The sequence below is a fragment of the Phaethon aethereus genome, assembly GCF_964289735.1.
Source record: "Phaethon aethereus genome assembly, chromosome: 3".
In the NCBI taxonomy this organism is placed as follows: Eukaryota; Metazoa; Chordata; class Aves; order Phaethontiformes; family Phaethontidae; genus Phaethon; species Phaethon aethereus.
In genome coordinates, this window is record NC_138576.1 from 47603822 (window position 1) to 48180537 (window position 576716).

The 576716-nt window shown below is 38.5% G+C and overlaps 3 protein-coding genes across 3 annotated transcripts in view; 1 reads left to right on the plus strand and 2 right to left on the minus strand.

Annotated features, from left to right (window-relative positions):
• Positions 1–13522: 13522 nt before the first annotated feature.
• SIM1 (SIM bHLH transcription factor 1) lies at positions 13523–62781 on the minus strand (the record flags this gene model as incomplete). Its single annotated transcript, XM_081998259.1, has 11 exons — positions 61241–62781; positions 50649–50731; positions 49496–49585; positions 49284–49392; positions 49089–49174; positions 47674–47873; positions 47455–47561; positions 46394–46541; positions 25251–25416; positions 17509–17914; positions 13523–14253 (listed from the first exon to the last, which is right to left on the minus strand). The coding sequence occupies exons 1-11, from the start codon at positions 61413–61415 to the stop codon at positions 13523–13525; spliced, it is 2301 nt and encodes a 766-aa protein (XP_081854385.1). The 5' UTR covers positions 61416–62781.
• Positions 62782–84700: 21919 nt separating this feature from the next.
• ASCC3 (activating signal cointegrator 1 complex subunit 3) lies at positions 84701–352974 on the minus strand (the record flags this gene model as incomplete). The annotated part of the gene is made up of 41 exons (XM_081998093.1): positions 352097–352974; positions 351134–351284; positions 345218–345801; positions 320807–320927; positions 317852–318059; positions 316956–317097; positions 316269–316394; positions 295765–295965; positions 295165–295305; positions 259905–260069; positions 242738–242914; positions 239495–239566; positions 219869–220003; positions 189619–189810; positions 189066–189290; positions 178774–178893; positions 174506–174670; positions 173555–173641; positions 171093–171269; positions 168748–168973; positions 165127–165281; positions 161361–161459; positions 160755–160923; positions 158636–158856; positions 157157–157242; positions 155482–155648; positions 155201–155346; positions 154972–155092; positions 153352–153494; positions 143443–143580; positions 143221–143341; positions 139603–139735; positions 136649–136774; positions 127266–127377; positions 126844–126978; positions 107871–108095; positions 94483–94634; positions 93822–93972; positions 87849–88055; positions 84947–85122; positions 84701–84848 (listed from the first exon to the last, which is right to left on the minus strand). The coding sequence occupies exons 1-41, from the start codon at positions 352184–352186 to the stop codon at positions 84701–84703; spliced, it is 6636 nt and encodes a 2211-aa protein (XP_081854219.1). The 5' UTR covers positions 352187–352974.
• A 202509-nt stretch (positions 352975–555483) lies between these two features.
• The window catches only part of GRIK2 (glutamate ionotropic receptor kainate type subunit 2), a gene marked incomplete at both ends in the record, with an annotated part of 429084 nt that continues 407851 nt past the window's right edge, over positions 555484–576716 (plus strand). The window contains one exon of the mRNA XM_081997417.1: positions 555484–555598. Coding sequence (XP_081853543.1) covers positions 555484–555598 — 115 coding nt within the window. The remainder of the gene's footprint in view (positions 555599–576716) is intronic.

Here is a 576716-nt window from a genome sequence, read left to right on the forward strand (position 1 = left end):
TCGATTTTTGGACACTGCTTTTTACACTGCTACATTTGAACTAGATACTGGTAAAGTCTTCTTTTCTCTAACATACTCAGTACGGTGTAATTTATAGTGTTATGCAGATGCTGGATCATTTGGATCTCCATTCTGTTGCACATAATTTACATTGTCTGTGGCAAATAAAAAGATAAGTACAATCCATATTGCAAATGCATTGTACCATTATGAATTTGCATTCTTTCTCTTTGCTCTTCTTCACCTCATGGAATTTATGTGGTCATTGTAGCAATGCCTGATATCACAGTGAATATCCTCTGATCAGTTATGTTTGGATTTTAAAACTAACTCTTTCTAAATACATTGTCATAGCAGTCTTCGCTATCACCCTAAATAATTCCCAAGCTACAGTAAAAAATTCTACTGAACTGAAATATTACAGTAAAAGGACACTGCTTGAAAATACACTTAACATGTTTTCTCGTATTTAATTCCTATTCAAACAAGCAGTCCTAAATCAGATTTTATTTTATTAAATCACTTTACAGATTTAAATCCATTTGTGTTGGACCATTTTTTATCTCAGTGACACTTTTATGTGGACCATATAGCTCTTTTGAAATAATTTTCACTTGAACATCAGTGTTTCATCATGTCAAGAAACATTTCCCTGATGCAGACCATCTAGCCTTTTCAAGGCTCAGACACATAGAGTGATTTTCCAACTAGATTTGAATGGATAGTATCAAAGTAAACTTTAAATACAGCAAAATACACAGTTCTGTGAGAAGATAACCCACTGAACCTCACTCCCTAAGGTCTGGTGTCTTATGTCTGAGTTCCCATGTTCTGATGCTGTGTAAGAGGAAAGTTCATGTTTCAATTTTACTTGAACTGCAGCATGGAAGGTCTCTTGCCTATCTGTAGCACTCTATTTTTATAAAAAATTGTGAGAATTTAGACTGACATCTCTTGAAATCTTGGTTCAATTCGGCTGAAGAGTTGCAAAGTTATTAAAGATGAAGTGATTGAAAGAGACAATGTGGTTCCATGAGCTTCATTCTCATAGGAAACCATGACAACTAGAAAGAGACATTTGGAGATCTTTAGCTGGAGCAATTTGGTACAGTTTAACTTACCTCAGTGAGCTGGAGGGACCTGCTAAAAATAGAGAGTTATTAAAATGGAAACACTGGACTGAGCAAATTCTATCTGAATGCTCTCTCCTCTGCATCTCCTTGTAACAGAAACACAGTGTAACTGAATTTGAAATAATTCTTCATATGTTCAAAAAGCAGCATGTTTTTAAATGAACATTAAAACCAGCACTTTAAAATAACCATTGTAAAAGTACCCTGTAATCAAAATACAGTACATTAATTTTGACATAAATGAAAAATTCACTTTTTACCCCTGACTTTTTGACATTATTTTTATTACACTGCAATTTTACAAATCAATGCTATGTAAAAAATGGAAATGTGATTTCTCTGTTTATTTAGTTTCTAATCAAAAGTTTCCCATCTCCTTTTGATAAATTACCAGGAAATTTTTAATGTAATTTCTAATGATATAAACTATCCATATATAATGGCTCCCTGTAAAGCCGTTACCTAACCAGGTGCTGCATAATAAAACAGATAAACAAATACCAAAATATGATCCACCACTACTGCATGAAAAAGGAAGATATTAACCAAGGCCTGTTTAAAAAAGTTCCATGTGATAAATCACAATTTGTTAAAAGTCAAACGAATGAATGTGTTTAAAGAATAGAAACAGAAAACAGAGACATTCAATCCCTTTTAAATTTTCTTCACAAAAAATAACCTCTTCAATTCATTTGATGCAGTACATTAATAAAACATTATTTATTAATATACAGAAACTGTGACATGCTAATGTGGGACTTGAGGGAGTTTGTTTCAACTACAGATGTCTTTAAAAACTCCCCTTCCCCCAGCAGGGCGATCTCGGGTGGGATGTGAAATGTATGCTCAGCCGCCGGCTGCAAGAAGTCACTAAAGCAAACACTGAAGCACCTTGGCGGAGGCAATACTATCAACCGACACTTCTGCTCGGTGACCCTCTCAAGTCTTAGAAATGGTCTTTTCGGATTCCGGGTCTTGCTGTATTGATTTCAATCAGCAGCTTTTCCTAAGAGCCCCACTTTGAAATAGCCCTGCCAGAATTTCTACTCTCTACCCCAAGCTTTATCTCAGGGTTTTTATTCACATTTGACATCGTTCAGCTAAATGACAAGAGAGGATTTTGTGTGTGTACTTGTTTCCCTACCTACTTTTTTTTTTAATTATGTTTGTTTTCAACATGAGTAAATCTGTTTACTTACGCTTTCACTTGCTCCATCGAGGGAGGCACACTGAGCTGCCTCAAGTGTTGTTTTGAGAATGTTTTGCATTTTTGGCCATGCTTCAGTGGGACCAAAGCATTTCTGTCAATGACTCCGTTAACGCCAGGATTTTACCCCCGGCTTGTGAATACTGGAGGCACCCCGCAGGAGGCTCCCTCACCGCTCAGATCCCAGCGCTTCCCTCGTATCCCTACCCGAGCAGGAGAAGCTTCGATAGCCCACACACCTCTGCGGTGACACCCTTGCCCAAGGTGGTGAGGGGCCAGGCAGCCGCCGCTCCGCACCAGGGCGCAGGAGCGGGGCCAGAAGGGCAAAGAGCAGGAGCCACTGTGCCTTCCATCACGCCTCTCCCTCGCATGAGGCTGCACCCGCTGCACCACGTCTCCGAAGGCACGGAGCAAAGCAAACCGGGGGAAGGCAAAGCCGCTTAAGCCCTGTTTGCACCTCTCCCGACTCCTATAGCTCTTGGCATAAATTATAGCTGCCTGGAGGGCTTTTTGATGGTTAAGATTTGGGAGGGGGGGAAAGGGTATTTCAGACAGTAAAAAAGTTTCAAAGTTTTTCTCTTTTTCTGTTGTTTTTTTGTTGTTTCTTTTTTTAAATGAAGAAAGCTATCAGGAAATCCTCAGCAGAAACTGAGAATGGGTTCCTGATGGCTAGATGGATTTTGCCAAAATCCATTGCAAGGTTTACTTTGAGTAAGCTCAAATCAGGTTGCCATATGGAATTACTCCATGCAGCAGCCTGACCTAGAGCAAAACTGAACAAAGCTGAGATTATTTACTAAACTCCTAAACCACTGGCTGTTTTGCATCTCTCCCACACTGGATCTAATTCCCTAAGTAAATAAGCACATATTAAGTTAAAAACCCAAGTTAACGAATAAGAGAAATAGTTGTACGCAAGGTAGGCTGTTTGATGACACACAAAACACAACCACGGGTCAGCATTCACGCCCCAGACCATCTCAAAGCTTGCTGGCACCTGCAGCTTAGCATATTTACTGCTGTAGCCAAGAAGATTGATCACAGGAAGCCAAAGCTGTTCAGTTAAAAAAAAAATAAGAATCAGCTGTTTTCTGTGAGCAGTCTGTCAGATAACCAGCCTAATGAAACTGTGGGCATTTCTCCTGAGCTCAAGAAACATTCATGCTGGAGAGGATACTGGAGTCGTTCTAATACTTTGCAGTTGTTTTGGAGGTTAAATAGAAAGCGGCACAGACGAAAGGCTCTGCCTTTGTGATTAAAGAAAAGGTAAAACACAACATCAAAATGCACAGTTGTGCCCTGGACTAAAATAGACATAACACGAATGCTGTATTTTTGACCTCACTGATGTGATACAAATTGAATACACAAAGGATGCCTTTCACTGGTATTCTTTAAAAAAAAAATTACAAAACTGTCCCACAGACAAACCAGACAGACAAGACACAGTCCTGCTTTTGTAAAAATAATTCATAGCCTGATGAAATGTCTTGTGTCAGAATCAAAACCAAGAAGCTTCAGGTGAAAAATGGATCTGGCTCCTGTTAGAACCATATAAGCTGCTCTGCAGCCTTGGCTCTCCCTGTCTTGGGCTCCAAAGGGACGCAAAGGTAAAAGGAAAGCAGCAAAAAGCAGAGTGATCCTAGTGTCCTTTAACAGGACACATCACCAATGTGGAAAACACAGACATTCACGCACGGGCTTTTAGCTAGCTTGTACATACAAACATGGTTTCTCCAGCTGCCTCACTGTCAGTGGAAAAGAGCATTTCCACATAAGTTGCCCCATCTGGTTGTATGCAGGCAGGACTTCACTGGGCAAGCATTTATTCTGCTGTGATGAGAACAGTCTTCTGGGTGTTCACTCAGTTTTGCTGGACAGTGTGGAGAAAAGACATAATTTCACATCTTCAGGTACATTCTTCCTTTCATTTCTTACCACTTGTGAAGCTCATAGCACAAGAGAAATGTGGCAGCCTAACATTTTTACAGACAATGCTAATGTAAAAATGTGGGTTTAAATGGTGATGAGATGCTCACCACTATTTCAGCACCTGTAAACTCTCTGCAAGCCAGAGGGCCATCGTTTTTCGTATGTGACGGACATGTAGACAATCATGGTAGTTGGCACAATCGGTGTAGCCTTAAGGTTGCTCTAGCTGATCCCAAGAGGCTGACCAGCTCAGAACTACCTCAAGCTTCAAGGGAGATAGAAGGAGCCATAGAAATGTTCCAGTCTGCCCTTTGAAAGTGAATCAAATGATCTCTGGAACTACATCTTGGGAAATTGAAAGCGTCCAGCTTAAAAAAGAACTTTGACCTTTCTTCATAATTTTTTCATGTTTCCTTCTCAAAAAACAAACAAGCAAACAAAAAATCAAATAAATGCAGCACATTTGATAATGTTTGCCACACAGTTTTGGTATAATTTCCAAATATGTCATACGATTCCTAGGAATATTGTTGGAAGTGAAAGATGACCTTTACCACCTGATACATTGGGTACCAAATAGTGGAACTTCTAGTCAGCTGAAAGTTTGGAATATGCTGATATTTTCCAGTTTTTATTTCCTGGGTGTCAGTTTATGTTCTGCATTTTATATCAATATTTGTATTATATAATATTTTTATTTATAGATGAAAAAGGATACAGCTAACAGGTAACAAATATTGTTAACATGATAAAAAAAAAAGCTGATGACAGCTCATGATAATAATGAACAAATTAATAATAATGGTGAGATGAACAGTAATAATGAACATTTAATTATTTGTATGTAATTTAATGCATGCTTGACACAGTCCCAATCTTTTAGTTTCCCTCTCAGGTGCAGCTGATAGTAGCTTTTGTTGTTATTTTCCAATACAGGCATATGTCCTCTGGTTTCAGTTTTCATCTTCATGTTCTGTTTGCAGGCCAAGAGTGACAACATTTTGCAATGCAGCTAAAGTAGTATGTGTATTTGGTATGCTGAAAGCATCTATCATCTTTTAGACTGTAGCTTTTCTGAAAAGTTCATCACCTCCATTCCCTCAAGCAATAGCTTTCTTGTAGCAGAACTAATGCCTGTGAGAAAAAGATTGCAGGGTCCTCAGTATGGCATTTATACCAGCTGTATAAAAGAGGGAAAGGGAAAGGGGAGTGCAAGTGATAGAAACTGTTGCTGGATAGCCATTTTCCTTATGAAAAGGAAAATATGGTTTTCAAGATCAACAGAGGACACTTGCTGGGCAAGCTAGATCACAGGATTTGTGAAATCACAGGCCAGGGCTTGGGCAGAAGGGAGGGAAGGGAAATGGAAGGAATAATGCCTGCGGGAGCTGAAAATGAGAGGACTGCGGGAGAAAGGCAATGACAATCTGTGGGCAAAGACAGATGTCTGGAAGGATGAGCAGGCTTGATGATGGTGAGGCCCAGCTGTTTCCATGTATACATTGCCTTGCACCTGACCTCTGGACCAGAGTCCCGTGTTGTGTGCGTGCTTAGTGAAACTCCTGTTAGCATCCATGAAGAAACCATGTAGTCTGTCACACTTTGCGCTGTGGTGGATAGTCCTTTTTATTCACACAGGCATGCCGGGCTGCATAGCAGCAGGCTATTTGTGACCTTCTGACAGTCAAAGAAGCTGTATCAAATGAAATTGCTGATGCTGAAGCCTCTGATGGCCACCATATGGGGATAGAGGAAGTTCCTGATGGTATCACACACTTTTATTACAATGGCCATGACAGCAGATTTCCTCAGTGCAGAGCAATTTGCCAATGAGTGTAAGAGCCAAGAGTGAATAAAGACCAGTGGGCAATGGGTATTCTTTATGCACCAGAAGAGAGACTGAAGAGTAGGCATGGATGTGGCAAGACTTTCAGCACACAGCATCCAGGGTGATACTCAGTTTTGTTGCAGAGCTGAGCATGAAGAAACTAGGACTTCTGCTGCCCTATGGAGGACAATATGGTCTCATGAGTGCCTATTGATGTCAGTGTCTATTTTTCAGCATGGGCTTCAAAGGCAGAGAGGTAGATTAATAAACAGGCATTTCTGAAGCCCCTCACCCATGCATTTAAAAAAAAGGAAAGAAAGAAACCCAACACATGTTCTGCACAGCTAAACAGCATCATTTGGGGAAAAGATGACACCATTTCCTGCCTGCATGGAGAACCAGGGCCAAATTCAGGCCAAGGAGAGGGGAACTGCCTAAACTACTCCGCAGGAAATGCTAAAATCATGAACGCAATTTAAACATCTAGCTCAATGCTGCAGCATATTCCCTAATCCCAGGAGTATCTCCAGGAACTGAGTGCCCATATCCATGCCAGGAGCAAAGGGCCAGTGACACAATTGCATCTCCATTTTATGCAATTAATTTGCTTGAGACACAAAACTGACACTTCTGTGCATCTCACCCCCACCCCACCGCTTATGTCTTTTGCTCTAAGTCTTGCGAATGGAAAATATGTGAGCAACCACTTTCCCTCCTGAGAAAGCTGTTTTCTCACCCAACCACATCATCAGGCTCCCACTACTCTGACACCATGTCTCGCATTTTTTCACCTGCAGGGAAGAGCCTCAAAGAAAGTGACTGAGGGGATGGGGTTTGATGGCTCAGAAACTAGTCTAGAAAGTGAGAGCTATGACCCTGAACCCTTGAGTTCAGAAGGACCTAAACCCTGGAGCAGGCAAGGGTTGCAGCAGCCAAGCTGCTGCACAGCGGCTCCTATTATGGGTCGATTGAACTGTACAAGCACACAAGCTCAAGTAGTAGCCAGCTCTCAGGTCTGAATGCAGTTTAGCACAACTTCTCACCTATTCCTTTGTCATAACACTGCTCATTGTCTGAGTATAGTATTTTAAGCACCTAAAGGTCATCTCGCTCCAAGTCAGCAAGCTGATTTAGCTGACGCATAGGCATGGTGGATGGTTTCAAGAAACATGGCAAACTATTCACAAAGTAGACAATTAATCTTGATTAAGCCCCTGCGAGTCAGCTCTTCCTGACAGAATAGTACTTGAGCAGGTTCAGAGATCTTTCTTAAATGGGGTAACAGTACATTATCAGTGTCCCTTCATATTTTGATAAACTTCATTTAAGATTCAGAGAGCACTTAGGATTCACAGGAGTGAAAATAAATTACTTTTCTCATGTCCCCTCCCAATTCTGAGAAATACTCTCGTTAACTAAAACAAATTCCTGAAAATGTAACCTATACAGGACAATCCTTAGTTTATAAATGTAGAAAACCAGACAAAAATTCCATATCGGTAGCTATATTTTAAACCAAAAAAATCTTCACATAATAAATACATCTTATGCACATTAACTTCAAATTTACTTCAGAAAGCTATTTACAATATAAATAATTATAAATGGGAACACTTTGCAAGATAATGTTGACATAGCTAAATTGTATTTCCTACATTACATTCCAAAGGAAAACTTCAAATTACAGATGTTATGCTACAATGTCACTAGACCCTATACATTGCAAGGCATGGTATTTGAAATGCTGGCAATCTGTGTCTTTTTTTCCATAAATATAACCCATTGGTTTAAAGCAAACAAGAAATGCTTCATTATGTCTCAAGTGCTTTTTTTGTTAGATTAGTATATTTTATGCATTGAAATATTTACCTCGGGAAAAAGTTGCAGTGCCTTAAAATTACTTTTCCTAGTAGACTTCATTTCCTTAGAAATGTAAAGGTGCCAATGTTTTATAATGTGTAAGCAAGATTATGTCTTGCATTTCCAAACTTCCCACCATATCGGTAGCGGAAAAGAAAAAAATGCATGCGGTCCAAATTGCAATAAATAAGAACATTTTAAAACTGTATTTTGAACCCTATAACAATAGGATATTGAGAACTCCGTGTGAGAGGGGAGTTAAATACTGAATACGATGAGACAAAAAGCTTTGTTTCTTCCTGTATTTGATCTTTCTTTTCAAATACAGCTTCATAGGTGGAGTCATAAATTACCTCTTTTCAGAAAAGGATGTATTCCTAGCAACTTAGAGCCAGATTTATCCACAGAACACTTGTATACATAAGCTAAATGCCACAGTGAAGTTTAACCTCACATCAATTTTTTTTCATTAATAAATGCTCTAAGGAACTGTGAAATGGAGTCACACTAGTGCTCTCTGTTCTGAACAGAAGACTAGTTAATTTTTTTGTCTTCAGAATAACAGCTCAGTAAAAATACTTTGCTAAAGCCTCAACTACCCCTCTAGCAGGCTTTACTAGCACCAAACTGAAAGGTCGTAGAAAAAAACTCTGGGGGTTTTTGTTTTGAGTTTTTTTGTTGTTGGTTTTGTTGGGGTTTTTTGCTTCTCAGTGCATACAGCAGAAATATTCAACCATCAAAACTAACTGTGAATAAAACAAAATAGATTCTCCTCCACACTGTGGAGGTGTCTGGAGCTAATCCAGTATACCTCCAGGAAAGCATGTTCATCCACCGTTGCTCCCCATAACAAAGCCTGTATCGCCTTTAGACCTCTAGGTGTTTTAAGTAAACTTCCAACCCATGGAAAGAACAGAGCCTGAATCCATTTGCCGCCAGGCATTAACTATAGCCACCTTAAAATAGACATAGCTAGGTTTAATCCTGGAACTGTGTGCTCTAATCCCCATTACATACAGCTTTGTATGCAGAAGTTCTGAAACCAGTGCGTATGCCACAGCTTTGTTGCTTGACTGAAAGGTTAACTGACCTTCGGAACAGCCAGCCTGATTTTCTGGGGTGGCTGAGCCTTTTCCAGAAATACTATGCGACCTTTTATTTTTTCCCAGCTCACTCAGGATGTTCATATAAATGAACATATAGTGGTTAACATACTTAGGACATTAATGAATAAATGCTGCATGTCCAGAGATAAAAATGAGATTCAAATAAGAGTGATTAAAAGAGCAGATTTTCACTGTGTAACCTGTGGTGGTATTGCGACACACCAACAAAAGCCATTTAAAGCGTAAGAAACACTTCTGGAGCTCTTCAGTGCAGAGAGATGCACTCATTCTTTCAAAGCATGTATGAATAACCTCTATCATAGAAACACAGCCATTACAGTTACTGCCTTCCACAGTTTCCATACTCACATCTTGAGATTAAAAAAAAAAAATCACAAACAAACCCCAAACATGTTGCCAGTTCACAACAACTTAGCTTTTTTGCTCTTACACATCTTAAGTAGTACCTTACTCCACAAATATTCCCATTTCAGTCAATGGGACAAGTTGCTGAGTAAGGTTCTTCTTCTAATTTAAGAATAGCTATGCAAATTTGTCCAAAATTACAAACTCCATGCCCCTGGGGTGTAATTTTGTATAAAGCAGAGGGATCTTTTTTGATATATACCAAAATATAGCAAGATATACCAAAATCATAATGCACCAAAATCATTATCCACCATCCATTGATATCAGTTAGAAATGGTTTGAAAGAGCTGTGGTCACGCTGTATTTGGAGTAGGTACAAAATATTCATTTGGTGTCAATAGCAAAACACTGTTATCTTAGAGAAATGATGCAACACAGCAATTTATATTACTTCTGTTCCAAAACACAATCTACATACCTTCTTTAAAATGATAACCTTTAGCTAATGTGATACATTTGAAATGTATTTGGTACAAATGCCTTGCATTTTTCAATTTTGCAAAATATCTCATCTGATTTAGAAAAGGAAGAAACAAAAATAGAAGAAGATATCCTTGAAGGATACTAAATGAAAAATTGAATTAAATAAATATGTAATGGAAAAAATAAGCTTTATACCATATTGAAAAGTACATGTTATATGAGCTGCAGTGATATTATATGCTATAATTAAGATTGCAAACTTGTTTGCATGTAGCATGTAGCATGCGGAGTCTATGTTTACAGCACTCAATGCTTTCTGTCAATTAAGAAGAAATTCCTGGCTATCTAAAGAAGCAGGATGGCAAATTAGCTGAAAAAGGCATCTATCTCTGGCAGACACTACTGAAGTGCGAAGGAGTGCCAGCTGCTGGAATCCCACAAGCGGAGTGAGCATCAGCCTTTGCTTGTAGCACAATGTGGCTGCATGTACGGCCCTCTCTACTGATATATTCCATTCATTACAGTGCATTTTGCTGCATTTGTCATGGTAGTGGACTGGAACTATTGAAAATAGAACAAATAACTACAGTTTGGGAAGTTTTATTTTGGGATCACAGTAAATAAGAATGGGGAATTTTTATTGCATAGCACACCGGCTTTTTTCCTAGGTGAAATCATACAGAGTACAAGCATCTTATATTGTGCCTGTTTGTTTTATGTCTTCTATTTTTCAAAAGTGCCTGTCAGAATGAAAATACAACAGTGCCCAAACTGTGGTTTCCTGACTACTTGTGGCCATTAGACCACAGCCAGGGAACTGCAGCTGGTTTGCAGAACTGTATTGCCTTCAAATTAAAAGCTTGATAACAGAATGCTTGATGACCCCAAGAAACTTGGGTGCTGACAAAATCATCCAAACAGTTCAGGAAACCCTTCTGTAATACAAAATAATATTGACACTTAGACTTATTTTTTATATGTACTAGTAGGAATAATATGATACCATGTACCTCTACTCTAATTCGCTTTGCAAATTGTATTTTAATACTGTACAGTGAGACTCCAAATACAAGTTTATTCATATCATTCATAGGAATAAGTGAAATAAATATGTATCCAGAACTAGATTTATCAAAAATACTTTCTCATCCCTATGCTTTAGGAATATATACAATTGTTGGGCTGAAAGAAGTCCATTTTGGTCCATTCCTTCCTCTGAGTTAACAGTTGTCAATGTTTTTCTTCCCCTTAATTATTTGCCTTGTTTTTATCTTAAAACTAACAAACAAACAAACAAAAATCTCTAGCTGCTTCCCTTTATGACTTTTGTTATTCATTTGGCACTCATTCAAATAAACTTCTTGCTATATCATTTTGTTCTCTTTTGCCTTGGTTAACATTCAATGCCCTGTCTCTCATTTCTGCCGCTAGTTCAAATAGTTTTAGACCATTATTTGTCTCTCCTCTGTGTGGAGCTTGGTGCATACCAGTGACATTCCCCCTGACTCTTTCCCCTTACAAAGATGACAGACCCAGTTTATTTAAAGTTTTTATTAGATCTTTCAGTCTCTTTATCTTCTGCTGAGCTCTGCTCCACCTTTTCTATTATGAGCTTTAGATAATAAAGACCAGACTGTGTTGCTCTTCCTTGTGTTCAACGTACATTTCACCAGGAGTGATCACACTGCAGTCAACAGAGATTGCTTATGGAGTAAGGTACTACTCAATTCAAGATTCACAATCTGCCTTGGAGTGATCAGGACTATACACAATATTCCAAGTTCAGAGAGGTAATTTCCTCTGCTTTCAAGTACATCTCTACTTACGTGCCTTATAATGTTATTATTTAGCTTTTGCTTCTCATTAGTTTTATTTGAAAATAGATATTTTTAACCCACCCATAGCATGCTGGTTTATATTTAGTCCCACTGATGACTCAGTCCCATATGTCAAGCTTCTTAACATTACAAACGAAGCTAGACTTAGTGCTAATCTCATTTTAGTAACCATCTCGAGTCTCCTTACCTCTACATTGGTAAAATAGGGAGTGGTGGTCCTGCTCCTGTTGCAGTCAGCTTGGAGACTTCATATAAATGCCACACAAAGAAGGACAGGTCTAGTAATTGTGCCTACAAATGCCCTATTTTACTTTCTTTTAGCATACGTTTTTTATTTACTCTTTTCCAATCAATTAGTGTCTCTTTGTTCATGAGATTATTAAAGATTGCAAAAAGTTTTTCTGCCTCTTTTGATGTCTTCTATAATGCTAGGACAGGCCCTGATAATATCAGCATTCTTAATACAATTGAATTTCTTGGAACCCTGATTTCCCTCAGTAATATTTTATGTACATATGACTGATTTTGATATCCGTAATATGTTCTGATATTCATTAAATTTTCTGCTGTAAGCAAGAAAAGAATGCATATCCCTTTTTCAAAGTCATACCTATTACTTTACTGTATGTCAGATAGAGTAGTTACAATTTTCTACACTTTCTTATTTTACTCCAAAACAGAAGACAAACCACCATACAGTTTTTGTCTATTCTTGTCTCTCATATTTTTACACTTATGCAATTGCCTTTATATTTTACAGCAAAATTTCTATGATTTGATCGACTTCTGTGTTTCAAATTAATTCTTAATTATTTGGCCACTTGGGACCACTTTTCCTTATTTCATAATTATTCCTAAATGGCATACATAGCCATAGGGTTAAATGTGTTTATCTTGGACCACTCCTAATTCCAGCCTATTCTCCTTGTTTCTCCTGACAATTTTCTCCATTTCACTCCACTACCCACCTTGTGTGACCTTTCAAAAGTATGAGGACAATCTCCCATCTCTACATCAAAACAACCAAGCCCTATGTATTTCTCAAAACTATATTGAGAAAGTCCATCTTTCTTTTAAATACAGTAGAAGTAAATATTTGATTGTACTAATCATAACGATACTGCTCCTTTGACTGCTTTCAAGTCAAGCGTATGTAATAGCTATGCATGTGAGTACACAAGGAAATAACAATTGTGAGGAGTTATCTCTTCTTTCTCCCCTTTTTGATTTTGTATTTGTTGGCCATGGATGCTTTATACCATGGAGCAGCGTAACATACTTGGCCATTAGGGAATAAACAGATCACATACACAGAAGGACCCATTTTGAAGGAACACGTTCCAACTTTCTGTGTAAAAAGAGTGCATAGCAGTTTTGTTGGCTGGGACCTGTGGGGCACACACAGTTCAGAAGGTTTGCCCTCGGCACTGTTTCCAAAGAACCACCTCTTAGACACCATGTGCATAAAATGCTCTGCTAGCCTGCCCCAAGCGTTCCCTGCCTAGACCTCTTCCATCCTTCTGACATTGCATGGCAGCAACTTTGAGTTTAGCTCCACTCGCTCTAACCCTGCATGCCAGTGCTTTTTTATTTTTTAAAAGTAATGTGTGTTAACTAACTTATCCCCCCAAACCTCAGGTTATTCTTTCTAGTGCACTGTGGTATATCAAATGCTGGTAACGACAAGGGCATGAAAACATAGAATATCTTCCAATTAGATCTCAAAGGTTATTTTTTAAAGCACAAAAGTTTTTAGAAAAAAAGTGTCAGCTTCCATTGGTTATTATAACGGATGTTCCCTTGTGTCCTTGTGCTGGATCTTGCTGCATCCTTAAGTGAGAAGTCACATCAAAGTGTGATCCATTACAGCCTAGTGAATAGTTTCTAATGGTTTCAGTGTCATATAGATGCTCCAGGGCATATCCAGTTAATGTGTAAGCATGCTTATCAAAGTACTGCCTGTGGGAGCTGTAATAATTCGGAGAGGCTGCTGGGTGGTCCCCTGGGGTTTGATGAGGGGACATGTCTGAATGCAGGTAGTCTTTAGCTAGTACCAAACTAGATTTTGATATTCGGTCAGAATTGGGGCTGCTTATCCTAGACAGTGTCGTGGGGCTGTTGTCATAGTCATTTTCATGTGGGCTCATAATCTTTCCATCTTGTTGCTGGATGTGTTCACAGGGAGGAGTGTTGGCAACCGTTGGGACGCGGCAGACTTCCCCTGCCAACTGCTGCTGAGGGTAGTTTGCAAAACAGATAGCGTGCTTCTTCCCTGTGCCATTAATGGAGACCAGTGGATCAGGGGTCGTTTTCCGCAGCTGTAGTCTGTTTTCTTCCTCTTTAATCATTTGCTGGGTGGCTCTTATTAGAGTTTCAATTTTGCTGGGCTCATGTGGGCTGTTCTGATATTGCTCAGTACGGTATCGGTCACCTGATTCGCTGGCAGAGCCAGGATCAGGTGAGCTAACGACGCTGTCCTCATCCCAGTGTCCTCTCCCTAGGAAAGAGAGAAAGGGGACAAGCATTGAGGTTGAAGGAGGCAAGCAATCTTGAAGAACAAGTACTCTGAACATTATTTTACAGACAGAAAACCAAGACAGAGGCAAGTGACTCGTAACAGTCACCAAAAATGACCACGGTAGACCCCTTGCTTTTCAGTGACAACCTCTAGTTTCCAGTGTCTGCACAAGTAATACAGCTGAAAATATACAAAGAAGAGGTCTAAGCGCCTCAACACAGACATCCAGTGCCATCTGAGATGCTCTAGGGTAACCAAGCATCTGCATAGGCCCAGCAGGTATGGTACCACTACAGGCACTCTATCTTTTGGAGCAACGAGACCAGGTAGGGTGCCCTAGGGTATGTCAAAGTGCCCTGGACACCAATGTTCAGGCACCTGACCCCTCACTACCTCTTTTCACCAACAAAGCCTGAGTGAATTGGGACCATGGTGAAAACAAAAATCTCAAGGAATTACGAGTGTACATGACTTCAGGGTGTCTTCTTAGCCCTTTCTAGGAGCTAAAACACAAAGAAAGAAAGCATTGCAGAATAGTTTGTGGCCCCGTAGTGACTTTACACAGGTTACACAACAAAAAATAAACAGAATTAATGATACAGTTTTTCTTCTTTAGAAGCTTAAGAACCCATAGCTGTTAGACAGGGTTACTGGGAAAACGTGATGTCGTATCCCAACTCATAAATATTTGCTTTTAGAAAATACAACTATGTTCTTACCTCTCTCTAAAAAATAAGGCCCATAGGCTCAGAGAAGTTATTCAGCTTGCATGTAGCTGAAAGGATAGAATCAGACCTGTCAATCCTCACTAGGAAGAAAGTGAATGACCCCCACACCTGAACAACCAACTAAAGCCACAATATAATAGTGCTTGATAAAGGATTTGCTGAGATATGTGCTTGAAGGAGGGCATGTGTTGGACTTGCGCAAATTACTTAACGATGCCTTTGCCTCAGCACATAGGAAGTCCTCTTTGGGTATGAGGGCAGTTGAGTTGATTGACAGGACTCCTCAAAGCAAACCCATTTTCAGACTGGCACAAGTAGCTCCCCCGGCTCTGTGTTGGGTCATGGCATACAGATCTCTTTGGGTGGCAGACCACTATCGCTGTGTTGCAGAGTTCATAACACAATCAGTGATGGGTTTCTGTAATAAATATATCCTGCCCTTTGTAGGTAGAAGAACTGCACTGTGGAGTATCTCACGAGCATAATTTTATCCTTCACATCCTCTTAAGGTCTGGGCCCAAAATGCCAGGGCCTGGAGGTGGAAAGGAGCTCCAGCCACCAGAGCACATGGTACATCAGGCACACCGTGACATGCTGGGCAGCTGGGCAGCCACGGCTCTAAACCTCATGCTCAGTTTGTATCACTGCACAGACCATATCTGCAGTGTTCCAGACTTCTTAACAGTGACCAGAAACACATGGGCTTATATGCAATATCCAGGGCCTGCCATACTGGTCAGCTAATGGTCATTACTGTAAGGCAGCTCTGAGCCAGAACTACCAGAAGATACAACAAAAGAACAGAAAATGAAGAAATTGTTTTCTGCCCAAAGAAACTGCTCTGACACAAATGTTCACATAGTATTGGCAAAAAAACTTTCATTTGTGAGTGGCCAAGGTTTGAAACTGCCTAAGTCTAAATGAAAATGGCACATTTGCAAGGGAAGCTGAGATGTTCTTCTCCTCAACAAAGACCAATATGTCAGGTCTTCCTCCCATCAGCTCCCCAAAGCTACATGCAGACTGAAAGCCTACTGAATCATATAAGACTTGATACAATAAAGAAAATAATACCAGCACCTGGAATTACAGCAAAACCAAGGAACAAACTAAAATCAAATTATATTATCCATTTGCATTGATTATCCTTGATAAAGGTATGGAATAAATATTTAACACTTTTGTATTTGTGCCTCCATATGATATTTCTACATTACTCTCTTTTTATGCTCAACAAGAATTACCATGCATAGAATTTGCCAGCAAAATTATCATACTTCACTCAATTCTCTTTTTTGGAGAAGAAAAAGCTAGAGCAACACAAGTATGACAGAAGTACAGAACAGACAGAAGGAAGGAGGTGTGTTCTCACAGGAAAAGCTGAGAACAGTCCTCATAGCAAAATTTAGGGCTCCTTTTCTTTCCTCATTTTTCCTCTAATGGTATTTCCTAGAACCTGTTATTTAATCATTTTTCTAATCTCAACATAATTTTTCTCAGATTGGTGTAAAATAGTACAGTTCTTTTTGATTTCCAAAGCCTCATTCTGCAAGTCAATGGAATGGCACTAATGTAATTAGCTTTTATGCGTTCTTTAGCTACAACCTACGTTTTGACAGATGAGGGCAGTTGAGTTGGTTGACAGGACTCCTCAAAGGAAACTCATTTTCACACTGGCACAAGTAGCTCTTGTGTATTAGCTATTCTAGTAGAAAAAAATTTTTTATGCTGCATCTATACTTACAACCTTGAACTTTGACTTTTGGGTCAGTTGCAGTCTTTCAACTCTCAGCCTACCCTTTAAACCCAAGGACCTCTCGATTTTTCCAAACCCAGTATCAGCCTTTCACTGTGACTTTTTTTATCAGCTTCAGCCTCTGAAGATGTGCTAATGGACTGATTTTGCAACCTGCCAGACAACAAGCAAGGCTTCAGGATGGAGAGACTCAAATTGGCTAAAAATTATAGCTGGGGATAAAAGTCTGAAACCAAAAGCAAATGTTATTTTGAAATGCCAATTTTAAATAAAAATAAACAGCGAATCTTACAGATCTAGTAATAACCAGTGCAGAGAAAAAAGTCATTTGGAGAACAGTTTCTTTTTGTAAATATCGAGCCTTGATTAACTTTAATTTTTCTGCTAAATATGTTCCACCCAAAGTAGTTTGATCTTGAGTCAAATAAATAACCCATTTCTACCAAGTGTAAAATTTTGTTATATTTTTAAGATCATCCTTAAAATCTCATTGGTCAGATATTTTCACCTTAATTTCACAGATCAAAAAATATACAACAAAATTTTATTTTGCTGCATACAAGCCAGACTCTCAAACCCAACTTAAATTGCACGTATTCCTCATCTCCACAGATGTGATCTCTGAGACAAGGACACGCGTCAAGAGTCTCTCATTTTTTGTCTCTCACATGAACAGCTGCATGTTTACATCATGGCTTTGTTGCCTTATCTGAGACAGTGCCACTTCTGCAAATCCTCGTTATCTCTTACCATGAATCCTGTGCACCGAAGTTATGTGGGGCATACTGTTTTCATACGCTTCTCTGCTCTCAGGGGATGACTTAGTAAGGGGCAGTGCGGAACGAGAACCCCACCAGCTCTCCCTCCCTGGCTGCGGCGTGCCAAGGAAATACCGGCCAGCTTCACATCTGCCGCCTTCACAGGCCTGGGTATGGAAATGTCTGTCATCGGTGAGCCTGGGGTGGTCGAGTGTAAAGCCATAGCAGAGAGCACTGCGGTCTGAATACTGCCTGTAGGCACAGGAGACGTCGTGGTGCTGGGCGCTGGGTCTGTCGGTGGGCTCCAGCAGCTGGGGAGAAGCCGTATCGGTCAGGGGGCTCCCGCCCCACTGGCTCTCGTGGTCAGACTCGGATCTCTCCGTGTGAAATCCAGAATACTGCAAAACAGGAGAAGCAGCAGAGAGAGAAATTACCACGCCGGGCTGAAAGCTGCAAGTAACTGCACTGAAAGGACAGAGTATGCATTTGATGGGGCGTTTTTTGTCAGTGTGCCCACACGTCTGCACCTTCTGATTGGACTCCCAGTCCTTTCCTGTACAACACCCTGTAATGGGCTCACAGATGACAGGACAGACCTCATGAAAGTCTAAAACATCCCATGTCGACCCTTAATAGCCATCTCCTTTATGATGTGTAATATTAGGCTCAGAAACATCAATGTTGCAATTCAATATTTTTTTAATATGTCCAGGTTTTTCTTATTGCTTTGAAAGCTAGTGCTTATGCTCAGCAACGGTGTTCCAACACTCCGTGGCAAAACGCTTTCAAAAGGGACCAAAATACTGAAATAACATTGCTCCTGGAGCATTCTCGCATGTCAAATCAAAACTGAATGTATTTCAAGTTCTTTTTCTGAGGTTTCCCTCTCTTTTCCTCTTTTTTTTTTTGTTGTTGGACTTTTTTTTTTCTTACCTAGAATGGTATCTTGGAACTTCTGCTGTAGATCCTGGGACTACAAACAGTACTACAGAGTAAAGCTCCAAAGTGATGGCAGGTCGGTAGGAAGCTAAAAATCACAGCTCTGTTGCAATGTGGTAACAAGGACAATCCAGAAACTATTTGCCAGAAAAGGTAACTGCTAACCAAAGCAGGCAGAGCGCGCATTTGGTACCCTGACTTAAGCAGGGCCTTACTAACACAGAAGCAGCAGCTAGCAGGCAGCTGGAAAAGCAGACAGGATAGGAACATGAGCATTTGTTTAGAGAGAAGTAAGGGTTAAGTTAAATGTCACAAATTTCTAGATATTGTAATGAACGTTTCAAACTTTTAGATACTTTTTGGGACAAAAAAAAAGAATGCTTATTAAACCTCCTAGGGATTTAGCGATCTCATTTTTAAATCTTTTTATTTATTGGAACTGTCTGACTCCATGGAACATCTTTAAATCAATTTCACCCGTGATTATGGACTGGGATGAGACCAAAGCTGTACATGCTCACCTCTTCAGTACTGCACACTTGTGTCACAAATCAATGTATTACAACATGAAACCTTGGAATTCTCCCATTCCATCACTCACCTTCCAGATGCCCACTCTGCCTTTTCTTTTAATATGCATTAGGCCTCTCTCCTGAAAACATAAGCCTACCTTCCTTTTCGTTAGATTGAGTTGCTATGAAACTCCTCATTATCAGCCAGGATCAAGGTTTTATGCACTTACCGATCGAAAGTACTGACCAGATGTTTGACTTATGGAAACTTAAACCATCTGTGCAACATCAGTAGTGGAACTACTTCATTTTTGGCATTTAATTGGGTATTTCTTCAGTATTCCAGTTTGTATTTGTGAATACCGTTTGTTAACACAACAAGTTATTTAAAGGAAAGAAAGAAAGGGTCGTGGCTTCGAAGAGCTCAATTATACTTTGTTATTAGTTGTCAGCAGAATACCTGTAGGCAAAAAGCCTCCCAGTAGATATAGAGGAGGCCAGCAAGTTAGTACCACCATATTCCTTGCAAGTTTTAGAGATGAAAGGATAAATCTGACTTTGAATAGAGGTAAGATGGTTACAGAGCCACTTTAAATGCCAGTAACTCAGCATACATCGACTAGGAACTTTATTCAGCCATCACAGTGTTATGTGACCAATTAGAATGTCTAACACTTCTGTTATCCTTTCAGATATAATGTCTTCAAACTGCTTAGTCACAAAGATGTCTTCATAAATACTGACTGAATCATTGTAAACTTTTTGACAAAAATATATAGACAAAATTCAGCTTTTTGTTAAAAAATGTAAATTACTAAGAAAATGTTAACTATTAAATTTTAGTTAAAATGGAAATTCACAAAAGGAAAACTACTTTTGTAACTGTTCTTAATTTTAGAAACATTTTGGCACTCTTTTTGGATTTGACTTTAATAGACTAGATTTTTTAATTTAAAAAGTGAAGCTGAAATATAAGATAATATAAACATAAGTGTAATTATAAAAAGTTAAAAGCTCATTTATTCTCTTATTAAATACAAAACTGATAGTATGCATTTCTTGAATGAGGAGGATGAGGAAAATTCATTTATAATAATACAATGAAATTTCATTTTTCGCACAGTTTATGATGAAAATAAATGCCATAGATTCTTTCAAACTGAAAATTCTTAATCTCATTTAGCTCTAATAGATATTCTTCTACTAGTTCTCTGTTTCTAAGGACATCAGGATTCAACTTAGCTTCTTCTGAAGGGAATTTCTTCACTGAACTGAAAACGTGCACCTTTTTTTTTTTTTTTTAAATCATGGACCTAACCACAAAGGATTCAATTGCACAGGCCTTCATACACTTTTCTTAAAGAAAGGGAAAACATTTCAAAGGGTATATGTTCAGTATATCAGAAATGTACCATGTAATGTCATATAACCATGTAGTCAAGACCAACAATATTTCATGCGTATTCTTTGTACTCGACTTAAATGATGATCATTTGAGATCTCACCCGCAGCAGCTGCTAGGCCATGGACAGAATTAAATTAACACAGTGAATTTCTTGTGGTCCATATTGTCTATCGAGGTTTGATGCGACTGCTTATTCTTAAGGTACAACATAAGCAGACATAGGCCAAAAATATGTCTAATTCCCTTTAAAGATAACCACATCTCTCTTTGGCATCATAAGGCTGCCTCTGCCGCTGCAGTCCTACCACTGCTTCTTCTGGGAGTCTGATGTTGACGGGTGGAGACTGCAAGTACGGGCACGCGTGATACATTGACGGGGGTAGAAATGGAAGGATGATCAAAGATACTGCTTTGCTAAAATGGGAGTGGAAACACTATCCCTCAAGTCAGAATTAGCTCTCATATGCCAAGTGATGAAAGACTGGAAAACAGAATCAGATTTAATGACCATTATGGTCAATTAAAATTAGTGAAAAGAAAATATTTGATTTTAATCCCAGTCCTACCTCACCAGAAATGTTTTCCTTTCTGCTAATTTTCACCTTCTGACTCCTATCAGGCAGAGTTTATTATTTTTGGGTTTTTGACGAAGTTTAACCAGCAGACGGAAGTTAAACGTGATAAAGAACTTCAGACAGGCAACATCTGAAATCGCTTCACGTGATTTCTGAATTTTCTGGCATAAACGACAATAAATAAATTAAATGGTCCTCCAGCTGGTTTATGGAAACCGAACTGCCACCTCCAGAGACTAGAAATTACTTCCAGAGTGCTAATCCAGTGTACCCTCACAGTGAGAGCACACCAGCAGGATTAGCACAGGCTCAGAAAGGGGCTATAGGCCATCACTGATGCTCTTTTCACTCCAAAAAAACACTTCAGGAGAGCTGAAGGGGCAAGGGAATAGGAAAGTATCAATTCCACGTCTAAGAAGAGCTTACTTTATGAGAGCCCGTGGAAGTGTATTAGGCCCGCAGACAACTGTAATATTTCTCGGGTGAGTTTCTTTGGCCTGACCCTTCATTCCTACAGGTGTCTCGCCGGCCTGAGCACTCGTCCTGTCGTACGCAGCAACGTCAGCCTGCTCCACACACCGTGCCAGATGTTCAAACAATAGATGTTATAGATACCTAATTTTCTGGCAGCCTATTCGGGTTTTTATCATTATAAACATTAAATATATATTGGAACCCTCTCAGAGTCCCCTTTTCCATAAGAAACTTTCACTACATCGGCATTAGCAGCTTTCCTCTTGATTTGTGTCTTAACCATGAGAAAAAACATCACAGATGCTGGCTGCATTGTACTAAGAACATATGCATGCTTTTAAATCACTTTTATCTTACTTTTTACTAATGTAATCCTGAAATGTAAAATATGTTCTTTTTGCATTCACTATTATAGGCAGAACAGATGGTGAAAGGCTTAGATTAAAGTAATACAGCATGTCCATTAAAATAACCCCCACTGCTGGTGACTCTTCACCAGATCAGGAGTTATGTTTACTATAAAAAGAAGGTTTTGCTTTGTTTTTGAGTACACTGGAAGTTGCCAAAGCTTTAGGCTCCAGGAAGAAATGAAAAAAATTGAAAAGAAAAAAAGCTGACTAGAATTCAGCCTGATTCTGTTATCTTTACCCGTTGGCGATATGCCCAAAGAGGGGTAGACTGCAGAATTAATCCAGATTATCTGCTTAAAGTAGCTATAAAATCAATTTACCTCCAAAATTAATTGTGTGCTAAATTAGTAATTATTAATATACACCTACTAGAAAATGTTATTACTTCCAAAAATTCATGCATGCTTTAAGACACACCAAAGCCTCCATCCAACAGCTCTTGAGTACATCCTTACTTGTATGCGTGTGTTTGTTTTATATATATATAATATTTATCCAAGAACTAAAATGAGATATGAAGCAATAAATGTTTATCTAGATCTGACCATAAAACATTTCCATTAGAGGCAGACAACAGACAAATTTAAATATTTTCTTTAAACAATCATCATTAATGGGAGATTAAAGTCCAAAGCAGTTGTTCAGATGATCACAATTAAAATGTTTTTCCAATCTTGTTGCTATTTCCTGTGTTACAGAATAAATGAGGTCCAGGGCTAGCTTTTGGGAACACAAAATAAATGAAGTCCAGGGCTAGATTTTGGGAGCTCCTCACAATGATTATTGCTATGGAGGAAGACTACAGACATCTTTTATATCAACACAACTTCCTTTCTCTGCAAATCTCTCTCAAGTCTTCATCTCTCCTGTTTTCTCACCTCCTCTTTCGGCTCTCTACCCCTCTGGTAGAACTAGAAGAGCACTGTTCAAGCTATTTGGGCAAGTCCTAGAGCTGTATCATGAATTCTGTGTTGCTCTCCTCTCTCTTTGCCCTTCCTCTCCCTGGGGCTGGTTTCACAGAACCCACTAGCCCACTGTACTACAGTCAGTCACTGTTAATCAGATGTTCACCAACGCCTCCAATTCAACAAACTCAGTTTTTCCTTAAAGAGTCTACAAGCGCCATATTACACTATGTCTGCTTTTTCATAAAATGTGAGGAAAAAAACATTAACACTTTCTTAGGTGGCCAAAACATCCACCTTTTGCCCTGGTAGTAAACATTCAGCTGAGATGTATTACCGCAGTTTTTACAGTTCCCATCTCATGTAGCTATCCTAGGGACACAGAGGTGCCAAGCGAGTGGGTTCCCAGTCATCACCCAGTAAAGCATGATTCCCTTTTCTCTTCAAGAGTGAAGCAAAGTAAAGGATAAGAGGAAAAGGAAAAAGAGAGAAGAAATAAAAAAAAGGAAAGTATGTACATTTCAAATCTCCTAGGTGCCCTTAACTTTAAGAAAAGCTTTGCCCACTGCCATTATTTTACTAATAAACTTCCCGCTTCCTTCCTCCACCAAAACTCAGGCTCCCGTGTAAGCCAAAACTCATGCCCCCACTTTTTAGCTGTGGCTTTTTGAGTCACACTGTAATTCTCCACAACTGAGTGGCAAATCACATGGGCTGGAGACTGAGGGACACAGGCCATACCACCTGCTGCATGTTCTTTACAACAGCTTTTCTTAGTCTTTCAACAGTTTATTCAGTGGTGGAGAACGATTGGAGGGGTGTGAAGCCAAGCTGCCAGCGTCGCTTGTGGTGATGTGCTACAATGAACGGTATGACCATTTTTCAAGATATTGGCAACTAGCACGGCTGTTTCTTTTTGAATGACGAAATCTTTGATTTTACTATGAGGCAGCTGGTAGTGAGGATGCAAAATGAAACTGGGGACTAAATATCCTGACCTTTCAGACAACAATCCCTGATAAACCAACAGTCTCTATTTGTCTAATCTCTGTTAGATCAGGAATTTTTCTTGTGGCAGAGAGAATAAGGAGGTACTGATGAAAATCACACTTTCAGAAAGTGAATTGATGTGGGACGATAACAGTTGGGATTGTCCTGCTAGCAAATGAGGACTTCTGAAAAGACTGTGTAAGGAGAGATAAAGGTAAAATCAGTAAATCAAAGATAGTATTCTTAAAAATCTAATTTAGAATTAGTTGTAGGTATCTTTCCCAATTCTTTAAAGCAGTTTTATTACAATTGTTTGGTGTAGCATATTCAAGAGAAAAACGCTTCTTTAACAACCCACAGAAATGCATGTGAACAAATGATTAAGCAATAAAATCCAGAACAATATCTAGCAAAATTAGATGCTTGAAATTAAGAATCTGAGTTCATATCTAGGCACTCGGTTAAATATTCCCTGTACCACATGCAGATATCAGTTAAATTAATTTCTTACCCTTTGTACTTTTGAGGGGAAAAAGAAGGAAAACAAGGAAGTGATGTAGATTCTTGGGCTCACATTGTACATTTTTAGAGGTTAGTTTAGAACACATTGTGCCTGCAGAGAAATTGTAGTCATCAAGGTCTTTATCAGTTAAATATTGACCTGGACTCTTTAAAAATACATAGCTCTTCAATGTTACATCATGAATGCATACATTTATATCCACTTTTTGGTGGAATAAGGGCTGTAAGACTTGCATCATTATTTAGTAAACATAATGGTTATTTCAACAAATCAGATTTATTTGAGCTAAAAAATTGACAATGTCAGTAATGCAAGTGTTGTGACATTGTCTGGAGAAATCAGTTGCGTAAATGTATTGGGTAAGCTCCAGTTTAAAGACCCAGTCAAGTCTGGTCCATTCTCCTAGGACATGTTCCTAACATTAGGCCTGAAAATGAAATCAGGGAAATTAAAGTCTACCGATGCCAATGGCCACCTCCTAGAGCTTTCTCCCTTTCAAAACTTGGTGCATAGAAAAGCTTTCTTCTTCCAGTTCAGCAAGCTAGCGTGTTGCTTTTCGTCCTCAAAACTCAATCCTCCTGACTAACATTTCAGTATTAAACAGCTATCAAACACCTGGCAACGTTCCAGATATGTTGGAATTATTGAAAAGTAAGTAATATAAAGCAAGTTTTCTCAACTGGCAAAACTCACAATCCTCTCAAACCAAGTATTTCAAAACCAACATTTTCACTTGTCCTTCTGTCCACTCCTCATTAACTGTGAGCCCTGTGCTTTTATTGTTGTTGATGATGATTTATGATGCATGCCGAAACATAAATGTTTCCAGCCTTCTAGAAACAGTTTAAAGAAACATATTCCTGTCTCAAGATCCTATAACCTGTCGTCCTTTATTCCCTTTGAGTAACACGTTCTTTGGCCCATTCTAATTACTTGGGTAAAATACCAGTCAAAATCAAGATAGTCAAAAAGATTTAATTTTGTTTTTCAAAGACAACTACCTGTGGGTATGGTGATGTCCTTGATTTTGACTTTGTGCTCGAGAGGCGAGATTTGCTTCCCTTTCTATTATCCGTTATGGTCGGAGTTGAATTTGCGTATGAGAATGCCGGCTTGGTAGCAGTGACCTGATCCAGGGAGAGCTGTAGTCCTTTATATTCAGTATCCCTATATAAAAGGCAAAAGTGAAAAACAAACTCACTTCATATCTTAATGGGAAACATTCCTTCCTTCTTAGTGGGGGGTGGAAGCAGAAGATATTTTTACAGAAAAAGAATAAAACCATTCAGGGCAAGCCAGTATACCCCCCTAATACATTTAAGTAGTATAGCTTACTAAACAATAGCACTATTTTTATCCTGAAAATATGATTGCTTTTTGCATCCAACTGTTATCATCCTGATCTACTTTCTTCAGTAATAAAAACAATGGGATAGAAATTTCAGAGATTTATATTACAGTTCTGCGTTGGTCACATAGCTAAGCAGTAAATAGGATACATTTTCCTCAAAACTCTTTTAACTGTACAACTACAAACTTACCATGTGTGTATATATATGTGTGTGTTCATGCATGTTTGAGGATGCACATAATAGCCTACAGAGACTACTAAGTAAATTGAACAAATTAATTTTTTGTGAAAAACACTTCATCTTTAAGGTTATATTTTTCATAGTTTACAAGGCTTCAGGCAATTTGTGCAAATTTTTGAATCTTTATTCTTTTATGAGTCTTGTGAGTGTCTCTCCTTCCGTTTTAAGTTCCTTACATTAAAATAGTTTACCAGCCAGAAAAAAATGCTAAATAAATAAAATTCTTGTGATTTAAATGGCCTGACACACACTCACAAAATACTGGAGGTTTTCTATGGGGAGCTAAATATAACAGCAGTTGTGAAGTTCAGTGTTAGTTTCGTCAAACCTTCTGATGAATACATAAAGGTAAGGAAAACTGGCATTATTCACAATGTCCTACTACGCATAATGAGGGCATATGCATTAGACTGCTCCCCTCTGCACACATCTGAATCTCTGCTGATACCTGAGGGAGTTAGAAATGAGCTTTGTCTCTTTCACGTAGTCATATACTGAACCTATTCTGACAACGATTTATTAGAAGAGAGCAAAGCAAGAGTTTCTTCCTGACCTACCTACCTGGAGGAAAAAAGGAAGGATTCACGGCTTTTCTCTTAATTTGTGTTAATTGGCAAAGAAGTAGGAGAGCAAGGGAAGAATAATGTTTTGTTTACGCAGTCAAGGAGACAACATATTCATTCACACATTACCTCGTACTCCATCCAAACCTAAAGACTCATTCTCATCCTTAATGAATTATATTAATAATAAATTGTTCACCCAGCTTTAGCAACAACATCTTGCTCTATAATCACACGTATATTGATGTAAGACATGACAGTCTAACATTTTTGACAGTCTAACATTTTTTAGAAAGGAACTGCACCACAACCTATGCATATCACAGCTTAGTACACTGAAATGCTTTCAGATAAAAGTCAAGGGTAGAAGGATAAACTTGATAAATCACTGAAGTAAATTAAATAGGATGAATCTTTGAACAGCCATAGATAAAACTGCAGAACAGACAAATTAATTAATGGCAGTTCTACACTAAAGTTTTTTTGCACCTGATAAACAATAAACTTGTTGGTTGATGAGGCTTAGGGTTTTTTGGCAATGCAGACAATATCCATGTATATATAACATATGAAAACGAGTCGCTGACATTAGAACTGTGCTGACTACACTGTTTCGAGCCCATAGCAGACAGAGATTGGCCAACTATAATTAATGTTTTGTAATGCAAAATTACTTCTTAACAAGGTCATTTCTTCAAATTTTGGCTTTAATAGAGGTAGGCCTCCGCTATAATATTTGCATTTCAAATATCCTGCCTACAGTGAAAGCATCTGAATACAGGGATTTGCCTTGGCCTATTTGACAGGTAAGACTTATCCACATATTTTGAAATCATTAATCTTTCCCAACCTTACCCTTAGAATTTCCATCCAGACACCTTGGCTTGACATGCAAAACATCTGTTTCCATAATTGGGTCCTACCGAATTATCTTTATGTTATACTAAACATCAGAAACAAAGGAAGTCAAATAAGCTTCATATTTAACGACTACAGTAGCATGAGGTATTATCAACAGTCCCGAAAAAACTATACATCTCATCCTGATATACACATTCCCTCTGACAATTTGATTGTAAGAAAAGCAAGAGTCCTTTGGTCTCAATGTCAGATGCAGAAAATAAACAAATCAAAACCAAGTAGATAAGTTGTCTACAGCCTTAGGGATATGAGGAGGTTCTGTTTCATTTTTGAACCTATCAATCAACCCCTTTGCCTCCCTTTTTCCTGGAGAACCCATAGCCCTGCACTCCTGCCATTACCTGTCCATCTCTAGTGTATGCTACCCTGTAACCACCTGCTGCTTTCTCATGTCAGTGGAAGAGTTTTAAAAAATTGGAAGAAACACCACTTCAGTATTCAAGACCACAGACTGTCACTCCAACACTACGTGCCCGCTCTTACAATCTGTGTAAGGGCCAAGCATTCAAATCATAGAGACTACACTGTACAACACTTCTAGGTCATGGGAATCTGAAAAAAATAGGCAAACTAGGGCTGCCCAAACCTTACGTGCCATCATTCTGTGATTCTGTGATTCTGTGATTATGTGTTACTTTTCTAAGTCCTTGGTATTACTAGGGCAAGGAGTCACCTTCCCAGAAGACCGCATGTTACAATAAACACCACGAGCTTGTATTTGCAGCCAATTGCTTAGACAGTTACATCATTAAACAAAGAAAAAAACTATCTGAAGTTCTTGCTGATGAATGCAAAGTTTCCCCTTAGAAAAAGAACACATCTGCACTCTTCTTGCAGATGAAACACCTGGACATTTATGCAACACTGAGGCATGATTAAATACCATCTCAACCCTATCATAGCACAGCTACCCCTCAGAAGAGCCAAGATAGATACCAGAACGCTACTAGTAACATGCCAAGATAAATACCAGAAGTTCAAAAAAAAAAAGCAAAGAAAACATGGAGGAAGAGTCCTGTGGTCTCAATGTCAGATGCAGAAGAAGTTCCACCAAGAAATTAAAATGTTTGAATATATCCATATGCACTGTGAGGCGAAGAACTAGAGGAACCAGCTTCTAGTGGTACACAAACTACAGATGGAAATTCTGACAACTTCCTGGAGGAATTTATAAAACTTCCACCAACCATGGAACTGTAATCTCCAGATTCCTGTTCTCAGACACCTGAATCCTCTATTACACAGTCCCAACACCACAGTAGTGCTGTGTTCTACATGCAATTCAAAAAAAGGTGGTGGATATGAGCCTCTTCCTCCAAGGTCCTCACCTTCAGGATCCCACAGGGATCCATATAATCTACATCTATCTACATGAGACTGCTGAGAGAGAGAGTGATATGGCATGTGTTCAATTGCTAACAGTATGTTGCTGACAATCTACTATTTATCTCATTTTCTGATGCAACTATCATCACTATAAAACATCAGAATAACTACAGGAAATTAGCTCTTAAATGAAGAACAGATGGATCAAACTGAATCCAGACAAGACCAAAGTGATGCTTCTTTGCAAAGGGAAACACATTGAAGACCTCCACCTTTTCATGATGGGAAACAGCCATTCTTTCCACAGTTGGATGGAAATTCTAGGTCTTCTTTGACTCCTCAAAAAACTTGGACACATATGCTTTTGGTAGCACACGCTTCCAAAAATGTATTATTTTTCCTCTACCTGGTCCCTCCCCCCATACGGGAATCCGAGCAGTATGGTCAATGTATCAGGCACCTACAAACTAGATTACCATGCTTCGCTGTAAGCAAAAACAAATTGGAAAACAAAGCATAAAATCCTCTTGCTACAATGTGCTGCTTCCCATTTTCTTCTCAGATCTAACTCCCAGAAGCATTTCCAGTCTGTGCCATGTCTCTGGCTCTTCCCATGCCATTATAAAGCTTGAGCCCAGTTTTGAAAGCACTTATTGATGTACTAGAGCTACTATCACAAAAAAACAAAGATTGATAGCTGTACCAACTGTGCTTCTCTGCAATAAAACATCTGAAAGTTGAGTACAATGCATTTTTTACTAAGGGGATCTAGCTATAGCAAGCTGCATAGATCGAGAAGGACAAAGACTGAAGCAGAAAAGCATTTGGAGGAGGAAGGCAATCTGTTTGCACATGATTTGGATGCCAGCTGGATCTGCAACACTTGTGTGAAGAGTTCTCACAATTCAGCTTTAGAAGACACTTTCTGCCTACTATCATTGCCAAAATAAAACATGGCGGCAACAGTCTATGTAATGAAAGTTTGAGAAAAAGATAAAGCCTGATTAACAGATAGACACAAAAAAAGAAGAGTAAGGAAGTATCAGAGCACCACAAAGTCTGAATTCTCAGCAAAGAACAGAGCTTGCACAAATGTGACAACTGAGTGTGTGGATAGAGCTTACCATGAAACTGAAAAAAATGAGAATTTTTCTATTTGGCCTTGTTGAAGGGAAAAAAAAAGAAGAGGAAAGGGTGAGTCAGCATTGCTAGAAATAATGTTTAGAAGACTAGAATTAGTGACAGAGGCACAGTGGGCGTGGTATGGCCCAAGACAAACTAAAACTGTACAGACAAGACGGGCTTTTTTTGTAGTTGTATTTCTTGGAGTAATAGGGTGAAGTCTGTGACTACTTTAATCAAAATCTAAAAACTGAAGTGAGAATAGCCATTAACATTAGAGAGCTAAGGGCACAAATAGTTTTGAAGATATTAAGATTCCCTGCTTAAAGACAGCATTGGCTACGGAACAGAAGAGAACTTAAGACCTGAAAAATGCATTCAAATAGAAAGAACAGCTGAACAGGATGTATCCAGAGGAAAGAGTAAAACAATAACATCCATTAGTGAAGAATAAATATCCAGATTCAACCAAAAGAACTTAAGAAGAACAACCAGACTCAAGACTAGAGATCTTGTATAGGTACAGTCGTAAGCAACATAAATTTCAAAACAAGAAGAAAACCTTCAAAAAAGAAGAAAAAATTATCATCCCATGGAAAATTTTGCAAAAGCCATAAGGAAAAGCACCTTTTTACATTAATGTCACAACATATCAGAAAGGAAGAATAAACTATATAGATAACCAACAGAGAGACAGGTATTTACAGTGTATTTTGTTGCATTGAAAGACAGTAAATTTAGACACCTTGAAGAAGATTCAAGAAATTCATTTTTCATATGTGGTGTTATGGCATTAGATTAGAAATGCATTTAATTTCATTCTCTCCAGCAGCAATGAAAATATCAATATACAACTGGAAACAAATCTCTTATCCTCAGGTACCTCTCAGTTGATAGTTTGAACAATATGCAGTGATCATACTGTACTGGAAATCACAGCAAATAAAGAATAAAAAAGCATCAGGTGACCACCTAGACCTGACAAACACTGGATAACCTACACCCCTGTCATTCCTTATGCATATTAAAGTAATTAATGAAGTACAAGCTGAAAGTAAAAGCATTAGATGATCTCAATCTAGCAGGTTCCCACACCATGGGTACAATCATTCGCATGTCTGAAGCAAAGTGGAAAATACTGTTCATGCAAAAGAAAACAAGGTGTAATTTTAATTGGTTGCACTATTATTTCTATGTAACACATTATCTATGTTCATAATTTCCTCTAGTTTTACATGAAAATCTATGAAAAGGGATATATGGACTCAACATTTCTTTTAGTTAAAAATCAGAAAAATCAACATTTGTCTGAATTTCTGCCAGTCTAACAGAACATGGAGTAGAAATTGTGAGATTAAACTAATGGTGTTAATGTCATTAATGTTCCGTCTATTTTGTTGAGTTGTTGCAATTCTGTTAAAATCAGCCATGAAGGTGGTAAAAGTCTGGCACTTCCTCATGCATCTCTGACCACAATACTGTAATATATCATTCTTCTACTTTTAAACAATGCCTGCGACTTTTAACATTTCCACACTCCAGCTCATGCAAAGCTAACAGAGCTCCATTCAGCAGATGAGTGAAAAGAGAACAGATTCTCACTGTTTGTCATCTTCATGCCTTTCTAAGTCAGCAGATGCTACAACAAAACAGACAATTTCCTCATCTGCTGTGTCCTCTGTTCATGTACAATGTGTCTCAGAAATGTTTACAAAGGCGTCAGTCTGCTCACGAGACTTGTCAGGAGGAGAGTATGCAACCCCTTTAGCATCTTCCAGAACCACTCAGAATGAGGAGGTTTCACTTGGCTCACACAGGAAGCCAAATTTCAGGACAAAGTGGGAAAAAAGATGTTGAACCTCACTGCTTGTTATGAAACTACACTGACATGCAGTTATGCGACCTCAGAGATACTCCCTGCCTCCATTCTTCCATCCGTTATTGGGATGATGTTAGTAATCCTCTTTTCTAAAATTTCTTGAACGAAAAGTCCCATATAGCCTGACCTACTGCTCACCAAAGTAATTGGAAAGACCCTCCAGAAATCTTTCAAGTGGTTGTTTACCGTTAGTACACTTAATGGTTAAGCAATGCTTCTGGTTGGAGAAGTATGAGACCTGTATATTGGATTCTTTCATTGAGTTCCAGACACCCATTTATCTCCATAAATAGCATAAGCAACAGTAGCTGTTTACATCTTGTTGAGTCAAAGTTTACAGCTTCTCCAGCTGTGAGATTCACATACATGATACCATGTTTCTGTATTTGCTTTTAAAGACAGAGTAATCCAAACCAGGAAGTTTAATTATGTTACTTGATACATTTAGGAAAATTGAAGCACAGTTTTCTGTACGAATGTCCTGGTTTCAGCTGGGATAATTTTCTTCACAGAAGCTAGTATGAGGCTACGTTTTGGATTTGGGATGGGAAAATGTTGATAACGTGCTGGTATTTTGGGTTGTTGCTGAGCAGTCAAGGACAGTCCAGCTTCTTGTGCTGGCCTGCCGGCAAGAAGGCTGGGGGTGCACGGGGAGCTGGGAGGGGACACGGCCAGGACAGCTGACCCAGGCTGGCCAAAGGGATAGTCCATACCATACGACGTCGGTATATAAAGCTGGGGCAGAGAAGAAGAAAGGGGTGGGGGGACTTTCGGAGTGATGGCGTCTGTCTTCCCAAGAAACCATTACATGTGATGGAGCCCTGCTTCCCTGGAGATGGCTGAACCCCTGCCTGCCCATGGGGAGTGGTGAAGGAATTCCTTGTTTTGCTCTGCTTGTGTGCGCGACTTTTGCTTTACCTACTAAACTGCCTTTGTCTCAACCCACGAGTTTTCTCACTTTTACTCTCCCAATTCTCTCCCCCGTCCCACCGTGAGGGAGCGAGCAAGTGGTTGTGTGGTGCTTAGTTGCTGGCTGGAGTTAAACTATGACAACAGGTCATTTAACACAAATGTCAGAGGACATCCTCTAGACGTCTGCTGTCAGAGAAATTTTATATATTCCCTGATTGGTTTCTCATCTCAGAATGCAGTCATTTAACTGTCGGTTAGAGTTAAATAAAACATCGTGGCCTCTAGATAATCATGGTGTGGCAGAGTTTTCAGCAGTCTGAAGGTACAGTTTGTCATTCCCAACCACGTGTCTAGCCATCTCTGGCTCCAAAAGGAGCCCTTTGTATACTGTATTTGCCTTTATTTACTAGATTTGCTAGATGAAAATATGCAGCAGGGATTTATTATTGTTTGTGAATAAAATGCTTATGATATCCTAGGCTAATTATATATAAATATAATTACCATTTTTAGTTACAGATAGCACTGGGAAAAAAGCTTTAAATAAATAAAGTATGATGACCTGAGTTTAATTCTGTAACTTTTATTTATACTGGAAGTGTTTTCTTTCAAATGCGAGGTGCCTAGGAGCGCAACTGGCTAGAAGTCATATTGATGTATATTCAGTGCTTGCCAAGTTAAATGGAGAAATACATTTGACAGGAGTTTATAAATGTTTGTATATGTTAGAATCTGCCCAATAATGAAAAATTTTGATTAGAGACACATAGCCTGCAATGCCTTTTTTTTTTTTTGATGGCCAACAAATGTTTAAGAATACTTTCTCTGAAGGCATGTTAAACCTTGCAGAATTCTATGACTCATGTCATACTGTCAGCCTTTATTAAATTATTGTGGTGACTTCCTTGTAATCATTTTAAATTCACTTTAAATTCACCTGCACATTCAAAATAGTATTTCTGAATAAACCAAAAGCCTGTTGAATGAAACTTTTAAAAGTCTAACTTTTTTCTTCCACCTACTCCTTTTCAACCACTCCATAACAACCAGTGTCACCTCAGTGCATAAGCAAGTGCATGTATGCAGCACCCCTTTAGGAATTAATGCCACACAAACATGAGTTCTCACATATCCCTGTAAGACGGTTTCGGTTTTGCAGAAAGGCAGACTGACAACAGTCCAACAGGCTGCTGTTATAGAGGGTAGATTTTCCCATCTCAGACTTCTTAATATTTTGATGTGTTAAAAAATATACCTTGAATACCACTAACACCTTTAAGACACCGATCTAGTAGCCAAGTGATCTGGATTTAATTCTCAACCCTCCCACAGACTACTGGTGGCACACGGGACAAATCAGGTATCATGGGATTTTAGCAAGCACTTGGCACTTGCCTGAGCTTACCCTCAAGGTGGCCAATGGGACTTTTAGTTTTGGAAGAGTCAAATTTAGCCCAGGACTGATCACTTCTGAGAATCCCTGCCTTAACTTTGCTCAATGTTAGCTCTGAAAGGGAGGATAACAACAGGTTCTTGTAGGAAACACTTCTTGTGTGAAATATCTTTGCCTCTCTTGCCTATTAGACTTCAGCTGTTTGTTGGAAGGAACGATCTCCTGCTACCAATGCATATGATAGCTGATGTTACTAAGCTAACTCCCAGCTGCAGCCCCTGGCCGCACGTCTACCACAGATAACAAAAAATATTTTTCCCGAGACCAGTACTCATGTCACTATTGATGCAAAGCATGTTTTTATTCTTTCAGGATCACCATGTATTCAACACCAGTGTTTTTAACTACGTCCTAGATCATTTATCCTTGATTAAACCTCTTCTAGATAGTTAATCATTAATGATTTCTTTACAGTTGCTGTGCAAACAGTTCATTCATGCTTATGACATATCAAATTTCACAGACGTGTTCTTTAATTGGATTCATTTATTTCTAATCTACTTAAGCCCTCACTACTGTAATGCTTGACTAAATATACATTAAACTCACTTATTTAAACTGCTAAAATAAATTTGAGATGTATTCTATGAATAAAAATACTTGATTGAATACATGTAATACCATTGTTATTGTGTACCTAACTAAGCAGAAATTATTGGAAACAGCACGTTATTCACTATATATCGCTATATGATCATATATATATACTATATATCATATATATCACTATATGATATGCTTGGACAAAAGGATTTGAGAGGATACTGATGATTTTTTGGCAGAGATTGCAAATAAACAGGTTTCTAAATGCTAAGGGTTCCTATAGCACATTAAAACATGTAATAAGGAGAAGCAAAAGGAGCTCTTCATGATTTCCATGAAGGGTGTTTTCATTTTAAAATCCAGGCACTTCTTTAGAGATAAGAGCCTCATACCAGTTCTGTCCCCTCATGGCAACGAAAAGGGTTAAAACAGCCAAGATACTTTCAAGATTGACTATTTTATATTTTGTAAGTAACAGTAACTCAAAAGTTGGCACAAGTCCTGTTTCTGGGCATTTAGAAGCCACAAAAGACAATTATGCAGGGGCATATACAATGCTCTCCTCTATGGAGCTTAAGTATGGTCTTCAAAACTTAGTTTCAGTTTTTTCTTTCTAAAACTAGTAGCCGTAAACTCCATTTTGGTGAAGAATCCTCTAATTTATATGTTTCACCACTTACACAGAGAAGTTTCATGAAACAAAGATATATCTCACTGTAGAGAGGTCACTGAGCACAGACTGCCCTGTAAGAAAATGCACATCATTGGACAATTATGCAGTAAATGAGATTTATAAAAATTAGGGTTATACCTCATACCATACACAAACCCCTCATGCACTGACACCTCAAATATTGTATACACTGGCCATCCCATCTGAAAACCTGAAAAAGCTCAGAGTGGGACAGGAAGGATGGTGGGCTTGGAACAGCCTTTCTATGAGGAACAATTAAGGAGAGTTCTCAGGCTGAGAGAGATGACTGGGAGAACAAAATAAGATCTGTAAATTATGAGTGACATACAGAAAATCAGTAGGAAGCGGTTTTTTACTTTTTTCTTCTAATGCAAGGAGTATGGGCTATGAAAGAAACGAAAAGGTGATGCTTCCACAACAGGAGGAGGCCTTTCTTTACCACGTTTACTTAAGCTTGGCAAAAGCTCACATGGTTTCAAAAAGTAAACAGATACATTTGTGGAGGAAAAAAAAACCACAAAATGTTGACAACTAATACACTCAAAGATCTCACCTCTTTCCAGGAAGTCATTTGAACTTCTTGAAGACTGGGAGAAAGTGCTGGGGAAGCATTACTGCATGCTTGTCCTATTTTTAAACTCTCCAAAGTGTTTGCCATGGTCACTATCAGTATGTATCTGATCCTGTATGGCTGTTCTTATGTTACACTCTATACCACAGTAGTTACGCAATTTCATACTTCAGTTCCTTTGAAACTGTGCAGTGAAGAGTGTGGTCCTGAAAATTTGCTAGTATTACTTTTAATAATCTACTGTAAATGGTAGTTTATTGATATTGCATATTTTATCAACTCCTCTATGTTCCCCATAATTAAGGCTTTTGCTGTGACAACCTTCCTAAGATCCTAAGGTGAATACTTAAAGTCATTTAGCTTGTCCATGATGACTTTCTGGATAAGCTTCAGTGATCTGGGAATAGTTCATTAGAGAAAAACAATGTGCTTGAAAAATGGTTTACTGTTCATTCTGTTTGTTCCTCCTTGGGAAACTTCCTATCTGCATGCCTCATAACATACTTGTCCACCATTCCAGCCTGCTTTTTCTGATCAGCTGTACCCCATAATGAAGAGGCATGTTAAATCCAAAAAGATCCATGAACTCCATCTGGTAGAGGAGGTCCCGTTTACAGTAGAACACTTTCTCTTTCATCAGATTAGACTTTTCTTGTCATAAGACTTTCACCTTCCTCAGAAGAAGTAAGATTTTTCTACAATGAAAGTCTTTCCAATTCACTTGTATAGAATTCCTGAGCTTTGGCCAAGGGACAGCGCTTTGCCCCTGAGGGCCGTTGTGTGCCCTTATCTGCCCACAGACCAAGCAACCATGATATGATATTTAATAAACGCTTTTCAACTGAACCTTATTTTGCTTAAATTGTAGAGGGGGCAAGGAGAGGAAGAAAGGCAAAGACTTGCATGTGGGTTTTGGCATTTGGGGAGAATGGCTTTTCGGCTTTGGTGGGTTTTTTACAAATCAACATACCTGTTTTCTCATTTCATTATTTGTATCTGAGTTAGACTGCCTTTTACCCCCTTCCCACCCACAGCCAAACCTCTACTGCAGCCAAATCCCACTCACATTACTTGCCACTCGGATCTAAGGCTCTGTTCATATAGGACTCAAGCTTGGCCGTCCAGCTTTGATAGACATACAGCGTGTAACTTGTTTATGTTGATAAAACAGGAGATAAATAGCAAGAAAAGCCAATATCATGAGGCTATAAGATAACACATAATACTCCATTTTATTTGATACTTCCCTGGTAATCACTGATTCTATGTCCTCAAAGTATACATTATACATGGTTATATTTGTTAAGTGGGTCCATTAAATGTTAGAAGTGATGCAAGATAACCTGCTCGACTACCTAGACCCCCTGGGCCACAGAGTAAGTTAAACCACTATACATTGCACAACTAACTCCTGACCCCACACCTTCTATCAAGTTCAGAAAAGAGACTTTTTTTAATGGTAGGTAATGCTTTTTGACAATACTCTTAACAACTCATTATTAACATACACAGTTCCAGAAATGCATGCCCATGTTAAAATCCAGCTTATGAAACTGAAGAATAAGTCTCCAGTGGGTTGAATGGTTATAGGTTGTGAAATACTTACTAGGCGTATCTAAAATTTCTCAACAAATAAATAAAAATCATTTAGTAAAACACAATAACATCTAGCTACAAATTTCTTTAGAAATTTAAATCTATCATCTGACTAGTACCTTTGCCCTCTTGGTTCTTGCTTTGACTAGGACAGACAGGGTCCTAGCTGCTTCAGCCACTCTGCTGCCACCGCTTCACACGCACATTTATCAAGGATTTCTGGGTGCCTAGAAGTGTCTCTGACCAGGCTGCTGTATGTTCCCATAAAAATGTCCACAGCATGCATGCAGATCAACTCCACTACCAACCCACGGCTGCCCTTGGACCAACACTACAGCTGATCTGCAGCTGAAGTAACTGAACATTTGATTTGGTTTGTGCAACAAGTCTAGTATATCATAACGTATGAGATTTACTGTGCTTGTGGTGACCACTTCTGCAGCACGTACACAGCAACTCCAGAGGGTCACACTTGTGTGAACGGTGCTGTGCACCTTCTCTCCTGTTGCATTCTTGAACTCACTAGATACCACCATGGGAGCCCTAACTGCATATTCCCATGTTGTTACACAGTTGTAGTCACACAGATACGCGGTTCTCTTTGGACTGGAGCCACGTCCCCACCCTCATTGCTGGTTTTCATGGACTAGAAAGCGCTAAGGAGGATGAACATCTTTGAGAAGATGATATTTTTTCTTTACCTCTCCTACTGGCAGCTTAGGATCAACAGAGTTATTTTGGTGAGCACTGTTCAGCAGTTTGGCTGCAAATGAGAGGATGCTATCAGGATGTTTTTCCCCAAATCCAGCCTTTATTTGAGCAAATACTCTGCTGGGGTATGCCTCGTGAAGCAGTCATTAAAGATTATTATTTTGTTCTGTGTACCAAACAGTCTTTGGAAGCAGCAAGAAAAAAATAGCGTGCAATGCCTTTGGGTGGATTTCAGTTAAACAGTGCCTAAGTCTGAGGGAGAGAGTTTTCTATAGCAACAACCCAGGCTACCAGCTGCCAAACATAGTACAGAGATGATCAAAAGCCACAGGCTACTTGGGAACAGGCTGCCTTCAGGGCAGAATGGGCACGTTCACTTCCTAACCAACAGCACAGATGTAAGAACATGGAATACTGGATGGGTTTAAAGATCTTCACTCTAGGTTATGTCAAAATATCCACACAATGCTAGGGATGTAGCCAAACTTTAGTTAGCCAGGCATTTGAGTTTCCATAGTTGCACTGAGGCTTTAGCAGATAATAGCTGTTATTTTCAACATTGCTGCCCCCAAGATTTATACACAGTGGTTTGTAGCTGAAAAACTACGGCTGTTCTTTATTAGGTCCCAATTCAACACAGTAACAAACGCGTCCTTCAAGCCATCTCTGTTTGGCAAAGCCAAGGAATATTCTTATTTCTAAGCATGTGCCTAAGGGGTTTTTTTTAATTCCAAAACCGAATTGAGTAGGATATAATCATGTACTGAAAGTTATGTCTAAGCACTTTAAGAGCCTGCCATGCGCTCAAATGCTTTAGTAAATCAGGACTTCTGCGATTTAATTGCACTAAGTGGATGATAACAAAAGACAACAACAGGAATAAATCGTCTAACTGTGTTAAAGATCATGTGATTGACTCCAGGCTTCAGCCGTCGCAAGCCTTCAGAAGGGTCAGACGCTATACCCTTGTTCACACAGAGCCATGCCTGCCTCCATAAATAGTGTCATCAAAGTGAAAGGGGCTGCCTCTGAAGTAACCTACTGAGTACGAACATGTGTGCTGGAGCCTGGCCCACGCTGTAAAGTACAAAAGAGAGGTGAGGGAAGGAGAATTAGATTTTAAACAGATACTTGCCACTGCTGAACGGACAAAGGAGATTTATTTGTTAACACTTAATTTAGGCCATGTCTAAATGCCACCTTTGTGCGTGTACGCATAAAAACTAGCAAGAACACCATAACGTAGAGGGAAGAACTTACTTCAGAAGCACTTTAGTAACTTATCACACCTGTTGTATCTCATGATAATTACAGCAAAACAACACGGGAACCACACTCCTGAGACGCAGCACAGAGGAACCAGAGCAAACATGCAACAGATTAAGGAAACAGAAGCAGAGCTAGTAAAACTGTAAACCTGCTAAAGGAACATACTGTTGCTGTTACGAGAGCAGGAGCCAGTTCAGCATCCAGTTTTGTGTAGAGTACTGAGAGGGTGATAGCGTGGAGGGGAATCCTTTGGTAGCAGTTCATCTGCTTGGCCTGCCCCTTCTACATAGCCACTAACGCAGCCCATAGATGAGATATAAATGACGTGTGGTAAAACCAGCAGACGCTCTGCCAACTGCCTCGCTTGTCTTCAGCTCTCCGCGCTGCCACAGAGCGGTGAATACAACCCTGAACTCCATGGCCTATGGTCTCCCCCTCCTCTGCCACGCAGGAGTCAGCCCCAGTGGTCCAAAGGGACTGAAACACGCGGCTGCTGTAGCGGTGTTCGCAACCCTCATTTATGCCATTCAAAGTGCTGACGGACAGAGTAGGGATAAAGTGTGAACAACCTCTCTAGCGGGAACAGCTGTGCAACAGTGTGCAGCCCAATGCTTCCCTGCAAAGTGAAGTCTGTGGCAGTTTACCTTAAGCCATAAACTATGGCATTTTAGGAATCAGAGTCCTGGTAGCGGGCCCTGTACCTTTCATCCATGGAGTGAAAGCAGACAGCTGGAGATAGTAACTGCCTCAGCCATTGCTTCTGCTGAATGTGTCTCAACCCCAGACAATCATTTTAGAGGATCTGTAACTCGGTGTTCGGGAGGAGGGAGTTTCCAAAGGCCTGGAACAGCGGGCACACCGAATGGGAAAAGGATGAAGTGGAAGGCATTTGAAGTCACTTTTCTTTCTTGGAATAGAGTCACTTATTTGCAATCCTGAATTTCATGCCGTGTAAGACTATCAGTATGAGTGCATTTAAACTAATGACTGCTTTTTTTCCCTGTGGATCTGAGCTGTAGTCCTCTAATCCTTACTCTAGCAAATAAAACTTTCTTCATATGAGCAGTGACTGTAGACTCTGGCCCACAGTTTTAGTGTCTTGGCCATTACAGTCACCTGGTTTAAATACAAGCATAGAAATTTGGAGTGAATTAAATAAATGGTAGCTAAGAAAGCCCCTACATGAACAAAGAACTGCAGAAACGTATTGTGGACACCTGGAAAAGCCTGTCTCTTATTTGCAAGAAATATATAAACAATGTTCCAGGGAGACAAGTCTGTAATAAAAACTAATGGTGAACAAACAGAATACTGCACTGAGTAGTTCAAGAGGAGTCCTTTTATACTTTTTACTTTTAGGTATATGCTTCCCCGGCATTTTGATTAAAAGAGTTCTTTTATAGAATTACATTGCTAATCAAATCATGTGAATGATGATAGGCTTTCCAGTCTTAGGAAAAGTACACTGTAGATTCAACAGGTTAAGTGGGACCCAGTTCTGTGCACAATTACAGAAGCGGCAAAATTCACAATAATGCAGAGAAATGTAAAAGAAAAGAAGCAGGTCAAAGTTGTTTTTACTGTTTACAGCTATTTACAAAAAAATACATTATCCAGTTAAAGTCACTAAGCCTCATTTCAAGTATCAAAGTTAGACCGCTAAGATCACTCATACATGTAGTTCCACTAATGATGAGTAAGTGTGCAGCATTACTTCTGCACATCATAACTCTCCCAGTGTATTCACTACCCTACATGCTCCATCACACACTTGAGAGATACAAGAGAACATGTGCCTACTTTTGACTGAGGAGAGGACTCTATGGCAGTTCCGAATAGGTCGATTTGAGAGAAACTCTTAAGAAAGGTAGGCCTGTAGGTGTGGAAATACAGTTTGTGGGTTCTCCCATTGACTAGGAAGAGAAGGAGGCGGGACCTGATGGCCCAAGGACAGGCCAAAAAGAGGATGCCTATGAAAAGACGATATTTCATTGTAACTGTCCAAAAATATGGGGAGAGCTTTCTTTCCACCTGAAACACAAATTCCCCATAAGCATGCTGAATATGCCAGGAAAGAGTGTTTTCAAAGTCTGAGCCATCACACAGAATGATATCACTGACAGCTTATACAATCTTTTTAAATCTGGTAGTACACAAAGCTATAAATAGTGATAACAATTTAAAGATTAAGTGTGTAGATACAATTAACAGTTAATTTATTCTAAATTGCATTTACCACATCATTAAGTAAAACATTCCTCAATATGGCAGTTATTTGTGAAATAATCTTTCAAACAGATTGCATTCAGTTTGTGCTTCTAATCAGCCAGTTACATAACGCAATGTGAAGAGGTCAGCTGGAACTATATCATATATGTACCATATCATCAGAACAGAGATCAGTCACAATTAGGTACCTAGTCCTTGTTCTCTGTATACGTTACAGCTGTTGCTATTATTTTAAATGTTAAAGGACAACGAAATGCATATAGGAAAGCTTCCTTAGCTTTCTCTGGGGACAATTTATTATAATATTTGCTCGTGCTCAAGAAGTCAAAGGATTTGCACTTTGCATTATCCCTTTGTTTAAAGGGAGGTTGTTTGCGATCTAAATATAAACTTAACTTCAGCCGTTGTGTTCTCTATTAATTGACTCATACTTGAGTCCCTTTATGTGATAAACACGCACAGCTAATAATCAATGATATGGCAACTGTGTGTACAGAACAAATAAGAAAAGAAACACATATTCTGTGTCTGTACTTACATATACCAAGCGGAATAGAAAGAAGAGCAAATGTGTGCTTTAAAGCTGCAGTCCTTAAAGGTCATTTATATTAATTTTTGACACACTGCTATTACACAAAAAAATAACCTTTCCTCTTGTTGCTAAAATGCCCTTGCCACGGTATCTGTTTTGTTCAGCATGTGTACTTACCACAAATATTTGTTCTCAATCCTAGAATTCGCTTTCTCAAAGCTTGGGATTTATGGAAGATGGAAATTAACCCTTTTTTATTTTCTTATCTGAGGGTGTGGGGGGTCCCTTCTGCATTAACCCTTTCTCATTCTTTCCATTTTCATCATCTACATCGCCCAGGGGAGTTGGGCACCTATAAGGTAAGAGATTCTCGCTCTGCCTTCTCAACCTACACTGAAACGTACAGACCAGTTTGGCACTTACACCGCTCGGTACCCGCTCCTTTCCAAAACATCAGAGCACTCACATTCCCTTCAATAGTGAGGGAAAAGCTCCCTATCCCACGAGCAAACCAAAAAAACCCAAAAAAACCAACCCCTCCTGAGGCTTTCCCTGAGTGAAGAAGTACTGTGCAAGGAGACCAGGGACCCAGCAGGTCAAAAACCTGCCCCATGTCTTCCAGAGCTTATGATTCCTTTTGCTATTTTCACCCCAATTCAGTGAAAAAGACCGACATTTCTTATTGGAATGGAATCTTCGGCGAGAGGCATCCCTGTTTTCAAAGGAATCTTTGGCGAGAGGCGTTCCACCTTTCAAGCTCCACCCCACAATCCCAAAGGCCACTCTCTGTTAATTCAAACCACAAACCCACCCGTTTGCACCTCTTTTGCTTTCTCCTCGGCTTCCAACCCCAAGAGTCGATATGCAAGGGCCTGGCCTTCTCCCCCCTAAGCACGTTTTCCCTGGCTGGGTTTATAACGTGACGAGGCTGCAGCGGGCAACCCCGTGCCTCTGCCAGGAACTGCATCTGCGCGAGTGGCTCTGCCACGCACCCGATGCCGGGTGGGTGAAGTCTGTGAGGAACCCGCAAGCACACACACGTGTGTGTCAGCTGTTCCTGCTTTACTGGAATAATCCGATGTCACATCCTTAAGAAACTGCAGTAGCTATAGGATTTGTACCGGAATAAAGTATATTTGAGTGCTACAGGACCTTTACTCGGCTCTCCTGCAGTGGAGCCTGCCTCATACTAAAGGAAAACGTCTCCGTAACCTCTCATTTTCCCCTGTATTTTCACCACCTACCTTCCTCATTTGAGTGATAACATGTTGACTCTGAATAGCTCATTAAGACAATTAAGCCGACTCTAGGTCGCCCGACTATCCCACCATGAACCTTTCCCCAGCAGCTCCCCTCCCCTAGGTTACCCATTTCAGCTCACTTTTTTAAAAGCCAGCCCTATCTCTGTTTACAGCCCCCCGGCACGGCCTGTTCTTCTCATTTATTTTTCCGAACGGCAGGCTGGCCGTAGGAGAAAAGAATAAAGAATAAAGAATAAAGAATGCAGTGGAAGCTACGCCCGTCCCCTGGACTCAGGGCAAGGATTTCAGCAAGCATGACGCGATCTCTTCTTCTGCAGCGCCCTAACTGAAGAGTCAGGCAGGCTTGATGAGACCCCGAGGACTTGAACATACCAAAACTAGATTTTAATGCAGTCGCGGTGCCTGCATTGCAGCCGCCGGCAGCACACGAAAGTTGCCGCAGCCAGTGATGGGTCTCCCAGCATCTCCCAGTCGCCTTGTAGCGCTCCTGACTCCCACTCTGCGCTTTCTCCTTCATCCGAGCTTAAGGCAATTAAGCAAAGAGCGCAAGGGGAACCTTTACGCCGAAGCGTCACGACGTCGCGCGGCGGTGTAACCTCGTCCTCTAAGGGAAATCTTAAAAGAACAGCTATAGACCTCCGACATGTCAACCTGGTTAAAAACCGGTTTAAATAAAACCTCGTCTTAAAATCCCTATACATGCACAGAAATATAAAGACGCTGCCTCCAGCGAAAAATCAGCTGAGGCGGAGGAATCGCGCTGTTTTGGTACCGCTCCCAACAGCGCTGGGCGGGGGGGGAGCAGGCGCTCCCCGAGCCCAGAACCAAGCAGAACCGCGGTGCGCGCAGGCGCTGCTCGGCGCCAGCGCCCCCGGGGGAGGGCGCGGAGAGGCACCTGCGCTCGGAGCCGGCTGCGGCGGGGCTGGTAGCCGAGCCGCTGGTAGCCACCCTGGGCTGGCTTGCGCCGCGGGTGACGGCGGGCGCCGGTGAGCAGCCCAAGGGGTTTATGTGCTATAACCAGTGCCGCTGCTGGAAAACAGCTCCGAGGGGCTTGTCTGGCCGGCCCCCACGGGCCCAGGGCACCTCTCCCTGCTTGCTTTGCCGTGCCAGCCTGAAGCTGGTGGTCACCCCAGAGAGGAGGGGCCAGATCGAGCCGGATCCACAGCTGACTTTGAGCCGATCCGCCGGGATGGTTTCATTTCCATTCGGGTCATTGGAGGTAGAGCTCCGTGATTGATGTGATTTAATCTTTCGGGATTAAAAGAGAGGGAAACGACCGGTAATCTCAGGTGCTCATAGGAAAGCAAGTAGGGTTTCTGGTGCGAAACCGCTCTAGCATGCTATTTGCCTTTGGGTTCCTTGTTCCTTAGCGTTACGACGCGCGGATTTCTGCCTTTGCAGTTTCCCGTTCACCTAAGGCAAGTGCTTGGGCTTAACTGAGAAGCATAAAACGCGAAAAATCGAGAGGACTGGTACGGGGGGATGGTCATATGAATGTACGGAACAGCTGGCACAGAGGTGATGATGCCTCTGCTGCTCCGCGTCCTTGCTGGGTGAATGCCAGAGTATTACCCCGCCGCGCCCCGCATCCCTTTTTAAAGCGAATAAAAGGGATTTTCTTTCAAGGGGAATCGCAGTTTACTCGCTACACCAGAGTGCTAACCCAAATGTATGCTTTTTCATGCAGGCGCAATAACCCCTGTCTGCCCAGCTAAGATCACGTCTTACCTGTCTGCCCAGGTAATCACGTACCAAAGTGATTACGTCCTGGCCATGCGGGCGCCGTGACCCGCATCCCCTTCCCCACCAGCCGCGTCTGTACACAGGACTAGAGCCGTTGCCTCCCTACCCGAGCCACTTTATTTTGGGAAGCACGTCTTAAACTACCAAACCCTTCGCCACCTGTGCATGCGCGAAACCTGCAACGGCAAGATCGTGATGCTGCCATCGCCGCAGTTGTAGGAGAGGGTCGTGCCTCTCGGACGTTTCCAACACACACATTTGCCTCCAGAAAAAAAAAAAAAAAAAAAAAAGAGCAGCAACGGAGCAGAAGAATATTCGGCCCCTAGGACCAGCGACGTACCGCCGACCTGACCGGCCCTACGATCCTAATGAAGCATCAGCGCTGCCGCCAGCAGCTACTGCCGTGTCCAGGGGAGATGCTAACAATCACGGTTACAAACACTTCAAAATAGTCCGACCGAGCTTCCCCTCCCTCACTGGGCCTCTACGTTTCAGTTTAAGCAGCATAGTTAGAGCACAACCTAGCAATCCCCAAATACAAGGAGATGCGTTGAGTTATACGGTATCTTAGCAGTCACTTTTTTTTTTTTTTTTTTAAGTTTAACTGACCCTTCTGGTCACCAACTTTCTTTGTGGTTCACTGTAAGGCTTGCTCTCCAAGAACAAAAAAGAAATCTTGGAGCTTTGATAGAGACTCTGGATGAAATTAAGAACTTCAAACCCCAGATTTTTGAAAAGAAAAACAGATGTCCTGTTTGTTGAGTATAAATAACTCCGTACGTGGAAACCTTTTTTTTACGCTGCATTAAATTTTATTTAATGCTGTGTGCATTTAAACTGAAAAAAAAGGGGGGGGGCGCAGCAAAATATGTGGGTGACAAACCTCTAAATCTTTTCTCCTCTCGAAAGAAGGAGGCAGACGGGAAACCCTTCATCTAGATGAAAGTGCTCAATGTGTTTCCTAGCTGACCTGGCGAGCCTGCCCTGGTCAGTGCGGCACCAAGGGGGCCCGGCAGCCGCGGTCGAGGGCGAGGAAGGCGGGAGGAGCGGCCGCCGGGCCCGGCCCGCAGCTCTGCCCTGCGCGGGGCGCGCAGGCAGGTGCCCCCAGTCCCACTTCCTCTCCATTCGGACCCGCTCGTCTTCGCTCGGGCCCTCTCGGCTCCGCTCGGCCACCCTCGGCCCCGCTCGGCGCCGCGTAACTTGGAGCGGCCCCCGCGCTGACTTACGTGAGGACGTAGTTGACGCTGACGATGCAGTGCGGGCGGGAGGAGCGGCTGTTGTGCACGATGGTGGCGTAGCTCTGCACCCACACCCAGCCGCCGTGCTTGGCCAGGAAGCGGTAGTACTTGGTGGTCACTTGCCCTTTCACCAGCACTGTGGGGACAAAGCGGGGAAAGCCTCAGAGCGGCTCCCGCCTCCGTTTTGATCGGCCCTGGGAAGGGGGCGCGCACCCCCCAGGCCCCCGTGGGCGACGAGAGGGACTGGGAACCCCTTAGCATCACATGGGGAAGGGGCGTGGACCGAAACCCCCGTGGACAAGGGTGGTGGAGATCCCTGGGCAGGGCTGGTCTCAGTCCCTGAAAGTGAGGCCGCTCAGTATCAAAGGCTGTTCGGGGAGATTGGTGGGGCAGGGTGAGTACACCGGGGGGTTGAATCCCCCCCGTCCAGCCCCACTCCGACATATCGTCATCGAGATTTAATACTATAAGTCTGGCTTTGGGTTTTATCTCTTCTCGTTACATTCTCTGTAAGGAAACTTACCGGAAATTAATATCCTTTTTATTCATCTATCCATGTATTAATGTCATCATGATATCAAAATAGAATAAAGAACAGCTCTCCGAATCGAGCTCACTACTGCAGTCAAAATTAGATACACAGATAAGATTTGTGAGACTCGGTGGAAGTGAAACAAAAGTATTTGGATTCCACTGGCATGGCTTTTTTTGGAGCAAGAAAAAAGGGCTTTTCCTAACCGGAATTTGAAGTTAACTGAGCGCCTGAGGTTTGTGCAGGGGAGTTCTTGTCCTACAACCGGGAGTTGAGGAGGGAAAAACAGCCTTTTATTGCCGATTCCCTCCATCTCCCTCCTGCTCCAGCTCGGAGTTCAATCTCTAACGATTTGTTTCATTAAAACCTGGTGCAGATTTTGCATATTCTGCCCTCCAGTGAGCTGGCTTTTCCCATTGCATTCTAGAGGTAAATCCTCGCAAACCCGAAGTCCATCTAGAGAGGGAGAAGGTGGGGGGCGAGGGGCAGGGTTTCTACAAGAATATCATCTGCTTACACAAGTGATGCGCGCATCGCAGGTGGAAAGTGTCACAGCCATGGACGTGGTGGTAAAGGGTCTTCTCTATCAAGTCCTGAGGCTCGTAACCTGTTAGCTCAGCTACCCTGCAAGAGACACAAGCAGCAAATATCAATGGGTGAGAGGACAGGAGAGGAAACCTGGGGAAGAAGAAGGGAGGGGCAAGGGGAGTAAATTTGGAAATAACCCCAACTCTACCTGGAATCTAAGAATATGAGCTTCATGTCTAGGCTGGCCCGAAACATGAACATATTGCTGTGGAGCTTGATCTCCGTCACGGCGCTGGGCGGCAGCGAGTGGCCCACGGCGACCAAACCAACGTTTTGGTAGCAGCCGTCGAAGGGGGACATGTCCAGGCTGTACTGGCGGATCTTCAGGTACCCGCTGCAGTGAATTACCTGCCGGAGACACAGAAAAGCTCAGGGGCTGTCTAGCGGGGGGGGGGGGGGAGGGAGCAGTGTGCTGTGACAGGCGTCCCTCCCCGCCGAGGGGTCCCGGACAGACCGGCCGCCGTCTCACTATTGCCGGTGCTGCCGCCGGCTGCCCTGGCTGGACCCGCGGCTCCGCGCCGACTCTCCGGCAAAGCGGCACCGTCTGCGGGTTTTCTGCTCTTCTCCTTGGGTTGGGGCTTGTTTTTTGGGGATTGGTGTTTGGTTTTTTTTCCATTCGAGAGTTCAGCACTGATCTAAGGCCCATTAAAGTCAACGAGATTTTTTTTTCCACTGACTTAAGTGGTTTTTGGACCACCTCCTAACTACGCTTTTATTATTCTTCTAAAAAGGAAAGACGCGGAAGTGCCAAGCCAGTTACAACTTTGTAATGAAGAGTGTATGCGTGTGAGAGAAAGTTTACATGTGTGCCTATGTCATATGTGTAAGATATGTCTATTATACAGATACAGCAGACGCGATCCGTAGCCAGAGTGTATCTTTGGACGTACATTTAGGTATGCCTCCTAAGTGTATCCTTGCAGATGACTGCTGTGTACTTCCACGCTTACTTCTCTGTTATTAGAGTGTTTCTTCCTAGAGTACGTTCAACAGATGTTCTTGTTGTACGGTACGTCGTGGCACAGCATCTCCTCGGGTTATAGGTACCCACCGCTCTTCGGCGTTGTGCAGCTGACATAGGCGAGGGGAGAATAAGGTAGGGGAGCCGGGACTGTGCCCTCCCAGGAGCCCTTAGCAGACCGGTGTGAAACACCCGGGCAAAACCCTTGGCTTGGAGAGCTGCCCCTGAGGCTGACGACTTTCCCAATAAAAAAATAAATTAACCCAGGGCTCCCGTTGTGTCACCTGACAGCTTCCACAGACACCTCGGGAACGTTCGTAGTCGTGCGAGGTTCAGTTTAAAAAGCAAAATAAAACAAAAAACCCCACGGGGAGCTCGGTTGCTTGGTTTTGTGGTTTGAGCTCTTTAACCTGAAACTCCGAGAGAAATTCTGGCTTCGAACCACATGAAAGAGCACCGGGCTGGGACAGCCCTGCGGGCAGAGAACTCAGCCCCATTCGCGTCCCCCTTTTCACCGCCCGCCCGGCGTGCCCGGCGCCGCCGGAGCAGGGCCGCGGAAAGTCGGGAGTGGGTGGGTGGGAGTCCTGGCCGTGGGCACGCACCTTGTAGCCCCCACAGGTCAGGCCCGCGTTCCTCTTGGCCAGGACGCACTTCATCCTCAGGAAAAAGGACCTCTCGATCTCGTACTCTGAGAAGGGGGAAAGACAGAGATGGGGTGAGCCGCGGGCTCCGCCGCCCTTGCGCGATTCCCTCCGCGGCCGCGCATGCCAAGCGGGGCGGAGGGCCGTGTACTTTACCCTGCACAAAGTGCGAGTGGTAGGGCTGGTGGGCCGTGAGCACCGCCGTCATCTCGTCGTGGTCGGCGGGGTGGATGTACTCGTAAATGCTATTGCCGGTCAGCTCTACCTGTGAGGGAAGAGGAGGAGAAGGAGGAAGAGGAGTTCACGCACCTTCCCTGCCAACCGGAGTGAGGGGGTAAGCACGGGGACTAGTAGCCCCCCCAGCGTACCTGCGACAAGCCCAGGTGCACCGAGGCGGTCTCCGAGATGTACATGATCTTGCCATCCGGAGCCACGACAAATATGAAACCGTCCAATGTCTGCAGGAAAGGATTGAGGGGTGGAAAGTAGAAATAAGACAATAGGTAGACAGATAGATCCACCCATTAAGACAGATGAATCCATGAAGTAACCTGTCCCCGGGTTTATTCTAGCAAACGGTCATCCCTCTTCAGGCTGTGATTATTCAAAAGTTGTAAGGAAATGGGCAATTCCTGGCCAGGAATCTTTCCAAAGCTCCTGGACCCCTGGGATAAAATCCACTTCTCAGAGGTATCCAGCTCAAAAGGTCCCGGTAATGCAAAGTGCCTGGGAAGTATCTAAGAAGAGTTCCTGACTACCTGGTGATTAATGTGATGATCCTAGAAACCCTGAACCCTTCTGTCCCATTTCAAATGTGACTGGAAGCGGTTTTACCGCTTGAGTATTTGCTAAGGAGAGTTTAAGCGAGCAAGAACGATCTAAAACTCTCCATACTGTAAATAGGGCACAAGAGAATTTATCGGGCATGTTTCAGCAGACATAGAAGGGACTTCTGGGTGTGCCAAGGGCAGAATAGACTCCCAGAAGGCCACAGAACCACACTAAAAATGCGTGGTGACGGTACCAGCTGATGTTCCTTAATATTTCAAACAGCAGTGAGTTTTCAAATGTGTTCTACCTGTTTTGTGTCTATGCTCATTTCTGTGCCTGCTGAGCTCACGGCAGCCTCCTCCAACCTACCCCTAGCGCCTCTCCCTGTCTCCACACCACCCTGAACTTCAGCTTATTGCCGGGACTTGTCACCTTGGTAACAATCTGGGGAAAAATCATCATGCTCCTGTATCCCGGCACACCGGGATGCACTGTGAACCCCCCTCGCCGCGGACCCTGCGTCGGACGATGCTGGGGCAAAGGACCCGGAGGGACCAAACCTCAGTCCCGCTACAACGCATGACTTTCAACAGCGACGGCTCCCATTTCTGAAGTTGTTCCCCTCCCGCCCCCCTTTTTAATAAACACGTGAACAGTTAAAAATTAGTCAAGGTGGCAATTAAAAGCTCAGAAGAGGGAATGGTTTCTTTAATCATTAATACCATATGGCTGTCGTTTCCAGACTAATACCTGCAAAAGATGGGATCCCAGTTCCCGTCCAACATTATCCAGCGGACTGGTTCGGCTAGAGTGGCCCCAGGCTTCTCCAAGTCCTGTTTATTTAAGACACACCAAAAAAAGTAAGGTGGGGAGATGAAAAATTGTCTCGTGTTGGTCTGCTGGAGAGGGACTTTTTTTTCTCCACTTGTTTTCTTGTATTCGCTCTAAAACATGTATACATATAATTTTTGGAAAACTAGACGTGATTTCGTTGCACAGAGAAGCCTCCTTTGTGGATTTGTTTTTTAAGACATAACTCCCACGAGAGAAAAATATCAAAACACTTATTTTGAGTTGATGGTGAAGTTCATCCCTAAGACCTAAGAGAAATAGGGTGCCAGACAAAAGGACTTTTTAGTGTTGCCTTCGGTTGCTGGGAACTGCCTCCTTGAACTTCAGGGAAAGCGCCTTTCCTGTATCGAAAGGATCCCTGGACAACACTGGGAACTATTCAAAATGAAAGAAAGGGGTGTGCTGGGGGAAACCTTTGATGTTGAGAGAAGGATGCGGTTAACGTGGCACGACAATGTCTGGGAAGGGAAACCTGAGCGGGTGGTTCACCCCCCTGCAGAAGGCAGAGCTCGGCCACAACCTGCCGGGTAATTAGCCAGCAGGTTTTGGACGAGGCGCGATAAGGCTGAGCTTAGACCCTCCGCTCGCCAGAGATCACTTTTCCGTTTGATCTGTGACCTCCTGCCTCTTCCTCTCTTCGGGACCACCGTCCTCTCACCTGGAAGGTTTGTAGTTACATAGCTGCGGAGGGAGAGAGGAGAGAGCAGATGCGACTCATCCAGCTCTCCCCGATCCCCGTGTGAGTACGCTTTCCCTTCTAGTCATCCCCACTCAAGCCCACGCAAAGCAAACTACCTGTTGCTAAGCCGAGCGCAGTTTCACGGCTGCGGTAAGGCACTGGGGCGCGGGGGGGGGCGGGGGGCGGGCAAGTCCGTGTCCGACGGCGCAGACCGTCCTCCCCCCTGCCCCACGTAGCCGGATCTCCGAGGTTCACCTTCCTCCCATCCCTCCTCCCCGCTTCTCGGGCGGGAGGGATGGATCTCTCTGCAGGGAGGGATGATCTGCCTCCAAAAAGCCCCCTCCAGAAATTTATCCCTCCGGACCTGTCTAATGTTTCAGGCGCCGCTTGTTTGCTCCTATGCAGAGTGAAGAGGAATAAAAGCTAGACGGAAATTACTCCACTGGAGTAAAACTATTTATGGGCGATGCCTTTTCACAGTGTTATTGCTGAAATAGTTTAAACGGGGCAATTAAAACCTTTTACGCTTATGCCATGAAGTAAGGCTCAGCCTGACACGCACAAACACTAAGATAAAGTAAAAAGGAGGAAAAAAATACAAATCCTGATCGATGGCTGGGGTGCGGATCGCCCAGGGGCGGGGAGAGAGCCGGGGCGGGGAGAGAGCCGAGCCGGCGAGGTTTCCCTCCCGCAGGGAGGGCTCGGGGAAGGCAAGACCCCGTTTTCCGGCTATTTTGAGGCAAACAGGCGAGGTGGCGATGGGCATCCCTCGCTATTGACCGGCTTCACCTGGGTGTTTGCCGGTCTCAGCAAAGCTAACGATTTCCCCCGCGCTGTTTGAACGGGGCGGCCTCCGCCCGCTCCCCCCGCGCCGAATCGGTGCGCCTCTCTCGTCCCCGCCTTCCCCTCTCTTCTCCCCCCCTTCCCCGTCCACGTCTGCGCCAACTTGTCTATTCACCGCTTCTACACTTCCCTCCTTCCACCTTAACTTCACAGCCCTACAAAGGCAGGGGCAACTCTATGGCCTGACCCCCACCCCGCAGCCCCACCGTGTACCAGGCTGTGAGCCAGAAACAGGTTCCTTCCCATTAATTCTTCCACGCCAATTAACGGGGACCCAGAGACTTCTTCCCGAGTCCCTGGGCTTCACTCCTTCCTGCTCCCTGCGGAGCGGGTGGGCCCGCGGGGGATGCACCGGGGGCTCCGCAGGTACCTCTGTCCCCCACGCCCCCCGGGGAGCCAGCCGCCAGGACGGCAGGTCACCTCAGCCCCCCAAAATCAGCAAGGAGCTGGCAAATCTTTCACAGCTTCCAGGGAAAGAGAGGAAAAAAACAGCTGTATAGTTGTTTTCTTTCCCGAGCTGCTCGCAGGTTTCTCTGCTGGGCAGCCTGGACGGCCCGTCAGAGCGAGGGGAAATCTGAATGACAGGTTTCTGTATTCAGGACTAAATCTGCGCTCCTCGCCTGTGATTTAAGTTGCTTATTAATCGAAGTTTACGGCTGTAATTATTCTTCCTCGAAAAGGGAAAATAACCCGACCCCGGCGGGTTAATGAACAGCTCATGGGCATCACGGGTTAACCCCCCCACCCCCGGGAAGGCGGCTCTTCAAGGGGGGCTGCACTCCTCCCTGTGCTTCAGGTGGAAACCCCGCGCTGCTGGGCTGTGCCTGTTAATGGTTTATAATTAAACATTTTCACTTGTCTACCTGAACCGGCTTTTTGAAATCCTATCACATGAGACGGTTCTTTGTACTTCCCAGATGTTTCAGCACTTTCAAGTCGGAGACTGTTTCTATTCATTGCCAAGACCAGCCTCTCCCAAATCGACGGGCTCTCCTGATGCCCCTTAAATACTGTTTTTAAAGATTATACGAAAAAACCTCTCCATTAATATTCCCTTTTATTTTTTCCCCGTCTATTCACTTTAACATCCAATTTCCTTTAATCGAGGGGGCAAACTGTGATTTCTTGCACTTGACCTACCGCAGAAAATTCTGCAAATCCTTTGAATGTCTATTTAAAACAAAACAAGGAAATCAGCTCTCCCTTTTGCTTCAGGATTACGCTTGGAAACAAGATCTAAAGATTCTCTTGTAATTTGGAGAGCCAACAGCATAATAGGTTTGGAATAGAAACAAGCAGCTTTGTGAGGGGAAGGATAACTAAACCGTTTTTAGGTAAAGGATTTTCCCAGCTAAAGTGGCCGAAGACAAAGCAAAACATAATCTATTTTGGAAGATTTCCAAGATATGCCACATTAACCTTAGCAGATAAAATTTGCTTTCTTCCCTGAGTCCCCTCCCCCACCAAGGTCTGGCTTATCATATTTGCATAAGTAGCCTTAGAAAGGATGTATCTATTACGGATCTAAGGAGCTAGGGAGCTCACATTTCATTTGGAGATAGAGGCGAAGTTTTACTGTTGCTTAATACTTGATGTATTGTAGAACCATTTCCATTTAAATACCCCCGACCCACGGATTACCTCAATGGACTGGCTGCACGGGTTTTGTAATTTCCTGAAAATGAGATTTCGATTTATAAAACAAGAAACCAATTAGTAACCAAATGAGGCGAAGTAGATCCACTAAAATTGACCTAATCCCACAGGCACCATTTAGGCCAGTTCTGGGCGAATGAATGATGAGCAACCGTCTAGCCTAAACTCAACGCATCATCCAACTGTGTTACTCAAGCAGCAAAAATAAATGGATCGAGCTTTTTTTTCGGAATGAATTTGATACTCTTGACAAAATATAGATTATAGGCTCCTACCTAATAATCTCCTCCACTCGAGGACCTTTTTTTTTTTCCCTAAGAAGGTAAACAATTGGGGCCACAAGAAAGTGTCCACTGTCGGGGGGGCGGGAGGCATTTTAGCCAGGCTTTTGCTCGGTTTGCCAACAACAGCCTCGTTACCTAATGTGCTGACTCATCCTTTCTCTCAGCACTTCCCAATGGAAAACCACTGCGCTTTCCACAACAACAACAAACTCCATCTCACTCGGTTCCACGGGAGAGCTACACCGGCGAGTCCATGTGGAATACCTTCTCCCCAGCCGCGCCCACCCCCGGCACTAGGCAAGCCGGTCCCCCCGACAGCCTGTCCCCCGAAGCCAGGCTCACGGCTGCGTTGGTCCTGTCCTTCCCTTCACGGTTTCATTGATGCAAGCCTTGATCCCGGCAGCCAATGGAGGGATTGGGTGGATATCGTCCCTACTCAGTGGCGATATTGTCGCAAGAAGCTTCTCTGTCCCACGGAAGGGGGAAGAGGTTCCTCAATCATTTCTAATTTGATCTAAGCAGAGTCGGAGGAAGGCAGGAGCAGGGAAATGAGACTCCAGAAGGCCCGGACAGCTCCTTGCCCCTGGGTGATCTCCGGGTTACTTGTCCTTCTCTGTGTGAGCATCTGCAGCGCAGAACCCACCTCGACCCCCTCCCTCGTCTGGCGATAGCAAGGGGGGTGGGGGAGGACGCTGGGGGTGGGGTGGCCAGAAGATGCAAGCCCTTTTCCACATTAGGTTGATTTGCCGGCTTTTAAAAGCGGTTACTACGATTTCCCCAACGGACTATCCGTCATGAAATCTCAGCGCAATCCGGATTCACGGTAGCGAAAACAAGGGCAGAGCGGGGGGATTTGACGTCCTCGTCCATCACTTAGCAGAGAGCCGAGCCTGAGCTCCAGATCCACTCCTTTAGGTGGCCAGGCTTTGAGGGGCAGCTACCTCGGGGAGGGGAACGCCTGATCACACACCCCCTACCCGGGGGCTTGCCCCTGCTTGGCCCAGCGAAGCCCACGGGCGCGGGTAGGGGTACAAGGCCCACGGAAGCTGTGCGCGCCGGGTAGGTGCCGACCTGGGGACGGGGCCCTGCAGGCAGAGTTCTCCCCTACTGCTGTGGATGGGAAGGGCGGGGGGCGCAGGGGGGTCCCCAGAGGCAGCCCGCTGCTGCGGGGCGCCGGCCCGCCGGGGCACCGGCCGGGGCTCTTCCTTAAGCTGGGTCCAAGGAGCTTCACCGCCCGTTTCTCTTTCAGGCGCTTGAAATTCCCTCCCCGGGCCGCGGCCTCCGTCGCCCCGCTGCCAGGCTCTCCCCGCCGCCGGGGGCCGCGGCTCGGGGCGGTCTCCGTTCGCTTTTGTTTCGGTGCCTTTGCTTCGCCCGTTTAACCGCCGCTCTCTGTCCATTAAAGATGGAGGAGAGGCAGCTCGCCCGGGAGGCTGACCCCCGCGGAGGGCGAGGGTTGCTGGACTCCCGGACACCTCGCCCCTTCCCTGCGGCAGCGGGGCAGGCCGGGCCCCGCCGGGCCCCTCTCTGTGCCCCCCATGCCGGCTTGGTGCAACCTGCTCGGCGGAGCCGGTCGTGAAGCTTTAGGGGGGCCGGGGGCATTCATCGCACCTCCCTGCGCAGCGCGTAGCGCAGCGCCTTTCCGATCGCCCCTCGCCGGCACCGCGGCTGCCTTGCATCCCTCCCTGCAGCTGCTCCGGGGAGAAGCGGGACACGGACGGGTGTTTTTGGGGGGAAAGAGGGAGGCAGGACAGCTCGGCCCCCATCTTCAAAGCGGTCGTTTTCGCTCACTACCCAGGGAAAATAAGAATCAGCAGCACCGGCAGCCGCACGGACAGAAGCTGTGCGTCCCCGTCACCTGAAAGCGAAAAGGCAACTGGATGTTGTATCGAGGAATTAGCTTGATTCGATTAACCATTTAATTAAATACTCTACCGCCAGCGCTCCGTTTTGCCATCTCCTAACGACTGTCAGGGCTGATTTCTCAGTTAATTTAACAGGCAGTGGTTAATGATAACTCAAAAACTCGGCCAAATGAGGCTTCCGTGAAGAAATGGGTCGCCGTCGGAGCGTTCAGATGAAATGGAATAAGCTATGTTTAAAAAAAAAAAAAAAAGCTGCTCATTTCCAACTGCCTGCGGATGCCATTAGCAAGGTTTTGTAAAGATTTATTATCTCGGTAAATCACATGCGTTCATTTGAAGCGGAGATAAGTTAGCATCCCGCTTTCTTTATAAAAACAATAATAAGAGGGAGGAAAAGTCCTGTTGACTAAACAAACAACCCTATTAAGAAAACGGTAGTGGAAATAATGCCGAGGCTGATTCACTCTAGAAATACCAGCATTTTGGCACACACAGGGTAACAGAATTGCGCTCTGAAATGCAAACAAACGGAACCATGCCCAAATTGGAGGGGAAAAAAAAACCCAACCAAAAACCAGGCAAATTGTCCAGCGCCAACTACTTATTCGCTTCTACAGAAGATGCAAATTCAAATAACCCGTATTCCGAAGAAATTGGGGAGGTAAATGTTTGCACCAACGCACTTGCGAACACACACTATTTATATGCAAGTTGAAAAATACCCTTCAACCTTAAAACAGTTGCTAAGAAGGGAGAGGATGTTTCTGAAGAAAATATGGGTTTATCCACTTATCTCATTTAGTACTTTCTAAGACATAAATCTGCTATTCAGCGATTATGCTAGTAGTTTAGTTCGCATTTTAAGTTCACATCAAAACTGGAATTAAACAGAGAGGCAGCGTGGAGAGTAAACTGCAGCTTAAATGAGAAAAACTTCTGTAAGAAAATAAACACTGAAACCTAATGCTCAATCATTTCCCTTAGCAGTAAGAAAAACAGCATTAAATCACCTATCCACGTGGGAAACTGATTTTTTTTTTCCCTGCTGATCTCTTCCCCCTTTTAAATAAAACAAGATTAAGGGTTTCAATATTGAAATGTTAACCTGATTCGGCGAAAGTTTATGTAAACGGAGTCTCTGCTTTTGTCTCGAAAAATCAAACGCCTCCCCGCGCCGAAACGATCCGTCCCCACTCGGAGAGAGACTGCACACCCTCCTTTCCCCTCTCTGTTCGCGTGAGGAGAATAGGACCCTCAAAATATTCCTAACTAAAAAAGAAAAACAAAACCAAATCAAGCAAAAAAAAAATATATTTATTGCTCTACTTGGGTTTTTTGTTTTTGTTTTTTCTCACCCTCTCCCTTCAATTTTGGATACTGCCGAATGTCAGTAAAGAATAATCCCGCTGGTTATAGCGACCGGGTCTTTTTTGAAGGAAAATTCTTTTACTCCTTTGACATCCCAGACATTTTTTCCAGATATTTTTTGAAGCTACGTTACTTGCTATTAACTGTTTAATGTTAAATTAGGATTTTTTTTTTTAATGAACGTTAACTCACAAGTGAATTTATTAGGAAGTTGTGCTTTAAAAAAAAAAAAATCTTCCGTAAGGTCCTCAGCTATTTAGCAGATCTTCAGCCTTTCCAAAAGCTGTCTGATCACCGAAAACTACTATATGTCTTGTAGGCTCTCTCCTCCGGAAGCAGAAGAATTTTAGCACTGAAATGACGCAGGCTACCTAAGCCGCTTTCGCCCTTGATAGTTTTAATCTGCTGGAGACCTAGTCAAGTGAAATCAGGGGTAGAGAGAGCAATCCAGGCGTTTTAATGGCTTGTGAAAATTACACAGCCATTACGACAAGGAGCTGTTGAAAAACCTCTGCTCGGTTTATCAAGTTTATCCGGTGCCACAGATTTGGGTTTAGATTTCTGGGGGTGAGACGGAAAACGGCGCCGTGATTATTCTGTGTGTGTGACTCTCCCGGCGTTTTACTCCCAGAAAAACTCTCTTGTCTCCAAAAGGAACCCGAAATCTACCCACCTCCTCTCTCCCGAGGAACTTTTCAGATGTAAAAACGTGCAGACAAATGCACACCGATTCTCTCTGTTTGTTCCCCTGTCCTCAGCCTCGCGTGTGCGCGGCGATGAGTGTATATCTTTCTGTACGTGATTATTTACAACCAGCCCCTATGCACCCCCTCTCCGGGCAGCTGGAAATTCGCTCCCGTACCGGAGCGGGGCGGTTACGCTGGCAGCGCAGCTCGCTCTGACGGAGACAACGCTTCTCCATCCTAACTCCTCCAAGATCACTTCAAATGTCCGACGTGACACTTCGCCGGGCTCCCGAGCCTCCTGCCACCCATCTCCAGCCCTTTGCCCAACTCATCGGGTCTGTCCCGCTTTCCTCCCCAGGGAAAAACGCGGACCTCCCATTAAATCCATCCAGCATCCCTACCCTGCCTCCTTCTTTTTCCTTCGGGTGCATAATTTCCCCGGATGCCACTACCTGGCCTTCCTTCCCAACCAAGTAATGGCTTCTTCTTCTGGCTGGGGGCACAGGGGGGCCCCCCTCTTCCTCGCCTGTCCCCCCCCGCCCCCCCCGCAGCCGGACGAGCCGAAAGGACCGGTCCACAAGCGCACCGGCAGCCTCGGTGCCCGCTCCCGCCCCGTTCATGAAGCCCCCGCCGCCCCACGAGGTCCCGGGAAAAATCATCCGGACCCCGCTTCGGCTCCCCCACAGGGCCAGACACGGGCGCGGCGCCGAGAGGCCGCTCGTGGGCGACTCGCTCGTGATTAATCGCGATACCGGTGAGCGTTAGGGAAACCCGTGGCTCCGGAGCCGGGCCGGGTGCGCTCCCTGTTCACCCGCTTCCTCGGAAGTATGTGGGAGGGAGAGGGAGCCCGCGTGAGGTCGCGGAGAAACCACCCGGCGTCACGCCACGTCGCGGCCCCCGCTCTCGGGCCTTCGTGCCCGGCCCGCAGAGCCTCCCGCCCGTGGCCCTGCGCGGCCGTGGGTCGAGGGGGGCGTGGGGAAGCGCGGCGGTCCCGCGTGGATCTGCCGCCCGCTCGGCGCCGGGCCTCCAGCAGCAGCGCGCCTCGGAGGGGCGAGCCCTTTCGTGTCTGCTCGCTGCCTTTCTTTTTAATTTGCAGTTTGCCTTTAATTAGGCTGCGAAGGCTCTGCTGCCTCCGAAGCCCCGCTCAGCCGCCCCCTCTGTCTCCGCGCCCAAATTAGCATCTGCTGCGGGCGGCGGCGGCCCCGGCCCCGGCGCACTTCGCCGCACGGTTCCCCAGGGCATTCAAACATCCTGCGCTGCCACCGAGGGACTGGGATCAGCTATTCTTCTCTTCCCATGATTACTCACAGCCTACAAGCAACACCATATGCTTCTTCTGATCAAACAGCCCCGCTACATAGGCACCAGTAATTGACGAGACCTGCTCGAAATCACGCCGAAAGGTAGCCTACTGAGACCGCAGGAGTTGACAAATCATTGCTAATAATCCTTTTAGGAACATGACGGGCATCAAAGTTTGCAATAGCTTTGTTTTTATAAAGTATGCGCTGACCATATAAAGGACAACTCGGGCTCCTTTGAAAACGGCCTCGCATAATGATCTTCAAGGTGGCAGATGACATAGAAGAGGAAAGGGGCTTAATGAAGGCTTTGGTTATTATTATTTTTTAAAGGTTTCATTGATCCCCTTCTCTGGTTCTGTGTGACTCGGAGATATGGAAGGTTGTTCAAAGAAACTGTTGCCAGATGCAACTGGGTTGGAAATTACTGCAGTGGACTCTAGGTATAAGCGTTCATACATAACCGGGGGGGGTACCACCCCCAGTCCAAATGATTGTCCGATTGTTTACTTTTAAAAACTAGAATTAGGACCAATATTTCACAGACTTAATCAGTTTTTTTTTTTTAACCCACAAACAAAAAACAGGCCAAACAAACTAACCAACAAAACAGGCCGTATACCCACTCTTGATTTGTGAAACATAATATACAGCCCGACCGACCGACTCGAGGTATAGCTACAGAAAATACAGAGGGACGTGCCTATATTATGCTGTTTCTTATGTACACACTCTTTCCAACGAAATATGTAGTGAATTTTGTTATTAGTTGTGAAAAAAAGCTCTCAATACTTTTTCTTCCATGCGGACAATATCTTAATTGATTAATCTAAATAAAAGGTTACTGACATATTTTTGATTTTCTTTCCTACTTATAAAAGCAGTAGAGTGAGAACACAGGAGAACTTTATCCCGACCATCTTAACTTTGAGTTGTTTGTTTTTCTTGGCAGCCGGTCTAGAAGCCCCAAGACGGTCGCTGTAAATCCTAATTCTACTCAAAGGCAAGACATACTTTAGGACGCGCAAGTCTGCTTTTGCTAGACAGTCAGGACTGTTGCTGCTGCCGTGGAAGTCAACAATGAAGTTTACTGTTGTCTGACGGTGGAGGAGAGTCAGGCCCAGGCTCGGATGCTGGGGCTTGCAGCGTTGGGTGGGCAGAGAGACTGAGTATGTCTGAGTACAAAACTCCTATTAAAAATTTCCGAGGTCGATTAACGCCTTCAAGCTGCCCTAACGATGCTCAAAGCGAGACACATCACATTCGTGATACGATTCAGTGTGCTTGGCTTATTTATTTAGGCTCTGTGTGTGTGTGAGCACGTCTGCATGTGTGTGCTGTACCTGTAAACCGCACCTTTGCTCCATACTTGAACTAAGGCTTTAGGACTTTGCATAGACTTATGTAAATATTTACCCATATATTATCTTCCCCCCCATAGCATGGCTATAAATAGGGGTGAATCGTCCCCTCTTTCGCCACGCACGTGCTTGGCGGGGGGTGCAGGTCTTACTAGGAGACCAGGGGGAAAGAAACCAGTGTTTGCTTTAGCAGAACACGCAGCAGAGCTCAGGGCCTTCAAGTGTTGACAAAAGCACTGTAAGTCCCCAGCCAAACCTGTCATAGCAACTGAAGGGAAAGTACTTACGACAGAGAAAAGTGACAGCGGAGAGCACCCTGCCTCCGAGCACACCACCCCATGCGATTTACTCGTTTTTGGGTTTTGTTTTGTTTTTGTCTTTAAAGTAAAAGCGAGACAAGGGACATCTGGGTCAGAATGGAAATAGAGGCGAATAGACATTCCCACCTACCTTCTGGAAAAACCACCCTCATTTTTAAATAGCTGGTGGTGAGTCTGATTATGGATGCTTTGTCCAGCTGAGAGGTGATAGCGGAGGGCAGGGGTAGTAATTTAGCCAGTTCATAAAATTCACTGTTTTCTTTCTCCCGTCTAGTCCGGGCAGCATTTTTGGACTTCTCTTTCATCGTGTTTTTTTCCTCCTTCCTTCCTACAATTTAAACTCCAGAGATTCATCCAAAGGTGGAAGGGAAACTTTCAGATGCAATTCATCTCTGCGGAGCATCAGGCAGTGATTCTGAGCGCGGCCATTACTCTGAGAAACCGTTCAGTTGCATAAAATGCAAACAAGTATTGAAGACCAGAGAGGTGTTCTCAAGAAAAAAAAAAAAAAAATATCTGAAAAGCAGAGTCAATCGTACGGGAAAAGCATTTATCCAATGCAACTCAGAGACTCCAAGCAACTGCAGAAAAAATAATATAAAATAATAATAATAAAAAAGCTAGAAGCTCGCGGCACCACACAGCAACCAAACGAGGTATTTCTGGCCTTTTTTCCTACTCATGGCGGGCAGCATAGCTCCTCGGAAGAGGGTCATAATAATCCCGTTTCTTCCCGTGATCCGCTGTCAATCCGAGGCCCGAAACGCCCGGCCGTGGGTGATTCCCGGGAGCCCCTGTGAAGACAACAGCAGCCCTGGGGTGAGAGAGCCGCTGCGCAACGCAGAGCCGCCAGAAACAGTAATCAACAAACAGCCTCCGGCGGGTGTAGTATTTTCTCCCACCAGAGGGGAAAGGAGAAAGAGAAAAAAAAAAAAAAACACCCAACACAAAGAAGTGTATTTTCCCATCTAGCGCGCCCCGCACTCTCCTCCCACAGACCTCGCACACCCCAGCCCAGGTGTGTACGGCATGACCAGAACGAAACCAAGGCAGAAACCGGCCCCGGGCTGAGGCGGGGCAGTTACCGGCCGCTGTCGGTGCCGGCAGGGCTGCGCCGGCCCCTCCGCGCTCCCCCGGGCTGGCACAGTGGCTGCGGCCGGCCCGCACAGCTCTGCCAGCCCCGCAGCAGGGCGAGCACCTCCAATCCCAATCCCGGAGAGTTTCTGCCTTTTTTTCCCCCCCTTTTTTTCTTCCCCCCCCCTTTTTTCTGTTTTTTTTTCCTTTTTTTTTTGCTTCTTTTTTTCCCCTTGCCCCCGCTTCGTCTCGGCAAGGGTCGGGGGAGAAGGGGGGGGGGGTTGTGTCTGCCCCAGCCGCACCCCAGCCAGGGAAGGCAAGCTCTGCCCGGCCCCGCTCCGAGACAGAATCCACCCAAACATCACATTTTTCCAAACAAAAAAAATTGGTTTTCCTCCTCTTTTTCCACTGGGGAGGGGAAGCGACCCACAGCCTAGCGCCGCACATCACTGCGGCTCCTTGCTGAGGTTGGCAGCTTGTGGTGGGTTCTGATCTTTTTTACCTACCTTGAGTCCCTGAGCCCGGCAGCCTGCAGAGAGCTCTCCCGGGGTGAGGAGCCCAACTCTTTAATTGGTTCATTAATGGCACGGGGAAAAGTTTGCGCCTGTCACTGCTCCTCACACCGATGGGCAGACAGACATTGCCGCCTCCCCATCCCCTTTATCGGCTCCCAGGCTCTCCCTCTCACATAACGGGGAGGGAGGGGGGGGTAGGGTGGGGTGGGTTAGGGGGGCGAGGTTGGTATTAATGAAGAATCCCTAATTTGCGGCTGAGAAATGCCTAATAACTTCTTGATGGCTAAAAGCCTTTTAGCACAACTTCATTTCTCCCCAAGCCCCCCCCCCCCCCCCGCTGGGGGCCGAGCCCTCCCTTAATGCCACTCACGGACCCACCTCGCTTCCCATTGGTCGCCGCTTCCCCGCGCCCGGCCTCCCACTGGTGGAAGGGACGGTGACGTCACCGCGCCCCGGGCACACCCCCCTCCCTCCCCTCGTCCGCCCTCTGACCCGGCGGCGCCACGGGGTGGGAGGTGGGGGACGCGCGCGGGGGGGATGCGTCCCCGCGCGACGCCCACCCCCCGTACCTGCCCTCTCCGCTCTCTTGGGGTTGTATTTTTGTTTATTTTGCGGGTGTGTGGTGTGGTTTTTGGCCATGGCGATCCGGGCGACGCTCCGGTGGCCGGTCACCGGAGAGGAGCGGCCGAAGTCCCTCGGGACTGTGGGTTGTGGGTGAGGATCAGCAGTTGTTGTTCCCCCCAGCCCCAAATTCCCCACCTCAACACCCTCCCGAGGCAGTGGTCGTGTTTGGGAAGAAATAAGACACGGTTCAGCCCCGGGCTGATGCGCCGTGGGACAGTGTGAACCGAGTGGGAGGGATGAAGAAAGCCGAGGAGGGGGATTTTAACAAATCTTTTTGATACAAGCTGGAAAAAAAAAATCCCACAAACAGACCAAAAAAGAGAGAGGGAAAAACAAAAACACCCCAACCCCCCCAATTTTCCTACATCAGGAGACAGAGGCACTTCAGAACTGCCCGCAAAGTGGATGTGGAGCGAGGGGGGTTCTTTCTTTCCCAGGGAGGGGGACTATTCCTAAATCTCGCTAGTCCCCTCAAAATAAAACCCACCAGACTCGGCTCCTAAAACTGCTGGCTCCTAAAAAGAGTAGACGGAGCAGAAAGAGAGCGTCTGGAGGGTTGGGGTGGGTGAGGTGGTGGAGAAGGGTTGTAGGGTCTTTCCTAAAACCTGAGGAGACACTGAAAAGCCTGAAATAATTGCCAAACCAGTCGGGGCTAGAGTTCGGCTAAAAGAGTTGTTTAAAATGAAATCGCACTGGTGCAAGGTAACCGTCGGAATATTTCGAGGGAAAAGAAAGGGTCTCGGTTTTCGAAAAAAAAATGCCAGGGGAAAAAAAAAAGCGCCATTGAAACACCCCATCCCTTTCACTCCACGGAGGGCTGCAGCTCGGAGCCCAGGCTTCCAGTGCCGAGCGCCTGTTCGCTGCTTATCACCTCAAATCTCCCTTCGGTTAAAAGCTTTCCCTGTGTTCATTTGAGTAAATAAAAGAAGGATGGGAGGAGAGGCATTCAACAACTCCTCTGGGTGTCCAGGCGTCTACAAGCAGTAGAGAAATGGACCCACGTAGTCTGAAATGTTCTTTTGATGGTCTTGTTTACAGAAGCGACCCGTTGTTAAACAAACACGAACGCAAGTCATTTAGTGAAGGTATGGATTAAAAAGAAAAAAAGGAAAGAAAAAGAAAAAAAACACCCCTCCCTGCCCCCCGCCACGTTGTAAAGCGATCGCTGCTATGGGGGAAGGTGATACTGAATTTTTAAAAATCTTTCCTGTGTGTTACTGCCATCAGGTGTAAAATGACTTTGGGGGAAAAGAGGAAAAAAAAACCCCAACAACCCATCTTCCTTCTGGTTTTCATTTGAAGTAATTCTCTTGCTAAACGGCACTGACGTCTCTTCGAGGGTATTTAGACATATGGGCAACAACTGGACTAACACAGGTAGCTCACGAGTTATTTGTCAACATGAGCTGCAGAGAATGTCCTTTATATCACCCTTGGTTTGGGAAAAATAAATAAATCTGCTAATTTATACCAGGGAAACACGAACATCCACCTTACCAGCCCCACGCAGCCCCAGGCGAGGACGGCAGCTCGCGGAGAAGCCGCTCTCCCGGTGCACCGGGATCCGGTTTCTCCCCCGCCGAGGCAGCCCGGGCGGGTATCAACGGCCGCCCCGGTTCCCCCTCGGACCGTGGCCGGAGTCCGGGGGCTCGGACTCGACGAGCCCATATGTAGATTTTTTAATGTATAAATGCTACGGTAGATAAACTGCGGGATGTGAAAGGAGCAGCCTACGAAGGGGAATTAGCTTTCCAAGTTCTACCAAGCCTGGAGAACGCTTTACAGAATTACTAGCGCGGGGTCAGGACGCCAGGGACGTTTCCCAGCAGATTTCAGGAGGTAGTTCCCAAATGATAGGAGAATGTGCAGTTTCAGAAAGATTAGCTTCGGGTTTTTGTTTTGTTTTGTTTTGTTTTTGTCAAAATAGGCGACTTCTGACCGCGGCGATCAGAGCCAGCGCTGCCCTGTCCCAGATGTACGGGGAAAGGCAGCCCACAGTAGCTAAATTCCTGGTCTTCGTACCGGCCAGGAACCCATGTCACTCGCGGTGGGCTCGGAGAGGCCGCCGCCGCGCCCCCATGACGCCCGTCTGTCCCAGAGGGGACTACACGATGCTGTTTAATACGTAAATCCAACGCACCGCTACAGGATGACGGTACCGCGGTACCAGCTGTCGGAGCGGAGCTGACGGGCGCCGAGAGGACACCTGCGAGCGGGGGGGGCTGAGCCCCGGGGAGCGCGGGGGGGGGCGCTCCCCGCCGCCCCATCCCGTCCCCCAAGCTGGGAATGGAGCGGCTCGGCGGCCGTGTCCTGCCGCCGGCACGGCGGGCCGGGGCACCGCGGGAGGGGGCCGAGGGGGACCCTCCGGCTTCCTGAAGCGCGTAGGTAGCTGTGCTCAGTTCAGACGCATTTGCTGCCGGGTGAGAATACTCTGGGAAACCAGTAATATCGGGAAATGGAATAAACGGGTACTGCAAGGCAATTTGATTTAAAAAGACGCGTAATCAAAGTGGGATAGCTGAAGGAAGGCTGTGTGAAAACAAAGCGTTTCACAGACAGGTTTCCAACTACAGGCAGTAGAAAACTTGCGTAGTCAGGCGCAATACGCAGCCTATATTGCAGCATGTGCGCGGAGGAAGGGGGGGAGAACTGTACAAATCAAAGCAGGAGTGGAAAAAAACAAGAAAGAAAACCCTACTGGGTCATTTCCCTATAGGATACGTCTGATCCAGGTTGTTCTCCAGCACCTTCTGGCGTACTCTGATATATTTATTAGTCTATAATTTTGGATGCTTTACTACACCCCCCCGCCTCCCAAAAGAATAAGGTGGCCATTCTCTTATGCAGAGAAAAAAAAATCTTTTCAAGCATAAGACGTGGCTTGTACACTGCTTTCCTGATAGCGATTTAAAACAAAACCAAGGCAAGCATTAGCGAATTAACCAGGCGGGTAGCTCTCACGACTGCTTAAAAAGACCATCGGCCTGGTGTTGCTAAAGTGCAGATGCCGACACGCCAAACCTCCCTCCCGCTTTTCTACCGGCGCGAAGGCGGGATCCGACCTCTCCCGGACCCGAGAGCGATAAAGAGAGGGCACCGGCACGGCGGCGGCTCTCCTTCCCCTGCCGCGCCCGGTCTCAGGAGACCCCGGCAGGTTTTAAGACACTGGTAAGTTCAAGACACAGACAACCTTGGGGCAGAGCACCCCGGTGCACTGGAGTGCGAATTTCCAACCATGCCCTCATCAAGGCTTTACCGACGTCAATATACCCGGCGAACGCTCTTTGAGACCACTCAGAGGCAATTAATAGCGGTTTTTAACCGATCTCGATCATGCTCTAGGTACTTATTCCTAACGTTATTACGGTGTTCAGGGGAGGGGGACAAGATAAGCCGGTTCCCCAAAGAAACACGGGAAGTAACAGCTAACAGACCCTCGGGTACCAGCTCTCAGATATAAGCGGTTCCGAATGCATCTCTTAAAAATAATTACAGAAACATTGCAAAATTAGAGTACTCCGCCACCAGCCTGATTGTTTATTTTCGGTAACTCTTTTAAACAACTTCTGGCGATATATCCGTGGATTTTTTTTCTATGCGATGGTTTGGGGCCGACGACACACACTTCACTTGACCACGCACTCCGTTCAATTTTATTGTTTTTGGTATAAATGTAACGACATGATTTATATTCATTTTTCCAGTGGAGTCAAAGGTCAGTACCTTTTAGCCCTTATCTTATTGAATACACTCTTGCTAATGATCGGAAGTCAAGCTACCCGACTGTTAACATGGAGCAGCGAATGAAAACAAACTAAATATAAAGAAACGTTAAAAAAACCATTGTGTGCTCAGCAGCAATTATCCCCAGGCGCATTTTTCTTGCCTTCTGTATTTCCAAAGGAGCCTGGTATACTGAACTTCCAAACCCAGCTGAAATGCCCTTGTAAGGGATGAGAGGTTCGGGAAGGACCGGGGAACTGGAAACGAACTTTGAAGAAATCACAAACTTTAAAGTGCGCTTCCTGCCCTCTCTGCGTCTTCACAGACATCTCGCTTAGCTCCCATACGCCTTTCTGCTGCACAATTGTTTATTTTTACCCTCCTGCCCCAGAGGGTACCAGCGGCCCGGGCGGTGTCGGTGCTGCACTTGCCGGCCTCCCCCTCACCTGCGCCGGGCTCCCCCAGCCGCACAGCCTGCCCGGCGCTGGGCAGGCGGCTCCGAGACCCACCCGCGGGGCCTGCCGCACCCTCCCCGCGCCGCGTGGAGCCCACCCCCATGCAGGGTTCCCTCCCCTGATGTCGGTCGCGAGTGACCCTTCTCCCCTCCAGGTCGCCGCGGCATGTCTCTCTCCCTCCTGCCGGCGGAGACGGGGGGCCCTAGGACTCCCGGGCTGTGCCGCCTCTCCCTCACGGCCCTCCGTCGTGGGAGGGCCGAGCCGGGCTGCCGGTGGGCCCCCGCCCCCTCCCGCCCCTGGAGCAATTTCGGGGGAGGCTTCCCAGCGGTCGAGGGCTTTGTTCGGCTGCGGTGTTGCCACCAGGCTCTCCAGTGACTCGGCAGCGGCCCGGAGCGAGTGGCGCAGCCCCGCGCCGCCTCTCGCCCTGCTCTGCCCTGCCCTGCCCTGCCCTCCCCTCTCCTCCCCTCCCCTCCCCGCCCCGCGCCCGACGCCAACGGCCGCCTGCTAACGGCCGCGGGACCCGCAGCGCCCCACGCGCCGCGCCGGTCCCTGGCACGAGAGCGCCTGTGCGCGCCAGCGCGGGAAACGGCGGCTCACAGCGCGCCCCGCCCCCCCCTCCCCCCGCAGTGCCGCGCGCCGTCGCCCCGGACAGACGGGCACGGGCGGACAAACGTCGCGCTGTGTTGGCTCAGCGCTGTCCTGCTGTCCCGGTTAGCGGCCCCGCACCTGCGGCGCGGGGGGCCCACAAGGCGCGGGCCGCTGCTGCTGGCCCCCTCCGCCCTCCATTTTGTAGGTTCATCTGTCTGGGGCGAGACCTGCGCTCCTCGCCCCTAAAGGGGAGGGGATCTGGGTTTGTGAGGGGCGATGTGGAGGAAGCGTCCCTTTTTCGTTATTTTACTCGCTTCGGCTTGCTCGGTTGGATTTTGCTGTCTCTGTCCCAAACCAAGAGAAACGAAAGTGTCCATGCCGGGGCTTTTCCTTGGTACAGGCCGGTGGCAAGCAAGGCAGGCAAACTACCTCACGGCTGGGGCAACCTCCTCGGGAGGGCGGTCTTCTCCAGGCCCCAGGTACAGCGTGAGGTCTGCGCTTGCTCACCTATGCTGGTGGAGCTGGAGCTGCGTCAGTCTTCCTCCAACCCCTCGCTACCACTGAAATCTCCTTTCCCAAGGCCTGGCTTTCATTAGCAAAGAAGTTATTTCATTAGTCGGGGAGGGGGGGAAATCTGTCAGCAGAAGCCTGTTTAAATTTCAGCACCCCAAAGAATAATGCTTAAAATAGTGGGATCCATTCCACAGCCTGTTCTTACTATCAACCTGATAATTAAGAGGTCGCAAATAGACTTGTATCACTGCTTTGTTTCAGTGAAGGAAAGCAGCTTAACCCGCCTCGAGGACACACTTCGCTTCGAAATAACACATGCTGTTTCAGACGAAATCAATAGCAAGAGGAACCACCCCCCTCTGCTGCACTGAAACTCTGCCTTCAGCCTCCCATCACCTCGGAGAACAGACTTGATCAGAACGAAAAGGAAGGGACGCAGGGTGTGAGGCTGCCTGACAGCTCTGGAGCTGGTGCCCATTGCACTTGGTGTGTTTCATAGTCATCAGGATGCTTGCAGTTTTGTTGTAAGGCAAGGTGGGAAACAATCTCTATGTAGATTTTAATAGGAGCTTTACTTGTTTTACTCTCATACCTGCCTGTGGTTACGAGTCTAATTACATTTATGAGCATTGCATACTAAGCTGGGAGCAACCCCTCTCTCACATAACAGTTTCTGAATTATTTGGGCGCTCTGCAAGCCCATCGCTACTCTCCTCCGCATTCTCCACACGGTGAATAGATGGCTTATTGCAACTGCAGTGTGAACTGAGTTTGTAGCTGTTTTCTTCACAAGTGATGCAGAGGAGATGATGTCTCTGAGGAAAACACTGTGTGATCAATTGCTTACATTGGAAGGGGGCATAGGGAAATAGCACCAGACTTGTAAGCCCGAATCCAGTTTTAACCTATTTCAGACTGTGCTATATCTGTTGCTGAGGGGTTGGGGTGTTTCCCAAGGCTTGGCATATGCCCACAATTAATATATTTTTATTTAAGTTTGTCTCACTGTTGAAATGTTTTGTCTAAACCCTGAATTCTGACTATTCTTCACTGATGGTGGGACTCTATTTACATAATGTGACAGCTGGGTGTAACTAGCTGAAGCTAGAGCCTATTAAAAGGACAGTTTCCCCACAGTGCCTCTGCTGAGGAGTGTCCACTACTTGCAGCTGGAGGGAGGAAGCTCCAGGGCTTGCTTACCCAGTGTAATTCCTCTCAGATTTAGCTGGTAGATGAACAAGGAAATGTCATTTCTTTGGTTTGGCAATAGCTTGGTGATATTAATGCCACATTTTTGAAATGTGCCAAAACCTTAGGATGTACTGGAGTCTGGTTTTAATTTTGGCTTCAGCACAAAATGCTCCTGGTGTATGACCTAACTCAGCCACTTGTCAGAGCAGCCATATTGATGAGACAGAAGAAGACTGGGTGTCGAGTCCCTGAGTGCACTAATAAGCCTTAATTGCCCTGACCAGCTTCACCTGGCAGCTCCATCAACACCCTCTGTCCTCAGTGCTTGCCTGAGCCAGGTTGTAGGGGTTCCTGGCTCAACCAGTACTGCAGCTAGGCCTGTACTGGGACCCTGTTGATCTGGACCCTGACCCACAGACTGACTTCCTGGCTTGACTTTGTGCCTCTCTTGCTGCTATGGACTTGCCTGATGAGCTGGGCTCTGGCCTGAGCTCAGCTGCTATCCCTGCGTCAGCCCTGCTCGCCTCGCTCAGGTAGTGTGGGGTGGGTCCTGGCTGTTACACTTGCCTTGCAGCTCCCTGTCCTGTCCCAACAGCCCAGCCCTCATTGTTTACTGATACTGGGCTGCTTCTGTTTATTATAGGGCTCCAGTGACTCTTCTGCTTTCCCTCCAGGGCAAAGGATTCTCTGTCTCTAGCCTGCTTGTCTGTGCTCTGTTGCTTTTCCAAGGGTTGTGCCTGTCCCAGAAGCTGTTGCACTCTGGGGAGCTTCCTGAGAGGTACCACAGACCTCTCCACGGGTGCAGGAATCTGCTTCTGGTTATGGGACCTTAGAAAACACAGGGCTGGAGAGGGAAAGGTGTTATATGGCACAGAGCTTCCTCTGATTTCCTGTCAGGAGCAAAACTTTTGAGTTTGAGAGATGTAAATTGTGGTCAGAAGTTTGGTAAGATGGTGGACTTGCCTAAGCTTGGGCGTAGTTCAACTGCTAAAAGGTGGGAGAGGAACAGATTAGAAACGCTGGGGCTCCCTGCACCCCAGTCTTGCTTTCCACTTCTCTGCATAGGAGAGTTAGGCGGGAAGTGCTGACCGCCTTGGAGGGCTGGGGGGCTCCGCAGGGGTGCAAGAATCTATCTACCCAGATCAGCTTACAAGGCTAGGACCATACAATACAAGATCTTGGAGGCAAGGGCTGTGTTTATCTCCATACAGTGTTGATCACAATAGGATCCTATTTCTGTTTAAGGCTTCCAGATGCAATGCTAGTCAATGTCTATAATAAACAATAATATTAATAATAAGTATTAACATGCCAAGCTGCAAGTCACTGACATAGTTTTCTAATACTGCTGGTTACTTTCCAGTATTGTCCTCTGGTCTTACAGCAGTACATTGTATACAAAAGAATTGAAACCCAATAATTGGCGTGTCAAGAGTTAGAAGGCATGATTGCATTTTTTTCTTCTAAAATCCATCTATTGAAACTGACATCACAACAAGTGAGTTCATTGGCCTAATAAACCCAGTGTCCAGCATGCCCACACTGTTCCGTATACCAGGACATTAGTAATTAGGCTGGTAACGAGGTTGCTGTTGCATAGAATAACTAGTATGAACATGTTAAAAGTTAAGTGTAATGTGGGAGAATAATGTAGCGAAAATGTAAACAGTAGACATCAGTTATGACATTCATTTTCACTCATGGGAAGACAGCTGAACGGAAGACTTTAGCTGTAATTTGTTTTCTCTGCTTTACTGAATCTATAAAAAGTCTACAATGATTTCTTTCTTCTGACCACAGTAATGTAGCTTTACGTTTGAACAGAAATATAGCTTTAAATTTAGATTTTAATTTCATGTCTGATTGCAGACATAGTAGAAACTTTACCCTAAAATAACATTTCTTTTATAGCCAGCTCCTTTTGTGCTACTGAAAGAAATAATAATGAGAAAGTATTCCAGCAGGAGGAGCTGGTTTAGAAGCAAATGGATTCCATGGCAACTCCTGACTCTACATGACACCTAATAACTAGCATTTATGTTGGAAATTGTCTGTGTTATCTTGTACCCCAGATCTAGTCTTCTTATAGGGTTTTCCCCTCATTTTAAAGCAAAAAAACCATAGGGTGGGTGTTTTTTTCTTTTTTTAAAATGTAGATCCTAGAATTAGCATGAAGTGAAATGGATTTGTCTGCCTTAAATGTGTGCTTAGACAAGCTGTTTTCAAATGAATGTAATTATTTTTTTGGAACTATTTCAGAAATAAAATATTTGCTGAGAAATGTATTGATCTGTCAAGGGAAGAGTTGTATAGGATCAGAACATTGTAACCGCTTATTTTTTAGCGTAGTGAGATATCCATATTCAACAGTTTGAAACATAACACAAGAAGATCCAACTGAATCGAACTGTTATCTTGGTTCTCACAGTGCACCAGGAGAATCTTGTCATGGGCAGCTGGAGAATAACCCAGTGCTATGGGTGTCCTGTCTGCAGTCAGTCAGCCAGTTTGACTGATTTATGATCTGAAGAATGTTGATTTATATCCTGTGCCATGATCCAATCTAGTGTATGTGTGGGGCCTCACAACTGTTGCTGTTTGAGTGTGGAATATTTGAACTTGCTATTTTATACCTAAATTGAAAGGAGTCTGTTCTTAAACTGCCATGTGGTAAGCAACCTTTGCCTATGACAGTTTTAGTAGTACTTCATTACCAAGAGAGCATTAGCTGAAATTAACCCTGGAGATTAAATTTTCTGTAGACACTTTGTGGCCTGGCTGGTTTCTCAGTCAGCTGTTGCTTAACTGGTTGCTTGAGAGCCTTTGATGGTAGAAGTGCATAGTCTAGGCTTGGAAAAAAAAAAGTATCATCTCCTGTGGTCAAATGAAAGCTGATTTAGGTTTGTGTTGCTCATCCCTCTTCAGTATTAGTGAAAGAATGAAGAAAGCATGGCTGTAGAAAACTCCTGTTTCTGTGAATGTTCGGACAGGGACAAGTACAATCACAGATGGTATTCTAAGATGCAGATGAAGGGTGGCCAAAATGAGAAAAATGGAAGACTCTAGGTAGTCTGATTTTATTGCTAGGTGTTACTGATAGCAAAATACATGTTGATTCCTCTTGAAGATGCCTAACACAGTTTAACTTTTCACTTTTTTCCTCTTCCTGTCCATACAGACAACATAGGCCTTGTTCATCGCCTATTGCTCAAAACATGGAGTAATCTTGAGAAAATACACCAAACGGATGGGTAGAAAATGTGAAAATGGGTCTTGGTTTAGCTCATCTTTTACTGTAGCTCACAATTAGATGTTGGCATGGAGTTCCTTCAATGGAGAGCCTCATCTGCCACAAAGGTATATGCGAGTAGCACTTGGGATCAAAACCAAATTCCTGTAAGAAGGGTTATAACAGATCACATAACAAAGGTGATGAAGTGGGGGAGAAAAAAAAAAGGCAAGGCTACAATCAGACTTTGGAACACAGTTTGAAGATAAAGGCACAGAAATGGAAAAGGCAATGGGAAATACAGAAGCCCAGAGAAAGGTGGTTTGGATAGCAGCAGTAGTAAGAAAATAATTTTTTAACTTGTTTAGATGTATGTGTTTATCTACAAGAGAAAAGAAGGAACACCACGGAAAAGAGAAAGAAGGGTATAAATAAAATAGAAGCAATGCTAGACAGATTGGGAAATCGAAACGGAGATGAGGTGAGGGCTGAAATGGAAGAATGAGCGTAATTATAGGAAGGGAGGAGTTGGGAAAAATAGAAATTTCAAACAGGAAATTACTTGATTTATCTGTATACCTATATCTTATTACATAGCTATTTCTCATAGCCTGAAGTTTTGTGGTTTGGAGAAGAGGTGACAGAACAGTGTTGCACTGGTGATCTGAGCTGGACAGGGATTCTTACATGAAAATATAAGTGGCAAATAAAAGAATGAAATAATGACTATGGACAAAGTTTGTATTTTTTTTTTTTACAGTAAAATAAAGGGGTTATAAGTAAAGAAATGGAGCAGTGGAATTTAATTTTAAAGAAGATTGTCTTCTCCAGTTATGCATAAACATAACACATAGACAGGGATCTGATTGCAGTCAGTAATCTCTTTGCTCTTCGAAAAGATAAAAGTGACATTTCTCCTCTTAATGTTAGTTTTGATGGGTTCGTTCTTTCTTTCAATAGCAGTGGCAACAGTAACTACTAACTTCAATGGCTTATGTTCATGTTAATAAGTAACATGTTCATGTTACTATAATATTTTTATGTATATGTAATTATAGAGATATATATGTAACATCCTGCCATGAATCTATTTATTCTTCCTTCCCCGAGAAATGTTGACATAACTGACTGTATTTTATTAACGTCTCATGCTATGCTTCCAAATGTAAGGATACGGACCAGTTTTTAATGTGGACTACTTTTAACATCAAATTGGTATGACGTAACACGAGGGCTACAAGCTCTCAGAATGGAATTCAAAATGTGAGGTGCTGAAATTCCCCTGTCTGGTGAATACTGAAAATTAGGTATTTCAAATGAGACTGGATAACTGCATATGAAGAGGGAAGCTTAGCACAAAGGTGGAGCATAGAAATGTAACTTACATTTGGTACCTTGCCTAAGACTACAGGAGAGGTGCTTGTCTGTTTAGGACATGTTACTTGTAACCTTCCCCTGAAAACAGAGACTTGCTGTCTTTCAGAACGAGAGGTAGGATTTGTGCTTTCTTATTTAAAAATTAACTCTCCCATGTGCTCCCATACAAAAATCCCTCCTTCAGTTCTTTCTTCCCTTTTCCGACCACATTTTCCCCTAATGTTTCCTAATCACCTGGTAAATGCTAGAGGTATGCTTTTGTGGAAGCTGTGGCATCATGCCAAAATAATTCGGTGTGATGAAAGCAGACGAGACTGCATAATAAAAACAAAGAGGACTGTTGCCTCACAGCAGTCCTGTCTGTGTGACTCAAATCTCTGTCCCTCCTTGGCGATGGGATTCTTACCCTGTTTTTCTCGTTAGGGATATTTTTTTCATCTAATTTCATCCGATTAGCGATTTTTCATGGTCATGAGTTCTTAGTCTGTTCCTCTAAAGTCAATGGTTCCTAAGAATTAAATAACTTTAGGACATTACCTACCCATCCAATTCAAGAAAATATGATTTATCCCTGAATTAGAAATGTTATAAAATCTACAGCTGTTAATCTTTGAGTCCTAGGTCTGAGTGAAGGATTAGATAATACTAATGCTACTGTCTATTCACCAAATCCTTTGAAAGTAATAGCAGAAACTAAATTTGATCTGCTAATAATATATGTTGAGAATGCATTTCATCTTCCGATCTCGGAAGCAAAGGGCAATTGCATCAACAGAAAAGAAACTTTAGCATATTTTTCAGTCATTCAATGCTGAGATTTCTTTCCAGGTTCTGTTTGTTTCTTTAGCAGCACCCAAATTTCCCAAAAGAGTTTCAGTGATTCGATGAAATTAATCCAGCTGTTCCCCAAGACTTTCAGACAAATAGGTACTATGTGTTTTTAAAATGAAGAAACAAAGTCTTTGGCATTCTTGTCAGTATCTTTTTGGTGAGATTTTTCCTCTTCTCTTTTTTATTTCATGTTTAGAAAGACTAGAAAATTCCAGCAATCCATCTGCACCAGTTATTTCTAAAACTCCCCTATTTCTTAAAGATTTTGGTCTTTTCAGGTCAGCCCTTGGTCCTCAGAAAATTTTGGACAAGATTCAGTTTAGTTGAAGTGCATTTACGTTTGGAATATAAATTTAGACTTCTGCTCTGAAAAGAGTGCATCAGAGCTCTGGGCACAGTCTCTTGCTGGTGAAGGAAGCTGAAGCATGACCTGGAAGGCTGACATACTCCTCCTTTGCTGTAGGATATGTAGAACAGAGGAGTGGATGTGAACTTCCACATCCTCTATTGGAGCTTGGGTGCCTCTGGTAACTTAAGAGTCACAGCACAGTGCCCGAGAGCTGGCACCTGACTGAGCACCTCCGACAAACCAGGCAGAAACTGAACTAAGTGTCTGGTGTTAATCTCTCTGAGTATACCTGGTCTCAGAGTATAGTGTAACATTGATGCAGATATTTTGGTTTCAACAACAAAAGGGAAGAGCTGTCACTGCATGTTCTGTGACAATTTTCCAGGGAGCTCCAGATTGTATTTATGAGCCAAAGATGACTCACAACAGCCTGCTTTTCTGTCCTCAAAAAACTAAACAGAAAAAAAAAAAAAATCACTTTCCACACATCAGCAAAATAAAAATCATTATCTTTTCACAGTATGGTCATGCTTCATTCAGCTTGCATAACCCAAATGTCATTTCTCCTACTCTTAAGCACCTGAGGAGTTTGAACATCATTGCTTTGTGTCTCATGGCTTTATGAATGGACATAATTCTAGGAGACTGTTTTCTGGCTCTATAGGGCTAGGCTGGATGAATTCATCGATTAAGTCAATTCCTTTTACAACTACTTTCATTCATAATTTAGTTATGTGTTTTTTAAAAATGATTTAGCAGTCTTTTACCCAAATATCACTTTAAAAAAAAGACCATGAATTTGTATATTCATTTGGAATTACATGATCTGGATAGTTTAGAGCATAGATTGATTAATTCTAGATATGCTTAGAACAGGTAAAATCAAATAATTCCGTCCAGTCAGGTGGATGATTTTGCTCTGAGCTGCTTTCTGCCAAAGGATACACAGTCCTTATCCTAAGGAAGTCTTTGTTTCAATGTAAATTCTTATCTTGGAGTACAAGCCAGAGTATTTAAGTCTCAATTTTTTTCCTGCAACTTTCATTCTCTTTCCCCCCCGCCCCCCGACTTTATCAACTCCCTCTGTTGGTAGCCATTTTCCAGTGAAACTCACTGAAAAATTAAGAGCTCTAAAAATTGTATTTCTAAGTCAAGTCTTCAGGGTTATAGTGGTATCTCCATTTTTCTTGTGCTTCCAGCTTGAAGTGTCAAACGGTTTTAGGACCAAAAAAAGTATTGTAGAATCAGCTATTAACAATTTTTGTAGATCTTGTGGGCTTGTGGGATGGGAACGCAGTAATCAGATGATGAATATAGCTGCAAGGAAAAAAAACACCTGTTGAGCAAGCTTGTTTTTATTTTCTCGAAGTTTTAAGTTCATTGCCTGACTACTGATAAGACTGAACAGGATGAAAAAGCTATTGCAGTGCTCCTTGGGTAAGTTACATGCTGTGAAGCCCAAACCTGAGGACCATCAGCAGTGTTGGGCAAAAGCCCTCTACTCTTGCAGTCCAGCCACAAGTTATTGACATGGAATTCAATTAAAAGGAAAAAAATATTATGAAAGATAATTATTTGTAGGTGACCCTGTCTGTATGTAGTTTACCAACAGGAGGGGAAAATTGTTAGCAAAAGTTTCAGAAACTTTACCCAGCTGTGATTCCTTCTGAGTTACAGGGTAGCATTGCAGAAGATGGCACTGTGATTATATGTAACTGGGTGAAAGCCAAGTCTTAATCTTTTAAGAATGTATTTTACAATTTCTAAACCTTTTGCTAAGGGGTCTTTGTGAAGATGCAGGAAGTGTTTGCATTCTGATGCACATGCTATTGTATGTTAATTATGGAGATGCTGTTCTGAGAAGTGTAGAGCACTATTTTCCTAATATCTGCAAGAATGAGGCTGAAAGGTGTTGTCAATGTTTGCATGTAGTTGTCAGGTAAAAATGTGTGAGATGCACAAAGGCAGAACTTCACTAGATGAGTATCACATGTGGATATGGCCTATAACTATTTCACTTTTGTCAGTTCTGAGCATTTCATTACCGAGGAGAACTGAGAAATCTCCACATCCCTCTCTTCCCAGAATTAGTTAATTCCCTCTTTGAATTCATTTAGAATTAAAATCTAAAATTAAACTGGCATTTGCCTTAATCATACAACTAACCGTGCTGCATATTTTGCACCTGGGTTATTTGCTTAATAGATTCTTGGAGTAACATTGCATCATCTTTTGACTTTAGCACAGTAAGGCCTTATGCAGTTACTTGCAGATCTCAGTTTGCAGGAATCTAATCATGGACCAGGACTTCCTCTGTGCTATGTGTCCTATAAACAGACAATGAAATTCCCCTAAAAGTCCTATCGCAGAAAGCTTAGTCCAAGTATAATGTGAGAGACTGCGTCACTCTGTCAGCAGGGCTGCGGGGGTGGGATGGGACAGGGCAGAGCCATGCCAGAGAAACAACAAGCTGTAGCTGGGTTAAACTGTTAGTCATGTAGTCTCTCTTGGTAGAGAGTTGAAACTATTTTATGTTGTATTTTAGATATGGCAAAATATAAAAAAAAATTAGGCATAAATCTTGCTTTGGCGTGGGGTGAATGAAGGGGCCTTTTAATGGAGATGGCAGAATCCTCCTGGTGTTTTTTCCAGCTCTCCCTTTAGTCATTGCAGTCATTTGAGAAAATAAAATAAGGTTTAATTGCAGAATCTTCACAGCTACAAAGATGACAGTGCATCAGAACTTGATATTACTGTGCTACTACAATGAATAATTACTCCCTAATTAGTTGGATTTGCAGACAGATACATGATGGGAACTCACCATGTGTTATTGGCATCTGAAACAATTTTATCCTGTTAGCTAGAAGAAAGGACCGCTGTCAAGTACGTAAGCCTAATTTTCCCACATTAGCACTACATGGTAGAAACGGAGTTATTTCCATTCCAAGGTGCAAATTTGCTAGTGTGTGAAGAATGCTGTTTATCACACTTGTGTAGAGATTGAGTGTAGTGAGAAGAAGATGATATTTCTAGACTCCCTTTTCTACTGTTCTTCTTGCTAGTAATTAATAGCATAGCTCTATAACTATTTGTACATGTATCACGTTATCAAGAGCGTGATTTTTCAAAAATGCCCTATTCACCTCTGCTGTTATTACAATTAGTGGGAATGACAATATTCAGCACAGAACACTTTTTCCATTCTTTATTCCAGTGGTTTTCTAGCACATGAACAATACCTCTAGTGAATGTCTTTTCTTTCCCCCCCATATTCTCAATTTATTCTAAAATCTAGATGTAGACACCCCCCAATGGTCACTTAGGATATTTTTAATGAGATCTCCATCTTGTCCTCTCACCTGTGTGACCTTTGTCATTGTGCAATGGGATGTCACCAATTCTGCAGTGTATAGATCTTCTGCAAGGAGAGATACAAGCCTTCTAGTTTGGGTGCATGTTTTTATTGAGAGTTTTGGGATGTCTCTTTAGGACGAGACTAAGTGGAAGGAAAAAACATAGAATGATAGAACAGTTTGGATTGAGAGAAAAAAGCAGCAGTGAAGCCTAAAGCATAGGCTTGGTGAAGATTTTATGTTCTTTATTTCTGAGGAGGGATTTGAGCAGAGATGGTGGTTGTGATTTTCTAGGAATAGAGATGCAGAAGAAAGGCTTACTGACTGGGAGAGTGCTGGATTCAGATAACATTGATACAGTATGGAGGTCATTAGAAAATCTGAGTACAAGACATATTGTAAATATATTTAATTGCAGGATGGTGTAATCACTGTGGAGAATCCTTTTCGACAGAGCCTGTTTCTTCTGTCTAGATTGAATCCTCTGTAGGAATTATTTACACAGAGACTTGTACAATTGCTTTCCAGAAGTTCCTTTAATATAGAAGTTCCCTTCACACACTTAATGCAAGCAGCTTAACCTCTCACTGCTACCAGCATGTGACATTAATAACGAACTTGGTTAGTGCATTCCTGAGCTTTTGCAAATCACTTCAGAAAAATGTGCATCAAAATTTCTGCAGATGTTAAGTCTTGTCACAGCCTGATGAAGGGCAGTGTGCTCTGAAAAGACATGTCAAGTAACAAGATATGCTTTTAAAAAGACAAGTAGGAATCAAACGTAGCTGATTGGTTGATAGAATAGGCATAGTGTGTAAATAGAAATGGAGTGACCATTCTCAGCAGCAGCCCTACTCATCTTTTTGTGGCTCATATGTCTGTCTGGACATCCTATGGCACCCAAACCTTTTTTTCCGAAAATATTTCTTCTCGTAAAGCAAGAGGATTATCCCTTCTTATAAAATAGCTTGCACTAGACTATGGAAGAGAGAATTTTGAACACTTACGGTTCTTCTGACTTACAAAATAGCATGGGCTTGATTAGCTAATTAAGCTAATTGAGCATGTAGGTATCCACCTCATGATATTGGCATATCTGCATGGCGATAGCAGAAGTGACACAGGACCTATGGAAGACATGCTGTCTTCTGGAGTGGCAACTGAAATACTCTTGGTGATTTTAAAGTAAATTAGACGCAGTTAAGCAACTGAATTGCTTACCTATGACTAAACGAGTAAATAAGGGCTCAATTTGGTTACCTGGATGTAGATACCTAGTTCTATTTCAGGGGCTTTAGGTTACTTGAGGCATCCACAGAGAGTCACAGATGTAACAGCGTCATGTTTCACATCTGATAGCCCTCTGCAGATGGCACACTTTCTGGAGCTGAATGTAGGGGCCAGGTGAGATATTGCATATTAAATATCACTAGATATCTGCATGTAAGCAACTAAATCAAGGCCAAAAGCGTGCAAGAAACTGGAAGAAAGGATATGTAAAACTAAAAAAAAGAAAAGTTTATATAAAAATCACTTAAACAAATGTACCATTTCATATGAGGTGTAAAATATACTTGGATGGATGGATGGCTTCTTTTTACACCTGTGGCTTGGCTTTCTGGTTACAGAATTACCATACAGATTTCTTTTTTCCCCCTACTCTCAGTATTAGTTCAGACTTTTTTATGGAGACCTTTAAGATGTGGAAAAAATATATATGGTTTGCTTGTATTACCTTACTTTGTCCTCTTTCAGTACTTACTACATAAGCTAGAATAGTGTCCACACCACATCACAGAGAGATGAGCTTAAAAAATTCCTTCTGTGATAATTTACTGCTGCTAGTATGGCTCTGAACAGGTGTGACAGTAGCATTTAGAGGTAGTGGAAGGAGCTAAAAGGAGGGGTAGAGGCAAGACAAGAGAGTGGTGATTTAAGAACTGGCTGCAGTATATAAGCATCTTCATAGAAGTGATGCCTGTTGGACCAGTTCATCAAACTGTCTTAAAAATATCACAGCCTCTTTTTCTTAAGTGAGGGAGGAACACAGGAATTTGGATTCAGGCAAATGCGATGTGCAAGAGCAGATGCACATAGGATATCTTCTTCTCTTTCTAAGTAGCCCCCAGAAGTAGAAAATTGGAATTACAGAACTTACCTTTCTTTAAATGCAGCCTGTTCAGTGATGTTCAAGTCTTATACTAGTGTCCAGAATGGAGGTTGATGACTGAGACTTCCTGAAGTTTCCTTCAGGATGACCATCTAGAGATGGTCGCTAGAAGTGAACTAGTGACGAGAAAGAGGAACTTTGGGTCAGCAGCATAAAACCCTAAATTCATCTGGGTGAAATTAGGGTCTCCAAAGAGTCAGTGTCCAACAGAAGAGAAAGACCAGCAGTAGTGGAGATGGCTTCATGGTGCCATTGAGATACATTCAGGACCTGTACTAGAACCAAAGCTGTAAGTGAGGTTCTAAACATCACATCGCATTGTAGGAGCTCCTTAAGAAGAGATGAGGGATGGTTATACATACCCAAACCTCCTCTAGCTCTTAAGTGCTCCTGTGATGCCATTATCCGATTAGGACAGGGTAAGATGGAAAGGGTGAAGTCACATAGGCAGACTTAAATACATTTTGATACACCATATGTGCATGTTTTTTGTTGCTCTTTCCAATTTTTGGAAGAAGTGTCATACCTGAGCAGGCAGGCACTAACTAGAGCTGCTCCAAGAAAGGGGGGGAAAAAAAAACCCAAACCAAAATCAAAAAACCTGCTTGCAAACTGGAATGAAAAATGTAACATTAAAAATTTCTGTATGTGCTGTCAATTTGCTCATTTATCCATAATGATAAATACATCACCAGAGTATTTATCTCCTTTTTTTTAATTCTATGTTTGATTTTCATACTTTTATGAGACAGCTATTCTCACTTTCTACTATTAGATAACACTGGATTCAACATATTGATTGTTTCTTCTAAGCAGCTGTTTCAAATGCATCAGAATTCCTTCTCTTGGATTTTTTAGATAAATAGGGATTCTGATCAATTTACTTAAATTCATTCTGTATTACTTCAGTTGTCTTCATGAATCCAATACTTCTGTAAAAAAAAAGTTTCAAATATGTTATTTAGAAATTTCACCAAACTATTTCTAAAAACAATTAACATGGTAGGAAATTAAATACAGTATTTCCAAACCAAAGTACAAATGGTACAAATGACATTACAGAAACTCTTTAATGGATTAATACAGAATACTGAAGCTATTGTCTGCTACTCTGCAGTTAGAGTATTTTGTGATGAGCATTTACAAAGCAACAAGAACTAGCGTCACTATGTTGGTATGTTGTTTGACTGTGGCATAGCTCTTTTTCCTAATTAATTAAAATTGTTGAGGGACAATATATTGCTTCAGCCAAGAATTTTCCCAAAGAAAGGACTTAATTTCTGTGAAAATTTACTTGCAGATTAAACAATTCTCTTAAAAATGGGTGTAGGACTAAGTAAATGTGTGTATAACCAAACTTTTGCCTACCAGTCTGAAAAAAATCTGTTTGCTGTGTGACACAACACTGTATTATATTGGATGTATTCTAAATGGCAAAGGCAGCAGTTGTATCATTTAGCAGGCTGTCAGTGTGACAACTTTTTCTATTATTGTCCCATTTTCTTAGGCAATAAAGTCAACCTATAATAATGAAATACTAGAAAAATTTTAACATCAGCAGGTGACGTGAAGATCTCTGAAATTGATTATTTTAAAAAATGTTCTCACAATTTAGAGGTGCTAGATAGATATGAAATAAATTAAAGTTTAACTGTTGACCCTTTGAAATCAGCCAGACTTCTCTTCACTGCAATGTAGTGTTGCCAGCAGGTTGAGGGAGGAGATCAGCACTGCTGAGGCCACACCTGGCATACTGTGTCCAGTTCAGGGCTCCGCAGTACAGGAGAGGCACAGACATACTGGAGAGAGTTCAGCAAAGGGCCACGAAGAAGATTAAAGGACTGGAGCATCTCTCACATGAGGGGAGGCTGAGAGAGCTGGGACTGTTCAGCCTGGAGAAGGCTCAGGGGGCTTCTCATCAATGTGTATAAATACCTGAACAGAGGATGTTAGGGAGGACAGAGCCAGGCTCTTTTCAGTGGTGCCCAGTGACAGGACCAGAGGCAACGGGCACAAACGGAAACACAGGGGGTTCCCTCTGAACATCAGGAAACACTTTTTTACTGTGAGGGTGACCAAGCCCTGGCGCAGGTTGCCCAGGGAGGTAGTGGAGTCTCCATCCTGGAGATATCCAAAAGCTGTCTGGACAACCAGCTCTAGCTCACCCTGCTTGAACATGGGAGTTGGGCAAGATGACTCCAGAGGTGCCTTCCAACCTCAACCTGTCTGTGATTCTACATGGGTGCAGCACCACCAGTGTCATTTTGTTTTGGGAAGCTTCCGGGTGCCACCTCTGCTGTATTCTTTCATCTGGTGAAACACAATGGAAATGATAGCAAAATGATCCCTCAGAGAGGTAATGCTTATCAGGTAACTGTGAAGCCAAACAAGTTCAAATAAGACTAGACCTTAAATGGAATATTCAACCTGAATGACAATGTGTGATGTTTTTGCAGTATTTTGCCTGCAAGTACTTGCTCAGCATCTTGAATCCCCTTAAGAGGACTGACCTCAGGATATGTAGATCTGAAGTCTAATCACTGTATTGTGCAGAAGATAAGATGCTGCTACCTTTTCCTTTCAGATTTATGTTTTGCAGGTGGAAGTGCCTCCATGGTACTATCACCGATCTGGGTATCCCTTACTTAGACACTACCTATGGTCTGGCAGAACTTTCCCTTGGTCATCGAGTCACCTGCTGTAAATCCCATTTTTGGATCCTCACTCTCCTGTATGTACAGAATGTAGTTGCCCACTTTAGCACTGAACCCTAGAACAGGACACTCGGTTTTATGCGCCTGAGTCCTTCAAAATTCAGGGAAAAATACTAAAGAAATTCTAAGTATGTAATATATATGCATTACATATATGTGTAATATATATTGTAATATGTGTAATATATTACATATGTGTATTGAGTAAACTTCAATTATTACAAATATTGCAAAATTGCAGTATTTTATACTATTTAGCATGCCTTTATAACCAGATTTACTGCATCTATAAGTAATATAAATGTGTGAAATTTTTCCTTTAGATTATTGCCTTCAAAATGTAGTATGCATAAGAGGGCAATTTTGTTACTATCCGTCTCGTATTTTACACTGAAAAATCTAATGCAAAACATTCGTATGGACATATTTTTATTAAACATGAAATATAACACATCCATCAGTATTTCCCGCAGTTCTTAGATCAAATTTTGTATTTTTCCCTATAAATAAAAATGTCGACTATTTCAAACTACGCTAATACATAGGCTACAGAACACTTTTCAAAATGAAGACTATAGCCCTAAATTTATGCAAATTACAGTATCTTTTAGTCTTTTATTTTGATGTGTCAAAATTCAATTAACAATATGACTTCCGAAAGAAGAAAAGATGAAACAAGAAAAGACAAATCTTCATAAAGGAGTAAGGCCACTGTGGCTAACTCTGTGTTACCAGAGTCAATACAGTAGTCATGTTCAATTTCCTAGTTGTCTTGAGGTTTGAAGTTGGTTCCACTAAGGCAAACGCATTCCTGGATGTCCAGAATGATGAGGTGTCTTAGCTGCAAGTCCAGTTCTTTTGAATGGACTTTTCAGATTACCTTACTTCAGAGCCAGGTGACTCATAGCATCGGACACCTCTGTTGTGACTTGTGCTGAAGTACTAGCTGGTATAATGTTCAGGTAAATATCGTACTGTTGGTCCATGCCAAGGTAACTGTCACTCATGAGATACAATGTGTAGATACACCTAAAATGTAAAAAAGCAGAATTATTAGTTTGGAAATTAGGTCTTGACTACTTGGAAAAGATATCATTAAAAGAACTTAGTTTTTAAATTTTACATACTTTCCAGGAGTTACTGGAGTATAAAAAGCAACAGAAACAGTATTTCGATTTCTGACATATCCAGTTCTCTTCAGGGCAATGAGTTCTTTTTTATCAACTTCTCCCAATATCAAAAACCATCCTTCATCTTTAACTTTGGGGAATCGAGGAGCCACTGCTTTACTGTCTTGCTTTCCCTGTTGGGGAAAAGAAACAGTTTAGTAAAACCAGAAATCACCTTTCCAAAATGCCATTCTCCCTTGAGTGAAAAACACCTCAAAAACACATTGTCATGGGTTTTTACATAAGACAATAATTTAGCCAGACTAAAGTATTTTTGTTATTTCCTTCCAGATAAAGGTGTTTTTTTTTTTTTTTTTAAAATTGAATCACAGGCCACAGAGAAAAACCCTAGAATACAAGATACTATTCTACTTATTTTGTAAGCTATTAAAATGTGAATGGAAATACCGTTCCCTTTTTGTAATTTAATCTAACGTATTCCAAATGCTGTTCTCTGCAGAAGGGTTAGTTGTAAACCTTGTGTCTTTAAATAATGCTAAACAATATTGTTCAAGATTACTATAAAGACAAAAACAGCACTTGAAGTCTTCATTTGAGGTTGATATAGCAAAAGGAAAGATTATGTCAGTGATTCTTTAAGACAGTGACTTTGTTGCTGAAAGCTGAAGATACAGGGATGCACACTCAATCAGCATTCCTTTCGTGTTCTGAAGATGGAAAGGTTTTACTGAAGATTTATACAGAAGAAAAAGCACCACCATAGCAATGAAGCTTCAGAAACAGTTTGATCCAGCTGTTACTTACAAAAGAGGGATCAAATTCTGGGGAAGGTTTAGAAAACAGTGATCACTGCATGAAATGCTCCTCCTCCCTTCTTTCCATGGCTTCTGGTTAGGAAATGTCTCTGTCAGTAACTGCCTCAGCAAATAGAATGACTCATGGAGGAGTCATTTGACCCTTTTTCCTTCCTACAAATGAGACAGTCTCCCCTTGAAGCTATGGTGAACCTGCCGTAGTCAGGACAAGAAGTCTTTTGGGAAAGAATACTTTTCAAACATGATTCTTTCACTAATGTAAGTTAACTTCAGGATTTACAACAGAACATATGTATCTCTGTTGTTATTTTTTATCAAAATGAAGAGTTTCAGAACTAACATCTAAAACTGTTCTCTGCTTATATATTGAAATCTTCTTTGTATCTTAAAAATGCTCGTAATTATCATTCTTAGTTGTTTGAAATGTTAGAGAAATTCATTAGCGAAATTATAATCATGGTGATCCATATGCCACTCATGGTATGGAAATGACAAAAAATGCATCTGTAAGTAAGTGAGTGAGCTACAGTGTCAGCAGTGCCTGATTTGAATGCAGGAGGCATGGTCTTAACTCTTCCAAGAGCCGGCAAACAGGTACAGCGAGTTACTGCTGCTACAGGCAGAGCAGTTGGAAACCTGTGCAGCTGCTGGTGTTTCTGGCTTGGCACTTGAAGACTTGGCTGAGGGTCCAGTGAGGTGACCAGCTCAGGAGGAAATGGTAGTTTGGAGGTACATGGGAATATAATAGGGAAGCTTATAAACTGGTTTGAGTAAGCAGGATAGGCAGTGGCATGAGTGGTAGGAGTTTAGGGCTGGCAAGTACAGAAATACTGCCTGTGCAGTTATCATCTCCACTGTTACTGCTTATAGTGCCCAAACAAATGAACTTTATGAGTTTCTGGTTTGTAAAAAATAATGAGAGATTTTTTTCATTGCCTTGAATTGGTCTAGGATTTTACATTAAGAGTCTATTTCCTTATCCTATGGCAACCTGAAAATACATTTGTTTCATTACTAACATAGGAAAATCTTTGGAATTGAGTTTTTGAAAACCTCAGCAAGTTTGCTGATGACACCAAGCTGAGTGGTGTGGTTGACACACCTGAGGGATGGGATGGCATCCAGAGGGACCTGGACAAGCTCGAGGAATGGGCCATGTGAACCTCGTGAGGTTCAACAAGGCCAAGTGCAGGGTCCTGCATCTGGTTTGGGGCAAGTCCTGGTATCAGTACAGGCTGGGGGATGAAGGGATTGAGAGAAGCCCTGCTGAGAAGGACTTGGGGGTACTGGTGGGTGAAAAGCTGGACATGAGCTGGCAATGTGCACTGGCAGCCCAGAAGGCCAACGTTATCCTGGGCTGCATCCAAAGAAGTGTGGCCAGCAGGTCGAGGGAGGTGATTCTGCCCCTCTACTCCACTCTGGTGAGACCCCACCTGGAGTCCTGTGTCCAGCTCGAGCCCTCAACACAGGAAAGACATGGACCTGTTGGAGCGGGTCCAGAGGAGGGCCACCAAAATGATCAGAGGGATGGAACACTTCTCCTGTGAGGACAGCCTGAGAGAGTTGAGGTTGTTCAGCCTGGAGAAGACAAGGCTCCAGGGAGACCTTACTGCAGCCTTGCAGTGCTTAAAGGAGGTTTATAAGAAAGATGGGAACAGACTTTTTAGCAGGGCCTGTTGTAACAGGACAAGGGGTAATAGTTTTAAACTGAAAGAGTGCAGATTTAGACTAGATGTAAGAAAGAAATTTATTGCAGTGAGGGTGGTGAACCGCTGGCACAGGTTGCCCAGAGAGGTGGCAGATATCCCATCCCTGGCAACATTCCAGGTCAGGTCAGATGGGGCTCTGAGCAACCTGGTCTAGTTGAAGATGCCTCTGCTCATTGCAGGGGGGTTGGACTAGATGACCTTTGAGGTTCCCTTCCAATCCAAACTATTCTACAATTGAATGATAATTTACATAATACTTAAAAAAATACTTAAAAACCATTAAAAAACCTGTTATGCTGTATAAAGCATTATTGATAATGTAAATGGATTATTGGAAACTTGTGCACTTGGGAAGGAAATGATAAATTGATCTACCTGATACCCCATCTGGGTTCTCTGCAGATTTATTTGGAGCACATACTCTTGATCAGCATGTAATTTGATCCATCTTTTGTCATCTCGTGTGTCTGTTGTCAAAGAAGGAACAGGTACTTCGTTCTGTGGCTGAACTGGGTCATCCCAACAGCCCTTAATGCTCAGGCTGACATTCAGAATTGGCAAACGGCACAAGAAATTCCAAGCCTGTAGAAAAAACAGATACCTGTTAATTACAAGACAATCTATACAGTCATTGTCACTGTAACAACAACAATTCAATGTTCAGTCTGCATATTCCTTCTATATTAATATTTTATGATGTATTAGAATATAATACAGTCATATGACTCTCAATCATAAGCATAAAATACTTTTTATTACCCTCTTACTCTACTATGTTGTAAGCAAATAAAACAAATGTGAAACTCCTCAAGCATGTTACACATGCCTCACTAAGATTACTGATGTCTGAACACAGGAAAAATTCCTTACCACTCCCGATTAAAGTATTTTTTCCCTATAAGCCACTTAAAAACTAGTATAATTACATTTTAAATTAAACTTCCTTAGCATAATCCATAAAGAACAAGTCACTGCAGTGCTAATTAGCAATGGGCAAACCTCAGAGAGTTCAGAGGATCAGTTCAGATAATTAACCAAAAGTTCAACTGCATATCCAAAGTTATCCCTAATTTTTTTTTTTTAAGTTTTCTTGCATCAGTCTTCACAAACCCCCCTTCTTACAGTCCTCCTGAGGAATCTTAAGTCTCTGTGGTTTCTCATGAACTGCACCAGGCCCTTGACTTTCTCTCATTCTTGTACAGAGGATGGTTGTTAGAGGCATGCAACTTGTGTAACTAAACATGACACTCTTTTCAACCTTAAAGAGGCATCCTGAAAATGCAGCCCTATGTATCTCTCATTTTGGTCTCTATCAGACAGGGAAAACCAGCCCTGAGAAGCTGTGACAAAAAAGGAGGGGAGTAATGCCGGCTTTCATTTGGTAAAAAGAAAATCAGCATGTTCACTCAGTAAAATTTGTTAGGAAGAATAAATGTAAAAATGGGCTGTGGAATGGAGGCAGTGATTTGTGGCCTCACTATGGCTAAAAAAGATAGATGAGGCTGGCACTGGAAGAAAAAAAAAAACAACCAAACCCAAGAACCACCCTCTGCCCTGCCCTCCTTCCCCTCCACCCCCAAACCAAAATAGGCATCAACTTCATCCATGTTTTCAAACAACACACATGGAACACCAGAGGGTGGGAAGGACAAGAAGGAAAGAAGAATATTGGTCGTGGTAAAGAGCCAGCAGATGTCAAAATGGGAACTTGTGGGAATGAAGAGGGTAGGCATAGTTGCATGGGAAATACTGGCAGGGAACAGAAATGTTTTATCTGGAAAAAGACTAAAATGTATTTTATTTTTCATGTATTGGTTTGACCATCTTGTGTTTCAGCAAAATCTATTTTCATTTATGTTGTGCTTGATGTGTCTCTGATTACTTTTTCTGTGCTGGAAGGCCTAGAGCCCTAATAAAAGCTGTTTGCTTTTTGGAGACGTCATTGCCATGATTCATACTGACAATAACGGTGTACGTTAATACAAAATTAGGGATACAGCAACCAGGACAAGCAGACCTAAGATCGCACTGCCGTAGGAAGAGGTGGTGCTGTCCCTCTCTCCAGCATCCTCCTCGCCTGTCCCCGCCTCCACACCCGATATGTTGGCACTACCATGCTGCGATTGTGCAGTAGATGGATCAGCTTGCTAATCATTTTGGTGACAGCATGAACTTAGATCAGCTTAACGCTGCTTGTGGAAGCACATTCTCTAATCCTATCGGTACTCTGAATAAGCATGAACCTTCAGTGCCACTGAAAGAAGTGGTCCAGCCTCCTCCCCTGCTGGCACAAGCATTCATGTAGCCACTTGGCTACAGGCCATTCTGACTGTCAGCGAGAGGGTTGATATGATCCCTCCTCCCCTTGTCCCCAGATGCTCGTTCCCACCTCCTCGCCCAAACCATCCACAGCGTTTGTGCAGCTGTGCAGTCAGCTAGGTCAGGAGAGGTGAAAATGGCACGGGGAGGGCAGGGCTGCCCATTTTGGCTGCAGTGCAGACTTAGTGTTGGATTAAAATGGCTGCATTACCAGAGCCTGGCTGAACTAAATGAGAAAACTGATTCAGGCTAAAAACTAATCTCTCTCTCTCTTCTCTCTTCTGTGTGCTGCATGAAGAGCTCTTTCTGTTCAATGGGGAAGGTGGGGAGGGCCAGCTGTGAGTGCTCAGGGACTGCAGTGTAAAAGCAGGGGACGCCGATGAGTTGCACTTGGCTAGTGCCTTAGCTAAGAAAGGAGAGGAAAATTATGAAGAAAATAAACAGCTAGAATATTAAGGGAAAAGATATCCCTCTTTGTCCAGGCACTGAAAAGGAAAAAGGGGAAAAAAAGGCAGCACCTTGAAGAAGAAGAAAAACACCACGTTCTTAATTAATTAGTTGTTGCTGGGATGTCACTACATTTAACACACAAGACACTACTAAAATCACCTCCAGCAGATCACACCAGATGAGACAGCTTGAGTACTAACACCTTAATAGGCCAATGATTTTCTGTTTAATGTAATGGTTTTTAAGACGAAGCTTACTGTAGGAACTGTACAGACCCACTGTGTGTGACACTCCATGCACCAAAGCAGTGTACTTCTGCTGTGTTCAGAACACATACCAACCCAGTGACCACCCCTTTGGTTGTATTTTAGATATCATTTACCTGGAAAACTTTTAGGCGTACTATCTCAGAGGACAAGGCCTGTTAGAATTATGTTAGAACAAAGTTTAATTTCAGCAGAGATCATAATGGATTAACTCCTTTAGTGGCGTTACCTGTCGTTTTGTTGAAGACTATGATTTGGTCTGGTTTACACCGCACAACCCCGACATACTCTACTTGTCAAAGGCTGTCATGTCCTCGTGTAGCTTTTACAGTGCAAACAATACTAAGTAACTCTGAGTAACTTTCTAATTAGATAAGAAAGTAGTTGTAATATGTCATTTTCCAGGCCTTGTGTCTTTGAAAATTAAAGGCAAAGTTAGTACTGCTTGATCATTGATACAGCAAGGACAGCAGACTGCCTTTTTATCATCTGTGCAACATGGAGAAAACGAAAAAATGCTTTTCTTACTGAGGAAAAAAGTCAAGTAGTAGCAGTTGAAAATGAAAAAGAAGATTACAGGAACGCAGATACTCCCAGAGTAAAAGCAGCTAATACTACAGCAAGGATAGTATTTTTTTCAATCTTGATGTTTCTTTTTTCTCTTTCAATAATATAAATATCGGCTTAGTCTTTTAAAAGATGCCTAAGGCCTAAGTGACTTAGAAACTGAAAAAGATTTGAAATATCTTTCAGTTTCTAAGGAATATGATTCAGAATATGAAAGAAATATGATTCAGAATGAATCACTGAAACAAACATGGAGCTTAGGCCAGAGATCAGAGTTACAGTCTAAATAGTTTTTGAATTTAGGCTGTCAGCATTTAAAGCCCTGCTGACTTTCAATGAGGCTTAGGATTATAACTAACTTTTGGAAAATTAAACTCAGGCTCCCCCATCACTTAGGTATTTCTTGACAATTTTACTGCTTTTTTGCTGCATAGTGTGACACAAGCACATATTATGTCCTTTTAAATATATCAGCATGCCCAATGTGTGCATGTACATATATACTATATAAATATTTACCTACCAAACCCATAGATTCAAATCATAATCACATGAGAAATTCTTCATGAACATTTGATAACATCATTAGCATTTTTGCCAATAATCTGTCTCCCCAGGACTTAGCCTAATATGCCAAATCCATGGGCAGCTTCAAGAGCTGCTATTTAAAAATTAATTACCAATCTGCTTAAAAGACATTTTCTTCTTTCCAAATGTGAAATTTCTTCCTTTGCCTGCCTGCCTCAAATTTATGTAAAGCTCAAGCTGTTTTCACCAGTTTCATGCTAGTAACAGGTTTAAGATATAGGTTCAATACACTGTGAGTGAGATGTAGAATGTTAGGAAAAGAATGTTTTTGGCAATTTAGTGGTGTACTTACCACTTTATTTGACTTTGTTCAGGACTGGTGCCAGAATGCTAGGCTTAAACTCTGTAATCCTATATTCTTTCTTTATAGAAAATATAAAGATGCATTCTTTATTGAATTTTTCTCTTGGTTGGCCCCTGTCTGAGTCTGCATTGCAAGACTTTACGTATGAAAGCACTCAACAGGCAGTATCAATATGAATTTTAATTCTGTGCAAGATATTACAATAGCTTTTTTCTGGGAAAAAAAGTGCCTTAAAGGATAGAAAATGTTGATACAAAGGTTTCACATTTGCAATGACCTGCATAATGCAGTCATGGCTTTGCTATACCCAGTATGGCCATCCCTAACTCCCGGAAATGAAACTTTCTCCTTATAGGATGCTAAGGCGTTATGTTTCTCCCTCTTCTATGCATCTCTATTTACAAACATAGACATATAGAGGCATAGAGTCATTCATAGTGTGAACGTACATACCACGTACGCACAAGCTATTTTTGAAGAAACTGCTAAGACATTTCAATACCAGCCAAACATATTTATCTGAGGATTAATCTTCATCTATTGAATCAGACGAGAACACTGCCATGCATACAATTATTTAATTAGCAGCCAAATCCTCTGCCAGTCAGCAGCCGTTCCAGGCATACTGATGGGGCAGTAGATGCAAATCTCACAGTAGTACTGCTTTTTCTCATTACTACTGCAATTAGCACTTAAATTGATGCTTTAAACATACTAATTTCTGGAATAATTCAGGATTTGTATGTTACCTGGGATCGCCTCACTGCAGAGACGACAGCAGATTGCTACGCAAATTGAAGCACTTTTGAGCCAAATAACCATCATCGTATCAGACAGAGCCAATTTGCATTTGCTTTTAAAGATAACAGAATGGCAATTTATGCAAATAAATTAAGTAAGTTTACTTCTGAGTTCTCCCTGAACTAATTATAACAATGTTCTAATTTTTTATCACATTTAAAAGTTGGACTGAAATCAATGTGTATTATGTTAGAAATCTGTTGTTAAAGGAAGCCTTGTTTTGATGTCAATACATTTTCTTAATTCAGAATTTTGATGTTAATTTAGTTACAAATGCAGATGTCTGTTATAGACATTTAAGTACTTTTCTTCTTGTTTGCATACCAGTAAAAGGTTTAACTGAAGCTGAACAGTCAAACACAGGACATATTGCTGTCCTTTTAAATATTCAAATAAAAAACATCTGAAGTATAGCTTTTGAAGTTTTCATCTTTCATACATTTATTTGAAATCAACAGGCTTAGCATGTGATGAATACTACGGAATATAGCTGCCCTTTGCTGGAAAGGGCTTGAAAACTAACCTAAAAATAACACTCCAGCAGCCTCAACGTTTTGAGACAGTATTTTTTCCTCCCTCCTGTGAAGTGTGAAGATCTGCTTTTTCTGTTTCAAATAGAAAATGAGTTGGATCTTTCACTAAGTGTATTGTCAGAAAAAAAACGGTGTTTGACAGACCAGTTCAGAGACCAGCTATGATGACATTTGCAATGCATGTATTCCTAGTGCATAGCTGGCTATGAAAAGGTGGATAACAGTCAGCAGATTGAATGACCTAGAGAAGCATCTTTAGAGCAGAGAGATGTGGTTAATGGCAGCCATAAACCAAACTCTGTTACTGGTTAGCAGGGAATAAGTGAAAATAATATTAAGAAAACAGGCAGAGAAGAAACTCTGTAAAGCAAGCAGTACCTTGAAATTAGAGCAATGAATGTATTGCACTTTATACAGAATATCACATGATATTTACCAAAGGGAAGTGAAAAGTATTTCTTTTCCCAACTACTCTTCCTTTCCAATCACACTGATAGTGATGACTGATAGAAAGTATTACCTGTGAAATGTGCGCCGTTTGCAATTCACTGTCCACAATGGAAGCAAAAACATTCTCTTTTCCTTCGCAGGCAGCCATTAGTTCGGGAAGACACTCGATAGGTCCTTGGTAACCTCCATGCACACTCTTCCTTTTGCATTGGCTCCACTTGCTGATAGAGACAGCAAAACATATGCCCAGGGAGGGAGAGCAAACATTTGTGTTCAGTTTTTTTGGTGGTGAAACTTGATACTAGTTTCTGTTATTAAATGCTGGTCATTTATTTTTGGGTAGCGTTAATTACTGCATCCATAGTAATAGGATAGTCTAGGCATCCATAGAGCTTAGCATTATCTATGATATTAAGAAGGATACTAATGTATTTTTATAATGGATTAAAATAAAGAGATAATTAATATACAGAGCTAGATTTGTTAGGACTTGGAACTCTTCCAGTGATCTCTTGTTAATTTGTCTGGAATCATGGTTCTCAAAATAATCTGTGGGGGTTAATTAATCAATGAATATTGAAAACAGAAACTCCATTTGGGAAAGCATCACTGTGAAAGAATGAGTTCTGCTTCTGGTGCATTAATGAACATTCTCGGGCAAAACAATGACAATCAGCAGTCAGAGGTGGAATGAAATTGCAAACCTGCAAATGCTTAGAAGAATTACATACCGAAAAAGGTAAAGGTGGTGTAGCTCTATATTGGGCAAAGTAAGCAGGGAAGAGTCATGCATCCATCTACCCTGAACCACCATCTGCACCAGACTGGTTATATTCAGAGCAGTCACTAGCCATCCATGATGTGCTGCAACATCCAGCATTGCCTAACAAAAGGAGACATATATAAAAAAAAGAGAATGCAAGTATAATTGTGTACCTGGTTCATACAGTAAAAGCATTTATTTAATGTTTAACTTAGAGGAATTTCTAGGCCTTCAACACAGGAATTTACTTCAACCTCTGCTGATGGCAGTAAGCACCTTTTGAATTAACCTTGAAAAAAGATGGATTATAATCCTGCATCATCATCAACTCTTACCCTTGAAAACATAATTTATACCATGTTTTTGGGGGTGAGAGCAGAAGGTGGGATCTTGTCCTTACAAATAATGTCTCTTTTACATAATCCAATTCAGAATGAAAGGAATAAATCTCAAAATTTTACTGTAAAGGAAGACGTTATAATTAACTGCAGTATTGGTTTATATTTTGACAGGAGAGCTTTGCCAGAATTGCGTAATTATTCAAAAATCCTTGAATATTTAAGAACAACAACAACATATTTACAATGGTTCAAAAATTAATATTAACGTCACTTACTGATAGCAGCTACTATTCCCATTTTAACCTAAGGACTTAAAAAAATCTCTTGAATTGGACTAGATAAAGTCCCTAAAATTTAGCTTAGCGAACATTTTTGAGGTTTTGTTCAACACTGACACCTAACTTGAGAAAGATTACAAAATAGCTAATAGTTTACCAAGGGTGAGTAAGAGCAGTCAGAAATAACACGGATTTCACCCTTTGCATTGTAAACAGTTGATTGTCTTGAGAATGAGGGATGCTTGACTGTGTCTCTTTTGGCATCTCTATCCTGAATCAGAAAAGCTTTCCCCAAGTACATGGAAAACCTGAGCAAACAAAAAATCCCCTATCCAGCTACGTACCACACTTTAAAGTCTTAATGATCATCCTGCCTTCTGCGTCTCATGAGTTTCTTTTCCATTTCTAGTTACTATGTTCTAGACAATACAAGTAAAAGGTATACGGTAAGTATCACTACCATAAAGATCTAAATCTGCAAAATTCTTTATGTGCATCGTGAGTGGCCCTGTTGACATGAAAAAATTGTTATGCTTTCTTTTTCCTGACTGGACTTAAATTCCTTTTGGTTAGTCTGAAAGAGAATTTAAGAGTTCTTCCAAAGGAGAAAGGATCAAACATGAGCTTTTGGTTTCAACATAAATTTTTTAAATACAAAATGCAGTTATTTGAATATATAGTATACTTTTCACCCTATCTAGAGTACATTAAAACAGTTATTACTATTCATAGAAGCATTTCAGCTGGTGAAGAAAATTATGCTATAGTGTATTAGTTGTCTTGCTTATTTTGTTGTTTAATACCATTACAACCACAATAAAGTACGGGTCTTCATATTACAACACTCTAATTCAGTAGAAAGTCATGTATTTAAAAGTGGTTTGCCAAGTAGGAAATCTGGAGTTTGATTAAAACACTAGAAAATATTTTTTAAGAAAGCAAGAAAAGAGTCTGATATATTGAACAGTTTCAGCACTTCTTTAAATACTATCTTCTTGATATTAGGAGAGTTGTAGTTTGATTTTAGGACTAGGCTTAAGATGTTTCCATGGGTTTTTCTTTTAAAGACAAATGATATTGTTTGATACTTCCTCAGACAGCAGATATCTGCATCATTTTAACTTATTTTCCAGCCACTAGTGTAAGGAGAAGCTGTCTATGTAAGTCTTTACATTTAATCAAATGTTTTACAGACAAACAAAAGGCAGCATTTACTTAAGGCAAACTAAACAGTGAAATCTTCTTTAAACAAAGGAGTTGTTTACACATGCAGAGCTATTTCAATTAAATTACACTGATTCTGGAGAAATACTGAGTTTAAAGACACAAGTTAGTTTCAGTCTTGGCCAGTCACACAGTTTATTTTAGCAGTTTACAATGCAATTTCAACAGGTTTTATTCCATATCGGGGTGATAAGATCAGTGACACTTAGAAAAAACATTTAAAATGTTACCCTGTATTACACGAATGTTGTCTCATGTCTCATGAATTGTAGATAAAGTGCCTTTCAGCTAATAAAGATCTAGATTTAACATTTAATTAATCTTTTTTGAAGGAAGAGCCATAGCACCCTGAAACACTCTAATAACATTCCTAGTGACCCTAGAAATAGTACCTCACGGCACAGCATTAATGTTTTTTTTGTCTGTCTTTTCACTTGGCTTGCCAAAGTGATTTCCAGGTATGATTATTTTTACCAAATAGAAAATAAAATTATGTTAGAAATCACGTTTGAAAGGTGCAGCTTCATGGCCTGTAGATTTATGTGTTGGTTCACGTGATTTTTAGTCAGATAAAGAGGGAATTGTTCTCGGCATGTATCAGAGTGAAAGCCGTCTTTGAAACTTAAAGGGCGAGTTGCTCTTTACCCACTTCCACATTTTAAAATATATTGAAACCTACACATATGGTACAGTCCGTGCCTCTGAGCGTGTTGCTGAGACAGCATGGTATCTCTCTCCTAGTCTCCACTACCTGAATCGTCTTCTTTCCTTTCTGCTCTTCTGACATAGCCTGAAACATCATGTTCCTCAATGATGAGACTGCTGTATATCCATGAAGAATAATGGATATACAATTATATCCCGACTTTTCCATAAGCATCAAGAATACAGTAAGTTGTATTTTTAGTCAGCATGAAGCAGTGGCATTTTCCTAAAATGCTTCTGAGGATACGTACACAACACTGTTTTCATTGTCTTCCTTCTCATTTTTTTAATTAAATCTATTCCCCTACCCCCACCCCTTTTAAGAGAGGTTTGAAAAGGGGAAAAGGAAGAGAGAAGACGTAAGAGAAAGATAAATCTAAAACAAGCTATACACCGAAATTAACTGGAGGATCCTTTCAACCTAGAAAATCTCCTAGAAATTGATAGAGGCCTACAGATAGATATCCCGTAGGGAGTAAGGAAAGCCTGTGTGTGTGAGACTCTGTGTTCCACATTGTTATAATGAATCCACATGGCAAATCCTCTTTTCTTCCTTATTTTCTGCTTCTTCACCCATAGAATTTATTCACAGCATCTCTATCTGGATGTGAAATCCAAGACAGTGACATTGTGAAAAAGTCAGAACAATGGTAAAGTTGGCTTGTTTCATCTGCTGCCTTGGAAACCCGCACACGTTTCATTTTCCGCTAAGTGTAAAACACACAGATGCTTGATACTTAAATGGTTGTTGAAATTCCTACAAATACTCAAGGTAACAAATTGAGTCATTCCCCTATCTCCAAATTAGCTATATAAAAAGTAGCAACTAAATAAAGAAAACAATATAAAAGACAAAAGAAAAAATGGTAAGTATTTAATATTTTTGTTATCTGATGAATAACATTTAGTGTCTCTAGTTTCTCCAGTTGCTGCTTGTTTGGTTTGTTGTTGTTAACTACAAACCAGCATAACTTTCTAGAAATTTGTGGCTTCTTAAGTTAAACTTTTATTTGTCAAAGAAGTAAGTAATTTCTAAATATCTTATCGTTGATAAGATTGGAAGAGAGTGAAAACATTATTCTAAACTGAGAAATGGCACAAACTGGTTACCTGCCTTACTAGCCTCAGAATTTCATGCCAGCAGAGGATAATTTCATCAGAGAGAGGAAAAATTAAGAGGACAGCGAGTGCAAGAAGTGAAACAACGAAACTATGTTTTTACTTTTACTTACAGAAAAAACATACAAATATTTTTTGGTAAACCAACAAGTTAAAATAAAAAAAAGCCCTAACCCACCACTTTTTGACCTGAATTAGAAAGGATAGGGTAAATAGATGGAGTCAAGGGAAATATTGCTTCTTATAATGAAAAAGATGTTTACCATCATCTCATTTGGGCCTGCTCCTGCACTTAGGAGAATAAAAGTAGAGGTCTATACTGAGAAGGGTTTTAATGAAAGAATCAGGTGTTAGCTTTTAAGCCTTTCAAGTGTCATACTTGGACAACCACAAAGTAATAACAGCAATCAGTGACACATGCTTTAACATTTTCTCTGTTGCTATCAAAAGTAGTTTGGCTTGTACCAACATGGGAAGCAACAAGCTGTAAACCATGGCAGGGGCAGGACAAAAATGATGATGCTCCATAATTAATTGATGTAGGTGTTACCTGTCAGGTATGGCAAAAATTTTCATTTTGATGATATTCAGAATTGGATGTCAAAATGTTTGGATCAAAATCCTGTTATTTCTTTCTTCATTCCAGGAATGCATTAATACAAAACCCTCAGCATCTATTATCAGGTTTCCATCATCTTATTTTCAGGAACCGTGGTTGGTTATCCTTACATACGGAATTATTTAAAGTGATCAAATTGTACCCTTCTGGTCTAAAATGAAGCTGAGATTTTACAATCTGTCTCTTTTTAGCCAAAGTTACTACCCATGCTTGGAATTTCAATTACAGTTTATAATTCCCTACCTTGAGGGGAAGCAAAGATGGAGGCAGGATGTGGGAGAGCTGAGTGTGTGGCACACTCCTTGACAGCAAAACACTGATAGCAAAACATTGTTTTTCTCTGGTGTTTTTAAGCACTCTGAGTATGTGCTCAAAATAACAGATACTAAATTGTTCCGTGATGAACATATCCACCCCACTCACCCCCCATCCATTTAGGAGATTTGTCTAGCAACTGAAATATCTTTTATTTTAGAAACCTTTTGCAAAGTTTTAACACTGTTTTTGGTATTACTTTCACATCCTTCATTTGAAAACCAGATATTCTGGATCACTCTTGTACGACTGGGTAGGTGGCAGGGGAACAGAGACTGTACAACTAGCAGAATTTCTGATCTACTCAAATGACTTAAATAGCTTTTTCCTTTAAGTTAAGTTATTGAATTGTTAAAATGAAACAGCTTGCATCTTATTAACGGGGACTGCATACTGCTTGGAATAATTTCTTCTTCTGTTTGAAGTCACCTGTCATATAACTCTGAATATACTAAACATTTCTACTTAAATACTGTAAATATAAATGTAACTGTAAACTTCGTAAATATAAATGTCAATAGTTGTGGCTAAGGTATATTTAAGGAAAGTGGCAATGAAGCTAGGCTTCAAGAAGAGGCTAGCTAAGGAGACTAAGGTAGCGTAAGAAATGCCATTGTGGCTGAGAATTACATCTGTGATTACTCAGCTAAAAGTTGACTGCCTACAGCGATGCCATTGGTGGTAATGACTTGGTGGATGGGCGCTGAAACTTCAGCAGTACTCACGGTGAGCAACGTGGCTCTAATTTCTCCACTCTTAAAAGATTAATTTTATTTTTTGTATCAGTACTTCACAGACTATGACACTTTACTGAGCGCCTTCATTTGGGAAATTGAAGGTTGGTACACTAATATATACAGCCCTCTATGCAGAACAACATTCACCTTAGACTTTCAGAATTTGTATGACGAATATTTATAGATAATAATATGAAAAAGTGTATGCATGTTATCCATTTTCCTGAAAACTATGAATTCAGAATAATAATAAATCTTTTCTACACATGTTTCAAATGTAGGAAGCCTTCCAATATATTATGGTCCACATGTGACTTGGGATCATACTAATACAAGTAAAATATTTTTCCAGATGTTAAAGTGTGCCATGTACTGTAAGTTTCATGTTTTTATATAAATCATGATTATGATGCTTCAATTATATACCCCAGAAACAACAACTGACTCAAAAAGTTGGAATTTATTTGAAGAAGTCTTACAGAGGGTTTTAAGGTCACCACTTTTTGTATGTTATATATTGGTAATACAGGTATCTACAGCACCTTTGCACTTCAGAGACCTAGTCCAAGATTACTTTTCAGAAATGTATTAATTTGGGGTGGGGGAGAGGTTCTTTCAGATCAAGTAAATCAGACGTATACAGCTGTACTGTTTCAGCCTACAGACCACCCCTACCCCCTTGTACTTTATCAGAGATATAGTGAAAAAGATGTAATTAATCCTATTCAGGAGGTACTCCCTTCATACTGCCCTCCGCATCCCCCTTCCCTTCCCTTTTTTTACAAGCATATTCAGCTCCCTCTTCCATATGCTCTGCTACCCCCTATGAGAGACTAATTCTTCATTCTCTCATCATCATAAAGGTCTCACTGATGTATGCAAATTATGACCTTCCTAGCTGCTTTGTAAGATTCCTATCCCTGTATTCATCCTTTAGCCTCCATAGTAACATTATTAGTATGATCAGAACCAGGGAAAGGACAAATCAGTTACTGTCTACATTTAGATTGCAACCCTTGGGTTCTTACTCTTTTTTTTTTTTTTTTTTTTTTGACAGTATTGCAGAGGTAAAACCAGCTATGGAATGTGATACCAGCAATATGAACTTGTTAGGGCATGACCCAACATGTTCAGAACTTGTTGAGTCCCAATGTACAATTTAATTTCAAATGAGTAATTAATACATTCATATTCTCTACTATGCTAGTGAACTGTAAATACAATAAAATGTTTTTGAGAAAAATCCCTTGGCAAGACATCCCAGTTTCCTAAACATAGACGATGTCTTAAAGATGGCATTTGTTCCAAATCTTACACAAATCTACCAAACTCATGAAAAATATACAGCATCTTTCTCATAATAAACCTGCCCTCTTTAGAGTTTGAAGTCAGTTTCAAAGTAGTAATGTCATATTTTTGTCATTAATTAAAAAATTTGGAGTGCATTCACAAGAATCCTTTTCAACAGCAACAGTTATTCCCAGTAACTTTCTCCTGAACTTTTAGCCCCATAAGGTTAGCATTCAGGAAGCTCAGCTGCTGTCTAACAAACTTAATTAATCAAAAAGTCATTTCCGAGCTGTAACTATGAGTAAAAGTGCTTCAAGTGTGCTAGCAAGCCTACAAGTTAATCAAAATGCTAATGCAGTACAAATTAAAGTTGTGATTAACATTTCACAGTAGCTGCTTAAGTGAATTGATCACACAAATGGGTTAAGCATTACTCATTTCCTCCAGCCTCAACTGGGAAAAGGTTTGTCATGGGTGGGGGAGGGATTATATATAAGCAGCACCAAATGATCATTAAACTGTCACCAAGATGCTTCCATACACCAGTTCACCAATTATGCAAGCAAAAACCCAACACCACTGCCACGAAGGTAACCCTCCCTTTTCCCGCGTATACTCCTATAAAACACGAGCAGGCAGCAAGTAATTCCACCTCAACATTTCCTGTGCCAGGGTACTTTCACTACAAAGCCATCCATTGCTGCTTAGTATCTATAAATAAGCATTACTGTCCAGTATATGTGCTACAAGTTTTTTGATTATTGTATTATTTCCACCCTCCTAATGTGGAATAACAGCCATCCAACCATGAAAGCAGCCGGTATTTAAGTAAAATCGCAAACATTGTGCTATCACTGGAATATCACCACATACACAAAGAATATGTGCAGTAGCTGAAGAGATATGGCCTCTGCTCTTCACTTGTTTCTGAATAATCCTCTGCATTCTCAAGTTAATTTGATTCTCTTCCCTTCCTTCAGTAAAGCTGCCCATTTATTTATAGTTGCCAGTGCACCCATTAAACAAAGCAATTATCTCTTTCCCTGGGCACTTCTAGACAAATCTTACATACACAACTGTAAAATAGGTCATTCCTGTAACTGCTACCAACCTTGCAGCAAGTGATCGGCACACCTGCACTAACAACAGACAACGTATGAGCTCAAAACACACTTAGGATCCTATAGAACTTCTCCATTTCCTCATAGGCAGAAAAACAAATGATCAAAGGGATATGGCTCCTCAAGTCAATAGTTTCCGTGGCTGTTACGAACTGAGGAGGTTTGGGGAGGATGGGAAGTCCAGAGCTGAGGGACATTCTCATTCTTTTAGTCTGGGAACTGCCGTTTGCAGCTGTGCTGATATGGCCAGAAAGTCTCTTTTGTGTGAGGAGCAGTAGATATAGCTCCCACCATCAGCCAGAACAGTCTGCAGTTTATTAGAGTAAGCAGTTAGTACGTAAGCTAGCTCTTAAAAGACAGATGACTTGGGCAGCGTATTTGTGCAGTATTTGATGACTCTGAACATGTACCACAAAGATGACTGTCATAAGCAGAACTGTAGCAAAAGCTGCAATTTAGATGACCAGAAACAACATACTTACTTAAACTGTTTTAGAATGGGTAAAGTGGTGTTACGCACATCATCGTGCAGCTAAGGAAATGCAGTGCTTAACCCAAAGTTTTCATTTCCTATCAAAATCAGATTCTCTTGAGGAGTAATATATTGGGGAAAGGCAGGCCCATCAGTGACAGTGTTACAGTTTAATATCTTTTTTACAGTTCTGTTTAATATCTTTATCAATGATGTGGATGAGGGGATCGAGTGCACCCTCAGTAAGTTTGCAGATGACACCAAGTTGGGTGGGAGTGCTGATCTGCTGGAGGGCAGGAGGGCTCTGCAGAGGGATCTGGACAGGCGGGATCAATGGGCCGAGGTCAACTGTATGAGGTTCAATAAGGCCAAGTGCCGGGTCCTGCACTTGGGTCACAACAACCCCATGCAACACTACAGGCTTGGGGAGGAGTGGCTGGAGAGCAGCCTGGCGGAAAAGAACCTGGGGGTGTTGGTCCTGGTGTGCCCAGGTGGCCAAGAAGGCCAACAGCATCCTGGCCTGGCCTGTATCTGAACTAGTGTGGCCAGCAGGAGCAGGGAAGTGATTGTGCCCCTGTACTCGGCACTGGTGAGGCTACACCTCAAATACTGTGTTCAGTTTTGGGCCCCTCACTACAAGAAGGATGTTGAGGTGCTGAAGCGTGTCCAAAGGAGAGCAACAAAGCTGGTGAGGGGTCTGGAGCACAAGCCTTACGACGAGCGGCTGAAGGAACTGGGGTTGTTCAGTCTGGAGGAGGCTGAGGGGAGACCTTATCGCTCTCTACAACTACCTGAAAGGGGGTTGTGGTGAGGTGGGTGTTGGTCTCTTCTCCCAAGTAACTAGCGATAGAATGAGAGGAAATGGCCTCAATTTGCACCAGGGGAGGTTTAGATTGGATATTAGGAAAAATTTCTTCACTGAAAAGGCTGTCAAGCACTGAAACAGGCTGCCCAGGGATGTGGTTGAATCACCATGCCTGGAGATACTTAAAAGATGCAGATGTGGTACTTAGGGATGTGGCTTAGTGGTGGACTTGGCAGTGCTGGGCTAATGGTTGGACTTGATGATCTTAGAGGTCTTTTCCAATGCAAGTGATTCTGTGATTCGAGGGTCCTCATTTCAGGGCTGTGCATGTTTCCTGTGCAAACTAGTCTTTAGTCTGCAGTTTGGAATCTGCCTTCATGTCCATCTTCTCAGTGCACAGATACCCTGCTGAGATGTGTTTAACACATCCATAGGTAAACACTTCTCAAAGGTTAAGGCTGAGCTCCATGGCAGTTCCGCTTCTGGCAATATTAAAATATTTTATCAACGATTATACTACAAGTGGAGGCTTGCAACTGTCACATTATTTCCTAGAAGAAACTGCCCTGCTGAATCTGAGACTGATGGTATTACTGCCTCAATTATCCATTTCAATTAATGCAAATATAGGCGACAGTCTTAGAACAGCAGAATAAGAACTGATCACTGAATACACAGTCAGAAAATATAAGGCTTGACAAAAGAAGTAAAAAAGAGATTAGATCTAGTCTGTTTCACATATTCTTAATATCAGAGATAGGAAAAAAGTTGGGGTATATATATATCTTTTTAGAGTAATAATTATATACTCTAAAAATGTTAGAGAATTCATTTAATTAGAATTTTTATTCTTTGAGGTTCTTCTGCAAGGAGTGGAGAAGTGTTTGATTTTGAGCAGCTACTGGAGTGTTCAGCACCATCTCACTTACACCTCTATCTTTTCTTAGGAAAAATAACGCAGACAGAGTACTAGGCTTGAAGAGAATATGCAGTCTACTGTAACTGTATTAAAGGTAACAGAGGCAACCAAAAATTAAATGACTTGCCCAAGATCACATAGGAAGTCACGGCAGATTTTCTGAGCCATGGGAACCTTCTGTGCTTTATCTACGAGAGCCTGTCACTGATAACAAACTTGTTAGTTTTTGACTTGAGCTTTTCAATGTAGAGCAGGGACATTCCTTCAGTCTAGTCAGTGCCTCAGTGGCCATTCATTACAGGGATGGGTGTGGGAGTAGATAGGCATTCACCTTCCAGAAGGTTACATATTGCTATTCCCCATATTTCTGCAGTAAGAGGGAAAGAATTCTGTATTTCATACTGGGTAAACAGGTACTAAATTTTGTTTTGCTATAATGAACTCCATCTATACCTAACAAATGCTAACTACAGTAAAACTAACAGAATATATGTCTTCCATTTTCTATGTTAACAATTACATTCCTTTATTGATCCAGCACCGCAACTCCTCAAATTCTGTTAAATGCTTATGACTTCTATGTTTCATGATGAGTACAGATCATCAGAATTCTAAAATAAACCCAAAACTCCTAAGACATCTGAGTAAATTAATTTAAGAGTGATTGCATAAATTTTTTTATTACAAGAGAGTGGAATCTTACCTGAAATCCATCAGATACATTTATCTGTCTGATGCTGTTAACATAGTTTTCTGACTGACCATTAACACTACTCAGCCTAAAGCCACCAGTGATGAAAGAGGCCCAGAGGACATTGGAGGAATGGGTGGGAGGACGCAACAGGAATGCAAAAGGAACCATGGGAGAGAAAGCTGATTCAGGTGAAAGACAGCACAGAAGAGTGGAGAAGTTTAATAGCCTGTGATGGAAAAAGGCTTGCTTACGTATCGTGGCTAGAGATGGCACATCTGCTCTGCAGGGCACCTGGGATGGAGGCCTGCTGTATGTACCAAAATACAAGCACTTGTAAAAGCTCTTTGAAAGATCTTGTTTTCTTCTAACAGAAAAGCAGCACTGATATGGAAAGTCTGTCATTCACATACTCGCCAGCAAAAATAACAGTTTATGTTCAGGTCACAGTTTGAAGGTTAGCTATACAACCTTAACAGCTAAAGTACTTTGTAAGTAAATAAACAAAAGTTCAACATAACTCAAAAACCAATTCCCGTCTCACTGCTGAATTTTACGTTTGGTGGTGCGTGAGCGTGTGTTCACTCACAGAGAGAACATCACCCACTGAATATGTTTATCAATGGATCCTTCTATGGTTCAGTTCCTTTTCTCACAACTAACATCTTTTTTTCCACCTCTCTTGACCCAGAGTTCATCAGCAGGTCACTGCTAAGGAAAAAGGTAACAACCAATATTGAAAGTGTAACCCTGTCTATTGCTTAGATTCTGGGAACTTTAACCTCCGTTTGGAAAGCGTGACTAATAAGATGGAACAAATATTCTCCCAAGAGATGTAAACCATGCACCAACTTCAAAATACAAAAATGCTTGCATGTTTTTTCTTTTTATTTTTTTAAAAGAGGGACCTTTTTTTTAAGATGACTGTATATGTAACTTTATGTTAATTAAGTTAACCAAAGGTTGGAGTGCCAAGGCACAGTATGGAATGGTATTCTTCTGAACTCTACTTCAGTTTAAAGGAACTGTTAAATATTTTAGGGTTTTTTCTTCTGAGTGTTTACTGTTTCTGAACACCTATTATGCAGTAACAGGATTAAAAAATACATTTCTTAGCATAGCAGGATAAATATTAAACAAAACAATTATAAAAAAGAATCTTTAATTTGCATTTTTCCCAAATATGTAATTAACCCCCCCAAACGCTAACTCCACAAATGTCTAAATGAACTTTAAGTATGTAGCTTCTTTGAAACAAAGGTGAATTTTCTCACCTGAGCAAGTGACGTTTTTCTCTGTTAATAACTGAGTATTATGAATAATAACTGTTCATACATTGAAGCTTTCAGCACAACGATTTTATTGATTTGAAATATTTGGAGTAGACTTGCGTTCAAGCACTGCTGGTTCCCAAGTTTAGGACTGTGTAGCAATAATATCTGTGGTGTTACACGCTTCCTGCTTTCCTTTTCTCAATTTTAGTTTTGCCTTGTTCGATATTAGTATTACAAGCTTGCAAGTTGTGCTAGTGTAAAGTTGAGACCCACCCAAGTCACTGGACACTGGACTGCCCGTGGTATTTTGTCTATCTAGAGCATTGATTAATAATTTCTCATAGAGTGGTTTTACAAACAGGTAGGCTTGACACAATGATGTTTGCAGTTACCATATTGCCAACAGGCTTCAAACAAGATCAAAGCTTTATTCTGATAGTTGACATGTAGATCACTGAGGATATTAAAATTTGAGCTAGCAAAAACTGTAGGAAGAAAGAATTACTGTCCCTATTTTACAGATATGGAACAGAGAAAGATAAAAAGAATAGTTTGTTGAAGTCTACCTGATCTTCAAGAACCTGCGAAGGAGTCCTTGTCCAGTTCTGCTAAAGAGAATATTATTCCTTTCTGGCAGAATCAGAGGGGAGGCTATTCTCTGCGTCAACTAGAGCTCACCCTTCCTGCTGTAACTGTAATTGCGCTTTTCAGATATGGCAGCACTCTATTCCAAACTCAAATTACTGCTTTAAAATTCTTTTGAGGCATGCAGCTGAGCACGTGATCGTTTGTTACCAGTACTCTCCATGGTCAGTTTACTTTCTGTGGGTTGTGACTACAGTACAACTGTAAAAGTCACAAGACTCCAGATGGAATTTAAAAACTGATTTAAAAAGTGTGCTCTTTGAGTCTATGATAATTGGGAAATAGAAGACATATCTTTTCACAAGCTAGGGAAAAACCTTCTATCTCATCCCAAATCACATTTCAAAACATGTTTTATTTATGCTTAGCAGTGACTATAGTGCTTTTGGGTGCTATAAAAATAGAAGTACCCATGGGAGACAGGTTCTTGGAGGTCAGCATAACAATCTGCAGGGAACACACCATGCAGGATTGACTTAATTCCTGCAGCATTCGTACAACATTCCCTGATTCAGAGATAGAAAGCTCTTGCATATGAAAGAAGAAGTGAGCCCTATGGCAACAGATGCCTCCAACCAGGGTACCACAGTCTTTTACCATAAGTTTGTTTACCTCCAGTTCTGTAAAGTGGGCATCTTTATGGACATCTTGTTCCTCCCTAAACAAAATGGTATCATACCGTGTGGTACCAGTTCTCCACAAGACTGCAAGAAATCTTCAGATTTTTCTATATTCAAAATATTACAACACACTAACAATAGTAAAACAACAAGAGTTAAGTATTGAAATGCTTTACTATACCTGACATATTCTAATTGCTTGGTCCAGCACTGTCTTTGTGTCAGTTGCATAATCTGGACATGGCAGCATGGCGTGACTGAAGTGGGCTTGCAGCAGGAGGTGTGTTTTTGTGTGTGAGCTGTCAAATGAATGGGGATTGACTTCAATTGGAAGATGTTTTGCCAGTTCACTGTTCATCTGATCTTCATTGTGTCTCACAGGCAGATCTGTATACTCCTCAGCATTCTTTAAAAAAAAAAAAATTACCATTGTAATTAACTTCACAATAATTATTACTCCTTACTGACATTGGAAGTATATGCATTTAATTTACTACAGTTCGTTTTCATTGTTAAAATAGCAGCATCTTAATGTTTAGAAAGCGTACTTATTTATCAAGATCATGTGTGTGGGAAAACAATAGCTAGTAAAATATTCACAAATATTCACACAATTATACATTTTAACTTCTTTTTTACATAGCTGATTTTAACATTAAAGAAGAAGAAAATAAAAGCACTGAAATAAATACATTAATTTGTTGGAATCAGTATTTGAGATGACTTTTTACAGATATCCTACCCTGGTTGGCTCACAAAAACATTGTCAGGTTATTTATAAAGAAGTCAATAATTCACATTTTCAGTTTCCAGGGTTTCTACTTTTCTCTTTGCATTCAAAACACAGTGGGTTTTAAATAGCTCTGGTAAGGTTCTTTTAAAGTATATTTTCAATATTTTGAGTAGTCAGTGTCTAAGCAACAGATGATCAATGAGCAAAGCAAAGAGCAAAATTGTCAAGTAGGTGCTGAAAACTATCCTCTGTGCTCCAGAGTGGGACTAATACCATTCATGCCAAAATGAAAGCTGTCTAAGAATGGAGCTGCACACCAACAGGTAATCTAAATGTAGTTATGAACAGCAACATCTTTGGGGCTGAGTGGAACAAGAATGACTGTTCTAGTAGCCAGAGATGTTCATTCTCCTGCTAGGGAAATCCACTGTCTCTGAAAGAAAGAAAATTCAACAGAAACATTCTAAGAACTATAATTTAGGCTGAAAGGTCAGTTCTGTGACTTAATTGGTAATCTTTTTTCCTCCACAATATCCTCTTGTGCATGCATGTGTACATATTCTGGTTTGGAATGAGAGTGATCTTTCTAAAGTACAAAACCTTCAAGTAAAGTAAGAGTTTTATAATATGTGATATCTTTTCCATCTGTAATTTAAGGGAGTGTATTTTTTTTGTCGTAAAATAAAAAGTCATTCGGGTAGCCCGATGGGCAATGTTTTCCTAACTATGGGCTTAGCAGGGACCATTAAATTAAAGTTTTCAGGGTTTTATATTCCTCTCAAACTATAGATTTGATGATATACATTTTAGTCTTCAATCTCCAGTCAGACTTCCTGCAAATCCATATTAATGAAATATTCACAACGGTAACCAATGCAGAATGAGGTAAAGAAAAATGGCAATTTTAGAACACCTAATAGAACTACCTAATTGACTTGCAAAATACCGTATCCACTCATTAGTATCCTAACACGTAGAACCTTTCTTCGCAATTCCTAAAAAGAGTTATATAGCTGTCTTTCACACCCTTGGAAACGACAGCACAAAATTTTCTATTTTCTTTAATGGCACAATGAAACTACAGCTTAACTGTGATATAAATGTAAAAGGAAAGATAGGTATTAGACAATTTAAGATTTGGAAAGAAAATCCTAATGTCATTAATTTATTTCATATCTCAACTGCAGATTAGAAGTGAAGACTGACTAAAGACAACTGCTGCTTAATCCTGGATGTCTCTGCTAGATCTCTTGTGAAAACTGTGGTCATTTATTCTCTGAACCTAAGGTCACAATCTTTTTAAGCCCTATAGAAGGCTGCATGTTTGCTTCACTCTTTGTATTTAACTGGCTTCTCCTTCAAAGATATTTTAAAGAGTATTTACCAAGGAGATTTTTTACTTAGTTATGCTTTGCAGTTTAAAGTAGCAGAAAGAAAAAGGATCAGCCAAATCACTCCAGACCAACTGGTACTCCTGAAAATGCGTTTTCCCTAATTCTTCCCCAGCGCATGTTTTATTTACCTCCAAAACACTCCTCTTATTTTAAACAACTTGCCTACTTAATTTCCTGTTTGTGATCATTGACTGTAAGTAAGTGAGGTTCATTTTCTTATCTGCATCATGTAGGTAATTAAAGGAAATTGAGAATGGGTAGTGAAGCTTTTATACAACTGAGAATGAAGCTGAATGGAGGGCACTGAGGTCAGCAGAGTCCATTATATTTTTATGTGAGAGGCCAGTATGTCTGCCCTGTCCTTGTTTGCTTAGTGTAGGCTGGACAGACTACTAACTGCAAATCTGTTTCTCTGATTTGCCCAGCTGTCCTTGAATAAAGACATCTTCCATTGCAAAATGTTAAATGACAGTGATTGACAACTCTGTGATGAACTCTGCTTGTAACCCCCTGCTACTGTTTTCAGGTTGCACAAGAAAAGACAGAATAAAGAAACATCCTTTGTAACCACCTCAAATGGGCCCTGCTGTTCACTCAATATTTTTTCATTTTCGTTTTCCTTTTCATTGTGAATCTCAATCTGTTCTGCAAAGGCTATAGCTTCAACTATTCCACGGAACATATAATATGTATTATTTTAGTACATTGTATCTGAATATCGTTCTCATTTCCATGGGTGAGGAAACAGATCAAATTACATATCAATCATTAATCTTCATTCTAAAGTCAAGAAACTTAATACAAACTTTATAGTTAAACCACAAAGCACTGCTGTGCATTTTTCTCTTCTCTTTTTTCTTCTGTTAAATCTGGACTATTGCAGCCCATGTGCGAATAATATATTTACAAGCACCTACGCAGTTAAGCGTAACTTGGAGCATACCAGGAGATAACTAGGAATTTTAGCTATGGGTTCTGCAATCATGTGTTTGGTAGTCATGTCACATCTCTCTGTTCTATAGGTCTGTGATGGACTTTCCCAATAATGTCTCCTTTTGGGCATTAGAAACTCCTGCATCGTTTCAAGGGTGTAAGAGTCCTCTCAAACCTACATTTCAACCTGTATGTGATGCAGGGTCATATAGGAGACAGCAACTTGCTTTGCCAGTGAGAAATGTCACACGTAGACCTGCATAAACTCAACAGTTACATTTTACAAGGCCAAAGGGCTATTCTGATAGTTGAATTCTGTTTCCTGCATAACACCAGCCACAGTATCATCTTAGAGCCCTGTCTGCAACATCCGTGTTCCAGATATGCAGCTTATCATCACCATTTATTTGAATTGTTCTAAAAGTAAACAACTCCTCCCATTTTAAAGTATATCTTATGCAGTTTTCTGGTACTATGAAGCATTTGAAGAGTGAGACTGAACTAGAATTTAAATAAGGTATCCAACATGGCAAGTACTATGCTCCGCAGTGTTCACAGGGTTAAAAAAAAATCAGAATTTCTTTCTATCCACAAAATGTGTAAGTTTGGCTGAAATTACTGATTTATAGTGAGAGCTGAACTATAAACTTATACTACATGTAAACCTTCTAAAATATTTTAGATCTCAAATAACTACATCTTGCTGTCTTTTTACAAGAGAGAAGAGGATACTTGTGGAGTATAGACAGAAATGGGATCAAGGTGAGCAATGAAAGTAAACTTGAATATTTTAAGTTAAGTTCAGTCATGGGAACAGTAAAACTTATAAAGTTAATGAGTTCTAGACTTTAAAGAGTAGTTGATTAATTTGTAACAATGAGGGTCTAAAACAAACCAAAAATAGTTTCTCACATTCCAGAGTTGAACCAGTAGTCTTTTCTTTAGCGATGCTGTTATTGAAACTACCTTAGAATTGACTGTTCCTATTCTTTATATAGGTACAGTGAACCCAAATCATATTTTCAACTTTAATAAACCTGCAACGTGTTTTGCTCCCTTTCAAGTTTCTGATGTAGAAAGAAAAAAGAGAAAAGCATTCTTAGAAAATTTGATACCAAAATTAACAGTTGTTAAAGTATTAAAAAAACTTGCAGTAAACTAGTACTAAAAGTAACTACCAGAATAATAAAAAAGGAGAAAAGATGAGGAGATGAGGATCATTTTTAGCTAATATAGTAATCGCATACTCTTAACCTGAACCTTGGTTTAAATTACATAAACTGCTGGTAGTCTGAGTACACGCTGAAGGACTGCAAAAGTCATACATTTGTGCATAGAATGAAAAATAAATAGGCCACAATGAATAAATGTGGGTTTTTTTACAACTGTTCTACAAATAACACTAATAATACATTATGAAATATACTTTAGGTCTCTGCTATCAGAACTTCAAAGGTATGCCGATATGCAATTTATTTTTCCAAGTGAAAAAAGCATATTTTGATCTTTAAGTAACTGGACTCCAATCTTTAAAGCAATCTGTAACTGCCCTCATTTGGTTGATATCTATGTTACTCTTAGTATAGGACAGAGAAAACTCGCATGGTCAAAATAGAGAAAGAATAAGCACTGATAGTTTGCCAGTAGCTAGCTAAGTGGATAATAATGTTTTACAATATATTCACAAATTCTAAATTTTTCTTTGAGGATACATGAACTTCTGTACTTAAAAACATTTGAAATTATTTCAAATTTTTATATATACATATATGCATCTCCATTCATGTGCTGACAAAAGTCTCATTTCACTCTGTTAGCTGTACTATAAGGAAAATAAAAAAACGGCTTAACTAAAGTTCCCAAGTTAATCTTCCTTTGCCCATGCTCTTCCCAAGAGCACAAGACTGTATTATGTCACAAAATAATGACACAAGTATATATTATCAAAATTATTTACATTAACCAACATATTTATACTATATTTTATCATAACATTTTCAAGTGTGAGTTTGATTTATAAGGAAAGATGGTAAATTTATGCAGATGTCTCCTGGCAGGCAGCTGGAACACAATCAAGTTTAGGTTTATATTCAGAAAACAAATAAATGTGATAAATCATGTGCTTAAAAAAAAAAAAAAAGAAAAAAAAAAAAAAGCCCAAACTGACCACTAAATTAAAAGTTGTTTTTCAGCTCACACCAAAAAGTAAAGCAGTTTGAAAAATGGAATTGGAGAAGTACTTGCTAGAATTACTGCTCTGAAAATTATATCTGTGTTAGTGATTCCATTATAAACTCCTATTTTAAGGAGTTTATTGGTAGCCTATAAATGTATATGCTTTGGTCTCAGTTTTATGGGACATAATTCAAACTTCCAAAGTTTAAAATGTTTGGGTGGTTTTTTTACTGTTAGATATAAAAGGTCTAGGACAATATCCCAGTTAAAGACAGTTATAAACATATATTACTAGTTATAAGTTTTAAGAAGAAACATGATGCATGTTTGCAAGATTCATATTATAGACAAAAAGGAAAAAAACAAGGTCATTTCTAGCAGCTTTTTGAAGCCGCTACATAACACAGGGATATTTAGATCAGCAGGCATTTGCAGAAAGTCCTTCCTCACTCTGTTTTACACATGTAAAAATATACTTTTTAAGACAAACTTTGCAGAAGTGGCATTCCAGATTTTTAGGGCAGCCTGGCAGGCTCCACTAAGCAACAGAGCAGGCTGAAGTTTTGTAGAGATCTTGAAGACTGGCTAACATGGTACAAAAGAAGAAAACAAAAATTGTCAGGCAAGATTAGTTTACATTTACTACACGATACTGTAATTCATCACAGAGAGCATTTGTGAATAAGCTCCTTGCCTTGATATACCACGTAACATCTCTCCCTGTCAACTGCAGGTGTATGCGGCAGTGCAATCAAATGGCATCCAGCATATCAGAGCCAACCCGGCAGTGCAGTTCCTGTCCCATCCCTTCCTTCCAGGGTCGGCGGCTGGCAGGGAGGGGAGGCAGAAAGCAAAGCCCTGTGCCAGCCCCTGAGCTGTGGGGCACGGGGGCGTCAGCGCCGCAGTCCCTGGGCGGCAGCTGTCCCTGGCTGCGGAGAGGGGGTCCCTGTCTGGCACCGGTGCCTCCCACTGGGGACTCCGCCTGCCCTAACTCTCCACTCCAGCTTGAGGAATGGGAAAACGATCTTGACACTTCTCCAGTACTCTGTCGGAGTACTCTCCACCCTCTACTTTTGTAAAAATGACAAGGGCGAAACAAACAGATGTGCATAGGATGGAGAGTAACATCCAAGGGATAAGGGCTGCTTGGTATCTTTTTGAAACAAATATTAACTTTGGTATTTAGTATGTAATTGGCAGTTAATGCATTTTTACAGATAAAGGATATGTGTCAAAAAAAATTAGTATAGAATTCAAATTGTAAAGTTAACCCAATTAACTAGCTGGGAGCAAAATAGTGAGGCTGGGCTACTCCAGGCTCTGTCTCCAGATTTAAGGCTTACCAGAGAGGGAACTGGAAATTTCCAGTTGAGCCCAAGAAGTTGAAGAAATAAAGTTGTAAAACCCACCAACATGCAATTATGTAAATCTATTATTAAAAACAACAACAACAACTATCTTTCAGGCTTTAAAATGGGCACATTTCAATGAGGTGGACATACAAACATTGTTTATAAGAACAAACAAGTTAAAAGTTTTTACAATTATAAAGTTCCCACATTAGTGATCAGAGAAATCATACATAATTGTATTCTCAGACTTCTCACTTTAAACAGACAAATGTTTGATTTTTGCTTTTAGATAGCTGTGTATGATAAACACCACAAATTTTACAATTACAGACATCATAAAAAGTACAAGCTAGGGCAATGAAACAGTTGAGTGATCACTTAAAAACACCCTGAAGGGTTTAGATTTCACAAGTTCACCTCTTACTTAAAACATCCAAACTACAAACTACTGATGACATTCCTGATGACCAGAGGTCAGGAGTCTGAAAGACCTTTGCCACTGCGCACAGAGCAATAGGAGGTCAGCAATATTAGCTACCAGTAGCAGAGAGCGACCTGGCAGATCTGGGAACTTCTAATGTACAAAGTTAAATTACAGACCTCTGCTTCAGCATGGAGTTTCTAAAAGAAAATGCAAGCATGCTAGCACATGTGAGAGGGAGGATTATATAAAATAACAGTAATTTGACATGGGAAAAAAGTTCTTAGGACTTCTATACTAACTTGAAAGTTGATTTTTCCTTTTTTTTCTAAAGGTCCCTAAGCATATCAGAGAAGCAAAGTTTCACTGTACAGGAAGACACAGCAATAGGTAATACAATCATTGTATTTGGTTTACCAAGTGGTAAAAAATATACTTACAGAATCATTCTGTTACAGAATAATTTCCTTTTTAAATTGCATACTTTACTAAAACATATTAAAACAAGGAATGAATTGAAGAGCAGCTGAGGGAACTGGGTTTGTTCAGTCTGGAGAAGAGGAGGCTGAGGGGAGACCTTATCGCTCTCTACAACTACCTGAAAGGGGGTTGTGGTGAGGTGGGTGTTGATCTCTTCTCCCAAGTAACTAGTGATAGAAAAAGAGGAAATGGCCTCAAGTTGCGCCAGGAGAGGTTTAGATTGGATATTAGGAAAAATTTCTTCACCGAGAGGGTGGTCAGGCATTGGAACAGGCTGCCCAGAGAGGTGGTGGAGTCGCCATCTCTGGAAGTGTTCAAAAAACGTGTGGATGTGGCGCTTCAGGACATGGTTTAGGGGACACGGTGGCGCTGGATTAATGGCTGGACTTGATGATCTTGAAGGTCCTTTCCAACCTTAGTGATTCTGTGATTCTGTGAATTCATGTCTTAACTTTCAAGTTAACTCTCTCAATTCAAGTTTTAACTCTCTCAATCCATATTTCATAAAGTTTATGATCACAATCATAACTCAGTGCTACATTTTTGGCCAGTCCTAATAAAACCCATTCTTACAATACACTTATTTTTCCCCCAAATGTGTAGGTACTTTCATAGTATTAAGCCTGTACAACTTTCATACAGGTGGCTTTAGTCCACTCTCAGGTTTTTAGGTTAAATTATTGATTACAAGTAAGCTTGTAACACTTGCATGGTTTAAGGAAAAATAAATGCAAAAGAAGACTAAAGTATGACAAAAATGAGAGCAAACATCTGAAACTGGTATGGCATACACATTATTCACCTAGAATAAGTCACTTTGACCATAGCAAATAAATATAAATGGAATGGCATAAATTCTGTAAGTGAATTATAGTGATGTGAGAGAATTATTAAATTTTATCACTGGAAATGGTATATTTGAGATTTTCGCCTCTCCAAGATGCCTCACTTTTCCTGTCATTCTCATGAGAACTCTTTGAACCTGCACATTCTGAATGCATTATCATCACCCAATTTTTTAAAAATCTTAATACCTAGATGGGGTAGTGACCCACAATTTTCCTCCTCTGTAATCTCAAGTCATATTATAGGAAAGGTTTAAAACTGACCGGTTTTAGCTGTACTGAAACTAGTTGTATTGCACTAATATGGAAAAGATTTTCAGTGCATGAACTCAGTAATGTGCTAACACAAAACTGAGAAAATCTCTCTGAGTATACATTCAAAAGTCTTATTGTCATGAGAAATCTACTTCAGTTCCATTTGGACGTTTGTCCACATTTTGAAGCTAAGCTTGGCTGAATCAGCTGGCTCAGCTACTGATTGAGATGATGATAGCAATAAAAATTGTAATAGCAAATCCTGGCACACAGCTTTCCCTGGGAAAGCGATCAGTCATCTTCCATCTTTGGCTTTGATCCTCCATTGGGATCTTCCAGTGCAGAGCCCAGACCCAGGGAAGAAGTTAACAGATCTCTGCATTAACTTCATGCTACTCTGCATGGAGGCAGGAGTAAGTGCTACTAATTCTTTGTGTGAAATGGAGCCCATATATACTGTATATGTTAATTGCAAGCTGTAAAAACTCTGTGTTGAAAACTGGATTTCAGATCTGCTGACCTGTGGCAGCTCCCATAGCAGGGAGCCACAAATACACACTGCTGCATTTTTGTACTGGATTAAATTTCGGATCTAGACTACTATGTGACCAGAGACAAAAGGGAATAAAAAGTTCACAGGCGCGAATACCTGTCATCATGTGGTGAAATGACTAGCAGCCTCTGTTCAAGAGAGGCTCAAGCCCAGAATAATAGAAGAACAATATGAACTGGCAGAAATATATGGGAAACTTGGAAGGTGCCTACACGCACAATGTCTTTTCAGCAAGCCAATGCTACTGGTGTCACTCTGAGCACTTTTAAATTAAAATAGTTTAATATAATAATAAAAAAACACAACTGTAAGAGGAAGTGACAGCTGCTGCAAGTAAATTTCAATAAGGGTAGTTCCCTGCTGATAAAACTGGCACATCTCCACTCATTTCAGTGTAACTGTGTGGATTAACATTGCTTGAAAATCTGACCCAATGTTTTGAAGAACTCAGGAACTACAAGGTAATGCAGAGATGGAAGACACTGATCATTACAAGGGTGGGGAAGAGGGGTAATCACTAAGGAAACAAAAAAGTCAGTAAAAGGAAAAGTATTTGAAGTCTATTAAACAAATAGACAATCTGTCAATGTTTTGGTGTGCTTGATTTGAGAAAGTTCTATCAACAGTTCTGTCATGAGTGACCAGAGGCCTGATACAGTGAGTAACATGGCAAAAATGCCCTTGTACCACACTTGACATTAACAGAATATCCTATTACCTGAATGGGATGTACCATGCGTTACTAGGGCACATCTACCCCTTCTTGGATGGCAAGTGATATTTTTTCTTGGTGATGTTCACTGCACACGGTAAACTCAGTGTTCCTACACAGACTTATACCATGTCTTTTCTACCTGTAAATAAAGGCATTCATCTAAAGTACACTGTAAGAGCTGTTTTTAAAAAAAACAAAATTAAATGGAAAGATAACTGACGATATAAAAGAGTTGCAGATATTCTGGTGTAAAGTTTTAAGAACTTCTTTTAAAAGACAAAGAAAACAGAGATTTTCCATACCAGATGTCTAGGAAGATCCCATTTGGATTTGAGCTACTTAAATTTGCAATCATGTATTTATACATCTAACAGAGCTTCTGTTTCCCCTAGAATCTGAAAATTAACTAGCTTTGTAGCATCTTCCTTGATCTGCCACCCGTGCCCTGAGGATTAGAGACTCCACCTGAGCTTGTTTTACAAGCATAACAGAAAAAATTAATCTCTGCTGGCAGCGATCCCACTGGGATACTGATGAATAATGATATCCCTCTCTTGCTGCCCTCTCAGTCCACTAGAAAAGCCACTCTAACCCAGCAACGTGGAAACCGCTGAAACCATTCCAGCTGTGGATTAGCAGGCAGTCAAGCATCCATCTGTTCTGTGTGAATCAAGAGAAAGCAAACATGCATTCTTATAGCTAAAGAAGTATTAAAAATTAGCATCTTATATGACTGCATATAGTAAATATTAAGACAATCATATACAAAAGAAAATATAATCTATTATCTACACCTCATGTTTACATTTGCTTGCTGCCTTAGGCAAATGGTAAACCAGTTGGAATTCACCTCATTAATCTACAGAATATTGTGCATTCAATGATTTAATAATTTTATCTTAAGATAAAATTTCTTAATATTGTATGCATCAGTTGTACCTGAAAGTATTTTGTAAGTAGTCATGCATATACACACTAAACAAATATAAGCAAACATAGTACCATGCCTTCACCTTGACAGCAGAAGGATTTGAGAGACCTGTTGTGAGAGGGATTTTAGCTATTTTCTAAGGTAAAGTAGCTAAGGTAAGAGGAATAGACTTGAGATATTTTCCCTTTCTGAAAACTAGTAGTTTGAATAATATCTGTTGGCTTGCTAGTCTTTTCCACTGGAAGACAGAAAGGAACGGCATGTTGGCATGTGGGTAACTCAATCAAATAGGTGATGTCTGATTTGACTCTTCCATGGGAAATACGACAATGATCTATTATAAACCAAGGAAAGCTCTATTTGAGCATCATCCTAGATAAAATTACTTAGAAGAGTGCATAACTTGACAGTTTTCACATGCAACAATTCCAATATTTTGCCAGATGCTTCGCTCACATTCATTAAGCTGCAGAGGAGAAGAAAATCTGCAACTGTTCTCTAAAAGCAAGCTTACTATGCTATACCAAATGTATGAATATATACATTAACTTTTTCAAATGCTAAGAAAAGTTTTGGGCTTTTGGTAGCAAAAGTCCCTCTGCAATTTATTCTTACATTATAGGTAGCATGAGCTACCTAAGTAACTGTTAAATAAAGCACCCTGTAAATACTAGGCAAGTAATAGGCGAGAACGATTTCTTAAAAGGTCAGCTGTGATAATACATAACATCAACATTTAAAATAAAATCCAACTTTCTGAAGCTAGCCAGGTTCCATAAGAAAAAAAAAAAGAAAAGAGTGAGACAAAGAAAGAATCTAAATGTAAATAGGAAAATACAAGTGTCAGATACTTCATTAAGGACTGATCAGTAATCCTCTTACGTCTTTTTTTTTTTTTAAACTACCATGCTAAAGGAACAATATATGCTGGATACCAGTCTTGTAATTATTTCACCCAAAACAATCCTTATCCTGAAATTTCTCTTCCAATCAGACAACAAAATGCCATCTTCTTGCTTAACAGTTTTACAAGTCTGAGCAGTAACTTCTTTGCTGACAGAGGAAAACATTTGTGTGCATTTAAGCAGCAGTCAGTAAGGCCGAGCTGGTGTCACTAAGTGAACTAAATTCTGTGAAAACAAATTCATCAGCACTACAATTGTAACTGCTGTAATTTGTAGTACAATACTATAATTCTATCAAAAGCAAAGGCAATAACTAGAAAACAGTGAAGACAAAAGAACTGCAGGCTGCAGAGGGCCTAAATTTGCCTATCGTGCTTTAATTACAAACTGGGAGGCACAAAGTAGGTAGAACTTGTACTGACTTGCTAATGGCACACCGAGCTTGTGAACTGCCTTCTGGAGCACTTGGGGCATGAGAACCCACAGCCATTTATCAAAGCAGCATTGCATATTATAAAATGTTCAGCTTTACCTTCATAAAGATGTAGTTTAGAACTTCAGTTTTGTTTCAACAAGCACAAACATTATTTCAACAAATGTATTGTATTTTTGAAAACAGAACCATATGACATGACTGCTGAAAAAAAACCATTTCATTTTCAATATGAATACTTTGCAAAGTATTGTCTGCATGTGCACAACTATGCATAGCTTGAAATTTCGCATAATGATGATCTCTACAATTCTAACTGTCAAGAGGTAAGTAAAAGACTTTTGTGCTAAAATAAAAAAAAAAAAAGTGCATGGTTGAATTGCCTGCAGCTTTAAGCAGCCAGCTAAACCAAGCTTGCTATGACTGAACTTGCTTCTAGCATATATACCAAGGACAAGCACTGATTTGCCACAGATGGCAGCCAACGTTCACATTTGTTAAGTACAAGACCAGGACAGTACTCTATCTCTCTAGCAGATAAAAGTGCAATAGCTTCCTGGCTCATCAAAATAGTTTTCACTGGTATACATGAGTGTTTTGTTGCTGTAACTACATCTATAGCTCCTGTTAAAGGAATTTATTTCCTCATTTTTCTGACAGAAGCAGTTACTAAAGCAGCTGTTCGAAATGGGGATATAGCCTGAGGCTACTGGCTTCCACTACCACAGCTATATACACTTTCACAAGTTTTCCCCTTGGACGTTACACTGCAATCAAAACAAATTAAAAAAAATAAAGATACTATATTATTTCCAAGATAACTGTTCTTGTCTTATGGCCTACCTCGTGGGAAATGTATGTTAGAAACCTTTAACTTCAACTTTAAAATAGGTTTTATTTTAAATTTCCTGAGTATTGATTCCGTTTTTTAAACTGGAAAGTAATGACAGAAGTTGAGTAAGAAGATTGGAGGGAAAAAAAAGGAGATTTGTTAATTGGAGATTAGAAAGTCATGTATATTGGACATGGGAAGGTTTTATATTTTCTGGTTTTGAATGTAATTCTTTTTTATTGATGCCATAAAAATGAAAGACTTATGCTATATTCAGTTAGCTGTCAGTGGTGGGCATTGTCATCTTGATTTACCAACTGATTGCGCTTTTCTGGAAAGGCGGGAAGCATATGATGCTTTCAAACTAAAAAACAAACAATCATTTGGAAAAAGGAAAATAAGAAATAATTGTGTCATGATGTTACAAAAAATTACTATGTTCAAGTTACTACAGCAACATTCAAAACTGCTCCATCTACTGGGACTCGATAAAATCAAGACAAATTTAATGTGTGAGTATTCTTGTGTGGAAGTGCTCTTTCTGCTAAGTACAAGACATTTTAAATATACTGAATATAGATGATGAAATTTGGATGCTATTAAAATTCACGGTAGCATTTTATTTTCATGAAGCCAAATATAATTTTCACATTTAAACTATTTTATTAAACACACTATGATACTATCTAGACGTTCCAAGTGGGAACTGAAGCACAAATGTTTTAAAACATTAAAATCCAGAGAAAATAAGCTGTATAAAAATTAAGTAAATGATCCTGGAAATGCCTGTGGTTAGGATGACATTTATGCATTGAACAGTCCTAGATAAGGATTTATTGTGAAGAAAAGATTTAATGGTAAGAGGTAACAGCTTTCTCCTATTATAAGGGTCACTAAAATATGCATAATGGCTGAGGCCTGTTCCTATTTGTAAAGTAGCCATGGCAGTCATGTTCATATTGTTGAGAATGCACAATATATGTGAAATAAAATCTGTAAGTTCTTTAAAGGTTAGTATGTAACATAATTGCTTTTAATTTGATACAAAGTTTATGTAATAAAGTATTTCTATTCTTGACACTTAAATGCCATATTTAAAAAGAATAACATAAAGAATACAGTCTTGCTATACTTTTATGCCTTGAAAAAAATCATAGTAGTACCTTTACTTCTTTCTAAATGAAATGTAAATATAAATTCAAACTAAAAAATGACTGACTTAGGAAGAGTGTTCTAATGTTTTTCTGAAATGGCTTATAGAACAGAAAACCAGTTTTATATAGTATATTAAAAAAACCAAAAGCAATGTTTCTGCCATGGCTTGCAGAGAAAACATTACACAAAACAGCTCACATTAACTTGTTCTTGGACAATATTTTTGTAACTTATTAATTCCTCCTTCCCTGGCATCTAACTGGAGACCAGTGGAAAAGATGGTTTATCACCGAGTCAACAACCTTTGTGGTCCCTTCATGGAAGACTGAACCAACAGCTTAAAGACAGAATCCTGCTAAGGAAATAAAATTATTTTAGACTGAGAGTGTAAATATTCACAAAGACTCACATATTTCCCTGGTTCGACTAGGATGTGCTAATGATGACGAACAGAAAATAAAGCTATAGGGTAACTGAGGTACCTTTAATCTCATAGTACCTAACAGGTAATGAAAGACAGATAAGGCGTTAATAACTTTACTCTTTTGTTATCTATATATCTAGGATGGAGAGCGCCTGTTTCATGAACTGCCTCCTTCTACCTTCCAAATCTGCTACTCAAGCAATGCCAGTTTTTCTGCTGAGTTACAAAATACTTAGTCTAATACAAAGCAGTGTAACAAAACCATGTCAATTATCAGAAAGAAATATAGGGAAGAGGTATGTGGATACCAAACTTAAAAGTCCATGTTTGTATCACAGAAGGACGGATACCAAGTATCTTATCTTCTCCCAAGTAACTAGCGATAGGACAAGAGGAAATAGCCTCAAGTTGCGCCAGGGGAGGTTTAGATTAGATATTAGGAAAAATTCCTTTATGGAGAGGGTGGTCAAGCATTGGAACAGGCTGCCCAGGGCGGTGGTGGAGTCACCATCACTAGAAGTGTTCAAAAAACATGTGGATGTGGCACTTCAGGACATGGTTTAGTGGGCATGTTGATGTTGGGTTGATGGTTGGACTTGATGATCTTAAAGGTCTTTTCCAAACTTAGTGATTCTGTGATACGTATGCCCCAGTATAACACAAATACCATGCTGTTCTGTCCCTAAGCTCCCCAGTTAGAAAGAAATCCAGCTCTTACAACCAGTTTACATGAACGAGAGCAGTAGGCACAAGAAAGCCAACCAGTTCTCTCTTGTAGGTAGAATTCAAAAACAGAAATAAGGGACAACATGAAGATAAAACAAGGGCTGAAAGATGGTTCTCCCCTTCACTGTCCAGCATGAACAGCTATAACAAAGTATTTGCTCTGTAAATAAGAATATTAACCAGATAACTAGATAAGTGTAGTAACAAATCACTAAAAATCATCATCGCAGTCCTGATCAGTCAAGACACCTCCTTTCCTCAAGGTACAACAAACCTAAAATTGATTTAAAAAAGGTTTGTGGTGACTGCTGATTTAGTACAGAAAATGACAAACATTATCCCAAAGCATCTCTCACTGCTTTTTACCCAGACCTCTGTGCTAATCTCTGCACCTAACTTTCAGAATAAAAGGAAACAGTCTTTAGGTACCTCAGGGAAATCCAGCCTGTCAGTAATAATTCATGAACACTTTCTCATCAATAATACTTAATGCAAGAAGCACCATAACTCAACAGTGATTAAGCTCATTTGGATTACTACTGTCTGAAGCACGGTTAGGAAAGTTTTAAAGAAAGCTCTGTGGAAAAGCATCAAACATTTTCTCTCAGAAAAATTACAGGTCCACTAGCACAAGTCAGTTACAAAAGTAACTGAATCTGAACTTTGCCTGCTAACTGCAAACCCAAGACAGATTAAACATCTTGAGTACAGATTTACTGAGAGAAGAGAAAGAGGGGATTGTACCCCACCTATTTGTATCACTTCTTACTGTATACTTCCAACATGACTGCGGGGCTATTCCCATGTGCCATGTTCCTGTTCATGTTATGGATACTTCAACCCCTAACCTATACTGAAAAAAATTCATTTGATCTTGCAAAATGTTGGCAGATGATCAAATGAAAAGATAAAATAAAAACAGAGAAAAGAACAGATACTGGAGAAGACTATGAATGGTCTTGACTACTAAGTGGAAACAAATCTTGCTATCAAGGGACTTTTTTGAGAGACCCATCAGCACTAGAAACAGGATGACTCAAAACTACTTTTTCAAGTGAGTTGCAAAGATTCACTGAATCTTTGGTGAATGATCCTGAATTCTGAACACTCCCATCAGCATGGCAAAACACCAATTTGAAACTCAAAATCCCTTAATCAAACTCAGATTTAATACAATCATTAATTTCTGAGTTCTTGAATGCAATCTTGTTTTTTTCCTGTTTTTGTTTTAAACAAACTTTTGCTCCTTTTCAAGTTACACAGTGACAATTTGGTAGACTCGCATATATCCCATTTCAAACCCACATCATCAGTATTTTCTTTGTTACAGTTGTACACTTCTGCCTTCCTTATATACATCAGACAACTTGTAAATGTCTAAAGGTTTGCAAGATTATGAACAATGCCAAAAAAAAAAGAAGACCCCCATGTAACATCTACAAAATCCTGCTACTACATTTGATAAATGATTTGGATTGTTGTTCTTAAATAACACAGTCCAAAATTCAAAACTTTAAAACTGAGTGATCATCAGAATAATCACAATTATAATTAGGTTTTGCAATGATAAACAGTCCTTTTTGTACTGTAGCTACAGCTTTCAGTTCCAGCATCATTAAGAGATTCTTCAAATTACTTTTTAAATATCCTTTTCCCTCAGGATTTTCACTTATACCTAATTACACTACTTACCCCATGCCATGTAATTCCCCATTGCCAAAACTGCTAAATGCTTCAGTAAGAAGGAGGAGGGCACCAGTGGAGCAAGGCAGATGTAATGTCAGTGGTTAACAATAGAGGTGTGAAGCAACTGCCATAATTATAAAACTCATTAATTCACAGTATTTAGGAGGAAAAAAAACCCTTGGCAATAACTCTGTTGAAATGGCAATTCTTTTCAACACTATATCAGATTGAAAAAAACATTTCAATTTACATCTTCAACAAGACAGAATAGTAACTCCACTAGTAATTATGAAAATCAACATCTGCATAAAAAGTAAAGAAAAATTTTCAGCTATAACGGCATCCAGCATTCATACAGTCTTTTCATCTTTCAAATTGACACGTGGCACATTTTGACCCCTAACTGATTTTATTTTTAGTCTCATTCCTCTTAAGACTGTAAATGGACAACTTCCAGACTATATTTCCAGGAAAAAAAATGAAAAAGAATTAAAGCAAGGTTAGTGAATTTTAAATTTTACAATCTCTGCCCAGCAGTAGGGCCCTATGTTTCATCTACAACAGAAATATTTGCCATTTACCTTCGTGCTTCATGGATGCAAGATGTTTAAATAGATGAGGAGCCCTGATATAAGATAGACAGTACTAGGTTCTGCTTCCATCACTCATCTTCTATATGTTGCTCAGTGGCTTAGGCAGTGTCATAAAATGTTCCCCATCTCTGCTAATGTTAGTCTCAAACTTTCCCTGTCCAAATTTGTCTGAAAAAAAATTCTGAAGTTTCTAGGCAGAGAAAATTTTCTCTGGAGAGAAGAGATTTTAAAGAGACAGCAGCTGGAGTAAAGCTCTCACCTTGAATACTCAAAATCATATTATTTAACTTCTTTTCACTAGTGGGTATTTCTTTTTAAAATTTCAGTTATTTTACATACAACATATATAGGAATTGTGGTTGATTATCACTTTGAATTCAGCCAAACACACTGAATTTCATGTCATATAATTTGCACTGTTTTCTGACAACAGAACAACAGATATTGCAGGCTCAGTGATAGCAATTCCCCTATTTAGGCTGTCTAACACTTTTCATTATAAAAGATTACTGTGGCCTTTATTTCTGAGCTGTAACAGTCCGAATGTTTGCAGCAGGCAATTTAAATTTATCAGAAAGAAAGTCTCTGTAGTAGAAAAGTGGCTTTCCTAGTGTCATAAAACACTGATCAGGTTTTGTTGAGATGCAAAAAGTTGAATAGCACTATTTTTTTTGTTTGTCTTGTCAGAGAAATTTTGGCAGCATGTCAAAACAATAATGAATATAAAAGTAACACACATAAATACTGTAAGATGGGACTCTGGATTTTGAATTTAACACTTGGAAATCAGAATATTAAAAAATTTGGGACACTTGTATAATGTATATAACAGAGACTATAATCATAAGTGGGCAGAAATAGGTTTTCCTGGGCAATATTCAGGCACTTCTTGTTTTCAAATATGTGTGTACAAGTACAGTTATACCATTTTGAAAAAGAAGATTTTGTAAATATAACTACTTAAGTAGTTAAAAAGGGAAATGGAGTAAAACCTGATTCTTTTATGATGAGAATGTTATACTATCACGCTGCATTGTACACCGTGTCTTCAGATTTGTACCCTAAAATCTTTTGCCTTGCATTGCACTTCTTTACTAAACAGTCACTAGACTAACTGTATGAGCTGTCATTATAGCAGATTACGACCTCAGGGATCGTGAGGTGGCTGCGAGAAGGAAAAGGCGGCAATTTAAGAAACAGGTCTTCCCTGGATCTCTCCCCCACTTCTTAAAGCTGCTGTATCTTCCAGATTGTCCCAGTGCAAAGCGATGGCCCTGGTACAGATTTAGGATGTTGATATGCAGTTATTATTTTGGCATTTTAGTATTATACCTAACTTATAAAAAAACAAATATCAGATTTGTATAGATCCTGAACATTACAAAGGGATGTAAGAAAACAGGTGTATAAAGTAATTTTGATGTACTGATTAGATGAAACACTTGAAACATCAAAAATTATTCAGGTATATTACTCAAAACAACAAAAAATGAAATTACAGATCAGGGAAGAAAGGCTTTTCTTAATTTTGGGGTGTTTTTTCAAACACTTCTAAGTGTCTATAAAAGTCATGAGTTACATTATGTTTAAGTTAAGAAAATCCAAGCACTTACTGTTAGAATTAAGAGCAATTCTTCAATGTTGCTTTCAGGTTTCAACTGATCTTTGAACATCCCAATGGTCGGATGCTTCAAATAGTAATAGGAAGCAATGCGGCCATATGTCAGAGGTTCAATGCTGCGATTATCCTATTAGAAGAGGAATCAAACATGCATGGTTCTTACGTGGTTCAATACAAATGGTTCCTACAAAACTGTAAAATAAGTTAAGACTATAAGAGCGAACAGCAAAAATGATTTAGTGTCATAATTTAGCTGCAATCCCAATTAAGCTCAGTTTTCAACCTAAGTCTTACAAACAACTAGACGTAGACAAACTCTAACATCTTAAATCAGGAGCGTATATGTATCTTGCTGTTTCCAACTTTTAGGAGCACGTATCTTACTGAATCTTGTAAGGCACAGATAAGTCTTACCTCTCCAATTTCAATACAGTAGGAGCATTCCAAATCAAAGAGGGACTTCTCAACAAGGCTTGAGAGGTACTTATTCATAGTGTCATGGCTCACATCATCCAAATTATAATAACTAGATAAATTGAAAACAGATGCATTACATGAATACTTTTTACGCTGCAGATTTTTAACAATAATGCCTTGTAGGAAAACTTACAAGGCTGCTATAATACACACAAATACTTGGAACAGCAAATATCCACATTAAAAAATTAAACACAGAACTATTCCCTTATATAGTCTAAGAAATTCATGATTCTTAAATGGTTTGTGGGAGTAACCAAGATAATACAAACGTACATATGGGAAGATGGTAACTTATCTGTCTATTAATAGAAAGGTTGATACAAACAGAACTGGGCTGGCTGAATTTTGTTAGTGGGAAAATTTTCCTGATTGCATAAGTATATTTTCCTGATTATATAAGTATGAAAGTGAACAAGCAATACCAACACAAGTAACGGTGTTTTAACTTCAAGAGAAAGGAAGAAAACCCACCAAAGATAGCAACTGTTCTTATATCCTGGACCTCTGAAAAGAAAAACTAGGCATATAGTGACATCTCATGAAAAAGTAACCTTACACCAATACAAGTGTTGGTGTTTGCTGTTATATTTCCATGTCATTTTATTCTCAAAGTTCAAATTGTTAAAAAAATGGAATAGGGTAATTGTCAATGTGGTTACTTCACATGTTCATTTTTAGGTAAAATTGTTTAGGTAAATTATATATAGTAACAATGGTTCTTAGTTATCTGTATGAAGGTAAATATTTATAAACTGTGCCAAAACATATTGTTATGCCAGCATATAAAAAGACCCAGTGACTGACGTTTGCACTCCTTAACTGTAGAATTTCAGCTGTATTATAAGATTCGTACTCACACAAACCAACATAATTTCAGGGAGAGCTTTTACCTAGAAAACTCCAGATAAAAATGTGGTAAGAACTTGTGCCCTAGATTCAACAAAGGCACCCATTCAGAAAGCAACAATTAAGTTCAATGAGCAGTAAAGAAAAACTGAGCATACTCCGAAAGTTTAAAAATTCAGAATTTAAGCAATTAAATCATGCAATTTCCAAGTGGAATTCAAACAAACAAAGAATTTGACGATTTACTGAAATGTTAAAAAGCACAGTAAAAAGGGTTGTCCCTCCTTGTTTAATTCTGTAAAATCCTGTTGCACAAATAGACTACTGAGATTGCTGCAATGATGAGAGATGCTCCTTTGTTCACACTAGCTGCTTTACTAAAATTTCCTACTGTTACAATGTACTCGGCATCCCCACTGGAAACAATACCACATGCTGTAATGGAGAGTGGATTCTTTCAGTGTTATTTTGTGCAGGTGAACAACAGGCTGCAAAACTGTGCTGAGATTAATTTTAGCTGATTTTACACAGTTACATCTACACCTGAGTTAGTCTTTTTAACTCCCTTTACTGCCAATTGAGAGAAATGTGCGCTTGCAGAATGCTATTCATCTGAAGTATTTTCTATATCTGCTTTAGGGTGAGAGGAAATGTAATCACTGACAAAACCAAAGAACTTTAGACAATCAGTTCAGTTGTTGATGCTATATTTGGGCAGATGAATCCCATTCTCTGATTTAAGCTCTATTTTGTTTACTGTAATGCTGCTGTTAGCAAATTTCAAAAGATGGAATTGCATTTTTATATACAAGCATCCTTCCATGACTGTTTTATTTACAGAATCTGATTTGCATTATTATTTCCTTAACCAGAGTTTTTAACATTTGTCTTTTTTAATAGCAATAGCATAACTGAAAAAAGGCTGCATGCTAAACAGCAGTACAGTAATTTCCAGATTTTTTTTCCCTTGTTATTCATCTCAAATTATGGGATTAATTCTCTGATGCTTTGAATGTTCACTTCTAATTGGGTAAAGTTGGAATAAAACACTACTACCATAAGAAAAAGATTAAAAAAAATCTGTTCTGATAGCAGGAAACAGTCAGCTACATGACACAACAATGAAGTGTATATATATGGCAGTGGAGTATTCAACTCTGATATTTTATATGGGTTCACATTGAGATGATCTCAAATATTTAAAACATAGCTATTGTCCAAAAGAAAGCAAAACAAGAAATATTTACATTGACTAAAATGTTTTATATGGTAGACAGCCACACATTATCAGCCTTATGCAAAGGAAATTTATTTGTAGCAGAAGTACTCTAACATTGAGTTCAATGCAACTTAATTTTCATGAGTCCCCTTTTAAATTTACTGATATAATATAGTAAGGATAAAAAATGGTCAATATTTCCATGTGCATCTTTTATCTGGCTGACATCTTATCAATGAACACATTTAGATTCTGTTTATTAGCAGAAATTACTTTATAACATTTTGTTTACCTTCTGAAAATAATCGAGCAAATTAATTACCTAAGCTGTTTAAGGATGTGAAAAGATTTTCTATTTTATAGATCCAATCCGCTAATGACTCATTAGTGTTTTTCTCTAAATTGAATATAACACTACTGAAATGATTATAATTAAGGCACTTTGTTGTCACTGTATTCAGACTTTCACCGTATCATTTCAGCACTGTTATTTGCAATACCACAACACTGATGATGGATACTGATAAAACAAAGGAAGAGATATAGGCAATACGCTGAAATTCTTTTTTGAGACTGTAATTTAAGACACTAATTCAAACAGATTTTATCTTGTGCTCTGCCTAATTTGAAGTATTTCACACTCAAGTCGTAATCATAAAAGGCATTATAATGCCTTTTACAAATTACGTGAATTTTTAATTTGCTGATTTTTGGTGAATTTTTTTCAGAGAGGTAAATATCTAGCTGCCTAGTGCAAATAAGACAATGTGAAGAAAAATCGTAAATGGTCTGTATTCTTGAGTGAAGTAGTACCAGTGTGTTTTAACTACTATCTATAATGGGGTAAATATAATTTTGAGCACACCCACAGGAGCTTCTTGGTCACTCAGCACATTTTCCCCTAATAAAAAGCAAAGCCATTCATCTAGAAAGACTATGTTAAAATCATTAGCAAAAACAGAGGTATCATGACATTAGACAGTATTTTGAATGCGCAGGCATAAATGCAAGTTGAATTTTGCACGTTGGTATGCTCCAAGTATAGAAACTGCATCGTATGTGAGTTCCTCTATGAGGCTATATTACCTAACTATTTAATTACAGATAAAGAATAAAAACAATGCAGTTTCATGCTCACTGCATTGAATCATCTAGTCATTATTTTCCCTTTGCTATAAACAGACAGCCTACCTTTTTATCAGCACACCATTTCATTTATTTCACAGTGAAGCCCAGTTTCACAATAATTGACTTGTCAGAAGCTCTAATTTATGAGGCTGGGCTCTGTAAGCCTTCTCCTATATTGGACTCAACCTGCACACAAGCAGGGTTGAATATTTACAATGCTGTTAACAGGTGCTGAGTTGTTTAATGATTCTAATAGCCAGAAGCGTACTGAGAAAGCCAGCGGGATCACAATTACAGGCTGTTTGAACACAACAATTACTCGTCCCCTGAGAGGTGTGAAAGTCAAAGGCAGTTTTATCCTAACAGCATCTAGCACATGGGCTAGACAGGCTAACTTCCATTAGTAGTCCATTGGGAAAAAGCAGTAACAAACCCCTAGGTATGATAAAAATTTACAAAGTATGTAAAATTTAAACAATCAAAAACTGAAGGAACTTTTTATTGTCTTTTAAATATTATATTTAAAATCCCAAGCCTTGTAGAGCTTAGCAAGAACAACAAACCGTGAAACATGAACTTATTTCTCTAATCTAAGGAAGTGTGGAATTTCATCAGCTGAGAAAGACAGAGAGACGTGCAGGAACATAAAATGTAGATGAAGTTACACAAAACATTTAGGATTTAATGTGAATGGTGGCAATCATTTTGTGTTTAGCTTATGTAAACCTGACCTGAGTTCTCTCTGGGAAATTTTTCATCAGCCTTGAAATGGTCCTGCTATAACTGTCAATGCTGTGAAGTCATTTGTTACAGCACCATGTTTTTTATGTTCAGATTATACGGTAGTAATAGTGACACACATAATGAAAATCAGTGGCAGAGTCAGTCAGAAATACTAAAAGAAAAAACTTACTAGCCGGAAGGCCTTCTGAAACAAATGCACAAAAAAGATGAATCTACAGCATTCACTTGATAGCAAGAAAGTGTGCTTTCTCAGATTTTGCAGTCCCGAAGGCAGAATTTTGTTATGAACAAGTATGAGGGGAACACAGATAGTAATATTTGTAAATCGCTTTACTGCAGTCATCAATTGTGTTTACTTCCATCAGCTTGTGGCCTTCAGCACCTGCCATCTTCAACTGGTACCATGGAAATGGTACTGAATATATGGCACAACTGATGGACCTTCATAGCCAGAGAGCCATGAACTGATGTACCAACTTGCTTCTGTTATTAAGGCATCACTGACTGACTCTGGAGTCCGTGACTGGCTTGCTAAAATGCATTACAGCATGCACAAATGCTGCAGACAGTAATCTCTAGCTGTATTTTACTTGGATTATATTTTCTTGCATTCATATATTTGCTTGTGCCAGGTATGAGAAATAGATACATTGCTATCTTTAATCAGTTTTTAGTATATTGTACATTGTGGTTATTTAAGAAGATCAAAGAGTCCAGTTTCTCTGACATCAGCAAGTTATTTGCCTCCATATCAGTGCTTCTAATAGAAATATTTACAGGAAAGTTTACCTCCTAAGATGCATTCATAAGATGAGAAATCAGAGGTAACAGGCAAATGTAAATTTGCTTACATATTGATTGGGCATTTCTTTTTCCTATGATATATTCCAACAGATAATTAGTACAGGTAAATCATACCCGAGAGTAGGAAGACAATTACGTGAATTTGCTTTCTGAATGGGGAGATGAGGGGTCTTCAGCTTTGCATTCTCCCTTCTAAGACTGCAGCAGACTGGGCAACGGGGGCAGCTCCAATACTCAGCAACCTGGGGCTTCCCAGGCTGAGAATCAAAAAAACTTTATTCATGTGAATAGTTTGGTAAAACCGTACCATGAACCACGTTCCCGTACTTTTCACATCACTGTGACCCTAGTAATTTAAAAGAACAAGCTCTTGTTACAGAATTCATAATAATGCCTGTAGCTCTTATTTATGAAATACATATACACGCACACAGATCTAAATGTGACCATAAAAGAAAGAATCCACCCTGAGAAATATGTTTACCAATTCAAAATGGGGATATTGGTAACTACTGCAGTGTAACATACCTGCACATTCTTAGCTTCTGTTCTTAGTAGCTACTGACAAACTTTTCCATCTTATCTCTTAATCTTAGTTAATTTAACTTTCTTCAATAAAAAAATCCCTCCTTCTGATATAACTCCAAAGTAGCCCTAAACTTCTGAATAACTGCGATTTTGTCACTGAAATCCATATTATTCTATCCTGACTGGCTGATATTAGCTGTCCCCTCAATACCAGAAACTATACTGGAACAGTATCTAATCATGCTTTTTATTTAGATGTTTTATTCACGTTATTAGACATGCTCAACTAATGACACTGATAAAAGGAATTTTAAAGTAAAATGTAAGTGTTTGACGATAAGAGCATCAGTCTGAGATAATTTAATTATAACTGTAAGAAAAACCTTCGTAAGACTGACATAAAGTGAAAAAAAACCCTTTAGTCTCAGAATGAGTTAATAAAACATTTTTTTCAGGTCTTCACAAGGAATTTACACAGAAAACTGATTTTACAAGTGTGTACGTACACAGACACACTCTCATATATATTTATAAACACATAAAAAACCACACACATTTTAACAGTGATGTGATGTGTGCTCTCAGAATATCTAAAAATTAACTTTCCAAATGAAAGCCGATTCTGCTTAACTTTACATATGTTGTAAATTTCTATTTCTCTTTTACTGCACACGTATCTGGAAAATATCATAACCTGATTTACAGAAAATGTTTCCCAATGCCATTTCTTTTTGTAGGAAGTTGCAGATTATGATCTTTTATAAGGGTAAACGAATGAAATAGTCAAGGAATTTCAGCCAAGGAAAGGAGACAGATGAGCCTCTCAAAATAGCCCCTTTCAAAGAACAGGGCACTTCACTGGTCTGTCTTGTGTGATCTTGACTATGTAAAGAACATATCGACTAAAGTTGTATGTGGAAAGGAGAACACATTCTAGTACTTGACTGAAGTAGCACAGAGACATTGACTTGATGTGCAAATTCAAAAACCTCTACATTCACGAATAATTGCTTTGGGGAGAAAAAGAACAGGGAAGAAACTCTGGATATTAAGACTGATACACTTTGAGAAACAATTTTATTTGGACCACCCCCCTGGTTTGCACACCATCTCTTGAACAACATGCACATGACTAGTCAGTACAGCTCTGAACAAAACTAGCACTCAGCTACTCCACTCCCCCAAATCAACAGCTCAATTACTCCTCTTAACTAGACAGTTAAAACCCATTTTACAGTTTTCAAGATACAGAGGTTCATCAAACAAGAAAATTAAAATGGTTTAATGAGAAGAACTGTTGTAACATGCAAAGATTTTCAACACCACCATTAAAAAAGCCTTTATTACAAGTCCAACAAATTATCTCAAGTGTGCCAGAAAAACTTTTGTAGTGACTGCACGTTTAGAAGAACCCTGGATACTTAGAGCAAAAGGATACTTTGATCTCTATCTCACAATAAAGATAGATTAACATTACTTAAATAGTACAAATTGTAGGAATTCAGTAAGGCATTTTATGATACTGGATTGGAATAGAGTGATCCTAGATTTGTTTATGCAACTTTAATACAGAAGTAGCTAAAACTGGCAATAAATGAGAATATAAATCTTCTGCATATTACCTAACCCATTATTTTGGGGATTTACAGCATCACATGCAATGACTTCTATGCCAATGAATCCCAAGGCAATTTACCAATCATGCATACGGGAATTACTTATTCACCACTAAGGTACAATTACCTGGAAAATAGTTCTTGTTTCACAGCAAAGAGAAAGTCAACAAAATTGCTTTGGGGCAGGACATGATAAAGAACACTGTATCAAGTGACACTGAGTAGGTATTGTGTAACTACCTAAACCAAATTCAGCCATTGTGCTCCTACTCTTGTGAAAAAAATGAAACCCTAGAACTTTTGGATTATTAAGGGCCACAAATAGTTCTCGTCTGGTAATATCGATCATTTAATATGCTCATCTATGGCACAGTAAACTCCGTTACTATATTGCAATTTATTCAATGTTATCTCAGCTATCACTGACCTCTGTTCACAAACTCTTCAGTTTTCCTTTGATGTAAGGAAATACATCTGAAAATACCACAGATAGTCCAGGAACTCTAACTGGCTAGTTTAGTAGCTTTGGATGAAACTTAATAGAATGTATTATCATGTCAAAGAATGGAAAGCGTGCACATCCATTGCATTTGCACTTGGTATCTAGATGTGACCTCTTTGACACAGTCAATAATGTCCTTCATTTTTCTCCCTGCATGACTGAGTACAGAAGGAATGCTGAGTACCTCTGTGTACCTCTGTGTGGATGAGACAGGGGGTAAAGCAGCACAACTCGTGAACTGTTCCAACCTGCATGTGTGGCATTCCAATGAAAGACTCCAATTTCATTAGAGACTTCAATATGCATTCCTATCCTGCCATTATGGACATGACTAGTCAAGATCTGATCATCTTGTTTCTCACTACAAAGGCTCTGCATTTCACTATGAAATATAGTGGGTTTTTTTCTTTTTTTCCCCCTAATTTTCTTCCCACAATCCTCTCAGAATAGCAGAACTTTTGCTTAAGAGTTGATATTTTGATAATTTCAGATTTAGATTTCCATGACACTGCACATTAAAGAAACTGCTGAGAAAAAAGGCCCGTCAGTAAATATGCCAATCTCATGCTCCATTGGGAACATTCTTTTATATTGTGAAGAGCTTGCCTATTAAATCAAACGACTACATTTCTATATTCTACACTTACCTTTGGGCTATAGTTGTGGCTTAAGAATTTACCTACCACAAATACCACATGATCAAAGCTTGCCAATGACAAATCAATAAAATCACTTCAACACAGCAAATCAAGAGCAAGACATTTTAAAATAACATTCCTTATTCTTTACATGGAAAAAGAATAGTGTCTGCAGTGGCATAGTTTTTAACATCTGTTGTAATATGGATCATGTGTAAATTCCGAAGTCATACAACTAAACACAGCTTTACCCACATCTAACCTAGACAAAATCAGAATCTAGCTGTTTGTCACTCTCAAGGGAGAAATACCTTCCTCATAAACGTATCCATTTTGTTTGTTGTGAAGTGAGAGAATTGAAAAAGTTTTCTTTAGTTTACAGTTGTAACACTCTGCATTTTTTATTTCCCAAGAAGATTGGATGGAAATTCTGTTTTATGGGAGGTTCTCAGCATAGGACTAGAGGCAGAATTCAAAACTAATGAAGACTCAAAAAGAATTAAAGGAAATTATTTTATCAACTGCAGCTCCCACCAGTAGTTGCCCATTAAGAACCCTGTTGAAAATTCAGCCAAATGTTATGGACATTAACGTGATTCCAGAAATAGAACAATCTAGAGTACATCAAGAAATATTTAGTGCTATAACTGCCTAATTCTTTATTTGCCACATTATTTTGGTGGGTAAATGATCACATGATAGGTAACATGCCCAAAACAATGTTGTGGCAAAGGCAGGCTACATTGCTGGAACAGCTCAGAATGATCTGCATACCAGGTGGAGTTAGGCAGGATGATAACAGTCATTGAAAATATTGCACACGTGATTTCACCAGGATACCTTAATGAAAGTAAACTTTATCACAGAGAAACAGCTGATAGCTATTCTCTCATTTATTAGGAAAATCCACATCTTAAAAGATTTTCTACAGAAAACTGGGCAGAACATATCAATGTGGTAGCAAAAAAAAAGTAACACATTATAAATACAGTACCTAAAGGAATGTGATAATCTGGAGTTTTATTTTAGGGATGCTGATGTAGCCCTCTCAATAAGGCTATTTTATAGTTGTCACTAAATTGTAAAGTTATCTGCCAAGAAATGCATTTATATTTGGAGAAAAAGTTATTAAAAAAATGTGCACACAAGTTTTATTCCATGTGTGGGCCAGTAATGCTCCTACATTGGAGACTGCTAAGTATTCTAGGCTCCAACAGCAGCAGGATCACCTTTGGATCAACTCTACCCTCAAGTTACCTTTAGATTAAATTGCATTTGTATTTTATACTCACGTTGGGTTCATTATAAGTCGACGGAAGAAATAAGTCCAGGTGATATAATCCATTGCATCCTGCTTAGAAGTAATAGTTCCAGCAGCAATTTCAGCATTCAAGTGGTCAGCCAGCACTTCTAACAAGCTGAATAACAGAAAACAAGAGGACTTAGCTGACTTTACAATCACAAAGACAGGTAATGTATTTTGTAGAGTTGCGCATTAAAAGGTTTATTACTTTTAATCTGAAAATATAATATATTTATCTTCTGGTGAAAAAGAAAAGGGGAAGAAGGAAGAATGTAATTGCAAGGTCAGTCATCTTCTTTACATGATAGTGGAATGTAGCTCAAATTATTTTTTGATTGGACCAAGAACGCACAAGTTCAAGTCATTCATGGAATGTATTCGGATGGAGCTACTCAGTGATAACTTCTGAATACTGTATGTTGACCATATGATCATGCTGATTTAATCCAATAGAGAATCATATGGAAAGGCAAACAGGAAATGAAACAGTGGCAATAGCTTAGCTAATACTTGACAAATACTTGAGGGCTATTAAAATTACATCAAAACGGCTTCCCCCAGATTTTGCCTCATCTTCATCCAATGTTTAAAAAAAAAAAAAAAAGAGCAGTTACTTTTACCCAGAGAGATCTAAACTCAGAAACATAGAAGAACAAAAGCAGTTTAAAATGATTCTTACAAAGTAAAATACTGTTTAGTGTCATTAAATGGAATAAAGGCCTCCATTAGGGTATCTAATGAGATCATGCCTGGCTAGAATTCAATCAGAGAATGGCAAATATCCTTAAGAATCAACTTATTTTTTCTTGTATTAGAATCGTTTTTCTTTTCTTACTGTTCTTTCCCTATTGCTAAAAGTAAAGTATAATTTGGTATGTGTAGCTATTTTAATGCTCTATACCACTGATTACACACTTCTGAAGGTAAGAACTGCAGATGTTCTATCCACACTGTTCAGCAGAAACTGGACAGATGATTCAATAGCTATTCCGTAACAAAGAGTGCTTTCTCTTTTGCTTCTAATGTGCTCTATTTCAGACCCAGTAAGAGGTAAGTAAGAGCACAAGGCCTGCCATATGAGTTGTGTACTCAAGTCTTACAACTAATACATAGACGAAGGCTTTTAGAAAAACAAAAATTAAAAATAATATGAAGTTTAATTTTACAAATTGGAAATACTACACAAAGCTGATAAAGCTGCTCTTTGGCAGAACAGATGGGAAAGAATTTTAAAACTAAAAATGCTCCAGAAAACCCCAAACAGTTTCTCTTTGAAGCTATGAAGCCTCTTACTTCAAATACTTTATCATAAAAGAGACCAACAACTCTAAATTAATCAGATTACAACCTATGTAGAACTTAGCAAGATTGCTATTAATATGTGAATCTTCATCTGAAAATTTATCAAATATTCTTTGTTTATAGTAAAAGATAGAACATATGAAACTACAAAGTAAATATGTACACACAAAATGAGCTACTAGAAACATAGAATATTTACAGCATTCCAAACAGGAACAAGGTGTGATTCCTACTGTTATATTGAAGATACAATTTCTTTATTTAGAAACACCACTTACCAATGAATAGAGATATTTCCTAGTTTATGCTAGTGCCATACAGTCTGGATATATCATCAACATTTTAATCACACTGCTCTTTTGACTTATTAGCTACCATTTTGGAGTTCAACTCCTAGCCTTCTGTGCTAAGTCCAATTAGATGTTAAAAAAACAAAAATGTGGTTTCCTAAGGAAATGAAGCGCATGTCTCCACATTCTTTGTTTGCAAAAATTGTATGTCTGTCTGTGCACCACAGAAATTAACCTTCAAATACACCAGCCCATTTCCACTACATTTCACAGGTGGATAGCACTCTCAAACTCCTACAAATTTCCTGGCCAGACAGATGTCCCATTAGTGCTTATGTTCAGGGATGAAGTTTTCATAGAACAATACTGTGAATTCTTCATCACTGAGAAAAGCTTTCAGTAATGCTCATGCTTTATTAGATGTCTGAGAACTCCTCCATGAAATATGCATCTATAGGAGACTGATGTAACTAGTTCTGTTTCTTGTTGAAGAATTAAGTATAAGTATCAAAATCAATGCCTGAGTTGCATTATACTGGACAACAAATTTTGTCTCAACTAAGTTTAGACAGACTGCAAAAAGGTGGTGTTTCTACATTTCTGACAAAAATATGGCAATTTTGAAGTGAAAGATGTGTTGAAAGTGTATTAGTAATAGTTTACACCATGCAGATTTCTTTTTGAACTTACGAGATTTTGAAGAATGTGATATCTATAATGGTACAAGTATTCTAGGTAAAAAGTGCTAGAAACTCACCTATTATTCTCCTGTTAAGAATTTGTGACAGAATTTCAGAGAGGGTTCTGAGGATGATGTATAGTTGTCCTACACACTGGCCTTGAAGAACAGTTTGTGCTTTCATTCAAATCACAGAATCATAGAATAGTTTGGGTTGGAAGGGAATTTTTAAGGCCATCTTGTCCAACGCCACTGCAATGAACAGGGACATCTTCAACTAGATCAGGTTGCTCAGAGCCCTGTCCAACCTGACCTGGAATGCTTCCAGGGAGGGTGCATCTACCACCTCTCTGGGCAACTTGTGCCAGTGTTTCACCACCCTCAGTGTGAAAAATTTCTTCCTTATCTCTAGTCTGAGACAACACTCAAAAGCAGAGAAGCATTTGTAGTATTATCTGGGAACGGACTAAAGAGCTCAACAGTGCTTTGAAACTCATGGAAGAAAGGATTTTTCTGCATAAAGATGGATAATATTTTTCAGAAAATGATTTTCCTTTAGGACCCCAATATTTAGGAGATATTCAGCACAGGAATTTCATTTCACTTTTCTCTAGCACTCATTTGTGGTATTGTTGATAGTTTGATCAGCTTTTCTGATTGCTTTATCTTTACCTTGATTCCACTGGGAAAGGTTCATAAAGGAATTTTTTGTAGAAGTCTTTCTTAATATCATGAACTAGAATTACAGCTTTTCCTTGGTCATCAAACTGTGGTCTGCCAGCACGTCCCATCATCTGAAGTACATCTGCCAAAGAGACAATAATGGATAAAACAAATGTATTCATTTAAATGTATAAATAAATATATTTACGTCTGTACAATGTGCAATACAGGATTTTTGGATTTCTCTGGCTTCGTATGTTCTATTGGTTTTGACACATCTAATTTTTTTTTTCCATCTCAGATAAATTTACAATGAACTTTTTTCTGGCAGAGACTATCTTCCTGCATACTTGAAGACCACCCACTGCAATAGAATCCAAGCTTACAACTATTATAAATTTCCTTTTCTCTCCTTCCAGTCCATGTCCATCCCTTGTTTGATCATATGCAATTAAAGATGATGAGTAAGAGAACTCGTGACACCTACATGTCTTATTTCTTAATTTTCAAGACAGACAACTGTCTTAATTCCTAATTTTCAAGCATTTGACAATAATAAAAGTTCCTTGTATAAGCTTTTCTGCTATATATGATTTCCTAGGTTTTCAATATTTTAAAGGAAAAAAGGTAAAGGCAAATTCTAATTACTGACAGCTATGATCTCTACCACTCAAACCTCAGGACAAGTTATATTAATTGTTAGTGCTGGAGTAGAGATGGTTTCGTATCATGTGTTGTCCCTGTATTGGGTCACCATATACAAATTTAAAAGCAGGTACAGTTGAAACTTACCTCTACTACTCTGACTACACATCATTACTTGCAAATACTAGTTAATGATGTCTATAGACACTGAAAATACTAGTTTATACAAAATGTGCTCAACTTGCTACCTGGCCACCAAGATAAGTATGCTTATCATCTATTTGTTTGTGTCTTCTCATATTCTGAGAAGTGCATCTGCATAAGGCTGTTTTGTCTCATGCTCAGCAGAGCTCCGATTCCTTTTTGGTGCCTCCAACTGCTATTTAACTTTGAAGAAACAATGGAAAGCAATTCATAAGTAAGTTTTACATCTTTATTTTAAAACTTTCAATGTTTTGTTTATGAGCTCTACCATATCTGCACAACATGTGGCTTGAAAAGCAATTTCTTTGGCTTCAGAATCAATAAGCTTTTGGCCCAATGGTCAGTTGGGGAAGGAAAAGCCAGAGGGTGTAGAATGGGATACAGCAACAGACAATGATAGAAAAAACAGCCCGATGATGATACACATTTTTTAGTAACACTAAAAATTTTCACTTGTGTACCCATGAGCTATATAAACAGCAATGGTTTTTATCAGTTTATTCCTTTTGTTAATTTAGGAGTGACATGAACATGTAAAATTTAACTATTTTGAAAATGATGTTTCTGAATAGGTATGTGCACCGGAAGGTGATGAAACAACTTCTTGCTATTCTAATGCGATGAATTAAATTGTGCATAATAACATATAGGAAATCGATTTACCGAAGGGAGTCAGGACATTATTTTTGCCAAAATCCACTGCGTAATTATGCAAAACCAATATTTTATTTACTGGCTATACGTTGCTTGGCTGCTTTCAATCACTGGACTAAACTCCTGAAATGCTAAGTATGATCCAACTGGCTAAATTACTGGCTGGTAACTGAGAAAAGGCCCTCCCGAAAACGTCTGACTTCACTCAAAGAAGCGTTTTTGAAATTACTGAACACTCCAGAATGATTCATTCTGCCCTCAGCTGCTTCCTGGAAGCCAAATGCATACCTGATACAGAAAGGTAACTTCAGTAGGGAGAAACCAAGTTATACCATGATGGAACAGTGAAGGCATTACTCCAGGGCAACATTAAAGAAAGCATTGTGAAATTCTGGAAGTATTTCAGAAAGAAACTCATTACATTTTCATTTTATTGCTGCTGCAAAACTGTACTACCTATCCACAGAACTTCCAGATGCATAAATATTCTCTAGAAAGTTAAAAATAAAAGTGCTCTATGCAAACCACACCACATGTTTCTTCATAAAGTATGGAATCCGCATTTTCTGTTTCAGTGCAGACAACAAAATCTAAATGCTTCCATCACAGATGGTGGTATTCCATTCCATCCACCCTCCCTCCCCAAAGTCTTATTAAAAATTCAAGAACTGAGCAACACCCAATGTCCAAGTCACCTGAATTCAAAAAGGCAATGAAGAGTGAAAGTACAAGCACTCCTTAAAGCCTTTGTCAGTACTTGTACAACAGATTGCTAAAACAGCATAGTAAGTCTTCAGTCTTTATCGAGTTTCTGATTTCTTTTGAATATATTATTTTCTCTATTACTTCTCTCTGACAGTCCCACAGATTCAACATAAAATTTAAAACTTCAGTTGATTTCCTTCCTCATAATTTTTCAGTACTAAAGTCAGTTGTCACTATTCTTCCAGTCTGGACGAGCGAGATACTACTTCTCTGCAGTGACTGTTTGTACTAAGTTTACAGCTGCCTAAGTCACAAAATGCAAGTGTGCATGGCTAAGCTCCCAGGTCCTATCAGAATCTTTGAACCAGAGAGTTGGTATGGAAATTGATCCCAAGTTTCCTGCAGAGCACTAACCATTAAATTAAGCTCTATGATGGGTTACTTGGAGAAGTAACCCCTGTAGTATTTTCAGTTTGAGCTTTTTTTCATTAGTAAGTTTCTATTGCTGAAAAGACAGTGCGTGGTTAAAAAGATGCAAGCTCTCTATTTACATTACAAATAACATTTAGATTGTCCTTAGGTTTACACATCTCTGGTGTAGTATACGATTATTTAATAATAAACTTTCCCTTACGAAAAGAGAAAGGGAAAACAGAACAGGAAACCTGGAATAAATTTAGCTTGTCCTCATTCTTCAAGCTTAGTACCATCCAGACAAATATTCTCCCTGTCTGAACTCTGAAAGAAGTTCTTCCATGGTTCACTTTCTTAAGCTTGTTGAAAACACTGCAGAACAGTTTATGAAAAGTGGAGTTTACTGGAGCCAGAAAGCAATAAAAGTCTATATCAAACCAGAAATTCAAATATTCAATTTAGCTGCTTATTTTTGAAGTATCACTTACTTGAAGTATCACTTACATCACTGAAGATACTAGACTAGTTAAGGTTTTTCATTTACTGTAAAGTGACTACATATAAATTTTATGTTCTCATGCATGTGTGATTCAACTGTTGCATTTCAAACCATGGCTAAGTTTACTGTTAATCTGTTTCTATTTAAAAAAGGTTTCAAAAATGAAAAGATGTGCATGCATGAAAATTTCCTTTTATACCATTAACTAGGTAGCTAAATATGACTTTATATTGTTCCTTTAATTTTTTAATGCTTATTTTAGATGATACAGATTAAAGGAATTTAGCATGAAAAAAGATGTGCAAAACAGAAACATTTTCATTATTACATAAAATCTTAGGAGTTCTGTTACAACTTGCATTAAACAAAGAAACTCCTTCCTTAGCGCTCCTAGTCTCTACGTAAATTAGGTATTTTCAGTGATCAGTTACTAAATAACTCAGATCATTTGCATATGCTTGAAATACATTTCAGCATATGAGCATTTTCATAATTTATGTGAGTACCTGTAATGGGATAATCCACGTAACGCCTTGTTTTTCCATCATAGTATTCTGTTCCTTTAACAATTACTAAATGAGCTGGAAAATTTACACCCCAAGCTAATGTGCTTGTGGCAATAAGAACCTAAAACAGAAAGAAAGATTCATGAGGTATATGTAACAAAAAGCCAACTTTTAAAATTCCATGTAAAACTTATTACGGCAGGATTCAAGGAACAAATGTACCTGGATTTTGCAGTTCACAAACAATTCTTCCACAGTTTTCCTGTCTCTCTCATGCAGACCTGCATGGTGCATGCCTATTCCAAAAGCAAGTGTCAGCTTCAGATTTGAATCTCTAACTGTCACTATAATGTCATTCATCTGTAACAGAAAGAATAGTTGCATGTTTTAAAACAGATTACTTGGAAATGTTAAACTTTTAGGGTTGTTATTATCTTTTTTTTTATAGCAAGGATAATTTGCTCAATGCTGTTTATACAAACAGGAAAACACAGTCTTCAGTCTCTGAAGGGTCTGGTTTTAATCTAAAAAAAAAAATCAGATTCTATATTAATGATGGGAGGAATACAAAATGCACATGACTATTGACACACTGAGTAGTGCAGATAAGGAAATGAAAATGCTGAAAATATCTTGACAGGTCTGGCAAATGCTGTGCGTTCTGCTCTGTGTTTGTTTAATGCAATCCCTAGTATCAAAGGGGTTAGAACTGGTATAAAAACACAGCAAATCCCTGCAACCAATAACATAATAACAGCCATGAAAAATAAATTTGGCGCTCTCTAATGCCTACAAACAGACAGACACCATTCTTCAGTTTGATAATTCTGCAGTTACTATTCATCAAAAAAGTTTCCTATTCGCATGCTGAAATGCAAATTAAGTTTAAAATTTTTTTTTGAGTGTGAGTTTGTAATTTATAGACTCAAACCCTGTAAGGGGTTTAAGTCCAATATACAATAAATGTCTTTATTTAAAATGTTTAGAAGTCCAGACAAAAAGCTATTTTTTATTAATATTCCTGTTTTTTTCAAATCTCATGTCAATGATTATTTGGAATAATTTTAACAACTACAATTTTAACTATATTTCTTGCCAATGTTTTCAAGTAGTAAAATCCATAATAAGCTCCTTCATTTCTGTAGATAACCTCAGTAAAAAGCCCCTCACTAATAACAAAGAAGTGCTTTATAACTTCTGTTTTGTTTAGTGATTTTACCCCTCAATATTCCTTCTGTTGTTTTATTTCTAAGGTCATTTATTATTTTATGTGATTCTAATATAATTATAGCCAGGAACTTTCAAACCTCATCTCTTATTAGTGGTTTCCTGGTGCCACCAGCAGTGGCATGATGATATTGCATACTTATGGGCAGCATCATTCACTGTTAACCTAGGAGGTATAGCGAACGTTAGAGATAAAGTGGTAGTGCAGAACACATTACTCAGGGTAACTAAAGAATTTGGTCTCATCTTGGACTGAGTATCTCAAAGTTCTGAGACATGATACCCGCATGACTGCAGTGATATCTTAATTTCCACTTGGCACTCTGAGGTGTTGCACTTCTGATATTCAGAATTGTAACCTTCTCTAAATGCTTCCTGGGTTTTATAATTCTCAAACCTTAATATTAATAAAATTATACACATATCTAAACCCAAGTAACATATGTCACTACTATTATAAAAGAAATCCTTAAAAGGCATAAAAGAGCCAGAAAATATAATAGCCCATATTCAGGATTTAAACAAACAAACGAACAAACAATATAGATTTTGTAAATCAATCAATTTTGTCACAAAAAGCAAATTAAAAAGCATTTTAAAAAGTCTCTTTGTTGAAGTAGTATTGACTAACAGAACCAGAACTGATGGAAGTAACATAGAGCCCCCAAAAATACTGTTCAAGTTTTGGCTTGGTCCAATTAATTTGATCTGTCAATGGAAGCTCCTAAATTTTATTTCCCTCACAACACAGTTGCCTGGATGTTCCTGAGAAGTTCCGATATTATAAGACATGGAAGGTTTGTATAAATTGATCCGGCATGTGTAAAAGAAAAGGATGCTTACAGAAGAAAAGAGTGAAAGGGACTATAAAACACTGAAAAGAAAGGAAGCAGAAAGAAAAAAAGCAATGAACTGAGAAGTGAAGAGGGGATAAGTCTATTTAGGAAAGGGAAACAAGAAGAGGGGTAGATAAGTAGAGGAGAGTAAAGAACTGAATGAAAGGAGGATATGTTAAAGGATAAAGTTTATCTATCTAGATACAATCAGCAAACCTTTGATTTCTGTAGTCAACATGTAGACATGTGACTGCAGTGTAGACAACATGAATTATGACCCATCTTAAAGATTTGTTTTTCTATGATTAAAAAATAGCTCGATAAAGTGAGAACCTATACACTTTCTCTACAATTATGACCATCAACATACACTGTTAAATACATTTTTGAACCTATTAATGCTTTTTGTGCTATGGATTTATGAAGTGGTATTAGCACTGCATAGGCTCTGTGTGCTTTGACAGACACTTTGAGAAATAGCAGTGGTATGTATATATTGACAGGGAATTAAGATAAAAAATAGAAAACATCACTGGTAAATATCAGAAAAATAAAAGAAAAAATTAATGCATTTACATTTTACTCCATTTCTGTATTCAAAAGATGTTATATTGCTGAATTAATTTTTCTCCTTCACACCAAGAATCATCGCCTTATGATAGTTATGTCTTTAACGTAAGGGAACGAGCCAGTTCCCATGACATTTATTTCATTATTTACATAAGCAGAATCTGGTATTGGGAAAAGAATGAATCTAAACTCCCTTTTCCTCTAGAAGAGTACAGGGATCAAATTAGCTGATTTGGATTAGTCTATAGCGATTAGATTGCTCCTTCAGCACACACAGTTTTATAGTGTCAGTTATTTTCAGTACAGAGCCTGAGCTAAACCTTTTTACCCTGTAGTTGCCAGCATAAAACTTCCTAAATTCAGACTGCTGGGAATTTATTCAAAGATGTTCTTCTTGCTTTTACAATCAGTGGTGGTTATTTTTTTTCCCCTCTGACTTGTATTACAGCGGTGGCCTGTGGTGCTGTTAGTCATACCTGCAAAGCATGTAATTTACCACAGGAAAACTAAAGAACCCTTAGCAGGAGAGCTGGCACATGTACTACTATCCTGTCATTTTAGCAGCAGGGAATCCTAGTCATTTTTAGCTGACCTCTTACTTTCACATAAATCAATGTAATAAACACAACTATTTTACCCATAGGCACAATCCAAGGCTTAAAATTCTCATGACAATTTATTTAAAAATGTAACTCTCTTATGTCAGTGTAGTATAAGAATATTGTCACCTTCTATTAAGAATTAATGGCACAATTAATAGGTTCATTAACCAGAAACAGACACACCATCATGACTATAAAACAAATCTAATGTTTCTGCATTGTTATAACTTCTTTACTATTTATCTTTCTGAAAACAACTGTAATGTTAACTCATAAAAGGGAAAAGAAAATATATTTTATCTTAAGGACAGAAAAAGTATATTAAAAATAATATAAGGAAATATACATGTTACTGATACAACACTGATGCAGGGAACTGAATGCAAGGAGGAATTTTTCCCTGGACTCCAAGACAGGCAGGATCGGGCCCATGCAGAAAAGGTTTTGCTATCCTTCACAGATTTTTTGATGAATAAACAAAAATACCTCCTGTGCTTTCCCAACATTAGGTCGATGAGGAATCCACCTTTTAATAAAAAGCCTTTGAAAACCAATTTGGGACTCTAGTAGCATTGCAAAATATTAATTATTAAAAAATAAAGTTTATTTCTACCTTTTATATTCTATTCTCTGAACAAGCTAGATTTTTCTCAAACTAGTAAGTAGTCATTTTCTTTGTTCCTGCACATATGTAAACTGTTGAACCATTTACTTTAAGCTAATAGAACTTTTTTATATTTTAAATTTATTATACTTAAAAAGCTTTTGTAGAAAGATAGGATTCCATTTAAGTAGATACATTACCCTGTGCCTGAAATACATTCCAGTCAGAGTATAATTCAGCAAGTTGATGACAATGCTGGCTCCAAAAGAAAGGAGGAGACCAGATTGGACAAGAATGAGCTAACAGATTGTGCAGCCCAATTCTGTCCCTTTGAGTGTGATATATTGTTTCAAGATGCTAAAACCCCATACTTTCTCAAAGCATATCTGTTGTGCTGGTTTTCCCATTTTCACAGAATCCTCATTATTAGTACTCTGTACTCTTTTCAAAGCACGTCAGACTCAGACCATATGCCACTGAATAATGCTTATCAATTGTCTAAAATGCCCAATAGAAGAAAGATGTGCCAAACAAAAGAATCGTGAAAGTTATGAAGTCTTTTACAAAAATAATTACATATTTCACATCTGCTACAGATGTTAAGTGAAATAAAAACATCTCCTTGTTATAGCTAAATGTTAATTTTTTATGACACACTTTTGTGTCATAAAAACAACATCTTGTAGAAGGAAGTTGAACTTCTATAATGAGTGAAACACTTAGAAATCATTCCCGGGTACACTCCTGATCTTTAAAGGCAGGAAAAAAGTAACCTTATAAAATAAAAAAATAAAATTTAAAAAAAAAAAAAAAATTGATGAAGAGTATTATCCTCATACTCCAGAACTCACCCACACAAACAAAATGCATAAAATACCTCAAAGAAGATAACTCAAGAAACATTTGAAAATATGGTTTAAACAGTTGAGATATATTACTAAAACATATACATTTAACACTAAAAATCTCATCTAAAAGACAGCAATATACCTATCCATGACACAGACCAGATTCTTCTATTCCTGTTTTATAGCACAGCATTACCTCAGAACAATAACATGGAGATAACAGGTTATTTGATTTAAAGGTTAGAGAAGGAAAAGTCATCTTTTGTCTTTCCAACAATTCTTGGGATTTTTTTTGTTTTTGTTTGCTTGGTTTTTTAGCAAGGCAAAACAGAACTACATGGTAAAATTTAGTTCACTTTCATGCATGTTTCCACATAGAGTACGAACACACATATAAATCCACAATTAGCTCACACACGTCTATACGCTCACATCTTTAAAAATTGCAAAATCAGTATGGGCCTGATTCATTCTTTTGGAGTCAACGAATGCCCTTCATTCAAATGCCCTTGAATTCAGTGGAAGCTGGCTATTGCCTGGTATGGATGCTATTGAATATTACAGTAGGTATGTTTGTGCTAAAGGATTTTAGTTATTTCTAGAGGTTTCATAAAGAATGTCTTAACAAGATGCAGATGGTAAAATGATGCACAAAGCAGAATGCAAAAATCATTGTGGTTAAAGTTAAAACTGTGTACATGGCTACATTTCTTCTCAGTCCTTGCACTGTAAATATATAAAAAAAAAATCCAATTATCTGCCCAGCGAAGAAATTTCTTAAAAAAACCCCAAAACCCAAATAAGAAAACACCCTGCTTGTTTGCTGGTGAGAACTTGCATTCAAACTTCAAACAATAAACAATAAATACTACTTTGTACTTTTGTTTTAGGTTAAAACCAAAAAGCAGTAAAAACATTAGAGAAAAATAAATAAACTGAAAACTTGATTCTAATAAATTATGTTGTAAAAAGATTGCAACATCTGCTGCCTCCACAGATGTAGATGAAATTTCTGAAAGAGAAGGACTTGCTCCTCTTTAGTCAGCTCCTAATGTAGAACAGAATAACTGATTGTACCCAAGCTTACCATCACAAACTGGTGGCACTGTCTGTTTTCAAAAGGATAATCTGAGCTTGAACATGACAGTCCTGGCTGACAGCTCCAAATTAGAATTTTCGGTAGAAGTGTATACTAAAAACAATCTCATGATTATATAAAAAGGCAGGGTAAGCATAAGATTTTCTTTTTTCATAAGCATCAATGAACAATAAAAAGAAAGGAAGAATTACTCTGTTTACAGGGGTAGCCTTCTTTTTGAGATGCATTCACTGTTTATTCACCTTTTTGTCATGATGCACCTGTGCCTCATAAGTATAACTAGCACAATCTTGACAGAGTGGTATCTACTGAAGAGCCCTTGCAACTACCGCAAATGGCAAGGAAGACAGCTTCAGCTACTTCTTCCCTCTTTGGCAAAAAAGAAACTGTTGGGACTGCAAATCATAAGAGGGGTAGAGAGCTCATTTTGGAATGTGTATGGACAATGCACCCTACAGAAAAAGAAAAAAACCCACCTCTAAGGCTCTACAATAGGTAACTGTTTTTTTCTTCTTCAAGACACTGCCCACTCATGCCCTACTTTGGGCAAACTGTGAAAGTCCTGCTTAAATTGTGAAGAACTTCTGCATGTGCTATGGATAGCAATTGGCAAATGTAGGGATGAGCTCTGAAGTATCAGTTACAAATGTCAGTCAGTAAGATATTTCAACATCATTGGAGGCTTCCTTGCTCAGACTAAACTAGACATGAGGTATTTGAGTGGTCATTTCTTCATAAAAAGCATGGATATAGCCTGAAACTTAGTTGGATAGAATCTGTTAAACGGATCTAACTATTGTTGTACAACAGCAGGTCCAGTAGAATTTGAAAACTTATCAGTACTAGAAACAGCAATTTTCATCAAGTATTGTTCAGTCTGGTGAAGACTGACTGCTGTCTCAACTTTCTGAACACCTTTCAACTTTCTGAATACTGAGGGAACATGGGTATGAGCAGAAAACTGTACATCAGACATGAAATTCAAGGAAAGCATCCAGGAAGAATTATCTACAAAACCTGATGGAACGTCCTGTAATATGTATTTTCAGTAGATGGATGTAGAACAAAATTCCTTCTTGACTATAATTCAGTTGCACCTGTTAGACTACTGACTCCTTTGAGGAAAAGAACATCTTGTATGATTCCTCCATGATCCAGGTATGCTGTTGTCTACTTCGTGGCAACAGCTGAAGTGTTGTTTCTGTATGGCGTTTATACATACAAATACGTACTCCAGAGGCTTCATACAAGTTAACGTCCTTTGAAATATAACTCATTGAATTATTGTCTAAATTTGATCCTTGGAGCTAAGTGGCAGAGTGGGGAGTGGATTTGCCTGTTATCTGAGAATACTGTGAAGAGAAGCAGTCTGGAGTTTTGTGAGCGGAATCTTTCACATGCTGCAAATGAGAGCCTGGTTTGGCACTACAGGGAGGATCTCTACAGAGAAGATGAGGGAAGCTAAGATGATGGCATAGCTGATAAACAGGTAACAAAGATTGAGCATTGGTCTCTCCCCTACTCCAATCCCTCCCCCACAAGGCCTGAATCTCTCTGTTACCATCACAGAAAAGCTGCCATGCAGGGTAACAGAGAAAAATCACTTTTAATGACTGTAAGAATCTGTGTCTATATCAATATCAGTTTTCCAGTTGTTATTAAGGATGGCATTGTTTATAGCAATTTAAGAGGCCTTATGAAGTCTACTCACTGGAAAGCTAACATAAACATAGACTAACATTTGGCCATCATGTAGCAAAACCAATTACACCATTAAACAAAACTAACCAATGAGTTCTCAAAGGAATCTTATGTCAGCCAAAATTAGTATCATACAAGTAAGGCTGAATGAAGAAAAATGCCAAGGCCTGTTGTAAAGCTTGTAAACTTTGTATATACCCATTTCTGAAAAATCTCTTATATCTCAACATACTTGACAATTAAAATTACAAATATTTTGAAAATAAAGTCATTTGTCTGTAAGTTCCCCTAAAGGAACACTGGCTGGCAAAAAACAAATGTGAAAAACTGACATGCAACAAAAGATGTTGTTTAAAGCAACAACAATTTATTTCTTCTAACTGGTCCATTTTTATCCCATACGGAAATGAGAAACACTTGAAATATTTGGGTAAGTGTTTAAGACAGGAAATACCTACTATAAAGTAGGGAATACCTACTATAAAGTAAGTATTCACTAGTTCTACTTTTAATACTTAAAAATGCTATAGCAGTACAGGAGAATTTTCTCTATTTCACCTAGTTCAAGCCTGACTTTAATATAACTTGAGGTTAGAATTTAAAAAAAACCAAAATTATTTGGGATAAAGAATTAAGCAGTACATACACTATGTATGTAGCACTACTATAGCTTTGTCCTTTGCTTCAATGTCAAATGAAACTCAGGCTAATCATGCTCATTTAAAACACAAAACTACAAACTGGTCCCATAATTACCTTAAGAAATGTCTACTTGAAATTGTGGGTACATCAAACACAATTGTGTTCCACATAATAGTGGTAAGATGTAAGAGTTTAGGACTTAATCCTAGTCTTTTACGTTTATGTAATCAGAACTGAGTAACCTGGTAGGTATCTTCTGCTCCAAACATTCAGCTTATTAATTCAAATACAAATCATATGCAAATATTATTGAACTAATAAATGCAAAGTCTGCTTGTCCTTGTTGGCTCCTCTTTCAAAATCTTCAGAGGTTTATTCTGAAACATATGAAATTCAGACTCCTAACAGAAAACCCTTTTCCAGCAAGTGAAGAAGCTTCAGTTATGGTTCGTTTCAGGATAGTAGTGGCTCACAGGACATGAGAAGCTGTTCATATTAATGCAAGTCATTGAGGGCAAGCTACATGTTGCATATTCTAATTGTAGGTGAGATTAATACAGTAAACTAGCACAAGGTACTAGAATACTACGCAGTAATGCTTTTGATATTAAAAGTTTCTGTTATACTCGAGAAAACATTAAATAGAGGTTATACAGTTAGAAAAGCAACATCAAATTGAGACATGTTTTAGTACTAGTAGTTTATCAGCCAAGACATCCATTTTCTCTTTTAAAATCCATCCAAAAGAGGAAGGATACAGATGTTATGCTTTATCTCAGAAAAATCACACTTTATTTTTTTGCAAAGAGCAAACTAAATAAAATAATTTCATCTAGAAACCTACACTTTTTGGCATATATTTTTTGGTATAAATTGTATAACTATTCATGTAACTTTTGATATATAAGTATTCATACAATATTCAGTTTGGATCTTGTATTTATGAGTCATACATTTTGCTGTGTTTTGGCCCTATATTATCACAGAAATTTCTATGCAGAAGGTTTGCAACCATTAGAAAAAGCAAATTTCCAAAATCTAGGAAACCTGAATATGAACAAAAAAATTGTTTTGAAGCAATTATATATTATAATCAGGACTATTAGTCCAGAAGGAAATAAATAATTCTGTATTCAGAGCAGGTGCCTAATTGAGTTCAGTAAACAAAATCTAGTATACATTTTGAAGAATGCAGATAAAAGAATATTGCATGGTTGTTCATTCATGTTTTGCAATAAATGGAAGAAGTATTTTTTTTGAGAAGCAATACAAGAAAATGTAATTAAAGATCATATTGCTTGAAAAGGAATAAAAAATTAAACCGTTATTCAGCATTGCTTAGCATATGAGGGTTTAACTTTGTAGTCTTTATGTTCTTGTAACAGAGATATTGGCAGAAGCTATCTTAATTTTTTTTATATTTCACTGATATACAAGACTGAACCATTCCTAGAGGGTTAGTTCTGCAGTGTATCTATATATATATGAATATAGATGGTTAGACATACGTACATGTATACACAGAGATATATATGCATATACATAACCCTCTACATATAGAGTTATCTTATGAGGATGATTTTGCTCGTAAAACACTGAAAGAGATTTGGTTTAAATTCCAGCTCAACATCTATATGTCACAGATTTCCAGCTGCAAACTCTGGAGAACACTAGTCCTCTTTCTAATTCTTTGTCTTATCTTTGTATCAAAGACTTGTACCATGTGATACATGTTGTCTGGGACAATAGAACTAGCATTAATAATAGATATGCAGGAAAAACAAAGATAAAACAGTTTGCGTTCTAAAGTTCAGATCTTGCAAAGATGCTTATATAGTCTTAATGCTGACACTAGTTTAATACATACTGAAATTTAGCATATGCATAGCTGTTTCAAAATCTACCCTCAAATGAATTTTTTGTTTTAGATGTATTTTCTTTTCAAACAAACATCAATAAAATAGAAGCAAAGTAGAAATAATGCAGGTAAAACAATTCTAACCTCTCTTTCATCCATCTTCAGCCATTGTTTGGGATCATCCTCGGTGGCTAGGAAAGCTATCAGATCTAAGGCAGTAAGCCTTGTCTGACGTCTGGATGACACAAAAATAAGAACAGGCTTGGCTGGAGAATGACTCCGAATTGCTGTTGAGGAAAACAGAACTTGAGAATTAGGCCCTTTAATGACAAAAATTAGTTTCCCTTTGCAATGCCTAAAGAGCTGATATATTTGAACCAATTATGCTTCAGGACTTTTTAAAAAAGCGTTTTATTGCTCAGCCCATGTTTGAAAAGTTTCAGGTTGCAGTGAAATTTTTATGGTCTCAGGAATAAGTATTGCCATGGAAATGCTAAAATAACCTTGACTATATTGCGTCAAACAAGTGGGGAAAAAAGCCCTCAATAAATCATACATCTACAGATTTTCGATATCAACAAGTACTAGAAGTATAAACAGGTGTACATAGAATTTCAAATACTCTCTCTAAATCTCTTATAAATCCATTTGTGTGTTTTCTCATGTAATTCTCATTCTAGCAATTAAATTTATGCATTGTTAATTTCTGAAAACTATTTCATACTATCCACCATCACATACTGTTCTGCATTTCATACTACCCAGCATATGCTCCTGCATATACATACACTATACAGTTGTGAAATTATTGAAATAGGATAATTCATGCGTATTTATACCTTACAACTATATATGCCAATATATCTATATATTTTAAAAGGCCAGCATCTAATGGATTTTTGTTGCTTCAGGAACAGGTGTGGCAGAACAGCCCAAGACAGATTTATAGTTCATTAGTGTTTTTGTACAATGCTCTTGTGGAGGTGTAAATAATCTGAGCTGTCAAGATTGGTCTCTAGTCCACAATCAATACTTTGCTTCTGTCATAAGGCTAATTAAAGCAGCTAAAAAGTCACCTCACAAATGTCACCTCACAATCAACAACAGTTCACATTACAAAATTTATTTTGGAGGTTATTTTTAATTGATATAATAAATATTCCTTATGTAACCAAAACAAAACATGTTCGAATAAAATACGAGAGTTTTTCTTAAATCTATCCTGCTTGCCAGCTTTGTTAAGAATAAAAAATTGAAACCAGAAGCATATCTGGATGCACTACAAATTTTGAATTTTATGGTTATTGCTTTGAAACTAGAATTATAGGAGGTTAGCCTGACTGGCAACTTCTGTTCACAATTTTTTTTAATGCTTACATACAGTGGTCCATATGAAAATACCTCAGCAGATTAATAATACGAATGGCTTTATTACTTTCTAAATTTCAAATATTTTTACACAAATGTTTCTTTATGGTGTCAAACACTAAGAGAAAACACATTTTATTTCCCCTTCATTAGCACTAATTTTATTCTTCTGTTCTAAATATATTACATTCCTCTATTATATGTTGCATTTGCAGCACACTTTATATTTCAGATAAATAGCTTTGGGCCATTAGCAGAGCAGATTCCACCTATACATGCCAGGAGTACATACAGTAACACATGTTGTAAATGTGCTGCAAATGAACTGTGTAAAGTGCTCAAAGACTTTTTTTCTTTTACAGAAAGAAGGAAAAGGTCTAGAAGCTTGTTGCTTACCCTGAAATGCAGGTTTGTTCATGCTAGCCATGCGAGGACAGTAATGCTGGCCAGGGAAGCCCTGAATGTGCACCTCCAGAGGAACTGGGCGTACTGATGGTCGGAAGTTGAACAGACCCATCTACAAGAAAACATTTTTTTCAAGTTTAACCTTGAATTATCTTGTAAATTGCTATTTTGTTTTTCTGCAGCGCAAATACATATCCATCTTCCGAAACATTTCTCATACCTGATTAATATTTAGCCAGTCAGCAAGGTCTCTGGCATTTGCTAACGCAGTGGATAAACCAACTACTCTTACAGGTTTCTCTGTGTGAGATGAGATGAAGTTTGTTCGAGACACGATAACTTCCAATACTGGGCCTCTCTCATCCCCTAGTATATGAAAAGGCCATTGAAAAACAGAAAAAGAAAAGGTTCAGATGTCACAAAGTATATTCACGTCATAAGTACCAGCACACTTCTTCAAATTTAGCAACAATTCTGATTAAAAACAACAAAACATCTCACCTAGCAGATGGATCTCATCTATGATAAGAATGGAAACTTTCTGAACATAGCTTCTGTTCTGCCAGCTCCTGCTGACACCATCCCACTTCTCTGGGGTAGTAACAATCAGGTCAGCTTGGGCAATAGCTCTCATATCAGGAGTCACATCTCCTGTCAACTCTACAACCCTGTAATCAAGAAAGGTAGTGGCTTGGCTTTACAAAGCTTTAGAACATCTTCCTGTTCAAGTACTACCTACTAAACATTAACTCTTAAATAGAGAAGAAACAAAATTAAACAAAGTCATTTTGTTTCTGGTCAAATACTTCTAACAGGATTTAAAAAAGTGTTTTAAGTAAATAAACCTGCCTCTTTGTTTTCCTAGAAAATACCATATAAATACCAAATATCATTCCTTAGCAAAACCATATAAAAAGAAGGTGGCAAATATGAGTCCCAAACCATCTATGGTTAATTCTTCAAAATGAAGATAATATAAGAATATTAGTATGATATAATGTGAACCCTAACATCCTGTCATAGCCAGGATGAAAGCTACCAAGTTGCTGCCTGCTGTTTTGTATAGATTTCTGGTTTGAGTAACGTGGCTAGATTGCAGTGTATCTGCATTTGTTGCTGAAGTTCCATTAAGACTTGAGCTGAAATTATCCTCAGGTCATTTTGGGAAAATTAGCAGAGTTTTTCCAATTCTTTGCCTTATTATCCTTCCAAATTCTACAAACAGCATTTGAGATGTTCCACCATTTTAGACTGAATATAATGGATTTTTGACATTTCTATGACACATTCTACATCCAGCGGAGCATCTAATAAAAATTCCTCAAAGTAATGTGTACCTTTAGTTCAAAATTTCAGTCACAAGTATAGAGTAAATTTCAAAAGGGAAATATTACCTGAAAATATTTTAAAATTATGAGGTAAATAATTTATCCTCACAGGCCATTAAAATAGAAAACAAACAAACAAAAAATTGTCAATTAATAAGTCAGTGCTATGATAATGGTGGGAATCTCACTGGTAATTTCATGTACAGAGAGTAGCACCTTTCTCTATTGAAACCTGTGGCTTTAACTTACAAAAAAAAGCTATATATAGGAAAGGAAAAGGCCCTAAATAATGCATCCTATGGATATAATTTTAAACACAAGAACCTATAATTTTGGAAAGCATCAACATGACTGAGACACCTTATATGACATAAAGTAATGGCTGAACTCCAACACCTGAGAAGATCAGCATGAAAGTAATATTACCAAGCAATAAAATTATATCTAATTTCTATAGGAAGGACAATATGTGAATACTAAGATACAGTTCGTGCAACTCCTATGAGTTCCTCATAGCTGAGGTTTCTAAAGAAAGCTTATTTTGGATTGCAATTTCAATTTCCAAGGATACTACAGAGAGAAATCTGAGCTTCACACTTGTTATCCTGGCAAGTAATGAGAATGAAAATAGCTGGGTATCAAAGTGTATCCCTTTTTTCGTTTTGATTTTGCTATCAACAGTCATTGTAGTGACAGCATTTTTTATTTTTTAAGTACTAGAAATCTGAAGGATAGTATACAATCAAAACCTATTTTGAAATACTCAAGAGTATTCCGTAGATTTTATTCATACTTGATGGGCTGTTCTTTTGCTTCTCATTTCTCTGATTAGGTAAGGAGAAACATACTTTTTACCAAGTTTTTCTTCAATCCTAACTTTCCAGTCCTCAATTCTTTCACGAACGAGTGCTTTTAAGGGTGCAATATACACTGCCTGCAAAAGAAAAGTCATAAAACCAGAAGTTAAACAAGGAACCTTTATTAGAGTATACCTACAATGAAAAAAATTATTTAATATTTTTGAGATTCGAACATACTCATTATCTATAAAATGATTAAAGACTGAGTTCCTTAAATTACCTATAACACAATTACCTTTAAAACAGACTTAACACTTGAAAATACTGCTTTGTTTCCTGAGCCATTAACAAGCAAATAAATTAAGAAAGAAAAAGAATAATTTATTGAAATGGAAGTATTTATCACACCATTTAATGTCAAGCTCTACATATAAATAATGCCGTATTTTGGCAGGACTATAAAATCTGCAACCTAACAGTCTAGAACAGAAATAATCAGAATTTCCAGCAAGCAATACCTTACCTGATTTCTAGTTATGTCATTGAATTATTAAAACATTACCAATTAAACTAAAAAGCTGGTTATTTTAAGCAAAAAGTCAAAATAATTTCCTCAAAGCAGCCTGCTGTGCTGGGGAGTATAGTCTGACATTTAGAACTTATATTTATTTACAGATTTATGGTTAAATATTCTGAAGCTTTTGAACATGAAGAAACTGCTACATGAAGAATTCACATACATTCTTTAAAATGTATAGTGAGTTTTTCAGTTTTATGAAAACCTAAAAGATATATTGCTTTGAGAATTGGCTATTTTGTAAGTTTGATAGATAATCTGAAAATGTCAGTTGAAGTGTCTTGTTTACTTCGCTCGGACTAACAAATTACATGAAGATATTGAAATTTCAAAGGTGAATAAGGGATTTATGTACATGATTTCTGTTAATTTCAAAGGTTATTCTTTGGTTAAACCTCACAGTGAGATACAAGTGTCTTTTCCAAAGACTTAAAAGCTAAAATGTGGTTAACTACGACAAGATGGCGAAGTCAAGATACATATATATATTGACTTTGAAAACAAACCCCCAAAAGCTGAGTTGTTCAGCTTTTAGGCAATTTAAGAAATAAAACACAGGGGCAAGTTGGAACAGAAAATTAGCTTCTAGTAATTAATTGCAACTTGTTTGTCTAAATAAGAGAGAGATTGAGCTAGTTGTATTCACATGGAGGGGAACTAATAGCTATAAAACAGTACTACTGCTAGTAGAAGGAAATTAAAGCAGGAAACGCAGGTAAGTCAGTCCAGCATGGCTGTACGTCATGGTTTTACATTTAACTGTAGTTGTACACTGATTAATATATAAAGTTGAAATAAAAGCATAATGTACAAAATTCAGTACCATTTTGTATCCAGACAGGTGTAAATTGGAGAAAGCAAAATTCAGTTTGCAATAGTCTTTTTCTAGGCTTTTCTATTGCTGAAAACATGCCTACACAAAACGATTCTAGTAAACCTATTTTACAAACCTTTGATGTGGGGTACTTGTTAAAAACTCTAAAGATGGCTAATTCAGCTGCAACAGTTTTTCCAGAACCTGTAGGCGCTCCAAGAAGAACATTACAGTCTGTGTGATAAAGTGTATGAAATATCTGGGTCTGGATAGGGTTGAAATGTGTGAATTTGTACAGGACTTCATATTCCCGATGTCCCAAGGCTGTGATAGGCAAAGGCTGAAGATCTAGAAGCTCTAAAACACAAAATAATCAGATGTGCATGAAAAGAGATGCCATGATGTAACATAGTATCTTTATCTTCATAATAAACTAACTAATACCTTAGTGGAAAACAACTGGAAATTGTTTTACTTAACATCTCATATGACACAGAGTCCACATTTGGGTCATTGTTAACTTCGATGAGGAATAATGAAAAGTTGATTTTATAGCTGTGAAGTATTTCTGCAAGTACTGCTGTTAGTATTCTATAGCTGTGAACCAGCCATTTGCATAAATTAGTCTTTTCCTTAAAGCTGTTTCCTTTTTACCCACTCATAGTAAGTTCTAAAATCACTGTATTAGATGATATGTGTGTCCAGCTTCTTATGATAGCAGAATGAGGAGTCGGAGGACAGCATAGTGTGTATATTTCAGACTCAAGGAAAAAGTCTATTAAAGAAGGAAGGACTCTTTGGAGTTTCTAAGTTGACGGAGTAATACAAATCAGATGAGTACAACTAAATTTTGCATCTAATCCTTTAAACATGTAATTAAAGACATAATCTTAATAAATAAACAAACAGCCTTTCAATATATGATTCTCAATATATCTTGAGGGCATCTGCTATCCAAACAATTAGAGATTGTGGAATTTGGAAGATGATATATATAACCAGATTGGATTTGGAATCCTACCAAATTAAGGAGACTGCAGTGATTCTGCTATGCAGATGCTTGCTTTGAAGTTTGGGTTTGTGTGTTTTTTTTTTGTGTGGCTGGAGGTCCCATTGTCTTTTCAGGGTGCTTCACATTAAGGTATGATATGGGAGTCATAAAATCTACTGAGGCAATGATGTCTAATATTCTTCACATGCTTTTCACTGATACCTTATGGCTGTTTTATCATTCCCACTGAAACTGTGATTTCTTGGGCTCTGTTGAGGAGAAAGAAGGTTTTTTGCCTAGCAGGGCCTCTACGTACTTCATTGTTGAGTGGGAACCAGATGGGAATTGAAATCAATTACCATAAATCCTAGAGGCTCCATAACTGGTGATGTGTAAATATCTTTCTGTTTCTTCTGAATAGTAGTCAGTGATCAGTCAATTAGATAAAAAGGTTACACATGCTTTTCCAGACAGTGTAGGTACAGTATAACAATAGCTAAACACTTCACAAACACATGTGAATTTATGCATGCCAAAGGACAACACCGTATGAGAACTGAATATTTCTGAAGGCACTCACTTCACAGACTGCTAGATGAGCCAAATGTAATTACAGTGGAAAGGTTTTACAATGACATCAGGCACAATGAATGTATAAAGCAATTTATGTATCCAGAAAAAAAGAAGCAAAACACAAACATATGCTTCTGTGCCAAGTGTTAAAAAAGAAGGGGGAGGGGAAGGCCATGACTTGATCAGCAGTGCTGAGTTGAAATGTGATGTTCAGTACTGTAAGAGTACTTGCTATGGTGAATTTATTTTAGTAAAAAGAGTAAAATGTTTCATATTTTCAAAATTTTAAGTGTTTTTTCTTTACCGAATGCCATTTATAATAAAACCATCCACTCTACGATTATTTTTAACCAGTCTAAAGGAAATGTAACACTGCCAAGCACTAAGACAAACTGTAACTGCTTAGTTTTAATGGCAGTTTCAATTTTCCTGTGGTTTATAGAGAACCTGGAATAACCAAAAGGCTGGTATTATGTTGAGATGAAATGAGCTACTTTTTGTTCAGGAATTTAAAATTTTAGAGAGCTTTAAAGTTAGTGAAGAAATGGGCTCAACAATGCAATATATCACAAAATGAAATTACATACACTTTTCTACGATGAAGCAGAGGTTAAGAGATTTATTGCACTATCATAAGGAAAATCGATATGAGCAAGATGAATGAGAACAAAATGATCAAATTTGAAGTTACCTGTGTGGGGTGGATGTCTCTCTGGAAGAATCAAATGTTGAAAATTTATGATACATACAGCCTCTGCTCCTAACCATCTATCAGATACAGCTCGAATGTAATATTGAGAAGGAAGAGGTTCAAAAATTGGGATTGTGAACACCAGCAGTTGAGGTTCTTTCGTAATGACCTAATGCAAACATGTAGAGAATAATTACTGCTCAGACAAATCAATAACTTGAAAAATCATAGTTTGCCTCACTTCCATAAACATTACCAACACAAAGCAGTAAAATATGTGTGCAACTCTATGTGCAAATTGTTCACATCTTTATAAAATATTTCGCCACTGGGAGTGGATTTTGTTTCCATGGACTTCAAAAGATAAAAATAAGGCTGGCTCTTCATCTTTTTCTTGAACAGACAAAACCATTACAGTCTTTTCTTTTTTCACCTGGAAATAAATGTCCCACCAAGAGGAGGAGAAAAAGGGACATAATCTGAAACTGAAAGCTGTGCTACTGATTTGAAAATCTGCTTAGGTCAAAATACTGTTTGACCTTACAAATCTGCATCTCACTAACTTTTTTTGTGTCTCGCTATGAGATTCTGAATAAAATCCATTACCTGTTTTTTTTGAATGATGAAGTACTCTGAATGATAAATGTGATCATTAGTAGGGTCTTCTACCCAAATCCACCAGGGCTCTCCAACAGTGCCATGTACCTTTAAGAGCAGAAAAGATAGCTTTGTTATTACTTGTAATGAGGTTCTCTAGATTTGCTGGGTATACCAGATATATTTCTAAATGATGTAGGCTTACAAAGGAATACAGAAATACAGAAATCAGAGGCAAGAGCAATATAACATTTCTAATTACGTCAGTCTGCTTAAAGATTATGTTTCAGTAAGAGTTTGCTTAAGGTACATGTAATATAAATGGACATGATACAAATGCTACTGAAGCTAATGCTTCAGCTGTTTAGACTGAACTCCCAGGGCTTCCTCTAGGCTCCTAAAAAAGGACTCCTGCTACTTTTTCCTCCTTTCATTTTTGTCTTTGGATTCTGTATAGGGGATTGTCTTTTGCTATCCACAGCTCATTTTTCAGTCAAAAACATTCAGGAAAAATTGGACACCAAATTGTGACATTCCTCTCTCCTCCTCTCTCTCTTCCCCTCTCCTCTAGAAAGATACAGTAAGTGGATTCAGAAGGCTGTAGATCTAGTCATTGCTGCAGGTGAAGTGAGAAGAACATAAATAGAGCTGTCTCTTGATGACCCTCATGCCATCTGGCAACACTTTATTCCATCCTAGATTTTTGTTTACTTTATTGCATATCCTATTTTGCAATGCCAGCCACAAATTGTAGCTAGGTGGGATGCTCAGTTAAGAATTTTTGTTTGTCAGAAAAAATGACTTGTGCCAATGTGCAAGAATTTTACTTATATCTAGGAAAAGAAGAAAAATGCATAGTAAGAGTATGGAAGACATACTATCAAATGAACACAGATTTCTTACATTTCTGATGAAGACTGTGATAAGGTACAAAACCAGTATGAAGATGCAAAAAAAGTTGGAATTATTCGTAAACTTTAGTTAATAGGAAAAAACACAAAGCGCATAGTAGCTTCTAATGGCAATTTTAATGCTACAGGAATCTAGTATTGATTATTTTCAGCATAATTCATTGTTGTATATGTGTTGGAAAACAGTCTGTACTGGCTTTTGAAGACAAAAACATGTACTAAGAATAGAACTAAGGTGCTTTTGTTTCTTTTTTAACACGGTTGCACAATAGATAAGTAGATGGACAGTAAAGACTGTTATTCCTTTTCTTTACATTCGAATTTCACTAGCAGCTTCACTGGGAACTGAAGCAGTGAAACTGAAAGGACACAGGTCACTGCAGGTGACATTTTGAAAAATTACAGTGAGACTTCATCAGGTTTTAGGAGAATTTAAGAGAGGAAAGAAGAATTAAGGAAGGCAATAAAGTTCAAAGCTCAGAAATTTTATTATCATCTGTAACAGCATCTCAGTTTGTAGAGTACTATGACAAAGCTGCATGGGGAAAGAAGGGCAACGTGGGAACAGGCAACGTAACACTCTACAGTAATGATTCTCAAGAAATCTGGGGAGCTCTTAAGAATTGACCCATACCTGTATTTTGGTCAACCATTGCCCTAAAACTGCATATCTGATATATGACTCCGCTAATTAATACTAGTTACATATTCTGTATTTCTGCTGGAGTTGTCCTGGCTGCAGTAAGGCTTACTTGCTCTGTCTGGGTATGCTTATAGTCCTTTTCTTCTAACAATAGAGTAGGAATTTTCCACAGGGATACGACTGACACACTTTTACTGAACTTAAGGACTCCCAGCACTGAAAACTGCAGCCATTAAAGATCAAGATGATGTCATATCTCGTAACTATCAAAACAGATCTTTTTCTTGTAAAGGCAAGTGCAAAATTTGTGATGAGATCATTCTAGAATTAAGTATCCAAGTAAAAGAACAGTCTTCAAACCACGAAATGTTAGCCAAGCAAGGTATTTCAGTTAACATGATATTTAAATTTTTATTATTCTGAGTTTATTTGCCTACTTCCATTCTCTGAATGGAATTTTTTGGCAGATAGTTTTTACCAATTACAGCTATACTTATAAGTCTCTATAGTCTTCTCCTGAATAGCTTAGCAAAATATTGTGTGAAGATGGAGAAGCAGTTTTGGAGTGTCCATGGTTGAATTTAAAAGACAGTTATTCATGTTTAGAGACTATTGAAATTTAACAGCTTTTTTTTGTTTATTTACTGTGATAGAGGTTTCATTTACTGAAGAAACAAGAAAATCAACAGCTACTTTACAAAAATAAAAAAAAGCAAAAAAAAAGTTTTCCAATTTTTGATGAGTACCAATATACAAATTCACACAAAAAGAGCTCCATAAGTTGAATTGATAAAATGATCATAATGTTTCTAAAGCAACCATTAGGAAAACTGTGTCAAGGGGTAATAGCAGAAAATAGATTTTTGCTGAAGTTTTGCTGTAACTTTAGAAGTTCATAATCAAAGTAAGAGAGTATAATTCTGTGTGGACCCCTTTTAAATTTGTGAAAATACAGAAGAACCTAGATTTTGTAGAAAAATCTAAAAATGGATTAAGAAATTGCTTTGTATTAAGATGTTTAATATGAAGAACAGTCATGTTTTTTTTTCTCTTTATTAGATTATATGTAAACTGGATGGAAGAGTGAATAACAAAACTTGTTTCAGTCCTAAAAAGTAATGCTTGTTTGCCTTCTGAAGTACTGCACATTAATAAGGCAGCAAAAAATAATTCATGTTACAATTCATGTTAGGAATCCATTCAAATATTACTGTAATAAATCCAGGTAGCAAACAAAATCTAACTTTCTATATTTTGATTGTTACTGTCCCATTCATAAGCTAACTTGTGAAACTTCCAGAAGAAAAGAAAAAGCCTTTAGGAAGGGAAAATAAATTCTAAAATCACCTAAATGTTTGTGGAGTAAAACTCTAATTTACTTGTGATTAAAGTAAATTTGTAATCTAGGGGATTTAAAAATTATTTTTAATAAAAGAACAGATACTTAATATCCACCTTTCAGAGTAATTTATCTTAAGTGCAAATCTCCTGTGCGTAAAAAAAAGAAAAATATGCTTGCCCATTGAGGTATCTGCCTTGTTTCTGTGGAAAGTTTCAGAAGCACCAGCGACAATACAATGCCCCCACGTGGACATTTGTATTTCATTTAGATTTATCTTAAATCTATTTCTAATGAACAGATTCTGAATCAAAGGGTGTGGGTATATCTAAATGTGCAACTACTACAACTCCTTTCATATAAATTTGCACCATAAAATACAGCTGAATATAATTCCAAACATATCTCAATTTTTTCTGTTCAGGTAAGTCCTAACACAAAAAAAAGGCACTGATGTGAATGTACATTTGTAAAGCCATAAAGAGCAGCAGAACTTGGCATACATGGTCGGTATTTCAAGGCTTTATTTCTTCATCTGACATTCATTCATAGTTCAGACAGCCTGTGTCTCCCTTTTTCTTGCTTCTCCTTTTTGGGCATATAACTCAAATCTGTGTGTGACTACTATTAATATTCAATATAAACACTTGCTTCAACATGTTAAAAAGAGCGCAATCCTGTAACAATTAATGGAAATAAAAAGATGATCTTTGGGTGCCTTCTTTTACAAGTCTTAAAGATCATTCCATTCCTATTATCAAATTTGCTTTTTAGGTAAAATAAGTATTTTTCTTCTTATCCTAACAGCTATGGACTCCCTGTGATCATCTCCTTTACTGAAGCTAAATTAATTTGTCCTTCCTCTATCTCCTTTTTTTTTACCTGATCGTTCCACGTGAAGTCAGGAGTGATGTTGAGACGAACCCGGAGTACTGTGCGGGTAATTGGCTGAATTGTTGCTTCCATTATGATGGAGGGGATTTGATGGACACACTGCTTTACCTTTAACCCAATCTTCACATGATGCAGCATATGACCTGCCAAGAAAACATTAGGTGTTACAAATTTGCATTTCCAGGAAAAATAATACAACTCCGGCTTTCAAATAGGCTTTTAGAGAGAAGTATTATTGCTTGCTTGTTTTGCTCTTAGGGGCGTAAATGTCTGACTCTCTTGACCTGGCATGTCTGAATATTTTGTAATACTTAACTTGAATTAGCAATTTAGAGCCTAGAAAAATCAGTATTAACCCCCCTGTTGGCTATAACTAAGGGGTTAAAATAACTATTAAGAATTCACACTGAAAACATATTATGTCAAGCTAGTTCCCTTTCCTTTACTGACTTTTTGACCAGGCTCTTACCAAGCCATACAGTTCTTTTTAGAGCATGAATGCTGACCTTTTACTTAATGAAGGGCACACATTTGAACTTCTACAGTTCCCGTGTAGTGATTCAAAGCAGACAGAACGCTTTTCATAAAACTGAATAAAGGTAGGTAATAGCTTAAAAAAGCACGCAACTAGTAAACATCTCACAGCAGCTCTGATCGTTCAGAATACTCCAGTGTGTAACTGAGACAGAGGAGGAACTAAATGTTGCAATGTTTTCTATTTTCTATCACAGTCATGGTAACAAAGGCAACAAAGTGATTATATTAATTAAAAAAATTTTCCTACTTGTATTTTACAGCTGCTATCTCTGTTTCCTTGCTTTTCATTTTAAATATAAAAGAAAGTATGTAGCGGTGATTTCTTTTTTCCCTGAAAAATATTGCAACTTCTAGCTTACTTAGGGAACGAAGATTGATTTATCACATTTTCACTGAAATTGCTTATATAATTATGTGGAGCATATTTTAAATTTTAATTGTAATGGTCATAAGTACTCACTGTTAAAAACTAGCTTACAAATGGCTACCGATATTTTCCAATATTGTTATGTGGTTCCTGTGCACACTTTCTCATTTAAAAAAAGAAAAAAAAAAGAAATCCCATCATTTGCATTATGTGCAAAGTGAAAAACGGATACAAACTTTTTCTCGCTATTGCACGAAATTTAGGAGCATAACATCCTGCAATTGCAAATTTTTTTATATTGATCCCGACCTTCCCCCTTCGTTTTTTTCTTATTTAAAAAACTAGCAGATTTTGCCTGACACAGGTGTTTATCTATACTCTGGAATAACAAATAAAGATATAAGCTTATGTAGGCAAGTACAATTTTTCATGCCAAAAATCACTGTCTGTATCATGATGTGTGAGGTGAACGTCTGTGTTTGTACAGGACAGCACTGAGGTTTTGTACCCTTATTTGCTAGGGGAAAATAAGGTTCCTTTCCCAATTTCTATAAAACATTAAAAAACTTTCTCCCCCCCGCCCTTTTTTAAAAATAGTTACCTTATGAGAAATTATCAATGGCATTTAAGAAATTTTAAAACCTTCTGAACAAAAGCTGACTCTTCAAGAAAATAGCTATGTTGAACTAAAGAAGAATAAATTCAGCTTATTCCACAATGATTGTCATCTTTATTCTGAAAAAAACAGGACTGCTTATCTCAGATAATACAGTTATTTCTTGGCTTTCTGGAAGCCCCATGGTTACACTGCAATAGCGCATAGATTGGTGTTGACCAATCCATGGTACACTGGAACTCAGGATCTCTGCACCCAACAAGCTCTTCATCCACTGGGTGAGCTGGCACCCACCTGATGCTTCTATCTCTCCCTAGGCCATGGACTGAGTTAGTCAGGTGGCTCCTATCTTTTTTTATTCCGAGGTCACAACATTTAAAAAGGAAGAAATGCTAAGACTGAAACTAGTCCCATTGAATCAGAGAACAAGGCGGCACCTGGAAGCTGTGCCTTTTCTCATTTCAACATGGCTTTGAATTCAAATGAAAGTAAGGTGGCTGTCAGGCAAGCACTTCCTTCACACCCTTGGTGTCAGAAAGAAAGGCTAGACAGGAAGAAGTATGCCTAGTAACAGTACTTCACAGAGATGCCCACATCAACTTGCTTTGATGTTTATAAGGCTGAAGAACATGAAACACCACCACATGTAGTCAGCAATGACCTATATTCACAGTCAAATCCCAGGTGTCATCTACTTTCAAACTAAGTTAATATAAAACAAAATTTTATAGGTATATATTGATAGATTTCCATCTTGTCAATACTTGTCCCACTATGTTGAAAGAAGCAAAACTGGTTTTGTATTTTAATACACATTTTCTTGCTTCTCCAAGGGCAGGTATGGGGAGAAAGAAGCACAAAAAAGAAAGGGAAAAAAGCACTAATACAATTAATGAAAAAGAATATTAAGTATTAAAAACACTGCACAAATACACAACAAATTAACAAATCTGAATAAAGAAGTGATATAACGCTTCTGAATAGAAAAGGATAATGCTAGCACTCAAATAAAATGTTATATTTTTAATACATTTAAAATTACTATATATTACAATGCACATTTAAAGTAAGCTTTTAAAATTTTCTCATAGTCCTTTGCTTAACTTATTAAATAAAAATATAGACTCTAATTCTGTAAACTTTTACATATTTATTCAACTTTTTCCAATCTAAATTAGGCATGTAACAAAGCTTCCTAAGTTAGGAATGTAGTTCTCTTGTCAAATGAGAGACATACCACATCAGAGGTCGTAACTTTTTAAAAGCAGTGAATATGAATTGTATTTTTATTGTAAAATTAGATTTTTAAAAGCATGACAGTTTGCTTCTCAACAACTTATCAAGAACAGGTGCAAAGAAAGCCCAAATAAGAAAAAATACACTAAGATAGGAAAAAGAAATACATTACAAGGAAATTTTTTTTCAACTTCAACCAGCTGCCACACAGTTTATGCACAACAGTTTATACACACATACTAGAAATTGTCATTATGTCTATCAGTAGGCTTGTGGATTTTCTCATTATTGAAGTGTCAAATCCTTTAAAAAATTCCATTAAGGTTTTGCTGCAATGACACCAGTGACAATGAATTCTCCACGTTCAATGAAAATTAATGCAGTATTTCAGAAGCAGGCCATTTACTGACAGTGTACCAGGACATAATAATCTGCGTTTATTCTTTTTCACGTTAATAGTATTTCAATAAAAAAAAAAAGCCATATTTTCCCAACTGACAGAAATAAACAGATGCGTTTTATAGTAGTGTATTACGTAATGTGAGCAAGAAGGGAAGCACAGGTCAACATAAATATGCTTACATAGACGTACATGTAGATACATATCAACATACATCTCCATTCCGTATGTGTTCTGGGCTTGGCAGGATGTTGGCTAGCCTCAAAGCTGTGCCATATTACAAGCTGTGGAGGCTGAATAAACCTTCTTTACTGGACAGACCATAATACCATATTCATGTGTCTACATGGCTTCCTGACCAGAGTGGGTATATTAATGAATAGCTCAGATTTAGTTCTAACTTGCCCATTGATTGCTAATAGTTTAAGCAGATCAGCATTGCTGATTTCTCACCTATTTCATCTTTTCTCATGTCCTTCATCTTGTCTATAGTGAGATTCTTCTCTTCCAACTTTGAGAGGACTGATGGTGGTAACACTGAGAACTGTCTCAAAGGGCTAACCCAGCCCCACAGCCGCTTGTCAATGACTTTGCTGAGATTCAGTAGTCGATATGTCATTGCAGGCCAACGTTTCCTAAGGGCAATCTCAAAAAGAGCCCGAACAATACGAGCTGCATTCTGGAGAGTGAAAAAAAAGCAAAAATGTTGTAATTCTCTCAAGTATTCTTTGTAAAATGAAAAGGATCCCATAGACTCATCTTTGACAAACCATAACAATAGATTTTTCTTTTCAAACTTATTTCAAACATTCATGAAGACTATTTTTTCCATCACTGTCTAGTAGCAGAACTACCTCACGATTGCCTACAGAAATTATGAAAAGAAACATGTGCAACTAATTAAAGTTGTAGTGGCAGGTCTGCCGTAGAATTTCGAATGCAGTTATGCTAACATTAGTTTAAATTTATTGTCCCAATCACTTCTGAAACAAATTCACTTAGCGTACTTAGTATCTTCCTCCTTCTCTCCCCGTATAATATACACCTGTGACTCAGCTTATATTGAAATTCAAGTTTTAATTTTTCACTTCAGTTGTGCTTCCATAATAGCATCCCATTTTACATTGCATTTCACATTTGCACGGAAGTTTATCAGTATTGACTTTTTTTTAATGTGTTACTATCTTCTGAGACTATTTTACAACCAAACTGTATAAATCTGCTTTGGACTTAGAAAATCAATTATTACCATAAGCTTGAAATGAGGTCAGTCTTTTCCTGAAAACATAAGTTATGATATTCCTTTCATAAACTTATCAAGCTGTATTATGAAGTTGTGCATTTTTGGTGAGGGTTTTTTTGTGTTCCCCGTCCCCCCCTGGTACTATGCCTGGATTAGTAATTCTGTTCTTGATTCATTCAATAGAATACAATCATTTTCTACTGGCTCTGCAATGCCAACAGGAATAAAAAAAGAGAATATTATTTGGTCGTGATAGGAAGCATATGTTACTAAAGAAGCACACTTCTTTTACTTAGAAAGGATGAACGATTTTCTTAATAGTCACTATTCAATTAAAAAAATTCACAATTTTTAGCAATGGTTCCACATGCACAATTTATGAAGATCTGAGAAGACCATGTTGCCTCACTAAAAATGCTATAATTGAGACAAATAAAAGCAATTGTCTTGAAAGCAAAGATTAAAAGAATCATACTGAAAATGGTCTTGTACCATAATTTTTATGATATGCATAATGATTTCAGAATTTTCTCATTTGTACCCATACACGCTGTGAAACGTAAACACTTCTGAAGAACATAATGTTAGTAGGAAAATCTTGCTGAAGAATATGCATCCTTTTGAATATTTAACTCTCATCTCTAGCACCAACTAAACGCAATTTTACAATCAATTCTTTCCAAAATGGCTTTGTAAGGATGAGATAAAAATGATTCAATGCAACATGCTGCTGACTGTTAGGGGAAAAAAAAAAGAAAAAGAAAAAGAAAAAAAAAGAGAGTGACTGGCTAAAAGGCAAAGCTTTATAATCTATTTTATACATTCGTTGTTGTTGCGTATCTGGGATTGTCTACGGGCATTTTGTCACTTTGAGTTCTTTGGGATCCAGAATTCTAAACTTTCAACACACCTTTCTTTCTAAGACGGGCTCTAGCTGTGTAAGCAAGCAGTTCTGTGTCACAGACTTGCAGTTCTCTTATTATTCTATGTAATAACTAAACATGCTGCATAACTATCAACCATTCAGGTGTCAAATAAAGCCAACAAACAAATATATAGATTGATATGTAAATTTGCATGATTATGCCTAACAATAAAATTGTAATAGCACATCTTTCTTGTGTAAACCAAGGTATGTGAATAAAACAACTTATGTTTTCCAGAACAAACTATAAAAGTATACAAAACATAAAAATACATTGCAGCAGTTTTCGAGATTTAGTAGAAAACCCAGTGAGTTAAAAATAAAATTTCTATGCAATCACAGTTAGAAATACCAAATATAATAAGACTACAGGGGTAATAGGAACAAAAAGGACGTTCATAATTAACAAAAAATACAATAGCCTCCCCAGATAGGCTTTTGCAAATCTTTCCTACTTAAATATTATACCACACATGCACGCACACACACAAGGCTCTGATTTTCAAATCAATTTGCATAAAAATGTACAAAAAAAGTTGCAGATCAAGGCCTAATTATAGAATTGTAAACATTTGGGAGAATGAAAACAGCAGAAGACAGTAACAGATATGTAAAAAGTACTATTTTTACCTGTGCAACATACGCAGAATCTGAAATAAGGGAGAAGCTGTCCATCTCCCCTCTGCTAATATATGTTTGAAGGAGGATATTAATTTTTCCATAATTGTTTTCCACACCTCCTGGAGTAGGAAGTTCACAGAAATCATTCAGTAAGGTATCCAGCTCTTCTATTTCTTCTTCTCTTACCTAAACCACAATTATAAATTATGAAGAGGCTGGAGCAATTTGATAAAAATTTTTACACTAAAATCAAATTTTCCTTGTAACATAGTTACATTATTTTAAAATGGTGTCTCTAGTTTTAAGGAAAAAAGAAAAGGAAAAAAAGCAGCAAACCTACATCTTCCACAATGCAGCTAATAGACCATAATTGAAACTATCTTAATAGTGACACAATTACATTTTATTATTCATCACCATCTATTAAGATTGCCATTGACATACAAAAATTTGATATGCCACAAAAATTGAATCTTCTGACCCTACCGTCCTTCATCTGATGAGATTTCATTTTTTATTTGACCAGAGTGAAACCTCTGTCCATCTGGATTAGGGCAATCTTGAATTAACATTAAATGTACTCATTATAGTTACATAGTTTGCATGTGGCATAATAAATTTTTAACTCAAAGCTGTGAAGTACTATGATTCATGATATTAAAATTTTCACTGTTAATAAGATTAAGTCTTAATATGAGTAAAGAAATATTAATATCTATGGTTTGAATAATGCATAACATTTCACATTCTAACTGATGACCCTTACATGGCAAAACCAGCATAAATCTACATATTCTTTGATTTACTGATAGTCTGTTAGTGTAAAACTTATTTAAAGAGGGTAAATGTTTGGTCCCTGCAGGGAACCAGCTGAAAGTAATTTTCATTTGGACCTGACTACCTGACATACAAAAGACCCTAAGACAATTGGGTTAAATCCCCAACTATCCAGCCACTGGTCGTACAGGAAAGAAAAAGATGAAGGACACAGCCATCACAGATGACTCCAGTGTCAGGGGAATATTATGCTCTGCTGACAACAACATTTTTAATTTTTTTTCTGTTCTTGCATAGCACAGTACAGGTCAAACCCAGATCTGCGTTTCAGCTACTGGCAACTTACCTATCTCAAAATACAGAATTTTTAAAGGCATTATGGAGACATGATTCATATTAACAAAAGTGTGAATATCAGTTTCCTAGTTTTAACATTCAGAGCTGCATAGCAAATTAATCACAAAAAACCTGGAATGATGGTGCACTGATGCCATACCATACAAATCTGAGAAAGCAAACTAGAAAAACTATGCTTTAGTCAAGAAGCATCACTACTAACTTTATTACAAATATAGAAACATATCAGATTATATTTTCCATATGCTTTCCTTTTAAATATTCAATTACACTAAATTTAGACCTAGCAAAGCAATATCACTATCATAAAAAAACTCTTCTAGCTTGGAAAATGTTGCATGTATCACTGTGAAATCTCACTGCTTATTATCTTCTATAATAGAAGATATATCTTAAAAGATATATCTGCAAAATAGAATTTCTCCATTAGATAAAGAGATCGCAATAGTCAGACAATGTGTGCAAATATGTAAATATGTAGATGGTGAGGGATTCACACTGTCAGTTCACAGAGCCAGGCGAATGAGAGCCAACTCTGACCTTAAAGTCGTATAATTGTGAAAAAATGGCAACGAGCCCGAGCTAATAAACCCTGTGGAGTTTGGCTCACACCTCTATGAGATGGAAGCATGGGCATACAAGCTCATGCCAGCTTGCAATGTATTGCTTTGTGTCCTACCCACACAGGATGCAAAAAGAGAGGTTAGAATTGAACTGAATACAATAGTACAGTTATCTTCTAGCCTGCACAACAAAATGTGTTACAATAACTTTCTAGATTTCAAAATTGAAAATAATTTATCAGTTTATAAATTATATAAATTTATAATTTATCACTTTTGATAAAGTGATAAATTTATCAAATTGATAAGTTGATAAATGTATCAATTTATCATTCTGCTAATTTAATATTGTACCGGAGTTAACTTCACTGAGTCCTATCTCATTTCTGATAGTGCAAATTGTTCAGGGAGACATCTAATAATGGTTTAAACTTGAAACAGAAAACTGTCTCATTCCTGGGTTCACCATTCCAATGGACACTTATCTTCACCTGTTAATAATTGAGGAGCTGAAAAGTTCTTAAAAGCATTTAAAAGGAATTCTCAGAGGTCCATAACTAGTTATTAAATGTGCACTATAGTTCAAGCTGAACTACATACAAATTTGCGTGAGAGCATATATAGTTCTTGGTAATTATGCCTACTTAGAAAACATTTTATAATGGTGCTTAATATTTAACAAAACTTGGGTCTATAGACACTATTTATGGAGTGAGTACTACAGAAGCATAGAGTTCTAAGACATAGTCTTTGTATGAAAGGATACAACTTTACCTTTATCTGCTCAAATTCTTCAGCTTTTGATACTATAGCAAGAATATCGCCTTCTGTTTTATGAGCATCAAACAATTCATTGAAAGTCTATTAAAAATAAAATTAATTGATTTAGGACTGAAAATAAAAATATACATATAGCACAAAAAAAAGAAATATTAACTGAGATTTTTAAAAGGCATATAAGATTAAAATGTAAGTAAGTTATTGGAAGACCAGAGTGATACAATTTGAACAGGAACAATTTCCAGAATGACTTTCCGTCACTTTCAGAAAAACAGTCCCTCTAAACTTGGGCACCCCAAAATAGAGAGACATGCAATCTACAGCCATTCCAAAAAAAGTCTAGGATATATTTGATTGAAAAAATCTGTAAGACCAATCATATATAGTGATAGTAAACAGTTAAAAATGATTAATGCTGAGTCTTCAGCTTTTGTTCAAGAAAAAGACCTATTTCCTAAAAAAGAAAGGTTTTAAGATGAATGTGTATGTCAAATCAAGCTTCCAATACTAGTAAAGTTTTGTACAAATGCCTCTTCCTTGTTTATAATACAATCTGATTATAGTGCCAAAGTTGTTTAAGGTTGTCAATCTAATAGGATTTTCATGCAGAAGAACTTTTCTATTACCAGACTCTATACTTTGAATGTACTACTATATACCAACGGTTGCACATGCTGTTATCAAAATGTTTCTTATAATCCACCTAAAAGAAGGCAGATACTACAGAAATTTCAAATCTCACTTCACACCAAGTCTAATTTTTCACTATTGCTTTATACTTAGTTTCTTTCTTTTCCTCTCTATTCCCTCTCTCCCCATTTCCGTAAATATGATTTGAAAATATATTGAGCAAATCAGCTACATATTCTGTAATATCTTACAACTATTTTAGGTATAGGTTCAAAAAGAAGAAAAAACCCCCAGAAATAGAACATCATATTTTACCTCTATAGTATTGTATTTAATATAGTAGTGGCTGGCAGTTCTGCCTAAATCTGTTGAAGAAAAAAAGCCAGTTCGTTCTTCAAAGCGAATCATGCGGGCTTTGTCCAGTTTTCTGCCGACTTCAATTACCAATTGTTCTCTGTGCTTTTCTAGACCTGGATCCATCTAGACATGAAACACACACATTTATTTGTTTACAAGAAAAAATAAGTGTTAAATAATTTTATTGAGATAACCCAGTTTTACAAAGACAGAAATCAAGTAAGAGGAAGGTACAGTTATTAAGTCAAGGTTTTCTTGAGATGTCACTAATAACAGTTACATTGACATTATTGACCAAAAACTGCCTGTACAGTACAAAACAATCAGAATAGTATTTCTAAAAGAATGCTTCGAAACTATCAATACAATGTAGACTAATATTTCTTATGAAACAGTAGCATGATTAAGAAATAGATTTACATTGAAGTTTTTGAAAGAAATTTTAATGATACATTCTTCATGAAATTATCATTACCGTATCACTTCACAAAAACATGACATCTTATGGTATCTTTGATTTAAAAATGGCTGAACATATACCTTGCCTGGGTATTTGACATGAGCATGGCTTTAATTGTATCCCAAACAGAATAAACTTCAGATTGGATGGCTGAAATGTTTACTAGCAAAAAACCTCTAAAGTACTCAGAAGAGTTGGGTATGTCAGGTGGAATATTCTAATTATTGAGTTATAGACATACCATATAAACATTCATGTTAAAAGCACACAACGAGCTTGGTGTGCCCAACACCACTTCTATTCCTATCAAAGTGCAGGAACTTGGACATTTTGTCCAAGTAATAATGTACATTATCTCATTAGTACAGATAAGGCTGTGCAAAACTGCCATCTGAGTGGGACTGCTGTATAATTGTGTGTTTTCACATCATGCACATCTGCATACCCAGACTGATGGGGATGGGTGAGAAGGGATACACAGTCGTGTTAACCCTCTGGTATGTGTGCACCTGAGATATGGTTCCAATTACACAAGCAATGATTAGTCACAAAAAAAAAAAGACGGAAACTCTGTTCTAGTCCACAGGCAGCATTCTTACTTCAGGGCTTGTATAGTTCAGATTTCCTACAGAGTAAGTCATACCAGCCCTCTTGGTAAACCTGCACCAGAGATATATGACCAAGACTGCAAAAAGGAGCAGGCTTTAAGAATTGCTATGCCTTGGTTTGCTCTGGTTTTCCCTAGGCCAGGATTCAGTTTCATCTTTGCGCCGAAGTGCTTCATCTCATGTTCAGTGAAGCTGCAGACGAACACAGCCATCTCCACAAAGCAGCTGCAGGACCAGTTCCTAATACTCCCTGTCTTTGCCAGTTACTCTGAAGCTGTTTCTCCTTAGTTATGGCTTGCCTTAGTTTCAAGTCAAAAGCTAAGATGACAAAGGTCTAGAGTGCTTTTCTCAATAGAAGTCATGCATTAAGGTCAGATTTCAGAGCAGAGGTGGTCAAAAAAACCCCCATGATCAGGATGCCAGATGTTCAAAATGTAAAGAGGGGGTTAAAATTAAAAAAAAAATCAAAATGCTTCTCTACTCCTTTGACAGCCCAAATTACCTGCCAATCTTTTGCCTTACATACAGAAAAGTTAAAGCTGTAACAGTAGACTAACATTTTTTACAAATACAGAGGTTTTAACTTTAAAGGAAAGGTCACCAACATGAAAAGGCTGTGAAACAATATTCCAGTCTAGAGAATCCATGGTTAGCACTCTTCTTGTTGAACTTGCGTAATTAGAAATCCCACAGAGTAAAAGATCCAGCCTGGAACAGCTTTAAGCCATACTCTTAAAAACAAGCCTTGGCACATCCACAGCAAGAAACCGAGCAGTTCTGGAGTATACATATGGAAATTTAAGAATGCATGATAAAGTATATTACTGTTCAAATTGTTTTCTCAAGCTAACTGAGAGAAGTGTTGGGGATAAGCTCTTTTACAGATGTTCTAAACATAAACATATAACTTATGGATAAAAAGCTTTGCTTAACTGTGGGAACACCAAAGAGTGGAACCAAAAAGAGGTTACCTTAAAAAAAAAAAAAAAGCCACCTTTCCTTTGGAACCCTAAAAGGATAATGCCTGTAATTCATACCACAAGGCTTCACTAATCTGACACTCACATTTGCTCCACTTTTTCCTTCCACTCTTTGTCTCTTCTTCCTGCTTATTGTAAATTTCGGCCATTTTCCTCACTCAGTAAAAGGCACTAGGGGCACTTCTGGCAAACAACTTGAAAAGTCACAAATCGAAGCAGCGGGCCTGGAGTAGCCTACTCCTGGACACAGCCCAGAAACAGGCTAGGTGGGTAACTAATAATATCCTAGAGACAACATGTGGGGTGCAGAACATGTCAGTGCATGGCAGGTGCACGCTCACTCTGGTCTCCCTGTGCAGTACAACACACCCCTTTTGTGCGGACAGGCTGCACCTTTTGTGCCCTAAAGTAATTACTGGATGTGGTGAGTGCCTGTGGAAATGGAAAGAATGAGTTTGCATCTTCTCAGCCCCACCGAGCACCTGGGAAGAGTGTGACCCACGATGGTTATGCAGATATATGGATTCTGAATGGGTAACACTGGCTGTCAGCCAAAACAAAGATAGCAATTGGCACGCTGCAACATTACTGAGAAACAATAAGATACCAATTATGAAAATTGGATACCTATAACCAGAACAGAAGGAATAGAACGGCCTAAGTGAGCAAATCTGTGGTTATGCCCACATCTGGCACAATACCATCCGTTATAGCTATAACACATTAGCTTTGAAGCTTAAAACTAGAAAATAAGGGGATTGGCATTGGGTTCGCTCCTACATGAATGAATAACACTTCAAATTGATATAATTTGTTACTGCCTTAACACAAAAATAGGAATGTCTATTTTTAGCACATCAAATCAGAAGGGGTAGAAAGGAGGTTACTGGCAGGAAAAGACAAGTGCTGGCAATCTCCACTTTCTCACTAGCTGAATAAAACCACAAAAGTAAGGGGAGGGTGAGCAACTCTTGTACATTATTTTTTAAATTTATAAAATAATATTTCTGTTAGTGTTTATTACCTTTTTTCCACCAGTTATTACCACCATGGTTGCATTTGTTTTAATCTAGAATTTGTTTATAACACTGGTTGAAAATAACTGATTAAAAAAAGAGGAGGAATTTATAGGAATGGGACAACAACATTCTTCTCACTAGCAAAGCAATTTTTGCTTTTCATTTATCTATGACTTTGTGATTAGTGTTATATAGTTTTATATTAACATATGGTAATGTACTGTAAGGCTTTTTATAGAAAACAGATTTGAGATGACCAAAGATCTAAAGGTATCTGCAGAAGCTTGCTTAAACAATAGTCTACCCACTTCCACTGCAACTTCCACTACCAGACACAAAAGCTATACAAAAAATATCTCCCGACATATATCTCTCCATTTCGCAATGACTGAAACAACTGCTGCTCACAATATCATGACAAATTATGAAGTCACAGCTTCAGAACATGTGAAATAAACTGCAGTTACAATACACTTCTGAGTTTCACCTGCATTAGTCTCAATCACCCATGTTCAAACTATGCTAAATTAAATGCTTATAAACAGCTTAACATTAAAAGTAATAACATTTACATAATATGTAAACTTTAAAGCTTCATAAAAATTACAGATAATAAAAAAACTTTATGTAACTGCTCTGATTTACATCACTGCATGGAGCACTTCTAAATAAACAAAAATGGTCAAAATAAACACATTAAAAAAAAATCTTATGATTACCAAATATACAAGACAACCCCCCCATCCAATTAAAAATGTCATTTTATAATTTTTAAGATTTCATGGGATGAAACATTCTAAAACAAAAGCTGATGGAAGTAGGAGGGAAGCAGCAACCCGAGAATGCTTTATTTTATCATTTATATCTAGCCTACAATACTGAAACACTGACAATAGGCTAAGTTACAGTAACTGGATGATAAGAATGAATGTTGTCCTTTGGAGCGTAACGTGGCCAGTTAAAATATATTTTTATGTGAACAGAAGGCGCCTCTTAATTTAGTGTTAAAAATACTCTGCTACAGAAAATATCTTTTTCTAAGCACTTTAAAAGAATTGCTGATGTCAGGCAAGTAGAAATAGCAAATATTTATCCTCACATCAGGGAAGGATTAGACACCCAGAACAGATTACAGATTTTTTTAAAATGCATTTTATACCTGATAAGCTTTGTGACTGATGCCATATACTAATGGATTTGCTCTCATCCGTACATAAAGATAAGTGTAACTTATCCACTTTACTGCTTCTTCCACATTAGTTACTGTTCCAAGAGCAATCTGGAAATAGGAAAAGAGACAAAATTAAATGTCTATGTTACAGCTGAACATAAGTATTGGGCTGAAAACATACGGAATTCAGAGTGTCAGCACTAGATTAAAGAAAGTGTCAGTATGTTTCCAACTTAAATTATTTTAAAATAATCATAGGACAATAACTTGAACCATTTACACATCTTCATCTTATGAACATCTAATAACAAGGCATGTTCTGTAACATATCATAGATACAGTGACTTACATGATCTTTCCTACACCACTTATGATTTTTAAAATTAAAAGATGATTCTGAGCAAGTCTACTATAAAAAAAGACTAACCAACCAACATAATTTTTTAATGAATATGCTCAGGGTAATAATTAGAAGAAGTATCTTTAAAAAAAGAGTATCTTTAAAAAAAAAAAATCTACGTTTGAAAGATTAATTTTTCATATAAATGTAAAAGCCCTTTCTGGTTCAAGTCGCAAACAAAATGACACTGACAATCTAGGATTTTCTTCAGCGTGCCCTCTTACTTAGCAATCTGCTTATAAATGTTTTTTACAAACAGTTTTCTCCTTTTGTATCTGGCAAGTCAAAGTACAAGTACAGGTACTTGCTACATTTTTGTTATATCAAAACATAACAAAATTGAACAGGTAATTTATACACGTATATATACATCTATTTATTTTTAAGGCCAAAGCAGGCACAGAGAAACAGTTTTTTTGCTAGCTGACTTTTTTTGCCAATTCAATAGTTTTATCACTGAATTATTTACCACACAGACATTTTTACTTGATAACTTCAGCTCTATTTTGTATTAGTTATATTCACGAGAAGCATTTTACTGCTTATCCCAGTTAACCTGATTTTACCAGGAGAATTTAATATTTCCTGTATGTCCCACGAACAAATATTTTTTGGTTGTTGCTGGTTCTTTAAAACAAGCAAAAGTCCCTCTTACTGAATTTTGTGATCTGTTACTGCATTTTAAAAGTTTTTTTTGTTTAATTGGTGTTTGGATGCCATATAAACCCTAAAAATCAAAAATACCCTATACAACTGCAACATATACATGTTCAGATCTAAGCATCTAGACCTTCATACTAATATAGGTATTCTTTTTTAAATAACATAGATATCTAGTCAAAAATAATAATGCAAGTGAAATCTGCACTGAGTTAAAATAACTCAAATCTGGCAAAACCTTGTTGATATCAGTAACTAAGAGCATGGAGTAACCCCAGTCTTTATCTCTCACATTTTTCAAATGATATTTTGTTCTTCAACAGCATAAGGAGGTTGGGGGAAGCCCAACTGTGTTGTTTTTCAAAGTATATAACTACCTAATGCACTGAAATAGCTAAAAAACCATTCAGTTCTTCATAGACTATTACAGGTAAAACATCTAATACAGCCCACAGGCTATTATTATGCAATTTGCTACCCAGGTTAATTTCAGCATTCAGTTTCTTCCCACGATTCAAATATCTTTCAGTACACAACTTGAAATAGGTAACAACTGTCCAAGAGTAACATTTTCCCCCAAACATGGAAACACGTTCAGAATCATGAAAACATAAAATTCTCATTACTGATGACAGTGAAATCTGACAAAAGAAAAAAAACAAACAAACACTTTTTTTTTGCCTCATTTGTTCAAATACCTTAATATATTACTTACAAATTAATTATTTTCATAAGTTAAAACTGAGGGGAAAAAAGTGATGATGAAATACAGTTGGGTTTCGTATATGGTACTGAAATTTAATACTGCACTTTCCTTCCTCTACCAACTTTAACGAATATTCACTTAATAATATAGACACACACACACAAAGCAACTTCTACATATTTGCTGCCATCTAGTGTTCAAATAAAGTTCCTATGGATTATTTGAAAATGTTATCTTGTGTCAAAACAGTATAAATGTCAGAAGTTACTTTATAAATACAAACACTTAAGAGTAATTAGGAAACAAATTATTCACAAAGTCAGGAGAGCACCTCTGTTAAGACCTAGGATAAAAAAAAAGGTTCTAAATTTTCCAGCTTTTCCTCAACCATGTATTAGGTATTTAGCTACAGATAGAATAATCAAATGAGTAGAAATATTCACTATGTTGACATTGTATTGTTTGATTGCACCAGACATCACAAAATGCTTTTTTAAAAAAACTTTTCAAATACAAATAATTGTGTTGCACTCACAGAATGAAAACTTGAGTACTATATTCATCCAACTCCTTGCCATTTTAAATGAAAAAATAATCAGCATCACAAATTTTAAACTAATTGTTCAACATTTGATGTCACTATCACTGAGTACTTAGTATTCTGCATTTTCATGAAACACTTTTTTTTATAAATGCTATCCCACAGACTTTATCAAGTTGAACAGCATTTCAGAGGAGGTGTTTTTGATTTTCAAAGAAGTGTAAATAAATATAAGTAGCACGGCTTCTTGCAGGTAATATTTGAAAAATGAATTTTTTATCTCTGGTATTTCTATACAGATTAGAGAAGGACATAAAAATATTACTAATATACAATATTATATACAATATATGTTATAGTACATTCTATATTATACTGTATTTTTACATAAGAATGTTTAGTTACTATTATATTTGTATAATTGAGCCAGATTGATGAAAAATTTCTATATATGAATCAAATATTTGCTGTTAAGGCAAGAGAGAAAGAAATCTTTTCTAACAACCTAATAAGCAATTTTCTGTTTGCTTTGGAAACCAGTGTATTTTGAATTACCATTTCAGCATCTGAATTGATTATGGTCTTACTCCTGTATGGTTTTTGAAATAATTTCTTAATGCTACTAGAATTTTCACAAGTGGGACAGAATCTCCTCCAACCACACGAGATCAAAGGACTATTTATAAATACAACCAAACTACTTAAGAGTTGTCATTATCTGTTAACTCCAACAGAATAAGGTGAGGGGAGAATGGATGAGGTTGCTGGTCTCATGCAGGTCAGGTCAAGGCCCTGTACACTCAGGGAGTAAAACTTCAATTCCCCCCAGCCTGCACTTTGCCCCATACACTCGATTAGCCATTGAGTCACCCAGCTCATGAATGATTTTTTGGGAAGAGCTTTGAAGGAATTCTGTGTCTCTTCTGAGAGCCACAATTGTTGACCACTCTTTCATAGCAAAAAACAGATTAGGAGTTTTGTCCAAACTAAGCAAGTCACCACCTGGCTTCACAGCAAAATCACAAGTAAATGCAAGGAAAGGCACACCCCCTGCAGAAGGTATACCTACTGTCCGGCACTGCAAATCCTCTCCTCAGTTTCTAACTCTATGGGGAAAGGAGTCATCTCTGCAGCAAGCTGGGGTCCAGCTGTGGATATCAGGGCGGGCTCTATCAGGTGGAAACAATTAGGGAAGGAATGGTGACCTGCATTGCATGAGCTATTGATGATAGTTCCCAGATAAGTTAAAGTTTATGGTCTAATTAAACCACATCCCCTGCATCTTATCTTTCTTCCTGTATTTCCAGAAAATACAGCCATAGGTATTTTCTGTTTGCCAGCTGGTCTACCTTTTAGATACAACTCCCTGCAGCAAAGAGTTCCACAGTCTAATCACCCAGCTTGGCATTCTTTTGTGTTTTCTGAACCTGCAACTGAGTCATGTCAGCCAATATTTCCTGTTTCTTGTCCCAGGAGAGGTGCAATCTTTTGCCACGTCACTCATTACTTCATAAAACTCTGTCATATAATCTCCCATTTGTCTTCTCACCTGAAGCATGTGGGCAAAATGGTGTGTTACTTTCATAGACCTGACCTATTCATTTTCCCACTCTCTCTGCACATTTTCTGCTTCTAAAAAATTCATGTTGAAATGGGAATTAAAAATCATTTTCCATCATTACCCAAATTTTCTCTCCTGCACCACACAAGCCTGGTTACAAAATTCAAGGCTCTGGATTCCCCTTAGTGATTTGTGGCTAGGATTACATATTGTATTACCCCAAATATCTGAATCATTGCCTCATTCTTAAAACGTACCTATTTCTGCCAAGAGACCTGGTCTAGAAAAAAGCAACTTCATATTTCTGTAGAAACATGGAGTCTTCCCGTATTTCCAACTGCTGCCTTCATTTTACTAGTTCTTTTTTCAGCTACTGATCTGTCTGTAATAAATTAAGAATTTAAACAATTCAGCAGTGCTTTTGGCCTTTAATTGGTTTCTCTTTACAACTTGCAGAATAAGTCTTTGGATTCCCTGAATAATAAAAGCAGACTCTGCTCCTAAAATATATCACCAGTGCAGATTTGCTGATGCTAAAAAAAGGCTCTGTTATGGCAAAGATGACAGTGGCAGTGGTCATCAGCATACTGTCTAGATTTCTGTTACAAATCAGTCAATAAACATATATTTTGTCTCCATATAGCATTTCTGTTACTGGCAAAGGGATAGCGTCTATAAAAAATGATCAAAACTGAATGTGCTTCCTAAGACTATCTACTGATCAATACAATGGCATATGTTTTAAAATGTATGTATTTTTTTTCAGAATGCTGTAACCTATGGAACAGTCATCTCCAGATAAACATAATTTCTAAAACACCTGTATCCTTCTCAGAGGACTCCACTAACTTAGATCAAATCAGCATATATAGAAGTTTAGACTGACTACAATTATAAAGAAATTATGAAGTTACTTTCCAAAAAAACCTAACATAACAGCTCCTTGTAACTGCTCATAGTATTTATTTCCTGTAATCTGGCAGGCCCTAATTTTTCCTGCATGTCATGACAGAAGGATAAGTAACATCACACATATCAGATGACAAAAAAATGGTGGTTTCATGACCTTGTTACTCTACTGCTTTTCAGCATTTTCCATTGCTATTTCTACTAGCAACCATTTATCACAGTGATTAAACAAATTCTGACGGTGTCTTCAGCTGCTGTAACTGTACTGCAGCCACAGAATCTACAGTAATTTAAAGCCACAAGCACACTGTTCTTTTCAAATAACAGTACCATTACACAAAATCTGAAAAGAAATAGTTCTGTCTTAACTAGTTTGTCAGTTTTCTGCACTTTTCCCCAAACCCCAAATCCTGTGGTAGAAGTGCTGCACTTAGAAGTAGTTTTTATTATACTATACATCACATACTTCCTATATATCTTTGATTGGATAAGTTTAGATGACTACCTCCTACAAAATGGAATTATTTGTCTCTTCCATTATTTTTTTCCTCTTTAGTTCTACTATTTTAGCAAGGCAGGAGGATTAACTTCAACTTTACACCTTCAATGTAACAAATTATTTTTGCAGTGTCTACTAGCAATATTTTTCAGAGAACTACTTGGATACTCAATTACTGTTAAAAGTCACTAAATTTCTATTGAAATTTCCTCTATTTCTGGAAAGAATTTCAGTAATGTGTACACATTTGAAAAGAAACTACTTAGCAGAAATACATACTTCCCTGGAAAAACAAATCCTTCTCTTTTTAGGTAAAAATCTAAATAAAGCTTCATGAGTAAGACTGCTTTTATTGTTGTTAGTCTTATCTAAAATTGCCACAACTCATTGTTTTTCTTTTGGACAATTTTTAGTGTTTCATAATTACTGCAGACTTTATTATTCTAAGCTCTCAGAGTCCTTTCTCCCTTGAATGTCTTGCTTTTTGATTATTTTTTTTCCTCTTCATTAAGTATCCATTTGGACATAGTCAGCTGGTGCTAGAGAATGGTGTTTACCTTTTCAAGTCTTCAGTGATTTTTTTGTTGCAGCAGCTTTTAAGCTAGTAGAGTGCTTACTATTACATGCAAGGGAAAAAAAAAAAAAGATAATACTACCACCTTTAAAAACTGTTAAAATCACAAGCCTGGGAGAAACTAAAATTGTTTCGTATTCTAATAATCAACCAGGTCTGTTTCACCTTCTACGCTGTTTTTGGTGCAAACCGCACCAAAGTCAATGCTAGCAGCAGTTTGGTACCTTAATTTATTACCTAGTACAGTAACATACAGAAACACAGGGTCTAGAGCACAAGTCTTACAAGGAGCATCTGAGGAATCTGGGGTTGTGTAGCCTGAAGAAAAGGAGGCTCAGGGGAGACTCTACAACTCAGAGCTCTCTAGAACTACCTGACAGGAGGTTGTAGCAAGGTGGGTGTTGGTATCTTCTCCCAAGCGATAGGACAAGAGGAAATGGCCTCTTGTTGCGCCAGGGAAGGTTTAGATTGGGTATTAGGAAAAATCTCTTCACTGAAAGGGCTGTCAAGCATTGGAACAGGCTGCCCAGGGAAGTGGTTGAGTCACTATCCCTGGAGGTATTTAAAAGACTTGTAGGTGTGGCACTTAGGGACATGGTTTAATGCTGGACTTGTCAGTGCTGGGTTAATGGTTGGACTTGATGATCTTAAATGTCTTTTCCAACCTCAATGGTTCTATGAGTCTATACAAGCAGACGCTTGCTACATCATAAATATTTTGTTAAGCCATTCTAAACACTTCCTGTGAGCTAAATACCTAGGACTTAAAACTAAGAATTTGCAATCTGTACACTGAAAAAGGAAAAGAAGGAAGGGGAGAAGAATCCTAAAGTGTAACTATTACCAAATATGTCTTTTCTTTGATGCTGAAGATAGAATTACTTTTAGATTAAAAAAAATAAAAATTTCCTCCGCATAAAAAGTTCAATGAATGTAAATTCGCTTGTCCCCACCCCAAAAAACAAAACCAAAAACCCGCTCCCTTTAAACTTGTGTATAACAATTACATCTGCTTTCTGGTCTTGCTAGAAAACTTGTGCATTTTGGAATTACAGCTCAGATCAGAGGAAAAACACGCTATCCATTAAAACCCCTCTCTCTCTGCAGAATATTACACATGGAAAATTAATAGCTTACATCTCATACTTTCCTAACTAAGCATTCTCAGCTGAGGGGAAAGAAATAGAACTTGAACCCCTGGCTCATCAAGTCAAATCTTCCATACAAATACCATCACTTATTAAAAAATCTTCACCATAGAAAAAAATGAGACTTCATTTTTCTCCACTACTCCTAAAAGACAGACTACTCCAGATCCTATATTTCAGGCAAGCTTATTTATGAGCAGGGTGATTAATACCAGTACTGGTGTTGGCCAAAAATATCTTTTTTTCTTTCTCCTATTCACTTCTAGTTCTGTCTAGTTATAGAGAGCTGTTGTACCTCCTTTGAAACTTTCTTTTGCTAAGCTAACCAATAAGATTTTTGAGGGTATGCCAGTAAAGCATTTTCCCCACAAAAGCTACCTTTTCTGCTGGAGGTCTGTGGAAGGAATACTTGAGATTCCTAGCACAATTCAGGTGGGCACACCAGCACATCCACACACCTTCTAGACAATTTGGAGCAATACAGACCAAGCATATAGTCATGCCATTTGTTTTTTACAATACGTCAATCATAGAGATCTTCTCTGACCCAGTTCACAACTGGTGCTTACTATTCTATTGTCTTTGTAATTCTTCACTGACCCGAACGCCTTCTGTGAGATGGGAGGACTAAATTTATAATATTAAAATAAAAAAAATAGAAAAATAAATCCTTTGCTGTGAAGGAAAGAATATCCAACTCTTTTTTCCTTGTCTATTTCATGAATCTCAAGAAAAACAACATAGCTTTTCTATGAAATCTCAATGGATTCTTTTCTAGTGAGAAGGTACACAGTATCTCGGGACCAGATCTATCCCTCCTAACTTCTTGGTGTGCTGAACAATAACTACAGAGAATAGAGAACAATAACTACTATGAGTAGAGGGGCAGAATCATCTTCGACCTGCTGGACATGCTTCTTTTGATGCAGCCCAGGATATGGTTGGCCTTCTGGGCTAGGAGCACACATTGCTGGCTCACGTGCAGCTTTGCATCCACCAGTACCCCCAAGTCCTTCTTGGCAGGGTTGCTCTTGATCCCTTTATCACCCAGCCTGTATTGATACCAAGGATTGCCCCAACCCAGGTGCAGGACCCTGCACTTGGCCTTGTTGAACGTCACGAGGTTCACACGGGCGCATTCCTCAAGCTTGTCCAGGTCCCTCAGGATGGCATCCCATCCCTCAGGTGTGTCAACCACACCACTCAGCTCGGTGTCATCTGCAAACTTGCTGAGGGTGCACTCGATCCCACTGTCTATGTCATTGATGAAGATATTAAAGAGTACTGGTCCCTGTACATACTCCTGAGGTATACTGCTTGTCACTGATCTCCATTTGGACATTGAGCCGTTGACCACTGCCCTCTGGATGTGACCATCCACTCAATTTCTTATCCACCCAACAGTCCACCCATCAAATCCATATCTCTCCAACTTAGAGAGAAGAGTGTTGTGGGTGACCGTGCCAAAGGCCTTTCAGAAGTCCAGATAGATGTCATCTGTAGCTCTTTCCTTGTCCACTGATGTGGTCACTCCATCACAGAAGGCCACTAGGTTGGTCAGGCAAGACTTGCCCTTGGTGAAGCCATGCAGGAATCACCTCCCTGTCCTCCATGTGCCTTAGCACAGCTTCTGGGAGGATCTGTTCCATGATCTTCCCAAGCACAGAGGTGCAGCTGACGGGTCGGTAGTTCTCAGGGTCCTCCGTTCTACCCCTTTTAAAGATGTCTGGTGCCTATTCTCTTCTTCACTTAAGCATGTTTAAATTTCTGAGGGTTCCTTGTAAAAAGTGTCTGTGCGTATATACTAATTTTTAATTTGTTATTACAACAGATAGCTTTTGAATTGTTATATTTTAATATGACAGAGGTCAGTACTCTTAACACAACCACAGCATTTTCAAAGAAAAGGCATTTTAAGATTTAAACTTAAGCAAACTGGGAACTTGCTATTTATAATAAACCAGTTTTGATTATCACTGTAAAACAGAACAAAGAGAAGGGTTCAAGCCTGTATACAATCAACCACAGAATCACAGAATCACTAGGTTGGAAAGGACCTTTAAGATCATCAAGTCCAATCATTAATCCAGCGCCACCATGTCCCCTAAACCATGTCCTGAAGCGCCACATCCACACGTTTTTTGAACACTTCCAGAGATGGCGACTCCACCACCTCCCTGGGCAGCCTGTTCCAATGCCTGACCACCCTCTCAGTGAAGAAATTTTTCCTAATATCCAATCTAAACCTCCCCTGGTGCAACTTGAGGCCATTTCCTCTTGTCCTATCACTAGTTACTTGGGAGAAGAGACCAACACCCTCGTCGCCACAACCCCCTTTCAGATAGTTGAAGAGAGTGATAAGGTCTCCCCTCAGCCTCCTCTTCTCCAGACTAAACAACCCCAGTTCCCTCAGCCGCTCCTCATAAGACTTGTGCTCCAGACCCCTCACCAGCTTCACTGCCCTTCTCTGGACACGCTCCAGCACCTCAACATCCTTCTTGTAGTGAGGGGCCCAAAACTGAACACAGCATTCAAGGTGCGGCCTCACCAGGGCTGAGTACAGGGGCACAATCACTTCCCTACACTTGCTGGCCACACTATTCCTGATACAGGCCAGGACGCTGTTGGCCTTCTTGGCCACCTGGGCACACTGCCGGCTCATGTTCAGCCGGCTGTCAACCAGCACCCCCAGGTCCCTTTCCGCCGGGCTGCTCTCCAGCCACTCCTCCCCAAGCCTGTAGCGTTGCATGGGGTTGTTGTGGCCAAAGTGCAGGACCCTGCACTTGGCCTTATTAAACCTCATACAGTTGGCCTCTGCCCATCGATCCAGCCTGTCCAGATCCCTCTGCAGAGCCCTCCTACCCTCCAGCAGATCAACACTCCCACCCAACTTGGTGTCATACCATGCGAAGTAAGATTATTTATATACAGATATGCTTTAATTTTTTGTGGATTTTAATTTGCAGTTATGCAGAACATTTACTAGATTCAAGTAAAGCACTTGTGATTAAAAGGTAAATGCTATGTATTTCTACAGTTCTATCTTAATGATATTTTGACCCTCTGTACTACTCCTAATACCTACCTTTTGTAAAAGGTCTCTAACGTTTTCACATCTGTAACAGTTCACTCCTCTTAAACATACACACTTACAGACTAGTAGTAATAAATAAAATTTCCATTATAGATATTTTAAGTATGATAATCTTGCATTTTTGTTTCAAATAATATTAACCCTTTCTAAATGATTCTAAACATTTGTCTAAATGATTGAAAGGTTACCTCTGCATTCAGGTTGTCTGCAAGGCTTTCAAGAAACTGGCTTTCAATTGGATTCTGCTGAGTAAGAAGAGTCAGGTAATGACTGAGTTTATCATGAGTTGTAATAATGACGCCTTCTCCAAATTTGTCAAACTGAGGCCGTCCAGCTCGACCAAATATCTGCATGACATCTAAAATTCCAAGGTCAACAAAGGATCCTCTTTTTGCAGCATATATTTGTGTTCCCTGGTTGAGGAAAAGTTAATAAAAATTACCATAAATACACATGAATATAATCCTGATGAGCTGAATGCTGAAATTAGGCAAATATAGCATGATTTCAGAAGTGTACTTTAACTAATCCTTTCATAATCATTGATATATTTAAATCTTTACTATACAAACTAGACTCCCACTGGAGAGAATCAGTTTAATGAGATATAAATAACATTTCAAGTCAATCAGACATTTCCCCTCCAGACCCAAAATCCACAATAAAAATCTTGCTATCTATGCTTCTTTACAGGTTTCTTTTAAGACAGATAGCCATGTGCAGAGTAATGGAAGCTCTTACCTTAATAACAACAGCATGAGCAGGGAGATTGACACCCCAGGCGAGCGTAGCTGTACAAACCAGGACTTTGATATGTCCATTAGAAAACAAGTTCTCAACCAAACTTCTGTCTTGCCGCAGCATTCCTGCATGATGAATACTAAATCCATCTGGAAACAGCTCACGTAACTGCTTATTTCTGGATCTCTGTACCTAGAATGAACAAGCATAAAAATGAAATTCACTTCTAATTACAGTACAAGAAGCATTGTATTAAAAAAATTACAGAAAACACGCACGTTGAATATTATTATGAGTCATATGAAAGGATCTATTTCTATTAATGCCAAACTTTTTGGCAATGCCAGTATGTCATGACTTTCTGTGAATGAATTTGACTTCTATTCTTAATTTTCAAAGAATACACTTAATTGTTTAAAAGAATACTTTTATAAAAATATAGCTTCACTTAATCAGAGATGCAAATTTACTGATAACCAATATGAACACTGGAAATGAGAATTCACATACTGCTTTTCCTTAAAAGCAACTCTCTCAGACTATGCAGGCAGCTAGGACAGACTTAAGGCAGCAGGCCACATGCTATACTTAACATACCCTTCCCCACCACGACCACTGCATCAGCTTGGCATAGCATGGATTAACAAACTCATAGTATAGAATCAACCTGTTCATCTACCCCTCATTTTTACCTTCCCCATGTGTAGGAGGCTGGGATCTCAGTCTGCAAAACCTCAGGTCCTCCAGCCTCCCACTGTGTATGAGGTCCATAAGCATGTCTGCCTTTTTTCTGGGTCCTAGTTTTATCATGCTTCACCTAAACTGACTATTGACTCAAAGTTAAGAAAAACTAATACACTTGCCTTCCAAACACTAAATTCTGAAACTCAAATTGGTTTGGAGTGTGTCTTCCAGAAGCAACAAGGAAGGAAAAAAGAAACCAAACCACTTAAAGAGGAAACCGAAACCACAAGAGTTCATGCCATTTCAGCCCAATGGGAATAGTTGTCTGTCCGTTCAGCCTTTCGGCTAAAGAAGTACAGATCTTTTATGACAATTAAGACGACAGGAAGAAAGACAGGGTAACCCTGTTGTAAACTGGAATAAAGGATCTTCAACAAAGCTTATAGGAGCTCAAATATTGTCATGGTTTAACCCCAGCTGGCAACTAAGGACCACACAGCTGCTCGCTCACTTCCCACCTTGGTGGGAAGGGGGAGAGAAACAGAAGGGTGAAAGTGAGAAAACTCATGGGTAGAGATAAAAACAGTTTAATAAGTAAAGCAAAACCTGCGTGCACAAGCAAAGCAAAACAAGGAATTCATTCACTACTTCCCATGGGCAGGCAGGTATTCAGCCATCTCGAGGAAAGCAGGGTTCCATCATGTGTAATGGTTACTTGGGAAGATAAATGCCATAACTCCGAACGTCTCCCCCTTCCTTGTTCTTCCCCCAGCTTTATATGGTAAGCATGACGTCATATGGTATGGGATATCCCTTTGGTCAGTTGGGGTAAGCTGTCCCCCCTGTGTCCCCTCCCAGCTTCTTGTGCAGCCCCAACCTACTCAGTGGGATGGTGTGAGCAGCAGAAAAGCCCTTGACACTGTGTAAGCACTGCTCAGCAATAACAAAAATATCCCTCTATCATCAACACTGTTTTGGTCACAAATTCAAAACATAGCCTCATACTAGCTACTGTGAAGAAAATTAACTCTACTCCAGCCAAACCCAGCACAAACATAAGGTCAGAAAGCATGCCGTGTACAATCTCTTGACCCTTGCCCATGTCGACTAGTTCCTCAGATCGTCATGTTTCAATATTACTGATTTGCCACAATCATCTCTGATTTTCCTCCCATCTCTTCCACATACCTCACAGCTGCACTCACTGCCTTCCAAAATCAATTGCTGCTGAATATGACACCAGGAGGGTTGTGGTAATGATGACTCTAATCTTTCCCTTAAAACAGATTTCTTTATTATCATCATCAGCAGAGAATTTCTACTTTTCCACAGACCAGAAAAGAGTCAAGAATTTTTTGACTATCAGTTTTGACTATCATTTTCAGCCTTGTATATTACAGTGAATTAATTCTAAATTAAATGAAATTAAATGATGATTATTATTCTTCTTTTTAAAAATCTTTACATTTACTATTTCCTGACACACAGCCACCGAAAGATGACTTAAGGGATCCAGAGTCAGTAAAGCAAAGCAAAATATGGTTCACAGTACTGGCATAGTGCCAAAAATGAACACTAAATCTCTGCAAACACGGAAATAAATAGGGAGATGGGAATGCAATTATAAAGAAGGATACGAAAAGAAAAATACTGTAGAAAAATCATATTTCTCAGCCTCACAATTATCCAGTTTCTCAATATCTGATATTTCCTGCTTTCACAGTAATTATTTACTATTAATTTAAAGGAAATCAAACTCAGCTTTTAACTACACATGATTTGTTGGCAAATTTAATTAACTGTTGTAGTGCTTAAAATTAATAAATAAGAAATTGAGAAAGTGGCAGTGCAGTTCATGAAGCTTATTCTTTATGAGCCTGTGAATAGAAACAAATACTTCATAAAGAACACAAACACCAAGGTTTGCATTTATAGAAGAAATCTCACAGACAATAGGCATGTGGAAAACTTACTTCAGCTGCAAATCTGAGAATAATTGTGACACAGAAATTTGGATTGATCTTGATTACATTCAGAAGATGGTATAAGCATTTAACAATGTGATTATCTTTTGTCTTAAATAAAGCAAATCTTCCTATGTGATAGGGCAGCCATCAGAAATGACACTTTTTTAGTAGAGCTTGTTGTATTGGTGGCACATGACTATTTTACAGGTATTAAAATAACTTTTAAAAAAAGCACAATTATTCAATATCAAAAATTACACATTAAATATTATAATCTGTAGCTGAAAAAGCCAGCAGGCTGAGGGAGGTGATTCTGCCCCTCTACTCTGCTCTGGTGAGACCCCACCTGAAGTCCTGCGTCCAGCTCTGGAGCCCTCAGCACAGGAAAGACATGGACCTGTTGCAGCCGGTCCAGAGGAGGCCACCAAAATGATCAGAGGGATCATGGAACACCTCTTCTATAAGGACAGGCTGAGAGAGTTGGGGTTGTTCAGCCTGGAGAAGAGAAGGCTCCAGGGAGACCTTCTTGCAGCCTTGCAGTGCTTAAAGGGGGCTTATAAGAAAGATGGGGACAGACTTTTTAGCAGGGCCTGTTGCAATAGGACAAAGGGTAATGGCTTTAAACTAAAAGAGGGCAGATTCAGACTACATTTAAGGAAGAAATTTTTCACAATGAGGGTGGTGAACCGCTGGCACAGGTTGCCCAGAGAGGTGGTAGCTGCCCCATCCCTGGAAACATTCCAGGTCAGGTTGGACGGGGCTCTGAGCAACCTCATCTAGTTGAAGATGTCCCTGCTCTTCGCAGGGGCGTTGGACTAGATGGCCTTTAAAGGTCCCTTCCAAGCCAAACTCTTCTGTGATACTATGAAATATTGTTCTCAAATCTCAATTTAAAAAATACATACCTTTGTCTGTAAACTGATTTCTTATGTTGTCTAATGTGATAGAAAGACAGGGCAATTTACTAATGGGCAATTAAGAAGAGTAAAATCTTGTACTATATATGGAAGGAAACAGTATTTGTTTACAGTTTTAGGAACTACCGTTTCACCAATTTAAAGAAAGGAACTTGTGAATATAGGAAAAAGGAGGAGAAAGCAGAAAACACATTAAGACATGGCAATGCTAATCTTGACTATAATTCAAATACTTACAAGCTTAAGATTAATCAACCGTTTAAAAATATGTAGGTACACTTAAACTTATCCATATAGTTGTGTTTAGAAAGAATATCCGCATGCTTCTAAAATCTACCACACATTCTAAACCAACATCTTTGAAATACTTAATATTCACAGGTTTTGTCTGTTCATTTATTGAATTTATGAAGTGCTAGACTTCCAGGTTGCACAGTAACCAGTTTAGAGACACATCAAATACATACTTTCCAACACAGAAGATGATGAACTTTTTTTAAAAACAAAAAACTCACAGCCCACTTTTGACATAGGAAAAAACAAATGCCAAGCAAATCAAATCACTAATTATCCTTGATGATTCCATTAACTGCACAGAAATTGAATTAATTATCTTTTCATAAATTTGTGGGCATTTTAAATTACAAAGGTATAAGGCAAATTATTTCAAGAACAATGAATTAACTCAATTTTATAAAGTTACACTTGAGAAAATAAAACAAAAACATAAATCACATATCTCAGTGATGGCTTGGAAGACTGCTCACACAGCATATCCTTTAATGGCAATGTATTTGGAAATAAACCTCCTAAGCTGTTGTGCCATGAATTGCATGGTTATTCTATTAAATCTGGATTTTAATGGTTGCAGAGACAACAAACCCAACAACTACTAAATAAGGCAAGAGAAACTAAAAAGAGTTATACTAGTCCCATCTTCTTCTATTACAAACTAAAAAGTTTTGCTTAAAATTTATATGAAATGTTACTAAGTGCCTCAGGTGTATGGAGAAGTTGTTATTATGAGGTCTGGCGCTGGTATCCTGATTAGAATTGATTTTCTTTCCCCTCCCTCATTGCTCAAGAGGACTATAGATTTATGACCTTTGCTTACATGTGTGTGCATCTAAAACAGTATGTATTAAATAAATTCCTAGTTTAGCTTGCTGTTACCTATATTTCTCCTTCAATGTCTTGAATTTCATGCAGTTCTTTATTAAGACACATTAAAAATGTCACAATTAGACACAGAAAAATGTCCTGCTTATTTTTAATGTGAGGCATACATAGCAGAAAAAAGATATAATCAAGTATTTCGGCTAAATACTTAAAAAAGATAACACCTTTCCTTACCCTTTGCGTGCATCTGGTATCACAAAGATATCATCATACATAAGCTGCACGTTTTTTGTCTGAGCTACTAATAATACATGAATCAAAGAATGAAATTTTTAATAGGCTTATAGATTTTTTCTTATTTTATCTAAAAATCAAATAAAGAAGGGTAATAAAGCTTGATTATGAGAAGCAGCTGGCAATGAATTACTTCTTGATAAGTGAAACACCAATTTATGTCTTTTCTTTAATCTCCAATTGGTACCCTCTTATAGGACAGACTAAGCAGATCACCACTACTTGGTAAAATCAGATTATTTTTTTTCTGTAAATTATTTATTTTTCTATTCTTCTTCCTCATTTTGAAGATATTGTTTGCAACTTTGAATTTTGGTGTTTTTTCCCCACTAATAACACAGTTTTTGACTATAATGTATTTTCTTCCAGTACCAGAAATAGCACAGGCTATTCTAGTATTTTTCTCACGATCACCTTACTGTAGCAAAACTTCATGCTTGTGACCATAAGACTCAATCATTGTAATTTCCTTTCTGTGGAGTTCACCATAGGGCAGCACTTGCAGTTTGCTCAGAATGCACCATCATATTTGTTCACTGGTTTGAGCAATTCTGAACAATTTATTCCCATCCTTCATTCTCTGCACTGTCCTGACACCCTGCAAAGTACTAGCGCTTAATTTTGAGGCCTCATTAGCTTCACTTGATGAGTGTTGGTGCTCAGATAGCACAGATATCACAGACACCTAAAACAAAGTTATCTTTTGCTGCAGCCTTCAGTGAAGGGCAGTTTTAATTAGTACTACTACTGTGTGATGAATACAGTTCAATTATTTCCAAAATAACTATTTTGTAGCTTTCCTGAAGACCTAATTCTTAGGTTGACCTTCTAAATTGTTTTAAGTTCCAACAAGACAAAAGCCTCATCTGCCTCATTCATATTAATAATATTGCTGAATCTGCTCTGCTCGCTCATTTAAAGAATACTGATTGTCTTTCAAAATTTATGAGATCAAGGTAAGATGGGAGAAGTCTCCGCCCATTCAGGAAGTAAAGGGCGGCTGGGAAAAGCAGAATGAAAAAGAAGTTGGAAGAGTCCATTAGTGGGCTTATTCCTGTTCCTTCAATACAAAAAACTAACATGACTTCAGTATGTATGAGAACCAAGAGAAATGGAAAGAAATGATCAAAGGATTGCATAGTCAGTCACCACTTTTGCTTTTCAGAATGTACTACATACATATTGCATATTAATTAATCTATACAAGTTAAATCTTTAACCTAAGTTTTATTGTTTTATACACAATTGCTGTTTAAAAGGTGAGAGAACAAAACTTAGTGGCAATAAAAGCATGAGAAGGTTTTTTTAAATATGAAGTCAAAATATAATAATTTCTTTTAATAGAAAAAACCCATAAGACTCCTTAAAGTGCACAGTTCGAGCAAATATAAGAAAACTAGAGAAAATACTAAGCCATAAAGATGAGCAGTAACACTATCTGACAGTTTATGAAAGAAACTGAAGAAATCCAGATTAGAGTCTAAAGGGAGAAAAAAGGAATACATTTGAGCTACAATGATTTTAATTGAGGACTCTCCTTTTATGAATTAGAACTTTTATTTGTGTTATTCAACTTTCACTGTCTGCATAATAACTGAGCTAGCAGCAGCTGTTTCTAGGACAAGGATGAAGTGGCATGTTATGTGGTAAGAGCAAGATTAAATTATTATTTTATTACAGAAGGAAAGAATTAACTTTGAGAGAAATTTTCCCTGAAGGATTTAAAAGTTGACTACATTTCTGTGATGAATATATATTAAACAATTGATCCTTATCTTGTATTACCTTCCATACCCCTTAAGAAACAGCAGGAAATGGAAAATTATTAGTATTTACTAAACACACAGTAATACATATAGAACCTACTAAATCAGGTAGAAACAACTTGTCATGAAGCTCTTTTGTAAAGTTATCAGTCACGCAACAGTTCAATACGTTGGATTCAGGTAGTGCTTCTGTGTTCATATACCCTCACATTAGTTCCCTCACTCTTTCCTGGGAACAGCAGCATTAACTTGACACTGTTCACCCTGCAGCTGGTTCCTCTGAAGAACACAAAGACTACTGAGAGCTCCCCTCGACCAAGAAGACTTGCATGACCTAGCAGATACATTCTGAATGAATGTAGGCTGGCCAATATGCTATTCGACTTAATGAGTATGCATGCTCATTCTCTACATCCTCACTTTTTTAATGTATCTAGCTGTTAACTTTGTATAGCCATCCTGAAGTAATACCTCCATCCAACATTTATTCTTACTGGGTTATAATTAGTGGGTGCCTGGCAAGACAGTATTTGAAGAAGGTAATTCGAGCAAACAAATGTGAATCAGTTCGAATTTCTCCTGCAAGAGTCAATAATCTAATTGTCTCCCTCTGGAGATTTAAGTTCACTGTATTGAAGTTAGAATTGTTTAAACCTATGAGTTACTGCTCTGATCAATTTACTGAAATCACCTCAGTAAGTTCTGTGAAGTGCTCTAAAAATACCTCTGAAGGAGAAAGAAAGGAGAGTAGTGTGACTGCTTTACTTAAACATCTTCCTCTAGCAGTGTAAAGATAACAATTCTTTGAGTGCAATCATCAGGAGCACAGAATTCAGAACTAATTTTCTGTATTATAGTATTATAACTGTTTTTCTTCTGAACCTTCTCCTCTTTGTGTGTATGCAGGTTTCTATTGATTTAGGGTTGTCTCCTGTCAATTTGTAATTTAGAAATACTTGTTTAGAATAGGAATTTCTCTGTCCTTAGTCCTCAGCAGATTATTTTTCACCTGTTGCACTAAAAGCAATTCTCTCTACATGCACACATCATTTTCTGCAGGGTATAGAGCTACCTTCACTGGAAGTTTAAAAAATATTTCTGTTCTATAAAACATACTGTGTTTCTGTAGTTTGTAAAACACAGAGTCACTGCAAGAATGAAGTATCAAAGAATTCAGTTTTAATGTATTTAAAACACAACTAGAAAAACTGTATGAAAAAGCGAATGGAGATGTTTAGATAATTAGGAACAATTGCCAAGCAGCCTATTCAAGTTATTACTATCTTGTTCTAACATAGTTGTATTTTTTATTCAAGTGAAATAATGGCCTCTTATCTTCAAAGCCATACAATTTTCCTTCTGTATTACTACCAGTCTTGAGATATGGTTAGATGATACTTCTATTTTAATATACTCTTTTGCTTATCTTTATTATTTAAACTTAGTTTACTTTTCAGCCCAGGTTGCTAACTCTTCTACTTTTTACAAGGTTGGTGTTCATAGATGTTCTTTAAAAAAAAACAACACTGTTGTTCCCTTTAAAGGAAAATGAATTCTGTAAATATGGACCAAAAAGACTTGTTTGCTTTCAAAAGTGAAGAGTGAAAAATTGTAATTTTTCTGCTAATAAAGAAAATATGAATTATTGCTGGAACACTACTTACACAGTAGTTGTAACTGTTGGGAATTCGAAATCTGGCAATTCAATGATCCCCTGATGTACTTTGCATATGATACATAATACTGTGATTTTTCAAAATAATGCAGATTTAAAACATACTTTGCAGTTTTGTGCTCCAATCAGAGAATAGTTTCAAAAAAATCCCTATGAATTACCCTTTCCTTCTCTTTTTAATTGACAAGGAAAGGAAGTATAAGGCAGAATTTCTGGCACATTTTTCTACTGCCCTGGCATTACCACAGATCATAACCTATTTATTGCACAAGATTGTGTTTCATCCAGTTGGCACATTAGGGAGTGATGACTACCAGTTAAAGAATGGATTGATATGGTGTCCAGAAACTTCTTGACTTATTCAGTGTGAAACTTCTTACATTAAGTTACATCACAGCAGTCCCATCTTTTTTCCACTGGAAAAGTTATACGGTGCACAGAGAATGAAATAAGATTCTATGGGAGGAGAAAGAATAGCAATCAGATTAAAAACCCTGAACAAGAGGTAAACATTTAATTTAATCTTTGATTCCTCAATTCTATAATCTATAATGCAGAAGATGAAACTGTTTACAGACCTCACTGACAATAGAAGCTACAAAAATTTAGTATTGCTAAACTACTATGTTTTTGAGTCACCCAGACAAGCCAAGAATGAAAGAATCACGAATGCAAGTTTGACCATGCACAAATGATGGATTTGCAACAAGTCACCAAGGATGCAGACATAGTTTCAAATTACCTCACTTAATGCCTAGCTGTTACTAAGCAAAAAAAGGAACTATTTGTATAAACAATACACTACCTCAACTTGAGCCAGAATTTTATAACATGGACCAAAGTAACCTAACATTTCATTTGAAGACAGACTGCGGTGCCTTGTCTTACAACTGAATGAATTACTGATTCTGAGATAAAAGGGTTTAAGAAGTTAGAATGAAAAATAATTCATCTGTGTAAACACACATGGAAAACAGCACTAGGTTTAGGAAAACAGCACTAGGTTTAGGTAGAAAGGAAATGTTGGTTATAATGACCCAGTTTAAGCTCTACTGCTGAGTGAAAATGCAGTAAAAAACCCTAATAATTTTCATATATTGTATAATGATAAGCATCTTTCTATTGTTTACAGCAAATGCAATAAAATTAGAGACATTTTTGTACTGTTTCAGTATGATAAAATCTGGACTTCACAGTGAACAAAAATCTGTGCCTAAATATTCTCAAGTCTTATTAAAGAAGTGTCAAAACATTTCAGTTTAGCAATAACATGTAAATACACATCGATTAAGATTGAATTAATTGTATAACATCACGACTTTAAAATGCATGCAAAATCATGTAAAGCTCTGGTTTTTTCTCATCAATTTAGAAATCAACTGTTCTCTCTCTGGGAATAGATATCTGAAACATGTAAAACACAAGGTATCTATTCTTCTCCAGCCCTTGAGGCAGAAAGTCCTGCCATCATATTTGTTAACCACTTGTGGGTACACAGATGAAAAAGTGATCAATCTTGGTCTGCTTTGCTGACAGCAGAAGTTTTCAGTATGCTGTTAGAAAACTAGCCAGTATAGGGAAGATAAACAGCATGAAAAGAAATTGATAGAGAGAGACAGTTTGATGACATGCAAGGGTAGCATTGCAACAGCACGGATGAATTTGTACCCGTTTCGGTTTGAATACTGACATCCCTCCAGAGACCTAGTTAAACCTTTTGTTGCTGTGCTTAACTGTGCAAAGATTTTAATATTTCTGCTTCAACAGGAAACTGATACTACATGGTTTCTATAAAAATATTTGTTATATTTGCTTTGTAATACTCAAAACTTCCACTCTGCTGAGCCATGAAAATATTGGATGCATTTTTACTCTGAGACAATGAAAGCAGAAAGTGTTTTCAAGACCTTTCCAGCTGCAAGTAAGCTGCAAGCTTACTTACTACATATCATCACAATTTTCAGTGCAAATCCTCCTCAAAGGCTATACTGACTGAGACATCATTAACCTTGCAAGAAAAAAATCCACTAAGCATATTTCATATTTCATAATTAAACCGTAACAGTCCACTACAACTTCACAGCTATGCAAAGTGACAGACTGAGGATTCTTCAGAAGACTGAAATTTCTCTTACAAGTTTTATAGATGATTGGAAGTATGCAGCATGAATTAATAGTCTACAGGGTTTTCAAACAGTTTTAGACTGGCATCAGTATGTAGGACCATGAAAAGTTGAAATTTATCTTAAAACAGGAAAATAATTCTTTCCTTTTGGAGAGATGAGCCCTAGGTTTGATATGTCTTTTGATTTGGTACTGGGGCTCGGTTGCTTCACTTTTCTAGCTTCTGCATGGAAGAAATAAACAGAAAAATACAAAGCAGACATGATTTAAAAAAAAAGCAAATCAATAAAAGTGGTACAATTTCCTAAACTAAAAAAGGTTAAAATTATACTCACCACTCATTAAGTAACTTGTATGTAACCTGAACTTTAAGAAGGAAAAAAGATAACCAAACTAGAACATCAGACCATCTGCAGCACCATAAAAGTAAGTTTTTTCATGGATACCTTTGTAATACAAAGACCCATAAGAAAATTCATGATGTAATTAGCATCACATAAAGGTGTTTTTTTTTTTAATTTGTGTGCCAATACTATTAAGCAAATCTCAGAACTAAAGACTTTTTATTCCTCCTGTGCCTTTGCTATTTTAAGAGCATTTCAAGGATTCCTTGGTAACACTTTGTAGTTCAGTGTCACCAAATGTTAAATCTTATGGGACAAGCACTTTTGAGAAATGTCCAAAGGATATGAAAAATTATAGATCTTTATGTATTTTCATATTGCAATGTTTCTATTGTATCATCAGATTAATTTACTTTATCTGATAAAGTACTAACAGAAAAAAAAAAATCTCTTAAGAAACCAGACCTTTAGCAGGTGGGACCACTGAAACCTGGTTTCCTATGAATTTTATATTCCTTGTACCCCTGTCCCAACTTAAATACATGCCCCATCAGATTTCCATAACCTCAACTCCTCCAGAATTACTGCCTTGCCTTACTGTTTCATTAATTTTTCCACTGCACCCTCAGGACAAAAAGTACATCTTACAAATGACAACTGTAAGACTTAAGCTGATTATCAATACCACCACCTGATAATTACCAACACCTTTGACAACTGTGCTGTCTTTTTTGTTAGTTTTATTCCAAATTACTAGCAGGCTGCTCTCTGAAGTTCTGCAACCTCAGTGCAGAACTGTGAAGCCTGTGGACTATTAGACACCACTCAAAGTCAGTTTCAAAGGTAACGTGATGCCTTTAAACACCTAAAAGGGCACAGGAGTAGCACCTAGTAAGTGATGAAACAAGCAGCTTTATATTACTATGCTCTTTTGTCGAGCAGACTTGGGAATTTAGAGACAGATTGTCAGTTAAACTGAGGCAACTATTAGGCTTGCTGCCAGAGGAAACCAGCTGACCTAAGAAAGGAGCACTGTGCAGTCACCTCCATAGAGCTCATTTTACAGCCAGATCCTGTTCAAATGTAGGGTATTTTCTCACAGACCTCTGCTAAATTATGAGATCCCTTGTAGTTTTAAACTCTATCTACTGGAAAAAAAAAAGTTTTATTTTCCCCACTCTTTAAAATAAATAAATCCTCCCAAATCCAGCCTTTATAGTCCTGATATTTTGTCACTTACTGATATTAGGTTTCATCTTTCATGAAGCCTGCAAGATAATTGCTTTATAAAGTTTAAAAATCACAGAGATGAAGACAATTATGCATAATTAAATTTGGGTTTGAAAGACTGTTTTCTACATCTACAGTTCTTTAAGCATGTACCTAGCACATATCCCTCCTCTTCAAAGCTGATATTTTGAGCAAAGGATTACTTATTTTCTTGTGCAAGTAATATATAATATATTTACACAGATTGGAAAAAAAATATTGCATTGGTATTAATTCATCTATATCTGCTTTGTCTGGGGTTTGTAAACTAGATTAGAAATCCTCTGTCAAAACTGAGCAGCTCGCTATTGTTAAGATACTGTAATTCATACACTGTTATTTCAAAGCAGGCTAAACAGCTTCTTTAGCAAGCTACCTTTAGATGTCTTACCCACATAGCAGATAGATCACAGAGGAAATTTAAAAAAGTATCTCACATATCAAACATACCATGGAGACTAAACTACCTGGTACAGGACAAAGGAAAGAGATTGTTACTTTCTCACTTAATGCAGAGCATAGGAGCACAAAACAGGTGAGAGGAGAGCTGCTGTGCTGCTTCTACAGTCCCTCTCTAACCCTGATTAATTTCCATTTTTCATACTCTGTTTATTTATCATGCTTATGTTAGCACTAATGACTGTTCAAAAGTGTTAGATGCCATACTGTGAGCTTCATTTTCTCTAATCTTTTAATTATATTAACAGTCTTTGTTCTGTACAATTAATAGTCATATCTGTTCAAATCACTACCTCCTTCATGCATTCCCTCTCCTTAAAAATGTTTTTCATCTCACAACTCTGCCTTTGTTTAAGAGCAGCCTAATCTCAAAAGGCTTTGCAAAATACTTTACCTAAACGTTGAACTTGTATCTCTAATGCTGCATTTGTTGGGGTGTTAGGACTCTAGGAAGAAACCAAATAGTATACAATGCCAACATTTGCTTTAAAACTAGTATGTCTATATAATTTACCTCTTGAAGCAATAACATTTTAAAACTGAGTATCTTTTATATTGTTTTAAATGACAAAAATAACTGAAGTTGAAGTAAAAACATATATAAAAATAAAAAAGTTTTGCCTTTAAGACTGAACTCTAATACTATCTATGTAAAATAGTTCTATAACTAATACTGCAATCACTTTCAAGACATATTAATAGTTTTCCTATATAAAGAGAAAATTTATCTGACTGTACAGAACTGAACAACATACCCCTGTTCAGTGCTAAGGCAAATACCATGTTTGTGGAGTTTCATAACACATACTACAGGGTTGTCACCAGGATGTCAGTTTTCAGTGGTTTCAAGATGGTAATACTGAATTATGAATTAAAATCTGAATAAAAGGGGTGGAGAATCTTTGACTCTCGCAATCTGTACAATCTTTTAATTAGATTCAGTGTGGCAGACATTTTAAAATCCTTTACTGTTTTACTTGATTTTCTCATTATGCGCTTTGAAAGTTAATATAAAATAAGATCTATTGTATACAAAATGACTGTAAACAACATAATGTATAAATAATAAATAATATAAAATATATTGCAAAGCAAACTTGGTGATCACCTTTAGAAATTGTCTTACACATTTAAGAATATTTTACTTTGTAAATTCCAATCTAATCATCTGAAGCTATTCAACAAAAGTATTTCCTTCTGTTAATTTTGTATTTGGATTTCAGCTAATTTTTAAATTGATTTATTGAGCTCCAAATACAGAATTGCCAATTATCTTGTCACAGAAATTTTACACAGAATGGAAACAGAGGCTACGCTTACCTATAACACTGGTGTTACCTCTACTATCCCGTGACCACTTAGTAGGGGTAAACCTACTGAGCCTATTTTCTGAGATGATATCAGACAGCCTTTCTGATCATATTTATAAAATCAAGCTGATGACTTATAATTCTTGGCATAGCCTTTCCAATCTTGCGCTCAACCTAGAATAGACTTCCTACTCTATTTCTTTTTTGAAGAGGCATCACTTGAGGTAACTAGATAGTTCCATCATACTTGTTTAATCTGCACACTGCTAAAACCAAAGGTAAGAGGGCCAGCTAATGCTGTCTGATGCAGAGAAATGTCCTTAGAAAGTAAAGTAACTGCCTGACCATTTGAGACAGGCCACTTTGCCAGCAGCTTGATATGGCAGTGTTCAGGACGAGATTAAAACACTGTAGATGTCTGCACGCATATCTGTACAGCTGAAGTAGGAGTCTGAGCACCCTTCGCAGTCAATGAGGACGAGGCAGCAGGGCTTGTGCAGGGTTTCTGCTCCCCGACCACTCTGTGTTTGCTCACGGTTGAGGTCAGGCATCCTCTTGGCTCCACTGCCTGAAATGCACTGAACTCCACCAACTACAGCAGGAGCTCAGACACATCGTGCATTTGTAGTTACTGTGTGCAGCCTCCTAAAATCTGTGTGCTATAATCTTAGTCTGAAAATCACTCCACTGGCGTGTTTCAGATTTAGACTAATGAACAAGAATTATCCTGGAAAGAATTAAAGACAAAACAGACCCTCAAATAACTTTCCATTGCAACAAATTTCTACCGTAACTGACTCAGGTGGCATTGTCTCAACACTCCCAGATGGCACATATCAATAATAGCTCTTAATTATCACTCACTATTCCAAGTAAATTGGAATTTGCATTATCTGTCTTCACACCAATCCCCGCTGATACTGAATAACTCCTATCACAGAAAAACTGAAGAAACAATTGAAAAGTTAATGGCCCTATACGTGAAAATTAATCAGATCATCCTATGGTTTTAAATGCCTGAACAGAACTAAAGAACATCATAGTACAAATCGGAACGGAGAATTTACATCCTTTTTATTGGTGACAATGGCAACTTAATCAGGAGGCATTATTTATCATAAATTGCTTTCATACTTGTTAGAAACCCAAAATATAATTATGCACCTCCCCATAAGGTATTACATTCCCATAGCCCTTCATTTGCCATGGAAAAAATTATGCAATACATCCACAGAATCTGTCATCACCGCACTCATTACAGGTCATAGCGCTATTTAAACATATGACAAGAAACAGTATTCTCCAATGTGACAATGTTCATAAAGACATACTGTAACTGAAATGTTCCTAAACTGCTGTTGTCAGACAAAGAATGGGATTGAACCTAGTTAATCTCAACTTTCCCCTAACAACAAAAAAGGTTAGCAGATGTTAAGTGTTTTTTTTTTTCCTTATCTGTGCAGATTTCTACAGTTACTGATTTAATTTTTAGCTTGAGAGTAAAATTTGAGTTTTGTGTTGAAACGAGTTACCCATGAAACCCCAAGTTGTCTGAGAGTCCTCAGTACAAATTTAGCCATAGCAGAAAAAAGGTTTCTAGTAATATCAGAACTAAGTATAAACTTTATGGAGGATCCTATCCCTACCCCTCAAAATCCCAGAAAAAAAATGCTTGGTAGAGTAGTAGTACTACTTCAACCTCCACCTTTACGCACAGCATATACTTACATTACAGAACCAAAAACTGAATTCAGAAAAATCTAGATTGTCATTTTAGATAATGACTTCCTGTATTTACATCAGCCCCTTTATAGTCACAATAAATTTTGGTATGTGTCTCCTCCAGAAAAAAAATAATTAAAAAAGCCATTTTGTGAAGCTGTGTCCAAGAGTAATCAATTCATCATCCTGTGTATTCTCCAACTAATCCCAGTTCTGATGCCTGAAGCTAATTTCATACATATATTTCATAAGAGTAAATACAAACTTGAAAGATATAAATATTGAATTGTTCTATTTGCTATTAACTGTTATTCCAGTAATCAAAACAATTACTAGCAGACATAGAAAAATAAATGCTTAAAGTTGTCAAATTTTGTTAGCTTCCTAAAACATGCACTGTTCAAGAATTTATAATTTTTTAGCAAGTGAATATAGTCCATATTAAATTACTATACATCACTTCGCACATATATATACTATACAAGTATATTATACAGTACAAGTATATTATACATTATACTTCTTACACATGTAATTTATCTGTCTTGTGTTTTATATTATCATCCACTAACATATGCAAGAAAAGAGGAGAAAAAGAAATGAGCAAATAAGAAAAAAATATCTCAGAAATCTCATACGAATGTAAAGAACCCATCTTTCAGGTCAAGCAGAGAGCTGCACTTCAGGCTAGATGAAGTAGAAAGAAGAAGTTCTGAAAGTAGAACATATTTATGTATTTATTTGTAATTGTCTATCTTCAAAATGCTCTGAAGTGAAACAATGAAAAACGGCCTTTCAACCTACCATAAAACATGTGCATTAAAAAGTAAGGCCACAAGGTGGCTCTCAATACTCAGCATTGAAAACTACAAAGCTGCAAAGGAAATGAAACGCAATTAGCTTCATTTTCTTAAAATTATAAGTGATGTTTCACCTCACTTATTCTCAGAAACATTTACTTCCACACTAGACAAATATTTTGAAGAGATTTGAAATTTACTTTGTTGCTCAACATCATGAACCCTGCTTATATAAAGAATCCCATTGAGAAATTTCCAGACTCTATCTGTAACATCATCATTTTCCTGTAGTCACATATTCCTCCCAAAATCTGAGCCCTCCTGATAGCTGGCATTCATATATACACAACTGAAATAATTTATTTACTGTTTTTTAAGTTAGTTTTCAACTATTTACCAGTACTAGTTCTGTTTCATGGTGAAACCTGCATAAAACTTCTACATAGAACATGAACTTGCATGTGGACAGCATCTTATGCATCTTGCTTTTTTCCAATATGCTCTAGCTATATTTTTATGCTATTAATTACCGTTTTATTACAGTTTTATTAATAGTTGTGGATTTTGTTGGCAACCTTCTACCCATTTCTGTAGTCACTGTGGTTTCATAAATATCTCTGGTTTCATTTAATGTTTATTTTTCTCATAAGTGTGTAAATCTGAAATGTAAAGAAACTGGACTATGTAGGGAAAAAAAATAAATAGGGCTATGATTGCCAAACCAGTAAATAATTATTACTTGATTCTGAACCAATGAATTGTAGACCTGTACAGTACTCTGAAAGGATAGAAGTCTCTTAAAACCATCATCTTGGATATATTCCTTAGACCAGAGATCTTGGTGGTTACTTCAAGGATTATGCTCCATCATGGGAAAAAATCTAAGAGAATACCAGAAAATAACTATTACAGCTGTTTTAAAATTACATGCCCATGGAGCAAGAAACCAGGTATGTTTTAAGGCTATGCTGCAGTACAAACACTCTTTTACGATGCTGTAACTATTGAATCAAGAGCCCAGAAAATAATTTCTGAGTGTAAGGGATCAGTAAAAGAATTATAAGTAATACTGGTGAACCTATATGAGTGTTTTTAACCCATGAATCACTGGGACAAATTCACATTTTCTTATTGCTTTCAGTTCCAGAAGCTTGCAGAAAATCCACATCTGCAAAAAGTTAAACACTGCGCTGTTTTTTCTCTATGAAACACTATTTTGTGCTGTATTAAGTTGTGTCCTTAGGGCTTACTCCAAAGCCAACAGTCTTTTTCCCATTAGCTTCAATATATTTTTCAATGAGATCCTTCAACTGCAAGCCAACTAGGACTCTGTTCAATTATTCAGCAATACTACACTTCAAATGAAAACACAGCAATACGATGCTAAAGGTTTCAAACTCTTTTCAGATTTCTGATTGTTGTCCCTGATAAACATACGTTGGACAATACTTGGAAAAAGTGATCTCTAGAATCAAAGACCTTGCACTGGAATTCTACATTTGATTACAAAATTCATGTATATCAAAGCCAGAGGCACCTTCAGAGACAGAAAATGGGCAATGGCCTTTGATACCTGAGCTAACTGCCTTTATTATTACTACAAAGAGTCTAGAAAGACTTTTGCAAAGCTTTTGATAGTCTAAATTCTAGAACCTAAGGGTTCACCATCCACTACTAGGTTTTTAGCATTTAGCATTCAAATAGTTAACATATTTTTAGAGAGGCTCTTGCAAGTCCTTATTTGGGAAAAACCCTTTAATTCAAAAGAAAAACATATCAGAAACCTTGATGCTTTCAAGGTTGATGCATAAAATTTCCGAAGCAGAGCTTGAATTTGCCAGTGAAAACTGAGCAGCAGCCAGTAAATATTGCTTCTCAAAGAGCCAAGATGCTGCAAGCTTTTTTCATCACAAGTACTTTGTTTGTGTGCAGGATACACTCTTTCAGGTCTTTCTCAGCTGAGGCAATCAGCAGCTGTACACATAACATTTTTCCCCAAGTAACAACTATTATGTTACGCAGTTACAAAACACCATGTTTGTTTTTCTTATCTGAAGATATTTTTTGATTGTTAGGAAAAGCTAACTTAATATAAATGCTTTTACTTACCTTTACCTACACAAACTTCATTTTGATCTTAGTCCTCTTCTATTTATTGGGAAACATGGACAATTGGCTACATTTTTTAGAACCTTTGCTAAGCCTCATCAAAACCTTCCAGTATTTAGGGAAGTTGCTGGCCTGTGTTCACATCTGTCTCAGCAATTCACGTTTTTGCAATTTCTGCCTTCTGTCACTGAAAAGATTCACCAGGGAAGTTGTCCATAAACTTTTGAAATCACACATATAGTTTTTTTACAGAGGTGATAAACCATCACAATACAGCAAAACATATGTACAGATAAATATTTTCAGTGAAGCTTCAAATATGTTTCACCAGCTATTTTTAAATGGCTGGTCAGATCAGACATCTGAAGGTGGGATATAAAAAAGATCTATTATCATTTTGATTTGTATTGTAAGGGGCACAAAACATAAATGTGAGAAACTTACTTGTAAGATACTGGGGAGGATAGAGGTACGGGGTACCCTGGCTGCACAGGCACTGTCAGAAATATGACAACTCCACGATATGCTGACGCCATTCTTTATTAAGAGGTAACAAAGAACTATGTAGTTTATTAGAATGAAAATGGACCAATGGTTGATAATTGTTGATTATCAATTGATAATTGATTATCAATTTATCTATATTGATATCAACAACTAATTGTTGATATCAATATAGATAAAGCAAGATTCCATAATGCTTCTAATCACATACTGGTTTTAATATGTAACTTATAGAATCTATAATCTATAAAAGTAATCACAGTTGAAGTTCCACTACTTTTGAATTAAAAAAATTAAACATTCAAAATCTTTGCTGAGATCTCCTAACTACTATTGATTATCAAAAGAACAAAATATTCTTCTGCAAAGACAGGATGATACTAAAGTTTTACTTGTCTAATTAGAACTGTTTTAAATGTGAACTATACCAAGAAATATAAATTCTAAGCCAAATAATCTGAAAGTCTTGTGTAAATATTTTGGAAAAGTTTTCAGGCCATATGCACATCATCTGCAAATATGTCAAAACAGGATCTGTCCTGCTTGTCTATTGTTGTTTTTCTAGTTTTCCTTATTGGATAGGAATGATTTTTACCCAACAAAAGTCTGAAGCTGAATAAAACCTGCCTGAAATGCATTCCAATTCATCCCATGCATTTGGTGTCCAAATGTTCTAGAAATACCACCTTACTTCTTGGTACTCTCTTAATATTCCATTCTAGAGAATGCATTAGAAGTGTTGAGAATATTAATCTCAAATGTTTTCCATTTGAAGTATCATAAATACTAGGACATGGTACTTTTGAGTTTTTAGAATTTCTTAGAATATTTAGTGCATATATTATATATAACTGTTGCTTAGAGAAATAAACAGATTCTGCTGGTTCTACAGCAGCTGGCAACATAATAGCCATGCAGGACCATAAACCAAATCTTGCTTCTTAGCCGAGTTGGTTCACCTAATAAGTAAAGTTAATATTTGATAGGAAGGAAATATCCTAAGGTAAATCTTACTCCAGTGTCAGTGTTTTTCAATATGTCTTATCCAAGCACTAAAAATGCATTAAAGACCTTGTTCTACCAAAAGCCTAACAATTTTCTTGTAAATTCCACGTAAATAAAATTTTAAGTTCTAGAAGTTTAAACATTTTCCATTTTTTAGTTTTATTGACTAAAATTAGTTCTTTATCTACTGGTACTGGTATTGTCCAAAGATGAAATCCTATTTGGTGGGATGGGGTTGGTGAACATTTGGTTTTTCTAAGAATTCATACACTGAAATTCAGAAGTCTTCTAATATTGCTGTCTTCTTATCTGCACTCTTCCAGCAGCTTTTCACAAGCCAAATACTTCCAAATTTGTCTCCTCCCTTTTTAGCAATTTTATTTTCATTCCATAATACAGAGTAAGCTCCATTTTTGTTACCTACCAGTTTTCGTTATAGTTCATGCACATGTTCTTTTAGTTCCAATTCTGTTTTTTGGTCAAATGAGCCAAAAATTACTAACATGATACATGTACAAGGATGTATCCAAATACACATTTATATGATGCTCATTCAAAATCTCAATACTGGGATGAAAAGAATACTGTTTTTTAGCTTTTTATGTTTTTTGGAAATCTTCTGTAATCAGTGTCTGGTGTTTTTGATATAACAATCTGCTAGCAAGAAAAAGAGGCTTCTGAAATAATTAGTTGTTCAAAAGAGATTTGGAAAATTTAAGCAAAATTATTTATTCTACTGTGATAAAGGTGATATGCAACGGTAACTGTACGTCCTAAAGCATAGCTCTTTGTAGTTTTATACAACATAATGTTTTTCTCCAGGACAATGATTTCCAATAATCAGGAATTCTTCTCAATCTTGGTTGATTTTTGAAATTCCAGATCAAGGGAGCTTAAGATGAATTCAAAACAATCAGAAGATAAAACTAAATGTTGTAGATATCAAAGCTTCCATATCTTCTGGCCTCCTACTATGGAGAAATAGTGATAATATAAAACACATATAGCATATGCTAAAATACAGCAACTGACTATTCATGTAATACAACTTAAACCAGAAAAATAAGTATACTGCAATAAATATTTGGCAGTTCTCTGGAAAAAAAATCTGCACAACTTTCTGAAAGTATGCTGAACTATTTTTTAACCTATTTTGTTTTCTCCAAAGCACCTCCAGCTCTCAGTATGTGTATTAGACTGTGGATCAGATTCAATTCACTCATTCTTAATGGTTGCTTCTAATTGCTCTTTTATTTAAAATTCTTAAAAGTGTGCACTCCTTTTACTCATTATTTCACAATTCACAATTTTTATTTATTTTCACAATTTTTAACTAGATGTCATTACAAGCTTCAGCACAAAAATGCTTCTGTTCAGTTCTGATCTACTCTACATATTGTGCAAATAAACTAAAGGAATAGTTAAAAAGCCCAACCAAATTTGCCTAAGATATGGTATTTGGGGGAGTTGGAAGTGGAAAGTGGATGACAACTGAAACAGTGAGCATATGTACCTAAACAATTCCATCAAACCATAATCAAATGAAACTCTATTTGGAAAGCTTTCTTATTTTCAAAATAAATGAAATTAAGAATATGAACTGAAGTAAAATTTAATATTTTCCTCCATCTGCTAAGAAAACTGTGTTTTCTAAATGAAAAATTGAATCAAGCATCTAAATGTCCATCTAAATGGAAAAAAAAAATCTAATGTTTGCCACAGGCTGAGTTCAACAGGAGGAAATCTATCAATAGGTAAGTGAACAGAATACTTCATGCAACAGGTGAATTTATTTAATTGCATTTATTCTAATCATGTTTTTAAAGAGACAGTGTGAGATAGTTTCCCATATTGCAGTGATATTTTCTGATCAAATTAGGTGTTCATGAACATGTATTTTTTGACAGGTCAAAACTTCAATTTAAAAAAATTCAGTGTCTAAAGGTATCCTCTACATTTATTGTTTTACAATATAAATAAATAAATTCACATGAATCCTCAGGGAGCAAAAGAAACATGATCAGTTTACAGTGATATTCTGAAGAAAAACCACCAAGTAACCCCAGAATAAAGCACATGTTTTTATTCTACAGGATAACTGTGGAATAACAAAACAGAACTGTTTTGTTCTGAATTTTGTTTCAGGAAAGGCAACTACAAAGGGTGTTCTGTGATGGCCTGCATCTTTAAAGCAATGACCAATCACTTAAAAAACCCAACATTATCTCCTTCATTTACAACCCCATAGAACAGTACTTTGAGACTTTTGCAATCTTTATAAGTCAAGTGTAATGCTAAAAAAAAAAAAATCAAATATGATTTACTGGACCTCAGAAAATTTACTCTGTTTACTTCCTGTAAAAGAAATCAAATACAGTTTCTAACAGAATGTCAACTGCTGAACAGTGTCGAGTCTGAGAATACTTATCATGAAATACAAAGTACAACTCATCATCAACAAATAGCATTCACTGTCAGTGCACAATGCAGAAAACCCACAAATTCTTATTAACTTTTCAGTCATTAACCTTCATTACTAGTAACTACTGCAGCTACACTATTTCCTGACAAATGAATTCTTACGTATGGATCCTATGTATGAATTCTATTCCTATGGATCTCTCTAAATACTATTTTCTAGTCAACATATGGTTTCCATACTAAGCTACTTAAATTGCATGTGACCAGAACCATTTGCTGGTATGGTTTGGTGCATCCTATAAAGAAAAGGTGCCTGAAAAATATGATCATTGTCTACAGCCTCACTGTAAACATATTGCACAAGATGCATTGCAGCCAAGAACTAACTGGCACATCTTGGAAAAGGAATGCAAGACCTAGGGGTCATTAGTAAATTAAGCATTTCTTTTTTAATTTCTTGCCTGAAACAATCCTTAGGGCATGAAAGCACCTGAAAATAGTTGAGCCAGCCAAGCTCTTTGAGAGAGGGCTGAAGAGGGGCTAGGGCAGAAAGCACCTACACTGACTTCAATATTATCTTATAATTTCCTCTTGCTAGAGCATTCACAAGTGACCAGATATTGCCAGCCTTCAAACCTGTGAAATGACAGAAGAAAATATGAAGAAAAGGGAGCTTTATCCTCCCAAGAAATCTTATGTATTTTTAATATATACCTGAACTTCATTACACATGATGAAAGCAAGCACTGGCAAAAATCAAAAGTGGGTAGTAGGCCGTGTTGCTGAAGTGGAAAGAGTGTAGTCCTGTTTCCCAAACTTGTGAATATGAAAACAATCATACTGTTTTTTTTGTTTTTCCCTCCCAAATGGCTTTGAAGTTTTCTTTTGAAAAGTATTTATTTACTATTAGCATAGCTATTCAATGTCCTTATATACTTTATGTAACAATGAGATTTCAAGCTGAAGGCATCTTAACCAGGGAAGCTATCAATTAATAACTACTGTGAAAAGACACAGTGACCTGGTTTACATGTTAAAACATACTAGCAGCTAACTGAAGGAGATTTTCATAGTCAAAGGAAAAAAAGAACGCTCTGTGGCTTTTCTCTCTGTCAGTGCCCCAGAATGAGGCAACTGTTTCATGACAAGTTTCAGATGATCTTACTAAGCACATTCAGTACTAATTGCAAATTTGTCAACAATGAAAGGGGGTGCTATAGGCAACACATTATCCTACAGTTTATCAGAGCACTTCAAGGAGGATTAGTAAGAAAAGGCATTAAATCTTATATTTACAGTTATGAAATCCATTGCCGATTTTAACCTGAGTAACACTGAAATTGCTGAAAAGTTATGTACAAAAGCATAAGCCACCTTTTTGTAGTTCCTTAAATAAAAACATCAGCACTCTATCAGCTGTATTTGCAACCTCAGAGATCATTCTAGAAAAAGGTTTGCTAACCCATTTTACTTCTAGGAGTCCCACTACTAACACAGTGCAGCTTCTGGAAGTAGAACAAATATTCATGAGGCAGCTTTCCAGTGATAAACAGGATAAAACTACACATTGTTGCATATCAAGTTGAAGCTCATGATAGATAAAACAGAATATACGATAAAGCCCACAGATTAGGGAAAAAAACCTCCATTTTATTTTTTACAGGATAGCAGAAGACTGTTACTTGTTCCCTCAGTGCTATAACTATCAGCGCTTGAGAGACAAGCCAAGAAATCTGAAATACTTGGATCAGAAACTGATTTTCAGAAAGATAGTTGATAACAGAATTCAATCTATACCACGTATTTTATACTTTCTGATTCATAATAAAAACATGAGAAAATTCCAGTAAACTGTATACAATGTGCAGGAGTACATAGAAGTACAAATAGAACATAGAACTACAAATCTAAAGCTGTGCAAATACAATTTCTAGAGTGACATAAAAAAGTAACTATCATAATAACAGAAAGATATATAAAACTTCAAATGTTCTTCCTTTTTAAAGGTCAGGAAAAGCAAAAGCAAAAAGAAATTGTCTCCTGTTTCTATCAACCTTTTATTTCAGTTTACAATAGTTAACGCTAATATATAGGAATACTGCTAAAAAACCTGAAGGCAACATTTTTCTATTGTTCACAATATATTTGTTTGTAAATAGGCCTCTCCAAAACCTAAATGTCCATCTAAGTCCCTCTTAATACTAAATTCCACAGCTCAGGATTCATTAAAACAGTAGGATCACTCTATACAGAACACATTTTTCTTTAACACATCAATTGTTAGAACCATATCATCTCATGCATTTTGCCTCTGACCTTTAAGCAGGACTACTGAATGAAATATTCCATGCAAGAAATATAAAGAGCTTTATTCCATTCTCCAAGAGATAATTAGCAAATATTTTTCAAAAGTAAAAAAAATAGTAATTATAAAACAAATAGGGAACTTCAATATATGTTTGACATTTAATATAGCCTAATGTATTTGAATACATATCCTCATTTTATTTTATAGGTTTTTTTAATGGCCTATCAAATATTAGATATGTTATTAGTAAAACAAAAATAAAATGAGGATTTGCTCTGAAATAATTAAATGTCAAATGATTACACATCAAATATTTGATAACTGTTGTCTAAAAATTAATTTCTAATAATTTAAAAACATTTGACAGATAATTAAAAGGAACAGTAAAATTGCTTTCAAATTTGAAAGGCCACCAAAGAGTATCAATGCTTTTAACTATTGTATTTTTCAGTTCTTCCTGTGTGTTCAAGTAGCCTTCACTTACACTTGCTGTGTCTAGACTAGAACATGCATGATTTGGGCATTACTTATTCTTGCAAGCCATACATTGGATTTCAGATGTTTCTAAACATCTTCTTCATCCATTACAGTGAACGCTGTATACAAAACACAAAATAAGGATTGTATTACATTATCAAGATGATTCTCTGCCAGGTATTGCTAAATTTCATGTCAAATGAAATAGCAAGACTGAATGGCCTGCAGTCTTACATTTTGGGAACTGTGCCAATAAACATTCCTTTATACAAGATAGCTCTTGTCAGACAAACATGGTATTATCATTATGAAGCTTAAATTAATCACTCTGCATCACACAGCATTGATATAATACAGTCAGACTTCTGTCAGAAATTTCATTTATATGGTATGGCACTGGGAATTTAGTACTAAATAAAATGAATTTCACTTATTAAGGAGATTAAAATTATGCAATGATGATCAAAGAAATTAATTGTATATCAAAACTTTGACTTGACAGAATGTCTAATGAAGTTCTTCAGAGACCCATGGGTATTTCATATTTGTACTGGTGATGAAAAATTTAAAATGTGATCATGCTGGTTAAAGGTACAGTTTGGAAAACAGAAGCACTGTGAAGGAATGGTAAATGCTGGCAAGGACAGGTCAGTTCCATAGTGCCATTTGGCTGACCTACAGGTTGAGCTTTGAGATCACAGAATCACAGAATCACTAGGTTGGAAAGGACCTTTAAGATCATCAAGTCCAACCATTAATCCAGAACCACCATGTCCCCTAAACCATGTCCTGAAGCGCCACATCCACACGTTTTTTGAACACTTCCAGGGATGGCGACTCCACCACCTCCCTGGGCAGCCTGTTCCAATGCCTGACCACCCTCTCAGTGAAGAAATTTTTCCTAATATCCAATCTAAACCACCCCTGGCGCAACTTGAGGCCATTTCCTCTTGTCCTATCACTAGTTACTTGGGAGAAGAGACCAACACCCTCATTGCCACAACCCCCTTTCAGGTAGTTGTAGAGAGCGATAAGGTCTCCCCTCAGCCTCCTCTTCTCCAGACTAAACAACCCCAGTTCCCTCAGCCGCTCCTCATAAGACTTGTGCTCCAGACCCCTCACCAGCTTCGTTGCCCTTCTCTGGACACGCTCCAGCACCTCAACATCCTTCTTGTAGTGAGGGGCCCAAAACTGAACACAGTATTCAAGGTGCGGCCTCACCAGGGCCGAGTACAGGGGCACAATCACTTCCCTACTCCTGCTGGCCACACTATTCCTGATACAGGCCAGGACGCTGTTGGCCTTCTTGGCCACCTGGGCACACTGCCGGCTCATGTTCAGCCGGCTGTCAACCAGCATCCCCAGGTCCCTTTCCGCCGGGCTGCTCTCCAGCCACTCCTCCCCAAGCCTGTAGCATTGCATGGGGTTGTTGTGGCCAAAGTGCAGGACCCTGCACTTGGCCTTATTAAACCTCATACAGTTGGCCTACAGAGATATCTGGGAAGAGAGAAACTAGGTTGTGTTTTGAGAATGGATTTTAAAAAGAGCCTTGAAAAGCTCTTGCAAGTCATGTGTTTTGTCATGTTAATACTCAATTTATTGCAAAAGATGTGTCTGATTTATAATATAAGGGCTAAGAACTGCTTGTGCCAGGTCAAACTGAAAGTCTGTCTAGAGCAGTAGTCTCTCTGAACAGCAAATGCCTAAGGAAGAGTATGTATCAGCGCTCTTTCCAGTATATTCTCCTGGCCACCAGAAATTTGCCATTAAGAGACTTACTGAGTAGCTCGACCTACCTCTAATAACAATTTGCTATTATTTAAACGAACAAGAACTTTCACAGTGAAAAAAATTAATTTAGTGAGGAGACAAGATCCTAGGTCTAGAGCAGCAGGCAGGCCAATTCAGATATGAAGAATCACACACATCAAGGCTATATACATTTTAGAAATCGTTGCTGGAGCTCAAACAGAAATTTAGGCCGTGCTCAATTCTCTACATCACATTATAAACATTTCACAACAGCTGGTCCCTCCTGTCCACAAAACTATGAATCCATTAGTGTGTCTCTGCAGTGTTTCTACAACTCTGACTCGTTCAGTTCAGAACCACACTTGGCTGCAATAACTGTTTGTTTGTTTGTTTTCCCCCCTCACAGTTTTAATGGTAGAAAACTGAACAGATATAATTCTCGGTGACAGTCACTTACACCTATATATGTAGGCTCAGTCTGTACACCCATGTGGTACTGAAGTTCTTACCTTTGCCAGTAAATCTCTCCAGTATTACAATTACCTGTAGAGGAGAAAATTCCTACACTTTCAGGTTACCTGAACATAGATGTGTATTGCACATGCTTCAGATAGTGCTATTCCAGCCTTAGGTGTTTAATTACAGAAGGGGTTTGCTGGAGGGAGAGCAGGAAGTTAAGGGAAAAAAAATCTCTATATCCAGCTTCAAGGCACAGACTTCACTGTGCCTTGTGTCTTTATCTGTTACACTGTGAAATCTTTAGAAATTTTAGTGCAGAAAGTTCCTATGAAAAAACACATGGTTATAAAACCCCTTTCTCTTTTTACTATAGTCACTTCTGTTAGAAATATTTACTGCTAAGAAAGAAAAAGGAAATTTAGACTGAGCAGTAATAGTTTTAATAACAACCCCCGACATGCTCTAATCACTGAAATTTTTGATGTGCTCATAAGTCTTAATATGTTAGCCTTAATTGCTCAGAAAATGTTGGTAGCATATTACTCATTTTAGGATTACTGATGATTGTTTATGTAGAGTTGCTACCTTGGCAGAATATATATCTTATTTGATTAGTATCGCTATTGTGATAACTGTATATAAATAAAAATATGCCTCAAAGATACATGCTATGACATAATCATTTCAATACATGATGTGCATTTTTATTTCAAACAACAAGTTTCTTAAGAAGAGAGATAAAGTATTAGATTTCCTTTGTATCTTAAAAGCTCATTTTGTAGATAATATTTATCAGGTAACAAGAGACAGAATCAACAAAATATCTAGTTTTTATGGTAAGTAAAATCAAAATAATTTAACTTTGTTGAATGCATCCTGAAAGAGGACAAATGGAAGTATATAGGAAAAAGTTATTGGTGATGCTTTGCCACAGACTTCAGCATGATTAGGCCTTCACTCTATTTTTATTCCCATTACTAATTTATTTACGTGTGTCAATAAAGAAGCCCTTAAGTATACTTGAGTGAATAATTTGTATAATAACAACAATAACAATAACATCTTCCCCCAAGATCTGGGTCATATTAACATGCCTAAGAAATAAAATAATGTGATTTTGCATTAATTTAATATGTGCATATCACATGTACTGATCACTGGAAGAATTTAGTGAATTATTCTGTCTCTTGATAGTCTCAGGGAAGCCACAGGAAGATTATGTGAAGTCTGCTGGAGAACACAATTCTCTCTCATTCACTGCTTTGGTCTTCACACCTCTTCCTTATCAGTCCCTGGTTATAAATTTGTTCTGTTTATTAAGGGTCATACTTCTTGGTCTTGCTTTCTGAGACAATCATCACCAGATTTGTCTGTAACTGTATTTGGCCTCATCTTTCACACTCTTCCTAGGCACTAATTCTTAGGAACTTTTCAAATTTTATTGGGAAAGATTCCATAATTTCTCACATTACACTTTCATGCTTCAAATTCTTTTGAAGTTTCCCCACATGAGTTCCAATTCCCTTGGGAGTTTGCTTAGAATAATAAGTACATTTCACATGAATGTGTATAGTGACGGTATTTTATTCACATTCTGTATTAATAGCATTTAAAGCTAAGCTTACAACTTAAATACTCATATTCATTACCTCTCTCCCAATTTCTTTCCCACTTCCTGCATTGTGATGCTAAGTCATCACTGCTTTCAGTGAAAGTGAATTCCTCCCTATTTAATCCATCTCTTCAGTGTAAAAACAGAGAGATGCTCCCGCGGGGATTCTACCATGCAATTCTCTGAGTAAGCTAAAGACTGCTCTCCTAAAGACCACATCCTAATTTTCGCTGTTTACTATCACAGCCTTCCTCTGAATCCTCTGAGGTCAATCACTGCAAACAAACTTGCCATTCATGGCAACAGTTGCCTCCAGTTCTTCCCTGCTTGAGCAGCAAGCCAAGTAGGGGCCTAGTTGGATTCAAGTGTCTGCCTGTCTCTAAATGCAGCCTATGAACCTCCTGGGTTGCCTGAATAATGCTGCCATCCCAGAAGATGGTGGAAATCTCCCATGAAAACAAAGGCCTGCCAACAGGAGGCTTCTGCCAGTAGCTCCTAGGAAGTCACATCCATTACCTCCCCATGGACAGATGGTCCATAACAGACCTAAATCACAATCTCTCTGTCTGTTCCTTCCTGGTCTGATCTCGAACCAGACAGGAGCTCCACATCTCTGTTTTCACAAGATCAGGTTAAGGGGGCTAAACCCTTGTGAGATTCAAATGGCTTCCCCATTTTTGACTCTCAAATAGATTACTTTTCGATTGCCCACTGTTAGTTGATTCAAGAGGAAAGTCAGATGGTTTTGGAAAGGTGGTAAATTTACATGCTAGGTCAAACAGTTTTCTCTCTTAAAAAGTGGACAGTAGCAGATGCTTAGGGAAAGAGTGCAAAAAGCAGGATATGTACTCTCCCAAATTGTGGCAATTGGTGGCTTGGGGGCTTCCTGAGCTGCAGATTACATGAAGACTACTGTCAAGCAGTACAAGTTGCACAAAACACAACCTATTATCAGCTTTTGTTTAAAAACCTAAAAGTAACACCATTATTCTTTCCTTTCCTCTAGTCAATTCAGCAATCCCACATGTCCCTTCAGAGCAAAATACATCTTCCCAGAAGCTCAAAAATGCTTCATCTATTACTATCTTGGACCGTCTCGTAAAAACATCAATTCTAGAACTGCAAAGACGACCAATGTAAATTATTCACTTACCTGTTTCTCAGCTTGTCCATAATCCGATCCTTGGGGTGACAAAAAGTGACAAATATGACCATTGTTTTTTGCTTTTTCTCGAAGACCCATAGCAGTTCGTACTGTGGCATTTCTAGCGTGAACAAACACCATCACCTTAAGATAGAAAGAAACAGGGCTGATGTGAAATAACAAGTCTTGATCAAATAATGAAAACACTTTAATTACAGAACATTCATCCTATAGGAATGACAAAAAATAGTTAATATATGACATACTGATGAAAACTAATGTTGCTTTAGGGAAATTACAGGGTGATCCTACCCATATTGTATTTATTTCTTCCATGAGCTTTAGAGAAGGTTCTTTTTAAATTCCTTAGCCTTTAAATGATAGGAAACAATTGTTGGCAATAAATAGTTCATTTCCACAAAGTAGGGAGATTATCATTGATGTAAAGATTTGTGTTATTTGACACACCCTAAGTGATCTGGAAAGAAAACAGTGAGGTGTTAAGTTTCCTGATGCTATGACTTGACTATGTGAGACAGCTGAAACAAAAACTGACTATAAAGAACCTCTGTAGGATACTGCAGTCCCAAACCACTAAACACTCACAGAGAGGAATGAAATTAAACACCAACAAATGCAAAGCACACATGGGGATAAAAATTTTAAACTAACACATAGGATTATGGGTTTTAAACCACATACTATCACTCAGTAAGATACCTTAGAAATACCGTGGACATTTCCCTGAAAATATCAACTAAGAGTCGAGTGTTAATCAAAAATTACTTGTACCCATGTCTGCAGTAGGCTTTGGAAATACAGTTGGGTACCATCCAATCAACCCCACTGTCACTTGATCATCACATATGGTACCTGAACCAAGAGACAGCAGTGAGATGTTAATACTTATTCCTTCAGATATGTATATGAAGCAATTTAAAGTGATATTAAATTAAGATTCACTGCAAGTCCCATTTAAGATGAATCACTTAAGATGAATCTATACCTGATTGGTATAGAAAGGGAAAAGTGATTAAATACCACTTAATTCAGTGTAATAACAGTTCTGAATGTCTGTTAACCACATACTGCTGGAAAAGGTACACTATGGAAAACACTCTATATATTCCTCCTAAGCACTTTGTATTGCAAAGGATTTGCTTAAATTGACTCTACATAGTTGGTCAGACACCTCTTCAGTTTGATCAAGCATGACAATACCTGTGTACATAAAACTGACATATGAAAAAGTCTGAGTGCCTGTCTCTTGAGTAAATGGCAAACATTCTTTTGCCAGTCCATATAATTTTAATTAAATAACCATGGATTTACAGTTCTGTTTTAAGGTAGTTTCAGTTGAATTTTAAGATAGATATGTCAAATTCCAGAGAGTTGCAGGTTTAATTTTGGCCTTTTGGCACCATCAGCCTTGCATCAACTTGCAGTGTATAACTGAATTACTTTAAATGAAACACTATTACAAAAATAGCAGAATTTAGGGTATAATTTAAAAAGTTACTGCCTCTGTTCTTAATTTGGAAATTCATAATTTAATTACAAATGTATAATGTATATGTAATTTTATATAAAAGTAGACATAATAGTTGTGAATTTATATAAATTATAAATTTATAATTGAGCCTACAGCAAATTAATTCAGGTGATGATACAGAGAAGAGACAAAAAGAAACAATGTGTGCATAACTATTTGCTTACTGGGAGCAACTACTCCTTACTTCTTTTAGCCTATTTGAGACATCTTACCATCATCAATTTAGTAATACTGTGACTCCTACAATTATTAGCTTCCATCGGAGTAGAAACAGGCTCAGATACATGTCACAGTTAGCAACATACCAATTTTCTCTAACTTAAAAACAACATACTGACAAAATCTTTTTAAAATTTCTTCAAAAAGTAAGAGGACCACAACGTAACAAAAGTACAGTCTATTTCCCTTCTGTCCTAATGGATTGTTTAGGATTACTTGTCTATTTACCTTTTTGTATTTTTTTCTATAGAAAGCCTATATAAATATATTTAACCACTTAAAACAGCAATTTCCTTTTATTAACAGATTCACTGTGTCATCTCACATTATAAACTCTGTGTCAACAGATTACACTGAAAAAAATCTTCACTTTTAAAATCAACCTGGTTTATAGTTTACTAATTTGTCTCCTTTCTAAATGGAGTCATATTAACATTTGATTCTTTAATGAATAGATTAAAAATTAATCTTGTGAAAAAAGCTAAATTCTGAAATTTGAGAAACTGAGGAAATACAGTACTGGGCATTAAAGTGAAACAGGAATGGCCTTTTATCCAGAAAAAAAAAAACAAAACCAAGAACCACATATGCACTGAAGGGTTTTTATTAGACTCATATATTTATGCATGCTTTGACATAATATTGATAGATATCTGGTTCTCCTGACCTTTTTAAAATTCCTAATCAAAGACTAAATGAAGTGTGGTCTGACTGAATTTTTCTGAGTGGGTGGGAGTTATATGGCTAGAAGAACAAAGCTAAGAGAGCAGCTGCAAGCAGGAATCTTTTAAAGTTTGAAAGGAACTAATAAAAACAGTCAAATAATAGCAAGCAAATCTGCACACAAGTGTGTATCTATATCCAATTAACCTCTTAATTAACCAATTAACCAGCGTATAATTCTTTATGGCTTGTTTAAACAAGATACAGAGAGTCACACGAGGAGGTAACTTCAAACTAAACAAGCTACAGTATAAAAAAAAAGTAGGTGTAACACTCTGGTCGCCTACATCTATTAAAAAAAAAAAGGGTAAAAAAGCTGTACTGGGAAATGAGAAGAGTTAAAACCTTTAAGTGACTATAGTTACACAAAGTAGAGCACAGGCTACTAGTCACAGAAAAGATAATAGCAGAAAATAGGCCCTTAATTGATGAATATTCCTTTCAATTATTAAATGAACAGCAACTGCAATGCTTGTATAAAGCCCATTCCTGAAACTCTAAGTGTGAGGAAAATCCCTCTTAGTTCCAGTCATAATCAGGCAGGGCCTTTAGAAACTGACACTTTGAAGTCAATTGTCACTATCATGTCCTGGCCTTGCTAAGACAATAAGCAGCACCAATAAGATAAGGAAATACTATTTTGAAGACTCTGAAGAAAATTTGTTGTTTATTTTTCAGGTTTCTTCCCTGCCCTTAATCCTACCTCACCTTGAAAGCAGATGTGATCCAATCTCTTTGCTGGGATGAAACTGTGCTAAAAGTAGTACACTGGTGGATGAAGCAGTAACATTCACATGTAATTTTTACTAGTCATACAGAAATATTAGAAACTCAACTTAATATGAACTTCTCTAGGCAAGTAAAATCTAAGGGCTGACACTTTGCTATAGAATATTATATGAACATATAATTGTAAGTATATTGTATAACTAAATCTAGGCCACTGAACATTTCTAAAATGACTATATAGCATTACTTTTGCAATACTTTTCTTTCAATTAACATAGTTTAAAATGCATCACTCAATAATCAGTTTGTCTCAGTAGAAAAGAATCTGAACTCTTTTTCATTGATTGTATTTGAAATGATGACAGACTCAAGGATTAATCTAAAAAAAGAGAAAAAAATTATGTAGCACTATGGAAGATTTACCAATGTGACAGGTGTACAGAATTGGGCACACCTGCAAGTCATCTACTTGAGATGCTAGGTAAGATACATATGAGCTCAAGAAATGCAGATATTAAAAGCACAGCTATGAAGGGTAATAGAAAAGACCAAAATGCCTTAAGAAATAAGACCATAAAATAAGTGAAATTGAAATTTCCTAGAAAAATGGAATTCTTGGCAGAAATAAAATTATACAGTCCAGGGTACTGGGCAGGGAATTGAAGGAGAAGAAAAAACCAAAACCTACAGAGAACCACTGTGCAATCCTCATGGTTAAAAGCCTACAAGAATATTACCACTGTAACAGCAGGATCGCTGATACAATATTCAAAAGCCATGAAAACACTAATCAAAATGTTTATGAGAAACATTTTCACATTTTTTTTCATGCTGCTGAGAATGTCAACAATGCTGGAAAAAGAGTTGGAGCCTTTTACAACTAAAATGTTCCTTCTTCATCACTGCCATAGTATATGTTCAGAAACAATTCTTGGAGCTTTAGAAACTTTGATACTAGGAAGCACTCAGTTTAGATGCTTCAAGAACTGAAAAGCAGATGGATTTGGATCACATTGCACTTTATGCTTCAAGGTCCCTTCATCTTTTATTTCAACCATTACACTAAATACATTTCAATAAATTAATAATACTAAAAACTTCCTTGTGATATCAAATACTATATATAAATTGTAGCCATAAAGACCAGTAACATTCTTTTTTATTCTATTCACCCAGTGAACTGACGGGTTAACATTTAAAGAGTATGTTTTTTCTTTCAGTTAGCAGATGCTTGGCATAGACTTGACAAAACTTCAGTTACGATTTCTAAAGCTTCTGCCTACATGCAGCTGAAACTAAACAAGACAAGTGCAATTCCACGCTGGGTTTTCCACAAGCACTGAAAAACAAGCAGCCTGTTCTTCTGTCAGGGGACTGGAAGATGTTTCAAGTGCATCATTAGTAGCTAGGCAGGAGAAACAAAAAAAACAACCCTGGAATTACCAACCCTGACCTGAAGGAGTTGGCTGGGCTACCATGCAAAATATGTAGAAAATAGGATGGTACTAAATTGGGAAGCCAGTCTTTAACAAACACAGTCTGTATTTAATCTTCCTTCTCACATCAAAACATTACCTGCCACATTTTGTATGTGAAAGAGACGATGCTCAATTAATGAATCAAGATCTAATTTTTACCTTGTTTTATCTAGCATACTCTGATCAAACCCCGCTCTCAAGAATAAACAATTCCATAATGGGATTTGCTGTGAGGTTAATCGTTAGAAGATGCCAGGATTATATAACACCAAGAAAAAATGTATACAACATTGTTTCCTCATATTCCTGGTTTTGCAAGTGAAACTAAGGTTAAGTGTATTCCCTATCTGATTGTGAAATTTGAGATGTGAGATCAGATTGCTTAGTATATATGACTTGATAAACTCAAAGCAGAGTTCCTATTAACCCCATTGAAGCCATGAGCACCCAATACTCTTAATCATCAGTTTATATCATAATTCTATCATAATTCTCAAAATTTAGAATCCCTGATTAGTACGCACGTCTGAAGATTTTTACTTCAGCAGCTTCAGCTGCTGCTGACATAAAGTGCCAGAGCCAGGCACAAAATCTAAATTTTCAGTGAAGTGTTTCTTTGTCCTACATAACAGACCATCTCTTCCTTTTCTGTTGTATCCATCACATGATTTTAATCTTCTGGAATGAAGATGCGTCCTGACACAGAACTAGTTCTTTAACGTATTAAATCTCTTGCACTAAATGAACTGAAAGAAATAAATGTCTAATGCATAAAACTTTCAGAATATTACCTGGTCAAAGAACACATTTGATATTCTTTTAACACTTTTTATATGGCTTCTGCTTCTTCTTCCAGAATCGTTGATGACAAAGTCTGACATCACAGCAATCATTCATTCAGAAAGATGTAAGACCTTATTATGCAAACAATAACTAAGAAACAAGCACTGTATAACTGTCCTCTACCCAGAAACACTTCTACAGTTCTTACAGAAAGATACCTAATTTTCAGATGTGTAGCATGTTTTCTTCATTAAATTTACTTCCTACTGGTTTTAAACTAATAATGGACACTTTAATTCATTGACTTTTATGTATTTCATGATCACATATCAACACCTGACCAATTTTTTAAATTTAAAATGATTGCACAAATTGCTGACAATAAAAAGAACTTCTCAGTGAGAGGTAGACAGACACCAAGTCTGATTAAAAAAACAGACCACTTTATTATCTGATTAGAGGTGCCCAATCTTAAGGTTGATGTTTACTTGCAATCTCTGTACATCACCAAATGTATTTGTAAAGAACGAACCCTAGGTAAAAATTGACATATAACACCTTGTTGAATGATTTTCTGCAATGAAATTGGCAAGTATTTACCAAATATATTGTGAGACAGCAATATAGTCTTAAGAGGGTTAATTTTGCCTGTCCTAACTGTGTCAGAGAATATAATATTTCAGTGGCAAAATCTCTGTGCATTAAATTATGCAAATAAGTTAGGAAAAGTAATTTAGAATAGAGAGAAGCGGTTACACAGCTACAAGCTGTGTAATTAGATCTGTACTCTGCAGTTCAAAGCTAGCTCTGGTGTATATAGCCCTAGTGCTGAAAGTGTCTGCTGCTGCTCTCCTGAAACTAAAGCTTTTAAATGATGAAAAATATACAAGAAAGGAGAAAGCAAACGTCTCTTGCTAGGTTACCTCCCCAGAATTTTCTTAAAGTATGAAAAAAATCATAGAATCATTTAGGTTGGAAAAGAACTTTAAGATCATTGAGTCCGACCATTAACCCAGCACTGCCAAGTCCACCACTAAACCATGTCCCTATGCACCAAATCCACACGTCTTTTAAATACCTCCAGGGACAGTGACTCCACCACTTCCCTGGGTGGCTTGTTCCAATGCTTGACAGTCCTTTCAGTGAAAAAATTTTTCCTAATACCCAATCTAAACCTCCTCTGGCACAACTTGAGGCCATTTCCTCTCATCCTATCACTAGTTACTTGGGAGAAGAGACCAACACCCACCTCACCGCAACCCCCTTTCAGGTAGTTGTAGAGAGCGATAAGGTCTCCGCTCAGCCTCCTCTTCTCCAGACTGAATAGCCCCAGTTCCTTCAGCTGCTCCTCATGAGCCTCCAGATCTCTCTGTAGAGCCTTCCTACCCTTGAGCAGATCAACACTTCTGCCCAGCTCAGTGTCATCTGCAAACTTACTGAGGGTGCACTTGATTCCCTTGTCCAGGTCATTGGTACAGGTATTAAACAGAACTGGCCGCAATACTGAGCCGTGGGGAATACCACCTGTGACTGGTCACCAACTGGATTTAACTCCGTTCACCACCACTCTTTGGTTCCAGCCAGTTTTTTACACAGTGAAGATTACACTCGCCCAAGCCAAATCAAATGTTTTCACCAATAACTTTGTTGAAAATTCACAACAGGAAGTGCTTGCATTCCCCTAGTGTTGAATATTCCAGGTTGTAATTCTTCTGAAATGTGTTAGTGCATCACCAAAGCACTGAAAACTGTGCTATTATTCAAAATACCTACAAGAACTAATACTTCTCTGTTATCAGAGACATGTAACTAGATGCTAATAGGACTTACATTTTCATTTAGAGGAGAAAGAAGAAACACACAACATAAATAGGTAACAGAAGTGTCTAAAATAATTCATGAAAGTTTACAATTGGGTACTTAAAATCCCTTGAAACACCCTTTTTCTGCCATGGACAGTAACAATGCTTGTGCTAAATTTTGCTACTGGAAAATGTGCCTTTCAAACTAACATTCTCTATGATATCTCCAAAATGGCGCATTCATCTTTTTTGGGAACCACTCTGACTCTTTCAGGTAACTTTCCATCTTGTTATTAGAATGCTGGTCACTGAAATGCTTGAGTTCAGCATCTCTGTTTTATTTAACATCTCTCCTTGAGAACAGAAAGCCTAGGTTTTGCCACCCGGTTTGCATCACAACTTCCAAAGAAATTAAGATGAAAGAACCAATTTAGTTAATGCAATGTCGATATTAATGATGTACTTTAGAGACAAGTATATATACTTTATTTTTATACTTTATACTTGAAGATATTGTTTGGCTTCACCCAGCTAATTCCTTAAAACATGTTCTTTTACGTGGTATCCAGTTCTTGACCTGGGTATTACTTCTACTGAACATCAAATTAGGGATATGGATCAACAGATCAATCTATCCAACCATTTTCTCCCTTAAGGTCAGCATGAAACCTCCTCCAAGTATTTTACAAAACTCAATTCCTAATGAGGTTTCAACACTTCACCCCTAGGAGCACTGACTACACCTACTTATGTTAGAAACATCATCCTTTGCACCTCATTAAATAGAGCCATCTCCTTGACTAAGTACAACACACTAATGTCTAGCCTCATTCTAAAGAATAATAAAATTGTTTCTCTCTTGTGTTGTGATTATTCCCCAACTGCCAACATACAGTTCAAAATTCCAGTGCCTAACATTTACAGAATGAAAAGTATATTCCATGCGAAATATAATTGAAAATGACACACATGCCTCAGTAATAGCTCGATCAAAAATACTCACTGCAAAATCAGAACGTCAGATCTAAACGATAGCATGACAGCGTATAAATGTGATTTCCCTTTCCTCTCACTAATATCACAATAACTTATGAAGATCACTATCCAGAGCTAGTAACTAAAAGAACAGCAATAAAGTATATGAAATAAGAACTTTTATATGTAAGAAAAATTGATGTAGAAATCTTCCCTTTTTTTTTTTTAAGCAGATTTTTGTATTTTGTGTATTAAAGTCTGTTCACATATTAAACAACACCATGAGAACAGAAAAACCTGAACAGGCTGTGTCACTTACCAAGGCAACAAGAGAATTTGAATTTATTCTCTAATTATTTTAACTCATTTTAGTACATCTTGTATTTAAAAAAAAAAAAGATATAAACTGCATGTGTATTAAGTTCTTTTACACTACAGAAAATGGAAAGATTACTAAGCTCCCTACAAAGTAGTTCTATCGAGACATTTTATATATCATTCCTTTTGCATAGAAAATTCTTCACAAGTTACAAGCAGATTGCATTTATTCATTATATAAAATTAAATAATGTGCATTAGAGTACAGGAATTTTCATTCAAGCTTGAGGGGTCAAAAATACCAAAAAAATTCAGCAAGAGACACCATTAAAACATCTGTACAATCAAGAGAAACATTCAGCAAACTTTGCTGAAGAACAATGCTACACAACACCATGCAATATTTTAACACAAAATACTAACTAATAACAACAAAGAAATACATAATGAGGCATCAGCTAATCAGTACTGTATTATGAGATATTCTGAACTCTTCACAGATTACCATTAAGTCTCTGTTGAGTTTTGATTTAATTATTCACTCAAATTAATTACTTCTGATCATCCCTGTTTAAACAAAAACAAGGATTTTTGAAAAAACCTCTACAGAACCTAATTTTAAAAAACATCTATTTAACATAGTTATTTATCTAATTATATTTCTATTTAGATATACCACCTCTTAAGGGTAATAACTCCTATCTAGTTATGTAATGTGCATTGCTCATTTATGTAATTTATGTAATGTGCATTGCTCATTTATATATCTGTAATACTACTACTTTTTAAAGACATCTGTCCTATAATTTCAATTTTTGTATTTCTTTTAATTTAGTATTTAGTCTTTAAGTATTTTAGACTTTAGTCTTTAAGTATTTTTACTTAAGATGTGCCCACTGCATTTTTAGTACTGCTTATGAAATTCTATGTAAAAAGCTATGGTAAGGACATTGTGTTGGAGTGACTTACTTTTTTTTTTTTTCCCTATCTGTCCTTCCTTCATTTAGCCTTTTGTGTTCTATCCATAAAGAAGGCTCTACTATCATACACATTCTGAAATACTACCATCTTCCTTATTCTTCGTTTTCATTTTTCTTACAGTTTCCTTCCTGATGCATCTCCTGCTCTGTCTTCTCTGACTTCTTAACAATCTTTATTGTTATAACTCTATTCTATTTCTCAGCATAAACTTAGTTGCTCTTTCAGCATGTGTGGGTATCTCCAATCAGGTTGCATAGATTTATGTAAGGGTAAGCATAAGGATAGTCTTTGCTCCAGTCTTTCCCATTTGTCTCAGGTACCTTGGGATTCCTGTAAGCAAATCTTACCAGCAAATCTTACCAAGGCAAAGGGGACGTTGAGTAGTAGCTCAGTCTTCTGCATGTCCTTTGCCAGTAGTTGTCTTGTCCACTTCAACAAAGAGCCATGATTTTCCCTAGCCATCTTCTTGCTGCTGCTGTATTTGTGGAAGCTCTTGTTGCCCTTTACATCCCTTGCCAGATGCACCTCCAGATGAGGTTTGGCTTTCCTAATCCTACTCCTGCATGCTTGGACAGTGCCTTCTGGGTCCCCTGTCCCCACTTTACCCTCATGTATTGCTCTTCCTTTTCATGTTTGAGTTTTGTCAGGAGTTTCTTTGTTATCCACACTGATCTTAGGCAACCTTTGCTTGATTTCCTGCATATCAGGATGGATGGTTCCTTTAGCTTGGCAGATGTCATCCCTGAAAATCAACAATCTCTCCTGGACCACCTGCCATAGGATTCTTCCAAGCAGATCCCTGAAGAGGCCAAAGTGCTCTCCTGAAGCCCAGGGCTTTTTGTCTTGTTCTCTCCATCAGAATCCTGAACACCATATCATGGTCACCGCAGCCAAGGCTTCTCCCAACATTCACATCCCCAATCTGTCCTTCCTTTTTTGTAAGTTCAAGGTCCAACACAGCATCAACCCTCATCAGCTCCTCAATAACCTGTGATAGGAAGTTGTTGATAGGAGTCCAGAAACTTCCTGGATTACTTTTTTGACCTGCTGCATTGTCCTCCGGCATATATTGGGGTGGTAAAGTCCCCCAGGAAGACCACGGACAGTGAACATGAGGCTTTTTCTCGTTGTCTGAAGAAGTCCTCATCTACTTTACTCCTGATCAGTGGGTCTGTAGCAAACTACCACAACAATGTTGCTCATGCCTGTCTGCTGGCTAATCCTGCTCCTAAACTCTCAGCTGGCTCATCATTGATCCTTAGGCAGAACTCCAGATACCCTTGCTGTGCTCACATACATGTAAGTTTCTTGCCATCCTGGCCTGACCTTGCTCAAGAGCCTGTTTCCACCCATTGCAGCACCGAGTCATGTGAGCTGTCATATCACAACTCTGATCTCAATACGATCTTAGCTCAGCAACTGGACGCAGACCCCTAATTTCTCCTTTTTGTTCCATATCTTGCATGTAGTAGTGCACAGGCATTTCAGAGAGGCACCCAGCTATGCTCATGTAAAACATGACATTGTGTCTTCTGCCACTGTGTAAAAGTGAAAGATACAGGGGTTTGGTGTCATTTCCATCCAAAGCTATGTATAAAACAGTTCTGGACCCGTAAGTTTGACATTAAGGTTCCAGCATTAACATAGCAGACTCTGATGATATCAAACCTTTACATTGAAGAACAGTCAGTGTGTATGCAGCAGCACTAATGCGAGGATACTTCTGAGTAAAAAGTATTTGCCCATATGAAACTTCACGACACTTCCTTTATACCTATACAACAGTTATAAACATTTTTCACTAATGTATGCTGATTGGTTTGCCTGATTTAATTTACAATAGGAAATTCTAAATGATTAATTGCTTTAAAAATCGCAAGTGCTTGTGTTTATGATCTTGTTTTATTATATTTTCAATTACCTTATAAAATAAAAGCTCAGTTATAGAATCAATGCTTAAATATGGATTCTGGACACTAAAGGAAACCCAGTTTTGAACAGTATAATGGGATCTATGCTATCTTCAATTTGTAGCATTAGCCAAATATATGACAAAATGCAGAGGAAAAATGAATAGAGTGAGAACTAGAGGGCAAGCTGTTTTAATAAGACAAACAAACAAGACTTTACTGATTCCTACAGGTAATAGAAATTATTCTGAATTTTAATTGACAGGCTAGAAATAGAAATAGCAATATCTATTCTTGTATAGAAAATTAAACAAGAATAGCTAGTCTATTACCATGCAAATATATGTCATCAGGCATACTGCATTTTTATAGATGCCAATGGACTTGAACGACAATTATTATTCAAAATAAGCAGTTTTTCATTGCATCTTTTTTTAGAAAAACAAGATCATGCAAGAATTTGTTTCAAGCCCTTCCCTGTGTCCTATTCTGACATTAACTATTTTGACTTTGTACAATAAAATATGTTTCTACATTATCATAAATTGTGGTTTTGACAAATATCCCGCCAGAATAAGAGTTGTCATGTCTACTGTATCTCTTCTTATATTTCCAAAAATATTTATACATATATATACACCATCCATAATATGAAACAATAACCCAGGAGCCAGTAGCAATACATAGATTCTATTAAGCTTTACTGAAGGAAAGGAACAGAGAGGGTACTGGAGAAATCTTCATATCTATTCTCATTCCTTTTACTTAGCTAAAAAGAGTAAGAAAATTGCCATGCCAACCTCTATATCTTCTGGTTTTGTAAGATCCAGTAACATAAATACTAAACAAAACATACTAAACAAAAAACAGAACAGTCAGGTTTTCTAGCTTATTCCTTATCACTCATTTAAAAACACAGACCTTTATCCAGAAGCTTTTTTTCCTCCTAAGCACCAGGTTTTCTACATCATCAGGAAAGTGAAGAAATGACTTCAAGTATAAGCAATGTTTTTAATATGAAACTTAATAAAGTTACGAAGAATTTAAATGATGCAATAGTTTGCAAACAATAGTAAATTGTGCTAGAATAATTAGAATATCCCTTGTAAACCCATACCTTTTATACCTAGCCCTTCTCAAGATATCCTCTCCTAAATAACAATATTATAAATACCTCATGATTCAATATATCAGAGTATACAAAGGTAACATATTCTGGAGTAATCTTTTCAGTAACCACAAAGAAAACTATCAACACCACAGCACTGCATACATGAAAAATCTCATACTCTGGAAAGTATTCTGTTACATTTTGAATAATTTACAGAAGTTTTGACTTTGATCAGCAAGTGTATTAGCTGATACTATCTATTATGTTAAACTAAGCACATAGATCCATTTCTTTCACAGCTACAGAGCAAGAATTTTCAAAAGCTTTGGACCACTGATAATCATCAACATGTCTTCTGGAGTACCATTCCCTATGCACTGAACATCCTGTGAACTCATAATTAATGGAAAGATATTAAACTGGTGCTTCTGGTCTACGTAATTGCACTGTGAACACTGAAGTACACATATACAGACAAGCTACTATGTAAATACAAACATATATGCAAAAATTAGCCTAAGGCACAGAAATAGAGCACATGAACATTTAGAAGGCTACCTAATTGAAGAAAAATAGGTTATTAAGTGCATAATTTATGGCATCCATTTCCAGTAATTTCCTAAGCTGTTCATATAGGCTGCTGACAAGGCATTAAATGTTTAAAGCTAAATAGCTTTGACTGGAAAATAGTACGTGTTTCATGTTATTGGCAAATGATACATCTGGTATATAACATTTTTTGAAGGGTATCTTCTACACAGCACATCATTATAGTATTTTTAATTAAAGAAAGATACAAAGTTTCATTTATTCAGGCATAAGATTATATTAACTATGAACTATTATTTCCTTAAAATTGCAGAAGGCAGTTATTGTGCAAATGAAGTGCATAAATAAATGATGAAGATGCAGAACATAAAAATAGTCCACCATCACTGAATTAGTTTGTCTGTGATTTTGTTAAAGAAACCATTTGTACAAATGGGCCCTAACTGTGCAAAAACTGCACAAGAAATTTTACAGAAAACTATCCAAAGTATTAAAGTCTTCACTTAATCAGCTGACACGGAAATAACATCTAACATGATCAGCCATAACTCAGCTATCCTGCCAGACCATTTTAGCTTCTGCATTTGTGTATTTTTATATACCTAAATACATGTGTGCACATGTGTGCACATATAAATATAGAAGCAATATATACACATATATATGGAAATAAGCTACACCAGGTGATGAACTAGAAGTAATTTGTAGAGATACAGAATTAAAAAAACTCAGATTGAAATAAACTCTTTAGGCTGTAAGATCAAAGTCTAGAAAAAAAACAATCCAGATAAAGAATACATTTTATCAAATCAGTAACTTTTCAGAGATATTTGTCCAAACACTGTTTCACCCAGGAAAAATACTAGGAACAGCTAAATTCTCAAGGTACTAAGTTCCAGAGAGACCACTGAAGAAAATACTGTTTTATTAAATCTTATCTTATGACACAGCTACAAAAGCATTGTCAACAGTTTCAGTAACTAAGCTTATTAAACTTTATCTTCACACAGCTTCTGCAACCAAATAACAGCTGGAAAACTGATAATAAAGAAATTTAATCCATCATTTTTACAGATGAAATTAATACCTGTCAAATTCACTTCTGACAATTCAATATAATAGATTTAAAATAACTACTCTGTTTCTTTTTTGGTTTAAGATAGCGTTGTAAGAAAAACAAGATGACAGTACTGCAAGGTTCAAGTCAATTACTGTAAATAGAGAACAATTACAGACAAAAGTGAATGCTTTATTTGCAATATATACCACAGAACCAGTTTTGACTATATAAATGCAAGTGTAATCTGTTACTGATTTGTGACATCAAAAATCCTGATTTGAAAAAGTATTAAAAATCTGTGCAAGGTGATACTTAGACATCATTCTGAGATTTAAAAAATATATACAGCATCTCATTATCAGTTTTAATGAACTAAATACAGAACAGTGGTATTCAACAATATTATAATTAAGTACACAAATTCTAATTAATAAAGCAAGCTTGATCTCCAGAAAACTGCATACTAACCACCCAATGCATACACTAATTAAAAATTTAACAAGTATACATGGCTGTATTGTGCAAATTAAAAAAAAAAATCCAAATTTCATTTTAAAAGATAAAAGGTAAAGCTTGTCATAGGTGTATCAGATGCAGTTGAGACACTACTGCAAAAGCAAAATGGTGAGACAGAAGAAGTCAGTTAAACCTAAGAAACTAGTTCAAATCATAAGAGCATAAGCTCAGAAACTAACAACTACCTGAAAAAGCACTTTTCTTTGAAAGGTTGTTAACAAAATCAAACTGAAATAAGTACAAATGAGCAAAGTGCATTCATTGGGTAAGGGATCAGGACTGAAAGTTACGATATCCTGAACACAGGACTTTTTTTGAAGGTTTAAGTAATACCAATGAGAATCAGCTATGAGGAAAAAAAAAAAAAGACAAAAGAAAAAGAGAAGATAGCAAACAGTAAGGTTCTGACAAATTCATAATAGCAAAAGTATTTAAGAGGTGATGGGGACAATGAGAGAAATGTATGACCACCTCTTGGTAAACAAGTTAGTGGGATAAAACAGCAGAAGGTCAGCAACAGCAGGAGATATAATGGATGTTAACCTATACAACAGCAGCGATGGACAGCAACAGCAGGAGATATAATGGATGTTAACCTATATAACAGCAGCGATGGACAGTGTCAAAAAGAGTGAATTCCCTAGGATACTAGCTTAAGCAACTGAGCTTTGGCAAAGAGCAACAGCTCCATATTTTTTAGCTAGAGGAATTTAACGTAAAGTTAAAATTTACATGTGATATGTTTAAAAGGAAAAAAAAACCCCTTAAGAATACTATGTTATTTCTCAAAACTCCTAAAAATACCATGTTATTCCTCAAAGCATAACATGACAAGGGTGTTGCTCCTCCCCACCCCTGCATTTTTAAGATAAAGACAGTATAACATGCATTGTCCTAAACTGTCTAGTAATGCAATGTTTCAGTTTATTACAGAAATGATGTTGATATGTACTGTCTTTGCTGATCTCATGAGGTTCTCTACAGGCTGCCTCAGAAAGGTGCTACCTGCTCCCCAAAACTTGTCACCATTAGATGCCCTTCTCACAGGGCTATAAAATGTGAAAAAGCTTTTTCATCTCTGTAGCTGAATTAATGCTGCTAATGCACATGGCCCACTACTGGTGACTGCCTGCCAAAAGACAGCTGTAGCCACTTTGAGGGAATGATAATTTTTGGTGACTGAGTCTTCACCCAGTCTTCAAGGGAACAGTATCCCAGAAGATAAATGCTGGCAAAAATACTCTACCTGCAACTGAGGGTGGAGTCATATTCTCTGATGAATGGTGTGTAATTTCAGGTTTTTTGTTACTTTTTTCTTTGTTTAAAGAATCTTTGGTTTAATAAGAGGTAGAAATAAAACTCCAAAAGTGCAGATCAGTCCAAGAGGATCTAACACCTTTTCAGATAATATAAGAACACAGTAAATTCAAAGTACAAAATGAAAACAAATATTCACCAGCTAATACCAAGCACAGAAGGATAGTCAAAGGAAAGCAGACTTAACAGCACTAGAGGTTCTCACTTAAAGCAGTCTTAAAAGGTAGGATCTGACAGAGAAACCTCCTAATGAAGATCGACATTGTTAGTAATCCTACAAAAAGAGCACACTGACTTAAAAAGCACCTGGAAACCTTTGGGACATTTTCTGATCTTCTTCAGTCATGATAAAATGTTTCTATAACAAAAACCCTAGAAAACGCAGTAGGGCAAGCCATCTCTCATTGTGCCTTTCCTCAACTTAAACAAGAGGAGAACTGTGCTAGAAGACAAATGTTAGAGCTTCAGTTGCATTTGGTAACTCAAAGTGAAGCCTACAAATGAGATATCTCATTAGTTTGAGCAGATGGATCAAAATTAAAGGCTGAATCACCAACTCTTAATTTCCCAGTAGCCAGGAAAAGCTTGAAGTCTTGCAGAGGATGACTGTTGAAAAATCAACATAAAAAGCTTCTCTCCATCTGTCAAAACACATGCCTGTAGAATGCCACTACCTCCTACCAGTCTCAGTCTTAGAAAATGAAAACACATGTACATCTATTAAAACACGTGAACATATAACTTCAGTCAGGTATCATACTGTAACCTATAATATGACAGGGACACATCAGCATGACTTCCGTAAGAGTAAATTATTCCGTTCTGGCATGTTAGAATTCTTTGAAAATGAGTAGATAAACAATGTTGAATTTAATTAATTAAGACATTCCAAAGACTCTGGTAAAGAATTTTAAGAGACAATACTGTGAAGTTTGATGGCAACAGGAAGGTGCACATTAACTCATGGAACTTTAGAAGAGGGAAAATATCTTTCTCTGAGTCTGGTATTTCTTTGTTCTACTTCGGTATCAAAGAGAACAAGTAGGTTTTTGACTCTTTGGAGCACTGCTAATGAGATCTGTGTCTGTTACACATTACTGCCTGAATAGTTATACAATTCCAACCACTTCCTGAATTCCATGAAGATATACAACTGCTGTGGAAATTTTTTCAAGGTATTTGGGGGAAAGGTGTGAATATATCTTTCTAAAGTATATTGTCCTGGTTTGGGCTAAGATAGAGTTAATTTTTTTCCCGATAGCTGGTATAGTGCTGTGTTTTGGATTTGGGATGAAAATAATTAGAAATAACTACAGCTTTGTTAAAACGTAGAATGTAAATGAATACAAGTTTCAAGGATAACACAAGCTAAGAAAGGTAACAGCGTGACAGTAACAGACTATGGTGAACGTGGACGTGAGCTAATGGATTTCTAAAAACTAAGAAAATTGGATGAAGGTGATAAGTTTAGACAATCAAAGGCTATTCTAAAAATTTTGAAAAGACACTAAAGAAAACCTTCCCAGCATAACCTTCCACTATGGGGCAGGCACTTCAATGTAGATATATCTGTGCGACCTTTTTTCTTTTTTTGCACTTTTTTTGACATCTGTAACTGGTTTAATGATTAGACAGATCATTTGTCATAGCATACTCATTAAAAGGAAAAATCCTGAATTTTTAATATGTGGTACAATACTACATACTATAATTAACTGCATTATACAATGAGTTGATATGCTTGATTCTGCATTGTCAAAGTCTCTCTACCAGTATTTGTGTATCATTCATTTCACGATATGTCCAGTGTAACTGGTTGGTATTTAGACATGTATTTAATAGAGTTCTGCATCGTAGCAGAACAAACATTTTCAAGCAAAGAAAATACTTAACATTTATAATCAATTGAACCTAATTAACCAAAGCATTCTGAAACCAAATCAACATTTATATAGCTAGGGAAACCACACTTCTGGTTTGTCTGAAAATATACTCCTTCTTTGGTTGTTGGTTTGAAATACAATTTTCAGCAACTGAAATCAGCAATAGTGTCAGTTGCTGAAACTGTAACATTAAGTAGACTACAGTTCTTCACTTGACCTCTTTCAGCTGTAGCTCAAGCCTTAAAACAAAACACATGCATTTAACTTCTAGTACAGGAAATAAAACTATTCTCAAGGAAAGCTTGTTAGAATTAAACAACTTATTGTACTTGATTTTTTCAAATAATATTATATGTTTGTAGACAGTTTTTTGCTCAGTGTGAAGAAAAGAGATGGGAAGAAAGGTGCAACAAATACACTGGAACAGCATGCGACTTCTTGCTGGGAATCCAAGATATGTTACCTATTTAGACATACTGATTTAAAGAACCTGCTACTTGTCAGTTTATGAACAGCATGTTAAAATAAACAAAATCATAGCAAGAAATGAAAAATTAGCAACTAAATGCACCTCAGTGTTAGGAATTTCGTAAGTTACGTGCATGAGGAGAAAATAAATTAAAGTTCCCTTGGTCCTGCCAACAAATTTTGTTAAAAGTCTTCACTCAGGAAAATATCATAATTTCCATATGCAATCTTCATGAAAGTTTTCTGAATGTAACAACAGTAACTGATACCAACAAGAGAAGATAAATGGAAGAATGGTGTTAAACCAGGGGGAGCCAGGAGGACTAAGAAGCTGTTGCTGAAATACTTTTTTCCCCAAGTCATAAACCACTGTTCATCTTTCAAAAAACACCACAATCTGAATTTTCTGTGAAACAGGGAAAATGTGCAATTCTTCGTGTGACTGTGTAGGAAAGAGTTTTACATATAATGTGATTTAGTGAAAAGCCACTTCAAGGATCACCTTGCACTAACTCCATTCCTGCTCTGAACAGGTACCATACCTGCTACAACTACTGCTGCACTTACACTGCTGTATGGGCAAAATTCTAATAAAAATGAGACGTTGTGTGTGGGTGATTCAGGAGCACAACTATAACAGAATGATAAACTATTCAGGCAAATGAGGTAAGCCCACCATCTCAGCAGAAGGGAATATCAAACTTGAAAATTCACTGCAGAAACCCCTATTGCAAAGCAAAATGAAGGACTACTTCCTTTAAAAAGAAAACAAACCACAAACCCCATGATATTTCAAATCACAGATGCTGAGCTTTTGTGCACCATGTCTTGAACACTGCATAATTCTCATCCCTCACCTCTTCACTAGGATTTGAAAGATACGGGAAAGGCTAAGAAGAAAGACTCAGTACTGTATATTTTCTGTTTTTAATCATTGAATGTGCTGAAGTGTAAGGTCTCTAAAATCTCTACTTTGCCATGTCCTTTTAAAAAAGTGACATAAATATACATTACTTACTTTAAGGAATATATAAAGTACCAGGAATTTTCACCTTAAGATAGAAACTTATTTAGCCCATTTATATTTTCGTGCATGCTGTTTCTATAAAGGGCTTTCAAGATTAGAGATGACCTCCAAAGTGACATATCTCAAAATAATTTAATAAATAATAAAAACATATTTCTTAACACATTGCTATGATGATCAAAACTAATTTATTTATATGTGTTCTGAATGCAAACTGAAACAAAAAATAAATACCTGGTGTCCAGCCATTATTTGCTTCAGCACATTTTCATAACATACTTCATCCATATGATTCAGCTGCTGCACCTAAAAGACAAACATCATACCTCCTATTAAAAGCATTTCTGTCTTTATATATTTTCTATTACATATCAAGCTACTTACAGTGATCCATGAAAAAAATGTGATTATGCAATTAAATTTATAATACACAGATTCTCATTCCTAACAATATCTTTTTGGTATTCTTCAATTCACAAATAGAACATGAAAATAAGTAGAAAAAAATACAAGTAAGGGCAATGGATAGAAAATCTATTACGTGCCTTTTTTTTTTTTTAATGATGAAAGAGATGTGACCCAGTTCTATTTTTTAATTTATCTGTTTCATATTAAGGAATCTTACTTCTACAGGATAGTGATGAAGTAGCCATTTAATACATCATCTTACCTAACACTAATTATTTCCATTTGGTACTATAAAAAATAGTTTTTACATTGCAGATATATATACCCAGGAAACTACCATTGTCAGCTTTTTTGCCATAGAAAACAGAAATTTATTCATAGTTGGGTCATGCACAGGGAACAGTGGGAATACTATGTACAGAGTTTCCAATTATGAACAAATAAAATGTTTCAGAGAAGTTCCAAAATAAAGAGTTCAGTTAGAATAAAAAGTATTCTTCAAGTTACTCTGAAGTTTTTTTTTCCCAATTTCTTTAATGTATCACAATATAAACAGCATGCACCTCAGTATTAAGGTTGTGACAAACCAAAATAAATAAATGAAGTTCAAAATCAGAGCAATCACTCCATTCTTCATTTGTGCATTCATGGGTAGAAAGATAGTTGTTTTTTAACCAACTTCTTTTGATGCAACAAAATGTTTTACAAGACCAAAGTATGTATGAATTCAAAAATGGAAATTTAGTACTTGGACTTATCTGTAATAGCTGAAAGTTGAAAACCACAGCTTTAAAACAGGTTTTGAGGGAAGAAGAGAACATTCATATTTGGCATTGTACAAGCATAATAATAAAAAGACGAGACAATATGGACATGTTTGCAAGAGACAAGTAGCCAGTCTATTCTCAAAATAAGAGGTCAGCATTTTAATTAATTATTTTTTCAAATAATATATATATAAAATATATAATATATTTTCCAAATAATAATTCAAATAAGAAATGAAAATCAAATGTGGAAATGAAAAAATGTGGACATATCTATACACACATATATAGAAATGCAACTTTGCGGATTCTTTCCATTTATACCCAAAAAGGAAAACATAAGCATGCATAAACTAAAATTCTGACATTAACAGACCTCCAACTGAAGAAGCGAAACTTTAGTCTTGGTCCCATATGCTCTATGAGTTTCAATGTACAGAGTTTTAAGAGCTTTCCTGGCTAGCTTCTATGCATAATAAATACACCATGCTGTCCTTGCCTTTGAAAGCTTACCTACAGTTTGCATGTGATTCAGCAAGTCACTAATCAGTCTCAAATTTTTTTGGAGTTTTTTTGGATGAAGGATGTCAGAAAGCTGTGGCAAAGCATCTTCCTAAATAAACTAATAGCCTTCTATCTGCTTGCAACTCATCAGAGTGGATATAGACATAGTATTTATTGCATTTGCTGATGTTCTGCAACAACTGCTTTTGATTCTGGGGGTTTTTAGATTGTTTTGCTCCTCTCACATAGAGCAGAAAGATTTTGATATTGGCAATAATTTGTTGGCTTTAGTATTAGCATTATCCTGAATAGAATCCTTAAAGAGGATTAATACTTCTACTTTTCATTTGCTATAAAGTGTATTACCTTGAGTGCAAAATGTATTTTACTCTCTGACATCTGTAACGACGTTCTTCTGAAAAGCAAAAAGACAAACTCCTGGCTGCAGTATTAGCAGAACAGTTGTCTTTGCCAGGTACTCACATTTCAGAATAACTACTACCTCTTAATATTTCCTCATTTTTTTTTAAAGAAAACTTACTCTTTTTTAAAAATAATTTCAAACTTTATAAGAAAATTTGAATAGATCTTTGATTTTTAAATCACAAATGCATTCTTAAATGAGTATGAAGAAATACAGTCTGCCTTTTTTTTACCTTACAATGGAAATAAACTAAATATTCACGTCAAGTATCAGAAAAAGATTAAAGAAAAACAACAGCAAATAACAGTGAAGGTACTTGAAACAATTAATGAAGGTTAAAATATGCAAATCATAGCAAGCACCATATGGTAAACTATTCTTGTGTGTATAGACTTGAAATAGCTCCCTACAGTTGTAAAATAAGTTTCGTTCCTGCACTGCGGATGGAACAAAGTACTTAACCTAGTAGCTAAGAAAAGTTAACTTAGTAAGAAAGGCAATGTCCATTTTTACAAAAAAGAAAAAAATGTTATTATTAATTAAGCTATGAAATTAACTTTTATTGAAAATGTTTTGGTTTCTGTTAAATTAAATCATAGCAGAATAAGATTTTCTAGAAATTGAGCTATATAAGCTTTCATCATCAGCTAGTGAGATGTGTAGGAAATCTTATGGAAGAGGGTTTGTATTAATTCCTGTATTAAAAGAAGAATTGTAATTTATGTGTCAAGTGGCACTGCACTTAGGATTTTTAATAAGACTATTATACCTGACCACAGACTTAATGCTTTCCAAAATGAGGAAGAGCACAGAGAGTAAAGAAGCTTATTTAGGGACTACTTTAATGTGTTTTCTATCCGATGTGCATATATGATAGCTAACGGCTTAGCATGCTAAGGTTTTTCATGTCCAACTAGTATTAATGCATGTCATTTCAATATATATAACCAGATTTCATAAATGAATATTTTTCTTACAGCATTGCTCATGCATCCTTATAGGCAAACAAGAAGCGCCACTGTTTCTAGGAAAATGGAAAACTGAAACAAGAAAGGCAGAATAATCAGCTGCTACAGTGACTCTGCAATTGAAGGTGATGATTTCTCCTTAATCAAGCAAAACTTACTAGCAAAGCGGAGGCAATACAAAGCTAGATACCTTTGTATGCAATTGCAACAAGGCCTATTTACAAGTATTGTAAGCTGAGGAAATATGATTCTTAAAGCATCTTTCAATTATGTGTATCTTTATACAGAAGAAAATATGTTTCATAAAACACCTGTAGCATAATAAACCAGTACCCCCTACACATACATACGTGAAGCATGATCAAAACAAACAGTAACCCTTTCTTCGGCGTTTATGATTATTTACCTTATTGGTTGTCTTAATTCCTATAAAGGTTTGCCCCAGCGGTACAGGTCGGAAACGGCCATCAAAGTAGAATAGTCCAATGCAGGGATTGACGTGTAGAAATGTAGCAACATCAAGATAATTGGGTAATGTAGCTGAAAGGCCCAAAATCCTGATCATACTTTGTGTAGATTCAACCTATTGAAAAACAGAAAACCTGTAAATTATCCAAGTGTTATGGGACAAGAAATCAAGCACTGAGTTTTAAAACACCTCTTATAAAACAGTAATGTGAAAGAAGCATTTAATATTTTCTACAAAAGGTGAACAATAGGTGTAAGTTAGTGATTACCCTGTAGAAGAAACCAGAGCGCTCTGCATTTCCATCAAATCTTGCTTATTCATCTTTCTGTTTTATTGTACTTTTGCCCTCCAAAAGGTTAGCAGTCATTAACTGACATGGAGGAACAATATAAGTAAAACTGGCTTTGTTAAGAAGGAATAGCCTAATTTATAGGCAAAACTAGGACAGATAATTTGGTATCATTTCCTCCTTAGCCCAAATCACACAGCAATTCTGAAAAGAAAGAATGTAATTCATATCATTCCTTGGCTTTTGCTTAGGCATTTCCACAACTCTCTTAGGCAATCTATTCTAGTTCATTACTATCTTCATTTCTGCAGTATGTAGCAGTACATCTACAGAGTTGAAGATATTTAAATACCAAGAAGTCACTGTGTAATAGACATTTTTTTCTGTCTTTTTTTTTTTTAAATGCCCCAAATGTTTGTATTACATGCCTTCCCATTTGATAAGGGACAGAAATGGCACTTTACAATGAAATACTCTGTTCCATATAAAATCCTGCATGTTATATGTATTTCCAGGTAATTTTCAAAAAGAATGAAACCAGCCAAAAGACTTGAATGAGAAAAGTATGCAACAATTTTCCCATTTCCTTCTGGAATATTAACAGCTGGGTAGGCTGGCTCACAACTTTCTTACTAGCATAATTATTTAGAAGTGAAGTTCAATTCACAGTAATTTTCATCAAAGGTCTTTTTATACAGCATAACTGAAGCCATATACAAGGTCCCCAATTTGTCTTAAATGCGTGAATGTCTCATGATGAGTAAGGCTGTTAAGTTCTACCTGTCTAAGTCCTGTTCAAAACAATATGAGGTTTTATTAGAATACAGGTGTTTGAATTAAAGTGAAAGGAAGTGCCATGTAATTAAAACAGACGTATTAAAAGTTTTGAAAAAAGATTGTTAAAAAGCATATGAAGACATTCTCGAGGAAGATAAAACACACCATAGAATAACACAGACCTGGTGAATAACAAATAAACCAAAATAATAAATGAAATCGCAAAAGAAACCTCCCCCACAACTCCACAGACATCAGTGTAAACCACTATGTTACCTGGTAATGGACATGTCCCATCACAAAAATTTGGATGCTTAAACTATATATGCAACCAACAAAACGACACAGAAAACCGGCTGATTGACCTTTTTGCACTTACACAAAGAGCAGCTTTGCAAAGGAAAGCCCATGTACAACAAATTCTTATATGTAAATGCAAATTTTAAGATGATGGGTACAAACGAGAGATTTCATTTTCAAAAGTCTCCCACCTGCAGGAACAAAAGCAGCATTCACCTTTACAAGTAAAAAGAAGCATTATAATTTCTTACACATCTTTTTATAGCTGGATTATGTTATGACCTAAGGGCTATACTCAACCACACAGTTTTGAGGTATCTGAGTTTGGTGGTTTGGAGTTTTTTTTGTTGTTTGTTTTTTGGGTTTTTTTGGGGGTGTGGGGTGTGGGGAGTGAGTGGTTTTCTTTTTTGTTTGGTTGTTTTGGGTCAGTCCCCTGGTGCACCACCTCCTTCTGCACTGACCTTGGTCTCTGCAGGCTTGTTTCTCACACTTTTTTCCTCACGCCCATCTCTCTCTCAACTGCTGCACAGTGTTTTTACCTTTCTTAAATATGCTTTCCCAGAGGCACCACCAGCCTGGCTGCAGGGCTCAGCCGTGCCCCGCGGTGGGTCAGTTGGAGCCGGCTGGAACTGGCCGTGTCCGGCACGGGGCAGCCCCAGCCTCTCCTCACAGAGGCCGCCCCTGCAGCCCCTGCTGCCAGCGCCTCCGCACCTGCACTCGGTAAAAAATTTTAATTTCATTCATGTTTCCACACCTTTTTTTTTTTTTTTTAAACTGGTATCTGTAATAGCAGTAACCACTTGCTGATTGGTTTATCCGGTACTTTGTTCACAATCACCTGATAATAAGTACAAGAATCTGAAAGTGTAACTGAGCTACAATCTGGAAAACATTATTTGATTTTGCTAAATTCAATAACAATTTTTTTTCAAATCTCCCAAGAGCCTGAAAGCACTAGTTTGAAAATGTTCTCAGTTCCATCTGAAGGTAGGAAAGCATTTCAAGTCCTTAAACAATTAAGAAGAACTGCTCAATAACCACCAAAGTATGAGTTTTTACAGCAATTAACTGTAAGCTGTTTGTTCGGAGTTTTCTTTCAAAACATAAACAATGCCTAGAGAACGGTTACAGTTTACTGAGACTTGCAACTTTCAAAACCTTTGTAAAAAGCAGCCATTTAACTTCACTGATCTGTCAGTTGGCCCTGCAGTTAAGGAGCTGATTGAAAACCCTGAATTCCACATGAAAACCACAGCAGAGACTTAAGACAAGCAATTAATTAAAATTACTAAAATGCACATCACATTTTAAAACAAAATATATTTTTGTATATTTTATATTATACTTTACATATATTTCTGCAGACATATATAGTGCCTATATAATTTTTTTGATTTATAAATCCTAAATTTGCAAATTATTCACATAACTAGTTTTCTATTTATATCAAGCCACAAAAATCAAGTCAGAGTGCTATAAGAAATCAGGCAATAATGTCTTTTGCTGTATAGTAACATTTTATTAGTCTTCATAATTAAAGACTATTAAGACTCTAAATCATTCCATCAATACCTTTAACTGCTTTCAAGGTCATCCAAACAAAAAAAAATATTTATTTTTTACCATCTACTTTTATACTCATTTAGCAACACAAAAGATCAGTAATTTATATATATATATAAAAATAATCAAGAAGCAAAAAGAGGTGCATTTACCATAAAGGGCAAAATGTATCACAACAATTCTCCCACTTATTTTACGGTCACATTAAATTCAAACTGTAAACTAAAACCCTATGTGTCTCATCTTCGCACACCTACATAGAATAAGTTTTGTTTATTCTTTTAATTATACACGACAACATACAAACAGCAGCAGTGACAAAAACTATGCTAAACTTAGAAATTAGAAAAACAAAATTACTTGAATATGCAAACAGAACTCATGATTTATATTTGCATTTTCTCTGTGATTATAATTCAGTTTCAATTATTTATCTATTATTCATCTATCCAAGCACTATAGACTATTTTTCATAATGGTTTTTAGAATTCTAACACATTTTTAGAACAGAGTTCTCTGCATAGATTTTTCAAATACTTTTCTGAGTTCCCATTTAAGAGCAAGCATTGGTATGTTTTGCTCTCAGATACTTCTAAAGAAAAGTAAGTCTTGAAAGTATGCAGATGTCCTTTGTAAAAACAGTCCATTAATACTTTTCATGTGCTGGATCACTTATTATTTGGTCCTAGAAGTTCCAATTAGAGATTGTACCTTCATATACAAGACACTATGAACACACAGTCATTTCCTGAAATCGCAGTAAAAATTACTAAAAAGACATTTGGGATGACAAAGTTTGCTGTTTATATTCCCTATCACTGGCTGGTGGTATGCAGCTAAGTGCATTTTCTTCACTACTGGCACACAATCTCAACCATTTTAATCTTCATATGTATTGAATTATCTCAGTAAAAATATAAGCACTATTTGGAACTTACAAGGCTTTCTTTGGAAAACTGGACTATCACAGTATTTGCACATCATGTTCTTTGAAAGATTTACTTTATTTTATTGATTTGATATTTCACTGGAAGTAAGAAATGAAATTGCCAAAACTATATTTAATTGACATATCTAATTAGTGTATCTATTTCAGAAGCATTCATGATGGCATGTGGAGAACAGACAGCACGTTTACCATACACGTTCGCAGAACATGATTATCGCACCATGACATTCCATGTATACAGAAAAAAATAAACAGAAGATAGCTATCTAGCACCAATTTCCACACTCAAGCATCATCTGCATTTACACTGGAAATGATGAAGGATCAGGTATGGGAAGTGCCTCTCCGTATTGTAAATTGATCATACCAGGATCATTTTCTTCTTAATAGGTTTTAAGATTTGCATATCATCTCATTACATTACAGCCGCCACTTGAGAGCATACAGAGTATGCACAGAGATACTCTTTTATCTGACTTCTAAAGTTCTTCCTGAACTTTGTGATCTTGGAAGTCTTCCCATTTCCATATATTAAAATATCACATTCACAAGATGAATTACAATCAAGCTGGAAAGCATATCCCTGATTGTTCAACTTGAGCACAGAATTAAGTGAAGCAGACAAGTTTACACATTCTAATCTTTGAAGAATTGTCCACTGGCTAGAAATTAATCTGATGTTCAGATGACCCAGTGTCACTTCAACACACCCTCTACAGTCATTCTGTATGCCCTTCAGACATACACTAAAGACACACAGAAAATTAGACACAAGTGTTTCTTAGCTATTAGTCTAGATGTGCAAGATGAATTCTTAGATTCCCGAGTTCCCTGCTCAACAGTGGTAAGGATAAAGTACTGCATACAGGGATTCACATTAGTTAGTTAGATACCACCCTACCCTGAGAATGCCTCTAAGTCTCAGCTTCTCACAAAATCTATGTTTTTCACATTAGCCAAAAAAAAGGAGAAAAAGAAAGGAAAACAAAAGAGCAATTCTTAGAACATTAAAAAAAAAAAAAATTAAAGATGTTTCAAAATGACTAAGAAGGAATTTTGTTAGAATGTTTCACCAGTCTTTACCTGTTTATTGATACCTTGTTTACTGTCTAATGAAAGAATTAAGAAGTTGTCAATCAGTCCACAGAGGTGGTAATTTCCTAGTTTTAGGAACAAAACTGGAAAAAACAGCAAAATTGCAAAATCAAAAGTATACAGTAAAAATGCAATTACTAACACTGTTTTGAAGATTCTACACAGGACGTTATCTACAACTCAAACACACTGCACAGAACGCATTTGTTACTAGGCAACCATCTAGTTAAGTAATTTTATAAATGAATTTTACTCTGCCTCCAGTGAACCCTGAAAATACTGTGATCTCAGTCCTCCATTTAGAACATATTTAAAAATCTAGAGGTACTGGAAAAAGTGTAACCATGCAGAAAGCACTATTAGAAGCCATATTATTTTCCGTCAGCTAAATATTAAAGATGCAATACTTTGCCTTAAGAAATGTCATTTTGAATATACCTATTATGAGATTTCTATGCCCTGCACAGTGCCTTGTCCCTTTTTCTTGAATGACAGAATGCTTTTTCACGCCATACTCACTGTTTTGTTCTCAAACTAAGAAACAAAAAGAAATATGGACCCTTCTAAAAATCAGATTAACTGCTTTACCATATTAGGGAAAGAACGTAAAACATATAACAACCACTATTACCTTTTAAACTCCATGGATATATGACAAAAATGGAAAAATGTTCACATATCAATAATAAAAAATGACATGCAGAATGACTTCGTGACATCACTTCCATGCAAAGTAACAGAAAAGCTTCTGAAGATTAATTCAAATATCTGATACATAAAATTTTCCAAACAAATGGAGATTAGGTTTTGTTTTAAAAAAGTATGTTGTTTTAAAAAAGACATTTTTACACATCTACAAGGTTGCCAGAAAAGATAACAAGATAGATCCAGACTCATGTAAGGCATTAGACATGCTGTTTAAAAATTAACATCACAGAGTAACACAAAAACATGTATTAAATTTATCACAAGCTGATGAACTGACAGATTTTAAAGAGAATGTATAATTGAAAAATAGCAATTAAAAAGGGATGCCTCTAACTGCTTTCTAAGCCCGACTCTATTCAATAATCTTATCTATGATATGCAGTAAATAAGAAATAACTGGTGACAAGAAAAGCAGGTGACTGGCAGAATCAGTGACAGGGAAGAACGCTGAAGAGAACAGGAAAGCACACCTGATCAACACATGGCTCAGGGGCTGGTGCTGTTGTCAGAATTTTGGGTTTTTTGACCATGGGACGGTTTACACGGCACCGGGCCTCATGGCAGCAGATGGAGTGCAACTGTCTTCAAGGGGCAAAAGGATTCTTGCTTATGTGCTGGCAGGCCTCATCGAGAGGGCTTTAAACTAGAGTTGAAGAGGGGAAGGTTTAAAACCAGGGTCACTAGAGATGAGCCTAAGGGTGGCATCCCAGAGTTGAAATCGATAGACCAGCTCAAGTGCATCTACACCAATGCACGCAGCATGGGCACCAAAAAGGAGGAGCTGGAAGCCATTGTGCAGCAGGACAGCTATGATGTACTTGCCATCACAGAAACACGGTGGGATGACTCTCATGACGGGAGTGCTGCAATGGATGGCTATAAGCTCTTCCGAAGGGATAGGCAGGGAAGGAGAGGTGGTGGGGTGGCTCTGTATGTTAGGGAGTGTTTTGATTGCATAGAAATCAGTGACTGTGAAGACCAAGTAGAGTGCTTATGGGTAAAGACGAGGGTGAAGGTCAATGAAAAAGATATCTTGCTGGGAGTCTGTTACAGACCACCCAACCAGGATGAATCACAGAATCACTAGGTTGGAAAGGACCTTCAAGATCATCAAGTCCAACCATTAATCCAGCGCCACCAGGTCCCCTAAACCATGTCCTGAAGCGCCACATCCACACGTTTTTTGAACACTTCCAGAGATGGCGACTCCACCACCTCCCTGGGCAGCCTGTTCCAATGCTTGACCACCCTCTCAGTGAAGAAATTTTTCCTAATATCCAATCTAAACCTCCCCTGGCGCAACTTGAGGCCATTTCCTCTTGTCCTATCGCTAGTTACTTGGGAGAAGAGGCCAACACCCTCGTCGCCACAACCCCCTTTCAGGTAGTTGTAGAGAGCGATAAGGTCTCCCCTCAGCCTCCTCTTCTCCAGACCAAACAACCCCAGTTCCCTCAGCCGCTCCTCATAAGACTTGTGCTCCAGACCCCTCACCAGCTTCGTTGCCCTTCTCTGGACACGCTCCAGCACCTCAACATCCTTCTTGTAGTGAGGGGCCCAAAACTGAACACGGTATTCAAGGTGCGGCCTCACCAGGGCCGAGTACAGGGGCACGATCATTTCCCTATTCCTGCTGGCCACACTATTCCTGATACAGGCCAGGATGCTGTTGGCCTTCTTGGCCACCTGGGAACACTGCCGGCTCATGTTCAGCTGGCTGTCAACCAGCACCCCCAGGTCCCTTTCCGCTGGGCTGCTCTTCAGCCACTCTTCCCCAAGCCTGTAGCGTTGCATGGGGTTGTTGTGGCCAAAGTGCAGGACCTTGCACTTGGCCTTATTAAACCTCATACAGTTGGCCTCTGCCCATCGATCCAGCCTGTCCAGATCTCTCTGCAGAGCCCTCCTACCCTCCAGCAGATCAACACTCCCACCCAACTTGGTGTCCTCTGCAAACTTACTGAGGGAGCACTCGATTCCCTCATCCAGATCATCTATAAAGATATTGAATAAGACCGGCCCCAGAACCGAGCCTTGGGGAACACTGCTTGTGACCGGCCGCCAGCCGGATTTAACGCCGTTCACCACAACTCTCTGGGCTCGGCCATCCAGCCAGTTCCTCACCCAGTGAAGAGTAAACCTGTCTAAGCCACGAGCCGCCAGTTTCTCCAGGAGAATGCTGTGGGAGACGCTGTCAAAGGCTTTACTAAAGTCCAGGTAGACAATGTCCACAGCCTTTCCCTCATCCACTAGGCAGTTCACCTGGTCATAGAAGGAGATCAGGTTGGTCAAGCAGGACCTGCCCTTCATGAACCCATGCTGGCTGGGCCTGATCCCTTGGTTGTCCTGCAGATGCCCTGTGAGCACTCTCAAGACCAACCGCTCCATAACCTTCCCCGGTACAGAGGTCAGGCTGACAGGCCTGTAGTTCCCAGGATCCTCCTTCTGACCTTTCTTGTAGATGGGCGTCACATTGGCAAGCCTCCAGTCTTCTGGGACCTCCCCTGTTAACCAGGACTGCTGATAAATGATGGAGAGTGGCTTGGCAAGCTCCTCCGCCAGCTCTCTCAGTATTCTCGGGTGGATCCCATCAGGCCCCATAGACTTGTGGGTGTCCAGGTGGTTTAGCATGTCCTTGACTGCTTCCTCCTGGATTATGAGGAGTACATTGTGCTCTCCATCCCCGTCTTCCAGCTCAGGGGGCTGAATACCCTGTGGATACCTGGACTGGCTATTAAAGACTGAGGCAAAGAAGGCATTAAGTACCTCAGCCTTGTCCTCGTCCTTGGAGACAATGTTCCCCGCCATATCCAGTAGGGGATGGAGATTCTCCTCGCCTCTCTTTTTGTTGTTAATATATTTGTAAAAACATTTTTTATTATCTTTTACGATTGTGGCCAGACTGAGCTCTAGCTGGGCTTTTGCCTTTCTAATTTTGTCCCTGCTTGACCTAATGAGATCCTTGTACTCTTCGTGAGTTGCCTGCCCCTTCTTCCAGAGATGATAAACTCTCCTCTTTTCCCTGAGTCCCAGCAAAATCTGCCTGTTCAGCCAGGCCGGTCGCCTTCCCCGCCAGCTCTTCTTACGGCACATGGGGACCGCCTGCTCCTGCGCCTTTAAGATTTCCTTCTTGAAGACTGTCCAGCCTTCCTGGACCCCTTTGTCCTTCAGGACTGTCTCCCAAGGGACTCTCTCAACCAGTGACCTGAACAGGCCAAAGTCTGCCCTCCGGAAGTCCATGATAGCAGTTTTACTGACTCCTGTCCTTACTTTGCTCACAACTGAGAATTCTATCATGTCGTGGTCGCTAAGCCCAAGACGGCCTCCGACCACCACATCTCTCACCAGTCCTTCTCTGTTTGTAAACAGCAGGTCCAGTAAGGCACCGCCCCTGGTGGGCTCACTCACCAGCTGTGTCAGGAAGTTATCCTCCACACACTCCAGGAACCTCCTAGACTGTTTCCTCTCTGCTGTGTTATACTTCCAGCAGATGTCCGGTAGGTTGAAGTCGCCCACAAGAACAAGGGCCAGCGAATGCGAGACCTCCGCCAGTCGCTTATAGAATGTCTCATCTGTGTCTTCATCCTGGTTGGGTGGTCTGTAACAGACTCCCAGCAGGATATCTGCCTCATTGGCCTTCACCCTCATCCTTACCCACAAGCACTCTACTTGGTCTTCTCAATCTTCGATTTCTATGCAATTCAAAACACTCCCTAACATACAGAGCCACCCCACCGCCTCTCCTTCCCTGCCTATCCCTTCGGAAGAGCTTATAGCCATCCATTGCAGCACTCCAGTCATGAGAAGCATCCCACCATGTTTCTGTGATGGCAACTACATCATAGCTGTCCCGCTGCACAATGGCTTCCAGCTCCTCCTGTTTGGTGCCCATGCTGCGTGCATTGGTGTAGATGAAGAGGCAGATGAAGCATTCTACAAGCGACTGGCAGAAGTCTCGCAGTCGCTGGCCCTTGTTCTTGGGGACTTCAGTCTACTGGACTCTGCTGGAAGTATAACACAGCAGAGAGGAAACAATCTGGGAGGTTTCTGGAGTGTGTGGAGGATAACTTCCTGACACAGTTGGTGAGTGAGCCCACCAGGGGAGGTGCCTTACTGGACCTGCTGTTTACAAACAGAGAAGGACACATGGGAGATGTGGTGGTCAGAGGCCGTCTTGGGCTTAGCGACCACGACATGACAGAATTCTCAGTTGTGAGCAAAGTAAGGACAGGGGTCAGCAAAACTGCTACCATGGACTTCTGGAGGGCAGACTTTGGCCTGTTCAGGTCACTGGTTGAGAGAGTCCCTTGGGAGACAGTCCTGAAGGACAAAGGGGTCCAGGAAGGCTGGACAGTCTTCAAGAAGGAAATCTTAAAGGCGCAGGAGCAGGCGGTCCCCATGTGCCGTAAGAAGAGCTGGCGGGGAAGGCGACCGGCCTGGCTGAACAGGCAGATTTTGCTGGGACTCAGGGAAAAGAGGAGAGTTTATCATCTCTGGAAGAAAGGGAAAGCAACTCACAAAGAGTACAAGGATCTTGTTAGGTCAAGCAGGGACAAAATTAGAAGGGCAAAAGTCCAGCTAGAGCTCAATCTAGGCACAGTCGGAAAGGATAATAAAAAATGTTTTTACAAATATATTAACAACAAAAAGAGAGGCAAGGAGAATCTCCATCCCTTACTGGATATGGCGGGGAACTTTGTCACCAAGGATGAGGACAACGTTGAGGTACTTAATGCCACCTTTGCCTCAGTCTTTAACAGCCAGTCCAGGTATCCGCAGGGTATTCAGCCCCCTGAACTGGAAGATGAGGATGAACTGGGGATGGAGAGCACAATAACCCGCCCATAATCCAGGAGGAAGCAGTTAAGGACCTGTTAAGCCACCTGGACACCCACAAGTCTATGGGGCCTGATGGGATCCACCCGAGAGTACTGAGGGAGCTGGTGGAGGAGCTTGCCAAGCAGCTCTCCATCATTTATCAGCAGTTCTGGTTAACAGGGGAGGTCCCAGAAGGCTGGAGGCTTGCCAATGTGACGCCCATCTACAAGAAAGGTCAGAAGGAGGATCCTGGGAACTACAGGCCTGTCAGCCTGACCTCTGTACCGAGGAAGATCATGGAGCGGTTCATCTTGGGAGTGCTCACGGGGCATATGAAGGACAACCAAGGGCTCAGGCCCAACCAGCATGGGTTCATGAAAGGCAGGTCCTGCTTGACCAACCTGATCTCCTTCTATGACCAGGTGAACTGCCTAGTGGATGAGGGAAAGGCTGTACATGTTTTCTACCTGGACTTTAGAAAAGCCTTTGACAGCGTCTCCCACAGCATTCTTCTGGAGAAACTGGCGGCTCATGGCTTAGACAGATTTACTCTTCACTGGGTGAGGAACTGGCTGGATGGCCGAGCTCAGAGAATTGTGGTGAATGGCATCACATCCGGCTGGCGGCCGGTCACAAGCGGTGTTCCCCAGGGCTTGGTTCTGGGGCCGATCTTGTTCAATATCTTTATTGATGATCTGGATGAGGGGAACGAGTGCTCCCTCAGTAAGTTTGCAGACAACACCAAGTTGGGTGGGAGTGTTGATCTGCTGGAGGGTAGGAGGGCTCTGCAGAGGGATCTGGACAGGCTGGATCGATGGGTAGAGGTCAACTGTATGAGGTTTAATAAGGCCAAGTGCCGGGTCCTGGACTTCGGTCACAACAACCCCATGCAACGCTATAGGCTTGGGGAAGAGTGGCTGGAGAGCTGCCCAGCGTACCTGGGGGTGCTGGTTGACAGCCGGATGAATATGAGCCAGCAGTGTTCCCAGGTGGCCAAGAAGGCCAACAGCATCCTGGCCTGTATCAGGAATAGTGTGGCCAGCAGGAGTACGGAAGTGATCGTGCCCCTGTACTCGGCCCTGGTGAGGCCGCACCTTGAATACTGTGTTCAGTTTTGGGCCCCTCACTACAAGAAGGATGCTGAGGTGCTGGAGCATGTCCAGAGAAGGGCAACGAAGCTGGTGAGGGGTCTGGAGCACAAGTCTTATGAGGAGCGGCTGAGGGAACTGGGGTTGTTCAGTCTGAAGAAGAAGAGGCTGAGGGGAGACCTTATCGCTCTCTACAACTACCTGAAAGGGGGTTGTGGCGACGAGGGTGTTGACCTCTTCTCCCAAGTAACTAGCGATAGGACAAGAGGAAATGGCTTCAAGTTGCGCCAGGGGAGGTTTAGATTGGATATTAGGAAAAGTTTCTTCACCAAGAGAGTGGTCAAGCATTGGAACAGGCTGCCCAGGGAGGTGGTGGAGTCACCATCTCTGGGAGTGTTCAAAAAACGTGTGGATGTGGCGCTTCAGGACATGGTTTAGGCGACATGGTGGCGCTTGATTAATGGTTGGACTTGATGATCTTGAAGGTCCTTTCCAACCTTAGTGATTCTGTGATTCTGTGAATTAAGATAACTGATGTGTGCGTCAGCCATACAGATAAATCTAGGTTGATGGTCCCATTCAAATTAAATTTCTTTTAATTTAGCTCATTCTAAAACAGGCCACAGCTGCAAAATGAGAAACTATTTTCAGGAAAGATTCTTACAGCAACAAGTGAATCCTGCAGCAGCTATAAAGAGGTTTGTCTGAGGACTTAATGAACAAGCATCTGCATGCACGCTCTGAAGATGATAAATTAGCAAATTAAGTACATGCAAATCTGAGAGATATAAAAAGGACAGAATTGAGTAATAGGAAGAAAACGCTCTATCTGTATATGCCACAACCAAAACTAACACAGAAGTTCTATACCCATGTTGACATGTTTTAAAAATACAATCGCAAATACAAGAAAGTTCAGTGAAAAAAGCCCCGCAACACTATAGTTGGAAGCCAAAAAAATTATTGTAGAAGGTTTCAATAAGCTTGTTTGGTTTGTCCTGTAATAGAAGATGCTCAGAAACTTGATTAGCCTATATAAGGGACACCAAAGAGACAACAGACTAACAACAGTCACTCAAGATGAGAAATGAAGAACCAAAGGAAATGCCAATGCCATTCTAGTCCCCAAAAATACATATACGAACTACAGTGGGCTACCATTAGACACAAGATATGTAGATCTAATCAGCTGTTTTTAGGTAACTAGCTATCAGCATTGCTTTTTTTGTTTGTTTGTTTGTTTAAACTGCTCAAATTTTCTTAATCTAGAATGGTATTCCAAGCACATAAAAATTCCTAATTTGACAACAATTAGGCATTTGGCTTTGGGTGAGAAGCCTCTGAACTTGTTTGCTTCTGATTTCTAGTAAGGAGGTCAAAAAGGGAACCAAATGGACAGAAAAAAAGAGCTAAAGGAGATAATAAGGAACTCGAGATATTGAAAATTCTTCCAGAGCAAGGAAAACTATATGACAGCTGAGAAGGAAAGTTTCTTCAGTAAGATGTCATGAGGAAAGAAAGGAAACATGGGAATTTTCAGGGGAAGGAGAAGAACTCCACCACCTCATGGTCATTGCAGCTAAGTCTGCCTTTGGTCTTCACACCCTCAACGAGCCTCTCCCTTGTCAGTGAGTGAGCAAAGCACCTCTCCTCGGTGGCTCCTCTAGCACCTGGAGGAGGAAGTTCTCATCAATGCACTCTGGGAATCTCCTGGATTGCTTGTCCTGCTGTGTTGTCCTACCTATTATTTATCTAGCAACTTTGTTGATCTAATGCAAAAACATAAAGCAATTGAACCTTAAATTTGAAGAACGAGACTGTGATGATAACAATATTTATGTGTCCAAGATGGGACCTTTGGCTCCCCACAATCTGAGAATTCTTTTACTATGGATTTTCTTTTCTTTAATTTATCATTCACATAGTTGAGAGAAGGTATCAAAAACTCACATGTCACTCAAGTATAATATTCAGTATGCTTTTTGTGGAAAAATACCCGTAAGCAGCAAGAAGTCATCAAAATCTCTGAATAATTACGAAAAAATAATTCAGTGTCCTGTAAAAGCAGTCAATTTTTTTCTTTCAAGCTAACAGGCTTAGTAGATATTCTGTAAATGTGGAAAGTTTGATTAAAAAGTTTAAGCATTTCAGTTTTACATCTGCATTATGCTCTAGACTAAAACTTTAAACATCAAAGCTATAAATTGGATTCAAAGAAGTTGTTTGATGTTATACCTGCAGTATATAACAGAGCTCAAAGCAATTTTCCCACCAAAATGTTTAGCAAAGTCAATTTAAATCACTTGCAAAACCATTCTTTAAAATTGGAAAAGTGCAAACATGCACGAATATGTTGCTCATTCTGCTATGAGTAAAACTGTCAGCATGTATATGCTTCTTTCACGTTTTAAAAAAACCCAATTCTAAAAAATGCCGTAAGTTAAAATGAACATGTTAAGGTCTTACAGTAAGTGGTGTGACTCAGTGTTCATCTGGGGGAATGTACAACCATAATTCAAGTATTTTAAGGTACAAATTAGGGCAGACCTGCTAATTCATCAGGACATTCCTGTTTTGAGAATATATTTGTATAGCTGTATTTGCACAGCATATGAATATGGATCTCAAAACATTCTTTAATGGCACAGTTGTAGGCCCAAGTAGCTAGTTGAATACTAATTCTTAAAAAGACCCACAAACAAAAATAAAAAATCAATTGCCTGTTTTTCTATTATCCACCAACTAAGCAAAACAACCCTCATACACTTCAACAGAACAAGAGAGATGCTTTTTCTACAAGACAGCATAACAAGCCCTGCAAACTGTAAAAAGCACTACAATATACATCCTGACCTGCACAAGAATCATGACATTGTCTCATAAGATTGTCTTATATACAAGCTAGGGAAGTATGATCCAGATGAAACTATAGGTACACACCATTACTGGAGTAGCTATTGGTGATTTATTGAAAAGGCTAAAGTAGTATTCAAAGGAATTTATCACCGTTCTGTCCTAGAAGTGAAGAAATGACTGTTCCAGGTCAGACCAAAAATCCAACTACTTCAATACACTGTCTCCCACGGTGGCCAAAAGGGACAGTACAGAAACTGGGAAAATGTCAATGATATTTGCCAGCATTGCCCCTGGTAACAGCCCACAGTCTGATCTAGTGACTATTAATCTGCAATGGATTTTTCTTTTAATTTCTTGTCTTAGCACTTTCTGAAGCCCTCCACTACAAATTAGGAAAATACAGTCAATATTTTTGATGTCTGAAGCCAGTATACAAATCAGGTAATTGATTTCAGCAATTACTGAACTGGTGTAATTGACATAAGGATATTTTAGATTGATGTTGTAAATGTTTCGGGGGGTTTTTTTTTGTTTGTTTGTTTTTTAAAAACTGAACAATTATTCTCACCTCCTGTGTGCATGAATATTGAATGAAAAGGAAGTTTCTACAGCTATCAATGAAAAATATGTTCCAGAACTACTTTCAGAAGGGCTGGAGAGGAGTTTAATGTTTCCTACGGAATCCTCGAAGTCAGAAGGACATTCTCCAGGGATGGGCTGAAGCTGGAGTCTTGTAATTCAAAATGTTTGTCTGGAATTGTTTTCTACTGCATAATTCTAAATATTTCTACAAGTAGTTTTGTTTTCTGTTTAACTGTGGGGTTTTTTTAGTCTATTTTTATACTGTAAATTTTCCCTCTCTCCAACTACCTTCTTGTAAAGATTCACAGTGGTCTCCAATACTGCCTTTATTATCAACTTAGAATAAATAAAGTCTTCAGAAAGGTGGCGACACAGTTAATTTCAAGATTCGTGATTTGTTTTTCTTCCCAACGGTTTCACTTAGGCAAGGGTTACAAACGAGTAGCTTCAATTCCAGATGAATTAAACTCCAATTTGGTAGGTAAAACAAACCTTGAAATCCTAGAAGATTAAAGCACCCTAGAGAGCTATTTTTTTAAATGAGTGTTGAAGCAAGATACTGCTATATTATGATAGACACACTAAGGGTAGAATTCAGTACCCAAGACAAAATTGCCTCAGATTTTATATTCCTTAAGTTACCTGCACAGGCTTAACAGACATAGAAGGAAAGGATCTATGGGAGATTTGTATCCAAATGAAGCAGAAACAGGATGCCAAACTGAGTAATGTAGGGTAGACAAAATGGCTCTAGACATCTATTTCAGACAGCTGAAGCCTACCTTACAAGTCTCACAAAACTTCACATTAAAAAATGAATGGGTCTTGCAATGTGACATGAAGACAATGATCATCATGGTCACTGCTAAAAGCTAAGATGCTTTACTTTAAAGACAACTATGGAAAACAAGGTAATCAAATCCATTTAAGAAAGAAAATACAATATCAAACAGGTTAAGCTTTGGTGCCCTTGAAGTACTCTTAAACTTTACAAAGCCCTACCCTCCACAAAAACAAATAAAATCTTTCCAAGTTTAGAGTCTTCTAAGGAATTATTACTTATATTGTTCTTCATACAGGAACTTTACACTTTCTGTACTGGATTACAGAAGACATCCATTTTATTTTGTTCTTAGAGAAACTTGAATCAGATGATTCAGAGAGCCTTAACAAGGTTAGTGTAGCCTTACCAAGAAAAAAGCATCTTGAAAGCTAAAAGGCTTTAAACATTTGATGTGTTACAAATAGAGCCATAACAATACCAATTGTGTTTATTTTTAATTTGTTACAGATTATTTGTATTGACATTTGCTCTGCATGACCAAAAAAAAAAAAAAAAGGCATTCTATGCTCTCCCTACCATTATTTATTTATCCTAACTCCATCCTTTTTATTCATCCCTAAATTCCACATTTTATTTTTCTTGTAAATGCATATCTCACCACTGAGACCAATCTTATTTATTGCCTAACTCTGAATCCTTCTTTTGTACAACATTTAAGAACCCTCCCCCGCCACATTCACCCTTTTCTCCTTTGCCATTTCAAATCTTCGTATTTAGAAAGCACCACTAAAGCATGGAGTAAAAAAAAAGGGACCAATTATGCTAAAATAAAAATTACATAGTATTTTTCTAGTAGTGCTAGAAGTTTTACCTAGATTCAAGACACTACTCTTAATTAAAAAAAACATTCTCCTAGGAAAACTGCTAATTAAAAATCAGCATTCCTGGTAAGAAAATGCTTTCAATTTTAGTTATGTTAAAAAATTAACATTATTATTTGTTTAAAAATGTTCCACTTTGCTGTTACTTGTAGAGTAAGTGAATTAAGTAAATAAATCATAAATAAAGAAATAGCTCTGTCATAAATTATGCATTCTAGGAGTCTGATAGTTCATCTGATACAGAACAGAAGGCAGAACACACAAAAAAAAAAGTTCTTCATACTTAGTACAGAATAGCTATAAAATAAATTGTAAGCTGCCTAAGCATTTTAATTTCATTGTCTAAGCCTTTCCTTTTATACTGAAATCTATCTATTCTTGAACAAAATAAAATTCTTTTGAAGATTTTTTTGCTCTTACCTGACGTAAAGTACGTGCTACTATACTTTCAAGTACTGGTCCTCTGTCTTCATGCAACAGATGAACTTCATCGAGAATCAAGAGTTTTACCAGCTGAGAGAGTGCTACATCACCAACACTTTTTCTTGTCACTACATCCCATTTCTCTGGAGTAGTCACAAGCATCTAGCAGAGCAGAAAAAAAAGAAATATTAAGCACATACAAAGAAAAATCCAGATTAAAATTTCTTAAAAAATCCAGTATTTTAATATACAGCAGAGTAAATGTAATGTAGAACTTAAAACTATCTTAAGCTTTACCTACTTTATATATTTGAGGCAGACACAGTTAGCTGCATCTACATGAGTTGTACAGCCATTAGTAGGATTCAGTATGGACAACCATATGGAAATATCAACTAATAATTTCAAGCTAATGTACATTACTTGTATACATTTTCTATGTTAAAACAATTAAGCAGCTATCCAGAATCAACTTCTTCTATATTATCTGTTACAAAGTATTTTTAACCTTCACCATAGCACAGTAAATGCCTAAAATCCCCCCTCATACCTAAGCTTGAGCTGATAGTTCTCACTTCCCTATGAAATGCTTTCTTGGTAAGGCATACTTTCAAGTTGTACATTTTGATATCTTGATCCTTGCACTGGCAAAACAGATTAAACTTCCACCAGTCCCGGAAAAGTTAACTTCCAAACTGCATTGTTTCATGTAGATAGCTCTGTGGGAAGTCTCTATTATGGTGCCATTTCTTGTATGTTCTTGCAATGGCTTATCTTTTTGCATAAACCCCTAAGTAATAGACTATCAAACAGATATAACTGAGGTGTATTCAATCTGCAGTTGCCAAACAATTGTAGTACACTCCAATCTCCACAATGACAACATACTCAGCAATCACCTCATGTGACCTTAACACAAGAATTCAAGAAAGTTTAAACTTAAAATCAGACATAAAGTGGTCATTCTAAAGAAAGCATCTCACTCCTCCCCCAATAAAATGCTCAGCAGCTCTTTTCAATAAAAACAGAAATGCAGATTTCTCATAGTATTCAACAAAAACAACTCCCCATTTAAGTGCCATGAAACCCCAATAGAACTGAATCTTCATAGATTCAATTCTTCTTCAGATTCATCTTCATCAAAAATCACAGAACTATGATTTAAGGGCAATTACTTATTGCCTATTTGTAACAAATCTAATGAATCACTATCTAACAAAGCTTGAGGTTTCTTGGACAGGCACAAAGCTTACCTTACAGTCTCACTTATTTCACAAGAAAAAGAACTTAGAACTATTAAAATAAAGGTAACTGGAACTTTACTGTTGAAAATCACCCAGAAAATAAAAAGGAAAATTCAGAAAGTTTAGAAATTGGGCAAATCTTGTTCAGGTGATATACAGAGCAAAACGAATACTTTAATGAGTAAAAGAAGATTGTTTCATTATCTTGAGTGAAATGGAACTTTTCAAAGATTCAACTATCAATCACTGAAAAAATATTAAGAATTGGCAAAATGGGGAAACTTCTAACATAAATAGGCATGATACTAAAAGAAAACACAGTTGAGTGATCACGAACCTCTAAGTGGTTCATGTTTATGAACAAGCTTATCAACTTCTGACAGGATCTAAAAAACAGGACACTTGTTTTCTAAAATTCTACGACATTGACCAAATTCCGGTCAATAATCTCAAATTACTTTATCCTATGTTACATAGATGAGCAAACTAGGTTTATGATAGAGCTTTTAAGATAGGAATTTTGAATTGCAAGAACTTCCTACTTCTACAACTTTATTTGACAAATTCTTTTTAACTAAGTTGCCAACTTTTTCCCCCAAGCACATAGAGAAGTTTCTTCTGGCAGATTTGATTCCAAGGTTATTTTAAGACAAATTTTAGTATCAAGGCCTTTGACTTTTAAAGCAGTATTACATCCATATTTTCCCTCTCAATAAATATTTTTCTGTAATTATACTTTAAAAAAAAAGAACAGTAATAAATAGATGTTAACATTTAGTGCTTCACATCACAAATAAGAATAGAGTCTACAATCAGACAGGAAAACATGCATCTAATGCCTATCAGTTCTTTCATAATAAACATGTTTTATGATTGGGCTTTCTCTTAACTTTAGACGTTCAGAAATAAAATACTAAGACATACAGTTCACCTTATAGAAGATAATGCTTCTACAGCAAATATAAGACTAGTAAGTCCCTACAAAAGATTACACACACAGCAATTGTTTTAATCTAGTCAGCATTTGCTATATTTTAAGCAGCCATGGTAGAATACTAAAAAACTCCCATAAATTAAAAGAGCTGACCAGATACTATCAGTATCCAATCTCAGATTTCACCAGATAATGCAAATCAAACAGAACATGTGATTCATGACATTTTCTTCTCGCACAAAATCTTATCTGTGAGTATACAACATACAAATACAAAAAATGAAGATTGTTGAACTAGATCCCAGACTGACAAAAAAGCCCATGACAGGTTAGGTGGCCTCCAAATGTGGTGCTGTGAGGTACAGAAACAGCACACTTTAATGTTAGTACCAAGCCCAGTTTCTTATCACAGAAATTATACACTGGAATTTGTAAAAATACTGGGTAATTATGAATAATGCTTCAAGGTCGTGGCTAAGAAGAGCAGACGCAGAGAGGTAGCAGAGACTTTATGAAAACTGCTAGTCCAAATTTGAGCAACAGCATTTCTCTCCATTTGAACATTCAGTTGCCTCAAGTACCATCAGCATATTAACAGCTTTTAGAAAGCAATCTCTTTGCTACCTCAACATTTTTGAAACCCAGCTTGACAGACTTCATAAGTCACAGAATCAAAGAATGGCTGAGGTTGAAAGGGACCTCTGGAGGTCATCTTGCCCAACTCCTCTGTTCAAGCTGGGTCACCTAAAGCTAGTTGCCCAGGAACATGTTGAGACAGCTTTTGAGTATCTCTATAGATGAAGACTCCACAACCTCCCTGGGCAACCTGTGCCATGTGTGCCAGTGCTTGGTCACAGTAAAAAAAGTGTTTCCTGAAGTTTAGACACAATCTTCTGTGTTTCAGTTCGTGCCCATTGCCTCTGGTCCTGTTGCTGGGCACTACTGAAAAGAGCCTGGCTCTGTCCTCTTTGCACTCTCCCTTCAGGTATTTATATACATTTATAAGGTCCCCCTGAGTCTTCTCTTCTCCAGACTAAATAGGCCCAGCTCTCTCAGCCTTTCCCCATACAAGAGATGTTCCAGTCTCTTCATCATCTTTGTGGCCCTTCAATGGACTCTCTCCAGTATGTCCTTGTCTTTCTTCTCCCGAGGAGCCCAGAACTGGACACAGTACTTCAGGTGTGGTATCACCAGTGCTAAGTGGAAGGGAAGGACCACCTCTGTCCACTTGCTGGCAACACTTTGTCTAATGCAGTAAGGGCACAATGCTGTCTCATATTCAACTTAGCATCCAGCAGGACCCCCAGGTCCTTTTCTACCAAGCTGCCTTCCAGCTGGTCAGCCCCCAGCATATATTCGTGCATGGGTTATTCCTTCTCATGAGCAGGACTTTACACTTGCCTTTGTTGAACTTAATGTGGTTCCTGTCAGCCCATTTCTCCAGCCTGCTGAGGTCCCTCTGGATGGCAGCACAATCCTCTGGTGTATCAGCCACTTCTCCCAGTTTGGTGTCATCAGCAAACTTGCTGAGGGTAGACTGTGCCCCATCATCCAGATCATTAATGAAGATGTTGAACAAGAGTGGATCCAGTAGTAAACCCTGGGATACACGGCTAAGTTACTGGCCTCCAACTACACTTTATGTCACTGATCACCACCCTCTGGGCCCAGCCATTCAGCCAGTTTTCAATCAACCTCACTGTCTGCTCAGCTAGCCCATAAACCAAGAGCTTCTTTATGAGGATCTTACGAGAGACAGTGTCAAAGGTTTTACTGAAGTCTAGGTAGACAATATCCATTGTTCTTCCCTCACAGAATCATGGAATAGTTTGGATTGGAAGGGACCTTTAAAGGTCATCTAGTCCAACCCCCTGTAGTAAGCAGGGACATCTTCAACTAGATCAGGTTGCTCAGAGACCTGTCCAACCTGACCTGGAATGTTTCCAGGAAGGGGGCATCTACCACCTCTCTGAGAAACCTGTGCCAGTGGTTCACCACCCTTATTATAAAAAATTTCTTCCCTATATCTAGTCTAAATCTACCCTCTTTTAGTTTAAAACCATTACCCCCTGTTGTATCGCAACAGGTCCTGATAAAATGTCTGTCCCCATCTTTTTTATAAGCCCCCTTGAAGTACTGGAAGCCTGCAAGAAGGTCTCCGCAGAGCCTTCTCTGCTCCCAGCTGAAAAACCCCAACTCTCAGTTTTTCTTCACAGGAGAGCTGTTCCATCCCACGGACCACTTTTGTGGCCCTTACTCTGGACCTGCTCCATGTTTTTCCTGTGCTCACAGCTCCAGAGCTGGATGCAGTACTCCAGGTGGGGTCTCACGTGAGCGGAGGGGCAGAATCACCTCCCTTGACTTGCTGACCATGCTTCATTTGATGCAGACCAGGATACAGTTGGCCTTCTGGACTGCAAGAGCACATTGCTGGTTCATGTCTAGTTTTTTGTCCAACAGTAGCTCCAAGTCCTTCTCAGCAGGGTTACCCTTAATCCCTCCATCCCCCAGCCTGTCTTGATACCGGGGGTTGCCCTGACCCAGATGCAGGACCCTGCACTTGGCCTCACTGAACCTCATGAGGTTCACGGGGGCCGATTCCTCAAGCTTGTCCAGGGCCCTCAGGATGGCATGTCAACTGCACCACTCAGGTTGGTGTCATCTGCGAACTTGCTGAGGGTGCACTCGATCCCACTGTTTATGTCATTGATGAAGATATTAAAGAGTACTGGTCCCAATATGGACCCCTGAAGGACACCACCTGTTGCCGATCTCCATCTGGACATTGAGCCATTGACCACTACCCTCTGGATGTGACCACCCAGCCAATTTCTCATCCACCCAACAGTCCACCCATCAAATCGATATCTCTCCAATGGAGAGAGAAGGATGTTGTGGGGGACCGGGTCAAAGTGCTTACAGAAGCCCAGATAGAGGACATCAGTAGCTCTTCCCTTGTCCACTGATGTACTCACTCCATCACAGAAGGCCATGAAGTTGGTCAGGCAGGACTTGCCCTTGGTGAAGCCATGCTGGCTGTCTTGAATCACTTCCCTGTCCTTCATGTGCCTTAGCATAGCTTCTAGGAGGATCTGTTCCATGATCTTCCCAGACACAGAGGTGAACCCGACAGGTCAGTGGTTCCCAGGGTACTCCTTTCCACCCTGTTTAAAAACGGGTGCAATGTTTCCCTTTTTCATCTACCTGGCCACTCATTTCATCACAGAAATTTATCAAGCTAGTCAAGCATTACTTCCCCTTCATGAAGTCAAGGTGACTACTCATAATATGATTTTCTTTCCTTTCAGAAAGAAATGCCTGGAAAATATTTCCAGCTTCATCACCTTCCCAGATATGGCTGACTGGCCTGGCATTCCCTGGGTCCTACACTTCTTGCCCTTGTTGAAGACAGGAGTGACATTTGCTTTTCTCCAGTCTTCAGTCACTTCTCCCAGTTACCATGATTGATCAAAGGTTATCAAGAGTGACACCTCAATGACATCAGCCAGCTCCCTTAGCACTCATGGATGCATTCCATCAGTGCCCCTGGGCATATGTATGCCCAATATGCTTAAGCATTCCCTGACGGGATCCTTTTCCAGCAAGGGTACACTTTACTTGCTCCAGACTTTCCCCCAGTCGCTTGGACCTGGGATTCCTGAAGGCTGCTCTTGCTAATAAAGACGGAGGCAAAGGAAGCATTCAGTACCTCAGTCTCTTCCATGTCCTGTGTAACCATCTCCCCAGTCTCATTCAGCAGTGGGCCCACATTTTCTTTAGTCTGCCTTTTGTTGCCTATCTTGTTGTCTTTGACATCCATGACCAGATTCAATTCCTCTTGGACTTTAGCTCTCCTAATTTCATCCCTGGATGATCAGACAATGCCACAATGTCTCCCTTGTTTCCACCCTCTGCATGCTTCTTTTTTGTGTTTGAGTTTGGCCAGGAGCAACTTGTTCACCCATGTAGGCCTCCTGGTATTTTTGCCCAGTTTCCCATTCATTGGGATGGACTGCTCTTGAGCTTGGAGGTGATCCTTAATCGTTAATATTCAATGAGCTTTCATGGGCCCCTATTCCCTCCAGGGCCTATCCCATGGGGCTCTTCCAAGCAGACCTCTGAAGAAGCCAAACTCTGCTCTCCTGAAGTCCAGTGCTGTGAACTTGCTTTTTGCCCTGTTTCTTCTACTCAGGATCCTGAACTCCATCTCATGGTCACTGCAGTCAAGTCTGCCTTTGATCTTCACATCCCCAGTGAGCCCCTCCCTTGTTGGTGAGTATGAAGTACAGCAGAGCACCTCTCCTTGGTGGCTCCTCCAGCACCTGGAGGAGGAAGATCTCATCAATGTACTCCAGGAACCTCCTGGATTGCTTACATCCTGCTGGTTTTCTTTCAAAATATTAGAAAAAAGTGTACTTTATAAAACACATGCATTTATGAATACTTTTTTCTTTACTTGATCTTCACAAGATATATCCTGATAATATTTATTTATTTTCCTCAGAGAAATATTTTTCCCCGCACTGCCTCACAATATTGTTCCAGACCAATTGTTTTACCATCAGAATATATCAGTCTTTACTAATTACCAAGAATTACTCCTTATGAGACGCTATGATATTACAGAAAAAGATGTTCCAGTCCTGCAATATTTAAAACTTAACACATGAAAGACTCACTGAGTCACTAATATCACTGAGAGAGTGGTGGTGCATGTGAGGTGTTTCTATATTTGTTAAAATATTATTGGGTGCATTTTGTTAGCAAATACAGATTTTTCAGAAGCTTGTACTCCTACAAAATAGTAGGTGTAAAAATGTATGACCATAATTTATGAACTGAATTGTAACACTAGTACAGCTGCAACTGTTATCACTTTAAAATGAGCCATGTCAACCACAAAAATTAGCAGCTGTACTTCCACAGAACATTAATTAGCAAACAGTGAGGAAATATATTTAGCAATGCATATTAAGACTTTAAGGTGTGAAATACTACAAATGCAAGCTACTTAGCTAATTTGCTAAATCTAAATTAGCAATGTTCAGATCACAGGTTGTTTTTTTCATGTCAGTCATGTTATCAGGATATATATTTAAAATGGTACCATTAATTCTTCTGAGTGATGACTAAACATTCATTATAATGGTCTTTTACTTTGATCTTATTTTAAAACAGCACTGTTATTCAATGTAATGACCTGAATTAAAGGTATACTTGATATAATGACTCATTTAAGACCAGAGATCCCCAAAGAATGACTTACCAGAAAATGACTGGTTCACATATTTATTTTGCAGATATAAGTTACAGTTGAGAAAAACATTCCTCCAAAAATTCCCCCAAAATCAGCTTTGTAGTCTCTAACTATAAATTAATTTCGAATATATAAAAAGCTAATGAAAAAGCTAAAAGAAAATGTTGACTATCAGCAAATGTTAACAAAGCTACAGATTATTTTTTTCAATTAAAATAATAAACAAAGCAGCATTATGATCCATCTCATAATTAGTTTTAAATGCGCTAGTGGCATTTCTTTTTATAATTAATTTTCAGAGACAACGTATTTTATCCACAAAGTTATACATTCAAAACTCAGATTCAGCAAAAGGATTCTGCTTTCTGTTTGGGGGCAAGGGAAGGACACAGTAACCAAGTCTTGAAACATCTTTTTAATATTTTCTTTTTTTACTTTATCTTCAGTTATCAGCACACTGAGAAGAGTGTTCATTTATATTGCTATTTCACCACTTCACCTCTTTCAGTATTGAAATAGCTAGAAAATAAAGTGTCACATTTGCTTAATGAACTGCAACTCATGCAAGACATTTCAATCTGTTTTTTTTATTAGGGTATGGCTGAATAGAAATGGGTTAACTGTCAATATTTTTACTGTCAACTTAGATTTCTCCCCGCACATACAATTTTCCTTTTCCAATGCTTTCTGGATTATCATTAGTAACTATTCCACATTGACCTTTTCTACTAGGGAAAACATGAGCTTATCACAAAGTCTTCTGTCTTAGGTGAGGACTGCTGCTCAATTTCACTTTTATACCGAAAAAGATAGCAATCAAAAAAAAAAAAATCTCTCAATGCAAAATTATTTCATTTAGCTTTGGGGTTATTTAATGTATCCCTACATTACTTTACATAATGTTCAGGTAAGAACTCAAACAAAAAATTCTAATTACTGCACTTTGAAAAATGAAGTGAAAAGCGACAACACTAGCTGATCATTTCAACGTCAATTGACAAAATTTCAAGTGACTGTGAAAATGCATTTTTCTATAATTGCATGATTTGCTATCTATTTTTGTCAGTTTTTCTTCAGTCCCCTCAGAAGCCAGACTTCATGGTAAAATGAAATTACATTTTCACCATAGTTTCAGAAGATCAACATGTTGAAAAATGCTTGGGTTTTTTTTTATTGTTGTTTGGGGTTTTTTTTAGTCTGAAAAAGCTTATGGTCTGACTGAAATAAAATGACCTTCTATTAATTTCTTAGAGTCCAACATGAATTTCTAGCAGTTGGCATAGCCTGCAGGTTTACCTTTTCAATAGCTCACTTGCAAGCCTTTGATTTTTTTTTTCCTGCTTTACGTTCTCCCAAACACATCTTGCACGTGACTAGTATCTGATTTCTGCTTGAATAATTTGTGCACACACTCCGAGGCTACGAAAACTGTGGCAATCCCCTCTAATGCACACTCCCACAGGTCCAATCCACATAGGAAAATATTTCAGAACAAACTACATTAAATATTTAGTTCTATCATCCCAAACTACAAAATTCACAGCTTTTAAGTTGTTCAAGACCATTTTTGAGAATAGTTTTCCTCTCTTTAGCCACATCTGCTTCCAAGTATGCCTGCCACTTATCTGAGCTTTTGTCCTTTTCATACACACAACAGTAAATCAAAACTCAGAAACCCAACCCCCAAGATAACTTCCTAATTACTATGATTTCCAGAAAACAATTAGAAAAGACCTAGGTCATTCTTCCTATCTGCCAGATATTATAAACCAAAATGTATAAAGTGGTTGACTTGGATCTTAGGTTAAACATCAACTGGGATGATAGGAGAAAGGGACTGGTGTTTCATTTTTGTTTTAGACAACATACTATTCTGATTACAAAAAGGAGGGAGAACAGTTGGTTGTGAATCATCAGATTAGGAAATTAAATTCTCCCTGCCCCATTATCTTAAAAGTAGATTCTCAAAAAAGTCTGCCTTACTTCTGTTAAACCTTTCTGGAAGGTGAAGCATCACATTAGTAAAGCAGGCATGCATGGTGAGTTTTAAACATGTTCTCATTTTAGATTTTTGCTTTATCAGACCCAATATCAACCTAAATTTTGGGACTGATGATGGGTTTTTATAAGTTTGCATATTGTGACTGAGTAAACAGCCTATGTGCCAAATCACACCTTTGGCAATTTCTCTTCAAGCAGATTTTTATAATTTTTTTATTCCTGATGCACATGATAATGAATTTTGAATGAATTGATGAAATGATTACAAAGAAAAGACATTGTTAAATTTCTTACAGCAGGAATTTTATGGACATTCCTAGGAATAAAAATGAAACAATCCCAACAAACAGCAGGAACAGAAGATTGAAAACTAGTCTGCTGTAATCAGCTGTAATCAGCCCCATTCAGAAAGTAGATCCTGCTGCCAGTGAGCTGTTCAATAAAATCATTTTTACAAAATGAACGAGTAAAGGTTTTTGCAAAACTACAAAACTTGTATCAACCATTAGATTTTAAGTCCAAATAAAGAATTGCCAATCTTACAGGGACTAGGATTAGTCAGTAAAACAATCCCAGAGGACTAACCTGAATTGAAATGATGAATTAAAAGCTCTGAATAGAAAAGTAACATTGATGGCAAAAGGTGTTCAAAATTCTGACGGACGAAAACAGAGGATACACGAAACAAAACCTTTTGAGAAAATCTCTTGCAGCTGCACAAATAGAGCACCCCAATGCTCCACCCCCAATCACTTCACTTATCTTCTGCTTAGCATTCACTTCTGTGTTTTAATTTTCCTGCCACTGTTCACAAATGAGATACGAGCAGTTATTCTTTATATAGAGTGTTTCCCAGAATCACAGTAGCTTAAAATGTTTGTTCGTTTTTTGGTTTTTTTATTCTTTTTAGTAGACTCATGCCAATGTTAGGCCAAGAACTGTTAGAGATGGCAAGCTGGTGTGCAACTGCACGTAGAAGTTTTCACAGAAGGTGGGGAAAACATCTTTTGGGGGAGTTTTTCAGAGAAGCAGCAAATACCTGTCATCAGGAATAACAACCACTATCAACAGTGGTAAATTTTAACATTTAGCCATGACTGTTACTTGAAGGAACCAACCACAGCAACAGACTTTGTTCTCCTCTAGGCAGGAACAGATAAATACTCTGCTATAGTACACAAAATTTTTCTGCTACAGCACACCTACAGCTCACCATACATTCCATAAAATCCTCATCCTGTAAGGCTATGAGAATCTTACTATGCAGGTTCTTATACTGCACTGATAAATGCAGTACACAAGTCCTTTCTAGTAAAGCATTATACTAATATTCTCTATCATTTGTTTACCCCCATGCCCTGTGCATGAGCACACAGTATTTTAATGTGGTTACGTAGCTCTCTATAACATAAAAGGTAGAAAAGTACCTTGTACTTAGACTGGATGATGTTGATATTTTGAGTACCAGCACTATTCCAGAAATAAGCCTGCACACCGCCATACTGTAAGCGGAGCAGCAGTAGTCCGAACTACCAAGTAGTTTCAACATCCTTTCTTAACATAGAATGTAAATAAGTATGCCTTTATTATATCAGCATTGTGAAAATACATACAACGGTACACACACAGTTTCAAACATCTGATCTGTAAATTTGAATTCATATTATTGTATACACTGGGCATTAATATCTATCATTCTTTCTAGAAAGAAACTGTAGAATAAGCTCAAGATTATATTGAACAGATCCAGAGGCCTCCACATGAGGAAAATATTGCAGGTGTCAAATGATCACAGTAATAAAGCTTGTTTGTTATGGTAAGTTTCCAAAATGAAATTATCTTCCCAAAGCTGGATCAAGATCCACAAACATTTCATGACCATATGTCATTGCACCCCTGCAGCACAACAGAGATATTTTCATATTTAACATACCTATATGAAAATACTACTTCCTCTTTACTTTGAAATCATTAGAATAGCTCTTAAATAAACAGCAAATATTCCATTTATGTTATCTTTCTCTGTGAAGTTCACAATATTTTTTCTCAAAGTATTGATTAAATCAACAAGAAATACACATTTCCACTGTGATTTCATGCTTTATTTACATTACCCTCTTAACAGCCATTTCTTTTTCATTTTGCATTAGCATTTCTTCGTATCTTTCCCACTTTCTAAGTAACCCTCTTGCTATTTCAGTATGCTTAGGAAAGGAAAAAGAAAACCAAATGTTATTATAAAGAACACCTGATGCCTGTGGCTATGTGAGCATCAGTCCTCTAAAGGCTACCTCCTGTGCTATGACATGATACTGGAGTTACTTGTTTTGTTGTTAGCATAAAAAAGTCTGATTGAAGATACCACAGCCAAAACTAAGTAGAGGTAAAGGGACTGAAACAACTAAAATACAGCCTGGAAATAACTAAAATATACATTTTCCATTGGAAAATGCATGTTAGGTATTTCAGAAATTTGCCTTTTAACAACATTAGATTATTAGATATGACTTGAAATTATTTCATCATTTGCAGATTAAAAAGAATTCTTACACTCAAATGAAATAAAGCATCATTCCAAAAATGAGAATTCAGTAAGCTTACAAAAAATAGTATTTTCTTAAGTGCCTCGATGATGTTGGAGAAGAAACAATTTTAAGGCCTATTTCATTTGTACATACAGTTGAAGAAAGAACATAGTTCATGTATGAAATACAAGGTCTAAGGACCTAAAATCTTTGGGAACCATGGAAGCAGCCTCTTTCTATGTTACTGCCTGTAGCAAGTTTGTCTCCACCACAGTGATTCATCATGGATGGATAGCGATAAAGAATTCTGGTCTTGCCACTGCTGCTTTCTTGTCAATATTCAGAGACACTCTCTCAAAGATCTACTTCTGTAGATTTCAATTAATGTAACTTCCTTGTCTTTATTGTTTTCACCTTGCTACTCGTCTTCTCTCTTCTCCCACTCCTTTACACACGTCTATAATTTCCCCTTACCACACTTGAAAAAAGCATTTCAGAATATGCGGCTGATCCTAGAGGAAGCTTTGCTCAGTCACAGCCAGGACTTCTCATCTTCTGACAGCTTTTTGGCTAAGGGGCATAGGCAAACTACACAGTTTACTCTATTCATGCTATAACTATTTATCTTGGTGCTTTGTTCTGGCAGCAAATTCACTGCAAGAGCTTTATTTGTGCGGAAATGGAGACACAGGAAACTGCACACTACACACATCCACTCAGAGCAGCCTCTCACTAGAATGCAGCATATTCTGCAATTCTATAGGGAGAGCTGCTATGTTGGGGCTTTGTACAATCTGGAAATACTTCCCTTCTAATCAGTGATGCTTTGGAGCTTCTCAAAATTTTAATATTAGATACCTGATATCACACCCCATGAGGGACACTTTACCACTTTGGCACTCTCTGAGGTAAAACTTCATCAAAACATGTTATAAGAGCAGCAGCCTACAAGTCACTTTCATAATGCTGGGTTTTTTCCTCTTTTTATTGCACTCTTACTCTGTATTATTTATTCAAGCATTTCACAAAACCTCATGTGAGCTGGGGCTCAGGCAGGGAGTGGAATAAACATATAGAAAGTAAAACAGAGGGAAGTAAGTCAAAGCAAGAATTTGAGGTAGGAAGGTAGGAAGTAATAGATAATGAACACAAATATTTTTTTTTTCATAAATCAGAGACAACCATCTGATGCTGTGTTTTACACAGTTAAAACAGAATTATGTCCCCAGTGAAGAAGATTCCTTACAATACAAAGATATGCAGCTGAGCATTATGCCCATTGGGGTGAATAGATGATGTTATATCAAATCTTAACATGTACTTGTGGTCTAAAGTTAATATAAAAGCAACTTAGAAACATTCAATACAACAACTATACTTACAAAATGTTTCTACAGAAAAGACTGAGCTTTTTGTGTTAGAAAGACAGAGGTTCATTACATTGATGCATATTAACAACAATTAGTAAGACACCAAAGCTAACACCAATAATCATCAATAGGTATAGAAATCAACAAGGGAACAACAAAAATTATAACAGTTGCCACTTAGAACTCATTAAAATGGCAAATTAATTTTTAACTGAAGAAATGTAATTTTGTTCAGCATGTTTTATTTTATAACTTAATCCTACGAACTCATGATGATTTAGTTCCTTTACAGAACCCAGCTAGTCCACCTAATGAAAAGGCAACTGATTCACAATGTATCAGCACACCGCCCTAGCAGAGCAAGATACCTATGACACATTTACTGTGGAACTGATTTTTTTCAGTATGGTTTCATTTGTTGTGTACTCAGTTTCACAGTTACTATTAACAGATTTAACGTATGAATTTAAGATTAAAATTTTATGCTTTCAGCACAGTCCTGGATGTCCCAGCAATTACAAATGAATTTTGTAAGTTCCAACACTATTTTTAAACCTCAACACAATCGACTGTGACAGAACAAAAATTAACCGGAAACCCAGTACAACCAGTCAGGCTGATGAATCAGATAGAAGAATTCCTTTTTATTGCTGCTGTGAAAGCACAGAATTTTTTTATATTCATACTAAAAGAATATAAATCTTCACATGTGGAGTTGTTACATTAATCTGAGGAGAAACTATAGAAAACAATATACATTAGGATCACAATAGCTGTACTAAGTAGTAATATGATAAGAGCACCTGCTCTCTGGTTTTTTTTTTCCCTAGGAAAAACAGTCTGTTTAGAATCAGTACAAACCTTATTTTAACAACTATAGTGAGGAAGAACAGCTTGCCCGTTTTGTGAAATTTAGCTCTTGTATTCTAAAATACATAATTAGCCACTCAGCCTTCAAGTTTAAATAATGATCTAAATGTTTTAAAGGAGTTTGATCCAAAACATTACCCTCTTTTCCTCTTTGCTGTTAATCAGTTCACTAATTATAGTTATACTAACCTCTGATATACTACTGTCAGGTCTGATTGATGCCAATAGCTCCCTTAATCAGATCTGACAACTTTCAGCAAGTGCCTGTCTCTTGAGACACTGCATCCAGCCTGCTTGTTTTCAAGTCTTCACAGTGTTATTTTGCATTTTCTTCTCCCTCAGCCCCTTTTTCATGTAGTACAGAGATACAGAGAATAACAAAAAACCATGAGTGTAGAGTATGTTTGTGTATGTTTTAAAACATCATTATAGCAATATTTGGGCTAAAGTTGATAGTTTGTTTACTGGAGAAGATTAAGAAGCAAAAACTAAGTACAAGAACATTTTTTTGGAAATACATTGACATTTCTGAGAAACGCAATATTGCTGCTTGGTTGGTGGGTTTTTTGTGGTTTGTTTTTTTTTTATTTTAATTTTTCCTCTCAAAGCTGCAAGTAAAAGGGTTTCAAAGTCATTCCTCTTCTGTTCTACAGGGGAACTGTAGGCTTGGGTTGCCCAACTTTAGAAGACAAGACAAAGATAAGACTACCTCAGCTACCAGTTTTTCCAGCTTCTTTATAATGGCACATTAAGGCTCATCACAATGGTCCTGCATATCTCATTAACCATAAATATAAAAAGTTCAGAATAACTTTTGTTGTCATAATTATAATCATTTATTTATTTATTTTTATTTTAAGATTAGCCAGAGTGGGAGGAGAGAGAGTCTGTGTTCTTTTTCCTGGTGCCTGAGAAAAAACAGTCATCAAAGACCTATTCTCTGGCACAAAGATAACTTTTTCTCTCTAAGTAAGGAACTGTTCTTCAGGAAGCAGTTCTTGATCAGCTTTTCCTCCCTTGCTCTGTTCTGTTCCTGTAAAGCATTACCCCAAGACGTGAATTAACTCATTATTATGTGAAAAAATACCAGATTGCAACAGTGACATTTTGTTCCAAATGTAATTTTTAAACACACCTTTATTCAATAGTTTCATTGCCTTTCACAGATTTATATGTGAGAGGAAGCAAGTCATGTTTTTTTTCTCAAACCAGTTTTATTGAGAATCAATGTAAATCACTGACTCAGAGGCATACTAAGTGTAAGATGAAGAAAGGTTTCCTGGTTCGGCTGAGATGCTGATGTTAAACAGATATTGCATTAAAAGTCAATTTTGTGACATCTGTTCACAAAACAGCCACCCAAACACTAATTCAATTGCTTTCATGCAAATGTGATTTCATGAAATTTGCTTTCAAGTCTACACTCCAGAGAAAGATGCTAATATCGATAACCAGTGTTGTAGGTGACTGCACAACAGACCTACAGTATGATTGTCAGATGTATATTCTCCAGTTATATTAACTAAAAACTAGCACACTGTTTGGATTTCAGCAGGATCCTTTGAGTGCTCAGAGGAAATACCAACAGTTCGCTGTTGTAACAAAAGGATCAAACAGAGTTCCACAAGTCTATCCATCTCGATACTATTGCATATTTTAATAAATAATCCTAATGATAGACTAAACATTATACTCATTAAACTTTCCATTGATATGATGCTGCACAGAGCTGTAAACGCATTGGAGGATGGAGTAAGAATTTAAAAATGCCTTAATACATTAAAGAACAGATGCATTAATGGATGGAAGTCAGTAATACAATTTCAAGATTCTACATTGAGGATGAGATTTATCTTGCCTATCTTATCTGCTAATTTAGAAATCCACCATCTAAACTAGTTATCTAGGTTCTCTCTAGCTGGTTCATTTCATCCATCTTAGTATGAATCAGCCTTAGAAGTCTTTCCTTTATAGTGTGCTCCCTACAAGTCTGTGCAACCAGTTTAAACTAGTTGCCTAACTTTTAGATGGCTAAAGGCAAAATAGATTAACCTGACCCTTAGGAATAATTATCTCAACAAATACAGGATGTAAAACAACTGGCAAGACAGTAGTTGGACATGGAAAAGAGAAAGAGCAGATCAGTCTGCACATGAACCAAAAATGCTATGCTGTTGCACAAAATGAAACCTTGTAACACAAATGCTGTTATTTGGACATGCTAAATAAACCTTCCACTCTGCTCAGCAGCAGTATGACCTTGGGGCTATACATTATGTTTTGGGCAACTTAACTGAAGAAGTGCAAGCCAACTGAGAGTCCAGGAAAAGTAAGAATGACTAAACATAAATGAAGCATGACCTTCACAAGAAGTTCAAATGAACTGATGCTTAGGCTAAGTAAATGTGACTGAATAGAGATAACTACAACTACAAGAGTCTTCAAAAAGCAAACAGCAGTGGCTGGGGGAGAAAAACATTCAGATATGGAAAGCAGTAATAAAATTTGAGTAGGATTTATGTTGAAAATAGATGTCTGTTAAAAATAATAATAATTTAAAAAGTCTTCTAACAGCAAAGGCAGATAATCCCAGAAGGAGATTCACCAGGAAGCTTAGGAAAGCTCCATGATCAGTGTGTTGTAAAATCAAATTAAACCAATATTTATCAACAGTGGAATATATGTATTACATCTATTTTCACTGAAGGATAAATTAAGATTAATTCTCATTCTGTTTTGTACAGTTTTAAGCTCAGCTTAGTGCACTTAATGTTGCATTCACATCAAGGTAAACATCCTCAAAACTTCAATTAAAAAATATCTTTCAAATTTCAGTTCTAAACAAATATATATAACATATATCCTAAATAATATATTCAAATTATACTCTATATTACTAATGTAATATGCTACTAATATATACTCTAATATATACTGTAATACAATTTATGCTAATACTTTTATTATTATAATACTTTATACTAATATTATATATACTATAATTATATTGTAAATTTCAATATAGTTATTGCATGTAAAGCAATTCTTTAGTATCAAAGATCCTTTAAAAGAATTCTGTAGTATAGAAAAAGCTGTACTTTCAAATGCAGTCAAATTTAGCAAGATTATCTGCAATATTTCTAGGCATTAATTTGAAGTATACTGTGGGTTTTTTGTTCCACAAATAGTCACAATAAATGCTAAATAACCTAAAATATTCTGTAACATGCAAAATGACAACTTAGAGCATATAAATTCTAAATTGCTCTGATACTATTTTCTAATTTACTTGCATTTTCAACTGACCGGAAGTAGTTAAATTTGAAAAAGAGCCAAGAGAGGCAAACATTCCCTGAGCAACCTGTCCTCAACTCTACTCAAATCAGCTATCTTTTTGCAGAGGTATATTCACTCAGCAGGCACAGCTGTTACTGCACAATTTTTACATCTAAATCAAAGATAATTGGACTTCTGAGTACCTTTAAATTGTACTCTGGGAGAAGGGTCTAACTTAATGCATCATTTGCATTAACTATATAAGACTGCTTTTTTATCCTGTAAAATTTACTGTGCTTAAAGTATTTGGAAGCGCAAAACAGTTACTCAGTAATTTTATAGACATGTGGTTTCCTTTTGCACAGAACCTTTTCAGCTGTAAAAGACCATTAAAACCAACAGAAGTAAATCATTCTTCCAAGTTCTTCATAGATAAAATATGAATGATAATAGGCACTCTTGAAAATTATATTCCTACAAGTTTTACTGAAGATTACATCCTCAGTGCCAATAAAAGCCTCAGAGAAGAAACCCTATAATACTACTTTATTCGGTGTTTTTAATAAATAAATAAATTATTCATATGCAGATGAGCAGTTAGTTCATACCATGAAGTACTTTCAATTTGTTATTAATTTTAAGAACTTCAATCGAGGCATTCTTTATTGTTACTTATTAAGATTCATTGTAGCTCAGAATTTTTCAGACAATGTATTTTAAGGAAATTTACATATAAAAATATGAAAAGCATACTGCTTGTTAGCCTTCCATCACTGGACAAGAAAATCTGAAATTTGTTTGACAAAATGTCATCCTTAATCATTATAAAGGAACATTGTAACAGGCAAAATGGTGTCTAAAATCGTTCCTTGCTCATCTTTCATTGATACATGCAGTAAATATCACATAGGCCATTCCATCAAAATAGACTAATCTTAATTTTCACAGAATCGCAGAATGGATGAAGTTGGAAGGCACCTTTGGAGATCTTCCAGTACAACCTACTGCTCAAAACAGCATCACCTAGAGGAGTCTGCTCAAGACCATGTCCAGTCAGGTTTTGAGTATCTCTAAGGTGAAGACTCCACAACTTTTCTAGACAAACTTCCAGGGTCTGACCATCCACACAGGAAAAAAATTAAAATCTTATGTTTACAGAGAATTTCCTGTATTGCAGTTTGTGCTCATTGCCTCCTGTCCTCTCACTGGACACTGCTGAGATCTGGCTCAGTCCTCTCTACACATGAATACACGATGTACTCATACACATTGATCACATCTATCTGAGCCTTCTCATAGCCAGGCTGAATGACCCCAGCTTGCTTTGCCTCTCATGTGTCAGATGTTCCTATTCCTTAATCACCTTCATGGATCTTTGCCAGACTTGCTCTAGTATGTCCCTGTTCCTCTCACAATGGGGAACCCAGAACTGGACCCAGAACTCCAGATGTGTCTCACCAGGGCTGAGCAGAGGGGAAGGATCACCTCCTTCAAGTTTCTTCAGCCCAGACTGAAGGGGTCATTGTCAGCTCATGTTCAATTTGTTGTCCACCAGAACATCCATATCTTTTCTGGAAAGCTGCTTTCCAGCTGATCAGCCCTTAGCCTGGACTGGTGCATAGGATTATTCCCCAACTCCTGTCCAGGACATGGCATTTAACTCTGGAACTTCATGAGATCTGTCGGCTCATTTCTTCAGTCTGTCAAGGTCCATCCGAATGACTGTACAGCCATCTGATCTGTCAACCACTCCTCCCTGTTTTGTACCATCTGCAAACTTGTTGAGGGTGCATTCTGTCCCATGACAGAGAATCACCATGAACTTTCAAAGGTGATCTAGAACAACCTCACGATGACTTTGACCAGCTCCCCTCAGGACCTGTGGGTGAATCTCATCAGATTGCATTGACTTGTATTATGCTCAGTTTGTTTGTACATTCCCTAACCTGACTTTCTTCCACCAAGTATTAAGTTTTCCTTCTCTGGACCTTCCTGTTTGTCTCAGGACCCTGGGATTGCTGCAAGCCATTGTTAAGTCCTAACAATAAAGGCTGAAGCAAAGTAGGCATTAAGTACCTCAGGCTTTTACAAGTCCTTTGTCATTGGGTTTCCTGCCCCATTTAGCAGTGGTTTTCCCCAGTCCTCATTTTGCTATACATCCATAGAAGCCTTTCTTGTTGCCCTTGACACATGCTCCTGGGCTTTGGCTTACCTAACCCTGTCCTTTGATGCTCTACAACAGCAACTACAATCCTTCCACATCACCTGTTCCTGCACCCACCTCTTGCATGCTTCCTTTTTATGTTTGCTTTTTGTCCCACAGGCCTCCTGCCACTGTTGTTTGACCTCCTGCTCATCAGGATGAACCACTCTTGAACTTGGAGGCATCAAGTAGAAATAACAAGTTCACGGGATCGCAAGAGACTCCTAAGGTGTGAAAGCCTCTGAGCTTTCCACCTAGATTAAAAAATACTGAAGTAGCTTATTGAACTCATTAGTATCATATCCTCATTAACTGATTTACAAAGGAGTGTGGAAAATATTGCAGTAACAAGCTATTTGATCAGTTTTCAAGACCAGACCATTTTGTTTAATAATCCTACATATAATACACTTGCACACAATGCACTTTCTGAAGCACATTAAGTGAAGACTCTTAACTTCTGCAAAAAGATTGAAAAATCAAGAATCATGCTGAATGACATAAATGCATTAAGCTAACTGAACTTATTACAGCTGTAATACTGCATCTATAATATTTGCGTATTAGCCCACAACTGAATTAAAAGTCTTTGAAACTTTCTACTACATTAGGAACGCTCCTCTCTCCCCTCTGCCCCAATACCAAGGTTATCAAATCAATGTAATGTTTATCTGTTTTGAGAGATGTAGCAGTGAATACAACTTGGCAAGCATACAACTAAATAAGATGGACTGTCTGAAACACAGTAAAGCAAGAAAAAGTGGAAGGAGCAGCAAAGAAATCTTGTGCTTAGCACTATGCCTTTGACAGAAAGTAACATTTGTTTTTCAATGTCACTGTCTAAAGTATTTTCTTAAATGGCAAAACCACTCTAAAAACAACACAAACCAAAACTGGTGTGCGTGAAAACCCAAGAAATAGGCTTAATCTACTACTGAACCTTAGGTAAGGCAACCAGTTATGACTGAAGTTTCTAAATACTACAGCTGACTAGCCAACTCATGATAGTCTATATAAAGCTATTAAAATCTTTCTATGCTCAAAATCCACAAGACTGGTATCTATCTATATTCCACTTGAGTGACAAAAAAGAAACATAAAGCTCAAAGGCAGCTTCCCCATAAGAGCTTCATCACCCTATTGCAGAAGTGTAAGAGCAACTTAGCAGCTCCAACGGGCTTACTTCTTCCCACAATCATACAGCTGTATTACACAGAAATGTCTCTCACAATGTCACTAGTATTCATGATGTAGCTTAAAACATTACAAGTACATTGCAACTCACATGTGATTTAGTAGCCACTGGATGATCACATCAATTGTAATAATACAACTAAAAATCCTTCAGGTAAAGGTCAAGACAGAATTTGATTCAGCCAGTCCCAGTCATACAAAAGTGAAGAAATTAGTGTCTTTAAAAAAAAAATTAATTACAACAGATAATTCTCCTATCAACAGAGAAAGGAAGATGCTGAAGCCTCAAAAAAATGACTAAAAAGCAGCAGTTTTCTCACTTCACAAAAATTAATGTTACTCTACTTTCAGAAAACTTTGGCATTGTTAATATCTGTTGTATTGAAGCAACAGATGCAATAATCTAAGAGCAACCTCTTACATATACAAATTTTAAAAGTGTTTATTAATTTGATTTTTTTAACCCAAATGCAATAATTTTGACATTTTACTCCATATTCACTTCTGCAACATTCTACTAAAATTGAGACGAATCATGGATAAACAATGAATTTTCATCTCTATAAAAACATACCCAGTAAACAAATTTTGATATCATAAATCACATGCATTTTGTGTGTAGTTTGATTTTAAATAGTAAATGGCCAGAATATTCTCAATAAACATTCTTTATAGACATTAAAGAATGATTTAAAGTTTTTTAGTAAGTACTTCTTAAAAAATATTTCAAATTACATATTTGAAGTTAATTTCATAATAAGAATAAGCAGCAAAATTGATGTAAGATATTCACTGGAAAGTTATTAAACCAGATCTTCCCATTTTCAATAAGTAACTTATCTTGTGTGTCTGAAATATCCACCTGAAAAATCTACTACTACATCTACTTGATTCACCTGCAGGTGACACTGTTGGTCTTAGTCATACAAGCAAAGAGCAGTAGCATTCCTCTCAATATATACAGTTGCAGTCTGGACCAATGGTGTACCCAAAACACAATTATTTTTCTTATATTTGTACACTATTACTTTTAAAGTTCCACTGTAATATGAAACCTCTGCAGAGATGGTGATTAATGCAAGTGCTTCAAGTACAGCTATATTAAAACTGAATGCATTCTGATAAAGCTTAAAGTAAATGAAAAAAATGTGTGCACTGGAGGAGGCGGGGAAGAGTATATACTTATAGCAAGAGCTCTTCATCCAAATTGAGTATTTGTATATTTTCATATAATTGCTGAAGTACAATACCAAAGTGTTAAATAAGTTCATTTATTAAAAAAAAAAAAAAAGAAAAAAAGAAAAAAAACCCCCACCACACTCAAAACTTTGGTTTCAAAACAGTTTAGATAAACTTATAGGAAATAGAGCTAAGTCAGGCATGAACATAATTACTTCCAATAAAAGGGAACACACAACCAAGAATGCAATTATGAAAAACCCACTATATCCTTTAACTACAGAACACACAGAAAAATTTTTTCCCTGTTGTTCAAAATTACTGTAATTTTATCTGGCATCATTTCAACTAGATTTTACTGCTAAAACAAAAATTAACTCCTACCTTCCAACCCAATCTAAATAGAGATTTTAGCCAACTGAGTCATACCAAAGAATGCCAGTCAATTACATGTTTTATCAGAGTACATGGCATTTGATTATTAAACACAAAGTAGGTTACTCAAAGGCTGTACTAAAATTCTACAGATTATACAATAACAGCAAGCAAATAGGCATGTAGTACAATAAACCACTACATCTGTTTGAAAAATAAATTATTTCAAATAAAGTGTAAATTAATGTCTTAGAGTAGTGATTCTAATTTCTGAAGCATGGAAGCCTGATTTTAGTAAAATCAAGATGGATTCTGTCATAAATCTAGAAATTAATTTAGGTCATAGGCAGCACCTCCAGTTCCTTATAAAGGACTACTACTTTTTTATTCAAACTGCTACTGTTTGATGATGTGTAAGTACTTCCCCTGACCCCCAGCAAAATCTTAGCTGTCATAGGCACATATATTAATGGGAGAGTAGTAAATCAGAAGGGCTTCCAATAATCCCACTGTATTGGAAGACTGATGCTAAAAAAACCAGAGAGTACAATGCTGAAGGCACAGATCAATAACATCAGTCTGAGAAAGCAATGCAGTTGTCCCAGCAACAAAAGAACAGAAAGAATGCAGACAACAATCCAACTAAGCAACAAGCTTATTAACTGAACCCACTGAAAAGTTATCCAGAAATCTCTTATACAATGAAAACTTAATTTGTTTCTTAATCAATTTCAACATCAGAGACAACCAGGAGTCCTACAAGTGAAGTCACAGAGTTTACTGGCTTTATTTCTGAGGGTTAAGGAATTCAGTGAGAACATTAACACTACAGGCCCTTGCCTCTCTGCTGTTTAACATCAATTTTTTTTTCACCTGCTTTACTATTTTCCCAAGTTGGCGGAAGGAAGGAAGAAAACTGTGAGAAAACCATACACTTCAGAAAACTGTCACCAATGGAAAAACTCTTTCCTTGTCTTTAAAGGGTCAAGAAATGGCACTACAATGCTAACCAATGGAAAACTTGTTCCTGAGGTAAGCTGAATGGGCACAATGACAATATGGAATTTGCCCAACCTAGAAGAGAGAGGCTCCAACTATTTTCTCCAGTTTCAGCTTCTAGTCAATGCGGGTTCATCTAATCCAGATTATGCCTTCATTTTCCTTTTGTTAATCCCTATTTTATCTCCGAAAAGGATACTCTTAGAAAAATTACTAGCTTTGGCAGGTCACAAGCAGCGTTCCCCAGGGCTCGGTTCTGGGGCCAGTCTTGTTCAATACCTTTATTGATGATCTGGATGAGGAGATTGAGTGCTCCCTCAGTAAGTCTGCAGATGACACCAAGTTGGGTGGGAGTGTTGATCTGCTGGAGGGTAGGAGGGCTCTGCAGAAGGATCTGGACAGGCTGGATCGATGGGCCAAGATCAACTGTGTAAGGTTTAATAAGGCCAAGTGCAAGGTCCTGCACTTTGGCCACAACAACCCCATGCAACGCTACAGGCTTGGGGAGGAGTGGCTGGAGAGCAGCCCAGCGGAAAGGGACCTGGGGGTGCTGGTTGACAGCCGGCTGAACATGAGCCGGCAGTGTTCCCAGGTGGCCAAGAAGGCCAACAGCGTCCTGGCCTGTATCAGGAATAGTGTGGCCAGCAGGAGTAGGGAAGTGATTGTGCCCCTGTACTCAGCACTGGTGAGGTCGCACCTCAAATCCTGTGTTCAGTTTTGGGCCCCTCACTACAAGAAGGGCAACGAAGCTGGTGAGGGGTCTGGAGCACAAGTCTTATGAGGAGTGGCTGAGGGAACTGGGGTTGTTCCGTCTGGATAAGAGGAGGCTGAGGGGAGACCTTATCGCTCTCTACAACTACCTGAAAGGGGGTTGTGGAAAGGTGGGTGTTGGTCTCTTCTCCCAAGTAACTAGTGATAGGACAAGAGGAAATGGCCTCAAGTTGTGCCAGGGGAGGTTTCGATTGGATATTAAGAATACTTTCTTTATGAGAGTGGTCAAGCATTGGAACAGGCTGCCCAGGGAGGTGGTGGAGTCACCATCCCTGGAAGTGTTCAAAAAATGTGTAGATGTAGCACTTCAGGATATGGTTTAGTGGGCATGGTGGTGTTGGGTTGATGGTTAGACTTAATGATCTTCAGTGTCTTTTCCAAGATGTAATTCTGTGAGATGACAGTGTGAAATGGAGATCACTTTGGGATATAGACATCCTTGTATATAAAAAGATTTTGATCTTTCTTGACTCAGCCACACACTTTAGCAAGCATTTCTGTTCTAAACATTTTAGTATATTTCTCTTATTTGAAAGGTAAGGTTTTTACCTCATTTAAAGGAAGAAAGGCTCTAATTTAAAACAGTACATAACATTGAAAACTCAGAAAAACAGGAAATTTTCTTTTAGCAAGGTTGTACTACTGAGAAATAATTTGGAAGTTTTCTCAGAAAGAGGCAGGCACATCCCTTCCTCTTTCTTTTTTGTATTAAGTTTTGATGTCCTCTTGATAAACTGTGTCTCCCAGTCCAAATGCTGATTAAAAGAGGATATTCTGCTCCTGAAGCCATGGGTATGCATAGAATTCAGCACTACTGTTCATTCTAGGCATACAGGAAGAGGGAATAATAACCAGGCTCAACTCTTCTTTTGAAATGAACAGTTTGAAAAAAGGAGTGCTTTTTCATATCTGTGAACTTTATAATCTCTGGATCACTTCTGATGGCCCCTTCATGGCAGTTTATTTCCTCATTCCAAAAAAAAGATTTGTAGATTTTATTGCATCTAATGCATCCAAAGTTTCTAGAGCAAAGAACCACTCTGTTCCTGGAAGGAAACAGACTGGCATCTAAAGTGAGCAGTAACACAGGTGTTTTCAACAACTGCAAGTAAAAAACCAATGGCATGTAATTGGAGATGAAGGCCACTTACAGAAGACTAACAACAGAGTAAGTGCCTATAGGGATGGACAGAATATACCGGAGAAGGAGAAAGAGATTAGACAGTGACTAAGCACCAAGAGATGGGAAAATAGAATAGTATTATCTTGCTTCAAAGGTACTTTAGATTGCATATGCTATGTAATTTTTCAGCATAAGCACAAAATTTTGTTTTCACAAAATGCTATGGTAAAATGAATGCAGTAACGATTGACAATGTCAATCTAAAAAAAAGTGTTCTACATTTGATTTCTGTTAAAATTCAGTACAATATCATAGCCTGAGAATCGTTATTAAGGGAGAAGAGCTGTTAATATTCTGAATTTAAAATTTAATAGTTCTTGGTCACTGTATTGAAACATTTTTGTATGAGTATGGTGACATGCATTAAGACAGGTAAGACATCACGTTCCTATAGATTCTGTTTGATAGAGACGTTACTAATCAAGAAATTTTGAAGACAACTTTATCAATACAGACAGTTTAGAAATAGAAAAACTTATCTGTGGAAAATACGGCTTTTGGAGGAATAAGAAATGCAATACCTTCCACATTTTAATTTCACAATGTAACATAATTTCATACATTTTAGCACTATACATGAAACCAAAATGCCAACCTAGTTGCAATTAAGGGCATGCTGCAAAGCCCACAAAATCAGGGAGTCATTTCAATTCTCCTCTGGTTTGGGGGTAACTGAAGCATGAACTAGTAAATATTTTTTTGCCTGTGCTGATCATGTATATCTGTCAAATTCTTAGCCATATATTTGTTTTACTACATTTTTGCATATATCAATTCAATATCCAGTTTCCAGTATCTTCATGTGTATCAAGCCAGCCTAGGAGATCTTTTCAGCACACTACCTTCATAAAATTTCACAGTAGCAATGCTTAAGAGTGTTTCTTTATAACTGCTCCCTGAAAGACCACCTCCACAGAACTCATTAATTTCTACCAAAATCTATCAAATGGACAGAGAGAATGACAAGAAAAATAGTGTTAAAAAATAAACCCACACCACCAAATCCTGTTTTTCAAGATTTTTCTTTTATACAAAAATCCTTTTCGTTGGAAGAACTGGATATTGAAAGCACTGCATACATAGTTTTACGACATTTAACACGATTCAGTCTACTTATATGGCTTCAGAGTTAAATCCATCCAGCAGTCAAAAAGAAACTCTTCATGTCCAACATGATTTAGTGATAATTCTGTTATCACTAATTTTTTTGCCAGTTCCTGAGTGCAGAAAAACCCCATTTGATTTCAAATACTCTCTCATCCTTTATCCCCTTTTCCTAATGTAAAGATGTACTAATTTCTGGTTACACATAAATATAAAAGTGCATGCAGCCGGTGGGCAATGTTTATTTAAAAGAAATATGTAAATGAGTAACTACTGTAAAGAATCACTATCTCATGTACTTACTATACACATAAGGTAAATGACTATATATGCACATTCAGCTTCTAACAGTGGGCTTTGTATATGCATGAAATGGGAAGCACACATATAGTAGAATATCAGAATATAATACATTAAAAATTAACAAAATTTATGTATTTCCATTTCCATAGGAAAAGAAAAGTAGCAGGAATCAAGTTCACTATTTGCTTTTACCTAGCAGCATCTCTATACCTTAATAAGCGCAGGAAATGAGAAACAGTGTATCAGAGTAAGAAAGCTGTAGATGAAACAGAAGGCACCTCAAGTTTATAGCCCTCTTTTGCTTCAAATAGTTTCAGACTTGATTAGTTTTATATTGCCGATAAGAACTTAAGAAAAAAGCATTATTCCGTTTTATTAGTATCAGATTCCAAAAGGGAATAAAGCCTTCATGACTTAATATCAGAGTCTACCAGCTGACAGAATCTATCAGAGTGATCATCCATATTACTCAAAACTCCTGATGCCATTTGCCATTCTCAGAACTACTTGCCCTATTCAGCTCTGATGCTTTTGTGGTCTCTGCTTCACTTCTCACTTCTGCCTTGCCATCACAAGTAGAATTAATCAGCTAATCTTTGAGATGTCAAAATACATTCAGTCCTTCAGGCTATTTCCCCTCCTCAAGAAAAGCATTCTGTTCAGTAATCAGACAAATGTATTTGCCAACGCAAATGCAGCTTACATAAATTCTCTTTTCATTTGCAGTACTGGTGTTTTCAAAAACACTATCAGTACTGTTGTATTACACACGCTCTTCAATAAGAATTGCCCTTTTGTTTTAAACTACTCTTATTTCCAGTATAAATAGCTCTCTTATTTCCAGTATAAATAGCTAGCTAAAGTTAAAAAGAAAAATAACCTGCTAATAAAATTTGTGATAAGCTAACAAAACATTTCTCTTGGATTTAAAATACCAAAACTAAAATTTCAATGAAAGCAGTAACTTTTATTTAACAAAAATCCAAACCTAAAACTGGCTGTGGTGGGTTGACCTTGGTGGCTGCCAGATGCTCACCCAGCCACTCTCTCACGTCCCCTTCTCAACTGGACAGGGGGAGAAAATAAGATGGAAAAGCTCATGGACTGAGTTAAAGACTGGGAGGTGTTTTACCAATTACTGTCTTGGGCAAAACAGACTTGACTTGGGGAAAATTAATTTTATTTATTTCAAATTAAAAACAGAGTACAATAGTGAGGAAACAAAGACAAAATGTAAAAAACCCTTCCTCCTAGTCACCCTTCTTCCCAGGCTCAACTCCACTCCTTTGTTCCCAACTCCTCTACTTCCTTGGGTTTTGGGGGTTGTAGCTAGTTCATGACCTTCATCTCTGACCTTCTTTCCTCGCACTTTTCCCCCACTCCAGTGTGGGATCCCTCCCACAGGACAGTCCTTCACAAACTGTACCCACATGAGTCCTTTCCATGGGCTACAGTTCCTGCCAGGATAAACCTGCTCTTGTGTGGGCTCCTCTCTACAGGCCACAGTTCCCTTTAGGGCACTATCCACCTGCTGCTGTGTGGGTCCTCCCAGGGCTGCAAGTTTGGATATTGGCTCCACCATGGAGTCTTCCACGGGCTGCAAGGGAATCTCTGCTCCAGCACCTGGAACACCTCCCCCCTCCTTCTTCTCTGTCGTTACTGTGTCCAGGGTTGCTTTTCATACTTTTTTTTCTCAATACTCTCTCAACTGCTGCACAGTGTTTTCGCCCTTTCTTAAATATGCTTTTACAGAGGTGTCATCAGCTTGGCTGAGGGGCTCAGCTGCGCCCTGAGGTAGGTCCGTTGGAGCCAGCTGCATGTCTGGCACCTGCATCCCCTTGCTGCCAGCACCTGGGCATGGACACCCAAACAACGAGCACAATGTGCTTATACACTGATGAAAAGACACTCTGCTTAGTTATTGGTGGTTTTTTTCCTTAACTGCGATCTTGGAAATCATTCACATCTTTAAGCTGCTCAACATGTTCGGCACTTGGCAAATGACAGTGGTATCACTTCTCAAATCTAAAGCTTTGAAGGATGGTTTCTTAGCAAAATGTTTAAACTGTGAGCAACATTAAGAATTAACTCTGAAAGCAATGTGATTTGAGCTTACACAGGCTAACGAGCAGATAACAAATATGACAGCTAGCTGTCCATTTTCTGAGGTGTTTTTTTTTTTGTTTTTAAATGAGCTGCATTGATGAAAAGTCCACTTCATGCCTCTGCATATTTCATTGATGCAGGACACTACAGCGAACAAATTTAAGCTTTGAATTTGATTTATTTGAACATCTTGGAACTTTTCTGAGTTGTGAAATTATAAACATTTATGAAGAAGGCAGTTTAAAAAAAAAAAAAAGATGAATGCCATGCTGTTTCCCACTTCCCATATGTATTAAGAAGAAACATTTAGAAGCACTGTAAGTTGAAAGCAGACTAAGGTCAGATACACCATTCGCTTCAGATACTCCCTTCTTTCATCGGACATGCAATTAATTTTTATCAAATCCATGACAGAAGAAAAGACAGAGATATTTGGAGGCCTGCAGAAACCTAGAAGTTTTAGAAATGTCTGTTTCTGTGAAGGCAGGCAGGCCCAGCCTTGTACTTCAGTAAATGCATACGTCTCTTTGTGGGCCAAGCTTGAAGTGCGTTAGTACTACATAAACATTACAGAAAATCCAATAATATATTTTAAATAAATAACCTTGCTTTCTGTAAAATCAGTTTCTTAATCAATAAGAACAGTAAAAATAGAAAAACTTTCCTCTATTTAAAAAAAAAATGAACATTCCAAGAGAGCCACAAAAAAAACCTATTCAGTAGTTCAGAAGTGGCAGAATCAGGCCTATTCACACAATAATAGTTAGATTCCTTTTCCCATAATATTTATTTAAAAGACAATAAATTTCCTCCTCATGCTGTCTGAATCCCTTTAACTCCAAGAATATGAGAAGGAAGGAAAAGAGATATACAGAGGCTTACAGATTGGGGAAATTAGCCTGCTTTCAAAATTTGACCAGATTTGTTTTGAACTACTACATAATTTTAGCAACACAGAAAGTACTGATAATCTGGCCTTAAAATCAAGACATATCTGTGATGAGCAAGGCTCATGACAGGCTGGGAGCCTTCAGGCAAAACATGAGACACAGGACTAATAAAAAAAGTTTGTCTTATATCTGCAGGTCAGAGGGACAAAATAAAGCAAAAACATGACAGAAAATTTATTTCAACTTTAAAATGTCAGTCTTCTATGTATTTATTTGAATTAAGACACTAGCTGTTAAAAAAGGATTGTAGTGTAACATCTTGTACAAAACTGCTGAGGTACTAGTTCAAAGGTGATGAATATTCACAGTAACTGAAAATGCAATAGAACCATAAAATAGCTTCCTTTAAGAAGAAAATATTTTTAACAGGATGACTTCTTTTTTATTTTTCAAGTTTATACAGGTGGAAAAAATTCTGATAAATTTTTATGCCAAGGATCTTAATTTTGTTTCATGTTATTTATGTATAAAACATTAAAGAGAAGTTATCTCCTACATGTTTTTTGATGCACACTACCTTTAAAAGTTAAGAATTGTTAAGGCCAGGAGGCATTTCTGCAACTCCCTAGAGGCTATCACTGTTTTGTACAAGTTAAGGCATCACACTAACCATCAGCTTACAATACACTGTGCCCAGTGCATGGCTGTGCCTTCAGACTTGGTGGTAATACTATAAATCTATAACTGCTCCAATCCCAGTGGTATTCTCCAAACTTTCAAATGATAACTACTACTATATTTGTTGCAAAAACAAGGTCGAAGGTAACTGATGTAAAAGCCTCCGAGTTGATATTGCAGTTGTGTCATATCATTTTCTAGACTGTATAAAACAAAGACTGAGCAGCTGTCTGTATATATGCACACTCAAAAAAGTCTGTAACAACAATCATCCAAACAATTCATTGCCTTCTAACAAAACACTTCATGTTATCTCGAATGCTACCCAGCAAAATACACAATTTATTACTTATTAATATCTTCCATTTAAACATTAATATTAACATACCAAAACCAACATACCAAACAATAGATTATGGCTGAAGTATGCTTAATATTCTTAGTGGTTTAAGTGGTGTCTAAGTATCAGAGTTTCCTATATAACAGTATGTCAGTATATGAACATGCTTACATAACAGTAGGTCAGTATACAAACACGCTTAGAATAGAGCTGATCGGGAAAATACCAACTCTAGGGAAATAAACTTCCTTAAATTGCTTTTTAATGAGGAAAAGAAAGTGAAAAGTTAATCTATCTTTATTTAGACTAGGAAAAAAGTTTTAATAACGTTAAGATGAACTCTCTACAAGAACCAGTACAATAGCTACAGTTATTTATTTTTGTAACAAGTTTATTTTCTTCTGTTCCCAGGTTCAGTGAAGCACTTATTTACATACAAATTATTTGCTAATGGACCCTAGATCTATTCTGCCTGAAATAGTAAAGTGACACGTTAGATATTTGCACTTACTCCTTTTCACAAAAACATGAAGGGAAATTGTGTCTTACAGTTTTGACACACATCCCACATCTCAGAGTTAGATAAGTAGTAGCTGTGACTTTCACTGCACTAGATGTGGGGAGCAGGTTAGAAGACTGACTGAAGAGTCAATAAAACAATTATTTTGATTTTTCTTTTTAAAGCAATTTCATTATTGGTAAAATAAGAAATAATTTTTTGAAAGCTTGGCTTCTGATATACATGTTGGAACCACAGTACTGTTAATGAATATTCAAAGTATAGTATGGAACAACATGGAAGTAAAATCATCTCATGTATAATACCATAAAAGTATGGAGCAGCAAGAGACATGGATACCTTCTGAATGAATATAAATGGAAAGCATGGCTAAAGTTATTTCTGAGAAAGTTATTTCTGAGAAATTGTGCTACAGACCTTTTTAATGGACATATCTTTTTAAAAAAATTAAAGAATTTTATTCCATCATAAAAGGAATGAAAGTGCAAAGTACTCATTACTTTGTTTTGGCTAGGATTTTCATCTTTTAGAAATATTTGTAGAAGAAGGAATAAAGACAGACCCCACTATACATTAAGAGTGGATTCCTGAGAAGTTAGACAGCAATTTGTCAGATAAAGCGATTTTTCCTCATCAGAATAAGCATAACAGATGCATGTAATGACTTACAAAACACACGTATTTAAATACACACAGGCAAAGTACGAAGGATGAAGCATGAAGGATGGAAAGGAAGGAGAAAATTATCAGGATCATCAGTGAAGTGATACTTCTAACTAACACCTGACAATCACCTCATTTTTACACCTTTCATTGTGACTGATTTGATTCACCTGAGGATGAAAATGAAGATAGTGAAAATGTAACTGCTCAGAAAAGAGGCAGAAGACAACTGACACTGAAGATTTATATCAGGCCTTCAGTGTCTGCTGAAGAATCATCTGAGATCTTTCGAAACAGTGATGCAACCTGAAATGCCTGCATCTACTTCAGTTGATGACCCTACTCCTGCCTCTTAACCCCCATACTATATATACTATCCCTGTGTATTTAAATTGTGTGCATGCATCCACCTGCTATAATGTTAATTATTACAGGAAATCTGCTTTGCTGTTAAACACAGGCACTTCATCTATGACACTAGTAAAGGGTAGAAAGCAGGGTAATGATTGGCAAAGCAACTATGAAACTATACGTAAACAGCAACACATATCAAAGTATTCCTGTCTGAGAAATGTATATATTAGAGAGGCTGATAAATAAAATAAGATTTTCAAGCAAGAACCAATTTAATATAGGGTAAAAAGCAATGAAAGGAACATGCTTGGACGAAGTGGTTTAAGTGCATAGTTGATGAAATAAAGCTCATGAGTTTTCATAGGAAACAATATATGCAAAGAGAAATAAGCAAGATCCAGCATAAGTAACTGCCCATTCCTTAGTTTATAACAAGGCTATGTATTTTCTGTGCACTTTGATAAGCAGGGATAAAACAAAGCCCACTGCTGAGCTCCAGAGTCTGCAAGAACAGCAGCAGCAATTAAATTGGTAACTCTTAGACTGGTGTTACCTCTCAGCTGCACCTTCTACAATTCTGATTAATCATAAGGAAAGGCTGACTAGCTACAACAAACAAAAGAAAACAAAAAATGAGTATTTCACAGTCCCAGAATTTTTGGTCTTTATATATTTGTCTTTTTAACCTTTCCAACATTTTGAAGAGCAAAGAAGAAAAACTACCACTGATGCAAATGCAAAACTGAAATTAAGCGATGCTTGAGTTATAGTTCCTTTGAAAAATCTAGAAACCAAATTTTGGGTAATAAATAACATCATGGATTCCAAATTTCTGCAGATCATTTTTCTTCTACCTCCATTCCCCCAAAAGGTTTAGAAACTACAAATACACTACACTTCAGGTTAGTGTTTCTAACCTATAAAGCACATATGGAACTGTAGAAATCCTCAAACATTATTTGAAGATGAGTAAGATTCAGATGAAAAAATAAATTTTTCAAAGAACGAGATGAGTCTGTGGCAAGAAAAAAGTTCATTTTTACCTATGTCCTCTCCTTGCCATTTCTTCTTGATTTTAATTCATAAATTCACTTTAACATCATCCCCAAAAGAAAGTGAAGAATTATGCTACTAGTGGTATTTTAGACTAAAATAGGAGAGCATGATGAAGCAGTCTTTCTACACTTAAGTTACCATATTGCTCTAAATTAATACTTTGTATATGTTAATAAATCCACATTACTAGAAAATTTGAAATAAAATTTCAACTTTATAATCCGTTTTCCATACATGTTTCTTAATAATTCCTAAAATAGTTCTGTTTTTTCTTTTTCTTGCATTACTTCTTTACTGGATGGAAGTAGAGTTTTAATAATGAGGTCAGATTTTATGAATTATGTTGCAAACTAGGAGAGCAAGAGAAAATAGCACTTTTCTATTCTACATTCATTCTGTTCATCAAACTTTGTAGTCACATTCAGAGCAGGCTTCTCCACTGTCATTTCAGTTTTGCCAGTGATGACACATGTTCTCTCACTATTAAAACTCTGACCTACTTGATTATGTGCCCTAGCAAAAAGTATTGTGAAAATAGGAAGTAATTTTAAATTATAATTTGGTCTATGTAAATAATTCCAATTATTAAAAAGTCCCTGTTGAAAAGGTTTTTATTTTGTAAACCCAAATTTTAGGCAGATGGTATTACAAAGTAATTCTGATAAAGTACCAGTGATATTGCTGTTAGTCATTGATATTGGTTTATTATTTATTGGTTACCACAGCATTGGGACTGTATATGTCTATATGTATGCATATATGTCTTCAAATAAAGACGACTGTTATCCATACTAGATACTAGACTGTTACTTCATGCTAGATGACTACAGTGGTCCTCTCTATTATTTATTACATATAGACATCTTGTCATGTGAAGAGTTTTCTCTAGTCTTACCATAAAAATGTAAAAAACATGAAAGCTAAGACTGGCAAAATATAATGCATCTGAATCAATAATTACTGCAAGTTACATTTATAAATGTTCATATTGATAATACAACCAACTGGGAGCATGTAGGAGAAGAAAGGCTAGTTACAGGGAACTTTATTTGAAGAGATGGAAAATACCTCAACGTTTTAGAAAAAAGATATTTCACTGACACAAACAGCATTTCCTTGATATAAATGTGATGAGAAATACCGTCTAAAACAGAAAAATATCCATCTACACAGCATTATTTATGAAGCTAAAAAATACAATTTTATTCATTTCTATGAATGATCAAATGTTTAATCTGCAATGTCTTACACTTTTCCTTTTTAAGGACAAATGAAGAAAAGTAAGATCAGCAATTAACAGGAACCTACAGCTTTAACAGCTTTTTTTTTTTTTTATAAAAAGGAAGGTACATATTACTTCAACATATTTGCAACAATGTTGTTACAGCATGTCAAATTTATTTAGAATTACCATTTCCAGACCACACCTTGGACTTTCCATAGATAGTTACTATCAAAGAATGCCAAATCTGAAATTATGAATGTTAAGTTCTTGCAAACACATACATACCACACTTGCTTTATAACTCCGAAAGCGCAAGAGTACAAACCGCTAAGGTTCACAAGCTGGAAATCAGGTAAGATTTTATACAGAGTTTATATGTGAGGCATGATAGCAGTAAGTCTAAGTGAGAGAAACCCAAAAGTTTAATGAGCCATTGCTTAAGATATTTCAGGTGTATTATTGTTTTAATCATTTTGAATGTAAAGTCATATTTTAGAATATAATCAGTGTAATTACAGTCACTAATAACATTTCATCTGTTTCACCAATATTTTTATAAGTTTTTAAAAAGGACCACCACACCTATGAAGAGATATGAATACACACACAGAACAATATTTTAAAATAGTAAGCATACCTGTGTTCGCAGAATTTCACCTTTTGACAGTTGCATATCACCAGTCAACTCTTTCACAGTAATGCCTAGTGGTTCCAGACGCTTGCTGAAGTAATTTGTCATTTCAGCTGCCAAAGCCTTCATAGGAGCAACATACACAATCTGCACCAAAAGGACACTCACTTGATAAATGAGCAAACCCCACAATGTCGTTTGTTTCATGGCAACCATTACAAATCACAATTTATTGTGAAATATGATGCCAGGCGCTTACGGTGAAAAATCTTAATAGTGATATATGAAAAGTAGTTATCTTCGTTGGGTAAGTGTGCAGCTGTTTAAAGGACAATGGATTTTGTTTATACAGCCTCATCACTTTGAAAATTGGTTCTGCATCAAAGCTAAATACGTTTTCATAGCTTTTTACTCACATAATATGATTTTTAGAATACAATTAAGAATAGCTTTAACAGTAATGAAGTAAATCAAAACTAGCCTTATCTTTGACTTCAAAAAGTGTAATACCCTTGAAAACTTCCTGATTTCATATTCCATGTATAACATATAATGATTTTTACCTTACAATTTAAAAAGCTTTTACTTGGTTCATTAAACTCCTACCTTAAACTCATCCTTTTTGATAACACCATGCTGGACATGCTGGCGAATTTCATGAAGGACTGTCAGCATGGCAATGTTAGTCTTCCCAGCTCCGGTGGGGGCACAGATTAGCATGTTCTCATTTGTATTGTAGGCAGTCTCAAAAACTATAGATTGGATTCGGTTTAGTCTTTTCATGCCTTTAAAAGCAAGTTGTCCAATCTGTTAAAACAAACAATACGCATATTTTGGATTTTTCATATATATATATATATATGTACATGTGTGTATCTATATATATATATATATATGAATCATAAGAAAAAGAACACATGGTAGAAAAAATTAGGATACCTGTTCAAATATATATATTATTCCAAGGTTTTTTTCTGAGGCTACTACTCCCACCCAACTCTCAAATATTGAATCCATAAGGAAAACAGATATAGCAGGATAACATCTGTTAAAAAATACTAAAAATCTTTAGCCACTGCTATTTCAGCATTTGTTTTCAATCAATAGTGTGATTAAAACTAATATACAGTAAAATAACACCATATTAATAATTAAACATCAGTAAAACAGCAATAGTCAGATTAGACGAATATACATCTTTAAGACAACAAACTGTGCCTACTCTAATGGAAGAAGAGGCAGTAATACACAGGAACCTGATGAAGAAACAGATGATTTTAAAAATTATTTAAGATTAATTTTGTGCAGTAAAGTTTAATTATGCAAACACACCCCCACAAATTCAGTAATAACCTTCTCTCTGCTTCTGAGGAAATCTCCATCTTGCAATTGTTAACGTTCAGACCCTTCTCCAACAATACTTAGAACAAACTGCAGGCTCCAAAAGGAACATAAACCTCGTATATGTAGTCCCAAATAAACTTGAGAATGTTTTAAAAAAATAAATTATATGGTTAATGCAGGCAATTATAGGTATTATAGTACAATGCATGTTTAAATCTTATAAAGTAGAAATCATCAATTATAAAAATACATCAATTATAAAAATCCTCCTGGTCTCTGGAAAAAAAAAGATATTTTCAACAAGAAAGAACTGCTGTAGACAATTACAATTTCTGAATGTGAAGATTCTAAAACTTTTGCTATAGAACCTTAAGATAAAAAATTAATTTTCTAATAAACTTGCTTTTTCTTAGTTACTTTTCAGAGACACCTAAAAGAGACTGTACAACACAGAATTATTTCCTTTCTACAGATTTAATTACCTGCAGTGCTTCTACTAATAATCATGAAAATGACCTTACTGATATTTTTGACCATTATAATTTTTTTTAATTGTAGGAAACCACAAAAGTACAAATTCACTGTAAAGAACAGTCCTGAAAGCACCTTCTGAAGATTTCCCTTTCCATTATTCTGGGCTGTTTAGTTAATTTACAGTAGTTCGCTATGGTAATAGCCTCTCCAATACTAATAATATTCTTCCCAATACTAAGCAAATTACTTGAGCAGGACCCAATTTATTACCTCAAGTAATGCAAGCATAGGAATGAGGGCTTCATTGGCTATCCAAATCGACTATTTTATTTAACTGTGACACACAGCACTAGGTCTATCATTTTGCTGCAGCTTTTCGGTAGTAGCCTCATGTGAGAGGCTGAGATGTAAATTACAAATTTAGGTTAATACACCATTTTCACAACACATGACAATGCTCCACTCTTAAATATAGAGGAATGATGTACTTCGTAACTGGCCAACTGTAGCTTTATTCTAGAGGACTTTAAATATTGAAAAACAACATACTTTGATATAAAAGTCAATGAAAATGCTATGCATTTGTATTTATAGGATTGACACATATCAAGTATATTCAAATATTTATTCTGTTAAGTGTCTTTGGTGAAGAAAAAAAAAATTATCTAATGCAAGTACTTCCAGTACTTTTCATCAAGTTTCATGGTTGAATTTCAGGGTTACAACAGTTTTCACTATTAATGTTCTTTCACAGTTTATTCTACTTGCAAGATTGCAGGGGGAAAGCTTATTTGTTTTGCACCAAGTTTTGTACCAAGTGTTGTATACATAATGTTTACTTGGTGTATTGTCTTCAAAATTAATTTCATCTTCATGAATGAGTCTATTATAAAGTGTTAATGGGTTTCCTGGAGACCTGCTGATTACATTAGTGCTATCAGGGTTCAATCAGCTATTTTTATGGCCTCCTTAGTAATTTTAGATTTCCAATTTGCCTGTTACTTCCAGATTTCTTGACAGGTCTTTGAAAATGGTTATATTTTTCCTTTTCTCTTTTCCCTCCCATTCCACCTAATTGTTTTTAGAAGCCGTTATAAACACCATAAAGTTCACACTGATAAACACTGTTTACATAAAGAATTTATGGAGAGAAACTTACAAACACAACTCGTAATTACAGAATTGAACTAACAAAACACTACATTGCACAACATGTATATTATTTAAAGAAGCAGTTTTTAAACAAAAACAGAAACAGCTGTCTAAATGAAGTTTGGGGTACATATCTTCAGAAAAATGTGACAGGAATTTTTCAGTCACATAGTTGAACATGCATGATTTTATACAATACAGGTCTCCTTACAGTTGTGTGATTGTTAATACCTTTAAATAAAGTATGTCTTTAAGTGTTTTCCTAAGCTACTGTCTGTAGGCATATATTGTTCCATCTTCTCTTAAAGTGGTCAGTGTAAGACATCTTTTTCCTCTACATTTGGAAGAAATTACATGTACTATAGCCCTGGGACATGAAACTGTTAGCAAAAATAAAAAAATATTTAGATAAATAACAATAATTTCCTGTTTCATTTCTTATTGGGAAGTAGTAACACCATGGATTAAGACTGACTTGGTAAGCAGCAATAAACAAACAGATGTTCCAGAAGCACCAGAGGAAGCTATGTAACAAGTCAGAAAAACAAACAGCTTGTTTTATTGAAAGGTGCTAAGCCTACTGAAACAGGAACAAGAAAAAATAAACCCCATAAAAGCCTGGTTAAGAACTAGAAGTATTTTTTTTAATAATGGTATTCTGACCAGAATCTAGACTTTCATTCAACACACTAATTAATTTTCAGACAACTCCAAAGAAAACACATAAAACCACCTAATTACACATGTTCTATAATGATGACTTCTTCTATCGTTCTACAACAAAATAATAAGACTACTACCCATTCATCATAAAGATAATCCATTGCACTCATAAACCAAGTTTAAACTTTCAGCATTTTCCCCTACTTACTGGCTTAATTTTTGCTGTACTTTGGAATATTGTTGGTTAAAACATGTATCTATGCATACACACACACATAAATATGTATTTTTATATATATGTACATACACATTTTAATAAATTCCCACTACCCCTCCAAATCACAGTGGAGACTCCACCACCTCCCTGGGCAGCCTGTTCCAGTGTTTGACCACAGGGGAGGTTTAGATTGGATATTGGGAAAAATTTCTTTACCAAAAGAGTGGTGAAACAGTGGAACAGGCTGCCCAGGGAGGTGGTGGAGTCACAATCACTGGAAGTGTTCAAAAGATGTGTAGATGTGGCACTTCAGGACATGGTTTAGTGGGCATGGCAATGTTGGGTTGATGGTTGGACTTGATGATCTTAGAGGTCTTTTCCATGCTTAATGATTCTATGATTTAATAGTCCCCCCTGCTTTCTAATTATGTATGTGTACATTTAAAGCACTTTTGTGCCAGTGTAAATCCTATTTTGCTACTGAAGGTACACTCAGAAGTAAACATAGATATTACACCTGGGGACTTCCACAGGTTCCCTCTCCTGATGATACTTGTCATATTCTGCTACCATGGAGGTGGTAGCTCACAATATTTAGGAAAAATAATAAATAAAAATATAACTATATAAATACCATAAAGGTAAAATTATTTTTATATTATCTTAGCAGTACTATTTGACATTATAATTTCCTTCCTGCCCAAAAGAATGAAATGTTGTCTTTCAAAGTGCATATGTACATTTTAAAGGCACATAACATGTAAAAGAAAAACTGCATGATGTTTGGATCTGCTCCATTTAGCACCAACTCGTATCAGTGAGACTTCACTGGACTTAGGGGGGGCAATTTTTGTAGGAACAAGTAGCATACACAGAGAGATGAAAATTATAGAAGTGTTCCAGCTAGCACTTAGGATTGACTTTGAGCCATAATCAGCATTACACTTTCTTCCAGTAAGTACAAATTATGTCTCATACAAAGTGTAGTACCTGAAGAATTATGTGATATAAAGGAAGCTTGGAGTAAAACATTAGACAGATGCAAGCAACAAAAGGCACCAGAGAACCAGCAGCTGGCTTCAAAACTGTATGTGCTACAAATGACTAGAACTCAAAGCAAATCTTGCACGGTATGGCTATCCATGTCCCTACTACTGGTAATCAGAAATCACAAAATCATTTAGGTTGGAGATCACCTAGTCCAACCGCCTACTCAAAGCAGGATCACCTACATCATGTTGCCCAGGACAGTGTCCAGTTGGGTTTCAACTATCTCCAAGGATAGAGACCCCACAACTGCTCTGGGCAGCCTGTGCCAGTGTGTGACCACCTCACAGTAAAAAAATATTTTCTTGTGTTCTGATAAAATTTCATGTGTTTTAATTTGTGCCCATTGCCTCTGGTGCTGTCACAGGGCACAAATGAGGAAAGTCTGGCTCTCTCCTTATTAATCATTCTCACATCAGGTATTTATATACAATTTTAAGATTCCCCCTGAGGTTCTTTTCTTCACCTCTCTCAGCCTCTCCTCATGTGAAAGATGCTCCAGTCCCTTAATTAAATTAAGAAGGCAGAAGAAATTCCTAGAAATGACAGATAATGAGCCACAAGGGTAAAATTATACTCTGACATCCTAAAGAACATAGAATCACAGCGCATGAGACTTTTCTGAATATGTTTTTAAATTGAATTAAACATAATCTTTTCGAAAACTATGTAGTCTTGATTTTTAAAATTATCACCACATTCACTGGTTAATGCAATAGGTATTTAAGTAGCAGTAGCCATCAGAAACCAGGGTGATTTTCATACTTTCAAGTTATATTAGTGTCATTAAACTCAAAACAAACACTGCATAATTTTCCTAGATTCTGACAGAGTTCACAAGAATAAAAAAGTATCCTGAGGGAAAAAAAAAAAGAGTTCATTATATATGAAAGAATTATGTCTGCTTAAAGCTAACATAGAACACAAACTAGGAAAATTATTAAGTTTTTACTTTACTTGGAAGGCTGTTTTTAAATCCATTAAAGATTTCCCTCCAAACTTTCAAACTTCATGTTTGCCAAGATACTGAAACCGTTATTTTTCTGACAATTATTCTGTTCTCAGACACAGGAAAATTCTGGACAGCTCATAACAGCGAGTGCTCTTCAACAAGCAAACTGTTATTAGTGAAGTTAATACCATAGTTAACTATGGTAACATAGGCACTGCTTGGAAAAAAGAGCCAATAAAAAAATTAAAGAATAAAATGCCCCACATCGGTTTGGTTTTTTTTCAATTTGTTTTTTTTTTTAATCATAGAATCATTAAGGTTGGAAAAGACCTCAAGATCATCAAATCCAACCGTCAACACCACCATGCGCACTAAACCATGTCCTGAAGTGCCACGTCCCCATGTTTTTTGAACACTTCCAGGGATGGTGACTCCACCACCTCCCTGGGCAGCCTGTTCCATTGCTTGACCACTCTCTCCGTAAAGAAAGTTTTCCTAATATCCAATCTAAACCTCCGCTGGTGCAACTTGAGGCCATTTCCTCTCGTCCTATCACTGGTTACTTGGGAGAAAAGACCAATACCCACCTCTCCACAACGCCCTTTCAGGTAGTTGTAGAGAGCGACAAGATCTCCCCTCAGCCTCCTCTTCTCCAGGCTAAACAACCCCAGTTCCCTCAGCTGCTCCTCATAATACCTGTTCTGAAGACCCCTCAACCAGCTTCGTTGCCCTTCTCTGGACACACTCCAGCAACTCAATGTCCTTCTTGTAGTGAGGGGCCCAAAACTGAACACAGGATTTGAGGTGCAGCCTCACCAGTGCCAAGTACAGGGGCACAATCATTTCCCTACTCCTGCTGGCCACACTAGTTCTGATACAGGACAGGATGTTGTTGGCCATCTTGGCCACCTGGGCACACTGCTGGCTCATGTTCAGCCAGCTTTCAATCAGCACCCTCAGGTCCTTTTCCGCCAGGCAGCTCTCCAGCCACTCCTCCCCAAGCCTGTAGCGTTGCATGGGGTTGTTGTGGCCAAAGTGCAGGACCCTGCACTTTGCCTTATTAAACCTCATACAGTTGGCCTCTGCCCATCGATCCAGCCTGTCCAGATCCCTCTGCAGAGCCCTCCTACCCTCCAGCAGATCAACACTCCCACCCAACTTGGTGTCATCTGCAATCTTACTGAGGGAGCACTCAATTCCCTCATCCAGATCATTGGTAAAGATATTGAACAAGACCGGCCCCAAAACGGAGCCCTGGGGAACACCACTTGTGACCGGCTGCCTACTGGATTTAACTCCATCCACGGCAACTCTCTGGGCTCGGCCATCCAGACAGTGGTTTTTACCCAGCAAAGAGTACACCTGTCTAAGTCATGAAATCATCAGTCCTACCATCTGCTCTCTTGAAGAAAGAAGAGAGATATATTCAAAAGCAAGAGTTTTAGGGAAAATATTTAACTTCATATATGACAGATAAGAGCTAATCTGCTTGAAGTCATTTCAACAAAAATCCTTTTAAGTCTATAGATGTATTGCCACCAACATTATCTAAACTATACTCTTGGTGGACTACGCTATACAAACCACTGCAGCCGTCATACTTTTTCTATAGATTTCTGAATTATTCAACCACTGATTTATATTAAAAATACAACACTGAAAAATTTTCTTGGGTTTGGTGTATAGATTAAAACCAAACCCTTCTGCATGTATTGACCCAAAATCAGTTTGATGGAAACGACAGGAAAGCACCACAGCTCCAAGGCTTTCACTGCTTTGATTTAAAACACTGAAACAGCTTGGGGAATCTCCTCCCCTCACTGGGAGATGTTGTGTGCCTCAGCCTAGTTATAATATGACAAAAGATTATATACCCTCTGGTGATTTGATTTGAGGAAATAGTTAACAAACTGTTTTAGAAAGATTTTTCCATAAAAGCAACTATTTCTACAGCACCGCAAATGTATATAAATTTTGGCATCCAAATAGACACATAGGAGAGATTCTGATTTCAGTGATGCTATTGTAAACTGGAAATAATCTGAAAGAGAATTATTCCAGATTGTAACAATGAAATGGAGATCAGAACACAGCCTCCTCTTAGAGCTTTCTGATGCCATTTGTGAATTACACACAAAAATTACGTTGAAGTATGCCGCTAGTAGGAAAATAGCAAAAGGAAGATTGCCTGAAGTTGTGGCATTTCCCAATAACTTCATATAATTTTAACTTCTGATCATAGAAGAATTTGAGTTTAATTTGCTGGCATTTCATCCACATTAACAGTATCAAATAAAGAGGGTTTCTTTCCTTTAAAATGTAAAAATAATGCTATACAAAGCTGACAGTGTGGAAGAGCAAAATACAAAAATCTCTACAAAGTTTAAAACATTTAAAGTGTTGTTACCCTTAACAGCAATGTTCCTCCTGGACTGCTATATATTGAGACCTCCACTACCACCATCTCCCTAACTTTTCTAGATGTAGCTATGAGGAAACTGATGTTTATATGCCACAGCTTATTCTACAGGTTTTGGGTTTTTTCTATTCAGAGAACACTCTCCTAATTTCTTATTCTTGTATATAACTAAAACAGACTCATAGCTCTGCTGATGGCATATTGCTCCCTTAATTTATTCCCCTGGGAAAACACAGTGCACCTCTTTAAAAGGAAATCACTGTTTGAGACACACTGTCTCAAATGTAACTGTAATCAAAGAGCCAATAAAAAACCAAAACCCTTTTCTAGTTGTTGAAGAATATAGACACTGCAAGACAAAGGGAGATACCCAAGAAATAAGAAGCAAGGATAATGAGGGCATAGTTAAAGGAATTACCCAAGTTCTAGCCATTGGTGAGAAAAAAAGCTACTCTACTAATACACAACATAAAAACTGAAGCACTTTTATGCAGCCAACATAAAACGGTTTTAGCTAACTTTTCCCACATAAAGAGATTACGAGATGATGTGAAAGTAAACACAGAAACTACTTTTTGAAAGTTGAATTCTTGCATTTCTGAACGAGTTGCAGAATTTAGAAACAACTGCTTCATATCAAGGGAAACATAACTTATTATTTTCCTTCTATAGTCTTGTTGCAATTTTGAAAGAATATGTCACTACTAACATAAAAAAACCCAGAAAAAAAGAAAAAAGATTTCTAAGCAGTAAGTTGTGTTGATGAGGGTGTACATACATCTCAAAAATGGTGTGGCTGCTGCAACTAGATAACTGGGAAATCTAGTAGGGATGGAGTGGAGAGTACTCACAGAAAACAGCAGACAATTTTTGGCCAAACCTGAAAAAATGGTGACCATGAGGAAGTGACAGACATCAGACAAGAGATCAAAGTCCAGACCCTCCCATACCACACAGATTTATGTGAATGATTGAGGTATGGGTCAGGATAAAGACACAAAACTTTCTAAAGGGCTGCATCTGGGCATTTCCATTCAGCAATTCTCAGGATTTAGATTAATGGAAAATTAAGACACTAAAAAATACAGAATCACAAAAACTGAAAACCTGATTAGTTTTTGCTCTACAAACAGTACTACAGATTTAAAACAGAGCTTTCACATGTACTTTGAAAAGGATACATGCCGCAGGTTACAACTGGATCAGACTTCTTGTTTTGCTTCTACAGTAGCTATTGATATGCAAAACAACAGTGGTTTTTTCTGATGTAGGCAAATTACTGCTGCAAAACTTGAAAGAAGCATTCTTATTTAGCTTAAAGATATTTCACAACAAGCCAAAAAGCCTCCATCTAAGGAGTATGCATGGCAGAGAGACAGTTCCATGCTTACAGGTCCAGACGCACAAACGTCCACAGTGTCAAAAGGAAGGGGAAGAAGAGTCAGGAACACAGGAAATTAACTCCTACATAGTCTTGGATGACTCAGAAAAAATCCCCATCCCTTTCAGATTTAGGGAACAAAAGCAGAGAGGAGGGAATATTGGCACAGAAGTTTCCTTCATTGTATGATATTCAATGATAAGTAATTCCTATGAATGGCTAAATAAAATCTTCTTCCTCTATATTTTGTTTTCTGCAAATGAAAAATTCCTATTTCCCTTCTCCAGATTAATTTCCAACATGCTACAGAGGAAAGAAATGGTTTCTATTATTATCGTTGTTATAATTATACAAAGCACACCTATTTACTCATATGAAAGGAAAAAATAACTCCACTCTTACTTGATGTGTTCAGTTCCAATATTCTAACTGAAAAATTAAGTGGTAGGATAATTCCAATTTTCCAACTAGAATTCTGAAAAAGTATTTTGGTAGAATAAGATATAAAACACACACACAAAAAAAATCTGTTTCCCGCTTTAAGAGACTTTACATTACTTGTTGCTCCCTATTGTTCTGCAGACTGAAACAACTACTACTCTTCGAAAATTTTAAAACTTCCACTATATTAGCAGTTACCGTGTGATCTTAAGGTTAATGGAAACTGCAAGTCTGAGATGAATAGCCTATCAGATATAAAGTCAATCTTTTAGTCACCTAGCTCCTCTATCCCAAAAAGCTTTTAAAAACATTTAAAACTAATTGGTGATATCTAACTGAATCCCTTGATGGACAACCTCAGTCCCATTTCCATTACTGAAAGACCTGAGACATTCTTATCCTAGATAAGAGATTCATGTCTCAAGATGAGTACTGAAACTTGTGCTAATTAAAGGAAAACATTAAAATCAGACAAACTATAATTTGTCTAAAATATTTTCAGCGAGAGTTAATCTTTTAAAATGTTACAGCATATCAGAATTAGTATACACTTCCCTCACCTTTGAAAATTCTCACTTTGAGATTACATTTCTTAAAAATGAAAAACAATTTTTGTCTTGAGTATAATTTTAATTAGAATTTAAAATAGTATCCTGTATTTCTCTTTAAATTGAAGAATGATTACTCCTAAGAATGAAAGCTTGCCTTCAGGTATGCTATCTAAGTAAAGCAGACTACTGCATTCTTCTTGTACACACTTGTACTATGAATTTCCATTAAGAAATGGCTATCCCCTAAACAGGATGCAGGAGAAGCACATTATTCACTCTTCAGTCTTAATTATCAAAATGACTGAAACTACTTCGAGTTGTTTTCATTAAAAATTTTACAGATCTCTGCACGTGCTTTATACCAAAAAGTCTCTATATTAAGTCAATAACATAAATGACATAGCATTCTCTCCCTAAAGAATAAAAAAGGAACATTTAACAAGTTGCTTTCTCAATTTAAGTATTTAACTTCTTATGATCATTTAATCAGGTCAACAAACGTAACAGATGCAAAGTCACTAGGGTAGATATAATTGGATTTCAAATACTACAGTGATTAAGTACAAGAGGAAAAAAATGCTGTGAACCAGAAAGCTGGATTTCTTTGAGCTACATGCAGCTGCACTGTGGCAGAACATGTCTACCTGAAATGCTTCTTGAATTTTTATTGGTCATTGGTTTTACTTTACAAAACTTAATACACAGAAGTCACTCAATTTTACAGTCAGTCAAACATCACAATTTGGAGCCTAAATATTGTCTTCCTTTGAAAGAAAATTTAAACCTGTCTTTAAGAGAGTAGGGTAACAGCACTTCATACTATTATATACTTTTAAACTATAGATATCTTTCAGTATTTTTATCTTTAAATAAGACCTAATTAATTCATTTTATGCACACAAAGGCATTAGTTCTAACTGTTCATGTGGAAACGAATATTTAAACTGTTCATGTAGAAGCCACTTCAGGATAATATATTCAAACTCTGTACTTTAGCTTGCCTTTAACATAGGATATAAACTATTCCTTCCTAATAATACATAACAAAACCCAGAAAAAATAGCAGAGTGCTCTGAAGGGTAATTATAGTTGAGTCTAGTAATAATTTTAACACACTGAGTAAAAATGAAAAAATGGCAAGCAGAAGAATATTCCCAAGAGAATAACTATTGCTGTCATAATCTTTCTACAACTCAATTTTCTTCTCTGTTTCAGTTGATTTCACACTACTGCTAACCAAGAAGGTTGTACTGTTTTACAATATAGATGTTAAATGACATTTCCCTAAATTTTACATGGCAAGACTTGCAAGCACAATCAGTATTTTTTTCCACAAGAACACATCTGCTTTGTTCTCCCTTAACCCAACTAAACCAGCCGTGTTCACAGAAGTTGTTCTACTTGATCTACCACAGGAAAATAAAAGGTAGGTGAGGGAAGATTAACTTTTTGTGGGAAGGTCACCAAACTGTGAGAACAAGCAAATTTCAAGCATCAAAAGACAAAATGTACAACAGTTTTAAAAAATATTTGCAAAATTTGTCTAATGACTTCTCACTGTAAAGAATATTTCTGTGTACGCATTATCATTCATAACAAATCAAATACACTGTGATGAAAATAAAAGATATACTCTCAACCCCCTGCCTAAGATCCATCTCAAACCAAGCCAGACAAAAACTGGAAACCTGCTCTTCAGTAACCTAGTCTCTTCCATACTGACTGCATCCTTTAGTAAGACACTATGCACAGTGTAGCTGAGACTTTTGTCTGCCATATCTGGGTTTGTTTTTACTAAACCAAAACCATAAAATATCTGCTTAATAAGAAGCTTTCACAGAGTCCTATTGGTCAGAAGCGGTGCTCTTTTGCACAAAAAAAAAAACCCACCACCCCAGATTTTTTTTTAATTTTCTTAAGTATTCAGAACTCATTCAGTTTCATAGGCTGAATCTTCACACAAATTAAAGTTCTGACAGGTAAAAGGAGGTACTTTGCTAGATTACTTTTAGCTACAGGCAGATGCATCTATTCCCACGGTTGCTCAGCAGGTGCTTTTCAGCAGCTGGTGCCCTTTACTGGTTTGCCTTTACAAGTGTTCCCATCAGATTTTTCAACCATTTCAGAGGCAGCACTACAAAATATACACAAACTTGGCAGCCATGTAGAAAATGAAACAGGCTTAACATTTTATTCAAATCAGATGCAGTCAGTTTTATTTCACGTTAATATTAAAAAATGCATCTCCCTATTCATATTTACTATTTGCATGAAAAGGAGTGACCAAAATCCCAAATAACTGTAAGAATACACAACTTTTACATGAAAGTATCTAGTAAATATTTTTCAGCAATTTTTGCTTACTAAGCAAACTGTCATACACAGCCATGCCTGTTCAAAGAACAGGCTAAAAGAAATGAAGTTCTCTATATACACCAGTACAGATACTCTCAGTACTAGACTTTGACCCGTATTGTCAATTAATTGTTCTTGTCTTCAAACTTGTACTGTCCAAGAAGAGATAACTCAGATTTTACAGAGCTCTTTTCAATAAAGAAAAGCTGTACTTTACTAGTACTTAGGATAAACAGAATATCTATAAATGAGATCTGTTTAAGTTTCAGTTACAACTTCACTAATGAAAGAACATTTGAAAATACTATTTTATACTCACAATGATTTTTTCTTGCTGTACCTACATTTAGCAGTGTTTTTTGCATATGTTTTCAGTAATATCAAGCCTTTGAAAATAAAGATGGCTTAAAAACACAACCCAGACTGACACAACAAAGAGCATATTTATCAGTTTTTCGTAGCATCCTTGCCACCCTCAACATCTCTAGTGTCTTAAATGTGGCTTGTTCACATAACACAACCGTCAAATTTCTCCCAAGATGTTAAAAGGCTCTTATATGAGTATGTAAACAGATAAGCCAACACCAAAAATAAAGCTACAATATATTAGGCAATATACTATCCTAATACAGTTTAGAAACTGATGTTTAAAGAAAAAAGACAAAAGCCTTGATAATCTTAAAAAGAATAAAAGCAAAAGACTACAAAATGTCTTCAACTGAACCACACATGACACTAGGACAAAGGCAATTTAAAGAACAAATAATCACACCATATTTTAAGCAGTCAATTTTAAGACAGTACAAGACAGGAAAAGGTATTAGGTTATAGCTGAATAGCAAGGAGAAGCCTATTGGCCAAAAAGATAATTTTTCACCTTTGTGAAAAGTCATATGAAAAATTTGTGTAGCTGAGCTAAGACAGCACATAGAGGAAAGGAAACCTTCATTCAGCATGATTCCAAAAGTATCAAGCTTGCCCAGTGTGAAAACCAAAGCAAATAAACCTGCTGTGAGCCTACCAAAAGACAGATTTATGACAGAGGTAGACAAAGAACATTATTTTGGAATACGAAAAAGGTTACATTGCAAGTTGTTGCGTTGGTTGTTTTTTAAAACAAGATTTAAGATTAATATCAGTGTAGAATCTTAACTCCAATATTCTTGTTAATCTTTTATTGCAGTAGTTGTACCTTCTTCGGATCCCCGCTCATGAAATACGTAGACAGACTGCAATTCCTAATATACATTACCAGCTATTAAAACCATTGTATCATGACCTACATGGTTTTTATCTTGTCTTAGGTTGGGACTAATGATCACAGAACATGTAAACTTTCCTGAGAGCAATTTTCTACTAGACTTCATTGGATAAATGACAAGATTTCAATAAAATTTAAAATATTTTTAAAAACTATTCAGTTCAGTCCAACTGTCAATTGCTGTTTGGAAAATAAGCAAATGAAATATACACTAAGATCAACTTTGGAATAAAAGGTCCAACATTCTGGTTGTGAAAAATGCAATTTATGCAAAAACATCCATACCTCTATTCAGTAGACATACTTCGTACAATTCTAAAAACATGAAAACGTTACAGGAAAAAAGGGAATATTGATTTTCTAATAATTCCTTCACATAATGCAGTGGAAAAATCCCACATTTCTTATTTAGACCATTAAGTAGCGATAGTATAAGGAAATAGAAATAACATGAAACAAAGAAATAAATCCTACCCTGAACTCCCACTTCAGGTAAAAACCTGAAGTAATTTTTCACCAACAGCAATTTGTTAGATAAAAACCTGTTTTCACAGTCTTGAAGAGGAACTTTCCCTGACCCGAGTTTATGACTTTAGAGGTACATTTATTTGGCAAAAAGGCTGGCACAAAAACACCTTTATATTACATACAAAAGATGTATTTCAGTAACTGTCCAGCTACATGCCAAGCAGCCAAAGCTAATAAATCTAAGCTTGCACTTACTCCATTTTTTAAATTCTCGTTATTGAAACAACCTAGCTCTCATGCCACTTTCACAAGTAATAGTACCATAATAATTCAGACAAAACTGGTGTGATCAACTACCTACTTAGAAGCTACGTGTGCTTGTACTGTGGAGAAAACACAGCTCTGCAAGTAACAGTAAATGCCAGGAAGAATAATTATCTATAAATCCAAGTTTGATCAGATTTGCTGCCTTGCAGTAAGGAAAGAACCCTCCCCCTTTGTGACTCCTTTTGTGGGATGCAGTGCACCCTTCTGCTGTTGAAACTCTGGAGATGCTCCCAAGCAGCAGCACAGCACCCTCTGTGCAAAGCACTAGCTCCTGCTCCCAACTCCACAGCGGTAGGAATAAAGAATGAGATGACACAGGTGGAGTTAGACTGTGGCAGGAGGTGAAGCAGTTCAGATCATAGTGTAGAAAGGTAGAGGTGACAAAGCAGGAAAAGCACGAGATAGTAGGAGAGCCCTGATGCCAGCAGTTTATGACACATGCTATGTTATGCTTTTACAGCTGCTAAATTGTGAAAGGTTTGCCACTCGTGATCTCATATTTGCAGTCCATAATGGGATTAGGAAGGAATGGTAACTACAAAAATTTGGATTTTTTGTCAGTTTATGTGATGAGTTTTATCTTAGCATCTGTATTCTTCCAGGCACTGACTCCATGATGCTTTAGAAAAATCTGCCTTGTAGAATAATCTAACTACTCATGAAGTTAAACTTTAGAGAAGTTGTACCCTTTGCAAGGAGGCTCTAACTAAATTAAATACTTACTTTGAAAATGCTAACCATAAGGTTTCAGATAATATAGCTCCAAACCTAACTAAATGTCTTATTTCTTCATTCTAGAGTGCAGTGGAAGTGGATTACACTGCCAATCCTACAAGTAAGAACGACCTGTTAATGTCTGTGCTGACTTAAGACATTACTGCTCCATTTGGTGTATGTAAACATGTTGTCTATACATGTTTAAAATGTGGTTAAAATGTGGTTTATTGGAATTAATATTTAGAAGAATACATTTCCCTCACCTCTTCTCAACCTATGTTTATGTTGACTTAAGGAAATGAGAAAAATATAAGTAATCTGAACTAATACTTAGAAACATTTAAAATGAAAGATAACTTCAGCATACATGATCCAGAGGTTTAACTTTTGGCTAACAGTTCAAAATATAAATGAACACCTTATCACGAACTCAGTTCTGACCTTAAAAGCTTTGAAGATTAAATTTAAAATAGTATTCTGCAATATGCATGTTACATGGTCAAAGGTTCCAACCAAAACTGCTGACAATGTGATCAAAATCACATAACTGATGAGAAAGAGAGTGCTTAAACCCACTTTTGTTGAAATGAAAACATACAGACTAAAAAGAAAAGATACTCCTATGAGAGTTCAAAAATTCTCACATTGAGTTGAAAGTGAAACATTTTCGCAGAAGAATACAAGCTTGCCCGTATTAGACTAATTCATAGGTTTGTTTTTTTTAAAAGGAAAATTAAAGGTAAATTAAACTTTTCAAAATTTAGTTTCATTACCAGCATTATGTTATGTCTACACCTCACAGATTCTTAGAGCTCTTTCGTCAGAGGTGATACAAACACAAACTAGTAGCTGAATAACAGAATTTTCATCTGCTAGGTAGCGTATTAAGATGAACAATGAAGACTTTTTGTCCTCAGTCTCTGCACAACCACTGACTGCTACCTCTGCTGCCCATTTAACACTTACACTACTACCAGCTGCATTTTGTATACATACATTGTGAAATGTGCTCACTCAGCTACATGGCACAGTTTCTATTCTTGTACATTTCCAGAGCCACTCTTGTCGACATACCTAATATAAACCACTAGGCAAGAAACTATATTTTATTTCATATTGCTACTATTCTTCTCACGCTCCTTCTTATTGGTCATGATTCATACTGAGGTATACTTCTTTTCAATCCTTTGGGAAAACTGATGCAGTCCAGGTTTTAAGCCTTGAATGAGCAAAGGTATCACTGGAAATATCAAAATCAGGATATAGGATTCTTTATATTATCAATGGTGTATAAATTTCTTGCCCTTAAAAAGAAATCTACATCAACAGTTAAAAAAACCTTTCCATAAATCAAATCACACGCTTCCCTCTAGAACGTCAGCTGTGTAGTACTTCTCCCTACTACCTACCCTCTCCACACTTGGGCAAGACGGAAAGGTCAAAGTCTTCCATAGTGCAAAACCATTTTTACTTCTGTTATCTGGTCACGGCTTGTGACAGCAAGCAAAAGAAAGCTGCAACTTACAGGAGAGAGCCTACTGTTACCAAGAAAGTATAAAGCAAATGAAGAAGATCACCGTCTTTTATTGTTATTGTGTAGACAAAGTAGCTTGAAAGAGGTTACCAGCAGTTTATAACAGCTGGCATCTCCCCATCAGGCTGACACCCCACAGCTTTAAGAGCTCAGGGAGGATTCCTTTCCCCAACTGCGCAGAGCACCAGGGGCTCCGACCTGCCCCACCTCCTCCTCCTTGCAGTGTCTTTATGGCCAATGAGAATTCAAGAGCTTAAGCCTGAAACAAGTCAGTAAAACTATTCTTGGAAAGCAGAAGAGTCATCTATTTTCTGGATGTAAAAAGACAGTTTTACAAGGAGAAGCACCTTAGAAAACTCAAAGTATTTGTTTCTTTGAATACTGGGACTAACAGACCTTAATATCTGAAAAGCAGGCAACCACAGCCAGAGCTGGCTCTCAGCAAGGCAAGAAATTCACAAATGCATAACAGAAATGGGACTGGTGAAATGGAAAGCAGATGAAAACTAAACTACTAAACTCAAAGCAAGAAGAATATTTATAATTTTTAAAACCATCAGGATTTCTCCATAAATTGGCAAGTGCTTGAAGAGTTATGTGATAAATACCCTTGTAACAGCGACAGTAGAGTGTGTCATTGTTTAGCCCCAGTCAGCAACTAAGCACCATGCAGCCGCTCACTCACTCACTCACAGTGGGATGGGGGAGAGAATTGGAAGAGTAAAAGTGAGGAAACTCATGGTTTGAGATAAAAACAGTTTAAGAGGTAAAGCAAAAGCCGCGCACGCAAGAAGAGCAAAACAAGGAATCCATTCACCACTCCCCATGGGCAGGCAGGTGTTCAGCCATCTCCAGGGAAGCAGGGCTCCATCACACATAATGGTTTCTTGGGAAGACAGGTGCCACAACTCCAAACGTCCCTCCACCCCTTCCTTCTTTGTCCCAGCTTTATATACAAAGCATGATGTCATATGGTATGGAATATCTCTGGCCAGCCTGGGTCAGCTGTCCTGGCTGTGTCCTCCCCAGCTTCCCATGTACCCCCCGCCTTCTTGCTGGCAGGCCAGCACGAGAAGCTGGACTGTCCTTGACTACTTAGTAACAACTCAAAACAACAGCACGCTATCAACATTTTCTCATCCCAAATCAAAAAATATAGCCTCACACTAGCTTCTGTGAAGAAAATTAACTCTATCCCAGCTGAAACCAGGACAAACGTTTGGTTGCTTTGTATTTTTTTTCCTGGGGACCTTTACAGAATCACAGAATAGCGTAGGTTGGAAGGGACCTTCAAAGGTCAGCTAGTCCAAACCCCCGCAATGAGCTTTTTAGTTTAAAAACATTATCCTTTGTCCTATCGCAACAAGTCCTGCTAGACGGTCTGTTCTCATCTTTCTTAGAAGCCCCTTTGAAGTACTGAAAGGCTGCAAGAAGGTCTCCCCGGAGCCTTGTCTTCTCCAGGCTGAACAACCCCAGCTCTCTCAGCCTGTCCTCACAGGAGAGGGGTTCCATCCCTCGGATCATTTTTGTGGCCCTCCTCTGGACCTGCTCCAACAGGTCCATGTCTTTCCTGTGCTGATGGCTCCAGAGTTAGATGCAGTACCTCAGGTGGGGTCTCACTAAAGCAGAGTAGAGGGGCAGAATCACCTCCCTCGACGTGCTGGCCACATTTCTTTTGATGCAGCCCAGGATATGGTTGTGCTTCTGGGCTTTATTATTAAGGGCTGCATGTATATGGACTCAAACAAAATGAGTACCTTAATTTGTGCATTTAGATCAACTCCATCGTACATCAAAACCCTACTATTAATGGCATCTCATAATAGTCAATAGTAGCAAAGCTCTCAACTTCCTCATGATGAGCTAAGAAACTATTTTACTGCTTTTGCTTACACTAGTTCACCAAAAAAGAATAAACCATAATGTCAGAAAAAATTCTTGCCCTCTAAACTGACCAGTTTTTTCGCAAAAATTTTAAGCGCCAACTAAGATTTTATGAGCTTAGAGATCTGCAATAGCCATACAGAGAAAGCAAAAAGAAATTTTGCCCTAACCAAGATATTTACATCTTGACCAAATATAAGTATTAGGTGTAAGATATCTTAAACAATTTCAGCCTCTTTACCTCTTTGAGAAAAAGGTGCTATTCAACAAGATTCAAGTCTATGAGTTTCATTCATGGAAATGGAAGTCTGACAAGTCCTGCAGTTGGACAATCTATTCATAACTTTCTCATCTTTTGTTGCAAACTGATTATCAAAATTGGGGGAGGGAATTAAATATATAAAGTATTCAAACATTCAAAATTGTATTTGCTGTTGAAACTCCTATTTGATGTCCTATAATAGGAAACACATGGAAGAATGAAGTTCTGAAGAAAATTGTTTCTGTTTCAGAATTGCAGTGTTAAAACTGAAAGGTACACCTATTGATGATACACAACCTATGAAGGAGATGAATTGTTTGTGAAATTTGTATAACTGATGCATTTTGTAATGTTTATTTTAAACATTATATGTATAAAAATCTGCAAACCGTTTATTTTAGATATTTATATTTCTGTCTGAACTGTATTTTTTCTGAAATGAGTTATTGTCTCTTGAAATATTGGTACTTCTTGCAAAAAGTTTACAGATTAGTAGGCACTATTTAGCTTAGGAGAAAGACATTTCATTGCAAAAATCTGTCACGCTGAAAAGTGCCATATAAAATGTATTTTACAGCTGCAGTGGCTCAACTTTTCTATCAAGTTAAGCTGTCAGTCACTTCATAAACATGACATTAGTTACTGTCACCCAAGCAGAAAAGAATAGATTCAGATTCTAAAATTAAACTGTCTTGTGTTTAAAAAGAGTTAAATCTTTATATAAGACATAGTCTTTACTCAGAACCCAAGTAAAATGCTCTGGGTAACCGTATTAGATTTATATTCTCATTTCCTGTTTTCCCACAGGGAAAAAAGTGGGAAACATTTTCCCATATTCTATGCTGCTGAAGAACTATGAAACATAAAACCTGCTTCATATGCACATACAGCTTGCTCTTTATGTCCCTGTTGAAATCAGTATCAAGTCTTCCATTCATCAGCCAGTTTTGACATATACAATGAGGAGTGAGCAGCTACACGTGATAGAGTACTGTAACTTCTAGACTGTAAATACTAGTAACAAATTTAGTTCCCTTCAGCTTTTGCACCATTTTAAATCAATAACAGTTGAAATGGTAATGTTTGTTTTATTTGCGTTTTTCCCCTCTGCCCTCTATTTTCTATTATCAAAGTTTTGCTAACAAAGATTTGCCTCCATGTGCTTAAAGAAGCACTGTTCCAGAGGGTTTTGCACCCCATACATTCTAGAAGAACATAACTCAATACCCCCAGAACTGCCCATACTATAAGACTAGTCTCATGGACTGCAAAATAGTGCTGTGCAAGCTAAGATACAAAACCCCTGACTCCCATCTCCATGTGGTCTCCAGAAAGAGAATGGAATTACCATAATCTTTTTATTTCATCCATATCACAGCACAAACCCATAAATTGCTAAACAGGTAATGCCAAAGGAATTGAGAATTGCAACTCATGAGCAAGTAGTTTAGAGCAGGAATTTCCTGAATCTGAGTCATCATGAAAGGGATTATATCACTGAACTACATCCCCCAACAAATATTCTCAAAATTAGTAGCGAAGAAACTAACTGGCTGCATTTACTCATCATAAATCACAGTATTAATTGGTAATCTTTTTCAGTTAGATTTTTGTAATAAAAAGTAAAAACTAATTTAATATCTTTGAAATGGTTTACTTACCTCGTCTAAGTCTTTAATATAAACAATTTTCTCTTCAATACCAATAGGCATTGGTTCACTATGGGGGATCTTCACCTCTTCATACATTTTATTGTTTTCTCTCTGAACTGCCTCTGGTAAGAACACCTAAAACAGTATTACAGGAAAATTAATTGAAAGTACGAAAACAGAAAGTGTCATTATGTATAACCCGCTTTAAACAATGGTTTCTCACTTTCTTTCAAACAATGAATCCAAAATAAAAGCAATTCTCAGTGATTTATTTCACAGATAGCACTGAACCCCCAAAATGGAAAATAATCAGTTTCACTACTCAGAAAATGGTCCCCAAAAGACAAAAGAGATAACTCCATTTTATTAGATTTCAAAAGCCATTAAGTCTAGAATTTCATAAAGCATTCATTTTGTTAAGTCAATTCAATGGTTTCCAGAAGATACGAAGATAAAAATAGCATCTTAATTATTTAAGTTTTAATAAAAACATTGGTTGAGAATGAGATTATTTCTTCTAGAGTTAAAATAAAAACAGAATATATGACAGTGTTTAAAACCCTCTGCAAAGAAACACTGCTTCACACATTGGACTGATAAGGAGGAGAATCTCTAAAGGAACAAAGGCAACCCTGCTGCACATTATTCATTAGGAAAGATATACCGTTCAAGAAGGGTCATGCACCAAACACGTACCTTTGCACCCCCAATGAATGCCGACGTTTTCATAGCTTCAGCTCGGGAATCATAAACATGCGGATAATGAATTTTTTCGTAGTCCATCTCTCTCTGTCTACCTAGCACTGGCATACTTCGAGCATTCAAAAGTGCTAGTTCTCTGTGAGCAGAAAAATAACTGCAATAATTCTGCCCATTTTAGGCAGTCACCACAAAAACTAAATGTGGTATACTAAAGTCAGAGCAAGAGTTGTGGAAATTGAAGGGAAAAAACATTGCATGAAATAATCAAAGGAAATTTATAGTGTTGTTTCCTGGCATCAGTTAAACCAGGACACAAGTCCTTATAACACAGTTTAGATAAAAATCAGAATTGCAATCCAGTAAGTACAAGGCTTTCCTAAATGCAGTTTTGCCTTTTTTTAAGCAATACAGCAACACATACTCACAGTTAAACACCAGACCCACTATATTTTTCTCAATACTAAATACAACAGCTTATTTGATCCTTATCCTCTCCCTCCCCTACTCCTCCCACTACCTTTAGCACAACATGGAAAATAGTACCCATTAATCTTGAGAGGAAAAAAAGATAGTTCTGATAGATTTAGTAGAGACTTCATAAATCTTAAGCAAGTAGTGTGTGTACAGGAACTAAGAAAGATAGCCTACCCATCTAATCTGCATCTCCAGCCCACATAGATGAGATCAAGAAGATTCTCATTAAGCAGATCACTGCTTTATTTCCCTAAAAATTAGGCTTTCATATTAAAAAAATATTCTACACTTGTAATAAAATGTGACTTTAAGTCAGAATCACCTCACCACCAAAGCAAACTAAGAGAAAAAACTATTATGATATGTTGAAGTAGCAATTACAACAGAAGCATTTCTCAACTTTTGGCATTAATTACCTTTGCATCCGCAGCTCTTTGGGATCAAAGCACATTAATCCTTCTCCGGAAACTTCTCCGTCTTCCCCAGATTGTTTTTCTTTTCTGGCATTTCTCTTTTCTTCCCGACGATATTGCTTCATTAACAGCTTTTCTTGTTCAGACTGAATTGTAACTTGACAACCATAATTGGGTTTAGCATTTTCTCCTATAAACTTCTTGCACTGTTCTGCAATATGATAAGAGGTATGCATCTCCGTAAGTACTGGATTCCATCTTTGTTTTCCCCAGTTTTCTTCTGGAGGTTTGTTTTTTGCGGCTTCGGGATTTTGAGGTGGGGAGGGGGCATGGATGTTTAAAGCTAGTTTAGCTTTATGTAGATAACTCTGCAGCAGTTGGCCTGAAGAAATCTAAAACAAGTATCAGCTCATGTCCCAAAGGTAGGATGTTTAAAATTACCATTGTTAAGCAAACAAAAATTTTTCATCCCAAAGCAAGAGGATGGGCTAACAGCAAAAGGCAGGGCTTTTTTTCTGTTCTATATTTATGATAACGTCATCAACAGTGGAAATGCTACTTAGCTCTCCTCTTACATGTATACACTGATGAACAGAATGGTGTGAAATCAGATTAAACAGGCTGGTTTGTTTTTTTTCTTAAACAGCCTCTTCACATAACAATTAGTTTATATTTACTAGATAACATGAGTGTACTGAAAGAATACTCACAATGTAATTTCCCTCAATACACGAGAAAAGAAATCCTATTCCATACAACCAAGCACTAGGACTCCTTCCCTTTATGTGGATAAGCAGCAGGACTGAATCAAGGAGAATCAGAACCACAGAACAATTACAGTAAACAATAAATCTAGGGGAGCAGGGAACTTGAAAAAGCCCAGTCACATTCGCCCTTCCGAGGCCACTACTAGTCAAAACCAAAGACACAACCAAGTCTTTTATATGCAATGGAGTGATTTATTTTGTTTTTAACTATAACAGCGTTTTGAAACGTCTATTTTCAAAATTCTGCAAACAGATTATAAGTTCATGTAGGTTTTACTGAGTATTATATACTTAATTCAAGTATGTTTTGTATGTACTTTTGCAGTCAAACTCTCAACCTGAAAACTTGAAAATTTTTTTCATTAAATAAACCCACTTGGCTGATGTTTTGAACAATTTGTGCCACTTAGTTTTCACCTACAACAACAGTGAAACTCCTCCATGTCATAGCATGCATACTGGATAAGGTGACTATAGCTTGTTACATAGCATTGAAAAAATTTCTAATAAACTGTCAAAATGTCTACATTAATACCATCATGTCTGTAGCTTTAACTCCCTCTCTCGTATTAAAAGACGAAAACAATGGATGCAATTTCCTGACTAAATTTAGTTCAAACTGAACACACCAGGGCAAAGAACTGTTACTTGATTTGTCTGATAAGCACAACAATCACCTTTACTGCTGTGGAAGTAAATTATGTAAGAAATAGCAAAATATACAGCATGCTACAAAAATGCAATACACATACAGTTCCTTGACTTGTGCTTATTTTCTCAAGACTTAAATTACTCAAAGTTGACTAAATTTCTGCAGACATAAATGATTCCCTTCTCCAAATGCAATTTTGGAAAGATAAAACTTCAATCCCCATTAGAAATAGCACTTTGATCAACTTAAAAGAAAAAAGCCTTATTAAAATTAATAAGCTGAACTTGGGGCACAGCATCTTCAATCTCAGAGAAGATATTGAAATCTCATTGACTTCTTTACCACAGTAAAAGAAGGGTTGTCTGATCAGTGAAAAAAGCATACAATCAGTCAGGCTCTTCTATTGTCTCACAATTCTAGCATAAATTACTGTGGCAGATTTTACTGATGGCATAATGAAGAATAAATTCATAAAAGCTTCCAAAATACTACTTCTGCTAAATGCGAAGAAAACATTTGTGTAACTAAAATCTGCACATAGGAGAAAAATTATAATAGTTCAGCTTCTACTGAATGTATTTTTAATTTTTTGTTATTTGATTACTTGAGAAGGGCAAAGCCACCAAGAAACAAAACCTTGTTATACTGATAGCAAGACATTCCACTGTGAAATCACAAACAGATGAAACTAGTAGTTGTTCTGATGAGTTTAGACTAACCATCAGCATAATAAGAGGAACTTTTAAACACTTGCCTTTATAACATTTCATTTAAGATAAACATATTAAAAAGGGTATATTTGCATTTTAAAATTATTGTAAGGATACATAAATCCTCTATTACTAGTTTTATTCACGTTTTTCTAACTCCATATGCTGTGAACATACAATGGGCTGCATGGTGCTATGTCCATGTAAGATTTATCCCAAGTCACAACCTATTCACAATCAGATTTATTTTTGTCAGAGGAGAAAGTGAGAAGACATGTTTGTAAACAGCAATTTGTAAAACAGATTTTAAGAGAATTACTCTGTGCTGGCAATTTATATTATAAAAATAAGAATCACAGTATAAAACCTGAACCCCTTTTTTCCTCTCGCATATCCATCCATAAGCATAACTTTATTTTTTTCAGAAGTGGTTTTTACTGTGTTTTTTCTCCCTAAGACCTACATTTGATGATAGTACAGAAGTAAAAAGTAAGCAGGAAAGTAGATGAGGAATAACCAAAGATCAACTTATTTCCAGAGTAATCTATTAAAAAAGATACAGTGCAACAGTTAATACATTTAAACATTACACATGCACATATGCAGTTGAAAAGTAAATAAATATATGCAGTATGTATTTGTTTCCTTTGTATAACCAGACTATGATTTCTTTGTTTAAGCCCATATAAACATCCCTCCCCTAACTTCATGGGTTTTTTTGGCTTGCTTTTTAAATACACATAGACAGTACTATTTTTTTGAAACATAACTGAACAGCTAGAAAACTACTTTTTATCTGGTTTGGAATAAAAATTTTGTAGTCGCTTACCTTGCAGAGTCTGGAACCTGTTGTCATTTGGGCAAGTCAAAGATCTTTCCAGAATCAGAGATCTGTTCTGTAGGAGTTTCTCTATGAGTTCAAAACCTTCAGGGCCTAGCAGTTCAAATAACTACAAAGAAAACAAAGTCATAAGACATTGTCCAAATTAATGTAAATTTATAAATATTTCTATCCCTGGCAACAGCATATCTGTTGACAATGAGTTTAAACAAATTGATGAACTTCAACTCCAAGTAATTCATCCCAAAGGGTATCATTACCAGTATTCATCCAGATTCTCCTGCAAAAAGGGAAAATTACAGAAAGTTTTCAGATGGAAATGTTTAAAATCTTTGAGTTTTGTCTGTGAAGTAAAACTCCAGTTCTCTTAAGAGATTCTTGCAGAAAATTTAACTCTTCTCAAGACTAAACTTTATTTGTCTTCTTTATGGTTATTTACATAAACTATGCTGCAAAGTTATTCCTCCACAATCTAAGCAGATAAAGCCAATGCTTTCTCATAAAAGTCAGATAAATAGGAAGTTATTCCCATTCCAGTGAAGAAGAGATATAGCCTACGTCATTTTCACAGTCACATCCCACCAAAAAAAAAAAAATAAAAATCATAGATGTGGAGTACAGCAGGAATTTGAAGAAATGATTAAGATGACACTAGTATCCACTTCAGTCTATACTACTTGCACGCATAATGCTGTGTGTGTGAGCATTTGCAATTCAAACACATTATGTAGGTGATGTCCACCAGAAGATAATTCCGTACCAATAAGAACTATTTTGGCCAATGATTCTCTTACTCACAGGATTCTCTTGTAGCAGGTTGATACACAATTCCCTATTTAAAGTTACCTTTTCCACATAATATTGTTTTTAATGGAAAAAAACCCGCCCAAAACATTAAAGCACTTCCCTGACTATATTATCTATAATTATTTTGTCAAATATCAAACCATTACAATATAACAGTAAGTTACTCAGAATCTCTTCTTGATTTCTAATACTGGTTAAAACAATTTTTCTCAATTTTTTTTAATTTCCAAAAAGGAAAACAGGGCAGCTTCTCCTTAGTGCTCTAAGTTTGCTGCTGTTATTATTCATACAATTTCAGGTATCAGGTAAGAATAAAAGTTATGATGTGCTTTGATGTGATGTTCTATGAAAGAGTAAGAATTCAGCTCTGTATGATTCAAATATTCCTATTCTAGCTATAAAAAGGAAAGGAGATCTCTTACTGCCCTGTATTTAATTTGCCAACTGCTTAACAGAGATTTTTCTTCCGTGGCTGTCTATGACTAGTGCCCTCTAGGAACACCTCGAAATAACTTTATGCTGCCTCTTCATATATTTGCAAAATTTTGAACAGTGCCAAGGGCATCAGATCAATGATCCCTTTTTTCAGGCCACTCTGTACTTCATAATATAAGCTGTCATTTAAAAATAAAAAAAGAAAAAAGCTGTTACTCCTGGTCCTCAGGGTTTCTATGAAAAACATAAGGTTTGGGAAAATTAGTACAGTGATGGTAGAGTTTGCAGAGACCACGAAATAACAGCTCTGAAATGTATGAAGTCTTGTATTTCTTTCATTAAAGTAACCAATGATGGCAAATTGAAGTAGCAGTCTGCAGAATGCAATAAATGTGTACAAACAGAAAATCCTATACTTGTATAGAAGGAACAAACTATAAAAATACAGGACAGGGAACTGCTGGCTAGACGTCAATTCTGCTGTCACAGATCTCATGCTATAATAGATTTCTTCTTATCCAGCCTTCACTAACAATTATTATTAATTCTTGACTTTTGCATTGCTATTCACTGTCACTTTACTAACACATTTTAGCTAACATTATCTAAAGATATAAGATGACCTTGTTTTTATATTTCAAAAGAAAGTGGCAAATCAGTACTGGTAAATTTGAGGAGTAGGTATTTTCCAAAGGTAAATGCTTAAGGGAGGGAAGAAAAAATAATTAAAAAAGCAACAACAACAAAAAAGAAGTGTATTTGAAATAGCTTAATTGTATAAAGAACTAAATACAAGCTTGCCTCAAGTTTGCTAACATCCTCTTGACTGTGGAATACCAGCAAGACAGGGAAATTAAATGCTTTCAATTCAACCAGATCTGGGCTTAAACACGAGCTTCTCATCAAGGCAGCACACACAATGTAAGCATATTCAGACTTACCACATTGCCCTCCAAAAAAACCCAAAACCAAAAGAAACACACACTACCATCCTCTCACCCCCAGAAGGCATACGACGCAATAGCCCCAAAACATCCAGTGTAATCCTTCAGCTCTGCACAGCACTCCAAAACATCTGTTAAGAACAAGCTTGAAAAGCATCAATCAGAAAAGATGGGGTTTGATGGAGAAATAGATGACACTGTTCTGGAACAGGAAGGTATCTTTCTGCTCCTGTCTTCCCAATATATTCTGAAACAAACCCCACCAATCAATTAGAACAGCAGAGCCATACAAAGAAGCAGTAATGTTACATAATACATTCTACTTCATGGCCAGAAGTCAATAATACTGTAAAACAGAATCACTTTCTCCATCCTCAGTGAGCTAGGGGCTCAGAAGAAGTTTCAAGGTGAAACTGCATATCATGCTCTTCAGACAGCCTCCCAGTCAAAGAGAACTGAACCCCTATAGTATTACACATGATAGACTCTGCAATGCTCATGTGGTAAAAGTCACTCCATTTTGCCTTCTTCATCGGTGGACAGTGTGGTATTCATTTACTACCAGCAGTTTGAGAACTGTCTGTATCACCTAAATAGTCTTGCTGCTGTCTGAAAAGAAAGGAGGCTTTCAGAACATTTTAAAGAGCTAAGACAGACTGAGCTCATTGTTCAAGACTGAGGGGAAAAAGCTAAAAATACAGAACACCAGAAGCCACGACCTGTTCTTACTGACAAGATGTCTCCTAGAAGCCTGCCAGACGTCACCGGTGGAAAACAACCATTGAGAGCTAAACCAAGACAGAAGCAGAAGTGCTGAGAGATGGAGAACAAGTTAAAGAGCAAGATCTGTAGAAAGCCTGACCACCGTAGAAAAAGTTTGCAAAGAGCAGCAATAACTAAGCTTGAGGACTTGTAACATCAATATGTTATTAATGATCAGATTTGTTCATGCTATAGGAGTAATCCACTGCTTCCTAATTAAGACATTAAGAATCACCACAGAATGCTGCTGTTTCAAAGTGCACTTCTTTATCTTCTCATTTGTTTAGAGTTCCAAAAGCATGGCAAGGGCCATTCACTAGGCTTTCTACTACTTCAGAAAAAATCTGACATTCGTTGGAGTTTGTAAGCCTAATTGTCAAGGTAATCAACAAATTAAACAACCACCTGAGCTTCTATAGCAATAGACATCATTAAAGATCTAAGCAGCAACTGCACCCTATGGTAACTCATGAAAACCAGTACGAGTTGGAGAGAAAACACAGAGTTTGACATCTTCAGAAATAGTACAAAATTTGCTTTTTCAAAAACACCTTTCCACTCTAAGAATTACCTTTTTAATATTAATAGTGACACTACTCAAATAATCCTGGGCCAAAGTTTGTACAAAGTAAACACCTCACTACTGCTGTCAATCTTACACTGGAAAGCACTTACATTTTATAGTGACAGGTTGACTGTATAGATCAAAGAGCAAGAAAGAGAAAATTAGGAGCTGTGTTGAACTACCTTATGCCTACTAGAAGAAATGAAGTCCCAAGGCACAAAAAAAACCCTGACTGAGAAATAAAGTGGCCTTCTTTTGCCAGGACATACCTTTTCCTATAGTAGTTTTATTTTTTTAATGGCATAAATTGAAGTTATTGACATAGGCTTGAGTGGCTGAAACAGCTGTAAAAGAGCAAAATCCACAACATCCTCCAGTACCTACTAAATGCTAATGTAGTCCTGACAGCTGCAGTTCAGTCTCGTGCCTGGATGTTCAGCTGGAGGCACAATGCTGAAGTGACTGCTTACTAAAGCTGCTTTGCAAGTTGATTTAAAAAATACAAGTGTATTACTTGTCAAAGGAGGCTGTGTCATTTTCTAACACACAGAATAGGCTTCCTCATGACAGTGTTTGAGGTGACTGCACTACCACGCTGCTGAGGATGTCCAAAAAGAATCAAACATTACAAATGTAAAATGGAAGTCTTAAATTTATGAGGCAAGCTGTCACTCCTGTCTACTCTTAAGCCTCTCCAAGTGATGAAGGACTAACCCCCAATGAGCTGCATTGCTCCTCTGGACAAATATCTAGTGAAAGCGGCAAAGAAATTCCTAATGTTCGCTACAGAAAAGGAGAACTGCAAAGGTTTTACATTGTTGAGAAAATAATTTCAGATACAACATTTTACTTTCTCTTCTAGTGAAGAAAAGGCAAATTGAAAAACTCTGATGCACGCCTAGCAATTTACATAGCTTAAAAGGCTAATTATTATGTTTCATTCCAAACGAAATGCTTTCCATTAATCAAACTCCTGGGAGTTAGCAGGGTCGTATCCAATCCAACAGTCCACGGGATTAAATTTCTAACATTCAAATTACAACTAGAGGCAATGAATCTTAGAAGGACAGTAAGGCTGGGGACCATGTTGATGACAGCTTTTAATGAAGAAAATATCAGAGTAACTGGAAGTTCTTGGAAATATTTTCAACACTTTCCTAGCATCATACTTTTTTCCTAACATATTGAGCTTCTGCCAATCATCTCAAGTGCTCATTCCAACAGGGGGACGATAGGGAAACGTATGCTTGAAATAAAGATGGTGCAGGTTTAAATGGCAGACATGTTCTGGCACTTGAGCCTGTAACTGGAATGCTATTAATTCACATGGCTGATGGAAAAACACTGAACAATGTGTAACACTGCATGTAAAAAAACCCAAATAAATAGGTTCTCAGACCAATAGTTACCCAGATCATGACCCTTTCAGGCCATCCTGGTAGGAAAAACATATATACAATCTTCTTTGCAAAAATCTGTGAGAATTCTGACACAGAAAGTGGCACAGGGGCATAATTCTGTATTCAGTATAGGTGCTAGCATTTCAGATTTGATACATTATTATATATTCTGGCCTGAGAAGTCAACATCCAAGACCCTGAAAGCAGGCAAAGGAATCTGGTGAATGTTCTTCGCTACCTTTTTATTAAGTTATAATGAGATAAACTAGACAATGGGCAACAGTTGGAGAGGCTGTGTGTCAATCAGCAGTTTCTGGAATACCAGCCAAACTATTACATTTCATGTAGTCAGTAACAAATTGTTGCCCAAAAGGCAACCCTGACTGCCTTCAATAACAAAGGTCCCAGATGACTTCAGCTACTAGTCAGTGACCATAAAGGCATAGATAAGTGTGATATATGGTGACTCTTACTTGTTTGAATGATTTTTACATTTTGTTTTATGTGCCTAGCCTTAACACCTGGGAGAAAGCATAATGAGCAATCAATCTAGGAATCAAAGGGCAAGATGTGTCATATCGCATTAGAGAGGTCAGGCAAGGTCCCCATCCACTGAATATATATTAGTTATATGGAAAAAGAAAGGAGACACAGACAGAAGTCTTGCAGATAGACAGCAGTCTATCTGCCAGAGCAGGTAACAAGAAAGAAGCTGAACCCCAATGAGATGCATGACATAGCAAGTTTTTTCAAGTAAGGCTCAGCCATAAAAAGTACATCTTTATTGTTGAACTCGCAGTTCAAGACCGAAACAAGATTTTACTCTGAATGTTAAATAGCTAATATTCACTTTTCAATTCTATAAGGTACAATTTACACAGAGCCTTGGAGGTCCTTAGTGGGACCTCAAATACGAGGTACAGAACTGTAAGCATTACTTTGACATCATAAACCATCTGCCATCACAAGGCATTTTCTTGATTTGTGCATCTTCTCTAAGGTGGGAAGGGATCCTATAAATCTCAGAAAATACTTTGTTTTTCAAATGCGAACAAAAAAAGACTAGGAACAGTCCTCGTACCTTGCTTGAGAGTTAATACTAAGTACCATTCTGCAGCCATAAGTGAAACATAAAACCAAATTCAGCCAACCAGTGGCTGTCCTCTGTATCTCTTTAGCTTTATAGCCTAACAGCTGGTGTAGGTTACAGTGTATCACCTACACAACTAATTGCTATGCCTGTGCTTAGTGGCTTGTTTGTAGCTGATACTGCTTTACAAGGCACAGTTTTCAAATAGCCATGGAAGAATCATCTCCATAGCACGATCTCAAGTTTCTTCTGTTCTAGTAGCTCTTAAATAACTGAAACGATTGCTTAGTTTCAAAAATTATAGGGAAAACATGACATTTTTCTTGGGCTACAGGCTTACTGCAAAAGCTGTCAGGATACAGTACCCACAGAGTATCAGACAGAAAAATTCATATTAACTATTGCTTAAAAGATTATGTAACAAAACCAAAGACATTGAAGATTAAAGTTTTTTTTTTAATGAGAAAATTCAACACAGACTTCACGGATATAATATATACACTGATTGCTAATTAGTACTGTGCTGAAAAGTAATGGACTATCACCACTTCTAACATCTACAGATTGTAGAAGAACATTTGGTTTAAAAACAAATCTTCGATGTTCCGTATTTTCATGTTTCTTACAAGTTGCTTAAAATAAGACAAGCCAGACAAAGCACAATTTCTTACCATTGTTATTAAAACCATGTATTAGGTACATGAGAAAGTCATTCAGCTCTCAGATCTACTTTTCTGTTCTCAAGCCTGGTATTGTTGAATACACAGCCTGTCACATTAAGTCTACCTATACAAGAAAGGATCTCCTAACCCTAGGAACCATTCCCATCTCACACAGAGTCCTAGCAAGCTCAGCTTAACTGCACCTGCCTCACTACAGAACAGTGGCCAGGCACTTCAAGCACTTTGAAGGCAAGCTGCTGGTAAGCTATGTGTATGCAGACTGCATTTCTGACGGCTGTTCCTCAGTAAAAGGGCTGGAGGACTCTCATTGCAACCTCACTGATCACTAGGATCAGATACAACAGAACAATGTGCACATGGGCAGGCATTCTAACGGGACAGTTTGCACCTGGCTCTTAAGCAGCCTCCAACAGAATGAAGTGCCAGCTTCATGAGGATGAATGAGAAGTTACTACTTGTCATCAGAGAGGTCTTAAGCTTGGAATTTCGGGATTTTACTTTCCGTCAGCAATCAGAATAAAATCACAGAATCACAGAATCACTAGGTTGGAAAGGACCTTCAAGATCATCAAGTCCAACCATTAATCCAGCACCACCATGTCGCCTAAACCATATCCTGAAGCGCCACATCCACACGTTTTTTGAACACTTCCAGAGATGGTGACTCCACCACCTCCCTGGGCAGCCTGTTCCAAGGCCTGACCACCCTCTCAGTGAAGAAATTTTTCCTAATATCCAATCTAAACCTCCCCTGGCGCAACTTGAGGCCATTTCCTCTTCTTCTATCACTAGTTACTTGGGAGAAGAGGCCAACACCCTCGTCGCCACAACCCCCTTTCAGGTAGTTGTAGAGAGCGATAAGGTCTCCCCTCAGTCTCCTCCAGACTAAACAACCCCAGTTCCCTCAGCCACTCCTCATAAGACTTGTGCTCCAGACCCCTCACCAGCTTCATTGCCCTTCTCTGGACACGCTCCAGCACCTCAACATCCTTCTTGTAGTGAGGGGCCCAAAACTGAACACAGTATTCAAGGTGCGGCCTCACCAGTGCCGAGTACAGGGGCACAATCACTTCCCTACTCCTGCTGGCCACACTATTTCTGATACAGGCCAGGACGCTGTTGGCCTTCTTGGCCACCTGGGCACACTGCCGGCTCATGTTCAGCCGGTTGTCAACCAGCACCCCCAGGTCCCTTTCTGCCGGGCTGCTCTCCAGCCACTCCTCCCCAAGCCTGTAGCGTTGCATGGGGTTGTTGTGGCCAAAGTGCAGGACCTTGCACTTGGCCTTATTAAACCTCATACAGTTGGCCTCTGCCCATCGATCCAGCCTGTCCAGATCGCTCTGCAGAGCCCTCCTACCCTCCAGCAGATCAACACTCCTGCCCAGCTTGGTGTCATCTGCAAACTTACTGAGGGAGCACTCGATTCCCTCATCCAGATCATCTATAAAGATATTGAACAAGACCGGCCCCGGAACCAAGCCCTGGGGAACACCGCTTGTGACCGGCTGCCAGCCAGATTTAACGCCGTTCACCACAACTCTCTGGGCTCGGCCATCCAGCCAGTTCCTCACCCAGCAAAGAGTAAACCTGTCTAAGCCATGAGCCGCCAGTTTCTCCAGGAGAATGCTGTGGGAGACGCTGTCAAAGGCTTTACTAAAGTCCAGGTCGACAACATCCACAGCCTTTCCCTCATTCACTAGGCGGGTCACCTGGTCATAGAAGGAGATCCGGTTGGTCAAGCAGGACCTGCCTTTCATGAACCCATGCTGGCTGGGCCTGATCCCTTGGCTGTCCTGCAGATGCCCTGTGAGCACTCTCAAGACCAACCGCTCCATAATCTTCCCTGGTACAGAGGTCAGCCTGACAGGCCTGTAGTTCCCAGGATCCTCCTTCTGGCCTTTCTTGAAACAGGCAGATTAAAGAAAAGCAGCAAAGTTACAGGAATTCCCTCAACAAAAACTTTCAATTTTACTTAGAAGATAGAAGGCGGCTGAGTAAGGAAGCTAATGGAAAAGTTTTCATATAACACTGTCTTTGGGAAATATATTTGCATAAAGATAATGCATCGATGACAAATTCTTACTCAACATTCAACTTGTGGTTGCTTTTCTCATTACTACATTTGCAGTGCAACAAAGAAATGCTGGAAAACTGGTTTTCAGCACAGGCCACATTTTTAGTCCAGAAGTACAAGTACAAGGTGCAAAGACACAGCCAATTATTCTTTTTAATACCATCTCTCCTCAGCACATCAGCATTACCCTCTATTTTTACATATTTCCTTAACCACAGATCACTATGCAATTTTACTTCAACTACACACTAGTAGAAATATACAAATCATAGCAAGAAAAAATCCAAAATGAGTATTGAAACATGAAAACTAATTTCTTAGAAGACTCAGCCTACAGGTATCAGGAAAGACTTCTTTTAAATCAAACTGAAAACTAAAAGTTAAAACACTGAAATTGATCAGTTACAGGAAAACAAAATTAAGATAATTATTTTCTTTATAAGACGACAAAAAACAGACTATCAGATTGAAAGTATATGTAAATATTGCTTTATAGTCTAAAAAAAAGTTGTCTTACCTACTTAATTTCCTGTCAGTTTTGATTACAGATATCTCCTTAGTATTCTTCTTACATTAAAAAATAGCATAATCTGCCACAGCATGATTCTAATATTTTTGCTGGAAAGTCTTCTCCAGCTCCTTGTGCAAATCCATACTAAAAACACCCACTATACTTGACAAAGAGACAAAAATCACACAGGACCTTAGTAAATTTTCTTAATATTTTTAAGTGAAAATGAGCAGACTAGAGAGATCACCACCATCACCCATGTTTTAACACTAGTTAGAAACTTACACAGATGCACTAATTTTGAAAATTTCAAAACATATAGCTACAAGGCAACTTCCACTAGCTTATTTAGCCTAAATACTTCAGCAATTAGAAATAACGTTAAACAGCAGCTACAAACAGCAGACTACTCATTTGCCTCATGAAAAATAAGCCCTAAAGACAAAGTTAAACACAGAAAAACTTGCTATTACGTGATTCCTTACATAAATATTTATCTTCAGAAGTATGCCGGGATCAGCTATTAATGAATTTTGAAGAAAAAAAACCTCCTCAAATTAGCTAATCGCTGCACTTGGCACTTTTCTTACCTGTAGATACAAGGGTAAGAAATTCTGACTTTACACAGCAGAAAACACACATTTATAAAATTAGTTTCTGTATCAGAATCAAAGAATTTTTTTTTAGGACTCAGGATTTATGATACTTCTAAAATGGCAGTGGTAGGCACAGAATTCTTTCCTGCTAAAGAGAAAAACCTGCAGGTTTTCTTAAAGGACAGCAATTCCCAAACCTGACCATTTGTAGGAGGACGACTTGGCTGAGCATGGAGCCATTCACCTCCAGCCCAACACTTCCGCTATCTCAACGTGTACTGACAGTGTAAAAGAAAATACCAGCAAGCCAAGGAGTTAGTTCATGTTGCTTAACGGAGGTGGATGATGATGAGTAGCCAGTGACTCCCATACTGAAAGCTAGTTTTATCCCAATTAGGATAGTGAAGTCAGAATTTGAATATCCTCTGTGAAAGGCTGCCAGGCCCAACAGGCTTCCCCAGGGAAAGGGGCCGAAAGGCCTTACACCTTTGCTCATGTCGACTAGGCCCAGGCTGCGCGCTCCCGACACCCTGGGTTGATGTTGGGATCACTCTGCACGGCTAGACCTTAAGGAGCTCTGGCGTTGATCTGCACAGCTCGACCTTAAGGAGAAGGAGCTGTGGCATTGAGAAGCTGGTAAACAGCTGGACATCTGCACGGCTCAGCCTTGAGGAGAAGGAGCTGTGGTAAACAACTAAGAAGGAGCAAAGGAGCAGAGGAACACCTGCAAGCAGCGAATCCTGACTGTCTGAGAGGCACATGGACAGCACGTGATATTTTGTATATAGCCAATTGCAATAATGTGTGTAACAAGCTGTAACCAATCATGAGTGTGTGTGTGCAGTGGCTAAGCAAAAATTATGATATATATTGGAGTCAGACAAGACAATAAATGGCTTCGGAATATAACTCTCAGAGTTGTGAAGTCCACCCTTCTCCCGCAGGTTGCCACACGCCCAAGTGAGTGAGAAGGCAACAAGGCAAGTTTTTGCCTGAAACATAGGCCTTTTGTATTATTTTTGGGGTGTGTAGGAAAGAAAAAAGGCTTCAGCAGAGGGAAAATTAATTTTTAGCCTAGCTGTCCAAGGAAACAAGGCCTACCAACTCACCAGTGTGGGAACTAACAAGTTTTAAGCCTCTTCGGTAGCTTCCAGATTTGACAGAGACAGAAACGTTCAGGGCCAGCAGAAGAGACCGATCCGAACAACTGCTCTTTGTGCCTCGGCTCTTACGCTCCACATGGCTGCAGCACGAGCACAGCAGCATTAGCACGCACCAGTGAGCCCACCAGTAAAGCACCAGCACAAACTCTTTGTCACCCGGCAAAGCCGCAGCATTTACGCTGCGGCAGACATGGGGTGACAGAAACCATGCAACACGGGAAACCTGGCCCCCTGACTTCTGCAGCTCAAACAGCTGTGGGTTTGGGATTTTTTTTGTAGGGTTTTCCCCCTTCCCGCCTTCCATGAAACGATTTGGAGGAAAGTGATTTTCTGTTTAGTTAATGAGTGAGTCTTAAGTCTTTCAGGTGCCATTTGACTGCGTTTCTTGCAGAACTTGTAGTTTCTTATGTCTCCATGTGGATGTGAAATGAGCTTCTCAATATCAAGGAAAATAAAAAGGGAAAAAGTTCTGTCAGCTACAGATTGGCTTGCTCTAGAAAAAGATCTCATTAAACTTAATGATATATTGAAGCTGATCCAAAAGTTATAATGAATACGTCAAGCCTCATATCACCTCAAAGATACAAGAAGCTTTCTGTCAGTACAAAATTAAGTATAGGAGTTGACAGGAAAGAGGAAAAGTTACTGACAGGAAGGAGAGCAACCAGCTCCTAGCACCAGGATGAAGCCTAGCATCCTTTGGCTCTCACTGTGGCTCTTTAATAATTTCTTAAGTTCTGTCCTCAAAAACCAGCACTCAAACACTGTTCAGTTTGGTTTCTTATGAAGGGAGACAGCATGGCTGTTTTCACAAAAAGATAAAGTTTCCTATCATCCATGTGCTTTCAACAGTCCTTGGACATCAACAGAGCTGTATACTTCTGATTTAAAAAAGGTCACAACTAAAAAAGGAGAAAACTATCAAAAATAACTGGATTCTTTTCTCTGTATGAAAGGGGAGCAGATAAGCTCTGTGGTCAAGAATAATGAGACCCAAGCTTTGTATTGTCTGAATATAAAATTCTTAGTAATTTTAATAAAATTATAAAGAGAAGAATATGAGCTTGAAAAGCCAGTCTCATGCCAAGTTAGAAGCTTTGATGATAAGATAAAGATAAAACACCACAGGGGTGAGCCACATATGCCTGTACTTTCCCAAAACGGGTACTGCTTTTATGAACTAGGTAATGGGGAATAAGCTTTGTGATATGTTAATTTGTTAGGGCTACAAAATCCTTTTACTGAACAAAACGAAGAGCCCCTTTGACACTTAAAAACCAAACATGTTTTATGAGACAAGTTGCTTTTGACAGGAAAATATCTGTGATGCAACAGTACACACACACAAAAACCTAAAAGCTGATGTTATAATTTCACATTATATATTAAGAAAAATGCAGATTAAGTTACATCAACATAGTACCATATCCAAAGTTTTCATGTGGTGTTGCATATACACAGCAATGAACACTTAAATTAGCTGGTTATAAGTCAAAATGGATGTTAAACAGTAGCTTTTCGAACTGTTCTCACAAAAAGAGCCTCACAACAAGAGCTACTCCACTTTATTATTTTAACCAAGAAGTAATTTCTAAGGACAGCTTGAATTTTGTTTCTTTTCTACTATGCAAACAACCTCCTATAGTAAACTTGTGTATGACAGCTATTAAGAGACAAACCTAACAAATTAACTTTTAGTAAACAGTTACATATAAGTAATACAATGGCAACAGAAATTCGATCTGTCCTCAGGAAAGTTCCCTGGCAAAAGTCTTCCAAATTATCCAAAGAGAAAAGAGAAGCCATACCGCATTCAGAGAGATTTGGAGATGAAACTCTTGGTGAGATTTTTTTCCTCACTAAGAAGAACAGACAAAATTACAAAACATTTGTTTTATGCTGCCAGTCTATTGCTATCCCCTCCCTCTTTCCGAGGGCCTTTTCCTGCAAGCCACAGTCCATTAGCGCATTACTCCCACACTACACGTTTGTACTACTGCTACTTTTTTGCATCAAGCCAGACTGGCAATTGTTTTTTCATATTTCATTTCCTCAGCTTTCCATGCTTTATTTCACATGCTACCTTCTATACGATGGACCTCCTGTGAACCCTTTCCAATTATTTTTTAGCACCTCCTATATATAGTAATGATGAAGACATCTTCTGAAACTGCTTTCCCTATCAGTAGGCAGTCTGTATTAACACATTCTCCACTTAAGATCAACTATGAAATGTAGTTGTAACACTGAATGTATCTGGCAGTGCTTACAATGAAGGTCTTTAAGGTCTTTACAATGGGATATAAACAAACAGATGCTGATGTCTTTAAAATATGTTCAAAGTAAAATTTTCTCGTTTTATATTTTGGTTTTTATTTATTATCTACATACCTAGATGAATATTTTACATTTTCAGCACCTGCATTTTTAAAAATAATGCCTATTTATGTGTCATGTCAAGATATTTAATATTTAATTTGATTACTTTGAGTAAGGAGAGTCAGTAGATTCCTTATTCCAAAATTCCACTTGCAAATTCCTTCATTGAGCTAACTTTCAGAGTTTTGTTTCTTTCCATTAATGAATTTGTTATTAAACCTTTCCTTATTAATGTTGACTTCTACATAGCAAAAGGAAGTACCACAATTACTTGCTATTCTTACATGTAACCTCCACAAACCTGATCTCCACAAACTTAGGGCTTCAGTAAATATTGCCAAGTAATACAAGAGTGTAATATATAACTATGTAGATAATAAACTATATTTATACTATATACAATATATAGAGATACAAGATGCTGAAGTACAGAATGCTTTTGTTGCTTTTCTGCAGAGTCCATGCCTAGCTCCAGCACAGCATTAACATGCTAAGTTTAGAGGCCTGGAGAACTTCTGCAGCATGACAGAAACATACTCTTAAGACACACAGTTTTGGCATCCACTACGCAAGGATTTTTCCCCATATTAATGCATTTTTGAAAGCTCTTTCACAACTTCTTTTGTCTCTTACAATAAATAAGTACTAAATATGATAGCTTGTAAAAACAGTTAATTTTCTAAAGCAAACTGTGTAGTTAAAGTTTTTATGACAAAAAAGCCATTATGTAATCTATTTTCCATTTTGAACAAAAACCTTGCAGTATGACTACCCTCTGTTCACATGAGCATTCAGTTTTTGCTAAATGTTTTACATAGTTATTAATACATCTGCTTACATCAGTTGTTCCAGACTATTTTATTAACAGTGTAAAACTCATTGGATTAAACTAGTTAAAATCAGTACAAAGAAGTTAACAAAGAAGTGAGTAAACAGATATCCAGTTCCTCTGTGGGAAAGTCTCATGAAAATGCAACAGCATCTTAACACTGAAGCTCTTTTAAGTGGCAAAAATTTCCAAAGCCACATAGCAATACATATTAATGCAATCCTATTTTGTAATGGTGCTATTTTGCTCACTGTGCATGTAAAAGATCAGCTATACATATACACAGTTCAGAAATCACTTCTGTAAGTTAAAAACATAAGCACATGCTAAGGCAAGTAGTAAAAACAAAATCTTTTTGAAATCAATGAGAAGTCTCCAATTGATTTTACTGATGCTAATATGTTATCCTAGAGGTTTTGTCTTTGTACTTAAGCATGTTTAATTATTATTTCAAAATATATTCAATTTTCCTATTTCTTTCACTTTGGACAATGAGGCCAGCCATTTCTCCACTGATTTCAGTTTCTGGCCAATTTAATTTTCTCATTCACTAACAAGCTGTACTGTTTACTTATGCCTCAGTACATTATGCTATTTATTATATTTCAAAAAGTGTTTCCCACTACATTTTCCAAAGATTATATACTAAAACTACTTCTATTGGCCTCAAGCTCTGCCAAATCTCATTTTGACACCAAAGCTGTCTTTCTCCACATAATAATGGATTGGTGAAAACTGTGCAGGGAAAGCAGCAGCCTTGCGCTGCGGCTCTCAGAGCACCTTTGGTTCTGCTTCAGATGAGTTAGAAAAGCTGCAGCTGGGAGTCCTAAGCCCGAAGAAAAGAGCAGGAGCTTATACAGAAAAGCCAAGCTTTGGCTTTGACAGGGAACAGAGAATCTTCTGGAAGCAGTGAAGCACATGCAATTAGATTGATGTGCCGAGCCAGTTACAAGTAAAACTGAGTTTCCAATAGCAGAACATTTATGTTTGATATTTGGAGGAGCTAAGCATTTGCAAAGTCCAATATCTGGCATTTTACAAATCAGCAAAAAGCTGACGCTTCATGTCATATTTTGCTTAAGGAAAGAAAAGTACACATCTACTTTTACACCTGCACACTGCACTCTTCTGATGGAGAAGGTCAGCTTGTAACTAGGGGAATGGCTACGCAGCATATGCAAACAAGCTCCACTTGCCCTCTGAGCCAAGCAAAAGTATTAGTCAAATATTGAGCCAGAGCCAACTACACCATGCACAGATAATGCAGCCTGCTTCTCTAAAGCATCTCTTTGAGCCTGCACAGCATGTCAGAAGAATGATCTCAAAATTAGCACCTGCGCACCACACAAGTCTGCAAAAAATGAAATGTCAAAGCACTTTTCACAGCCAGTATTATAATGTGAACTGTGAAGAGTTCAGAGCTCTTAATATAAATTACATATTCGGACCGCTCAGGGAATCACTCTCAATATAGACCTGAGAATTATTAAACTGAATTCAGGTTTAGAAATGCGAGTGAAATGTTTCTCAGGTCATCAAATTTTAGGACACTAATAGCTAGAACATATAGTTTTTCTTTGTAAAATGTAACATTAAAAGTTCTGACTACTCTTGAAAGCAATGAGTAAGAAGTAAGTAAACAGAGAGAACAGTGTCTGCAGTGTATGCTACTGACAAACAGCACACTAAGCCACCAGTAGGAAACAAAATCTATACCCACTTGCTTAGTCTTATTCTGAAGTAATGTTATTTTGTGCAACACTGATAATGTTCTTCCGTTCGCTTACCTGAAGTCGTGAGCAAGTGTGTGCAACATGTAGGAATTAAAAAAATCCTTCTGTAGCTCGTTTGCACTATAAACTCTAAAATATGCTCTTTTCCGTTGAACTGTATTTCAGTGTCATTTCACAATGTTATATTTGTCTTAGCTTACACTTGGCAAAAAGTTAAATATAATAAATGTTAGGCTTTTAGAGGGTGTTAGAAATTTGGTCATGTAAATTAAGACTGCACGTATTTTCTCTTAAGAGAATAATGACCATTACAGATTCCTCTTTAATGCAGGAAACTAAATGAATGATTTCTCTGAACAACAAATGTCCATTGCTTATAGATACTTAATTTAGGAGATCAATTTAACACATCTGAAATCAAGGTCACTTTTAAATCTAATTAAGATTATTTGCAACACAAGGACTATTTATTTCCTGTATACCATAATTCATTAATTTACACATAAGGTTAAAATATAAGTACTTATTTATTATGAGATTCTACTAACAAGGAACTTGTTACAAGACAAGAAGTTTGTGAACTTAAAAAAAAAGAATATAGTAAGGTAAGGGAAAACTTACACTTGATTTTAATGCAAGAAATCCACACATCTATTTATTCAAATGAAGGGAAAGAATCACAGACGGTTGAGGTTGGAAGGAACATCTGGAGATCATCTAGTTTCCAGGGTTGGAGACTTGGGAGACTCAACCTTTTCAGCAAACTGCTCTGGTGTCTGACCACCCTCACAGTGATAAAATTTTTTTATGTTTACATGAACATCCTGTATTTCAGTTTATGCCCATTGCCTCTAGTCCTGCCATTGGATAGCACCAAGAGGAGTCTAGCTCCATCTTCCTCACTCCCTCACCATCAGATCTGATCAGATCAGATTCCTCTGAGTCTTCCCTTCTCCAGGCTGAACAACTGCAAGTCTCCCAGTCTCTTGTTGTATGTTGGATGCTCCAGTCCCTTCATCATCTCTCTGGCCCTTTGCTGGACTCAGTCCAGTATGCCCATACTGGACACCGCCCCACACCTTTCAGATTTTATTTGTTCATCTTATTGCTCAAAGCAGGGCATAAGAGTGTGATGTTAATGCATAAGTGTGTGATGTTAATTAAGAAAGCCTAACATTTAACTAACAGCTAGTTTTTGCTCTGTGCTGCTTGCCTTCCTCTCCATTTTATAAGCAAAATGAAACAAGTACACCTATCAAACAATAGTTAAAAGAAATCTAGTTGATGACATGTATTCTCCAGAATTAGAGGCCAGTACCAATCAAAGACAGTCTAGATGCACCTTTTGTCATGATCAGGCTATCACGTGAAATGCAGTATCACCATTTTTAATTATAACTTTTTCAACTTTAGGGGTTGTGTGGTGTGGTAGGGAGGAAGCTTTGTTCAAGTCAGAGGGGATATCAGATAAAGTAAGTGATGGTAATCCAAGTACTGTGGGGCTTTTTGAAAGACAATCATGATAGGTGAAGGTGATATTTATCCAGCCTCATAAAATACTTTTTCCTTGCAGCACTGTAAAAAAACCGAGTGGTTTTCCCCTCAAAAAAATCCAAACACAACAGTGAACATTATCCAGGAAAATTTAAGGGGTCTTGTCTTCTTTATCAACCCATCAGTTTATAGAGTAACATACTATCCAATATTAATATGGACATCAGAAATTAATTCAGCAGACAATATTAAAAAAACAAAACACAGAGGCTTCTATATTCTAAAAAAATATGCATCTTCCTATAGTGTTCATGAGATACACGATAAAAAGCTTTCTGGCAAAAAAAAAAAAAGAGTAAAAAAAATAAACTGTAACTAAAGGGCTAGGAAAAAAATATTATCTGCTGACTGCTGAGCTCTATAGTTTTCATTCCGATTAGAATTAACAGCACTGACCAGTTCTGTTTTACTGTGAATGACGTGCCCTGTGACTTGCAAGCTGCAGTGCTACTTCTATTACCAAATCCGTCCATTATGTTTTGGTTTACTCATGAAGAAATTCTACAAAAGAAAAGAGACTCATCACTGCAGGCTGAAGGACACACAGTTTTAGAAATACAACTTAGCTTTCAAGTATCATGAAAACACACTGAAATCCAAGTTTCTCCGACTTGGAAAAGACTTTATAATCTGTGAATACCTTTTCTTTTCCTTATTTAACTCCAACTATCATTTAATAAGAGTTTTATATGTGAATTTCCTACCTAAAAGGAACTGTGTATGTTTCCAGAAGGTGGTGATGCTGTACTAGATTTGACTGGGTAGACTGGAAAGTAAGGTAATTTATTAAAAGATGATTACAGAGGGAAAAACAACAACCCAACCCAAAAAAACCCACCCTCATCTTCTGCTATGCGTTTCTTTTATTTATTTGCTCATACCCCTACATCAGGGAATAATTTTAGTGTCTTTTGCTTTGAAAGTATCCAGGCCTGTTTTCCTTTCCAAGTTCCACAGGCCAGCTGACTTTGCTATCTGGGTCCCTTGCTGTAGCACAAATTCCCCTTTTGAAAGGGAAATTTTGACTCTTAATAATTAAGTGTTAATTACTGACCTGTTACTTTAATTCATTTCAATTTTGCATTTTAAACTGACATACATGTCTGGTTAAAGAAATACATTTGATTTTGGATATAAGGATAAGGTGATTAAAGAGAGAAGTATGGATATAAAAATGATCACATTCAAGCTAGGGACAAAATTCAGACAGCTCACTGTTCTTGCAGCTTGAGCACAAGATAATCTTTCATAAATCTTCAAAAACTGACATACGAACTTGTAGGTCAAAGAGCACACAGCTACAAGCACAATAATCCTATGGAGAAGAAAAATATAAATATGGTTGGAGAAGAATTAAAAGAATATATTTTTGAAAAAAACCAAAAAGACATGCAGGTAACTGGAAAAATGACATAAATGTATCATGGGCTTACAATGATACATCACTTGGTCTAACACTTCATTAATCTGGAAAATGAATAAATAGTAGTTGTCTTACATCTGGACTTCATTTAAAACATTGCAGTTTTCCACATCAGGACTTGTTAAATTTGAGCATTAATAGAAGAATTAAAAGTTGGCAAGGAACTGCCTGAAGGGTAAATGAAAGGAAAGGCAGCGTTGAAAAGGCATAGCATGGTCTGGAAAAAAGTTACAAGCACACTTCTTCAAAGCTCATTTTTTAAATTGGGTTAAAAAAAAAAAAGAGGACTACTGTAGCACAGGAAAAGTGGTCATAAAACCACTTTTCACAGCCTTGAATAAAGTTAGAAAGCCAAAAACAAGGGTTCATTTTAACCACCCAGGCAACAAGCCTGTGGAGTAGTCTTGAGGGGAGAAGTTGGGACAAACTTTCCCACCTTCTTTTATTAATGAGTCTTCCTTACTTTAGGATCCCATATCACTGACAGAAAAGGTCCCTTCCAGATGTTGTGAAAGTTGAAATAGATTTTGCTTTCCTTTACCCTTCTGTACTTTTGCAGAAACACTGGTGGCAGATGCAGAGGAGCTTCCTGCCAGTTCATTGAATTGACAAATTAGCTAAGCTCCCCTTGTTCTTGATCCCAAGAGCATTTACAGATTCGACCAGCAAAGCATATTGGCAGACATTTGTGGTAGGACTAGGATAGGGCAATAGAAATGATGCAAATGAACTCAAGAGGGGGGGGGGGAAAAAAAATCTCATATTGCCACCAGTGACAAAGGCAGCGAAAGAAAAGTTACAGGCAAAGCCTGATAGACAGAGCTCAACAGAGCAAAGCCTGTCTAAAAGCATGTTGCTACCACAAGCATTCAGAGACACACAAACACCACACTGAAAAAAAATTCTACTTAGTGAAGCAACAAAATAATCTATTAACTTCCTTTTTGAAATAAACATGAAAAGAACTGACTCTCAGTAATAAAGCTGTAACCTTCTGGCTGTAATAATGAGTATATTACTGGATCAATCTATTAAGGAATGCATACAAGAAGAGGTGCTGCCCAAATTGTGACTTTTTTCCCCCTATCATATAAAACTTATATTCTACAACTTGCACTTTTCTGATTTCAGGTCTACTTGGATTTGAAAGGAATGTTTCTGCCCCTTGAAGGAAGGGTTCAGCAGCTGCAAACTCCATGTTACTCCCCTTTGGTCTCTTACTGTAGTTTTCATTACCTGAATATTCTCAGGTACTTATGACAACAAGGAAGAAGCCATATCTTACTTATTCAGTAGGAATGATGAATAATGAATTTTTCTTAGGAATGAAATAAAAAGGAATGTTTGTTTCCTGCTATGACAGTTTGCAATACAGCTGGATTGTATTTAACTGATAGAAGCCCTGGATACTATAGTTCAAGTACATGCAAACGTTACCTTTTAATGCAGAAAGCCAGAGATAGTAACAACTACAAAGGAGACAAAAGAAACCTAATCATTAAACTTCCTGTGTCTTATTTGATAGGCAAATAAATGTATTGTATATAGAGATAAGTAAATATATGTACTACTCACATTATATGCAAACTCACAGAATCATAGATTCTTTGGGTTGGAAGGGACCTTTTAAGGTCACCTAGTCCAACCCCTCTGCAATGAGCAGTGACATTTTCAACTAGATCAGGTTGCTCAGAGCCCCGTCCAACCTGGCCTTGAATGTTTCCAGGGATGAAGCATCTACCACCTCTCTGGACAACCTGTTCCAGTGTTTCAAACTACTACTTATAATAGAATTTTCTTGAAACTGTTCTGTTTCACATCATAGCGTACTGTTGTTCTAGTCACTTATACAGCATTTAACATGATTTTGTCTGGGAAACACCATTTAACCTAATAGACTGAATGACATTACTGTTTCTTAATTTTATTTGGGCAAAGTTCTTTCCTTGGCCCGAGATGAATAAGTTACACAATTTTTTGTAATCTATGCAGTATAAACTAGATTTTAACACAATTCTGATTGCATTTCCTTTTTCCCTTCCTCTAGTTAGTTTATCTCTATAGGAAATGTCTTCCTGTTTTGTTATGATAAAGCAATAACGCACCTCTGCATTAGTATGAAAATAGAGATAGACATCTCCAAAATAAAGTTCAGAAAATTTTTTCAAATAAACTATGACAAGAGTTCACAGAAGAGACACACGCTCTGAGAACAGCATGGTGTAACCAAAGAGGGACTACACTCTTCCAGCTTTTTCCTAGTTATCCTGGGAGGGGTTAGGTGGCAAAGTTGCTAAAATGCTCTCAGATGACTCAAGTCATCATTCTGAAAGTGTCATATACTAGAAACTGAATACTCAAATTGAGGAGTGTGCTGCATACTAAGTTTTAATAAAATATAATAATAAAAAAGCACGACTGTTACTAGACAAAAATCTGCTGTTTGTCATCAGCTTTTTCTTCCTGTTTTTAAATAATGGTCTTGTTACCACATCATTACCATTTTGTACTCATCAACAAAATCTGACATATAGTGAAAAGAATGCTCCAGTAGCTGTCATTTAGCTTTACTAAACTTCATGTCCCCAATGAAAAACACTTAGAAAATAAGTTATAACTCCCATATCACTCCAAGCATAAGAATCAATTTTCCTCTAATTAAGAGTCACCACTGATGTGCCAGACAATCTAACTGTCCCAAAGGAAGCGTGGAATGTTCTTAAATAGTGGAAACAAAGAACAAATTATTTCTTCTACCTCACCAACCACTTTAAACATAAACTATACAGTGCTGGAGAAAGAAGCTCATTTGTTAGATAAAAACCTATATAGCATATATGTGTGTGCCTATACGTACACTACAAAAAAAACCCCAGGATGTCACCCCTGAAATGATCTAAAAATACTCATATTCTTAATGTGATCTGGAATCTTAAACTTTGCTTAAGGATCAAATGAAACTGTCTTAGAGAAGTCCACTTGCCAATATCCTCACCACCAGTATGTTCTTTTCTTTAATAATAAACAGGCGGTGGTATCTTCCTAAACAGAAGAATAGAAACAGCCACTGTTTTAAAATATGAAAATGTATTTTACAGATTTTTTTTTTTTATTTACAAATAATTATCCTTTCATATCAATAGTTCTTTTTTTCTTTGTTTATACAGAAAAAAAAAACTTCGTAGAACAGAGACTTTAGCATGTATGCATCGCCCCAATTATTATAAGATTTTCAGTATGCATGATCAATCACATACTTACACCACTTCATATGGCAAATCTATGACCTAGTTCTAGAAATGGTCTATCTTCAGGTTTAAAAGCACCATCTGCTCTTAACGATGCCACCAGCAAAATTGCTGTTAAAAAAAAAAAAAAATCCCTAAGTAATGGCAAAACCCAAAGTCTAGAAGAAATTTTCAAGTCCTGACTACTCTTACAGAGACCACAATACAAATACCAGCTAACTTTTAACAAAAGGTGATGAGGTTCAAATTAGTCTTACTCCCTCCTTGGCTCCCACATTGTGCAATGAATTAATAAGACTGTTGCAAGGAAAAGCAACATGGGAGCCGAAATAAGGAGAATGGGGAGAAAAATTTAGGTTTTTATTACCAAAATAAGATACAAGTTTCAGACAGTCAAGGGAAAGAATCCTTCTTCTCTCTAGTAATGCAAAGAAAAGGATTTACTCTTGCTAAATAATCTTCAGATATGTATGTGTATATTGGCAAATTATTTTTTCATATTATCAAATTAAAACTCCTGTAAAGCCATTAAAACAGAAATTTTGCCAGAAAGTCTTTGTTCCAGAAAAAGGAAAGGTTGGTGAGCTACATAAAAACTGTTAGATTGAACGTTCTGCCAATTGATTTAGCAATCCGTTATGATCATAGTTGCATAATGAAAATAAAGTTATTTTTCCTTGTTTTGAGTGAAAGTTTTCAAGCATTTCCTTTAACATTTTACATATTAAATTGGGTATTAAGTAGGTATTATGCAGAAGTATGGAATTATTTCTGCATATCCTGTGACTATATCTGAAAAGTCTTTTGTTGATCTAGGAAAAAAAGTTGAAATCTTTACCTCTGTACAATTAATAAACTTCAGGTGCCTACGGCAAATGAAGGTACTCTTTTTTTATGATTCATTTGAAATGCAAGTTTCTTTATCCAACCTCCTTGTCCAAGACCTGTTCAGTTTTCTATTATCATGTGTCTTCCTCAATACAACCACCAAAAATATGAAACTGTTTGCAGACATGCATAACAGTATTATTTTTCAAATATATTTTAATGCAACAGAAATTAGGTCAGCTTCCCTTTATATTCGTATTTAAGTTCTCAAATTAGAAGTTCTATAAGAAAATATTCATATACAGAAAACAGTTCAAAGAGAGCCAAAATGCAGTCTACTGAATACCAAACAAAACAAGAATATGACTTCAGCAACTATATCATTATGCAACAGATATCAATACATAGTTATCTAAACCTAAAATGAAATATTTATCACTTAAGTGATAAAGAAATCACTTAATGTTCTTATTAAGAATAATAAAATCTGCAACTGTAGTTATACTGCCTTTCACAGGATTGTCTATTTCGTCCATCAGTTGTATTTCTGTAGCAAATTTTCAACATTTAAAGTCTTTCTGAAAAGTTAGTTTGAGAATTTAAGTACTGAATGTTTTCAGAGGAGGAAAGCAGGGCAAGGTACGAAAAATAAAGCAAACGTAGCAGAAAAGTGTACAGGAAGAAGCAAATAGTAAATTCCAGGAATTCTTTCCCAACCTCATTCAAAAACAGTTCTCTCTTGCCTAGATTAATCCAATCATCTCTCCTGCACACACCTTGAAAGCCTCTTCACCAGCCTTTAATTATGCTCTTCACCTTTCTACCACTATGCTTATCCTTCACCTCCAGCCTCCCAGCAACTGTTCTCTCTCCCTCAAACTTTCTCTGCCCTTCCTGTGACAAAGCCTCCCCCTTTCCTCATAAAAAAAAAAAATAGAAGTGGTATGATGAAGTTTTAAAGTAGCACCACCTGCACAGTCCTCCAACTTTCCTTCCAGCAACAGGAAGGCTCTGAAACTGGAGATGGAACCTCCCCAAGAAAGTTAACTTCAGTTTGGCTTTGCAAGTTCTCACACTTTCATATGGTAGCTTAAATTGGCTACTCCTTAAACAGTAAATATGTAGAAGCAGAGTAAATGGACAAAAAAAAAATAATAGCCTCTCTGTTATGGGGAAAAGGAGTTTATTCGCATAAAACTGATGCTGCATCCATCTTCTGCCTAGTGAATTAAGATGCTGCCATGTAATTTTTCCCAAGACAAAAAAAAAGCATAGATGACACTTGGATAAAGTACATTGGCATAATCCAATATGAAATACTTGTATGCTTGTGCAACATTCAAATACATGCAGTATGGTTAATACACTACTGTACCTCATTTTGAAGTTCATCACCACTTTTGGTAGACGCAAGCATCTCGTACAAAGTACAGCAGAGGTCTTCTGTTGTTGGCCCTCCAGGGGTACTGCCTTGAGATTCATTCAGATACTTTCCAACTTCACACCATAAAAACGAATCATCTACTTTTTCCAAAGACTTGAGATCAGACTTCTCATCACAGAAACTCTGTAAGTGATTCAGCTGGTTATTCAGAAATTTGTTATAATCTAAGCTTATAATTTTCTGTGCATCAGCCTCACCATTCACAGGCAGCTCCTCAGAGTGATCCAAATCATGCATGTCAAATGAAAACACTAAATTTTTACCGAAGAACACTCTGTTATCACCATTTTGCTCTTCAGCCATCTGTATGAGGGCTGTAAGCTGTTCTTCAGTGAAGTGAGAAGCAATCCGACATGTGGCATTACAAGCTGCAGTAGCAGATGATGATGGAAATGGCCCAAACATCTGCTTGATCGCCTTTGTCTCATCATGACCAACACATTCTTTCCTGTGAAATGTCTTAAAGAGAAAAACAGCTCCGCTTTCAATTGCTTCTTGTCCATTTTCAGCTCCAACTGTTAACAAAAGCAAAAACAAATGTAACTTTATACACTTCAAACTAATTCTTTCATTCCCTATAGCATAACTGTACTCAATTTCTTACTGCAAGTCTCATCAACAGAGATAGGAAACAAAGACCATAACAAGTAGCAACTGTTGCAAGGTAGTGAATTATAAAAGATATATGATAATAAGGCATCTGTCTTCATTATCCTTCTACCTACTAGAAATTCATATTAAGGATTGCCAATGCTTTCTTATTTTTCCAAGTAAGAGGAAAAACTTGCCTGAGATCTTAAACTCACAATAGCATATCTATGAGCTTTTTAAAGGTAACAAATTTCCACTTCGTATCAATTTTTATTCACTGCCTAATCTGAATATTCATAACAGACTAAATGTACAGAACTCAGCTGGGAATTACTACATTCTTGTAGTAATTCTACTGACAATTACTACAGAATGCATGTTAGTTAGAAAAATTGCCCAGAGAAATTAAAGCAAATAAAGGCATGAATGTAGATTTATATCTACAAAATATCACATTATGCAAATAAAAAATATATTATTAGAGAAAAACATTAATTTACCTCTTACACAAATATTTGCAACGGTGCTCAAGGAAAACATAAGCAAGATGACCATATGATGAACCAAAATGTCACTACTAAATAAGATTTTAAAAGTCATGAAGCATTAAATAAACAAAACCAGCCAGCATACTGGTTTTATTGTTTGTTTTATATGAGGACAACATGCAAAATACTTCTTGAAGTTTAAAAAAGAACTGTTCTAAAAAGTTGAGTAGGTTACTCTAACATTTTTAGTAGAATTAGCATTTCTTACAAGATTGCATAATTTTTAAAACATCTTAAAAGGTTCCGGTTGAGATTTACAAGACACTATTGTCAAGATGTCTTTATCTGGTCAATTCTGTAATTATTTCAGGAGCAATGGGCATAGCTCCAGCAAAGAACAGTATGCTTTCAGTGATAACACTGGTGATTAACCCCCGGGATGGCTAATTCAAAATAACTATTAAAACAAGCTATTTATTTAAAAAGAAACAATATTATTCATTTTTTTTTAAACCTCAAAAAGGCACTTCTGACATGGCAAATGCGACTATTCTCTTTTCAGTAACCAAAACTGTCCTGTGCCTGCCTCTGTACACCACTGCTATCCAATTATGTGCCTATGCATTTGCTCCACTATGTCCCTGTCTTCTGCCTATTTAAAAATTTACTGAAATCAGTGTGAAGATTTTAAATTACTTTGGAATTGTTACTTGTGACTTGATTCAAAGAAAGTTAGGTTCAACTCTAGTGAAAACAAGTTTTTTTCCACACAATATAACAGGAAAGAGCAAAAGAAATTCAGCATAAGCAGATGGAACAAGGTTGAGTAATGAGAAACATAACATATAAATGGAGGCACCTAAAAATTCAGTATTTTTCTTGAATTTCCCTATGGTGCACTTTGAAAAGCTGAGAAGTTCATGGAAGTGATTGGAGGTGATAATTACAGGAGAATTAGATACCTACATATGGAAGACACGTGACAAAGATACACACATACAATATATACGTAAATATATCTCAAAGGAAAAAGGTGGTTCAGCCTCCCTCTCAGCATTAGCTATATAGAAATCATAGGAAAAAAACCCAACACATCATCTGAAAACTAATAGGCCTAAGTTTGGCTCCATGAACCTCACTCATATTCCTAATACACAAATACACATCATTATTTTAAGTCACTTTGTGTCAGAACAGAACTACATGTTAACTAAACTAAAAGAGCAATTATACTGAAGGAGTTGAGAAAAGTATCTTGAGTTTATGATGTGCTAATTCTCCTTTATTATCAACATCTACTATTTGTGGAAGCATCTCTTGAGAAAATACTACCCCTCCTTTTCGAGTGTAATGAGCCAGCCAAGATGGCATGAGATGCACTACTTGAAGCTACTCTACCCTTTTTGTTTTTAAGCCAAACAGATCATTTCAGTAAGTGATATTTTCCCTGTCAAATAAATCAATATTACAGTATCTGTTGCCTAAACTGAGTTTTCATTTCCTCGAAATTAAGCTTGTATGCCTTTTTAGCAATTCCCTTCCCCTACTGTACATTTCTGATTATGATGGTTGGAACTTTACTGTCAGTTCAGTTTGTGCCTCAGTCACTATAATCCCTTCTGCTTTGTGTCTCCATAACATTGCACAGCTTTAGTCAGAAGTGTCAAAGCTGACCGCTTCTTTCTAACTTGTTTTAACTACATAATCATGCATTTGTTGTCATTTGGTTTGACCTCTCCACTCCATCAAACAAAAATTTACTACTATTACTTCCAAGTCTTTCAATTTGCTCTACATACCCACCACACTGGGACTGCTATTAAAGTCTGGGAAAAGAAAAAAAAAATTGGAAGTTTTTGCAGCCATCTTTGGCAAAAAGTGGAAATAAAAAACAAACAAAAAAATTGCAGCTAATACTAATTTCCATCATTAACACAGAAAACATAAATCTGCCAAATTATTTTCATAGATAACATTTGCAGCTGAAATAAGGATCTAAAACAATTATAAGGTTTTAGCATGTGTCACTAATCAACTGTAAGTTTTGCAAATTTCTTAATATCTGGAAGGTTATTGATGACATGATTAATTTGACTTCAGTATAGAATTCTTTAGCCTAATAAATGTGTGATTATGTTTAATGGCCTATTCTCATAGTCCTTAGGCTGTATTTCCTCAATGATAACATTGTAACTGTGTAAACGGTTAATCACGAGGAAAGCAGGCCTCATGAGAATTAAAACAAAGAAGAGTTAAGAGCAAGGACTGAGAGATTAAAGAGAACAGGGAAGATATCTTAACCCTGAGCATAGAGACAGACTGGCAGGAATGCTCTAACAAGGATGATACGAAGGAACCGCTTGGCTTGACAACAGACAGGGCAAACATCCAAGGAGAAGAAATTGTCCTCAGGAGACCCGTGACCATAAAAGGGAAAAAGGAGCAGGGGGCTACCTCCCCAAACGACCACCCGAGACTCCCGCGCATGTGTAGGGTAGTTTTGCAACGCCAGCATTACATAAATGTAGTAGATAAGCAAGGAGGCGGTGATTTCTTGGAAAATGTGTGAATATTCATGTCTTTATGGTATATAAAGGATGAACTTTGTTTCAGCGCACACATGTTAGGAGGAGATAACCCCCATGCGTCCAGCGCTGCAATAAAGATGCCTGCTTAATAACACTTTGATGTTATTGAGTTTAAATTTCTTGTTTGGATTTCTTTGAATCACAGCTAAGAATGGCAAGTACTTATTTTGCTTATAACCTTTTTTCCACAATCAGACACTTTTTCCTACTTTCTGTACTATATATGGTCATATTGTAAACTTTATAGTCATTATATATTTGTCAACCCTAACTTCACCAACATTTTACACCAGTACCTCTTATGATTAAACTACACCCCAGTGGCTATTTAGAACAGTTATGTAGATCTTCCCCACTCATTCCAAGTTGCTTCTTATGGACATAAATATATGTCCATAAATTAAAGGAAAATGACATGCCAAATCTCTCTACAGCTCTGATTTACATAGTTTGCTGGGCCTCATTGGTACTTGAACCAGGTCTTTATTTAAAACTCAGTCTTCCTCTCCCAGGTGAGTCTCATGCTTATGTACAAAGTATATCTTGCAATGATTTCCAGATGAGCAGCTTTACCTCAAAAACACAGAGTTTTTGGTTACGTTACTTACAAAAAATTACTATAATATCTAAAATGAGGACAAGTATGGAAGGTAATCATGTATTCTACTGGCTCAGAAACAAAGCCACTACAGGAGAGCTGTCTGAATCACCTGAAGGGCAATTAACTTTTAAGTTCAAATTAAAAAAAAATATTATTAAACATACTAGTAATGAATAATATTCCAAAAAGTGTCTTGAATGCTTTTAAGCATTTCTGTGACAACTTAGAATTATTTTTTTGTCATTGACAGACAAATATAGGACAGTTTTCACAAAAAAGTTTTCCCTTTCAACCTGTGAGAATGATGGGTATATATAACAGAACTGGGAACCAACTGGAAGAAATTACAGATTAGTTGATTATTTGAGAGGCAAAAGGGGGAGCAAGGAGGAGTGCCAAGAAATGAGAAAAGGGTAATATAAACTATGCAAATGTTGTCATTTGGACAGTCCAGGGGTAATCGTTAGGCAGCCCTGCACTTGATCAGCACAAAGTGGAGAGGACAATAAACCCACTTGTTGTTCTGACCATACCACATATTGCAAACCTGCTATCACAGTCAGGAGGACTGGGGACGGAGGAAGAGTTGGCTGCCCTTGCTAGCAAGTAAGGGGGCATGTGGGACAGACGGATCAAGCATCCTTGTAACACCATGTCAATGCCCTGTTCCAGGTCTGACATCTTCCTAACATCCCTATGTTATCCTAAAAAATTAATCTGAATTGATCAAGTCATGGAACAGAAGTGACACAGGTTAACATTTGCATTGTAATAAAACACACTCTGGTCTATAGTGGAAAAAAAAAAAAGGCAAGTATATTTATCCATATTAATTCTTTCCATCTCTTACTTAGGGTTCTGTTCCAAGATACTGGAAGCATAACCAGAAAAGGAGAAAATGTACCTGTTACAATTGAAATGAAAAATTCTTAAATCCATGACAGCTAGAGCTTTGGCCATATGCTAAGTTTATGAGTTGAAGTGAAATTCTGCTAACAGCACAAGCTGAATTAGTTTCAGTCTGTAGCTCAAAAACTAAGTTTCCAATCAAAACCGTTTTCACACCTTCTTAGCCATAATATATATACAGTTTTAAAAGATTAATTCCAGATGAGTGAAATTAATTATTTATTTCTCTCCCCAACACCAGACACTTCAAGCAGAAAACTTTTTTTTTTTAGCCACTTTTATCTGCTTATGTAGCAAACCAATTTTTCATGATATAATCACATGGAATTAAAGCTGGTAACACCAAGATTTTCTCAGAGTATTGCCATTCCAAAAGAAGCTGTTGCTTTTGCTTACTACAGGTCAATCACAAACCATACCACACACTACATAATACTATCAAAAAAGCAAGGATATCCACATAACAGAATCATATTTTAAAATAAAACGGAAAACCAAATCGTGCCTATACCTATCAGATTAACTGGAGTTTCAAAGATACTTCAGGGCAAGCCTGGCATCAAGGCAGAACTAAAATTTTATCAGTATGTGAAGTATGCAGGCAGAAAGCAGCTTGGAAAAAAACAGACAAAACCATCTATTATTAGACTACTAGAAACTGAAAACATACCTATTTGTTTTGCAGCTTGTAATATAGCTTTTAAATCACCATTTACAGTTTGGTGTTCTTTTTTGTCCAAATTGTCATCAACAAAATTTATTATCTTCTTCCAAGTAAGATCAGACTTCAGCAACTGTTCATGTAGTTTTGATCTTTTAGTCTGAAAATGCAAAATATTTGGGTTTTTCAAGTGAGTACATGAAATTTCCTTTAAAATTAAACACCAGATTAAAAAAAAAAACAAAACTCTTTCCAGTTGCATTCAGTCAATATGTAGTAGTGACTGCAAGCAGTTTTCCTGTTACCTGTTCTTTACACTCTTTCCTGCGCAAAAGAAGGAGGAGGATACATATACACACTCTCTCACTACTTTGCAGAGAATTCTGCTTTGGAAAGAGTAAAGCCAAACTCTTGCAACTTCAAGAGATTTACAGCTCCCAAGATTCCAAACTCATTTCACATTACAGGTTCACACAATGCATCTATTACTTTAATGCATTATTTCCCGGGGGTAAAAAAAAAAAAAAAGTACCTCAACTCAGTATCACTAAATGTATTCTAAACAACCTCAACGAGAGTCTGAGGTGAACTTAATGTCCAAAGGGAAATGTTTGGCTCCACAGCTCTGCATAAACTCACAGCTTAAAAACTTACAAGCCCCGCTCAACTTAAATAACTTCCTGCAAGGTGAAATAACAGGGCTGTACTAACACAGCCAAGCGACCCTATCCATATAGCACGTCATGATTGTAAAGGCCTAGCATAAATCACAAAGCTACAGCAAATTTGACTTCTGTGCTTTCCTTCATATTTGACACTATGAAGGAAAGCACAGGAAATTATACACACTCTGCGCAGTCTTGCTTGCCTACTCTTACAAAATAGCAATGCAAATTAAGAAAGTAAACCATTCTTACTATATACATGCTAATACTTTACAATTATGCTTTGAAAAAGAAAAAAAATCTTTACCGTTAAGTCAGCTAATTCTTCACTGTAATCCTCATGTTTGGTGACATTTGAAAAGGAGCGTAAAGCGCCTGTAAGACGAGGCAAGGCCATCTGTTACTCATTCAGTGATCCATAGGATGAGAAATTAAATCCCAGTTCAAGCACCTAGATGAGAACAAAACAAATAACACGGCTTTGTTAACGCTATAAATACAAATTCGCATCACAGACTTGAAAGACCTTTTTGAACAAGCAGAACTTGGCCGGCACTTCAATAAACAAGTTAAAAAAATCTCTCTCAAACTGCTGATAATCAAGATTCAATAGATGGGAGATGAAAGCATGGACAGTAAGCAAGGCACGATAACATGTGGAGGTCACTCGGTAGGTGGTTCTTCTCTCTCCTCCCTAAAGAAAAGTTACCAGCAAGAGATAAAATGGTAATTATTCCTTTAGCAACACTAATGCAAGAGTATTAATAGTGAAATCTATGTAACTGAACTTTAGCTCCCAACACCAGTAAGTGACTACAATCTACAGGAAAATTTCCTCTGAACCAGCCCACACTGGAAGCTTTCAGGTCATTAACAGCCTCCAGTGCCGATGTAGGGCCATCCTTCTCGACAACCGCTTAGCCATTTTTAACCAGCAAAACAGGCAAATAAACTTACAACAGGAAAAAAAAAGACTGTACCACACATAGCACTGAACTATTCTAAGAGATAAAGGGAATAAAAGGGCTACTAGAAAATTGAAAAAAAAAAAGTATGCCTCGGGATGTTTTAATCTCACAACTGGGAGTGCACAAACACACAGTGCGGGGGCTCCCTCCGGGTCGTCAGCCTATTTCGGCATGGTCTTATTTCCCATGTGAAACCAGCTCATATCTATGCGGCAAAATACAGCTGTTCTCTATCTGAACTTGTACTTGTTCCAAGCCTTGTACTGAAACTATTCTCAAAGTTGTTTAGTTTTGAAAGGTGGCCAGAGCTGAATTGTTTAATGAACTCTAACGCACAGCTATAGTTTCTGATGGTAGCAGATAGATACAGATTTAGATTATTTCTGAAGCAATTAATGATACAATTAAAAACCTAATGATCTGCGTCATGCCTGAAGACCATCGGCCATCCAGAATTTAAATAACTTAAGACAGAGTTAACAAAATTACTTCTCCCCCCCAGTCTCATATACTGTACAGAACTCCCTACTTGAATTCAATTATCTTTAACATTTTTCTTCATGTAATGACTACATTTGTATTTTAGCTATCAGCTTTGCAATACAGCACAAAAGCAAACCCAGATGCAGCGTTCCAGTCACAGACAGAGAAATGTCACTGACTTGTCAGGTTTGCTTGTTTTCCTACCTCACATTAAGACGCTTTTTGCGAAAAGGTATCACAACAGCTCCTATTTTGGAGACAAATGTTATAATGATGAAGCTACAAAATGTGGAAATATAAAATCTTTAACCGTGAAGCGTATAGAGAGGACATGTTCAAATTCAAGCCTAGAAGCAGACAGAGCCAAGCAACACTGTCACTTTTGAGATGTCCAGTGGATATGACATGTAAGTCATACCAGCGTTAGCTCCCAGTGAAAATACTCTGTGAACATTATAGCCACCATTACAGAAGAGAGTAGCACGTCCAAAATTTGAGGGAATCTAACCTGGCCTTTTTTTTGCTTGAACACAGCAAGAACAGTGAATCACACTCATACTTCTCCAATGACAGCATTGCCATCAGCTATTAAAGCTCACTCCATTTTGCCTATTTATTTTATACCTACACTCAAATACCTTTTTCTGTAGAATTATGGTCCTTTACAATTAACATATAACAACGTAATTGTAATATTATCATCTTAATTGTCCTTTCTGAAATAACATGCAGAGAAATTTATGAAAGTTCAAACCCACTTGTTAAAAGCTCACTTTTCACATACACAAGACTGTAAAGCATCCCCAGCAGGCCCATTTGTTAGGAAATCAAGATTTAAAGGAGTGTTTCTTCCTCCTTTATGCATCGAGTTACTAACACTGTCTTAAATAAAAAACCTGGAATCCCACAGGACAAGTAAGGGCACACCTCCCTGATGGCAGGCATGGCCAAAAATCCATCCCCAAAGCCCTACAGTTGAGCTCTTATTAATAAATGCTTCTCCACACGTGCCTACGTGCTGCTTTCAGAACTTGCCGGTCACAGAGAGGACTGGTTTGGCAGACACCCAAGGCTTCTGCACCTCATTGACAGGCAAACCCCACACGTGCCCTGCACTTCTGGTCCATGACACCCATCCTTACCAGGGCACCACAAGAAAACAAAAGTAGCCATCAATTAGAAAGTAGGGGAACAGGTGCAATTATTCTACTGTTAACATGAAAACCAAGGTAAATATTAGGAACTCACAATATTATTCTGCAACATATGAGAGCCAGCTGTAAATGCTTGGTCAAAAATACTGTGGCTCTATGAGATGCAATGTAAATTTACATTTGTTTTTTTTAAAAAAAAGTTACCTGCTTTCCCATAAAGCCTGCTGATGTAGACACTCGCCTGCATCACGCTGCCTTTACAGTGGGTCAGCTACTGCTTGTCTTCCCATAGCCACCATAAGGGTAACTAATGAGTTCTGGTTTTACAGAAATATACCTATTTGCCTGCAGCTTGATCTGAAACATCTGTACTACCAAATGATCCTGCTAAGACCTGCTGGGTTTGGAACAAGGACATAAACGGTAGCAGCGATTAAATACAATTTACCAGGACCCACATATAGAGACACAAGATGAACTTTTGCCATTCTTCTCCCTGTTCTCCCCTGAGAAAAAGTCATGAGAATAGGTATCATCTTATTTCATGTTTGTAGAGGGACAAGTGGAATGGGAATTTAACCTCAAGATCAGTGCAACTTTATGTGGTAAAAATACCCTCCTCTACCCACCCCCATCTTCAATCAAGTAAGGACAATTTGGGCCCATTGTGCTAATGTTTTTAAGGAAAATTAACTGAAGTTTGACAATTCCTAGCACTATGTCTCAAACTTCACCCCTCTTCTAAAAAAAAATTAAAAATCTTAACTTTCGAATACGTTTCTGTCCATAAGGCAGAAAGAATAATATCCCCTTTTCTAAAGCTTTGTGAATATGAGAAGCGATATCTTTTAAACCTTATTGTACTACTTTTAAAAAAAAAAAGTGATTTTAACATTGAAACGTTTTATGAAAGAAAGTAAAACATAAAAGCAGACTATACTCAGAATTTAGGTATTAAACCATTCAAAGTTTATAGTTTGAAAGTAAACCTAACAGCAAACATGGATCATAATCTCAATAGGTTGGGTTTTTTTTTCCATTAAGTTGATAAATATAAAAAATTGCTACCAATATTATGAAGGTAACTAACATTACTGGAGAAGTTTTCCACTTTACATTTTTACCCACTACTTAAGTTTTCCTCCCACTCTGGACCTTCCTATTTTCTTCTATAAGGAAATACCAGAACCATCTCTTTCTCTTCTCCACTGACATGTTACAGAGATTATGGTCAAAGAATTTTTTGTTACTGCTGTTTTGTTTTAAACTTACTTATTTCAATTCCTATACCCTTTAACAGAACAAGCCAGCTGCCCAGTAGAGCTAAAAGAATGGGATTGCTGAAATGCAAGTACCTTAATTTTCAAGTTGAAAATGATGGAATAACAGAGCATTAAGTGAATCACAGGTAAAAATCAGCAGTTGCATTATCCTGAAGTACCAGCTCCTGAAGAAGTTGTTATTGATTACTAATCTAATCAAAGAAAAAGAGGCTTTAGGCACTGACAATTAAGAGCAGGTTGCTATTGACCACATTGCATTTGGATCAAATGGTGGTTTTTCTTTCACTTGTCAAAATGGAATAATTTCAAATTAGAAGGAAGCTAAAAAAGCAAATGATATCCCAGCCATAAGGCAATTAAAAAAAAGGGCCAATGCAATAACTTTTTTTTGTACTTTAAAGGCATTTAAAAAAACATTAAAATAAGTATTAGCACAGGATTATCTAAATAAAACACAAAAGCAGCAAGACCATGAGGACACATTAAGACATTTTAAACATATCCACTGTTGTGGTTTAACCCATTAAACAGCTCCATGTCACACAGCCATTCGCTCAAGGGAAAAGAATCATGATAATGATAGAAGAATATTCAAAGTGAGTGATGCACAATGCAATTGCTATTGCAATTATGCAAAAAACCCAACTGATGCCTAGCCAGTTCCCAACCAGTGGCTCCTGGCCAGCTTTCCCCCTAGTTTATATACTGAGCATGACATCATATGGCATGGCCAGCCTGGGTCAGCTGTCCTGGCTATGTCCCCTCCCAGATTCCCATGCACCCCCAGTCTACTCTGTGCTGGGGTGGTGCGAGAGGCAGAAAAGGCCTTGAATTATGTGTGAGCACTGCTTAGCAACAACTAAGACACCAGGGCGTTATCAACATTATTCTCATCCTAAATCCAAAACACAGCACTACATCAGCTACTAGGAAGAAAACTAACTCTATCCCAGCTGAAACCAGGAAAATGCACACACAGAATATTTTATTTCTTTACACTATTTTGCAAGAGGAATAAAAATAAATCCTAAAGCATTAAATTTTAGTGACATGAACACATTTTAGAATTGCTACAATTAACCTCAGCAGCTTCACTGACACAAAGGTAAGCTTCATATTTTATTTACAAATAAGTCTCAATATTTTTAAAAAAAACCCACATTCTATTTGGTGTGTATTTCCCACTGCCATTTTAAAGAAATAAATAAAAGCATTAGACGAAAAAGCTATTTTACAATGGGGACATTTGTATTAGGTTCACTTAAACTTCTTATCTAAGCATGTTTGATGCAAATAGTAGAGATACAGCACCTAGCATCAAAGTTCACAGTCAGGGATAATAGTGGTTTAATAATGTCTGGGACATTATCATAAGCAGTAGGCCAAAGCAAGATACTACAATATTAATATTTTCCAGCTTCGTATTTTGCATCTTTATAAGCAGTGCTACCTGATGTAGTAACAACTGTACGCTTTCAGACCTCTAATTTTCTGCAAAAGGCTCAAACATCACAGCGAAATCCTCTCAAGTCGTCCAGGTCAAATATTGCTGATCTCCAGTCAAGACTGGGTCAATCTTTGAAAGGGAGTTGTCAAGATTAAGGAATATGTAGTCAGGAAGAAATAGCGGCTGCCTGACATGCAGTATTCATCCAGCAAATACCAGAATTCAGACAAATGCTTCAGCATAATGAGGAGGCATAACAGTGCCTCTGTGTGCCATCATTCATATAAAAGACATTTTCAGGATCTTAATTGTATACAAAAACCAAACACCCTAAAAAACAAACAGTGGAATTGCAAGCCATGCATTCAACAGAGTATTAAGTCTTTCCAGATTCTCTCTCACAATCTTAGCCATGCACACAGGATTAAACACCAGCTGCCTAACACTAGCCCTGCTAGCATCAGCTGGAGAGGTGTTTCCTGTTATTATGGCCAATACTGTTTTGGTGTGATGCCAAACATGTGGCTTGGCCCAATAACATGTTCATTTTAGATGTGCTCTGAGATCATTAATAAGGATAGCTATCATTTCTAAAAAAAATTTTAAAATTTTAAAACAACTCTTTTTTCACAATAACTTGCCTTTCTTTTCCAAAAGCATAAGATGTAGTTCAATTTTTAGATTGAGAAATGTCTACATTTTTACACCCCATCACCTTAACTTTTTCATTCCCTGCAGCATGAGACAAACTGCATCCCAAGCAATAGAGACTTAAAGACTTGCCTTATATGTGGAGATGTACCATAAGCAAATCTCCAACATACGTAACATGTATGTTCATTTAAACACAAGGCATGAGCCACAAATACAAGACGGGGATGGGGAGGGTGTGGTGTGTGTTTCGTTTTGCTTTAGCTTCATAGAGGAATCTCTATGCCTCTCACTTTCACGCTGTGCTGTCAACAGAGACTGAAAACAACCCCAAGGAGTTCATCTTAGTCCATTCCAGAAAAGTTTGTCACTAAAGAAAAAGCAGGTGCGTGGAAGATAAATACGGATATATGTGCCCAAAGGAAGTAAAAGGGAGGATGAAAAACAACAGTTAAGTGTGAGAGAGAAAAAACCTTTGAGTTAAGAAAAACAGCTAAGTAATGCATGTTGCATCTCACCAAGGATGGCTGAAAGGATGCAAGATGCACTCCAGCAAAAATAACTGCTGTCATAATACATACACAATTGCATAGCTACTGTGATAAGACCATGCCAGAGCACATGTTCAGATGGTAGTAAGAAAGTCTTCATAACACATTCCTGTAGTGAACAGCAGCCCAAGGTTGAATCTACAAGCACACACAAGGATAAAGCCTTTGTCCGCTTTTCCATCTCTGGTATGCTCCTCTCTTGGTTTTGAGCAGGCTCAGAATCTTCCCACCAACGGGACTTACTTGTACTTCCAGGGTTGATTACCATACCAAAGATCACAAAAGGTCTTAAAGTGGCCACAAGAAAAGCTTACCAAAACAAGCTTTCCCATTCTAGCACTGCTTCTAAGCCATTAGTTCTTTCTTGGTCATCCACACCCTCGCCTTCTCCCAGGAGAACAGTTTACAGGTACATCAGCCCTTTCAGAACATCAGAAGGTGGTCTCCCATAGCACTTCAAAACATTAGTGAAACTGATCTGGGAGGGTGAACTGACCTTATCTTACATAAAGGGAGAGAATGGATGCATCTGCATGTCAAAATCCTTCAGCCACCCAAGAAAAAAAAGCAAGAAAAAAAATAATCATATTGAAAAATGTTCTTGCAAAGATACAGCTAACGGTATTATATAAGAAGCGTTTAAGTGTAACTTAATTGGGCAAGAGATAAAAATCATCACATTACAGCTCTTATGGAAAGATTTGTTAAATACTACCTACACAAACCTGTGCAAGCACCTTTATGCAACTAAGGCAGATTAATGTGAGGAATTATCAAGAACAGTATCAGCTTCAGTGTGCAGTCAGGTACATCTCATGCATAACACACACCTATGCCTGGACACAAACCACTATGACATATGACAAAAATCCAAACGTCTTACTGGAATTAGCTAGTAACATCGCATGAGCAGAAGAGGTAATGACTCAGATAAATCCCACTGAAGTTAATAAACTGGAGGTCTACTTTGGCAGGGCAACAATATTAATTTACTTTTTTATTAACTTTTTTAATAATAAAGCTATAATAAGAAAGTCACTTTTGGATAATACAAAATATCTTTAATTGAAATACCAATGCATATAATTGAAGCTTACTGTTGGGATAGCCAAAGCTCAGGAAGCAAGTAAAATTAACTGAATAATTAGCTTTCAAAAGACAAGATAAGTTACACCTGGCTCATGAGCTTGGTGTACAACTAAGACCATGTTCTGCTTTTTATTTTCTCTTGAGAAATGTTTCTTATGTTTGGTACACAGGAGAAAACAAAGTCCAAAGGATTCTTGAAGAGAAATGGGACTATCAGAAGAAAAGCAATGCTACTTCACCTTCCAGCTTCTTCAGCAGCATGAGTAAGACCAAAGGAGACATTTATTTAACAGATGCATACCTGAAAGTGCAAAATTGCAAACTGTGCATCCAATTACTACAATTACAATACTGAAGTCATACTGTAGGTACATCTTATTCATAATTTAGTTAATTCTGCTTTGGAATCCTCCATAGAATGAAATAGCTAATTTTTAAAATATTTCAAATCATGCTTGACTAGCGTGGGTTTGCTTAAGAGAAGGGACAAATGTAACTTCATTTAAATAAACCTTCAGCGGATGCTACAAAAACAGTAAAGGTACCCTACAGCTTCTGTTCATTATCAGCAAATTTGCTTGAAAACTGTGCTCAAGAAACAGAATATGCTTCATTTCCTTCCTCTCTAACACTACCTCTCCCCTCTCCTTCCATCTCCACTGTCACAACACTAAAATGTTCAGTCCTACAAATACACCTTGGGATAGTCTGGAGGATTTGACCCCCTAGAGCTGAGGCCTGAAGAATGTCTTTTTGTCACTGCTTCTTGTGAAAACAGCACCAGTCCAAGCCTGCTGGAGAAAACCATTCCCAAAAACTCAGCACTCATACCTGCCCTTGAACCTTAGGAGGCGGTAGTGTGTTTCTAATCTTGGTCCCTAAAGCATAATTGGAGATACAAACCCTACACATACTTCCAAAGTTTGCCTACCTTGCCTAGATTAATCTTAAGAAGTAATGAACATGAAGGCTGCTTTTAGCCAGGTCCAAGGTCGAGCTCCTAAACAACTAGAAACAAGACTGGAAAGCAGAAACAAAGTCTTCAGCTCCATTACAGACTAAGTTTGACAGATTATTTCTTGGAAGGTCTCCTATTCTCATCTTGATCCCTAACATGCATCCCAGACATGTTACCAGGGAATCCGTACAGGAAAATCTACATTCTGAACACTGCCCCCAAGAACTCTACGGACTCATACCTATGCAATTTAATATGAGAGTACCCCACCCGTCTACTGTGGTTATGTTTACAACACACATGTAAACAGACACTACTATACTTATAGACAGAGAAGTACCCTACAAAGCCCAGAGCCCATTTCCTTCAAGGCATTTCGGCGCTGACATTTTTCTCTCCACAACCAGCTGTGATCTTGGATAGAAAACCAATAATGTGAAAACATTTCCAAAGACCTGTGCCTGAATCACACAGGAAGATTCAAGTTTCCTTTATGGTAGGCACCTGGGTGGGATTTAGTCTCTAAGCACAGTGCCTGGTGGTATTTGAGACCCTTTATAATATCAAAGGTATATGCATGGCCCAGTAGATGTGACACAGGTCCTACGAAATGTCCACATCCTCTGAAACAGTAGCTGGGCACAAGATGTAATTCTGTGAGGTTTTTAAATTGGCAACAGGTGTATGTTCAAGCACCTGAAACACTTAACAGATTTACATACAACTAAACAAATGCCTCAAATACTGTATTACCTCACAGTTCTAAATAACTGTATGCTTCTCATCCATTCAATACCATTATATTCTTCATAATTAACTCTGATTTCCTTCAAAATATTGTTTCATTAGGCCTCAAGGTTAGAACTGAATCATTCTGAATCTGGAGCATCTCCCCCAAATGCTTTTGAAGGAAGCATAAACCATTCCCTTTGAGAAAAACATAACCCATTTTAGCATTTAAGACTGATCTCAAACGCAATAAAACAAAAGACTAAGCCAGGTCCACTTACGCTTAAGAACCTGTCTGTACACTATTACAAGTCACAAAGGAAAGGTTGTAGGGGTATGATCGCTGTCTTACTTCTCATTAACCTGATCCTGAAATAACTTTGGGAAAGTTTTTGAAACCGTGTAGAGCTAAAATAAAAAAGTATCATGGTAAAGTCTATATAGAATAGTTTTTAAGAGGCATACAACCATCCATGTATGTCAGTTGCCATTATTTTTAAGACTACTGCATTCATAAGAGACAATAAACAGGACATCTAATAAGTGTCCCTGAAGCATGAAGCTTCCCCCCAGACCTAAGGGCTGCAAGGCCATGCAGCTAATGCACCCTTGTACAAACATGGGAGGCAGTATCAGTAGCCTTAGGAACTCAAAGCAGCAAACACTCTATAACACCACTAGTCAACCACATCGTTGCATGTATATGTACAGTATCACAGTTGATTTTTTTTTTTTTTTTTTACAAATGGATCTGAAAGAAAAGAAAATAAAGTCTTCTGTGTATGTGGACAAGTCCAGCTATATCATTGGTGAAATTCTTATAGACTTGGAAAATATATTTCTGAGATTCATTTGACAATAGCTTAGTTAACCATGGGAGAATATCTTTTTGAGTTGTAATACTGACTGGATGAGTTGTGTTGCTATTAGCACCGACAAAACCAGAATCAAGGATTCATTAATGGGTTAAATAAAACTGTCTCTGCTACTTTATGACTTTACTATTCCATGCTCTACCGAATTCATCATCAAAAACTATGTGCAAGAATTGCACTGACTTGTAAGTAAAATGGTGGATGCCATCAGCATCATCAGAAGTGGATGACAAAATTCATGCTTTATTCAGCATGGTGTAAAATGAACTCTCTTCTTCACAGAAGAGTCATTGGCAAAATTCATGTCACCTGGAAAGACAGGATGTCAGTTCTGAATTAACTGTCCTGAAGGCCAACTGTACCCTGGGCTGCACCAAAAGAAGCGTGGCCACCAGGCTAAGGGAGGTGATTCTGCCCCTCTACTCCGCTCTGGTGAGACCCCACCTGGAGTTCTGCGTCTGGCTCTGGAGCCCTCAGCAAAGGAAAGACATGGACCTGTTGGAGCAGGTCCAGAAGAGGGCCACCAAAATGATCCAACCAATGGAACACCTCTCCTGTGAAGACAGGCTGAGAGAGTTGGGGATGTTCAGCCTGGAGAAGAGAAGGCACCAGTGAGATCTTATTGCAGTCTTTCAGTACTTCAAGGGGGCTTATAAGAAAGATGGGGACAGTCTTCTTAGCAGGGCCTGCAGCGATAGGACAAGGGGTAACGGTTTTAAACTAAAAGAGGGTAGATTTTGACTAGACATAAGGAAGAAATGTTTCCCAATGAGGGTGGGGAACCACTGGGACATGCTGCCCAGAGAGGTGGTAGATGCCCCATCCCTGGAGGATTCAAGGTCAGGTTGGATGGGGCTCTGAGCAACCTGATCTAGTTGAAGATGTCCCTGCTCATTGCAGGGGGGTTGGACTAGATGACCTTTAAAAAGGTCCCTTCCAAACCAAACTATTCTATGATTCTAACCATAACTAATTACTAAAGGAGTCATAATAAAATCATTGCATCTAGCAGACAGTGCACATTAGCTGTATAAGCTGTATTAGCCTAGGCCAAGATTCACATTTAATCTCAAAGAACAATTGTTCTATGAAAGCACTGAAGCAGGATTTCTCATTTAGAGAAAATATTAAATATTTTTTTGAGTTCAGCAATTTCATAAATAAAACTCGTAATAACACAGGTAACACTGGCAAGCTGAAACAAAGAATCAGCAAGTACTTACAAATAAACTACAGAATTATTTTTCAGAACAGAAATATGCAGGTTTAGACCACTTAAGAAAGAAGCTGTAGGTTCTACAGTGCGTCCAGTAACATACAAGAAACCTAATTTAATTGTCATGTACTAAAAATAGGGAACTGCCCTTGAAAGAAACAAGGGTTCTGGCCAACTTTGGCTATCAATAAATGAAGAGTTCCCAAAACTATCAGCTATAAATAAGCTCATCCTACTTCCAGCAATGTTTGTGAGAGTCAGAATTTTTAATCAATGGTTGCAAAAAAAAAAAGTAGAAAATGACCCATTACATCGAAAAAAGAATAACTAGTTGTCACCGTTTAGACAAATGCATTGATTAAAATAATGCGAGTATATTGCGCAATTTTAAGTGTTTGCTATATTTAGCAACATTTGGGTTTATTGCATTAATTTCATTTTCATATTAATGTTTGTAATAGTTTCTAAAAAATGTCCTTACCCTTTTTCTAGCATTCAGTACCTTGTTTGAAACCTGTCATAGTTTTTGAGTAGGGAAGGAGTCAGAATGTCATGACAGAGTTTGAGGAAAACTCTCTAGTTAGTAATATCCGTGAGCACTCAAGACGAGATTATTTAAGTAGGGCAAGCCTTCTGACTAACAACAATGAAAACTCTCATCAGGACATTATGATCATGTGCACACTTCTTTGGAAAGGTATAGTAAATATATTCCCAATAATACACAGCAATTGAGAGCCGAAAGCTGTGCATTTTATCCAAAATTAATCTCTCTAGAAAGTGTTTTAATTCTGAATATACTAAGGTGACACTAATAAAATGTTACAGATAAGCATCCCCTGAATATTAGTTACTAGGCTGCTGCCTTTAAGTCCTGTATACATTTAATACACATATTTAAGCTTTGCTACATTTGAGTAGATTTTAGCACTATACTATTCCTTAATCTAACATTACTCCTGAAAGTCTCCATCAGCTTTTACCAATGTGGCTGTATCAAACTGCCAAAGACTTTCAGTCCCCAGTAACTCCTAATTTCCTGAGGAACATCATGATTTAAGAATAAACGGAACTCCATGCTTTTTAACAAAACTCTCTAGAAACACAAAATAACCAAGATAATTTTTCCCAAAGCCCCAGACTGTAAGGCTGTGGTGGGCTCATCTTGGCTGGACACCAGGTGCCACTAAAGCTACTCTATCATGCTCGTCCTCAGCTGAACAGGGGAGAGAAAAGTGTAATGAGGCACTTGTGGTTTGACATAAGGACAGGGTGAGATCAGTCAGCAATCACCATCACAGGCAAAACAGACGTGGCTTGGGGAAAAAAATTAATTTAATTTCTTATGATTCAAATCAGAGTAGTGATAATGACAACTAAAACCAAATCTTAAAACACCTTCCCCCACCGCTCCCTTCTTCCCGGGCTCAGCTTCACTCCCAATTTTCTCTATCTCCTCCCCTCAAGTGGCACAGGGGGACAGGGAATGAGGATGGTCAGTTCACCACATGTTGTTTCTGCTCCTCCTTCCTCTTCAAGGAGAGGACTCCTCATACTCTTCCCCTGCTCCAGCATGGGGTCCCTCCCACAGGAGACAGTCCTCCACAAACTTCTCCAACGTGAGTCCTTCCCACAGGCTGCAGTTCTTCATGAACTGCTCCAGCCTGGGTCCCTCCCATGGGGTGCTGTCCTTCAGGAACAGACGGCTCCAGCGTGGGTCCCTCACAGGGTTTGCCAGCAAACCTGCTCCAGTATGGACTCCTCTCTCCCCACAGGTCCTGCCAGGACCCTGCTCCAGTATGGGCTTCCCACGGGGTCACGGCCTCCTTCAGGCATCCCCCTGCTCTGGCGTGGGGTCCTCCCCTGGCTGCAGGTGGAGATCTGCTCCCCCGTGGAGCTCCATGGCTGCAGGGGCACAGCCGGCCTCGCCATGGGCTTCCCCACAGGCCACAGAGGAATCTGTGCTCTGGCACCTGGAGCACCTCCTCCCCCTCCTTATTCACTGACCTGGGGGTCTGCAGAGCTGTTTTCACATATTCCCACTCCTCTCTCTGGCTGCAAATGCCATCTGATCTTTTTCCCCCCTTTCTTAACTGTTACCCCAGAGGCGCTGCCACCATCACTGAAGGGCTTGGCCTTGGCCAGCGGGGGGTCCATCTTGGAGCCGGCTGGCGCTGGCTCTGTCAGACACAGGGGAAGCTTCTCACAGTTTCTCACAGAAACCGCCCCTGCAGCCCCCCCGCTACCAAAACCTGTCCATGCAAACCAAATACACAGGCACATACAAAACATACAGATCTATAAAATGCAAAACAGACGAATTCTAACAATTTTGTTTCCTGACCACACTTTGGCATTTTTGAGGGGGTAGTGATTACTGGATATCTTATTCCTGCTTTCTGCATAAACCAGCTAACCAGAAATCCTGACGTACTTTCTCTTTCAAAGTGACTTCTAGCTAGTCTTCTAAGTCAGATGACTTACTGATCATCTCTGCCAATGACCAATGTCTTCCATAAGACAACTATTTATTTGTTAGCACTATACTACCCCTCAGCCTTTCGAACATTCCTCCTAAGCTAAAAGACACTTTCATTTAACACTTTTCTAAAGATATGTCTGCATGAATAAACCCCTCACGGTCTAGCAGCCCTCTGTTATTGGATCCACGTCACGGCACACTGAAGGTTCAGTCCATCTCAGGGATTAAAAAAGTGAAAGTCTGTGTTTCCTATCAGAAAAGCAAACAGAGGCACATTCAGAATAGAGCTTGCTGTATGACATAACGTGGTCAAACACTGAAGCGCAGGGAAGATGCATACAGATTCACAAAAAAATCAACCCATCAAGACAAGCTTTTCCAGTTGAGGAAGACCTGTAAGCACAGTCCAAACCACCCCAGCCTTCCAGGTACCTTTGGGAGTGCCTTCCTCTTCAGACCTTCCTCCTTCTGCCTGGAGGCAATACTACCTCCTCCACTGCAAAAAGTTGTGAAGAAACCCAAGGTTCTAACAGACATACCAGAAGCTGTCACAAGGCAGACAACTGTTCTCTTTCGATTTCACTTAAATATAGGTTATTCTGTTATTTAATCCTGGTAGAATGTAAGGAAAAAATGGCCAAAATTTCAGCCTAAAAACTTATGAAAAAAAATAAAATGCAAGGAGCACCTTTTTAAGTATACCCGAATAGCCTGAAAACACACATGCTTCCTTTTAAGGTAGGCCTTTCTATCAAGGAAAAAAGTTAATTAAAAATACATTTAAACAACACTCAGCTATTGCATAGGCAAATAATCCCATAAAGTAACATTATTACAGACAGAATCCCTTGTCTTATTTTCAGAGCTTACATGCCACGCAGGCACTTCAAACAGCACATCAGCTATCTGACGACCAGCAAATAACAGCTTCCTAATTGATAATTTATTATTATTACAGTTTAGAACTAGAATTTAAAAAGCACAATACTGCTGCATTCCTAGTATTACAATGCATGCAATCTAGAATCAAAACCAACAGCTGCTGCCAACCCTTCCTGGGCAGACTGCCTATAGTGTTGGCAATACACACAAGAGGATACTTTGAGAAAGACACCTGTATTGTTTTCTACAGCGTGGAAACCCCTAGCCATCTTTTCACAAAGCTTGTAAACCTCAGAAATACATGCTTATTCCATGAGAAAATGGGAAGAAGAAAAAAAATGAGGCATAATGTTAGTATTCTTGACTAATATAAAGAAAAGCAAAATAGTCCCATTATGTCTCTAGTAATCTGAGGAGGTTAAAGAATAATTTTTACAGTTGTGCTATCTTTAAAATAGTTACATTTCTAGAAATGTAGTCATATTCTGTTAGAATGTATGCAAAATTTCTTAAAATATGTTTTAGAAAAATTGTACTGTAACCTAAGAAATATGCATATATTAGTCAAAATTCTCCTATAAAAGTGAAAAGCCTTTGAACAAATACCATGACTATTTAGCATGGCAGATATACAAACTGTTCAGATTTATAGAAACAACTTCTAAAGACTCCCCATAAACAACAATGCCACAATAACAAGAAAATTATATAAGCAAGCATTTTATTTATATTCATGCTTCAGAGGCAACACAGCTCTATACCGTATGATGTCATGCTCAGCAGTAAAAACTGAGGAAAAGGAGAAGCAAGGCGAGGGGGACATCCATGCTTACAGTGTTTGGCTTCCCAAGCAAACTGTTGCACATCTCCTATCTTCTCCCCATCTCGCAGCAGAAGGGAGTGAGAGAGAGGCTGGGTGAGTATTTGGCTGCTGGCCAGGGTCAACTCACCACAAATAATAAATTTCTTGAAAGAATAGAAGAGAGGATTTTCAGAGATCCTCTTTACTCTTCCCTAATCTTTTAAGGAGAGGACAAATTGTTCACTCTTAAAGCAGCAGCTCAGAAAAATGCCTTCACATTTCTTGAAGAAATTAATCAGAATCCAGTCGCCAAATACAGACTCACTAAACAATTCAGTTCAGCAGTCTTCAACAGTTTCAGAGAAAGGAATGGTTGATACAGATGTAAGTATTGCTGTCTATGTTTTAAGAAATATTTTAATGCATCCAAGTAAGTCACTGCTGTTCAAACTCATCTATTTATCCTCAGAACTTCCTCAGAATCTGATACACAAGTAGAAAACTGAAATTTACTCCACAAATCACCCAATAAATACTTCAATCACCAACCCATCATCCCATGATCACCTATTCTTACTGTATGACCAGCTTATGATTAAGATTCAGGCCTGTAATATCAGATTCAGTTCATTTTTCAGGCCAAACTTCCAACGTGCCTTAGGGCAAACAAGAATAACAGATGGCTCAGAGTAACTACATACCACAGAACAAATGACGGGAAAGCCTAGGGAGATATATGATCCATATCCTTAAGCTAGGATCCTAAACTCAGCATACAACAAAAGGGGGAGTTAGCAACTTCTCCCTCCCTCAAATATCAGTTAGGTAAAAATATCAGTTAGGTAAAACAATCTTCCCATTAGCTATTCTTCTCTACCATCAACAAAATTTAGCCAGCCAGAAAAAGAACAAAAGTTTTAATTTGCATTTCAGAGAGATGCACTCAGCTAGATGCTGGCCACCAAACTCTAGTCCACACGTTAATGTACTGAATAAAATACAGAAAACACCAGCTGCCCTTTCAGCAAGGACAAACTTGTAAATGCCCAAGAAGTCCAGCACAGCCACGGTAGCCTAAGTCTTGGTTTCTCCCCAGCCCAATAGATTTTCCATAAACTATACGAAGTTGTGTACAACTTCGAGAGGAATATTCTATAACAAGTGACTAGAATAACCTCAAGGAACACAGGGCAGGGGGATCTTTCACACCACTGGTTAATTCAGTGACCACTGTTACCACAGCACATGCTGCTTTTTTCAATCATGTTTATAGGTGTTTGTGCAAAGTGTTGGGGTGGGTTGCCCCCAGCAGCAGCCAAGCAGCTATACAGCCGCTTGCTCACCCCACACCACAGTGGGCCAGGGGACAAAATACTAAGAACAAAAGAAGGAAAACTTATAGGTTGAGATATAGATAGTTTAATAGAAGGAAAGGAAAAAACCCACAAGCAAAGGCAAGGAAATTGCTGATCACATCTCACAGGCTAACCAATGTCCCACCAACCTTCAAACAGCAGACACACTGGAAGCAAAAAAACCCCTTCTTGCTCTACCTCAGTTTTTATTTCTGAGCATGACAACACACACTATAGTATACCCCTCTGGCCAGTTCAGGTTGGCTATCCCAGCTGTGTCCCCACCCAAACTCTTGCCCACCCCCAGCCTACTTGCTTGGCAGGCAGTGTGGAAAAAAGCAAGCCTTCACGCTATGCAAGCACCACTCGGCTACAGCCAAAACACTGGTTGTTATCAACAGTTCTAGCCACAAGTCTAAACTTTCACCATAGCCATAGTGCTTATGCTTAACTCCTAAACCCAGTACAGTAACATACTCATGTTACCTTGTGCAGACAGAGGCGAACAAATTCCTCCGAGAGAGAGAAGCATAAAGAATGCCCTGTCTATAGGTCCCATAGGGATTGTGCTTGCAAAAAACATGAAATTGCTCATTTCTATGATGTGATGAGGTGTTGAAAAAGCAAGAATGGGTAAATACAGAATGACTGATTATTGCGCATAACTTAAGAATAAGGAGGTACATGATAAAACTTAATATGAGGGTGAAAACAATACCAAATGGAATGCCTTTCCTGTGTAGAACATAACAATCTGGGAATTCATTGCCACAAGATGCCAGAAAGACTAGCAGTTCAAGCATGCTCAAAAAAGAATCAGATGAATTAAGGGAAGTCAGATATCTTGGTAGTTACTGAACTCAACAGCTTAGAGGCAGATCATCCATTATTTAAATCACTGACTACTGCAAGGTAATACAAAAGTGAAGGTATTGCTGTATTTGTTTTCCAATTGTTATTTTTATTTTTTCAGTACATCACCTAAGCACCTGCTACTGGCCACTAGGAGAGAGACACTAGACAAACATTTTGTTTGAAAACAGAGCTACAGGGTGAGATGATGACAGAGATTCTGAGGATTACAATTTGGGATGTAGGAGCCTGATGACTCTAAATCTGCTTGTGGGTCCAACCCTTGTTTCTCTTAGTTCAGATATCAGTTATCGGTTTCTAATAAACTTCCAACTACACATTGATAGGTCATTTGTTAAACTGCTTTTAATTAGGTAAGTTTGTCCAAACTAGAGAGTAATTTTGTTTTTTCTTCTTTCTACAAACATTAAAGCATAATTCAGTTTAAAAAAAAAAAAAGTGTCAGCTGGAAAGTGCTCAACACTTCAACAATTGTTACTAAAAATAGTTTACCAGGAAAACATGAAGCTGTTGTCTGGAGCAATAAGGACTTCCAGCAAATTTTGTAGGGGCGAAAAAGAAACCTGTTCGGTACTCAAAACATTAATATGAGCTAGAATCAATCACACATTTAACAGCTTCCAAATAAACTTTACATTGTAACTATCCAGCAAAAGACAACAGGTGCCTTTCCTTCCCCCAAACACCTCCCCACCCCAACAGCAGCCCCAACATAAGAGAAGAGGAATGAAACACACAGGAAGAACATGGACCAGCCCGAGCTCAGTTCAGTATTTATAACTTTTTTTCAGAGAAAGAGTTGTAGTTTAACAAGAACCTGCAAAAATACACACTGGTACTTTAAAAAGGATGAATTTTCTATTAACTCTGTAAAAAAAGGGTTTTTAACTCTAAATGCTCTTCCTTACAATAGAATTAAGACTACACTTACTAAAACTGTAAATGATACTGAGATGCAAGGGACTACAATTATTTTAGGGGACAAATTACAATTACTTCCAAGAATCATATCCAACGTGCATAGTAAAACATTACATTAAAGCAAGAGTAAGAAACCGCAAAAACAGAGGATGCCAAGAAACAAACACATTAGTTGCAGTTTTGCAGAAACGTATCTATAGACTATAGCAAGTGACAATCATCTTGTCATTTGTCATGCTGGAAACATGGAAAGACAGGAAACATTAATATTTGAAGACAAGAGTGAGGCCTTAAAATATACCAAGTTGTCCTTCCACTAGCCAGTATTAAAAGACTCCAGTAGAGTACTGTTCTCTTCATTGCACACTGTCTCTAGACAGACACATAGCAGTTTAGAAGGCTGCAGTGGAGGATAACAAAAATTACCATCAATGTAGAAGACATTACCTACTAGGAAAGATACAACAAACTCAGGTTAGATAGGTTATTGGGACGACAAACACATTTATATATTTCAAATAAATACATGTCAGCTGCAGAAAGGAATAAGAAAAAAAAAAAGGGGTGAAAAAGAACAGGGTGTGCTGCTCAATTTTAAAAACAGAAAGCCTACCTAAGTATCACTTCAGGTTTAGCTTCAAAGAAAACTCCATAAACACAGAACTGCCAGAACAAAATATTGTCATTTGACAATTTCTTACCTTCTCTCTGATTCAGTGGACCTAGTGATCCCATCTCCTCCAAAAGCCAAGCTAGCCTTTAGCGAAAACTGAGGTCTAACATTTAAAAAAGTTTATGCAATGCATAAAGGCCCTAGCTGGGATTTGGTCAGTGTTCCCATATAAATGGGAAGAGTTCCTCCAAATACCTACACACTTAATTCCTAATGCCAGAAGCAAGTCAGATCCAAAGGAAATAGTTTTATTATGGCGTCTGCTGAAAAGCAGTGTTTACTTGGACTGAACACCTCACTGATATAATTAACGTGGTCTTCAGGTAAAAGCAAACTTGCATCTGAACTGACAGTTGGTTTGGTTTTCTTCTTCCTAAAAATTTCTCTCTGCAACATAATATGTGGACATAAATAAGCCTTGTTGCATATTCTCTGTAATTTCTGGTACTTTTTCTACTCATTGACTAGACTCAAGTCAAATTTATCCTCAAGAAAATAACTAAACTTGAATATTAGATCTCTTTCCTGCAAAACTGAAGATTACCAGTTCCATTTCAGCAGTACTATTTCACAGTCAATTCTTTAAAAAGCCTGAATATTGAAAAGGGTGTACACAAATGTTAGTACATTAAAAACAACAACAAAGTCTAAATTCAGAACTCATGAAAGCTTTTAAATAAAGGTACTATTTGAATTCAAACACGATACACTCTCCTGAAGCACCTAAAGGGTAAGTCTTAGGATACCAAGATCACCATGCATTTTACCAGCAATGCTGTTAGTTTACCATTACCAACCAAAATGAAGCAAACATTACCCAAAAAACACTCTATGTAATCACGTGCTGGCTCTTCATTCTTCATTTCTAGTTCTCTACATTTATTAATACCAGTAGTAAGTACTGAAAGCATTCAGGCTCGTTCAACACCTGTGCCGTTTCCCACTTAACACTAATACTCCCGTTATCTCCGTTTCAATAAACACACTGAAGCCAAGACCAGAAACCGAGAGAGGAGAAAGGGACCCGGCCTTTATTGGTGATCTGGCATCGTCCGCCGAGCTGCGCGCTGAGGCTCGGGCGCACGCAATCAGGCGGCAGGCCCCAGTCCCGCTGCCGGGCCCGGGCACGCTGCCTGCCCGTCTGCCCCGGCTAGCCCCGCCGCCGGGAGGTGGCCGGGGAGGAGGAAAGGCCTGGCACCGGCCAGCACCTCTCTGCCCCGAAACTGTCGGACCCCACCAACAGGCCAGCGCCAGCCCCCTCCACCCTTCCACCCCCAAGAGCGGCGGGCAAATACCCGCGCGCCGGCGGGAGGACGCGCACCGCCACCGGGGTGGGGCGGGCCGAGCGGCCCCACTGCCCTCGAGGGAGCCAGACCACGACTCCGCACCGGCCATTAACGCCGCGGGGGAAAGCAGCGTTTGCCCCATCTGCCAGAGCGCGGCGAATTTCGGCTGCTGCCCGCCGCCGAGGCCTAGACCGCCGCCCGAGCCCGACAAGCCTCGTCCGCCTGCCCGACCCCCGCCCGCCCGAGCCCGCCGCGCACCTGCCTTCCGGCCTGCCGGTTCCGCTGCCGCGAAGAGCCGGCGCGGCACGACACTGCCGTAAAGTGAGCAGGCGGGGCGAACCGAGGCGCGGCGCAGCGCAGCGCGGGGTGTACGCGGCTCTGCCTGCTGTTGTACACCGCTCCCGTAGCCCGGCCCGCTCCGCTTATCCGCCTCGCTGGGCTCTTCTCCACTATCCGCGCCCAGGGCGTGCCCCGCCCTCCTCCGTGCTTCTCCGCGCCGTGCACAGGCCAACCCTGACAACGGGCCGCGCCTCGGCCTTCGTTCCTGCCCGCGCTAGCGCCGTCCGCTGCCTCTTCTGTGTAGAAAAGTGCGTTTCGCCGGGGTGTCGTGGCTGCTGTGCCGCCACCTGCGCCCGCCAGCCCCGCTTGTTCTCTGCGTGATCAATCACACTGAGGGGGCAGCCACCGGCCGCATTTCTGCCCCGCGTCAGGCCCTTGGGCTTTTCCGGACACGGGTTTCCGTGACTGTCAGCCCTCTATGCTCTTTACTGGTTCGTCCCATGACTGTGCGCTTGGTGCTTCCCAAAGCACGTGTGTACATCAGTCTATTCCGTATGTGCTCTTCTATGCTTACTGTGTTGCATGTTCCTGAGCAATGGGATTTCTAATCCAAAGGCACCACAGCAGAATAATGCTGAAGATGAAGCTGTGCACAGAGAGGGGGAAAGAAGAATGAGCAATGTCAGATAATTTTAGAACAAAACCAAGTTGCAAGGAAAACAAATGCTCACTTTAGAGTGCTTCGGTGTCTCTACGCAAATGCGTCTGGACTCTTAAGAGGCTCCCAGCTGGAAAACTTAGCATTAGCTAAGCATTAACATTAATTAGCATTAACTTATTTCAGACTTCTGTCTTTTCAAGTGTCTTGTGTTCTGTCTTGTGAACCATGTAATGGCACTATCTTCCCAGATCACTGACCTGCTTTCATCTCCGCAATTCTAGCAAGTATTCCACTCGTATAAAAGACGGAATGTATGTGCCTCTGTGTGTATTTGTGCAGCTGGAGATATTAAAAAACACACTCCCAAGAAGATAGTAACATATTCCAACCCTTGCTAAAAAGAAGGAAATGTACACAATTCAGAGTAACAATAAAGTGTGTGTATCTTGGGTTTGGCAGATAGTGTGGAACTGGTTGTAATGTTTCTAGACTATTTATCCAAGTGTTTGACTAGTCTAAACACTGGAAATACCCATTTTTTTCCCACTTCTCTTCAGTTGTCATGTTATTAAAACTCTTCATAGTGGACTAGCAAAGTCCCTCCCACTGTAAGAGAAGATCACATTCAAGACGACCTGTGGAACCTGAACATATACAAGGCTATGTGTGTGATAACATGCTTCCCCGAGTCCTGAAGGAATTGGCTGATGTAGTTGCCAAGCGACACTTCATGATATTTGAAAAGTCCTGGCAGTCAGGTCAAGTCCTTGGAGGCTGGAAAAAGGGAAAACATTATACCCATTTTTCAAAAGGGTAGCAAGCAGGACCCTGGGAACTACTGACCAGTCAGCCTCACCCCTGTGCCTGGGAAGATCATGGAACAGATCCTCCTAGAAGCTATCCTAGGCACATGGAGGACAGGGAGATGATTTGAGACAGTCAGCACGGCTTCACCAAGGGCGAGTCCTGCCTGACTAACCTAGTGGCCTTCTCTGATGGAGTGACCACATCAGTGGACAAGGGAAGATCTACGGATGTCCTCTGTCTGGACTTCTGTAAGGCCTTTGACCCAGTCCCCCACATCCTTCTGCCTAAACTTGAGAGAGATGGGTTTGATGGGTGGATGAGGAATTGCCTGGATGGTTGCATCTAGACGGTAGTGGTCAACGGCTCAGTGTCTAGATGGAGAATGGTGACGAGTGGCATCCCTCAGGGGTCCATACTGGGACCAGTACTCTTTAATATCTTCATCAGTGACATAGACAGTGGGATCGACTGCACCCGCAGCACGTTTGCAGATGACACCAAGCTGAGTGGTGCGGTTGACACACCTGAGGGAAGGGATGCCATACAGAGGGACCTGGACAACCTCAAGGAATGGGCCCATGTGAACCTCATGAGGATCAGCAAGGCCAAGTGCAGGGCCCTGCACCTGGCTCAAGGCAATCCCTGGTATCAGTACAGGCTGGGGGATTGAGAGCAGCCCTGCTGAGAAGGACTTAGGGGTACTGGTGGATGAAAAACTGGACATGAGCCAGCAATGTGTAATCATAGCCCAAGGCCAGTCGCATGCTGGCCTGCACCAAAAGAAGTGTGGACAGCAGGTCAAAGAAGGTGATTCTGCCCCTCTACTCTGCTCTGGTGAGACACCCACCTGGAGTACTCTGCCCAGCTCTGGAGCCCTCAGCACAGGAAAGACATGGACCTGTTGGAACAGGTGCAGAGGAAGGCCACAAAAATGATCCAAGGGATGGACCACCTCTCCTTTGAGGACAGGCTGAGAGAGTTGGGGTTGTTCAGCCTGGAGAAGACTCTGGGGACACCTTCTTGCAGGCTTCCAGTACTTACAGGGGGCCTATAGGAAAGATGGAGCAGACATTTTAGCAGGACCTGTTGCAATAGGAGAAGAGGTAATGGATTTCGACTAGATCTAAGGAAGAAATGTTTCCCAATGAGGGTGGTGAACCACTGGCACAGATTTCCCAGAGAGGTGGTAGATGCCTCATCCCTGGAAACATTCAAGGTCAGGTTGGATGGGGCTCTGAGCAACCTGATCTAGTTGAAGATGAACCTGCTTTTTGCAGGATGGTTGGACTAGATGACCTTTAAAGGTCCCTTCCAACCTAAACTATTCTATGATACTATGCTAGATACCTCAGGATTTCAATTTCTGTAGCATAATTTTACCACTATATTCTCAAAGCAAATGTGAATGTTTTATAAATGCAGTATTTTATATTTCTAATGCATAGATCTGTCAGGCAAACTTAAATGTAATTAAAAAAGAGAGCACCTTAATGTAATTAAGAAAGAGAACAGTCCTCTTATGAATTCTTCTAATACTCTTCACTTATTAAGGGATGTTTTTATATTCTTTCTGAGCAGAAATTTTTAATGGAGAGTAAGGACTAGTCATTGGCTTATTGCTTTCTTTAAGGTAGAAGGAATTCCATTACAGACTTGTGAGTCAAAGCTGTCACTCAGCAAACACTAGGGTTCTACCCTTCCTTCCTGACTTCTTGAAACAAGTACTTCACATTAAAGTAAGTTTTCAGCCTAAACAAACCAAGACTTTTTTTTTCTTATCATATAGGAGAGACTGACACAAGACCAAGGCAATGTGTGTACTTCCATTTGTAGACAAAAACTACTATAATTTGAATGTTTTCAAATAGATGAACAGGAATAACAAGGATACTTAATATGAAGGGTATCTTTTTTTTAGGGAGAATCACAGAATCACAGAATCACTAGGTTGGAAAGGACCTTCAAGATCATCAAGTCCAACCATTAATCCAGCGCCACCATGTTCCCTAAACCAGGTCCTGAAGTGCCACATCCACACGTTTTTTGAACACTTCCAGGGATGGCGACTCCACCACCTCCCTGGGCAGCCTGTTCCAATGCCTCTCAGTGAAGAAAATTTTCCTAATATCCAATCTAAACCTCCCCTGGCGCAACTTGAGGCCATTTCCTCTTGTCCTATCGCTAGTTACTTGGGAGAAGAGGCCAACACCCTCGTCGCCACAACCCCCTTTCAGGTAGTTGTAGAGAGCCATAAGGTCTCCCCTCAGCCTCCTCTTCTCCAGACTAAACAACCCCAGTTCCCTCAGCCGCTCCTCATAAGACTTGTGCTCCAGACCCCTCACCAGCTTCACTGCCCTTCTCTGGACACGCTCCAGCACCTCAACATCCTTCTTGTAGTGAGGGGCCCAAAACTGAACACAGTATTCAAGGTGTGGCCTCACCAGTGCCGAGTACAGGGGAATGATCACTTCCCTACTCCTGCTGGCCACACTATTTCTGATACAGGCCAGGACACTGTTGGCCTTCTTGGCCACCTGGGCACACTGCCAGCTCATGTTCAGCCGGCTGTCAACCAGCACCCCCAGGTCCCTTTCCGCTGGGCTGCTCTCCAGCCATTCCTCCCCAAGCCTGTAGTGTTGCATGGGGTTGTTGTGGCCGAAGTGCAGGACCCTGCACTTGGCCTTATTAAACCTCATACAGTTGGCCTCTGCCCATCGATCCAGCCTGTCCAGATCCCTCTGCAGAGCCCTCCTACCCTCCAGCAGATCAACACTCCCACCCAACTTGGTGTCATCTGCAAACTTACTGAGGGAGCACTCGATTCCCTCATCCAGATCATCTATAAAGATATTGAACAAGACCGGCCCCAGAACCGCTTGTGACCGGCTGCCAGCCGGATTTAACGCCGTTCACCACAACTCTCTGGGCTCGGCCATCCAGCCAGTTCCTCACCCAGCGAAGAGTAAACCTCTCTAAGCCGGGAGGCGCCAGTTTCTCCAGGAGAATGCTGTGGGAGATGCTGTCAAAGGCTTTACTGAAGTCCAGGTAGACAACGTCCACAGCCTTTCCCTCATCCACTAGGCGGGTCACCTGGTCATAGAAGGAGATCCGGTTGGTCAAGCAGGACCTGCCTTTCATGAACCCATGCTGGCTGGGCCTGATCCCTTGGTTGTCCTGCAGATGCCCTGTGAGCACTCTCAAGACCAACCGCTCCATAATCTTCCTGGATACAGAGGTCAGGCTGACAGGCCTGTAGTTCCCAGGATCCTCCTTCTGGGCTTTCTTGTAGAAGGCTTTGCAAGGAAGAACTTGGATTTGCAAAGTCATGTTACCCATGGATCTCTTAATATCACGGGCTTTGTAGCTTTGTCTGTACTGCACTCAAAATCTTGTTTATGGGCAAAAGAGAACTCACCATATATGGGACTAAGAATTGACTTTCAGCCCAGTTAATGTTTTAACAGTCCAAGTTACCTCCTAGAGAAAATTCTCTCTTTTATAATGCAGCTAAAACCTTCCTAGTATCTTCCCTTTTGTGTTATGGTCACCTTTCAAATGTTCCTCTGGATCCTAGGTCAACATATCTGCCCCTCTCAAGGAGAATGCAGGAGGGGCTTACAAAATGTTGTAGGTCTTGAAGTCATCATGAGGTCTTCCTTCGGAATAATGTTCCTGGTGGGGGTTTTCTTTTCTTTGCCAGAAGGAGCATAATGTTGCTACTTTCTTCCTCCTCTGTCTTGTAACGCGATTGTGTTTATTTTTGTATGTTGTCTTAACACAATCCTCTTCCTTCTTACTGGCTCCCAGCTCAAGTCTGAGAGTCGCCCTACAGTTTCCCAGCCTCACTTGACAGAAATGGCTATCATTTTCTACAAACTGACTGCCTCAGTTTGTCAGGCCGCTACCATATGTGGTATTGACTGAGCTTAAGGTAAAACACATCATGCCATAGTCACCTGACCACTAGACAACTGTTAAAGCAAGCTAAAAGCAAGCCAGGGTTAGACAAGCCCAGACAAATTCTGAGACCCTGCACTGTCAAGTCAATACAAAGCCTCAGGTCTTCTACTAATGGGAAAAAAAGAATCACATTTGCTGCATTACGTTTGTTTTCTCATCTTGGAAAATGTCAAAACTTTACATTTTTGTACCTTTCTGGTTTTTCTTCACATTCACTTTGCAGCAGGCATTAGGAATATACCACAGCCTTACTACGACCTAGCTTTCCAAGATGTTAAATGCCCACACAGTTGTACATACTAACCTATTACTGTTCCAAATTTTAAATAATTTTTGAAGCAAGTTTATTAACTAAGAAAGAGACCTGTGTCCTCAGTTGTATTAACACTGAATGTATGTGTAAGGTGATGTTTACAATGAAGATATTACTTGCTAAATTTTTAGTGGGCCAGAAGTGCCAGACATTGCATGGAATTGATTTTATCAAATGCAGCTGACTTAACATAGACAGTACTAAGTCCCTCAGGAAAAAAAATTCTGATTTTCTTTAGTATATACTAATTTTTTTTTGGAACACATATGATGTATAAAAGTGACAGAAAAATTATTCATAGAGAGGACTTTGTCTTAAAAATTTTACATTCCTGCTATACAGAAATCTGTGTTCGTTTTTTGCATTTACTTAAGAATCAGTGGAAGCATGCAGGTTCTGTCCGTCTCATCCTACAATCAGATGAATCATACTGTAAGAGTGCCAGTGCTTCTCAAGTATCAGTAAAGGGAGCATAAAATGACTAGCTCACATGCAGATATGATACTAATGTATCGTCTAAAGTTAGCTAAAGGCAGACATACAAGGTGAGTACAATTTCACCCTATTTATGGACTAAGATGGACAGAAATGTAAATTATGAGATGAACTGAAGAGGAATTTGCTCCTTAGGAAAAAAACCCCACACTTTTCTTCTTACCTCATTTGTTTGATGTCCATGCCTTAAATAATCCTTTGTTTATTCTCTTTTGTATAGTACCAGATCTTTGTCAGCATTTCAGTATTTTTTAGTATCTAAATCTGCAGTTCACTATGTCTTGTCCTTTGTTTGACTGTTACACCTCTTGCAGGTCCAATAAAAAGGTGTAAAAAAGTCTCTCTCTGTCTTTTGCAGCAAATCGTTCCAGTTTTAACACAAATTTTAGAAAAAGTTTTCAGTGGAGTAGGCCCAAAATTGTAGAATCTGGGAAGCAAGAAACATATCTGATTCTACGTTTTTGAAATACCATGCAAATTTACATGAGTGAATTCAGTACTGTATTTCTCACTTTATGTGTTTCTTAACCAATCAGCATTGCATTCAGAGTTAAACAAGGGTTTTTTACATGGAGAACAATAGGCAGTCACAAGACCTGATCCCTAGTTCATGGTCACTGTGAGTACTGCCAGCTGGTGACACTTGAATTATTATCTGCAAATGTGTTGTAATTTATGGGCTATTGAATTGACTCTTGTTTCTTTTTAACAACTAAAAACTAATACTAATATGTGAACTATGACTTTTACAGTTACTTGAAGTGTGCTTCAGATTCAGGAAAGAAATGGACTCGTAATTAGGATGACCTTGTTGTTTACTTTGACAACAGAAAACTTATTAAATCACCGTGTTCCAAAAATTTCAATAAATTCAGCCTCTGTTGAAGCTGTAAGATGAACCTGACAGACAGCCTTGACTCACGGGTGATCTCTGCAGTGATGAGAGTACCAAGCGTTCTGAACTAAACTGCTCTCTGCAGATGCCACCGTTACCAACACTGGGAGAAGAATTTTAAATCAATGTTATTATGTGAGAATAATGCAGCTTCCTCAGAAAACATCCAAAATCTGTATTGCCCATGATTACAAAGTTATCATATTGTGCATGGCCACAAATGCAATGCTAGCAGAAGTCCGTGCATCGGAGATGCTGTCATTCAAATGAGCTATAATTCTTTACAGTCATCTTGTTCTTATGGCTTTTAATACTTTATTTAAAAGTAGCACAGATATTTTAAGTGGTCTGTGAGTTCTCAAAACTTAATACATGGTGTATCATAAGAAAATAGCACTGAAGGAAATATCCATAACAAAACTTGTAGCCACTGCTGCATAAAAATTCATAATTCAAATTTGTTCTTTGAGACCTCAGCCTTTTTTAATGTAATGCAGGCTGCATAAAGGCGGTATATCATCTCCATTATTACTGGGTCTTCCGCATTGCGTTCTGACTTCAATCTGTTCATATTATCTTCTACCGGATATGAATGTACCTAGGTTTAACACTCAGTTGCTTTTCTTTAACATAGTGATTTTTCAGAGCAATCTTATGTTTTGTCCAGGGTTTTTCAGGTTAATTAAGCAGTGTGGTATTCCTTCTGTGCTGGTGAATGTCAATGTAGCTAGAATAGAAAATGTGTTTCTTACTATCTGTAATTTCTTAAATTTATTTAGAAGTGCAACAGTATTAATTGCTTCACAGGTATGGATAAAGAGTATAGAAACATCATACACATTCTCATAATTAATAGGTTTCTGGAGTGATAGTGGACAAAAGATTAAACAGTTCCAAATTTCCTAGTAATCCCCACTGCTACAATTTTTTTAATGCTAATAGAGTTAATAATCTCATCATGAATGACTTTTCATATATAACAGTGGAACAAGGAATCTTTTTTTTTTTCTTTCAGAAAATGATGACCTTTTATTTGCTTTTTAAAATAAATACAGCAGAATCTATTGGAAATTCGTATTATTATATCCAACAAGGAGCTTGGACTTAGAAGACATCAAAAATACTTTAAAAGATTTACCAGTATTGATTTAGAGAATGATTTTTAAGTGTCATCTTTATCCATAATGTTTCTGTACCTTGGTCATCTGTCTAGTCTGATCCATGCTTGCATAATTTCAAGATGAATGCACTACGTGTCGTGTTTCCTGAATTTGCGTTGACATATTTGCCAGCTCTGTATCAAAGTGGAATGAAAAAAGAAAGTAAAACAACTGGAAACCTCTTTTCATTCTGAAGACAAAACAAACACATAACATTTCTTTTGTGAAAATCGCCGTATGCAACTGTTTAAAGGTATTAGCAGGTAGAGTAAAACTTTGTAAGGTAATGGCAATGTATGTTTGAAGCAGCCATGTTGTTGCCAGGTTTTAGTCTTGGCGAGAGATATTCACAGGTTTGAGAACTCTTAACTTACCTAAATGTTGATATGACAGTGTCTTGCCAGAGAGAGATGACCTGTTGGATGATGTTTTGGGTAAACAGTTATGAAGTATAAGAACTATTAAAAGCAATTAAGCCCAGGGAGAAGGCTAAAACTGAATCTTATGTTTCATAATTTGTTAGTTTATTTTTAAAAATTATTTATAATATAGGAATTATGTGTGTGGTCAGGAATGGGACCTGCTCAGAAATACAAACCAGAAAGAAATTATGTTGGTCTGAGGTACATATATGGTGTCCTATTCCTTGTTTCTTTCTCATTCTTTTGTTACTGATTTTGAAAGACTGCACATTAAAATAATTCCTCTATATACATGAATTCAGTGTGGTGAAGTGAACTGAGCTGAAGTGTTGAATCATCATGGTCAGTTGGCTGCACTTCACACCCGTTCAGGCTGAGATTGATTGTAGAGCCAGATTTGGAACCTCGTGGGCAGACCTTACCTGTCATCTTACGTTTTCTTTGATCTTTCTCCATATTTTTATATACCTTGGGGCACATACAAAAAGTGGTAGAACTGGTTCTCCATCTGAAGTATATTACTGCTGTGATTCATGCTATTTAAATTTCCTTTAATGAGTTTGTCAAAGAAGAACAGCTGAAGAAAGTAATTTGTTGAAGCAAGTATCAATATCTTATCTCCAAGTACTGGATAATGCTGGAGAGAGAGAAATGTAAGGGATTGACCTACGGGTTTTGGAAAAAAATTACTGGAAAAGCAACATCATTACAGCCCCAACTTATATCAGTGAAACTTCCTAGTTTCAAGCCAAGAATGCTGAGATCTAGTCTTCAGTATTACTTACGTCAGCATACAAGCACTCTGTGTTTCCAATATGATGCATTCCTCAAAAGCAAGGGGGTTGCATTGTAGTTTATGTGGTCTGAAGGTGATAATTACTTGGACCAGATGATACTCATCTAGAGTCACCTCAGAATACCAGAAGAATTCTCACAAGAAAGAAAGAAAAGGTCATTCTTCTGGCCAGACAGACAGAAAAAATCCTTTTCTCATTTTAACTGATAATTGATCCTAATAATATGTAATGATAATGCAAGATTTGAGTGATCAAATGGCAAGACAATTCTTGACAGATTCTGAAACTGGGACATAGTCAGAATTCGCTCAGTCAGCTACAGTTGCAAATGTCATCTCAACTCCGTTTTCTGCTTGCTTCTGCCAAATCCCGCAGCCTCGCGGCGTGATGCTGGATATCCCTGTGAGCTCTGCTGAAAGTGGCACATCTTTGTCAATGCCAGGTGCTCGGCTGTTGTCAGTTATGCTGCTAGGTGTTTGCCATTCTGGCTCATGTTGCTGCTCCGTAAAAAACCAAGAGGTTAGATTTTGATCATGGGGTTCGTTTCAGAAACGCGTATGTGAAAGGGCTTAGTAGCTGAGAGAAACTGGCAAGGGTCTGCTGTAGCTTAACGGTTCACTGCATACGCAAACTGCTGACATATGCGTGTGTATAGATATAGACAAAGAAAGGAAGAAAATACCAGGTTTTTATACAAGTTTTTATTTAAAAACTGGTTTTGTGTTATATCCACATTATTGTTGTGTACTTTTTTATGTTGGGAGTTTTCTCAGAGGCCTATGAAGCGTCTAAAGAAAACCATAATGTTACTGAAAGCTCTGCTGACACAAGGCGGGATAGCGCTATAGGGATTCACATCACATACGCTGCAGGCGAGGAGGAGGCTGTTCCTACCAGCACCAATGCAGAAGCACCAGAGTCAGGAAAGAGTAATTTTCTAGCTATGACTTCTTAAGTCCTGCTTATCACTAACTTGAGAGTGACTTCAGGCAAATAATTTCAAAAGCTATTAAAAAAAAAAGAGACTATTCCAACACAGCTAGTCGGACACAGACGTCAACATTTGCCCTGTTTGGAAAGGGACTTGTCAATGAAAAGGAAAAACAGAGTGAAGTTGGGAGACGCTTCTAAGAGTGCTGCCTGGGGACACTACGGAACAGAGCTGTCCCAGTAAGTGAAGAGTAGTATCTTGTGCTTTGTAAGTTGCTGAAGCTGGTTGTGCTCACTTCTGACTTAGGACAGTTGGCATAAAGTAATCAATAAATACTTTTGAATAACAAGACTTTTGTTGTGGACACCAGTTTTTCACCTATTTATTCAGGGGAATTGTATTGGCCAAAAGACTTTTTTACGTACTTCTCTTGAAAAAGATGTTGAGATGTTCCTGCTGAGATTATTTCTTTGTACCTCATAAAGGATTTGCAAGAATTGTCCGGGTGTCCTTTAACACACATAATAAGTATGATTATCATTTTGATGTGATCGTCATGCCCCTTCTCCCTTTTGAAGACTATTCAGGGAACCAGTTACTTGTATTGGAGACAATCGTCGTGTGACCTGAGCAGAAAGACCCTTTGACACAGTGGTCTTATTTAAATTGTTTAATACTTAGTTTGACTGGAGGGATATGATCCTTGTTTGTTATATGGCTCACATGTTTCTCTTAGGTTGTGTGGTAAAAAGCGTGCTTGCAGGAGGGAGAGTACAGAGAGCGAGCGACCAGTGGGGGTGCCTGGTTTATGAACTTGGAGGACGCTCTGTCCAGGCCTCGCCAGGGCATTCCAGGAGAGCCTCAGCCATGGGCCAGGGTGACACCCAGCAAGAGGATTCTCCAGAGAACCTTCTGGACTGAGAGGGTCACTGCATAGGGGTATGGGACATTTTATGGGGTGCAGGGGAAGAGCCTTTTGGCATTGCTCAAGACTTATAATGGGATATTTAGGGAAGGAAAGAAGGCAGGGAATGAATCTAGGTGATTTGGGAAGGGACAATCATGGGAAAATAGAAGGATAAAGAGATTGAAGGGGCCAGCGGCAGTTAAACAAGGTTGGTACGCTTGTCTGGCCATGTCCTGTGCCCGATCAGCGGAGTCTGTCTTATCCTCTTAACAAAACCCATTTTCTAATCCTTTTCCTGCGTAGTGGCTTGATGTTATGTGTGGATGTGTCTGTGGTGCCAGCACTGTGTGAGCACTAGCGAAGAGCAAGCTGGACTTGCCAGCAAGTAGGTGCAATGGCCGGGGAACCAGATGTGCCTCTCGGGCTGAGACCAAGGAGGAGCTGGGTACTGGGGAGCAGGGGAGTCCCATCCATCTGTGTCTGTGTAGCTGTGAGCGGGGGGTCTGCCTCAGCAGCTGGAGTGAGGCTGTGGCCTTGGGGGCTCAGATGTCCAGGTGCCAGCAACTGGGGAGACTGGGATCTAGGGGCAGCTACTGAGCAGACTGTCTGAGCCCAGCTGCTGGAGGGACACATGCTGTACATATATGTATATATGTTTCTCACTAAGAGACCTTCATCCTGTTCAGCCAGAAAGGGGAACAGGGTGAGGCTGTTGCTGCTTTTTGTGTGAGTGCTCTGTGTGTCTGTCTGTACTGATCTGTGTGGCCAGCCGTGTATACGTGTATATAGGTGGTATACAGGTGTGCTCCGCGTGCATGCTGCTGGTTGAACCTGGGGCATGGATCTGCAGCAGCCTCACCTCTGTCAGGCTACTGGATTCGCCCCGCTCCCTCCCCCCTCCCAGTTTCCTATTTTTCAGTTACTCTGTTTTCTGATCAAACAGGTTTTATATTTTAATCACAGGACAATGAGCAAACACAGATCACACTGGTGACAAAGCTGCTTCAGGGATTGTGATGCCAAATTTACCTTTTGCACTCTGACATAGGGGCACTGTATTATAAATTACTTATGTGAGAATTACATGGACAAAAAGTGTTGGAAATGTGCCCTATAACTTACTAAGAATTCTGTTTACTACTGTCTATGACTAACAAGCTATACTTCCAGTCTCATAACCTTCTGCTGGTATCACATCAAGCTTTACAAACTAAGGATAAGGCAGAATAGACCTAGAGGGCTGTCCATTAATTTGTTACATTTGACTACCATTTCCTTTAAACTGTGTGGTCTGTCTGGTGGAAAACTACAATAGACTGACCCTCTTAGGTTCTAGCTAGTACCATGCCACAAACGTTTATCAGCCAAAGATCAGTTAGGTGGTATTTAAGATACTAGAAGAGGAATGCTTTCTTACGCCTCCAGCAGATAAACATTTGATGCTCTCATCTCCCTAACATGACAGTGCAATTCCTTAATGATAATCTTGTATTTCTCCACAAATCGACTACTTCATGTTTTTATGAGAATGCATATGTCAATGATGAATAACACTTCTGAAGTCATGATTATCATTTGCATTATAATGTAAGAGGTGTTAATGTTGTACATAGCGTGCTTCCTTACTTTGAAGGACATTCACTTTACAAGTGTCAAATCATCAGATGATCAACAACTCATCCCGTGTTTCTGGAAGAACAGAACAAAAGCCTGTTGAATATTTTGACTCATAATTCTTTTTACATGAAAGGAGCAGCTACAAAAGAGTTCAGATACCCCAGGAGGGCAAGGAGTCATCACTGATGACTCTTGTGTTAAGAGGACAGAGAATTCACCAGATACTTATATTAGTAAGGGATGATGCACACTGAAATTAGTTACATGACATTCACGTGGAACTACGCACTTTAGGAAGCTTCATTTATCTTGAAGGGAAGCAGAAGACAAAAGCCCACATAATCTTCTTAGAGTCATTCTAATAGCACTGAAAAGGCAGAAGACAGCAGAGGAGACCACTGTTTGCATGGCTGCTATGAAAAGGAAGGTTTCAGTTTGTCGAACATTTATCCTGAGAGATGGTTGGATTTATGAATACCACAGTTTACTTCTCACAGAAAAAAAGGTGATAATCTTCTCAACTGAAGATTAGCTGTAGCAACTATGAGGCTATTAACAGAAAAATGAAAAGGGAAGCTTAATAAGAATGCAAATGTGGTATAAACACAAACTCAGATGTTGTGATCAAGGTCAACAGATGTGGAAAGAATGTATTTTTCAATTGCTATATGCTACTGCTTTCAGGCAATAAGAAAGAGGAACTGGAAATTCTCATTGATTAGAAGAAATTTGATATAACTGGTATTCCTAAAAGTGGATGAGTTGATTTGCATGATTAGAACATTAAAATCAGTGGTTATTACCCACTTCAGGAGAACAGGCAAAAGAGGTAGTAGGATATAGTGAAGAAACATCACTGTACTAGCTAGCATAGTCTAGAATATTGAAAAACAGCATAAATGAAAAGAAAAATAGGTTATGAAAAGAAACATAGGTTATTGTCAGTAAAGCTGTAATCATTAGAGACATATTAGAGGTCTCATAGAGCCCTCAGAAAAGCATCCTTTAGTTCTTTTAAACATTATAGATGACTGTTTTCAAACATCAAAGATTCTGCCACCAGTATGCTGTTTCTCTGTTTTGGTCATCATTATACCAGATACAGATGAATTAATCACTAAGCTGAATCAAGACTAGTCATTATGATTATATAAAGTCTGGCAAATGAATGTTTTCTGTTAATCAGAAATAATGATGAAAATTTGCTAGCGGACCAAATTATTTGATCCCACAGTCAAGGCAAGCCCCCTCTGCCTCACTAGTAAAGTGAAAGTTAGAAATAAAATACAATATACAACACATGAAATAATAGATACTAAAACCTGTCTGTTGGAATTTTTGGGAAAAAAAAGGTGAAGGAAACTAACATCATTGGGAAAAGATCCATGATGTCTGTGCTAACAATAATAGAGTAATTTTTTAAGGATATGAATTCAAGCAATATGAATATGCCACATTGCTAACTGGTGATTGTGACTGAATATTTCTCTCCTACATTTTGAAAGAACTGCTATAAAGGGCTTATTTCACAGGAGGGTGATAAAATATTTTCCATTAGTAACCAAGAAGGTTAAAAATTCTGCTGTGACAGATGATTCTGAATTCACCAGATAGAATTCCAGAAGACATGACTGAAGGAATGTCTGACCAGATGATGTGCATTCTTAAGAAATCTTGGAATAATGGATAAATTCCAGAAGACTAAAAAATGGGTATGTTGTGACATGACTAAGTAAGAGACTTGATCCTTAAAAGAAAAATTAATAAAGAGTTGCTTTAATAGTGAATTATTTAAAAATTAAGTAATGTATGTCACTATGAACTCATAGAAAGTACATCATGTCAAACAAACTTGATTTCATTCCTTAAGACTACAGATTTGATTGCTAAAGGTACCTTCTTGGATGTAACATACTTTAATTTTTATAAGGCATTTGACTGTGTCTTACATCACATCTTGATTACAAAATGAGCACTACACTATATTGATGAAGTATGCATTTAGTGGACTAATGAACTGGCTAATGAATAACCTATGAATAAGTAGTTATCAACAGAAAATTATCCCGCCATGAGGAGTTGTGCAAGGATTGGGAGTGGGTCCAGCACTATGGGATGTTTTCATCACTCCTTTGAAACTGTATATTTGTCAGAGTGTTAAATAATGACAGCTAAGAATTGTACTGTATGACATAAATTTCTTGGTAAGACACATTCCATGAAAAAACATATATTTAAATGCAGCGAAGCGTGAAAGCTATAAATGCTTAAGGCACTTATAGTTCAAATTACATACAGCTGAAACAACGCATACACAAACCTTCAAGTGTCTACCCTTTTCTGTGACATTATGCTCAACTGTCTACTGTCCCTCTGGGTCTTACAACAAGTCATCAGCTTCACAAGTCCCTTGCTGGGAGGAGTGTGATGATGGTGAAGTCTTCTGCCTCACTCTAGGATCCACTTGGCATCGTTTTTATGTGTTTGCTAAAGCAGTCTGCACCTGGTTCTTTCTCCATTGGTCTTCAAGTCAATGTTAATCCAAATTTGCAGTATTTGATGTAATTTACATGTCTCAGATACTTGTTCTTTGCTCTGTCACCCCTAAAACTGGTTTTGCCCAAGTCTGAAGGCTGCATTGCTTTGATGACCAGTAATTGATGACCATTGCTACTTATTGCCAAGTGTCCCCTGGTGTCTCCTTGTGCCTGTACTTTCAAAGGCTTCCACTCTCATCACATGTCTGTGCTCCTCCACATAGTGTTTCACACTAGGGTCATAGGTAAGTCATTGCACATAGCATAACAACATGTTCTGACTATTAATTAGTTACAAAATATATATAACAATAGGAGCTATTTGTATGACTGTATGAAGCTCAGCAAAAGCTAAAACAAAGTAGGTAGTAGTGACGTGGTCATTGGGTAAATTCTGTTAGATGCTAAAACAAATCTCCAGGCAGGCCAAGACTAGTCCAGACAAAGCTTGACCCATCCTGATGCCTGTGTTGTTAACTTAATACTAAGCCTGTGGTCTGTTGCAAGCAATGGCAACTCCGTATTTGCTGGACAATAAGGCTACAATATTGTGCTAGAAATTACATGGGAAAATTACTTACAATTCAGTATTAGGGTTTATATTCAGTATGATTTCCATATTTCACATTAGGTTGTGTTTGAATCTAGTAATGTTTATTTTTAAAGTAAATTATGTAGTTTGTTTCTTCAACAGGAAGAGCAAATTTAATGGAGAGGTTTTGCTTTTCAATAGATTAAGATATTGTTGCCTTTTGTATTGGAATGCTTTCTCCTGCAAAAAGCAAGCAAGCAAGCAAACAAAAATGCTATAAGATTTTTTGAATGCATTGTCTAATATTGCCATGGCAACATTAAAAACTCCCTGTTAAGTTTAGTTATGTGAGAACAGAAAAAAGCAATATCATTACCTACCTAATGACTTGGATCAAGTCAGTATACCATGATTTTAAATCATCTAAAGAGAAAATTACTGTGAAATGTCTTAAAGTCAGTTGTCTGTCACTACATGGGTATTACTGAAACAGAATATCCAAACATCCTTTTTTTTTAATACAGAGGCAACATACCGTAATCTGTTCTCTGGTTTGTGTCTGTGTGCATCCAAGGTGTTGGGTTTGACCGTTACCTCTCTAGTTTGCGGTGTGGTAGCCTCAGCCGTCACAGCTTTTATTCTGCAGTATTTTGGTAGATGAGTGATAGTTAAATACTAACAGGGTTGAATGGTGGAAGAACAGTGTCTGAAAATGTTCCTTAATTCTGGATGTCATTCTCCCTTCTGGTGTCAGTTGCCTGAACTTGACTTATCTTGAGCACTGCTGTGTGAAGAGGCAGTATGTCAATTATGGCGTTTAAACCATATACCTGATACATTCCTCTTCTAAAAGCTGATTTAGTACCAGCATCTTTTGGAGGATCAGGGACAGATGTTCATCTCTGAGTAGTATCAAACCAAGCTTTCAGCAGCAATTCTAAGAATGAAATGATCATTAAGGACCATACTTAAACATTACCCAACAATGTAAAGCAAATGATAAAACTGTCCAAATTAAAAAAAGAGAAACAAGATTTTATTAACCTACATATTGAGATAAAAGAAAACAAAAAAAATCAATGTAGAATTAGTATTCCTTTTCTGTTCATCTATCTTTGAAAAAAGAACAACCCTTTTGTTTTATTATGCATTCAGATTCTATGCATCTGAATTTACAGCTTGCTTTATTCACCACACACAGGGTCAGTACAAGGAAAAACACATAAGAATTCCATTATCATGCAGTTTTTACTGAAGAATAAGGTCATTAAGCTGAGATCCCATCCCTATCATTCTTTAAATGTCCCTGAATATTCTGTTAGGAGGTTTTAGCTGGTTTTTTTTTTTTAATCCTGAACCCCTGTCATATGATAAGTCATAAGTCTATGCCATTTTGTCTTGTAATTCAGAAATCTCTTATTTGGTGAATGTATAAAATGCTCATCAGGCATTACTTTTAATTCTTTTTTTCTGTCGGTCAACCTCTTTTTTTCTACAGCTCACATTCTTTTTCATTGCTAATATCCATCAGAGGTAGTCAGAAACATAGTTCTCTCTACCTGTTGCAGTAATTGTGGGGATTAAATGGCTGTATATATTTTCATGTTCAATAGCAGCATTGTCATCATTAGATTCCCAGATCTTCATCATGAGACCTTTTGGTTTAACTGATAAAGGTTGTTCATTATTCTTGCTTTGTTTCTGCCATAGCGTGCCACCTCATTTTCCTGCGCGACAACCAAGCTGCAGCATCAACTTTTAAACAGGGCAGAACTCACTGTAGCAATATCCTTTAAATGGTTGTTGACATCTAAGTAACAAAACTCCTTACTATAGACTCGTGCTTGTCAGTCAGAAGTGCTGGAAGTATTATCATCATCTTCATTTCATGTATTCTTGCTGCTGACTCCACGCAGTGATTTGTGAAATCCAGCATAACTTCAGAAATCAACAAGTTCTGCCTTTTGCTGTCACTGTGCAGTAGAACAGTTTAACTAATGTGATTAGCTTTAACCAAATGACCACCTACTGCCACTTAAGAAAAGATGTGCAAATTTAGCACTATCGATTTTTGCCAGATTGTGTCAGTGACTGTTTGGCTCAGCTTTTCCAGCTTCCCAAATACAAGCTGCGTTATTTGATTTGCCTCACTGTGAATGTAACAAGTGTTTGTGAGGTGATTAGCTAATCAGTGCTGGTATCTATGCTCATCAGTTCATAAAACTAATTAATGGATACATTTATCTTCCCACCACTGTTGACAGGACTGACTCTTTCTCTTTGGTGCCTCATTTATCCAAAACATGCAAAGAGAGACGTTTCTACAGGTCAGATATAGAAATTAAAATAAATATGTTGCTTCATGTTTAAGAATAGGGCTATAGAAAATTAATTTCCTCTTAAGTTCCATAAAATAAATTCCAATTTCTGTAGTAAAAAAAAAAGTGTTTTCATTATTTTAAATAGCCTTTTCTTTTTACTTATGGAAAATAAATGCGGTCATGCTGTCATGTTTTTTATACAGTTTCTAGTATAAGATGGAGTTATTGTTCACAGCACTGCAGTTTGTCCATCTGACACTCATTTGCTGAAGCAAATTTGCTGTTTCTCAGCCTTAGGAACGTGTGAAGACCTGGCAGCATTACTGGAAAGACTGGCAAAATGAATAAGACTTCTGTGGCAGTTAAAGGTAGCAATAACAAGTCGAGTATAGCTGGCACCTTCTTGCAAAGGGCAAAATTCTCCCCCTTCCACTCCTATCCGGAAGCCCAAGCAGCCCATTTGCAGTCATCCCATTTCAGATTTCTGCTCAAGTGAAGTCATTGCATTCTAGTGTGAATGAGTCTTTATTACTGCTTGAAAAAAGTGAGGGCACTGAACTCACTCTGTGGTAGGAGTATTAAAAGCACAGGGTATTAAGTAAGTATGCTTCCAAGGTTTCAAACCCTCCCAGGCTGGATATTTTAAGCAATTGAAAAGTACCATGTGCATATAGGAAAGTCAGTTTCCTTTCTGATTTAATACAAGTTTCTTGGAACAACGGAGGCACTTTTCTTTTTAGAACAAGAAATACAGTGGTGTTAATTACTTTCTGAATGTCTGAACAAACCAAGGAAAAAATTGATTCCATTGCCAGTACTCCAGTATGTTTCTTGCTTACAAAGTATAATATTTTTTGTGTTGTTGTTTTCACAGAAATAAAAGTTAGCCTATGAATTGCATGCAAACGTGTAACTGCTGTGCAATTAATATTGGACGCATCTGTATTATCTTCATTAGGCTCACCATTGTTTTTTACTCCATTGAAATAATCTCTTCTGGCAAGCCTGCTTTGCGTGCACCACTCCTGCATGCTTTGACCTCTCAGCATCTACTCTTCAATCCTGGGCACTGCCTTAAGAGGTGGCCTCATATTGTGGCTTTAGGGTTGCGCCCCGCAAGCTTGTACTTCGGAGCATGCTCTTACAGACAGCAGCGAAGACGCTCGCTGCCTGGTGTAGATCTGGACCCTTTTGTGGCCCAGGGTTTGTATGGGGCTTATATGGTTTTCTGCTATTGAACTGGACTCACCAGAAACGCAGGTGATCAGAGATTGTTCAGCATAGAAAGCTCTTACATAGATTTTATAAGACTACGCTTTTTTTCCTTCCTGCTTTGGGATTTCTTCTTTGTTTGGATACAGGTCCGTAACACCTTCCACAGTTTAGTACTGCAGCCTAAATAGGTTAGGATTTTAAAGACCAGCTGAGCAGATCGTAGCCTTAAAAGCAAACAGCATTACAGCATTTTGTTTGTTTTTCTTGGATCACTTGTGTCAGGCTTTATGGATCATCAGTGTTACAAATAAATTCCCAATGGATTTTTATGTACATTCCTCACTCAAAGTTTTAATTATATATTTTTTTTCATTTTTTTTGGCTATGATGTCTAAGTCTTTGCTTTTAGGCAACTTAAAATACACAAGTTTACAAAAGGTCATGGAAAACTTGGGGGCAATATGGCATTTTTGCCACCATCTTGTGTTACTCATGTCTGAGCCTGAAAACCAACAGCAGTGTAATAATAATAATAATTATTATTATTATTATAGCAGCAGCATATGGTCATTCCCATTCCTCCTTTACTGTCTGTTGTTTTCTGCTTCCCCCCATATCTCCTACAAGAAGTTTCCTTTTCTTCAAATGCATGGAAAGCAAAATCAGATGTCTAAGCACCCACATTCCCATGGAGGGAGCAGAAGCCTGTCTTGGAGAAAGAAGGGAAAAGAGCAGAGAAAAATAACCATTGTTATCCCTTTTTTTCCCAGATTTTTTCAGATTATTTTCACTTAAAAGGCAAATATAACAATCTTAGTTTAAACTTCTATTCTTCTGGTCAGACTATTTTATTACCTTCATATCATTTTGCCTTTGCTCTTGTGATCCCATCTCTCACAGGTCTTAAGGGATTGGAGAGTTACAGTCAATACAATTTAAACAACAAAAAATTGCTTTTAGAAATAGTTTGAACTAATGTTCTCTCCCTAGTAATACCTCCATTTCAAGCACAACAGAGGAGACTAGAGGCAAGACTGGAGGCACATGGCTCTGTATGTCACTGGAATGTGAAGATTTTGCTTTTCCAGTGGAATAAAATTGATGATGTAAGATACAAGACATTCAAAAGAAAGAGTTTAAAGCTTCTTGCAAATGTAAAACTAAACTGGGTCATGGGACTATTTACTAAGGAAGCAGAATTTTTATACTTGGGAAAAGTAGCTTGGTCATAGATGAATTAATGAGTGAGTGTAAATGACAAAGTGATACAGTTTTATCCATACCTTTTTTGTGGACATCATCATCAACACACACACACACAAAAGATAACAGGTGCTGAAAATATTTTCCCTATTTACCTTTTTTTGGTGAAGAGTGAACAATAAAATAGAGTTTGAAATGAAGGACTCAGTTATTTTGAGGAATATCTATGTATTCCTGCATGTCCCTGGAGTAGCAATGAACTTGCTCAAAAATCAGTGATGTTGAACAGTGCAGAATAACTATGAATGATTACTTCTGTTTCTGATTTGGAGGAGATGAGCTGTCAAAGCGAAGAGTGCTGCTCCTGTGCTGTCTGTGGCCTGCAGCATTCTTGATGTCTGTCTAGAATACTGACAGGTGACAGGAGACACTGATTGCTTGTTTCTTGATTAGCTTGCTTACAGAAGATTAGGTGCTGGCAGTAGTTGATGAAGTTGCTAGTGTCTGCTAAAGATTTATTTAGTCCTAGACAGGCTCCTGCATGTTTTAGGATGAGTGTTCAATTTTCTGTCAAAGGAGGTGTTGGTCATCTGCCTAATGGGAGGCTTAGCTCTTCATTCTTGTATTGCCCTGGAAGATGACTAGGATCCTGAGGGCTACTGTTGGCAATTTCTGTGATTGTCAGTTTGAATGAGCTGAATATTTGGGAAGAAGGTACAGTTGCTTATCCCACAGTGAGATTTTTTTTATTGGACGCTCATAAAGCCTTACTCTTAATTTCAATATGTTAATCTGGGGGTGAAATTTAACAATGGTATGAATATAATTAAAGAACACGGATAGTATGTCACTGAATTGTTCGCCATTTCAGTCTTCCTTCCTCATTTTGATGCAGAATTGATCATTACTGTCAGGCAGGAATATATTCTGAGTTCAATGTTAATAGGAATAATAGTTTAATGAGAATATGCATACTGAAGAGACAGACTATTTTCCAGCAGCATAAACTCCCTATCATTTAATTGCTACCAGCCTTTTCAGCAATGCTCTGTAACAATATATATTGCTTGAAAGGTGTTAACTTGAAAATATACATATTGCTGGTAATATAGCTAGTATTTTGTGCACAGAGTGGGCTTGTGTAAACCTCAGGTTTAAAGACACCGAGTTGGCTCTATACATGATGAGAGTACAGAAGAATCCATGTTAGCTCAGTGTGAGACTGATCAGGTCTAAAGTAGGATATACATGTGTTCAGGACACTGTACCTGCTCTCTGTTTTCAGAAGTTAGCTAAGGTACTGGTGTTTCCTGCATTGCAGTGTGTCCTAAATATGATTGCAAGTTTTGATAGAAGCAGCAGCTAAGGACCATCGTGTGACTGGTACTCAACTACATGGGACAAGACGTCCACATAATGCGTTTGACATTAAAAGCAATCAGCTTGGAGTTAAGAAGAGGCTTAGGTGTGCTCTTGACTGGAGAGCTAGCCAAATCAGTGGTAATGAGTCATTTCATCATTTTATTATTTCATCATGTGGATTTTCATGTTTTTCTTATTAGAAAGAACAGTCAGAACACTAGCTCTGTGATTTAGCTGGAACTCACTGAATTTTTCTTTTATTGCTGATGAATTCCACACAATTTTTGTACTCTCTGTTATCTTCATGATAATGGAAAAGAAAGCCTCTCTTTTTGTCAGTATATAAATTTCATGGACTGTGTATGTCACTATAATTACAGAACTTTCAAGCTGCTGGTTTAGATCTAATGGGTGATGACAGCTGCAGATCTGAAAAAACACTGACATATTAGGTTGGGTCACACTGGTTCAAGGTCTGGCAGAACTTTTCTGTCTAGATAGAGGAGAACCTTTTCTGGATATTTTTTGTCTGTCATTGAGACCATGGAGGATGTGTGGTGGGATCAAGAAACTTGCACTCACAGAGACCCAAAGAATTATTATTTAAAATTGTAGAATTGCCAAATTCCTAAATGCCCTGGTTTCCATTGCTGTTGTTCTTATGTATAAATTTATATAAGCAAACCTTTCCTGTTTTCCCTTTTCCCATCAAAAAAAGAACTATCTATAGTTGTGTAGGGAAATTGAGCCTATACTACATGGCATAAATGTCTGTCAAAAAAGCTATCACTGGAGTGGAATTCAGTTTGTGTTTAAAATGTAGATGTTTGCTGGTGGCCATATTCCAGTGAGTCAATGGAGATATATTCAGTATCATTAATTAAACCTGGAGAACAATTTGACCCTGTATAGGGAAGCTGCCTAGTGGCACATCACCTGAATCACACTCTACAATCCATATTTTGTCAATGTCCATTAATTGTAACATGGGCTTAGACAGCTCATGTGCCTTCAGAAAATTCAGCGGAGTTGTTTAAATCATGAACTGCATCATATCCTGTATGTTGAAGACCTATTATCTTTACTAGTGGTCATCAAAACAGAAAAGCATACTTAACTCATACAATTACTCCTATATAGATGCTATGGTCAGCTCTCATACATTTCTTGAAAGGTAAACCTCTTCAATTTACATTTCCTTCTAAGTATATTTCTCTTCCTGGAGAGGGACCCCAGACTACCTCAGCTCCTGTTTTCAGAAGTCAGATGTAGTACTGGCTTATAGCATTCCTCATACAGGGAGTATCAGAGCTTCACCTTCCACTTTCCAGCCCCTGGAAACTCTTGAGTGTACAATCATACATAGATTGTTTCGTACTGGTAACTTATAGCAGGACTGGGTGGTTGCATGCTGGGGACAAGATGCAGAGAACAACTTAATCCGGTATGATTTAAGGCAGTGCTATTTTCTTCCATCTTACTGAAAAGCATTCTGTTAGTATGTGGGTTATCGGTTATGGGTAGCAAATGTTATTTTTCCCCCTTCCACCTTGAGCAACATCAACTACCTCTACCTACTTTCCATTTACAGCTTTGCCAGAATAATAACTGTGAAGTAATACAGGATCAGTCTGGGGGCATTTGAAAGTTTTCCAAGTGTTTGAGCCACTTTTGCTGATACCCTGCAGCTGAAGCTCTAAAACCTACAGGTATCTTTATTTTGCTCAGTGATGGAATCAGCTGTGTTGCTTTGTCCTCGTCTCTCTGCACTGCAGCACTGCAGTGAGCTGACACACAGTACAGTGGTAAGATTTGCAGAGCTGCCTTAACGGGAAGCTTTGATTTAACTGTGGACTTGTGCTCCAGTGGCCGTGGCACGTGCCTGCAGCAGCTGTACAGCACAGAGGCAATTCAAATGCAAGCTGAATGTGGAGGCCAGAGATGCTCATAACTGTATTTCGATCCACAGAAACACTGCAAATGCAAAATTAAGTCTCTGAACAGATGATCGCTGGAGATTTCTCTGACTTTGTACTTCTAATGTTCAAGAGCAGGTAGCTGGTGTAACAAGTATAAAAGCCACTCCCCAAGTCACTTTTGGAATTAATCAGTGCTGTTTCAGCTCAGATAACATTTACTCATTCAAAATTTATATTGCACCTATCATTTTTATTGGGAATTTTATTTTAGATCAGAGGGTCTTACGTTGAAGTGATTTATGACTGCTTTAATTTTTCCAAAGAACCTGTTTCAACAAAAATTATGAATGTAGAGAAACTGACATTATTCCTCTGAAAATGATAAAATTATTTGTTCAGCATGTGACACAAATGCTCTGCCCACCTTATTTATTTATTTATTTATATGCTATTTAAATCTTGCTCATTTCAATCATGTGGTGGCAATCATCTATCTAGAAAAAAGTGCTAGCACTATTTCACTGTAAAGATGTTCTCCATCAGGCCTTTCAGTGGAATTTCTGTAATTCTTCTCTCTGTAGAGTTCTATTCCTATTTAGTTAATGACTCTAATTTAGAAATCCACTGTTTTTCTCCCCACTTCCTTCACTCGGGTAATATATAATTCTAATTCACTTTGTCTGATTTTGACTTCAGTATATCTGCCTATGCAGGGAGTAGATGTCACAGCTGCTCCTGTCAGTATTTCCTTCTTGCAGATGAAATAATGTGGTTGCTATCCCCAACAAGCCAGTGACCCTGCAGTGCCAAGACATTGGATTTGAGAGTCACTGGCTAATTGGATAGTTATGTAAATAATTGATGTTCTTTGTTCTATAGCTGAGCCCCCTTTCAAAAAAACACGTTTTAAAGCATAAACTAGAGTGTCAATCTGTCAAATTTAAATCATTGTGTTATTTGGCTAAATAAGGTGGGGTTTACATGAAACCCTAGAACATTATGGTCAGTTTTCTGGTCACCGTGGTTCTGGAAAGCTGCTGGCTAACAGAGGAAAGATGCTCAAGCAAAGAGCAGTAAAACTGAGAAGACAAGGGCAACTGGCATGAGTAATGACTAACAAGTTGCATATTTATATTAATAGTGCCATTTTCAAAACTTCTCAAACTCGGGCTCCTGAAAGAACCAAGGCCTATAAATCTGTTCCGTACAGAATATTCTTTTGGCTCAGTGGAAGCTCAGCAAGTTGAGGATTTCCAGAAGTAGCTTGTAAGTTTATCCCTTTCTTTTCAAATGTTGGTAATTTCAATTTACTTTTGTCTGTATGTCACAGGGAAATAGACCCGTTCAGATGTTGAGCAGCTAAAACAATGCCCTCTAGTTTTCTGTGACCAATGAATTCTGTGTATGCTGTATACTAAACAGCTATACTTCATCAGTTCAATAACAAGTTTTTCATATGTATAATGGTTGGTTTATGCTTTAAATTAGAACTGTTTCAATAAAGAGGATTTTTTTTTTTTTGCATTGAGTGGAATTTGTATATTGGAAATACAATGCAAGATTATGGGAAACTCCCATTATGGTTAAAAAATAAGCTAATTTTGCTTTTTTTTTTTTTGTATTTACAAATGAAATATATCCCCACATTTCAGACCTCTAGAGCACTAGGATAGAAACAAATGTAGTTGTAGATTTGGATGTATGATCTTCTGGTCAGTCTAGTTGTATACAAGTTAAAGGGCTTTGTCATTTGCTTATTGTCTACAAAGTTTTATCTCCTGGGAAGAAATTTTGTTAGACTGGTCTACAAAATTAACTTTTTGTGGAAAAAATAGTGAAGAAAATAGAGGACAAAAAGATATGGTGTCTTTAGGAACACAGTGTATGTTTAGAGAAAATTCTACAGGAAAGTGGATTGCATAGATAGCTCCTTAGTAGCAAAGACAGATGATGTGTGCTGAGTGAAATGCATCTTTACTGCCTTTAACAGTGCTTCATTCACTACATACTGTCTGATCAATGTGTGACTGAGGTATTAAACCTGCAGGAAAAACACATGTTTTCACACCTGAAATGTTACATCTGAATGCAAATGTCCCACAGGAAAAGGTATGGATTAACTTTAGCCTTTCTGACTGAAGCAATTTATTTTGTAACTTGAAAGTATAATGTAGCTTATGTTTAGTTTAGGCTGTTTCTCTATTATTTACTCTAAAATGTAGATGGAATAAGGTAGAAAAATATTCTTGCAAGAAATGTTCACAAAATCACAGAATGTTTGAGACTGGAAGGAACCTCTGGAGGTCATCTGGTCCAACAGCCCCCATCAAGCAGGGTCACCTACAGCCTGTGGCCCTGGACCACATCCAGGTGTCTTTTGAGTATCTTTAAGGTGGGAGACTACATCACCTCTCTGGGCAACCTGTGCGGGGGCTTGGTCACCCTCACATTAAAAAAGTGTTTCCTGATGTTCAGAGGGAACCTCCTGTATTTCAGTTTGTGCCCATTGCCTCTAGTCCTGCCACTGGGCACCACTGAAAAGAGCCTGGCTCTGTCTTCTTCGCACTGGGGTACTGCATCCAGCTCTGGAGCCCTCAGCACAGGAAAGACATAGACCTGTTGGAACAGGTGCAGAGGAGGGCTACAAAAATGATCCAAGGGATGGAACACCTTTCCGCTGATGACAGGCTGAGAGAGTTGCGATTGTTCAGCCTGGAGAAGAGAAGGCTCCAGGGGTATCTTCTTGCAGCCTTCCAGTACTTCAAGGGGGCTTATAAGAAAGATGGGGACAGACCTTCTAGCAGGCTCTGTTGCAAGGGGCAATGGTTTTAAAATAAAAGAGGGTAGATTTCAACTAGATCTAAGGAAGTTTTTCCCAATGAGGGTGGTGAAGCACTGACACAGGTTGCCCAGAGAGATGGTAAGTGCCTCATCCCTGGCAACATTCCAGGTCAGGTTGGACGGGGCTCTGAGCAACCTGATCTAGTTGAAGATGTCCCTGCTCATTGCAGGGAGTTGGACTCGATGGCCTTTAAATGTCCATTGCAACCCAAAGATTCTATGATTCCCTTCAGGTATTTGTAAGATCCCCTTTGAGCCTTCTCTTCTCTCAGCTGAACAGTCCCAGCTATCAGCCTTTCCTCATACGAGAGATACTCCAGTCCCTTCATCATCTTCTTGGCCCTTCATTGAACCATCTGCAGTAGCTCTGTAGCTCTCAAATATCTATCCATTTCCATCTAGCACTGTATCTATCAAATGTAGTCATTTTATTCAGGGTATGTTTCTTCCGTTTTGCAAAAGGTTGCAATGAGCTCTTGTATGTATTTTTTATACATTTACATACAGAAAGAAGCAAGCTGTAATTAGAAGATGTTTTTCTGGTGCTCCTATCTTGATAGTTCTGCCATGTTTCTTCTGCTTCTCCATCACCTTACATACCAGTTTGGTCTGTGTACTGTTAGGCTTGAGTACAGGGTTTGCCAACAGATGGAAAGCTGAAAGTATCCTTGCACTCTTCTCTCAAATATACCAGTGTGAATCTTGGACTAATATGGGCTCTGTGGGACTACAGCAGTCTATTTGGACTTTACATAGCAATTGGTATAAATTCTTATTGGCTCCTTATTTACCTTTTACAGGACTCTATAATGTTTTAACTGTAATCTCCCATATTAAAAAAATGCACATAATGTTTAAAGATATATAATATTCATATATAGGGATATTTTTACAAGTTATTTTGACAAATCAAAATTCATCCACTAGCCTATTTCACTGATTTGCTCTAAAAATGCTAATAAATAGCTTTACAAGTACAGAGGTTTCTGGGACTGAATGACTAAGGAGAATCTTACAGGAAGGTAAATTATTTTTAAGGGCTCAAGGCAGCATCTGTAAATATTTTTCTAAAATAAACTATAAAAGTTGAGATTGTTACAGGATCTGGCAAGCAAATATGCTTATGGTTTTGGTTAGCAGACTGTTCTCTGCGGCTGCTATAATTTTCAAAAGTTTTTGCTCCTAGCAAAAGAAACCCTTCAGAGTTTGCCACATAAATGGTCATAATTTTGGGCAAGAAATGAACATGTGCCACATGAAGTTTGTCCTTCCTAGATATCTTTATCAGAGCATGCACATGGCTTCCCCTTCCCTTCCCCCCTGTTGAAACCAGCTGCAGTTTTGACAGGGAAATGATACACTGCATACAATGAATGCACTCCACAACCTGGGTTTTATCTGAAACAGCTCTGGCAGGACTGCAGTTTATCGTTCTTGCATGGCATGAAGCTGGTGAACTACCAGCTGCAGATTCTCCCTTTATTTTCTTTTCCCTCTGCCCCAACAGCACATCCTCTGTGTGGCTTTCCCTTGATCTTGCACTACACTATAAGGTGTAGGATACATCCAAAACCCACCCACACTGGGAGGCAATATATTTCTGACCATGTATCATGGTTTAACCCCAGCCAGCAACTAAGCACCACACAGCCGCTTGCTCACTCCCCCCTGGTGGGATGGGGAAAAGAATCAGAAGGGCAAAAGTGATAAAACTTGTGGGTTGAGATAAAAACAGTTTAGTAGGCAAAGCAAAAGCTGCGCACGCAAGCAAAGCAAAACAAGGAATTCATTCACCACTTCCCATGGGCAGGCAGGTGTTCAGCCATCTCCAGGGAAGCAGGGCGCTGTCACACGTGATGGTTACTTGGGAAGACAAATGCCCTAACTCCAAACGTCCCCCCCTTCCTTCTTCTCCCCACAGTTTTATATGCTGAGCGTGTCATATGGTATGGGATATCCCTTTCATCAGGTGGGGTCAGCTGTCCCAGCTGTGTCCCCTCCCAGCTTCTTGTGCACCCTCAGCCTACTCACTGGTGGGGTGGTGTGAGGAGAAGAAAAGGCCTTGATTCTGTCTTAAGCACTGCTCAGCAATAACAAAAACATCTCTATATTATCAACACTGTTTTGGTCACAAATCCCAAACATAGCCCGATACTTGCTACTGTGAAGAAAATTAACTCTATCCCAGCCAAAACCAGCACACCACAGTTCTGGACTGTGGTCTGTGTGGGTTCAGGCAGGGAAAAGAGCTGGCAGTACACTAAGGTGCAGCTGGTGTACCTAATTACCCTCCAGAAAAAAACAGGACACTGGATTCTTGATGTGTGGCAGGATCTGGGTCAGGAAGGAGCAGGACAATTTATGTGGTCAGATGAAGAACCATTTACAAAAGCTCCCTAGGTCTTTGGGTTGAGCAGTGCCTTGCATACCTACCACCTGCAGATCCAGGCACACAGAATCGGAGGAATGTCTCATGGCTGACAGCCTGGGCAGGATTCACTTCTGTGAACACCTCATTAATTTGTGGTAATGCGTCCCATCCAGGGCATATTCCGCTCCATTTCACCTTAAAGGTGATCTTCCTAGGGCATCTTCCAGTAGTATTACCACAGCTTTGAAGTGCGAAATACAGAAAGCATTGTCCAGCACAGAATGGGGGATGTGAACAGGCTTCCAACCAATAGCTTCTGAAATAAATGTGGGAATAACACTTCTCTTACTCCTTTGCAGAGTAATGATTCAATAATACGAGTTTCTTGTTTCCTGGTTACTGCCAGGCATCCTTTCCAACAGAAGACCACTTGAATTTAGATGAAAGAGGTTGGACAGCTCTAGTTTTTACAGGTAGGGTGCTGGACCAAAAAAGGCCCACAACAGCTGAAAAGTACATGTGTGGTTATTGGGTCCTCTTCCCAATGCCTAACAGTCCTTTCTGGGGCATCTGCTACTAATGATCAAAAAATGTCATCAGGTTCTCAAGTTGCCTGTTTCATGGTATTCCAGGAGTGGTTTTCAGATTTAGGATTAGGATTTTTATCTGATCCATTTGTTTTTTTTTTTTTACTTCATGAACATACATAAAAGTCCACACTTGTATTAATATTACCTACGTACTGTGTGAGCAGCTAATGTAACCCCCGCTCTGTCATTTTTCATTCTCTGCTTGAATTGCGTTGAGATTTGTAGCCTTTACTGCACATTTTTAATGTTTAGCTTCTGAGTTTATGTTGAATGTCTGCCTGATCACTACAGTCTAATAAAAATTAGACATAAAAGAGCCATCTCAGTAAAGAAAAAACAGCTCCAGGGTTAGGTAGGTGTTTTTCACAAATGAACTTGTATGTAATGCAATTACTTTTAGACAGTTTTTCCTAAATATTATGAAGTGATCTGAAATAATTACAAAATCAGTGATGGCAAAACAGTGGCATTTCAAAGTTATGGAATTGCTTTTTAAATGGATGTTCAGTGTAGTACCTTTGTTCCTACAGGCTACGAGCACTGAGCTGAAACTAATGACAGTGAGTTACCAATGGCTTTACCTGACAAGTGAAGATTTACTTAATAGTGTAATAGAATTGGAACCAGCGATATTTATCATTTTATCTGTTCCTTTGCAATCAGCAGTGTTTTTTTCAGTCTAGAAGGCAGTATGTTTAAAGAGGGAAGATAACTGACTTATTTCCAGCTTTGCCAATGACTTCTGCTTGGTAAGTCACTTAACCTCTCTGTCTGAGTCTCACTAGCTGTTAAACAAAGATAATGATATTTTTCTTCTTTTGTAAATGACCCTTCTGAGCATATGACAGAGCAAAATAGCGCTTCCATAAACATGGATACAAGGTATAAAAATTACAGAAAACTTTGGCTGTCAAATGAAAAGCAGTTCTGGGAATAAATCCCAATGGATGACAGAGGCATGAATGCGCATAAGCACATAGAAAATGCAAGTGAACAAGGTGTGTAGTTATAGGAAAGGAAAATTCTGATCTTACGTGAGGCTTAAGGAAATTTGGCTGCTAAATAGGTTGGCAATATATAGAGAATAGCAGACTGCCTGTCCTTCAGATGGGGACTGGAAGAGCTGGTCCATCCCCATCTGCTATTCACACACTGCAGCTGAGGGCGGGGATGAAAAGTATGTCCCTTGACTGCTCCTCCTCAGCAATAACTTGTTTTTACCTCCTTCATAAGGGTAAAGCAATGCCTTCCAGTGTATTCTGCAGCCTTTGTCCTGGCTCTGCGGGGCATCTGGGTGGCTTAGCGGGGTGATAAAAAGGGTAGATGTGAATCAGTCAGGGGAAGTGGCTACATGAGGAAGGGAACGGCCAGGGAGCTGAAGTTGGCAGAGTAGGGAAGGAAAGGAAATCCTGCGGCATGTCCCAGGCTGCCCCTTTCCTGCTTGCCTTCCTTTCCTCTATTTACCCCCACGTGACTTAATCTGTTATTGTAAGATTTTGCTGTCTGGCTGAAAAGCCTTGAGACATCTACAAGCTACTTAATGTGGGTATTAGAAATTATTACGTAGAAGTTAAAAAAAAAGTTTTAGAAAAATACCTACTAAGTGATGGAACATACAGATTGAGGATTATATTGTCCCTCAGGAACAGAGTATATGCTGCTGTTGTCTCTGTATAAACTTCTTCTTTACAAATATTAGTCAGCCTTTGGAGTATTTTGCCTTACTAATTGTAGTTGTCATGAATAATGAACAGTAATTCACACAGTTTTACATGTTGCACATTGGTGAGATCCAACAGGAATTTTATTATTTTATATTTTTTATTATTTTACATTTTTATTTTATTATATATTTTATTACTTTATATTTTAGTTAGACCAGAGAGCATCTGCAACATTCCCATCTGTGCTCTGAATGAGTAACTTACCAGCTGGGTTAGGTACATTTAGGGAGAAAGATGGAGCCTGTCCTCAAGGGCTATTTGTATTTCACAAGATGAAGTAATACTAGCATATATATAAGAGAAACACAATACATATCAACATCACTGCTGAATATCCCTTTTCTCCAGTATGTCAGAGCTTGCCAGCTGAAATGAATTATCTTAATAGAGTTTAAGGATGATGGTTTTTGACTACCTGGTCTGCCCTCCTGAATAACATAGCCTATAGAATCTCCCCTCAGTGATTTATGCATCAACCTCTTAACCTCTGTTTGTGCTATATACTACAGCATAAAGAAAAATATGAAGATACCTCCCAAACACTCTCCCCCCAGTTCAAAGATACAGGTAGGGGATTTCCCATAAATTCAAGGAGCTACAGAGTATGGTAATAGTGACTCACTAGGTGGCACTCTTACTTCTGAATCCATGCTAAATTAAATAACAGGCATCTATTTTAAGGCTTTTGTATTAAGTAAAACAGTGGGGTTTTGGGAAGTTACTATTCATAGTCCTCAACATCCTTACTGCTTATGATTTCTAAGTATTATTTAGAAGAATTTGGTAATCTGGAAGTCCACTATCCTTTCATTCATGCCTTGTTTTTTTTGACACAATCTGTGGCATTTTTCAAACCTTTAATAACTAACAAGGAGTTAAAAGTGTAGAACTTGGCTAGATTAAACTTGCTTTATTTGGGCTGGGTAGTAGGCTTAAAAGAAGGGAAACCTGATTGCCAAAGGGTGAGTAACCTGTCTTTGAATGGAAGCATTTTGCAGGTGGGAGGTCTGACCTCCTTGCTGAGATGAATTAGGTATGACCTAGATAATTGCTTTCGGTACTCTTCAAGAGTAGGGGACGTGTGGGCTATAGAAATTGGCTTCTCTGTTACTGAGTGGGTTAAAATCTCGGCTGGGCTAAAATCTTGATCAAGGAATTCAGTTTTGACCAAGTGTACACTGTCCCTCTGGGAGAAGACTGTAACACCTAAAAGCGGAGGGATAATTCCTACCTCTAGTGAAGCCTGCAAGGAGACTGAGGCAGGATGATAGCACTTGCAGGATGATAATATCCTCTGGGAGCATGTGTATTGAAATGGCGTTTCTATACGAGAATCTTCCCTAGGTTTTCTTTGTATGGAAGGAAACAGATTTCTTCTTCTCAGTTTCTAACTTAGTCTGTAAAATACTTTAGCATGTCTAAGGTATGGAAAATATTGCGCTTCCAACTTTGTAAAGAGCTGATTATATTTAACGGCTCATTCCAGTAGTATCATAATCACTATTTGCAAAAGTGAGCACAATAGGAGATAGGCTTTCTATCCTATCATGTTATTAATGTTCTTCAGTTTTAAATTTGCAGTGTAGTGGCATTCCTTACAGAACTCTTTAAATGTACATGTAAGGGCTTGCACTTGTGATTTTATTGTTATATAATTTATTGCAACATCGTTTTAGAGCCATGCAAGGGTATAAGAAAAGAAATAGATACGTCTTTGTATCTCCAATTTGGCTAACTGAGAGTACATCTGTATGAGAAAATAGTGCAGCTGGAACACATCAGAAAGCAAAACAGGTGATGATATGGATGTGATGTCTACATCATATTAATTTGGAGGGCAATCATTGTGTTACTTCAGACTAGCTCTGCTCTGGTCTTGTGCACTGAATGCTGGTTGTTGGTTTGAATACACTACATTTATGTCACTCTGGGGCACAGCTTCTGTTTTAATTTCATCTGAAAGCAATCCAATTTGTGTGCTCCAAGACTGCTCCACAATATGAATGTAAGCAGAGATGATTAGAAATTTGCAACAAAAGGCACTCATGTTCAGACCTAAAATGCTAATATAAAAACACCCTGAGTATCTTCACTTGGTGAAGCATGGCTTCACCAAGGGCAAGTCCTGCCTGACCAACCTAGTGGCCTTCTCTGATGGAGTGACTACGTCATTTGACAAGGGAAGAGCTACAGATGTCACCTATCTGGACTTCTGTAAGCCCTTTGACCCAGTCCCCCGCAACATCATTCTCTCTAAATTGGAGAGATAGGGATTTGATGGGTGGACTGTTGGGTGGATGAGGAATTGGTTGGATGGTTGCATCCAGAGGGTACTGGTCAACGGCCCAATGTCCAGATGGAGAATGGTGACGAGTGGTGTCCCTCAGGGGTTCGTACTGGGACAAGTACTCTTTAGTATCTTCATCAATGCCATAGACAGTGGGACTGAATGCACCCTCTTAATAACTTGTGCAGATATCACAAAGCTGAGTGGTGTAGTTGACATGCCTGAGAGATGGGATACCATCCAGAGGCACCTGGACAAGCTCATGTGGTTCAACAAGTCCAAGTGCAGTGTCCTGCACCTGGGTCGGGTTAACCCCTGGTATCAGTACAGGCTGGGGGATGACGGGATTGAGAGTAGCCTTGCCAAGAAGGACTTGGGGGTAGTGGTAGATGAAAAGCTGGACATGGGCCAGCGATATGCACTCCTAGCCCAGAAGGCCAACCATATCCTGTGCTTCATCCAAAGAAGCATGGCTAGCAGGTTGATGGAGGTGATTCTGCCCCTCTACTCTGCTCTGATGAGACCCCACCTGGAGTACTGCATCCAGCTCTGGAGCCCTCAGCACAGGAAAGACATGGACCTGTTTGAGCAGGTCCAGAGGAGGGCCACAAAAATGATCAGAGGGATCATGGAACACCTCTCCTATGAGGACAGGCTGAGAGAGTTGCGGTTGTTCAGCCTGGAGCAGAGAAGGCTCTGGGGAGACCTTCTTGCAGCTTTTCAGTACTTCAAGGGGGCTTATAAGAAAGATGGTGACAGACCTTCTAGCAGGGCCTGTTGCAATTGGAACAAGGGGCAATGGTTTTAAACTGAAAGAGGGCAGATTTTGACTAGATCTAAGGAAGAAATTTTTCACAATGGGGGCGGTGAAGCACTGGGACATAGAGATCGTAGATGCCCCATCCCCAGCAACATTCAAGGTCAGGTTAGATGGGGCTCTGAGCAACCTGATCTAGTTGAAGATGTCCCTGCTTACTGCAGGGGAGTTGGACTAGTTGACTTTTAAAGGTCCGTTCCAACCCAAACTGTTCTATGATTCTATGTTTCTATGAATTTTACTCCAGTGGTAGCATTCACAGGACAGTACCGTGTGCTAATGGAAGAAGGGGTAGCCAACTGCTTTAGACTGGCATGATTTTTTTTCTGGAAAAATCCTTTTCAGTAGGAATAATCTGGTGGTCTTCTGAAATTTAGAGTATTTGTCCATTTCTCAATAATTGACTCTTACCTTAAAAGAAAACTTCTGGTGATGAAACCACACCTTTTGATTCCACGCTTTGGAAGTATTGTTTCCCATTGTAGGGAAATGTTGCATCATTTTCCTTTTGTTGTATTAGGTAATGAGATCCCAGATCACACTGTGTTTTCTATTTAGGCATATATGTCTTTTTACATATAAATAGTTGTATATTCCAAATGACTGGCATCAGATTCAAGTACTTTTCCTGCCAGTTTTTTGCTTAATAAATGTCAGTAGGTGACAACCATGTTTTGTAGATGCTCTTGTGTATTAGAGTGGTTTATTTGTTCAGATATGTAACCTACAATATGGTAGAACAGGAGCTTTGTTTTAACTTGCCTGATGCTGCAGGGATTCATGGTGACAGATACAACTCAATACCACATAACCTGCCTTTTCCTAGAAACCTCTAAAACTTACACGTGCTTAGTTATAGGCCACAAATCACTGTTAACATGTTGGATATATTAATTTTCTTTTTGCAAAAAAACCCTGGTTTGATATTGTATATTCCAGCAGAATTGCAGTATCTTCTAGCAAAGCTATCTAAAAGAAGCAAAAGCAGTAGTATAGGAGAAATAATAATAACTGAATACATACACTTCCTTTATAGATAGGATGTTGTCATTGGCATGTGACTTACTTATTTTCTCCTTTCCTTAGATGGAACCTACTGACACACTGAAGAGGAACTTTTTTTTTTTGCCAGTTTTGTGGTTAGTAATATAGTGACTTTAGTTTTCTGTTTTCATTTATTGGAGAGAGTCTAAGAGGGCACATTTAGCTGCTATATTCCCTGGAAAAACTTGTGTACTTTTGATCTTTTTCACTTTAACAATTGTGATGTTCTGTTAATAGTGAAAATCTTGCAGGAGACTGAACTTTTTTTATGCAAATGTTGTGCCTGTTTCAGTCATTGTCACATTCAGTTCATAGATTCTTGTGGATGATTTTGCCCCAAGATTGGCACCTCACAATCTGCCCTCTTCTATTTTTTTTTCATTGAGCTCTTTTCATAATAAAATTCTGCTTAAAAGAAGAAAAAAATCTATGAAAACAGGAGCATACATAATGAAAGAAAAAACTTTCAGCTGGTAGCATTTAAGTCATTTCATTGGAATACTGAAACTGAATGAGACCTTCTTTCTTCTTTGCTCTATGCCTGCCTTCAAAATAATATTAGATATTATATTAGATTAAATTCTCCCAGGCAGCCATTGTTTTATTCTGTTGCAGACTTCCTTGCATAACTAGGCCATAGGGACTTCTCTAGCGAATGTTACTAGAATAGAAGGTCTTGAACTCAAGGAAACTCTAGGAATTGTAAATCAGGTTTCACACATATGAGACACCAAAATGCGAACCTGTTCGGAGCCCTGAACAAGGTTTTGTCTTGTGCATTTTGACTTCTTGGGCTCACCAGTGAGTTTTAAATGCAGCATGGGCTCAGACTGGTTCCCTGCTTGGACTGGTGTTCCATGACTGATTCTGTGCTATTGGCTCATCCTGCATTATTGTTTTTTTTTTTTTTCCTGAGTAGCCTATTAGGGAGTAACAATATTCATGTCCCAAAGTGAAATCCCCACAGAAAATTATTCTGACCTTCATATTATCTCCCTCATCCTCTTATAGTGCTTTGATCAGTGGCCAAATAAGTAATGTTGACAAGTTGATCTTTCAGTTATTATCAGTGCACATCTGAGTTAACAACCCATTAAGCAATTCACATATCCCAGAGCTCTGAGTGCTAACTCACGCAGATGTTACAACTGTCCATGTTCTGACCTTGTTTTATCTGCAAGGATTAGAGAGGCGTGCTTGTTCTATCAAAAGTTTGTGATATTGAAGAACATAACAATAGTACCCAGGAAAGACAGACCGTACTGAATTAAAGCATTTGTTATTAGTAACTAGTTCCTTCTTTAACTGGATCTCAAACTATCTCTTTATCCATCCTACTGTAAAAAAAGATGTTATTTCTTTATGAGGCGTGCTTTTAAGCCATGTTTTAACTTAGTTGGGGAAAAAGAGAAAAATTATCGAAGAGTTGTAATGAAATGTGATAATTGAGATGTCATTTGTGCTAGGATTTATTAGGAATAAAGAGCTAAGCAGAGATCATTATTATATTATGTCAATGTGTAAGACTGCAGTTTGCTTGTAAATGTTGTGTGCAGGTCTGCTAAAAATAGCAGTCATTTTGTGTCAGACTAAAGGTCGGTCAGGCTCACCTGTCCTGTCTCTAGCAGTGGTCAACAGTGGCTGTCCACAGCAGGGGAGAAGAAGGAAAGCCTATGTGATATTTCTCTGGAGTTCTCTCCCATCCTCCAGCAATTTCTGCTGGTAGTTATTTAGAAGCCTCTGGTGGCTTCCTCCTGAACTTGTCCAGCCCAGGTGTGACTCCCATGAAGCTCGTATTTACAGCATACCCTGACATAGATTCTGCATGCTATACTGTGCTGGTTTTGGCTGGGATAGAGTTAATTTTCTTCACAGCAGCTCGTATGGTGGTTATGTTTTGGATTTGTGGCCAAAACAGTGTTGATGAGCATCAAGATCTTTTCTGCTTCTCACACTGCCCTGCCAGCAAGTAGACTGGGTGTGCACAAGAAGTTGGGAGGGGATGCAGCTGGGACAGCTGATCCCAACTGATCAAAGGGATAGTCCATACCATATGACGTTGTGCTCAGCAATAAAAGCTGAGGGGAAGAAGAAGGAAGGGGGGATGTTTAGCGTTATGGCATTTGCCTTCCCAAGGTAACCATTATACATTATGAAGCCCTGCTTTCCTGGAGATGGCTCACCATCTGCCTGCTAATGGGAAGTAGTCAATGAATTCTTCATATTTCTGTGCTTGTGCACACAGCTTTTACTTACTTTATTAATCTGTCTTTACCTCAACCCATGAGTTTTCTCACTTTCACCCTTCCAATTCTCTCCCCATCTCACTGTGGGGGAGTGAGCGAGTGGCTGTGTGGGGCTTAGCTGCCTACTGGGGTTTAACCATGACATATAATATACAACTATACAATGTGTGAGGAAACATTGCTTTTTGATTCTTTTTAGCCTACTGTCTGATAGATTCGATTGTTGCCCCCTAGTTCTTAAACGGGAAGAAATAGTGAATAATTGCTTAAGATCTTTGTCCTTTTTGGAGGCTGAGTACTTACATCATAAACCTTTAAGGGAGCCTTTTTAGGCCTTGGATCATATTTGCTCTCTTGAAACTTTCGCAGATCTACTAAATCCTTTTGACCATGAGCGACTTCCACACAATGTTCCAGATATGGGTGCCCTGTGAAGTTGGTAATAGCATAATGTTACTGTCTCTCTTCTTAACATTCTCAGTCCTTTCCCCACCTCTTCTCTCTCCAATAGAACTCCCTTAACAGACAAAACAGTGTCTGAAGCCTTAACACAGACCATGCTGAGAACAGGGGAACAGAGACTGATGACATGTCTGCTTGGGTAGCTGATTCTAGGATGTTGTCAGAGTAATCAATTATGTGGTTTCATAAAATTCTACACATCATCTGTTTTATATGGTGCCACCCTGCAAAGGCCATGTAGTCCTCCCCAGCAATATTTAACAAACATAGGACTGATAATAAAACCAAAAATCCATAACCATATTGTGCCACTGAAAGAAAAACAGAAAAGAGCAAAATTGTTATGTCCTATTACTACACATTTTGATAAAGGTTATGGATGACCCTATTCAGGCTGAACCAATGCATAAACATAATTATTTAACTAATTGGCTTAATTTTCTGTTTCTTGTAATTCCAGTTCTGTCATGCAATCCTTTCTATATGCCACCCGAGCATAATTCTAAAGTTTTTTATCTTCTTTTCTCATGCTATCTAACTTGGAAACTGCCCTAGAAATTAATTTCTCAGTGATCAGAAGCTTTATTCCAATTTTCTGTCTTAGATATATTTTCTGCTAATTATTATTATTCCTTAAACTTAATTTAATCTGGGAGACATTTCATTATTGTTTCAATTTACTGGGGTGGATCTATGGTGAAAATTTACCTACAGACAATTTAAAATGTTAAAAATACACTATATGCTTTCTCCATTTCTCATTGATTTTCTGGTTGGGTAAGTATTTAAACAATTTGGTTAGCTGTGAAGTTCCTTGTTTAAGCACTTTAATATGAACGTCCTAAGGAAAAATAGTATATACACCTTTCTTTGGTACATATGCACAATGGAAAATGTGCTTTATAGAAAAATTCCCAAACCCAAATCAGTTTGACCAAAAGCTAAGACCAAGCATATGGAAAATTCCATTCCTAAAAGACTGAGTAATAGAAAATTGAGGTTTTAGACCTCTGAAATGAATTAAGTACTGCCAAACCTTATGGTATGAATAATACTACTATTTTTCTGTTTCAATCTTTTTGTGCTTGCTGTAGCTATGATTTCTTAAAGAAAAAAGAATGAGTTGTTTTTGAATCAACAGGATGCTTAAAAAAAGTCTAAAATTCAAACACTGCTAGGAAACTATTTCATGAATGCACTGCAGAAACAAAAAGATTGGTTTGAGTATTTTACAAGCTTAGGTTGTGAAATTCTTTGATCAAAGACTCCCAACTATGTCATAGCATTAAGTCAAACTTTCTGAAGTGCTGTGTGAATCTAAGGAATTTCCATTGTTTTCAAAGGATAATTTTTGCAGGCTGGTTTTGAAGTGAAGAGAACACAATGAGGCCTGTAAGTAGGTAATCTGTAGAGAACACAGCAGTTATAAAATCACATAAAGACTCTTTTGTTCACTGATAAGCATGTGAATACAGTGTTTTATACTGAAAAAGAGTATTTGTATATTAAAATAAATGCACAAGTTTGTAGTTTCACAGCCATAATCAGGAAGTAAAGGATTGAAAATACAGTGCTTCAAAAGAGAAATCAATGTTGCTTTTTCCTTATGTAGACAACTGCTGGTAATCATAGAATCACAGAATCACTAGGTTGGAAAGGACCTTCAAGATCATCAAGTCCAACCATTAATCCAGCACCACCATGTTCCCTGAGCCAGGTCCTGAAGCGCCACATCCACACGTTTTTTGAACACTTCCAGAGATGGCGACTCCACCACCTCCCTGGGCAGCCTGTTCCAATGCCTGACCACTCTCTTGGTGAAGAAATTTTTCCTAATATCCAATCTAAACCTCCCCTGGTGCAACTTGAGGCCATTTCCTCTTGTCCTATCACTAGTTACTTGGGAGAAGAGGCCAACACCCTCGTCGCCACAACCCCCTTTCAGGTAGTTGTAGAGAGCGATAAGGTCTCTCCTCAGCCTCCTCTTCTCCAGACTAAACAACCCCAGTTCCCTCAGTCGCTCCTCATAAGACTTGTGCTCCAGACCCCTCACCAGCTTCGTTGCCCTTCTCTGGACACGCTCCAGCACCTCAACATCCTTCTTGTAGTGAGGGGCCCAAAACTGAACACAGCATTCAAGATGCGGCCTCACCAGTGCTGAGTACAGGGGCACGATCACTTCCCTACTCCTGCTGGCCACACTATTTCTGGTACAGGCAAGGATGCTGTTGGCCTTCTTGGCCACCTGGGCACACTGCCGGCTCATGTTCAGCCGGCTGTCAACCAGCACCCCCAGGTCCCTTTCCGCCAGGCTGCTCTCTAGCCCCTCCTCCCCAAGCCTGTAGCGTTGCATGGGGTTGTTGTGACCCAAGTGCAGGACCCTGCACTTGGCCTTATTAAACCTCATACAGTTGACCTCTGCCCATCGATCCAGCCTGTCCAGATCCCTCTGCAGAGCCCTCCTACCCTCCAGCAGATCAACACTCCCACCCAACTTGGTGTCATCTGCAAACTTACTGAGGGAGCACTCGATTCCCTCATCCAGATCATCTATAAAGATATTGAACAAGACCAGCCCCAGAACCGAGCCCTGGGGAACACCACTTGTGACCGGCCGCCAGCCAGATTTAATGCCGTTCACCACAACTCTCTGGGCTCGGCCATCCAGCCAGTTCCTCACCCAGTGAAGAGTAAACCTGTCTAAGCCACAAGCCTCCAGCTTCTCGAGGAGAATGCTGTGGGAGACACTGTCAAAGGCTTTACTAAAGTCCAGGAAGACACCATCCATAGCCTTTCCCTCATCCACTAGGCGGGTCACCTGGTCATAGAAGGAGATCCGGTTGGTCAAGCAGGACCTGCCTTTCATGAACCCATGCTGGCTGGGCCTGATCCCTTGGTTGTCCTGCAGATGCCCTGTGAGCACTCTCAAGACCAACCACTCCATAATCTTCCCTGGTACAGAGGTCAGGCTGACAGGCCTGTAGTTCCCAGGATCCTCCTTCCGGACTTTCTTGTAGACAGGTGTCACATTGGCAAGCCTCCAGTCTTCTGGGACCTCCCCTGTTAACCAGGACTGCTGATAAATGATGGAGAGTGGCTTGGCAAGCTCCTCCGCCAGCTCTCTCAGTACTCTCGGGTGGATCCCATCAGGCCCCATAGACTTGTGGATGTCCAGGTGGTTTAGCATGTCCTTGACTGCTTCCTCCTGGATTATGAGGAGTATATTGTGCTCTCCATCCCCATCTTCCAGCTCAGGGGGCTGAATACCCTGTGGATACCTGGTCTGGTTATTAAAGACTGAGGCAAAGAAGGCATTAAGTACCTCAGCCTTGTCCTCGTCCTTGGAGACAATGTTCCCCGCCATATCCAGTAGGGGATGGAGATTCTCCTTGCCTCTCTTTTTGTTGTTAAGATATTTGTAAAAACATGTTTTATTATCCTTTACGACTGTAGCCAGACTGAGCTCTAGCTGGGTTTTGCCCTACTAATTTTGTTCCTGCTTGACCTGACGAGATCCTTGTACTCTTCGTGAGTTGCCTGCCCCTTCTTCCAGAGGTGATAAACTCTCCTCTTTTCCCTGAGTCCCAGCAAAATCTCCCTGTTCAGCCAGGCCAGTCACCTTCCCCACCAGCTCTTCTTATGGCACATGGGGACCACCTGCTCCTGCGCCTTTAAGATTTCCTTCTTGAAGGCTGTCCAGCCTTCCTGGATCCCTTTGTCCTTCAGGACTGTCTCCCAAATGGCTGGTCCAATGTCAATATGACAATATGACCTGACACAGCATCAGATTGGACTGACCTAAGTTCTGTAATTTCAGTAAATAATCAAATTTTAAAATGTATTCTCAGATTTTCACGTATGTTTTGAATATATTCCAAAATACTTCTAGCTGTCCAAAATATGCTGTATTACAGATCTTGCTCTTAAATATATAATACTGAAGTCACTGTACAAAGAATTCATTTGATTTCCAGATGGTACTAGATAATGCAGATAGATATTAACTACGTTAGTAGGTGTACACAAATTAGTAAAGGCTAATCTAGATTTATTCTAGGTTAAAGACAATAAATTGTGGAATTGTTGTGATTACTGTACTGTAACTTTTTCTGTCAGTTACTAGAAGTTAGCTATTGCTTGGACCTCACCTAAATTTCAAACAGTTTATTCTATGACACTGTCTGACTAAGGCAGAAAAAAAGTTTGCTTGATGGAAGTGAATTGAACTGTATGTACACTGAAACACAGAGTTTAATATTTTATTTGTTAAGCTGTTAAAGTAATCCCATTTCACTGGTTGGCAAGAAAGGAAGAAGAGAGTACTTCTGTTAAGTTAAAATGCTTGGTCTCCTCTTCAGAATAGTTCTTTTTTCTTCTTGGATTAACAAAAAACCTCCCTAGAACTAGATGTTCCTACTTTACTTAGGAACTTACTAAGAAATGTTATAAAAAATAAGGTGTGATAGATCTGTTTCAGGAATTGGATTGTAGCTTCTGAAAAGAGGCGTTTGTAATATGTGTCCCATTCAACCAGATAATGTTAGTGGTAAACTGATGCTTTGATAGAAAATAGTTTTGAGTCTTGCAGTAAGAGAATGTTAAGTGTGCTCTCTTATTTCTGTTGGAATAAATCCCTCACTGTTTAATGGCTTTAACATGAAAGAACAAAATGTTCGTGTGTTTGTCTTTCCTGCATTTTTACCTCTGTGGTACTTGGAGCTCTTCTTCCTAAACTCTACCCCCTCCTATTCCTAAGGTGTCCCACCCAGCTTTACCTTATCTTTGGTCTAAAAACTGGGAAACAGGAATTAACTGTCCTGTGTGATCTTGTGATCTAAGTAGCGTATGGACAGTCTTCATCTAAGAGGAGTGAGACGTGTCCCCCCCGCAACGTTCCCTGGAAGCCCTGCCCCTACTGGCTATCACATGACCTCCTTGCGCCGGAAGCCTCTCCCCTCTTCCAGTCACATGGTTTCTTTACTCCACCCCTTTCTGGCCCTGTGGGGTCTCTATTTTGTACGATGTCATACCCCACATGTTGACAGAGTGCCCTGTGACTGGCTGGCAGGACCAGCTGCTCCGTCCAGTTTACCCAGAAGTACCTCACACCAGGAAACCCCTTCCTACTACATACTCAGGGGCCGCCATTTTGTTCAGCCACCATTTTATGGCAGAAAGCCGCCATTTTGTAAGATGTTGTAACCCACATGTTTTCATACTGCTTTGTGATTGGCTGATGGCTTTTTGTGACACTGTCATACCCCATGTGTTCTCAGGTAGCCCTGTGATTGGCTGCCAGGACAAGCCTCCCCTTTCCGTCTGTGCTAGAAGGGCGCCATTGCAGCAATTTCACACAGAGAGGGTGGGTGGCGGTGGGATGAACTCCCTTTCCCCATGGTGATGCAGGAGCTTACAGCTATCTGTAGGGCCATTACGGTGTGCAGTTTGGTGCTATATATGTTTCCTTAAGTCAGTTTACTTATAGAGAGTTTCAAAAGCTCCAGCTAAGTGACTGAGGTTTGTCATGGTCTATTCAACTTCCTGTGTGGTCTATCAGCAATCAAAGGAAGGAGAACCAGCATAGAAGAGACAGCAGTGCTTGAGGAGAAAAAGGAAAAAAGATGGAGAAGCTTGACAGGCAACCAACTCTGCTCATACCCTGTAATAAAGTTTCTTTGTACATGACCTAAATTGATGGTCCAGTGTTTCCTTTCTTATGTGTGTGTAGTAGCTGCTGATTGGCAAACCTGTCTATGCCACCACTTCTTTTAGAAGTTAGCTGTGCTCCTGGGGGGGTGGTAAGCTTTGGGGGTATAAATCCTCTGTTAGAAGCTGCTAAAAGGCCAACAGAAATGGGCTGAACAGAAGCCAAGTGGCAACCTGGCTTACAAACCAGGATGCTTACAGCTTACATGAGGCATCAAGAAAGCACTTTAAAAGAAAGAAGGATTAGAGTTGAATAAAACATTGAATTCTTCTTGTAAATACTATGTTTTTCATATATTTAGAACTACTGAAACTGTTTAAATGATATTATTATTATTAATTTTGTTTCTTCATGTTTTAATGGTCACATAAAAATGTCACTGTTTACATGGCTAAACATTATCAGTGAGTATTTTTATCATTTTATAAGATTTATTTGGAGTGATTTTTCTCTGAAAGACTTATGATGAAACCTAAACATAATTATAACTTTACTATTCTGTTGAAAATAGTTATTAGAACACATTGTTCTCAAACAAGTACAAATTATTTTACTTTCATACTGTTGATTTCAGAAGAAGTATATATGAATGAACTTCTAAACTATTCAACAGTTTAAACTTCCTATGTGAGATTTCGGTTGCTATGCAGTTTACTATTAAGTGCTTTTTCCCTCCTTAGAGTTTTGTGTTCTATAGCAAGTAATGAAGTACTAATTTATTCCTCAGTGAATAAGGAAATTGTGTCTGACAGAAGAGAAGGCTGTAACCAAAGACATGATGGAAATAAGAAGCTTTATATTAATTCTGTCACATTGGTGTGCTTGCCTTGGAACGATGTTTTCTTTTACCTGGGTGCCTGATTCATAAGATTCTATTAAGATGCAGCAATTCTGAAAAATGGAATTTCCTTTTTTCTAACAAATATCTCTGCTCTTAAACTTTCTTCTAGGCTGTAAGGGTATGAGGGATGTACTAGGGACATGCAGAAGCCTAGGGAACACATTTTAACTGTCTGTTTATTTTACCTTTGTGTGAACTATAGTATCTGGAACTGGATGACATTTCAGGACTGCTATGCAAGACAACAATCCTAACGTATACAAAGGCATGGAGAGGCTGCTTGATATCTCTTTAATGATTTAATTTGTATTTCAGGGCTTACATTCTTGCACTTTTATCGGTAGATTTTTATGATCATACTAATGGTTCTGAAACAACTTTCCAAATTATCTTAATGGTCTGATGATTAAGTATTTGAATAGTTTCTTTTTTTCCTATTATGAAATATTTTTCCTCCAGCTGAATAATAGTAACAGAATGTAAGACTAAAGATACAGACCTTGTGTGCTTTTTGAAGTGGTTTGAATGTCTACTGTGGTATGAAACATGCTCTGTGGTAGAATCATGTGCAGAAAATAAGTTTCTTCTTATTAATATTAATTCATTAAAAATGTCTGCATGATTTTTGAAAAGCTGTTTTCAACATCCTGACTTTCTCCTTAAAGGGATCTGTGAACTAAACTTCATATTTACTACCTGCCAGTGATCACTGTGCTGCTAATCCGAGAAGAGAGCCAGTTGCCACTCCTAACTATAAATACTGCATGTAGAACTTGGGTCAAGATCTTTTCTGATGTCAGGTGACATCCCTATTATAACCAACAAAGTTCTGATTAGCCAAGGTAGACCTTGACAAATATGTAGCAGGACCATCAGTGAAAGTGTATTATGACAACTCACAGAAGGAGTACTTAGAATGTTATTTAAAAGTGAAAGAAATACTTTTTTTCTTACTCAACAGCTTGCTTTCTGTCTGTCCTATCAGTGGCAGACATTTTTCCAATTTATCTTGCATAAAAAGGAATACTATAATGTGGGTAATGGAAGATGATAAATTGGGAAGGCCCACCATAAAGCTGACCAGAATCAAATAAAATAGTGATAGTATATGAACACTGGATCAGATTAGAATTTACAGATGGAGTGACTGCATAAAGAGAAGTGAACTGTTACCTTCTTTTGCAATTCTGAGACAGGAAAGTGGAAAGTTTGCTCTGATATAATGCTGAAGTACTGAGGGGCAGTACCAGAAGCTTGGGAGACTTTTCAGAAGAAAACCTGTGAATCATAAAAGGCAGCTGTCATTTTATTGCCAGCAGGTACCTAAATGCCTAGAATGTATTAGAAAATAGAAACCCAGGAATCTTCTAGGCCTATGGAAAATCATTAAAAACATTTATGTTGATATGAAGGGAGAGCGAATGTGAACATATGGGTAAAAATGCCAGGAGGAGAAGGGCTATAAAAATCATATGTGTTGCTAACACCTACAGTAGCAGGTCAACAAGATCCTAGCACACATCTACTTGCAATTTCTCAGGACAAGCAGATCTGAAACAGAGGCAGTGACTAAATCCTGATGACTCGCAGAAGTGGGACAGGATAGAGAGGTTAATCACTGCCAGCTCCTGAAGGGTAGGATGAAACACATCCAAAATAAGGACACTCCTAAGAAAAACCCAACAAGTGTGGGAAGCAACTTGAAAACTGATGCCCCTTGTCCTCCATGTCATTGGAAGCATACCTGGACAGACTACCAGGACACAGGTGTCTTAGGGCCAGGGTGCTTGTCAGACTCCTTACACACATGTTGGTGCTTGTGGATGTGAGATTGCGAGTCTGAGAGACTGAAAGCAGTTATGATTCAACCTAGAGTAATCTTCTCTTCCTCGGAGGTATTTCATTGAGGTATATTGTTGCTACAGTGTTGCAACATCATTTTCTCCAGAGTAATTTGGCAGTCATTATGTTTTAAGGAGTCTCTGAAAGATATGTATACTGCAATAAGCAATTCAACATTCATTCATATAATTATAACCTGTGAGATTAAATGCACTATTTGTCAAAATAAAAGGGCATCTGTAGTGCTGAAGTACAAAATAAAATCTGTATTTCTAGGACTGGGTTCATCCCATCCTGACACAATGAATTGTAACCACCAGAGCACAGAACTGAATCTCCTCAGTGTCTTTCAGCAGCATCATAGATAACTAAATTTAGGTGTCTAAATGTAGTAAAGCAATTAAAATGCCTAGATATATATTTGTAGAGCCATGGTGAGGGGAGGGCAGGGGAGGAGGAGCTGCTGTCCTGTGCAGGACCGTGCCCTGGGCACCGTTCCAGTACTGCCAAGTTGAAGGGCTGTTCACCCCCACTGCCCCTGGACGTGCCCCTCTCCTGACCGTGAGGGAGGTGCGAGGATCGAGAGCAAATCACATGAAAACACAATGGGGTGTCACAGTTTACAAAATGGTGGCTCCCAACCATAAACTGGCAGCTGAAACGAAAGAGTGGCCCCGTGGGCACAGTGGGATGGGACTTCCCATGCTGGCAAACTTCTGGGTAAGCGAGCAGCGGCAGCTGGTCCTGCTGACCAATCACAAGGCGCTCTGTGATCATGTGGGGTATGACATTTTACAAAATGGTGACCCCCCCCCAAAAGCAGAAAGGGGTGGAGTAAATGGACCATGTGACTGGAAGAGGGGAGGGACTTCTGGGGCAAGGGGGTCATGTGATAGCCAGAAGGGGCGGGGCTTCCCCAGGAAGTTGGCTGCGGGGGACACCTGTCACTTCTCTTGGAGCACCCTTGTCCTTACACTGCTGCTCCACAGCTGCCCATGGGCCAGGCGGTGAGGCTGCCTTTGGGAAATAGTTCCCAGTAGCTGGCTAATAGACAGAAGAAATAGAGGCTGGGTTTTCCTTCCCTTTGGTGCATGTGAGTTTTCGTCTCTGTCTTTAGCTGCAGAGTTTCGTAAACCTTGTGGTAATTTACTTACCTGGCTACTCTTAAACTTCAACCTTCAGATTTCACTGAAATTGTCAAATGTACTTAAACCCTTTACTGGCAAATGGGCAGAGCAAAGACAGAACGACTGCCTGTCTCTGTTTTGTTTGGCATTGAGGCGAGCAGAGGTTAAGATATGAAGAGACAGAGGTGAGCAGCTTCTGAATGTCATCGAATTGTGTGAATGTGCCAAATATAACCTAATGTGGGAAATAAAGCAGACAGTGAAAATGGGCAAGAGCACACAGCTGAACTGAATTCAGTTTATAATTTCTTTTAATGTTGGATAACAGGATGATTTGTAGAATTTAGCTAGGCTATATCCTCTAGCTCTAGATCTAGCAAAAGTTGGTTCCTGGAGGGGGGTGGATGTTCAATACCTGTTTGCTATGGGTCTCCAGTCAGGTTACAAGCTGCAGTAACTATATTTTTATATAAAGCTGCCTTCTTACATGATAAGTTTAGGGAAGCTAAGCAGGTCACTAGCATATAGTAAAGAAAAACTGCAGCAGTGAACTTGTTTGTTCATCCTTGGAGTCTTCCTTCAACCAAGTATTATTCAACAAGAATGTCAGAAATGGGAAAGAAGCTGAGGACGTCCTGATTGCCAGCCCTATGCATGTTCCCCTGATTGGAGTAGAAGATTTATTCTATGTTCAGAGACACATTAAATCATGTATTGTGCTATGTTTTAACACAGCTTTTGGATTCACAGTTTTTAATTTCATTTTGGAAATAAATATTGTGACAGTTATTTCTGTCAGTATTGCACATTTGCAAGTGAAATGAACAGACTTGCGTGTCACAGATGATTGAATGGGTAACTGTCCTGGAGGATTCTAGTAAGAGTTTAGGAACAGAGAAGCAGAAAAGGCATTGAAGGTGGCTGAGGTGAAAGATGCAGCCTCTGCTTTTTGCTCTCAACATGCATGTACCTCGTACCAGCTGCTTGCAGTATGTTTAGGGCATGTTATGTTTACCTGCTCTCCATCAGGACTGCCTTGGGTTTTTGTTTCTTGCTTTCAGGGATTCACATTTTATCTCTCTAGTAGACTGGAGACAGTGTTAAATAGTGAAGTCGTCATGCTAGATGACAAAAACGTGGTCCTCAGCTTTGGTCCAGACTTTTGAAAAGAGCTGTCTGCTCTAAAGTGGCATAGCTGCTGTTACCTACCAGGTTGTTAAGGCTAAGAAGTAATCACACTTAAATGTTAAACCCGTGGTTGAGGTGGATTTTCAACACACTTCCTTTCTTGTCAAACCATTCAGAGACAATAGAGTCTTCTCTGTCATGTTTGTCTAATTCAAGAGAGAGACATGCATATCAGTATTTTGGAAATAATGGGGAATGATGAAGTTGTCATAACCTTTTTGGCTTCTTTTGCACCATTTGTGCAGTTGCAGTAGAAAAGACTTGGCTTTGTGCTGCTGACTTCCCATGTTCTCCTGAGAGATGAACACACCAGAGTGAAGAGAAGTTCTCGGACACCAGCAGCAAGCTACAGGCAGCCAAATGCCTGCAGCTGCTCAGCTGCTGCTCCACCTGTCAGCCTCTTTGTGGATGGAGTAAAAGTTGTCAGTTCAGCATGAAAAGAAAAAGAAAAAGGAAAGGCAGAGCTGGCAGCATACTAAAGTGATGGCTTTTGAACACTGATGAGCTGTGCTGGAATCACTTTTGTGTTTCTAATGAGACACAGAGGTTCCCTGTTTGCCTTTTCTTATTCCCCTTGACTGAAAACCAAAGCTTCGTTAAGACAGAAGATCCACTGATTCTTTGTAGGCGTGAGAACAGATTTCTGATTAATTTTGTATGTTGCTGCACCAATTCAGTCTGTCTTTAGTTTTCTTGGATACTTAAGTGATACCAGGTTTGTCATTACAGTCTGAACAAACCCCAGGAAAAAGCAAAGTAAAGGCTTAAGAATAGGAGGAGGAGAGAGAAAGGAAAATGTCTCTTTTTCATGCAGATGTTAGTATACCGACAGTAACAGTTTTGTAATTTTTTGTGAAACCATTGCCATCTGGTATTTAGTATTTTCTTTACAATCCCTGATCGTTGTGTCATAAGGGTAGGTATGCTGTGGACAGCTGCGTAGTGATGTGCAACATAAGCCTATTGGGATACTTGAAGAATTGTGTCTGTATAAAGCTCTCCAGATCAAATTATCTCTTATGGAGACCTGTGCTACCAAGGGTAGACTTCTTTCTGTACATTGTCTTTTTATTGCAATTAGCTAAGCTTTGGATTTCAATTTTTTTAAAAGCCTTCATTTCTGTGGGAAAGAGCTTAAATAGAAATGCTACAGGACATCACAGTAAAAAAAAATATGAGAAGAACCTTACATTTTTAAGCTAGTCCTGTAGGGTTTATTGAGATGTAATTCATGAGTTTCCTAGCTGAAGTTGGTAATTATTGATTATAAAACTGGGCAAGCTCAAAGTTGAGCACTTATACTCATATGTATGCAATATATATAAATAAGATACTCAGAAACAGAGTAATGTGTGTGCTGTAGTTGAGACTACCCAGTATGTAGAGTATGTATGTACATATAGTATGTAGTAGTATGTATATTGTGTGGCTGTGCTAAGGGTCTGGTGTACTGAGGCTTCAAGTGCACACATGTACAACATGCTGTTGCCTTCTGCCAAACAGATGTTAGTGATATGGTAGTACATGTGGTAACAAATGCAGGATTGTTTGTCACTTGATCAAAAAACAAGGACTATGAGAAGGAATGGAGAAGGAATCTAGGACTTAATTAATCCTGTCTTAATTTGACAGAATGGCATAAATGAAACGAGAAATACTGTCTCTGCTCCAGATAGCTGTGAAATTCTGCACTACTAACTTGTGGAAGACAGAATAAAGAAAAATTATTAAACAGGTTCCAAGTTTGAACCCTTATGGGTTTCAATTCCATCCTTCCTACCAAGGAAGGGTAGCATAAAGTGAGAATCACATTTGCATCAAATTGTCCCTTGTGACCCTTACTATAGGGAAACAGTCTGCAAGGGCAATAGTAACATCAGTTGCCAAGTTCTTTTCCTCAAATAACTTATGTGAAAAGAGGTAAAAAAGCAGAGAAATTTGGTTGTCATCCACTAGGGATGGGGTGCTACCAAGGCCCCTCAGCCTCTTGCTCCAGATAAAGACTTCAGAGGAATTAAAGGAGGTTCCTCTAAGAGGGTGACATGGCCGACAGCCCAGCTGAAGTGCCTCTACACCAATGCACACAGCATGGGCAATAAATGACCTAATCACCGTTGCTGGAACTTGGTGGGACGAATCCTGTGACTGGAGTGTGGCTATGGATGGCTACAGGCTGTTCACAGAAGGGACAGGTGAGGATGGAAGGGCAGAGGTGTTGCCCTCCGTGTCAAGAAATGCATAGAGTGTGAAGAGCTGTCTCTAAGGAATAGCTACAAGCAGGTTGAAAGCTTATGGGTAAGAATTGGGGACCAAGGCAACAAAGGGAACCTTGTGGTTGGTGTCTACTACAGGCTACCTGACCAAGGGGAGTCTATTGACAAAGCCTTCTCGCTCCAGCTACAGGAGGCATTGCGCTTGCAGGCTCTGGTCCTGCTGGGAGGGACTTCAACCACCCTGACATATGCTGGAAAAGTAGCACAGTGAGCTGTAGGCAATCCAGGAGACTCCTGGAGTGCATGGAGGATAAATTCCTGTGCCAGGTAACAGATAACCCTACCAGAGGAGACGCTATACTGGACCTGTTGGTCACCAATGCGTATGAGCTAATTGGCGACATCAAGATTGAAGGCAGCCTGGGCTGCAGTGATCCTGCACTGGTGGAGTTCACAGTCCTGAGGGATATGGGGCAGGCAAAGAGTAAAGTCAAGACCTTGAATTTTAGGAAAGCAAAATTCCATCTCTTCAGGAAGTAGTGTCAATATGACCCCAGGGGAAACTGCCATCAGGGGCAAGGAAGCAGATCTTTAAGGATGCTCTCCAGAGAATGCAAGAGCTCTCGATCCCCAGGTGTAAAAAATCAGGAAAGGAAGGGAAGAGACCAACACGGATGAGGGGAGACCATGATGGGCAAACTAAAGGTCAAGAAGGAAATGCACAGGCAGTGGAAGCAGGGACAGGTATCCTGGGATGAGTACAGGGTCGCTGCTTGCTTGTGTAGGGATGAGGTCAGGAGGGCCAAGGAGCTGGAGCTGAGCTTGGCAAGGAATGAAAAGAATAATAAGGAGGTCTTCTACAGGCATGTCAGCCAGAAAAGGAAGGTCAAAGGAAGCGTACTGCCCCCTTCCCACCCCCCCCATCAGGAAAAAAGTGTTTCCTGATGTTCAGAGGGAACCTCCTGTATTTCAGTTTGTGCCCGTTGCCTCTAGTCCTGCCACTGGGCACCACTGGAAAGAGCCTGGCTCTGTCTTCTTCGCACTGGGGTATTGCATCCAGCTCTGGAGCCCTAAGCACAGGAAAGACATGGACCTGTTGGAACAGGTGCAGAGGAGGGCTACAAAAATGATCCAAGGGATGGAACACCTCTTCTAAGAGGACAGGCTGGGACTGTTGGAGTTGCTCAGCCTGCAGAAGAGAAGGTTCAGGGGAAACCCTCTTGCAGCCTTCCAGTACTTCAAGGGGGTCTATAAGAAAGATAGGGACAGACTTTTTAGCAGGGCTTGTTGTGATAGGACAAGGTGTAACAGTTTTAGACTAAAAGTGGGTCGATTTAGAGTGGATATGAGGAAGAAATTTTTCACAGTGAGGATGGTGAAGCAACTGGCACAGGTTGCAGAGTGAGAGGTGGTGGATGCCCCATCCCTGGAAACCTTCAAGGTCAGGTTAGACGGGGCTCTGAGCAACCTGATCTAGTTGAAGATGTCCCTGCTTTTTGCAGGGGGGTGGGACTAGATGACCTTTAAAGGTGTCTTCCAACCTAAACTATTCTACAATTCTATGCTGGATACCTCAGGATTTCAACTTCTGTAGCATAATTTTACCACCTTAATGTGTACTCTTGAAAGATAGTCAGTGTAGAGAGAATTAATGAAAATAAATGATACAGTTCATAACTATGGAATGTGGAAGGAGTGTTGACAAAAGACAATCTCCCTGGACTAACACTCAGCAATGAAGCATGTGCTATTGGAGCACCTGAAACAAATATGGGCATTGATATGCATGAAATTATTCAAAATGGATCAACATCCTATGAATAAATACGATGTGGTAGAGTATACTGGAAGTCGTGCAAGTGTTATGAACAGCTTGGTGTCACTGTTCAAAAACTGTAAAAGACATTTGGAAAAGTTACTAGTAAGCATATTCCCGTTTAGCCCTATTGCATACTGATTCACCTTTAAATCATAAACACTGGAGGAAAGACAAATATTTTCCATTTTTTTATGCATAATATTGTCTTTATCCTGTGGAAATAAATAGAACACATGGTGGCCGAAATAAAACCAAAGGCAGATATGTATATGAGAAATGTGGTTCTTTTCAGGGTATTCATTAGCTACACATCTCCACATCAGAAGTATTCCCATCCCCCCCAAGTCTCCGTACCATATTTCAGTGCTTGTAAGAAATTTCTCTGAAATTGCAGTCAGCTATTCCCGTAAAAAGAGAGCTTTTGGTACAGTTAGAAGTGAAATGCTATTATTGCTCAATGTCTCTTTCTAAAGAAATTATATTGGCTGGATATGTGTTCTTTTGTATCAGATGCTTTGTGTGAGTCAGAACAAAAGTCCTCTAGCTCTCCAAAATTGTGGTCATTTGAAGTACCAGTGTGAAATCAATTGACAGTGCTTCACAGCTTCTCCCTGTACTCTGTTAGGATAGGAATATGTTTGGAGTTCTGGCTTTCGGAGCTGGGTTCCATTTCTCACTGCCTCCTTGAATTTTACTTTGTTTTTATACATCTCTTTTCAGGCAGTTTACTTTTTCTGCCCTTTATTTTCTGGGCTGACAGTCTCTTCTGAAACTTTCAACCAAACAACTGAACTTTCTATCATTGCCCCAGAAACACAGTTCAGCACTGTAGATCACTGACTTCAGCCAGTGTTCCCAGTGCTGACATTATGTCTACACACAGTCATTCAGTGGCCTTGATGTTCTCCTGCTGGCCTCCACACTTGTCAGTGGTCTTGACACATTCCTTGAACATGTTTCCTGTGTAGATTTCAGTTCCTGATTCCTTAAAACAAAACATAGCATGTGTTCTCCCTACAGCTTGTATCTCTGAACTTCTAACAAAACTTGATTCTAGGAAAAGAGGGGATTACTTTACTGTGTTACTCTGTCCTGGAGGCTTCACTTCAGGTTATCTGATGAAAGAGGTTCACTTTATAACTCCTGAGCTGTCTGAACAAAATTTTCCTGAGGTTGGGCTATTCTCTATCTGGGGTGTCTGCAAAGTGCATTTTCAAAGCAGATCCTGATGTCAATATAAAATTGCAGCCTTACACCTCTACCTGTGACTTTTGAAAAAAGGAAGACTTCAAGACATGAATGATGACACATCTACCACTCAGACTAGTTGTCTATCAGCTGACATAAAAGCTTCCCATTAGCACTGCTCTTAAAACTGATTTCAGAGCAGGGTTGCAAAATCACAGTGGCTGTTTAATTAATGATATGGAAATAGTTGAAAAAATGTATGTGAACCTTTTGATTGATTCTGAAATAGAAACAGTGTGGCATCATAACTAACCTGTTGTAGCTGATACACAGACTTAGTGCAACAGCTGTACAGGTGAAAATAATTTTAATAGCAATGGAGGGAGGGAAAATAGGGATGACCTTTGACCTTACTAGCGGTAAGTGGCACTACACTTCATTAGTAAAGCTCCAGCTTTTGCCTTGCTGCAGGAAACATATCTTAGAGCATGAATTATAAATTATGGGATAATCTACAAATTATACCCTCTCTCTATATATATAAATACATACTATAAACTATAGTGTGTAGAACTATTAGAGAACTTTTTCTGGACCTAAAATTGATCCATTCTCCACTTTATTTTGTGGAGTATAATTTTCTGCTGATGTCCAAGAATAGAAAAGATATTTTGAAATCATGGAAGGAATCAATAGGAACTAGGTAGTTATCTACAATAATGCCAGAATTTGCCCCTAGAGTGCCTTCTTTATGTTTGCTTTGTAGTGCAAATAGGGAAAACAAAAAATTATCCAATTTTTCCTAAGTACCACTTTGTAATAACAATTGGTGAATTCCGACATCTCTAATCATTATCACATATGACTTCTTGTGAAGAAAAGATATTAAGCGTCCTCCTTAAAAAGAGAAGAAAAGATGTACCTGTGAAAACTGATCAGTGTGTAATAAGGAAACTTTATAATTGGCTCTGGTTGTATTCTAGACACTAAATTATTTGCTCCCATTATTAATTTACTTACCTATTCAAACTCCAGCTTTTATTGGCTTTGATAGAATTCTTTAGTTGAGATTTATACTATACTTGGAGAGACAGACGATTCCTTAGACTAAATAAGGATTGATTATTATTGGTGGTTAATTTGATTTAGCACTAATTCAATACTGAGAGTCACTGCCCTGATGTATTTATAGTTTAATTTAATATTTATAGAGAGTAGGGCTGGAAGGGACTTCAAAAGGTCATCTAGTTCATCACCCTGTACCAAGGCAAGAGCACTACACCCACGTCATTAGTATTAATAGTAACTTAGCTTTGATGTAATATTTTCTTTATTTCTCAGTGTTGTGTTAAAGCTTGTACAATTTGCATTAAATCATAACAGGATGTTATAAGCTTATACACAATAAGGTTTATATGCTACACTATAGGTACTTTAGAAGAAGGGGATGTAGAATACAGTCTGGAATAATCTTGATGTTTGAACTCAGAGTCAAATTCCTTTGGAGACTTTTGTGGTGCATTTTGTCAAGGTGAAACACAAGGTGTTTCTGTGAGGCTTTCCGTGTGTGTGTCGCTTAATTTTACATCAAGAATGAAATTTGGTTTAGAGTATGAGAGAAAAAATGGAGCAAGGATTTATGTAGCTCATGAAAATCACTGAATGGATAATCTTTGGCTACCACAAAGAATTACTACCACAAAAAATTCCAGTGGACAGAACTTTGTCACAGCAATGGCTATAGTTGTACTGCCCATTTTGTTTTGGATACACTTAGTACAATATTCTGTTTGTGTCAGTAAGGTTTTTCAAGAGTGAATTTTTTGGGAAAACCTTATTTTGCAAATATTAATTGAGCAACAATTGAAGTTTGAGGAACTTAGTTTCTTGTTCATTGAGGCACTTGGAGAGAGAGAAAACTGCATTGCTGCTTGGGTTTTTGTGAAATTGAACTGAAGTACAAGGTGTTGAAGGACCAAATTTTTCAAACTCCATCCTGTCTTATGTTAGGCATATTCTCCATCCAAGATCATCCAAGGTCGATTCCCTGGGGTTTTTTTGAGAGTCTGGTTAAAAAAACCTCTTCTTCTGTTCTGTGTTTCTTTATTAAGATGTAGAAATAATCTAACAAAAAAATTCTAGTTTTATTCTGCCTTTGTTACACATGTGGAGGTAATTAGAATTTGTTGACAACAGAAAGACTTTATGACCCTTGTGGGTGGTGGGTTCATGTCTGATTGGTATACATTAATAAACAGACTTAAGAGACTCATGGAACTCATTGGGTAGATAAGCTTTGGTTACTACAAGGAATTTCAGCTGGTGATGCAGAGATTCAGCTAGCATAACTGTAATGCTAAAAGTCCAGGTTGTCCATTGTGTTTTGTTGTGTACTCAGTGCACTGAATAAAGTGTCCTACCAGACTTGTGAGATGCGTGGGTTGATGCATCCCAGTTGCATAACACAGAAGAAGTCCTATTATTCTCATTAATTTCATACATGTGATTTAATCTATGGTATGCTGTGTATATGCTTGTAATGCCACTTTAACTTTGTAAATATTACATTGCCACCAAAAGTTTCTGGTGTGTGGATTTTGAGGGTTTGAAACTCAGGATATAGTCTGACAAGGAGAGAAGATTTCAGTGGCTGTCTCTGAAGATGTAAGAAGAGCTCTTGTTATTACCATTGTTTTGGTTATTAATTAAAAGGATTAATATGATGGGTTTTTTTCCGTGCCATTGTTTCATAGAAAAATTGGGTTTATGAAAAGAAATAAAGAAATGACCCAGAGTCTCCTCAAGAAAATGAAGACTGGAAAGGCTTCCTTGTGAAGTTTGTTTGATTCCTGTTTCTGTAGCTTCTTGCAGTAAAGACTAAGAGCATTAGACATTTACACTTTCAAAGTTATTGGAAACTGTGTGTGGATATCTAATTTTCTAAGATCTGTCATGAAGATACAGGTATTATTTGTTAACTGTGACTGTCAGACTTGGTGTTTCTTAGTAATTCTAACTCAAAATGAGAAGACTTACAGAATTTAAGGCAAAATGGAAGAGAGAGTCTCTCTTTTCGTGAGCAATCCTAACAACATCACTGCATACAAAATTTAGACTGAGATTAAGCATATATAAAGTTAGGAGAGGTGTTTTGATCAGCCCCATATTAGTGCTTCATCAGATTGAGCGCTGAACTTGAAGCTGTCCCTGATACCTGCATCCCTAAAGTACAGGAATACTTGAGATCTGAATTTGAAACCAAAACTAAGGCATAACCAAAGGCAGAACTTCATTTGACCTACAGGGTGCAAGTCACTTTCCTTAGAAGTGATGAAACACGAGAAGTCATTTCCTTCTGTTGCAGCTGTGAAGAGAAACTCCTCTACTCTGCTTTTGTCAATAACTCCATCACAGCACATCATAAATAAGTAAAACAACAAAAACAAGTCCCATATGAAGGAAGAAATGAGGGAACAAGTACCACCTGACAACTACAATCATGCTGCTCACTGAGCTTCAGAAAGTAATGTTGCTAATGTCTCTAACAGAGAGGTGAGAATCTGCATGAGATAGGATTGAACTCTTCTGTTGAGCTAAATAAAGAACAGTCAAATAATGATTAAATTACATACTTCACTGAGAGAGTCTAAGGAGCATACTGATAATATCTAAAGTTTTTTAGAGTATTCTCAAACCTTTATAATTGAGGAGTGGTAAAGAGTTCTCGTAATAGACTTGGACATATTTTGAGGAATTTAACTTACTCAAACAGAGCATTTAATCTTCATTTTCTGAAGGCTGATTGATGACTTTGAATCTTTCTTTAGAGGAGTAGCTACAGTCCTGCAAGAATATTTTTGACATGCTGTATTTTAAGGACCTCAGCAGTAACAAAAAATATGTTTATCTTATGAAAAATGTGTGTATTTGTCATGATTTACAAATAAGAAAAACAATGCAAACTTTCTTAAATCTGATACACTCTGCATTGTAAACCCAATTACGAAGTTTTATTATTTTTCAGTGTAATCACTTGCTTATTGTTAACTGGCTCTAAATATTCCTGCTGATGATAATGTAAATTCATGAGCTGTAATCAGCTATAGTGTAATTTTGTTCAGATCATTCTCAATGAATTTTTATAAAGAAAAATCATAATTACAGTAATGAACATTTTATCTGTGGCAGTGGTGGTGTTATGCTGGGGATTAATTTATTCCTTAATGATTAGCAGCCTGGTCAATCATTTGTGTGTATTCTTTGAATGGAAGTAGTTGGCAGTGTAGGTGTTTCTGTGATTAACATGGTAGTGTTTTATTGTTCTCTGCATAGATCGAGCTATAGGTGTAGTAGTATTACTGGGTAGGTACAACCAGTTCACCAACTGCCCTATCCCCAAAGCTGGTAACCAATTTTGTAAATTATTTGGGTGGGTAAGCTGTATGCTATGCATATTGTTCTTACCTGATGGCTAAGCCTTTGAAGGCTGAGCATCTGGTATATATCTGTTCTGTGGTGCTTGTTGCATAACATCTGTTTACAAACTTACTATGTATGTGTTTATTAATAGTTATATTGCTTGTGCCTTATGTTGGTGGGCAGATTCAACATGCTTGTATTGGAGTTGGAGGTGGCTAGTTGCAAGCAATGGTAAAGTCTGTATATTCTTTTCCTCTGAGCAAATGTAATGCAGCTAATAGAATAACGCACAAGACTTTACTGCCATATGAGAAGTGTCTGCATGATGTTTCTTTGATAAAGAAAGAGCAGATCTAAATCTTGATAACTTTGGTATACTGTTTGGCTCTGTTGCACTTTATTTGGTGGTATTTCTTTATGTTCATATCAATGCTTCAGGCAGGGAACATATCTTACTCTACAAAATGCATGTCACTCCCTAATACTATTGAGGGTCAAGTCTGCTTTCTCTCATTTCACAAGTACTTGAGCAAAACAAAGAATATAACAGAACATGGAACATACATAGCAACACAGATATATAGAAAATATATGTTTGGACAGATGAAGTTATTGTAGGTGATTGTAAAAGTAATGACTGTTCGCCTGTTTGTTTAAGCACTGCCTGAGTAACCTTTTAATCTATTCCTGAATAAGTTGACTGTATATCAGAAGGGCAGTTTCTGATTGTCCTGATCAAAGGTGGAAGTTTGTTATTCAGAAAGGGAAGTCTAACAAATATTCTACGTTCCTAGCTTGCCTGTAAACTGCTAATTTCTATTTCCTTCGCTTACATTCATGCTGACTGTGATCTGTGTTTTATTACAACTGTTTGTTCCATTTATCCTAATTTTCCCTCTTCATCTTCTGGGAAGTGATCCTTGAAATGGAGACTTTTCAAATAGACAATTTCACTGCAGATCTGAAGACACATGATACATATCTTTTTTCCGGAAAACATTGTGTCATACTTATCCATTCTTCCTTACATCTGCTTTGAACCAGTCATTGCTATTCTTGAATGCTTACATCTTCTGTCCATTCTTCCACAGAGTCTAAGCCTGTAGGCCTGTAATACGGTATTACCACTGCTAGTAACAGGCCACGGCTTTGCACTACGTTTGGAAGGCCTCAGGACTGAGGCTTGTCAGGCTTGCTCTGTCTGAACTTGTCTTGAAATACCTGGGGCTGTGTTTTACATGGTCTACATCTAACAGCAGGTTTTGTTTCAGTTATGCCTACTTTGTTTCACTTCTACTTACCTGTGTACCATATAACCATGGGTTTGTACAGATAACAGTAACAAGCAGTTATTCTGTGTGGAGGGAGATGTTCACAACTGTAACATGATGAAGTATTAGAGAGTATTAGAGAGTAATGCAAGAGGCCTTGGGAAGTGGGGGCACAGCACAGAGGAGTACAGTCACAGGGTGCCAAGAGATGGGGCGCAGGCTTGGTACTGGAGCTCCCACTGCTTCAGACCCATACTTTTTTCAGTATGTCCCTGCCTCTCTTGTACTGGGGAGCCCAGAACTGGACCCAACCCCGGTCTGTCTCACACAGGCTGAGTGGAGAGGAAGGATCACTTGCCTTGATCTGCTGGTAACAGCCTTCCTAAAGCAGCCCAGGACACTGTTAACCTTCTTAAATGAGGAATGAGAAAAGAAAAGCATGTTAGTAAACATATAAAAATGATCCCACGAGGATCCTAGAGGGAGGAGAATGAAGCCATTAACATGAACATCATACTCCTCCCAGTGAAGAACTCGCATGTGCTGACAGTTTAACAGCCCTTCCCTCTCCCGCAATACTGGATTGAAACCACTGACATCCTTAGGACCTAGAAGAGCAGGGGAAGGATGAGCATAACACCAGGAGAAGGGATAGAAACTAGCAAATGTGTTTATTTTTAATGTATTCTTACTATTAAGTCTTTTTCTGTTATAGAAGTACTCTTTTTCTGTAATAATTAGATCTGGACTAATAATTATTCTTTGAATAGATTGTTAAGATTTCAACTGTACTAACAATAAATTTTTGGCTTTATATGTAAAAGACATTTCCTCTTTTCCTGTAAACAAAATCTTGAGTGTAAAAAGACCACAAGAAATATTAATTGTACAGTTATAATTTTTACACTCAAACTAGTATTCTGGAAGGAGGTTTTCTTTTTTTCTGTGGAAACTAGCTGAGCAATTTGGGATTTTGGCTGAAATTCCATAGCAGAGAGAATTAGGGCAATCCTGATATGAGAAATATGATGTACAGTGTTTTTCAGGGTTAGGCTGACTGCAGGTCTAAAGGATGTCAACTTGACTTCTTTTATGCAGTTATGAACAGCTTGCAAATCTCCTCTTTCTTCAGTCAGCGTTTTGCTCTGGAAATTTTTGAGGACAGATACAAATGGAAAAGTGTTTGTTTTGGAAAGGGATCTTTTTTGTCCCCCCAAGTGTTGTAAGAGATAAGTGCATCTCACGTTTAGTTGGTAGTACCTGGTTTGAGCCAGGACTGTTACACGTATAGCACAAGATTGCAGAGGTCCCACTTGAAGCTGGAGTCCTGGTGTGTTAGCTGCCGTACATGCACACACTACATAGTGTATTGAGCGATGGATCATGCAGTCAAGCCTTGTTGAAGCAGTGGCGTGCTAAGTAAACCGGTTAACATTTCTGTGTGGCAATAGCACTATGCCAGACTCCGTTACATGCTGTAGTATATTTACTGTAAGTGTAGCATATTTATTACCATACTCATCTTTCACCTTTTCACTATTTTGAGATCAAAGCAGAAGGGAAAACAGTATAGAATTTCCATATTTGCTAAAAATAAATCCTGCCTCCCTTCATGAAACCTTTTTTCCAGTAAGTGTTTTGTCTTGCAGCTACTGTAAACAATATTTATGAACTAAATGGCTCTGATGCACTCCATCACTGTCCACATGAAGATCTTTGGGGAGGGAAAAAAGATTTCATACTCTGCTGCGATTAACACAGGGAGATCCCATATTCTTACTGGTGTTGCAAAATTCTTTTTTAAAGATCATACCTGAAAATTCATATGAATAAAGAAAAATCCAAATGAATATCCACATAGATGGGAAAAAGTCTTTTTAATATTGTAGATCATCATACACCATGGTTTTGGAAGCTCTTGTTAATGGCCTATAAAGAGCTGGCCAATCATGAGTTTCTGTACTCTCAATTGTCAAAGTACATTAAATATGTGCATTATTTTTATACACATTTCTGAAAGTTTAAGTCCCTGTCTACTTCAGTGTATGTTACATGAAGTTATATTAGTCTGCGCCATTTAATAATTTGTCTTAAATGAACTTTTACATGGCAATGTACAGTCTACTATATCCTGCTTTTAATATTCTGGTCTTACTCAGAATGTATTGTAGGCATTATATTTCTATATTGGTGTTGTTACCCTTTAATAGTGTTTGGTTTTTAGATTGGAACTAAAAAAAAAGAAATTCAGGAAGCCTTATGAATCTCATAAATAGACTTATTTATTACTCTGTAATATTAATAAGTAGTATTGCCTCAAAAGAACTGGCACACATATAATAGTTAAATTTAATTTGTAATCATTAAAATATCATCCTTATACAAACACAAGGATTAAAATATCATCCCATATACAAATAGAAAACATTTAAATGATTATTGAAACTTGAATGAATACTACAAGTAGAAATCATGGTCTACTCTTAATGATATAATCTGCAACATTTATGAACAACATGATTAAAACTTCCCAAATATAACACTTTAAAGCCAAACAATTACTGTCGAATGTAACAGTTTAAAAGATGGTTGAATAATGTGGATATTCTGAACTTATGATCAAGTGCAAACACACTACATATATGACTGAGTTTTCATGAAGAGTTTGCTGTAGTGTTATATGACAAAATAGACTGTAGTATTTTTTTCCATGTATAATGGGTAAATGTACTTAGTTAAAGCTAGCAAACTGAAGCGTTAAGAAAGTCAATTTGCATTTCCTATGTAAGATACTATTTTTATGTTAGTCTTGCTACATTTAATAAGGAAACACTTTGGGGTGTTGTGGGTTTTTTTTTCTGATTTTAACATACTGGTAATGGGCATTGACTGATTATTAAATTCTTTTTCCTCTTTTGGAAGTTTATATTTTGTCTAGGAAAGAGCCCATGTATAATGAATTACAGAAAATTACAAGTAAATAAGAGATGACAACAGTCCACCTGCTCAGCGTATGCACAGATAACAGAAAATAGATAGCCCCAATATGCTTCTCTTGTAAGCACAATCCTCTTCAAAGTCGTAATCCTTATTTTTGTGTAGCTGATCTGTACCTGATTGAAAATCACTTTTTTCCTCCCATGAAAGTTTAATACATAAGTAAAACATGGCATTATAAAGGTAAATAAAGAAGTACTGTGCAAGAATAAGAGACAATACAATGTTTGTGATCTGTGTCAGTAAAATAGCTACTGGAATGTTACATCCATTTTGTCTGTCCAGAAGGTAGAACAATATCCACTAACTGGTACAAAGAGATTGACTATGAAATAGTCAGTATAGACAGTATAGTTAATTATGGTCTCAATAATTTGCATTGCTGTAAAATGTTGTGGCCTCAAAATGTCACACAAACAATTGATCAAATAATTCACTTAATTTTTCAGCCTTGTTGCTATTCTCATTTTTAATGAATTCTTTAAAGAATATATTTTATTTTTAATAAATTATTTCTCTTGTTATTCAATACTCATTTACAAGGGTAGCTTTGTGTTCTAACTTCCTCACATTCCTTACATATAAGAAGTACAAAACTAGAGGTTTTACCTTGTACTGTAATTTTCATAGCAGTAAGATTGCTGATTTGATATGGGACACATCTATGATTGAAGCTTGCAACTACTTCAGTGTCCTGTTTTCAGCCAGGATAGAGCTGGTTTTCTTCACAGAAGCTAGTGTGGGACTGTGTTTTGGATTTGGCATGAGAAACTGCTCGTGTTTTGGGTTGTTGCTGAGCAGTCAAGGACAGTCCAGCTTTTTGTGCTGGGTGCACGAGGAGCTGGGAGGGGACACAGCCGGGACAGCTGACCCAGGCTGGCCAAAGAGATATTCCCTACCATACAACGTCATGCCCAGTACATAAACTGGAGTTGTCCGGGGGGCGCGAATCGCTGCTTGGGGACGGGCTGTCGATCGCTGGGTGGTGAGCAATCGCTGTATTGGGCATCGCTTGTTCTTGTACATTCCTTTGTCGGTATTATTATTGTTGTTATCGTTGTTTCTTTCTCTCTTTCTGTCCTATTAATCTGTGTTTATCTCAACCCACGAGTTTTTTTTTTCTAATTCTCTCCCCCCTCCCGCAGTGGGACGGGGAGTGAGTGAGCGGCTGTGTGGTGCTCAGTTGTCGGCTGGGGCTAAACCACGACAGTCCTTTTTGACGCCAACATGGGGCTTGAGGCTTGAGATAATAACGATTGCAGGTCACAATATCAGTTTATTTGATTTGCACCATGCTCTCGTCTTTGCCATACATGTTAAGGATCGGTGTTGGTTTCTGTGGGCTGCTGTACTCTGCGATGATTAGTAATGTCTCGCCTGCGAGATTTGTTTTTAGAACACTGACCTTGAGCTTAATGTGGTATCATCTGAGCTCTGTACTAAAGCCGTTGCTGTATTTTGGCTACTGTCTTGTGGAGACGATTAGCAATTATACTTCTGCCTCTGAAAGGCTTTTTATGGAGGAAATGCAGAATGGTACCTTTGATACCCTCTATCATAACGTTTCCTCCTTCATCACAATAATTTTTCAGTATTTTGAACACCCTTGTGTAGTTGAAATACCTCTATTGCTACTTCTGGGGAACATTGTTTCAGTTTTGTCTAAGGTTAGCAAGCAATTTAAGAATATCACCTGGAGATCTGCCCCAAGGCGGGATAGTTATGAATGGCAGGGTGTGTGGAACAGCATGGGCAAATGCCTGGGGCAGTGGGCACCTCCAGTGTTTTGGAACTTCACTCCTGAACAAGTGCAGAATCCTATTAAACTAGCAGAATATCTGGAAGAAGTATGCTGTCAGCCTGGCAGCTCCAAGGAGACACAAATCATCGCAATGTGCTGGGGCCTGGCCCATGCTACGGAGCTCTATTTAACACTATGCAAAGGGGAGAGAGGCTCTCTGGGTCTGATGGCAATGTGACAGACACTGCCACTACTCCAACCCCTGCAACAGGCACTGTAGCTACTCAGACTGTTGCAGCTGAACCAGAGAACCAGCCCGTCCCGGTATCAGTTGCCCCTGTACAAAAGAAGAAATCTTGGAAGCGGAAGTCAGCTCGTTTAGTAAGGGACGAGGAAGATTCTTCTAAGAAGGAGCCAGAGGGAGAGAGTGAGGAGGCAGAGTGCTCCGAAGCAGGGCCATCACAAGCACGGAAGAGGGAAGAGAGCGAGTCATCGCTTGAAGAGGAGGAAGAGGAAGAGCTCATAAAAGAGACGGTAACTACTTGATCTCTATCCCTGAGTGAATCGTGAGATATGTGAAAGGATTTCAGCAGTCGTCCAGGTGAGCACATTGTCACCTGGCTGCTCCGATGCTGGGATAATGGGGCCAGTAGCCTGGAATTAGAGGGTGGGGAAGCCAAGAAGCTGGGATCCCTTTTTAGGGAAGGGGGCATTGACAATGCAATTGGAAAAGGTGCACAAGTCCTCAGCCTCTGGAGACGACTCCTGTCAGGTGTGAAGGAAAGGTATCCCTTCAAGGAAGATGTTCTATGTCACCCAGGCAAGTGGACCACCATGGAGAAAGGTATCCAGTACCTGAGGGAGCTAGCTGTGCTGGAAGTGATTTATGGTGGCTTTGGACAATGGACAATCATCCAAAGATCCAGAAGAAGTCAATTGCACGCGGTGGAAGTTTGTACGAAGTGCACCCTCATCATATGCCAACTCATTAGCAGTAATGGCTTGGAAAGACAGAGAGAGACCAACGGTGGATGAATTGGCTGGCCAACTCCGACAATATGAAGAAAGTCTCTCTTCCTCCCTACGGGCCTGCGTCTCTGCTGTAGAGAAACTGTCCTGGGAGTTCCAGCAATTCAAAGAAGACATGCTCTACCCTCCACCCGTACGGACCAGTGTCTCAGCCATTAGAGTAAGCGCTCTTCTGCTCAAGAGAGAGGATGTAGAGGATACACACCGTGAGCCACCCTGTGGTTTCAATTGCGTGACTACGGAGAGGACATGAGGAGGTGGGATGGAAAACCTACCTCGACCCTAGAGGCACGAGTACGTGAGCTGCAAGGAAAAACAATTACAAAGGGGGGATCAGGTTCCTCCAGAAAAATTGTCGCTCCACTTTCCAGTGGGCAGCTTCCCAGAAAGAATAGAAGAGCTGATCTCACCTCTGATCCTCTTGAAGGGACTTCTGATTCATATTTACAAGAAGTGGGTAACAAGTACTATGAGCAGGACTAGAGGGGCCCTGCCTCCAGCCAGGCGGAGGAGAGGGACAACCAAGTTTATTGGACTGTGTGGATTAGATGGCCTGGCACATCAGACCCACAGGAATATAAGGCTTTAGTGGACACTGGTGCACAATGATGTACCTTAATGCCATCAAGTCATACAGGGGCAGAACCCATCTGTATTTCTGGAGTGACAGGGGGGATCCCAACAGCTGACTGTACTGGAGGCCGAAGTGAGCCTAACTGGGAATGAGTGGCAGAAGCACCCCATTGTGACTGGCCCGGAGGCTCCGTGCATCCTGAGCATAGACTACCTCAGGAGAGGGTATTTCAAGGACCCAAAAGGGTACCAGTGGGCTTTTGGTGTAGCTGCCTTGGAGGCGGAAGAAATTAAACAGCTGTCCACCTTGCCTGGTCTCTCAGAGGACCCTTCTGTTGTGGGGTTGCTGAGGGTTGAAGAACAACAGGTGCCGATGGCTACCACAACAGTGGTAATATCGCACCAACAGAGACTCCCTGATCCCCATCCATGAGCTGATTCGTCGGCTGGAGAGCCAAGGAGTGATCAGCAAGACTCGCTCACCCTTTAACAGCCCGATATGGCCAGTGTGAAAGTCTAATGGAGAGTGGAGACTGACAGTAGACTATCGTGGCCTGAATGAAGTCACGCCGCCACTGAGTGCTGCCGTGCCGGACATGCTAGAACTTCAATATGAACTGGAGTCAAAGTCAGCCAAGTGGCACGCCACCATTTATATTGCTAACGCGTTTTTCTCAATCCCTTTGGCGGCAGAGTGCAGGCCACAGTTTGCTTTCACTTGGAGGGGTGTCCAATACACCTGGAATTGACTGCCCCAGGGGTGGAAACACAGCCCTACCATTTGCCATGGGCTGATCCAGACTGCACTGGAACAGGGTGAAGCTCCAGAGCATCTGCAATACATTGATGACATCATTGTATGGGGCAACACAGCAGAAGAATTTTTCGAGAAAGGGAAGAAAATAATTCAAATCCTTCTGAAAGCTGGTTTTGCTATAAAACAAAGTAAGGTCAAAGGACCTGCACAAGAGGTCCAGTTTTTAGGAATAAAATGGCAAGATGGACGTCATCAGATCCCAACAGATGTGACCAACAAAATAACAGCTATGTTTCCACCAACTAGCAAAAAAGAAACACAAGCATTTTTGTGCGTTGTGGGTTTCTGGAGAATGCATATTCCAAATTACAGTCTGATTGTAAGCCCTCTTTATCAAGTGACCCAGAAGAACAACAATTTTAAATGGGGCCCTGAGCAATGACAAGCCTTCGAACAAATTAAACAGGAGATAGTTCATGCCATAGCCCTCGGGCCAGTCCGGGCAGGACAAGATGTTAAAAATGTGCTCTACACGGCAGCTGGGGAGAATGGCCCTACCTGGAGTCTCTGGCAGAAGGCACCAGGAGAGACCTGAGGTCGACCTCTAGGGTTTCAGAGTCAAGGATATAGGGGATCTGAGTCCCGCTATACTCCAACAGAAAAGGAGATATTGGCGGCATATGAAGGAGTTCGAGCTGCCTCAGAAGTGGTTGGTACTGAAGCACAGCTCCTCCTGGCACCCCGACTGCCGGTGCTGGGCTGGATGTTCAAAGGGAGGGTCCCCTCTACACATCACACGACTGATGCTGGGTAAGCACGTCGTGCTTATTACACAGCAGGCTCTAATAGGAAACCTTAATCGCCTGGGAATCTTGGAAGTGATCATGGACTGGCCAGAAGGCAAAGATTTTGGAATATCACCAGAAGAGGAGGTGGCGCGTGCTGAAGAGGCTCCACCATATAATGAACTGCCAGAGAATGAAAGGCAATATGCCCTGTTTACTGATGGGTCCTGTTGTATTGTAGGCAAACATCGAAGGTGGAAAGCTGCTGTATGGAGCCCTATACGACGAGTCACAGAAGTTGCTGAAGGACAAGGTGAATCAAGTCAGTTTGCAGAGGTGAAAGCCATCCAGATGGCTTTAGATATTGCTGAACGAGAAAAATGGCCAATACTCTCTCTATATACTGACTCATGGATGGTGGCAAATGCTCTATGGGGGTGGCTACAGCAATGGTAGCAGAGCAACTGGCAATGCAGAGGCAAGCCCATCTGGGCTGCTGAATTGTGGCAAGATACTGCTGCCCAATTAGAGAATCTCGTCATAAAAGTATGCCATGTAGATGCTCACGTACCCAAGAGTCGGACCACTGAAGAACATCAAAACAACTATCAGGTGAATCAGGCTGCTAAGATTGAAGTGGCTCAGGTGGATCTGGACTGGCAACATAAGGGTGAATTTATATTTATTTATTTATAGCTCGGTGGGCCCATGACACCTCAGGCCATCAGGGAAGAGGTGCAACATACAGATGGGCTCGGGATTGAGGGGTGGACTTGACCATAGATGCTATTGCACAGGTTATCCATGAATGTGAAACATGCGCTGCAATCAAACAAGCCAAGCGGTTAAAGCCCCTCTGGTATGAAGGACGATGGTTGAAATATAAATATGGGGAGACCTGGCAAATTAACTATATCACACTTCCACAAACTCGCCAAGGCAAGCGCTATGTGCTTACCATGGTGGAAGCAACCACCGGATGGCTGGAAACATATCCTGTGCCCCATGCCACCGCCCGGAACACTATCTTGGGCCTTGAAAAGCAAGTCTTATGGCGACATGGCACCCCCGAAAGAATTGAATCGGACAATGGGACTCATTTCTGAAACAACCTCATAGACACCTGGGCCAAAGAGCACGGCATTGAGTGGGTGTATCACATCCCCTATCATGCACCAGCTTCCGGAAAAATTGAACGATGCAACGGACTGTTAAAGACTACACTGAGAGCAATGGGTGACGGGACATTCAAGCATTGGGATAAACATTTAGCAAAAGCCACCTGGTTAGTCAACACTAGGGGATCTACTAATAGAGCCGGCCCTGCCCAATCAAAATTTTTACGTACTGTAGAGGGGGATAAAGTCCCTGTGGTGCATGTGAGAAATATGCTGGGGAAGACAGTCTGGGTTACTCCTGCCTCAGGCAAAGGCAAACCCGTTCGTGGGATTGCCTTTGCCCAGGGACCTGGGTGCACTTGGTGGGTAATGCGGAAGGATGGGGAAGTCCGATGTGTACCTCAAGGAGACTTGATTTTGGGTGAAAACAGTCAATGATTTGAATTGGATTATGTTAATTGTTACACAATACAGTATGACATTACTCCTATGGTTGCTATCTACCATATCAATGGTATTACAGTAAGAATCACCCAGACTGATGAAGAATGAGCTTCACTGAAACCAAGCAACGTGCAGCAGTGATGGAACCAGAACTGGCTTCAGCAGCTTGCATCCAACAATTTCCTTGAGATTGACATCTTCGACCTGCAGATCATGGACATGGACCGTGCCAGATAACGATCCAACACCACATACCATCTCCCCTGCCCTGAGAGACTGCTATTATGGATGAAGCCCAGAGTCATGGACTGACTGAACTCCACAGACATTTTAAAGTGATGGCCCATACACTAAGAAAGTGATATCTGTGTGTATATATTAAAAGACAGGAAAAGTAATAATGAATAATTGGAATGTATTGAAAAGTGTAGGACCTGGGCATGACGTAAATGGTATGGATTAAGGGGTGGATACTGTCCTGGTTTCAGCCAGGATAGAGCTGGTTTTCTTCACAGAACCCAGTGTGAGACTGTTTTGGATTTGGGATGAGAAACTGTTGATAACATGCTGATGTTTTGGGTTGTTGCTGAGCAGTCAAGGACAGTCCAGCTTCTCGTGCTGGCCTGCCAGCAAGCAGGCTGGGGGTGCATGGGAAGCTGGGAGGGGACACAGCTGGGACAGCTGACCCAGGCTGGCCAAAGGGATATTCCCTACCATATGACATCATGCCCAGCACATAAACTGGAGTTGGCCGGGGGGCAGAAATCGCTGCTCGGGGATGGGCTGTCGATCACTGGGTGGTGAGCAATTGCTGTATTGGGCATCACTTGTTCTTGTACATTCCTTTGTCGGTATTATTATTGGTGTTATCATTGTTGTTTCTTTCTCTCTTTCTGTCCTATTAAACTGTTTTTATCTCAACCCATGAGGTTTTTTTTCTAATTCTCTCCCCTGTCCCACTGGGGGAGGGGGAATGAGTGAGCGGCTGTGCGGTGCTTAGTTGCCGGCTGGGGCTAAACCACGACATTCAGCAACTGAAAATCCACATGTGGGCTCCTGCTCATGCTTAGACCTATGTGGATTTTACTGTTATAACTCCAGTAGCATTATACTGGAGTATAAATCTATGCTATTATGTACAATTACCACTGTGACTGTATATAATTGCTATAGATTCCACATCTGTTTTAAGGTCCCTTTATGCTACTGCTACAGTATAATGAGAAACAGATTCCAAGTGTAGGCATGGGGCCAATTTTTTGCCATTTCAAAGAGCTCACAAACACTTTGTTTATCATTGATAATACAGAGTTTTTTAGGCGTCAGGCTACACCATACTTGTCATCTTTTCACTGCATTGGTCTCATTTACTATTTGAGTTAATGGACATACTTTAGAAAGACTCCAGTGTAACAGAAATGAGTGAGAGCCTTGAAATTGCAGAATCAAGCCCCAAATGTATATAATCTGCCAAGGCTTACTGGAACAGTCTTTGATATGATATTTCATATGTTCATGTCTGTATTATTTTAAATATGCTTCTGGTTTATCTGAAGTAAAACGTATTTATAGGAATTATACAAGCATATAGGAATAGTATTTTAAATTAATGTATATAAAAAGATTAACTTTGCTTAGATGACACAGCTATAGCATTGCCTGTCATGGTTTAGCCCCAGCCGGCAACTAAGCCCCATGTAGCCGCTCACTCACTCCCCCACGGTGGGACGGGGGAGAGAATCGGAAGAGTAAAAGTGAGGAAACTCATGGTTTGGGATAAAAACAGTTTAAAAAATAAAGCAAAAGCTGCACACACAAGCAAAGCAAAACAAGGAATTCATTCACCACTCCCCATGGGCAGGCAGGGGTTCAGCCATCTCCAGGGAAGCAGGGCTGCATCACGCGTAATGGTTTCTTGGGAAGACAGACACCATCACTCCGAACGTCCCTCCACCCCTTCCTTCTTCTTCGTCCCAGCTTTATAGACTGAGCATGACGTCGTATGGTAGGGAATATCCCTTTGGCCAGCCTGGGTCAGCTGTCCCGGCTGTGTCCCCTCCCAGCTCCCTGTGCACCCCCAGCCTGCTCGCTGGCAGGCCAGCACGAGAAGCTGGAGTGTCCTTGACTACTTAGCAACAGCTCAAAACATCAGCACATTATCAACATTTTCTCATCCCAAATCCAAAACACAGCCTCACACTAGCTTCTGTGAAGAAAATTAACTCTACCCTGGCTGAAACCAGGACAATCACATGATTGTTGTTTATGATCTGTTGAACACTTTTCCTTTCAGTTTGCTATGATTATCGGATGGAGATGGACACTGATGATATTAAATATGCATAATATTTGCTCAATTTGCATCCTTTTGGAATAAATCCCATCTGAAGTTAATATCTAAGGCACTAAGTTAAGAAACCAAATTTAAGTATTGCAGCAGTAGTAAACCCAAGTTAAACATTGCAGAAAATGACTAGTGAATTGATGAATCCCCCCTTTTTTTAAATCCAACTATCCCTTGGTTAAGACACCATAGATACTGTAAATCTAAGTTTAGATTTGGCTTTCTAATGCTTATGTTATTAGGAGGGCTTAAAGAATACCTCTTCAAACTTGTGGGATGTATCTACATTAGTGTTTTAGCTCAGAAGGGGAGTTCACTTTCATAGAGAATTTCCAGATATCCCCTACTTGAGTACACGCTGCCCCATGGCCCCAGAGAACATAGATTCAGTTCTTTTGGGGTGAAATGAGACTGGGGGGTGGTGGAAACAACCCTGAGCCACTTCTGGACTTAACTCTAATCACCAGCTGTTCTTTGCAGATCCACTCCCATAGCCCTACACTACTTGCTAAAGTAGTGGCACATCCTAACTGGGCAAAATGATAGTAAGATAGGCTAAATCCTACTTGTTATGCTGAAATACCGTTGTATAATAAGAAGATATGAAATGCTTTGTTAGGTATTGTTAGATAACTTTAGGTTTTGAGTAAGAATTTATCCCTTTCACTGTTAAAGTTGATATGAGGGAAATTAGGGCCTGTCACTTAATCTCATTTTATGCTAATATTTTCTTGTCTTCCTTCTTCTCCTTTATGCAAAATTTGAGATAATAGCAGAATGACGTCTAATTTGGTTTTCTCAGTTTTCACAAATGGGAAATAAAGTTTCTTGCTCTTACCACCTAGTAAATCTAATTAAAATTCTTATATGAAATAAAATACTATTAAGATAAAACAACTGTTTGATATTGTTTCTCTGTATTTTCAGTGCTGTGGATTAAGAGGTGTATAAACAGTGTTATGCCACTTTTGCAACACCATTTTAGACCTGTATGCACTGGTCTGATTCTTTAAGGTAGTATAAACCACCCTTAGGCAGTGTTAAGTAATTTAATTACAAAAGCCATTAGAATCATTGCCTCAAAATAAGTACATCCTCGTCAGCTGCCTCCAGTTATATAGCTCTTGTGATACATCGGTTAAGGCTGGCTCTGTTTACATATTTTGTTTGTGTGGGAAGGCATGACACTAAAGAAAGTAGGTAGTAAAGTAACAGTCAATGGTCCCTGTAATTGGCTTCTCTTTGGGCTATATAAAGAGGTGTTTAATGTCAGGCAGTATTTTGTAAACCTCACTATGCATTTATATAAGTGTACTCCAAAGAATATAAACACAGGAAAAAAAAGATTAATTGTTTAGAATGTTAAGAAAATGTACAAGTATGTATAATGAAATATGTTAAGTAGCCTGTGACATATAATGCCACTGGTTGTATGCTTTTAAAGATTATTTGAAATTGTAGATGCTGTACATTTGATCTATGTAGTACCTGAAATTACTAACGCTTCCCTGACTGTTATGGAGATAGTAAGAATTTCAAGAAAAAGAAACAAAATTATTCTTCGTAAGTAGACTGCTGGAAACTACTTACCAATTTTTGCATAAAAATGACTGTCATTTAGGAAGTTTCTATAAAAACCCCCACTTTTTACTATATTTTTTTGTGTAGACTGAAATACTAAAGGTTAAATACTGCTTTTTGGCCATAGGGTAGATTCCAAAGGAAGTCACATATATTGGATGTTTAAAACTAGAGGAGAGAAGAGCAAGTGAAACTCTACGATGTTAAAATAGTGATACAAAAATGCATACCTGCACAATAGAATTATGCTGGGTTTTAAATGCAGTTTTTCCAATTATTATTTGCATAGGACAGGCCTCTCTATACGCAGCAAGGAGTAACACAGAATGACAAATATTAAGTAGGGGATGCTATATTCTTCAGGTTCATTCCTCTCACTCCCAGCAGTGGTGCACAGGATAATTTTTTTTGGTGACAAAAAATAGAGGTAACAGTGTCATCCTTAAATAGCGTAGTGAAAGCATGGTGCTGGTCTAGCTAAATGTATCTCAGTAATTAGCATATTCAGTGGTATTTTGACCTAGGAGGAATGGTTGGTATTTTCTATAACTAGCTTCATAAGTGAGATTTTATCCTTTTGTTAAAGGCAATTTATAGCGCCAGAATAACTTCTTTAAAAGAAGTACTAACTTGTCTACCACATGGTGAGAAAATGGGCGCTTTGGAAAAGCTTCTCAGTTTTGAAGCATCACATTCCCTTTAACTGGGACATTTGTACATACTGTTATAAATAGAGATTTTCAAAGTTCCAGCCAATAAGGAGAGACTAATATTTTTCACAGAATCACAGAATCACTAAGGTTGGAAAGGACCTTCAGGATCATGAAGTCCAACCATTAATCCAGCACCACCATGTCCCCTAAACCATGTCCTGAAGCACCACATCCACTTGTTTTTTGAACACTTCCAGAGATGGCGACTCCACCACCTCCCTGGGCAGCCTGTTCCAATGCCTGACCACCCTCTTGGTGAAGAATTTTTTTCCTAATATCCAATCTAAACCTTCCCTAGTGCAACTTGAGGCCATTTCCTCTCATTCTGTTGCTAGTTACTTGGGAGAAGAGACCAACACCCACCTCGCCACAACCCCCTTTCGGGTAGTTGTAGAGAGCGATAAAGTCTCCCCTCAGCCTCCTCTTCTCCAGACTAAACAACCCCAGTTCCCTCAGCTGCTCCTCATAAGACTTGTGCTCCAGACCCCTCACCAGCTTCATTGCCCTTCTTTGGACATGCTCCAGCACCTCAACATCCTTCTTGTAGTGAGGGGCCCAAACTATTTTCACTATTTACAGCTTCAGATAATCACTGTTGGGAATAAAAATTATAACCAGAACTATGTGTGTCTTTCTGCTACATTAGTGAGTTAGTCACCTACAGTGTCTCCCATACTACTTGTGTCGAGTTAATTTAGGAAGGTGATAAAATGTATTCTGTTTTGTTTAGTGGACTCTCTAAAACCACTGACTTCAGTGCATATTCATATGTTTCTTTCAAAACATTTTTGACAATAAGACCTGTAAAATTTTATATCGTCATTTTAGAAGACCAGCCACTCAATTCTTCTTTAATTAATGGTAATTCTGATAGGGTGATCTAGCTAAGGAATATGTATTAAGAATATAAGACCTAATCCCTTCAAAATGTTTATATACATACCTTCTGATGAAAATTCCTTTTTCCAGTGGAAGCTAAATACCTAAAAACTTTTGCTATTATGAGCCAAAATCTGTATTAATGCTGTGTATCTCTGATTGGAGCATGTTGAATGCTTCTTGCAATGAAACACTTGATTGATTTGTGTTAATCTTTGGTAGAATTTCCTCCTTGTACTACCTCTTTCTGCCAGTGGTCAAATCTACTATATAGTTACTTGTCTATTTGGCCACATTACTCTCAAAATCTTGCTATGGACAAAACGAAAACATATAAAGGCAAGAATTTATTGGCTGTATATTTGAAATCTTAAGAGTCTAATCTAAGAATCCTAATTATTATGGAAAAAGAAAACAGAGAAAAAACCCAAAAACTTCTAAATTGAAAAAGTTTTAGTAATGTGGTTAAAATTTCTATACATACACTTCCTGGTTTCTCCCCACTTTTTCTTGTGTTATACACACAGTTTCAATGTGGTCATGGAATATTGTATCATTCAGGACAGGGTAAACTGCTACAGGTGCTTGCCTTTTGTACATTTATTCCCTGCTCAACTGATAAGATGGTGGGCTCTAGACTTTCCTGTGCAGCCTAAGGCTACTTATCCTGTTTCTGTGGTGGAGTCAGGATCCATTCTCATCACTTGACCCAGATATACCCACATTCTTATTTTTTGGGGGGATCATAGCTGGGGAAGAGTTTTTATGCATTTGTAGCCCTTGAGTGACTCAAGGAACGCGGCTCCTTTAAGTCTGCACAGAGATGTACTGCTGGGATAGTTTCCATTTGTTCTCATGCTAAACTTCACCAGCTTTGCAAAATCCAATATCAACCCATTTTCTTGCAAAAAGGGTACAAGCAATTCCTTGCTCTTTCTCTTCTGTCAGACTGTTATCATTAATCTGCACACAAAATGTTCCAGTTTTTCTTGCAAACTTCCTAGTCTGTAACTGATGTGATGGAGGCACTGGGCCCACCTCCCCGTTTTGTTATGCTGATCTATATCAAGTGATCTACTAGGACAAATTTGGAACCTCGTCCCAGCACCGCAGCTGAACACCAGTCTCCTCTAGAAAAACACTACTAGTGAACTACTTTAGTGAACTACTACTACAGTGACTTACAGCCTTTGGTCAGATTTAGTCAGGAACTTTGTCACCGTTACCTTTTTTTTAGAAGACATATGTCAGCTGACTGTGCAATTGATTAACATCTGCTATGACCATTGGTTACTGAGGACTCTTCTCTTTTAATAGGAGCTTTCATCCTCAAAATGTTTCCCTAAAATTAAAAAAAAATCAATCATGTTTCTGCTTTAGTGCAATGAAAAATACATTTTGCTGAGATAAAAACCCCACAGAAACAGTATTCTTAGGGCTTGCCAACAATTACAGTCATACTCTGATCATGGATTTAATAAATGTTAAGATACAAAGGATCATAGCAATGTACCTTTATATAAGCAATAGCACACATGCTTATATGCTTCGCCCATAGCTTTTTACCACCAACTTTCTTTGTATCTGATTAATTTACTGAGAACACTTGTCATGCCTCTTTCATTTGGGCTATCATAAAACTGCTAGACTTTCCTGCCTGTTTTACTCTGCTCTTTCTTTTGCTTTGTGTAACTAGTTTCCCCATTTTTATTATGATTCTACAAAATCGGTATGGCTTTAGATTATTATATTATATGGTTGTGTCTTACAAGGAGTGTAAGATTTTATACAAATATCGATATTCTATATTTTTTTAAAAAATTCAGTATGAAATACATCCTCTACGGTTATTATAAATCTTGTAAGCATGATATAAAATTTGTGTAGTCATGTTTTTATCTAAACCCTTTATGTTTATGGTTTCAGTTTCCTACAAACGTAAGAGAACTGATTTGGTGATATGGAGAAAATGACAAGATCATTCCTTTTTGTAAAGTTTCACACTTCATTTCCTTGCATTTTACGCTATTCTGTCTAATGAAAAGCTGAAAACTGAAACTGTGTTAAAAGGAGTAAAAAGAGATTGCTCTGATCATAAGCAAATAGGATTATGTGTTATATGGTACAGAAACTGCAATTGTCAACAGAAAGTAATGAAAATCTCCAAGAAGAATTAAAATATTGGCTGCTTAAACCAGTAAACCATTAATTCATTTGCAGCAGAGGTAATGTGGTGGCTCAATATGAAAGCACTCTATTCACATGTTGTGTAGATATCATATTAACGTAAGTTAGATATATTTGGAAATCTTTAAATACATTTGCACTTCTCAATCTTTCCTTTCTTCTATGAGCAATTTTTTCCAATATCTTCTGTTACTTGCATGAACATATGTTACAGAAAAGGCAAACTTTTCTAAAATTCAGAGTGATTTTGAATGCAGTCAGTAAAATAAAAGTGTATTTAAACAGAAAGTTAATGTTATAGGAAGGAAATTGTTCAGTTCTGGATATATGATGAGAAAAAGACTTCTCCTTTCCAAGAAAAGAAATGTGTTGTTGAAAATACAGTTGTGTTCAGTTGTCTACCTTTGACAGACTTTACAAGGATTTACACATTGGAAATTCAAGCTCCTTCATGCATACATAATTGATTATTGTTTTTTTCTGAATAATGCTATTGAGTCTTATGGACTATTTAATCCGAAACATACCTGCAAATTTACATTCACTACAAGGACAACATTCTTACAGTAGCATTTCCAGAGATCCAATGCACACAGAGGATCAAATTCAATCAGGTTGTAGAACACCTCAAACTGTGTCCCATTTAAATTTGTCTGTTTACACAGAGGCTGAATTTGATCAAGTCTCTAGCAAACAAATAAATAATTCAGTCCAGTGGCAGCCTTATTTCACATGACTTGTACGTCTGTCTTGATTGTGAATATAGCTGTTTCCCCAGGAATGGAGCTTTGCTTTGATAAAATGTGTCTGGAAAAACAATTTTTAATACATTCAGTAAATAATACTTTGTTTGTCATTCAAACCACATGTTTTTCCATCTCTATAGAACCTCTTTGTTTTTGATTCTGATGACTAAATAATTCAGTCCAGTAGAACCAGGACTATTTCACTTTGAAGTTACAGCTGCTTGGGGCAGGAGAAGAGTGTCTTGTCTTCTCTTCCTGGTGTTGCAGAGGGTCTTTCTCTGATGGATAGCACTGGAAAAAAACAAACAAAGGGGATAGATGGATACTTTGCGAGTCTTACAACCCCACTTTTGAAAAATACTATAGAACGTCTTTGTATAGCCACACAGTGTAGAATTGTTTAGACTCCATTACGTCATGCTGTGTTACATTGTAACATGAAATGATTACAATGTGATTGGAGCATCTGATGTATTTTGAATCACTTGACAAAAGGAGAAGTGTAGTGGAAAATCAAATGGATATATATGGATAGCAGAAGTGATCAGAACAAATCATGAACATAATTATCTTTGATTGCTATCCCTTTTTAAAATGTAACTAACTGCTTTGTAATAGCAGTTTGGTTTGAGTTCATGATGGTATAGAACTCTCCATTTTAATTTCTCAGAAACTGTATAGCAAATGATAGTTGAATACCATGGTGATACCAAAACATGACTAGATTGTCTTTAGTTGTGTGAATTTGAAACGCTTTTTGCTCTTTTAATTCATTTAATTGATTGTAACTGTTTCTAATCAACTTGGATTATAAAGCTATCATCAATAGAGGTTTTTCATCCTCATTTTGATAGGGGATGAATCTTCTTTACCCTTATTCTTCACTTCCTCTGGGCCAAGTGCAACTGTTCCTGATGCGTTACAAGGTCTTGGATCTCTTCCAATCTTAATGTAAGCAGCATAGGTATGATGGCATTTATTTTGATGGATAGTGTCCTCAGGGATATAGACAAGGATGAAATGTCAGTGCAAGTATTTCTGTCTGCTAAGAATCTCTGAAACTCCCATGCAAAACAATCTGCTGATCTGTTGGTGTGGCTTAGTACAGGTATGTAGAGTTAGGTAAAGTAAAATCACTCACTGTTATCCAATAAAACTTGCACAAGCATAATGAGAATCTCTTCATTCACAATGAGTGTTTCTATCTTTAAGGCTAATTCTGTCTCCTCTCTGATTGAACATGTACCTGAGGCCACTGGGAGAGTTTTAATGATCAAAGCGTAAAAAAAGAATAAGGTGACCAGTCAATGAATTGACAGATGGAGAATGTACTTTGTAAGTCAGGATTACAGATAGTCTGTTTTTCTTTTCTGGCCTTTTTAATGATTGCTGAAGTTATGCACAAGTGCATAAAAGCATGTAGCAGGGCAAAGGTAACAACATACTGATAAAAAAAAAGCTACTATGTGTTTTCAAGGAAGTCCTCCATAAAGTAATGAAGACAGCCAAGTCAAAATGTGGATGATGAATTTGTTTGTTGTTTTTGTGTTGTGTTTTTTTAAAATTCAGTAATGCTGGAGCTAAGTAAACACCTCAAATGTTGTCTCCTTTGGTGATATGCCATTGAGATACAACTTTATTAATCTTCTCCAAATCATGATAGCAAGTGATGCCAGTGGAATTCTGGGACCTCCTCACATTAACAGGGAACTCAAATTCTTTTGAATATTATCTCAGATACATTTGTTTACCCTCTCTAGCACATGTAACTTCAGACTCAGAAGGAGCCTCTTTTTTTGGATCCCTCTTTTGTAGCTGTAGCTAATTGATATGAAAGCAGCACTGTCAAGATGAATTTCTATGTCTTGTCCATTGTAAGAGCAGTTTGTGTAACACAGATGTAAGCCTATCGGTGCTGCAGTATACTTCTGAGATACACATTTCTAGCGTATCACATATATCATGTTTTATAGAATGGTGTGAACATTGATTTGTATCATTCATCCATTAGACTTACCAAGCTTTCAGGTTTGTCATCTACCCAATAACCTTTGTTCACTTTGCTTCACTCAGGTCACAATCCAAGACATCCTTTGTTTTTTTTCAAATGTGTTTTTCTGTTTGACTTGCTGAGAACACTTCCTCTCAGGAATGCATTCATTCTGAACATCTTTGTGATTGTTTGCTGTATGCTTTGGCTTTTTTCTCCAAGCCTGTACGTTAGGCTGCAGATCTTTCTTTGGATATGGAATTTATTCCATTCCGCAAATTCTGAGATTTGGACCCAGAAATAAGAAATATACTTGTCTAAGAAAATGCCTCCTTGACTCAAGGAGGCATTATACATTTATGGGGCTGTGTAAGGCTTTATCTTTCAATGAGCTAGGAGTATATTACTACTAGGTCAATTTTATGGATCTCATGTTAGATAAATTTCCTCTTGTAGTTTAGTACCAGTTTACAGTTATATATGTAACTATCTGAAAATACAAAGAAGATTATATAGAGGAATATCTATTTTATACTCATGTGGCTATTAATACCTTTAATTCCCCTACATCTCACTCCTCCACCTGACTTTGTTTCCCATTTTTTCTTTAATATTCCATCTGGAGATCTTTTTTCGTATTATTCATTATACAATCTATGAAATGGTATAAATAATTCTGTTTTCTGATTTGTATACAGTTCATCAGCACAGAGTTTTCAGCAGAATCTTGGAAAACTCAAAAGAAAGGGAGTTTGTAAAAGGAATATCAGCAAGTAGCAAATTGAACAATTAGCAGAACAAAACTCAGGTGCCATTTCAATATTTAACATTATGACTCATTGCGACAAATTTGTCAGTGCTATCAGTTTCAGTCTTACCAGTGACTCAAACTAACTGTGATGGATGTATATTTCCATATTATGATTTTGTCATGCTTCAGGGTGACACCTTGGTGTAATTATTCCAATGCCTGTTGCTGGTAGAGCAAATTTTGCAAAGCAGCAGGTAGAGAGCATTTCCCAGTCTGAATTATATGTCTCTCTGAAACTTTCTTTGCTAGTGCTTCACTGTTGGCAAACTAAATGGTAGCCAGAAACTTCAGGGCATATTTATTTATGAAAGATTGTAAATATATAGAAGGCAAAAGTGTGTTAAAAATATGTGTTTAAAAAAAAGAAAATGTGTCTTATACAGTATTTGTCAAGGTCAGAAAATAAGTAATGTAATAGTTTCTCTGCAATATGGGTTTTTGTGTCTGATTTTCAGAAATTCAATGTCCTCTGCCTATTACTGTTTTGTAATTAGCCAATAGTTAAGCAAGTGCTGTGCAGATAGTAGTGCTGTGCAGATAGTATAAGATCTTTTTTTTATAAATTCCAAAACCTGAACCACCAACACTAAAACCTCAGATAAAAACAGTAAATACAAGGTAACTGAACTCCCAAGCTAAAGGAATTTGCTTCCTTGCTTAATAACTATCATATATTAAAGGTGGCAAATTAATGTAGATCCTTTGTTGCTTCATTTCCTATTTAATACAGTGTTAACTCTTACTTTCCTAACTCACAACTGAGTTATGAAAAAAGTATGACTTTCTCAGGAAAATGTCTTGCAAGTGCCTGAAATTAGTCTTTTCTAACTTGTGTGGCTAAATGGGGGTAACAATGTAATAAAAGGAGAGAAGGAAGGGTGTTATTTCTATTAAAAAAAAACCCCAAAACAACTTGTTCCGCTCCTTCATCTTTAATAAAGGAAGTAGCATTTCAATGAAATGGGAATCTGAGTTTTTCCTTTTTCTGGACACTCACAAAGTTTAGGGATGACTCCCAGTTTTGTTGTCAAAGATGATTTCTTCCAATTGCTTTTGTGCTAGCTGTTAGGGATCTGGTCTGAGCCTCATGAGCACTTACTTACTGGGAAAGCTTGGGAGAGGGCATGCTGAGTTCCTGGCATAAAGAACTTAGGCATCAAAATGTAAAAATGTCCTAGAGATGCACTTACTGTGAAATAGAGAGAAAGAAGATATAAGTCCAGAAACAGTTTCAGGCAACAAATTTGAAACAAAACAAACATTTCACCAAAAACAGGCAAAAGAGGACACTTACTTATAAATTCCTCTAATCTGACCAGCAAAATCTGTCTTTTCTCCCTGTATGTGTAATTAGCTGTTAGGCAGGGAGGTTGTGAAGTCTTTCCTCTAGAGAAAATGCATCTGGCAGTAGGAGGCTGAGGACCACTGTGGTTGAGGCTGGCCACTGATGTGAAACTGAAGAGAGTGGGAGAGGAGGATGTTTAAATACAAAGTTATTCCTGAAGGGGTAATGACAGTGCTTTTTCCTGTTGAAGAGATTTTTCTGATAGTTCCTTTAGGAACAGTTGACAGAAGAAGCATTAACTATCATGATCTTAATTATAGATCTTATTTCACGCTGAGGGAAGAAAGTTTCCTGGGGGCATCCCTGGTAAGTCATGTGAGTAACATGGCTTTGCCCACTAAAAGGTAGAAAAGGAAAATCTAAAACCTAAAGGTTCTTCCACATCAACATATTTTTACATCTACAAATATGTGCCTTGAGAAGCTAAAGGTCCAGCTGTTTACATTTATATGGTAATGAAGATCAGTCTGTCTTGCAAATGCCTGCTTCTTCATGGTTGCTTCTGACACATGTTGCTCCCTAGGGTTAAAAAACCTGGGCTGAAACAGAAACAGAAACTCTGACCGTAATTATAAACTGACACTGTTGAGGAAGCCTGTTTGCCTTGTATCAAAGGTGGCTGAAGGAGGGAAGAAGTATGGGGACTGAGAATTGCTGTCACATTAAGGAGTGTTAGCGGGAAGGCAGAACTGGACTGGTTCTAGCTCTGCTGTGAAATGCTGGCATATGATAAGTACTCTAGATAGGAAATGAGAAGCTTTGTTTCAGCAAATAAGCGGACATACTCATCTGTGAAAAGCAGTGTGTGATAAACTGCTATTAGCATCTACTAGAATCTAAAGAAAATGACCTAATTTCACAATGAGTAGTCATCCAAGTATTCAAAAACTAAAATGTCACTGTTCTCCAAGAGCTGTTTGTACGGCCTCCCCTAAGCTCTATTTCTACATCCTTTCAAGTCGAGAGCCAAAATCTGACTGACTTTAATGGGAGCAGAATTAGGCTCATATTGAATTTTTGGAACAATGTTAACATTGCTGTCAGCAAGATTATGGTTTTTACCCTTGTGCTTTCCCCTGACATCTGCCTGTTTCAAGGTATAAATGAACTAACACACACGGCACACTTGAGGAAATTTTTACATCTGCCTGTACTGGCAGCCAGGAGAGACACTGTAAAATACTGGAAACTTGACAAAGCCTGCAGCTTTCAAATGTTAGATTGCAAATGTTTTGAATTTAGTCTTATTAAAATAGGAATAATAGTAAAAGGATAGCCAGAATTTAGATTTCTTTTTGACCCAAGACTGTGCAAAACGACAGAACAAGTACTTCCTCTGAAGACCTATAAACTGGAGTACAGGTTTATTTCTATTTACACAGTGAAACTAAGAGCAAAAAGAGATTAAATGATCTATTTGATTCCTTGATAAAACTGTCTTTCTCTTAAAACAATAGATTAAATCTGTGTGAAAGTTTATTTTCCACTTTACAGTCCTTCTGTAATTAATGTTACACATTACTTCATACTTTCTACTCCTCTGAACCTTTAATTTTTGTATCATCTGCTTCCAGTATTTTGTATGCAGACAGAGTAATTCTGTGTCCTGCATTGTTTGACTAATATGTAGCAGATATCTGTTCTGTTTCTGCCATTGTACAAATCAATATATTTTTTTAAATGAAAATGAGAAAAAAAAAAGGTCATTCTAGATGTTGTAGACAAACTGAGTTTGTCTAGTCTGAGATACAAATGCAAAACCCACAAGCTCTTTCCACTGAATGATCAGAAAAGGCTTCCTTTTTAAAAATATGGAAATATTTAACTCCCAATACTTTATGGCTTATTAAATTACTTCAGCAACTTGTTCCAGACTTTCCAAAGGTCCATCTTGACCTCAGTCAAGAGTAAGCTATTTTTCACCCTGGATTGAGCTTTGTTTTTTTGTCATCAATATTAACAACTGCATGTCCTTAATATGCAAGGTACTTCTACAAGAAGAAAACAGGAAATATTTCTTAGATATGGCTTTAAGATCTAACAATGCAAAGATACCAAGTGCTTCCTGTAAAGTGACAAACTTCTGCAGTTTCTTCTGGATTTTCAGTGGGCAGGAATTGAGAGCATTAATTATCTCACAGGATGTAGTGAACAGCTCTCAGGTCATGGGATGAAGTTCTTCCAAAATTTCTACTGCTACAGACTGTACTTTGGCTGAAATATTAGTAGATATAATGTAGCATTTTCTTACCAATATGATTTTCTATTTCCATAGTAGCAGACAGTTTGGACAGAATTCAAGTGTATGGCTTTTTTTTCTTCTCAGCAAAAGGACTAATGAGAGCAGTGGGGTTAAATTACAGCATCTCCATTCTGTTTGTTATACAAAGCTGTGGTATGTGGCTGTTCCTGTCAAGCAAAAATGAATGAGATGAGATAGATAGATATGCAGTAGAAAGGAACTAGAGGTGAAGACGTGAAGTACCTTGCCTGGGATCTTTCAGTCATGGGGTCTCTGGACCATAACTAGTGTTTGTCTACTTGCAGCTTTATTTTATGTATTTTTTGTAATTTCAATTGTCTTCGAATCATAGGATCATTAAGGTTGGAAAAGACCTCTAAGATCATCATGTCCAACTGTTAGCCCAACACCACCATGCCCACTAAACCATGTCCCGAAGTGCCATGTTTACATGTTTTTTGAACACCTCCAGTGATGGTGACTCCACCACCTTCCTGGGCAGCCTTCTAATGCTTGACAGCTCTTTCAGTAAAGAAATTTTTCCTAATATCTAATCTAAACCTCCCCTGGCACAACATGAGGCCATTTCCTCTCGTTCTATCTCTAGTTACTCGGGAAAAGAAACCAACACGAACCTCACTACAACCTCCTTTCTGGTAGTTGTAGAGAGTGATAAGGTCTCCCCTCAGCCTCCTCTTCTCCAGACTAAACGACCCCAGTTCCCTCAACCACTCCTCATAAGACTTGTTCTCCAGACCCCTCACCAGCTTCGTAGCCCTTCTTTGGACACGCTCCAGCACCTCAACATCCTTCTTGTAGTGAGGGGCCCAAAACTGAACACAGGATTCGAGGTGCGGCCTCACCAGTGCCGAGTACAGGGACACGATCACTTCCCTACTCCTCCTGGCCACACTAGTTCTGATACAGGCCAGGACGCTGTTGGCCTTCTTGGCCACCTGGGCACACTGCCGGCTCATATTCATCCGGCTGTCAACCAGCACCCCCAGGTCCTTTTCCACCAGGCAGCTCTCCAGCCACTCCTCCCCAAGCCTGTAGCGTTGCATGAGGTTGTTGTGACCCAAGTGCAGGACCTGGCACTTGGCCTTGTTGAACCTCATACAATTGACCTCAGCCGATCAATCCAGCCTGTCCAGATCCCTCTGCAGAGCCCTCCCACCCTGCAGCAGATCGACACTCCCACCCAACTTGATGTCATTTGCAAACTTACTGAGGGTTGTAATCCATGCTGGCTGGACTTGAGCCCTTAGTTGTTTTCTACGTGCCTTGTAAGCACTCTCAAAATGAACTACTCTATAATCTTCCCCGGGACTGAGGTCAGACTGACAGGCCTGGGATCATCCTTCCAGCCCTTTTTCTAGATGTGTGTTACATTGGGAAGCCTCCATTCATCTGGGACCTCCCCTGTTAACCAGGACTGCTGCTAAATAAGGGAGAGTGGCTTGGCAAGGTCCTCCGCCAGCTCCCTCAGTACTCTGAGGTGGATCCTGCTAGTCCTGTTGCTTAATTTTCAACAGGAATTTCAGTTACTGTTATAATAAGGGTAATTAGTTCAGAGCCTGAACTAATGTTAGATAAAATACTCTAAGATCAATTGAAGTTACTTTAAAGAGTGAAAGTGGTCATATATGCCACAGTACTCAACTATATGGTTTTATGATGCATTTTCATTGATGTACTTCTACCTTACTCCATTTCAAAATGTGCATGTAGACTGTCAGTAACAGAAATGAGAGTATTTGGAGAGAAGATTGTGGACAGCTATCATAATGGACCATATCCAAATACTGAGGGTATGAGTGCTCAGGAAGGAAGTAGGATAATGTAAGAAAAGGTTACAGAGCCAACTAATGATATAATAAAAAAGTAGTCCTTCATTCTTGTTTTCACAGCTGTTATGTGTGTTAATCCTCTTGTTATATTGCCTTTCTGACTGGCATCTTAGAAGTGGCTCATGATCAAGTTTAAGTGAAAGACTTAATTGCAACAAAAATGGCAGCGAGTGAAATTTTACAGAAGCAGCCGCATGCATTTTACTCCAGGGAAGGCAAGGAGGAGAACAAGCTAAGACATTGTAGGAGATGCTAATAAGGAATTGTCAAAAAACCATGGAGTACTTCAATCCTTTGTTGTCTGTCTAAGATGCTTCAGATGGCTATTATCTAAAATGATTAAATACAGTACCACAAATCAACATAGTTCTGCAAGAAAAGCTGTTGGAGTATGCTAGTGTTTTGAATAAATATCTTCAGAAATACTGTGGTACCAGCACAGTGGGGTTTCCATATTGCTGGAACTAGTGGCCGCGAAAGCATCTAAGATGGAGAATTGAATTAATAAGACTGCTAATATTGTTTCTCAGCTTTTCAAATTCCCACTTTCATCCTAGTGCAAACCAAATAGGATCTGTTGCTATTTAGGTGTATTTCAATTTCATTATTTTTATCAAGCTTCCTCAGACCGATGAATGCAAGCCAGAACAGGTCTAGGAGTAAATATTGGGAACACAGACATGAAATAGTCACTGATCCTGTGGTTGAGATGGTCACTTTTTAGACTTAGGTTGAAATCTTTCCCTGTCTCTTATGGAACTGGACAATGCATCATTTCTTACATCCCTCAGAACTACGACAACGATTCAGTTATTAATGATCCCGGGATAAGTGAGGTTCTGTTTTTAAAACAGAAAGTCTTTTTGCATTCTTGTGCAAAACCAGTAAGTTTCAACCTTCCATTCTGTGGGGAAGCTGTTCCTTCTATAAATAAATCTATATTTATATCCAACTACTTTTTTATCCAACTATCCAACTTATTTTTATATCCAACTATAAATACATCTCTAGTTTTGAGAGCCGAATATGATATTCATTCTGACATAGTTACAAAAGATGTAGATAACTGGCATCCACAGATCATGTTGCTTGTAGTACAAGCATGAAATCTTCCTGCTACCTGAGCAAAGCTAGGAGACTGAGCAGTTAGTAGAAGATGTTGGACCTTCAGAGTGCTCAGTGGATTTGGACGTAGAGCAGCAGTGAGCACAGAGGGTAACAGTGCAGTGGAGTAAAAATCAATCGGTTTAAAAGGTCTGACAGAAAAGTGGAGAGAAAATAACTTTGTATCACAAAGGCAGCTTCGTGTTAAGGCGAGTATGTGCCCCCTTAGGCTGCTGGCAAGGTTGACAAACAGCTGCCTCAGTCACTAACAATAATTGTAACATGCCATGGTTAAAGCCAGCCGTATCACTACAAGCTCCACTGCAAAGTTAAGTCACAGATCCTGCTGTGTGGTTACCCCTGTCTTCTACAGTAATAGCCAAAGGTATTATTTAAATCTGTGTTAATTATTGGCAGATGTTTCTTAATATGACTACATAAATGCTTTTCCATTGAAAATTCTTCTTAGAGAATTGTAACCATGTCAAGTTAGAATCTACTTTTCATGGAAAACTTTTGCTCATAGATCATGAAATGTAACACAACATGTAATTTTTGAATATTCTTTTTTTATCCTAAATGTAAGGCTGTGGATTTTACACTTTCAAATTTTGAACTTTAAATCATATTTTAATCTTCTCACATGGTTTTAAACCTTTCATAAGGTAAAGAGCTACAGCGGTGGAGATAGAGAATGCCTCTAAGATTTTCCAGTGCCTTTTTGCCAAATTTAATACAATAGTAGAATTTGGCTGAAAGTAACAATTGAAAATTCATAATGCTCTGGACATTGGGTTCAACCAGTGTTTACAGTGTTATTATTTTACATTTATTTTCAAGTTAAATGCTTAGTCTCATGCTAAATAAGTATCTTATAAAGGTCTAAGACTTGTTGAAAATCTGTATGTTAATGATACAGAAAACTCCTTGATAAATTCTCTTAAAGTTCTCAGGTAAAAAATATCTGAACCATAATTTTTAAACTACTAAATTAAGGAGATGCAACGTCCTCTGAAATTATTGATGCAGTGGAAGGTAATTCTTATTCTATATAATGCATTTATCACCATGTTTTTCCCAAATACTGATGAGCTATGTTTATTACATACTTCTATGTGCTTTGTGTTGCTGTTGACAGTTTTACCACTCACCATTATTACAATATATTTTCTTACATCTTCCAAAATTCATAGTCAGGTATTTCATCTTTTGCTTTTCTGTTTTGCTAGTCTTTAATTTGTAGTCACTGATATAAAATTCCAGTCTTCATTTGCTATATGCTTTTTATTATTTTTAATGTATCTTTTTAACAATCCTCTAAGCCAATACAATCATTAGTGTTTCTTAATTACAAATTTTTGAAATATGTAATGTAATAATTTGAGTGGGAATTCACATTTTTATGTCCATAAAATTAGTTGATTTAACTCATAATTTATTTCTAGACTTGTGAAAATGCTATTTTTAAGCACCAAATTTATATAAATTCTTTTTCTGTCTTATTCCACTTGCACATAGCAAATATATTCAAAACAAGAGAACTTGCTACAAAGTAATCTTAGTTCTGTGATCATAACTAAATAAATTTGGAATTTCTCTTAAATGTGTGAAAATGTTCCTAAATTAGGAGACTGACATATATGCCATAAATTCTGATTAAATCAATTGTATCAAGAGGCTGAAACGTCTGGCATGTTTCACTCTGAGAAAAGGTTCCTTTGATAGCACTTTTTTTATTTCTTATGTAGGTGACTGTAAGAGTTGGTATCAATGTTCTCTGAAGCCTAGTTATGCATTTGAATAGTGATCCGTAATCTTTTCCAGGATCAGTTCCTTGGCAGTGATGGGTAACTGTTGTGGGTTAATGCCAGTAGGCAGCTGAGCCCCACACAGCCACTTGCTCACTCCCCCACAATAGGATGCAGGAGAGAATCAGAAAAGTGAGAAAACTCATGGGTTGAGATTAAGACCATTTAATAGGGAAAGCAAAAGCCGTGCACGCAAGCAAACCAAAGCAAGGGATTCATTCACCACTTCTTATTGGCAGGCAGGTGTTCATCCATCTCCAGGAAAGCAGGAATTCATCATGCATAATGGTTAGTTGAGAAGACAAACACCATAACTCTGAACAACGCCCTTCCTCCTTCTTTCCCCAGCTTTTATTGCTGAGCATGGTGTTGTATGGTCTGGGATGTCCCTTTGGTCAGTTGGGGTGCGCTGTGCCAGTTGTGTCCTCTCCCAACCTCATGCCCACCCCCAGACTGCTTGTTAGTGGGGCAATGTGAGAAGCAGAAAAAGCCTCGACAGTGTGTAAGCAGTGCTCAGCAATAACTGAGACATCCCTATGTTATTGACACGGTTTTGGTCACAAATCAAAAACACAGCACGATATGAGCTGCTATGAAGAAAATTAACTCTATCCCAACCAAAACCAGTACAGTAGCTTAGTAACAGCTAACATTATTTTGATAGAGTGCTGTTTTAATTCCCACTTTGCTTTCTCTGTCCTTATAAAATAACTTATATCTTATTCTTCAAGTTATGCAATTCATTTCACAAGGGTTCTTCAATACCAACTCTATTAAGTTTGGGCATGTAAACAAAAATTCTGATTCATCTTATTTATTACTCAAACACATACCTCAATAACTTCGTGGGCTTTTGGTGTTGGATAACTTTTTTAAAACACAGCTTGATTTAGTTCTTAGCAAGTTCTTTGGTCTTTATCTTTGTAAATAGCTTAACACCCTAGTAACTAGGCTAGCAAGCTTTGTCTGAGAAGAAAGATGCATACTAAACTTTGTACAAACGATTATTGATAGATGGAATAGATGGAAGATGAGCACATGAGATGGAAGAGACAGCACTGTTTTTCAGCCATATACACAAAAAGCGTTTGGGAAATATTTGCACATCAATATTTGCACTTTTTTTTTTTTTTTTTGTCTTTTACATACCACAGTCTGTAATCCTTATGCTAGATTGTCTGTACTGTGTTTTAAATGGTATCTAGGGGAAAAAAAACCAGGCTTGTTAGAGGTTATAAAAAGTTTATAATTAATATGAATCAGTCTTCAAATGTATTTCAGCTCACCTCTTATTATATATTAAAAAAGTAGTGATGCAATAAAAAAAGAAATCTTGATATGTTTCAGTTTTATGTAGCAGTCTCTATGGCAAAATTGACTGTACCCCTTTCTGCAAGAGGTGTTCAGTAAGCTATGAAACAATATTACAGGTTTTCCTTATATATATTTTAAAATGGCAAAAGCACTCGAACAGCCAATGATAGAAATTGCAGTTGTCCAATGTGGAGGGATTTAGGGCTGGAGAGACTTGAGGCAGCGTTGAGCTTGCTTATTCTGGTATATCTAAAAATGTTGATCATTCTGTCATGCTAATCATATCAGCTATTATGAGTCCTCAAACAAATAGTACCGCTATAATTTTCTTTAGATACAGTGCAGTACTATCATGTCATATATACCATGCAGAAGGGTTGTCCAGAGTTGTTTCAGGTCTGGGAAAAATATTGTAGGCTCTTATGACTCCTGCTGCTTCTGTGGTACCACCCAGTAACCAAACTTGATCTCACTGTCTATGTCATTGATGTTATTATGTCATTAAACAGTACTGGTCCCAATCTGGACTGCTGGGGGACACCACTCATCACCGATCTCCATTTGGACATTGAGCCATTGACCACTACCCTCTGGATGCGACCATCCAGCCAATTCCTCATCCACCCAACAGTCCACCCATCAAATCCATCTCTCCAATGTACAGGGAAGGATGTTGTGGGGGACTGTGTCAAAAGCCTTAACAAAGTCCAGATAGATTATATCCGTAGCTCTTCCCTTGTCCACTGGTATAGTCACTCCATCATAGAAGGCCACTAGGTCAGTCAGGCAGGACTTGCCCTTGGTGAAGCCATGCTGGCTGTCTTCACCTCCCTGCCCTCCATGTGCCTTAGCATAGCTTCTAGGAGGATCTGTGCCATTTCTTTCATCCTTCTGAGGTATTTACTGTTGCAGGACTCTGGGGGAAGTGCTCTGACTAGTATCTGAATGGCTTTGCCTAGAGAAAAGGAATTTTCCAGAGAGAGGCACATTCATAACCATAAATATATATATTTTTTTAATAGTTACCAAAGCTTACAGTTTTAAGTAGTGACCACATACCCTTGACACAGCTTAAGGGAAAAATGATGAAATTCATGTATTACCTTGAGATCAGCAACTCTGTATCAGCTCATGATTTTTACTGATAAAATAATGAGAAAGAAGAACATATAAAACAATTCCAGTCTCTTGATATATTTCCATTGTCTTGAAGTCAAGGGAACCTTAGGATATAGATTAACTGCTTATAGAGTTCTAATCACTGAATAAATATTTTAAGTGAAAAAATATTTTAATGTAAATATAGTAGAATTAGCAATTGCTAACAACATATTATATGGTTGAGAATGATTTGTACTTTCTTGTTTAGGCTTAAACTGTTCATATTGGTAGTAATGCACTTTTCAGATAAAAGAACACAGCATTCTGGTTCATAATTTTAGAAAAATGTATAAAAAGGACAGGACAATTTATTTTGCTTTCAAAAGTGACAGACATGCAATAGCTTCTCTTTAGGCATCTGAAGGTATGTACTGTATATCTGGCAGCATTTTATCTTTGGCTTCTTAGCATAAAGGATCTTATACCAGTGACCAGATGATCTGCTTTTACAAGAAGTTATTTCAAGTCAGTGATTCTCCTTGTCAGCTAAAGACTTGAGTCTCTTCTTTTATCAGTCCATCAACTTTAAAAGCTTTTCTTTCCTCATTAATTATCCTGAATTCTTATTTGGATTGGTTTATCTACAACAGACATAATACTCCATTTGAGGACTTGAATGCTATCTAAAATAGAAGTTAATACTACAGAAGTATTTTCCATGGTATTTCTGCTCCTTTTTCTATAATTTAAATATTATAAACTTATTTTTCTGTTCTAAAATCTGTTCTAAATCCATGTACTGATTTAAATATTTCTCTACACTTGCCCCTGGCAAAGCTCTCTTCCTTACTTACTTAGAAACCCTTCTTCAAAGTGAAATCAGTAGCAATAAAAACTATATAATATTTCCTCATCTTTTATTTTTATGTTTTGGAAGTTGTTGTGGTTTAGCCCCAGCCAGCAACTAAGCACCACGCAGCCACTTGCTCACTCCACCATGGTGGGATGGGGGAGAGAATCAGAAGAGTAGAAGTGACAAAACTCATGCGTTGAGATAAAGACAGTTTAATAGGGAAAGCAAAAGCCGCACACGCAAGCAAAGCAAAACAAGGAATTCATTCACCACTCCCCATGGGCAGGCAGGGGTTCAGCCATCTCCAGGGAAGCAGGGCTCTGTCATGCATAATGGTTTCTTGGGAAGACAGACATCATCACTCCGAACGTCCCTCCACCCCTTTCTTCTTCGTCGTCCCAACTTTATATACCGAGCATGATGTCATATGGTATGGACTATCCCTTTGGCCAGCCTGGGTCAGCTGTCCTGGCCGTGTCCCCTCCCAGCTCCCCGTGCACCCCCAGGCTTCTCGCCGGCAGGCCAGCATGAAAAGCTGGACTGTCCTTGACTGCTCAGCAACAACTGAAAACATCAGCACATAATCAACATTTTCTCATCCCAGATCCAAAACACAGCCTCACACTAGCTTCTATGAAGAAAATGAACTCTGTCCTGGCTGAAACCAGGACAGAAATAAATATTATTTGCTATTTAACAAATACCAGGATTAAAGTTGGTCAGGATTTTTTTCCTTTTGTTAAACATGAAAAGCTTAACAAAAATGTTGGGTTCTCAGTAGACTGTCATCAGCATTCTGTGGTGGTTCTGAATGAAATTGAATGCATTCTCCAGCCTCAGCCCTGAAGTTCCTATCCTTTTGACAGTCTATGTAATAAAAATGCAGTACATAGGAGGTACTGTTTGAGATCAACATCCTTATGTTGCAGAAAACTAGAGAAAACTTCAAAGAATGTAAGTGAATGACTTACCCAAAATACTTTATGAAAAATCTTTCTGAATGGTTCACTTCTGCTTTCATATGGTCCATCATACATTGCTTAAGTATTGCAGCCACCATTTAGTTCAGATATTCATGAATAACAAATTGTTACATGAAGATATTCTTGTAACATTTTCCTGTGAAAGTTGCCTACATTTAACATGGTCTTAGATTTGGACTTCAAAAGTCAAGATGTAAGTATTTATCTTAGCAAGGGAATTTCAAGCAGAGAAGGTTGTAAAAGATTTTCTATCTTGTGAAAAATTTTGAAGCCTAAAAATCCTATTCTACACCAGCATGAGGTCAAGGTATTTTGGGAGAGACAAACCAGGTTGATCAAGGCATTCACTTGGAACAGAGAATCTCATTTCCTTCTGTTTCTGACTGAGATCCTGAGAGCCCAAAGTTGCTAAGTGAGTCTATCTGCCAGACTACTGATGTGGGGCAAACTCACTTTCTCTTCTTCTGTTCTGTTAAAAAATTAATCATGGACCAAATTATTCAATGATTTTTTTTTCCTGGATGAAAATAGTACTGAAAATATTTCAACATAAAGTTTTAGTTACATAAACTGACTGATGTAAAAATCATTCTCCTGAGGTTTCTCAATCAGCTCCAACTCTGATGCTATTTTAGCTGCAAAGTATTATTTATTAATTATTTTGCTTCTCCTACCTCTTTGACTTTGTATTCTCCACAATTATTTCTATTTTATAAACAGTAAGGCAAAAACTGTTGTTGAAGCATCTAGTTGCACAATACAATGCTTCCACAGTTAACAGAAGAGTTACGGAAACAAAATTCAAGACACCATCAAGACTTTAAATAATTAGAGAAATCTGGGATATTATTTCATCCAGTTGAAATGAAATTTAACATGCTTCTTCCTTGGAAGGGAAATTGTCATTTACAGTCTAAAACAATAATAAAGATACTATATTATTTATTTCAGATTTGTGTCTATATCTGTTGTCTGAAGACTAACACAAATAAATATGTAGAACATATTCTACATGTCTAATGCAAGACAAAGCAGTTGTACCTCAAGTCAGCCTTGGTGGATGAGGAATTGGTTGGATAGTTGCACCCAGAGGGTGGTGATCAATGGCTCAATGTCCAGATGGAGATTGGTGATGAGTGGTGTCCCCCAGCAGTCCGGGCTGGGATCAGTACTGTTCAATATCTTCGTCAATGACATTCTATGATTCTGTGACATAGACAGTGGGATCAAGTGCACCTTCAGGAAGTTTGCACATGACACCAAGCTGAGTGGTGTGGCTGACATGCCGGAGGGATGGGATGCCATCCAGAGGGGACTGGAGAACTTCGAAGAATGGGCCCATGTGGACCTCATGAGGATCAACAAGGCCAAGTGGATGGTCTTGCAGCTGTGATTGGGGCAACCCCAGGTATCAATACAGACTGGGGGATGAAGGGATTGAGAGCAGCCCAGCTGAGAAGGACTTGGGGGTACTGTTAGATGAAAAGCTGGACATGAGCCGGCAATGTGCACTCCTAGCCCAGAAGGCCAACCGTATCCTGTGCTGCATCCAAAGAAGCATGGCCAGCAGGTTGAGAGAGGTGACTCTGCCCCTCTACTCTGCTCTGGTGAGACCCCACCTGGAGTCCTGTGTCCAGCTCTGGAACCCTCAGCACAGGAAAGACATGGACCTGTTGGAGTGGGTCCAGAGGAGGGCCACCAAAATGATCCAAGGGATGGAACATCTCTTCTATGAGGAGAGGCTGAGAGATTTGGGGTTGTTCAGCCTGGAGAAGAGAAGGCTCCAGGGAGTCCTTCTTGCAGCCTTTCAGTACTTCATGGGGGCTTATAAGAAAGGTGGGGACAGACTTTTTAGCAGGGCCTGTTGCAATAGGACAAGGAGTAATGGTTTTAAACTAAAAGAGGGCAGATTCAGACTACATCTAAGGAAGAAATTTTTCACAATGAGGGTGGTGAACCACTGGGACATGTTGCCCAGAGAGGTGGTAGATGCCCCATCCCTGGAAGATTCAAGGTCAGGTTGGACTGGGCTCTGAGCAACCTGATCTAGTTGAAGATGTCCCTGCTCACTGAGTGGAGGTGGACTAGATCACTTTTAAAGGTCCCTTCCAACGTAAACTATTCTATGATTCCATGTTTCTATGATTCTAAGTCGTATATGTGTCATACAAATTTGTTTATACAAGAGATGCTTTAACATGAGTCATGCTTATGAATTAAGACTTTACAAGTATGCATTTGGTACATTTCAGATCAAACACATTTATTTCCAACATAATCAAGCAGATCCTATCATTTAAGGCATCATCTTTAATAGGTTTAAGCTGGTCATTGAAAGAAGATTCAACATTTACAGTACTCAGGCAGAGATCAGTAAGGTTTGACTAGAAGACTCACAGTTGCAAAACACACACTTTAAAATAAGGCAGTAGTATTCCCTCTGAACAAATATTTCCTTGACACCTGTGTCTTTATAAGCAACATGAAAGGAGTTCAGTAAAATCTTCTATAGCTTTTTGGGGACAAGATTATCTCCAATCTTTTGGTTGCTCTCAGTATTTGTGGAGGCTGACTAGCACAGTTATGGTGACTTCAAGTTTCCTTTTCAATATTTTAAGCAGAGTATTTTCTATATTATTTTAAGGCATTTTTAAAAAGATTAGTATTATCATTTCTAAACCTCGTCTCCTTGCTAATAAATCCATTGCCCAAGGAATTCCTTTGTGTATCCAAGAATGTTGCCAGGTTCACCACTAAAGCTTACAGCTGTTTAAAGATAGGACATGTCTCAGAAGAATAGCCTTTATCCTTAAAATACTGGTCTCTGTGTTTTGTGTCTGGAGGATTGTGATGTGACTTTTTTTCTCAACCTTCATAATGAATCAGGACTTTTTTTTAGTTTAAAAATGAATAAAAACTAATATGTTACCTGAATAAACCGGATACAGAAATTGATATGAAAGAAATAAGGACCCCTACAATGTTATTTATGTCATTGCTCTCCTGAGTGCCTTTTGAAATGGTTTACTTTGATTTAAAATGTGTGTATTTGGTTCTAAAACACCTCTGTACAAATAGAGCTGAATGCATTGGGTAATATATTATAAAACTTTGTTCTATATTTTGGTTTGTGATACACAATTTGCATTAGTTATAAGAGCAAAGATTGAGCAGAATAAATTTAAAGCCTATTAAGTCAACCATATGCAATATGCATCTACTGATGATAATAAGGAAAAATAGCTAGTGAAGTCTTGTTTATTTAATTTTACTATATTTACATATTTAAAATTCCTTGCCTTATGGAGCGTTAATAAGATCGTATGTGCAATCTACCTGGACCATTATATTTGTTGCATTTATGGAAGGCGGCTGATGGCACCTGACATGAATTAGGATTTCACAGGTATAGAATGAATTACGAGGCTACAAAGGAGAATCTGAAGAGTTTTCATGGTGTTTCTTTTGTCTAAAACCTAATAGTGCAAAATCCTTTAAGTTTCTATGTGTCCTGGTTTCAGCTGGGATAGAGTTAATTTTCTTCATAGAAGCTAGTGTGAGGCTGTGTTTTGGATCTGGGATGAGAAAATGTTGATTATGTGCTGATGTTTTCAGTTGTTGCTGAGCAGTCAAGGACAGTCCAGCTTTTCATGCTGGCCTGCCGGCGAGAAACCTGGGGGTGCACGGGGAGCTGGGAGGGGACACGGCCAGGACAGCTGACCCAGGCTGGCCAAAGGGATAGTCCATACCATATGACATCATGCTCGGTATATAAAGTTGGGACGACGAAGAAGAAAGGGGTGGAGGGACGTTCGGAGTGATGATGTCTGTCTTCCCAAGAAACCGTTATGCATGACAGAGCCCTGCTTCCCTGGAGATGGCTGAACCCCTGCCTGCCCATGGGGAGTGGTGAATGAATTCCTTGTTTTGCTTTGCTTGCGTGCGCGGCTTTTGCTTTCCCTATTAAACTGTCTTTATCTCAACGCATGAGTTTTGTCACTTTCACTCTCCCAATTCTCTCCCCTGTCCCACCGTGGGGGAGTGAGAGAGCGGCTGCGTGGGGCTTAGTTGCCGGCTGGGGTTAAACTATGACACTCTGTAACACTGAATGCTGTGGAGTTAGACATGTTTTGTTTGGAGAACGGACATTTATTTGTGCAAAGAAATCACACCTCCTAGGACTGAAGGCTCTAGGGAAAGGTAGATAGCCCAGGCAAAGCTTCTGTAAAAGCTTAGTGGGTAAATTCCTGGCAAATATGGGAAGAAGGGTGGAGGGTAAACAAACTGGAGAGCAGAATGTTGTTGGGAATAATCTCGTATCAACTGACCTACCTTGCTCTTTCTCATCCCTGATGTGGAAGGGAGAAGGGCTGTTAGATATCTAACGTGAATAAATGGATCTTCGGCTACTTTTGCAGTCATCTAAAGGCACTTGAACCTGGTTGATGATTTGCATTGACACGATGTCTGCTGAGTGTAGGTTTGTATTCATATAGCAATGATAATTATTAATAATACAGTATATATTCCTTAAACTTGCAACCTTTTTCTTGCAGTAAATTCTCCAAATAACTCAATTGTCGATTAATAAGCTTTTATAGGAGGTTTTTTTTTTTTCTTTTTTGCTTTCAGAATCCTAATTCTGCAGTTGGATTGTTTCCTTACTCTTTGATCTCTTGGTAGTATAAATGTATACCTCCACAAAAGAATGAAATCTGCTTTGAGGTTCTGTGTTTCTTCAACAGTGATAAGAACAGCTCCCTTATCTTTCTTGATTGACTAAAATTTCTGTTGTTTTAATATTACATTTTTATCCTTTGTGTGCTTTAGCAGATTATAGATAATAACTGCAAGAACCATAAGCATCCATGATTATTGCCTATCACTTTATATCGCAATAGAATGATCTCTGCAGAGTTGTTTGCTATTTCATTTGCAAAAAGAATCTGTTGTAATAGTAACTTCGTCTTTTTTTTTTCATGCTCCATGTTCTTGACAATGATGTTTTCCCCTGTTTATCTTTTTTCTCTGGTTAGCATTTGGTCTAGTTGTCAGCAGTCTTATTTAAATTATTTCACTTTTTTTTTACTTGCGTGTGAAAATTTTTGAATTCACTTCCATTGCTTTCTATACTGTTTTTTCATTACTCACTTTGCATTTAATCATATATGATGTGGATATTTGGCAATTCAGTTCACAAGGCACTGTCACATAAATAATGTATTTCTAGACTGCTGCACATGCGTATTAACCTGATTGACCTCAAACCCCTTTCCAGCTTGTAAGAAGTTTCCTTCTATAGCAATGCTTTATATTTTGAGTCTGATCCAGTCCTTTTATCCAGTAGCACATTTTAACCCTTATTCTTTACCTCAACCACTAATCTCTAGTTTGGAACCTTGTCAAATACTTTTGAAAATCTGAGTATATTACATCCACTGAATTCGCCTTATCTCTTACAGCAGCAAAGAACTCCAACAGGCTAGATAAGCATGACAGTTCCCTGCCAGAGTCCTTGCTAGTTATCCTTAATCAAACTATGCTTCTCCAGATGTTCTCCCTACTGCAAAGGCCTGTGTGAAATAGTTAAATGATTTTCTTCATGAACTACTATCTACGGTTTGCTGCTAAGCTATTTCTGATTACTTCACATTTAAATCTACAGTTTTCCTTGGCTTCAGCAAATGCTGTTTTCCTTCTAACTGGCATATATGCTATGCCAATATTTTTTGCTCACATTTTAAATATCGTTATGAAGAGGTGATTACTGTTTGATTTGTATCTGGTTTAACCAGATCTGTTACTGTGAACAGTGGTTGTCACCACAAGAAGAAAAACTTGCAAAGTAGTTCTGCTGTCTGCTAAGCAGATGAATTGCTGCTTTAAAAAATTGCAAAGAGATTTTATTGTATTGCCCTAGAAATTTTAGTCAAATTCGTATTCATTTTTGCTCAGTTTTGGACCACTCCTAAATTCACACTAAATGATGTCATGAGTGTTCTCTTTTGAAAAACATTTATCATTTTTGTGAGGGATAACTTCTTCTTCTTCAACAACATATGTTTGTATAGAATCAAGACTCCAGTTACCATGATCTTTAGATTTTGCCTCTTTTTCCTGAATATACTGTCCTGACAACTCTAATAACGAAGTGTAAAGATAATTAATTTATTTCCTTATTTTCAAGTAACTATTCTGTGGACTGTTATTTAAATGTATATGGCTCCACTGGTAGATAAATATCCTGTAGATACATATCCTCAGGGTATTCAGCTCCCCATAATCCAGGAGGAAGCAGTTAACAACCTGATATGCCACCTGGACACTCACAAGTCTATAGGACCAGATGGGCCCTCCCCTCCCCTCCCTTCCCTTCCCTTCCTTGACTTAAAGAAATTATGGTACTGCTAAATTTAAATTCTCCTGAGTCTGTCTATAACATCAGTCTGTGAAAGTCAGTTTTGACTCTGATTGTTTTCTATATTTTGGTCTGACATTTTTATTGTGTTCCTTCTTAAGGAGTCAGTAAACCACATGCTAAACAATGCTTCTATATGACAGATCAGAAATACCTTACAGGCTTGTCTTCAGCAATACCTGTCAAGACATCAGAAATGAATGGCTTAAGAGATTCATTCCCTCAACAGAGCAGTCTGGGGTACAAAGGGATGCATGTGATATATAATATGATTTGCCTGTCCTGCTGATGCACTATTCCTCTATTGCTGACTGTGTTGGGGTGAGGTTGTCAATACAATCCCACTGTAGTCATTTTTTGTTCTCACGGGACCATGTCAGATTAGTCTTCATTTGTAACTAACTTGCCTTTCTGCAAGGTTGTTAGTCGCAGTTCCATAATAGACTGGCATTAGATAAAGATTAGTTAATTAGATAATGGAAATGACAAGTACTTCATCCTTCCTTCCATCCGCCTTTCCTTCGTTCTGTCTGTCCTTCCTTCCTTCCTTTGTTCTGTATGGTTTCTCTAAAAGTTTTCTTCTTAAGCAGCTGCCAGAGACTTCAGTAGACCAATCACTTGAGCCATTGCAGCTGAAGGAAGTATATTGTGGGCTTGTTTCTCAATCAACCCATACAACTTTTATCAAGCCTATAGCTCTGAAGCATTTGCTTTTCTGCCACTCCACAGGGATGGAGTCTCCCGTGCACAAAAGAGCCACAGGAGCTATCTGCCTGCCATGGAAGATTTCCTTGTCTTCCTGCCACATCCATGTTCTGAGCTGCTGTGACTGAATCTGGCTACAACCGTTCGATGGTTCTTTTAGCATCTGACATGGTTTTTTGTTGCTTTTGATTGAGATAACACTAAGTGCCTCCGCTATCTGGAGAAGCCTGCAAATCAACAAGTGGTGTGCAATTTCTCTTGCTTAACGGTGATGCCTAAATTGCTATTTGCTTTCAGCAGTACTTAGCTGATGATTTGATAGTGGGAATATTTTTCTAATGATTCTCTCTCACCACAGTTACAGCTAAATAATTCACAGGCATACAATAATTGCTCTGAGTTTGGAGAGGGGTTACTGGGGATGATTTATATTTGCAGGTCTATGGTGGACCTGTAAGAAGTAATTTAACAGAAAATTGCCCTGACAATAGAAGCTGTACTGTCTATGACAAAGTTAGAGTAGATAACTTTTTAAGAAAATAAATAATTTCTTATTTTGATGAGGTTGTAGGAGTATGGCTATCATTCATTTGAATTGAATGACAACAAAATGTTTTAAATATAATGATTAGGAAAGAATATTGAGGGTTTGAGGAATAAATCTATAAATTATCTATTTCATTTTCTTGTAATTTTCTCTGTAACTCATGTTTATGACTATAACTTTTACCATGAGGAAAAGCATACATTTCCTGAACATGTTATTGGTTTGCTCTTCTCCTGCCTCAAGCTGCATGCATCAGCTCCTTACCCTGTGCCTTAGCTCCGTGATCTGTTGACTTCAACTGAAAAAGTTTGGACTGCCTTAGAGCTGTCTGCTTGGAGCACAGGCAGGACCTGACAAAGCTGGATAGAGTTGTCTGTAGTATGTCCACAGGGTTTCTCAATATGTGAGCAAGGACAGTTCATGCATTTCTAGCACTTTGTAAACATATCATGTGACTGAGAAACAGGGCTAAGCACTGAGGGAATCAACCTGCAGTGTAATACTGGTGCTGTGTAAGCATATTCTGTCATGAAGGAATATACTTGCTACACTGTGTTGTGTATTCTCTGCCATTTTCTTTGGTGGTTATAACTAAAATGACAAAAAAAAAAGCCTTAGTGAAAGTTTCTGAACAATCATCTCTTAAAGGTGCTATATAGTATTTAGTTCTAAATGTAGGCTGGCAGACTTCAGAGTCAAGCACTTTCAGTTAAAGAGTATCTGTATCGGAAATCTGTCCAGATTTTGCATGGAGAATTTTTTTATAATAATTACCCAGTTAATAGCTATTTTTAATTCTTGTGAATTAAAGTGAAAGGCGGGTCAATTGAAGTTTTGACAAACATCACAAATTCAGGATATTTTCTGAAAATAAAGGTATCAGCCTTTATTTATACCATAACATTATGCTTAAGGGAAAATTATATTGCAAGGTTGAGAATTATTTTGGAAGCCTTCTCTCTTTAGCGTCAACCGCCGTTGACTAGACTGGGCAGAGCGGGAGTGCATGGCAGAGAAGTATCTCTGTCTAAAGGCATGGCTTTATTGGCCTCACAGCACACTAACACACTGTTAGATTTCTCCTCCTTCTTCCAACTGGTAAGCATTTTACTCATCATTTCAAAAACATTTTTTCTGAAAAGAAGAATAATGGTAGGATGACCTTCAAAGAGGAAGATTCTTCAGTACATTCACTTTCATAAAGTAGCTGCCTTTCTTAAGCTAACACTTAAATAGAAGCAAGGTCTGCATCATGCTGAGAATGCTTATTGCATGAAATTCATAAAACAGTAAATGCCTATGTGACTTAAAAAGAATTACCCTTACAGTATTGTGTAAAAAAAATAAGTTTCTAATTTGGTCAATACAGCAGAACATACTTATATTACCTTCTTCTCATCATACACATACACTTTATTTGTGATGTGTTTTACAATATTGTCCTTCTTGTTATCCTGCATGTAGCACTAATCTGCATCCTTTGAACTGGATCACAAATCAAAATTCCTCCTTCAACCCTCAGCTGCATTTTATTTTCAGTATGGTTATTTTAAGTTGGATTAATTTGCTGATCCAGTTCAGTCTGTGGCCCTACAGATATTTACAAAAGCAAGTGAGCAGCACAGATGTGGAAACAAGTATAAGGCAGAGACAGGAGAATAACTGCTTAAGCTTGTACTGCTGCAGAGAGAAATGTCTGTGGACACACAGCCTCAGTTAAACATTTATGAGGAGGTGTGTGGATATACTGTGCACATATCTGGGATCAGTGCAATTTTTCTTTCTTTCATAAAGCACTTGTCATCAATCTTCTGCAAGCAGTAAGTGAAAATGGAAGCTGTCGTCTGCGCCATGGTATTTGCCTTACACTCTGCAGGCAGCAAATATCAGCTCAGTTCTCTTAAACACCAGGCCTTTCTACTTTGCTTTTTGATAGCCAGAAGATTTGCTTTGTCTGTTGTACAGTCCAGCATATAGCTGTGATTTTTTTATTTTTTTCTTCCTTCATTTTAAGGAACCAAAGAATGATTAAGAGTTTTTCTCTCAAAGAATGCCCCTCCCTCATCCCAGCTGTGTGTAGTACCTCTAAGCATAGAAAGACAACTGTAGATGGATAGCAGTCAGGAAAACTACATTCAGGGCATAAAGATCTGATTTAACATAATATGCAAACATAATACAATAGAGCTACAGAAGAAAATGTCAGTGAAACATATGGTTTGACTCTGCAGTCTTTCAGAGAAGGAAAGTTTTTCCTCAAGAATTACGGACTGAGGTTTTCAATCTTCATTACCTGAGATGAGTGCATGGTATTAAGCATGGTTTTCTTCAGCATCTGGATGTAATGAGATGCATTAAGGAGAGTGTCATTCTTGATATTCTGCCGTAGCTCTAAATTGCTTATTCTCTACCAGTCTGCATTACAAATGTGTTTCTTTGCCTAAAGTAACATTAAAAACAATATATATTTCTTTTCATTAGAAAACTCTCCATTAGTATGTGTGGTTTACAGAGTTATGCTCCAAATTATGAAATGAGTATATAATAAACTTCATGGGTTATTAAGAAAATAATAAAGATTGTGTCATGTTTGCCAGATAAATACAGATAGGAAAGGCTCTTATTTCTGTTCCGAATTCTAACAGCCCCAAAAGAATCAGAACCTGATAAATCATAACAGCTATTTTTAGTCTCTTGTGTAACAACCTACTCTGTAGCTTTTAGAAACTTCTAGCTCATAAATTGCCTTGGTGATCTGCACTACCTTTTGTCAATCTGTTAAAATTGAGTCAGTATGTACCTTTAAAAAGTATAATAGATTTACTTGCTAAATGTTAATTTCGTTAAATATCTTCCCAGTTTTCAAAAGGTTTCAGTACAAACAAATAAAATGTGAATGTTAAGAAGTGAAGACTGAGATGTTGGCATTGGACTAATACGGATGTTATACTAAATGCAGAGTACAGAAGAAACATAGGTATTGATTGGGATCAAAATGACAATCCATATTTTCCAGCATTCTGTCTCTGTAAATGTACAGTATAAGATACTGCAGAGACAGATGTAAGAAAGCTTTCAGTGGACAAGTTTTGAATAGCTGTTCACACAGCAAGATAGGGTGTCAAAATAGTGAACAAAATACTCCATGGGAGTGTACTGCTTTATTTCCAAACAAATAAATATTTATTTTATTTTTTGACTGGTCTTACACAGTACATTGGCATTTTAACTGAGCTAGTTATACTGACTTTTATGAAAAACATTTTTGAAATGCTTCTGAAATGATTGAAAGCTCTTGGGCTTTCAGAAAAATGCTTGGATATGTAATTCTCATTGAAATTGATGAATGTTATAAAAAAACTTAAAATTCTGTTCTACAATGTCTATATTTATGCTGGAAAATTATAGTGGCAAATACACAGGGTCATTCAATGGCATTGAATCTGGCTAGCACAGGACAAACTACATGCATGCTTTATGTTCATCTACTTTCCAGACCACACTGGCAGTGTCTGAGCTGTCTATCTGTAACTGCCTGTCCTTTGTTAAATTCAAGATGATGTCCAGAAATTGTCTGAGAGGCTGATACTTGGTCCAGGTTAAAACTGCATTAATGACCATTCTAACAGTTTTATAGATTATATTATTAGTTTGTTCCAGTGCCTGGGAGTGTTGCATGGCACTGTTTATTTTACTAGCACAGGTATCACAGAATGGTTTAGGCTGGAAGGAACCTTTAAAGGTCATCTAATTCTACCTCCCCTGCCATGGGCAAGGATACCTTCCACTAGGTCAGGTTACTCAAAGCCTCATCCAATCTGATCTTGAACACTTCCAGAGATGGGGGCATCCACAACTTCTCTGGGCAGCCTATTCCACTGCCTCACCACCCTCACAGTAAAGAATTTCTTTCTAATATGTAATCTAAATCTACCCTCTTTCAATTTAAAACTGTTACCCCTTGTCCTATCACTACACTCCACGTCTTTCCTGTAGGCCCCCTTTAAGTACTGGAAAGCTGCTCTAACGTCTCCGTGGAGCCTTCTCTTCTTTAGGATAAACAACCCCAACTCTCTCAGCCTGTCCTCAGAGAGGAGGTGCTCCAGCCCCCTGATCATGTTTGTGGCCCTCCTCTGGACCTGCTCCAACAGGTCCATGTCTGTCTTATGCTGGCGGCTCCAGAGGTGAACACAGTATTCCAGGTGGGGGTCTCACCAGAGCAGAGTAGAGGGGCAGAATCACCTCTCGACGTGCTGGCCGTGCTTCTTTGGATGCAGCCCAGGATATGGTTGTCCTTCTGGGCTGTGAGCAAACATTGCTGCCTCATATTCAGTTTTTCATCCACCAATACCCCCAAGTCCTTCTCTGCAGGGCTGCTCTCTGTAGCCTAAATTGTCTTAGATTACAACTCTAGCCAATACACTCAGTGGTTTCGTGAAGGTATCTTTAAGGAGGTGGCATTTCCAAAATGTATTTGCAATTTGCCTTGCAATTTCAAACAGAAGTCTGACTAAAATGTGTTGCATTCTCTATAATATGATAAGCAGAACCTATATTGCCAAAGTTTTACAAGCCTAAAACCATTGCTAGAAATTAAACATAACAACTGGTTTGATGAAGTCACTCTTCAAATTTATGCTACAAAATTTTGTCTAAACTGCTCAGAATACGTACAATTAAGCTTTAAAAGAATTGTGCAAGTCCTTTTGAGGCTATCCATATAAATGAATTATTGTATTATTTTCCTTAATTTAAAGTCCATTCACTACCCAAGGTAAATTTCACTGATCCTCTTTTTACTGCATCTGACTCTTTCTATTCATCTCAATTTCATGGGAAAATTGTTTCACATTTTCCTACAAAATAACTTCCTTTAAATGAAATATCAGTAATCGATTAAAAATACAGGCTTCACTGTGTATCGTTCTCTTTTGTAACACTTACACACTATGAAATTCTTTAACAACTAAAACTTAAAATGGTGCTTTTATAGCCTAGATTGAGTCTACAACTGTAGGATTTGATTTTGCTGAAAAATGGTGCTACATACTTTCATACTTTCTTGAGGTTCATTTGAAGTTTCACCCTTAGCAATTCCTTCTCAGTAGTATGCTAATTCCAATCAGAAATGGTAACATACTGAAAACTTAAGATGTGTCACAGCTGAAAATTAATTACATTAAAATTATTAATATTTAAAATAGCATATAGCTACTCTAATAATAAAATCTGGTTTATATTTAAAATGAATATTTATAGCTTTGTAGAAATTTTGCTTTAGATTCAGAGTACATACCCTCAGATTCACAGTGTTAGAAAGTATGACTTTAGCATTTGGCGTGGTGGTGATAGGAAGAGGAATGTAATGATTTAATAATTCCCAGGTTAAAAAATGGCTGTTACTAAAAATGACATTTTTTCAAGAATTTAAAAATACAAAGTTTATTTTATAAGGTTATTTAATAGTCAGTCTCTTCCCCCCCCCCCTTTTACTTTCTTTTGTTTAAAAAATATTTTTCTTTTCTCCAAATATATTTCTCAGTGCAAAGAGGAAAAAGAAGTGGATATGTGATGAGAGGTGATGCAGAAAAATCAATTCCATGGGACAGACATAAGAAAGCTTTTCCATCCCATCAATTCCATGGGACAAAAAGTAGGAAAAAGGTACCCTTTTAAAGCCTTTAACATGCCAGTTTCCTAGATTGTTGATATTTCTTTGAAAATATGTTGGAGACATCCATGTGAAAAATAGCTGCCTCTCTTTAAGTTCTTCTCTCATTCCTGGCAGACTGTTAATAGTTCACAGGAAACAACACTGAATCACAGAATCACAGAATGGTAGGGGTTGGAAGGGACCTCTGAAGATCACCTGGTCCAACGCCCCTGCCAAGGCAGGATCACCTAGGGATTGCCATTCCTAATTTATCTTTAGAAATAGTTGAACCTTTAGCTCTAGGAAATATAATGGTCAAAGGTATATGCTTCCCATAGGAAAATATTTGGATAGGGAGTTGCAGCTTATATCCAGAGGCAATTCAGTTTATTTCCAGAGATATGAGCACGTATGTGATGAGTTGATCTTGGCTAGCTGCCAGGTGCCCACCATGCTGCTCTATCACTCCCTCTCCTGAGCAGGGCAGAGGGAGAAGTTGTGATGAAAAGCTCATGGGTCAAGATCATGACAGGGATATCACTTACCAATTACCATCATGAGCAAAACAGACTCAACTTGTGGAAATTAATTTAATTTATTGCCAATCAAACAGAGCAGGATAATGAGAAATAAGAAAAAGTCTAAAAACTACCTTCCTCCCACCCTTCCCTTCTTCCCAGACTCAACTTCACTCCCGATTCTTCTACCTCCTCCCCCCAAGCAGCACAGGGGAACAAGGAATGGGGGTTACAGGCAGTTCATAACGCTTGGTCTCTGCTGCTTCTTCCTCCTCAGGCTCCTCCCGTCCTCCAGCTTGGGGTCCAGCTCCCAGGAGACAATCCTTCATAATATTTTCCAATGTGGATCTTTTCCACAAAGTGCAGTCTTTCAGGAATGGACTGCTCCAGCCTGGGTCTCCCACGGGGTGATAGGACCTGCCAGAAAAAATGTTCCTGCGTGGGCTCCTCTCTACAGGCCACAGTTCCTGCCAGGAGCCTGCTTCAGCATGGGTTCTCTATAGGGTCACAGTTTCCTTCAGGGTACACAGGCTGCAGGAGAATCTCCATTCTGGCACCCAGAGCCTCCTCCCTCTCCGTCCTCACTGACCTTGGTATCTGCACAGTTGTTTCTCTCACATATTCTCACTCCTCTCTCCTAGCTGCTGTTGTGCAGCATTTTTTACCTCTTCTTAAATATGCTGTCACAGAGGTACTACCAATGTCACTGATGGGCTCAGCTTTGGCCAGCAGTGGGTTCTTGGAGCTAGCTGAAACTGGCTCTGTCCAATATGGGGGCAACTTCTGGTGTCTTCTCACAGAAACCACACCTGCAGCCCCCCTGCTACCAAAAGCTTGCCATGTAAACCCAATACATTTTGTCAGATGCTATAGTATTTTATTGAGGTTGATAAAATAGAGAAATTCTTTGAGCCCTGAGAAGTTAAATTAATTTCCTGAAGCAAACTTAAATAAACTCACTGCTAACACGTCTTGTCCAGAATGGTTAAACATACTACCTAGTCCAAGTCCAAATTTAATTTTAACATAAGCAAAAGCATATCTTTTGAAAAGCTGTTGTTTTTAAAGGAAGTTTTGCAAAACTATGAAGTTGATGGATGAGGTAAATCCAGAATCATTACTCACAAAATATTATTGTACTAGAACTAGAAGATCAGTTTGAAACAGTTTTTTTTAAAGGTATGTTTTTTAAGCAGCAAGTGGTGAAATGTTGGAATTTGTTGCCCCAGAAAATTGTAGAGACAGATGATATGAACAGATAAAAAAGGGATTAGACAAATTCAGCGATTATAAATAAATAAAGAATGGCTAGAAAGCAATGTACCTCCCAAGACCCTTAATCCAGTGTCTGGGGATCTGAGGGGAGTGTCCACTCTGAGGACTTCATAGGGTGGTCAGGTTTATGTGACTTTCATGAATAGTATCTCCTATGGTCACTCAGCTAGGTAGATCGGACTGACGCTGTTAGGGCATTTCTAATGCTTGTATGTCTGCCATCAAACATTCATCCACTTTTTCTAATTCAGAATGAAAAACAAGCACAAGATTACTTTCTATGCAAAATACCTTGTCCTCCATCCACCCACACATATTTCTACCTCTTTATGAATATTTGAGTAGAATGTGGCTTGGAAATTTCAGGAATGTTTCAAACAGACAACTAGCTATGTCTTTTTTTAGTTCAATAATTCAAACTATTAGACATCATTGGTTTAGTCTGCTCCATTGTTTTACTGCTGGTTCATCTTTTAGGACATAAATTCCATTCCAACAATGGTGTAGAGACAAGGGGGTACACAATAAACATCTGAATTGTATTGATCTGTGACTGCAATTCCTGCTTTTTGTATATATCTATGACTGTAGCTTCTAAACATAGGAAACTCTGTCTTTCCACAATGACAGTTAATGTTGATGAATGGTTAGAAAATGGCTTGGATGGTGCATGTGATAATGTTACTTTACAGTAATTTACAATGGCACAATAGTCTCATTAACAAGTTATTCACATGAGCTGGAAGCATTTTATTATTGTGTTGTAATACAATAGAGCTCTGCTTCTCTTCAAATAATGATGTTCATTGCAAATCATGTGCTAGGGTTTTTTATGTTTTAAGTTTCTCCTTTATGAAGTTCCTCTTTCTCCATGGTGGCCCTTTCACAACTTCTGTAATGCAATGAAATTATCTGTTGCTGACAGTGACTGTTAACCACAGATGCAGCCAACCTGCTGCTACAATGATTGTAGTGCAAGTGTGGACAAGAACTGTGTTCAGTGATTTTTTTTTTTTCAGGAAGCCCTGGGTAATAGTATAATCACTGACCTTTACCCTGTTCTGCAGTTGTAGTTAATGGTTAACTGCATCTGTGTCTGAAACTCATTCTTCTGTAGAATAAGATAAATACATAAAGCGGATATGAAAGAAAGAAATTTCATTGAATCATAGAATCTTTGTGTTGGAAGGGACCTTTTAAGGTCCTTTAGTCCAACCCCCTGCAATGAGAAAATTTTGTAGTTTGTACACAACTTCATTAACAAGTTTCCTTCTCTTTCCTTCAAATGATTGCTGGGGGCTATGACATGTCCTAAAAAAAAGACCTGTGAATTAGCCAAAGCTACATTTAGAAAATGTTAATTTCATTACAGAGTAAGGATGTGTACTTCTCCATTAATTCCATGAGGAAATCAAAGGGAACTTGAAGGATATATAAAGAAAGAAAACAGAAATTTATTTCACAGCTGTAATATTAGAAGAATAAAAAATTGTGATCCTTGAATATTATTTTAGATTTATGTGAGTTGCTTAAAAAGATACAGCTCTTTAGCTGCAATAAGCAGTTTGTTTAACAATTAATATGCAGTTAATTGCCAAAACAATGTCTCAGACATACCAACTTTCTGTTCAGTTTCTCATTATCCCTTTGGATTGTTCTTGACTTTGCATAACTCATATTGAGTGATATGCTCACCTGACCACTGAATTACATGACCCATGATCAGGCAGTCAAAATCAGTCATATCTCTTATTTCTGTCTGTTAAACAGATTTAATGTCCTATATTACACCATAAATGTGACTCTACCATACAAAAAATGATGTTTTATTATTAGAAGGCTGATTTTAATTCCTCAGAAAAAGTCTAATTTGAATGTATGATATTAGCTCTCTCTCACAGAAACATCTTTTCACAATTTCAAAGTTATTGAGTGAGCTTTTATCTGAGGTACAGCTCTTTGAAAAAAAAAATTGAAACTGTATAGTCATAAAGCTAAAATAAATATTTGATCCGGAAATTTCAGTTTTATTTTCTTCCAACATGAAAACTAGTGTATAGGAGTGTGTTCAGTAGGAACAGGAGCATTTCTCTTCAAGGTAGATACTTCAACCAATAAGACCTCCTACTGTTTCTCTCTGAATACAACATGTTACAAACATATTCTCTTTACCCACAATTTAGGCTTATAACTTGAATTCTTACTCCTTGTGATGAATATCTTGAGTCCAACTTAATGCAGAGTTTTGGGCTAGGTAGTAATTCGACCCATTTTAGTCACTAACATAGTGGCAGATATCGACAATATTCAAGTACTTCAGGGAACACATTTTAATATTTTCTATGATCCTCTGTGAGGTTAAAACTGTGACATGATTGTGGTGCATCACCAGGACAAGAACAAATATTTATGAAAGCCGCCATATTCACGGCAACTGAAATACAAGGCAGAGAATGTTGTGGCCCTATCTCCAAACCAGGATTCAGTCAGTGGACTCTTGGTAACATTCTTGCTCATCCTTGAACTTCCTTCACATAATTATGTGCCCCCTCCTTTTCATCACCTCATTTTAGAAACCTCATCCCTTGAATTTCTCCTTGTCCATATCCCTAAATACCAAATTCTTCTTATATACATTATCTTCAGGTGACCCAACTCAGAGCTACAAGCACCATTTCTTTTCACATCTTGGAATTTTCTATTGTGTTTACCATTGTCCTACTTACCGCTTCATTCAGCTATACAAAGCTCTGACTCTTGTAAAAAAACATAGATGCAATCATTAGAGAAAAAACTTCCCATGCAATTTTTAAAAAAGCAATAGTGATGGAAAGCCATCACTGATAGTCCAAGTGTTCCGTAGAACAAATATTCATGGGCTTTACATTAGCATATACAATTGGGTTATTACAGTCTTGTTAACAGTTAGTTTGCATTAAAATCTTCCGCCTGCTGTGCTTAGATAAAAATACAGATTGATTAACACTCAGTGCTTCTGTTAGTCTTGCTTGTTAACATTTGTATATTTTCCTTTTTTTTTGCATCTATCTGAAGATGCATAAGAAAAGATTAGTACCTTGTCGATGAAACTAGGACTAATTCAGGGCTTTAGCCACTATTATAGCTGCATTCACTAAATCGTGCTATTTTAGCAATAGCCATAATTCTCCCATGACAACTGATCAAATGAAAACCTCTCATTAAGAGACCAGTACGTTCAGAGTACACATGCCAATGTGGCATACACCGGACTTTAGCAAAGTGCTGTGGGTTTGTTTTAAAACAAAATGATAAAAAGATGCAAGACATGGAAGAATATTTCTTGGTTTTATTTCTTGTAATGCCCAAAATGAAAGGTTGAGAAAACTGATGTGTTCCACCGAGAAGAGAGTGGAAAACCTACACCTCCCTTTCTCAGAAGTTTTAGGCAAGAGTTATTTCATTTACTGCAAAGAGAATCCCAAACCTTCCCATTTTTTCCCCCCCAAAATGGACAAAAATGCCAAGTCAGAATCTCTATTTATTTTTCCCATGCCAAATGCTTTGATGTTTAAGAGTGCACACCCTAAACTGGAGACTTGCAATTATGTTTTTAAATCACTTTGAGATCCTTGAGCAAATAACTGTATATTTGTCAAGTGGATCTTTCCAGGTTTATGTAGCATATAACATATGATATTTAGAAACCTGAGATACACATGCTGTACCTAATTACAGAAATGTGGCTTGTAACCTTGTAAACCAAGAGCATCCCCTCTTTAGACATGAAAGTAAGGCTTTGAGTTATGAGCTCTGGTCTTGCATCAGACTAGACTGATATCTGTATCTGATAGCGCTTCATCCCTTCTCATACACCTGAGGTTACTACCCCTGTAACAGAAAAAATGTGGAAGATCATGTGTCAAACCTTTAGCTGGAGCAGTTCACAGCTGTGAGTATTAAACTCAGTTGTCATTGCTTACAGTTTAATACAGTTGACTGTGAAAAGTGGAGGTTTAGGACCCTCCTTACAATACATGTTCGTTTTAACTGCCACAACTGAGGTAGTTGCCAGCTCCCACTGGGGCTAGTAACACCCTTGTCTGCAACAACAGACTCACCAAGACTGCCAAAACACCAAAGACAAATATGAAACTGTAGGAATACAGCTGCTGGGATTTGGCAGCAAGGCTGGACCAGAAGATAAAAGAGATACGTAACCAATTTTGGAATTAATGACAGTTACTGGAGGTATGATGTACCCACTTGCTCAGTACAGGTTTTTGTACACTATATTAGGATGCTTTACTCTTACGTTCATTTGAGCACTCTTACAATCTCTTACCTCAAGACTCTGTAAATCTGGGTCAATCATTTGGATGCTGTAATATGTCAGGTGCCACAACATGGAAAATATACATGAAACTATAAAATCAGACAGTCTAGTCAGGTGCACAGTGGCACAAGATACCCTTGTATGGGTATCTCACATGCCAGCTCAGTAGAAACTATAATAGTTTTATGAGTGCTAGATCTGAGCCTGGTGAGTAGGAGGTAGGGAGAATTAGCATTGCTGTGATTCTGGAAGTAAAGTTCATCTCAGGCACAGTTTTAGCTATTTATCTTCTGTCATCTGTATGTAAAGTGTTTGTGTAGACATTCTCTCAGAGATTTTAAATGCAAAGGTATAATATGCCTGTGTTTCCATGATAGTAAAAAAAACAATCAGACAAATTCAGTTGATCTTAGATCTATGCACCGTAAAAGTCATCGTAATTTAGGGCCCAATGGTAAGAGAGGCAAATGGAACAGACACAGGACTGGATTTACTGAATTGATTTCTTCTCCTAAGAAAGAGGAGAAACAGCTCCATCTCTAAAGATGAGCCCAGTTTAGTCAAAGAAGGGTCCCTAGGTCCCTAGCCCTAGGGTCTCTATAATGCCATTTTAAAGTTCTGTCACAGTGCTCATGGCACTGATATGCCACAGTCTTTTGTTGGTGTAGCTTAAAATTCTGGCAGTGATAAAGAATTTCTATGTGTTTTCTTGGTTTTCTTGTATGACAGATATGAGAGATGTTAGCAGACACTGCAGGCAGTCCTTTACTGCTCCCTGGGAAGTGAGGATATGTCAGCAATTGCAGTAACCTTTGTGGAGGCTGGATCTTCTAGAAGAGTATTGTAACAGAGCTAGAGAATTATGTGGAAGTATGGGGAATCTGCAGCATTTGATTCCAAATTTTGCTTGGGATCAGCTCTCATATCAAAACTAACACTGTTCCAGTAGAAAAGTACAAAATGCACAGTGCTCTTACTTCCCTTAAAGAACTTATTTCACTTTTGGTTTGACAGGATTTGTTCAACATCATTACATTCTTTAAGGTCTTTCTGCTTGCACAAGTGTTCAACTCAATCAGCACTGGTGAGGCCGCACCTCAAATACTGTGTTCGGTTTTGGGCCCCTCACTATGGGAGAGAAATTGAGGTGCTGGAGTGTGTCCGAAGAAGGGCAACGAAACTGGGGAAGGGTCTAGAGCACAAGTCTTATGAGGAGCAGCTGAGGTAACTGGGGTTGTTTAACCTGGAGAGAAAAAGGCTGAGGAGACCTTACTGCTTTCTACAACTACCTGAAAGGAGGTTGCAGTGAGGTGGGTGTTGGTCTCTTTTCCCAAGTAACAAGCAATAGGAAATGGCCTCAAGTTGTGCCAGGGGAGGTTTAGATTGGGGATCAGGAAAAATTTCTTTACTGAGAGAATGGTCAAGCATTGGAACAGGCTGCCCAGGGAAGTGGTTGATTCACCACCCCCAGAGGTATTTAAAAGACATTTAGATGTGGTGCTTAGGAACATGGTTTAGTGGTCAACTTGGCAGTGCTAGGTTAACGGTTGGACTTGATGATCTTAAAGGTCTTTCCAACCTAAATGATTCTATGATCTTTTGTGATACTTCGGTATGGATCATTGAGGGGTACTTCAAGTACTTGTTTAGCATCTTGTTAGCTCACTGAATTTCTTTTTTATCCCTTGTGTGAACTGACATCACTTCTTTGTCTGAGCAAAAAAGAGGGGATAAGAAGGCAACTATGCATAACTTGAGTTACTCAGCATGACTTGGATTATATTCTAAATGCAGCCATTTCCTCAGTTGGAATTTGCTATTAATAATGATTTAGCCTTAAGTAGTTTTTACAAGTTTAAACATTTGTAGCGTTTCTGGAGAAATAATACTTTTACTTCCACATAGAAACAATAGACTTTTATTTTCTGGTTAGCAGAGTGGCACAATGTGAGATCAGGTTCTTAGCTGATGTAAACTAGTGCGTAGTGGGTTTTTTTTGTTGTTTTAAGTGAAACTTAAAATTTAGGAAAAAAGATTATTCACCTTGCTTTCTTTAGCACATCTGTTTTTTCTGCCTCCAGAAACACAAGCAGATTTTAAACAATTGTATCTTGATTCTGAAGTTTTTGAGATCCATTTTGAAATGAAAATTAGCCTATTTTGAAAGGGAGGAGTAGTATATTAGAATATGTTTGAAGAGGGCTTTGTTACAGCAAAAGCTTATTGGCTGCAGCTTCTCTTCTGTTCTCACTGTGCCTATTTATATTTAACAGCTCTGCTTGTAGCCATATCATCCTATAGATTAACGTGGGCATTTTGGAGTGGAGAGTCAGTAGCATTAAGCATAAGGTAATTTTGAATAAGAGTGGTGGAGATGGAGTGGTTTAGTGAGAAGGAAAGGGATGATGAACAGGACAGAAGAAGAGCTTAAAATCATAGAATCGTTTAGGTTGGAAAAGACCTTTAAGGTGATCAAGTCCAACTGTTAACCCAGCACTGCCAAGTCCACCACTAAACCATGTCCCTAAGCATAACATCTATGCATCTTTTAAACACCTCCTGGGATGGTGACTCAACCACTTCCCTGGGCAGCCTGTTCCAATGCTTGACAACCCTTTTGGTGAAGAATTTTTTCATAATACCCAATCTAAACCTCCCCTGGCACAACCCTTTCCTCTTTTCCTATTGCTTGTTACTTGGGAAAAAGAGACCAACATCCACCTCATTGCAACCTCCTTTCAGGTATTTGTAGAAAGCAAAAAGTTCTCCCTTCAACCTCCATTTCTCCAGGCTAAACAAACCCAGTTTCTTCAACCACTCCTCATGAGCCTTGTGCTCTAGACCGTTCACCATCTTTGTTTTGCTTCTTCGGACACACTCCAGCACCTCAATGTCTTTCTTGTAGTGAGAGGCCCAAAACTGAAAACAGTATTCGAGGTGCAGCCTCACCAGTGCCAAGAACAGGGTGATGATCACTTCCCTAGTCCTGATGACCACATTATTGCTGATACAAGCCAAGATGCCATTGGCTTTCTTGCCACCTGGGCACACTGCAGGTTCATATTCTGCCAGCTGTCAACCAGCACCCCCAGGTCCTTTTCTACTGGGCAACTTTCCAGCCACTCTTCCCCAAGACTATAGTGTTACATGGGATTGTTGTGACCCAACTGCAGGACCGGCACTTAGCCTTGTTGAACCTCATACAGCTGTCCTTGCCCCATCAATCCAGCCTGTCCAGGTCCCTCTGTAGTGCCTTCCTTCCCCCAGGCAGATCAATACTCCCGTCCAACTTGGTGTCATATGCAAACTTACCAAGGGTACACTTGATCCCCTCATCCAGATCATCAATAAAGGTGTTAAACAGAACTGGCCCCAGTACTGAGTCCTGAGGAACAACACTTGTGACCAGCCGCCAATTGGATTTAACTCCATTCACCACCACTTTTTGGTCCTGGCCATCCAGCCAGTTTTTTACCCAGCAAAGAGTACACCCATGCAAACCATGAACAGCCAGTTTCTCCAGGAGAATGCTGTGGGAAATGCTCTCAAGGGCTTTACTAAAGTCCAGGTAAAACAACATTCACAGCCTTTCCATGAGGCAGGTCACCTGATCATAGAAGGAAATCAGGTTGGTCAAGCAGGACCTGCCCATGTTGACTGGGCCTGATCACCTGGTTGTCCTGTACGTGCCACGTGATGACAATCAAGATGATCTGCTCCATAACCCTCCCTGGCACCAAGGTCAAACTGACAGGTCTGTAGTTCCCTGAATCCTTGTCCTGGTTTCAGCTGGGATAGAGTTAATTTTCTTTATAATAGCTAGTGTGAGGCTATGTTTTGGATTTGGGATGAGAAAATGTTGATAACGTAGTCATGTTTTGAGTTGCTGCTAAGCAGTCAAGGACTTTTCCTATTCTCTCCCCTGTCCCACCGTGAGGGAGTGAGCGAGCGGCTGTGTGGTGCTTAGTTGCTGGCTGGGCTTAAACCACAACAGTCCTCCTTCCGGCAGTTCTTGTAGATGGGCATCACATTTGCTAACCTACAGTTAACTGGGACCTCCCCGGTTAGCCAGAAATGCTGATAAGTGATGGAAAGTGTCTTGGTGAACGCTTCTGCCAGCTCCTCCCTTGGGTGGATCCCATCTGGCCCCATAGACTTGTGTGTGTCTAAGCGGTGTAACAGGTCACTAACCATTTCCCCTTGGAATTTGGGGCTTCATTCTGCTCCCCATGCCTGTCTTCCAGCTCAGGGGGCTGGGTATCCAGAGAACAACTGGTCTTACTATTAAAGACTGAAGCAAAGAAGGCATTAACTACCTCAGCCTTTTCCTCATCCTTTGTCACTATGTTTCCCTCTGCATTCCATAAAGGATGAAGGTTTTACTTAGCTGTCCTTTTGTTGCTAATGTATTTATAGAAACATTTTCTATTGCCTTTTACGGTAGTAGCCAGATTAAGTTCTACCTGGGCTTTGGCCCTTCTAATTTTCTCCCTCCATAACCTCACAACATCCTGAATTGGCTGATGTAGTTGCCAAGCCACTGTCCATGATATTTGACAAGTCATGGCAGTCAGGTTAAGTACCTGGTGACTGGAAGAAAGGAAATGTTGCATCCATTTTTAAACAGGGTAGCAAGAAGGACCCTGGGAACTACCCACCCATCAGCCGCACCTCTGTGCCTGGGAAGGTTGTGGAGCAGATCCTCCTAGAAGCTATGCTAAAGCACATGGAGGAAAGGGAGGTGATTTGAGACAGCCAGCATGGCTTCACCAAGGTCAAGTCCTGCCTGACCAACCTGTTGGCCTTCTCTGATGGAGTGACCACATCAGTGGACAAGGGAAGAGCTATAGATGACATCTATCTGGATTTCTGTAAGCCCTTTGACATTGTCCCCCACAACATCCTTCTCTCTACATTGGGGAGATACGGATTTGATGGGTGGACTGTTGAGTGGATGAGGAACTGGCTGGATGGTCGCACCCAGAGGGTAGTGGTCAACGGCTCAATGTCAAGATGGAGATCAGTGATGAGTGGTGTCCCCCAGCGGTCCAGATTGGGGCCATTTAATATCTTCATCAACGACATAGACAGATTGAGTGCACCTTCAGCAAGTTTGCAGATGACACCAAGCTGAGTGGTGTGGTTGACACGCCTGAGGGATGGGATGCCATTCAGAGGGACCTGGACAAGCTCGAGGAATGGGCCAGTGTGAAACTCATGAGGTTCAATAAGACCAAATGCAGGGTCCTGCACCTGGGCTGGGGCAACCATCATGTCCTGGTTTCAGTACAGGCTGGGGGATGAAGGGATTGAGAGAAGCCCTGCTGAGAAGGACTTGGGGGTACTGGTGGATGAAAAGCTGGACATGAGCCAGCAATGTGCGCTCGTAGCCCAGAAGGCCAATCGTATCCTGGGCTGCATCCAAAGAAGCATGGCCAGCAGGTCGAGGGAGGTGATTCTGCCCCCCTGCTCCACTCTGGTGAGACCCCACCTGGAGTCCTGCATCCAGCTCTGGAGCCCTCAGCACAGGAAAGACATGGAGTTGTTGGAGTGGGTCCAGAGGAGGGCCACCAAAATGATCCAAGGGATGGAACACCTCTCCTGTGAGGAGAGGCTGAGAGAGCTGGGTTTGTTCACCCTGGAGAAGAGAAGGCTCTGGGGACACCTTATTGCACCCTTCCCGTACTTCAAGGGGCTTATAAGAAAGATGGGGACAGATTTCTTACCACAGGCTGTAGCAATAGGACAGGGGGTAATGGTTTTAAACTAAAACAGGGTGGGTTTAGAGTGGATATAAGGAATAAATTTTTCATGATGAAGGTGGTGAACCACTGGCACAGGTTGCCCAGAGAGGTGGTAGCTGCCCCATCCCTGGAAACATTCAAGGTCAGGTTGAAAGGGGTGTCTGAGCAGCCTGATCTAGCTGAAGATGTCCCTGCTCATTTCATGGGTGTTGAACTAGATGACCTTAAAAGGTGCCTTTCAACTCAAAGATTCTATGATTCTATGGTCCTTGTAGTCCTTCTGAGTTGCCTGCTCCTTCTTCCACAGGTCATAAACTCTCCTTTTTTTCCTGAGTTCCAGCCAAAGCTCTCTGTTCAGCCAGGCGGGTGTTCTTCCCCACTGACTCATGTTTCAGCACATGGGGACAGCCTGCTCCTGAGCCTTTGGGATTTCCTTCTTGAAGAATGTCCAGCCTTCCTGGACTCCTTTGCCCTTCAGGACTGCCTTCCAAGGTACTCTGTCAGCCAAGCTCCTAAACAGACCAAAGTCTGCCCTCCAAGGTAGCAGCTGTGCTGACCCCCCTCCTCACTTCTCCAAGAATTGAAAACTCTATCATTTTGTAATCGCTATGCCCAAGACAGCCTCCAACTGTCACATCACCCACAAGTCCTTTTCTGTTCACAAACAACAGGTCCAGCCCCTTCCCTAGTTGTCGCACTCACCAGCTGTGTCAGAAAGTTTTCTTCCACACACTCCAGGAACCTCCTAGACTGTTTCCTCTCTGCTGTGTTGTATTTCCAGCAGTGATCTGGTAAGTTGACGTCCCCCACAAGAACAAGGGCTAGAGATTGTGAGACTTCTCCCAGCTGTTTATGGAATATTTTGTCTGCCTCTCCATCCTGGATGGGTGGTCTACAACAGCCTCCTAGCTGTTATAACAGCTTGTCTTGCAGCATCCTTTCTTAGCAATCCAGGCAACTCTAACTTGACAGTGACATTTTTGTGATATTCATGCCTTGTTCCTTCCTTCAAAACTAACACCATGCAGGGCTTTTGGGCTCTCTGTCTCTCCTAATCATTTTCCTTTTGCTATCAGATTTAAGTTGAACAGTAGATACATGAGATGTCTGCAAGCAAGGGCTTTTCAGATGGCTAGATCTACAAATTCTGAGGGGAATTTTTAGAGGAAGTTCACTCAATTGCTAGCTGTGTTTTCTCTCTCTTTTTGGTCAAATGAATGTAGTTCTAGAGTGGTTGTTCTACACAGTCTCAAAGGACTCTATTTTAAAATAGCATAACTTAATGTGACTTTTTGTAGTCATTGACACTTCTGAAATAAAAAGATAGCATGTGCTGTGCATTTTAGACTGTACTAGCTTGATGCAAGTTAGTATTTTTCAGGAATTGCTGTCACAAAAATTAAGGTTTGCTATTTGTGTAATCCCTTAGTGAAAGAAAAATCATTCTTAGAATGATTTTTGAGCACATGTGTTTCAACGTGATTATCACTTAAATCTGCATTAGAAATGCAAAGGACAGTATGGATGGGCAGGAATTTTTATCTCATTTCCTTCATAACAAGGAAATACTTCATATTAAAAAATATAGGCAGTTTTGGAAAAGTCAGTTTAGAAATCAGATGGAAAATTTCATTGTTTGTCGTTATAGAGAACTACTTCTGGCTAGAGAAACTTTTTTCCTCCAAATCAATTCAGGCTTACTACATGGCAGCTTAATTATGGTCAGGCAGTGATGAGAAAACATACAGTCCTTAACTGATACAGAAGAGCTAGCATATACCAGCAGATGGATATGTATTTATGTTTAAAAAAATCTTTTAGTGATTTTGTGTCATTAGTTTACACTTGTGGTGGTCCTGATGTCTTAGTATAGTGGCAAAGACATGGTGTATCTTTCCTCAAAGAACTCATGGAGGTGCCAAAATCAGCAGTGAAACTAAATTAGCAGTGAAACTAATTAGCAGTGAAAACAAGTGAGTTTTGAGAGGTCTTTGGGCAATAAATGGCCCTTTTATGGGGGAGCTTAAGTCCACATATGATTCTAATAACCATGTCCAAAGATATTGTAGAAGTATAATCTCTCTAACTGCTTTATAACCTACGCTGTTTAATTAGGTGGCATAAAACTGGCCCACAGAACTTTATCATTCTAGTGTACAGGAAAAGCAGGCAATTCGTGGCGAACAAATACCCAAATAGCATTGGCTGAGGGAGGGAACCCCTATAACTTTGTAAATGAGAATAGCCAACTCAACTGCAAACAGATAGACCTGATTTTCAGCTTTAGTGAGAGGTACATATTTATTTGGTTTTGTTCCCTCCCTAAACTGGCTATGAGCAATACAGAACGATGAATACAGCTTTTGCATAAGCTAATCAAGAAATCAGTCCTTGAGTCTCATTTAAATTGCATGAAAACTGCAGTGAGAAAACACTGGGGGAAGAAGAGGCAGAAAACTTCAGCTGAAAATGAACCCAATTTATAAGCAAGATAAATTAAATACTACAGTTGTATTCCCAAATGCAAAATAGTGAAATGGTTAAGGTGATTGTATATGTATAATCCTGTTTTTTCACTACATGTACCCCTACATCTAAGTGGGAAAAAAGTTGAGATGTGATTGTGTGAATTGAAAAGGAGGAACTCTTCCTTCTTCTCATGATACAGATCATTACGTGGAAAATGGTTGTACTACCTGCTTTTTCAGTTTCTGCTGTTGTAGAACTGACTGGAATGGGTGAGCCCTGAGGAACTGTTCACTGACTGAATCTGGAATTTTCCTGAAAAAGGTTGTTTTGAGTGTTTAAAAAATGACTCACTTTACATCTAAAAAATTCCTTACCAGTAGGAATATGTTGGTACTGCAATAGATCAAGAGTAAGTCTGAACATATAGTCACAGGCATTTGCTTCCTGTGGAGAATCCCTCCCTGGTTAAACTATATATGCATACAGCTGTTGTATGTACTGTATATAGTACCTACAAAGCCAAGAGAGCTGCTATAACTGGCTGGATTCTTCAGTTTGTCTGCAATTTTGTACAGAACATAGTGTCCAGCATTGAGGTGTGGTTGTCAGGGCCCTGAGGGTACTGCTAATTCTTGCTGTCCCTGGCCACCCTCCCAGGGCTCCCCCCACCACGCCCAGGGCCCCATTTCAGCCCCGTGGGGTCATCTGTCCCTGCTCCAGTAATGCCACATTCAGGGCTGGTTTCCAGCTCCCCACAGCCCTGTCCTGCTGTCCCCAGGAAGGCGCCCGATGCCGATGCCTGGGGCTGGGGCTGCCAATGGCTCCCTGGCTGCCAGGTCCTGCCCTGAGGCATCTGGGAAGCCCCTGACTCCCACTGCACCTGGCACAGGTCATTTAGGATGACTCTGGTTTTAAGTGAGAGCAGACAACACCCCAGAACAGAAGAAGAGAAAACGCTGCTGCATCTTATTTGGAATAGGCTGCCTCAAATACATTACAACTATGGAAGGCGGATAGAAAAGTGCAGTAACCTGTTAGTAATATTAACATAGTGCAGCAATCGCATTCATGCTCTACAGACTTATTTATTGAAAATTAGTTGTTACCAAGCAAACTATTCTGTGAAGCAAAAAACACACTGTTTTTCCCTCCTGTGTTGATCTATCCTTATCATTGCTTGATGCAGGTGGCTATAACAGAAATTATTTCATCAATCAACTTTTTTTTTTTTTTACACTTTAGCTTTAAACTAATGATTTTATCAGTGACCATTTGGCCAATATGATACATGCAAAACGTAGATGTTCTGCATCAAGTACTGTTGTCTTGTGCAGCTTTTTTGAGGATATTGCTAGTTATGCTGCATGGCACTTTCTGATGTGGATGGGTAAGATCACTAAGTGGGTGGCAGTACTATGCAAACCTGCTATGCAGGTTGATGCTATGCAGTGCTGCTATACAGCACTGGTATGTTTATGGCAGAGTTCTCTGATGATGTCAATACAATATGTGCATATATAAAAAATATAAGCATTTTCACTTCTATAGAAATGTTGGTGAGTGAGAAGCAGCAGTATCTGAATGTGTAACATTACAGCCTGTTTGATGAGGAGTTTGGCCTTGAAATCTCTTGAGATGGATTTTTCTCATGAGACTGAATGTTTGTAGTGTTTTATATGTCAAAAATGCATGAATACATGCATATAATATGGATTCAAGTGGGAAGATACGGAAAAAATAGTGAAATCAAGAAATAAATTGAACTAACCTTTTTCAGAGGTGATTGTCTCAATGTTTGCTTGGGATCTTACACTACTCAGTGTTTTACATACTGGGGATTAGTGCATTGCTTGGACTGCTTGCTGTGACTTCCAGTCAGTGTTTAGGGTTTTGGGTTACTTGTTATTGCTTGTTCCAGAACTATGGAGCTGTAGCAGCTCTGCCAGTGCCACCTAGCCAGCTGAGTCCTGAAGCACCAAGCAGAACGACTCTTCTGTCTGTTACAATCAGTTTAAAGGATTTCTTTTTTATTTACACAAGGTTGTTTTTTTTAACTGCTTTATTAAGGCTATTTAGTATTTGTGCCTACGCATAGAAACTCTGATTCTCTAGTAGTTCAGTGATAAGAATATTTTTAAGGACAATTTCTGCTGAATACAAGTATCATAAATCTTTTGGAATTGAAAATTTGTAAGTGAAATTATAACCAAAATGTGTTTTTAAAACATCAGTTGTTGTTGGACTATGTGTTACTGTGATAAACACTGACAATGTGCGTAGTCAGTTAAACATTTCACCAAAATAATTTCTTTGATCTTTTTAGTAATAATTGTATCCTTTGACAGCAGAATAGGTCAAAATTAAGATAATTATTTTATCTATTATAGGAAGACACTGTTTAAATTTAAAACCAGACACATTCACATTAGCCTGCCCTAACCAAAATAAAACAAAAAATTAAGATTATGTAAAGTGTTGGATGAAAATCTCTTTCTTTGTACAGATGTCACTCTCAGAATTGTAGCACTGCAATTAAATACTTATTACACTTGCATGTTTTTATATTGTTTTTATATATTTTTATATTCTTATACTGGTAAAATTAATTATATCCTACTTTATGAATAACTTTGAATATATGTTTATACCTTATTGATTATAATCCTTCTATTGGAGTTGAAGCCTGTCCCTCATTGTCATTAATGAACAATCCTTAGATAATTTGTCCTCAACTGACACAGTCAAATTTCTGCTAATCGGGTTCAATTTCACACCATGCTCAGTATGTGCTCTAGCAGAATTATGGGTAAGAATTACATTGAATCTATAAGTGCAGTTGTAAGAATGGCCACTCAGTGGATGTTCACATATACTGATAAGATTTTAAAACAGATTAGATTATTAGATATGCGTAGCAGGACAGAAAACAAAACTCCCTTGGAAAATCTTCAGTCAATTATGTCAGATGGCATAAAAAGAGGTAGTGTTTTCTAACAGCTAGAACAGACTTTAAAGCTCAAGCCTCGAGTGGGGAGGGGAAATTAATGTTGTGCTACAGTTACTGCGTAAAGCAGTTGTGATAAGAGTCACCTCACCCATGCTAGGGCTCAATGTGAGGAGTTATACTCAAGGTGACTCAAGGACAAGAGTTATAGTGAAGGAAACTCAGCAGAGAGAGTCAGGGGACTTCTGGGGAGAAAAGGCGAGCCTCTGGTACTCTCCATTTAATCTTTTGCTTTTTAAAAAAAAATTATTTTAAATTTGGTTACTGACAAAATGCCTCCCATTGCCCTAACCTCTTCTACTTTGTGCTCCCTTGCCCTCATTGTTGACGAAATGACAATGGCTCTGCACAATTGCATTCACTGGAAGTTGTTCATGCTTTTCCAGACCTTGTTAATGAAAAGAAGTATGTATGTGAAAGATAACTAGAAGTGTAGCAAAGCCAGAAGGTACGCAGATAACACCAAACTGAGTGGGAGTGTTGATCTGCTGGAGGGTAGGAGGGCTCTGCAGAGAGATCTGGACAGGCTGGATCGATGGACCAAGGCCAGTTATATGAGGTTCAACAAAACTAAGTGCCGGGTCCCACACCTGGGTCGCAACAACCCCATATAACGCTACAGGCTTGGGCAGGAGTGGCTGGAGAGCTGCCCAGTGGAAAAGGACCTGGGGGTGCTGGTTGGCAGCCGGCTGAATATGAGCCAACAGTGTGCCCAGGTGGCCAAGAAGGCCAACAGCGTCCTGGCCTGTATCAGCAATAGTGTGGCCAGCAGGAGTAGGGAAGTGATTGTGCCCCTGTACTCGGCACTGGTGAGGCTGCACCTTGAATCCTGTGTTCAGTTTTGGGCCCCTCACTACAAGAAGGATGCTGAGGTGCTTGAGCATGTCCTACGAAGGGCAACGAAGCTGGTGAGGGGCCTGGAGCACAAGTCTTATGAGGAGCGGCTGAGGGAACTGGGGTTGTTCATTCTGGAGAAGAGGAGGCTGAGGGGAGACCTTATCTCTACAACTACCGGAAAGGAGGTTGTGGTGAGGTGGGTGTTGGTCTCTTTTCCCAAGTAACAAGCCATAGGATGAGAGGAGATGGCCTCAAGTTGTGCCAGGGGATGTTTAGACTAGATATTAGGAAAAATTTCTTTCCTGAGAGAGTGGTCAAGCATTGGAACAGGCTGCCCTGGGAGGTGGTGGAGTCACCATCACTGGAAGTGTTCAAAAAACCTGTAGACATGGCACTAATAAACATTAATAAACCTCTGTCAGTATTGCAAGTTCAGAAAGAATGCATGGTGAAGCCTTTTGCCTCCCTTACTATTTTATCTAACCCTCTCAGATCCATAGACATCTATTTTTGTGGGGTAAGAAAGACACCTCCCCAAAAAGGCCTATAATTCACATTTTTCAGTTAGATGCTTGAAGCTGAGCAAAAATGAAGTTGGTGGTAAGGAAGGGGAACACTATGCATATAACACAGCACCAATGACCATGTTATCCATTGCTCCATCTGAGCTAGTATGATCATCAGGTGATAAAATATTTGAAGCCATTAGTATTATGTCCATGCTATGACTAAATTAAGATGGGTTAAGAACAAGGGAAAATGTTTTATATTTTTAATTTCAAATATGTTCCAAGACTGTGGCATAAATACCATTAACTCTGTGAACTAGTACTACATGAACTACTGCTTTCTGTAGTACATGAACTTTTCCAACATGTGAGGTTAGGTTCTTCACACAGATGGTTATCAATCCAAGTAACTGATTGCAGCTTGGGTGGGCTTCTTTGTACAGGCAGTTGCAGCTGATCTGTTGGTAACTACTGGGGCTGGCAAGAGAGAGGGTACTTGGTAAGCTTGCAAGGGGTGGGGACTGGTGTTTTAGTCTGGGATTTTGGTGACAGCAAGGTGAAGGTATAAAATTTGGGGTACTACTTTGGAAAGCAGGAGGGAATGAAAGGATGACAAGCCTGATGCTTGAGCCTGACATGAGCCCAAGCTGCAAGCTGTTGAGGAACTGCCAATGGTGGTAACTACTTGTTTTCACTGAAGGGAGAATGTGTATTCTGTCACAGAGTATTTGTGACTTCTCTGAGCATTATGAATATCATACTTTCATTTTCACCTTTTAACCTTAATTTGTCATTTATATTTGAAAAACATATTTTAAAAATTATTTTTCATCTCTTATTGGAAGATATCTTAATGAGTAACAAGATGAATTGTTCAAAGTTGGGGTGATGAAAGGAGAATAAGTTGAGGACTGCTGAAATTCTGGAGCAATGTTTCCAAATTGAAATATTGCTGATTGTAATTTCAATTCAATCAGAAAAAAAAAAAAGAAATATTGTTTAGGATTGATATAGTTGATCAATGCTGCTATAAATGTGCTCTGCAACTACATCAATATATTCCAGTCTAGCATATAAGAAATAAGAAAAAAATAAATAAACTATGAAGCAGAAGACCAATCTCTACTTTGTAAGTATTTCTCTAGGGAACAGCTAGTGACATGTAGTACATGTGATGGCTTATTAGGGAAAATCTCTTCCTCAAATCTGGCAGGTGGAAAGCTGAAGAGCTATGTATTTGTTTGCAATGGTAGACAATAGCAAGAAAAGTTAAACCCAAAATCAAGTCCCAATTGACCTGACAAAAAAGAACAGAAGGATTAATTCTTTTACTGTGCCTAATGCACCTTTGAGACTTGCTGTAAAACCTAACTCATTGTTTATGAAGCACTTTGACATCATTATATGAAAAAAGCTTGAGAAGTATTAGTGATTGGTTTTGCTCATTAAAAATACGTTACAGGTTACTACTACATAATCTTTTTCAGTGAAATAAAGTAATAGTAAATTTTACTTTTATTATGTTTCTGTTATATTGTAATTATTTTTTATAATTACATATGATGTTCGCTACCTTAGCAAAGAGCTGCTTTATAAATAATTAGCATTGCTATTGTCACAGGTTATAAAATACTAGTATAGGAGTCATATGCTGAAGGAGGATATGTGCTAGAAGTTGTGTGAAACACTTGTTATTCAACATGCAAAATGATCAGCATAGAGGGAAAACTGTTGATATATTGTCTCAAGCATGTTATCAAGTCATAAATGTTCTTTGGCTTTACAGTTCAGGAATTTAAAGTATCAAAGAGTGTCTGTTCTGATTGGAATATTGGAATAAACTGATCTACTCTAAAACACTTTAGAATAAAGCTTAATAATTAAAATCAGCAGAAGTACTGATATTCAGAAATGTAAGCGTAATTATGTGCAAATTTCTTTGGATCTAATGGTGGAATACAACAGCACTCACTCATTTTTTATTTTAAGTGCTTCTGTGAATTTGGTTTTCGGTTTCCAGAATGCAGATGTCCATATATGTAGAAATGCAATGTTCTTAGCTTTTGTAGTTCTTCCAAACTTCTCTGTAAAAAGTATTCTAATACTGTGTCTTCATCCTGCTGTTCACATCTTGTATGTCTCTCATGTCCCTTTCACTCTCCTCATATTTTATCTAAGCAAGGATCTAAGATTTCTTTGTAATGAAATTAAAATTACGAGTACCCTCGGAGCTCAATTCATCCCATCTGCCCAAAATATTTGGTTTAAAATGGGACTGTATGGGTGACTAGTTTGGGCACACGAAATAGGGGAATATTCATCCCAGCCCTTGTGAAATATTTTCACAATTGAACGGTATTTATTACTGTACAGATTAAGAACAGCTATTGCATGATTTTATAAATAACAGTAAACCAGACAGATCTTCCATTTTCACAAACAAGGGTTAAATATCCCATTTAATACCAACTTACAATTTTCCGTGTTTTTCTGGAAAGACTAAAAATGTCAGTTACTGTGCAGAATGACTGATTTCACAATGCAACAAGTATCTAATATAGGGTTTACTGTAATTATTATTAATGATAATTAACTTTTTCCCAGTAAATTTAGATAATTGTTAAAAATCTTCTTTTTCTATGATAACCTGTAAATTAAAATAACCAATAACATCATTACTTTTGTTGCCATCACAGCCTGTATCTTTGTTTATAATGAATCCTGGGAGAGAGTATATTAAAATTAATGAAGAATTCAATCTAGAATTGCATTGACCATGTGAGCTCACCTAGATCTTTGTACCTAAATCATATAATGAATTTGGCCCTTGTTATCTTGCCCATTACATTATATCTACAAGAGTTTCACTTAATAATTTTCATCAGTCCTCCTCCTGTCACATAGTTTCTCTAAGTTTTTCTTCCATTGGTTAAGTTGTCAGTCAAAATTACTCAAACTCTTGCACTGATAATGTTTCCATTTCCCTAAAGAATGAGGGAAAGTGTCTGAAAACTAAAGTTTATGACATATACAAATGACAGGAAGAACAGAACATGCAAAGTCTGATGTTTAGGAATAAAAAAAAATACATATGTTATTCTTGTAGTGAAAGGTAGCATTTCTTTGTTCATGGACATAACTGGGAAACAAAATCAGCAAATAACTGTTTTTGAGTTGATGTTTAAAAACTGGGCATCTCAAATGAACATATAGCTAAGGTTTAGTCATACCACCTTTGGCATTAATAGACCAGAGCTCATTCTTCCTGATAGGCACTTTTTATTTCTGGTAAAGAATATGCCATCTGCATTACAGATTTCTCTCCCTGGCAAGTGTCACATTTAGGTATCCTGAAGCCAGCTCACCTCTCTGATAACCTGGTGATTTTTCCAAGTATATAACAAGCTTCAACAGGAATTTTGCCTCATTAAATATTGCTGTGTGAGTCTTTTCTCGTTTGGTTTTTTTTTTTCTTCTTTTGGATTAATGGAAAATTATTTACACCCATAAAATGAAAAAAAAAGTGTTTAAATTTTATGGGTTTGTGTTTAAATTTTGCATTTTACTCCTCTTTTTAAAATTATTTTTGTTTGCATGAGGGTGGTAGAATTGACAAAAAAATGTAATGCTCTCAAGGCATGAAATCTTCAGGGATCTCAAGGATTATCCTGTGCTTCCCTACTTTGGAAAAACTTTGACAATGAAGATACCAAAGAAAGCACCCCAGAAGGGTGTGATGTTTCCTTTGAGTTGATACCTATAGTCTGAGTACCATGGGCACTTCATAGCCATGAAGATTCCCAAATGTTCAGAGAAAAAGGTTGTTGTCAAGCTTATGCATGGGCACACTTGGTTTTACTGAGTGAAAAAACAAACCAAGCAACAATAGGTGGTAAAAACTATGATTGTACTTTTTTTATCTCTTGCACTGGGTTTTAAAAAGTGCTAAAGTCAGTTGCCAGAGATAGGTAAAACCTATTATTTTCTTGCAACAACATGATGTTCCCATTAGCTTCATGGGAATAGAGAAGAAGTCTTATTTGGTAACATTACAACTTCCGAACTCTAGTAAACTTTTTTCCCAGACCTTCATGCCAACCATCTGTTAAAGCATCTCTTCAGAACCAGCCATCTGTTAAGTACTAAATCTTCTCTAGTGCTGTGCTTGTGTATATTTTTTTCAAGAATATCCAAGTTTTCTGTTTCGGCTGGTATTGTATCAACAAATATGAATAAGTGCATTATTCTTACCATGAAAACTCTTACTCATACTGTGCATGGTTAACTTTTAACTTTTAGCCACCGTTCTTCGGCAAATGTCCCATCAGAACATTAGTACTTTATACATTACCTAATTCAAAACAAAAAGTCTATTTCTATTATCTTGTGGCTACATAACTCAAGATTAATAAATAGATAATAGCCTTTTCCTGCATTCTGCTCACATTAACAGTGTTAGAGCTAATTTAATAACAGTTAGTTCCTTGCACTTGTTGTTCATAGAAAACTTGGAAACTGTAAACTAAAATTGACTAATACATCAAACTGGAAAAAAAATGTCCTGTGCATTAAAAAAAGACTGCTATATAATCTCATTTGTGCCATTGGCAAACGTGCTGTATTGTCTGTATTGAACTTATTAAGGGTTTTCCAGTTGGTAGTGCTGTAATGAAACTAGTTTATCGATGTGCTAGCTGGATGACTGCAGAATTATTTTTGTTGATTTATAAGTCATAGATTTTTATGGAAACTTCAAATATAATTATCATTTGTAATTACCAAGAAAGATAATCATAATTATTCTGTATAACATTACCAAAAAATTTATCAGTTTACTCAGATTAGTATTTTATTTCTTTGTAGCATAATAACACTATACTGTAAAATAGATTATTTTCTGAAACTACGAATAGTCAGCGAAGCACAGTAAATGTAAGAAACAAGGTTAATTTCAGTCAAATGAGCTTTTGACACGATAAAATACTATAGAAAGTGAAAACCTTCAACAACTTTGTTTTGGAAATAATGAGCATTTTAGAGCATTTCACAGAATCACAGAATCATTATGGTTGGAAAAGACCTTTAAGATCATCAAGTCCAACCATCAACCCAACACCACCATGCCCACTAAACCATATCCTGAAGTGCCACGTGCACACGTTTTTTGAACACTTCCAGGGATGGTGACTCCACCACCTCCCTGGGCAGCCTGTTCCAACGCTTGACCACTCTCTCAGTAAAGAAATTTTTCCTAACATCCAATCTAAATCTTGTTTCATTCAAAGGACAATTGATGTCATAACTGCTACTATGGTCCCATATAACATAAAGCAAGTATGGTTTTTAAAAAAATTTCAGAGAAACAAACAGTCCAAACCTTAAAAGTCCTCTATGAGGTCCTGATATATAAAAGTGTTTAAGCATCTGCTTAATACTAAGCATGTGCTTAAAGGCTTTGCTTTTCTGCACTGGATTGAATAATTCATACTACTTGCATCTTAAAATGGCTTTTGAATAATTCCAGTGTTTATATAGACTTACTTAAGGTACTGGTCTAAAGATGGTATTTACCGTATTAATCAACTTCATAACAGGTTCCCTTTAACAGCCAAGAGGCACAATCTGATGGTGGGCTGGGAGGAATCCCTATTGCCAGATTGAGTGTCCTAATGTAGGCACATAAATTGCATGCTCAGAATTCAGTGTTGCGCTGTGACTTGACAATTCTTTGTCACCAAGACATTTGTATTAAACTCCTGTTGCTGAATTCTTTCAGCAAATGTTAAACTACTGTCAGATATTTTCTCAATTTGAGGACCAGGGCTGCTGCATATGTACATGGTGCTCAGGCTGCTCGTCAGTCATACGAGGTGGCATCTTCCTCACCAAGTGGCGATTCCTAGAAAAGTCCTGTCTTTGCAGAGGGAGAGAGAGGAGTTCTCACTCTTTCTGCTTTTAGAAGAAAGTAGGTTTTATTTTATGGAATTTAAGATGACTGTGTTCTTATCCCACACCTGCCCCTCTGGCTGTTCTGATGCCTTCCCGTCGCAAGGTTTTTTCAATTGTTCTGATAGCTGTTTGCACAGTTACTGCAAATGTAGTATATGGGTCTTGACTGTCCAGAAACTTCAGCTAATGGATGTATCACTTCCCATTTAGCAACACTTCTCTCATTTGTATTTGCAACTCTTCTTTGAAGTACCATCCCCTAGGAACCCTCACTCTACATACTTCTGGTTCTGACTGAACTAGCATCTTATTCTGTTCTTAAGAAAGTAATAGGAAGTTTACCATCGATTGCAAACCTGTGCCAATTCACAAGTACAATCCTGACAGTCAAGGTAATCTGAGACACAATATCTGAGAGATTTAAATAGTGAGATTATAGACAAGACATTTTCAGGAATGTTTAACTTGAATTTGGTTGCTGTATTCAATAAAAGCCTCTGTATCAATGTACAGCATAAGAAAATTTAACCGCAATAAGAGTACTTATAAATATGAAGTGGTGCAACTTTCTTAAATGCAGAAAGGCCTAGAAATCTCAGAAATGGCAATGAAAAAAGGTGAAGAAAGGCTAAGATAAAATAGGGACAGAGCATACTTATATAGGAAAACACTTAAACTTCTTCAAGTGTCTTTCACTAGTTACTTGTATTTTTTTATCTAAAGTCCTTCTAGGCTTTTCCTTCAGCATGGAAATTACTTTAGTTTGCAAACGTGTCACTGATGTTTCACTTAACCTATTGTTTCTGCTGTCTCCAACATGGGCTTTTAAGCTGAACCATTTCACTCTTGATGAGAAATATGTATATTTCACACAAATATCTTGCAAAGAAATTGAATTATATATTTTTTCAGAGCGACTTATACTATGAAAACACATGCTAAAATGATTGCTATGCACCCATTGTGCAAGGTTATGTATGGATGGTGCCTCTGACCTTCCACATTAAACCCAAGCTGAGTGTTTAATGAACTACTATTTTTGGAGTATCTTACAAAAATCAGGTAAATGATTCAATTAGTTCCCCACAGTCCAATGTTAGCTAACCATATCTTTTGTGGTGCCATGTACTAGACCTCTACAGTGAGCATATCTGTACTAAATCTGCTTGATGAAAACTAGAAGTCTGCCCTCTCAGTTGGTCAGAACACACTTTTGCTCTACTCATTGGCAAGGCAAGTTGAAGTAGTTTACATGCCATATACATGTACACAGCACAGTACACCCACAGGATGGCTAAGTCTGGCTATTTATGAAAGTGTTCAGAGTAACTGTTCGGATACTCTCAGAGGTCAGCGAGTCAATTCCTTTCTTATCAAGACTGTGAGGGTAGAGATATAGCAATGGGTAGGAGGGAGTTTCTTGGTTAAAAAACCCCACAGCCTCTCTGAATTACTATGAAAAAAAAATGTTTACCAACTCTGTAAATTATAACCTAGATTAAATTACTCATTGCCTGTTACTTAATGTCCAATAGAGGAGAGAATGAAGGGACAAGGGTGACTTTCAATGCCATGAGACTAAGTTGCCATATTTTCACATTGGCCAAGCTCCTTTCATTTTAAGTGCTATCCCCAGTTTATACCATCTGATGAAAGAGAAAAAAAAAAGCCTGAAGTATGCAAGATGTCAAAGCAGCTGAAAATCAAAGGAACAAATACACTGGGCTATCTTAGCTGCATTATACCTCTCTAGTGATAAAAAAGACACATGAGTCCAATGTCTTTCTCAGTTAGTTTCAGGTTTGTAGTTGCTTTATTTCCAACAGTTGCAAAGAATTTAGAGAAAGGTGATGAATCCATCATCAGATCTGTAAACATCTGCATATTTGAATATAAGAAATCACCACAAAGATATTGATGCAGAAAGAAGAAAAGAAGAGCTGCATGGGGATTGTGGGACATGGATTATGTGACACATCAGATACTAGTAATGGGATGAGAGGAGGACAGCTTCCCTCCTTTCTGCAAAATCTTTTTTTGACATGCAAACAGCATCCCTGTCTATGTATTACTCTGGTGTAGTCTCTTGATCCAGTTGGTGGTTTTACCCACTTCCTCCCAGTCCCCTGAATGCTCTTCAGGGCCCTCTGTCCTTCTCAACAATTATCTACCTCTTTTTCTTTGTTGAACTGTCATTCTTGTTTCTGTTCAGTGGTTGAATCTTTAGCCTCCACACAAGACTTTAGCCTGGTTTCCACAGTGGTGTTTCCTTGGCTCAGAGATGTTGCTGTTGCTTAACTCTTTCCTTACTAGCAAGTGTTCTTAGAAAAATTTGCTACAGACTTCCTTTAAAAATGTGGACAATTCCATCCCAATAAAAACCTTAATAATGCACCACAAAACAAAAATTTCCATTTTTAAGGTAAGAGTCCCAAGAAGGAACACAGAATTTCTAAATAATACGATGACTGTACAGTTTATAGACTATAATAATGCAGGAGTGTAGGTGATAACGGGCAAGTAGCTGGTCATCATAATAGCAAATTGAGCTAAATTTGCACCAGTATATTAAAATGCACATCATGGAAGAAAGTACAACCAACTCCTTTTCTCATAAATATCAGAAACACCAGTGTAACAGAAGAGACTAGAAATATAAGACCCCATATACAATAAGCTTATTTATTATACAAATGTATTTTAATGTAGGTATGAATTAAATATAAATGAACGAGGGTTGGAGTCAAGCACAGTAAATAGATCCAATAGGCCACTGCTTAACAGGCCAGAACAAAATCAATAGCAAAGCTGCAAAAATCCCAGTGACTTATTTTCAGAGATCTAACCAATTGTAACCTAGAAACAGGAGAATCAGTCTCAATGAACTGGACATGGATTCATAATAACCTGTTTCCAATGTCCTGAAATAAATTGCAGACTTCAGTACTTCAAATGTAGCTGTGAGAAACTTCTTTCTTCACAACAGTTGAAGATAAGTAATCTCTTAATCCTAAAGTTTCTAAAGTCACTGTGATTTTTAGGTTACCTAATGCCATTACAGATTTTCAGGTGGCTTGTTCACTCTTTGTTTGGTCCATTACTGCCAACTAAATGCAGCTTTGGGGAATTCCAGGAGTTGCGTTTCTAACCAGCAAAGCTGCTGGTGGATGAGAACCCCCCTTTCCAAAATGCAAGGTGATCTGGATAACTTGTTACCTGTCGGGCTTTGTCTGTTGGTATAACACAAGGGATTACAGAGGCATCTTTGAAAGTGGAAAATACTTGATAGTGCTTTTTCAGTATGCAGTTTGCAACTCCAAGATTTTGAGGTGTGAAAAGAATTTAAAGACCATGCCAAATTCCCTCAGATCCCTGATACCTAAAAAGTCAGGTTTGTTAATTCTGCCCATTCATCTCTCATTTCAGTGAAGTAGAAGTAAAGAATGACACATAGACAATCAAAAAAGTTATGACAACACCAAAAAGTTAGGTAGCTGGTCCCAATATGTTGGAAAGAGTTTATATTGCACTCTTGGTCAATTTAGTTTAAACTGTTTCTAGAGAACAGTTTTATTAGGACTGTTAATGACTCATGGTTTGTCTTTCATTATTTAGGCTGAGAGAGTAAAGTCTTCCTTGCCCTTTAGTATACTTCTACTGCAGTTCTAGCATTGTTTTTTTCTAACTAGCTACATTATTAGAAGTTTATAGAGCATGGGGAAAGATTAAAGACATTTGTTTTATTTAAAGCTAGAGAAGAGAAAATTAAGAAAAGAAATAATAGTTTTCAAACTCAGAGAAATCTGGTTCAAAGACAAAGGTAATAATTTGTTCACTATGCCCAGGACTAGAAATAAGGGGCTCAAACTGCAGCAAGGAAAAATATTTGGCAGCGGTTTCTAACAGTTTGTCAGTGTAACTGAATGCTGAAATTGGCTTTCTGGAAAGCCTGAGGAGTCTCCATCACTGAAGATCTTAAAGGAAAGTTCTTTTGTGCATGAACACATGTGGATGAACTTCTGAGATCTTTTTCAGTTTTATATTTCCTATGATTCTATGATTTTATGGTATCAGATTGTATGACCAAACCCTCTATGGCATGATGCAACAGAAAAGACAGCAGAGAGACATAACTGTAGAGACTATGGGAAGTTAAGCCTCCAACTTTTATGGCTGTCATGGTGTTGAGACATGTAATTAGTTTCTTTCCAAAGTAATAGCAAAAGCTGAATGCATGTGCACCAAACTAACAAGACATTGGCATCTTCCTGATTGTACTGTTATTTCTGAAGCTTAATTTTGCCACAAGCCTAATCTAATCGATGCTTTGTTATTCTACAGACTACTAAATACAAAAATAACTATCTCAATACAACCTTGCAATTTGCTTTTACCTTTTTCCAGATTTCCACTCATTTTAATTTCATTTGCCTGTCTTAAAATCAGTAAAAGGAAACCTTTATATTTAATGAATTGTATTATACATCCCAGATATTTTGCTGTTTACAACTTCATTGGTCAAAAAACCCCTATCCCAAACCTTCTGCCCAATTACAAGTCTTTATTTTAAGACCAGCTAATGTGAACACTATTCCAAGTCTGACTTATGCAAGACATCTGCTACTTCCACATTCTCTGTTTATATCAATTAAGTCTTTGAGAACAGCAAGCCCATCTGTACTATTTTTCTAGTTCAGTCTCAGAAAAAGCAACTCTATTCAGAGTCTTGGAGCCTGCTTCTATTCAGATACACCTAAAACTTCATCCGTGTCACTTCAAATTCTCATTCACTGATGAATTCATCACCTTGGTAGCAACACTTGTTCTTCTCCAGCTATCCTTGAGTAGCCCTTTGTGATCATGATGATTGATAAGTCTCTTGGATCAATGCTATGAGATTTTTAGCACAGATATTGTAATACATATTTTAATGATGGATATGTCTGAAGCCAGATGAATGGTAATGATATGTTTTGAAGCCCTATTTTGAGGTCATTATCCTTCTGATCTTTGAAGGTCTGATTATAAAGAACTCTTATTTCCATGATAAATAGGTGCTAAATTATCCCTGGCTTCCTTTACTCATGGTATCCACTCTGTGTAATTCAGGATGAATGAACAAGGGATTTACTAGTTATTACTGATGTTCTTGCTCATGGAATTACAGGCAAGTAGCATAAAAGTGGGGATAATTTCCCAGAGAAAAGAGCACCAGACAATGGGGAACAGGTGAGAGAACACAGACGCTTCTGTTTTGGGTCCCGAAGATGAAGGTTTATCATAGGGTTAATGGTTGGGAGGGTGGTAGGATGGCTGACATGTCAGGTGCTGTGTCTTAAAGCAGTCTTGGAGCATACAACTCCTGGCTAATGTAGGGGCTGAATTTAGCTGTGCCTGACCTGGCCTGCCTTAGGTTTTGCTGTATGGAGTGCCACATCCTATGTGCAGGGTTGCAAATGGTGCATACCTAGCAAAAAAGAGAAATTCATTAGTTGTGTAATAAAAACGTTGTGTTCTACTGCAATACGTTAGGGGAGTTAATGCATCTCCAGCAAAAAAAAGACCCTTCATTTCAGGATATCAAATAAACAAATCACATGATGTTGCACCACAAATTTTCCTTTCCAAAAGGAATATCCCCAAGACATACGGATGTCTCCAAAAGAACATAGTTGTTGGTTTCTTCTTTATTATTTGTTTATTTGATAGCTTGAAGTGATATAAATATCTCTGTGAGTACTCTTCATTAAGTTACTTGGTTTTTTTCACTGCAGGAGACCATATAAATATGAGATTGTCTCCTATCAAACTGTTGATATGCTTAAGCTTTCCTAAAGCAGGGCTGGTATAATTACTCCTCATATCACGCTACTATAACTGCTTACACAGTATGTGAATTGACCATTTATTGCTAATTTTTGTACTTCTGCCTCGTATTAAATATATGTGCCATAAGTATACTTTGCTTTTCATCAAGCACTCACCAAGCTTCCTTAATAGCTTAATGTAATGGACTTTATCAAAAGCCTTTATCAGAACCTTCTTTAATTAGTTAATATTAATTGAGCACTTTGAGAATGAAAAATGCATTATGAGTGTTCAATAGTATAGTTATATTAAAAAGTCCTTTTATTAACCGTTTTGCTAATTTTAACTGTTTATCTCACCACAAATTTTTAGAACAATATTATTTACATACAAAATATTTAGGATTATAACCTGTCCCAATGGAGAAATCAAATTAAGAAAACAATTTAAAAAAAATTGAAATAATAAGAATTTTAAAGCTGAAAAGTCTTCCTTTTTTTATTTTATTAATTCCTTTGTGTGCATAATTTTCTTTCTTTCTGTCTCAGATTCTTGAGCCTTCACTTGGCTGTGCAATAGCTCTTTGCTGTCAATTGAGTTAATAGTTTTCCTCTCTCTCTCGGTGTATATATGCCAACTAAACACAACTGTCTATTTCTACTTCAACCTTAAAATAGCACCTATTTTTAAATCTACTATTCATATTTATTCTCTTCCTATTATTTTGTTTTCTGACTCAAAAGAAATAGTACAACAAAACTTCTTTAGAATAGTTCTTAGAATAGTTCTATCCAGGCATTTCTTTGCTTAGAGAAGAGATAGTATCACTTTATGTTCTATCTAAAACTAATTTGGCTCACTGCCAAAATGTCTTCCTCTTAATTAGCCTGAATCTTTGGTGAGATAATGGATGCAGTATTATATGTATACACAAAAGTGCATATTGAACCTTACAATCTGCCACAATTGCACTACCATATAATTTAGCATGGCCTGGTTCTACATTTTTGGGGTTTCTTAAATGATTTTTTGATTGATCATGCAGATGAGATAAGGATATAATTTTAGAAATTATTAATAGTTTTCAATTTTGCAACAACCATAAATGATTGTGTTTGCATAATCATCTTGTGTCAATTCTACACATAAGATTATTCAGATTGTTGTCTCTCAAAGCTAATCTCTGCTAATTTGAGAGGGATTTCACAGGTCATTTACCTCAGCTGGGCAAAATGAAATTTCAGATAAATTAAATCAAAATTCTTACTGGATTTATCAATAAGTGGGTAAGTAAATAAGTAAATAAGATTGAATGAGTTTCTCAGACCAGGCAATTTCTTCCTTAGATCTACAGAGAGAAAGAGGGACAAAATGTCATTGCATTTTCTCTTCCTGCTGCTACCCTGCTAACTGAAGTTGCACGTCTCCAGAGCATTAGTGCCGGAGGCTACTGCCTCCTCAAGTACACCGATTCAGGTGGTTGTGGGATCACTTTAGTCCATATAAACTAGATTAGCATGGATATATTATTTAATTTTTTTAAGCATTCCTGCTTTGTTGTGAATAAAAAGGCCTGGGGAATTCTCACATGGCAGGTCAGAGAGACAACAGTTGCCTCTGGGCCTGGGGACCGTAATTTTTCAGCCAGCGTAACTGCGGCAGGAAGAAGATTGTGACTATGCTAATGATATGACTGTAAAGACTTAGCTCTAGGTTAGCTTAATGCGTAAATGCGTTCATGTGTACAGATTAAAGTCCTTGTTAAATCTGTACTTGGTTAGGCCTTGGGCTGTAACTAGGACTTGCGGTGTCAAAAATGTACAGTGGGACACCCTAATTGGAACTGCAGTGGTCATAGGGAATTAATTTGATACAAACCATCTCACAGATTTTTTTTGTCCAATGTGCCCTGCTGAGCAGAGATTTACTAAAGAAGGGTGAAAGGAACATAAAGCTACAAAAAGAGCCCTCTAATAATGCTGGCTGCTGCAGCGTGTCCTCCCATGCTAAGTGATGTGGCTGCAGCCACGTAGCTGCTAAGCCCTCTTGATTCAAAGCAGGGAAGTATTTGCTGTAATTTGTTATGACAGTGGTAGCTTATAGATGTTGCAATATTTAAATACGTTTGCTTTCTGGATAAATAGAGTGTTATTGCTCATTTAGTGGACAAAACTCTTTCATCAGCTTATCATTATGTATTCGTAAAGTGCTTTAGTCTATTTGGCCATTCATTTACTTTGTAGAAATCCATGATGCTTTCTGTTATATTGCAAAGGCCAGATCTAAAAAGGTTCTATGTTCTAAAGTGATAACACCCACCAAAGTAAAACTGTCATTCTGAAAAATCTCACTTAGCTACCATGTAAAGACAGCCCATACTTTATAAGAAGTCTTTATTGTCTTTATGCTCCTCATATGACTAGAACTGCATCTTTATGAATCTTTCAGATTATCCTGGCTTCAAGGGACTTGTTCGCTATCTCATGACTAGGTCCAGCCAGGATCTTGAATTTCAGTGTTTCATTTCAGTCCCCTGGGAAACCTCAGCCTAGATGGTATTCTCAGACAAACTGACAGAACTAAGCTGTGTCAGTTGCTAGTTTCCTAAAAAGCACAGAGAGAAGAGGAGGCTGTGGGTGTATTTTCTAAAATATCTTGTGACAGGATATTTTTTGAGGAAGGTAGGAGGCCTAAGTTCAGACTTCCTTTTCTGCCGGAGTCAATTCAAACTCACCTCTCCAATGACTGTGCCCTAATTAGCAGGATTTTAAGTAGAGAAGTGTCCTGGTTTCAGCCAGGATAGAGCATGAATAGGAACCTACAGAATCAACTGTGGGAAGCAGGGATTGCAGTGCTGAACAATATAAAACCACAGTCTGGTCATCTTTTTTTCTATCATGGGAGAAAAAGCCAATACCAGAGGGTCTACCATTCTAGCAAAGAGATGCCAAATAAAATCCATTGACTAGAAGTGAAAGTTACATTATTCAGAAAAGAAATTAGGCATAAGACACAGTGAGAAGAATTAACCTCTGGAATAAAATTATCAGGCTTGTAACTCAAAGTCTATGTGTTTCCAAAAGAGAAACTGTTGCCCAAGCACATTAGGGGGTTATTTTAAAAAAAAACCCTCATACAGCATGCAGTATGTTAGGTGGGATTTTGGAGTATGGTCTTCATAGGTGTGAACACATGAAAAATCAAACTTTCCTTAAAAGCTCATATGAGCCCAAAGCAGAGGTGAGGATTTAAATACTTCTTAAGAAGCTGAACCAAAATATTGGCCTATTGAATAGTGATATTTTTCATCTCTCCTTTCATAGCTCCAAAGCATAGCTTCTTAACAGAGATCAGAGTATTTTCAATTGCTTTCTTTCTAACGGGCAAATATTTTATTGAAATACTCAGTTCGGCACAAGAGTTGATGATGAGCAGGACTCTGCACCGTACATTATGTAAGACAAATCTGGACTGTTTTGCTAGGATGGGTCTTTGTCAGCTGTTCCTGAATTGCTGAAACTGTGTTCCTTTTGGTACCTTTCTTGACCACTGTTTTCCAGCCTTCCTGAGCACAATAGTGAGGGACACTTAGGTAACGCCTCTGTCACCAAAGTGCCTTCCATGGAAGTGTTAATTTACATGACATGATCCAGAGCCATGTCATTGTTATAGAATTTAATGATTGTGATAAAAATGTGGCTTTCATATATTTTGATTTGTTGACTTGGACTCAGTTACTGCTTTAATTAGATGTTTGACAAGAAAAATCTCGGTGTTGCTTATGGAGTCACATAGATTGCTATGCCCTTATTTTATGGAAGATTTATATAGACTGCTTGCTATCATCCCAATTCTGCGGGCATTGTGAAAAATTGGATTTTTGCCATCAAAGCCTCAGTAGTGGTAGATTGGATCCTATATTGTATTTACTTGAGTGGTATTGATCTTTCACTTTCTATTTCATTAGTTAGAACTCCTTATTCATGGAGGGTCTGAATTTAATGGTAAGCCTAATATAGTACTCACTGACTTATTATTTTGTGAGCAAGAATCTTTTTGTTATTTTTAAAATACCCCAAAGCAAGAGAGAAAGAGAGAGGAAAAAATTAACAATCACAGCAGCAGATCTTGGTAACATAAAGGCAGAGTTTTTCACTGCATAATCATCCATTTGTCATCTGCATTGCCACTGGAGATTCATGTTAATTATGCTCATTCATCTGAACCAGCCACAGGGGAAGTTCTCTAAACAGCTTAAGGCAGTCTGGCTACTGAAGACATTCCTTTTATTCCTATCTGCGCATTGTGTTGCTCACTTAACTTGCTGCTACTTGAGCAGTCAAGAGACTGACACCTGCAAAATCAAATGGTAAACTACATATAGTAACAAGACATATATACATTAAAAATGCCAAAATCAGAGGTGCTTTAAATTTGCAAGGTCTGAGATAAAAACCTGTAATTTTTAATAAACACAAACATTCATATAGAAACAAACAATAAAGGAGTTTTCAAGTTGTACTGTCAAATACCCAAAACTTAGCAAGTGCCGTATTTCTAATTCTCAATTTCTCACCACTGATGAAAGCAAATTAAGATATAATCTTTCATTATATTATCACATGTTATATTTCTTTCATAAAAGCCTATGCTTATTCAGTGTTAGTATGAGCATTATTTTTTATATGGACAAAACTATGCCTTCATTCTGGTTGAAATGGATGAACTGTTTTCCTGAAATTTTATTTATAAACACCAACATAATCACATATATCCATGATACCAAAAATGTTATCCTCACACCTGGTGAAGATGTAGCCAAAAGAATGCGAGATCTTATGAAAACTGAGTAATCTCTAGAATTAGGTGAAGGTTAGATGGCCATGTGAATACTTAGAGATTTGTGATAAACAATGTGTCATTTCTGCAACCTGCAGTTACTCCTTTTCTTTTGTGCGTATTTGTGCCACATAAGTTAGTCAGGGAGCAAGATCTAAATAAAGTGTAAGGGATTACATCTGAATTAGCAGTAATCATCTTGCTGCAACAAATGCAACCTTCTTCCTGCAAGACAGGGTGTCAAATCCACATTTCGTAGAATTGTAGAATCATCGAAACACATAATAGTTTGGGTTGGAAGGGACCTTTAAAGGTCATCTAGTCCAAACCCCCTGCAGTGAGCAAGGACATCCTCAGTTCAATCAGGTTGCTCAGAGCCCCGTCCAACCTGACCTTGAGTTTGTTTCCAGGGATGGGGCATCAACAACCTCTCTGGGCAGCATGTCCCAGTGTTTCACCACCCTCATTGTGAAAAATTTCTTCCTTAGGTCTAGTCGAAATCTAGCCTCTTTTAGTTTACAACCATTGCCCCTTGTCCTATCACAACAGTCCCTGCTAAAAAGTGTGTCCCCATCTTTCTTATAAGCCCCCTTGAAATACTGAAAAGCCAAACATTTGTCTTGTTACAAAGTATAATATTCAAAGGAGACATATCAGATAAGACTAATTTAAATGAGTTTACCTGAGAAAATCCATCAGTAACTAAACTACGGTAAACAATGACTTACAGCCCTGAAGACAAAAAAAAAAAAAAACCACAAAACTTAAACTTTAAATATTTTTGGATTATCATCCTGGGAAATATCTATACAATATTGATTGTATTTAAAGAAGTAGTAAAAAATATATTGTCTAAAGAAAAATAAGCCTTAAACTATTTTTTCACATGCTTGACAGGTTGTCTTTGATCTTCCTGTTAAAACTCCCCTCACACTAGAGCTGATATCTGGCCTTGTACATCAAGGACATCATCCACAAAAAAATGCCTTTTCTGGCTCATGAAAGATAGTTGTGAAAAAGAAATGCTGCTGAAATGTTACTGAATCAGACAGTGCTCCAGAAGAGGAACTCCCACTATTGTATGAGACAACAGGCAAACTGGTCTCCTGGAGACAGGGCAGATACCTTCCTGCTCTGGTGCTGACTGACAGATGTCTGCCTTTCCCAAGCTTTGCACTCCACGACTGAAGACTCTGCTCTATTTTCTGAATGCACTGTCTATGTGAGGGTGCAAGACCATGGACCCCAGTGCCAGTAAAAAACAGATGACATCTTCACAAGATAGAGCCACAATCTTACAGCCAAGCCCAAGGATAAATGCAATCAGTGTATGGATGATGAATGGTTTGGCAAAGGTGAACAAGGACAAGGCAGAGAATGTGCTCTGGTCAAAGTCAAAAGTCTTTTCAGATATTATAGCTTCTCTGTAGATAGTTTGTCCAAAAGAAAACCCCACTCTTGTTCCGTTTGGTCCATAATTCTCCTTAATTTTTTCACTGGATGTTGTGGTTTAACTGCAGCTAGCAGCTCAGTCCCACACAGCCACTCGCTCATTCTCCCACAGTGGGATGAGGGTGAGAATCGGAAGGCAAAAGTGAGAAAAATCATGGGCTGAGATAGAGACAGTTTAATAGGTCAAGAAAAAGCTGCGTGCACAAGCAAAGGAAAACGAGGAATTCATTCACTACTTCCCATCGACAGGCAGGTGAAGTAGTCACCACCTTCCAGCCATCTCCAGGAAAGCAGGGCTCCATCATGCATAATGGTTACTTGGGAAGACAAACACCATCACTCCAAACGTCTCCCTTTCCTCCCTCTTACCATAGCTTCTATTGCTGAGCACAATGCATATGGTACGGTGACGCAGAAGTCTCGGACATGACGCGTACGACCAATATGATCAGGTCAATGCCGTTTATTGTCTTGTCTGACTCCAATATATATCATAATTTTCGCTCAATCACTGCGCACACACTCATGATTGGTTACAGCTTGTTACACACATTATTGCAATTGGCTATATACAAGATATCACGCGCTGTCCACGCGCCCCTCACACAGTTAGGATTGCTGCTTGCAGGTGTCCCTGTTTTTCTTGCTTCTTCTTAGCTGTTTACCACAGCTCCTTCTCCTCAAGGCCGAGCCCTGCAGATGTCCAGCTGTTTACCAGCTTCCCAATGCCACAGCTCCTTCTCCTTAAGGTCGAGCCGTGCAGAGTGATCCCAACAGTAGGGAATATCCCTTTGGTCAGTTGGGGTCAGCTGTCCTGGCTGTGTCCTCTCCCAACTCCTTGTGCACCTCCAGCCTGCTCGCTGGCAGAGCAGCATGAGAAGCAGAAAAGGCCTTGACTCTGTGTAAGAACTGCTGAGCAATAAGTAAAACATCCCTGTGTTAACAATACCGCTTTCATTAAGATCCAAAACATAGCCCCATACTTTTTACTATGAAGAAATTTAACTCTATCCAAGGTAAAACTAGTACACTGGGTAATGCTTTCTATCATTTTAGGTCACCCAGCAGGATTCGTGCAGCTTTGTACATTTATGCAGATGGGGAAGAAGTTAGACCTGACTTCAGTGTTTTGTAACAGCTCTATGAGATGCCACAGATATACGGTACACAATGACTCACATGTCAACAACATTCAAACCAATTTAGGAGTCTGCATCTCCTCCTTTCATAAAGGTAGTGAGCAATTTGAAACTTGAGATGTCACATCCAAAATATATAAATATTTCTGAGAGCTTTTTAGTGAAGACCATGGCAGGGTATTTTGCTCCTCAGGTATAGTAGTACAATATAATACAGTATAATGCAACAGCTGTAGAAATAATAATTGAGAGCTGTAGAATTTTCCCAATGGCATTGTTCAAGACTGTGAAATTAAGCCACAAAAATCACAGGTATTTCCAACTTCAATTAAAAATATGTTTAATCTTGATTTTTCTTTAATATAAACCATAGCAAAATGTTTTCTTACTGACCTATTTCTTCAACATAATTTTCCTTGAGAAAAAAGCAACGCAGCAATTCAAACAGACCAAAACAAACTTCACAACACACCTCTTGTTTTGAAGAATATAGAAGTGCATTGGGAGCAGGTGTCAAAGTGTTGTCAGCAGAGCGGGAGGAGGCTGCAGGGATGGCCTTTGTGGGAAGAGGCATGGGGCTGCCCCACGCTGGACACAGCCACTTCCAGTTTGTTCCAGCTGGCTCCAGTGGGCCCACTGCAGGACACAGCTGAGCCTGTCAGCCAAGAGAACACTAAGGCTGGAGGAGGAGGGAGGAAGAGGAGAGGAACAACAACGCCTTGCGCCATCCCTTGCCTCATTGAGGGGGCTGAGCATAACCTGCAGCAATAATGAAGGGGAGGAGAGGAGTTTGGAGTGAAGGTGAGCCTGAGAAAGGGAGAGGAAAGATGTTTTCCCTCAGTGTGTAAATGTTTGTTTCTTTTTATGTTTTGGGATTTTTTTTGTTTCCCAATACCTGAAACTGTAATTAAATACATACCTATATATATTAATTGGTAGTAAATTAAGTTAATTTTCCCCAAATCCAATCTGTTTTGCCTGCAATGGTAATTGGTAAGCAGTCTCCTTGCCTTTATCTTGATCCATGAGTTTTCTCATTCCTATTCTTCCTATACCGTCCCACTGAGGCAGGAGAGAGAGTGAGTGGCTGGGTGGGAATTTAGCTGGCACGTGGGGCCAGCCCACCAAAAGGAGTCTACATAAAGCAGTGCAAAAAAAATAGTTGTATTCATGTGCAGAAGAAAAGTGTAGACAAAATACTGACATTGCTGTGAAGAATTAGTGGGTGAATAAACTCTGAAAAACCCTTGCCTCTTGATAGACACAAAATCAAATACCTGGGTGCCAGATGTCTGTGTAGCTGTGGACTCCATCTGTAGCACATACTTTCATGCCATATGCTACTTTATATCAAATGGTGGTATGATTACATAATAAATTTATGGAAAAACAGTTTTGTTCCCATCTCTCACTGCTCTTCTTTATTCTCCCATCTCTTTATCATTACTGAAAAATAAATTCTATAGACAACTATCTTTCTACAGACTGTATTTCCCCTTTCCCTCCAAAAAGAGGACCTCTGAACTGTTGGGCTCTAAGGAATTAATGTCCAGATATTAGCCGCTAATTAGTCTGACAGTTCTACAAATCACTGTTCTGTAAGTACATGGTGTTCCCTTTTAGGAGACTAGCATTAATGTTATAATTACACTTTCACACATTTTAATTTTGCAGGATATAGCAAAAGTATGTTTAACCTTACAACATAAATATGTTAAATATAAACAGAGAAGTTTTGAGCCCACACTCACTTTAAGGAGACAAAGTAGTGGCAAAAATTCACCAGGAGCAATTGCTCTGGGGTTTTTATTTGTTTTGTTGATTTGTTTTTGTTTTTGTTTGGAAGACTGTGGAAACACTGACAATACAAAATTTCATCATTTGTACTAGTAAAATTGAATACTTTTTGTTTTCTTATGACAGTCCCCACAACCTGGCCATCTTTTCATTATAGAGACAAATCACCTCTTAAAAAAAGTTGATAACTTGTATGGTTAGTTCGAATGCAGACCATGGTTTCTCTCATCATGAAGTTTCACTCTTTACACCTCCTTTGTGGTCCCGTAATTACAACTGGAACTGTTTGGATCATAGAATAACCGAGAGCACCTTCAGATTTTCTCTAATTTCATCACTGGTTTGGGTTTGACCCTAGGATAGCATTTTGATACACTTGAGATTTTAAAATGATCATTTAGACGTGAGATTTAGCTCTCCTTCATTCAGCATGGTACTGCAGTGTCCCATAGTCATGGCTGAGGTGAGCATACATTGACACTCATTCATGAGGTCCCCTGTTCCTTATTCCGTATCTTACTGTTCTGTAGTAACTGCAATGTTGAGTCAATGTAAAATTTGCTTTACCCTAAGCAGGAGCTGGCATTTGGCTCTATTATTTGACTTCCATAAAGCCTCACAATATTCTTGGAACTTTGACTTGGTTCTGGTTCATTTACTTCTCCACAAATTGAGTAATCTCATATAAGGCAGTATACATATAATGCAACAAAAATAGTGTAAGTTAGAAAAGAACCCAGCTGCTGGCTTTTTATTCATGTTGCTTTTTTAGCTATCCTTTTAAAGAAGGTAGCAATGTATATTTCTTCTAATTTTAGCTTCTCTTATCATTCTTCAGAACTTTCTTTGGCTAAGAGTTGCAGAACACAGTAATTCTGTATTCTGTCAAATTGCATTTCAGCTGCATTCCTTTGTGAAAAAGGATTTTTTTTTTTTAAATAATATTATGTATACCTGATCTGTTGAGAGTGTTTCAAGAACCTGAAGACAGTCTGGACCATGAACAATGGTGACTTGCAAGGATTAGGACCTTACAAAATAAAATAAGGACAAAATTAGTCACAGGAACAGTACAAGTTTCCACTGTGTTAAATTCAAGTAAGAGCACTTTAGACATGAGCACTGTTCCCTAGTGTGATGGGGAGGAGAGCCTCCCCAAGAAAACCCCTGATAATCTTCATTGGAGGTTAGCATTCTGCCAGTCAGCCTCCTCTACCATGTCTGGCTCCCTTATTTTCCTTTGATTCTGTCCACTAAGGGATTGATTTTGGAAAAAAAAAAAATAGGTCAACCTGTCATCTTAATATCTGTTTACTGATAAAAAGTGGAGACTTAGTATTAGTCTCTCAATGGAAAAAACCCAACAATATCCATAAACTAATATTTCAAATTTTCTCTATTTTGTAGCACGAGATCCTCCAGAACTTCTTTTATGTCACTATATAGTGGTAAACGAGTCCACATGATAGAAACACTCCCAGATGTCAATAAGTAATAGCAAGATGATATAATTTAGGAGATTTCAGGTTTTCTTTTCCGAACCTAGAATCAAGACAATACAGACAATTACCCTGCAGAGAATAAGGGAATACTATTAAAATATTCTCCCAATATAAATGTTCTCAGAAAAGAGATCTTAAAAAAAAAGGTAGTAGAGTTGCAACTTCTCAGCTTCAGGTACCTTTCTTGTTCACTAAGATCCTCACCCAGCATAGGTAAGAAGTTAACCACCATTTGCTTTGCGCAAATGCTTTAAGATATGTCTCTTGACTCTGCTGTGCCGTGTCCTCAGTGTTAGGTTTTGTATAGAATTTATATTTCTATTTCACAGAGTTTCCATTTAGTTTAAATCAACTGTTGTTCTGTCTTTGTTGTGAAATGTCCGACTTGATTCTTGTCTCTCCTATGGGTTTTGGAAACATTTTCTCGGAACCATGATAAACTGATACGTGTGATGTAGAAACTGCCAATTTGTCTTTGATATAAGTAGCTTTATGTCTTCAACACCCTGAAAGGCACAAATATAGACATAGCTGAAAAAAACATTTTTACATACCTGTGTGGAATTTTAATTTCCTCAACATAGCTCTTAAAAGTTTTAGAAGAATCTTGTCTCCTTCGTTAACTCAACAGTTCTCCTTTTCCACATAACTTTATCACTTTTAGTGCAACTACTTGAGTGTGTGTGTATTTCAATTCATATTGATGTGGGACTGGCAGCTGAAAGACTATCACTGACTTTAATGGAAATTGATTAGATCCTGCTGGCACTTATGCAAGTGAAATTCAATTGCTTGAATGTGTGCAGAAAATGATCATAAACATGATGCAAGTATAGCAGAAAGGAGTTCATTTTTTAATCTGAATCAATGTTTATGGAAATAAACATACCACACTTGCTGCAGCCTGGAGAGAATAAGGGAGGTAGAGGTTACTTAGCAAACCAGTAAAGAGAAAATTTTAAAGATAGCTTTAGAGTTTACTGTGTGAGAGGGAACACCACTTGAATATTTGGGCAAACTCATTATCATTTGATAGCTATTGTAATTTGCTAGATATTACTCACTATGTTGGAAGATGGTGCATTGTCCACTTTTGCCATTGACTCTTATTGGGCTAATTGGATCAAACTCAAAACTTACATCTATACTGGCATGGAATTGTATTGGAGTTTGTTGCCTGGCCACAGGAGAATGATAGCTTTTGGACTGCATGGATACTTTGAGCTCAATTATCTTAATTTGCTCTGCTGGCAAGGGAACAAATAAGAGCTGTTAATTCCTCATTTGATATACTCCATGCTACATGGTGTGCTTTTCTGATGAAGATTGCCCCTCTGCAGCAATTTGAGACACTTCTAGAATGAGTGAAAGAGAATTCAACTTGTCATATTTTTAAACAAAATAAATGTTCTTTTCCACAAGTTAGCACTTCAGTGTAAATAACAGGGTAGCATGGCATGACTCACGATCCTCAGGATTCATTACTTAAATCCATTTGTGTACTTTTATAGTGTAGAGTAATTTCTAAAATGCTTATAGCTTTTTTAGCTTTATGCTTACCAAAAGAAAAAAGATGCTTACATAATTCAAATTAAAGTGAGAGATCACATAAAAAGAAAGAAAGGTTAAAACTTAACACTATCAAAAGACCAGATCTTGCAGTCCTTCCCATATTCCTCAAGATTGTTTTCTCTGAGTAAGATTTAAGAAAAGAGCTTCCTAAGTTTCCTCTGAGCCATTGCCAGTATAAATAACCAAACTCAGTGGCTTGGTTTTGCATCTGTCTTTTTTTTCCCCCAAATATCTTGGCACTGTATTTTTTTCCCTATTATTTGTTTTTGTTGCAGGAAACACTGCTAGTCTAGAGCTATATTTGTTACACATACCAAGCACTTACCAATTACAATAGGCATGAGAGCTACCCTTTGCTAGCAGTACTGGAAGGCCACAGTGATGCCTGAGCAGTGATTTTCCACAGTTTTGAAGTCTGATGTGTGGCATAGTAGTATCAGACTTCTCTTTTCATACCCGGGGAAGTCTGAAAATCATGTGGAACATGTGAGGGATACATGCCAAGAGCTAACATTTATTCCTCATTTACTGAGGTTATAACCCTGGCCCCAGTAAAATCAAAGGGAGCTTTGCCTCTGACTTCAGTGAGGCCAAGATTTTCTTCTCTGGGGTGCGAATTGTTATGCTGCATATTGCCTTTGTCTTCCATTTGCCAAGAGTAGAAATTTTGTTATGTATTGTTGCAATGGGGGATCATACTTGGTGATATTTTTTCCTATCTGAAAAGGTGCCATTTTAGGTGGAAATTACAAAATAAGAAGAACACTCAAAAACTGAAAATATTGCATGCTTAACTTTACTATGTCCAGTATTTCTCTGACAGAAAGTGAGTGGTTCTCTACTACTAGTCTAAGAAATGTAGCATTGTTAACGTGATGTCTTTAAGGATACAGAAATTAATTTCTTTTCTGACCTGGTGAGTGGTTCCTTCTGTAGTGAAGGATAAAGACTAGAAGGTTGATACAGAAGACTTCTTAAATGGCTTGTGACAAAAGAAAACTGTATCTTCAAACATAGTAGTCTCCACAAGACCTTGCTAAATGCTGCTGGTGTCCTTGCAGCCTTGCTCTGTAGTCTTCAACTTCACTCTCTTAGGAATGCTAACAGACTCTTCATTAGGTGTAAAAAGTCTGTGAAGGGGAATTAGGAAACTTATTAGAGAGCCTTCCCTGCTGGTCAGAAAAGTCTTTTCCTTGTCTTTTGCCTAGCTAACAGGAATTGTTTCCTGTTAATTTTAAGCTGCCTGCTAATTTATAGACTTGTATTAAAAGTCTGAACAGACCTTGGGTTTTAGTGCTTCAGTCGTCATTCGACAACTCATGAAGTGGCAGTTGAGCACTGGCAAGACTGAAGACTAGGTGTTGTACAAGGGTAAATGCACTTGGCTGGGAAATCAAGTAAATTTGCAACTGAAACAGCTGGACATGACATGCTGTACTTAAAGTAAATGAGCCTTAGGGTGGCCCACTCTAATACTATGAGGAGCCAAGTACAATCCTGCTCCAAGTGCACTGCCACTTTTGTCCTGGAGGGACTAGAGGAAAATGAGAGGGAGGGTAGAGCTGAGAGTAGAAAGGGACACAGGATCTTAGAAGCCAGAGTTTTGAAATAACTATGGCCTGGGTTTCAGACTTTAAGAGTGCATCTATACCATACTAATAAAGTAAACAGTGACAAGGGACAGGAATCAACACTGTAGTGTTATTGTACAAAGTGTTGAATTTTTAGCATGGTCTTTGATTTGAACTTGGCCTGGGCCAGTTCGTGTTCTTCCAAACAATTCCTAGGCCTGATCTGGAAGTCAGCATGTGCCAAAACCAACTTGGATGGACAATCTTGTTTTGAAGCTAAGAGAGTTTAATTGTATGGGTATGGGCTGTTCTGTGCCAGTTGTCCTCAGCTTAGCTAATGGGCCTAGACACTGTGTGTATTATTCATGTAGAAATAGTCCAAGAGTCTAAATAGAAGCTGACTCAGAGCTTTGAACTGGAATTTTCAATCCTGGCATAGCACACAGCAAGTGAGATGTTATGTATGCTGCTACAGTATGGATATACATATTTGAGGTAATCATGCTAGACTTGGTTTTAGTCAAATGAAAGTCATGTTTAAATGGCTCACATGACTTACTCTGTTTTAGGTAACTTAAATGAGTAACTCACAATCTCTGGTTAGTCCCAAACTGTCTCTGGGGTAGTCCTGGAACTGGCCATGAGATTGTTTGATTTTCTTTTATATTGCACCCCTTGTAGTCCTATAGACTATGACATAATGAGGGTAAATGAAACATGCTGTGGTGATATCTGAATGACTGATTTATCATCTCTCAATACTCCAGTTATTTGGGATTACACAAACACCTCTTTTACACCATGGATTAGCACCCACAGCTATCACCCTATCTTCTGATATGTCTTCCCTATGTACCTGGCTCCAAGAGGCAAGCAGTGTCATATCTAATTCAGCTGTTGAGGGTGGTTCTTTACCAGTTGCCAAGATATTGTTACCTCTCATTTTCTATTGTTTCCTTTGTGATTTTGCTGTGTCTTCTTCAGCATGTCTTTCCCCGTCCAGCAACAATCTTGTGACTGTAGTTTCAGCCTGACATTGTCATGCTCAGATGTGGGCCTGCCTCATCCCTGGTTTCTCTAAATACCCTCTTCACTTTGGCATCTTTCACTGAGCACTTCTCATGACTTTTCTTTGTGCTGCCTGGTGATGACAGCCTCTTCTCTGTCACTTCCCTTCTTCTCTTATCTAGGCTCCAGATTGATTTTGGACACAGGCCAGTGACAGAGTTAAAACCAAAAGATGTTTCATAAATCTCTGTGCCTATTTACACTTACATATAATTCAGCTTTCCCACTGGGTCAGTGGTACTGGCACTGATGTGTTAGCAGAAAGTAAAACAGGTTGACTTGCTGTCAAGGCAGTTATAAGGGTGAGTTTACAGAGCTTGGAACTGTGAGGAAAACATCTTTTTTACTTGACACTTAAGCAAAGCTAAGTTGGAGTAGTTGAGATAATGAACAGAGAACCTCCATAAGATGCCATTTTTAGAGCTACTTAACAAAATAAAAATATGCTTTAAATCCATGAGTCTGTTATTGTCTGCATTTAGACTCTGCTCTCTCAAAGGTAATTTTACAAGCTACAATAAAGTACTTCCCAGCATGTAACATTACTGTTCAAGTGTAGCTGTTACTTTTTATTTTTCAAGTGGAGTTGAATGATTAGTAAAGGATCAGGAATTTAAATTGCCTCATCTCTAGTAAATGTTAACACATGCCTCATATGGCTCTCTGAAACTTTGCATTATCTAGTAAGAGAACTGTATGTATATGTATAATTATGTAAACACATTCTCCCCAGGGTGATTCATGGAAATTTAGTGCAGTCAGTGGAAGTTTTTTTGATCACCGTCCTCACGGTGAGTTGAGGTATGGAAGAGACAATATAGTGTCTTCCAGAAGTTCTGTATGAAGAGCTGAACGAAGCTTAGATCTGTAGCATATTCAGGAGCCTATGCAGCTTCTAACATAGGCTTTCTGAGAAGCCTGTGGCTTATCACACACTTGCTGCAGATATTGTCCTTGCATGCATGTCCCTGTCATTTGCGAGAGACTCCCCATGGCAGCCAGTGGGGTCAACAGGGAAGTGGGCACCACTTTTAGCAAGTCTTTTCTTCCATCTGTCCACCAACTTATTCACCCATGCATGCATCCACCTAGGCAAAAGTTTCTCTTGATCTATACTGCTCGTGGATAAAGTAGCACAAACCTCTAGTCTAAATACATTTCAGCTCATTCCCCGATGAAATGGAAAATGTTGTATGTTAACTTAGTAATACTGCTGTAATTGTTTCACAGAGGAGATTGCAGAGAGAAAATCTTTCAGTCAGAGTTAGGAAGGCCAGGAATTTAATACAGTATATTGATAATATGTTGCTGCATATACCTCCGTATCTCAGCACCTCACGATCTCTTTATCACAAAGTCATAATTGAAGAAGAGAGGAAGCTGCACATAGTTTTAACATGGATTATTTGGGGTTATAAAATGTAATATGTCCAAAAAGCATATGTGTTTCTCTCTGAAATTCCAGCAAATGCTGTCAAATTCCTGTATGCTTATATGCACAATGATCTTTCACAAGACATTGAGCTAATGATAATTCTCACAGGGATGAAGCCGCAGTGATCACAAGCAGCAACATTTTCAGATGAGGAAAATTGGCATAATCGCAAACAATGCTGAGGAATGAGTAAACATGGACTAATAATGTAAAAAGCTGAATACAGCTGACACATTAAGATAAAATGTGATTAACCATGCCAACTGGCATACTTTTGCAACTAGAAATAATGAACTTAGTCTTTACCAGTGGAACTGGAAAATGGTGACTCTGAGAACACTTAGGATTTGTAGTGAACATAAGAATTTCAACATAAACTGCTTGTGAAAAATGCAGTTGTATGAAATGTTTATATATACATATGCAGCCTAGTAGAAGGAAAATAGGGAGCTCTCTAATCTAGCAGAAAAGGCAGGCCAAGAATGAAAGCCAGAATATGAAGGAAAACAATTAAAACAGAAAAATAGTTATACATTTTCTTTTACACAGCGGGGTGGTAGTCACTGGAACCAACCAAAGGGAAACGGTAAATTCTCTGTATCTTGTTGAATTCAGCTGAAGACAAACTGCCTTTTAAAAAGATATTACTTAGCTATAACACAAGCATGCTTTACTCACAGACTGCCAAACTGAGGAATCCTCTGCACTTGTCTTACTGAAGGAGGATTGAGTTAGTTGGTTTCCAAATTATTAATGCCCCACATGTGCTTGTGGCAGGTGGACAGTCCAACCCTTAATGGTGCTCAAGAAGTTTGTTTCTTGAATAAGGGAGAGGACAGTGTCAATAAACTGGTACTTGCTTACTCTAAAGTGAAATTCCTAAGCAAAATTTGTTGTTAGCTATAAGTTAGTTTACCACTCGTGGTAGGGTTTGTCTCTCTCATGAAAATATAGATATTGCAACACGTAGGTACATAAACTAACACTAAGAATACATCTTATACATTGGCCAGCTGTTAGAGATCTGAAGTATGCAACAACCTTCTCTATTTCTGCAACAGGGGTATTTGTACCTTTAGGGACTTACTTACATTGTAAGGCAACATCTTCTGAAACACAGCTGGTAGAACAGGTGCTCCAAAGGCATGAAAATTGTGGTCCTGGACAAAACAATAGAAAGTTAATTTTTAAAAATTTGCATAATATGAAGGACCCATATTGGCCCATATGGTCCAGCAGTATCCCGAAGTCTGCAATGGTTTTATGAATGACTAAGCACTGGCAGAGGTGTGTGCTGATTAAATACGTCATTGGGGGTAGCATCTGGAGGCTGTATGAAGCCCTTAAAAGCTATTTCTTTGGCCTTTACTTGTCAGTGGTTTATTATCCAAAATAAAGAAGATTTGATTGCAGTTGAAAACTGTTCTTTGCTGATTGAACTGGCAGAGAGAAAAGCAAGACAGACAAACACACTGAAGCTGGCTATGAATCACCTGAGGGCACAGTAGCTGTCACTAATCTTGGTAGCAAAAACATACATGTTGTTTCCCTGCTACCACCAGTGAAGCAAGCCTGGAAGCCTTATGCTACCCTGTATTGTGATTTCTGAATTTGGTTCCATATGTGCTCCTTCTATAGAAACAGCCATAGGAAGGCCCTGTTCCTTGATTTTATTACTGGTGAGCTCATTCAACACTTTCTATTCATTTATCAAAGTACAAGAAATACAAGCATACAGCATGGCATAGGCTTATTTTTAATGTGATACATAATCGATATGCAAATTAGACAGTCTTTTTTGTTGCAAAATGTGGACATCCCAAAAGAAAATTTGGCCTTCACAGGTAATGTTTGTGAAGATAATGCCAGATATTCTGAGCCACCTGTTTGTGAAATTGTTTGGAGACTATTAATTACATCCCTCTAATACTTTGCATTTCAGTTCACCTGAAAGATCAAAGTTCTCTTCATCTCCTTGATGGCTGATAATTAGAAAGTTGAATAGGATACCTCTGCTTATCACCCTTCCACCTCTGTTAAATATTCTGTCACTTTTTAGTCCTCTCCCTCTGAATCAGGATTTCTTAGCATTAAACATGAATGCCAAATGCCTTTGTGCAAACTTGTCTATAGAAGATCCAGAACAACTACTGCCAAAAGATTAAAGTGAAGGTGAAACCATCATATCAACTAATTCCACTAATGTCCCTTGATAATAACATCTAGTGACCAAAGACTTAGCCATTCCAAATACCAAATGAAAAATAATTGTTCACCCTTTATTGAAATATTAATCTTGATATTCCTCTTATTATAACACTTTTGAAAGCAATATCCAAGAGTATAATATGCATACACATTTAATCTTTGTTTTATAAGTTGATAAAATATGAAACTAAAGTATAAAGACTTTAAAAATTAGCATATTTATTGCAGTTTTTATGAGATATTCTGCTGCAAAACACATAAAATCCTCTAGGATAAATCTACATCTGGTGCTGTCTTGATAACTCTTGAATTTACAATGGCGTAATATTTATACAGGCTCTTCTTTTAAAGAAATAGCTGCAGTTTAGAGTTCTTTTGTGTGAGATGTACTCTCTCATTTGCTGCTGGAAGCTACTGGTGCAGTGCATCAGTGTGAAATTAAAATACGTGTATGCCTGGAAGAGAGTTAATTTTTAGAAGTGAAATACCTAGTTCTTATTCATTTTGTACTTCAGTGTAGTTTTTGCTGGTCGAGCAGACTTAACTTGGATATTTTTAATTGGCCCCAAGCACCAAACATTTTACTGCTCATGTACAATGTCAACTATACCTTCCATTCACTTTGTAATTTTTTTTCTCCATAAGTCTCTTTTACTGGTTTAAACAAAAGAATGTTTTCTGACTATGGATACCAAAGCAAAACTGACAACAAAATAAAATGTGGAGTTTTATATTCAAATCACCTACTATTGTTTAAATTTTCACTAGACCCTCAAGATTTGCTAGGGATTGGTACACAGTGCTACATTCCAACAGCTCTTTCCCCACCACAGTCAGAGAAGGGATGGTTAGTTTGTGGCTACTGGGATACACTCACTGTTGAAGTGTAGGATCATAAAATGTTGATACAGACCTTATGAGCCAGAAATTCTGGCCATCCTGTTCTCACTAATAATTATGATAATAACTTGGAAATAGTAATTAGGCATGGATCCAGTAGTGACACACTAGAATACCCGTTGGTGTTAAGTTGAACTAAGTTGCAGTTTCACTAAATTCAGTGGATCAATATGAATTCAGTTTAGAACTTGCTCAGCATATGATTTTTTTTAGAACAAAACCTCAATATACATTTGATTTCACTATTTTTCTGGTTAGTTGCAAAGGAGTCTTTCTTCTGGAAATAGCCAAAATTATTTCCTTGACTACCAAATATTCTATGTATTAGAGAGATGAGGCTCAAGTTTATAAACAGCATTTATTAAAGAATATCAAATATTTTTCTTAACCTTCTGAAAGACAAGAAGGTGGAAAAAATTAATAAATGGATGTTTTTTGTTGATGGGAACAATGGCCAGAGGAAGTTGGGTGAGAGCCATATGACTATTAAGCAAAGAGAGGGAGAACAGGCTTCTTTAAAGAGTGACCACTTGGCATGTGGTGGATGTAAAATATTATTATAACTTTGGCTGTTCTGTTGTGTGTGACACCAGGAAATAAAGGATAATCACTTACTAGAATATTAACCTTATTTTTGCATTAAAGCTTTAAACTAAGATTCAAGTAAGCCTCTGAAATTCAGAATGCATACCACTGCTGAACTTTTAAACCTTTGAATTTTGCCAGTAACTAATATCGACAGAACTATTATAAAGAGGGGAACAGCACCAGATTTGTTTACACAGTTCCTCTTTGATCTACTGACTTTGAATGTAATTATCATTTCAGAATTAATATCTTGTCACTGTGTATATGACTCCCACATTGCTGCTTTCTTTGGTCTAATGAACCCAGTGTACTTCTCAAAAGCTTTTCTTTTACATGGAAAGTCCAAAGGGACCTACTACTTGTTCTTTTCTATTAATTTTAATTCTTTATCAATTGAACTTACATAATTACTATGCCTATCCATTCACAATATAATATCTTGAATACTGTCCAGTTAGTCAGGTTTTCCACTGTGGCTTCAGTGTGCTTATTAACATTGAACACTGAATAACAAACCCATACTGACCTATGCATACAGTGCTCTTAAACTAGCTACCTGTCTTCTTTATGTAGAATCACAGCAGGAAGCCATTATGAAAAAAGCATAGTTCATAATTGCACCAAATGTACATAGTGCTTCTGTTTCAGATTTACCTTTTTTTAAAAAAAAAATTGGGAAGTTTAATCAGCTGTTTTACTCTAACCATAGTAAAGTCTCTGTGTAATTTATTTTCACAAGAACTGATTCTTGCCTACAGGTAGACTATGCCTGAAGAAGTTAAAAATTGGAATAATATTAGAATTTTGAAAAATATTTCTAGGATAAATTCAGGAGCTATCAGACTTGTCAAGAATGTGGCCCGTGTACTAATTCGTTCTCAGAGGACTGGAGGGCAAAAACCACATCTTAGACCAGCTGCCCACATTCAGAATGGTAGACATTCATTGTACTTAATTAGTGTTTTCTGCAAAGTTTTTTTAAAGTCAAAGGTTTTTATCTTGCTAGTGTATGCTATCTTGTCCTCTCAATTCTGGTTTCCCAGTAGCAATGGAAGAGTAAAAAGATAGCTATGCATAGATGTGACTTGTTACTTATTGTAGCCCTGTATCCATGCTCTTGAGCCAAGGAGAAACACAAGTCTGCAGTATTCTCTTTGACTAGCTATTTATACCCTGCTGTCCTTCTTCCCACAGCTCATGATATATTCCTCTTGAGGACATCCTGCCTTCCATATTTCCTTTTGACTTATTTTACTGATTTTTTTTCTATATTTCTAGATACAGACTGGACTATAAGTATTTGAGTCAATGTCCATTATCTATTTTATCTCATTTTATTTTCAGTTATGTTTCAAAAAGCCCAGTCAATAAGTAGAACACATAGCAAGGATCAGAAGATACCTTGAATATCTTTAATGACATTTCACTGAAAACACTACAGAGGTTTTCATAATTTGACTTTTTCTCTATTGCTTGGTATACTGAGGAAAATGATACCTCTCCAGCTTTAATGCTACAAAAAAATGTATAGAGGAGTCTTCTTACATTCATGTTCTTCCCACACTAAATATTCACGAAAGCTTCAGTAATCTTAGATGCCTGCTTTTCTTACCTATACCAGCATTTCATCTTTTCTGGGAGGTTTAAAAAAAATATGAATCAAGATCTCATGTTTTCTTAGTTCATTTTAAATTTGCCTTTGTGTTTCAAGCTTAATATCTGGTATTCAAGGTCCTGAATGAGGTGCAGAATCTCTGCAACCCTTTGCCCCCCCTTCTTCTGAGGGCTTTAGCTGCCTGTATTTAAGGTCAGCTCTGATGTGACAGAGCTGTGGGGTCTTAGACCTGACTGCTGTGAGGAGAGCTGTGAGAATGCACTTCGGGGGTCTCCTGTCCTTGACTTGGGAGCTACATTAAACCTGAGAGCCTTACTCAAGGCTTTGACATTGACTTCTGGGGTGTTACCAAGAGGATTTGTGATTCTTCCTATGTAAGAGCATTTTCAAGTGAAACTTCAATTTGTGTGACTACATCTGGTTTGATCATACTTTTCCTTGTTAAGTTTCCTCCATCCTTATCTTTTTTTCTTCTTAATTTTATTTCAGCTGTATTGTAATTTGGTAAACTGTATTCACATCTTTCTACTGAACAGCAATTTCAGCTTACTTTTTTTATTCTGCCTTTGTTTCAGTTCTCTATGTCTTGTCTGATATTCATACGGTATTTAGATTTTTTCATATCTCCTTGGCATTATTGAAGTCTTTGTTCATCTTTTCTGTATTGTTACCTCATCTATGCTCACTTAAATGATTTGAGGATAGAATATGAAAGTAGATCAGCATCTGTTTTTACACTGATGTCTCTTGTCATTTGACATCATACTTCAATCTCTAAATTACTTTATGACAATGTTTAGAAGCACAGTTCCTGAGATTTTAATTTGCTAATGATATGTCTTCCAGTCTTAGTGTTGAAGTCCACCTGAAGCTCACTGAAAAAGTCTTGTATATATATATTTTTCAGGGATTCCCCAGCTTTTCCCAATTTTATTTACTGTTACTGTCAAGAAATGGCAACAATTCTTTAGTCAGCCTTATATGCCACAGCAATTAAACATTTCTATACGTGTGTAAAGACTGATTCATAACGTGTTTGCAGATGTTATTCAAGAACTTGGTTTTAGTTAAAAAATTAAGAAAAAATAAACAGAGGAGCTTTGACCACAAACATTCTGAGGTTCAGCTGTTTATATCATCCATTAAAATTTTCTTAGAGCAGAATTCATCAGTATTCTGTCCAGTTCCCTCCTAGGTTCTTACAGTTTCATGGATCATTTACCTACTTATCCAGTATAGATTCTGGGTTTCTTGGGAAATCCCCACAACAAAATATTTTTGAAAATTGTAAAAAATAATAATAAAACATCAAGCGCTGAGATAGTACAACAGGATGAAGACTGTAGCAATTCAATCCAATAATGAGCCTGGATTATGAGTGGTATTGCCACAGAGCAGTTCCCCTTCTATCTCCAAAGTTGTAAGGCTCATTTAAAAGAAAAAAAAAAAACGTATTATGGAATAGAGCAGCAATTGTTTTAACCTAATCATGATCTTTTCACTTATCCTTTGAACATGAGAATCTATCTTCAAAAAGTCTTTGTCAGTTCTAAAGCACCATCAAAGCAAACCTAAGCAATAGTGCAAGTAGAAATAACTGATGAGACCCTTCACTAGTATGCTTAAAATGCTTTAAAATGCTTAAAGAGAAAGAGCAACAGCAAGACAATTACTTCAGTCAAGCAGATTCCCTTTGTATCACATACAGACAGCTTCTGTAGATACAGTCAAACTTTGAGTTACATGTGATCATTTCTGTTCAAGGTTTAGTGAATATAGTGAAACAGTAAGAGACCAGATTCCCTGACACTGATTTCTCCTCTGACAGAAAATAGACCTGAAAGATTCATGTAGGTGTTATTGCTTGTTGGAAGTAAAAGTGTCTGTAAAAAAAAAAAAAAAAAAATTAACTGGTTTCAGCACAGTCTTTTGCACTATAGTCCTTTGACATTACTGGTTTTGAGATTAATTTATCTCATGAAGGGATGTTTGACAGAAATTTCAGCCAAAGTCTATATAGCTCTTTACATTTATAACGCTATTGTAGCTGTTATTTCTGTAATCAATCATCCAGATGTCATTAAAAAACCCCAAGCATCCCTGCAAGCACCAAAATAAATTCTAAAGAAAGCAGAATCTAGAACTCACTATAAAATTGAGAGTGATGCCCACATTCTTTCCACGGGGCTTGTTGGATAATATCTCATTAAACACTTCCACTAATGGACTAAAGAATTTGTCAATGAGCTGAGATGATGTGGTGCTGTTCTCTTGTAATTATGTGTTAGCAAACGTTTTCTTCCATCCCTGTGACATATGAATATACTTTTTGGTTAAATTGCCAGTGCAATCTTAACAAAAAGCAGTTGCATTGCTGAGATTCCTCAAGATAGTTTATGCTTTTTATGTAGTATCATATGTTATGCATCTATGCTTCACAGTATGATGGTCTAATAGTAGAATAGTTCTGAAAGCAGAATGATTCTTTGGTTTAAATCATACTTCTAACATTTTAGTTGTGACCTGGGTTGGCTACACAGTTTGCTCATTATATTATAAGTATTAATTGAATAGGCAGTGTATGAATGTATACACTTAAAAAGGAAAGATCTTGGTTTGCAATCTGTCTTTTGAGAGTTCTTGTTTCTTACAAATATGATGCAGCAACCTAAAAATGTATTGTGATAGTACTAGAGAAACATTAATTCCATTGTTCCTTTAAAAGGCTCAAGGTTAGTTCTATAAGTTCTATTAGTTCACTGTAACTCTGTCAGCAAGATCTATGCAACTGCACGAGATAAATATTTGGTTCCAAGACTTTAATAAAATAAAATGAAAGTTAAACAAAATGCCCTTATCTGAACAAATTAATGCATTTACATTACAAGTATGAGAGTCTTTCGAGAGTCTTTCAAGAGTCTTTTAACTGAGGGAAGAACTATAGGTTCAAACCTCAAAGAAAAATAAAAGTCAACTATTTCAAGGAGTAAAGTTGCAATTTGCATTTAATATTCAATTGTTTAGCTGAACTGAGTTTACCTCTTAAAGTCCCAGCTTTGGGAAAAGAGAACCATCTTCCTCCTGGAGCACCCTAAATTCAACAAGAACTTACCATTTTGCAAGGTTTGTGGGAGAGTATGTAGTTGTTTGCTGACTTCAGATCAGACCTAAACTTCTATAAGCCTTTTCTAGGTCTTCTTGACCATAACTTTAATTTGTGCAAAATTTTACTGAAAAGAATTTCAGGTGGTAAGAATACGTTCTTCATATTGTGGTTATTTCCCAGTTTATTATGTTCCACAATTTCAATCTAGGTGACAGAGTGACATTTGCAGTGCAAAACCAAGGTAAGGTATGCTTTATGTGAAGTCCATTTTCTTTATTCTCTACACCAAGCTATCCCCTCTTTCAGATCTGGATTATGTTCTAAGTCAATCAGAATAAGGAGGTTTTTGTATTGTATTTAATGAAACACCATATTCAGACACCCAGCATGTTCATGTCACAGCACCAAGTGAGAGCTCTTGCCAGCAAATAGGCAGTGAATTCAGCCTTGAGTTACACCTGGGGCTAGCTAACCTTGTTTTGCAGTATAAAGTCAACATGTAAGTTTAAATAGTTTAAGATTTTCTCCTCCAGTAAATCCTTTTCTAAATCCTTTTCACAGATATATGATATTATCATACTGTCACAATTAAGAATGTTGAAATTCACAGTCTGTGCATCTCTAAGGATCTTAGCACTACTTATGCTCTGAGCATCCCTGGCATGGGTGCTCACTCCTTTTCCTTGACCTAACACCATCAGTAATTTGGAATTTGGGGACATTCTAGAAGCCCAGTGTGTTTTTCTCAGATATTTTAGAAGTGGATGCAAAGTTAAGTTTGGGAAAATTCTTCTATGATGACTAGATTTTATGTGTAGTTAAATAGTAGTTAAATAGAGAGATGGGGTAAATTTGGAGAACCTTGGGTAAATTTATATGCTGGATTAATAATTTTCAGGGTTGTATATTTTACTGTGTTGTACAAGCACTTAGAACTTGTAATAAGTGCTTATAAAACAGATCTAAAGAACTTTGTAAATCCTTGCAAAGAAAATATGGAATAGAAAAGATGACGGATAGTACAGAAGTGAATTATTCTGATGACACTCATATGAAAAGTTGTGTTTTCTATACCCTGTTCCAGGATACAATTTGGAGTGTAATTCCTATATTACACTGCCCTTTTAAAGACATGAAGGAAGTAAAGATGTCCTATCTTATACTATATATGTATACATACATTGTATGCACATACATTTATTTAAATATAAAATGGAGAATCAGAAACCCAAAACAAACTCTCTCTCATTCCATGATTTAAATTTTAATTTAAAATTAAAAGCTTCCAGTTACTTAATAATTCAAAAAAGCAGAAATATTTATTGCAGTCAGTCTTTACTTGAAGACCTATTTTCGGTTACCTCATCTTACAGTAGTTAAGGAAATGGGTCAGATCCATCTCACTGTAAGAAAACCTACTCTTTGTGACTGACTGTAAAGGAGTCTAGACAGCTATTTTGGATGCTGATGTCTAAATTTGGACAGGGAAGTCCTATTCTAGAAGTTTAGTTCAAACTGATTTACAAAAGCTTAACCACTGTGAAAGAATGAGACAGTTTGCACTTTGAAACATGGCTGCAATGGCCAATGTAGCAGTGATGTGCCTGTTTATTGTCACTGTGAAAATCACTGAACTATGACCAAATTATAGATCTTTGAAATATAGTAATATACTTGCATTTTAATAAGAGATTTAGACACTGAGCTACAACATCTGAAGATTGGTGCACTAACAAGCCTTTTAAGAGAGATTAGGCTGTGTAAATGGGACTCATCCCACTTAACTTTGGATGCTTATAACTTAAACCTTCACATTTCCATTTGTTGTTTTATGTTCCGATCAAATGTGATTCAACTGAGTATCTAAAAAATTATATTTGTGTTCCACTAACTAAAAAAGGGATTGGTTGACCTGCTCAGATTGTACCTCATTCTCCTAATTAAAGTTCATAGAAAATGACACTATTTTATATATTCTAAACCTTTAAATCTGCCCATAGTACTTAACTATTCTGAAAATAAATATAAAAATACAAAGAAAAAGGAAAATATGAAGAAAAAGTAAAAGAAGAAAAAGATCTCCAGGAGGCAGTATTCTTCTTTAAGATTTTAATGTCTTGAATCTCCTTAACTTACTTCAGTGAATTCTGACATCACTTCATGTAACTAAAAGCAGACTTTGAGAAAGTTAATGATTAAAAAAATGTTATATATCTAAATCCATAGCTGAATCTATGAAACACCTGCTAACTGCATATTGTTTTGCACACAGAGTAAGTATACGTTATGTCAGAAACCAGCCTCCTTATTTCAGAGCAAATCCAGAGACACCAGTGACTAGAAGTTTTGATAGAACCTGACTAGTAGTTAAAAGATCCCTAAAATGATACTACATCTTTGTCCCTTCCTTCCTCCCTCTCTCCTGCCTTTCTTGTAAAGTTTTTATTTTCATGCTTAAGTCTTAAGCCTTCCTGTTGCCTTCAACAAACTTTAGATCAGGTCATCAAACTAGACATTCCTTCCTCTGAAATAAGCCTTGCTTCATAGCCATTTTAAAAACTCATCTCTAAGAAGAGGGGTGAATTAGTAGAAATTGCCTGTACGTTGCAGATGTATCAACATTCTGTGTTTCTATGAAACATAATGATATACTTCTGGAGTCTTTCCTGATTTAACTCTATCAAAGCATACCTGCATTGTTGAGCTGTAAGACCTTTTCTGAAAAAAGACTTCAGGAGACTGGTAACATATTATATGTTCTACCTCACTGGATAAATGAAAAAATACTTAATGTTTTATGGTTGCCTATTGCTGTCTGACTGTATGCCAGCAGGAAAAAATAAAACCAAGAACTTTGTAAAAACATTATTACTAAGGAGCTACATTTTAGCCTTTTGAATTAAACTGTACAATTATGACTAAATGTTCTGTCCGTGTAACAATCATCTTTATATAAAGTTGGTGATCAAGCAGAGTGATGTAGTCAGCTCAGTAGACCAACAAGATTTTTTTTTCAGAAATGCAACAGGTGAGATGGATAACAGAAAGATTCCTCAAAGAGCAGGTGAAGTTTTCAGCTATTTAATTATAGAGGCCAGGAAAGATGGATTACTGGTACTTATGCCAAAAGTTATCCTGATGTAGTGCTTAGGGACATGGTTTAACGGTGGACTTGGCAGCGTTGGGTTTATGATTGGACTCAATGATCTTAAAGGTCTTTTCCAACATAAATGATTCAATGATCATTGGCGTAAGGAATTTTTCCTTGGTTAAAACCCCTGGCAGTTATTCTCTCCTCCTAATCTCAAAGTGGCTGAAAATTCTTAGAGTATATTGACTCTTAGAACCTCAACAGAAATGCAAGTCAGACTAAAGGTGGATATGCACCTTTTGGAAATATTGGTAAGTATAATAAAAAATATCTCCTTCTAACCTTTTACCTGCATTGGGGCTTGTCAGTGTCAGTGAAACCTATTCACTTCCAGATGGCATTTATTTTCATATATATTTATTTTCATATTTTCACACATATCAAATACAAAGTTTCATAGGTCTCATTATGGAAAACAGGTAACTTTTATTCCTCTATCTTTGATGACGACCCAGACCCAGGTACTTTAGTAAAATTTATTACTTATTTCTTCTTACTTCTTTATTACTATCTAACAGAACAAGAGGAAACCTTCATCTAATCAAACTGTTCATGGACTAATATATTAGCTATTTATCTCCTGAGATTTAGGGATAAATTTGGAAGGAGACACGGAATTAGTTTAGTGTGAATTTATCTCTGTTGCCTTAGGAATATTTATTCACAATGGGAGTCTTCAGCATTTAAAAGCCAAGGACTAAGATATTAAAGGCCAAATACACACTGACAGAAAGGGGGATGCACCTGAACAATCAAATGTGTGTAGGAGAAGCAAGCCAAAAATAATCTGCAAATAAGCAAAAATTTTGAAAAAAAAAAAATTAGCTTTTGCTGCTGAAGTTAATGTTTTTGCCAACGAAGTGGAAATAACACCATGTCTCTATGCCGAGATGAAGACTGCTAGCAGTTAGGTTACATTGCTTAAAATCAACTGTTGCTAAATGCTGGGCCGTAATCCCCTGATGGAAGTACAAAGCAAGGACAAGTTCTTCTAGGAATTTAATGATTAAACACCTGATAAAAAGCTGTTTTCTTTAATGACTAAAATAAGTCATTTGAGAAAGATTCAGAGCCTAATGAGGGTTTATCAATAATCAATCAGTTAAGACCTCTATCATCTTTTTTTACTTTCGGAAGACTGTAGCTTTTGCTATATCATTGCTATTAATTTTCTTTTTGTTAAATTGCATAGGACTACCCACTTAAGCTTTAAAGGGTTGAGAGTTCCTATTTAATGTCTTAATATCCTATGTAATTTATAAATAGATGCTTATTTCATGATAAGGACAGGATGAACAGTGTATGGGAAATGGCAGGCAAAAAGTCCAATTTTGAACTACATTGACATGAATTATAGACTAGAGATTTCCATATTGCAGGCCTCTAGCTGAAGAATTGTTGCTCAAATTGCAAGGCTGGAAATGGTTGGTTTTGGAAAAAAAACACTGCAGTGGTTTAGCCAGCTTTGCCAACGTTGTACAGGTTGCAGTATAAGTAAGACTAAGTTTTAGCAAGTAAGAGTGAGCACTGCTCTTTTACAATGTAATAGCAAAACATTTTCAGTGCTCTGACATCAACAGAAGTGATTTAGAATGTAAAGAAATTCTTCTTAGAAGTATTTTTGGGTTCTGAATTGCTACAACTGTAGGTACTTCATATTCTTATTTACTTGCAGCGGTTTATATATGGTTTTCCTAAACTAAAATTGTAGGGAAAAAAGTAATAAAAATTTGAAATATATGTTTCCCAAACCTGCAGTTATCATGAAATAGCAGATAATACTTACATACAAGAAAGTAAATAACACCAACCTCTATTGGTTCTTTAGATAATTGACTGAGTAGGTCCTGATGTGTGGGTGCCTCAGATTTCAGATATCATCTAAGTGATTTAATCCAAGATTATTCTGCTCCTTTGGGTGTTATAGACCAACTGGTCTGACTGTTGCAAGACACCTTTTACCTGCCATAAGGAAGTCTATATGAAATTATAGCTCCATTCTATCCTGTGAGACCTGGGGAAAAACCTGCTGCTTGAAGTTCTGAATTTTATTTAATGATCTGACTCATAGTGCTATCTACTGTAAAATGTGGGGAGTTACATGAAAATGTTCTTATCATTTATGGAAATATTCCCATCTGTGGTTAAAAGTGGAAAACTAGGAGTTACTGCATTTGTTCATATGTGTTCCAGTTGTTTAATTTGCAGTCAAATGTTTAAAAAATTATTGTTAGTAAGAGCTAGCTTTCACTTGATTTTTTGCGTGCTTTGTCTCAGTTCCCTCTTCAGTAATTTTCAGAATTGTCCCTTTCCTTTTTTTTGTTGCTGTTTTCCAGTTGTAAAAGACTTGTTAATAAAACATGAAAGATGGGATTATCATTAATTCTAGTTTCTCCTTCTTGGAGTCATGTCAAGTCTGAAAGAAGAAACAAAAGCAGCAAAGCATTTGACTTCAAATTAAGTTTTGATATGATGTGCTTGTCTCCTTCTCACTGTTCATTATAAATTCATCCTGTTGAGATAAGAATTTTCATTTGATTTAGGTTTTCTTCTTGAAGGACTTCTAAAAGGGAATGCTAAGTTTGGGAAAGGAGATATATCTCTTCTCTTTTGTATCAAGAGATACCAGACGAGTGCCTCTTATCTGTCAGGAGAAAAAAATACACACTGACAGTGGGGGGACTCTGGGGTTTTTTTCTTTTTTTTTTTTTTTTAGTAAATCTAGGAGACTGGAAAGTTTCTCAGTTTCTTTTTACACTGTACATCGGTTTTGATCAAGAATGACTATAAGTCTGATCCTCTGTGTTCTCAAGGCCTCAATGTTCATCATTTATAGACATACAAACAGGCCAAATTAGGAGTAAACTGCTAACTAATTAAAACTATTGCAGACTGCGAGTTTAAAATGCTTTCATAAAGATGCTTTGCATTATATGTAGTGTTGAGGAGAATCAAACTCTCCTAAATTATCCAAGAATAGCTTGTGTGGTTCTTTTCATCTTCAGAAAGACTTCATTCCTTCTGGCAGTTGTCCCAACATAGTGTCTTCTCTCAGCTTTCAAGTAATTTCAGTAAGTTTAAAATATTTTATTTCCTTTCTGATACTTAACTTCAGTTCCTCCCTTCCTCCCAGCAAGGGGCCTATAAACTCAGGAACACTTTTTGGTTTCTCTTATCTTTCCCGATTTTCAGGTTCAGGTTCAGATTCTGCTCTTCACAGCTCTGGTTTCATCATCTCTTGCTTGTCCTGCCCTTTCTCTCACAATAGTATGTCCAACAGCCTTTTTTCTCTCAACGACTTTAAAATTCCAGTTTCAGTGATCTCAAATAATGAAAAATTAGCTCTCCTTTGTGTTTTTCACTTCCAGAAGATTTTCCTGGACAATGGATTTCAACAAAAATTAAGCTATCATCAAGATAATTTTCAGGGCTGTCCAAATAGGGGACATTAAGCAATCCTCATTACTGAAATGTGATCATAATTTCTCAGGCTGCATATGGGTACTAACATACTCTCCAGAGAAAGAGGGTCCTTGCACAGCCTAAAATGGTTTCTTTAAGTCAGATCCTAATTTGGCAAGATATTTAAGTAAATATTTGAACCGTGCTGACTGCGATGCTGAAGCTGTTCTCCCAGAAGCTAAAAATTTTTTCCTACTAAAAACTCAGATTGAAGTGAAACTTGCTACTTCTTCTCAGCGAAGGAATGAGATAGATAGCAAAGAAATTAAGGAAGTAAAGGTGCTTATAAATGTTTAAAATGTGAAAAGTAGTGAATAAATAAGAGTTTGAATTGCTTAATTAAGGTGATTATTTTTACATATTATTTGTGGCCCCATTACTTCACTTATGGTTATCGTTGCTAAAGTAGGTCATTATTCTGTTTTATAATATACAGGGTATGTGACTTCCTACCTACTTAGAATGCATATCGTAGAGGAATATGCCCCAGGGAGTATTTTCACATACTAGAAATGGCTTTCCATATCTGATAAACTGCTTAGGTTTGAATAGTGGACCAATTTTCTTGCCCCCCTGAAATGGACCAAATACACTTAACTATATAATTATATAGTCTAACTAAAATAATTTCAAGGTAGATTAGAAGCGTAGACTTGCTTTAGGTGAAATTCACTTTCCAAAACCTCAAAGAGATTTAAACACTGCACAGATCTTGTAATTCTCTACACACTAGTAAACTTTAATTCTTCTATTCTGAGAATCTGAAGTCAATAGAGCACCCTTTAACAATTGTCCTAACGAATAGCTAGTAGTGAGGGCTAAGCTGCTATGTGGCTCGCACCACAACTGCTATGTGATCTGTAGTGCCATACATCTGAATCTTGACAATGGATTAGTGTCAATTTCTAAATCCCAGGAAAAGGAATGAGATTAATTATAATTCATCAGGCTATATAATAGATTACTTGGTTTAAATGGCTCTATATTTGAGGATGGAGGCCTACTCTCAGCTGTATATTAAACACAAAAATACCACCTATGAATCCTATTTATATTATTACTTCAAGATTAGGCGTTTGGAACAATACATAACATAAATTCTCCTGCTATGTTCTTCCCCCTTGAAAATTAGTTCTATAAATTCACAGTGAATAAATCACACTCAGACAGTTGAAAAAAAGTTCTCTTTTAATATTATAAATGCCATCAACAAACACAAAGTTCCTCATGTATGGAGACTTTGGGTCAAGTGTACTGGCAATTTAACTATACAGCTGTACAAAAACTGTTGCAGCTCATTGATGCATGATTAATGTTAATCTTTTTTATGGTATATTCTGAGAGAGACATGAAAAAAGCACAGTGATCAAAAACACATTTCATCTTATGTTATTATTGAAGTTTAAATCACATTGGAAATTGTCAATTGCAAAGTAAAATTGAGGTTTCTTCCCATTATTAGAATGTCCTCTTTCATATTTACAATTCAAAGGTACCTATCTATTTGTCATTATCTCATACTAGAGAAACTTCCACTCCCCACTAATTAAACTAAGGTCTTATTTTTATTATCTATTGGAGCTCTGTTTAAGGCTGTATTATAAGATGGTGTATCCAGTTCTTGTTTAAGACACAAACCAGCAGTTTTCTTCGTAACTGTTTCAGCATTTCGCTTGTAAGCATTAAATGTGGAGTTTTAAAAAATTATTTAATTTTGTACCTTTTATGATTTCTTCTGAGTCTAGATGAAAAAGTAGGTCCCGATCATGTAATTGGCTCCATGTAGGTTCCATCTTTACATTTTTTCAAAGCTTCATTTATTGCCACAGGGCTTTCTTGGTCCAGCTATTAATACTTTTCTTCCATGCATCTAAATTTGCACTGGATTTGTAAAAAGGTAGACATATACAAATTCATTAAATCTATAGAATACGTATTCCTATATATGTTTTTTTTTAAAGGGGGGAGAGGAAATTCTGTTGGGCTCAAATAACAAAGCACAAGGAATAGACATTAGATAAAATATATTGGTATTCATAAACAAGACTATAGTGTATCTAAGAATAAGCCTGAACAAGACATGACATTTGCATAAGCAAAATAGAATGTAAAAGTCAGTGCAAAACAATTTCATTGGTATGCTGTTGAACCATAAGGAGAGAAAAAAAGACTTCTCTAGAATTGTTTATGTCCTGCTATGCTGCTATTGCATATTTGCTACTGCAAATATTAATGACTTGGCTGCCTCATTTAAACGTTTGATGAAGACAGTATAGGAGAAACTGCAGAAACAGTGGTGGTTAGGCCCAGAATTTAGAATGTGTCTCAACAAATTGAAAAAGTGTTCTGGAAAAATAAGAATGATATTCAACAGGGACAAGCACAAAATTCTACATTTCAAAGAGAATGAGTAGCTTAGCAAATGCAAGTGAGGAAACAGCTAATCAGGGGGTAGTTAAGCAGAAAAGCACCTAGACATTATTGTGACAAGGCAAACATGAATCTGCAATATCATGCTGTTGCAAAGAAGTCAAACATCTTATTGATTTCTGAGTAAGATGGGAACCTGAAAACAGTAATAATAGTCTTTCCTTCCACTCACTACTTTGGCTATGGTCTTTTCTTTTCTGTACTACATACTGTTCTGCATACTGTTCTGCAGTCATAGGGACCAATTAGAACCACTGACTAAAGCAATTATAACTATGAGATGATTAGAAATAGTCTAGAGAAGAGTAGATTGGAGGGACACATGGTAATCAAAGAATCACAGACCTTTTGAGACTGGGAGGGACCTCTGGAGATCATCTGGTCCAACCCTCCCCCCACCCCCCCACCAATCAAGACGGATCACCTAGAGCTAGTTTCCCAGGACCAAGTCCAGGCAGTTTTTTGATATCTCCAACAAAGGAGACTCCACGTGCTCTCTGAACAACCTGTGCCAGGCTTGGTCACCCTCACAGTAAAGAAGTGTTTGCTGATATTTAGAGGGAGCCTCCTGTGTTTCATTATGTGCCCATTGCCTCTGGTCCTGTCACTGGGCACCACTGAGAAGAGGCTGGCTCCATCTTCTTTTCACCCTCCCTTCAGTTATTTATACACACTGATAAGGTCCTCACTGTGACATCTCTTCTCCAGACTAACCAGTTCCAGCCTTCTCAGCCTTTCCTCCTATGTCAGATACTCCAGTTCCCTCATCCTCTCCCTTCTGTTGGACTCCTTCCAGTTTGTCTGTGTGTCTGTTGTACTGGGGAGCCCAGAACTGGACACAGTACTTCAGGTGTGGTCTCACCAGTGCTAAGTGGAGGGGAAAGATCACCTCTCTCAACCTGCTAGCAACATTTCTCCTAATGCAGCCCAGGATGCCAACAGTCGTCTTCGTCACAATGGCACATTGCTAACTCATGTTCAACTTGCTGTCCACCAGGACCCCTGGGTCTTTTTCTGCCAAGCTGCTTCACCGACAGTCAGACCCCAGCCTGTACTGGTACATGGGGTTGTTCCTCCACAGGTGCAGGATTTTGCACTTGCCTTTGTTGAACTTAATGCAGTTCCTGTCAGCCCATTTCTCCAGGCTGTTGAGGTCTTTCTGGATGGCAACACAATCCTCTGGTGCATCAGCCACCCCTCCCAGTTTGGTGTCATCAGCAAACTCGCTGAGGGTACACTCTGCCCCATCATCCAGATCATTAATGAAGATGTTGAACAAGACTGAATTGCAGTATTGACCCCTGGGGTACACCACTACTTACTAGCCTCCAATTAGACTTCACACTACTGATCACCATCCTTTGGGCCCAGACATTCAGTCAGTTTTCAATCCACCTTGCTGTCTGCTCATCCAGCACATACATCAACAGTTTCTTTATGAGGCTTTTATGGAAAACTGATTAAATCCGTACTGAAGTTGAGGTACACAATATCTACTGACTTCCCCTCATCCATCAAGCCAGTCACTTAATTTTAAAAGTTTATCAAGTTGGTCAAACACTACTTCCCCTTGGTGAATCCATGCTGACTACTCCTAATGATTTTCCTGTCCTTCATGTGCCTGGAAATGCTTTTCAGGATTAGCTGCTCCATCACCTTCCCAGGGACTGAGGTGAAGCTTCCTGACCTGGAGGTTTCTGGATTGTCCTTGAAGATAGGAGTGACATTTAGCTTCCTGCATAATATTTCTTCAGATGTTCAGAAGATGGTATTGGAGAGAGGAATAAACTCACCTCTATGTCCTCTGCAGGTAAGAGGAAGAGTAATGAGTGTCAATTGCCATAAAATTGTCTAAGGCAAACATCAGAATCTTTTATAACAATAAGGGTTGCTAAGGCATGAAAGCCTTCATGGGAAGACTGCAAAATATGGCACTCTGTTGGAGAATATTGTACACTGTATCATGACTGGCACCAAATAAAATGAAATGTCCAAGCTATGTTTCTATATCCAAAGGTTTTCAGACTCAGGGAAAGTTTTTATTCTTTTATGGCTCTCAGTAGTGTTACATTTTAGGCATCTTAGTAAAGTAATACACTTTGGTGTACCTCTTAAAAAATAAAGTGAGTCAACATGTAAGTCTTGAATTAGGCTAGGTTGTTCAAATGTGAGATATTAATTCTAGATTTATGGCATATTAGCTGCAAAGACTCTAGACATTCCTGCCTAAGACCTATCAGTGAAAGTCATTCAATAATCCCATCTTGCTAGACAGTAAGGAGAGACAAGAAAACTGTCAGACATACAGATCGATGAACTTCTATGAGAAACATCATGCCTGTTGTGTTACACAGGCCAGTACTTTTAAAATTTACAGTAACACACAATGGGTACAAATCCCTCATCAATTAAAAGTTCAATTTTTTATATGATCCATCAAATGGACATACGGATGTAACCTATGGCTCATTGTCTCCCTCAAGTGGATAATAGCAGAACAAGGATTTATTCGACACGATATTTTTTAGTTTTATTCCATCCTGCTTTGACTCATTCTTCTGTTTGAAGGGACAAGATTTGACACATGCAGACAGCTTGACCAGGTATATAAGTATACAGGTTAATCATTAAAAGCTGCAACCAACCGTGAAGAGCCAAAACTTGGGACCATTTTCCTTGGCCAAAATAACAATTCTTTCTTTGCCCATGAGCTGTACCAGAAGTCCTTATGCCATAGCAGTAGGACACAGATTTCCTGAAAGACCACACAGTGTTGTTCACAACTGCAAGAGGATAAAAAATAAAACAATGGCTGGCAGGAAGAACAAAATAGTCAGTCGTCTGCAATCTGAAGCCCCAAAAGTGTTTTCTGTGGCAGGGCACAAGCTGTGAACCACTCATCTTGAATAAGTGTCAGTACTCAGATTTGGGTCATTAATTTGGACAGAATTTGTTTAAGACTGTTAAACCTCAGCATCCAGAATCCCTAAGAAATTATTTTGGTTGGTTTGTAGATCTGGCATTTTCAAAAATTCCATGGAAACTCTCTTTAAAGATCTTAAATTCTGTCAGTGTTTACATTATCATAGCTGACCCAAATTCAAAGATAAAGCAGGAAAGAAAGAAAGTATTAAATATTCAGATGTATTGAGTACTAGTGATAGATTTCTGTGGGGAGAGAATTTATCTGTAGTCCTTAGGTAATTTTATTCTGGAAGGCTTAAAGGAATTAGGCTACAAGTTTACGTTACTTCTGACTTTGAGGTTTAAATGCACCTAATGGGGTGAGATTGTGGTAGACCCGGTTTATTTCATGCTATGTGTTTAGAAATAATGCTGTGAAAACAAACAAACCCAAAAACCATTCTTACAGAGGTCTTTGCAAATTTGTTTACTTTTTAATGGGGTGAAACTCTTATTGGCACTTACAAAACTTGTTTTAAATAAAAAGTGAAAAGATGACACTTGTATATTCTTATTTGATAAAGTTTTAAATTTCAATAAAAATAATCAACAATGTAAAAGAAGCAAGCAAGCAAGTTTGTTTTTTGTCTGGTAAGAATCCAGAACGTTGTGTGAGAAATTCTCTGGTACACCTTATTTTGAATATTGACAAACTGGGCCTGTGCTTTCCTATATGTTTCTTTCTGGTGGTCGATACAGATAAAGTACAAAGATCCACAGTGTAACTGGGAAGCAATACAACAAGAAATTTTGTCAGTATTAAAATTATGGGGTTTTGCAGTATTCAAAACCTGAGAAAAGAGAATCCCAGAATGTCTTCCCATTACGTCTCTGACTTGCAGTATGATCTTAGGCTTGTTGTTCCAACTTTCCTACCCCAGCTTTCTTCATTTGAGTAATAATGAGATGTATGCAAAGTCCCTTAAATATCCCAGGTGATACATGCTGATAACAGCACTGCTGACACTGGGAACCTCTTTCCTGTCTGTGGGAGGACCTGATTCTGCATAAACTCTTGTTGGCTGAGGAAAGCATTGGGGGTTCCGTATCTGGACAGAAATGTAACCCAGGCAACAAGGGAAAAACCTCTGCACCAATGTAGTTGAGGTGCAATGATTACATGAGGGTATTACACAATCTAGCTGCAATATTAGAACCATTCTGGGGACTGAAATGCCACATCCCTTTTCTTCCACTGCTTTCCTTTCTTTCATCTTAGAAAGACATCTTTGAGTCACATATTTTTAAGTTTGCCTTGGTCTATGTTTGTGCTCTGGTCAGAAAACTCTGGATAGTAACAGCGCAAAGGCAGTCAATGATAAAAGAAGAGGGACGGAATCACGGAGTCACTACTTGCACAGATGTTGGCTCATCTGACCTCACACGCTTCCCACCCTTTGCCTGTCCGCAGCGCTAACCCGCCTCGTTAGAGATCGTGGAGATCACTTGGTCACTCCCGTGGGGATCCCCGCGATTCCTTTCCCTCCTGCAGGACCCCCCAGAGCTCAGCTTTCCATGACATTGTCCCGCTCGGTTGCCCCACGAGCAACCCGCTTACTCCTGGTGTAGTATCTCCTCCCCAGCTCCCTTTGCCTCCTAAGGTGGTACGAAGCGCTTTGCTTTAGCAGTTGCGTTTGTTTATTACAAGACTTATCTCCATTACAGCTTCAGGCAAATGAACTCACTAATGAATTTTCTGTCGACCATGGAAGTGTGCTGCAAGTAATTAAGGGCTGTGCTGTGGGGGCCGATTAAGCTGCAAGTCACAGCGGCCAGAGCCCAATCGCGGCGAGCCCGTCGCGGTCTGTGCCGCCTGCTCCCGGCTCTACAATGGGATCATTGAGTATTTATTTACTTCGCACAACAACTCTGCTGTTTACTTAATTATAGGAGCTTTTCAGTGACCAACCCCCACCCACCCCAGCCCCATCTCTTCGACGCTCTTCGAGCCCCACCCCTCCCCCCCCCGCCTCCCTATAACCAGAGCTCCCCAGTTGATCGCCTGGGCAGAAGCACCCTTTGTGGGATCCCGCGGATCCGGGAACGGGAATTTTCCGTGAGGGAAAGGCGAAGGGACGTGTTCAAACTGCACAACACATCTGCCCGGAGATCAGACCCTGGGAAGGCTGTGGGGTGGGCGGGCGGGGATACACGCAGGGGAAATCCTTGAAGCGCTTCAAGGCATGTCCGAGCCGCGAAACAAAATCGGGAGAAGGGGAGAATAGGCAGACGCCTGGGGCTCTGCGGGGGCGAGCGCGTCTGGGCGAGAGAGGGAAGCATTGGCAATCCCGCACGGACGGGGGACGGGGGGGTGCGCATTTGACACCCCAGCGCATTAGGGAGGCCTTGGCCCTGTTATCAGAGCGCCCCTCCCGCGGCGTTGCCGTTTAGGAGTGAATCTGGCAGAGAGGGGGGCAGAGGCGGTGGCGGCTCCCACGGGGCGCACTTGTTCCGCATGCTCGCCCTGGCACAAGGTTTCTCTCTCCCCCGCACCGAACCCCCTTCCAGCCTGGGTGAGTTGGGGAAAAAATGTCCGAGCTCAGTCCCCGCTAGTCCAGGGAAGGAGGGCTTCAATTCAGCGTGAGGGAGGAGTCGAGAAGCAGCAGAAGGCACCCGCAGGTTTTCTAGCAGGCTGCGGTAAGGGCCCTCCGCTCACCCCCGCACCCACGAGGCCAAACTGGGAGGGGCAGGAGTCTCTGAGCGCCGCTTTGCAGCCGGCAGGGTCCAACCGCCCACGCCTCTCCGTGTTTACCAATCGGGCTCTGAGACCCCGATTGGGAGCTCGGACTTCTAATGCCCTGAAAACTCGCCGCCCGGCAAGCTCGGGCCCCTCAGGCGACGGCGTGGGGATGAGAGGCGGGAGCGCTTCTGTCCGTCGGTCGCCCGCGAAGCCTTGCGGCCGCCGGTGACGGACGGGCGGCGGCGGGGGCTGCGGCGAGGCTTGGCGTTGCCGGGAACGGGCAGCGGCGGCCGTGGAGAAAGCGGGTTTCTGCTCCTTTAAAGGGCGCTGTGCAGCGCTCCCGACGGGAGCTGGACCTCCCTCTTTTCTTCGTTCCCTCCCTCCCTCTCTCCCTCCTTCCCTCCCTCCCTCTCTCCATCCTTCCCTCCTTCCTTCTCTCCCTCCCTCCTCCCTCTCTCGGCCGCCGCTTGCTGCCGCCGTCAGTGGTGCCCGGACGCCGGCTGCACCGCAGCACGGGCAGTCCCCGGCGTCCTGCCGCAGCTCTACCTCCCCCCCCCCGCCTCCGCCTTCCTCTCCCTCCCCGCTTCCCCGCCCGCAGCTCAAGGTAGGAGGATGTCCCGGGGTCCCCGGCTGGCCGCTACGGCGGGAGGGGTTGCATGCCAGTGAGGGGCTGCGCGGGGGGGACACAGACACGGGGGAGGATGGCGCCGGGGGCTGCTCCGTGGCCGCGTTGTGCCGAGAGAGGCACATCGCGATGTCTCCTGGCCGGGTGCTGAGCTGGCGGAGCCCGGGCACTGCTGGGCTGGCAGGCTCCTGCCGCCCGCGTCTGTCCCTCCTGCGGGGTAGGCAAACCTGTCGCCTTCCTCTCCTCCTCCCCACGTTGCTCCGCACCATCAGAGCCGCCACTGTCCCCACGCTGGGGGCGGAGGGGTGGGAAGCGGGGGCGAGAGGCCAGGGCAGCGCAGCCCCCGGTGCCTCCCGCCCGGCTGCCAGGGTAGCGAGGAACTGCTCCCACGGCCGGAGCGCTGCCCCCGGGTCGGGCTCAGGGCGGCCGAGCCGGCAGCCTTGAGGATGTGCCCCCCACTCTCCTGGGGGAGCGGAGGTGAGAAATGGGCTATAACTTCGCTAGAGTTGTGGGTGGACAACTGTCTCCACTTCCGTGAGGTCTCTTCCTGCCCCTACCCGGCCCCCACCGTACGGCGCAGCCAGCCCCCCTTTCGGCTTTTCGGCAGTCCTGTCATTTATTTTTGAACAAATTCAGCATTCTTTGGGAGAGCATCCATCGCCAACCCAGCCAGGGCGCTGACGCTCTCTGTGTAAATCAAGAGACGTTCCTGCCTACGGAGTAGAGGCATGATTTCAAGAACCGTGTGCGCACTGAAAAGGAATGAATACATTACAATGAAAACTTCTCTTCACGTTTTCCCTTAGCAACTTTCGGGGGAGTAAGAGTATGGAAAACATTAAACACCTTCCTCCCAAAATCTTTCACAGCTTCCCCAACTACGAAGCAAACTGAAGGGACGAAAGGCTGATCTGTAGATAATGTCATAAATGTTTGTTCTTACTGCTAAAACCTGCTAGGAAAGTGAATTGCTGTGATACCCAAAAGTGCCTGAACAAGTAAGTCTATTGCATACTCGGTTCATTAATTAGAATGCACGTCTTTCCACTAGCTAAAAATTAATTACCATCTTAAAATGTCATTAATCATAGGTGCAGCAGAAACTTGGTTGTAAATTTGGACTGAGCTAATAACAGGCAGAGGAGAACCTATGGTTTTTATAGCTGGTGGGAGTGAAGTGCAAGTGGGCCGCAATGTGTTTTTAAATGATAATATCAACATTCATTTGAATACTTTGGCAAACATTTAAAAAGGGAGGACTGTGTTACTGCTTTGTCAGCAAAGCTGCAATACTCGTTTCTAGAGATCTGGAGTGGCTAATCAGGTGTTGCGGTAAGCTGTGGCTCTCCTGACACCAGATTGCAACAGCAGGAGGACTGTGGTGGCATGTGAATCTGAAGCATTTGTAAGGATTTGCCGAAAAACGTCCGAGAAACAAAGCTTTGGGGACCATATGTTATATGCATACTAAATTTATATTGGTTGCTGTTGGGAGAGGACAAACAGTAGATTAATGGTGTAAAATTCTTCTTAGCATCGGTTCTCAGAGACACAGCTATGACCCGAAAATGTAAACCATTTCCTCTTTAAAGTAATGTGGTAAACCCATACATCCCAGTAGGTGGCTGCTAGCTGGAATGGGGTTAACTTTTATTATGATAAGAGCACATGAAAATGTGATCTGAAGAAAAAAGTGCCTGGTATAATAAGGTTATCAGAATCACATGTCTCCCCTTTCTAAATGAAACATTATGTACATACGATCACTATTTATACTTGACACATATCTAAAGAATTTAGTAGTCTTTTATTACCCAGAGAAGATTTAAAGACCTTAGGCTGTCTATTCTCTTGTTCCTGCCTACAGCTGGAATACTATTTTTCATATCAGCTTCACTTGAACATTGTCCTTGTGTATTAGAGATGCGTTAGCTCCATGTCTATGACAGATGAACAAATGTAAAACAAACCAAAATACATAGCCAAGGAATTGTAGATTTCCCAGCTGTTGGTCACTGAAGTGTGGCGTGCAGTTTCATAAAGACTTTAATCTGAAAAAGAACTGTGTAACAGTGGTGACAAGCCCCCAAAACACAAAACCAGCTTCTCCAGTATAACACTTTATTAGGGATTTCCAACCTTTGAACTGTGTCACAGGGAAGGAAATATGAAAGGCGTTAAGAACATTTGCCTGGTTCTATATTGAAATCATTCTGGAGGGTGGACAAAAGTATCTTTTAAAGGTTACCCTTCCTTTTCCCTCCCTCCCTCGAAGGAGCTAAAGTCCAATTAATAGAAAAGGACTCTAGGGTGGTGAAGTCTGAGGCTTTAGTTAATTGTGTAGTCTATAAGTGGTCTTCAGCCACAGAATATTTAGTGAGTTCAAAACATCTGATGTTTTGCACGATTTACTTTTTGATAAGGAACCTATATTCTTGAGAAAATAACTCTGGATTGACTATGATTTTCCTTCAAGGTGTGAGCTAGGGTTTGAAAGAAGTGGGGAGGAAGGATGTTAACACAGAGCATTAGGCCATGTGTGATGGCAGCTAAGGAGGAGAGCGGCACTCCTCCTGAACCCATAAAATGCCATAAAATAGCTGGTCAGCTAACATAATCGCGGGTGTAACACGTGTCTTTAAAGAAGCCGATGACAGAGTTTAATTTCCTTCCCCGTGCTGTGACAGGACTGGGGGGAAAGAGGCGGTTTGGCACCTGAGGTGGCCGGGCTCGCGGGCGCGGCGGCGGGCCGGGAGCGCTCTCCGTGGTGCTGAAGGGGCCGCGCCGGGCGCTGTCCGCGGTCCCCAGGCCGCAGCCGGCGGTGGCGGGAGCTCAGCGCCGGGGGAACGAAACGAAACGTGGCTGGAGTCTTAGGCGTGAGACCGGGGGCTGCGGGGTGGGCTGCTCAATATTTAGTAGCGAAAGGGATGAATGGCAAGTTGTTTTGTGATTCCGGTTAGTGTATAAACGCCTCGGTGAGTTAGGAGCTCTGCTGGGCTCTTGCAGGTAGCTGTATTTTTTTTTTTTTTTTTTTTTGGTTAAGATTACCTTAGAAAATCAGACCGGTAAAGGAGACACTTTGCCGAAAGTTTATGTCTTGTCCAATGTGGTAAAGCTGACAATGAATATCATGTTTTCAAAACAACTTACCAAAACTAAATTAAATGTTTTTTTAAAAAGTCAGTTTGGACAGGAAGCTACATCTGAGCACTCACAATTTGAAAAGTATCTAAAGATGCCTAATGTCTTTTATTTCCGCAACGCCAGGGGAAAGAGGAGGGAGGAAAAGCATTTTCACAGTGTTCAGGCGGGTCGCTTTTATTTCTCTTGGACCAAGATAAAATATGAACGAGTAGAACAGAATAAAGGAAACAGCAAACGCAAGAAAGAGCGTCTCTGTGCTGGGAGGTATTCTAACTGTGAACTGAAGGAGTCGCTAGATATCCTTGCTTTTAACACTAGGTGTTCTTTTTAGAAGTGCTCCAATAGTCAAATGGTCTGATTGAATTCCCTGCTAGACTGCAGGACTAGCCATTCATGATACTTATTTTTGACACTGCAGTTATGCCTCCATCTTAAGGAAAAAAAAATCAATGATGTTTAATAATCCCCTCTCAGAATGTACATTTCTTTTCATCAGCCTTTTACAGTGTTTTAAGTAAATGCGTGCAGAGGAAATCAGTAAGCCATAATGATAAAAAGTTACTATGAATTGCTAGCACTTTGAGGGATACAGAGCACGAACATTACACGTTATAATTTAAATGCTGCTGTTACTTATTTACATGTCCACCGTACACAGATGTTATTTAAGAATATACTGTAACTCACCTCTGCAATGCTCTACTTCTGATAGATTCCATAGAGTGTTCTCATTAGCTTGACATCATTGGTATTTATTTCTGTAAAGTCAGGTTTATACTGTATTCTTCTGTATGTATCTGTGGGGGAAGTCTCGCAGTGGTATTTTCTTTGGTAATAAAAGGCAGGGAGGCAGATAAAGGAGACAAAAGATGTCTGTAGGCAGAATGTAGAATAAAATTGATTCATTTTCCTGATGGGGAATCTAGGAATTATCTTTTAATATTTGTAATAAAGCTTAAATATGTTCAGCAAAATCTTCACTTAGATTGCAAAGTCTGACAGTCCTGGTTCAACATATTTTAATGCATACAGGCACACAACTAATTGTATTTCCAAGGAAAATCTGAAGTAGTCCACAGAGTGAGTTTATCTTCGTTGGAACACCTGGCCAAAAGACAAATGTCTGTGGCTGCATTTACAGATACAAACTCAGTATTCCATTATCAAACTGGGGAGTGCTATTGTTCTCACTGAGGAATGCAAAATGACAAACTACATAGATCTCTCAGTACAGGGAAGAGCAGCAATATTTCCATAATAATAGAGTGAAAGGAAAGCAGAGTGCAAAATAAGAGTGTGACACAGAATAAAGTGCAAAACATAAACTAGTAAACCTCCAAGTTACTGTCTTTTAAGCAACACTGCAATTTCAAGCAAGTTAAGCAAAACAGGTCTGTGCATTCAACAAGGCTGTTCTAGCGCTGCCGATTCATGTTTACCTTGCAAAAGCAGGCTTGTGCTCCGTAATCACTGGGTCCGGAGCAAGTTCCTGAGGACAATCAGTATATAAGCCATTGCATTTACCCTATTTCATGCATTAACGTGAGTAGCAGTTAGTGAATGTAAATATAATGATTTTTTTTCCCCCTAAACGTTACTCATGTAACCTGCATGACTTTATTGTCAGCCTCCTCTTTCACAACTCTAAAGCTAAGTGATTTCGACCCAGGCAGTTAGCTATTAAAATGCATGAATTGATTTTTACACAAGCGATTCCCTTCTCCCCTATAGCCCCCTCCCCGCTACAGACCCTTATAGCTATTGTTCAGTACAACTGAAATACTAATAACAATTAGATGCATGTAAATAAAACCGAGCTGTTTTTTTTTCCTCCGACAACCCTAGGCGATCAGATCGGTTGCATAACAGAAATTGGGAAGGCTGTCTGGCAGGCAGCCTTAAGAAGAGAAGAGCTATCTCAATTTCTCTCACTTAATCTTGGCTTCGCGTCAGAAGCTGTGCAGCAGTGCAGTAGAATGGGAGCACGGCAAAAGCTTCGCCAGTGAAACGGCTGGTGCTCATTGACTCTCGCTATGTGGCGATACCTCAGCGATTTCTCGAGCCGGATTACATATTGATTTTCCTCCTTTCTTGCCTCCCAGGTTTACTCGGCTGGACATTGTGTGTGTTTGGATTTCTCACGGATTCTCCCCCGACTAACATGGATGTCCCACCATTCCTTGCAGTTGAAGGTTGTTCCTTGACGCAGTGAATGAAGAACATGCAGGGATTGCTAATGGGTTTGCGAAGCGTAGACTCTCTCCTGTCTCTGTGACCATGCCGTGATCGTGTCTGAGGGCCATCAGTTTACCTCTCCTCATTCTCACCCTACCGGGAAACCTGACGGCTTAGAAGGGGGAAGTAAGGCAGCGCGTGTGTGCATAGAAACATCATGAAGATTATTTCCCCTATTGTAACTAATCCAGTCTTCAGATGCACCATTAGACTCCTTCTTTGCTTACTGTGGATTGGATATTCACAAGGAACCACACATGTATTAAGATTTGGTAAGATTTCCCGACACTTTTTTCATTGTGCATTTAAGCCTGAATGCGATATACGTAGGATTGACTCAGAAGGGGGTGCTGGGGGAGAGCTGGGACGTGCTACCGGAGTCAGGCACCGAAGTCCCTCTTTATTTTGCCTCCGGAAGGATGAATTGCTGTGTGTTTTTTCTGTCGCTGCAGCTCATTGTAGCCGTAGTAACGGCACGATGATGATGATGATGATAATTGTAATAACAATAGAGAGAAAAATGACTGGCAAACAAACGCGTTTGCCTAAGGCTCTGCGCAGCTTGCGTGGCTTCTTTCGTAATGTATATTTCTGTTTCCATAGTAGTGGAAAACATGGCTAATGTGGTGCTTGATCAGTTAAAAATCTGTCAACTAGTTGTTAAGTTTTGGCCGCCTGCCTCTGGTCCACCCGAGCCGATCCCGTGTGGGCGCGACGCTCTAATTTGAGACCTTTAGGCTGATTTCTCCTGAAGCGTCTGCCTGGTTGCTTGCCACTTCAGTGGCATTTAGGGTTAGAGAAGAGATGATTTATGTCCTGAGCTGTGGTCGTGAAAAGCCTTTGAGATACGTTTCAAAACCACAGATTTTCTATGCGAGAAAAGTTGTATGAGTTGCCCCGGGCAAAAAAAAAAAAAAAAGTAAAAAAAGTCATAGATCAGAATGAAATTTCAAGGAGAGTAGAGCGGTTTTGCAGTTTAAAGACTATCCCAGCTAGATCATGAAACTAATCTTAACAGCTCTGCGTGTGTATGCGCGCGTGTGTACGTGTGTATAGGAAAGCAAGCGAGGTAGACGTTTCAGCCGCTGCATCCCCTGTAGAGGTTTCGCGGTAAGGAAGGGCAGGACGGGGGCGAAAGTTAAACCTCAGGTCCGAGGTGGGCTCTGCTGCCCGGGGGAGTCCTCCGGGGCGAGCCACGGCGGGAGCCCACGCCCGCGCCCTCCTGGCCGCCCGGGCACCGCGGGCGTAGCGCCGGGCACCGCGGGCGTAGCGCCGCGCCTCGCGGGAGAGCCGCGGCCGGGAGCGGCGGGGGGGCAGGCCGAAAGTTGCTTCTCCAGAGAAGTGGCATCCTCTGCGCCTGCCGACAGCGCGGCTGGAGGGAGGAAGCGCGGATCTCCCGCAGTCGTGCTGGCCGCAGTAAGCTGTAGCAGCCGCTACATCCATTTCTGTGGGGTACTGGAAGCTCGTCTTCGCCTCGAGTAGTGGCTTGGTTTGTATCTAATTTTGTTTAAATTCCCCCCTCTCTCGCACACGCTTTGATGTGGAGGGAAAGGTGGGTAATGATTAAAAAGTCACCAGGCTGTTACCGGTCTCGTGTGCTGAATTCCTAGTAGTACTTATTTTCTGCTTCCATCTGGTCTAAAGGTGGTGCTTAAGGCACGTTGCTCTTGGCAACCGTCTTCAGGAACGCTTGTTTCTTTGGACATGGCTAAACGGGTCCGTATATCATTGCGGGCTTTATTTTGCATTCAGTCTGATCCATAATCATGGCCGTGAAATTAGTTCTAGGGCTGCCTGTAATCTGGCACTGTCCGGCCGTCTGGCCTTCGACGAACCGGGGTTCATAACCTGTGCTGAGGGAGTCTAAATTACTTTCAAGGCTAGCTAGGTAAACAAACATCTTCCCGGCCGCACCATTAGCAAGAGGTGGGCTTTCCTCCTTTAGATAAGCATCTCTCTGAATTTTTAGTCCAGTGTACCTATAGAGATAGCCCTGGAGAGCAGTGTTTTGATAATGATTAGAATAATAAATAATCCTGAGACTGAAAGGCTGTGCAGCGGGACTCCGGCGCCCAGTGACATGGTCGCGCACGCATGTATTTTCCCAGGCTAAACTTCCCTTCCCAGCTGCCTTCTGGTCCCGCAGTCGGTTAATGGGTTGTGCTCGCTCCATTGTTTGCAGCAGCAAAGTATTGAGTCCGCGTCTGAATCACGGCATGCTTTTTCTTGTCTTTCAAAAGAATTGTCGCCAACCTATCTCTGAGCCTTAGAAGCAAGCAGGGAGCGGTTGGTTAGTTTATATTAGTATGGAAAATGTTAGACGTAAGAGAGAGCGAGGAAGACTTCTGCCCTGCTCAGCTGGGCCTGTTGCACATCTCTGTTTTAACGACTCTGAGTTTAACCTAGTCCAGGTGTGGAGTGTCTCTGACCGCGAGAGAACTCCCGCTCCTTCCCCAGAGGCTGACATCTTTGCCTCTGCGTAGGGCATGGCGGGGAGGAGGGAAGGAGCAGCGAGTGAGCGGTGGAAAAGCTTTGATTATTTCTGAGAGGGGAATTCCCCGCCGCCCCCTCCGGGTTCCTGTGCTATCTGTCCCTTCGGGATGTCCTTGCGACCAGGAGGACTGGATGCGGTGCCTTCCCGAGGAGAAGCGAGAGCTGAGGAGATTCCCTCCAGAAGGCAGCCTGCCAGCCCCCGCTCTTCTTCCTCCGCCAGCAGCGCTATGGCAACAAGGGAGAGCTTGAAGCCTGCCAGAGCTCCAGCCCCCTCATTCCTCCTGTGCAAATTAACCACCATGGATTCGCATTGTCCTTCCCACGGCTTCTTTCACTGTTGGGACTAGCCAGCGTGTCCTTTCTCTCTCTCTTCGCTTTCATGCTACTTTTTAGCAATCACACAGGGAAGTCGAGCCTCCTGGGTTATCTGTCAAATGCGGGGGGTTATTTTTGCCTGCACCTTGTGGAGCAAACGGGGAGAAGCTGCTGCGATGGCATAATTCCCTTCCCCAGAGGCAATCACTTGGGCGTCTGGACGCCCGCCTGCTGCTGGAACAGGGCAACGTGGTATTTGGGCATCACAACTAGGTGCCCTTCCTAGATGACACCTTGCTTCATGGGGCATGCGGCCAAGCTCCCCCACTTGCCCTTTACTGAATAGCTTCCCGTGAGCAAGACCAGGAAACGCTGAGGGTGAGGCTTGTGCCCATGGTCCTCGAGGGTTTCAAAGGGGAACCGTCCTAAAACCTTGCTGCCGGTAAAAGGACAGGTCCCAACTTGACGAGCGAGAGAAGCAGCAGCCTAGTATTTGTCTCTCCGCTGTGCTAAGTGTGATGGAAACGTTTTCCTTATCACTTGGTACCATACAAAAACGTGACCGCCGGCAGATCCGTTCCGTTATCGGGGATCACGTTTCGTAGCTTCCCGATTTACTTGCTCCTGTGTAAGAGCAGATCCAGGGCTGCGGCTCCTCAGAAACATCAGGTAACGGGGCAGATCCACAGCCCAGCCGAGCCACTCCTCCGCCCCCCCACACACACTGGGCAGGGCGCGCGGTCCGGGGCTGGCCTCAGCCTCCACCCCACCACCTTTTCGTAGGCCCCCTCGCTTCTGCCTTTACCTCCCTGGGGACATCCCAGCACTTTGCCCTGTAAGGCTGAATGAATAAGCCGTTAAGAGCTGTTAAGCATCACTAAGTGCTCACCTGTGTTTCCAGAAACCCGCCCCTTCTCCTTGCCCAAGGCAGTAAGAGCCCGGGCTGTTTAAAACACCTCTTTTCTTACCTATTCCTACACGGGACATGAATGTCAGCTCTTTGAAATCTGGAACACTCTAAAAATACCATCCTTTATTTAAATTGTCCCGTTCGGGCCTTGTCTCTGCTGCCGTGAGCAATTCGTCTTTCCTACAGCAAAGGTGTGAAGAGGGACCTGTGCCTGGTGAAAGCGGTTTGGCCATTGCGTTTTCTCATTCCCTCTCAGGTAACTCACTATTCATTAAAGTGTGGTGAAAGACTAAAGATCTCCACGGCAGGGGGCTCACTGGCCTGATAAGTGTTTCCCCACTTCGTGAGATATTTTGTTTTCTTCAGCACACTCGTGAAGAAGGGTAAAGAAATGTGGAGGCCCGTGTCTGTAGTCTCGGCTTTTTGTTACTTTGGAGTTGCCTGAATTCAAGCAGATGGGGAAGGGAGCAGAATGTTGTGGGTTACAATGGACCATAAGAGGAGGGAGGTGGGTCTTCTTCCAACTTAAAAGCAAAAGAAAGCCAAGAGCGAGATGGGAACAATTTTCAAGGGACGAATGGAGAGTTTTGAACTCTTACAAGAAACGTTTCCTACTACTGACGTTTTCTTTTTTTTCTTAAAAACCTCACATTAAACTTTTACAAAGCCTAGCACGGTCCCGGTGCCCTTCTATTATATTAATATTATTAGTGTTCTTAGTATTAACAACTGCAAAACAAAGCTGTTTATGATCATATGATCTTTGGGACTGAAGAAAAAACAACCTGATTTCTCAACTCCAATGTGGTAACTCGGAGAGGGGAATTACTATACACTGGAGACTTTCCCCTTGAAGATGTAGCACTGGTTTCATCTGACATCTTAACTGAGCTCCTTTGGCTCAAACAGATTGAGTTTATCTCCATAGAATTGTTTTTTACAAGATCGAGCGTGGCAAAACCAGAGAATAGGCCAGCTCATCGTGTCCACTGCTTATGCAGTTGCCAGTGGGTGTCGAAGCACAAGTTTCTGGGGTTCAGGTGACTATTTTGACATAGTAGCTTTTAAAACCGGCCCAGTCGTGGAACAGCAGTGAGAACTAGCTCTGTACAAAAGGATATGAAACAAGAGTTCAAGTGAAAAATACCTGCGGGGTAATCATGTAGAGTTTTCCTAGACTGGACCTGCATTATCACTCCTGGATGTGCACTTTCTTTCCTTTGGATTTTGCAATGACACACTTTTAGTGGAAGGAGGTTAACCTCTCTGACTGTATTTAGGAAAAAAAAAAGAGAAAATATACGTCTCTGGTTTTAGCGGGGAAGGCAGCCTGCCTTCAGATCAAGAATGAGATGAAAATCGGCAAAATAAACACTTGTTGTGGCAGCCCTCCGAGGTCCGTGGCTTGGTAATTCCGGTATTTAGAGCCAATGAAAATTTTACTGCCAAGGACGAGAAGCTCTCAATATGTGTTAACATCCTGACGGAGAGGAGTTCAAAATCCGTCTTATAAACAACAGCAGAAATCTTTGAAAGAAGAGTAAGGTTAAGAGCCTCGGGAAGGCAGCAAGGATGTGAAAAGCATTGTTATTGACTGGTCTAGATTAAACAGCACGGAGGAAGATTTCAATTTGATAACGTCACAGCCTTTCCTGTTTTTCTTTGCTGCTTCTGCTGACAATTTTGTAAGGTAATTAAATTGGCTGATTGAAGTCACAGTGGTCATGGGGCGATAAAGACCATTTGGATTTAATGGAATTTAGAAACAACGGTGCACTGCACACAACTCTTACAGAACGAGAATTTTAATGACTCATTCAGGGTGCTGACTACATAGAATGTCCTGGACGAGTTTAATTGAAAGGGCAAAGCAGATTAGCTGTATACAGTCTTTATTGCACTAGATAGGGGAATTAGAATTATCCTTTTAAAAGACTCATTATTGCATTATCAAGATTTAATGTAGGTTAAGAAAGCTTTCATTCGTGTGGGCTTTCTTGAATATCCCCAGATCCTTTCACCCGGTGTTTGGAACACCAACAGCCTTGTAAAAGGATTTTCACACAATTGTCTGATAGATTGGATGCTGAGAAGTATAACTCGCTTCTTACTGACTGCTACTTGTCTTTTGAAGTGATGCAAAGTTCAAGTAAAACCTCCCATTTAAATGTGGTCGCTGAACGAAATGGTTTCTGTCACCAGAGATAAGAAACCAGAGAAAAAGAGATTTTTCTAAACTGAAATATTAGAGATCTTTTTAAATATATATTATACAAGAGAAAATCCTTCGATTTAGAAAAAAATAAACTAAGTATTTTTTAGTCATTGCAAATAATAGCAAGCCTTTGTCCCCTACTTAATATATTTACCTTGTCTGTTTCTGAGTTTTAACCTTCATCCTCTTTAATCTCTTCCACAAGAACAATTACTAGAGGTTCTGTCAATAATGCAAAAGAGAAACTAGAAGGTGCCTTATTTCCATACTTCTCAATCTGCAAGGCAAATTAATGTTTTTCGAATAAGCTTTTTATAATGTTATGTTGTAATGTATGTTGGAAGTTTAGATTAAACAGTATGATAACATAATGTCATTATGCTGTCACATCTGAATTGGAATACAGAGAATCAAAGACCGCTGTCGTATTAATACTTATAATTTTGCACTTTCCCCCTCCGAGTCTTTAACTTCTGTATTGTACAGTAATAATAGTCTTAGATTTATACAGTGTCTTCAATTTACACAGACAAAGCTTCCAGTAATGCAAAGAGTACAGAACAAACATGTAATGATCATTATTCCAATTACTGGAGCTTAGCCAACTCTGGATAAACTAGATGGTATTGTAATACTATGTAAAACAGTAAACAGAAGTTAAAAATATATAGTCTTAATTTCATTAAAAGGAAATTTAACATATTTTTCTTTGGGCAAAAATTAGAAGTGACACATGGGTGCGGTGCTCAAGACTGCTCTTTCTACATTTCCTGTAAAGATACACTTGGATCAAAATTTGCAACTGATTAGGATCAACCTGGATTCATATTTCCTTGAACATTATTCTTGTGTAGTCTTTCCAAAATACTATTGAAATAGAGTAACTCGTCTAGTTACCAAATAGTGTAAGTGTATAATACCGAACGCATACCAAATGTTTTCGGTAGCTTTGTTTGATGTATCTTTCAAATGAAATACATATTCTTAGATGATATATTTTGACACTGTTTCAGTTTCTAGATGTTTCTGCCTGGGATGTATAAAAACAGGTTCTTTGCTAGTATTGTGACTGGTGTCTACAGAAGGTGTAGTTTAAAGCACAGGCACACTGTAGTCCTTAGATAACAATATTTGTCCTTGGAGAACAGTGTTTTATTATCAATGCATCAGGAAGTTAATTCATTTATGGTACTTAACAAAATTTCATCTTTATATCTGGGGAAATACATTCACTCACATTAGTCACACCTCTATTTTATGTTATTTATATTTCCACTCCCAACTCTTTAAAAACTAATTTTTCAATAAACTGATTATCTGGATTTAAAAGTCAGTTGAACTAGAAATGTTGAAAATGTCTGTCAATATTTCAGCATGAAAAAAACCCTGATTCTTAGAGTAACTAATTCATGTATTAGGCTCAGTAACACTCTGAGAAGAGAGTCCAGGGAGACCTTACTTACTATGCTGTCAGAAACTGTTGTTAGGGGACTTGACGAGTTTTTAAGTTCAGCGTATGATGGCTTTTTTCTCTTTTTTTCTTCTATCTTAATATTTTACTGTGTGTCTCTGATGTTTCCTAATTATATAAACACTCTGTCTGATTTCAATGCGTATAGCTAAATCTTAAAGTACTATATGATCTGTGCTGTATTTTTACAGATGAATGGAAAAAGTAATGTTGTTTTATGGGAGGACAAAATACTTTTGAAAGAACAATGCTTGTTTGTTTGATTAGTTGGGTTTTTTTTAACTTTTGCACCTTGAATCATTTGATCCCTTCCCTCACTTCCTCTTTTTCTTTTTCTTTTTTTTTTAGTAGCTGAAATGGAAAATGATTACTTACCTATCTGAAAGAATAATGTGTGTTTGAATGTTATATTTCTGGTCCTTTTGGGAAAGTCTTTGCTTTTGTAACATTCTGGGAAACTGCATGAAAAATTAAAAAAGCTGAACGGCCTCATCTCTGTCTAAAAATTAAACTTCTAGTCCAAGCCAAGTCAGGCCTCGCCTGCAGTATTTGGAGACTGAAGGAGGCAGAAGGATTAGACAAGGTTGGCTTAGACTGGGTAACTCTTACATGGCAAAAGTTAGGCTAGATGAACGGTGCCTTTCAAGTCATCAGCAACATGGAGGAAGTGAAAGTGGATTGAGTGGGGATTTCTGTTTTCTCTCCAGGTTTTGAGCTTTATTATCACATACTGAACTCAAATTCTCAGGTAGGAATTTAAAAGGGAAAGATAAATATGTTAATGGACCAACAGCTTCTTCCTGACATTAAAATACAAAAAATGCTGAAGCAGAAACTGGTCACTCATTCTACTAAAAACTCACCAGCAAATGAGCGGTGTTTGTTTTCACAACAGGTAATCATAATCAGTCCTGTAAATAAGGACTTGTTTATGAACATATGTATTTAATTGTTTACTTACTCTGTGGAAGTTTACTGAGTAAATTTTATCTAGTTGCTTCAAAAGATGCAGAACTACTTCAGCTTTAGAAGAGTGTGCCATCTTCACATTTAGCTCTTTCTGTATCTCCAGTAAAATATTTCAAATTAAGTGTCACATTTCTGTGAATATAAAAATAGCTATTACTTTAAAGTGGTTTTTGTCATAAGGTAACTGATATTGAATTTAAAACACTTTTATTAAAATGCTCATTCATGTGCATATACACACTTAGTAGGTAATAAGATGGGTAAATTTATTAAAGATTACTCTGTAATTGAACTTGCCATCCATTTGGGCTTTTGTTCTTCTCCAGGAGCTAACTATATACCAGCTATCTCAATCAGCTCAGCAGCTCAACATATATCAGCTCTATCAATTAGGTCATATTTATGCTGTTATTTAAAAGTTACACAATTAGGACATAACTTACTGAACACTCCATAATAAAAATAATTACACTAGTAAGCATGAAACATTTACAAGAAAATCTGAGCCTCGTAGCTCACCATGGTCAATTTTATGACTTTCACCTTTTTTTTAACATGCAAGTAATTAATTAAAGTCCTGTCTCAGCAGTTCACATTGTAAAACCTTGAAGAAAGTAGTTATTTATCTTGGAGACCAATCAAATCTTCTATTCCTACCTATATTTTCAGAGTCAGTGCTCAGTCATCAGCCAATACCGCCTACCTAGATTGTTAGAGAAATACATTCCTTGATAGTTTAGTGCAGTGCTAAGTTGATTTATGCTAGTGTGTTTGGGGTGGTTGGTTTTTTTTGGTTGTTGTTTTTTTTTTCTTTTTACACCGTATGTTATATGAAATCTGTGTTTACTTGGTGAAGTTTCTTATTATATGGTTATTCAAAACATGAATTTATGGACCAAATATTGAAATAAGATAACCTGTAGCATACTTTAGGTCTGACCCTTTTCTAACTTCCCGTTCAGGTCAGTGGCTTATGTTAATACAAAATGAAATAAGAATCAGCGTAGTAAATAGCAAGACACTGCTTGGAAAAATAATGTTTTAGACCACTCTAATGCCAAAACTAAGTAATTATGTTAAAGTCCGTGGAAATTTGTCTGTTTATCCTGAGTATAATCATTGCATAGATGAGTTGGTGATATTCTTCCAAAGATGCATGGTTAGGTCCATAGCTATGTTGAATGACATAGTGCTCTTCGAGTCAAGCCATCTATGCTGGTTTACATTAGCTAAGCATCTCATTCCAGAATCTGTCTTTCCTTGAATCTTTTTTCCAATTATCTTTAAAAATTGCACTACACTTTTAACACTTAAATTTGTCATTCACTTGTTGTTATTAACAACATTTATCAATGTGTATAAAAGAAATTGAATATGATAGAGAATAATTTCAACTAGTGTTTTTTTTTAATCTGGAAAGGGTATACCCATTGGTTAAAGATACTGCAGTCCAGTAGTAGCAATACAACTTGTTTCACTGATCAAACACTGCAACACAATCAGAAACATTGTGCTATGTAGACTTATATGTGAGTAACAAAAAAGAACGTGAAGATTACATATTCTGTAAGAGAAAAGTATTTTCTAAAGCAATAACTTCATTGTTATTCAGCAACATTTATCCTACAAGGCAGGAAATCTTTAAAAGAAATTCCATGTTACTTATTCATTAAGAAATTAGGTAAAACAGTACATTAGGGAAATTAAAATCATACAGAGTCTTCTAAATCAGGGGAATTAATTTGCTTTTAAAATGCTGCCTCATAGTAATATTTTGTTTTATATTTGTTAACTGGAACATATATGTTCAGCTTGCTATACACATTTTATGCATTTTAACAACTGAAAGTTTTTCATAAAATTCATAAAGAACCTTTAAGAAATTATCAGCATGGATTCAAGTATTAATTATATTAAAAGTAATTGTTCTTGCTTCATATTGTGCCACTTAACAAGGATGAATATCAGGATGCGTATGGGGACTCAACCTTAGGGATTGTAATTTGTAACATTATTGCTTATTAATTTTTACTGCTTGACAAAGTTTACAGTTTTCATGACTTACTATAATTACAAAAAAATCTTGTACTCATATGGATAATTTTTCATTCAAATTGAGAGAGAACCCTGAACCAGCTACCTTTTCCAGTTAATAATACTTAATTAAAAATAGTTATATATTCTTGCTTAGGGAAATCTAGTCTTTCTGGCATTATATGGCACCCATATATGCTTCTTTCTAGTCCACATAACAATGAGCTTTTGATATTTCACTCCCTGAAGCTGGTACTTGAAAAGATTCCTGTGCAAAAGGGAAATGTAAGGCCAGTGACTGGTCATAGATAATTTGATGGCAAATGTAGAATTCTTCCTTTTAAAAGAAGATATATCAAGTACTGAAGGAGTGTGTCTTGCTAATTTGTAAGAACCATGCTTTTAAGTCAGTGCATTTTCAGAGCAGTGTGATTTTTAGCTATCAGTTTTTTGGTGCTTGCCTTCATACCTTGAGATGCTGGTCTATTTTAGACACTGAACTATTTGGATGTAGCCCTAGATACCCCTGACTACACTATCCTCCTCAGTTTTTTGAAAAAAAATTGGTAGGCAGCATGGAGGTGGTTTGAGACTAATAATAATGCAGATGTATTAAAGGCTGTCAGTGATGAACAAACAACACAGAAAGGAATTGAGAAGGGTTAATAAAAAAAGCACTGTTTATCTACAGAGGCCATATACAACTGTGCAAATAGTAAGATATTTGTTTCTGTTCAATGAAAACCAAACATAAAGATGGTACTAGGCAAAATTATCCAATAACACCAAAAAGGAAATCTAGCTTTGTTTCTGTAAGCTAAGAATTTGCTCAGTTAAATCCCTTTGCTTGTTATTTTATATCAAGTATAATGTTTACATAAAGGATTGAAACATAGTTAAATAATCTATTTATGCCCACATTTGATCTTTTCTTAGCCTTGAAGGAAACATACATGGGGGCAGTTCAGGGGAAGATGTAAACCCTGTGCATGCCTCATCTTTAAGCAGCTGAGGGAAGAAAATGGAAATTTGTGAAAGATACATGTGACTTCCTTTCAGTACTGTTATATGTATTTGTTTGGATGTCCTTGAGAAAGAAAGACTGTAAAATATGACTGTTATTAAGGCTTATCTCTTCAGATCTCGGCAGACTCTATCATTCATGACATTCAATATGCCTGCAGAAACTTACTGTGTGACTGTGATACAGCCAAGAAAAATGTGTCCAGAAATGCATTAAATCAGATTTCCTAACGTCTTTTCAAACTTACCTAAACAATGAAAAATCACATTTAAAGATCAAACAACATTAGTTAGTCACATCTTCAGTGTTGCCCATTTGTGACCTTTTGTGTCTAGACACTGGAGATTTCAAATTTAGCTATGCATTTGTATCATTCTGTGATCATTAACCTTCATTAAACATTGCATTTTTTGGAATTTAAGGTAAGACTATACCATATTCTCATATAAACAGTGTGGGTTGCTTTTCAGGGCATTTTCCACTCTTTTAATTCATGGGAAGGTGCTTGAGTTGGATAAAAATGTTGTGTCTGTCTCCTGAGTACAGGAGCTCTGTTCACATTGATTTCCTTTACTCTCTTGACTGTCTTCTAGTTTGTAAGAAAGTTGCAACACATGTTTTCGGAAGCCTTTTTTTCCCCTGTTCCCACAGACCATTAAAAAAATCCTTTCCACTTTGGGGTTGCACTGTTTACTGGTTTCTTATTCATCAGAACTCGTCTGATGGTTTTAAGGACAGAAATTAAAAGCTCTTTGTCATCTACTCCACTCTGGTTATATACTTATGAAAGTAAACAGCAGTAGACACCTCTCTTACGAAGGCAGGCTGAGACAGCTGGGGTTCAGCCTGCAGAAGAGAAGGCTCCGGGGAGACCTTATTGCAGCCTTCCAGTACTTAAAGGAGGCCTATAAGAAAGATGGGGACAAACATTTTAGCAGGGCCTGTTGCAATAGGACAAGGGGTAATGGTTTTAAAGTAAAAGAGTGCAGGTTTACACTAAACAGAAGGAAGAAATTTTTCACAATGAGGGTGGTGAACCACTAGCACAGGTTGCCCAGAGAGGTGGTAGCTGCCTCATCCCTGGAACCATTCCAGGTCAGGTTGGACAGGGCTCTGAGCAACCTGATCTAGTTGAAGATGTCCCTGCTCATTGCAGGGGGGTTGGACTAGATCACCTTTAAAGGTTCTTTCCAACCCAAAGATTCTATCATTCTGTGGTTCTATAATCCATATAAACAACAGATTTTGGACTTTTGATGATAAGTCCCTTTATTACTTATTTTTTTGGCAGCCTTTTGATAGTGACACAGTATCTTTGTGACTTGAACAAAGGAACTAGGCAGCACTAATCTTACAAGTACAGCCCTGTGTGAACGTGTGCATATACATACATTTTCCTGTGGTGGTGGCCCAAATGCAAATAAAAAAAAAAAAAAAAAGAAAAGTAGGAGTAAGTCTTCTTTTGCTAGAGCTGTCTTTAACATAAACTAGGAGAATTGCCTGAGGGTGCATCAGGGGTCTTTGGTGGAAATACTCATCCATCTGCTTCCTGACAAGTAGTGTGAGCATGGGACAGCAAAGAGCTGTGAAGGTGGCAGAATCTGTTCTCACATGGTGTGATCTTCATGAATATTTTCAAACTGGTCATGAAAACAAAAAATTTCCAAGAGAGAAGCTATGAAATTCAGCAAAAACCACACAAAGTCCAGCATATTCATGAAGGGGGAAAAAAAAAGAGAATTTGCCACCCTAAGAAAGAAAAACTAAATTCTGTGAATGAAACTATGGATATGTGTGCTCTTATGCACTCACACCCTCCCCTCCTCCAACTGTTAAGACTGCGGAAAAAGGTACTTGTTAAGTCATCAACTCAATTTGCCATGGAACAGTATTCTTAGTGTAAGGGAAAGCTTCACTTAGAGAATTGATCTGCCTCTGTGCGAGACCCATTGCAACTTGTTTTTGCTACTGTTTTAAGAGGAGGTAATTACGCCAATATTACTGGGTGCGACTAACAGTGCTGTAAATCAGTAGGTCATATCAAAGCCCATTTCTGCTACAGTTTAATTTCTTCTTAGCTGGGTAGGCTAAAACTACAGCACTGCATCAAACCTTTAGGTAGATTATCTGGGCCTCCCTTGTAAGGAGCTGTGCTATGCTGAGGTTCCGTGTACAGTCCTTTGCTGAGCAATTAGGGGAACTCCTGAGGAGACAGAGGAGTCTTCGTTACTTCCATATCTGATGAGGCACAATTTCCACAAAAGCTTACCCACATGGATAACTTCAGAAATACGGTTAATAGGTAGAAAAGCAGAAGGGATTTTACTTCATGAATCGTTCTGTTGAACCATAATTTTTAAAAACAAGAAGCTGAAGGAAATGACTAAATATTAGCTTATGTTTTAGAGTTCTTTCAGCTCTAAAGCAAGGTAATCCATGGAAGCTCGTTTTGTCTACTTTGGCAGAAAATAAAACCATTGAAAACCAGAAAATACTCACTTTGGTGTCATCCTAAAGATAGCTGAGCTGTTTGTGCTAAACTACTTGAGAGGAAAGATGGAAGGGGCTGGTCTGAGTATTAATGAAATTTTTTGCAGTTGGTGAAGATTATTGTGCTGTTATACAAAAGCACAATTTTTCTAAAAAAAATTGGACCATTACCATGAAAAATACAAAAGCACGATTTTCTACCAGGGCTGGCAAAGAACATGAGTATACTGAGATTTTCAGATGTGCCTTATGAGTTCTGAAATGCCTTATCCTAAGTACGATATTTTATATTTGCAGTGATAGTGAGCTGGAGTGCAGAGGATTACAGTGCTTTTGCTTTTTAAAATACCTTTAGCTCATATTTTATATTTAGTTGTCTTAATTTTTTTATATTCTTTGGAAATTAGTTGACTTTCAACAGAATTTCAGATTTTTAAGAAACGCATTTAGGTTGATTTACATTACAGGCAAGAGTTTTTGAACACAAAGGTTATTTCAGAACTAGGACTAATATTTGAACTTCTTCTGTAAAAAATGCTAGCCTATTTTTTAATAGCGTTATCTTGCTTGCAGTGTGTATTATTCTTTTTTAAAAATAATATTTCTTTCAGTAGCAACCAAATATTTTACTTTTTTTTTGTCTTATGCAAACACTGTGGTCAGTCATACAAACAGTAAGTAAGTGAGACAAAACTTTTTAAATGGATTTAAGTTCCATTTTAAAAAATGTCTTAAATTAATGTGCGGCAAATGTCTGAAGTAATGGACTTCAGGCATAACTGTAACTTCACATAATGATATCAGTGTCTTTTTCCCTGAGCTGGGCTTATGTAATTAAAGACATGCATTTTACCTTTTTCATTATCAGAATTAGTGTAGGTGTAATCCCATCTTTCATAAGAAGAAACTTGATTAAGAATTTCAAAATGCAATGACAGTTGGTAGGATTCTTTTAAAACTGGTTTTAAGCATCATCCTCTTTGAATACAATGCCTTATTAGTAAAGGAATTGATAAAACTATAAATATATTGTTATTTAAAGATAATCTTTCTAGAAATCTAGAAAATAATGAAAAACAGAAATTAGACTAGCAAATGGTTATCCACTTTTTTTATAAAAGTATACTGTAATTGGTTTTCAGGTAGGTGGTTTAAAACAAATGAAAGGAAGTATGAATAATAAAGAAGAAAATTATGTAATTCATTGCCAAGGAATGTTCTGGTTCACACCCCTCCAGCAATTTAAAGAAGAAAGATCTTCACTGGACACTATTGCTACTTCCAGCTCTGTGAGTCCCTAAGTAAGTAAACGTGGAAACTGGGAGAAATCAGACTAAGAATTATTCCATGTTTCCTTTGTTTTCTTTTCTTTCCCTTAAATTTTGACTATTAGACTGTGTTGGATACAGGGAGTGTGTGTTGGAAAAATGGTTCTTTTCCATGTTATTTTATGGCCATTCTTATGTTCTCTATAACATGCATAGTCAGAGAATGTAGAAAGTGATGTTGGTGAGCTACTGTGCTGTTACTGGAGATTAAGATAATGAAGGTTAAGAAACAATACAGTCTTCATAAATGGATGAAATAGTGCGAAACCTTTAGATACTGTAGAGGAAAGGAGAATTTTAAAATAAAAGTTAAATATGCTATAAATAAGAAATGGTATAGGGCAAGGAAGAATATGGAATAGAAAATAACAAGGAAAAATAAATACTCGGTAAAGCACTACTCAGGCAAAGATGGGCACTCAGCCCCTCAGCAGAAAATGTTGTGGAGATGTAGTTCTGGAGTAGGGCTGTGGAAACATAGCCGATTTGTCTTTTTGCAGCAAGATGTCAATGAGAATATTGGTGAGTTGCCAGTGTACCTTCTTCTTTGAAATACAGCATCTCTAGGAAAACATCACAGTCTTTACAGAAACATAAAATGCTTTATTTCAGCATTTATGTAAAATAAAGAGTTGCTTTAAAAACATGAAGTTATCATTGGAGATCTCCAAGTAAAACACTAAACAGTCTGGACAATCTTGCTTACCTGAGACTTGTGCCAGCAGTGGAGCTTATGGCCTGTTGAAATGAAAACATGTGGATGATGGTATTTCTAATTACACAAGCTTGTATCCAACTTGTCAGTTTCTTGTATTACTTCTCTCAAAAGAAAAATGTGTTCAGCCAGGGTAAAAATGTGAAAAAGTTTCTAAGGAACTTGGAGGTAAGAGTAATTTTATCTTATTTATATATAAAAAAAAAGATTTCTTTCCCTCTGGACACTGATATTAGTGATTTAGAGACTGGGAAAGTACTATCTTAAGAGCACAGAAACTAGAGAGCATAATTTCATGCTATAATCAAACTCTGCTGCTGAGAAACATTACTGTGTCACAAGAAAAGAACTATTTGCCATAGTTAGATCAGTAGATCACTTTCATCATTACCTCTATGGGAGAAAGTTTATTATTCAAAATGAACCTACACCTGACCAGTGGCTGTTGAGTTTTCAAAACCCAGAAGGACAATTGGCTCACTGGTTCCACAAAATAAAGCATTTTGATTTCATCTTTCAGTATTTTTGTGGGAAAAGTAATGAGGATGTTGATACCTTATTAAGGACACTGTGTTAGTGTACTTTAAGCATTACATGTGCAAAGAAGTTAAAGAGTTTTCATTCATATGCAAAGATTCTTCATGTGCCAGTTTTCTAGAAATATTTCCTTTAAACAAAATAAGAAGAGCTACATGTACAGCCATATAATGAAGCTAATGACACAATTAAGAAATGATTCATTACAAATAAATCTCAAGAAGCTCTGCTCAAGAATCTTGTGTCATCTGTCTGATTTAGCTATTCTTGAAATAGATCTCCCATGAGCTTGCTTGTTTGTCTGAATACTACTTCAAAAACCAGAAAAATGTTGGCAATGACCAGACAAATGCATGAGAGAAATTACAGTAATGTTAAAATGAAACATTAATTTAAAAATACCACAGATTTAAGCGAGTACCATACCTGAATGACAGCCAGTGGTTCTCAGGAATCTACAAATGGTTATGAGCAGTTATTTTTTTAGGATGCTGATAACTGCTGAAAAATTATTGTTATTATTTTTTTTTTAAATGATGGTAAATCATGTGCTGCAGTTGGATTTTATGTTACTTTTAACAAATGTATCTTGTTGCATTACAATGGGAAAGGTTATGTTTCAGAACTGAGTGTCTCACTTTTGTGTTACTTTCCTAAACAATCTTAAATCCACCCTAATCCTGCTTAATAAAAGAAACCTGTTAATTTTGTAGCAGTACTAATATAAAATTCATGTGTATACTTTGCAAAACATTTTAATTATATTTTAACAATTGTCATGATAGATCATAGGATTGCATATGAAATGATGGATAAGAAAAAAAAAACACACAGAAAATTAAAAAACTTCCAAGTGCTACTTATGGAAATAGTAGATACATATTGTCTGTTTCCCGCTGCAATTAGTGTGCACAATACATCCTTTTAGATCTGGTCAAAAGGACAAAATAATAATTTTTTTTGCCAGTGTATAAACCCAATTTTTACAAAACAAAGTCTATGTAATAACTGTGTAGTTTTTGTTTAATAACCTTGCATTTGGATTTTGCAATTTTGAAACTTTTGTCTTTCAAATTCGGGCAAGCTTGGGATCCGTGATTTTGTTTTTGTTTTTGTTTTGTTTTTGTTTGGGTTTAGTTGGGTTTTTTTGATCCATAGTAAAATAATAATATTTCCTTTATTAAGTGAAATTCTGTGAGCTTGGTTTTGAATAGCTCACATTAACAATGTGCGCTTATAGCCCAGAAAGCCAACCATATCCTGGGCTGCACCAAAAGAAACATGGCCAGCAGGTTGAGGGAGGTGATTCTGCCCCTCTACTCTGCTCTGGTGAGACCCCACCTGGAGTCCTGCGTCCAGCTCTGGAGCCCTCAGCACAGGGAAGACATGGACCTCTTGGAGCGGGTCCAGAGGAGGGCCACAAAAATGATCCGAGGGATGGAGCACCTGTCCTATGAGGACAGGCTGAGAGAGTTGGGGTTGCTCAGCCTGCAGAAGAGAAGGCTCCAGGAGGACCTTATTGCAGCCTTCCAGTACTTAAGGGGGCTTAAAAGAAAGATGGGGACATACTCTTTAGCAGGCCCTGTAGCAACAGGACAAGGGGTAATGGTTTTAAACTAAAAGAGTGTAGGTTTTGACTAGGTAAAGGGAAGAAATTTTTCCCAATGAGGGTGTTGAAACACGGTAACAGGTTACCTAGAGAGTGGTGGTAGATGCCCCGTCCCTGGAAAGATTCAAGATCAGGTTGGATGGGTCTCTGAGCAATTAGTAAATTATTAACCTATTAACTGTTGCTAAAGAACACCTTGTTGGGATATTGTTGCTGTGGAAGAAGAATGTCGTAAAGCGACAGTCAGGTAGAATTAAGCATTATTATGTGTGTCTGTGAAGCTATTCAAGCATAGTTGTTCCAGAGTTGTTGTGTAAGAGCAGCACATGTGAGGGCCAAAGGTCTTTAGCACTTGTTTCAGTAAATCCTACAGACTAGTTCTTATACCTTATCCAAATTAATAGTGTTTTAGCAAATTAAAAATTATGAGACAGAAATTTCCAGACCTAGGTTACAAAGTTCTAGCGAAACCAAAAATGTGTAATTTGGTGATGAAATTGTGTGTCATTTGAGATGTGACAGGTGAGCTGTCTAAAATGCAGAAATCACTGGCTAAAGAATTGTCCATCACCCTTCAGATGGTTCAAAATCATTGATCTTGCCATGAAACAGATATGGAAAAGTAGTATCACATAATCATATAATTTATTAGCAGTTTCTTATTTTATTTTAAAATAATATAAATAGCTTACAATGGTTTTGGTTCTTAGGAAATCTTCTATTTGGAATAGAATCATTTTAATAGGATTGTTTATATTCAGTAGGAAGATGATATGTAAGAAAAATGTAGCTACAGTTAAACTGGAATGCTGCTTCTAGATTTAATTACCTTATTTTCTGAAGCAGTCATAAACTATCTTGTCTCTCTTGCCATCCACTTTTTTTTCCCCTTTGCTGCCTCTTTCCAATTACTGATCTATAATGCAATGAAAGGTTGCACTCAGAATGTTTTGAAAAGTAACTCAATGCATTTATAAATATATTTCAGAGAAACTGATTAATATTGTGGGTTTTTTCACTGATATATGTCCGTTACCTTATCACTCCATTAGACTTTGTTCTCATAAAAACCTGTAGTACTGCTATTTAAATTTGTCATCCTAAAAGTAAAAATCCGCACAGTAAAAACTTTGAATAATAATTTGCCATTTCAGAATACATTTTAGCTGTATTTTTTATTTAGACAAGGCTTTTTTCATATACAATCATAATAGAAATGGGTTTCCTGTAAATCATGTCAATGTTTGTTGCATGAGCATTTTATGTATAAGATATTAAGACCTTGAATCGGTGAAAAAATGCGTATTATAACCAGACATCACCTGATATTAGTAGAGCACTACCATGCTTCAATCCAGAGAACTTGCTAACATGTGGCTCATGGATGCTCGCTAAATATCTTTTGAACAGTTCCAGGGATGTCAATAAGAATGTTTTGAGTCTGATCAAGCAGCAGGAAAGACTGCATAATGTGACCTGATTTTTAAGAGGGTTGAGCACTTATTATTAGTATCCATAGGAATCTATGGGAAGTGGGAACACTTTGCAGTGACTCTTAAGTAAGCAACAGAAAATTTAAAGATGAAGATTTTACATTTCTTAAATATGGTGTAATTCATATTTCTTCTGCCTGCTGAAGTGACCAGATCTGCTCACTTACAAGATTCTCTGGTCTCAGTAATGGCTGGATAATTTCACAGGGTTTTGAAAACTGCCTTTGCTGTTAAATCTCTTTCAAAAGTGGTTTAGCCTATAGAAAAAAAAAAAGCATATTCAGTTCAAAATTGTTTATGCAATTTATTAGGGCAAAGATGTTTGAGACGGTAATTTTGAATTATCTATTTCTTGTTCTGAACCTTTAATACAAATGGTGATTAGTATGTTTCTGTAATTTAGTCCTGCAGTCATGTTTATACATAAACCTTCCCGGGAAGTATATGTACAAAATAGACACATACTATTACTAAAATAATTATGGCTTTATAACACAATGCTATAATGCTTCTTAAGGCAAATAGAATGTGAAAATGATATATTTGATTTTTACCCAAGTTCAAGGCTTTCATGAACCTAGGATGATCCTATATGTTTCCAGGTTTGTCTTCGAAAAGTGTATCCTACATGGCTAGAGGAACTGTGAAACAAAGCAATTCTGCAAAGAGTTTTGTATCTGGTTACTTGAGAATGGTTTATATTATCTACTTAGCATTACGAAATTCAATGACTTAAAGAATGTAATGAATGTCTTCAATAATATCAAAGGTAAATATTCACAGCAATATTATTAAAATTTTTCCTTTGCATCTTAACTTTACAATTATTGACTAGAAGCTTAATGCAATTTCCAGCTTCAGAAAAGATTCTGCAATTCCCATACCAAATTTACAAGAATATATTCAACTGATAATATTGTTTTTCAAAAAATCCCTCTCTGTTGTTCAAAGCAAGTATTGTGGACTCTGTTTCATTTAGTATATCTGTTTTATAAAATAAATGTTATTTTGAAGCATATATATAAAGTCAAAACAGATGGATTTAGAAACAAAGCATATGGGTATGCATATGCTAAAATGTTCTTTAGAATGAACCTCTTATGAACCCTGATATATAATTGTTGGGAAATACAACATGTTCTGCTGGTACACTTACTTTTATAGACTTCTTAGATACCTATGGAAATACAATAGATATTTAGAAACATAATTTTACTTTTAAAACATAAGATCAGTGAGTGCTGGGAACTTAACAGCAAATTTTTCAACAGTACGTTCATTTTAGTGAACGTTTCCAGTGTATGTGTAGAGAGTATCTACACATACATACTGCATTCCAGTAGTATGTATGAAAAGAGCTTGTTTTTTCTGCTTTTAAACTGGCTGAAAAGTAGGCAGCAAAATATGAAATATCTTCAAGCAGTAACTAGATAATAGAAGCATTTGTTTTCATTTGCAAAATGTGCTACTATTCTTTGACTATTTTTGGCTGTTTCCCTCTTATCTTGATCTTGGAACACCTAAGTGCCAACATTTCAATATGCACATACAGCAGCTTGCATAACTGATTTAAAAATGAACTGAATTAGTCTTTATGTATGAGGGAAATCTCAGGAACAGATAATTTGGCAGGGTTTTTACAATAAACACATTATTTTCCATAAATAGATCTATATTTTCCATTATTTCTTTTTCAGAGGAAGTAAATGCTTTCAAATTAGCATATTGCTTCTTTTATAATGTGCTGGTGAATGTCTACAAGATTGCAATGGTGGAATTTCCCTTCT